This window comes from Cheilinus undulatus, linkage group 7 (assembly GCF_018320785.1).
Source record: "Cheilinus undulatus linkage group 7, ASM1832078v1, whole genome shotgun sequence".
In the NCBI taxonomy this organism is placed as follows: domain Eukaryota; kingdom Metazoa; phylum Chordata; class Actinopteri; order Labriformes; family Labridae; genus Cheilinus; species Cheilinus undulatus.
Genome location: NC_054871.1, coordinates 44437010 through 45013725, shown reverse-complemented (window position 1 = coordinate 45013725; position 576716 = coordinate 44437010). Strand labels below are relative to the sequence as shown.

At 39.2% G+C, this 576716-nt stretch overlaps 8 protein-coding genes and 2 non-coding genes across 20 annotated transcripts; 4 read left to right on the top strand and 6 right to left on the bottom strand.

The window, feature by feature from the left end:
* Positions 1-12012: 12012 nt before the first annotated feature.
* LOC121511709 (desmoglein-2-like) lies at positions 12013-44984 on the top strand. The gene is made up of 15 exons (XM_041790472.1): positions 12013-12106; positions 20075-20203; positions 20864-21019; positions 24185-24326; positions 25355-25515; positions 25762-25896; positions 25990-26175; positions 33405-33469; positions 33653-33829; positions 33926-34068; positions 35797-36018; positions 36225-36461; positions 43169-43296; positions 43466-43756; positions 43959-44984. The coding sequence occupies exons 1-15, from the start codon at positions 12071-12073 to the stop codon at positions 44982-44984; spliced, it is 3234 nt and encodes a 1077-aa protein (XP_041646406.1). The 5' UTR covers positions 12013-12070.
* Positions 44985-47741: 2757 nt separating this feature from the next.
* On the bottom strand, positions 47742-69668 carry LOC121512306 (desmoglein-2-like). Its single transcript, XM_041791509.1, has 14 exons — positions 69561-69668; positions 62288-62377; positions 61594-61752; positions 61343-61484; positions 59737-59897; positions 59321-59455; positions 58914-59099; positions 54619-55055; positions 54371-54513; positions 53925-54146; positions 53529-53771; positions 52860-52990; positions 52468-52776; positions 47742-50850 (listed from the first exon to the last, which is right to left on the bottom strand). Exons 1-14 carry the CDS (start codon positions 69603-69605, stop codon positions 49768-49770), a joined length of 3486 nt encoding a protein of 1161 aa, XP_041647443.1. The 5' UTR covers positions 69606-69668; the 3' UTR covers positions 47742-49767.
* Positions 69669-187048: 117380 nt separating this feature from the next.
* ttr (transthyretin (prealbumin, amyloidosis type I)) lies at positions 187049-192274 on the top strand. The gene is made up of 4 exons (XM_041792109.1): positions 187049-187186; positions 191158-191297; positions 191420-191555; positions 192142-192274. Exons 1-4 carry the CDS (start codon positions 187115-187117, stop codon positions 192247-192249), a joined length of 456 nt encoding a protein of 151 aa, XP_041648043.1. The 5' UTR covers positions 187049-187114; the 3' UTR covers positions 192250-192274.
* A 13902-nt stretch (positions 192275-206176) lies between these two features.
* On the bottom strand, positions 206177-225548 carry b4galt6 (UDP-Gal:betaGlcNAc beta 1,4- galactosyltransferase, polypeptide 6). The gene is made up of 9 exons (XM_041790839.1): positions 224774-225548; positions 218011-218127; positions 217169-217282; positions 215381-215505; positions 215154-215270; positions 210829-211016; positions 210548-210670; positions 210152-210253; positions 206177-208290 (listed from the first exon to the last, which is right to left on the bottom strand). Exons 1-9 carry the CDS (start codon positions 224886-224888, stop codon positions 208143-208145), a joined length of 1149 nt encoding a protein of 382 aa, XP_041646773.1. The 5' UTR covers positions 224889-225548; the 3' UTR covers positions 206177-208142.
* A 2229-nt stretch (positions 225549-227777) lies between these two features.
* Positions 227778-239247, bottom strand: rfc4 (replication factor C (activator 1) 4). Its single transcript, XM_041791621.1, has 11 exons — positions 239089-239247; positions 236831-236981; positions 236117-236195; positions 235262-235341; positions 234959-235078; positions 233791-233934; positions 233593-233713; positions 230222-230347; positions 230021-230101; positions 229708-229821; positions 227778-228227 (listed from the first exon to the last, which is right to left on the bottom strand). The coding sequence occupies exons 2-11, from the start codon at positions 236944-236946 to the stop codon at positions 228132-228134; spliced, it is 1077 nt and encodes a 358-aa protein (XP_041647555.1). The 5' UTR covers positions 236947-236981; positions 239089-239247; the 3' UTR covers positions 227778-228131.
* Positions 239248-241152: 1905 nt separating this feature from the next.
* On the top strand, positions 241153-444994 carry mcf2l2 (MCF.2 cell line derived transforming sequence-like 2). Of its 5 annotated transcripts, none has more exons than XM_041792053.1 (31): positions 241153-241248; positions 296410-296493; positions 301634-301748; positions 302119-302209; positions 304355-304474; positions 306791-306907; positions 306981-307130; positions 308821-308945; positions 309059-309173; positions 309549-309668; positions 311845-312036; positions 313581-313772; positions 313854-314040; positions 314263-314366; positions 320311-320399; positions 358997-359063; positions 361818-361933; positions 365898-365967; positions 368955-369047; positions 369495-369587; positions 373097-373219; positions 378013-378093; positions 378306-378446; positions 381503-381595; positions 383674-383752; positions 396119-396155; positions 396339-396436; positions 420507-420613; positions 426847-426962; positions 439875-439948; positions 443704-444994. In XM_041792053.1, exons 1-31 carry the CDS (start codon positions 241170-241172, stop codon positions 443793-443795), a joined length of 3360 nt encoding a protein of 1119 aa, XP_041647987.1. In that variant the 5' UTR covers positions 241153-241169; the 3' UTR covers positions 443796-444994. The 5 variants fall into 5 exon arrangements, with proteins under 5 accessions (XP_041647987.1, XP_041647991.1, XP_041647988.1 ...); XM_041792054.1 differs by having other exon boundaries at positions 241160-241248; positions 304355-304468; XM_041792056.1 differs by lacking the exon at positions 241153-241248 and adding an exon at positions 262643-262784.
* On the bottom strand, positions 330791-353406 carry b3gnt5a (UDP-GlcNAc:betaGal beta-1,3-N-acetylglucosaminyltransferase 5a). Of its 3 annotated transcripts, none has more exons than XM_041792058.1 (2): positions 353113-353406; positions 330791-333305 (listed from the first exon to the last, which is right to left on the bottom strand). In XM_041792058.1, exon 2 carries the CDS (start codon positions 332742-332744, stop codon positions 331554-331556), a length of 1191 nt encoding a protein of 396 aa, XP_041647992.1. In that variant the 5' UTR covers positions 332745-333305; positions 353113-353406; the 3' UTR covers positions 330791-331553. The 3 variants fall into 3 exon arrangements, with proteins under 3 accessions (XP_041647992.1, XP_041647994.1, XP_041647993.1); XM_041792060.1 differs by lacking the exon at positions 353113-353406 and adding an exon at positions 335955-336832; XM_041792059.1 differs by lacking the exon at positions 353113-353406 and adding an exon at positions 335788-335943.
* A 26585-nt stretch (positions 444995-471579) lies between the features above and the next one.
* On the top strand, positions 471580-535394 carry ect2 (epithelial cell transforming 2). Of its 5 annotated transcripts, XM_041790420.1 has the most exons (27): positions 471580-471908; positions 472552-472718; positions 475653-475732; positions 480694-480786; positions 483388-483570; positions 484229-484318; positions 485138-485245; positions 488122-488195; positions 491828-491958; positions 492072-492187; positions 492727-492789; positions 496174-496399; positions 496548-496733; positions 498579-498703; positions 500921-501040; positions 501153-501221; positions 502446-502556; positions 503199-503295; positions 503540-503621; positions 506328-506406; positions 506858-506977; positions 510481-510619; positions 514895-515049; positions 519109-519216; positions 525737-525871; positions 526635-527229; positions 534003-535394. In XM_041790420.1, the coding sequence occupies exons 2-26, from the start codon at positions 472586-472588 to the stop codon at positions 527196-527198; spliced, it is 3387 nt and encodes a 1128-aa protein (XP_041646354.1). In that variant the 5' UTR covers positions 471580-471908; positions 472552-472585; the 3' UTR covers positions 527199-527229; positions 534003-535394. The 5 variants fall into 5 exon arrangements, with proteins under 5 accessions (XP_041646354.1, XP_041646355.1, XP_041646356.1 ...); XM_041790421.1 differs by lacking the exon at positions 480694-480786; XM_041790422.1 differs by lacking the exon at positions 496548-496733.
* An 18986-nt stretch (positions 535395-554380) lies between these two features.
* Positions 554381-554452, bottom strand: trnae-cuc. The gene has a single exon. It is a non-coding gene; the product is annotated as a tRNA-Glu (tRNA).
* A 339-nt stretch (positions 554453-554791) lies between these two features.
* On the bottom strand, positions 554792-554863 carry trnae-cuc. Its single transcript has one exon. It is a non-coding gene; the product is annotated as a tRNA-Glu (tRNA).
* Between the last annotated feature and the right edge of the window lie 21853 nt (positions 554864-576716).

The window sequence follows — 576716 nt, the reverse complement described above, 5'->3', positions numbered from 1 at the left end:
ACGACTCGTTTCGCTCAGATAGATCTGTTGTTTTTCAGCCTTCTCTTCTTCTGTTGCTGTTGCTGATTCTTCTGCTCCTTCTTATTCTATTCTTTTAACTGAACGGTTGGCAACTGGGCGCATTACTGCCCCCACGACTGCAGTGTGTACTACAGTTAAGAGTCAGATGTGCGGGTTTCTGAAGTGATTGTGTTCTCATTGCAAAGGAACCGCTACAGGGCTCGAATGGAAGCAAGTGCGATTGCTGTGTTCACATATGTCCAAACGAACCGGACTTTTGGGGGGGGGGGGGGGGTGCTCACTGTTTCGGAACAACTGCCCCAAACCAGCCAGGTGTGAATACACCCTAAGTCTCGTTGTGCTTCAGTGTAAAGACAGTTCATCACTGCAGCATGTACACACAATCTTGGTTTTATCTTAACTAACATTCGCCAGCTTTTTAAAAAGAAAAGCAGACCTGGGTCTGTCTCTTCACTCATCACTACTGGCTGTGTCTGACCCGTCTCTCACCTCTTCACCCCTAGGCATGTGAACATCTGTGCTGGAGGACTACAGGAGCAAGTTGTGGTCAAACTTAGTCATAAGATTTAATTGCGTTATATGTTTTTCTAACATGTTAAGGTTTCAAGATTAATCACAAGCGTTAACGTGTCAATGTTAACAGTCCTAATATGTATATATAGAGCATTTAATCATAATGTAAGGTTTTTATGAGGTTAAGGTTTATATTTCTGGTTTTTGTTTTTAATTTAAAAAGGTGGAGAGAAGTTTATTTCAACACTGATGCCTCTTATTTATTTTCATCATTTTCAATCACATGTACCAGAGTCAGTGTTAGACTGAGTGACTTTCAGCATGTTGCTACAGGCTTCATTTACATTCTCCAGTAAACAAACAATCACTGAGAGGCAGATATTGTTCTTTTTATGTGGTGATAGTTACGAACCTGCAGGTAAGGTGTGGTCTTTTTCCAGATAAATCCAGGCGTGGCTCTGAAATGTTTGTGATGTCAGTGTGTGTGTGTTGAGCTGCTGTCAAGCCTTTCCATGCTGTATAAACAGATGATGGATTATGGAGGACAGTAAGATTAAGCATATCAAAAAATAGTGAAAAGATGTATAAGCCTAAAACTCTGTTGTGGTGTTAACATCACTTATTCCATATTTAAATAAATATGATCTCTTTAAGAGGAATTCATGTAAAGTGTGACCAAATAATTGTTGGGCCCCCTGTGGATAAAGCTGTATTTCTTTGTCTTTTGGCTGATTTTGTCCTGTAGATTTTTTTTTTAATTTAATTGAAAGTTGTCTTTGACGTGTTTGTACACAGTGTAGACTCAAAACTAGTTGTATTGAAGGAAAAAAGGGGGTTTTGAGGGTGAGGGGCATGAAGTTGATCATGCCTTTCTAGTGCTAAAAGTCTTTCTTTGTACAGGTAATGTCGTAAGCATGGTTATTATTCATGGTTTCCTTGTTTTCCTGGGTGCCACATTGGAAGAGAAGACTTGGCAAAGTTTTCATGGGGGTAATCTTCATCCTCAGCTCTGTCACTCATCCCACAAACATGTTAAGTACAAATTTGGCACAATTTCAAAGGGAAATTAACTGACTATTCCAACGGTATGAGATTTAATTAACCTGGCACGCCAGGTGGATTTGTTTTACACATCTGGAAAACCACTCATACACAACATTTGGGAAAGGGCAGAGCCTTTAAAAAAAAAAAAACTCTGATGGTGATTGGATAAACGTTCTGTCACATCTTTACAGGCCAATTAGAGCAACAAAACACGTGACGTAGCCACCAGTGAGCTGCACCCCTACTGAAGGAGTTAACTTGATTAGAGCTGCATAACATGAATCATGGCGACTGTAGACATGTCAGTACATGATTTTTGTCGTTTTTGGACAGAAAACAACAAAATGCTGTTCTTTGTTCTTCCTTAAAGAGGGGGTATTATACTTTTCCAATTTTTAAAACATAAATATAAAGTCACAATGTTGGGTGTCCATACTTCACTTATGCAAATTTTCAAACCGCAAGATAAACATATGTGCTTTCCAGTAATCTTGGAATTAGAGTGTGAACTGATGAAAACAGTTCATTGGGAATCTCTCTGAGATCTTCCTGAGACGAGATTTCGATGGAGCGAACTGATGAGGTCATCGCAATAGGATCTCCTGACTGGTTCATCCGTGCTGCCGGCAAAGTGGAACAGACCGCCCTCACAAGATGAACAGAGATGAATAAATCCACCGCTAAATGTGGCGAGGGATAACTCCACTATTATCAGAGCCATTTAGTAACACAATAATTAAACATTTACCAAACAGATACGTCCTGCTCTATCCTTCGCTGCTGCTGGTTTTCTTCCCCCTCTCTCTCCACACTATCAGGGTCAAACTCTGGGTCTAACACGTTCGGATGTTTATCAAAATTCGCCATATTTTACTCAGTCGGACCGGTTCATTCAAAGTTTACAAGTACTAGCATAGCAATATAGCCACATTGGAGGGGGTGGGCAAAAAACATTGAGTCCTGCTGCTGGCCAGCCCCCGGAAAATCGGCCATTTGGAGGAAAGCAGGTCAGTGGAGGGGGAGGTGTTAAAGATTTAGCAGCAAAAACAAAGTGTTTCAGACGGAGGTTAAAATAAGTGTTTTTCAGGACACCAGTGTGAGAAACATGAGGAGTTTTTGAGCTGTAAACCATGTGAAGCTACTACATGGGTATCAGAGAGGTGGTGTAAAGCTTTGAAAAAAGGCATAATAGCCCTACTTTAAACGAAGAAATGTCAAGTTCTGATAAAACTGACGCTTTAGCAGCATCAACGCCTCTTGTTGCTGCTCACTTACTCCACGGCTCCGCCGCCCCTGAAAGTACTGCCCCTCCTCACTGATTGGTCCTGTCACTTTCTAACCGGGCCCAACTGGTTCAGATGGGAGTTTTGGGAGATGTATTCACCAGTGAGAAACGGGAACGGGCATATCCATCTGCTTTGCAAGGTTAAGATTTACTGCCAAGGAGCAAAGAAATTATCGACCAAACACAAATTTTCTTACTTTTGGTGCTAAGTTTATAGCAGAAAAACAGTGAAATGTACCAACGATACAATATAACAACATGAAAACAAAACAACAAACAGCAGGATTACACATTAACATGTGCACACCTTTGCTTTTGGAAGGACTGAAACCAGATTATATGTAAAAACCACAGCGTGCATGGTACTGATGTGAAAGAGGCACTAACTTCCAGGTAACATTACACATCTGAAAAATAATAATTTCACATGCAGTTGAAGAGCGAAGAAATCATAACATACATGCACACACATGTCAGCAGATGGACACATTTGCACACTCATGTATATAAGGTGTAACTGGGTTGGTGTTAAAAACTCTAACAGCAGAAGGGATAAATGATCTGCTCCGTCTTACTGGGTGGGTGTATCAGTCTCTGGCTGAAGGGGCTGCTCAGCACCCACAGGGTCATGCAGAGGGTGAGAGGGGTTGTCCATGATTCCTCTCCCCCACTTCCACTTCCAGTCCAGGTCAGGACTGGCCCTGCTGACCAGTCTTTTTCAGTCTTTTCTTTCTGTGCTCCCTCCTCCCCAGCAGACCACTGGAATCTAATCACTCATTTATTTTTGTTGCCAAAAGCGAAGAGAAAAAGAGGAAGAAGGAAAAATCTATTACTAATGCAATTCCTCAGAATTCTTCCCCTCCCAGCTCCCACTGGCACTGTGCCATCTTAACCAGCAGCTCCAGTTCTCTTACAATGATAATACACATCATGAACTCTGAGCATGCAACTGTAGAATTGGTCATTTTTCCTAACATAAAATCTCTGATTAACTTTTTAAGCCTTGTTTTGGTTTTGACAACAACTCTAAAAGACACAGAGTGTACATTTACATGATTTACATGTGTAGTTCAATTAACTTCACATGAAAGTCTTTTTTGCCTCATAACTTTGTAATGTGATTAATTTTTGAAAGTTTAATAACAGGCTTTGTATTGAATGAATGGCATACTAATGGTATGAAAAGAATTTCTAAGATAGATTTATTAAATACAGAGTCTGATACAAAATATAACAAAACATAAAAAAAAATGAATGTACATATTTTCCATAAAATTCTAAATTGTTGCACCATTTGCCAAAAATTGCCCCCCTGTGTCCCATTACGACACTGACCCTGTATGACATATAGGTGCATGCTGAAAGATGAAAACATGAGTGTGGTTTTCTTTGTAACTGAGAATGACAGTAACTGAGCTGGAAAATAACTGGACTTTGTTGAAACATGCTCTCATGGAAACTTATTTGGCCCTCCTGGATGTGATGATACACATGCTCCACGGTCGCTGATAAAGTTATCTGTCTTTAAAGCATTTCTCAAGACTTATAAAAAACAAGATAATACAGGAGATGTGTCACACTTCCATGTTAGAAATCAAGGATAATTTGCTGTTATTTTTCAGTTGAAGATGACGGTGCTGCGTAAACATGCTTGAATACGTGTCTGTCTCCATGCAGCCAAACGGTGTCATGACAATTTAAAAGCTCTACAGTAAAGTGTGTTCTCTAAAACTTTATAAATGATACAAAATAGCGCTTTTCTAGTCATCTGACCACTCAAGGCGCTTTTACATCGCAGGTCACACCTACCCCTTCACGCCACTCACTCCACATTCACGCACTGATGGCAGAGTTAGCTACAGTATGGACGACTGGTGTTCCGGGTGAATCCTGCTCAACCACATCCGTACGGGAGCAAAACGGGCTGCCCAAGGACACAGAGACATGTGACTGCATGAGCTGGGGACCTTCTGATTGCAAAAAGACCCACTTCACCTACTCAACCTTTTCAGCCCCCCAATATAAAGGTGCCAGAGACCGGGGACCCCCACTGTACCTGAAGGTGGTTGTACACGGCCATGCACATTCAAGAATAGTCATGTGGAGACAAGGCCGTCCATAAGGGGGTATAAAGAGGAGAGCTTTCTGGGGCCCAGTCAAACTAGGGGCCCATGGAGGTCAACAAAATCATGGTCTATTGTAAAGTTGAGCTGTGATATTCATATGTTATATATTAACCTGAAAAATAACCACTCCTATCAATGAAACAAGTATCTTCTTAAATCCTTTCTGTCGTATATAGCCTTCTTAAAAATGTAAATCTATTTTGTTAAAAAAATAAAATAAATAATAATAATAATAAAAAATAGAATGGGGGGGTGGTAAAACTCAATCAAAAATGGATTAGAAGTGGCAAAAATTAGATAAGAATGGCAAAAAGGGCATAAAACAGGCAGAAAAAAGTGGTGGAAAGGGTTTAAAATGGCAAAAATGAGTGTTGAATGGCAAAAATGTGTCGAAATTTTGTAATTGTGATTTGTAATTTTGAAATTGGTGTAAAGTGGCAACAGTGGAATTTGAAAAATATTCTTAGTTTTTTAGGAAATCTGGAGACCCCCTCTTAATAACCCCAAGGTTGAGAACCACTGCGCTACACAATGGTACTCATTTACAGTGCTTTTGTGTGTGTGTATATGGTGATAAATGTTACCTTTTTTTATAAGAAAAACACAAAAATTCTTCATTTCAGATGTTTATTTCGAAATATCAAATATATTGAAACAACATCAAATGCAGTTTGTAACATAATGTAACATCACAGAGAATTACTCAAACATGAAAAAAACAAATTGCTTTACTAACCCAGTGTTTTTTCTTTATATTACACAAATGAATACCCAGTCCCAGTACCTCCCATTCCTCTCCTTTCCTCTCTTGGAAAAATGTGCGTGTTGGGGTCCGTGGTAACCTGACACGCCAGATGGATGTGTTTCACACATCCATCTGAGAAAGCTTCAATAGGAGACGTTTGAGAAAAGGCAGAGGCTTTGAAAAATCCTCAGTGTATGATTGGGTGAACATTCTGTCTGTCACATCTCTACGGGCCAAATAGAGCACGTGACGTAGCCGCTAGCAAGCTGCACGTGCGCAGCTAATGAGGAATAACGCAAAACATGGCGACTATAGACATGTAAGTACTCGACTTTTGTCGTTTTTGAAAAGAAAACAACTCACTGCTGTTCCTTGTTCTTCTTTTAAAGGAGAAATGTCATCAAGTTCTGATAAAACTGGCGCTTTAGCAGCATCCTCACTAATGTCTTCCCCTACAGTTATCCTGGCCTCCTGCTGCTGCTTGCTTACGTCAGGACTCTGCCGCACCAGAAAGTACTGCCCCTCGACGCTGATTGGCCCTGTCACTTTTTAACTGGGCCCAAACTGCTCAGGTGGGAGCTTTGCAAGATGGATTCGCCATTGAGAAGCACAGAAACAGGCGTATCCATCTGCTTTGCAAGGTTAATATACTGCACATCTTTCCTTGTGCAGTTTTTTTTTTCAACACTAACATGTCAACTTTCTCAGGTCAGAGCAGATCACGCTCCACACTGATCGACCAATCGTGCAGCTGTCCACACAGAAGCATAATCGAGCCTTGATCTGAAAAAACATCACGTACCCAAACCTTGCACACTGAGTTTGTTGTATTCTATTTGTACTCACTGCTAAAATTCGTAGAATGTGGCAAGTTGTCTCATGCTGTAGGGAAAACTATGAGCCTGTGGCTCCATCACTCCTTAAAAATCACCCTTGATCCATTCATCCTGACAGAGAGCAAACAAAACTGCTTTCAGGCAATAGGAAGTGAGTATCGGTTCAACCGATCTCGGTAATGCTGCATAGTTGCTGGGGGGTTTGCTAGATTGAGCCAAGCGTCCCGTACGGGCGGCTCTTCTCCCGTGTATCTCCTATCTGTTCCTGCTCTGGAGCTAGCTTCTTCCACGTCAAAGCATACTTCAGGATGACTCACTGGTGAAATGGACGATGACCAGAATCAAAGACATGACGTAAGTTGATGAAAGTTATCACCACTTTTATTTAACCCTCTGGTATCCCTACAAATTGCTGCCTCATTTTCCTCCTAGTGTGCAAAAATGCACAGAGGTTATTATTATAAATAAAAAAGTTATATTAATTTATTTTTAACTGTTTAATTTTTTCCTTGTTTCATCAACTTGTGCCATTAACAAAAATACCAAATACTCAATAATTGTCATATCTTTTAACCCTTTAACTGCCATGTTTGTAATGTAAACAAAAAACATTTTTTGATAAAACAAACACAAATTATTTTTTTCAAGATACTACACTGACAGTGTAGAATCTGCTTGCTGCGCAAAAAATGCACACCTTTAAATCATGTTATAAATATACATTTCAAAATTGTTTTACTGTTATTGAATTATATTTTTCTCATTTAAGGTCAGCCCTAATCATAAATGTCAAATACTCATTCATTTTAATTTTCCTAACCCTTTAAATGCCATGTTTCATTGATGATTTCACCGCATTTTTAAATGCAAAATACAGAAAAAATGATTTTTTGCAAGTTACTACATGAAAATTAGATAACTTAATTTTTGATTATTGCAGCCTGGCATATGTCATTGATTAGTAGCAACACTGGTTAAAATGCATTATTGTTATTTTTTTGTGAAGTCAATTATTCTAAAATACTCACGTTTTTCACGCTGCTTCGCAAAAAATGCACACCTTTAAATCATGTTATAAATATACATTTCAAAAAAAAAATTGTTTTACTGTTATTGAATTATATGTTTCTCATTTAAGGTCAGCACTAACCGTAAATGTCAAATACTCATTCATTTTAATTTTCTTAACCCTTTAAATGCCATGTTTCATTGATGATGTCACTGCATTTTTAGATGCAAAATACAGAAAAAATGATTTTTTTGCAAGTTACTACATGAAAATTAGATAACCTATTTTTTGATTATTGCACAGACACACTCACAGACTCTCACACTGATCGGCACTTAAAGAAAACCTCAGAGAGTTAGTGAGAGGGGGAGCAAAAGGCAGTATAACACTGAAATCTGGTGGAAAAATCATGTATTTCCTGCCCTTGCCAATATATGGTAAAAGTGACGTCACAGGGTAAAAAAATGGTCCAGGTGCAAATGTAAAGCCCCAACTCTCAAATGAAGCCCAGAAACCAGAAAATGCATGATTCATGCCCTAATGGCGTATGGATCAAAATAAGTGGTTTGAATGGGTTTCAATGCGCATTTTTTGCACAGCAGGGATATTAACGCTATAAAAAGGTTTACTTTATTTATGTTGGGCTGATTGTTATGGCTGGGACAGAATTTTGAAAATTGTGCAAAAATGAACATAAAATACAATACATGATAATATTAATTGTGAAAACGGACAAAGTTTTCAAAAAATATCAACTAAGTGTGCATTTTTGGCACAAGGGGTACCAGAGGGTTAATACTAATCTACTGGTTGGTATTGCCCCTCCCAACCTGTTCCTCTCTCAGTTCACTCCCCACACTCCTGTGAGCCCCTCCAACAAGATGGTGTTGGACAGTTGTCAACACAAGATGGGAGGAATATGGCCGTATCTGATTCTAAGGTAAGAAAGCTTGTGATGTCCAAAAATAATTCAACTGTAAGCTCAAGGATTTACAGAGAGTGGAGGGGGGTGAGCGAGCAAGAATAGAAGGAAACAGCGGGCGCCGTTTTGAATTATCACACTGCTTCTTTAGACTCATGTCACAAGTATTGCAACATAATTTTCATCGCATTTTGAAAAGTGAAGACACACCTTCGACCTGTTCCTATCAGCCACGCTTGCTTTCAGTAAGCTGCCACTGATTACGCTCTTGTGCTGCGTTCACATCCGGCATGGATAACGGCCTACTCTTCTGCTCTCTCACAGTCACAAGGATGCACAGAAATCAGTGGTGGGAGTATTGAAACTATAGTACTGATATCAATATACAGTGCTTAACAAATTTATCAGACCACCTGTCATAAACACGAGAAAACATAAATATTTTAGAAATCTTTGAGAAACTTGTTTAAACCTAAAAATGTTATTGTTATTTATTTGGCACATAACAAACTGAAACAACTAAATAGTCCTTTTTCACACATGATGACCAAAAAACTTAATATTTTGTATGGCCTCCTTTGGCCTTGATAACAGCTTTCATTCTTGCTGGCTTTGTAGTTATGTACTTTTCCACAGTCTCTTTTGTTATTGAGTTCCAAATAGTTTCTAGCTGTTCCCACAGACTTGCTTTACATGAAACTTTTGTGCGATCAATCTGTGAATCTACTAAATCCCAAATTTATTCAATAGGATTCAAATCCAGACTTTGACTTGGCCAGTTCATCAGTTCCAGTACTTCAGATTCCTTTTTCTTGATCAAATAGTCTCTGCACAGCTTTGAAGTATGCTTGGGGTCATGGTGTTGTTGGTCTATTAACCCATGACCGTCAGTCCAGAAGGGATTCCATGATGCACTAAGATGTTGTGGTAGACGTTCTTGTTCATGATACCATCAGTTTTCACTAATTTGCCCACAGCGTATCCACACATGGAGCCCCATACCATAATGGAATCTCCACCGTGTTTCACTTTGGGTGCAATGCATCTGGCATCAAAACGTTCTCCAGCTTTTCTGCGGACATAAACACGACTATGCTGACCCAAGAGTTCAAACTTGGACTCGTCCGTCCAGAGTACCTCCTTCCACTCATCAACAGTCCAGTGTTTGTGCTCCCTGGCAAATCTGAGGCGTTTCTGGATGTTTGCAGGCCTCAATATTGGCTTCTTAGCAGCTATTCTTCCCTTTAAGCCTTGTTCCGTCAGTCATCTGCTTATGGTCATTCTGGAGACTTTCTCAGACTCTGGTGTAGAAGCATTCATCTCTACCTGAAGATCAGCAGTGGCCTTCCTTCTGTCTCTAGTACTTCAGATCTTGAGGTGTCTGACATCTGCTTCAGTGAACTTTGGTTTCCTGCTTCTTCCTTGGCGCATTTTCTAAGTTCCAGTCTCGGCAGTTGACTCCAAAGCATACCTGACCACACTGTGAGAACACTTTATGTCTTTCCCTATTTGTCTCAGAGACCATCCAGCATCATGAAGTGCTTTAATGCGGACTCTTGCATTTTTAGTGAGCTCTCCACGTTTTACCATTTTGAACAGGAATGAACAATTTCAAACTGAATTCACCTTTTTATACCCAAATTTGAGCTGGCTCACTGGGCTTTTCTGAGAAGTCTGAAATTAATCAAGCATAACATTCAACCACTAAAACTCATTTTTCTGTTCAGGAATGCAAGTAAATAACTATAATTTGACATATTAATCAAGAAATAATAATGTGCTTTACTATTTTTCCAGGGTTTTTTTTGTAAATCAGTAAATTTGAAAATTCATGAATAACACTAATAATTATATTTTAGCATTAAAAATATCATTTGGGTTAAAGAGCTTCTTCATATTGGTGTATTAACCATTGCAGAAATATATTTTGGTAATTACCAATGCTGTTAATTTAGGGCAGCTGTGGCATAAACCTTTCTTTGGGTGGTGGTCTAATAAATTTGTTAAGCACTGTATATTAATATTTAGTCTTTTGGTATCTATTCCGCTAACAAAGTATTGGTACTAAAGGAGTACTTTAAAATACATCTCACCACCCCTTCTCTTCTGAGTGCCCCCCTGCCTCTCTGTCCTCAAGACTGTTCTGGCTTCATTGCTTGAACGTGTCACATGACTTCAGAGACCAATCAGATATGTCTATCAATGTACCATGTGACTTTGTGGATTGATCATAAATGAGTAACAGATTTCTGCAACTCCACTGGCTTGCATATGAATTTATTTCACAGTCTGTGATGTGAACCCACCTGCTATTCTCACTCAATGTGGTTCCCAAGTAAATTTCAAATTCGCAAGAATACATAAAAAAATTCTGAGCAATATTGTGCCAGTACCATAAAATGTATGAAGACCAAGTTGTAGAAATTTTAAAAGATAAATGTTCCTATGAAAATCTTTGATTGCCCTGCATGTGCCTTTAATTTGCCTGAAATGTGCACTTTTTGAAAGTCCAATATTTTATTCTTCTGTAAAAATATCAACATCAGTATTGATAAAACTACATCAAGAAGTATCAGTATCGTATCAAATTAAAAAAACATTGGTATCACCCATCTCTAGTCACTGTCATTCCCGCTTCATCAGGAAAACCCTGTCCTTTCCCGCTCCCTCCTCTCACTACCAAACTGCCCATTTTTTGTGGATTTTTCAAAAGTCTGAAGTGGGCAGAGTTAGCTCTGAGCTGGGGGTTCACTTAAACTTTAATATGCATCTATCATAGACCCACAAACATCATCTACCTAAACTACATAAATGATGAGAACTGTACAAAATTATTTGAGTTCTAACTCTTCTGGAAAGTCTTACATTCAAGCCTATTTATGTCACTCTTAACTCTTTGTATGGGGTTAGTTTAAACATTTCACTTCAGTCACTTTCAGTGCAATTTTCCAAAAAGTGGTCAAACATAAAAAACACAATTTTAGTGTTAATTTGTGACAGAGATGTTTATGTTGGTATTATAAAAATATTATTCATGTAACTAAAATATTCTTAGAATTATTGAGCCAAATCCAAAAAGTGTTAGGTTGTGCCCCCATATTAGAAATTCCCTCTGATGAAAAGAAGCCATCTCTTTTAATATGACCTCAGGTGAAAGGATCGTCATGTGTTTATCAACAAACAGTCACCAGCTAGTTCCATTTATCATTCATTTTTGTCTTGATGGGGGCAAAAATGGACCTGCCCCTTCAAAATAAAGTCAAATTACTGATTAAAGGGCTCTTTGGATGTCAGGGGCAGGTGCTCCTAGCTCCTCCTCATCTTGTACATGGACTAAAGTAGGCTGCAGATGTAAGCTAACCTGTCTCATACCTTTTTGCCTCTCACAAAGTCTACACAACGCTGTGCCCCCTCCCCCTCCCCTGAGGGGTGTGTAAGTTGCTCCCTATAGTAGAGCATTCCTCCTCCTCTTTCATAAGCTTCCTCTTTCCTCCTTTACTTCACTGTTTATTCTGGAGCTCTATTGGCTCACTTGTCTCAGACAGGCCTACTGGAACTTTTCTGCAGGGATGGATCAGTGCATGGTGCTACTTTGTCTGTTTGTGGTAAGTAGCTAATGGAAGCCCTGTCCTGAATGTTTCTGTTTTTATTTTGGTACAGTTGAGTGTTAAATACTTTCAGTTCCATCTGCTACCGTATTTCCTGTCAGTGCTTGTCTAAATAATGTCAGAAGTAGGTAAAATTCAACGCTCCTTGGTAAATTGTGCTTGAGCACAGTGATAGATTATCTGTTTCCTCCCTCACACCTTACCTTACAATTACCTGGCTGCTATGACAACACAGATGTAGTAAATGACGTAAGAGTTTTACTTTGTGACAGTGCTTTTAGTTTAGTTTTGATGAGTTTTAGTCAGAGGTGGTAAGATTGCAGGACTGTTGTAGTCTTATGAGATCTTAAAAAAGTGTTTTTAAGTGTATAGGGTGATCTCTAAAATGTGTTACAGTACAAAAAGGCATCGTTTGCCTGTAAACTGTATTATTGTGCTGCTTTTAGACCTTATTTGAATATATGAATATGCTGGTATTTTGTGATAAGGCCTCAAATGTTTTAATGTGTTAGGTGGGATAAGTCCTTAAGGATTTCTTTTGTCCCACTGTGCATTTAATATGTTCATGTATGCCTTCGTGGCATTCTAATCTTTCTTTTGCACGAGTAAAAGAACTGAATATCCTAAAACTACAGCTACTTTGGTTAAAATTGACTTGAGGGGCTCTGGTGTGCAGAGGCTGTAGTCCTCGATGCACCTGTCGACACACTGGTTGCGGGATCAGTTCCCGGTCTTGGCGCTGTTTGGTGCATATCTTCCCCCCACTCTCTCCCCCAGTGTTTCCTGTCTCTCTTCAGCTGTCCCATCTAAACAGGGGCAACACGCCCCCCAAAATAATCTCAATTTAAGTGGAATTAAAAGCACTGGCCAATACATCCATTCAAGTTAAAAGAATCTTATTTAAAGTTTACTTAAAGTACTGAGCAGCTTCAGTGGTGTTATGCAGTAAAACATGATCATTGCTACTTGGCAACAACATGAGAATATCAATCTCCAACCAGGTTTTTCAGGTCAAGTCAAACCTGTCTAATAAAATGAAATGTGACAGGTGTTTTGGGATGTGATGTGGAATCATTCTCTTTCTATGTGCTGATGACCATCATGTGTAACCGAAGCCAACTGGCCGGTTTCATGTTATTGAAAGAAACCCTGTCTGTTGTTTAATTCATTTTTTTTATCTGATTAAATGATGATCTTTAAATGAGATGAAAGACAATACTTCCTCCAAAATATACTAAAGTTAAAGTGAAATGACAGATTTCAAAATGTACTCGAAAAGTAAAAATGCACAAGAAAGATACTCAGTAATGTGAGTAAAGGTGATTTACTTTACACCCCTCATTTGAGTCTCAGTTTTTCTCAGAGATATGGGATACTCTTTAGAGGAAAGACAAAAATAGCTAAAACTAAAATATAAAAACTGTTTTAGTTGACTGAAACTAAAATAAAAGGTGTGCTTTCATACCTGAAATTAACTAGCATAATTGGACAAAGTATCTTCAGTTCTCTTCTTTGACAGTAGCAAACAGACTGACATGTACACCAAAGACTGAGGAGTATAAAAAGGACACTTTAGTCTTTAGATGTATTCAAACATCAAAATTGAATAAATCAAATCAAAAGTGAAGACTTTCATTGAAGGGGTGCTTTTACTCTGATTATTTTTTCAGGCCCTGTAAAAGCTGATTATGTCAGTGAGTCAATGAGTGAGTGAGTCAATACTTGATGGATTAACATGGTAATTTATACTCCATAGTGTTTTAAAACAATAAAGTAACTTTTTATATAATTTAAGGCTTTATGAATGCTACATGTAGGCTGACCTGTTATTACCATGCATCATATGTGGGATTTCTTGTATTTTATTATTACTTGTTAAGACCCTTTTTGCCTTTAAGAAATCCACTTTAGGAGTTCTTCATGCAGAGTGCAGACGTCCCTTCTTTTCTCACTATAGTTTCTTGGATGTGTGTACATTTCTCCATTGCATTGTTGTAACACATACCTCATTATCAACAGATGCAATTCAACTGTAATGCAAAAGCTTCAATTCACAATGGAAAATAATTGGATTACACTGTATTGTGTTACTACCTTCTAAGTAACTGAAATTCTAGTACATCACCGTAAAAAATAACTTTAATTCCTGATTTGAACAGAACAGCTCTTTTGTGCTTACCATTTTAAGGTTACATGTTTAACAGTCTATCAGATAAGTAACATTTTTGATTTAGTCCAACTGAATTAACAGAAAGAAATGTCTTTTTTAAGAAACTGAAATGTAAGTGAACACTGCAAAAAAAAAAAAAAAATCACATTTCTTCATAAAATAGCTGGATAGAGCTGTAAACAGGGATGAGAGAGAGGGAAGAGACGGTGTACATGGGGTGTGACCTAACCACAGGGTCTGAAACACATCTTCAAAGTGTAAAACAAATTTACTTCAACCAAAATATTTCATTATATTAATATTTCATTCATAAAAAGACTTAAATTAGCAAATACTTTAATCTATGAACATTTTACATAAACAAACTAGAAAAGCACTCGGAGAGTGCAGACCTCCGCCATTAGCCCTATCTCCCAATAGTAAAGAATCCTTTAAAAAATCCCCGGATCCAGACGGTGATCTGGATCACTCCCAAAATCTAATCAGTTCTTCCTTATGCCATTTCTGATATTTCCTGAAAATTTCTTCAAAATCCATCCATAACTTTTTGAGTTATGTTGCTACCAAACAAGCAAACAAACTAACTAACAAACCCTGCCGATCACATAACCTCCTTGGCAGAGGTAACTTAAAAAATCTGAAACAAAATTTCAAAGTCTGAAACACTTTCATAAAACCTGAAACACTTTTACAAAGTCTGATATAAAATTATAAGTTCTTAAACATTTTTACAAAACTTGGAACAAATTTAAAAATCTAGATACAAAACTATAAAGTTTCAAACTGTTTTATATCGCCTGAAATAAATTTACCAAGACCAATATAAAATAAAAAACCCTGAAACACTTTTACAAAGCTTGATACTAAATTACAAAATCTGAAACACAAAACCTGAAACACTTTTACATTGTAGGGTTCAAAATGACAAATCCTGAAACACTTTACTTTGATAAAGTTTGACACCATAAACTAAAGTCTGAAACACTTTTGTTAAACCTGAAACAAATTTACAAATTCCAATTCAAAATGAAAATGTCTGGAACATATGTACAACATATGTTTCTTAAATTTGTTCTGAAAATTTCTATTTTAAATATTAGCTTGGTTTTATTTTTAATTTTAGGGTAATTTTTTAATTAAATTAATTTTTTGAAATGTAGAAATGCGTTTGTTACAAGTGTTTTAGGCTTTGTTATTTTGTAATGGACTTTGTGAATGTATTTCAATTTTTTGTGTTTCAGGTTTGTACATTTGTATTGGACTTTGTTAATGGGTTTTGTGAAATGTTTTTTTTTTTGTTTGTTTGTTTTGCTGATGTCAAATTGTTTTGTAAAATGTAAAAATGTATTTGTTTATTTAAATTTTCACCCTTAAATAGCTCTGTTTGAAATGGTATTAGGTTGCATGCTTCAACAGCCTAGCAGATAACATTAGTGGAATTACACATGCCACAGATAGATTTCAGTTTCTTACACAGTGCTGTGTAATCCAGTTACTTTCCATTGTTTTGCATTATAGTTGAATTGTTGATATTTTTTCGTAAAACTGTGATGTGATTGTGATGTGTGACATTTTCAGCCATAAATTAAAGAAAAAACATAAACAGAGATCTTTTAGTACAGACTAGTCTCTATTGTGAGGCAGTCACCATGTTAATCCAAATACTCTTGACTCACTCTATATTTAAAAAAAATAAATCACTAGGAGAAAAAAGCTATTAGCAGACTTAAAATGTAATGTTATTACAAAATGCACAAAAAGTTAAGTTATGCACTCAGCATTTTGTGACATTATTGACCAATTATTACATTTAGAGTTTTTATTACGTTTCTCTTTATACATTATTCATAATCAGTCTGTATGCTACCGTAAACAAGTTAAAGTTTTAGTTATTTAGTTAACTTTATTAACCTTACTGTGGACAAAGACTTCTGTCAGAAACTTTGTATGCACACTAGGAATTAACATATCTTTTTTAAGCTCAAGAGTTTTATTATTTTAGCATATGTCATCACTAATCAAACAGAACAGGAAAAGTCTCTTTGTTTTTGTTGATTTTAAACTACTTTTATATTTGGCCTGTTCCTAATGGTACTCAGCTCCTGCTTCTGTCAGTAAATAATAATCCATGTTGATGAAAGACAGTCAGAAACTGAACTTGTTGAATGATTTGTGCAGGCACCTGTGTGTTCTGTGTGATTTGAAAGTTTCTTTCATGTAAAAGAAATGCAGCCATGCCCTATCTTCTTCTCATCAGACCACTGCTGGCTGTGCTTTGACTAAAATATGAGGCTGAGATAAACTTCTCAGGAATTACAGGGTGGGTCTCCCTCTGACAAGGAACAGCTTAGTGCCTGTCAGACTGATGCCATTACAAAAGATCCTTCACAAGAAGTCAGGTTGTTGAAGTTGTATAACATCAGTAGCATTTCAGAGGACTAAGAGGAAAGAGAACATTACGAAATGATGCCAGCTTGTGCCGAAGGCTGAAAACATGTTTCAGATTGCAAAACCAAAACAGTGTGACTTTGATAAAGAACAGCTTACAAGGGAAATACAAAAAAATTTGTCAAAATGCATCTTTCAAAGCTTTTTTGTAGGGATGCACAATATTATGAGCAGTATTTCAGTAGTTCATATTTACCAACATTATTGGCAGATATGAACGTTTCTGCTGATATTTAGAGCAGATATATCAGCCAAACATAGTGGCAGTATTTATCAAATATGGGCAGTAAATGTACAATTACACCAACAGAAATAGGTGGTTTCATAGGCCAGTGGTTCTCAACCTTTTCAGACCACGCCCCCCAAAATAAATGTGCCAGAGACTGGGGATCCCCACTGTACCTGAGGGTGGTTGAACACAGCCAAACACATTCAAGAATAGTCAGGTGCAGACAAGGCCAGCCAAAAGGGGGATAAAGGGGTGAGCATTCTGGACCCAGGCAAACTGGGAGCCCATGTAGTCATGGTCCAGTTAAGCTGTGATATCCACATTTGATATTTAACCTGAAACATAACCACCCTTATCAAAGAAACACATCTTTTTTATTCAAGTGTGTAAATAGCCTTCTTAAGAATGTAAATCCCTTTTGTTAAAGACTGAATCAAAGGGGGTTAAAAATTGCTAAATGGGTTTATAAAAGAAAAAAAAAAATGTGGAAAAGGTGGTGAAATTGGATTTTAAAAGGAGCAGAAATGGTTTAGAAGTGGCAAAAATTAGATAAAGTGGCAGAAAATAACCAAAAGAATGGCAAAAAAGGGTTAACTGTGACAGAAAAATAGGCAGGAATTGGCAGGAATAGGTTAAACTGGAAAATGAGGCAAATCATACAGTGAAATTTGGTTAAAACGGTCAAAAATGGGTGTAAAAAGGGGTTAAAAAATGGGTGAACAGAGGCAACATTAGGTGTTAAGTGGCAAGAATTGACGTAGAAGTGGCAAAACAGGCAGAAAAAAGTTGTGGAACGGGGTTGAAACTGAAAAAAAAAATGGGTTTGAAGTGTCAAAAATGTGTTAAAATTTGCAAAATTGGTCGCGAAAAGTGATTCAAACGGGTTAAAATTTGGCAAAATTGGTGTAGAGTGACAACAGTGTAACTTAGAAAATTTTCTCCGTTTTTTTAGGGCATCTGAAAACCCCCCTCTCAGTGTCTTGTGACCCCCAACATTGAGAAACACTGTCCTAGGATACCACACACTCAAGGGGCCCATCATGAGCACTGCACATGTTGAATGAAGCCCAAAGAGTAAAACAACTTCCAGACGGTTTTCTTCCCAGTGTTGAACACTGAAGAAGACTACGAGTCGAAACCCGTCTGTTGTGTCTTGCCTAATAAAAACGACCTTTAAAGACATTTTTGAGTGCTGACACTTGCTTTTCTAGTAAGTCTTTTTTCGTCGCGCACCTTGAGGAGTTTATTGTTCAGAGGGTTCTCCCTTTTTGGCTTTCTCATATTTAAAAAATTCTCTACCTATAGATTTTATCAGATTGTCTCCAAATTTTTATGTTCTTATTCTAGACAATCAGAACATCTAAAGTTGTGCCAACCATTCGTTTTCATCATAGGACGGGGCTGTAAATGAGGACCAACATTGTAAAACCTTTTTTTGATTTTTTTTTTTTTGTTTGTTTTTTTAAGGTGTGCATGTATTTAGATTCAAAATAGCTACAGTGCTTCAATCAGTCATTACCAGACTTCACAGGGATGACCCCACATTGCACATGTGCATCAGTATCACTTTGTCACCGCACCCCCTTGTGCCAAGTGAACTTTCTCTTCTTTAAATTTAGATTTTATTTTCCTCAAAAATAACTTCAAATATTTAGCCCCCGCACACCATTCAACCTAGGCTTATGATTTTCAATCTGCTAAAGGATCATCATCAAATCTACAAAAAAACGCCTCCTGCCCAAAATCTGTACAGGAAGTCCTCCAGCTTTATCTCTATTTCAAAATAAGGTGTTTTTGATGGTGCCAAAGGACTTTAACTTGTTGTAACTCTTGAATACATCATTCTGAGGCAACAGTTTTACACTGAATACACCCATATGCAGACATCTCATCATACTGCCCCCTACTGGTATGAGGAAGTGACATGAATGGATCATTTGTGACTGTGCTGAATGTATGAAACTCAGATTCTCCAACTGAAGTCTTCAGTAATTGTCCACAACACTGACATGTTTTATTAAAACACACCTCACTGGCAACGGTGAACATTTTGATATTTTGCCAATTTCACTCTCATATGAAACATGTGACTTACTTCAAATTTCACATGTATGGTTAACTTTATCATTTTGCTTTAGCGTCTCTTCCTTGCAGCAGGAAGTGTCACAATCAGGCCATTTCTTTATTTCTGTCACTGATTTGAATATAGTAAGCTCAGATTTTGATAGAGATGTCCTATTAAAGGAATCCCTACTGCCAATGGCAAGCATTTCAATACCTCACCAGTTTGACAGGAAGTTGCCAAAACTCTCATATGAAACCTGTGTTTTACTTCAAATTTTACATGTATGATCAAGGTCTGCCACTTTACATATTCAGAGGTTATCTTTATCATTTGGCTTTAGCAATTTCTTTATTTCTATCACTGATTTGAATATAGTAAGCTCAGATTTTGGTCTTGAAAACCTCAATTTCTGTGTACAACACTGAAGTCCTATTAAACTAATCCCTACTGCCGATGGCGAGCATTTCAATACTTTACCAGTTTGACAGGAAGTTGCCAAAACTCTCATATGAAAAGTGATTTACTTTAAATTTCACATGTAGGATCAAGGTCTGGCCCTCTACAGATGTAACTGTTAAATTCATGGTTTTGCTTTAGTGCCACCTAAAGTAAGATGCCATTAGCACCTCCAGCATAATACGTCCCATTTTCTTTGTATTTACACAGAAAAAATTGGTCTTGCTCTGATTATCTCTAAATACTATTACAAAGCATCTTTTTTTGTTATAATGCCTCTTATCTTTGACAGGAAGTTCTACCACATATAAATAATGCAATGTGTTCATTAAATCAAATTTAATGAGCGTGCTTTGAGGATCTACATGGTCTCCCAGCCCTGCTGCAGCAAACTGCACAGGTACACTTTATTCCCATACACTGGCTGTTGCCAAGGGCCCTTCAGTGCTGCTTGCAGCACTAGTTGAGGTTTACGCTCTTACTTTACGTACTTTAAAGCTGCATTGTGTGCAGTTTGCGACCATTTGCAGTTTCAACATATATCAAACTTTCATCTTTTTTGTTGCACTGTGAATTAACTCATATTTTGTGTTACAGTTCCAGGTTGTTGCTGTGGTGAAAGGCAGCCATGGAGACAACCTGGCAAGGGAAAAAAGGGAATGGATTCTCCCCACAATTGAACTGATAGAGGGGAAGGATTACACTGATCGGGAAAAGGTTGCAAGGGTAAGTGATGGGTCTATGCCTCACTTTCATTCCACTCTCCATCTCTAAGGCAAAGCTGCTGAAATAAAATGTCAGTTTAAGCAGTTTCAAGTGGGTTATAACCTTTGAAAAGCAGTTCTTTATTTTCAAGATGTCAGGTCCTGATTTTTGTTCCTCCCTGTAGTTTCTGCTGTGGACCAAACATTTTTATCAGGGCTGCACAATTCTTCCTAAGACATATGTTTGGTTTAGACTTGGCTGAACACCAAAATTTTTCTTTCACAAATACAACAGAGATTAATGTGAAGATGTTCAGAGATTCTGCAATTTAAACACATGCACTACATGAAAACAAGGAAGTTGACTGCAATCATCCTCTTTAAATGCTCTTGTTCTATCTTGTGTATCAGTACCCTGCTTAAGCTACAGTTACTCAACCGGTCCAAAAACACTGCTAGAAAATTCAAAGTTTGTCCAAGCTTTAGTTATGTGTTTCTGGCATCAAGTTTTGAGTGCCTGCAATGACAAATGAATGAGACATCAGAGGGTGTTATTGTGACATTTATATGAAACATAGGGCATTGACCAGCTTGAATCTGCAGCAGTCCGTTTATTTTTTGTCTTTCTCTTGCTTCTGTATTTTCTTTTTTAATTTTTCTGCTCTTCTGTTTTGTGTTTCAGATTCGGTCCGATTGGGGTGAAAAAATACCTATTGATTACTCTCTGGAGGGTGTTGGTGTAAACAAGCCTCCCTACCATGTGTTTGATGTAAATAAAGATAATGGATATATTCGTGTGACCAGAATTCTGGACAGAGAGGAAATTGACACTTACCATGTAAGTATTTTTTTCTTGAAGAATAATTTGGTACTTTTCCATCACTTTTTTTGCTTGAAAGGATTTAATAACAACTACTTCTCTTGTGAATTTTGAAATTGTTAAAAGCTATTTGGAACAAATGATATACAGTTATGTTTTTAATAATAGTGAGTAAACTGAGTGAGTAAAGCTCAAAATCCTTGTAATAGCTTTTATTTCCATAAATGCAAAGGCATTTGGGATGCTGCAGATTCTATTCCAAATCAAAAAATGAAGAGAAATGTATCAACCTTTACTGTATAAACTGAAATGTGCTTGAAGATTTGGCTTTCTTGTGAATCACTGAACTAACATTTAGCTGTGTTCCTGAGAACTGCTTCACATCTGTGTTGCATGGAGTCGACCATCTTCTGGCACCTGTGGACAGGTATTCCAGCCCAGGACGACTGGAATACATTCCACAATTCCTCTGCATTTCTTAGTTTTGCCTTTTTTATGTCAACCCACAAGTTTTCTATTGGATCAAGGTCTGGAGATTGGGCTGGCCCTCCATAATGTTAGTCTAAAACATTAGTCTGGTCTGGAACCAAGATGCTGCTGGCTTACTGGTGTGTTTGGGGTCGTTGTCTTGTTGAAACACTCATTTCAGGCCCTGCCCTGTATTTTGAGTTTTACTCCGTAGCGCTTCCGTGTTGCACTGGATGGGGCAGTGCCATGTGACTGCCTCTCATGTAGGGTGCTTCTATGGTGCATTAAGAGAGAGATTTACAAGGGGACAGAACTGAAATAACCGACACAGAAGGTTTATGTCAGTTATTGGCTCTAAATGTCAGTTTTGATTATTTTTCAATTAATCTCCCAGTACTACTCTGTTACTTCCACGTCTTTTGTCTTTTGGTTGCCATTTTAAAGCATTTGAGATCAATTTACCATTTTCTTGCACTTCTTTACAGTCATGGACGAAAGTATTGGCACCCCTGGAATTTTTCCAGAAAATACACCACTTCTCCCAGAAATTGTTGCAATTACAAATGTTTTGGTATACACTTGTTTATTTCCTTCACATGCATTGGAACAACGCAAAAAAGCAGAAGAAAAAAGCCAAACTGACATAATTTTAGACAATACTCAAAAAATTGGCCAGACAAAATTGTTGGCAGCCTCAACTTAATATTTGGTTGCCCACACTTCCTATAACCATCAACAAGCTTCTTACACCTCTCAACGGGAATTTTGGACCACTCTTCTCTTGCAAACTGCTCCAGGTCTCCCAGATTTGAAGGGTGCCTTCTTGCAACAGCAATTTTGAGATCTCTCCATAGGTGTTCAATGGGATTTAGATCTGGACTCATTGCTGGCCACTTCAGAACTCTCCAGCGCTTTGTCTCCTACCATTTCTTGGTGCTTTTTGAGGTGTGTTTGGGGTCATTGTCCTGCTGGAACACCCATGACCTCTGATGCAGACCCAGCTTTCTGACACTAGGCCCTACATTGTGGCCCAAAATCTTTTGATAGTCTCCAGATTTCATGATTCCTTGCACACAGTCAAGGCACCCAGTGTCACAGGCAGCAACAAAAGCCCAAAACATCTTTGAACCTCCCCCATGTTTGACTGTAGGTACTGTGTTCTTTTCGTTGTTGGCCTCATTACATTTTCTGTTCAACAGTAGAATGACGTGCTTTTCCAAAAAGCTCTACCTTAGTCTCATCTGTCCACAAAATGTTCTCCCAGAAGGATTGAGGCTTACTCAGATACATTTTTGCAAACTCCAGCCTGGCTTTTTTGTGTCTCTTTGTCAGCAGTGGGGTTCCTTTCGGTCTCCTGCCATAGCGCTTCATCTCATTCAGATGACGACGTATGGTCCAAGCTGACACTTTTGCACCCTGAGTCTGCAGGACAGCCTGAGTTTATGTGAAGGTTGACTGAGGATGTTTATCCACCATTCCAACTATCCTGCATTGCATCCTTCCATCAGTTTTTCTCTTCTGTCCATGTCCAGGGAGATGAGCCACAGTTCCATTGGTTATAAACTTCTTGATTATATTACACACAGTGGACAAAGGGATTTCAAGATCTCTGGAAATGGTCTTGTAACCTTGAGATTGTTCATATTTTTCACAATTTTGCTTCTTAAGTCCTCAGACAATCCTCGGCTCTTCTTTCTCTTCTTCATGCTTGGTGTGACACACACAGGCACACAACACAAAGGTTGAGTCAACTTTTATACATTCTAACTGGCCTCAGGTGTGATTTCTATATTGTCAACACCTGTTACTTCCCACACGAGTTTTGTGTAGAATTATGTCAATTTTATCTTTTTTCTTCTGTTGTTTTTGTGTTGTTCCAATGCACAAATGAAATAAACATGTATACCAAAAACATTTGGAGAAATGGTGTACTTTCTGGAAACATTCCAGGGGGGCAATACTTTGTCCATGACTGTATGTTTTCCTGTCTCTGATCAACTTTTTAATCAAAGTACGCTGTTCTTGTGAACAATGTCTGGAACAACCCATTTTACTCAGATTTTCAGCTCACTATAACCAGCATGTACAACATTAGCTGCCTTTGTCCTTAAATAAGGGCCACCTGGTTTCTAAAGAACGAATGACCTTGCAGCATGAGATGGTGCATTGCCCTGCATGAAGATAAATTTGCTGTGGCAGACACAGTTCATCTTCCTCTACCATGGAAGAAAGTGGTCAGTCAGAAACTCTATATACTTTGCAGAGGTCATTTTCACACCTTCAGGAACGCTAAAGGGGCCTACTAGGTTTCTGTATGATTCTGGCCCAAAACATGACTGCGCCACCTCTTGCTGACGTTGTTAGGACATGGTGGCCATCCACCAACCATCCACTACTCTCAGGCTATTCAATTAGAGGCCCTGGGTTAGGGGTGGCTGAGACTGATTTCATTGATCCAAAGAGCCCTGAGACACAATACCATCCATGAGGTCAATTGAAAAACAAAACAAAAATAATGTTTATGACACTAAAATCTAATTTGCATAATAATTTGGCGTAGTAAATTATTTTCTGTGTAGAAATATATTTTGTATCAGAAACAGTGATCTGGTTAGTGATGCTGGACTGATATTATTTTGAACTGTAACTTATTTTCTGTGTTATTCAGTTCAACTTCTAAGTCAAGTTCAAAAGACATGGACTTTTCTATTTCAGCTGCTTGGTATTGCTAAAACCAAAGATGGCACAGAAAAGGAGAAGAGGATTGGCTTGAAATTCAAGGTTGTAGATGTGAACGACAATCCACCAGTGTTTGAAATCATGAAGGCAGGGAGTGTGAAGGAGCTCAGCGCTGCAGGTAAGCTATTACTGTGTGTGTGTGTACACCTCTTTTATATTCTTAACTGGATTATGAAATTGTCCAACGCTCTTTATAAAAAACTGTTAGATGACCTGATTTGTTTACTCTTTTAATGAAAATGTAGAATGTTTCTGTACTATTTCTATGTGCTATCAGTCATGAGGAATTGGTAAGCATCCAGCCCCCACTTTTAAAGTGTAGTCTTTAAATAATATCAGTGTCACTGTCTATGTAAAGTGAAATAAATCTGTATTTAGGTTTGTTGTATGACAGGTCCCTGCACTAGTTTGAATTCAGTCAAATCAAACATCTTCAACTTTATCAAATTGAGCCTGAAATGATGACTGATGAGGCAGGTAAATCTGACTCCAGGATGATGTGGGCGTGTCAGTTGAATGTGATGAAGCCACGCCCACTAAGGAGAAATAGGATCCTCTCAGATTTAAAAAATGCTTCAATCTGAATGGAGGAAGCGCTCATGCCATTATACTTCCTCTTGACCTTATGAACAGATCGCAGCCGTCTGACTCTGTACCAGAGAAGAGACGTCCTTTTTCTGGCTCAAATCTCTGTTATGATGCTTTAAGTCAGTGATCCTCACTATCTTTTCAGTGAGCCACATTGGCAGGACAGACACAACAGGAGAGCCACTTTAGTTAAACCGAAAGCCACCAAAACTGAAAAACATTACTGAATACTAAGGTGTCAGGGATTTTTTTCCCCTTAATAATAAAATCATCATTTAGAAACAGCATTTTGTATTTACTTGGGTTGTCTTTGTGAGATATCAAAATTGGTTTGATGATCCAAAACATTTAAGTGGGATGAACTGGCAAAAAAGTCAGGAATCAGATACTTTTTCATGGAACTAAGTGTTAAATCTTTAATCCATTTTTTTTTTTTTTTTTTGACCAAGCCAAGGCCATATTTACTATCTTAGGTCTACTGTAATCAAAGTCCATCAAAAAGGGTTATAGACACGAATAATTGCATTTATTGGCTGCTTCATGTAATGTTGTTAACAGATACAGTTGTGATGAAGTTAAATGCAACCGATCGTGATGAACCAGGGAACATAAACTCTCAGATCGCCTACAGCATTCTCAGTCAGAGTCCATCTGAAGACATGTTCTATGTTACCAAAGATGGGACTGTGTGTGTCAAATCGGGTTCTCTGGACAGAGAGGTATGCACTACACAACAATAGTGTCCTTTTTAATGCAGCATAATAGGACTGTTAATGATTCTGGTGTATTGCACGCATGAGATCAGTAATGTGATGAAATTCAGATGCTTAATTTTTCAAATGCTAACAAGCAGGAAAAAAATTTTGTTACTTTTCTGTATGTCCTAAAATGACTCTAACTTATTCAAGCATTCCCATACAGCCATGTACACTTTGTTTCAGATTTTCAATGTTTTCTTAATTCAGAAACAAGACAAGTACGTTCTGACGGTGATAGGTAGTGACTTGAACGGCCAACCAGGAGGAAACACTGGCACTGGCACTGTTACCATCAACATCGAAGACGTGAATGACAACCCTCCCATTCTGGAATACGAGGAGGTACAGTTTTCATTAAAATGGCTTTGTCACAGACCGCTCTTTGAAGTCAGTAGTTTGCAATTAACAGTGGATATTTATCTGTCTTACCTGCAGTATATGGGAGAAATTGAAGAAAACACACAAAATGTGGAAGTGATGAGATTAGTAGCAGATGACAAGGATCTGGAGGACTCAAAAAACTGGGAAACCGTGTTTGAAATTGTAAAAGGCAATGAAGCTGGGTACTTCCAGATGACCACAGTTGAAAAAACCAACGTGGGAGTCCTAAATCTGGTTAAGGTACTGTTGAAAGAGTAACATTTCTCCACAGTTTCAAATAAGACTGTTAATATTGTAGGTTTAAGTCTCTCTGTTTATGGAATGAATGATAGTTTGGTTGCTCACAAAGACTTTAAGGAACATCTGCTTTGATAACTTGTACATCATGAATTGGTGGTGAACAGAATGACAGTAAGAGCCTAAAGTAAAAACATATAGACATGGACACAATCAATGTGATAAAAGGGGTTGTAGTCTATACTGTAACTAAGGCCACATATAAAGGGGGACAAGTGGGGCACTTTCTAGGAACCCAACAAAATTGTTGCTAGCAAAACCATGGTCCATTGTGAATGTAATCTGTGATAACCGTATTTAATATTTGGCTTGAATAATAACCATTCTTAAAAAGCAAAAAAAAAAAAAAAAATGCTCAAGTGAAAGTACTGTGACTTAACAACATTATTTACTCGAGTAGAAGTAAAAGTACTCATAAAAATAAGTACTTGAGTAAAAGTAAATAAGTACCTCATTAAAAAACTAGTCAAGTAGTGAGTAACTTCATTTTGTGCAATTTATTAAAATGTATTGCATTACAACATATTATTCAGGGGTAGTAGTGTACGCTTCACATTGTGATCAGTAAAGGAGCATAACAAAAAAATAATCATAAGAAATACAAAACTTAACTTAATAATCAAGCAACAGTCAAGTTATGTTTGTTAATCACAATTATGGGATGAAAAAATCAATATGAGAAAAAGAACTGACTCTCTAATAATAGTTATCTTATTTCTAAATGATGATTTTAATCTCACATTGAATGAATTTGGACCTTATCGTTCTTACTTTTTCATCACATTATATTTATTTTATCATGTTTTAATGTTTTTTGGCTCATATTTAAAAAATCAATCTCATGAACTGGCCTCATTTCTGACTTTTGGACCTTTTTTAATTAAATTTTTATTTTTTAGCTCCAATTTATGAATTTTTATCCTGATTATCCCTCTGCTAATTTGGCAAGCCAAACTGAAACTTCTTAAAACCAAAGACAACTTTGGCCCGCTAGCCCCACGTTATAACCATATTAGGTATAATTATTGATACAAGAGACATGCCACACGCACATAATGGTACCACCTACGACATAACGGTAAACAATGCCGTGTAAAATCACGTTTGTAGCAGAGCTGCATAGGTGGTTGGACAAATCATGTCATTTATCACTGACACAACTGTGTCTTTGCAGTCTGCTGCAGAGATTTGAATTTATACGTTTAGCTAACTAGCAGTGCAGTCATTAGCTTGTTTAGCTAACTTACCAGAAAGTGCTTTCTTAGATTTGACGTGCCACTTTTGAAGCTTGACATTTCCACTGTTTTAGGTAGACACAGTAGGCAGCGCATAATGTGGCTGTTGTTCCTCGCCGTTTGAAAGGCAAGAGTCTAAATGTTGGGCCGTCAAATGAAAATGAAAATAAATGATAGACAAGTAAAAGTAGTGTATTGCCCAATGTTATCGAGTAGAAGTATTGTTTTTTTAATCAGAAATGAAACACAGTAGGAGTTAAAAGTACTCTGCTCAAAGACTACTCTAGAAGTAGGTTTTTTCATAAAAACTACTTAAGTACATGTAACGGAGTAAATTCAACACGTTACTACGCACCTCTGAGTTTATGTATTAATGCTGCATCAGAATAAAGCATTTTTCAAAATGTAAACCTCTTTTCTCAAAACAGAATTACTAACAGAAATGTTAACAGTGGCAGGAACTGGCAGGAACAGGAGGTGAAGGGGGTCAAAGGATGGGGGAAAAAAGGTTAAAAGTGGCACAAAGTGGGTGAAAAATTGTGAAAATGGGCAAAAAGTGGCCAAAAAAAAAACCCCAAATTGGCAAAAAGTGATAAAAAAGGGAAAAAAAGTGGCAAAGTGGGCAAAAAGTAAGAAAAATAGGCAGAAAGGTGCATAAAGTGACAGAAATGATGAAACATGACAACATTGGCAAAATGTTGCCAACATGGACAAAAAGTGTAAAAAACTTAAATTTTGCATGTAGTTGGAAATTTTTTTTTTTTAAAGTGACATAATATGACAAAATGGGCAAAAAGTTGCAAAAAGTCAACTTTTGCCTGGTCAAAAGTTGCCTGGCTGGTAAAAAATTTTACTTACTAGCCAGCCTGGCTGGTAAGTGAAAAAGTTAGTTTTGGACCCTGGTTGCAAACATGGTCAAAAAGGATCAAAAATTTAAAGTGGGGAAGAAAATCAGAATTTTCAAAATTGGCAAAAATTGGTTGAAAGCGGTAAAAATAGTGACAGTGGCCTATGGAAGAAGTGGAAGGGGGTTTGAAGTGGATTTGAAGGGCTAAGAGTTGCCAACGAATTCAAAGTGTAAAAAAAGTAGCAAAAATTAGTGGAAACTATGTATAATAGGGATAAAACTGGCACAAAAAAATAATTTCTACGTCAGAAGCCAACAATAGCTTGGCACACTTTTCATCTCCAGAATGAGCTAACTGTTAGCCAGGGTTGTCGCACCAATGCTATGCTACTGAACCAACACTAATGCATTGATATCCTTAATAAATCTCAGCTGGGAAGGGCCCATTCACTCAGTTTGTCAGGGGCCAAGCCAATCTTGTGGGTGGGCCTGCTTGGAACTATGAGCTCAGGGTAATTAATCCCATTTATCAAAACTTCTGCGTATGTACACTGGCAATGCTGGGGTACTAAACCACATCCTCCAACTAAATGACATAAAAATGTAAAATGTCATATTCATATTGAAAATAAAGAGGAGTATGTATTGTCATGGCTCATCAGAACAATGACTCATATGACATACGATACAGATAACGTGTTCCTTTGAGCACAGATTTGATCTAAGGAAAACGTCACATGGTTCTAGATAAGGTGAACAGGGAGGATGATCGAGCACTGTGATTTGTTTTTGGGTCAGAAACGGCTTTGTTGAGAGCGCAGTGTGAGCTGGAGCGTTGTCTTGATGAAGAATGAAACCATTCTTCCAAAGCTGTGGTCCCTTTCTTCAGAGACTTTTTCCTGTTTGTGATAGTCCCCTGTCAGAAGGCGATTCAACTCTCACCTCCGACAGAGCTTCAACCATGTTCTGGGAGAGGCGGGGGACATTGTGTCCGAGTGGGCCATGTTCTGTGCCTCTATTGTCAAGGCAGCTGGTAGGAGCTGTGGCCGTAAGGTGGTTGGTGCCTGTTGTGGCAGAATCCCCAAACCTGCTGGTGGACCCAGGTGATGAGGGATGCTGTCAAGCTGAAGGAGGAGTCTTATTGGGCCTTTTTGGCCTGTGGGAGTCCAGAGGCAGCTGACAGGGACTGGCAGGCCAAGCAGTTTGCAGCTTCAGAGGTTGCAAAGGAAAAAACTCAGATGTGGGAGGAGTTCAGAGAGGCCATGGAGAACGACTTTCGCATGGCTTCAAGAAGATTCTGGTCCACTATCAGGCGTCTCAGGAGGAGGAAGCAGTGTGTAACCCTGCTGTGTCTTTCTGCTGGACTGTGGAGGATGTGTCTCTGTCTCTCAGTATTTATGGTGCAGGAAGGACGCCACAATCACACAGGAGTTGCTCTCACTCTGGTCTGTTCTTTAAGCGCCAAAGTCGCAAAATTGCGACAGCAACATTGCTGAATTAAACAGGCTGTAGCCGCAAGTATGGTGCCTAATATTGTTACCACTTTGCACCAAGAGATGGGGGACATAAGTAGCCTCAATCCCAGCAGCATACGTTAGCATGTTTCTATTCAAAGTTTTGGAGAGAGGGAGTTCAAAGACTCACTGCCGGTCAAGGAGGTGAGGACGTGGTAGAAGTGGTTGTAGTCTGAGCGTAAAAGAGAGAAAGAGAGTGAATTGTAGCGAGAATACTCACAATGCCATGAGAAATACTGGAATATTCACCCCTGTGACGATGACGTTCAGTCATCCGGTAACAGCGGTGTGTCGGAGCCACTGTGACTCCGTGCGCCATGAGAGTCCACCAGCAGCACATACTGAAGCCGATGCTTTTCCTCATCGGGGCTGGGGTGGGGGTTTCAGGGGTGGTCAATACATAACATTCAGTTGTCCGGTGAGACCAAAACTGCCGTGCATCTGTGAGCAGCCACAGCGAGTCTGTGCGCCATGAGAGTCCACAGGCAGCACATACCGAAGCCATTGCTTTTCCTCACGGTGGCCAGGGTGGGGACATGATGGGGGTTGCAGGGGTGGTCAAAACGCGAATATTGACGGAGGCAGTGGGACTTAAAAAAAAATACCGCGGCGGTAGGGGCAGACGTGGTAGAAGCAGTAGTGGTGGAGGCCGCCTGGTGGCATCAGAATATGCACATTAGATGAGTGAATTTACTCCCACCACCAACTTTGGGTCATACTTAAGAGTTTTCTCATTTACAGTATACCTTTATCTCTAACCACTTTCAAGCTACTGCCTTTTGAAATCTTGATATCACAACTGAATATTTTCTTGAAGAAACTGTGGCGCCCAAAGGGTTAATTCTGGTGGAAAAACATCAGTATACACAGATCAGTACTGCATTGTGCATCTGCATTGGCTCATTCATATCTTCAGCATAGGAGCAGTTTCCTTTTTTAACAATGCATTCGTGCTAATGAAATTCATCTTTAACACACTGTTAGCTGAGTGATCGTATAGTGGAAAAATACATTTAACTTAAGTACAGAGAGTGAAGAGCATTTTTTTTTTTACATTTCATATGTAACAGAAAACATATAACATTTTAAATAACACTTATCTATGAATGAAATGTATTTATGTCTCTCATGCTTTCTTTCCATACTGTATTTACACTTTTGGTTTCATCCCAAACACAGTGAAAATACAAATTCACAGCTGACAATTTTAAGAGCAACTTCATAATGTAAAACTCACTTAAACATTGCCTACCTGGTGCAAAAACATCAGTATACACAGATCAGTACTGCATCGTGTATCTGCATTGGCTCATTCATATCTGTACAACACAAACAAAAGAATCACCGTCTGTAACGCGGGAATAGCGGCTATGAGCTAGGTAGCCGACAATGTAAGCTAGTTAGCGTTAGCTCAGCAAGTAAACAGAGAGCAGCACATGAATAAAGTTACTATTTCTACACATAAACGCCTGTAACTTTCACACTATGTTCTCATCATGTTTATAGTCAAGACACCTGTTGGTAGAAGTTTGTAGAACAGTTTTAAAGCATTAAACAAGTTAACACTGATTTCAACATTGGACACACACACCTTCGGCATAGGAGCAGTTTCCTTTGCTAAGTATGTATGGTGGCCTGCTTGGAGCCCTACCACTGCAATAGCACGATTAACCCACTAGGTGGCATCAAAGTAACATAAATATGGCAAGAACATTAATTTTGGAGAAATTCAACAAATAGGGCATTTTTAACTCTGTTACAAGTGCACTGTCAGCACCTTGTATGGTGGGGATGGCATGCTGTTGACCTCGACTCGGGACATGGTGGGTTGGTGGAAGGAATACTTCGAAGACCTCCTCAATCCCATTGACACGTCTTCCGATGAGGAAGTAGAGTCTGGGGGCTCAGATGTGGGTTCTCCTATCTCTGGCGCTGAGGTCACTGAGGTAGTCTAAAGCTCCTCGGTGGCAGGGCCCTGGGGGTGGATGAGGTCCGCCCTGAGTTCCTCAAGGCTCTGGACGTTGTGGGGCTGTCTTGGTTGACATGCCTTTGCAACATTACGTAGGCATCAGGGACAGTGCCCTTGGACTGGCAGACTGGGATGGTGGTTCCCCTCTTTAAGAAGGGGGACCAGAGGGTGTGTTCCAACTACAGGGGGATCACACTTCCTAGCGTCCCTGGTAAGGTCTATTCAGGGGTCCTGGAGAGGAGGGCCTGTCAGATAGTCAAACCTCAGATTCAGGAGGAGCAATGTGGTTTTCGATCTGGTCAGTGGACCAGCTCTACACTCTCAGTAGGGTCCTGGAGGGTGCATGGAAGTTTGCCCAACCAGTCTACATGTGTTTTGTGGACCTGGAGAAGGCATTCGACCGTGTCCCACAGGGAATCCTGTGGAGGGTGCTCTGGGAGTATGGGGTACTGGAAACCCTGATAAGGGCGGTTCGGTCCCTGTACAGCTGGTGTCAGAGCTTGGTCTGCATTGCCAGAAGTAAGTCACAGTCGTTTTCAGTGTGGGTTGGACTCCACTAGGGCTGCCCTTTGTCACCGGTTCTGTTCATAATTTTCATGGACAGAATTTCTAGGCACAGCCAGGGCATTGAGGGGGTTACGGTTGGTGGCCTTAGGATTAGGTCTCTGTTTTTTTGCAGATGATGTGGTTCTGTTCATCAGGCCGTGACCTTCAGCCCTCACTGGAACGATTCGTTCGTTGTCTGGGCATCCCTGCTTAGACTGCTGCCCCCGCGACCCGACCTCGGATAAGCAGAAGAAGATGGATGTATGGATATATGTTTGTAATAGTGTTGCTTTATCATTGACCCTTCTGGAATCCACTCCTCTAAAATGATACCCTTAATGTCAAACATGGCCTTGAATTTGGACTTACTTTGTTTGGTGACGATGGAGTTTTCTGATGCATTGATTGCCATTTTGTCTCAAAATCGTACTAGAAGATCCAGATATCATCGCATGTAATCACTCTTTGTAAAAAATGTGGGTTTCCATCAATTTGTTCCATAATGTCTCCAGAAATTTGCTTGTGTTTTCCCTTTGATCGGAAGTCAGAAAATTTGGGACAACTTTGGCACACACTTTTGTCATGTTCAAATTTTAATGCAAAATTTGACAAACTGTCTCTTCATCAGTGGAGACCATTTCTGCTATCATTCTTATACTCAGTTGTTGATCAGTTCGAATGATATGCTCCAGTTATAACTTTTAATTTTCTGATGCCTTAAAAAAACATTGGTACGTCAATTTAACAGTGAACTTAATCAACACTTACTGGAAACTTACAGCAGGGAAGGTTAGACTTAAAAAGTACTTATTTCCTATTTTTGTATTTATTTCTTAAGAAAGTAAACAAACAACTTTTTTAATCATGATGAAAACATAACGATATTTTATAAGATGGAATATCTTTTATGGGTAATTTGACATAAACATTGATGTAGCTACATGAAAAAAATGTGCATTTTGGTCATTTTATAAACACATATGGGCAAAAGATATATATTAAACTGTAAAAGTGTCTTTTTGTTTGTTTGTTTGTAATGTCTTCTGTTTGCTATGTCGCAGCCTGTGGATTTTGAAAAGGTGAAGAGCCTTGATCTTGGAATACTTGTGAGAAACAAGGTTCCACAGTATGACGGATCCAAAACATCTTTGGCTGATCTACATTTGGATGGAAAAGAAGGAGGAGTAAAAAGTGAAGGAGGAGGAAAAGGTGAAGGAGGAGTAAAAGATGAAGGAGGAGTAAAAAGTGAAGGAGGAGTAAAAGGGGAAGGAGGAGGAAAAGTTGAAGGAGGAGGAACATTTGATTTAAGTAAATTTAAAACCTATCCACTCAAAATCAATGTGAAGAACCAGCTTGAGGGTCCACGTTTCATCCCCCAAACAAAAGCCATCACTGTCTCAGAGGGGGGCTCTGTCAAGATTAATGACATAATCAGCAAGTACCCTGCAACAGACGAAGACACTCAGAAACCAGCGGAGGACGTCACGTCAGTGAATCCACAATGACACACACTTTAAACTGCATTATCAGTGTTCTTTTCTACGCTGATGATACAAACTTACACTGTTTATTTCTTCTACAGGTATTTGAAAGGCTCAGACCCTGACAACTGGCTTAGCATCGATTCAAAAACAGCTGAGATCAAACTGAACAAGCTCCCTGACAGAGAATCAAACTACCTGATAAATGGGACTTATAAAGCTGAGGTGTTGTGCATTACTAATGGTAATCTCTTCCACTCCTCAATATTTCACCATTTTACTTTTTTATAGTATTTTTCTTGAATAGATGCAATTGTCAAAGTAAAATAGATAGTGAAACAGATTTCTATAAAGTAATGTCAATGAAAGACAAATATGTCGACTTCATAACTATTCACCTCCTTCATGTCAGTATTTATGCACCTTTGACTGCAATCACAGCTCTAATTCTGTCTCAATCAGGCTTGAACATCTAGACTCTACAATTTTACTTAATTCTTTGCTTAAGCTCTGTCAGGTTGCACTAGAATCAGGTGAGAACAACCCTTTTCAAGTCTAGGAACAAATTCTCTGTTGGATTGAGGCCCGGACCTCTCCAGAACATTCACCTTGTCGCTTTTGTCATTTGAGTAGCTTTCGCTGTCTGCTTCGGTCGTTGTCTTTACGGAAAATTAATCTTCTCCCAAGCCATAGTTCTCTTGCAGACTGAATAAAACTGTCCTCAAGGATTTTTCTATTTTTTGCCACATTCGTTTCATCCTCTCCCTCTACAAGCCTTCCAGTTCCTGCTGCCATGAAGCATCCCCACAGCATGATGCTGCCACCACCGTGCTTCATTGTGAGGATGGTGTGTTTACTGTGATCTGCAGTGTTTGGTGTCCACCGTCTTGTCTGATGGACAAAAAAGCACTATTTTGGTCTCATCAGACCAAAATAGGGCTTTTTTCCACTTGACCACGGAGTCTCCCACATGCCTTTTGGTGAACTCTACCCAAGATTTTTCTGTTTCCTTCAACAGTGGCTTTCTCTTTGCCACTCTCCCATTAAGCTTTGACTGCTGAAGAATCCTGGCAACAGTTGTTGTCTGCAGAGTGTCTCCCATCTCAGCTGCTGAAGCTTGAAACTCCTTCAGAGTAGTCATACGTAGGTGTCTTGGTGGCCTCTCTCACTAGTCTCCTTTTTGCACGGTCACTCATTTAGTGAGGACAGCCTGATCGAGGCAGATTAACACACGTGTCATATTCCTTCCATTTCTTGATCGTGGATTTAACTGAACTCCGGGGAATGTTCAGTACATTGGAAACTTTTTCATTTCCATCCCCTTTTCAGTAACCTTTTCTCTGAGTTGCTTGGAGTGTTCTTTTGTCTTCATGGTGCAATGGTAGCCAGGAATACTGATTAACCAGTGACTGGACCTTCCAGTCACAGATGTCTTTATACTACAGTCACTACAGACACATTAACTGCACACAGGTGATTCCCATTTCACTAACTGTGAGACTACCAGCACCAACTGGCTGGACCTCTGTTGAATCAGGTCAGTCACTTTAAAGGGGGTGAATATTTATGCAGTTACTAATTTTACATTAAATGTTTATTTAATTGACATTACTTTGTAGGAATCTGTTTTCACTTTAACATTAAAGAGAAGGTTCTTTGCTTTTTGATTAAAAAAAAACACATTATATTGACCATGATTAATCTATAGAATGAATTAAAGGGTCAAATATCCAAGGGGATGTACACCTTTTATAGGAACTGTAAGTTTGGAGACATCAGCTACCTAACTACGGTAAAATCAGTCAATGACTGGAATAAATACAGATATTTAATGAGTTGTGTTCAAGTTCTGTTTACAAGCAGGGGAAGCATTTTCTCTGGACTTGCCATGGAATATTCTGAGAAAAACCTGAATAGAGGAAAAGGAAATGCTTACTGATCTGTTTTTTTAATTTTTAATGTCCTATTTCAGACATTCCCCGCAAAACAGCCACTGGCACTGTAGCCATCCAGGTAGAAGATTTCAATGACCACTGTCCGACCCTGACTGCAAACATCCAGACAATGTGTATCCCAGCAGATTCTATTACTGTCAATGCTAAAGATGAGGATTTGTCTCCTAATGGAGCCCCTTTTACCTTTCAAATCATCCCAGAAGGAACTGAGGGTAAATGGAGGTTGGAGTATTTGAATGGTGAGAATTTTAAAACATTTCTGTAAAGGTTGAGACTGTGGCTTGTAGATCTCTCCTCTCCAACTTTAAACAGATATTTCTTATTTTTCTGTTCAATTTATGAGTGTCTTTTTTCAGTGAGAATTAGAAAAAAGACAGTTTAATTGTTAAGTTTTGGTACAGTTAGGCATGAAGGGGTTCTGTAATACTTTTTTCCCCCACATTAGACACTGCAGCTATCCTAAGGGCTCAGGAGGAAATGTGGCCTAAAGTCCGTCGGGTGACATTTCTGGTGAAGGATGCACAGGGACTGGCCTGTCCAGAACCACAGGAAGTAGACGTTCAAGTTTGTACCTGTGAGGATGGAAAGATGTGTGGGAAAAAAGGAAAAGGGCCGATTAAACAAACAGGACTTGGACCTGGAGGCATTGGACTGCTATTACTTGGACTGCTGCTGTTACTACGTGAGTACAATATGATGACTAATCTGCTTAAATGCTTAAGACCAGTCTGCTTAAATTTCTTCAGCACTTCTGCATTGGTGCATCTCAATAATTAGAATATCATTAAAAAGTGTTTTTTGTTGGGTTTTTTTTTTCCCTTTTCAAGACTTTTTTGTTTATATTTTTGATTATGACTGACAAGAATCAGAAATCCTCTGCCTCAATTAGAATATCACAAATATAAGTCCAAAGAAGTATTTAATGTAGTAATTTTGGAAAATTATGCTCATTATGCACTCAGTAATTGGTTGGAGCTCCTTTTGTACAAATCACTGCATCAGTGCGACATGACATGAAGCCGATCAGTCCGTGGCACTGCTGCAGCATTATGAAGCCCAGGTTGCTCTGATAGCAGCCTTCAGTAACACCACGGTTAGCAAACCAGTTCCTGGTAGTTCTAGCTTCATTGTGGACAGGTGTCAGGTCCTGCTTGAAAAGAAAATCTGAATGTCCATACATTTCTCAGCTGATGGAACCATGAAGAGCTCTAAAATCTCCTGGTAGATGGCTGACAGTGTAGACTCTGGACTTGATAAACCAAAAGCAGCAGATAACGTGACACTGGAAAACATCACTGACACTGATCTTCAAGCACCTTAGATTCTGTGCCTCTCTGATCTTCCTCCAGACTCTGGGACCTTGATTTCCAAATGAGATTCAAATGTAGTTTCATCTGAAAACAGGAATTTAAAACTACTGAGCAACAGTCCAGTTCTTTTTCTCCTTAGCTCAGGTGAGACGCTTTGGTACAATGTTCAGGTTTGGCTTGACACTAGGAACATGTATACCATTTCCTGGATCCGTCTGTGTGTGGTGTCTCTTGATCCACTGAATCCTTTCTCAGTCTGCTCCTTGTGCTTTTTTGACAATCCTCTGAAAGCTGAGCTCATCCCTGTTGTTTGTGCTCCCTTTCTTACAACACTTTTACCTTCCAGTCAACTTTCCATAAATAAACTTTAATGCAGCCTCTGAGAACAGCCTGCCCTTTCAGCAGTGACCTTCTGTGGCTTACCCTCCTTTTGAAGGGTGTCAGTGATTGTCCTCTGGTCATTTGCCAAGTCAGCAGTCTTCCCCATGACTGTGGTTGTGTGTGCAGAGTGAGTGAATGAAGGCTCAGGAAACCTTTGCAAATCTGACTTTTCCACAATATTTAAATAACTTGAGGCATCTGATTTTTGTGAGCTGTAATTATCAAGATTTTTAAAAAGTCTTGGATTAATTTACTTTGTATGAGATAAATCTAGAATTTATAAAGGGTTAACTTTTTGAAGTAAATGAACTTTTACATGTTTTTGATTTGCACCTTTATATACATATGTATACATATGTATGATCAAAGCATAATAACCTTATTAATCTTAATCCTATGAGGCAAATTCAAAACGTATCCAACCCCAAATGAGGCGGAATGGTCAGTAAGAGTACATAAAAAAATCAAGAGTATCTTCAAACGTGGTCTCACAGAACTCAACTTTAAGTCTGAATAAACATTTCTACTCTTTATCTCCAATTTCCACATAGAGCTACTGGGAATCATACTGCGGAGCACATCACTCCCTCTCTAGTATATCAGAGCATTTACACAGCCGACGCTCCAGACCAGGAGCGGCATGGGCCTGGAGCGCCACTTTGCTCCACTCCATTCGAGATACGCTGCACGTCTATTTTCAGCACCGGCCGCAAAACGAGTGAGAGAAAGGAGCAAAAGAGAGAGGGACAGAGACGAGGATCCTAAAGATTTATCATTGTGTTGTGCTAGTACTTCTTATATAGATGCAAACCCTCACCTGCTGAGTGAAAACTTGACTTTTAACGTATGTCTGAGCACTACAGTCGTTCTTCATCATGTCCACTCTATCTGAATCCCCCAGACATCCTTGCACACGGAATAAACTGGGGCATCTCCGTGCGTATTCTGGATAAATTTTTTAGCTGTGCAACAAGATCAAACATGCCGACCTCTCATGTCATAGGACAGACTGTGTCAAGATTAGGATTGAATGTTCAGTTATTAAGTCATTTTAACCTTTATGAGAAGAATTTCTACCATTTAATGAGAGCTGGAGTTAAATATGCCACAGGATTTATATTTATATAGGATGTCCTGTTTAAACGTGATCAAGACCATAATTTCACTTCTAAATGACATAAAATTAAATCATATGTAAATATAACTAGTAGATATTAGTTTGGCATTACAGACATTACATTTTATTATAATGTGGGATTAAATCAGGCTGGATGTTGAACTGAGTCGCTCACCAAAGCGAGATACAATGTCCGTGTTTGTGGTTGAGGGACAATTACGCAGAGGAAGCATGAGTTATCCTGAGAGCAGCTGTTTTATTCCCACTCAGGGGAAGAAGTTTGGTTCTACAAGGCAAAAACACCTTTATTCGACATTGGTTAAGGCCCTTGTGCAAGAAACTAGTCAGAGGTGTGGACAGGAGAAGACTCACTGAGAGAGCAGAGGTGATGCTGCAGCTGCGCTCTTTTTTACGATGTTCCTCCCTGCTCTAAATGTTAAGCTATGAATAATTTTCTTTGTCCTGGGGAGTGGCAAAAACACAAGTGAGCCATAATTGTAGAAAACAAACCTAGGCAAAGTCTTGAGGCCCCCCTTATGGATGAGGCCCCAGGCAATTGCCTACCTTTGCCTAATGGTAAAACCACCTATTCCTCTTTCTCAGTCATGTACCACTAAAACAAGAGATGGAATTGTTAAAAAAATTTACTAAAGAAAAAGTAAAAGTATTTTATTTAAGGTTTACTGCAAGCACTGAGTAGCTACTGTAAAATATGTTGTACTGAAAAATATGATTTTTACTTATTGGCAAGAGCAACAAGCAAATAGATCTCCAGCCAGGTTGTTCAGGTAAAGTCACACCTTTATAATAAAGTAAAATACACGGCAAAGTTAACAGTGTTGACTGAACTTGTATAGAGTTAAACTGAAAACTCTGAAATAATTAAGCTATTAAAAATATGTAGTCCTGCATCCTCTGGCATTTTAACTATCTTTGTGCAAGCTGAAGATGAGGATTTTGCCCATTTGCTGCACTAAATTAAAATGCTGTCAGGATGTTTTTTTAAAGCAAAGGGGAACAAACCAATATAGAGTGAATGTACTCCAGTCTTTTGTATTTCATGTTATAGCAGTTTTTATGTTATTACGTAATGACATGGTGTTTGTGGAGGGAGACTATGGAAGACTCCCCGATCCTCAAGTCCAGCTTTAAGGACTGATGGACTGTGTTGTGGGGAGGGCAGGATGTGACAGGCCACAGTGTGTTTTTTTGTCTGACTGTTGAGGGCAGCCCCACATATGGTTCTGTCTGTATACTGACTGACTGACTGAGTGAGCCTACTTCCAAGGGCCTAACATAACAGAGTTGTGTTTGCTTGGACTAAATGCTGTCACTAATGGCTGCCAACATAATTTATGTATGGCTCATACATACAGAGTTGCTCTATGGACGGGGTTTACTTGTACTGAAAGTCCTCTCATGGCTGCCTCCACTGCTCTAAATACTCAGATATAGCTTTAGCCTCTGTTTCACCAGAACTGGGCCACATTTCTGTATGACAAAGAATAAAACAACCCTATAAGCTTTTCATGTTGGGAAAGATGTTTTTTACTCCTCTGTTGACCTGCTTTGGCATGATTATATGATAGCTGAGGGGGAAAAGGGAACTTCTGTGGAATGCTTGTGGACACAATGGCTGCTCGTGTAGCAATTAACTCTAAGTCACAGCAGCATTTAGTCAAAACTGGACATTTCTTTACTAAAACAAGTGAAGACAGCAACACTGAAAGCTTTTTGTAACAGAAATTGTTTTTGCTCTTCTGCCAACCCGCTTCAACGTGAGTGTGTGATAATGGTGAGAGAGTCTCTTGCGCTTCAGCCCCTCCACTAGTGGAGGTCGGTGCTCACAGAAGGACCAGCAACAAACAGAGGTGTTTCAGTGGGTAAACCAGGTAAACCCAATGAAGAAACTGGAGCACACAAATCACCTGATGACGTTTAATCAGGTGCAGAGGACTAACGTTTCGACGTGCACTGCGTCTTCATCAGAGTCAAACAGTATTGGTCAAACAGTATTGGTGCAGTTTACTTGTTGTCACAGTGTTGGTCCACTGTGGGTGTCCCACCTTAAATGACCAATCAGTGTTGTAACTCTTTATTCAGGAGGGGATTTAAGGTTTTCAAACTGCACCAGTACTGTTTGACTCTGATGAAGATGCAGTGTGCGTTGAAACGTTAGTCCTCCGCACCTGATTAAACGTCATCAAGTGATTCGTGTGCTCCAGTTTCTTCATTGGGTTTACCTGGTTTACCCACTGAAACACCTCTGTGTGTGAGTGTGTGATAGTTAAAGGGGGGGGAGGCAGGGGTGGACTGGGACAAAAATTCAGCCCTGGCATTTTCTGTCCAGACCAGCCCACTACATTATCAGCGGACACCACGTAGAAGTCCACAAATCTTGCGGCGTCTTCTCTCATGCAAACTACAAAGGACAGTCATATTTCTGTTAAGTTAACAAATAAAGCACGTAACTATGAACTCAAGGACTAAAATTGATTGCTATAGCAATCAATCATTAATCTTTATTCATTATAGTGTCAAATCACAACAGAGGTTATGTCATGACTAAGCTGAGATCAGACTAACAGGAAGAACCCTTAGTTAAAGTGTAACTAAGCCCCCAGGTTTTGGCTAAAGTGCCTCTGCACTCGAAATTCAAAAAATGCCTCATTGTGGGTGGGCTGGGAGGAGGAGCTAAGACCTGCCTGTCACTCTCTGCAGCCTCCACCTGCACTGCCAACTAGACCCCCCTTCCACTCACAAACCAAACAAGCACATATTTAGCTAACCCGAACCCCACTTATCAAGCTAACAATGAGTGACAAATTTCTCACATCACCATTAACATTTGCACAACAGTTGGTGCATTTCTAAAAACAATTGGTAAAAACTGTAAAACCTCGCTGATAACCTGCAAAAGCAGGTCACATGCTCAAAATGGAGAGGTCATTCCTCAAAAGCAAGTATTCATGTAAATGAAAGTATGCGTTTCATAAAAAAAGTCCTAACACCATCATTTATGAACAAGATAGTCAAATGGCTTTGTCATGTTTTCATTATGACACTTTACTAGTGTTTTCCAATGCAAAAAAGTCAGATCTTTGTGACACTACCTGAAAATGCTCAAGACAGCACTATTTGCACAGCCATTTGAAAACTATAGTAAAAATTACAAATTACTGCATATAATGAGGTAACTGAGTACAAGACACTGAATACATACGATTCTAGGGCACAGCAGCACCTGCTGCACATTTAGCAGCCTCAACCTCAAGAGATTTTAGCTTTTTGGTCCACTGTTTCTCAACAATGGACTAATAATATGTGTCGATGGCCGCTGGCAGCACACTGCTAGCCCTCTGAAGCCAATGATGAGTGGCCAGCAGGCCCAATTGGAGGTAATTTAGAAAATTAAGAAACTTGCACCGCCCTACATAGGCCGTCTGATAAGCCATGGCAAAATAATAATTAAAAAAAAAAAAAAAAAAAAAAAACTTTCATGCTGCATGAGTGACACACACAAACACAACACTCACACACAAACACCTACACTGAAACACGTTAGTAGTGTACACCTCAGGTTTCTATCTGTTTCAGAATACTGGAAGATAGACGGCAGAACTTCCTCCTCTTAGAGCACCTCTCTGACCAGGATCAGCACATCAGTGCTGTGTGTGTGCTCCAGCTGTGTGTGTCTGTGTGGCCTGCATTAGCCAGGGGTGTGTGCTATGTTAAAAAAAAAAAAAAATTGTTAATATAACTGTCTTAGGTGGGTTCATCTAGTTTGTATTATGGTGGAAGAAAAGGCAACGATACATAACGTCTCCACACTGGCTTCCATGTTTATTGATCGTACACACAACTGCAGACAGCCAGGTTATCCCAACAACTGCTTTACGGCAGCTACGGTAACTCTCTAGGGACAATTAACTCAGAACAGCAAGTGCAAATACTTCAGTTACATTAAATATTCCCTTAAGACTACATGTTTATGGGGAACAAATAAATGTTAAAATCTCCGCATTTGCGTTGTTAAGAGAACGTTACTTAAACATTTAGCATGTCATTTTTGGCAGGGAATCTGATAAATGTGCTGTTTATAGATAACTAACGGAATTAAAAACAATAGGAACACTGAAGCAGAAATTCAGCTTAATGTTACACATATAAAGACCCTTTCACGCTTGTCTGAGGAGAATTAGGAACATTCATGAAACCTGCTGCAGTTTTAATTTTATTTTAGAATAAACATGTCAATAACAATTAATGATTTAGTATAAACTTACTACCATTAAAGACTAATATCTGACAAAAAAAACATTTAATCTCCAGTCTGAAATCTGACACATGTCTCTATACAGTTTCATATGTACACAGAGAAGGGCTTTAAGAGGAGAGACAGAGAGAGAGGAAAGCATGTAGCTATTTACCTTTGAGAAGCCACAGTAAATTTGGCTCAAAAAAATAACAATAATGACACATTCACGACTATAGTAATTTGAGTCAACGTAATGAGTTACTTTCTGCTCATGCACTATGGATACTTGTAAATTAAAGTATTTTTTGTTGTTGTTTTTACAGTGATTCCTCTACTGCTGCTCCTGTGCCAATGTGGAGCAGCTGCTGGTAAACCAGGCTTTGTACAAATGCCTTTTGAAACCAAGCAACAACTCATCAACGACCACACTGAGGGCCAGGGAGATAACACGGTAATTGCTAACATATTTAAACCCATAAACATTACTGCTGCTTTACATGCTAGACTTTAAATATTTACATAAATTTGCTATGTATTCTTTTTGAAGTGATGCCATTTAAAAGTGCTAGCCAGCAGAAGAACTGCTGATTTTTTTCTAATATATCAATGACCTTTGATAGGAGGTGCCATTAATGAGCATCCCAACTCAAGTGAATGGAGAAACAGGACAGTCCACCATCAAGCAAACAACGGTCCAAGAAACAAGCATGGGTTTCCGCCCTTATGAATTTGATAGGGTACAGACTGCCTTTGAGGAAAGATATCAAAGTGGAGGGGCACGGGAGATGATGAATGAGTACAGTGCAAATGGCTTTTGGTCTGAAATGGATAGCAGAGAAGTAAGGGTACGTGGAGGACTTTTTGATGGCATGGCGCTGCCAGACCACATCCTTGCAGACTACTATTCTCAGGTGAGGAGTCATTTGCATATTTTTAATCTCTGTAATGTACAGATGTATAGCTGTTGCAATAACAGTTCAATAAAAAACATGTTTACTTATTTCAATCACATAGGACAGTAGTTGGCTTCGGGCTCTCCTCCTGAGACATTGTTTCAATTATCAATTTATTTTAATTGTTAAATTTAACTATTCGATTTTCCTCTTCCAACAGAAGCTGGCCAGTGGAAATGAGAACCTTGGAGTTAAGGATGGCTTTTTGGTTTTTGACTTTGAGGGCCAGGGCTCCCCTGCTGGCTCAGTGGCTAGTCTCAGCAACCTGGGGTCTGACAACGACCTGCAATTTCTTGATGACCTTGGGCCAAAGTTCAAGACCCTGGCTAAGATTTGCGGAGGCAAGATGATCCAAACTGAAGTCAAACAAGTGATCTCTCCCACTCAGACTTCACTATCAAGTTTGATGGCTACCCAGACGCTGCCCCCTCTACCCCAGCCGCTGCCAACTATCCCCAAAGCAGAGCGCACGGTGGTCAAGGAGACAGTGAAGGAGAGCACAGTGAATGAAGCGATCACAACAGTGAAGGAAAGCACAGTGAGAGAAGGAATGACGACAGTGAAGGAGGCAAATCAAGGCCAGACACTCCTGCTACAGCAACAGCCTGTCTACTACACCACCACCCCTGTGCTGCAGCCCATGCACTACGTCGTCCAGCCACAGGTTCAGAATACTATGCTTCTGGCTGAAGCACCAGCCACCAACCTGCAAGGCATGGTCCTGGTTAATGGCGCCCAGACCATGCCAGCCCAAGGCATGGTTGTCCAGGGTCAGCCAGTGATGTCCACAGCACAAGTCCAAAGCCCTGGAGTGGTGCTGTTACAGGGGGGTGGTGTTTCCTCTGGCGCCCAGACCATGATGGTTGTGGAGGGTAAAGGGCCTACAGGTTCTCTGAAAGTGATCAAGGGAAGCCAGGCCAGCCTTGTGCAGGGGGGAACTTTACCGGCAGGTACGCTGTCAGGGTCCCAGAGAGTCATTGTGGTTGGAGGGGCTACTAGTAGTGAAGGGCAGCTGATCCAGGAGGCAGGAGGTCTGTCCCCAAAAATCAGTGTCACTGGCACTGAAAGAGTCAGCAGAAGCAGCCGCACATCTGTTGCCTCTCAGAGCAGTTCAGCTACCACCAGTGTGAGCAGAACCCCCTCCTATCGCAAGGTGGTGGTGCAGGAGACAAGAGAAATCCTCTGATTGAGACACCGAAATGACTTTTTAAGTGATCTAAGATGACAGTTGTCTTGTGTGGCCCGGTGGGTGATGGGATGCTTATGGGACATGCAAATCTGTGTGTAGAGGTGCAGGGCTGGTTCCACATTCATCAGTATTTTCATAAAAGAGGCTCCTTTGGCTCCCTTTCAACTGTAACGTTCATCTCAATACTCAAATCCCAAGAGGGAAAATGGCACCAGGAAAATTATAACTATACAATATAAATGTAAGCTGCCTGTTGTTAAGTGTTCCAGTGAACTATCTTACTTCACTCTGCTCCTTCTGCATTTTACATTCCTGTCATGAGGCACTGAATAACAGCTTTATGCTGTAATACATTTACATATTTTTATTGTAAAAATGCATTCTAGATTTTGTTAACCTCTGTCTGTGGTGACACTGAATGTACACAAGGAAAGCACATCAGTAGTGCAGATGTTATTTTTTTATGCTGTTGCTTTTTTATTTTGACTTCTATCATCTGCATTATAATGTCTGTGTTTTACACGAATAAAGAAAGTTTGAAACCATTAAGTGTTAATGCACAACACTGGTTCCATATGGGTATTTAAAACAGTTATGTTCAACAATTTTAACCTTTTTTGTGCACTAGAACCCTACAGTCTGACTGGAAACCACAACTACCATAGAAATAAAAGCCCTCTGTTGCAAGACTAGCTACATAATGAAGGATATTTTAGTGTTGATATAAGTAAGACAATAAAATAAAAAACTTAAAATCTTAGTTGAAAGTCATTGGGAAATAAAAATACTGTATATACACTAGGCATCAATTTGATCAATTGTTTTAAAACTGAGTTGGATTAAACTGAGCTGTAAAGAGGGTAAAACTAATTGTAAAAGAACAAAAGCATATAAAAGCTGCAACAGATGAAGAAGCATTGGTCCTATGTGCAGTTAGCTGTGGATGCAACATGTCAGATTTTTTATTTGATTGTATTATTTTAATATGACTAACACAACTAAAAACAACAATTTCATACAGTATGGGGTAAAAGAAAGCTCTTTCTGCAAATGAAAATCATAAAATATTGCAGCGTCTTGCAAAAGATATGAAGCACTGGATATATCATGAAAAATTAAGAGAGTTCACTGTACTGTGACAAGATTTGTGTGTGGTGCAGAGCGAAGATGGACTCATTCAGATAAAGGCGTATTAGGGAAAGTTTCTGCAAGGCAAAATTATCAAGAGAGCAGCTGCAAACAGGTATTTGAAGCTGCTGGTGCATCTGGAGTCCATGGCGCCTCTGGATGCAGGATCCTACAGAGGTTTGCTGATGTGTATAAAGGTGTATTTCAGGAACCAATGCCCACAAGGAGAAATAATTGCAGTGGGCTCAGAAATATATGACTAATTTTCAAATTATTTTAACCGCGGAGGAATACCGTGCTACACAGAATGGTCCAGATGGATGGAGCTCTGGATGGTTGGTGGATGGCCACCATGTCCCAACAAGGTTGCAACATCAGCAATGAGGTGGTGGAGTGATGTTTTGGGCTAGGTGAGCTAGCTTCAAAATCATGGAAAATGAGGCAGTAAAATCTGCTCCAGGATGGTGTGGGCATGTCTGTCATTCCCCACTGTGGGGTCGTGACATCATGAGCCCACATATTAGCCCCGCCCACATGAAGCCAAGCCAGAAAAGAGGTGAAATCTTTCTAAAGGTCTCAATCCAGAATTCAGTCAATTGTAGATTTCATTGTTTTCATATGTTTACAGTAACCATATTCCAACATATCCAGAGTGTTATACAAAAATTTTGGATTTCATTTTATAGGGTCTTTCAGTTATTTTGGAAAAAACATGCTGTTGTCACCATTGGTAATTTTACTGAATAAAATCTATCTTACAATATAACTGTTGAGGAATGAAAAATCCTGTTGACTGCCAATTATATAGACTATTCAGGAAAAAAGGAACAAAAATAGTATATGCATAATAATTTAGAACAAAGTGTGTACACCACCAAAAACATGCTCATTAGGTTGGTGACTCTAAATTGCCCGTAGGTGTGAGTGTAAGCGTGCCTGGTTGTCTGTCTCTATTTGTTAGCCCTGTGATCGACTGGCACCCAGTCCAGGGTGTACCCCGCCTCTCGCCCCTGTGACCCGGATTGGTATAGAAAATGGATGGATGGATGGAGTGTGTACACACACACACACACACACACGTCTCAACACAGCTCCACAAAGTTTGACATGTGTGTCACTCTGCTACCAAGGTCTCTTTTTGTCCAAGCTTTTTCAACCTATGTTTTGTTACTGAAACTTTCTTGCCAGCTGGCTTATCTGTACTAATTAAGGTTAAAAAATAGTATACAATGTTTAATCTTGCCCTCCCCTTAAAAGCAGAGGCTTTGGCAGTAAAAATAATTCATTCATTCAAACTTTACCAGAAAACTGTTTTTATTTTCTTCTGTGTTCACACCTCTGCCTGGCCACTAGGTGTCCCAGTATGATCTGTTTGAATATTCATGTTGAAGAGGCTTTGTTACAGTAGATGAATCAGCTGGCTGAACTGTATCTGTGTCCAGTGCAGTTGAATATGTGTTGCTGGTAGGGATGTAGCCATTCGCTGAACTTCTGATAACAAAGCAGAGCGATGAGGATGGAAAGGGCGTGATTTTGCAGTTTCACATTCATTAAGTTTCAACATAATATACAAGACTTAAGGTGTTACCCTTACTTTATGCCCATGAAGACATCAAACACTTAAAGGTGTGTTATGTACAAAATGTTTATTAAAGCAAGCAAGCATGAAAAAGTGAAGTAAATCCTGTACATTGGAAATCCCTGAGACAGACATTAAGTCAAAATGTATTCAAGCACATGAAAATCCCTCTGCACAGAAAAAAAAATGTTTGAATTTACAACCCTTTGCTTAAAAATATTAACACGAAACAAAGTTTATTCTGTGTGAATGTGGCATAATTTGACATGAAACTGGTGATAAGTGTAAAACAAAACATATTAACAAATCTTACAAAGTTTAAAAGAAACCATAGCTGTTGTGAGCAGACACTCTCATCCAGACCTGGAATTATTTGTGAGTTTTTTCCTCCTTTTCAGCTTCTGAATGCTTTGAGAGCATCACTGCTAAACACCACTCTCCAAAGTAAGAAAGTTTTTATATACCAGGTATGGCTATCAAATAATGAGACTGTACCTATGAGGATAAAACCACTGCTAGCTACTGATGGAAGTGCAAATGTTTTTGCTAAGGTGTCAGAAAATGATTAGCTTAAAATTTGAGCAACACATTAACTTGAAATTTTTGGTGGAATTGAACAGCAGCTGAATGTTTTCATACATTAAATGAAGCCTAGCGTTGGTTAATGCAGGCCCAGCTGTGATCAGCTGACAGTCAGCTGATTGTAATTATGGCCTCCCAGTTCCCACAGCCAATCACAGCCCTTTCTCTCAAAACAGCAGTGTATTTAAATATGACATACTTCTCACTAACCCCTGCTTGCTTAAAAGCTGATTCTGAAACTTAACCTCCTCCACCCCAGCCTCCACCTTTATAGCATAAAGTCTGTTGCACCCTCATATTCAGATTCATGCTATTATGGAGCAAATTTTATTATGTATTGTCATAAATGTATCTCTCCATATGGAGGTTTCTGGCCTGCGCTCCTTGGAAAGTCAAAGCATGTGACTAACCCAGGGAGCATATTGAAGGAGACAATGAAAAAAGTTATGTCCAAAAAAACTGTAGAACAGCATTAGTCTCTTTTATTAATAGCCATACCTTGTTTGTTTACTGGAGAGATTGGAAATATTTTGAAATCGCAGTGTCACAGGTAGATGTAAATGTGACTTCAGTGCTTTCATTTTTGGGGCAATCTCTCAGAAATGCTTCAAAAAGTGCTCCTTGCCCCCTTCCCATTTAGTTGCATTGTAAAACTCAATTCCTTATTGCCCTTTAGGCTTATGATTGGTTTAATCCCACCAAAACTTAAAATTAATATTGCTTATTGTTACAGATACAGACTACACCAAAAATATGAAAAAGGTCCACGCTATAAAAATATTTTGTACTCCAGCTAAGTGGAGGGGTTTTATGAAAAGTCAAGGGGGCTCCAAAGTCTTGATTGTTCATTCTTAAGGAACCATACTTGCATCCTGTGGTAGTTGAGAAAAGGCAGCCTGGAGTCAAGTTGTGGACTGACTCACTGACACTGCTGTCCCTACAGCCATGCTGTTGGCATGGCAGTCAAAGCAAGGCAAAACAAACAAACACACAAAAAATGCAATATTTTAAATACAAAAAAGGTCAAACAAGGTGAGGGAGAACAATATCCAGACACACAATTGTTTGGGAGTTTGTAAGGTTTCATATTTGATCTATGGTCCTTTTGGATTTTACTGCAGAAGTCCAATGTCAGATCAAAGATAAGGATTCAACTTTTTCTTTTATCTGGTCGTTCATAAACCAGTCACAAACTCCCAACATGGCCAGGACAACTATTTTGCCATTTTCTTGATCAACTCATGTTTATGTATGATGCAAGCCAAATTATAAAATACTGGATAATATTCACAGAAATGTTTTTGCAATATAAAAAGAAGAATCAGTGCCAGATCAGGTAGTGCACATAGGTGAACATGTAGGAACATGTAGCTTAATTCCTTGTCAAACTGCTGTAGCACACCCACCACCGTCAAAGTAGCATGCACACGTCTCTCACAGAGATACTTGAGAGGTTGTCTTGCCAGAGTCCTGGAAGTGTTCTTTATGCCATCACAACTCCGTAAACTTCTCCCTCACCACTGTCTTGCTGTATGTGGGGGTGGCCTTTACTGTCGTGGTAGATGAACTCACAATACTGCTCTTAGAGCCAGCAGATGGGCCTCCCAGCTGCCCTTCAATGCTTGTTGGCCCTCCAACCACCAGGACTCTCTGAGATCCTGAGAGCCCTTCTGACTGTAGAGTGCCACCCTGTACAAGGGTAGTCTGGCCTCCCTTTATCACTTTCATAGAAGCTGCAGGGACTTTGCCCTCCAGAATTATCTGGGATCCCGAAAGCCCTCCTTTTTGTAAAGTAGCCCCCTGCACAAGGTGGGGCTGGCTCCCCTTCAGCACTTTCATAGAACCTGCAGGTACCTTTCCCTCCACAACCATCATGGTCTGGGTGCCAGAAGGGATGCCTGTGTGGACCCCGCCCCCCCCTACTAGCACCACTCCATGGCCTTGGACTTGTGCTGTGGACATCACTGGCTGCCCCTGGACAACCATGCCTTGGGCTGGCATGGTCTGGGTGCCATTAACCAGGACCATGCCTTGCAGGTTGGTGGCTGGTGCCTCAGCCAGAAGCATAGTATTCTGAACCTGCGGCTGGACGACGTAGTGCATGGGCTGCAGCACAGGGGTGGTGGTGTAGTAAACAGGCTGTTGCTGTTGTAGCAGGAGCTTCTGGCCTTGATTTGCCATCCCCTCCTTCACTGTCGTCATTCCATCTCTCACTGTGCTTTCCCTCACTGTCTCCCTGACCACCGTGCGCTCTGCTTTGGGGATAGTTGGCAGCGGCTGGGGTATAGGGAGCTGCGGCTGAGGTATAGGGGGCAGCGTGTGGGTAGTCATCAAACTTGATACTGAAGTGTGAGTGGGAGGAATCACTTGTTTGACTTCAGTTTGAATCTTCTTGCCTCCGCACAGCCCAGCCAGGGTCTTGAACTTTGGCCCAAGGTCATCAAGAAACTGCAGGTCATTGTCAGACCCCAGGTTGCTGAGACTAGCCAGTGAGCCAGCAGGGGAGCCCTGGCCTTCATAGCTATGGACCAAAGGACTGTCCTCCACTCCAACGTTGTATCCACTGGCAAGTTTCTGTTAAAATACAAAAAAGTTGTTTACCTTTCTGTTGGCCCAGTCATGTTATCATTTTGTAACCCTTGCCTTAGTTTAGCTTTAATGAATGCCATAGTTTTATCCAAATTTCTTACATTTAAAATGTAAGGTTGTGTACAATAAATTCCTAACCCATTTAAGCTCATTGGTTTAAACGTGAAGATCAATGTTGCCATTGCCCTTCTATAAATACATTTTTAAATAGTGTGCATGCTTTTTCTATCAATGATATGCGAGTAGACACCTTGAGAGTTAGTCTTGAGGAAAACAAGTCTCTCCATGCACTTCCTGTCACATGACATTGTTGAATTCCTGGTTCATTTTATCAAGGGCAACAAAATGACAAGACTTCACAAGAAAAGCTCATTTTTATGAGATAATCAAGTTTTTTGTGGTTGATAATTATACATCAACTTAATCATGGAAGTCTCTAGAAAACTAAATAAGACAAATCTTAAACCAAATGTGTAGTATTTTGTGTGGGGGGTCATTTGTCTCAGCAGCAGCTATTGTTGCCGGCAGGCAAATATGTTGTCAGTAACTATGAGAACACAAGCAGTAAGCTTGCTCATATGTCGCTAATTTTTAGTGCAAGATTTCAAAATTTAATTCAAACCTTTATCAGGTTCTATAAATATATCAGCGTTTAAGGACATTTTCTTTACCCTATTAGCAAACTCATCAACAATGTGGAAATAATGACTGCACACTATCCATAGATATCTAAAGGCCTAATATATAACCTTAGACTAGCTGATAATTTGTAGATTGTCATGTGGAAGATAGCCAGAACTACTAGCTGGCTAGGTATTAGCACTACAGATGCTAACGTTACCACTGACTGCATTGCACTGTTTGTTAACCAGAGTGTCTGACAAATGCAGGAAGGACTCTGTTGTTAAAGAAACAACTAAAGAAATGTAACTGAATTCTGAACCAAAAAAAAAAAAAATCCACCCAAAAAACCCATGTGTTGATTTAAAAAAAAATGGGGTCCCTCTGCACTTTCAGGGCTAATCCAGAGAGTTTTCCACATCTGAGGCCAAAGTAATATTTGTAACATACATAGGTTTGATACACAGGTTCTTATTTGTGTAGTATAGATTTACATTTTTTAGTGAATTTAAGAAAATTTAAGAATGTCTTCAGTTATACTAATTGGCTACTTGGGGGATATCTTAATTCAAATGTTTTGGACATCCTGCTTACAGGTGACCCTATGCAAAAATGTTAACCATGACAATTGTGCCACAATCTGAAAAATACCCAATAAATATTTGATGAAAAAAAAAGAAAACTTTTTTTTTCCACATTTGTTTTCTTATATTAATGCTTCCTAATGAAGAAAACACTTTTGAAATAATAAATATTCAATTTCATGATAATTTTGTACTCTAATTCACATCACTGAATTAGGATTTTCTACACATGAGAGCAAAAAAATCTGGGCACCAATGTTGTTGAAGCCATTTTCTAACCTCTGAGAGGACAGGTGTTTGGATGGGTTGGATTTGTTTTCACACAAAACAATCATAGTATCAGAGATTAAAAAGCAGAAATATAGTGTAACATATTAAACGGGTGCATATTTCTCACCTGGTTGTAGTAGTCTGCAAGGATGTGGTCTGGCAGAGCCATGCCATCAATGAATCCTTCCCCTGCAGCTGATCTTCTGCCTTGAAACTCAGAGTAGAGGCCATTGCCACGCTGTTCGTTCATTGTTCCCCATGTCCGTTCTCTAAAATATCCATCACCGTAAGCGGCCCTATTAATTCCATCCATGGAGGCAACGGACGGCTGGAAGCCCATACTGTCCATGGGTACCATTGCTGAAGTTTTTGTACCCTTATCTATTTGCACTATATCTCCATCCACCGCTGTTGGGATGTTCAGTAGTGGCACCGCCTGTCATCAGCCAGTGATCAGAATGTTAGAGTTGAGCCAACAGTGATGTCTTACAGTGAAGGTAATAAATGTTTTTATCTTACCGTGTTCTCTCCTTGGCCCTCAGTGCGGTAGTTGATGAGGTGTGATTTGGTATCAAAAGGCATCTCAGCAAAGTCCCCTGGCATTCCAGCAGCGCTCCCACAGCGACAGAAGAGCAGCAACAGAGGGATAACTGTAAAAAATAATAACAATTCTCGGTTTAACTTCATGGATCCCCAAGTTTGGATGTTAAGATTTCAGCTGCTCAGCAGCTGAAATCCGAAACCTGTCTCCAAGGTTCCTCCAAAAAAGGAGTACAACTTTAATTCCTGTTATCATTTGCGAACAGCAGTAGTTGTAGCTGTAGTAATAGGACACCATGAGCAGAGGCTTTTAATAAGGAAACTTGGCTGCCTTAATCTTTCTGTTTTCAATTGTATTTTCTGTGTATGGTATTTAGTGACTTTAGGATTCTGAGCTCTTTAGTGTGATGTAATGTGGTTACTGCCACCTGCTGGCTAAAGAAGAAATCACATCTATGAGTAAATACCTTAAGATTTAAGTGATTAAGATTCAATACTTTAAAACAACTAAGCTGTTTTGACTTTAAGCACAAATTTACAACAAATTTTAAATAACTAAATACATAAACTGATCTTGAGATTGAGCCATTGCTTGGGAGTTTTCAATCATATGATCCTTAAAAAGAAAACGTATCGCATTATACTCACGCAGTAGCATCAGCAGACCCAGGAAGAGCAGTCCAATGCCTGCAGGTCCAAAGGCGGATGTCTTGGCGAGTTGACCTTGGCTTCCTCGTTGCCCACACATCACTCCGTCCTCACAGGTGCAGACTTGAACCTCCAGCTTCTGAGGTTCTGGACAGGCCTGTCCTTGCTCATCCCTCACCTCAAATGCTACTTTATAGATACCTGGCCACTTTGTCTCCTGAGATCTCAGTATAGCTGCAGTGTCTGCCAGGGGAAAGACAAATATAAGATCATACAATCATCATTAGTGTGAAGGACTAAAAACTGTATACTTTACTTAATAATATTTACTTTTATCATGTAAATACAAAAAGTGTCAATGTGTATTTACATATAAAATAACGTAACAGTTCTTACCATTAAGATGCTCCACCTTCCATTTTCCCTCAGTGCCATCCGGAAGAATTTCGAAAACAAAAGGAGGTCCATTAGGATATAGATCCTCATCTTTAGCATTCACAATAACATGATCAGCTGAAGTGCACATTGACTGATAGGTGCTGGTAAGGGTGGGGCAGTGGTCGTTAAAATCTTCCACCTGAATGGCTACTGTACCAGTTGCTGTTTTACCAGGTTCATCTGTGTTTAAAAGAAAAACAGAAAATCAAACCACAGCACTTTCCTTATTCTGTTTCTATTTCTAAAAGACAACCATTCTCCTCAGGAGGTGGCTAATTTTTTTTTTTTTTTAAATCCTGTGTTAACTGACTGTCTAGCTGAATGTGTTGTAGCTGTTCCCCACCTACACTACTCTTCAAAAACTACATCATAATAAGTAGAGGGCATTTAGTAGAAAGGTTTACCGTCACTGATGCAGATAATATTAGCATAATAGGTCCCATTTCTCAGGTATTTAGATTCTCTGTCTGGAATCTTGTTCAGCTTGATTTCAGCTGTCTCCGGATCGATGATTAGCCAGTTGTCAGGGTCTGCCCCCTTTGCATACCTAGAGCAAAAATACACAGTTAGTGTCTTTTTTCATCCCTGTGGAATAAAATAATCCTGTAGTTCTAACAGTAGAGGCTTTTATGTGTCTTATGCATGAACTGACCTGACATTCTTCGCTGGTTTCTTTGTGTCTCCATCTATTGCAGGGTAGCGAGCAATCACTTTATTGATGCTGACGATGTTGCCCCCCTCTGAGATGGTAATAGTCTTGGTTTTGGGTTGAAAAGCTGGACCCTCTGGTTTGTTCTTCACATTGATTTTGACAGGATACTTTTTCAGACCCTTCATAGACCAACCCCAAGATCCAGATCCACTTCCAGACCCAGATCCACTCCCAGACCCAGATCCACTCCCAGACCCAGATCCACTTCCAGACCCAGATCCACTTCCAGACCCAGATCCACTTCCAGACCCAGATCCACTTCCAGACCCAGATCCACTTCCAGACCCAGATCCACTTCCGCCTCCTCCAAATGCGGCAGCCTTGTTAAACACAACTATTCCAAGATTAAGGTCCTGAACGTCTTCATAATCCACAGCCTGTAAAATTTCACACACAAATACAACGCATTAAGTCGACAAATATGATCTCTAACATGAGCAAAGGGAGAGCTTTGTACACATTCACACCAAAAGGTCAAACACATTCTCTGGCATTGGGCTACGTCAGTTTCATTTCAGGGAAAAACCTTTATCTTGGCTGAAGAGGTTGGAGTGTCTGATTCTGGCATCTTCTCCTTGAGGTGATCCAACTCTAAAGAGAGCACAGGGCTAATCCAGAACACTTAAGGAGAAAATATGCCAAACCAGGCTGGGAATGGATTAGCCCTGCTGCCACTGGGACTAAGATGTGCGTAATAGTTACCAGCTGATCCAAATTGCTAATCTGGACATCTGGGAAAAATTATTGGGTGCTAACTGACCATTAACCCTGAAAACAATTAGACAGAAAACATTCTTTGGTAGACTTTTTGATTTCATAGATTTCAGTCTACCTTCAAGCAGGGCTTGAAGGTAGACTGTAGGAGCTAAATGACACCTCAGATGTCCACATTGGGTTACCCTATTGTTAGAGACCTGATGTAAAAAGGAAGATTTATGCCTCACATCAAATGGATTACGTACTTTCTGAGCAAAACAACACTTTTTATTGTAAAATGTGCAAAAAATAAGCTTACAGGCTGGGTTACATAGTGTGTGATCACAACTATGATAATCCATCAGGGTTTCCTATCAATTACAAGATCAGTGGTTCCCAACCTGGGGTTGGGGCACCCCCTTGGGGGACAACAAAGATCTCTGGGAGGCGCGGGTCCCTGTCTGCTCTGAGGTTTTTTTTGGTTTAATCTGCATATTTGTAAAATTCCTGATTAGAAACATAACATACACACTGTGAAAGGGCTACCCTAAAAGATCAAGATATAAAGATTAAGACATTTCTGAGCAAAAGCTGAATTTTATCAGGAAAAAAATATTTTTTTGAGCTGTATATTTACAAGATAACAAACCAGAATTTTAGGGTTTAAAGATCACAGATTGTGACTTTAGAAACTAAAAAATGTAATGTTCTAAGCATCATAAATGTAACAGTGACAACAGCAATGTAAAGTACAAATTTACAAAAAAAAATAATCTGAAAACAGTGGTTGGATTTTCAACTTTTCAAATATGTAATTTCTTACATACATTTGCGACTTTTAAATAAAAAAATCTGTTTTTTTTTCTCAAATATTAACTACTTTTTAAATCTGAGAATTTCAAGGTTTTTTTTCTTGATCAACAGAACACTCCTCTAGAGGGGCTCTGATACGCTGTCGCAATAATGGATAGTTTATACATAGATATTTCTCTAGAACAAGTGAATGTAGGCATATTTTGTTTGTTTTTTCTTAATGAAGACATTTAACTCGATGTTAATTCTCTAAGTGGTTCCTAGGACAGCTAGCTTTAGTCTTATCTTTATGGCCATAGTCTATTTTGCCCCACCGATGTTACACTTTCACAAAGATGAATTCTGTGAACATGTATGTGCAAGTGAGCTGTGCTGCACACACAGTGGGACTGAGTTTCAGACACTCAGGAGATGAAGCCTTGAAACATTCCAGCTGAAACACTTGTTCCTCCTTACCCTCTATCTATGAAGTATCTGCATATCCATATAGATTCATGCGCTCCCATTGTGTCTCTCTCACGCTACCTCAATATGTAATGTATTATACATTTCAGTAATATTTTCATCTTAAGTGACAAAACCCCAGTATGCGAGCGTGTCATTGAGAAGGCCCAGCTTCAGTCAGATGACTTAACAGGAAATGATTTACAGTTTTTCTCAGTCACTTTGGTACATTTCTCAGATCAGAATTGAAATTCTCAAAACTACTTGTTCAATCTTCACATCATTGCATCACTTGTGCACATCAAAAAAAGCAGTTTCTCATTTCTTTCAGCAAGTTGCAAATGCTTTGGTACATCCATGCAAATGACTATGTACAATTTTCGGCTGTTTCCTACATTATCAATTGCTTATGTCATGTTGATCAAAATGTATCATAATGGGTCTCTGTTGAATAGTCTCACCCCCCACAACATTTAGGCATTAGTTCATCGCATAAGTCTTTACGTGCAAAATGGTTGAACGTGTTGTCATAATAGCTATGCCAAGCATTAGACTTTTTTTTTCCCTAAATCTTTCCTGAATTGGTAAATTGCTCCCAGGTGAATCTTGACTTTCTCTAACGAAGGAAAATGTGTGAAGCATTAGATCAACCAATGATCAAGAAGTTTGATTGAGGAGAATTTGATGACTGAGGAATTTTCTCAGCATGGAGAGGGAAAGTATATGATCGCCAGCCACATACACAGATGACCCTTCTGGCTGCCATGGATGCAGATACCTGCAGAGGCTGGATAAGACACTCCAAAAGATTCTTTCCATGTTGCATCGCAAGAGAAGATATTTGTTGTGATGTGGATAAGAATTTGTGGCCAAACAGACAGAAACGTCAGGAGGTGTAGGAAGACTGCCCTGTAATTCCTACAGCACTGCATGTACAGTTTTCCTAAGAAGATTGTCCTATGTTCACATTTCTACTTTTGTTTTTTTTTCTTTGTGCTGTGCAGTGCTGTCTTTTCCTTTCTGTATCGCAATGACATCGTCTGTCAACAAATTACAGTACAAACAGTGAAAGCGTAAATGTGAATCTTGTCCAGTCTCTTGCAATCAATCTCCCACATACACTAAGGTGTAACTTACAATTTATAATAATTGTCATCAAAATTTTAGCCAAGGTTTACATCAGAACATCCCTCCAGAGTACACTGTTATATTGACATGACTAAGCAATTTGACTGTCTTATCTGTACGCAATGACACAAGGACTTGTCATTCTGATGGCACTGACATGTTCATTGACACAGATATTTACTTTTGAGAGATTAACTAAGGATTTTGGGCAAGAGACTGGCTTTTGCATGGTGTTTTGCTATTTGTACGAACTGTTTTGAGAAATGCACTTACTGTTTTGCAAATGCCGAGGATGATTCGAAAAATGTACCAAAGTGACTGAGAAAAACTGTAAGTATTTGTAGCGGGTATAAAACATCTGCACCCAGTAATAAGGTGAGGAAAGGGAAAGAGGCAGCTAGGTTAAAGATTTTCAGTTCTTACTGAGTGAAACTGCCTGATTTTAGTTATTTGTTGGATAATTCATAATTCATTTAGGAGTTAGAGAGACAGCTGCTGTACAGGTCTCTATGATTTGATAAATTCATGAGTTTCATTAAGAAATGGGGATGAAGAGTCTTAACAATGACCAATAATTGCTTTGTAGAAACTTCATAAATTATATAGATTTTTTACTTAGGCTACCAAATTTAAAATATTACCTCCACCATAATTAAAGGATTAAAGTAAACACTAACATAGGGAATAAAGGACACAATTTTACAGTGGAGAATAGTTTTAGTTCAAATAAAAATAAGATTCTTAATCATCAGGCCAGACAACTGAAAAATCAAATCAGTGCACCTCTGATTTAAAAAAAATCCCTGACTCGTTGCTGTGTGAATGGCATTTAACTGTGTTTCAATCAGATTAGCTACTACTGATGGACACTCAATATTGCAGCCTCCACCATCAGTGTAAGAATGAGGTGTGAGTGGATGGGTGCAGCATGCAGTGTAAAAAATGCTTTGAATCGTCAGATGATTAGAAAAACACTTCCGATGTCCATTTAATATCTACCATTTACCTACTTGTGTTATGATGGACAGTTACTTGTGTTATCCCTGTCAGTGCATTGGAGTATTACTTGCACATTCATTCCTTAAAAGATCTACTTATTTATTCTCTATTATAATATGAATTAAAAACACAGATGGTTGCTAAGTCAGCAGTACCTTGTCCAGCATCAGGATTCCCTCGTTGGTTTGGGGGTCTGTTTTAATGCTGAAGTACCCAGCTTCATTGCCTTCCGTGATATTATACACAACTTGCCAGTTTTCTGTGCCCCTCAGGTCCAAGTCATTTGCTTTAAGTCTCATCACCTCCACACCTTGAGTGTTTTCTTCAATGCTGCCCTCATACTTTAAGTAAAACACAGAAAAAGGGTTCATGTTAATTTTCATGACACAGTCATTAACAAGAGTCTTTTCTTTGAATATTAGGAAAGGGACAGAAGCGTGTCATTGTTTTTCTGTATTCTATTTCCTTAACAGAAAATTTATACCCTTGCTAATTTAAAAACCAGGCTCACTTGCAACAATATACAATTAAATAAAGTTATAAGTGTCTTAAAGAAAAGTACCTTGTTTTTTTCAAGTGTGGGCTGGTTGTCATTCACGTCGTTGACACTGATAGTAACAGTGGCGGTTGCAACGTTTCCTCCTGGTCGACCATCCAAGTCTTGAGCTTTTACCATCAGAACGTACTTATCTGCTTTCTAAAAAACAACAACAACAACAAAAAAATATATATAATACTTACTGGTGTGAATTATGAAGCAGTGAATTATGGATGTATCAAGGCTGATGTATGGTCTTTTTTGGAGCCATACAGCGATTACTCAGAGAATATGGTATTCTTAGGCAAGTAATGGCAGTGCTGTTCAGAAAAGTCTTGCACACAGTACTGAGGTGTATACTTTGAGGAATTTAGAAGAATTTACTTTTTACAAAAGTAAATAACAAAATATCAGTGCTCTTTAATTTTCTCATACTGTACCTCTCTGTCCAGAGCAGAATCTTTCACACAGATGATTCCATTTGCAGTAATGTAGAACAGATCACCTGGCGGGTTCTGACCAACAAGACTATATCTGATCTTTGAGTTGTCATTCCCTGGTTCGTCGGCATCGGTCGCATTCATTCTCAGTACTACAGTGTCTGTGAAATTGTAAAAAGACAGAAAATTCATAAAACAATTGCCAGATTTAAAGAAAGCATTTACTTAAAGTACAAAAAAAGTTTTCAGGACTTATTTGTGTCTGTGGTTACAGGCTAATGTTTGCAATCCATTTCAAGACAAAGGAAACATACAGCAGAAAAAGATGATTTCATCAATAATTCTCTGTTGTCATTTTTTAATTGGTTACTGTTTCGTTGCTGAGTCCATTTTACTGCCTCACTTTGCTACTTAATGAAGTTCAATATTTTCTGAATTCCTGTCCTTCAACAGCTGTGTAGCAAGTAACATTATATCATACTTAAAAACTCTTCACACCATGCTCTGGTTTATAGGGCTCCTCAAAGTACAAATTCGCCAAATTAGTTAATATAAACCATTATTGCTGTTCTGCCCCCACAGTAGTGTTAATGTTGTTTTTCCATGTTTACAATGTAATGGCGCCATCTTGTGGCAGTCAGGAGCATTATTTTCTACTCTCACTTATTTTTAACTGCACTTCCTGTCTAAACCGGAAGTAGTGTTATTCATTGATTCCGTGGTCCATGAGTGCTCAGTTGATCTTAGATTCTTTCCTTTCTGCATGCTAGAGCAATGTCTGTAAGTATAAACAACGTTTACGATGTTTATTTAGACTCACCTGCTATGACTTGTGAGTTTCTTTGAAGTTTATTTGATGTTAATTGAAGCGGCTTGTGGCAAACGGACATGCTAACATGCTAATAAGCTACCTTTACCCAGCTAATGGGCTAATTCTGTGTTGATTTATGTTTTGACATGCCTTATTTTATTTTTGTGTAAAATGTTAATGAAACTGTTTGTATTTTTTTGCAGTTTCACAGTCAAGAAAGAAACATTTCACAAAGTAAACTTCATGAAAGTCATCATGTTGTCGTGGAGTTCTTCAGAGACTGTTTAGCTGGTGGGATAGCTAGCATTGGAAGCTAGTGAGACCTACACAATTTATCTTGTTTTTTATGCTTCTTTATGAAAAAACAATATGCAAAAACCAATCAACAATTTGCACACAGGTCTTTCAAACATATTTAAATGGAAGATGTTGAAAGGTTTTTGCATACTTAGGTGGGTATACCATATAAATGAATAATACAGTGAAAATGAATGCAACTGCAGAGATACTCCATGAAAAGATTCATAGGGCTTTGGTTGTAGGTTAAAACTGCAGCAAAAGCAAACAGTGAAGCAGAAGTGTTGAAGATGACAAAAATCCTGTTTCCCTTAGTGATGTGCCATGATAAATAGGGGGGAAATAATGCATGGAAAATATTGCTAAGAGGTAACCAATGATGCACAGATGTCTACAGTGCAAAAGTACAAAAACACATTTTAAATAATACAGTATTATCCTGTAATATTAATGACACTATAAAGAATATTAGCGTGTATATAAAAACAGAACATTTACCTGGAGGACTGTGCTCATTCACCGCCCCTGGCCTGATGATATCAAACACTGGAGGGTTGTCATTCTCATCTATAACCTTGAATCTTATGGGAACATCCTCCTCTGCTCGTGTCCCATCGGCATACATAGCAACACCTGCCAACTGAGATAAGAAAATTTAAATGTAGTCCTCACCAGATCGTTTAAGAAAAGGAAAAGTGGCATCAAAGTCAAAAAGTATGAGAGAATGGAACAGATCCTGCACAACTTACATTGTAGGTGTCGATGAATTCCCTGTCAAGCATCTTATTGAGTTTAATGAGTCCAGATTTCTGATCCACTGTAAACACATGAAAGGGCGCCTCGCTGGCTCCAATGCCTTCCAGGAAATAGTTAATATTTCCATTGCCTTTATCGAAATCTGAATGAATCTAGAACAGAGAAGGGGGGAAGTTTAGCTTAGAACAGTTTAGGCCATATTTCATTCAGTGCATTAGAATAGAAGTTAAAAAAGCATCTCCAACAGAACACCAGAGAACAACAAGAGAGTAGCAAAGTTAAGTTGAAGAGCTAAAAGTATCTCTGCTGTGACTTGCAGATACAGGCTTTTGATTTTCATTCTTCTCTCAAGGATTCTGTATAACACTGCCAATCCCCCAACCCCCCAACCCCGGAGACAGATGGTGCATTTTTTGTGTTTTTGTGATATCTACATTAAAACATGTACATTGGCAAACAAGGAAATAAATTACACAAGGGGTGTGATGGGTTGTTAAAATTCCTGCCAGTGGAAATGAACAAGTAAAAGTGTTTAGTTTCAAAACAGCACGATAAGCAGATGTAAAGTCAATCACTAATTGTGTTTGATATTCATGATCTCCCAATCAAAACAAAATATTCTTCATCAAGGTTTTTTTTTCTATAATTGAGCAGCCCTGTTGTGAAAGGCAAAGAAAGTTCACTCACCTTGGCAACAGACTCGTTACTGTAGTCTCTATTTTCATGTAGTGGTTTTCTTGGAGGGATCCAGTAAGACGTCACCACAACTGCCTGGATCTGGAAGGTTATAGAAATAACAACTTAATAAATCTTCACTTGACGGATAGGTGTCCTTAATACAGGTGGAAATGTCAGATATCACAGCATGGGATGCGGTTAAAAGAGAAACAAATATCATCAGCCCTACTACTAAAAGAAGAAAGATTCACTTTCCCAGCCAGTTTTCAAGGGCAGTTGAGAATGTCCTTATCTCCTAAGCAGTCATAGCTGAAGGTGCCTAAACAGTCTACTGATTGAGCAAACTAATCTACTACGTCCTCTGTAAACAAAGCATGTGTTTAATAGACCCAGACTGAACCCTGTAATAGTTTGCACTGTAGAGGAATCCAGATCTTGAGTATTTTAGGTGGGTCAATATCTGAATCTATTGACACAGTACAGGTAGGTACATTCAGCTCCTTGCATAAGAGCATCTAGTTTTGAAACATTTTCTCCCATTTGTAAGTCTGTGTTTCCATTCAACTGGAGAGATAATTTTTACTGCATATTGTTTGTTCTCGGGTCCTTATATCCTCTAAAAAGCTGAATGACTCAATAAAATTGATTATATTAAATGTCATCACCACATTTAAAGCTCCATCTAAAAAACAAATGATAACATTACTCTTTCAAGAGACATTTTTCATTTCTGAAAAGAAAATGTAAACTTTTTGTTTTCATTCATCCTCCACTTGACTGGTTTCAAAAAAGAGACCAGTCTAGGTCAATCCAGGCCACTCATCACTGCAGTGAAAAAGATAAAAAACGTCTCATGAAACAGTAATGTCATCATTTATTTTTCCTCTGAGGGAAAGGATCTCTCTGAAGGCTAAAGAGTATTTTCATAGTAAGGCTAGCAAGGTAATTGGAGACAGAAGGGCATGTGGGGAGGAGGAAACCTGAGAACAGGTTTCTGAGTGTTGCTCTTATCAAAGAAGGTCTGGTGCACCACACAATATAATGCACTTATATGCTCCTTTCCCCCTTGATCAGCACTATCAAATCCCCAGTTCTCATCCCACTTCTCAAGGGGGCATTATCTTTTTTTTTGTTCCTTTTTGCCTTCCTTCTGCTTCGTACCCTTGACCCCTTTGAGAGAGCCTTCCCATCAGAGGAAAATAAGTCACTTAACAATCACATGGTTACAACAGTCACAGAGTTACAGTGATAATCAAACAACAGTCACAGTGTTACTCTGATGACCACTCAACAGTCACAGAGTCACTCTGATAACCACCCAACAGTCACAGAGTCACTCTGATAACCACTCAACAGTCAGAGTCACTCTGATGACCACTCAACAGTCAGAGTCACAGAGTCACTATGATGATCACCCAACAGTCACAGAGTCACTCTGATGACCACTCAACAGTCCAGGAGTTACTCCGATGACCAGTCAACAGTCACAGTCACTCTGATGACTACTCAACACTCACAGTCACTCTGATGACCACTCAACAGTCACAGGGTTCCCTTAACGACCACCCCAGAGACAAAATAATCAAGATAATAATTTCCTTCACTTGCAATTAAAACCATGAAGGGGCAGGGCTTTGGACAATAGCTGAATACAAACCGATCCAACTTGTCTTCCTTCATTTTTTTCCGAGGGCGAGAAGCGCTCTGGAATTGAGGTCCTGAGCTAGCTATGGATATGCAGCCTAGTAGTACATTGTGTGCTATGACCCACCCATCAAAATTGCTCTCATTTTAATTTAAGTGAAGAGCAGAAGGAGGCAGGTATGAAAACTAGTTTGAAAAGCAGAACAGCATGACTGAAAGACAACCGTGGGTAATATAAGGTAAAATGGCCACGGTGGTGGTCACACTGGTTTTGAGGAGTCATACCTGGAAAACTGCAAAATACATTTCATTATTTCTTACACAGTTGTTGCTGCCCCTCATGCTGCTAAATTTATCAAAACATTTGAAATGTTGGCAAAATTGTAGTATAAAATTATTTAAATTTAATATGAATCTTTATAATTTTGACTATGATTATCCCGTACTAAATGGAGATTGACCATCATAGACGGGCACTTGAATTATATCAAATACTGACTTATTTCAGTTAAAGAGGCAGTAATCAGTAAAAAAAATATATCTTAAAAAACTGTGATTCTTACATAATGTCTTCTACACATCAGCCTCCTAATTGGTATTTACACTGCACTGCCAAGCACCTCATTTGAACTTTCAGAGGTTTGGTAACTCCCTGAAGATAATGCCTGTCAAAGTTGCAAAAGACTTGGCAAAGCTTGTTGAAAAGAAAACAATAGTTGTTGGTGCACAAACACTGCAGAGTTCCACAGAGGCGCTCATACATCATTTGATTGATCAAAGGTGACAGTTCATTATTGTTGTATTTAAAAAAATCAAAGTAAGAATATTGGCTTATGTTGGTTTTGCCAAGTACAAAACTGCTGAAGGTGCAGATATCAAGAAAATCACAAGTTGCTACAAGTGTCTGTTTTCAAAAAAAAAATTCCTTTTGTCTCAATTTAACAGCAATTTTGGCTGATAATAGCACTGTTGGCACATATTGGCCATCGGCAAATAATATGGCGTGAACAGCTATCAAAGCCACTGATTATGTGCTGTGTCCATTCAGTACAATGCTTGCAAAGAGCACACCTATCCAGTGTTAATTTTGTCAACTAAAACTATGACTAAAATTATTTATTGACAGCCTTTTTTTCCATGACAAAAACTAGACAACCAACAAAAATAGATCTGTGATGACTAAAACTGACCAAAACTAAGTTTAGTTTTTGTCAAAATGACTAAAATTAGACTAAAATGTAATTTAGTTTTCGTCGGACATTCAAAATCGCTGATATTTCTCCACTGTGAGTAAATCTGTCAAAAACATGCTTCTGTATCTATTTTGCCCCTCAGCTGTAGAAAGCAGGGACCTCAGGTTTGGCAGAGTCCATAAAACCCAAAACCATGATTTGGTACCAAATTTAGGCAAGAGCGCATGTCTTTTCTTCTTTCTTGGAAATGTCTGACTAAGTCTGTCTCTGGTGCCTGGTTTAAAACACAAAAAAAGGAAAACAACTACAGCAGCAAAAAATGATTTCACATGATAATATAGCTATGATTTCAATTCACTTTGCTTTCATCACTGCATATAAACTAAATCTATATTTAGTCAACAATCTAACCACATTATGTCAGTGCACATGTGCAAAAACAATTACTGTGGTTTCTGGAGATATAGCCAGGGGTATTACTAGATGTGTGACAGCATATAAGGTGATGACATAAGTTTGAAATAGAGCTTCTGTGCAATGTTTTATTCCTACTATCATGTTAAAATTGGTTAGAAGGGTAATAGAGGCACTATAACGAGTTCCTAAAATACAAAAGAGAAGTAAGGGAGAGAAATAGAGACATCAAAAAAGGCCAAATTACCACTTGACAACAGGTTAGAAAACTAAAGTAGTTCTAAAGTGGATGTGCTGCTGCAAAGAATTGAACCCAAACATTGTGATATGATGATTTTGAAATAAGTGGTGGATACTAAACACACATTGAAAAAAGAAATCTGATAACATCATTAGTTCTTACAGCACTTCCACCAGAAATGATTAGAATGTTTCTAATACTCTAACATGTTATTTCAGGGTATATACAGAAACTCTGATATTATTTAATACTTTTTAAGACCTTTTTAAGACCCTCTTTACATTTTAAGATATATTACACCTTCATTTTTTAACCAATTACATTAACAATAGTTTATAGCACAAAAAGGAAGAGCTGTATTTTTTATTTATTTATTTATTTATTTTTTGGTAGTATACAAATTTGGCTTTCTTGAAGCATGTTGAGATTTAACTGAAAAAAACTGCTACCATAAGGAATCTGTAAGTAAATTATTGTTTTTTGTTTTTTTTGTTTTTATTTTTGCGTAAGTGGTCAAATAGTAGTCATACAACAATTTATAAGCACTTCTTCACAAGAAGATTTGCACTGTTGTTAAAACTAAAAGTAGAACAGCTTACATAAGGGTTTAAAGAAATTTCCCAGCCCTATCTTCAGGATAGGGCTGGGAAATTAATCACAAAACAATCAAAACCGACATTTAGAGCCTTTAAACAACATAAAACTGCTGTGGAAAGTATTTTAACTTTTAAACCCAGGAGGAGAGGTACTAGTCATATGACACCATCCCATTCAGTCCACTAAAACTCAAACATGGAGCTGGCTGCAACATGAGCAGCAAAGTTAATTTCGACTTTTTATACAACAGTATAAAAATAATTCATTTTGTTCACAAGAAATACAATTAGTTTATTTTCTACTTTTCTTGGAAAATTGGACTTTTTACAAAAAAAGATTTTCATTTCAGCTGATGTGAGTTTTGATTTAAATTGTTTCAACAATTGTTCTGTTCCTTCTGTTATTTGTTTTAAAATATAGCCTACAAGTGTTTTCAGAACAAACAGAGCAGCAGCTTGGTGGAATAATCATTCATTAATCGTAATGGAGGTAAGAAGTTCAATTAATCGTGATTTTGATTTTGCCATAATTGTGCAGCTCTACTTCAGGATACTTATACTCCTTATTTTTTATGTTCTGATTTTTAAGTATTAATGTATCAATGATCACTTTACTCCTGCAGCTGATCAGACAGCCATAGCTCAGTTCAACTGAGTTGCATTGATTTCCATAAGTCTAAGCAGACTGTAAACTCTTTATTATAAAAATTCAAAACTTATTTTAAGACCTTATAGTCTTAAGAATTTTTATACTGAATTGACTGATCAACTTTAGGTAGGTAAGACCCCAAGGACACCCTGTTCTAAATGATGAAAAAGTGCCTAATTAATAAAGGTGATAATTTCTCCCTGTCACATCAGCCTTAAAATCTGCTTAAGAGTGTTAGTAGATACAGTAGGTAAAAAAAATCACTTAAGCAAACTTAAGTGAATGTCAGAATATCCGTAAAAACTACAAAAGTGGATTTTAAGAACAAATTTCTTCTGAACAGCTGGTGAGTGCGAAGCATGTTCTACAAATAGCAATAAACAGGGTAAAAACGTCTACACTGTTGTTATTGTCCTTCCTATTAGACCATGAAATCAAATCAGAGTTTATCTCACAGGTGAATTCATCTAGCCAAAACAAAAGCTAATCCCTGAATCAGCGGTTACACACCTGCCTGTCTGCCTGCCAGGTCTCCAGGGCCCCTGATAAACCCTGAGAATGGGCCCTCCCCAGCTGTGATTCACTGATTATGTCAATGTGTGTTAGATCAGTGGCATTAGTGCTAGCATCCAACCTGGCGAGTGTGAGAGTGAGAAGCTACGTTGGGCTCTGATTTTGAAATGATTTATTTGTGCTACTTTTAAACCCCTTTACACACACTTTTGGCCATTTTTGCTCCTTCTTTTTGTCACTTTTTAATCAAATTTTGCTGTTTGATGCCCTTTTTTGCCCCTTCACGACCTGTTTTTGCCATTGTTTTGCCACTTTTGAACCATTTTTGGCACTTGACACCCAAACTTCTGAAAGCATTCAACAAATTGAACAAACCACTCAAAATGATCGATGACTGTATAAGAATGATAGCAGAAATGATCTCCGTTAATAGAGAGACAGTTTGGTAAATTTTGCATTCAATTTGACCATGACAAGTGTTTGCCAAACGTGTCCCAAAACATCTGACTCTTGATCAAGGCAAGCAAATTTATGGAGACATTTTAGAATGAGTGATTATACCTGATGAAACTTCGAACTTCTGATACAATCCTGTGACAAAATGGGGTGAGCTGTCAGTGCACTAGAAAACACCATCGTAGACAAGGAGAGAGAGCACAACAAAGCAAATCCTACTTCAAGGCCTTGTTGATTGTTTTCTTTGACATCAAGGGAATAATTTTGGAGTGGGTTCCAGTAGCCAAATCCAAGTGCTTATCACCCTCCCTATTCACCTGATCTTGCACTGTGCAACTTTTTCCTATTTTCAAGGTCAGATCTGTCCTCAAAGGAACACGTTCTGAGTCCGTAGAAGTTTAGAAAAGAACGACAGTTCTGAGACATCTGTCTGAAGAACACCTACTGCACAGCTTTTATCAGTGGAAGACCTGAATGCAGCAGTGTGTTGATTCAGAAGGGGAGTACACTGAAGGAGAAAGATATCGAAACACACTTATGCTCAGTATAATTGTATTACAGCTTTAGTCTTGTTTTTTAATCGCCATACTTTGGTATAGATCTTTTACAGGATCTAATTTAACTCCAGATGGGTTATTGATGTTGTCAGAGCTATCTTTATGGCCACAATAAAAGGAAAGCATGAATTCTGACACTTTTAGAGCCTGTGGGAAAAAGCATCCGCCCTGTAGGTACAGTGTCTGTTTGTGTTCAGGAGAGGCAGACACACCCTGCCACTCCTAGCAGAGTAAGGTCTAATCCTCATCTGCACAGTCAATGCATGGGCATGTCAGGATAACTGAAAGCTCTGATCAGACAAAGAGGAGGGAGTGGTTTTACATCTTTCAGTGAGCTCTGCCTCCCTAGGAAGAAACTTGCTGGAAGAGTACAAAGAATGTACCGAATAAACACTACTGTCATATACATTAATTTAGTTCAGCAATGCCCAATCATTAGGACAAAGTGTGCTTCTTATGTTACGCTGTCATTTTCACAAATCTTTAAAATAACTTTCACAGTAAAATATAGATCTATTTTTTTTTTTTTTACAAGACTAGAAAGTAGGTTACTTCTCAGGTTTCAAGGCTAATCTTTTAAACAAATTACTTCAGGTGTAGGTAGACTAGCTAAGAGGAGACGTGGCTGTCTGACGGACACCGTTGCTATGGCAACCAGGTATTTGTTGTGCTCAACATGAGAAGATAATTAGCCCGTGAAAGGAGTCAGCCCATCACGGCCTGACTCAAGAAACAATTCAATGTCAAACATTTTTAAAAGCTACCGTTAACCGCATATAGCCTAGCTTAAACAGCACTCCTGTGCCGCCCCCCCTCCTCTTTCTGACACTATTTATTCAAATTATTTCTTAAAAAAAAGGATAAAAGTTTACTACAGATAACCCAAGGTAATATTTAAAAACTGAAATTCGTGTGTTTTGAGTTCAGCAGCTATGGATTGAGTTCCAGGAAGCACCGGTCTCATGAAACATTTTCAGAAGGACAAACTTTGTAACGACAAGAACTAGTTCGGTACTCACCAGCAAAAGTATCGATAAAAACACGGGCGAAGACGCCGGAGTCATGATGAAAAAAAGTCCCGGTATCTGTCTGAAGTGAGGAGGTAGATTCCCAGTGATGCCAACAAGTGTTCCTCACAGACTGTGCCCTGGTGGAGGCGGGACTAAGCTTATGAAGGAGAAGTGCTTCACCCAAACACACCCAACAGGATGGGTACACAAAGGTCTGTGTGTTGGTGAGCAAGCAGCCTAGTACGAGGGATGTACACCCATTGTTATTTAACCCTTTAAAAACCCGAGGTAGGGCTGTCGAAACTTATTGAATGAAACAAATGACATTTTTATGGCCTCAGTTATTTGCCACGAAGAAATAAAAAAAGACAGATTCGCGTGAGCTGTAAGCCTTATAAATCATTTAAAACACACAAAAAAGTACTGAAATGTTTCACTTTTTAATGAAGGATCAATCTTGAATAAATTGAAGTTTCACATCGTGAATAAGGCCTAATTCACAGGAAAAAACTTTTTTCATGACATTTTCATTTCTGTGGATGCATCTGTACCCAACATTACGCCCTAATGATTTATTTTGTAACGGTTTGGCTTATGAAATGCTCAAGATATATAAATTTACATACAGTGCTTAACAAATTTAGTAGACCACCCTGACCCTAACCAAAGTAAGGTTTATGCCACAGCTGCCCTAAATTAACAGCATTGGTAATTACCAAAACCATTTTTTATGTTTCTGCAATGGTTAATACACCAATATGTAGAAGCTCTTTAACCCAAATGATGTGTTTAATGCTAAAATATAATTATTATTGTTATCCATGAACTTTCAAATTGACTGATTTGCAAAAAAACTGAAAAAATAGTAAAGCACATTATTATTTCTTGATTAATATGTCAAATTATAGTTATTCCTGAACAGAAAAATGAGTTTTAGTGGTTGAATGTTATGCTAGATTAATTTCTGACTTCTCAGAGAAGGCCAGTGAGCCGGCTCAAATTTTTCGCCCAGGTGAGACGCTGATGACATCTTTCATTCAGGAGTGGCCTGACACTAAGAACACAACACTTGTAGCCCATTTCCCAGACCCGTCTGAGTGTGGTGGCTGTCTCAGTCCACTCCTTGTGAAGCTGCCCTAAGTTCTTGAATCTGCTTTTGTGACAGTCCTCTGAAAGTTAAGCTCATCCCTGTTACTTGTGCTCCTTGTCTTACTACGCTTTTCTTTCAGTTATCTTTCCTATGCCGTGATAAAGCCTCTGAGAACAGCCTGCCCCTTCAGCAATGACCCTCTGTGGCTTGCCCTCCTTTTGGAGGGTGTCAATGATTGTCCTCTGGACAAGAGTCAGGTCAGCAGTTTTCCCCATGATTGTGGTTGTGTGTGCTGAACCAGAGTGGGAGAATTTAGGCTCAGGGAACCTTTGCAAATTTGACTTTTCCACAATATGCTTATATTTTAAAATAGTGGATTTTTGTGAGCTGGTATCATCGAGATTGAAACAAAAAAGTCTAAAAGTATTTCACTTTGTGTGAAATGATACTTAAATATATGGAAATGGAACTTTCTGAAGTTGATTACAAGAAAAATGAACTTTTACCTGATATTCTAATTTTTTGAGAAACATCTGTGCATGAAAAGTTAAAAAGCATGTAATTTTCCCAACTATTCCAACAACGTAGTAAAGTATCTGAACAGCAGAAACCCTCGATAGGCCTAAAAAAATTCCAATATTAAGAGACCTTGTTTTTAGCTCTCCGTATTATTTGGATATTTCCTTCTCTAAACCTTTATAACATATCTCATCTGTGCCGAGAACAACTGACAAAATCAAGTACGTTCAGAGGACTTCTAGACTTCATTTTTCCTATTTTTTCTAATCAATAGCTATTAATTATTACTTGAATTAGGCCTCTAGGATTTGGGTGCACCTCAAAAAAAGTTAGAATATTGTGACAAGGTCATTTTTTTGATAATTTAATTTAAAAACAGAAACTTAGATTTATAGTAGACTCCCAACATATACAGTTAATCTTGATGATAATGGCTCACAGCTCATTAATATTAAAAAAATTCTCTTTTTCAGAGTATTGTAATAGACCAATAGACAATAGCAAAGGAATTATCATACAGAGATGTCTACCTTCTGAAGATTACGTCCTTTTATATGCACTGGTTACTTGTTCGGGAACCCTTTTGCATGAGTTATTGCATTGATGCATGATGCTTGACATGGAGGCAATCTGCCTGTGGCACTGGCATTGCTGAGGTGTTACGGACGCTCAGGTTTCTTTGGTAGTGGCTTTCATTGCATCTGTATTTTTGGCTCCAGTGTCTCTCATCTTCCTCCTGACATGGCCTAGATTCTGGGGTTCTAGTCAAGCCAGTTGGCTGGCCAATCAAGCACAGCACAACAACAATCAGAAAACCAGTTCTTAACAGTTTCGACACTGTGGACATGTGCCAAGCCCTGAAAAATAAATCAGAATCTCCATAAAGCGTCTCAGCAGACCATAGTGTGACTGACAGCTGCTTGAGTCAGCTCGCTAAAACACAGTAGACCAACACCAGCGGATGACATCAAAGACTGTGGAAACGTCATTTCTGTAGCCCTTCGCTCTTCCTGGAGACTCAGGGACTTTGATTTCTAAATTAAATGCAAATTTTACTTTTGTCTGAAAAAAAAACATTTCATGCTTTAAGTCTAATTATGAAGATTAAAACAAAAAACTGTATTTTAATATTTCACTTCATTTGTGATGGATTAAGAAAAGATGTTTTTGGATTAAATTATAGAAAAAATAGAAAGTTTTTATGATATTTAAACGTATTATATTTCAAAATGATTTGTTTTTCTGTCACTGCATTAAAAATAGTTAATTCCCAGGGACAATTTCCTTTGAAATATTTTGAATTAAAGGGATAAGACTTTCATGACATATAGAGAATAAGGGCGTTTTCTCATTGAAATTGCATATTTTAGTTGCAGGTGGCTTACAGGGTTACCTTACCTACAGGGCATGTGTGTTATAGTTTATGACTAATAATGTTTGCCTCCGTTGAGTAACAATGTGAACAGACATGTTCACAACTCATACACTATAAAAAATATTTTTGTGGGTAGTAAATCATATCCAGTCAAATTGTTTATATCATACCACAAGAAATTAAATAAGAAAGATAACTTTATTATGGTGAGTGTTTCTGATCTATTTTACCTATTTTTTGGCAATAATAGTTGTAGGACAAATAGATTTAATAAACTTCCAGCACATGCATAAATACTTTCTAATTATCAAAGGCTCTGCTTGGGCAGAGTTTTCCCAGAATCCCTTTATGCATTAAAAATGTTTGCACCACAAGTAAAGTTTCTGACTCAGTCAGAGAAGACCAACCTGTAGGGAGAAACTACAATATACAATGACTTGTATCAAAGTGGCACACAGGGGGGATAAAGGGGAGAATTCTTGGGGGCCAATGGAGGTCAGGACAGATCTTTTGGCCAAACAAAATCTCCAACAAGCAACTCTACAAGGGAACAAGTACCCAGTGGTAGAAAGTGGCAAAAAAATGGGTCAAAAATTGCTAAAAGCAGAAAAAAATTGGCAAATTTGGTTAAAAAATGTGCAAAGTGATGAAAAGTGGCTTTAAAAGTGCCAGAAAATGTCTGGAAAAATGGCTAAAAGAGGTTTTAAAGTGGCATGAAAAAATCTCTTCTATATCAGACCCAATACTTGACATACCTTTCAGCTCCAAAATGAAGTCATTGTTTGCCAGAAAAGCTAGCACCACACAACTGGGGAGTGCCCACAGGTTTGTCAAGGGCCCAGTATAAAGTATGAGATAGAAATGAGGGAAACTGCAGTGGATGAAGAGCACTTAGTTTGAAGAAAAATGCTTAAACATGTTGTTTTAAGTCAGAACTAAACACAGTCTTTAAGTAGAGGAACATTTCCACTGTGCAGTTTAACTTAAAAAGTAAGTAAGTAATGACCTCAAGAATTTATTTCCACAATTTAAAAACATGACATTATAAGATTCAACAAAAATTGTATTTTCAACTTGTTTGGTTTTACAGGACCTTTCCAGACTTTAACAGAAGAGGTTGCACAACAACGACTTGTTTTTTACAGAGGAAACTTGATAAGAGTATTTCTTAGCAGAAAGTGAGCGTGTGTTAGTCAGCAGGTGAGGGAGAGAGAGGCAGAGTGAACGGACACTGCATGCTTATCAGTTGATCGCAGATGGTACTGATTTTCAAAAATACACATCTTGAGAGTTGATTTACTGATGTGTGATGCCTGGTTAAAGCTTAAAGTTTGGTCAGTGCTTTATATGCACAACATTGACCATATTTATCATGGAAACACTGGCCTGATGTGCAGATTGGGGTAAAACAACTGCTAAAAGTGTAGCCCTCCACATGAGGGTAGTGACTTCACTCATGGTGCAAAAGTGTCTAATGTCCAAGGGCATTCTGGGAAAAGTCTACAGAATGATAATAAGGAATAAGGAATGATTCAGAAAGGAGTCAAATAATTTGAATGCAACTACAAAAAAAGTACTTCAAGTGATTGAGCACCGCTTACTTAAACTAAAAAATTGCAACCTATCAAATTAGAAAAATAGGTCTGAAATCACTATGTCACTGTAAGTTGTTTCAGAAAGATTGAGAAGTATACTTTACCTAAAAAAAGACTTTCTCTTTCCTAATACTGGCTGCCACATTCAGGACTTCTCCAACTGTGTAAGCAAAAGTGTCCGATGCCCAAAGGCATTCAGGGAAAACTTTGCAGATTAAGCGATGATTGTCAAATAATGTGAGAACAATGACAAACAAAAATTAGAATGACTGAGTAATGTTAACTTAAAACTAAAAATGTGTTCCAGAGCTGAGAAAGCTATTTTTTATGTTTTAGGTTAACACAACTAATTTTTTTTATAACCTGCTACTGTTTGGTCTTACAGTGTTGATGAATTTCACTCAGAATGCAGCATTTATTTTGGTTGTAAACAACTATAAAGTAACTCCAAGAGATAGACTGATTCATATCATCAATCTTGTAATGCACAGATGTCAAACTCAAGGCCCGGGGGTCAAATCTCTCATATTGCATGTACAATATGAGAAAAGAAAAGGAAGAGTTGTTGAGAAAAACAACTGGGATTGTTAATGTATAGTGTGAATAGGCTGTGTATGAAGTGTAAATTGAAAGTCACAAAGAAGAAATGATTTTATGAAGTTTAAATTTGTTTACTGGTGCAACATCAGAGTAACTCTGTGACTGTTGAGTGGTCATCAGAGTAAATCTGTGACTGTTGAGTGGTCATCAGAGTAAATCTGTGACTGTTGAGTGGTCATCAGAGTAAATCTGTGACTGTTGAGTGGTCATCAGAGTAAATCTGTGACTGTCGAGTGGTCATCAGAGTAAATCTGTGATTGTCCAGTGGTCATCAGAGTAAATCTGTGACTGTCGAGTGGTCATCAGAGTAAATCTGTAAATGTTGTAACTATGTTTGTTGTCTGAGACATTCACCTCTTTGTAAAAGGGATCTCTCCATGATACAAGGGCCTTATCTGTGTGCATGTTGTTATCCTAGACATATTTGTATAAAGATAAAATGTGAATGCCATTGACAATAGTCGGTGATCTAATTCAACCCATTTCAACACTTGTGGGAGAGTTCAGAGGGAGCTACTGCTAAGTTACTCTTTACCAGACTGCTAACACGTGCCCATCTTAATGGAACACATGTTGGGACCTGATCGTTCTTTTAACCATGTCAAAATACCACATCAACTCTGGAAACATTAATTACTGCTTCAGAATTCTTAAAAAGCACAAATTTTATTCCTTTGACCTACTTCATTAAATACAAACTATTTTCAGATATCCAGGCCAAAACACAGAATAATTTTGATGTACAATGTATTCTATTATTTACAAAGCCAAAATGTTTGATTTCCTTTTTATCATACTGCTGGTAAATAAGTTATTTGAAGGTTCCAACACTGGTTCTTTCTTTCATATTTGATGGTTTTATTTTAGGGATGCTCATTTGCACACTCTTTCTAGTCTTTTTTAATCATTCTGATGCTCATTGTGGTGTTTCAACAAAGTGGGGAAGAATGTTTACATGCAGCCATCACGAATTACATTATAATAAAGTCCTGGTCGTATTTAATTTATGGTCTTAAAAGAACATACGTTCCTGAAGATGTCCCCAAAACTGGTTAGTGAGGTAACACGGTGTCACTGTGAATGAGACTGAGAAAGTGTGAAACTGTACGGAGCCAAAAACAGAAAACAAACAGACAGGGTGTGGTGATACCAGCAGGTGTGACGGTGAGTCATAGTTAAGAGTCAGATGAGCTGTGTTGTGGTAAAAATAAAATGATGAGTGGATGTTTATGCCTTTAGCCTTTCTGCATTTTTTAAGCTAAGTGTTCAATGCTCGTGACACCCCATGGGTCATGCAGAGAACATACCAGAAAATAATGGGGAATAATAGTACATCAGAAAATCATCTTCCAACAAAGGTTTCGTTCCATTAACCTCAGAAAAGGAGCACTGAAACTGAACGCTGTTAAGAACTATAACATCGTCCTTTGTATTTGTATTTCTTTCATGACATTGTTTGTATATTTCAGCAAACTATTAAAAGCCTCTAAAACCATGGGATACAATTTGTGAATATCTGTCTGAAACAAAAACACTCATAACTCTTTAAACATGCTAAAAAATAGCCACAAAATATTGAAGCAAAGAGCTAAGCCTGCATGACAGCCCAGAAGGTAAACTGTAAAAGTATTTGATTGAATTTAAAAATGTTTCATGAACATAAAAAATGTTGTATAATGCAAAATGTTCACATCAGGGCTAGCCAAACCCTAATGACTGAAAGTCACACACCAAAAAAATAGAAGGATGACAGGCCCACATTGATATATCCCTCCTATAGTGTATTAAAGTAAGTAAAATCAATCTAATGTAGATTAAGATGTGCTTGGTAATTAAATATTTTCAAGTGAAAAATAGCAGCCTACATTGCAGCTTTTCAGAGAGGGATGACAAGAACTATAGCCAAAACTTTTTGAGGATTCTAGCATGGAATATCTGATTTAAGAGGGGGCCTGATCAGCTCTGACTAAAGATCCAACCCTGGTCAGGATGGTGGGCTAGCTAGCGAGAAAACAACATATGAAAAAATAATACAAGATAGAGAATATTTACATGAAAATAGGTAATAATCAAACTCCAACAGATAAAGCACAAAAATATCATCAGTTTGTGATAGAAAGAGACTGTAAGGACTAATCAACAATTAACTACCAGTAAATTAGGAACATTTTTTTATTCTGAAACAGAAAAGGGAATTCTTAAAGATACACTAATCCAAACATAAAAGAAAAACATAAACAATTAAAATGTAGTAAAGAAAGATCCCTTGAATAAGAAGCCAGCTGTAAAAGATAAGTTTTGAGTTTGCTTTCATTAATATGGTGTGCTGCCCTCAGGTTTTCAGGTAAGCTGACTCACTGTGGGATATTTTTCTGCTTACAAAAGACCACTTCAGTAAGACTGAAGGACTCATGAGTTAAAAGCATATTTGGTTGGAGCAAGACATAACTGCTGTAAAAACCAATGACATAATCTTTAAATCTATTCAAGAATTACTAATGCTACTACAGTAGTATTATACTACCACAACTATCAGCACAACTGTTCCTCTCAGTCCTGGCACTAAACCTACCACAACTACTCCTATTATTATTATTACTACTTCCACTGCTGCTATCACCCTACAGGTTACCCAGTACTACTACTGCTACACAGCAAAACCAGGAGTGTTGAAGAGTTAAACATTTCAGAGTTGATATCAGATGTTTGCCTCAGATGTCCAACATGAAGTGGCAAATGACTGTAGAAATTACTGTGCAATATTTAAAATTATTAGAAATTGTAAGAAATTTAAACTTAAAATAAAAATTAAGGGAAACCTCTCACATTCTAAACATGTTACAGTGATAGAGTAAATATCTTATACTTCAAAAAATTGTTGAGCTCCAGAAACACTGGTTAGTGTTAAAAACAGTAAATAATTACACTTAACTAGTGTTAAGGAACCAACTCTCCAAAAGAGCTAAATCAACACTATGGAACTATTACCACCACTACTACATCTATTAATGCCAATACAAGTATTGCCACTACTACTCTTGCATCGTTGACCCTAATACGATAACACCTACTACTGTTACTATCACTGCTGGCACAACTCCTACTACCACTACTACTGCTATCACTACTGGCACTACTACTACTACCACTTCCACTGCTATTGCTACTGGCACCACTACTCCTACTACCACTACCACTGCTATCACTACTGGCACTACTACTCCTACTATCACTACTACTGCTATCACTACTGGCACCACTACTCCTACTACCACTACCACTGCTATCACTACTGGCACTACTACTCCTACTATCACTACTACTGCTATCACTACTGGCACTACAACTACTACCACTACCACTGCTATCACTACTGGGACTACTACTACTACCACTACCACTGCTATCACTACTGGCACTACTACTCCTACTACCACTGCTATCACTACAGGCACTACAACTACTACCACTACCACTGCTATCACTACTGGGACTACTACTACTACCACTACCACTGCTATCACTACTGGCACTACTACTACTACCACTTCCACTGCTATCACTACTGGCACCACTACTCCTACTACCACTACCACTGCTATCACTACTGGCACTACTACCACTACCATTACAACTGCTATCACTACTAGAACTACTACTACTACCACTTCCACTGCTATCACTACTGGAACTACTACTACTACCACTACCAGTGCTATCACTACTGGCACCACTACTCCTACTACCACTACCACTGCTATCACTACTGGCACTACAACTACTACCACTACCACTGCTATCACTACTGGCACTACTACCACTACCACTGCTATCACAACTGGCACTATTACCACTACCACTACTACTGCTATCACTACTGGAACTACTACTACTACAACTACCATTGCTATTACTACTGGCACTACTACCACTACTACTGCTATCACTACTGGCACTACTACTACTACCACTACCACTACCATTGCTATCCTTCCTGGCACTACTACTACTACCACTACCATTGCTATCACTACTGGCACTACTACCACTACCACTACCACTGCTATCACTACTTGCATTACTACTACTACCACTACTACTGCTAACACAACTGGCACTACTACCACTACCACTACTACTGCTATCACTACTGGCACTACTACTACTACCACTTCCACTGCTATTGCTACTGGCACCACTACTCCTACTACCACTACCACTGCTATCACTACTGGCACTACTACTCCTACTATCACTACTACTGCTATCACTACTGGCACCACTACTCCTACTACCACTACCACTGCTATCACTACTGGCACTACTACTCCTACTATCACTACTACTGCTATCACTACTGGCACTACAACTACTACCACTACCACTGCTATCACAACTGGGACTACTACTACTACCACTACCACTGCTATCACTACTGGCACCACTACTCCTACTACCACTGCTATCACTACAGGCACTACAACTACTACCACTACCACTGCTATCACTACTGGGACTACTACTACTACCACTACCACTGCTATCACTACTGGCACTACTACCACTACCATTACAACTGCTATCACTACTGGCACTACTACTACTACCACTTCCACTGCTATCACTACTGGAACTACTACTACTACCACTACCAGTGCTATCACTACTGGCACCACTACTCCTACTACCACTACCACTGCTATAACTACTGGCACTACAACTACTACCACTACCACTGCTATCACAACTGGCACTACTACCACTACCACTACTACTGCTATCACTACTGGCACTACTACTACTACAACTACCATTGCTATTACTACTAGCACTACTACCACTACTACTGCTATCACCACTGGCACCACTACTACTACTACAACTACTACTGCTATCACTACTGGCACCACTACTACTACTACCACTGCTATCACTACTGGCACTACTACTACTACCACTACCACTGCTATCACTACTGGCACCACTACTACTACCACTACCACTGCTATTGCTACTGGCACCACTACTCCTACTACCACTACCACTGCTATCACTACTGGCACTACTACTCCTACTATCACTACTACTGCATCACTACTGGCACCACTACTCCTACTACCACTACCACTGCTATCACCACTGGCACCACTACTACTACCACTACTACTGCTATCACTACTGGCACTACAACTACTACCACTACCACTGCTATCACTACAGGCACTACAACTACTACCACTACCACTGCTATCACTACTGGGACTACTACTACTACCACTACCACTGCTATCACTACTGGCACTACTACTACTACCACTTCCACTGCTATCACTACTGGCACCACTACTCCTACTACCACTACCACTGCTATCACTACTGGCACTACTACCACTACCATTACAACTGCTATCACTACTAGAACTACTACTACTACCACTACCACTGCTATCACTACTGGAACAACTACTACTACCACTACCAGTGCTATCACTACTGGCACCACTACTCCTACTACCACTACCACTGCTATCACTACTGGCACTACAACTACTACCACTACCACTGCTATCACTACTGGCACTACTACCACTACCACTGCTATCACAACTGGCACTATTACCACTACCACTACTACTGCTATCACTACTGGAACTACTACTACTACAACTACCATTGCTATTACTACTGGCACTACTACCACTACTACTGCTATCACTACTGGCACTACTACTACTACCACTACCACTACCATTGCTATCCTTCCTGGCACTACTACTACTACCACTACCATTGCTATCACTACTGGCACTACTACCACTACCACTACCACTGCTATCACTACTTGCATTACTACTACTACCACTACTACTGCTAACACAACTGGCACTACTACCACTACCACTACTTCTGCTATCACTACTGGCACTACTACTACTACCACTTCCACTGCTATTGCTACTGGCACCACTACTCCTACTACCACTACCACTGCTATCACTACTGGCACTACTACTCCTACTATCACTACTACTGCTATCACTACTGGCACCACTACTCCTACTACCACTACCACTGCTATCACTACTGGCACTACAACTACTACCACTACCACTGCTATCACAACTGGGACTACTACTACTACCACTACCACTGCTATCACTACTGGCACCACTACTCCTACTACCACTACCACTGCTATCACTACTGGCACTACTACCACTATCATTACAACTGCTATCACTACTGGGACTACTACTACTACCACTACCACTGCTATCACTACTGGCACTACTACCACTACCACTACTACTGCTATCACTACTGGCACTACTACTACTACAACTACCATTGCTATTACTACTAGCACTACTACCACTACTACTGCTATCACCACTGGCACCACTACTACTACTACAACTACTACTGCTATCACTACTGGCACCACTACTACTACTACCACTGCTATCACTACTGGCACTACTACTACTACCACTACCACTGCTATCACTACTGGCACCACTACTACTACCACTTCCACTGCTATTGCTACTGGCACCACTACTCCTACTACCACTACCACTGCTATCACTACTGGCACTACTACTCCTACTATCACTACTACTGCTATCACTACTGGCACCACTACTCCTACTACCACTACCACTGCTATCACTACTGGCACTACTACTCCTACTATCACTACTACTGCTATCACTACTGGCACTACAACTACTACCACTACCACTGCTATCACTACAGGCACTACAACTACTACCACTACCACTGCTATCACTACTGGGACTACTACTACTACCACTACCACTGCTATCACTACTGGCACTACTACTACTACCACTTCCACTGCTATCACTACTGGCACCACTACTCCTACTACCACTACCACTGCTATCACTACTGGCACTACTACCACTACCATTACAACTGCTATCACTACTAGAACTACTACTACTACCACTACCACTGCTATCACTACTGGAACAACTACTACTACCACTACCAGTGCTATCACTACTGGCACCACTACTCCTACTACCACTACCACTGCTATCACTACTGGCACTACAACTACTACCACTACCATTGCTATTACTACTGGCACTACTACCACTACCACTACTTCTGCTATCACTACTGGCACTACTACTACTTCTACTACCACTACCACTGCTATCACTACTTGCACTACTACTACTACCACTACCACTGCTATCACTACTCACACTACTACTACTACTACTACTACTGCTATCACAACTGGCACTACTACTACTATTTCCACTCTGCTGCTATCACTGGCACTCCTACTATTACCCACTAATTCACTGGCCCTACTTTGTTTTTCCACTGCTTCATTTGCCCTACATTTATTACCTACTGCTTTATTGGCCCTACTTCAATCAGTACCTAATTGGCCCTGCATCTATTACCCACTACTTTATTTGCCCTACATCTATTACCCATTTCTTCAGTGGCCCTACATCTATTACCAAGTACTTAAATGACCCTACATCTATGACCTGTTCAATCTTTGGGCAAAATGTCATATCTTTATAGGAGCACACTGTGAACACCTTGCCACTCTCAGTCAGGGGATGCTCCAGCTTTGCAAGTTTCAATAGTAATCTGAAAGCGTGGCTCAGAACAAACCAGAATTGTGACCATGTCTAACCATTTCAATATCTTTATGCAAACATACTTACATATAGCTATGTATGTATATTTTGTGCAATAGTACATACACAGATACACTTATGTATGATTTTCTGATGCAAAAATACATGCATAACCACATCTTTTAATGCAAACTATGTGCACTAGGGCTATGTGCATAATATTAGCACTCTAAATAACCATGCCAAGGGCAATGTGCAATCTCTTCTTTGAGCACACTCATGATCATGTGCAATATAACAGCACACATGCACTTTAGCACTACAGCACTTTACCGTCTGCCTTATGCACTTTAACTGCAATGGTCACTTTATTCCTGGTCTGTTTTGCAACAACCTACTATATCGTTGTATTTGGGTCTTTGTATTTTATTGTACTGTCTATGTTGTCTGGTCTCTTGGTGTTGTCTGATTTTATGTAGATTTTTAATGTACTCTTTGTGGTACATACCATCAACCTGCCGGGGACTACAGAAAGAAAATTAGCCTATGGCTACAATCTGGCACATTTACATGTCCATGTTCATTTATGTGCATTGTCCCTTGTAATAACTAAATAAATAAATAAAATACCCACTACTTCATTGGCCCTACATCTATTACCCCATACTTTAATGGCCCTACTTCAATTACCCAATACTTCATTGGCCCTACTTCAATAACACACCAATGTTTGGCCTTATATATATCCCATTACTTCATCGGCCCTATATCTGTTACCCCAAACTTTATTGGCCCTAGTTCAATCAGTACTTCCTTGGCCCTACTACAATTATCCAGTACTCCATTGGTCCTACTACAATTATCCAGTACTCCATTGGTCCTACTACAATTATCCAGTACTCCATTGGTCCTACTACAATTATCCAGTACTCCATTGGTCCTACTACAATTATCCAGTACTTAATTGGTCCTACTTCAACAACACACTTCTGTTTGGCCCTACATCTATTACCCACTACTTCATTGGCCCTACTTCAATCAGTACTTCATTGGCCCTACTTAAATTACACAGTACTTCCTTGGACCTACTTCTATTACCCAGAATTTCATTGGCCCTACATCTATTACCCACTGCTTTAATGACCCTACTTCTATTACCCACTTCCTCTTCTGCTACTAGTACCACTGCTAATAATAATGATAATAACAGCGATACTGGGTTCAGGTAGGTGAAAACTGCTCTCTGAGTCATCCTCCATTGTTTTGAATAAAAAAGTAAAACCTCATTACTGATGACTGAGTGGGTGGAGTGGTTCCCATAAGTGAGTACTCAGCATATAAACAGGTTCTACAGGATAATTACCTCTGCCAACCAGAATCACCGGCACAGACACACACTCACAGACGAAAGGTGGATTGAACATATCTGATACTAATTACCACACTACTCATCTTACCTGAGGGAGAATCTGATACAAAACACACCCTAAACATCATGCTCATGTCATTGGTCATGCTTTATCTTATTTCAGTGTCTGCTTTCCCACAAGATCATTAATAGTTCCTCAAATCAAACTAAATTTTAAAAAATGTTGGTAATCAATTACCTTTAATTAATACAAAGACCAATAATACAGTACATTACTGTTGCTCTACTATATCTAATATGAATAAAAGGTTTGCACTGCACTTTTTATTGGCAAAGGTCAAATCTGGCTGGAAAAAAGTAGCAGAAAGTCGAATAAACAGTTTGGGGACGGCCCCTTCCTGTTCCAACATGACTGTGCACCAGTGCACAAAGCAAGGTCTGTAAAGACATGGATGAGAGAGTCTGGTGTGGATGAACTTGACTGGCCTGCACAGAGTCCTGACCTCAACCCGACAGAACACCTTTGGGATGAATTAGAGCGGACACTGAGAGCCAGGCCTTCTCACCCAACATCAGTGTGTGACCTCACAAATGCACTTCTGGAAGAATGGTCAAAAATTCCCATAAACACACTCCTAAACCTTGTGGAAAGCCTTCCCAGAAGAGTTGAAGCTGTTATAGCTGCAAAGGCTGGACTGATGTCATATTAAACCTTATGGATTAAGAATGGGATGTCACTTTAGTTCATATGCAAGTCAAGGCAGGTGAACAAATACTTTTGGCAATATAGTGTATTTGAGTAGATGAAAAAATACTGTTTTCAAAATGAACTAAAAAAAGTACATGTCCAAAACACACTCAATTACAATAATTTGTGTAAATGTAATTAGTTATTTTTTAACCCGTGTGCTGAACATGATGGGAACATTGCTTTTTATTCAGTGTTATTCACTGACACTTGAAGTCACAAAAGTAAGACCACTAAGAGGGACATAAATACATGAAAATAGGATGTATAAAAGATGTTTCAAATGGATGTCATTACCAACTGGTTTTGATGAAAAATTATGACTTAAAAATGATTGTTATTACCATTTTTTTTTTTGCTTTCCATGTTAACAAGGGAATCATTATTATTATGATTTTTTTTTTTTAATAAAAACAACACTCTTTGGCTCATCAATCGAGGGGTAAACAAGTGGTGGGCATGGAATAAAAGAGCAGAAATCAGAGCATGATTCATCTTCTGACTGATTTGAGGCAGTAACAAATCTCAGCACAAAGGCGTCTGGTTAGGTGTGGATGCAGCCGAGGAGCAAGCTTGATCCTGCCCGCCTATAACCGAGCCCCACCCTGTGTCATGCAGGCACACAGAGTTTCCTTTAGGATATTCTTACTAACTTTCTTACGGGATCATTAAAACGTGTCTGTCTGTTCAGTTTAATGCAGTGAGTTTTATTGGAGTGGAAACATGTGTTGACACTGCCAAAGCGGTGTACACATGAATTTATGAATTATAGACTTTTATACAATAACAGATTTTTTAAAATCATTTCATAACTTTTTATTAACCCTTGGAACGTCAAGCTAGTTTTTGCTATTTTTGGACTGCTTGTTTTTTTATGCAAAAATACCCGTAGAACCTCAACCCTTGTCGGCACAATTCAGTTACAGATATTTATTTTTTAGGACACCTTGGGCGATCAGTATGTGTGTAATGTAATGATTTCAGATGAATGTTAACCCATTAAAGTCTGAATACACAAATTATAGCCAGAAAATTTTCATTTTTTGGAACTAAAATGTTGTATAACTTTCTACTGAAATTCCCCCAAAAATCCAAATTTCCATTAAATTTAACATATGTATTTTTTGTATCTCATTTGATACATTAGGTGTTTTTGGTAACTGATAATCCACTTGAGGGCATTTTTTTTAATCATTTATCAGATTGTATTCAGAATTTGTTTTTAATAATCTATTCATCATATTGATTAGATAGAGGTATCATAAAAGTATGTATCAAACATGACACAACATGCTTTAAGGGGTTGAAGTTATATGACCAAAAAGGTCAAGTAAAAGAACAAAATAGAAATTGAATTGTATAAACTTCAATAAATTATACCAAGATCATCGATGATGAAGTGTTTTCACAGCTGCGCTGAGTTTCCTTTGTCTTTCAGGATAAAAATATCATATCTTGCTAATAAATACAGGGTCTAAATACTTATGTCAATGTGATATTTCAGTTTTTTTTTTTTTAATGATTTGCAAAAAATTCTTAAATTCTGTTTTTACTTTGTCATGATGCATTTCAACAGGTGTAGCATCAGGTTGTAACATAACAAACTTGTAAAAAGTGAAGGGGGTCTAGATACCTTATGATTTTACTGTATATCGTTTGGATATACAGAGTATGGACAGACTATCTCTTGGTGCAAAGCAGTGAAAGCTCTTTTCCCAGCTCCTTTGAGCTGATATCTGAGCCCCTTACCCTTTTTCTATGCCTGTGCTCAGCCAGCCTGTGGAGGAAACTCATTCTTGCCACTTGTATCAGCTTTCACATTCTTTGTGTCACTGCCCAAAAACCTACAATAAAGGAGAGCTGTCTCCTGAAGTGACTGGTCCAATCTAACGCTTTGCTTCCAAGGTCAACAAAAGTTTAGTTAAATGGCTTCATAACTAACAACCACACCTTTTACAGTGCATTAGACCCAGGGCGGCTTGTTCAGCTGAGCCTCCAAACAACAAAGCCTCAACATGAATATTCAAACAGATGGGACAGGGACACCTAGTGGCCAGATAGGGGTTTAAACATAGAGGAAATAAAACACTTAAAAAGGACATCAAGGTGATTATTATCATTTCAGCTCATATGTAGTAGTAGTAGTAGTAGTTATGGTTTAATTTGAACATGTAAAAAATAGAAAAAAGAAATAAATGGACAGGAATCATACCATAGTGGAAACACATGAAGAAAAAATAAACTGAACAAAATAGAAAAAGTACTTTGGTTGACATATTAAAAAAAAAATTCCCTTGTAAATATAGACTTCTCAAACATGAGAAGTTTGAGTTCTTTTTCTTGGAAATTAACAGATCTCTGTCTGGATAATATACAGGGATTAACAAATTTATTAGACCACCCTAACTCTAACCAAAGTAAGGTTTATGCCACAGCTGCCCGAAATTAACAGCATTGGTAATTACCAAAATAATTTTTTATGTTTCTGCAATGGTTAATACACCAATATGTAGAAGCTCTTTAACCCAAATGATATTTTTAATGCTAAAATATTATTATTATTATTATCGTTATCCATGAATTTTCAAATTTATTGATTTAAAATAAAACAGAAAAAAACAGTAAAGCACATTAATATTTTGTGATTAATATGTCAAATTATAGTTATTTACTTGCATTCCTGAACAGAAAAATTAGTTTTAGTGGTTGATAATATGCTAGATTAATTTCTGACTTCTCAGAGAAGCCCAGTGAGCCGGCTCAAATTTGGGTTTAAAAAAGTGAATTCAGTTTGTAATCCCTCATTCCTGTTCAAAATGGTAAAACGTGGAGAGCTGACTGAAAATGAAAGAGCCCGCATTAAAGAACTTCATGATGCTGGATGGTCTCTGAGACAGGTGGTCTAATAAATTTGTTAAGCACTGTATATATATATATATATATATATATATATATATATATATTCAGGGCTTGACACTAACATTTTTGCTCACTGGCTGACGTGGCTACTTGTTTATGAAGAGTTACTAGCCACTGAGCATTTCCACTGGCCACAATTGTGTTGACTGGAAACTATGTGTGACATTGCAAATTGGGTATGTCTGGTATGAGATAAAACACATGCTCCATTTCTTTCTTTAATGGATACTAAGCTTATATTAATACTAAAACACTGACTTCGAATTAACGTCATTCTAAAAAAAATAAGAAATGCAGCTGGTTTCATCTATGCTCACTCAGACAAATACCCAACAGAGAATGCTGAGGCTGTGACACTGATAAATTCCACTGGTCAGTGTGGCTAGTTGAAGTCATTACAGTACCTGCCACAGTTGAAATCCACTTGCATTTGGCTAGTTGGCCAGGGTAAATGTCAAGCCCTGCATCCTTTTCTAGAAAATTTGGCCTGCTAAAATCTGTAGTCCAAATTAGTCCGATAAATAAACTGTTGGAATGAACTATTGATGTTACCTTGACTGGCTGCAGTTAATCCATGCATCCACAAGAGGGCAGCATTTCCCCTTGAATGTACTATACACCTGAGGAAAAACACCCAATCAAGCTTACCAATACACACCCAACAGCAAAAGGAGCTAACAAAGTTAACAAAATAATAGCAAATGAGTTATCAATTTTTCATTTACCTATATGTAGAAAATCCGGCCTGCTAAAGCAGTGTCTGTAGTCTAAATTAGTCCAATAAATGAAGTGTTTGAATCATAATGATTGACATTACCTTGACTGGCTGCAGTTAGTCCATGCGTCCACAAGAGGGCAACATTTCCCCTTGCATGTAGAACACACCTGAGGGAAAAATACCCAAGCAACCTTACCGTTTCTCACCTCCCAACAGCAACAGGAACAAACAAATTACACAAAATAGTAGCAAAAGAGTTAACAATTTTGCTTAGGCTGGCCACACACACTACACGATTTTAAATCTGAAATGATTTTAAAACCGTGGGAGATCACAGATATGAGGACAATTTCAAAAGATTTTTCAGCTTTAATCCTCTGAACGGACACACTAGACGTCTGAGCCAGACTGTCAGATCACTGGAGGACCACACACCTGCCGACCTGCCAGTGACCTCGTTGATCACGTGACTTCAAAAAAACACAAACAAACATGGATGTCTGTCTATATCCTCTTGCTGTCCATCCACAACAGGCTGCCCTGGCATGTGTTACAGGTGAAACAAAAATCATAAAAAATGGGAAAGACTCAGGATAAAATCCAGGTCGTGTTTATGGTTTTGGGCGGTGAAAGTATGTATTATCCCGCTGTGACGCTACCCGGTCTGCTCGCTCTCATTGGTTGTTGTGGGTACTTCATCAGAGGCACTACGACCTAGAATGGTAAATATCAAACGTGTTTGATTTTTACCATTTGGGATTTTGGAGGCTGCAATTTGATTTGGAGCAGTAAAACAATGGTGTTGACACCACAAACATGAGGATTATTCAGGCAAACAGTCGTTTACGACAAGGCCCCTCTCCGGATACACCCCCATGATCCTTGGGGGGCAAATCTTGCCCCAAATTGGACTTAAAATCCTGTAGTGTGTGGCCAGCCTTAGTCTATTTCAATATGCAGAGTTGGATCACAGCATCACAACGGCCCTAAATTAACAAGACATCAGCAAACACAAAAGTCAAAGACTTCTATTTTATCCAAGTGTGCATTCATTTTTAGCATTTTTGTAGTGTGCAGTATTTGAATCTTCACATCACAGGTAGGGAGAGTGGGGTAAAATGAGCCAATGGATAAGAAGACCCACTGCCTGTTTCTGGGAAACAGTAAACAACTCTTGTCATGTGACCCTAAATTCAGGAAGCACTTATCATCTCTGTGCCTCTGATGAAGAGAATCACATGGCACCAGAAGTTTTTAACACAAAAACATATTTTTGTGTGTCAAAGTAAATTTTCTGCATGTCAGGTAAATTGGGCTTTGTATCAAATCCAATTCATCCAGGTCTAAATTGGTGTATTATACATATATTTAATTTATCAATGTATAAAACCATGTGAATCATTTGGCTAAAGATTAGCCTGAATAGCACAGCTAGTTAACCTTGCAAAGCAGATGGATACGCCCATTTCCTTGTTTTTCCACTGGCGAATCCATCTTGCAAAGCTCCCATCTGAACTGTTTGGGCCCGGTTAGAAAGCGACAGGACCAATCAGCTACGAGGGGCAGTATTCTTAGGTGCAGCAGAGTTGCGACGTAACCATGCAGCAGCAAGGTCTGGTGCAGTTAAGGAGGAAGAGATTAGCGTAGATGCTGCTAAAGCGCCAGTTTTATCAGAACTTGATGACATTTCTTCATTAAAAGAAGAACAAAGAGCAGCAGTGAGTTGTTTTCTTTTCAAAAACAACAAACGTTGAGTACTTACATGTCTATAGTCTACATGTTTCGCATTATTCCTCAGTAGCTGCGCATGCGCAGCTCGCTAGCAGCTACGTCACGTGCTTTGTTGCTCTGATTGGCCCGTAGAGATGTGACAGACAGAACATTCACCCAATCATACTCCGAGGATTTTTCAAATCCTCTGGCTTTTCTCAAACGTTTCCTATTGAAGCTTTCCCAGATGGATGTGGGAAACACATCCATCTGGCATGTCAGGTTAAAAGCTAGCAACATGTTTCCAAAATGTCTGCTATGGGGCAAAGTGAGCCATAGAGCCATTGGTTCATTTTACCCCACCATAAGTTTGAAAAGTTACATTAATGTTCCGAATCATAAAATACTATTTAATGTTATATATTAACTAAACGACTTGTCTGATCATATGTCAAACATTGTAGAAAATCATGCCAAGAGTGTACAAGAGGAAAACCAACTGGGGCTCAGCACCCTTGATGAGCTGGAGAGAGCAACAAAGGAAGTCAAGGGTGGAAAGTCGATCAGATACGTTGCAAAGGAGTGAAATATTGGCAGGTCAACCCTGTGGAGGTGTATGAAAAAGAGGGAGGTAAAGGAAGTAAAAACTACAGGGTACAGTTGAACAGCCGAAGCAAAGAAGGTCTTTGCAGAAGAGGTAGAGACAGCGCCACCAGATCATATCAAAAAGCTGGCAGAAAAAAAGTGTTGTGAGCTGGCATTAGAATTGGCACAAAGAAATTGTATTCCTGTGCCAAACAACTGGAAAGATAAGGGTTTAGCAGGTAGGTTGTACAGTTCACGTGATTCAGGTGGTCTGGAACTAACATGTCTTGTAGTTATGATAGTGTCTTGATAAATTGTATTCTTGTAGGTCGAGTTTGTTTCAAGAATTTTATGGCATGCTACAATCTCTACTGCCGTATGCCTGAAGCAACATCTTTGGTAAGAGCTACAGCTTTCAATAAGCACACAGTTGGGGAGTTCTTTGACAATCTCACTAAAGTAATGGACAGGTGACAGAAACTTCTTTTTACAACATGACAACTCATACAATAGTTAATAGTGTGTACTTATCAACTAATACCAGGGTATCTATTCAGGGCTGTTTCATTATCAGTGCTTTTACATGATTTATAATATTTAAGTTCTGATTCTCACCATAGCTCTTTCTAGGCACAAATTCCCTCCAATCCTGATTTACAATGTTGATGAAACAGGTGTCACAACAGTGCAGACACCAAAGCAAGTTGTGGCAGAAAAAGGTAAAAAGCAAGTTGGCACCATCACATCTGCTGAAAGAGTGACAGTGGTTTGTGCAGTCAGTGCTACTGGAAATGCAGCCCCTCTTATGATCATCTTCCCAAGGGTTAGATACAAAGACCATTTCATTACTGGGGGACCTTCGGGATCAATTGGTACCTCCACCAGATCTGGTTGAATCAATGAAGACACCTTCACTGTGTTCCTTGAACATCTCGTCCAGTACACCAACTGTTCTGTTGACCCTCCCTTGCTGTTAATCCTTGATAACCACAAGGCCTACATTTCACTGAAGGCTTTAGATATAGCAAAAATAAATGGCGTTGTAATGCTTACAATTCCACCCCATACTTCCCATCCCCTGCAGCCTCTGGATATGAGTGTTTATGGTCCATTAAGACCTATTAGAACAGAGCTCTTGATGGGTGGATGAGATCTTACCCCGGTAAAACAGCCAGCGTATACCAAATCCCTGGGTGTGTGAATGAGGCTTTCACGTCAGCATGTCAGAACATCTCCTCTGGATTCAGGTCCACAGGGATTTTCCCTCAGAACAGAGATGTTTTCTCTGATGCAGAGTTTGAACCATGCCACCACAGATGATCTAGCTGTGGATACAACCTCCATCTCTGTGAAGTTGCCATCATGTGCTTCACCAAGTGGCACACAGAAGTTCTACCCCTGCCCAAAAATCAGCAACCCAGGGCACAAATGACAAGAAAGCATGTAAAGACAAGAATCCTGACTGACACACCTAAAAAGCAGGAAATTGAAAGGGTTCATAAAAACAGAAAAAATAAACAAAGAGGGAAAAAGCAACAACAACCCAAGAAGAAAATCCCAGTGTACAGCAGCTCAGAGGAGAGTGATGTCCAATTCCCACTTGATAACACTTCCGAGTGTGAGAGTCCTGAGGATGAGGGAAGTGAACCAGACATCTCTGATCTGGCAACTGGTGACTTTGTCATAGTCAACTTTGCAATCAAACACAAGGGCTACCACTACATTGGCTTGGTTGAGAGCCTTGAGGGCAATGAAGTGAAAGCAAGACTTCTCAGAAGAATCCAGGGGAGCACTGGAAAAGAGAAACCCACTTTTACATTCAAAGAAAATGATGAGGTCGCTTTCCCATGCAGTGATGTGCTAAAGAAGCTACCTCAACCTTAAAAGCAACAATTCGCATATTCTATTTGTCTTGAAGTTCAAACTCCAACTCATCCAAACTTGCTTGTTTTAGTGAGTCTAAACTTGTAAAAACTTTAAAACATCAGAGTAAAAGTAATATTTCTAGAGGGAATAATGTTTATTTTCTGCCAAGTACTGATTTTGTTTCTGTTCGTTGTTCAAAACTATGCTGGCTTTACTTCATATGAGTATCCTAATTTCCCCAGAAAGTTGTAAAATGTGTTCACTAATGGCATTCAAATTTTAAAATTACTGAACTTTTTTCTAGGTTGTTTAAGTCAGGTTTAAGAAAATAAATAAGATTATTTGTAAAGTGAAAAATCTCATGCGAAAATACTCTCTTAACAGCAATGCATTATCTTTTAAGAATTCTCAGGTTTAAAGTTATGAAGTCACATGGTAAAATTACCCCCAGATGACTCAACTTACCCACAGACTTGGCTTAATTTACCCCTAATCTGGGGCAAGTTGAGCCACAGGAGCACTTTATTTTGAAAGGTCACAGTTTCTAGGCTTATTGTCATAGATACGTCCTTATAATTTCAGTTGATAGCAAACATCCTGTTAAGCCAGAGCCTCTTTTATTAGGCTACTGCTCAAAATTACCAGCCCACTTTTAAATGAGTACAACTCTGTAACTACAAGTTCTATTAGAATGATCAAGGTACAATAATGAAGAGGGCACTTGGGAAATTTGTTCAAAGTGTAAATATGTCTGTATGTGTGACTGGATCAGAGAGAATCAAGTTGACAAAATAAAAAAAATATTTTTGCCTTTTTTTTTTTTTTTTGCAATTTCAGCATATATGTCCCATAGAAATAATGCAGTTGAATTCCAGAAATCTCCAGTGGGCCAAAGCACCATACTTTGACATTACGTCTTTCAGCTTTCATGCCACTAGAGGGTTATTAGGACAAAATAAGAGAGAATTCATTAAAAAAAAAAAAAAAAAAAAATCCAGGTGAAATCCCCTCTTGTGCCATTTGGGCCCAATTTGGCACAATCTCTGCCATTTGAAAAATTTCAGGTATCAAACTTTTTTTTTTTCTTTTTTTTTTTTAACTCATATTCCATTATAGGTGGTCACAGCATCATGGAATTCTTTTTGTTCCCCCCTCAAATCCCCCGGACCTCCATATAGCTCTCTTTCAGAGGAAGTCTTACAAAGGAACTAAAGATGGACACCAAGAAGAGCAGATTTATTTTCAATGGCACAAAAAACAACACAAAATAAAGTGTAGAAAACTAAAAGAAACTGTTGAAACAAATGGAAACTGCACAAACATGACCAGAATTTTCAGTAGAGGCTGGGCTTTCAAATGAGATGTTGAGATGTGTCTGTAGTACCAGCGGAAGTGTCTGGCTATGTAGCACTACAGCCAGTTTGATATGTGATCATTGATTTGAGTCCTTTTTGAGTTGGATGTGGTGTAGGTAAAAACGACTTATTTGAGCTTGTGGATGAGCGTCTGTTTAATTTGATGTGTAACATGACTATTTTTGTACAAAAATAGAGTGCACAGGGCAAGTTTGTTCGGATCAAGGTGAACAGGACCAAATTTTTTCCCGCCAGGGCTTAAGAGGTTAAATAAGGGTATATGTTTTCATTTTATCTCTGTTGCATTTTTCCTTGCCTCAGTGACAACAAAAGTAAAACATGGCTCATCTTACCCCACTCTCCCTAGATGGTATACACTTCCACCAGTGCCTGCTTGGCTGCAAGGTCATCAGCTCAGGACCACCATTCACCAGGGGCGAAAAATCTCCTGGTGGTGGCGAGGCAGTGAACAGACACTCCCCTGCAGCCAGCCTTCTTCAGGAGTTTGCATGCCTTATCCTGTCTCTTTAACTAGAGAAAAAGCTTGTCCTTTCTGTCTCTTCTGCCACCTCCCTGGTTGCCTTGCTCAGAGCTCATCCCCGTAGACCAAGGTGTTTGAACAGGTGAGATGTTTGGACCCCAACAATACCTTGTGCCCCAACTTCCACCAGGTAAATACTTGTATACATGCTGCCTCGACCCCTTCTTCCCATGGCACTGTGAGCTCCATCAGCAGTACTGGTCTTTGTTGGAAGGCGTTATTGGATTATTGTTGTATGCAGGAGTCAGTGCATGTGGTTGCTGTTTTTTAAAATAACATTATTTCTGTCTGATAGGAGATGAGAGGCACACATGGCAACAGATCAAGATATTTGGCAAATACCATCCTTTTTTTAAAGCACATTTGATTTTAAAGTAGTATGTGGTGAGCTGAATCAGACCTGGGAAAGTGCGCCAGACGCCTGTAAAAGTGCAGCTGTCGCTCCAGTATCCAGTAGCTAACCCCTCCCTAACCCCAATGATAACCAAAAATGCCCTAAGGAGAAGTTGTTTCAAAGGAGTCCAGTCAGTGCCTCTGGCCATCAGTCAACATCCAGACCTCACAAGAGCATAGCCAGACCCCAAGGACCAAGGACAGAAAGACTTTGACTTTCGACTGCATGCTCAGATACCAGGCACACCACAGTGTCTTGCTCAGTGAACTCTTTCACCCCATGCACAAGGCCAAGTTTGCGGTTGTATCTCAACCTCACAGTCAGTGGAATAGTTGATTACGCTGCCAAGTTCAGTGAACTGCTCTACAACTACCATGCTCTCACCATTCACATGCACCAATTCGATGGCAGCATCCAAGGCATCTCCAAATGCCTGGGTGGCCCAGGAGACGTGCATTCTCAACATTTCAGCCTCCTCACTCAGCAAGAGCCCCAACCAGGACATCTACAGTCATTGGGAAGGAACACAGAATCATCAGCAAAGACTCTTGCAGAGGCTATGCACCCCTGCCTCACCCCAGAATCAACTGGGAAGGAGTCAGAGATGGAGCCAATGGCAGCTGGTGAAAAAATTCATTGGTGGGGCTATCCTAAATCTGTTCAACTACGAGGCACATTGTCTGTTTTTATAGTCAAAAAGGGAAAGTATATCAAACAGCCATTTTACTGTTAACAGGTCAATAATAATTTACCTGATCCAGATGGCTGCTATGGATGCGACCTATCCGTGTGTGTGGTTGATCCAGACCTAGCTCTGCTTCCTTTAGTTTCTCCGTCAGGTCTCCATTCACAGCAGTCTTGAAAAGTTTCCGAGGTAGCCGCTATGGGAAAGTGTTTATGGTTGATTACCATCCAGTTCCCATTCAATTACGCAAGAAGAGACTAGTCTTGACTTTAGCCGATGACCGAGCGATAGGCTACTTGAAAGTAGCCGGACTGCCCCAAACAGATTCATTTTAAGCGTGCTGATTGGCTTATCTGTATGTCACTCACATATATAGTCAATCAGTCATTGGTGAAACCGTGTCTTAAACCCACCTCCTCGGGGCTGCTTGAAAATAGCCCCAGAGCAGGAAAGGCATACAGAAAAGAGAAGAAGACACTGAATAGATGCAGATTTCTTCATGTAGATGACTTGTTTTACAATACAATCACATATTGCTGGGTCTATTTCATGTCTTTAACACATACACATCTTTCTTTTTTATTTTAAAGGATTATATTTTCTAATTCATACTTAATGTTTAATGTGTGTCTGGCTCAGGAGAGGCTGTGCCCCAGCGCCCTCTATTGGCCAGCCGCCACTGGGTGGAGCCAAGAGAGAAATGGTGCAGATTTAGGCCCCGCCACATGGAGACGAATTCAGGAGTATACACAAAAGCTTTTTGTCGTATCGTTTCATCCCCACGGAGACGTTGTTCTGGGTGGCAGTAAACGCAACTTTTTGAAAAGGGGTCCCAGAGTGCACAAATCTGTAAATGACTACTGTTTCATCTCCATGTGGACTGCCAACTGCATCTTTCTTGAAATGATTATGTTATGCATAGCGTAGCTCTTTTAAGACGCCTGCGCGGGTCTGGCCAAAACAACAATGGCGGATTACAGGATTGTGTTCATGTTGCAGAAGCTACTGAGCTTGTTATGGCTTTTACAGCAAAGCTGATGCTCCTTTTACCACCACCGAGAAACGCATACACCATATGTTCTTGAATCAAACGTGGAGAACATCCAGAGAGGCAACTAGAAGAAAGTCTGTCAGTTTTCTGTGATCTTCTCTCTTTTGGTGCATTTCTGTGGCAGCAATACAGCGCCACATACAGGCTTGGCATATGCACTACAGTGTTTTCAGTTGTTTTCATTGGTTCTGTGCTTATGCGGATATTTCCTGAAACGACACAGTCTTTACGGAAAACTTTTCAAAACTAAACAGCAATATATTGTTTTCGTCACCATGTAGACGGGACATTAATATCTGCTGTCACTGCACCTTTTAAACTGCCAGTATACGTCGGCAGTGGATTTTGTGCATCAACTGCTATCCTAAATTATGCTTATTTGCATTTCTGAATATTCCCTTATTTGCATACATGTAAATGGGACAGGACGCTCTTCTCTTAAATGAGCAGTGTGTGAACTGTAAGTGTGGATTTCCCTTTGCACATATTGTGTGGATCAGACGCTATGATTTTCGCCGTTGCACAGCTTAAAGCTGCACAAAAAGCCATGCTATTCTTCAGCAGATCTAGACATGACCTCACATGGCATTTGTTTTCTCCGACACAAACATTGCAAGATTCAGCTAACAGGTCTGCAAAAAGGCTTGTGGGTTTGACTAGCTTGTTTCTGAGCAATTCATTGAGCCAATACAAAGCCTACCATCCCATATGAGGTGACTATGGCCTAGTAGGTAAAACGGTTTTGGGTTGGGTGTTTGCTCCCCAGCTCCTGCTGCCACATGCCAGTGTGTCCTCAGTCAAGACACTTAACCCAAATTTTCTCCTGATGCTGTGCTAGCAGCATATGAATATGAATGGAAAAAAATGCATGGCATCAGTTAATACTGATGACCTCTATATAGCAGCCTTTGCCATCAGTGTATGTGGAGTGAATGAGTGTGAATGGGTAAGTGTGACCTGTATAAATGGGTGCAGCAAGACTAGCAGGACAAGACTATCTGGTTAGCTCTTTGGCATTATTGCCACATGGTAACCTTGCCAAGGTTGATCATAGAGATCTTTCTCTCTGGTGGAAGTTGCACTACATGAGGGACAAAAGCTGCAATAGAAAAAAGCACTTCACTTGGTCTGCACAGGTGCCTCTCTCATTTCATTGTGTTTATATCAGGGAAACTCAATGAGTGGCTCTTGAGTCACATGTGGCTCTTTTGTGACAACTTGTCGCTCTTTTAAGTCTTCCATGGAAAAAGAATTCACTTAGAAAAATCTGCAAAAAGGGAAATTTTGACCTCGGAAATGAACCATGGAAAGTCACACGAATCAGTTTGTTTCCCACACTTGTACAGTAGGCTTTAAATGTCAAATTTAAATTTCAACATTTGCTTCATGTCTGTATATTTCTATTGGATGTGTTCAAGAAAGAACATGCAAGACCAATATCACTGATTCTTGAGAAAAGGAGAAAAGGGGTAAAACAGGTTCAGGTATTAACAAGCAGCCATGTGTAGGAACAAATATTTGAGTCGACAATGAACTTTTCTGCCAATCATGTCTGGATTTTAGTCAACTCTGTCTTCCGAACAGAACTACTTTAACAACTCTATGGATTTTCTGTTCCTGTTGATGACGTAGTTGACAAACATCTGACAAAGTTGACAAACATCTGGCAAAGTTGACAAACATCTGACAAAGTTGACAAACATCTGACAAAGTTGACAAACATCTGGCAAAGTTGACAAACATCTGGCAAAGTTTACAAGCATCTTACAAAGTTGACAAACATCTGGCAAAGTTGACAAACATCTGACAAAGTTGACAAACATCTGACAAAGTTGACAAACATCTGGCAAAGTTGACAAACGTCTTACGGAGATGAAAACATCTGGCAGAATTGACAAAGATCTGACAGAGCTGAGAAACATCTTATAGATGTGACAAACCTCTTTAAAAAAGTTGACGAACATCTGACAAAGTTGTGTCTTCAGCTGATCAGGGTTGATCAACATTGATTTACAGATTTGTACAAATAGGGGCATCAGTTCCTTGTAATTGCCGACTGCTGACAATGATGGGAGTAGAACAGCCTTTCGTAAGCTTCAGGCAAAGCCTTCCTGAACAAGTTGAGTGAATTCTAAAGAAAAGAACCTGAAGGAATGAAGTTCATCATCAAAGATCTGGCACAAGGTGGCGTATTTTTTCTCAGAGGGTAATCTACATTTCAGAAAGACTGACTCACATAACTGATAGTGGCATCTTGCCAGATTCCACAGATGCATCTGTTTATTGCTGTTTTCAATACATAAAATGGCATTGTGAGAAAACATCTTGCTGGTCTGCATGGTAATTGCTATCTGTCCTGTTTGTTCTCTTAGAAAGTGTAAGATCAAAGCCGAGCAAGGCTCTGCGATTATATTCACACAGAATGGAGCACTCTGTACTTTAACCTCCTGAGAACTGAGCTTTTGCATGGAATTTGTCTTTCTCCAACTTACATAGCGATCAGTAGGGCCTGATAAGTAAAACCTTTGCCTTATCTTTGAACAGGAAGTAATTTTCAGCTAAAATTGGATTGCATATGAGGAAAACAGGCTTGTCTAGCTTCAAAACACAAAAATTACTGATTTTTTTGTTTTAAATATCTACTTTTCAAGTATTTTTCTGACAGTTGGTAGGGGGCCATCCAGTCTGTAAGAAATAGTGTCAGGCATTCAAAGATTTACGATGTAGTCTTCTTTCTGATGATAGACCTCAAGGACTTGATAAGGCCAGGTAGGAATTAAATTTCCACTGGAGATTCTGGAAAACTCCCTTTCAAATATAGAGATTCCCAAAACATAAAAAAATCCCTGTAAATTCCCTAAAATTTCAAAGGCAATACCAAAAATTCTGTGAAAATTAAAAAATACCTTAGGCCAAATGACCAAAAATGTCAAATATTCCCCAAACATCTCAGTAAGCTTTTATAAAAGAAAGCCGAAACATTTGCATAAATTTTCTCCAAATATTCCATGAAAAGTCCTGAAACATTTCAAGCTAATTTTCTCCCCCCAGAAATCAATTAAATCCCCCCAAAAAATCCATAGAAAATTATTTTCTAAAAAAAAAGAAGAAAAAGAAAAAGGAAAAAAAAAGTACAAAGAATAATAATTTCTCAAACTACCATGAAAATATAGAATAAAATTCAAAGCATACTGAGACCACCCCCCCCATATAGTTATTACATCAAAAGAAATATATAGTAAAATTCTTCAAAATATACAGACGCATGCCCAAAAAATATTTAAGAAATTTCCTGAAAATTTCAAAGCAAATTTTCCAGATATTTCAAGCAAATTAATTAAAAATTTTATGGAAATTCTGGACAATTATCTCTAAAATTCTAGTGGAGTCATTTACTACTATGCTGTAGGAAAGCCATAATGTCCTCATATGTGCAGGGTCTTATGAGGTTATGTATAGTAATTCCCAAGAAGACATATGTACCTTTCTTTAAAGTGTAAGGTGTAAGATGCGTTAAAATTTAGTCCGAGATGACTTTCAATGACATTCAGTTTTCAAAGGAACAATGTGTGTCACACCTTAGATAACAGTGAGTCATTTAAGGCCCTCGTAGTCTTTTATTTTAAACATCGTGAGCCACTGCTGTTGTTGTCAGCCCTCAGTTGCTCCCTCATGGCCTGGGGGCCCCGACAAGCATTGCTTCTGTCTGTCACTGAAACACAGCTGTTTTAGAGGCTGTAAAATACAACTTTAAAAGCTGCCTGTAGCCTTAAAATTATTCCAGAGGCATCCAGATATTAATTAGTCCAACTGGTTTCAGTCCTTCCTTTTTCTCACCTTGCAGCTACTGTGTAAACTCGTGTTCAGCTAAAATGTTTTCATTATAAAATGGTAGGAACTGCTCTGTTTGACTTGAAATACCTGTTAAATACACCTAGATACCTTTGTTCTACCTGTCTGGAGCACAAATCCTGAAACACCACGGGGACGTCTCATTGCATGAAAATTGATTTGCATGGTATAAATCTGGTGAAGCATTTAGCTAGACAGGAATAAAACAGACAGAGAATTTATGGCTGAGTGTTGAGTCTAAAGACAGAGTTTTTACAAAGCAGGCGAAATGGCTGTACAATACATATAATAACGTATGTGTGATAAAAAGTAGATGGTACTACTTTTGAGCTTGTATAGCACTTTAAATGTTCAGTGGCCGCCATGTTTATAGCTTTTAGACAACCACATTGGACCTTTATGCTGAATCTGGAACACTTTTTAAATAGTTAATATGAGAAATGTCCCATCCTGAACTTCTCTATCTCTGTCTCTATCTACTAAATACGTCCCCCTTATACCCCATCAAGATGAAAGTTTACCAAATACAGAACTTTATGCTTTTAAATGTATTTGGGCCTTAATGCTGCTGTTTGGGAAGTGAAGGGTGGGAAAATCATCATCAGAGTATAAGTGAGTGGTATTTAGCAAACATGAGCTAATTTACCTTACTGATTATTATGGGTGCTGAAAACAATAGCTCCTTAGTGCATAGCAGACTGGAGTACATGCTGAAACAAGCAATTTGTTCTGAATCAGGTTTAATCAAAAATACGATGTTGGTGGCAGAATTAGGAGAAGCTGTAAACAGCATCAATCTGTTATGTGCTCCTTTCTGGAGGAATTTTACCATCTGATGAGAGCTGGAGGTAAACTGACTCAGGATTTATAACGATGTGTTGTTCAAATGTAAGCAGTCAAGACCAGAAAATTAAATCATATGCAAATAAAATGATTTGATATATTTGGCATCAAAAGTTGATTAAAATGAGGAGATACAGTAATTTAACAAATTTATCAGACCACCTGTCATATTTGTCTCAAAGACCATCCAGCATCATGAAGTGCTTTAATGCGGACTCTTTCATTTTCAGTGGGCTCTCCACGTTTTACCATTTTGAGAAGGAATGAACGATTTCAAACTGTATTCACCCAAATTTGAGTCAGAAATGAATGAATCAAGCATAACATTCAAGCACTAAAACTCATTTGTCTGTTCAGGAATGCAAGTAAATAAATATAATCTGACATTAATCAAGAAATATTAATGTGCTTTACTATTTTTTCAGTTTTTTGTAAATCAGTAAACTTGAAAATTCATGGATAACAATAACAATTATATTTTAGCATTAAAAATATCATTTGGGTTAAAGAGCTTCTACATATTGGTGTATTCACCATTGCAAAAATATAAAAAATGATTTTGGTAATTACCAATGCTGTTAATTTAGGGCAGCTGTGGCATAAACCTTACTTTGGTTAGGGTTAGGGTGGTCTAATACATTCGTTAAGCACTGTAAATCAGTCTGGAGATTTACCCTGGCATGCACAGGTCCACGTATGTAGCAGACTTCCAGTTATGCAGGAAGGGCAAGTGTGTGTTTTTTTATCCGGCGAGCTTCTGTTTGTTGCTCACTCAGGGGAAGAAGGTTTCATTTTACATTCATTAAGACCCAACCAAGACAGAAACTGGTTAGAAATATGGAAAGAACTGGACTCCTGCACTAAAATCTTCACTAAAATGTATCAAATGATTTTATTTGCATATGATTTAGTTTTCTGTCATCAAAGAGTGACACAGTGGACTGGATCGCTTACGTTTGAACAATGCATCATTTATAAATCCTGTGGCGTACTTACCTCCAAATCTCATCAGTTGGTTAAAATTCTTCTTGTCTTGGCAAAAATTTCTTTATAACTGAACATTGAATCCTAATGCAGAAACAGGCTGTCCTATGACAAGAGAGGTCTGCCTGTTTGGCCGAGGAGAAGGGCATCTGAAATTACACAGAGATGGCCCAGGTTATGGCGTACACAGGGATGTCAGAGGGATTCAAATAATATACAAACACACAGAAAAGTTTAAAAGTTGGAGTTTCATTTAGCAGGAGAAGGGTTTGGAACTCTTTGAGCTTACCAGTCTCCAGATTAGACGCACTGGTGAGGGGTAAATCTTTGCCACGAACCTCTGGCACTCTCTCTCCTCACTGACCTCTGTATCGTCAATGCACTGATAAAAGGTCAGGTGAAATAGCTATTTTTCACCTGAGCTAACTATTTTACAGTCTTAAACAGCAATTCTTAGTGTATACTTCTAGTGGGTGATCAAGACTCACAAATTCATCATCAGTGGATGCCCGGTGTGTCGTTGGCGTGACATATCCGTGCTCAAGCCTGGATGCACTGAGCTGTGTGAGTGCAGGCCAAATAAGGGACCGGGGAGGGGCCAAATGGCTTTACCACAGTATGAGTACAGATTGCTCAGTTTGGCCAGGTGACCAGCTCTTGGAAGAGTTCTGGTTGTACTGAATGTCTGCCCTTTGAGAATCATGGAGGCCACTGTGCTCTTGGGAACCTTCACTGAATGGTGGAATGGTTATTTATTCCACTCTGATGGGGTGAAAAACTTTCTCCTGTGTGTTCAGTGATATGTGCCACTGTGACAGAAGGAATTGTGAGGGGGGAGGAGAATGACTCTGACAGGTAAGAGGAGAGCAAGGAGGAGCGGAGGAGCAGAAAGACACAGCAGCTGAGGAGAGAAGGAGAGGATGACTTCTGCTATTTAGAGGGCCAGGCTGCATCAACGGCCGCTCACATTCCTGCAGGAACATTTTCTCCATGTCTGCATGAAGAAACATCACCTGTGCTCCTTCTACCTGAGACATGAAAGGACTTCCAGCCATCATTTTACTGCTTCACCTGTTTTTTATGGTAAGTTCAGCTGTCCGTCTGTCTGTAATATAAACATATAGAATACATAGAGAACAGTTATGTAGGCTGATAAGACTGATAGACTGATAGACTGTAAATACACTAAAGTATTTATAGTTTAACTGATACAGCACAGCATTGGACAATGGACATAGTGAAGGCTATTGCTATGCTTATCTGGGCTGGTTATAAATAAAGCAGATGTTTGCTTCTTAAAGACCAGTGCCAGCTTAAGACAGATCACATTCCTTGTAGAATAATAATGTCACCTTTTCATGCCACTGGGCTTTTCACAGTCACCTTTAGCTTTTTTATAAATGTACTGGGATGCAAAGCAGCTTCAATCTTCTATAATGCACAGAGCCCATAGTCTGCACATGAGGAGTCATGCATGGTAATGTCAAGGCTCTGGATGTTTGCCATGGAGGACTGTCCCTGCATGACACTTGGCTTTATCTTGTGCAAAAAGCAAAGCCAACATGCTCAGATCATGTCATTTTTCAAGTTCAACCAGTAAGGTTTTTTTTTTGCCTTAGTCCTTTAACCCTTTTAAGGCCTAAAACCTCAAATAATAGCCAGAAAATTCGGTTTCTAAGGACTTTTTTTTATCATGTTAATGAGATTAAGGTCTCACAAAAATGCGCATCAAATGTGGTACAATTGGCTTTAAAGGGCTAAACTATAACCGTGTCAGAATCAAATGCTGACGGTAACCTTGGTTGTTCGTATGGGTGAGAGGACATGAGACGGTGTCAGCATTTGACGACTTGGGAAAGAGAACAGGTTGTCCAATTAGATCTTTATAATTGAACCTGCTGTTCTTGTTTACTGTATGTTATGTATCAAACTATGCCCATACATCAGGCAACCAGTAAATCAAAGTTGTTGTTTTTTTTGCATATGTATAGGACACTATTTTCAGTGGCCTGTTGAGCTTATATTATCACATCTTACAATCATTGCTGCTTATACTGCTGCTTTTATTTTTGGGATTTTATTTTGCACTTTTCAATACTTTTAATCCGTTTTAATATGTTTTTAACCTGTGCAGGCTACGCCTCGAAATTTCATTCAGTACCACACCTGTGATGTAGCCTGAAGGACTATAGAGATTTTTTTCTTCTTCTTATATATTGTGATCTTTAATGGTATTTTCCTTTTCACAAATCCACTTCTGCATAAAGTGAATTTTATAGTCCGCTCTTTTTCATGCACCTCAGGCCTGTATGCATGCCATCACAAGAATCTCATCAGAAAGAAGTAGCTCTATATATCATGCATGCAATGACCTGTCAGGTGTAACATAATGGGCGCTTTATGTTTACTCATATAGGCAAAAAGTGATATTTAATAATATTCAAAGAAGGAATCACAATTTCAAATATTAGTCTATGACATGCACTGAACATAGTTTAAGTGACAAAGCACAAAGAGATGGCAAAAACAAAAAAAAAGAGCAAACATGAAAATTTACCTCGTGCAGTCATTAGTACCAATAGATCATGATGCTGTGGATTTTAAGCTTGTCAAATGAACAAAAGAAACAGTCAAAAACCTCATAAACCCCACTGTCTTGGTTAAGTACTATGGCAGCTCATATGCTTCCTGTACAGCAGACAGCCTCAGGCTGATAGATGGTAAATTTTTCTGTGACACTTTGATGGTTGGCTCCAACAGGTCTGATTTTTTTCCCCTCTTCTTATAGCACATTTAAACTGTTATGTTCTGCTCAAGCTATGGAAAACACATAAAAACTGTACAATATGTGCGCTAGCTGCCATACACAAAAACAAGTAAGCATAGCACAAAAAGTGAGGCAATCTGTGTTCCTCACAGTATTTCTTTATTGTAACAATGCTTCTTGGCAATGAATCCTACACCTTTGGAAAGCCTGTTTATTGCCCTTTTAAATGGTGCCACATATGCATGTATGGGATGAGCAGCAGAGCTGAGAATGTGAGTTGTGCTCAGTCAGGTTGGTGATGTGAACTGGAACCTAAACATGTGAAGGAATGTTATGAGTCAGGATTCTGCCTACAACAGTTGGGTCAAAGGGTGGAGAGGAAGCAAAGTATCCTATGCTAATTGCTTCAATGTTAGAGTAACATCTTTTGGTGGAGGCGCCGTGATGGCGTGGGATGGAAATCTCAATGCAGAGAGATACCGAGATGAGATTCTGCCACTAGTGGCAACTATATCTGCACAGTCTGGGACTGAACTCTACCTTTCAAGATGATAATGCTCGCCCCCACAGAGCGGGGTTTATCAGAGACCACCTCCAGAATTTGGGAGTGGAGAGGATGGAATGGCCTGCCAGCAGTCCTGAACTCAGCTTGGGCGCGCTGTTCGTGCCAAACTTACAACACAACCACACTGGCTGACGTGTGACAAGTACAGGTTGAAGAATGGGATGCCATCCCACAGCAGTGTGTGACCAGGCTGGTGACCAGCATGAGGAGGAGGTGCCAGGCTGTTGTAGCTGTGTATAGTTCTTCCACATGCTACTGAGGCTCCTGTTTGTGAAATGAATAAATAGTTAAATTGCAAATACATCTTGTTTCTTCCAAACAACACCAATCATTGGCAGAACAAGCTGTTTGGCAGCGGCACAGAAGATTTTGCCCATTTTTCATGGTCACAACCCACATACTCAGCTCTGCTGCTCATGCTTTTTGTTATTCTTACCAGTCAGTGCATGCAGAGCCACCACTCACAGGAAATAGTGCAACGAGTGTGGTGTTCCTGGGATCAAGACAATCCTAAACCACAGATCAGGGTTCTATCTGGGCTAAGGAGAAAAAGTGGATTACCTAAAAGTGGATATTTGCCATATTCAGTGTTCATACTGTGTGACTCGCAAAGTATCAAAAGGTTTCTAAAGCAGATTGAAGGACTTAGGAGTGGACTAAGGCTGGAGGATCAAGAGTCACAGATGGGTCCAGGCTTCCATCTGCTGAAAAGCTTCATGGGGATACTGATTTCCTTTTCCAGCAGGACTTGACACCTGCCCACAGTGAAACCAGAACTACCAGAAACTGGTTTGCTGACCATGGTGTTACTGTGTTTGACTGGCCAGCATACTGGTCTGACCAGAACTCCATTGAGAATCTCTGGGGAAATGTCAAGAAGAAGATGACAGAGACACCAGACTCAACAATACAGACGAAATGAAGGCTGCAATCAGAGCAACCTGGGCTTCATAACACCCCAGCAGTGCCATGGACTGATCGCCTCCATGCCATGTAGCATAAGCAGTGATTTGTGCAACAGGAGCTCCAACCAATTAATGAGTGCATGAATAAGCAGAATTTTTCAAGAGCTGTAAGACTTTAAATATTTCACTTTGTAATGATGAATCTATAATATATGACATAAAATCACAGGACAAAATTAACTTTTTTGAAACAAAGTTGGCAGTGTTTCGTGCCATAAGGCCTTAGGCCCTTGTCCATTTGAAACAAAAGTTGCACTTCATTTGCACGTTAAACTGGCTTGCACTCCAAAACTCATTTTGACTTTGTAGCATCAAATGAGGATACCTAAATTATTTTCTGTCATGGATGTGAAGTGAAAGGAGGCCATGAGATTCTAGAGTTAGCAACTTGAACAAAATATAATAGTATAATCATGTTGTTCTGCTGTATGGCACAGCCAAAGGAGAAGAACCAGACGATCTAGGGGTCATCCTGGTTCCTGGAGCATGGTCATGTAGCTCTTTATAAAAGAATTTTAAAATCAATGCAGAAACTAACAGGCCACCTGTAAGGACATTAACCTCAGTGTAATGCATGCTATCCTTATGATGTTTGTCAGTACTCTTGCTGCAGAATTTTGAATGAATCGACACTGGCTGATAATCTTACGCTGACCAGAAAGGAGAGCGCTACAGTAGCCTAGTCTGTTGGTTATACAAACGTGCATTAGGCTCTCTGTTGGGCTCAGAGACAGAAATTGCTTTATTTTGGCCATGATAGATTTGGAAATTCCCTCTTACGTAAAAAAAAAAAAATACTTATTACTTTACTATCTTACATTTATATTAAGTATACCATAGGTTATCATGTGATGTCAATGATCTTGTTCTATTTGAAGCATAATAACTTTCACTGTTGTTAATTTGTTTTTTCTTAATAGGGGTAATACCAGCCTTTACACCTGGTCCTTCAAAATAAAATCAACTTAAAAAACAATACCTGAATAAGGGGCTCTTTGAATGTCGTGGGAAGAAGGGGAGGCTCTCAAGCACTTTCAGCTCCGTAGTCTGCACGTGCATGTCCCCCCTCTCTGATTTCGTAATTAGTCAGAGTCTATAGGTTCTTCTTTGCCTTTAGGCCTAGGTGTGTGAGGTGTGCGTCAGCCCGTTAGAGGGAAAAGGTCAAACTCACTCAGAAATTGTACAGTGCATAGGATGCTGAAAAACCTCTGACTCATAGGTACATTGCACCAACCTGACAAAATGACATTAGTCAAAATGTACTACATACTGTTACTGTATTACAGGGAACCTTTCTTGGGATCGTGCTTCCTGATGAACAGTAGAGTGAGTGCAAGTCCCTACAGCTTCATCTGTGGCCTGGAGGCATACAGGTGCTGGAAAAACCTCAAACACAAAATAAAACTGATGATATCTCACACTGGTGGATAAATTATAGCCTCCGGTTTAAACTAAGCAAGTCCTTAGTCACATCATAAAACCCATGTGAAAAAGTCCTTTTTTCCTGTTATTTAATTCAAAAAGTGAAACTTCTGTATATCCTGGATTCATCTCATACTAAGTGAAATATTTGAAGGCTTTTTTGTTTCAATCTTGATGTTTAAAGCTCACAAAAATCCAGTAGCTCAAAGTATTAGAATACCACAAATGACCGGTCCGAAAAAAAGGATTTTTGAATACAGAAATGTTGACCTTCTGGAAAATTCTGCTCATTTGTGCTCTCAGGGATTGGATGCATAAATTACTGCACCTGTGCAATGTGGCATGGAGCCAATCAGTCTGTGACACTGCTGAGGTGTTGCTCCGATAGCAGCCTTCAGCTTGGCTGTATTGTTGAATCTGGTGTCTCAGATTTTCCTCTTGACATTTCTGTAAAGACTGGATGGGGTTCAGGTCAGACCAGTTGGGTTTCCAATCAAACACAGTTGTACCATGGTCAGCAAACCAGTTTCTGGTAGTTTTGGTTTCACTGTACACAGGTGCCAAGTCTGGCTGGAAAATGAAAGCAGTGTCTCCATGAAGCTTCTCAGCAGATGGAAGCATGGTGAGCTCTAAAATCTCGTAGACAGCTAACAGGGTTGAGTCTGGACTTGATAAAGCACAGTGGACCAACAGCAGCGGATGACATGGCACCCAAAACGATCACTTACTGTGAACTGAAAACACTGGATTCAAGCACCTTGGATTCTGTGCCCTTCTGATCCTCCTCTAGACTCACAGACTTTGATTTCCAGATGAAATTTAAAATGTACTTTCATCTGAAAACAGGACTTTGGACCACTGAGCAACAGTCCAATTCTTTCACTCAGGAGTGGCAAAACAAGAACATAACACTTGTAGCCCATTTCCTGGACCCGTCTGTGTGTGGTGGCTCTTGATCCACTGACTCCAGCCTCAGTCCACTCCTTGTGAAGCTCTCCTAAGTTCTTGAATCTGCTTTGTTTGACAGTCCTCTGAAGGCTGAGCTTATCCCAGTTATCCCAGTTGCTTGTGCTTCTTTTCTTATTACACTTTTCCCTTACAGTGAACTTTCTGTGAATAAGCTTTGAGGCAGCCTCTGAGAACAGCCTGCCCTTTCAGCAGTGAACTTCTGTGGCTTGCCCTCCTTGTGGAGGATGTCAAATGACTGTCCTCTAGACATTTGTCAAGTCAGCCCCAGGATTGTGGTTGTGTGAACTGAACCAGCATGACAGAATGAAGGCTCAGGAGAGCTCTGCAAATTGGACTTTTCAATAATACTCTAGTACAGCGGTTTTCAAAATGTGTGAGAGTGGTCCTCCCCTAAGAAGGACTGATCCATTTGGTGGACCCCTACTCACAAAAAGGATTCAAATTTTAAAAAAAATAAAACAACAACATTTCAAACATTTATGTTTAATCTTTTAACATTTTTAAGATTAATACATTTTGGATATTTTGATTTGCAAATGTCCTTAAACATCTGCCTTTCCCTCTTTTATTCAGTTATAATGCCATTAAAAAATAACCCATTTTCACATTTTTTGGGGCATTTTATAACTTCTTTTTTCTTCTTTTTCCCCATTTTTCCACTTTTATCCCATTTTTCCCCTTTTTAACCATTTTGCCCATTTGAGCTAACTTTCATCATTAAATAGCTCTCTTTTTTTTTTGCAATGTCTTTTAGCCGGTTTTATCCCATTTTTTTGCCACCTTTTGTCCATTTAAGTGACCTTTTGTCACAACTTGTTTCCTTTTTCCCAATTTTTGCCTCTTCTTTTTGCCATTTCTTCACAATTTTTTGACACTTTTTGCCCATTTAAACTATCCTTTGCAATCACATACCACTTGTTTCCTCTTTTTTTGCCCATTTTTGCCACTCTTGACTGCTTTTTTGCCCATTTAAGTCACTTTCCACCCATTTTTTTGTCACTTCTCTCAAATTTTTGCTACTTTCTGACCATTTTTCTACTTTCTATCCCCATTTTCACCCCTTTTTTGCTGCTTTTTGACTATTTTTCCATCTTTAACCTATTTTTTAAAATTGCTTTTTTAAGCTGTTTTTGCCTCTTTTTACCGCTTAGAATGTGGCTCTTGCAAAGGTATTTTCAATAATTTGGCTCTTTGGTTGAGTAACACTGCTCTATAAGTAACTATAAGTCTATCCATTTAGCTCCATGCACAGCAGAGGTTAGCAAAGCAAATCACCTTTTTTCTGGTTTATGGTTCCACGCCTCCCCTGAAGCTCTGTGGAACCCCCCAGGGAAGGCCCGCCTCATACTTTGAAAACCACTGCTCTAGTACTTTCAGATAGCGGATAAGCTATTATCATCAAGATTGAAGCAAAAAAGTACTGAAAGTTTCACTTCGTATGAGATGAATCTAAAAATAATGGAGTTTAACTTTTTGACGTGCACCTGTATGATTTTACACTGATGGCAGAGAATATTTAAAGTGCTCATCAGTATCAGTGGTAGCTATGCCTCTCTAGAGCAGTGTCATTCCCAAGGAGGCAAGGACCTGGGATCAAACCACCATCTTTGGAATTCAGAGACAACTGACTCCAACATTAATCCGCAGCACTATAGCAATTTGAACTAAATGCCTTTTTCTTTTTGCAGCTTCCAGGATGTTGGGGAGGTGGCACAGCCAGTGGTCCAATGCTAAGACGCCACAAGAGGGACTGGATTGTCCCAACAAGAACGCTAAGAGAAAATAAAAACTACAGTAATGACATTCCCGTTGCAAGGGTAAGAAATATGCCAATTTCTGGGCTCTTCTTTCTCTTCTCCATGCTTGTTGTGACACACACAGGCACACAACACAAAGGTTGAGTCAACTTTTAGACATTCTAACTGGCTTCAGGTGTGATTTCTAGATTGCCAGCACCTGTTACTGCCACAGGTGAGTTTAAATGAGCATCACATGCTGGAAATAAAATAATTTACCCACAGTTTTAAAAGGGTGCCAATGATTTTGTCCGGCCTATTTTTGAGTTTTTGTAAAATTATGTCAGTTTTTGGCTTTTTTCTTCTTTTTTTGTTGTTCCGAGGCACATAAATGAAATAAACATGTGTATACCAAAAACATTTGTGCAACAATTTCTGTAAGAAATGGTGTACTTTCTGGAAAAATTCCTTTATAAAATTCTTCTCTTTGTACTTTTGTCCATGACTGAAGCTATCCATGCTTGGAAGCGTAAAGTGGTCTGGTTTGGTAACAGCATTTACTTTCAGGAAATTATTACAAAAATGCTGTCTAATTGAGTTTGGGGGCCAGGAATAAGGGAGGAACTTCAGGAACTGTTGCTGGGTAGATGAAAGCCATTCTCAGTGGCATATTCAGCCTCCTATTGCATTATGGCTCCTTAATTTGGATGGACCACATAAGCATGATTCAACCACTGCGTGATATGCATCTGCCTATTTTGCCCTGATTGTGTGGCAAATTATGTGTGGTTCGTACTGTTGTCAAAGTTTTATACTCTAAAGCCAAGAAATACATACAGATGCACTTGAGGTCATGAACCCAAATGCCCAAGTAGTTTAAATACCAAGGAAGGTAACAAAAAATAATATTAAAGGGCTTTGCACCTAGAGATATTAGCACATATTTTGAGAAATACCTGCAGCACTCAGCTTAAGTTGAAATTGAATGTTCAGTTTTTGTTGTCCTATCTAAGTACTGAGCTTAAAGAAACTGAATACTTCCTTTACTGCATTTGGATACAAAAATATGTCAAGCTTAAAGAACTGTTTTTTCTTTGCATCAAAGACCATCATACAATACCTATTATCAGGCTTTCAGATTCATAGAGGTGCCAGTAATTTCGAAAAAACATCTGTGTCAAAAAAACTGGAAATGCAAGATCTAGTCTGTGATTTCTGAATAACTTATCTGTTGCTCCGATTATTATGATCATTCTCAGATCAGATCAGACTGGGATGAAGGCGAGAGACTGTACTACTTTCTCCTGGGCCCCGGTGCCACTGAAAAACCACTGGACAAGTTTGTTGTGGACCAGACAACTGGGCTGGTGTACGTCAATGGCAAACTGGATCGAGAAGAGAAGGAGACTTACATTGTGAGTACAAAAACTTAACTTGAATGAAAAATGCATTTAAGATCATTTTTCTTAAGATTCTGTCAATTAACAATTACAATCCTGCTTTGTTTGGACCAGGAGGACTCAGTGTAAACATTTTTCTTAGATACAGCGAGGAACATGAATTATGGGACAAGATACTTAGGTATTTTCCTCATGTTATTAGTCTATAAAATAAATACAAGAGCTACAGTACAGTGGTTGGGATGAGGTTCAGCACCTCCAGGTCAGAGGCCATGGTTCTCGGCCGGAAAATGGTGGATTGCTAGATTATCTTGAGGGTCAAAGGGAGGGTGGGATTGACAGTCAGATTGGTGCAGCATCAGTAGTACTGCCAGTGTTGGTCCAGTCTGTTGCAGTAAAGAGGAAACTGTGTCCAAAGGCAAAGCTTGTGATTATCCGGTTGACCTACCTCTCAGCTCTCACCTATGGTCATGAAATCTGTGTAAAGACTGAAAAAAAACATCATGGATACAAGAAAATCTGTGTTTCACATTAATTTTTTTGTTGTAACAAAGCTTCTTGGAAATAAATCTTATACTGTTGGAAAGCCTGTTTTCTTCCCTTTAAAATGGTGCCACATTTGTAAGGAACAAGCACTTGTGGGATGAGCAGCAGAGCTGAGTATGTGGGTCGCACCCATGAAAAATTTGCCAAATCTTGTCAGCCAACGCCAAACAGCTTATTCTGCCATTGACTCTTGTTTGGTGTTGTTTGGTGGATTGGATGACTGAGGTCTGAAGAAACAAGACATTGTCAATTCAACTATTTTCCATTTAACAAACAGGAGCCTCAATAGTGTGTAGAAGAACCAGTCTCAGAAGCCTGGCATCTCCTCTTCATGCTGGTCACACACTGCTGTGGGATGGCATCCCATTCTTCAACCAGCATTTGTCAAAAGTCAGCCAATGTGGCATAATAACAGCAAGAACAGCTAGCCCTAGCTGATCCCACAAGTGTTCAAAAGGGTGCACTCCCAAATTCTGGAGGTAGTCTCCGATAAACCAAGCTCTGTAGGGGTTAGTGTTGTCATCTCGGAGGACAGAGTTCAGTCCCAGACTGTGGAGATATGGGACGGCCACTGGTTGCAGAATCTCATCTCAATCTCATCTCTGCATTAAGATTGCCTCCAATGATGACAAGCCTTGTTTTTCCAGTGAGGAAAATGCGACCTCATACCATCACACTGCCTCCACCAAAAGATGTCACTCTTTCAGTGCAGCAATCAGCACAGCATTCTCAGTGTCATCTCAACACTTTGACCCAACAATCCAACTGCTGTAGACAGAATCTGGAGTCATCTCCAAACATAGCGTTCCTTCACATGTTGAGGTTCCAGTGCATGTGTTGCAACACTTGAGCAAAGGGGATTGGGCAGAGATCTGTAAGCCATATCATCCTTCAAACTTTGACTGAAAATCTTTAGAAGCCAGCCTACAGTTCATAAGTGCTGAAAGATTGTGGAAACAAGAGTCAATAGTAATCGCAAAATAAGCTGTTTGGCATTGACACAGCAGATTTGACCAATTTTTATGGGCACAATTAACATACTCAGCTCTGCTGCTCATCCCACAAATGCATGTTCCTTACAAATGTGGCACCATTTAAAGGGGAAACAAACACGCTTCCGAATGGTATAAGATTTGCCAAGATGCCAAGAAGCATGGTACAAAGAAATAATCTACCAAACACAAATGTCCTTACTTATTGTGCTTAGTTCAGTATTGTAACCGATAAAGTTTTTTTTCAAAATAAAAGAAGTTGGATTGCTCTAAGAAAAAAACTTGCTCAGGGTGTTGTTCTTTCCAAAGGCCCAGGAACTATAAGAGCTGGAGATGCAGTGCTGCTGATTGATTTAAGACTCTGCCAATGAATCTTAACCCAGTTCTTTGAAATTCTTATGTTGAAAAATATTTCTCGCTGGCGCCAGTCAGTTTTAGAACAGATGCCTTTCAGAGTAGTAACATGTAAAGTGATCTCTTCAAAAACTTTAACCAAGCCTAGTTGCCTCATTTAGCTCAAACTTTGTGTAACCAATGAGTTTGAGGAATCTAATCAATATAACATCTCAGAGATAATCTAATGTTTTTTGATATCCTTCTGTGTTTTTGTTTTGTTTTTACAGCTGACAGGACTTGCTAGATTTAACAATGGCAGCGTGGCTGAAGGCAAAATAGACCTGAAGTTCGAAGTGGGTGATGAGAATGACAACCCACCTATTTTTGTCCCCGTGCCTCCAGCTACCGTCAATGAGTCCAGTCCAGCAGGTAAAACATGAAAACAAACAGGTGGCTTACTGCACCCTCTCAGTCTACCGGCACGTTTCAATTTCTGGCATGAGGAAATACATTTACATAAACAACTTAATCAGCTCTTAGAGACGCTTAGAACAAAGATTGTTTAAGACAGGATGTTTAAGATCAAGTTCTGATGAACTGATGTACTTTATTGATCCCAAACTGGGAAGCTGGAGGCCAATGTGACCAATATCCTGCATTTTACCACAATAATGATTAAAAAAAGCAATATTTAACACAAAAACAACAGTACTAAGCTTCAAGCTAACTTCATTAGCTCTAAGTTAGCATGATAGCACATTTGTTGCTTCTATACCTCAGTTGCTTACAACAGCAAAATACCATCCTGTAGTGACAACATAAACAAATTGTCCAAATAGCCAACCAGTGCTCCATTAACTAGACACCAAGTTAAAATTCTGCACTACAAATGAAAATTGAGAGTTACTGTCTATTGTCCAATAAAAGTCCATATAAACTGATGATTCTTTACTGAACAGTAATTCCCGCCATCCTGGTTTCTTTGGACTAGTCCCAAAAAAAAGACAGAGGTTCCCACTGTGGATAGTTCAGTGCGGTCCTCCTCTCATTGATGGTTTTTCCCAGAGCTGAAGTCTCGTTAGCTGCTGCTAATGTGGGCTAGAATAGCCAAAAAGCCCCGAGCTAGTGCGCCCAGCCACTTACAATGAGGTGGTGCTCTCGCAACCAGCTCAAATGAGCCATGCCTTTCTGCTATGACATGATGCTGTATTGCAAACAGTTCCACATCATCAAAAAATTGGTCATAAGTAGATTTACCAACTCATTGAAGTCCACTACAACTGTCCACCTCGCATGAATTACTCGCTCCACTCTCATGTCAAATAACCCAAAGACACAAGAGGGGAGGGGCTTCCTTCCCCAACATCCAGAATTTTACACAGTTGTCAACAAACATGGCTGAGCTTGACTGCACTCAGAGGACTGCTGCTTTGTATCTGCTGTTAAAAGCCCAAAACCACAGTGGTAAATTGGTAGTATATGGTTGAAATCTAGTGATGGACAAATGTTATCACAACTGACCAGGCAATCCAACCTCCTCACTCTCTTCCCCCAAGCCAGCTCCTTAAGTAAGCTCCTTATTCCTGTGCTGTTGGAGATCATCCAGTGACATACAGTTGCTAGAAAAAGTATGTGAACCCTTTGAGATTTCATTGATTTCTGCATAAATTGGTCATCAAATGTGTTCTGATCTTCATCTAATTCACAACAATAGACAAACACAGTCTGCTTAAACTAATACCGTGCAAAAACTGGTATGTTTTCATGTTTTTATTGATCAAACCATTTAAACATTCACAGTGCAGGGTGGAAAAAGTATGTGAACTCCTAGGCTATTGACTTCTCCAAGATCTAATTGGAGCCAGGAGTCAGCCAACCTGGAGTCCAATCAATGTGATGAGATTGGATGTGTTGGTTAAAGCTGTCCTGCCCCATAAGAAACACACATCAGTGTTGAATTTGCTGTTCTCAGGAAGCATTGCCTGATGTGAACCATGCCTGGCACAAAAGATCTCTCAGAAGACAAGAATATTTGACTTGCATGAAGCTGGAAAGGGTTACAAAAGTATCTCTAAAAGCCTTGATGTTCGTGTATCCACGGTAAGACAGACTGTCTACAAATGGAGAAAGTTCAGCACTGTTGTTACTCTCCCTAGGCGTGGTCTTCCTGTAAAGATGACTGCAAGAGCACAGCGCAGAATGCTCAATGAGGTGAAGAAGAATCCTGGAGTGTCAGCTAAAGACTTACAGAAATCTCTGGCACATGCTAACATTTGTGTTGACAAATCTACAATAAGTAAAACATTAAACAAGAATGGAGTTCATGGGAGGACACTACAGAGGAAGCCACTGCTGTCCAAAAAACACATTGCTGCACATTTGAAGTTTACACAAGAGCACCTGGATGTTCCACAGCACTGCTGGCAAAATATTCTGTCCATAGATGAAACCAAAATTGAGTTGTTTGGAAGGAACACACAGCGCTATGTGTGGAGATAAAAAGGCATAGGACACCAACATCAAAACCTCATCCCAACTGTGAAATATGGTGGACGGGCCATCATGGTTTGGGGCTGCTTTGCTGCCTCAGGGCCTTGACGGATTGCTGTCATTGACAGAAAAATGAATTCCCAATTTTATCAAGACATTTTACAGGAAAACTTAAGACCATCTGTCCGCCAACTGAAGCTCAACAGAGGATGGGTGATGCAACAGGACAACGACCTAAAGCATAAAAGTAAATCAACAACAAAATGGCTTCAACAGAAGAAAATACGCCTTCTGGAGTGGCCCAGTCAGAGTCCTGACCTAAACTCAATTGAGATGCTGTGGCATGACCTCAAGAGAGCAATGCACACCAGACATCCGAATAACATTGCTGAACTGAAACAGTTTTGTAAAGAGGAATGATCTAAAATTCCTCCTGACCGTTGTGCAGGTCTGATCTGCAACTAAAGGGATGTTTGGTTGAGGTTATTGCTGCCAAAGGAGGGTCAACCAGTCATTAGTCTAGGGGTTCACATACTTTTTCCACCCTGCACTGTGAATGTTTACATGTTTTGTTCAATAAAACATGAAAACATATCATTTTTTGTGCAGTATTAGTTTAAGCAGACTGTGTTTGTCTATTGTTGTGAGTTAGATGAAGATCGGGACACATTTGATGACCAATTTACGCAGAAATCCAAGAAATCTCAAAGGGTTCACATACTTTTTCTAGCAACTGTATGTGAATTATGGTGGGAATCTGCCTCATTTGCATGCATTACTTGCTCAATTTGCACTGCACATTCACAGCGTTTACACCACTCAAGGCAAACTAAAATCTTGTCATTAATGTCACATGTAATTAACTCAAGCAAATGATTTTACCCCCGTCTGGTGTGATACAACAAAACAAGGGTCTGCACTTCAGAAGGGCTTGATTTATGTCTCTATCTGCAACTGAGGTGGAGATGTAGCGATTTTTCAAATCCTATGCTGTTAAAAAAGACTATTAAGATTTATAGAGGTTAATTTCAGGTAATACTTCAGTTTTTGAGGGTGATGTTTAAGCAGTTTTAGGTCTAAATGGATGTCATAATATGTTCTTCATAAAGACACACCAAATTACTGAATGTTGTCCATCTCTGCTTTCCTTCCAGGGACTTTTGTTGGCAAAATCATAGCTACTGATGCAGACAAAGAAAACTGTCCCCATTCAAAGATCTCCTACAAACTTGTGAAGCAAGAGCCCTCTGATGGCAACGAACATTTCTACATCAACAAAGACAGTGGAAACATCTACGTCAGAGAGAACACGCTGGACAGAGAGGTCAGAAAACTGTGGGGAAAACCTTTTTCTTTAAATCTAATACAGATAACCAAAGTTCAATATACATTAAATGAACAACAGAGTGGATTGGCTCTCATTGTTGGCTCTGTGTTGTCCACAGAGACAAAGCCTCTACACATTAACAGTGACAGGAAGTGATATGGATGGAGCTCCTGGAGGCTTCACAGGCACCGGCACTATTGATGTCAAAGTGGTGGACATTAATGATAACAAACCGGAGCTGGAAAAAGACGAGGTATGAAGACTGAGTGTCCATGAAAAATGTCATGAAATAGATACTGCAATAAAAGTAGGTGGTTGGAAGTAACAATCGGTTTAAATATGGAGGTTTCAATGGGGTCTTTCTCACAGGAAAATCAAAAGAAGAAACTGGAGCATGCAAATCACTTTGCAACTTTTGCAATTCTGAGCAGAGAGAACTAATGTTTAGACGTGCACTGCATCTTCATCAGCGCTGAACTGTTTCACTCTGATGAAGATGCAATGCACATCAAAACCTCAGTCCTCTTTGCGCCTTATTGAACTGCAAAAAGTGATTTGTGTTCTCCTTTTTCTTCTTTTGATTTGCCTGGGAAAAAGACCCTACTGAAACAACTTTTTAGAAAAAGTGTTTTCCTACTCTCATTTAACTTTACTGTTACCTTTTTTCCACTGTGAAACAGCGGTGTAAAACGTTTGGGATATTCTGATGTTATAAAAGGAGTTAATGACTTGTATATTCTTCAGGCAGTTCAGGTTTTGGCCTGCTCTGTATTCCCATCATGCTCCTTAAATTGACAGAGCCTTCGGCATTACAGATCCCATCCTGGAACACCCCCCTACTGATATCCACAATGTACATTTCTCAGACACATCCAGTCATCTCCTCAAGCACCCCACCTGTTCACCAAAGTCTACAATCTCTCCTAAATCTGGCCCCCTCCCAAAAAACACTTATACCATGTTGCATCAAATGCATCATCTGATACAAACATGCAGTTGTTAGAATTTCTGGATAATTTCAAGACAGGTCACTACTAAATATTTCTGTTTTCAATTCTCTTATGTTGCAGCCTGATGCCATAATCTTTTATCCATTGTTTTCTTTCATTGATCTACACGCTGTACCTCTGAAAACAGAATTTCAAAAAGGCACAGATCTGGGAAAGGCTTCAAAAAAATTCTGCTGCACTTAGTGGCCATAAATCTCAAATAGAAGAGGTTTGGTTCAACCAGGACTCTTCCAAGAGCTGGCCATCTGGCCAGACTGAGCAATCAGGGGAGAAGGGCCTTAGTAAGAGAGGTAACCAAGAACCTGATGATCACTGACTGAGCTCCAGAGATCCTGAGTGGAGGTGGGACAAAGTTCCAGAAGGATAAACATAACTGCAGCCCTTCACCGATCTGGGCTTTATGGCAGAGTGGATAGATGGAAGCCTCTTCTCGGTACATAACACATGAAAGCCTGCTTAGAGTTTGCAAAATATGCACCTGAATGACTCAGACTGTGACAAACAAGATTCTCTGCTCTGATGAAACCAACCCTAAACTGTTTGACCTCAATTCTAAACCTTATGTCTGGAGAAAACCAGGCACCGCTCATCACCTGCCCAGTACCATCGCAACAGTGAAGCATGGTGGTGACAGCATCATGCTGTGGGGGTGTTTTTAACAGCAGAGACAAGGAGACTTGTCAGGGTTGAGGGAAAGTTGAGTGGAGCAAAGCACAGAGATATCCTCAGTGAAAACCTGTTCTGCAGTGTTCAGGACCTCAGACTGAGCTGAAGGTTCACCTTCCAACGTGACAATGATCTTCGGCACACAGCAACACACAACAAATCTGTGAATGTCCTAGAGTGACTGAGCCAGAGCCCTGACTTGAACCAAATCAAAAATGTATAGAGAGACCTGAAAATAGCTGCCCACCGACAGTCCCAAACTAACCTGACAAAGCTTGAGAGGATTTGCAAAGAAGAATGCAGAAAATTCCTCAATCAAATTGTGCAAAGCTTATTGCATCATATTCTTAAACTCTTGAGGATGTAATAACTGCTAAGGTGCTTCAACTAAGGGCTCGGTAAAGGGTCTGAATATTCAACGTGACATTTCAATTTTCCATTTTTAATAAATTTGCAAAAAATCTAAAATTCAGTTTTCACTTTGTCATGATGAGGTACTGAGGGTAGATTAATGAGAAAGGACTGTAGCATCAGGCTGCAACATAATAAAACTGAAAAAGTGAATGGAATCTGAATACTTTTTGAATGCTCTGCATAGACATGGAGCCTATTGACAAGACATCATTGATCAGAAATAAAAAAGGAAACAAACACTCCTTCTCTTGTTATGCTGTAGTATTCAGGTAGCATTGTGGAGAACACAGCTAAGGTTGAAGTCATGAGGTTCAAAGTGCTGGATGCTGATGAGGAGAAAACCGACAACTGGCTGGCTGTTTTTGATATCATCAGTGGAAATGAAGATGGGATATTCAGCATCAAGACGGATCCCAAAACCAATGAAGGTGTGCTGATGCTAGAAAAGGTAGATCTCTCTGTTGTATTTCTGACTAATGTTATATGTAGCTTTTTTGACTTAGACACTGTATACTGATGCAATAAGAGCAAATTACAGATTTTTTTTTCTTTTAAATTTCTATCTGAATAGGCACTAAAATTTAGTGTTTGATGCCTTTTAATGGGACATTTCAATGTATTTTGGCATGGCATGGTGACCTTGAACAGTGAAAGTAAAGTCACTCTTGTTTGTTTCTCCTTTCAGCCTGTTGATTTTGAAGAAAATCCAGATATCAAACTGGGATTGGTAGTGTCCAACGCTGCTCCAGTTATTGGAGGTGGAGATGGAGGTGGAGATGGAGGTGGTGATGGAGGCGGTGATGGAGGCGGTGACGGTGAAGGAGACGGTGAAGGAGATGGTGATGGTGATGGTGAGGGAGATGGTGATGGAGGCGGAAATGGAGGTGGAGATGGAGATGGAGGCGGAGATGGAGGTGGAGATGGAGATGGAGGTGGAGATGGAGGAGGAGATGGAGGAGGAGGTGCAGATGTTGGAGTCGGAGCAGGAGCAGATGTTGACCTCCCAGCAGGGGCTGGTCCTGGAGCAGGGACAGGTGTTGGTGTGAATGCTGGAGCTGGTGGCCCAACTAAAAAGAGAAAGAAGAAAAAGAAGAGGAGGCCGAGAAAAGGCAAAGTTTACCCGGTGAACATCGAAGTCCTGAATGAGCCTGAGGGGTTCGCCTTTAGGCCGGTCGTGAAGCCAGTCCCCATTTCGGAAAACCCAGAGGATAATCCAATAATGGAGGTGATCTCTGCCTTCCCAGCCACTGACTCAGACACTGGAAAGCCTGCAGAAAATGTTCAGTAAGTCAAAGACACACATGACTTTTAGCTTAAAGCTTTAGAGTAGCAGAATCTCATTTTTATATATGGATATTAAAGGCATATTTCTGATTTTTTTTAAGCTGGGTAGCATGAGGTACTAGGCGATAGTGCCAATGATCTTGCAGTGATTTCAGCTTGCATTTTGCCTTTAATGATAAAGCCCTTTGAGAAGCTAGACTATATAGAGCTACAGATTGGTTTAATTTCTACAGGTAATTTAGATACTTTAAGGAAGTGGTCCTGGGGGTCCCGAGGCATTAAATGGAGGTCACCAGATGTCTTTGAAAAACTTAAAATATTTTAATATGATTTCAAATAGTATGGTTTACCATTTTTTTCTAAAAATATGCAGAAAATTAATTAAATGTAAAATAAAATGTTCTAGTGGTTAGGTCGTGCCCCATGTACGCAGATGGCATTCTGACTCTATCCACCGTCCTCCTCTCTAGAAATAAAGGCATAAAACGCCCAAAAATATACCATTAAAAAATAAAAACAAAAACATGATTTTTCAGTGAGATTTCAATCAAAGTAATGTTTTAAAAAAAATCTTAGTCTGATGACTATTCTTAAATGTGCATGGCTGTGTTCGACTATGCTTCAACGACCCTTGGGTACAGGGTGGATCCTGGTCTCTGGTGGCATTATTTTAGGGGTCAGGGGCTGAAAAATTTGAGAACCCCAGGTTTAGGATAAAAATGGGACAATAGACAATGCTTGCTTAACTGTATGCTATATCTAGCATTTTTGTTGTGCTATTTTTCACCCAGAAGGCCGCTGTATTTGGCAGTTCCTTGGCAACCGTGCACTTTAAGTTTTAGTTCATTTTTGTTGACTATAATAACCTTGGCTAATACATTGAAAAAACTGAACTTTTGCAGTAGATTTCGGATAGACTGTATGTGCTAGCTTACCAAGCTGCCAACTAGCTAACAGGCTACAACAGGCCATATTGAAATATGGTATGAAATATATCAGGATTTATGGGGGGAAGTTCCGATACCATTTTTTTCCTTCTGACTGGCTGTTCAGACCAGCAAATTATGTTAGTCCTATATTTAACTCAGAACATCGCTCACCAAATAGAATCATAATGTATAGCATCTCTGTGACCCTAAAGTTGTTTTGCTGCTGATTGAGTTTCACTCCTAAATATCAAAATAATACAGTTGGCTGCATCACAGGCTCTCTCTCTATCTCCAGGTTTTTATTCAGGCAGCATGACGTAATTAAGGAACAGCTTGCTATTGGCTGACAGACCCTCACAAAGGGTAAACAATATGTTGGTTAACATTCGAGCTAGCGATAATAAATGATCGTAATTTGATTAAAATGGACAAAAAGACATTCAATATCAGGTTAACTGGTGTGGATTTAATCATTAATGTCCCCAAAAGTCATACTAGTTCCAGACTTGCTGAAACCTTTAAGCAGTATCGGATGCATTTCCGATACTGGTATTGAAATCAGAACAACCCTAGATATCGGTCGATATGAAGTGTTAAAAATTAGCTTTTGTAGTTTGAGATATATTTAAACGTCCAAGACAAAATTAGGAAGGGATAATTATATAAAAATGGGATAAACAAACATTTGAATGGCAACAAGCCTGCTTAGCTTGTTTGGCAGTTCATATGTCCTTCTATAAAATCTATGCTGCTTTCCTGGTTGGCCAAGATCTACATTTATTTCTTCATATTTGAGATAAGCTGTTTTCTCTCAGTAATTCCAGTATACACAGATCCCAAGCTACCTGATGGTGAAAACCTGAACAATGTTAACCTCTCCCCGATGGATACAGGTAGGCCAGCTTTAAATTCGTCCGTAAAACAGTGCAGTTCCTTGCATTGGACACTAGGAGGCATTGTTCATATATTTATGGATATACGGACATCAGTCAAATATGTATGTGGAAACTCGGTGTGAAAATATATCTCTGAATGGTTGAAACAGGTCTGTAAACACTGGCGTTCATTAGCAGGGATGGAGAGTGATGTAGGCTGCAGGAATGTGAGCCACGTATCCTCGATCAGAAATCCCCTGAAGAAGTGAAGTCCCATTGCTGGATCTCATTCATCAGTGTAATGACTTTTACATGAATAGACACAAAATACATGCTCACAGAGTTTCCAAACTCTACTCAATAGAACGTGCATTTTTCCTTATGACCAAAAATACAGAAATTTGTATTTCTTTTAAGCAAATAACAATTCACATTTGTGCATTTTGTTGATCCCAAACTAGAGGACTGTGCTTTTAATCTTACTGCATCTGATTAAATACACTTAGCAGTTCTATATTTTGCCAAACAATGTAATACAAAATACACACACTATTGCAAGACTGTGCTGTTGCCCCCATGTTCTGACTACAGAGTTAAGCTAGCAGACACGTTCTGGTCTGATGCTGCTTTTAAAACACTGAACAAATGAACTTAAACAATACAACATTGACTTATTTCACTGTCAACATGTTCATGATAACTAAGAAAACCTTTTACACAAAGTTTCACTCATTTTTAACTGTACATTTTACCTTTAAAGGAGAGAGATGCAGAGGAAAGACAGACATGTTGATTCTGGCTCTCATTCAACAGAGTAATGAATGAGGCAAGGGCAACCTGCTCCCCCTAGTGGATAAATCCAGGAGCACATATAAACAAGCAACTCTCAAGACCAAACCAATAGATAGCAGATATGAACTAAAAATTAAGTTTAAAAATATACAGCAGCGTTTTAACATGGCTATTTTCAACAATACTTTTATTTTAACCCCTTTCTACTTGGGTTTAAGCCTTTTTAAATTGAAATACCACATTAAAATGCTTTTTACATCGGAGTTTGACTTTTGAGCTTAGTAATCATTTTCTATATCCACTACACTTTCAATGTTCTTGTGTATGAACACCTGTTCAGATACACAGATACCAAAGCTTGAATTGCAAAAATGCTTGATAAAACATGCAATAGATGCAGCTTTGTTTTTTGGCCCATTTTAACCTTGAACTCTCAAAAATTATATGGAGAAACTATACCCGTATGTGGAGCTATAGCCTAGCTCCGCAAAACTGCTTTGTTATTAAAGGGGAAATGCACACTGAAATCTCTAGAAGCTAGTGGCACTACTATTGCCAAGTCCCTCATACAACCCAACTCAAAAAAAAAAAAAAAAAAAAATCAGAAATATGCCTTTAAACTACTAAATGACTCATAGGGCTGCAAATATGAATGAATTATATTTTTCATAACATCAGATCGCATTACAGTGGCAAGCTAACCTTGCAAGCAGATAGATTTGCCAGACTCCTTCTCTGACATCAAGCAAATCCATCTTGAAAAGCTCCACTCCACAACGTTTGTGCTACATCGAACACTGTTCAGACCAATCAGCGTCAGTTAAGGAGAACAAGGCGGTAGTGGGTTTATGGCTGCCTCCACACGGTGATTTAGCATAGGGGGGTTTAACTAGAACTAGACCACTTTTCTGTATGAAATAAAAAATGAAACCAACACTAAAAGCTTTTAATGATGTTAATGATGTTTTGGCCTGCTTTGGCATGAGTTTGTGAGTGTTATTGGGGTAAAGGGTTTGTTGTTGTGTGAGTGGTTGTGTACAACTGTTGATAGTGGAGTGATTTACTCAGACTTAGCCACAGTGGCAGTTTTGTCAGAACTGGACAATGTGTCTTTATTAAAAAAAAAAAAAAAAAAAACAAGGGCAGAGAGTAACAGTGAAAGCTTTTAATGACAGAAAACACGTTTTCGATTTCTCCTGGTCTGCTTCAGCATGGGTTTGCAGGTGTCACAGGTGGGGTTTGCTGGTGTTTCCATTAGCTGCTTAGAAGCTGTTAGCTTGGATGTAGCTGTAGGAAAGCAGCAGTTTAATCGTATGGGACCACATTTCTGTTTTAAAAGAAGAGCATAGAGCCACACTAAAAGCTTGTCTTAGCAGAAAAGATCCTTTGACTTGTCTCCCGACCGGCATCAATTTTATTGATTTACAGAGAAGCTCCACCATAAATCCAGCAGTGGTAGCCTGTCAGCTCAAATGTCAAATGTGCAGAACATAATTTGTCTTGTCGATAGATAGATAGATAGATAGATAGATAGATAGATAGATAGATAGATACTTTATCAAGGTAAATTCAATATAGTATATAGATCTCGATGCAATGGAGATATGCATGTCTATCTGGCATGTCATCTGGCATTAGTTATTGGCAAGCTGTTTTGGAAAATTACCAAGGTGTCAAAACATTATGTGCTGCACCTATGTTTTAGATTTATGGCATCAGAGAATTTGTTGCTGGAGTCAAAGTAAAAAGTCAGAGGATCACATAAGTCATCGGGTTCTTTCACCAGGGCATCACTAATTTTAACTGAATGTCAAAGTCACCAGTGCTTGGTTATATTTGAGAGACAGGCTTGAAAAGGCATTGGTTTGGCAAAGACCAAATCAAAATATGTTTGAGGTAATTCCAACTTCTGTAGAAACCAGCTGGCATGAGCTCAGAGATGCAACTAGGTCAATAAGGACGTTAGGAATGAAAGAATTTTCCACAAAATCATCATAAAATACAAACACTGGGGCGACAGTATATCAGTGATAGAGTTAGTCATCTCTGGGTTTGATCCCAGTATATGAGTGATAGAGTTAGACATCTCTGGGTTTGATCCCAGTATATCAGTGATAGAGTTAGACATCTCTGGGTTTGATCCCAGTATATCAGTGATAGAGTTAGACATCTCTGGGTTTGATCCCAGTATATCAGTGATAGAGTTAGACATCTCTGGGTTTGATCCCAGTTTATCAGTGATAGAGTTAGACATCTCTGGGTTTGATCCCAGTATATCATTGATAGAGTTAGACATCTCTGGGTTTGATCCCAGTATATCAGTGATAGAGTTAGACATCTCTGGGTTTGATCCCAGTATATCAGTGATAGAGTTAGACATCTCTGGGTTTGATCCCAGTATATCAGTGATAGAGTTAGACATCTCTGGGTTTGATCCCAGTATATCAGTGATAGAGTTAGACATCTCTGGGTTTGATCCCAGTATATCATTGATAGAGTTAGACATCTCTGGGTTTGATCCCAGTATATCAGTGATAGAGTTAGACATCTCTGGGTTTGATCCCAGTATATCATTGATAGAGTTAGACATCTCTGGGTTTGATCCCAGTATATCAGTGATAGAGTTAGACATCTCTGGGTTTGATCCCAGTATATCAGTGATAGAGTTAGACATCTCTGGGTTTGATCCCAGTTTATCAGTGATAGAGTTAGACATCTCTGGGTTTGATCCCAGTTTATCAGTGATAGAGTTAGACATCTCTGGGTTTGATCCCAGTTTATCAGTGATAGAGTTAGACATCTCTGGGTTTGATCCCAGTTTATCAGTGATAGAGTTAGACATCTCTGGGTTTGATCCCAGTATATCAGTGATAGAGTTAGACATCTCTGGGTTTGATCCCAGTATATCAGTGATAGAGTTAGACATCTCTGGGTTTGATCCCATGCTCCTGCAGTCATGTGTTCTTGGTGACACTGAACCCCAAATATCTCCCATTGCTGCCTCAGTGGCGAGTGAATGTGCATGGATGGTATTAACTTATATTCATTGATACTGTACATACCAGCCTCCACCATCGATGTGTATATGTGGTGTGAATGGGTGTGAATCTGTAAAGCCTGACTTATATTTTAAGAAGAAGCTACGCCAAAGATTCACGTGTCCTAAACCCTACACAGAGGCCTGTAGCTGACCTCCTCAAAGATATAACTGTGCTTCAAAACAACAAAGACTTAAAGCACTGTGATTGGTCGGCTGGTCAGTGATGTGTTGTTCATGAACGAGCCTGTTCGAAGAGTTGTCCCTTTTATGTGAATGATCTGACATCTCAGGAGGTGAGGTATAATACGGTGTATAATAAGGTGTCATCTGCCCCGCATGGTGTTTTGGAGAGATGGAATATTTCAGAACATAATTACATGAGTAATATACCAGCACAAATATCAGTCATATGTCACAGCTGATGAATGTATCACATTCATCCATTCACACACACTGGGGGCAAAGAATGCTATGTAATCAGTCTTATCATCAGTATGAACTAATCCTTTCTAATGCCTCGATGGTCAACACCATCAGATTATTGTTTTACCCTAGGAAACTTCCGCATCAGCATCTGAGATCAAACCACCAACCCTCTGGTTTGGATACAGCGGACTATATCACTGTGCCACAGTAATAATTTAATAAAGTTACACACTTTCTCCACAGATATGCTAAAGGCTACGATCCTGACAACTGGCTGACGATTGATCCAGAGACAGGAGAGATTCGACTTCTGAAGGCCCCAGACAGAGAGTCTCCTTTCGTGGTTAATGGAACCTACTATGCCAAAATACTGGGTCTTAGTCAGGGTGAGCTATATTTACTGTTACACACTGAAACCCTAAATTTAGCTGGAATATGTATGTTAATGATCATTACTGGCATCCGAGCTTTCCAAGTTTGTGAGTGGAGAAGAACTTAAAATCTCATCTTTAGCTGAGCATTTCTATGAACTGTTTCACTGCAGCTGTTTGAAGATTTCAGATTTTTTCTCCCACCTCTGCCAAAGCTGCCAATAAGGGGGGGATAAAGGGGAGAGCTTTCTGGGGCCCAGGCAAATGGGGGGGGCAATGGAGGTCAGGGAAATCATGGCATATTGTGAAGTTAATCTATGATAACCATATTTTATTTACAACCTGAATAATCACTTCTATCAAAGCAACAAACAATGAATTTTATCTTTATATACTGTATTACAATAGCATTTTCAAAACTGTTTTATTAGACAGAATTACCTTTTTATTTGTGATATTAACGGTATGGATGGGAACACTGAACTAAATCATTTGGAAAGTAATGTTAGATTTCTTAGCTTTGGTGTGAACAAATGCCAGGATATGAGAGAATAAAGTGGAAGGAACTGAAATAAGAGGAAAATAATTAAATAATTGCAAAATAAAGACAAAAATTGGCAGACATGGGTTAAAGGTGGCAAAACTAGCAGATATATTAGTGGTGAAAAGTAGTGAAAATTGGCAAAAAAAGGGTCTGAGGGGGTAAAAATTGGCTTAAAGTGGCAAAAAGGGGGCAGTTAAAACAATGAACAATATACAGCAACAAACTGGCAGAAATAAGTGGTGAAAAGAGCTGAAAGAAAATGGGCAGTTCAAATAGTAACAAGCAGTCCAAAAATTAGAAAAATAGTTATAGTTGGCAAAACAAGGTTAAAAATGGCAACCATCTGGCTTAAAGTGGCAAAATGGGTGGTAAAAATAGTGAAAAGTGGTTAAAAAGTAGTAAACATGGGTTATGAGTGGCCAAAATTGGCTGAAATAAATGTTGAATAAGTGTGAAAGAGTGGAGAAAATGGCTCTAAAGTGGCAAAATTACGTGTAAACAGGCAAAAAAGTGTTAAAAATGAGTATAAAAATGGTGAAAAGCAGATAAAAAGTGACATAGTTGGAAGTGGCAAAACCTGGTTAAAAGTGGTAAAAATCTGGCTAAAAGTGACATGGGCAGTAAAAATTGTGAAAAGTGGTTAAAAAGTAGTAAACATGGGTTGCAAGTGGCAAAAAATGGATGATTAAATGGTAAATAAGTGTGAAAGAGTGGCAAAAATGGGTCTAAAATGGCAAAACTGTGCTTAAAATGGCAAAAAGATGTCTAAAAGTGTCAAAAATGGGTATAAAAATGGTGAAAAGCAGTTAAGAAGTGAAAAAATCAGGTCAAAAAAGGCAAAAAAAAATTGCTTGAAGTGAAAAAAATGGGTCTTAAGTTGCAACAATTTGGCTAAAAGTGGCAAAAATTGGTGGAAAAAAATATTTTTTTGAAGTACAAAAAAAATGGGCTTAAAGTGGCAAACATAGGTTATAAGTGGCAAAAATAGATATTACAAATGGTGAAAAACAGTTAAAAAGTTGTAAAAATTGGCAGTTTAAGTAGCAAAAGGGGTTAAAAGTTGCAAAAATTGGCCTGAAAGGATAAGAATGAATTTACTTTGGAAACAGATGTGTCAAAATGGGCGGAACAGTGATGAAAAGGGGTTAAAAAGTGGCATGAATGAATGATTTAAACATCAGAACACAACAGTAGCTTAACACACTTTTCAGCTGCAAAAATAAAGTAATTGTTAGCATTGTATGCTAGCACCATTGCTATTGATCCAACACACAGGCACTAATACTATTAATAAATCACGACTGGGGAGGTCCATTCACTGGGTTTTTCAGGGGCCAAGCCAATTCTGTTGGCAGGCCTGCTCCTACCCCTCCTACTGGCCTTTTCCACCCCCAGCGCTGCCTGTTAAAAGTTTCTGTCTCCACTGTAATGGAGCTTAAAACTGCCGGCGCTCAGTTCATGATGATTAATGTTGGTCTTTATTGTAAGAGGCAACATCAGAGAGCATGGTCTAGACCTGCCTGCTCTGTTAAGTGTCTTGAGATATGAATTGGCACTATACAAACAAAAAATTGATTGATTGATTTTTGAGTATTTTAAATCTTCACTGCACATTTTTAAAGACTTCAACACTGAACTACACAATAGTGTGGGAGCTGCCTATTTATTTGATTGTTGTTAATGGACTTTTTCTGTTTGTTTGTTTTGGGTTTTTTTTTTTTTTTTTTTATGATTTCACAGATGTGCCTCAAAAAATCGTCACAGGAACAATAGCACTGCAGGTGGGAGACGTAAATGATAACTGCCCAACTCTGAAGAATGATGTGGAGTATGTCTGCTCAGACACTGAAGTAATCAACATCACAGCAGTGGATGCGGATGGAGATCCAAACGCAGATCCTTTCAGCTTCAGCCTCCTTGAAGAGAAGAGTCAGGGGAAGTGGAGGATTGAACCCCTCAATGGTATGGTCTTATTTCATTACCAGTTTGTTTGATTTATTTTTTCTGCCTTTGTTAAGCTGGTGGAAAAGAGATGGTCTACTTTTGTTGCTCCATGCCAGGGATATTTCTCTCTGCTATTGTCTGGGGCACAGGGGTACATTAACAGGTAAAACCACTGCTCTACTGGAGCATAACACTCCTCTTTCCCTCTGGCTCTTAGCCACCAGTGCATCCCTCAGGGCTTTGAGATCACTGTGGCCTGGACACTACCAGGTTGCCTTCATGATCCAGGACAAGCAGGGCTTTGCCTGCCCAGACCCCCAGTACCTGGACATTCAGGTGTGCTACTGTGAGAAGGGAGAGACCTGCAGAGGAGCAGGTTTGGGACATGGACATGATTCTCTCATGGATAAATCTTCCACATTTGGAGCGCTTGGAGTGGGGATGCTGATCCTGGGACTTCTGACACTGCTTAGTGAGTTGAAGCTATAGCAGCATGATTTAGAAAAGTACCAAAAACAAATGACTGAAACAAGAAATTTGGTTTAACTTAACAAGTATTTAAAGTCTTTTTTATGAATTACGTCACATTCTGGATATAACAGGATATGTGTTTTTATTTTATTTTTATACAGTTTTAGCTCTCCTACTGTTGACCTGCTCATGTGGAGAGTCAGGAAGCTTCTCTGAGCTTCCTTTCGATACCAGAGAACAACTGATTGTGTATCATACAGAGGGACGAGGAGAAGACAAGGTATGACAAAAAGTCTCCAACAGATCTTTTTGCAGAAGCGTACTTCTTTTCATGATAAATAAGTAATTTAGGATCTAGGCTCTGATTTCTGGTTTGAAAACATGTGGATAGTATTCAGACCCCCTTTACTTTTTCCGGTTTTAATGTGTTGCAGCCTGATGCTACTGTAGATTAATTTAAATTTTTGCAAATGTATTAAAACCAGCTTGGAGTGGGCTCTCATGTGTTTTGCACTAAGAGAGGTTTCCATCTAGTAATTCTGCCATAAAGCCCAAAGGAGTGGAGGGCTGCAGTGATGGTTGTCCTTCTGGAACGCTGTTCCATCTCCACACAGGATCTCTGGAGCTCAGTCAGAGTGACCATCAGGTTCTTGGTTACCTCTCTTATTAAGATTCTTCTCCCTGCTCAGTTTGCCTGGGGGACAAGCTCTTGGAAGAGACCTGGTTGTGCCAAATGTCTTCCACTTGAGAATTATGGAGGCGACAGTGCTCTTGGGAACCTTCAGCGCAGTAGAACTTTTTGGAGCCTTCCCCACATTTGTGCCTTGCAGCAATCCTGCCTCTGAGCTCTGCAGGCAGTTCCTTTGACCTCATGGCTTGATTTGAATAATCAGCTGTGAAGCCTTCTATAGAGGTGTGCACCTTTCCAAATCATGCCCAATCAGTTTAATTTACCACAGGTGGACTCTGCTTATGTCATTGCAATTTCAGGTTTTTCTTTAATAAAATTGCAGAAAAAAATATCTTAATTAATGAGAATTAAAATGAATTTAATCTACAGTAGGACTGCAGGGTTGCACAGGGTTCAGCACGGTTGCCTCACAGCAAGAAGTTCCTGGTTCGCTTCCCGGTCAGGGCCTTTCTGTGCAGAGTTTGCATGTTCTCCTGTGCACACTACTTCCTCCCACCACCCAAAGACATGCTCATTAGGTTAATTGATCACTCTAAATTGCCCTTAGGTGTGAACTTGGGCGTGCCTGGTTGTCTGTCTCTACATGTCAGCCCTGTGATTGACTGGCAACCCGTCCAGGGTGTACCCTGCCTCTCGCCCAATGACAGCTGGGATAGCCCCGACCATGACCCCCAACAGGAAGAACGTACAGATATCTTTACATCTAAAACTGCAAGGGGGTAAAACTGACCCATTATTAAATTATAGCAGGATAAGTGGCGGGTGATGATCCATCATACCCAAAGTTTTTCCCGAACTGATTGCTTTGTCCTGAAAATTATTTTTGCTTGTGGTATCTATGTTCAAGGTTTTTTCCATGACTACTGAGACTTCTGATTTGGCAGCAATAGACAGAAGGCAGATCTAGGCCATTTTTTTCAATCCAGATTTATGCAAGCAATTCTTAACACCAAGAAGGAAGAGTCAAGACTTCAAAATTTTTTAATTCAAAGTTAAACAAAATTGAAAAGCAGCCTCAGGGAAGTTTTACCCATTAGCAGTTTAACTGTTAAAGGGGTTTTGAGTAAACAAATTTATTTGTCATTCAACCATAATCAAAAACAAACTATGAGCCCTTTTTCCACAGTTTGCTTTGTCTGTGTCTTTATTCCTTATCAGACATGCCTGAATGCCTCCAGTCTCTCTGACTGAGTTTTCAGTGTCAGATGTTTGTTTCTTCTCCCACACTTCAATTATCCCTCAGTCATCACTACCTGCACCCATACCTAGAATTATAGCTGTTAAACATACCAGGGCTGCACTAAAGATTCTGACAAACCTGTTGACATGAGTCACAACTTTGTGCTTCACATAGCTGAGCAGAGCAGCTGTATCTTAAAGAAAATGTCCAGGTTTGTAACACTACTACTAATGCTTCTATCAGTCTTACTATATGATTTTTTTAGTATTATTGCGAACAACTCAACATGTCTGTATTCAATTATAGCTCTGCACCTTTCATACAGGAATTGCAGCTAACTATAAAAATGTGTTGGATAGTGAATATCTCTTTTGTTTCAATTAGGACATTCCTCTTCTCAGCTCACCGGTCCAGACTTCACCCACGGCCATCTCTGCTGTAAAGGTCAACAATGTAGCCTCAAACCCCAAAGCCAACACAGCGCTGGGCAGTGCCAACAACACGTACAAGTCTAGGTGTGAGACCACTACCAGAGTCCTGCAAAGCAACTTTGGAGAATTCAGGAGGAGCTGGAGAGAATCTAGAGGAGACCTCTACATATCGCAACATCTCCTGCATAGTGACAGCTTAGATGAAATAGCCCTGTCAGATGAATTCCTGGATGATTACTACTCACAGGTGAGAACCTGTCTCATACCACACTCTCTACCTGGCCTTTATGTTGAATAAGTTCACACTGTGGATACAATCTGAGATAGAGATGACTGCTGAATAGCAGAAGGCTTTGTCCTCAACACAGGTTAAACCCTGTATTTTCTTTAGGTAGGCAGGGCTGCCCCCAGCCAAAGTGAGTCTCCCCCGCTTGATGAGGCCCCTAGGGAGGGGCGGGCTCCATTGTTATGTGTATCCGGGCACACCTTACTAGTGTCTTCAGCAAATGTAGCAATGCTTTGTCTGGCAATTATTTTTACACAATTATGTGCACATACCAAAATAAGGGGGCTCCAGAATGCAGCCCTGGGGTGCCCCCTGAGGTTGGTAGGGGTGTACCCTCCCACTAAACTTGGTGGCATGAATAAAGTGATGTACAGGTGCATCTAAAAAAGTGGAATATCATGAAAAAGGTCATTTTTTTCTATATAGATCCATCTCATTCAAAGTGAAGTATTTTAAGATCATGACTAAAATCTACCATCTCAAAATATTAGATTATTACAAAACATCAGTCCAAAAAAGGATTTATGATACAGAAATGTTCACCTTCTAGAAAATTATGCTCATTCATGCACTCAGTAATTAGTTGGAGCTTCTTTTGCACAAATTTCTGTATCCGTGGCATGGAGGTGATTGGGTGATTAGATTAATCTCATACAAAGTCAAATATTTCAAGACTTTTATTTTGCTTTTCTCTTGATAATGATGGCTTACAGCCCACCAAAATAAAAAAAATCTACTATCTCAAAATGACAGAAAAGTCCATTTTTGCACAGGTCTCCTGAGCCTTCATTCTGTCACTCAGTACATGGTACTGAGTGACAGTATGTACTGGTTCAGTACATACAACCACAATCATGGGGAAGACTGCTGACTTGACTCTTGTCCAGAGGACAATCACTGACACCCTCCAAAAGGAGGGTAAGCCACTGAAGGTCACTGCTGAAAGTGCAGGCTGTTTCTCAGAGGCTGTATCAAAGCACATTCATGGAAAGTTGACTGGAAGATAAAAGTGTGGTAAGAAAAGGAGCACAAGCAACAGGGATGAGCTCAGCTTTCAGAGGATTGTCAAGCAAAAGAGATTCAAGAATTTAGGGGAGCTTCACAAGAAGTGGACTGAGGCTGGGGTCTGTAGATGAGGAGAAACCATGCAGACAGGTCCAAGAAATGGGCACAAGAGTCTAGTCTTAGTGTTGATCCAGATCAGGGTCTCACCAAGGCTAAGGAGAAAAGAACTTGACTGTGGTCCAAAGTCCTGTTTTCAGATGAAAACGAATTTTGAATTTCATTTGGAAATCAGGGTCCCAGAGTCTGGAGGAAGATCAAAGAGGGACACAATCTAGGCACCTAAAGTTCAGTGTTTCCAGTTTCCACAGTCAGTGATGGTTTGGGATCTCATGTCATCTGTTTGTCCACTGTGCTTTAGTAAGCGCTGTCAGCCATCAGGAGATTTTAGAGACCTTCATGCTTCCATCTGCTGAGAAGCCTTATGGAGACATTGATTTCATATTCCAGCAGGACTTGGCACCTGTCCACAGTGAAGCCAAAACTACCAGCAACTGGTTTGGCTGGCCATGGTGTTACTGTGTTTGATTGGAATGTCAAGAGGAAGATGAGAGACACTAGATTCATCAATACAGACGAGCTGAAGGCTGCAATCAGAGCATCCTGGGCAGAATAACACCCCAGCAGTGCCATGGACTGATCAGCTCCATGCTATGTCGTATCGATGCAGTAATTTGTGCAAAAGGAGTTCCAAATGAGTACTGAGTGCATAATCGAGCACAATTTTCCAAAAGGTCAACATTTTTGTATTATAAACCTTTTTTTGGGCTGATGTTTTGTAATATTCTTTTATTTTGAGTTGGTTGATTTCTGAGTTTCATGAGCTTTAAGCCGTAATAATGAAGATTAAAAAAAATCAGAGGAAAAAAGGATTTTTTAAAAAAGATATTCACATTTTTTGAGATGCACTATTATTATTTGTAGGTGGGTGTAGTGAACACTTGCAAAGATGTCATACATGTTCCACTAAAGTTCTCATTCTTAAAATTGTTCCTGATTCAGCACATTTGCATCATGTCACATTTGGGTGATTATGCTTAATTAAGTCTGAACTGCTTTTAATCACGTTTGGTTTTGCAAATTATCAAGCCGTTCATTTCACTGATAGAGAATAGGGATGCTCTGATACCATTTTTTTCCTTCCCGATACGATTCCGATACCAAGGTGTTGGGTTTCGGTCGATATCAAGTACTGATCCAATACCAGTCTGAACTTTCTGGACTGACTGTTCAGACTAGCAAATTATTTCAGACCTATATTGACTCAAAACGGGTCAACAAATCATAATGTACAGCATCTCAGACACGGTAATAAATGATCGTAATTCAATTAAAATGGATAAAAAGACGTTCAGTACTGGTGTGGATTTAATCAATAAAGTCCCCAAAAGTCACACAAGTTCCAGGCTTGCTGAAAATGCTGCTGCAATGATTCAAAGGCATCAAGTGTCAATGGGAAAACACAACTGCTAGCTTCAAGAGGAAAAACAAGTGAGAGGCAAAGGTTTATGGTTTCAAAAGTTATTTGACTTTTTATAAACTGTCACTTCTTTTCTTGTACGACATCGCTGGTCTGGAAGGCTTTTTAACAATCACATTCTGAGAAAACCTGTCACGCAGACAACAATCCTTGCAGCTGCAGCGGGTCCCTTAGTTGTTCTTCGTTGCCACTGCACCAAAAATGGAAGTCCCTTCATACAGTGGCAGCAAAGAATTGATTTCTGGTTTATAGAGCTAACATTTAGCAGGGCTAAACGAAGCAATATATAAAGTTAAACCAAAATGTGATTGGTGAATAAACACGTGTACTCACCGATACCAATACCTGCATTTTAAGCAGTATCAGATCTATTTCCAATACTGGTATCGGTTTCGGAAAAACCCTAATAGAAAACCTAAATAATTTTTGAGTTAGACGACAGATTGGTTTTGGACATCTGGTGGAAAGGCTAAGATAGAGATGTAGAGTCTCCCCAGTTCTGTAGAGAGCCATGGTGAATTAAAAATAATGACTTTATATTTGTACCTCTTCATCTTAGAAAACCATAAAAAAAAAGAAAACCATTTGAACGAGAACTCTGATTTTGTTGGTGTTTTCTTATTATAAAATGTTTCATGAACTTGCCATCAGTTAAAAAGAGAAATTAACTTGCACCAAAGCTTTCTGCTGAGTAATAAAGAAAGATTTGATCTGACCTAGAATGCACAGAGAGCAGAGGTTGTTCTTCAAGATATTTAGTTGGGTGTGTGCTTAATTAAACTTTGTCTTCTTCAGCCTGGCGGCAGTGTTACTGATGTGCTGATGATTTAAACACCAAACGTCAGGGGACACATGGTTTTAATTCTGATAAGAATTGTTTCAGGCGGGGCATTCATGCGGCTTTCACAGCACAATGACAGCTGGCAATTTTTCAAAGTGAATGCAGGTCCTCGTGTGATGATTCTACACCAGTGTTGCCTCAGGCATGTTGATGCAGATAATTAGAGGATCATTGTGCATACTTTCTCATTGTTCTGAAAGTGTTTTTGGTCCTTGGCCTTGGCACATAGGAAAACGTGTCTTACTGTTTTTGTTGGTCTCTCTGCAGAAGGCGACCTGTTCAGCAGCAAGGCAGGCAGCATGGGACTGTCTCCTGGAGCATGCTTATGAGGGTGTTGGATCCCCCGCTGGCTCTGTGGGCTGCTGCAGCACACTAATGGAGTCTGATGATGACCTACAATTCCTGGATGACCTCGGACCAAAATTCAAGAAACTGGCTGAGATCTGTGCTCCTCCAAGACCTCAGACACCTCCGGAAAGGGTCAGCATCCCTGAGCTGAAAAAAGTTGACCTTGTTGCTGAATCTTTACAGGAAACCAAACGAGTGGGTAGCCAAAATGTTGGCATGGCCCACTCGTCCAGCAGCGCTGTTGGCTTCAATAGAGCATCCACCAGTCAAGTGCAGGGGCACAGATCCACCAGCCTCATGGGCTACAATGAAGTCGCTTCAAGCAGACACAGAGAGTCTCTGCACAGCGGGAGCAGCATTTTTCAGTCCCCTCATGTCAGCCCTGTTACCAGAGCCATGCTGCCCTCTCCTGGCCATGTTTTTGTATTACAAGAGCAGCCTGTCTACTACACCACCACCCCTATGATGCAGCCAGTGCAGCCAATGCACTACATCGTTCAACCGCAGATTCAGAGCCCCATGATGCTGGCTGAAGCTCCTGTCACCAACATGCAAGGCATGGTTCTAGTCAGCGGGGGTGCTGGAAGCATTGACCACATCCTTCATAGGAGGAACCCTGCTGGGACTTTTGGTAGAGCTGTAGGCAACATGATGGTGGAGGGGAACCGGAGAGTTGGGATAAGGCAACAGTCTGATGGGACAGGAGAGGTGATGGGGTTCAGAAGGAGTGGCCGTAGAATCAGGTCAGACGGTGGAGCTGGGATGGAGATGTTTTTCCCTGGGACACAGATGATGGGTTACATTAATGGTGAAGCAGGGTATGAAGAGGAGCAGCCTGTGTTCATACAGAGGAGAGAAAAGAAAAGAACTAGATCAACAGCTTCAGATATAATCAGTTAAAACCTACGAGCACTTATGCGCAATACAGCTATCTAAAAAGTTCCGTTTCTATTGAAAATAAATGGTCTAACTCCTCATTGTCTTAAGACCAGTTTAGTACTATATATATCCAGTGACAAGCTGCACACTCTTCATATTGACTGCATGTTATAGGGAGGTCGTTATTACCTGAAAATATAGGTGAGACTTCATTGAATTTGGCTTCACCAAAGCCTTTAAAAAAGGCAGATGACAGGCCATGGTCCATTTATGTGGGAAAGTGCTCAGTCATGAAATTTTAAACTGAACAAATTGGATACAGAACTCCAAACGAAGCTTCTGCTAGAAAAGAAAGAGGTAAAATGAAAGTCCCTGTGTAGAGGCATTCATAAAATGAATGTTTGATGGCGACAAAGTAGCCTAAGTAATGTTAAGTTATGTGTTTGTGTTATGTGGAGTGATTGAGCACATCATCAGTGATGCACTTTGTTTAAAGATTGATTTTAAACCACTTACAACAGTCATATTGCATGCAAAAGTGATTCATATTTATTGAAGCCTCTCGGTGCAAACACATGAAAGCCCACTTGGCTTTCATGTGGAGTTTTCTGTAAACTTCTAGTGGGCTTTCAAGTGTTCTGCATTGAGGAGAGGCTCTTGTCTAACCACTCTGCCATAAAGTCCAGATCAGTGGAGGACTGCAGTGATGGTTGTCCTTCTACAACAAAATTTCTGCAGCACTGAAGGTTCCCAAAAGCACTGTGGCCTCCATAACTCTCATATAGACGACATACAACACATCCAAAACTCTTCCAAGAGCTGGTCACCTGGCCAAACTGAGCGACTGGGGGAGAAGGGCCTAGGTGACCATGAACCCACTCTGACTGAGATCTAGAGATCCTGTGTGGAGATAGGACAAAGTTTCAGAAGGACAACCATCACTGGCAGCCCTCCACTGATCTGGTCATATGGCAGTGAGGTTAAGTGGATGACGAAAGTGCAAAACCCATTACAACCCATGTGGCTTTTCCATGGAGTTTGTTGCAAACTCAAGAGAGCTTTGCACTAAAGGAGGCTTCTGTCTAGACCAGCTTTACTTAACCCTGTTCAACCAAAGAGCCAAATTGTTGAAAAATGCCTTTGCAAAGCCACAATGTAAGTGGTGAAAAGTGGCAAAAACTTATTAAAGTGGCAATAAAAATAAGTTAAAGGGGGCAAATAATGATCAAACAGCGGCAAAAAAGGGCCGAAAAGGGCAAAGTAGGCATAAAATGGCAAAAAGTGGGTGAAAAGTGGAAAAACTGAGAAAACGTGGCAAAATAGGGCAGAAAGTGTCAAAAATGGATGAGAAGTTATCAAAAAATGAGTTACAGGTGGCAAGACATGGCCAAAAAATGAGTGTTAAAGTGACTAAAATGGGGAAAAATGGTCAGACGCTTCAAAGAGTGACAAGAATGCTGCAGACAGTGGTATTTAATGGCAAAATGCAGCTTAAATGGGTCAAAAGTAGCAAAAAAGGGAAAAATTGGTGGCAAAAATGGGATAGAAGTAAAAATGGGTAAAAAGTGGCAAAAATAAGTTGCAAAAGTGGGCTTAAAGCAGTAAAAATGGATTAAAAATGGCAAAGAATTGGCAAAAAATTGCAAATAAGGGAAATGGAAATAAACAGAAAAAAATAAAGGTTGAAAATTAAAGCCAACTGTATAAATGTGGGGATTCAAACTGATTAATGTGATTTGCAATGGATAATTTCTTAGGTCATAGATTTACTTTATCAATGTTAATTTTGTCGACTAAAACTATGACTAAAAATATTTGTCAACAGCCTTTTTTTCCATAACAAAAACTAGACTAAAACTAACAAAAATAGATCTCTAGTTTTCAACGGACATTCAAAATCCATATTTCTCCACTTTGGGTAAATCTGTCAAAATGCAATGCATCTGTATCTATTCTGCCTCTCAGCTGTAGGAAGCAGGGACTCAGGTTTGGCACGGTGCAGAGAACACACTACCATGATTAGGTACCAAATTTAGGCAAGATAATAAATGCTTGGACTAAAAGTAAAGACTAAAATGTGAGGACTTTTTATGGACTAAAACAAGAATAAAATGTTTTGAGTTTTCGTCGACTAAAACTAGACTAAAACTAAAAATGGTAGAAATAACTAAAATGGGACTAAACCTAAAATGCATTTCTTTTAAAGACTAAAACTAAAACTGAAATTAAAAATAGCTGCCAAAATTAACACTGCACTTTATAATGGTTTTCTGGGGGAATCATATTTCAAGTTAAGACTTAAAAGAGCCACAAATCATCACAAAAGAGCCACATGTGGCTCAAGTGCCACGCGTTGAGTACCACTGGTCTAGACACTCTGCCATAAGCCCAGATCAGGAAGACACAAGTGATAATTGTCCTTCTGGAACTTTGCCCCATCCCCACACAGGATCTCTGGAGCTCAGTCAGAGTGACCATCACGTTCTTGCTCATCACCCTTACAAAGGCCCATCTCCCTACAGTTCTTGGAAGAGTCCAGGTTGTGCCAAACTTCTTCCACATGAGAATTACAGAGGCTGCTGTGCTGTATGGAAACGTCAGTGCTTTCCCCTGATCCTTGCCTTGCAACAGTTTGTCTCTGAGTTAGAGAAGGAATCCTTTGACATCATGGCTCGGTTGCTTCAGTTTTTGACATCAGAGGTTGCTGCTTGAGAAAAAGACACATTTTTAAATATCAGGGGTGCATTGTTAGGTTTGCAGGACCTCCACTGAAGACTTCCATGCTTCAAACAAAATACTATCCCCACTGAAAAGCTGATCAGGCAGTATTCACGCAGTCTAAATATTTCTGGGTTCAAACAATGGTTTATGGTTGCAAGTGGAATCATTATCACTGCAACATTCACTAGACATCATTTCTTTTGCACACAAGAATGTGACTTTTCTAAACTATTAGGGTGTTGGCTATTGGTATTAGAAAGGGGGCATTTGCTTTGTATTTGGTGCTTACTTCGCCATATTTGCAGATCTTTTGAATTCTAGTACTGTTATTGCATTGTTGGGACTTATGAATACAGAAACATGCTTTTTAGAGCCTCATGTGCTGTTACTTTAATTTAAATGTCTAATATAGTCCAGGGTAACTCTGAAAATGTCACTTCAAGGCCCAAGAGCTTTTTATTGTAGGGTTTGCATCTTAGATATTACCATAAGTTTTGCATGAAATGTGTGCGTTTTTATTACCAAAGTGTTTTTGAAATAAGATGAATAAGAACTTTGCACTGATTTCTTTAGCTCATTTTGTACATTTTTTGATGGCTATGATTTTTGGTGTTGTTGTGTAAATGATGTTTATTTGTTGTTCTCTCAAACTCCTTCTGATTGCTCAAATCACAAGATCCCAACTCATTTTCAATTTCATTTAACAATGAAAATGCTATTTTTATGTATTTTTACAACTAAACTGCAATAAATAACACCTGGGATCAATTTTGATCACTGATTTTCATTTTGAACATTTTCATTTAATATGCATGTGTTTTAAACATATCTTGAATCTGCATCACCTCAAAAAAAGAGCCACCACCAGCATCAACGCCGCAATGCACCAGCGTCATGGGCCTCACACTGGCAGTTAATACTCCTCAGTCACTGCATGACAACCCTGTTACCAAAGCATTGCTGCCCTCTACTGGTCATATGTTTCTATTACAAGAGCAGCCTGTTTTCAACACCATCGATGTGATGCTGCCCATGCACAGACTGCATATTTAAGATAAAAAGGTGATTTTGCAGGTCTTTAGCCAATTTACTGCAGACATCACAAACACTTCAATGGCAGATATTTAAAGATCATACCAGTGCCTCCGCAAAAATTAGAATGCTATTTAAAAGTTCATTTTTTCATATGACCTACTTTCATCTCACACAAAATAAAATATATTAAGAGTAGTCTTCCTGATCATAGCTTACAGCTCACAAAAAACAAAAATCTACTATCATAAACTATTAGAATACTGTGGAAAAGTCCAATTTGCAAAGGTTTCATGAGCCTTTATTCTTTTCCTCTGGTTCAGTTCACACAACAGCAATCATGGGGAAGACTGCAGACTTGACTCTTGTTCAGAAGACAACCGCTGACACCCTTCACAAGGAGGGTAAGCCATAGAAGGTCACTGCTGAAGGTGCAGGCTGTTCTCAGAGGTTGTATCATTTGAGAGCCCTTCATGCTTCCATCTGACGACAAACTTTATGGAGAAACTGATTTCCTTTTCCAGCAGGACTCGGCACCTGCCCACAGTGAAGCCAAAACTACCAGAAATTGGTTTACTGACCATGTTGATACTGTGCTTGACTGGCCAGCCAACTGGCAAGACCTGAACACTGTCAATTTCCGGGGGAATGTCAAGAGGAAGGAGCCTGGCACACCAGATGGATTTGTTTCACACATCCATATGGAAAACCACTCATAGACAGCGTTTGGGAAAGGGCAGAGCCTTTGACAAAAAAAAAATGTTGGAGAGTGACTGGATGAACATTCCATCTGTCGCATCTTTATGGGCCAATCAGAGCAACACATACCACAGAGAAGTGCATACGGCAAACCATGGCGACTGTAGACATGTAAGTACACGACTTTTGTTGTTTTTGAGAAGAATACAACTCACTGTTGTTCTTTGTTCTTCTTCTGTCGAAGACATGTTGTCAAGTTCTGATAAAACTGGCGCTTTAGCAGCATCCACACTTATCTTTTCCGCCATAATTGAACCAGTCTCTTCTCGCTGCTTGCTTACATCACAACTTTGGCGCGCCTGAAAGTACTGCCCCTCGACACTGATTGGTCCTGTCACTTTCCAACCAGGTCCAAACTGTTCAGATGGGAGCTTTGCAAGATGGATTTGCCAGTGAGAAACATGGAAACGGCATTCAGATTTCCTGAGTACAAGAGAAAGAAGCTTCTGAACGCACTACACACAACCAGCCAACAGGTGGCAGCAGAGGGTTACTTCTCATGAATTTCTCATTTTATTTAGTGGTATTATCTATTATCATAGCAATTAAGGTCTTTTTTCTTAATTAAGATTAGTAGATTAAGAGCACCTATGATCCATACTATTGCTCTTTATAAATGCAAATGTTTGCTGCATGTAAATTCATTCAGCTTCTCCTGCATACTGAGTGTCAGACTTTTGTTTTTTATTTCTAATACAACAGTCAGTTAGCCCTTCAACTTGACTTTCAATCCAACCTACTGTTCTGTCATGCACTGAGCTTGGTTCTGAAAATACTTTACAATAATCTTTTCTTTTGTCTGTAGTTCGTGTGATGTGTTAAATGTGTGTCTTCAGGTTTCACAATACATTTTGTACTGACATGATTTCATGTGATAAGACTATTAAAACCCCAGCAGTTGATAAATATATATTTATTTAATATTGATAAAATATCTAATGCAGGGGTGTCAAACTCAATAACAGCAAGTGCTAAAATCTGAATTAAGGTCTAACCTGAGGGCCCAACAAGGTAAACATTTAAATATAAACTGTATATCTTATTTTCACAGGTAATTAATTAGGGGGAGAGAAATTGATAATTGATTTTAAGAATTTTTTTTAAGGCAAAATAGTAGTTTAAAAAGTCAGACCACAAAATCCAGAGTCAAAATAATGTTTTTGAAAGGCAAATTTATGAGATAGAAAGTAAAAATCATGAGTTTAAAAGTCAAAATATGAGATAAAATCCAAAATCATGAGTTTAAAGGTCAAAATATGGGATTCAAAAAAACAAAGTTAGGAGTTTCAAAGGTCAAAATATGAGATAAAAAACTAAAGTTTTGAATTTAAAAGGTCCAGATATTACTTAAAATTAAACCCTTTAAAGTCTGAACACACAAATTATAGCCAGAAAATTCTTTTTTTTTTTTAATGAAATGTTTATTTCTCTTTCTAATAAAATAAAAAAAAAAATCTCAATATCCACAAAATTTAACACACACACACTACTTAGAAAGTAGTTCTAAGTTGTGAGTTTTAAGTCAAAATATGGGATTAAAAGTCAAAGTTAGGAGTTTAAAAGGGCAAAATATGAGATGAAATTTGAAATCATGATCTTAAAGTTTCAAAATATGGCTTGAAATTTTAAGTTGGAATCTAAAAGTTCACAATTTGAGATAAAAAGTCAAAATCCTAAGTTTAAGTCAGAATTTTGAGATACAAATTGAAAATATTAAATGAAAACAATTCGTTTCTCTCCCTCTTACACTCACACAATGGCCACTTTGGTTAATTATTGAATTTGGGTGTTTGAATCAGACCTAAAGCACCCAGCCATGCAGTCTCCATTTGCTTACACTTGTGGTCGTTCTGAAGAGCTCAGCCACTTCAAGAATAGTACTGTGATGGATGCTACATGTTCAATAAGAAGGTTTTTGAAATTCCATCCCTGCTAGATATCCCATGGTCAACCTTAAATGATATTATTTGAAAATGAAAGAGTTTAAGAACAACAGCAATTCAGTCATGAAGCGGAGGACCACAGAGTAGGACCAATGACTGTGAAGGAACATGGTGTGTAATAGTCTCTAACACTCAGCTATTCCATAGCTGAGGAAATCTGAACTTCCACTTGCATTAATGTAAGCACAAAAACTGTGCAGCAGGAGCTTCATGGAACAGATTTCCATGGCTGAGCAGCTGCATGCAAGCCAAGTCCGATGCCAAGTGTCAGATGGAGTTGTGTGAAGCACACTGACAGTGGAAACATGTTTTGTGGAGTGATAAATCTTCTCTGTTAGGAACTCAGATAGATGAGTCTGGGTTAGGCGGACGCCAGGAGAACGTTACCTGCCTGACTGTGTTGGGCCAACTGAAGTTTCTGGAGGAGGGATAATGGTATGGGGCTGTTTTTCAAGGTTTGGGCTAGGACCCATATCTCCAGTGAAAGCCAATCTTGATGCTTCAGCATAACAAGACATTTTGGACAATGCTATGCTTCCAACTCTGTGACAGCAGTTCCAGGAACGCCCTTTTCTATTCCAACATGACTGTGCCCTAGTGCACAAAGCAGGAGAAAAAGAGCTACTGGTCCAGAGGGCCCTGACTGAGGCTCCTGCTGAAGACTGGATTTGCAGTGTGTTATCTTTTGAATTTGTGCCATCTAAGTATCTGCAGTGCTTTAGATTTTTTATGCAAGAATTTTGCAACCTTCTTGGTTGTTGTCCTTACATTTGCGTGATCTATGTGTTTACTCTTGAATTATTATTTCCTATTAGTTACATTTTTCCTTATATATATTTTTCCCTCAGCATATACAGGTTGGTTTCTCTCATCGGCAATTGTGTTTTTGCCTGAAGTCTAACAGAAAAGGCTAATCTTCATCTTGACTGTGTTGTTATCCTTAAATAATCTTTTGATCCCTATGTTTCTTTTAGACTTGCATGCTGTTTTCCTGAAATGGTTTCATATTACGATAGAGCAGATGAACTTACAAGATAACGTAAGGTTTCTTCATCCTATGCCAAATGTTTGAAGTGGTATGCCAGTCAGCACACCCTCAGCATATGAGAGGCATAGCCAGAGCCTGTCTAAACTTTACATGATGGAATGAATTTTTAAAAAAAGCCCTTTACCTGTCGTCTAACTTATAATAGACTGAGTCGGAGGAGTTCCTGAAATTTCTTGCCTTCGTTTCTGAAATGTCACCTGAACTCAGCTTACCTGGTCTTGATGTTTCCCTGGTCCACAGATGACCTGTCTAGCTGGTGGTTCATGCCAAGTGCTTTCTCATAAAACTGTCACTCCTGTCAATTTGTATTACTAATGAAAAGGTGCAGAGGTAAATAAATCACAGAGAAGTATGCAGTTCTAAAAATGTGTTTGAGGTACTGGCAAAAATAAAGACAAGAAGAAAACTTAAAACATTATGTTTGGTGCTGTATTTTGGACACTGGACCTAAGGGAAGTGCGACATATACAGTAATACATGTGGTTTTAGGCATATAGGGGGCTAAGGATTCATCATGGGGGGCAATGTGCCACGATTGGGGACTGGGGGGGGGGGGGGCAAGGCAGCAAGAGTCAAGCTTGGTACATATCAGCATTCTTGAGTGTCTCTTGGCAGCCAAGGTCAAGCTTGAGGGCATTTCTTTTGTCTGGGCCTTTTCATCCCTGGTGCTACGCCCAGAGACTGCCGGCAGTTTTTGGGCCCCTGGGACATCCACAGCACGACCAGGGGCTCATGATGACACCACTACCTGCCCCTACTCGTATCTAAAAGAGGCTAAACCCCCCACCCCTCAACTCACTCACTTGGGTAAGGTAAAAACATTAAGAAGATCTGTTAACTTTTAAGAAACAATTAAATTCTCAAGTTTAAAAGTTGTCAATTCAAAAAAAAAAAAAATACTAGAAAGTATGAGCTCAAAAGTTGTAAATGTGTGTGAACCAGAACTTAGACTTTGTGAAAGTAATAAGTTGAAAGTTCAACTACTGTTTTCAGGCTGGTTTCTTGAAAAATTTGACTTACATTGTCGTTATTCATGAGTTTAGAAAAGTTCAAAAATTTTAGTTTCAAATATTAAGAGTTTTTGAAATCAGAAATTTAGAGTGTTTTTCCTCAAATTTGTGACTTTTTAAACTCTGGTAATCTAAGATTGTTTTCTTGTAATTACATAACTTTTTTTTTTTTTTTAAGATTTATTTTTTGACCTTTTCATGCCTTTTCTAGATAGAGGAGGGACAGTGGATAGACTCAGAAACAGAGTGAGGAGAGACATGCATTAAAGGGCCACAGATTCAAACCTGAGCCGCCTGCGTACGTGGGTAGCGCCTTAAACCACTTAACCATCTGTGCTCCATAAATACATAACTTTAGAGTTTCCTAAATTTCAAAACATTTTTCCCTGAAACATTTTGGTTATTTGTTCAAAAATAACAGATCCTCTTACATCACCATCTTTTAAATGGCCCCTAAGCTGTTGTACATTTAGTTTCTAATAATGATTCTTAAAAAAAAAAAGATGCACATCTAGTTTTGACAACATCAGAGCAGGCAGGGTCAAGATTAAACAGATGGAAATGAGGGAAAATTGCAGAGGATGAAGAACATGTAGCTTTATGAAAGAAAAACCTAAATGTGTTGTTTTGAGTCTGGTTTTAGTATAGAAAAGTTTTCACATTGTAGTTTAACTTAAAAAGTTAAGTTAACCCAACATAAATAAAGTTCTTGTATTGTATTATTGTATTGTATTGTAAATGTACATGTAAAATTGAGTTAATTGAGTTAACTTAAAATGGCTAAGTACTTGCTTCTACAAAAATACTGTTTTACATTTTTATGTAATCAGTTGGTTCTAATATTTTAAGTCCTATTAACTCAGATGAGATTGCAGTGTATATTGGCTCACTCTTGCATTTGAACAGCATTTGTCAAAATTTTGCGTCTTCATTTTCTTCTCCCTGTAAGTCAAATAAGTACACAGTCCCTTGGAGAACATGGAAGAAAAAGCATTATCAGGTCATGTTCACAGAAAAAAGTATGCCATGTGTACCAGAAACTAACGTATGAACATGAGTAAAAAGTTCCTGTCCTCACTTGCAGGTATTACCCGTAGGTGAGATAGTTTCTGTGAGAAAATATCACATGTGCACAGGAACATTTTGCCCGAAAGCGTTGCATGAGCACCAGAGTTTCTGCCTTTTGACTCATAGGATGAGTTGAATTCTTCTCTGCCATTGCCGTGAGCTGTTTCATGTGCACATGCTCTACTTTCTCATATGCACTTATATTGTTTGCTTTTAAATGGCAATTTTTGCATGCATAACTTCATCATCATGCAAAACTGCCTCTTGAGTAGCAGAAAAATTCTTGTGAGAATTTGCAGTAGTAAATCACCTTTCTTTCCCATTCTGATGTTTGGGTTGAACTTCAGCAGAAGTCTTGACCGTCACTCAATCCCAACTTACGCTCAGAGACTTGGGCTATCTTTTTTCTTTTGTCTCTTCTGGATTTATTGTCTGAAAAATGGTTGTAAAATATCAAACTTGTTGTGAACAGTCAAGCTTTAAACATCCCTTTTTTAATGACAACAGGAGCTTTAAGAGTATGCGTGCTGCAGTAATGTCACTTTAATTTCAAAAAGTTACAGGGCTATAAAGACCAAAAAATAAAAAGGGAACTAATGGTTACCATATGGTATCGGTAATGACTTTTTGGCACAAACTGGTTCTCCCATTTCTTTGGGACCAAAAAGTGAAAAAAATAATCCATCTGGGACAAATACTATTCAAAATATTCACATGTTCACAAAAAAAATGCCTTGCACTTCTATGTATTGGTAATTTTTTGAGCCATTATTAAAAGCATTTAGTGTCTGCAGTGACACAGAGACTCTGAGGGCCCCATCACAGGCTCTGACGGCCACAGCACAGGGTTGGGGGCCACATCAAATCCTTTAAAGGTGGTCATAACAGCCTCTGAGGGCCACATGACAGGCTCTGAGGGCAACATCACAAACTCTGAGGGTCTATTCACAGGCTTTCTGTCTCTCTTTCTCTCCACTATGAGCTATTCAGGCCATCTCCTCCTAGTTCCAAGTATTAAGTCATGCACAGTTTTACAAAGCATGATGTGGCAATGGAACATTGGTTGTCACCACCCATGTGACAAATCAATATAGTGGCTAATGCTAAGCTAGTGGGTGAAACAACTGAGAATGGATTATAAACTGATAAAAAAATATGTTCAGTATTGGAGTTACTGGTGTGGATTTGATCTTTAAATATCCTGGAAAGTCACCCAAGTTCCAGGCTTGCTAGATAAGCTTCTTTAAGCGCTACAGAGGCATGGATAGTGTCATTACAACGGCAAAAAAACAACAAAAAAATAAACAGCTACGATTTATGGTTCAAAAGTTGTTTCACTTTTTTATAAGGAGAGAAAGGAACAGCAGCAGCTGTTTTGAAAGTCAGTCACCCATTTAACACCTTGCCCCCTACCATTACTCCTAGCCATACTCCTACATTTGCACGTTCAGGTTTAGGGGTAAGGTGTCCTGATGCTTGTTGGGATGGAAGAGGAGGGTAAAGTGCTGGGGCTATAGGAAATCTCTCAAAACATCTGTAAGATTTGAAACAACAGTAGATCTTAATTCAACGTCGCTCAACTGGTCCTTTTGACTTTGATTAAGCATTAAAAAAAATACAGTCAAGGTTGGAATGTCTGGTATTGCTGCTCTGTTCAGGCAATGCTGTTCACAACTGCTGTTCAGGAGCTTGAAGCGTCATCCCTTTTAGTATGGTAATATTTCAGCACTACCTCTTGTAACTCTGTTTCAAATGGGAAGAGGGCATTTGTAAACAAGGGGTAGGAGTAAAACTTAGAAATGGGACTGGGCCTAAATGCACTGGTTGCTGCCATGTGATTGGCTGATGTTTTTTAAATAAGCAGTTGAACAGGTATACCTAATAAAGTGGTTGCTGAATTTACATTTTTTAGAGTGTTTATCTCTCCATCCCTGTCAGTCTGATGAAGCGTTAAACCCCCAAGCCTTATTGCTACCTTCAGAACTGAGGAGAAGACACACCTTTGAGAAACATTCTGCATGTGACAGCTGAAGTTATGAGTGCATACATGAAGTGAGGGAGGGGAAGGAGGGGGGCCGGGAGGAGGGGTCTCTATATACAGGTGTGGTTGTACTGTATATGTGAGAGAAGGGAGGTGAAGTTGACATAGGTGTGTCTCTGGCAGATATTCTTTAGGGCCACACAGTTTTTTTCCCCTGTTTTTCTGTTCCATTTGACTCAAGTCTTCAGTGGACTTTTCACACACAGACGAGACGGCGAGGCTGTCCTGCACTCATGGCTCGGCTCTCCCTTGCAGAAGTGGGCCTTCTGCTTCTGCTCATGCTGGCCTTGGTGAGTTTTCACCCTGGAGCTATGCTTGTGTTCTTTACTTTGACACACCAGAATATGCAGCGGTCTATAGGTGAACCTGTTCTCACAGGATGGGGGTTTATCCTGCCAGAAGACTTGATTGTGCCATAAACAAAATGAATGATCATTACACAGAATATTTAAACGGTTACGTAGCTGCTAAACTTTAATTGCTTTTCAGAGCTGGTAGCAGGGTTGTAAATCATGCTTTGCAGAGCATGTTTTCAGTTTTATCTCTCGGTTGTGCAGAATAGTGCTCATAATGACCTTTGCCTGCATGACAAAAGTACACAGTGAACAGTTGGTGCATTTTACCTTTAATTACCATCTCTTTGTGCTACATGTCATATGTTCAAACCATGCTGTTACATTACTTCATGTCACTTTGTTATGGTGTGTCAGCCTAAAAACACCACACTGACATGAAGGTGCTATTTTTCATACATACATGCGTGTGCAATAACTCTTTGTTTAAAAAATATGGATGCTGTAAAAAATTGCCCGTCTGTCTGACTTACATAGTCTATATTTTTTTTTTTTTGGGTCTAATTTTAGTGTAAAGTTTGCACATTTATAGTTTTAAACTCATAAATTGTGGACATTTCAATAAAGAGTGTAACTTTTCTTTCATTTCAAGACAAGCTAGTGTTACATGCAGCAGTGGAAAAAGTACATGACTATTGCACTCAAGTAAAAGTACAGTTACTCTGGTTAAAATGCACTCGAGTTAAAGTTTTGGTTTATGAAACTGCTCAAGTAAAAGTAAACTTGTTTTTTGTTCAAAGTTTAAGCACTGATACAGAGAGGACAGGGCTCAATGATTTGGGAAAATAATCTGTTTGATTTGACATGCAATGTTTTGTTTTTTTTCCAAGAAAAACTTGCAATAAATTGTTATATATTATAACTAGGGCTGCCTAGATTAATCAAATCAATTGTAATTTATCAAGGTCCACAAAGAGTGCTTTAATTTAAAAAAGAAAATAGTGATTAATCTCATGCATTATTGTTCATTTAAATACTTTGTTTAAGCCACATCAGCCTCTCCCTGCAGCCACAGTGATGAAAAATAAGTCTACCACTGCTTCTTAATGTCTCAGTTCACTTTAAAAAAAACTCAGACAGCTAAGTGGACTAGTCAGAAAACATCTGAGCCTTGTGTTTCCAAATATTTACCTTTTTATTGTCCTGTTATTTCCTTTAAGATCAATAACAAATTCCTTTTTCAGTGGTTAAGTTCATGTTATGATCTAAAGCCAGTCTGTATCCAAACATAAAATAAACTAAAATCCAACAGCAGAAAAACAGTTCTGAGAGTAAATAGTGGAATTTTGAATGGCTGAAAAAGGTTGCAATTAATCGTGATTAACTACAGAAATAATGGGATCAATTGCGAGCCGTATATGTTAGCATCTGATGCATGAATCAGGATGAATTGCATCTCTTTATTTATCTACTTTGATTACTGTAGTAGCAATCATTATGAAAACTAAGGCTAAACGATTTTGAAAAAAAATCTAACTGCAATTATTTTGACTTATGTTGCAGATGCATTGTGAATCGTATAGACAGTAATGGTATTTTTTTTTATGTTATTCTCATTTGAAATAAGCAAAACATTATACATAATAATAAAAAAAAATAAAGAACTACTCAATTACAGTGATTTCAGTAACTTTCCTCCTCTGGTTACACTGCAAGTGGGCAATCATATAAAGGAAATTAAATAATGCCTAAAACATTTTTAAGTGACAGTGTTTAGGACAAGTTAAACATTTAGTTCTGAAAGTTGTTTTTATATGGTTATGCAACACAGGGAAATGTATTTTGATGCCTCTTTATGACCTAAACAATCAGCTAACTATCATTATCATCAGCTGATACGTCTTTATGACCTACAAAATGAAACAAGACCACCCACAGACACACAACAAAGTATATACACACAGTCTCTTTTAATGACTGAATCTGGGGCATCAGATAAACTCGTCAACGGCTCAGTGCTGGAAAAGCATCTTACAACATTTTCCTTGGCAAAGATTCTTGTTGAGTGATACGTTTGATGGTTTAAAGAAAGCAAGATAAGCAGGAGAAGAATTTAAAAGACATTCAAGAGTTGCACTGGAAAAACAAATGTGCTTATGCTTTGCTATGGAGGTCTGTGAGACACATGCTTTTAGGCAGGGATGAGAAGTAACCAATCACAACTTGTCAAATTACTGGAATTGGGTAGTTTTATTGGAAATGTACTTTTCTGAGTACATTTTGAAATCTGTTTTCTTACTTCTACTTAAGTCAGTTTTAACCAGAGCAACTGTACTTTTACTTGACTACAATCCTCTTGTACTTTTTCCCACATCTCTTGAATAAACAGCGAGACAGTGATTCCAAATCACATTCGAAATAGGCTGTTGAAAACAGAAAAAACCGGGGAGTTGATATCTCAGGATTAAAGCTTTCAGTGTTGATTTTAACTCCAAAAGTGTAATTTTAACTCCATTCTGAGTGAAATGGTCTTCATTGTTGGAGTTTACTGTCAGTGCTGATCCACCAGTGTTAGCTATACTCTGTTAAACTCTGTAAAGGTTAATTGAGCCCCTGCTGGGGTTCTTTTGCTCGTTTTTCTGATGGACTTTTGTTTTTTGTTTTTTTTTATGTGAGACACATTTGCACCATGATTGAAGTTATCCACCGAGTTCCCACCTCTGACTTTAGGTGTTCCTGAAGGATGCATATTTTCCATCAGAATCCGTTCCCTTTCTATGACGATGACTCTGTTTTGTCCTTGCCAGTGGAACCCCACCCAACCACAGATTTTCAAGAGTTACTGCAGCTCTGTTGCAATGTAAAACATTTAACACTTCCAAAAATATAATGTAATTAAATGGTGTGTGGACAAACTATGTACACTTTTAAAGTGTAAAATCTAACTGTATATGAGTTTGATTAACACTGTTAATGTTTCTGTGTATTTTAGTTTATTATAGAGGTAGGCCTCCTTACTTTATAACTAATGCTGACATCCTTGTTTTCTCCTTTACACTGAGCTGACTGTGTGGTCTACTGAAAGGTTTAAAAGTGTTGTGCAATCTTACCACTGTCTATGCATTTTGTGCATATTTGAACTACAATTTTACTACATTGGTGAACCCATTCATTTGTTATGGTTAAATAAAAGGTGTTTCTTTTCATTCCTTCACATAAGGTTACGTGTTTATTAGTCTCTTCTTGTGCTCTATTCCTGCTTTCCTCTCCTCCATCATTGTCATGTTGCTCTCTGTCCCTGCTTTCTTTTCCTCCTTTATCATCACCATGTTCTCTGTCCAAGCTGTCTTCTCTTCCATCATCCTCATCTTGCTTGTTTTTCCAGCTTTCTTCTCCTCCTTCATCCTTATCTTGCTCTCTATACCTGCTTTCTTCTCCTCCATCATCTTCATCTTAGTTGTTGCCCACATTTTGTTCCCCTCCATTATTGTCATCTTGCTCTCTGTCCATGCTCTCTTCTCCTCCATCACCCTCACCTTGCTTGAGCTGAGAACTTAAGAGAGTGATCGCCATAACCAGCAAGAATTGTTGAGTGATGAATGGGTAAAAAAACGTCTTCCTGCTTGAACTTTTGCTGAGCTGCATTTAAAATGGTGTTCCAAACTGAAGTTAAGGGCCTACCATTTCAAAAATCTGCTCAAATGTAATGACCCCATTTAGCCCATTGAAGATGATTCAGGAACTTCACGAGTTTATCTGCAGGATAAATTTCTCTGTCCCATCAATTTTGAGATTGTAACTGAACCACCATCACAGTTTTCAGCAGTTTCAAACGGAGGCATCCTTTTGCACACAACTATTTATTTTGACAACGCTGACCGTCTTCTCTGACCATGGTCTTAGCTGTTATCTGCCACCTGCTTTCACTGGTGAACCTAAAACCACACAAAATTCCAAATCACCAGTTCATTTCCCACCCAAACACCACACCCATGGTGTGTGAAGTGATGGAGCTAATGAAACTTTTACTGCCTGGTTGGAGACATTGTGCTTGGCCATTTTCCACCAGCTGAACCATTTTACTGCTGTCAAAAATGCTTCTTTTATATGATGAACATGACAGTAGAAGCAGCCTCCAAAACAGCTACCACACCTCTCTACATAATAGCCCTGTGTGGTGTGCCTAACACATGCTCTTACACATCAGTGTGTTATCACGCAGTCTAGAAATCTCTCCACAGTTTAATGAGAATGAGCTTCGTTCCCAAAGTTAAACTCACGTGCTCTTGGCCAGTTTACACATGCTAGCATAAGATCACTGGCTTATAGTCCCAGGTGTTGAATGCCTAAAATGACTGTTTGTGAAAGCAGGTGTGACCACACCTCAGACTGCACCTCTCTCTCCCAGTATTAGAAGCTCGCCACTTAATTGACAACATGTGATAACACTTTCAGTCAGCACTCTTGATAAAATACTTAAAGTGAACATTAAGGCCCATTTATGCTCAACGTTAGATACGGATCTGGATACGGACGGAGCCTTCTGTCTGTGCTCCACGTTCATTTCGTCCGTATTTCTGCATTTTTCCATAAAGCTTACGGATACGGGCCAAACGGAGCAGTACCACCGGAAACCATGGGGGGCAGTGTTGCTGTCACTACCCGATACGTAGCTCTAGTGAGACACAAAGAACAAATAACAATGACAGAACTTTTTGAGGAAAAGTTGTGCGAGTTGTTTAGAAACACTGCCTCCGTTTTTGTCGTTTATGCAAGAGATACATTATCAAACTTCCTCCACAGTCGCCATGTTTGTTTTTGAGTTTTTTGTTGTCATAAACTTTTGGCTCTGCCCCCCCAGGCATGGAAGAATGTGAGCAGTGACAGTAACATCGTTTGAAAAGGACGTATACATTTTCATACATAAAGGGAGTATAAATGGGCCCTTAAGCTCAATGAGACAGTGTGAGTAGGGATGATTATGCCAACTGTGGGTTTAGGGGATAACCATGGTTCTGGAACTTGGTCCCATCTCCACACAAGATATTTAGATGGTCACTCAGTCCGTAACCATCGGGCTCTTGGTCACCTCTCCTACTAAAGCTTTTCTCCCCAATTGTGCAGTTTGGCCGGTCATCCAGCTCTTGGAAAAGTCCTGGTTGTGTCTCCTACTTGAGAATTATGGAGGCTGCTGTGCTCTTGGGAACCCTCAGTGCAGCAGAAATGCTTTTACAGCCTTCCCCAGAGCCATGCCATGCAGCAATCCTCTCTCTGAGCTCTGCAGGCAGTTCCTTTGACCTCATGGCTTGGTTTTTGCCCTGATTGCTTTGTCAGCTGTGAGGCCTTCTATAGAGAGGTGTCCGCCTTTCAAAATCATGTCCATTCAATTTCCTTTAACACATGTGGACTCCAGTCAAAGTGTAGAAACATCTCAGCAATGATCAGAGGAACGGGAGCAACCTGAGCTAAATTTCAAGTGTTTTAAAAGGGCATGCATACCTGTGTCAATGTGATATTTCATGTTTTTATTTTTCATAAATGTGCAAACAATTTAAAAATTCTGATTTCACTTTTTCATGATGGAGTACTGAGTGTAGAATAATGAAAGAAAACAATTTATTTGACGGTAGCATCAGGCTGCAACACAAGAAAATGGAACAAAGTGAAGGAGGTCTGAATACTTTCTGAGTGTATAATACTGAGTGGTTTCATCATGTGTTACATGTTATGATCATGCATTTGAAAAAGCAATGTTTCCTCTTTTGTATTAAGTGTAATTAAATAGTTTATAAAGACAAAATTTGACAGTGGAAATTAAGATATTTACAGCTGATTTCTTTCGAAAGATTTAAACAAAAAAAAAAACAGTGTGTGACAATGAAGGAAAGTAGGCCGAAGAATGGAACAGAAATGTTGTTTTAAAAAAACAGTTTGCTTTTAATTTTTTGTGAAAAATGTAAGCATATTGAACAACTTAACACCTAATGTGACTAATACAAAACCACTCAGATGAAACTGGTGGAATTATTTTTTGAAGATTCACAACATGACAACTCACATTATAAGAACCTGAGGTTTTTGCAGGTATGATAGAAATAAACATTGCAAAAAATGTAAAGACGTGTTTTTGGTAGTCTAGTTCTTTGTTGTAACAGTGCGTCTTGGCAGCAAATCTTATACCTGCCTGTTTATTTCCCTTTTAATAAATGGTGCAACATTTGTAAGGAAGATGCATACGTGGGATGAGCAGCAGAGCTGTGAAACGTTTCTCAAATCTTCTCTGCCAAAGCCAAACAGTTTGTTCTGCCATTGATTCTTGTGTGGTGTTTGGTGGATTGTATAATTGAAGTCTGAATAAACAAGACACACTGGCAATTTAAATATTTATTCATTTCAAGATATGGCGGCCAGATTGTTCTAGACAATCTAGAGCAGACTGCATGCATCCAGTCTCTGGTCTCAGGGGCTGCTAGGAGGCCTGCCATGACTGCCCTTTACTGTCAGGCCAATCTTCACTGGTGTTGGCAATGTGCGCTGGAACCTGAACATCTGGAAGAATATACTGTTCAGCAGTGAGTCCAGATTCTGCCTATGGCAGTTGGATCATAGGGTCAAAGTGTGGAGAAGACACGGAGAATTCTATGCTGATTGCTGCACCGATAGAGTAACATCTTTAAACACAGTCTGGGACTGAACTCTATCCTCCAAGATGACAACGCTAGCGCTCACAGAGTGGGGTTTATCAGAGACTACCTCCAGAATTTGAGAGTGGAGAGGATGGAATGACCAGCGGTCCTGACCTCAACCCCATTAACACTTGTGGGTTCAGCTTGGCCATGCTGATCGTGCCAGACTGACCAACACAACCACATTGGCTGACTTGAAACCACATTAGCTGACCTCCTTGTTGTGGCTGTGTATGGTTCTTCAAATTGCCAATAGTCTGAAGAATCAGACTTCAATCATCCAATCCACCAAACAAGACTCAAGGGCAGAACAAGCTGTTTGGTATTGGCAGAGACGATTTGGTAAATTTTTTCATGGGTGCAACCCACAGACTCAGCTCTGCTGCTCATCCCACAAATGCATGATCCTTACAAATGTGAAACCATTTAAAGGGAAATAAACAGACTTTCCAGCAGAACAGGAATTATTGCCAAGAAACATTGTTACGACAGAGGAATAATCTACCAAACACTGACTTTTAGTGCTGTGTTTATATTTGTTTAATCTCTGCATATATTTGCATTTACAACCTTCTGGTTTTGTTATGTTCTCTGAAACTCTGCAGCTCAGATTCTAATCCTCTACATGCATATTTACATTCAGCATTATTTTATGCTGTTTCTAGTTTGAAAAATGTTTCCCAGAGCCAAGACTCTCCAGTGTCTCTTCATTATGCATATCATCTGCCTGACAGCTCATACAGTTTCCATATTAGAGCAAACTCAAACATATTTCTTCTGATTGGTTTCAGACGCTCAGCGCTGAAGCGAGAAGACGCCGGGTTCTAAAACGGCAGAAGAGAGAGTGGATCCAACCTCCTGCCAAGCTAATGGAGAACAAGGACTACAGAAATTTGACATACATTGCTAAGGTTGTTTGTTTTTTCCTTTTTAAAATTAAATTTCCCATAATCCCCACACATCAGTGTCATGCTATGTTAAAAGTGCTGGCAAACTGGCTGGATGGATGAGCTTTCAAGTTCTCCGAAGTAAAACAAAGACTTTGTTTCTGCTCTGCCACCGACCCTGCAGTAAAAAACCTGTATGCACATGTTTGATAGACACTGTTTCGGTATTTTCTAACGCTCCTCCGTAACTATAGGGGACGTAGCCCTGGGCTCAAAGTTGATTTATATTCTCAGAGTTTTTCTTCATTTGTTAAGAACCACATTAGGAGTGACTGTGACTCAGTTGGTACAGTCATCTCACAATCTGAAGATTGTGGGTCCAATCCCCAACTGCCATCATGTTGATGCATCCTTTGGGCCACTAATATGTGACTCACAAAGTGTCAAAAGGTTTCTAAACATGCTTTTTTGGCCTGGCTCTTTTCTTTCCATAAATCTAGTACCCTTTAAGACTAACATTTTTAACTGACTAAAACTGATTGGATGAAAAATTTCAGAAATTATAATAATTTTTCATTAGGGTTACTCATTGGCGGGTCTGTAGGCCAGACCAGCTGAGAACCACTCCCCTAGGGGGTTACTAAAGATCGAAGGAGGGGTGTGATGTTCTGTCTGCTCTGAGTTTGTCAGAAATAGATTTTTTTTTCAAATAAAGAAAACAAACTTACAGGATAGTTTATTAGGAAACAAATAAATAAACTGGTAAAAATTGCATTTCTCTTCAATCACCTTCTTCATATTTTAGACTACTACGCTTAATTTGGACTCTAAAGAAAACCTTTGAAAACCTTTAAATGTGATGTTAATATTTGACTGCAGTGCATCACTTTTTTCCTGTTTGCTGAGCCCAAAAGTCCCGTTTCTACCAGCCTCTACATGCAGCATGTGGTTGTTGATCAGTTTATGCTATCTAACATTAATCATATTCCTTGGTTGTATAAAAACATTTTCAGTATTGTCAACAAGAGTCGTTAGACTTATGAACAAAGATGAAAATCGCCCGCAGATTTTGAACGGACCCTTTACTCCTCTTCTTGTTTGTTAACAGATTCGCTCTGACAAAAGTGAACACAGCCCAGTGGAGTATTTCCTGTCTGGAAAGGGCGCTGATAAGCAACCTTTTAATATATTTGCAGTGGACCAGAAAACTGGGTTTGTACAGGTCAAACAGATTCTGGACCGGGAGAAATACCCATCCTACAATGTAAGTCTGTCTTCTGTTCTTAGAGGACTGCTGTCATTTCAATGCATGTACAATATGTTCAGTTTCAGTCTGATGGAGGGACCATCGAGTGACAGCTCTACAGAAAGCCCTTTGAAATATATGTGATATCTGTGCTCTCAGCTACTGTGTAGCTCTAAGAGTACTCAGTTTATCAATACTAGTACTGAATTTTGTAGTGCATGAGTATTTAGTACTAGTAGACCCACTGCAAATGATGTAGGTGGGATTATAGCCAAATCCTGCACCCTGATATAACTTTAAATTCTGGGAGCCAACCAGTATTACTACTAGTAATACTTTTTTCTCTACTAGTACGGCTTAGTCACTTTTCAGTAAGCAAACATGTAGACAAAATATGAGTACTAGAAGGGCAATATCAATGAAGGTTAAAAAAATATATATATAAAATTGAACATATTACATTATATTGTATTATATTATATTGTATTATTTTATATTTTATATTATATTATATTTTATCATACTAGATTATTTTATATTTTGTAATGTTATGTTATATTATTATGTATTATTTTTAAATGAATTGTTATTTTATCATATTATATGATATAACAATGCATTATTACATTCAAAATAAATATAGAATCATAGATTATATGATTATATCATATTTGATTGCTGTTATACATAATATATTACTGTTTATCATACAATTTCTATCAATTTAAAATATTTAATAGAAAAATTAATATATGTTATATCAATGGTTGATATAGCCGGTATCAAATATATGCTTAAATGGCTCTCTATGCCTCCTGCACTTCTCACACAAACATACACAAGCATACCTTATTATACCAGTGAGTAAACATGCAATCTAAAAACATGCATGTGTATGTGTGATCATAACTCCTTCAAAAAAAAATAAAAATAAATAAATAAATAAAAGACCACCAGTTATCTAACCAGCATCTTCTCGTGTCCTTCATGCAGCTGACGGGAAAAGCTAGATTCTTAAATGGGACGTTAGCGGAAGATGACATCCCACTGTCTGTCAAGGTCTTGGACGAGAATGACAACCCTCCGCGTTTTAAACTGCAGTCAGGCAACGTCTCAGAGTCAAGCAAAAAAGGTAACATCTACAAAAAACAAAAACATTTTCTTAATCAGCCAGGGATTATGAAGGATAAATGCTTCACAACTGTGCTTTTTGCAACAACCTCACTAATGTGGTCAGGGCTTGTTTGTTTTAAAAATATGATGTTTCTGTGGATCAGTGATAGATTTGCTATCTTTTAATCACAATGTCATAGAAAGCAGTTGTGTCTTTATGAGTGGTGGTTTATCTTCAAGTTGGAAGTCTGAGTGGAAAGGTGATGGAAGAGTGGAGTTGGCTTGAGGGCTGAAAGAGCTACAGACACAATACCTATACAAAGTAATCCCCCCTTTGGATGTCCTACCCTTTAATTGATTATTAATCATGGCCAATATGATCTGCTTATCAAAGTGGAAACAGATTTCTACAAAGTAATGACAATTAAATAGAAATATGTAATGCAAAATAAATGACTGCATAAATATTCACCCACTTCAAGTCAGTATTTAGATGCACCTTTGGCTGCAATCACAGCACTGAGTCTGTTAGGATAGGTCTCAATCAGGCTTGCACATCTGGGCTCTGCAATTTTACTCCATTCTTCTTAAAATAAACTGCTCAAGCTCTGTCAGGGTGCATGGGAATCAGGTGTGAACAGCCCTTTTCAAGTCCAGTCACAAATTCTCTGTTGGAGTAAAGTCTGTTTTTTTGACTCAGCCACTCCAGAGCATTCATCTTGTTGTCTTTAATCTATTTCTGTGTAGCTTTCACTGTATGCTTCAGCTCATTGTCTTGCTGGAAAAGAATTTTTCTCCCAAGCTGTAGTTCTCTTGCAGACTGAATAAGATTGTCCTCCAGGATTTTACTAAATTTGGCTGCTTCATTTTACCATCTACCTCAACACGCCTTCCAGGGCCGGCCGCAAAGAAGCATCCCCACAGCATGATGCTGCCACCACCGTGCTTCACAGTGGGGATGGTGTGTTTGTTTGATGTTTGTCAAACATAGCATCTTGTCTGGTTGAAAAAATTTCACCAATTTGGTCTCATCAGACCAAATAACTTTCTTCCACTTGACCATGAGTGTCCTACATGAACTTTGACTGATGAAGAACCTGGGCAACAGTTGTTGTCTGCAGAGCCCCTTCCATCTCAGCTGCTGAAGTTTGTAACTCCTTCAGAGTAGTCATAGGTGTCTTGGTGGCCTCTCTCACTAGTCTCTTGCATAGTCAGTGAGGATGTAGGCAGATTTGCCTATGCATCATATTCCTTCAGTTCCTTGATGGTAGATTTAACTGAACTCTAGGGGGATATTCAGTGCCTTGGACATTTTTTATATCCATCCCCTTACTTCTTCTTTTCTATAACCTTTTCTCTGAGTTGCTTGGGGTGTTGTTTTGTCTTAATGGTGTAATGGCAGCCATGAATACAGATGAACCAATGACTGGACCTTCTAGACACAGGTGTCTTTGTACCAAAATCACTTGAGACACATTCACTGTACTAAGGTGATCCCATTTCACTAATTGTGAGTAGACTTTTTTTTAATCTTTTGTATTTTTAATTAACTGGAGGGTTTTCTGTTGTAATTTTCTTTGTCAAAAAGCCCATTATATTGACCATGATTGATTTATAAAATCAATAAAAGGTTAAAACACCCAAAGGGGTGAATAATTTTTGCTGACACTGTATGCACAGATATCCGTGAGATTCACTTCCTTTTATGATCTTCCACAGGAACTTTTGTCATGCAGATCGTAGCAATAGATGATGACCAAGCAGGGACGATCAATTCCAATATCTCCTACAGCATCATCAGCCAGGAGCCAAAGGGAACGGGTGATATGTTCTACATAGACAGATATTCAGGAAAAGTTTACGTCAATGACCCCACGCTGGACAGAGAGGTGAGGTGCATGTGAAATACTTCATGATGTTTTATGATGCATCTTTTTAAAAAAGGTCCTTCAAAGCTCATATTTAAAGCTTACTCTTAGTCTCAAATCTTTTGATTCCATACTCTAAATTATAAAGAATAAGATCAAAAGATGAACTTTCACCTCTAGGGGACATTCAGCTGTCATCTAACCACTCCTTGATTTTTTTTAAAGGTGGTGTGATGAGAAAACTTTAATTGGACCACAGTCAAAAATCAAAGGTGGAATTAAAAAAGTTTTACAGCAGCTAGTTTCGCCCTGAGCTTCTTTCTCACCCTATAAATCCAGCACTGAACTCTCATAACCTTGACTGACAATAAACCGTGTTAGGTTTATCTCAGCACATTCTTGTTTTTCTTTTTTTTTTTTTTTCGTTTGGCAGCATATAGATTTCTATAAACTAGTGGTGAAGGGGGTTGATATGGCAGGGGCCCCAAGTGGACTTTCAGGAACAGGAACAGTGGAGATCAAGATCCTGGACATCAATGACAACTACCCAACACTGGAGAAATCTGAGGTGACAGACTCTCTGTTTTTCCTTTCCATGTTTCCCATGTTTTAATTCTCCCTGTTAAGTTCATAGTGATCAGTACATAAAAAAATAGGCTGTGTAAAGATCCTGTCAAAGACTGGGGTGTGACTGTTTTTGTATTTGTCCTGAACCGTCAAGGTTTGGGGTTCACGGTTCGTTGCACATAGACACACAATAAATATGTCAGAGTCATAAAAGAATAAAGAAAAGAAAAGAAATGTGACGGTTTTTACCCACTAATCTTGGTGGCATTAATGTGAATAAGTGTTTGCTAACCGCTGTTACACCACCAATAAAGAAGACACAGCTGGCATATCAAAACACACGAGAAAGAAAAGTGTTGTCCTGTCTCCCACTGAAAGAGAGGCAAAGCAGACTCGCCAGCTTTTTCTTCCTCTCCTTATCTCTGCGCTGTTTTAAAGAAATGCTCCGGATGTGAAAGCAGAGAGGGATGAAGTTATTTCATCAATTTTCGACACCGCTTATCCTGATGGGGATCGTGGGGATGCTGGAGCCAATCCCAGCTGTCATTGGGCGAGAAGCGGGTACACCCTGGACTGGTCGCCAGTCAATCACTGATATATAGAGACAGACAACCAGACAATGAGCACCTAACGAGCATGTTTTTGGTGGTGGGAGGAAGCCAGATTACACGGACAGAACCCACATGTGCATGGAGAGAACTCCACACAGAAAGGCCCTGACCGGGGAGCAAACCAGGGACCTTCTTGCTGTGCAGCAACAGAGCTAACCCCTATGCCGCTATTCAGCCTGGGGTTAAAGATATCACCTTAGCTAATACATTTTAAAGAGTTTACATGGACCGGTAGATGTAAAAACAAAGAGCACTAATGTGTTTTTGAGCGTTCTATTCAACATCTGTTGTAACGTCCCATCTTGTGTTTTCAAGACCTAGTCTGTAATACTTCACTGACAAACACAAGCCAAAATTATGCGAGTAACCTGCTATTTATCAAAAACTGTGCTACAGCGCACTTCAGAAATCATAAATGTAATTTATTGCTCTTAATAGCACTTTTTTAAATTTTTAAATTGGGCTGTTTTCTATTTTGCTTTTCATTTTGGATTTTTTGTTTTCCACTTTTTTTAATCTCATGTAATATATCACAGGCCTTGCCAATTATAACTGATAGTTTTGGAAAATACTTTATGGAATAAAGTACTGATTGATTCCGATGTATATTTCCAACATGTATAAAAGTATTAGCTGTACTAACATTAGTCAAAAATAATATAATGGTAATAAGTGAGGCACATCTAGAACAATAAATCTGAGACCTTTTCTGTTTTTATTGATGAACCGAACCCGTACCAAACCATGACCCCAAAACCTAATAGTGCCACATTTATAAGGAACATGCATTTGTGGGATGAGCAGCAGAGCTGAGTATGCGGGTTGCGCCCTTGAAAAACTTCACAAATCTCCTCTGCCAGTGCCAAACAGCTCATTCTGCCATTGGCTCCTGTTTGGTACATTGGATGATTGAAATCTGAAGAAACAAGGCATTTTGGCAATTTAACAACTTTCCATTTAACAAACAGGAGCCTCAGTAGCGTGTGGAAGAACCACACACAGCCCCACCAGCCTGGCACCTCCGCCTCGTGCTGGTATCCCATTCTTCAACCAGCATTTGTCACAAGTCAGCCAATGTGGTTGTGTTGGTCACTCTGGCATGAACAGCACGCCCAAGCTGATCCATAAGTGTTCAGTGGGGTTGATGTCAGGCCTCCTGGCAGCCCTGTGTGACCGGAGATTGGCTGTGTGCAGTCTCCTCAGACTGCCATCGGCCATATTGTCCTGTAAACCTTGACTGCAAAATCTGTAGAAAACAGCCTACTATTCCTAAGTGCTGACAGGGTGAGGAAACGGTCTTCTTGAGCAGTTGTCGTCTTGGGTGACTGTGGCTCAGTAGTCAGTTGTTCACAATCAGATTGGTTGTAGGTTCGATTTCCAGCTCCTGCAGTCACTTGTCGATGTGTTCTTGGCCAAGACACTTCACCCCAGTTTTCTCCCACTGCTCCATCAGTGGTGTGTAAGTGGGTATGGATACATATGTGATTAGCTAATACTGATGGTCGATTCTCCATAGAAACGGGCCATCAGTGTGAAGGTGGAGTGAACGGCATGAAAGGAGCATGAATGGGTAGGAGTGACCAGCGGTGTTAATGCACTTTGAGTTGCCAGATGACTAGCGCTATACAAGCTCAAGTTTATTTACCATTCACAGTCCATCTCTGACATCCCCCGTTATATGGAACTTGGACATCAGTTTGGAGATGTTCAAGGGCTCACTCCAAATAATGCCACAACTTGGTTTTAGTTTGGAGTTGGCCTATCGCATGGGCTCTATCCAGATCAGCCAAACATGGCATGCAAATTCTTGGAGCAGACACAGCCACTAGGTGCCAATCAGGCACCTGACTGGCAGCAACTTTAAGTACCAGAAGCTCAAAACAAGAGTCAATAGCAACAGCAAAATAAGCTGTTTGGCACTGGCAGAGGAGTTCTAAAGTTTTTCATGAGCACAACCCACATACTCAGCTCTGCTGCTCATCCCACAAATGCATGTTCCTTACAAATATGGCACCACTTCAAAGGGAAATAAACCGGCTTTCCAATGGTATAAGATGTATGTATTTACTGTATATATAGCATTCCAGGTTCAACATAGGTTGTAACTCCAGCAACAACAGACCTATTGGCTGACAGTGTTAACACAGTCAGCCTGTAAATGCAACCCTACCCAGCAAGAACAACTTTGTAAGACATGGGCTATACTGACAGTGAACTGCACCCATATAACTGGATAAGAATTTGTTATTTATTCAATAATGAAATACATTTATAACAATACACATAAGGTCAAACATTTGTCTCAGCGCCCACTGTTTTTTTTTGTTAAAAATTCTGCAAAGCAGGTTCAACCCCCACCCCCCAGAGAAATGGCTTGACTGATATTTATTGACTCTGTTTGCAGTATGATGGCTCAGTGGATGAAAATGTCGTAGATGTAGTTGTGATGAGGATCAAAGCTCTGGACCCCGACCTCAATCACACAGAAAACTGGGACACTGTGTTTAAAATCGTCTCAGGAAATGAGGACAATATCTTCTCTATCACAACTGACAAAGAAACCAATGAGGGCATCCTGAAGGTGATCAAGGTATCAGTCATTTTCTGATGGACTCCATTTATCTTTCGATAAACTAATGTTTGGTGCAGCCTTCACATTTGTTCTTACTGCTGTCTTTTGTTGCCCACCTAATCTAATTTGCCTTCCATGTTGGACCACACAGCCTCTAGATTTTGAGGAAGTCCAAAATCTCGAGCTTGGCCTAGAAATTTCCAACGTAGCCCCTTTTGTGGATGGCGGGTCTCTTCTGATGGATGTGGATGTTGTTGTCGGAGAAGGTGATGGGCCTGCTGCTGGAGCAGGAGCTGGAGTTGGAGTCGGAGCTGGAGTTGGTGCCGGTGTAGGAGTTGGTGTTGGAGTTGGTGTGGACGCAGGGGCGGATCTGGGACTAGATGTTGGACTGGATGCGGATTTGGATGCAGATGTGGACCTAAATGTTGATTTGGATGCCAGCCTGGAAGCAGGGGCAGATGTAGGGTTGAATGCAGGACTTAAGCCTGGAGTTGAGGTTCATCCTGCTGCTGGGCCTGGAGTGGGTGTTGGACTTAAACCAGGTGTTCAACCAGGACCAGGAGCAGGAACAGGACCAGGGAAAAAGCCAAGGCCAAAAAAAAGAAAGCCAAAGCCAAAAGGAAAGCCAAAAAGCTATCCCATTTTGATATCAGTGAACAATGTGCCAGAGGGTCCAGAGTTTGTTCCTGACACCAAGAAAGTTCCTGTGTCAGAAGACCCAGAAGAAGCACCTGAGGATGGTGTCCTCACTGTGTTTGCTGCCATCGACCCAGACACTGGAAAACCTGCTGAGGATGTCAGGTTAGTCAAGCTCCAATAAACATTACTTTTCAAAAATAAAGAGACGAATAGAATATTATCTTTAAAGAGAAATGATTAAATACTTGCACAAACAGTTCTCTCAAAACCAAAACTATGTTTTCTATTGAATCTGAAGACCACCAAGGTTTGCGGATCTAAATTTTCTGAGCCAGGTAAAATCACTGACCAAACAATTTTGTTGACATCTCCAAAGCTGTGCAAACGGAACAGTAATAATGGTAACACAAAAGCATTTAAGAGTGATGTGGTCAACAATTCATTTATAACTGCTTTAAAATAGTTGAGGTTGTTTTGAAACAAATGATACCAAACATGAGCGTGGTGAACAGTGTCTGAATGGTTTATATTGTCAAAAAAGTACTCAAACAATGGTAAAAATAGCCTGTGAACTTCTAAGGGTTAATTGAAGTATTAATTTGTGTCTCTTACTGATTTTGCTTCTTCATTTACCTCTTTCTGTTACTCCAGTTATGCCAAGGCCTATGATCCAGACAACTGGTTCACCATAGATGAAGAAACAGCTGAGATAAAACTCAAGAAGGCCCCTGATAGAGAATCACCTTTCTTGGTGAATGGTGTCTATATTGCTAAGATTCTGGCCATTACAAAAGGTAAGACAATTTATCATTTGTTATTTATTAGTTAAAGTTTAATGTGAACAATACAGTGCAATTTATTTTGTCTCTTGACAAATTTGCCAAGGTAGTACAGTGCATTCAGAAAGTCAGACACCCTTCACTTTTGTCAGTGTTGTTATGTTTCAGCCTGACGTTCAAATAAAAAAAAAAAAAATTCTCATTAATCCACACTCAATACCCCATAATGACACAATGAAAACACAATTTAAAATGCAAATTTAAGAATTTAAATATCACATTGTCAGATTGTAACGACCCTGTAAATTTAGCTCAGGTTCCTCCTGTTTCTCTGGATCTTTGCTAAAATGTTTCTACACCTTGATTGGAGTCCACCTGTGGTGCATTGATTAGGCATGATTTGGAAAGGCACTTGACTCTCTACAGACACCTTGCAGCTGATAATGCATATCAGAGTTAAAACCAAGCTATGATGTCAAAGAAACTGCCTGCAGAGCTCAGAGACAGGATTTTTGCAAGGCTACAAAAATGTCTGCTGCACTGAAAGTTCCTAAGAGCACTGTGGCCTCCATAATTCTCAAATGGAAGAAGTTTGACACAACCAGGGCACTGCAATCAGGGGAAAAGGGCCTTAATGAGAGAGGTGACCGAGAATGTGATAGTCACTCTGACTAAGCCCCAGTGCAACACACATGAAAAACTGATTGGAGTTTGAAACAAAGCACCTGAAGTACTCTCAGACTGTGAGAAACAAGATTCTCTGCTGATGCAACCGGGATACTGTTTGGCCTTATTTTGAACAGTATGTCTGGAGGAAATCAGAAACATTAATCATCTGCCAAATACCATCCCAACAGTGAAGCATGGTGGTGGCAGCATCATGCTGTGGGGGTGATTTTCAGCAACAGGGACTTAGAGACTTGTCAGGGTTGAGGGAAAGCTGAATGGAGCAAAGTACAGAGATATCAAAAACTGTTCTGAAGTCCTCAGGACCTCTGACTAGGCCAAAGGTTTACCTGTGAAAGCCTTTCCTCAGTGCAAAACACATAAAAGCTCACTTAGAGTTTTAAAAAAAAACTTCAAAAGAGCTTTCATGTGTTTTGCATGGTGGAGAGGCTTACTGTCAAACCGATCTGCCATAAACCCACATCTGTGGAGGGCTGCAGTGATGGTTGTCCTTCTGGAACGTTGTCCCATCTTCTCACAGGATCTCTGGAGCTCAGTCAGGGTAACCATCAGGTTCTAGGTCTCCTTTCTTACTAAGGCTCTCCTATGCTGACCACTCAGTTTGACCAGGTGACCAGCTCTTGTAAGAGTCCTGGTGGTACCAAACTTTAAAAAATATTTACATTTTTTTCTTTTTCACATTGTCATGACTGAGTACGGAGTTTAGATTCATGAGAATAAAAAAAAGCGAACGGTGTCGGAAAACTTTCTGAATGCAGCATTATTAATGGAAAGCTCTGACTTGCACGGATCATCTTTATGTTTATGAGTCACTGAAGTACGAGCAGCTTAAACGTAGTTGCCAAAGGCAGTTTATGTAAAGAAGTATATTGGTGTATGACAGAACCTGCTGGACCACTTTGACTCAAGGTGTGTCGCATATATAATCAGAAGAGACCTGTAGGCAAAATGATGTATATCTACAGCATGTTTGAACAAACTTCCTTGTGGTCTAATGCTGGGAAAAACCCAACATTATAACAAAAACACAATATCAACTGTCCAGATCCCCCACAGGGATCAATAGAGTTTTATCTTAGATATTTTTTACAGAATGTTGTGAAAAATATGATGATATCAGCTGCCACCAAAGTCTGCATCAGACGCATGCTGAATGGTTTGTTAGGACTGGCGACTCTCCAGGCTTTGCACTTCATGTAAAAGTAAAGCAGGACAGGGTTCTTCAGTAAAATATGTGATGTTGTTATAGTCTGTGTGCTGCTTCATTTACTGAGGTGTTGTTTTCCTCAGACATGCCAGCAAAGACAGCCACAGGAACAATAGCTATTGAAGTCACCGACTCCAACGACCACTGCCCCTCTCTGACCACAACCTACAACAACCTGTGCACCGACGGAAAAACTGTTTATGTAACCGGCTTTGATGAGGACGTCAGCCCCAACGCTGCTCCATTTACATTCAGACTTGTACCTGAGGGGACCAAGGGCTCCTGGGACATTGAAGTTATCAATGGTGAGTAGAAAGTTTATGCTAGCAAGCATTTACAACTAGAGTTAGCAACACTTTTCCTTGCATAACTGATTCTGTCTGACACATGGAAAAAGGTTGTATATGTTAAAGAAAATGGTGTTCATACTGCCAAGCATTTACTACTGGTGGTAACCTATGTGTGTGTTTTTCCTAGACACAACTGCGGCTCTTCACTCACGTGACCCGCTTTGGCCTGGGAAGTACGAGCTGGAGGTGGAGGTGGAGGATGCTCAAGGCCTGTCCTGTCCAGAACCTGAGGTTTTCACCGTGGATGTTTGTGTCTGTGGAGAAACAGAGGAATGTTCCACTGAAATAAGTTCTACAACTGAGCTTGGTGGCCCCGCCATTGGACTGCTGCTTATGGCCATGTGCTTACTTCTGTGTAAGTTAACTTTAACAAATACACTTGTGAAAAAATATTCTTCATTATATTTGTTCTTGCCAAGTTTAAACAAAGGTTTTAATTTCTGAAGTGTGCAGATATGAAGGGGAGTAACTGCTGGTTTAATAGATATTCTACTGAAAAGATGATGAGCAACTAATACGTTTCTCTGAAGAGATTCATGGATTGATGTCAGTGATCTAATTCAGGCAGCCAACTTGAGCTGGACTGATTCATACCTGGCACACACCACTCTCACAATTCACCTTGCAAAGCCAGATTCCATGTCTGTCATCAGGTTGATCCATCTTGCTAAGCTTTAAGCTGAAATTCTTGTTTCGGACAGAGAATGAAAAGACCAATCAGCTTAATTTTAGGAAAATGATGGACTAGCTACAGGTGTGACTACGTTGTACTGAAAGCTGGAAAAACGGCAACTGGTGAAGAGAGAGAGCTTTGATGCAGCTATAGCAGCAGTTTTATCAGAGCTGGACAATATTTTTTATGCAATTTAATTCAGAATTGGTGACAGCATAAATATTCACGCCATTCAGTGAGTAGTGGATGCACTGTTGGCTGTAACTACAGCACTGAGTTTGTGTAGAAAGGTCTCAATCAGGTTTGCACATCTGGACACTGCAATTTTACTCCATTCTTCTTTGCAAAACTGCTTAAGTTCTGTCAGGTTAAACTGGATCTGGCAGGAACAGCCCTTTTCAAGACCAGACACAAATTCTCTATTGGATTCAGGTCTGGGCTTTGACTCCCACTCCCAAGCCAAAGTTCTCTTGCAGAATAAATAAGACTGTCCTCCAGGATTTTCCTGTATTTTGCCAAATTAATTCTACCCTCTGCCTTTACAAGCCTTCCAGGGCCGGCTGCTGAGAAGCATCCCTACAGCATGATGCTGCCACCACCGTGCTTCACAGTGGGGATGGTGTGTTTGTGGGGATGGGCAGTGTTTGGTATCTGCCAAAACATAGCGTCTTATCAGATGTCAGACCAAAGAACTTTCTTCCACTTGACCATGCAGTTTTGGTGGCTTCTCTCACTAGACTCCTTCTTGCATGCTCATTTCCGGTCACTTAATTGAACTCTAGGGGATGTTCGTTGCCTCCAGTTTTTCTTTTATCATCCCCTGACTTTCACTTTTCAGTAACCTTTTCTCTGGGTTGCTTGGAGTGTTCTTTTGTCTTCATGGTGGAATGGTAGCCAGGAATACTGATTATCCAGTGACTGGACCTTCCAGATGCATGTGTCTTTATTCTACAATCACTGTAGACAGTCACTGTCTCAGGTGATCCTCATTTCACTGATTGTGAGACTATTAGCACTGATTGGCTGGACCTCTGTTGAATTAGGTCAGCCACTTTGGAGGGGGTGAATAATTAGAAAGTCACATTTTTTATCTAACATATTTTTTTAAAATTGAAATTACTTTGTAGAAATCTGTTTTTACTTTGACATTTCAGACTTCCTTTTTTTTGCAATTTTTTTTGTCGTTAAAGCCAAATTATATTGACCATGATTGATTTATTCATTTAATAAAAGGGTAAAACATCCCAAGGGGTGAATACTTTTTATAGGCACTGGGAATGCCAAACTCAAACCATGCTCTGCTGCTCTAGCATGAGTTTTAAGGCATTATAGAAGTGAGTTGTCTGAATTATTGTTTTGCTAATTTTGATGATCTCTTTCTCTTTATAAAACACCACATTAATAAAATCTTTGCCTTTGAGGAATATTCATCCGCTTGATATTCATCTGTATGTTTTCCCTGTCGTTGCAGTTATCCCTCTTCTTCTGCTGTTCTGCCAGTGTGGAGGAGCAGACACTATTTTCCCTGACCAATTTAGTGACATGCCGTTTGACGTCAAAGAACATCTCATATCCTACCACACCGAAGGCAAAGGAGAGGATAAGGTTTGCTGACATTTTGTCTCCTTTTATGAGAGCGCTGAAGGGAAATCCCTTGTCAAAAATATCTTACACTGAGTCAAACAAGGATAGAACAGAGTTCAACCTGTCAACACTGATTCTGGATTAATTATGTTTCATGGATTGAACCGGAAGATTCTGCTTCAGCTATCTTCAGTTGGGAAGATTTCACAACATGAAAACCTGTTTCTCATACCTCCACTTACAGGAGCATCTCATTAAACTAGAATATCATGTAAAAGTCTGGTAAGAAAGGAGCACAAGCAACAGAGATGAGCTCAGCCTTCAGAGGATTGTCAAACAAATCAGATTCAAGAACTTAGGGGAGCTTCACAATAAGTAGACTGAGGCTGGAGTCAGTGGATCAAGAGTCACGACACGTGTCCAGGAGATGGGCGACAAGTGTTGTGTTCTAGTTTGAGCCAGTCCTGAGCCACAGACGATAAGCTTCTCACCTGGGCTAATGAGAAAAGGGAACTGGGCTGTTGTGGTCTAAGTGTTTCAAAGTCCTGTCTTCAGATGAAAGTATATTTTGATTTAATCTGGAAATCAAGGTCTTAGAGTCTGGAGGAAGAGTGGCACAGAATCCAAGGGGCATGAAGTCCAGTGTTTTCAGTTTCCACAGTCAGTGGTGGTTTGGGGTGCCATGTCATCTGCTGCTGTTGGGGCCCTGTGCTTTATCAAGTCCAGAGTCAACACTGTGGATCACGGCACAGCCGCTGTATGTGGAAATTGCAGGCAACACCCCAACAATGCCACAGACTGATTGGTTTCATGCCACATCGCATAGATGTTGTGCAAAAGGAGCTCCAACCAATTACTGAGTGTATAAATTAGCATAATTTTTCATCTCAATTTTATATTTGTGATGATGGATTTTTAAAATTTTTGTTGGCTTTAAGCTGTAATCATCAACATTACAAAAACATTTCTGAAATATTTCACTTTGTAACAATGAATCTAGAACAAATGGAAGTTTCACCTCTTGAAGTAAATCACAGGAAAAAAGGAACTTTTCACATTTACATTATTTCAGTTGCAATGCCATTATATGAGCACATAGCAGTTGAAAAACACAAAACTTAAAAAGAAAGACATGAAAAGTGCAGTTTTTTTTAACCAACAATATTCGAGTTACAATTTTGAGCTACACATAAAAAAATGCCGCCATTTGTCATTTTTTTGTCAGATTAAAACATGTAAACCCAGTGTGACCCATATTTTGTCTAAGTAAAACAAAAGCAATGCATGATTTTGTATTGATGTATTTGAAAAATCATTTAATTAAATGATTTTAAAACTCATTAAATTTTATCTTTTTTATTTCAGGACGTGCCACTTCAGAGTGTCCCTGTTTTGATGGCCAACCAGAAGAAAGTTGCAGCAGCAGCAGCAGAAACAAACTTCAACACCGCCTCAAAAAACATAGAAACTTTTCAGAGAAATGCCACTTACAATGAATCTGTGCACAGATATCATGAAACCACTCTAGGTTTGATGCAGGTCGACAATGCCTACAGGTTTTCAAGGGACTCCTTCAATCGTGGCTATGGCGTCAGCAGGCAACAACTTGGAATCCAGCGATCAACTTCTCTGTATGAGGATATCGCCCTGCCTAATGCTTTCCTGAATGAGTACTACTCAGAGGTACTTTGTATGCTTTACACTCTTCTGTTTTGAACAACTTTCCAACATAGGCACTTTTGACATTATGGCATTTCTTTGACCCACACAGAAAGCGAACTGCACTGTACCCATAAAGGACAGCCTGCTGGAGTATGATTTTGAGGGCCGGGGCTCCCCTGCTGGTTCTGTGGGCTGCTGCAGCCTCCTAGAGCATGACAACAACCTGGAGTTCCTCAGTGACCTTGGGCCAAAGTTCAAGACGCTGGCTGAGATCTGTTCCCCTCCAACACCAACACCCAGACTCTCTGTCACAAACAAAGTTACAAGGGCTGTCAAAACCATGGTTGAACCTGTTGAACCTGTTGTGAAGTCCACAATTGAGACAGAGCAGACAGACATAAAGGCAGAGAAAGTAATTTCAACTACAAACATCTCTAAATCTGCTGCAAGCACTGTAAGCAGTACCCTCTCCAAGTCTAAAGTTACTAACGTCAGTCAGTCAGCTAACATCAGCCAGTCTGCTACTCTGCCACGTCAAACTCAGACAGTAATACTGCAGCAGCAGCCCATTTACTACACTACCACCCCTGTTATGCAACCCATGCACTATGTAGTTCAACCGCAGCTGCAGAACACTGTTCTGTTGGCGGATGGGACCCAGGGAGCAAATTTCCCTGGCCTGTATGTAGTTGGAGGCCCTCAGAGTCAATCTGCTGGACTTGTAATCCAAGGCATTGAGAGTCCCAAATCACCTGCCAGCCCTGGCAGTCCAGTCAGCCCCACTCTGTTGGTACCTGTTAGCCCAGGTGGACCACACGGTTCAGTCCCTGGGGATGGCTGGAAAATAATTGGACCAAAGCCTGATGGTAACTACATATTAGTTCAGGATAAGAGTAAGCCAGGCAATGCAGATGGTGTAGACCCAGGCTCACCCCAGGGTAATTTGCCCAGGGGTGCTATCCTGGTTAAAGAGGCTGCTCCCCCTCAGGGGGTGTTAGGCCCGGCAGCCCAAGGGGGTGTGTTTGGCATTCTGCCAGGACACACCGTTGCTACAAAGGGGGGTGTTATTCCAACAAATCTGGGGCAAACATGGGTTGGGCAGCCAAGGCACATGGGGTTAGGGCCTGTAACTGTCATGGGAGTTGGGCAGCCAGGAATGGTGATGGGACATCCACCAGGGATAATGAATCCAATTCAAGGAATTCCTCCACTGGGGCAAACTGTGCCTTCACCACAGGCAAACAATTCGATTAATGCTGTAAATACTGCCATTACAGTTGAAACTACTCAAACTCAGTTGCCTTCAATGGATGAGGTTGTGATTGAATGTCCGTCTGAGGATGAAACTAATCTGGATCAGACTAAACAAGTTGATGAAGATGAAGAACATGTGATAATCTACTTCTCAGAGCAAAACACATCAGATGATGAGGAACTTGGTGATGTGGTCCAAAACGCAAATGCTGACGATGAAATCCAGGAGTCTCCAAGAGACACATCGGAAAAATCTTTACCTGTGAGTCTTGAAAAAGATAATAGGGAATCACCTGAGGTTGTGATACTAGAAGATACAGCAGACAGAACTGTGTCTGAGGAACCATCCATAGATGGTACAAGTCAGACAACAGAGTCAAACTACCTACAAGAGATCACAGAGGTAGAAGATCTGCTATCAGAACAGCCAGAAAACCAAATTCCCTCTGAGGCAATTCCCAATGAAGATGTGTCTGCAGTGATATCATCCTCGACAGAAGCTCTCCAATCTGTATCAGATGTTTTAGATACAGGCAGTGATAATGGAGAGGTATCAGGAGTTCCTCAGGAAGAAACAGTGACTTCAACTTTGGAAGGTAATGGCATTGTAGAAGAGACAGCGACTTCAACTTTGAAAGACAATAGCATTGTTGAAGAGACAGCGACTTCAACTTTTGAAGACAATGGCATTGCAGAAGAGACAGCAGCTTCAACTTTGGAAGACAATAGCATTGCAGAAGAGACAGTGGCTTCAACTTTGGAAGACAATGGCATTGCAGAAGAGACAGTGGCTTCAACTTTGGAAGACAATGGCATTCTCGCAGAGACAGCAACTTCAACTTTGGAAGACAATGGAATTGTAGAAGAGACAGCGACTTCAACTTTGGAAGACAATGGCATTGTCGAAGAGACAGCAGCTTCAACATTGGAAGACAATGGCATTGCAGAAGAGACAGCAGCTTCAACTTTGGAAGACAATGGCATTGCAGAAGAGACAGCAGCTTCAACTTTAGAAGACAATGGCATTGCAGAAGACACAGCAGCTTCAACTTTGGAAGACAATGGCATTGCAGAAGAGACAGCAGCTTCAACTTTGGAAGACAATGGCATTGCAGAAGAGACAGCAGCTACAACTTTGGACACCAGCAGCACTGTAGAAGAAGAGCTGACTGAAGAGGAATGCAAAGTTCTTTCACCCATTGCTGATACTCCTGAGGATGGACTTTCTGAAGCAGGATCAGAACCTCGACCAACTGAAGTCAAAGTGGATCAAGGTGAAAGCATGCCAGAGGAGGTTTCCAGCACAGCAGAGGATGTAGTCGTAGACTCAGAAATCAATCAGGCTGTTCTTGCTTCTGCCAGTACAAATGAGGAGGAGAATATCGAGGAAACTTCTTCTGTCCCTGCTGATAGTCTTGAGTCTGAAGTTCAACTCAACAATGTTGGAAATGATTTGTCAGCAGGCCTTCAAACTGAAACTCTTCCTGAGATAGTGAATGAGTCTGACATACCAGAGTTACAGATGGATGATAATGTGGAAGGTACACTCAATGAAGTCACAGCCAGTACTGATGTTGCTGACGCTGAAGAAGAAACACCAATGCAAACTATTAGCACACTTCTGACACAACAAGAAGCTGGAGATCTGAGTGATCAGAAGTTGCCATCAGAGTCTGAAGAACTCAAACTTGATGCAAAAGTAGACAGCACAGATGAGGCATCCATTTCTCAAGATATACCTACATTAAAATCCAGTGGCACTGGTGATGAAGAGGACGATAACAAACCAGCAGAATCAGAAGAAGCCAGTGACCATGTCAATGCAGAATTAGTCATTGTAAGTGATGAAGAGAAAGAGGAGGTATCTGAGGAAGTACGAGGGGAAGAGCAGACTTTGAGCAACTCAGATGACAGTGAAAGGCAAGATGCACTGAGCACAAGTTCTCAAATGGAGAAGTTTATCGCAGATGACAACGTGACTGAAGGAGGTGAAAATGTAGAGGAAATAGTGTCTGCCATACAGCAAGATACAAGCATCCCTGATGACAAAGAGCAAGAGATTGAAAAAGAAGATGCATCTCAGACTAGTCCACAAGCAGATGATTCCTTAATCTCCAATGATAATCTAGAGAAAGAGGAAGAGACTGAGGAGGTATCAGCATTACCTGTACCAAGCAGCACAAACAACCAAGATGAAGACACTGAAAGAGAAGCTGCACCTGAAATCACTCTAAACAATCAGATCATAGCAGATTCTGGAGAGAAAGATGATCTTACAGAGGAAGCGGTATCATCTGTACAGCCATCAGACAGTGAAGATGTAGAGATAGGAAAGGAAGATGCAGAGAGAGTGATTTCTGAAGAAAAGGGGGAGGATGAACTTGAAGAGGGGTTACCCGAGTCCCAAATTGAAGAGGTATCTGCAACTATATCTGAAGTAACCAATGATATCATTTCCAATGAAAATGTTACTGATGGAGAAATAAAGGCAGAAGAAGCATCTTCCCTTCAGCATGAGATCAGCACTTCAGCTGATGAAGAGGAGCGTGGAGGAGAGGGTCCATCAGGAGGTTTGCAGTTGCAGGACCAGCCTACAAGCCCAGATGACCAAGATGTTGAAGGTGCAAAGGAAGACATAAGCTCTTGCTTAGAGGAAGAAGTCAACAATTCTTACCAGACGTTGAAAGAGGAAACTCAGTCCTTGGTGACTGAATGTTCATCTGAAGAACATCAAGCTGTCGAGGTGAATCAAGACGCAGCAACAACTGAGGTGGCCGAAAGTCAAGAAATTCAAACAGCAGACAAAGCTACAGATGATTCAGAGATGCAAGAGACTGTAGCTCAAGATTTAGTGATTGCTGCTATTTTGGAGGATGCCACATCTCCAGAGGAAGTGAGATCATCTAATGTGGCCACAGGGCAGGTTTCTATGTCCAGGGAAGATCAGGAGGCAAGTAGTATATCTGATGGTCAAGATGTAGACATACCTGAAACTAAACAGGCTGAGAGTGGGGATCTTGCTTTAGAAACAGGCAGAGGGGAGGTGCCTTTGGATGTTGATATTGAAAAGGTTGTAGAGGAAACCTCTGCTCAGGTATTAGCAGATTCAGAGAGCATCGGCGTGGACAAAACCACAGAGACGGAAACAAACTCAGGTTCAGAGGAGGCAGCAGCTGTAGGTTTGGTTGCTACAGGTGAGGCGGCAGAAGTTGGTTCTGTTGTTGAGAATGAGGGTATGCAGGTGACTGGAGAAGCAGCAAACACTGTAGAGGAAGCTGGTTTGATTGAAGCTGTGTCAAAAGCTCCTGAAGTGGCCGAAGCAGCTGGTGGTCAAGAGAGTCCTGCGCAGCCGCAGGAAGTAGTCAGTCAAACTTCTTGGAAAAAATCCAAAAAGAGCAAAAAGGACTCCATCAAGAGTCCAAAAAGCCCGTCTGGAAAGTGTAAGCAACAGTGAAGTCATCTATACAGTTACTCGTGATGTAGGATCATGGGGGTTCAATGTGATAAAAACCTTGAAAAGTGGCTAAAAAGGCTGTGTAACCATGCTAATTGGTTGAATGCTGTTTGTGAAGCTTTGTATCGACTACCAACAAGAACATTTGGTCACAGAAAGGCAGCCCTGAACTCACTGATTCAGCTAAGCAGATAGACCTTGTTGACCAGACTAGAGACCTAGACTATGAAGCAGTTTTAACATTCCCAGGACTTTCAGTTATCTGGCAGCACCATGCAGAGATAGCATGGAAGGGTAACACTAACTGTGGCATATGCCAACCCAGGGTCTACAGTAGGGATGATCCTAGCAACATTTTAGTCTAACAAATTGGTTTGAGGTTAAGGAATTTCAAATCCTGTTAAGTCAGTTTAACACAGCTGAACATGGGTTCACATTGTCTGCAAGTTACCCCCACTAAATAGGTTTGAGTTTACAAGAGCTGAGCCAGATTGACAAAGTTGAAGTGCGGTTCGGTTACCATGAATCATTTTGTCGTTGTGGTGCAGGACTAAATTGTTTGCCATAACTTCTGTTCAAACAGCCGAGGATTCCTGTGTACCAAGAAATCGACCGAGGAATAGTTTATTTTTGGGGAAACCACACACGTAATCATTTGTTGGTAGCACTAGGCACAGAGGTGCCAAATCACTTATTTGGTTTGGTAAGAAGGGTTGAATGTTTTTTTTGCATTTTCATCGCTTGTTGAGGAAACAAACCAGCTTTTATCCCAGTTTAAACTTGCTTCACTGTTTTGTTGTGGTTCTTTATCACTTCTTTGCAGGTAAATAATAATCTGATAGTTTTTCGCTGTACACTGGGTGGTCAGTCAAGAACTCTAAACATCCCTTAGTGATGGCAAAAATAAAATACAGTATTGTGCAGAATTTGTAGGCATGTCTGGGCCAAAAGTTGAGGTTGAAGTAAGGCGTGCAATGACGATTATGTACACCTGAGGGCACCATCAGGCTGAGAGGAGGATTGGCACAACCTTGGCCCTCCTCTGGATGTCCTTGCATATTACAAGGGGCATGGGAAAATAATCTGTTGAACAATCACACAGTCTGCACCGCCAGGGCGGAATAAGGGGTGGATGTGGTGAGTAAGCATGGCTTAAGGTCCCTTCCTGTGTAGGGTTGCTCTGTAGATGTCGCAAGGGCCTGAAAACTGCCAGTCGTCTCCGGGCGTATCACCAGGGGTGAAAAGGCCCAGAAAAAAGGGAGGCAGTTGAGCTTGACTTTAGCAGCTGAGTGACACACGTGTCGACATGTTTCGAGCTTGACTCTGCCCCCCAGCCCTGGGTTATGGTCCTGTGATGAGTCCTGAGCACCTTACATGCCTAAAATGTATGCACTTGACTGTATACTGTTGAAAGGCAACTGTTTTAAAATTTCCCAATATGTAATTATGGAATTGAATTATTTCTGCTTTGAAAAGGTTCATGATTCAACCTTAACTATCCCATTGAGAGTGGTGAGATAAAATCTCATTGGTCACTAAAAACATCATGTTAAAGATGCAAATCTCTGTGTTTTGTGAATTTGTTTCTATATAATAGAAAATGAAATGTCCAGTTGCATCTGTGATGTTAAATCCCATGCTGTAAATAGAGAAACACAATTCAGGTGTTGGTTCAATCTTTCTTGCATAATATTTAAAGCCTGGCACACACTACAAGATACCTGCGCTGAAGTCTTCCTACTGACCAATGTCAGCAAAGGCCAAATACATAGATGATTCTAAATATGATCTTGACAGATTTTCTGTGCTGTGTAGAGGCTCATGTTTCCATCTCTGATCTGCTCAGCAGACGATAGGAGCTACCCTGACTGTAAACATGAAAGATGATCAGTATTTACAATAACAAGGGAAGGAAGCTGGACTAAAAGAGCTACCTCAGTGGATGTAGCAGGTAGCTAGCAGGTAGACACTCTTAGCTTGCTTACTGTAAGGCAGGAGTGATCTGAGGTCTGCAGATTTCCTCCAGTATCAAAATGTAAACTTCACCTTGATGATTTAAAATACCCTTAATAAGTCCTAAAAATTAAAAATAAAAGATAATTAGATTAAAGGTAAATGAAAAGAAAATTATTTTGTGTTTTCATCTCATATTTTCTATTTAAATCTCAAATTTTTGACATTAACTTATGAATTTGACTTTTAATTTTATGTTTTGTCATTTTAAAATCATAATTTAGAATTTTTATCTCATATTTCTAATTTTAAATTAAAATTTTTGACTCATATTTTGACCTTTTAAACTCATGATTTTTAATTTTTGGCAGTTTTATTCCCCTAAAAACTCATGATTTCAAATGTCACCTCATATATTAAAGTTTAAGATTCACAATTTAAAATTGAAAGTGATATTTTGATCTTTTAAACTCATAAGTTCGACTTTTTGACTTTTAAAACTGATGATGAATTTTATCTCATATTTTGACATCTTAACTAGTAAAATAATCTTTAAAACTCATGATTTCAAATTTCTTCTCATGTTTTGACCTTTAAGAATCACGACTTAATATTTAAACCAATGTTTTGACCTTTGAAAGTCATGAGTTCTACTTATTGGCGTTTGAAACTATGATTTAAAATTTTATCTCATATTTTGACTGTAAAATCTTATGATTTTGACTTTCTAAATCATATATTTGCCTTTAAAAACACAACATTGACTTTACATCACAGATCTCAGCCTTTAAATTTATCATTTTCACTTTTAAATCTTAAAATGTATCAAATGGTTGAATCTGTCATATGTGTGAGGTGTCTAAAAAGATTAAATCTTTTAGTGTGCTCCAGGCTTTACTAATTTTCTATATAATGTTTTGGAGTGATGAATGCTGTTTTAGCTTTTCTTTTCCTTTTTGTTTGAGAAAGTTGAAATATGCCGGATGTATTGTTCAGTAAGAATGTTTGATATTTTTTTACATGTCGAATTAAAGTCTTTGATGTTTCTTTGGTTTTGACACTGAACTTCCTGAAGCTCTGTGTTCTTTCATAACTGAGTATAAAGCAAAAACCAGCCTAATCCAAGAGACGAGGAAAATGATTAACATGAGGTGATCTGAGAAATACTAAGTCACCCTGGAGAGGACTCATTTCAAATCAATACTGGCCACACACAGGCCGAAACAGCCTCTGCCATCAGTCAGTGCGTTTACACACACAGTTTAGCCAAGCTATGGATGATGTACTCTTGTTATGTTTAACAGGATTACTGTCCTTGTCTCAGTACACAGTCCCTTCCAAAAGTATTGGAACAGTGGGCCCAACTCCTTTATTTTTGCTGTTGGCTGAAAACATTTGTGTTTGACATCAAAAGACGAATATGAGACAAGAGATCAACATTTCAGCTTTTATTTCCAGGTATTTACATCTGGATCTGATGAACCACTTTGAAGATAGCACTCTTTGTTTGAACCCACCCAATTTAACCAAAGTATTGGAACATGTGACTGACAGGTGTGTTTTGTTGCCCAGGTGTGTCCAATGACATTGATTACTCAACGATAAATAGCGCTGAATGTCTACACTCAGTTTCAGGTTTAGGTTTTGCCTTTGGAGACTGCATTTGAAGTTAGAGGTGTAACCAATATGAAAACCAGAGAGCTGTCTATGGGTGAAAAACAAGCAACTGGGAAGCTAAGAGAAGATGGTAAATCCATCAGAGCCATTTCACAAACACTGGCCATAGCCAGTACAACCATTTGGAATTTCCTAAAGAAGAAAGAAACCACTGGTGTACTCAGTAATAGATGTTGAATGGGTAGACCAAGGAAAACAGCAGCAGTTGATGACAGAAACTTTGTGAGAGCTGTAAAGAAAGACCCTAAAACAACTGTTAGTGACATCAGCAACAACCTCCAGAGGGCAGGAGTGAAGGTAAAACCACTGCTGTTCACAGAGGACTTCATGAACAAAAGTACAGTAAAATCCCATTATCAAACAGTCATGCAAGAGTATATCTATATCTTTACTATAAACGATCCAATAAAGCAGGTTTTATGTAAAGTTAGGATACAGACATCTCATCAATGAGAATATCATGTAAAAGTTGCTTTTCCCTGTCTTTTACATAAAAAAGTTCAACTTTCTTTATGCCTTTTTGACTCGTTTGTTTACTTAGACTTGGCACTGAGACTGTCTGAGGCGTCTTGTTCTCATGTAGCTGAGGAATCTGATCTGTTTTGCTCAGGGGCTGTGAGACTTGACAACTTACTCAGCATTGTCACGCCAACACCTGCATGTATATCAGCATAGGCCCAATGAAAACACATCAGCATACTTTGAATGTAAGAACAGAACATCTACCTGTTAACAGTGAATCCATCTATGTTTACATCAACGGATTGGGAAATCTCTCCTCTAAGCGTGTCTGCTGCTGCAAGGTGAGGATGACACCTGCCAAACCTGTTGTTCAGCTTCACAGACTGTATGACTAAGAGCAGCATCCACACGGTCATATGACAGTTGATATTGAGGCCTGAGACGTGATTCTTTAAAAAAGTATTTTACACAGTGAGGAATCGTATCATACATGTAAAATGCTACCATACATACTAGCCAAAAACCCAGCTACAAAGCTTTGAATTGTTTATAGCATTACACAGCAGACACAAATGTGTCAGACTTTGTCTGATTTTGGAGGAATGTGAGAGGATTGTTCCCCCACAGTTCCATGACACAACCTCTACAATGGCAGGTTTCAAAGCAGGGGCAGAGCCAGACATTTTTAAGCCCAAAGAAAGAACGGTCCACTTCTCTGGAATTTTTTTGCTTATCGGGCAGTTGTATGCACTATTTTTTTCACAATTTTAAACACAAATTTAGGTTTAAAAAGCCCCCCAAAATTATGCATAGTTTGGTCAAAGTGATGCAGTTAAACCTGAAAAGAACCTTTCAGTATTTTAGTAATTTTTTTTCCTTATTTTATTGCATGAAAAATGTCATTATCATTCTAAAATAATGGCACATCTTACTGAAGTTCAGACATTTTCACTCCTGTCTCCTAAAAATGTCTGCAGCCTGTTGCACCAGCTATGCATAAGTTCTGCCTTAAGTTATGGTGTGAAGTCCACACTAAACCCTACGTTAAACTAGTTAAGTTCTAACTTGAGTTGTGTCATTGTTCGATTTCTGATTGCATCACAGAGACGTAAGGTTGATCTTAACTAGTAGAGATTTACATCCAAACTAACCAAAATATTGTCGCAGATATAACATATTCTCTTACTTTAACCAATCAGTGAAAAGCATTTTTTAACCCGTGTTTGCTTCAGATGCCAACGGCTTAAAATAACATTTACTAACTGCTGTTAATAATCAAACAGCATCCAGCATAGATGAAAAATATGACAAGGCATTTTGCATATGTGAGTATTGTGAAGCCTACAGCCTAAACCTAGAGCCAGTACAAATAACAACACTGACATCGAGTGGCTGTCGATATCGAGTGATATCACTAATAACATGAGACAATTTAACAGTGGACGGCAGAAATGATCTCTGCTCATGGAAAACAGTCACTGATCATGGAGAACGCAGTGCTGACTCCAAATATCCGGTAAAATCCACAAGTCTCTGTCACCCTCCGGGTCATCACATCTTTTGGAGCTATCACTATGACATACACATTCTATGGAGGACTTTACACCTAGTAGGGGGTAGGTGTAAGATTTAAGTTAGAACTTACGCCTACATTGAAACTATTGCAGCTGGTGCAACACCTTAAATGTTAGGAGAGTGTAAACTCCGTTGTAAGTAAGAACTCAGGTTCAAACTAGGCTACATTTGAACTTACGCTCAGCTGGTGCAACCCATAGCAGATGTTTAATTTCTAAGTAGGGTAGGGTAGTTTTTTACAACTGGGAATGTGCATTTTCAAACAAAAGAACAAAAAAAAAGCAACTATGAGGTTACAGATATTGATTTATTCACAAAAATGAAAATTGTGTTTTTAGAACAGTTAGTACATGAGTCCTTAATGATTAAAAAATATTTTTCTTTAAGTTTGGCTTTAACTCCTTCAGCCTATTGTATCATATTTAATACACACTTTAAGGAGACCTCTTTCTAATCAACATGATCAATAAATTACTCAAAAACCTTTTAAAGACAATCTGATAAATGATTTTTAAAAATGCCCTCAAGTGGATTATCAGTTGCCAGAAACACCTAATGTATCAAATTGTGATATGAAAATAATACATGTGAAATTTTATGGCAATTTTTCTTTTTATGGATTTTAGTAGACTGTTAAATAAACATTTCAGTTCCAAAAAAAAAAAAAAATGGACTTTTCTGGCTATTATTTGAGTTGTCAGGCTTAAGGGGGTTAAGAATTACACTTCCATGTTGTGATTAACAAGGCTCAATTGTTTATTGGGCATTTGTTTGCATTTGTCAACCATAATAATTATTAGCAGCATACTTTTAACCGATCTGAAAGATTTGGGGCTTTAAAGGAAAAATTTGAGGTGTAAGCCCCCATCAGCAGCCCCCTCGCCTCCGCCTGTGTGTCAAAGCTTCAGGTCAGTGTTACATGAAGACAGAAAAAAAATAATTATAATGTCTTAATGTGTTCACAAATCAGTGTGCAATTCACTTATCAAGATTTAACTGCAGATTAACTGATAACTCCATCCATACTTTTGATATTGTGTAAATGAATAACAATGCATTTTTTTTGTGTTTCAGCCATTTTATAAAGTAAGCATCTAGATTTAGTTTGCAAACAGCAGCTGTTTAGACAGATTAGCCTCCCCTCAGGACTTAATTCTGTTTCCTCTGTATGCAGTACAGTATATCTTACCTGGATAAGTCCCTCAAAGCATTTATCTGGAGTTGATGTGCTTTTTGGGACATGCAGAGCCTTAAAAAAAATCTAAATCTACACAGTTCATATGTAGGAACTGGAATCAGTGCCAACAGTTTCTTCTAAGCTTGTGACACCACCTTCTGGTCAACTGACTGAAGTGAATATGGAGGCAAAACAAAGCCGCCCCACTTCCAGACAATTTAATACAGCAGAGCTGGAATGTTGTTTAGTGAAATGAACTCAAGTACTTTCTTGATCTAACTACACAGTTATACGTCTCCATGGGAGAAAACAGTTGTTGAACCATGAAAGTGCAGTGGTTTGTAAAGAAATTGCTTGTGTTTGTTCACATACTTGAAAATTAAAAAGGATTTTTTGGACAAGGACAAATGTAAAGACACTTCAAAAGACAGAACTTTAAAGACATTATAACTCCTTCATAGCCACTGATATTTTTTTGGTAAAGCGTCAATTTAACCAAAGAGGGCAGGTCTAGACTGTACTCTCTGTTGTGGTCTATCTTATATAATTGACGGCAAATGCAAATATTTTCAATAAAATCCCAAGTTTAAATTTGAGTTATCACTCAAGGACTTCCCTTTTCTCTTCTTCTCTTGGCTCATGGAGGTTAAAAACCAAAGAGCAAAGGTGCCACCTACTGGACAGGAGTGTGAAACCTCAGGGTGACATAAACTTCAGGTCAGGACCTCCCCTGTATAAAGCCGCCATTTTCCCTTCTCTCCGTCCTTCTTTCACATTCACAGGTGGCTTTCCTGGCAACAGCCCTTGTTCTGTTACTTTGTAGGGTTTGCCTTCATTCACAAGGTTCTGCTTCTTCCTTCTAGTCTTGGGAATAAGGAATATGAACACTGGCAGGTTCTTGGAACTGCCCAGCCAAATGTGGGGCCCATGGTGGTCAGGAAAATCATGGTCCATTGTAAAGTTGAGCTGCAATAACCATATTTTATTTCTAACCCAAATAATAACCACTCCTATGAAAGAAAAAAAAAAGGGATTGTTCATGTAGTAAAAATATAGAATTTTTAAATGTTAACCCTCTTTCTTAAAATGGAATAACCTGTGTTTGATAAGGGTAATGATGTGGATGGGCACATTGACTGCCATTTGGAATGTCAGCTTTATAGCTAAGCCATGATGTGCACAAATGTCAGGGTGTCAGGAAATAGGGAGAAAAAATTGAGACAACTTTAATTGAAATAATCACAAGCTTGCAAAATAATGGCCTAAACTGTTAGAAAAAGGTAAAAAAAAAAATTACCAAAAAGCACCAGATTTAGGTTAAAATTGACCAAAAAAAGGGGCACACATGGGCAAAAATGGGTTCAAAGTTGCAATGGGGCAAAAGGTAACAAAAAAGGGTGTAAAATAGGTAGAAAACCACAAAAATGAGTTAAGTGTGGCAAAAATAGGCAACAAAAACACTACTAAAATGGGATACAAGTGTCAAAATGGCAGTGAAAATGGTCAAAGTGTTTCAAAAGTGGCGAAACTGGGTAAAAAGTGTCCAAACAGTTGCCAAAACAGATGTAGCAGGTCAACAATGTTTAAAAATGATGCAAATAAGTGATGAAAAGTTTGCAAAAGGGTGAAAAACAGCAAAAATCAGCTAAAAGTGGCCAAAGGAGTAGCAAAAGTAGGCAGAAAACGTGTTGAAGAGGGGCTAAAATGTAGCACAAACAATTCAAACATTTAAGCCCAGTAAGTTTGACACACTTTTCAGGTCTTAAACGAGGTAACTGTAAGCCAAAACACAAGCACCAATGCTACTGAGCCAATAAACATGCAATGACATTATCAATAAATCACAGCTGGAGAGTGCCCATTCACTGGGTTTTTCAGGGGCCCAGCCAATTCTGTGGGCAGCCATGGGCAACATAAACCTTCCCTTAAAGGTACAGTGTGTAAAAATGGGACTATCAACATCTAACAGTCAATTCTGGAGTGTGATGCTCATTTCTCTGGTGATAACTGTGGGAACCAGTGAAGTTTAAAAATCAATACATGCTTAACTGTTATTTGGTTCCTTCTATGGTGCCATAGAAACAGGCAAAATGCAAAAATCCAAGATGGCAGCTTCCTTGGAGGGGACCCTCCCTATGTATGAATAAAAGGCTTATTCTGAGTTAATTTAAAACATACATTTAAAAAATGTGTCATCAGATGTCAACACTAATTTAGATCAATCTACTTATAAATTTTATGTTTCATTTTAACCAAGCTTGTTTTGCTAAATGCTAATAGGCTAAATATTACACACTGCACCTTTAAGGGGCACGGATGTTTAGCAGAAGCCGACCCATGCTGAGGGCCCTCTGGCGAAGCTGCATTGGGATTGGAAAGGGCTAGAAAGGGGGGTAGGGTTGGGAGAAAAGCAGAAAGAGGAGGGGGACAAGAGAAACAACAAAACAACCAATGAAAGACACATTTAGCATAAACTTATTTCCAGGTTTTGTATATATAAGGTCAATAATGATGGGAGCAGTACATGAAGAATTACCAATAACAACCATGAAAACAGAACGATGCAATATGTTCATTAGCAGAAAGGATGTTATTAAAATAGAGTGATGTATTATTGATAACTATAGCAGTGAAGCAGAATTCCTCTTAGTTTCAATTTAACTGTTCTTGTACTAATGACAGTAGAAATAAGGATGATGCTGGAAGTTGAGGGCTGCCAACAAAAAGCAAAAGGGCATGTTTTTTCCTCATTTTGGTTGACTTTTTAAATGTTATTTATACTCATGTCCTCTCTGAGGGCCTAGAGGGCTCTGACTTATTCCCATTATACAAATTACAATTTCTGTGAAGTTGTGGCACCAAATCTGACTTGGCCCGAGTTATTCATTGTCAAGGTATTGACGTGGCTCATGAGCTGGCAGCGTACTGGGTAAGGAATGGGGGGTGGGTGTGATGTGTGGGAAGGACAGTGAACTCTATAAGAACCCTGTAACTGTAAAGATAATGTATGAATTCCAGTGACCACTGGCAGTCTGGCTATCTCTCTGGGGACCATGCCTCAAATGCTGCGTTACCTGTTTCTAGCCTCTGCTGTGCTGCTCTGCAACGCTGCCCCCACCCCCCCGGTTAGTGTCTTTGTCTTTGCATGATAACATTTTGGATGAAATCAGTGTAAAAAAAAATAGATTTAATTAACTTAAAGATCTTCACACTGTTTTAAAAGAAAATTTTGTTGTTCAGGTGCATATTGTATACATCATACTCAGCCTGTTGCTGCACTGTTGACAATTGTTACTGGACTTCCCAATTCAAAAGACTCATGACATAGAGTGGGGGCCATGAAAAACAGAGTTATCTTTCCTCTATTGCTTCTTGATAACATACAAGTGTCATTTATGTGATATGATAGGTGAGCTCCATTTGACTGCGATTCAGCTTGGTATTCTTTAACATTTGTTGTTTTTTACAAAACCCATATCGCACACTCGTCATTTTAACGTCAACACAGACAGCTGATATGCCTCAACCGGCCCAAGCACCTCTTTTAAACTCTGTTAAAACAACACTCGCAAAGGGTTACTTACCGGCTGGGAATAAAAAGAAGCACAGTTCAGTGGAAGAAATCGATATGTTAAGCAGAAAGTAGTTCAGTGACCTTCCTGGCACTTGTCTTATGTACTTACTGCCCTCCTAATCTGCCACTGTGCTTTAAACACAAGAGATAACAGCTCTGTAGTATAGCTGCAGCACAGTTTAGGCTGAATTAACTTAAAAAGCTGAGAACATGAATGAATGAAACAAAATAAAATGGCACATAGGCATGGCTTGAAATTCACGGAGTGTTAATGAATGTCTAAGATACTCAAAAATGGGAGAGGAGCCACTGAAGTTGGCAAAAAACAGTGACTATAAACCCCCCTGGATGCAGTGATTTTAAAAACCTATGACAAAAAAAAAATGTCAAACTCAAAACAGAGCTATACGTTAATGCCAATTAAACAAAAATATGAAATATAAAACAAGTAACTGCATAAAATGTAACAGAGGTCCAGCCAGTTGGTGCTAGTAGTCTCACAATTAGTGAAAAGGGATCCCCTGAGTGCAGTGAATGTGTCTCAAATAATTGTAGTATAAAGGCACCAGTGTCTGGAAGGTCCAGTCACTGGTTAATCAGTATTACTGGCTACCATTGCACCACAAAGACAAAAGAAGACTATGCAACACAGAGAAAATGTCAGGGGGTGGACACAAAAAAAATCCAAGGCCCTGAACATCCCCCAGAGTTCAGTTAAATTCATCATGAAGAAATGGGAGCAATATGGTGCACAAGCCGAGCGACCGTGCAAGAAGGAGACTAGTGAGAGAGGCCACCAAGACATCTATGACTACTGTGAAGGAGTTACAAGCTTTAGCAGCTAAGATGGGAGAGAGTCTACATACAACAACTGTTACCCAGGTTCTTCATCAGTCAAAGCTTTATGGGATAATGAACAAGAAAGCCACTGTTGAAAAAACTCAGATTAAATCCCAACTAGAGTTCACATGAGATACTCCATGGTCAAGTGGAATAAAAGTTTTCATTGTCTGATGAGACCAAAATGGTACTTTTTGGCCGTCAGACAAGATGCTATCTTTGGTTAACACCAAAAACAGCACATCACCACAAACGCACCATCTCCACTGTGAAGCATGGAGGTGGCAGCATCATGCTGTAGGGATGCTTCTCAGCAGCCATCCCTGGAAGACTTTTAAAGGCAGAGGGTAAAATGAATGTGGCAGAATACAGGAAAATCCTGGAGGACAGTATTTTACAGGGAGAAACTGTATTTCCCAGTAAGACAATGACCTGAAGCATACAGTTACAGTTACACAGACATTGTTCAAAGACAACCAGGTGAGTGTTCTGGAGTGGCCAAGTCAAATCTCAAACCTCAGTCCAACAGAGAATTTGTGGTGGACTTGAAAGAGCTGTTCAGGCCTGATCCCTGTGCAGCCACAGGTACATCTACTAAATACCTACACCTCCATTCTCACAAGGAAAATGGTTTAATATATACAGCTGTAGGGATTAGATATCTGCCATCCTGGAAGTCAGCATCTCACCATTTCCACTGACCAAAAGCCTACTCTGTGATTTGAATGGATTTTTGAATTATTGCTGAAAATAAGCTCTGTGACTTCAGCATCACCACCACTAATCTTCCAACTTTTATTTCACTCTTTTGCCACTTTTTAAAGACTTTCTTCTTGGAGTGATTAACAAATTGCTATGCAGATGAGTTTACATGTTTAATATGATTGTATTTGATGTTCCTGGATAACTCTGTAGTACCAGTAAGCCACTTGTGAGCGTGTCAGGTTAACTTTCACCATGATGTTGTTCTTGTCCCTTGTATCCAAAAATCCAACATAAAGGAGATAATTCCACAGTGAAATGTGCTCTCTGCCATCTCATGAGCTCAATAAGCTAGGGACGCATGCGTACTGAGACAGCTGCATTTACCTCCTGCTGGAAGACGTATCATACGTACAGGAAAGAAAGAAGGACAAACAGCTCAGATTCTTCGAGGGGCTTCTTTTTTTCTTTCTCTTGTGGCAAGAAGAGAAAGGAAATTAAAGAAATTTTCTTTCAGCAATTGATTACTTTTATGAACAGGTAACGTAACTATTTACTTGAACTGTACAATTAGCGCTTCTCATTACTCATTACAACAAAACAGGAAGCTGAGTACTCTAACAGATTACTTTTTAACCCATTACCCCCAACACTGAGGATGACAACACATGCCTCTGCAGTATGAAGAACTAAATACTCAAACTACAATTATTTGGGCCAAAATTATTGTACTTTGGGACTCAGCTTGAACCGAGAACCTGCCTAGTCCTAACCCACAACCCTAGCCCTGCACTTGGGGGTCACATCCATGTCAGACCCCCCTGGAGTAGGAGACCTTGGCCCCTGCTTGGACTGAGAGCCAACACGCTGCCTTACCCTAAACCTTACCTTGACCCCATCAGCCTAGTGTTCACTTGGGGGTCACATGCATGCAAGGCCCTTCTAGGGATGGCCCCCTTTGCCCTCAGCTTAAACCGAGAGCCAACCCTGTGCCTAAGCTTAATCCCAGCCCAAACCCCCTGAGCCCCCTGCCTCTCTGGAGGCAAACCTTGGCCCTCAGCTCAGACTGAGTGCCAACATACTCCCTAAGCCTTACCCCAACCCCCTGTGCTGAGTGTTCACTTTGGGATCACATTCATGGCTGGCCCCTCTGGAGGAGGGGACCTTGGCCTTCAGCTTGAACCAAGAGTCACCCCTCTGCCTAACCCTAACCCTAACCCAAGTGTGCGTCTGGGGGTCCAAAGCTGCCTGCAACTGCCCCAGCTGCAGAAGGGATTAGGTTTCTTCTGATTCATGACAAAGGGTCCCTCAGACAGGCATAGGGCAGAGAGGAACCCGGTGCTGCAAAGTGCTCTCGAAGTGTCAATGATTAATGTGTCCTGCAGTTCACATTAGTTCTCTCAGACTGTTCACTACAATAAAGAAAAGTGCCTAACAAATAAAGTAAATCCCAATGTTGTGGTATATTTAGTTCCTTCCTCCGTAAGATGTACACAATCTTGTACCTTTGCCTTTTTCTCTGTCTCAATCGAATGCTCAATAGTCATGACTTCTCAGGTACCTTTTAGCTTGGTTCATGCTTTAAACGTGGTGGAATAAGGATTTTTTTTTTTTTTTACAGTCGTTCATGGTTTTGAATGGCGGATTTCACTTTTGGAACCAGAGCTCTATTACGCCATTTCCTTTCTGGCATATATTCGATGTCTCACAGTAGTAGTCTGCAAGAGGGGGTGTCTGAGATCTGTAGTCTGCAACCAGACCCGTCTTGCTTAAATGCCAACACTATTCTGAGCCTTTTGGGACAAGGAGTTAAAGGAAAAAAAAAAGGGGGAGTAACATTTTCAACTCTTTATAAACTCGTTGGTCATTTGATGAAGGATCTAAAACAGTGTATGATGTACACTGCTTGTAACAAGTAGATGAGGAATGTTATAATAAATTCCAATAAGTTAAAGAGGATGACTTATCCCTATTCTGCAGGACAGAGATGGAGGCTCAGACATGAAATGTCCCCTTACAGTAAAAATTCTGGATGCAGTGAAGGGGACTCCAGCTGGATTAGTGGCACTCAAAGTCTCTCAGAAGACTGCTGAAGGAGGATGGACTCAAATTACTAATGGGTATGTGCAGTATGAAGAATAAGGCTGGGTTATTCAAGATCTTGTTCCACTAATATCATAGCATATGTATGTGTTGTGTATGTACAAAACATGCTGATAGATTTCATTGTGCCTTCCCTCAGAGTGACGGATGCAAACGGAGAGATCCACAATCTGATCACAGAGCAGCAGTTCCCAGCAGGAGTGTATCGTGTCGAGTTTGATACCAAGACTTACTGGAAGAGTGAGGGGAGCGTGCCTTTCCATGAAGCAGCTGAGGTGCGTTTGAACTAGTCTGTCTATTTCCATGTCACAAAAATACAAAGAATCTGCAAACAAGGATAGGTCAACATGAAAAAGCCAGCAAAATAGTTCAACAGAGAGAAAACAACAGGGAGAGACAGGAGATGGACAAGCAGAGGTGAAACTAACTAAATGTGCCATCGAAGCAAAACCTAGTCCAACAAAAACTAACCCATAGGGAAAGAAAAAAAAGACTCTTACAAATGGTTTAATACGATAAAGAGAAAGTTAGACAGGCATGTCGGGACATTCAGAAACAGAAGGGCCTTTAGAGACAGGCCAATAGAAGAATATACTGAGCCAGGGCAGTAGCCCAGACAGACCTTACCAGTCCTGTAACATAGACTATAACAGACTGTGTGGGGAGCTTATCTCTTGTTATTTAAGCTTATCTTTTGGACTACAGTACACTGCTTAGTACAGTGTGACCCAGTGCCATGTTATCAACATCTGCTTTCATCGTCTCTATTACCTTGTCAAATTGTCATATTACTATTCAAATAAAGCTAATTTCATTCACCTCATCCATCTGTCACTTGTCTGTCCTTGTGTTTGTGTGCAGGTGGTGTTTGAGGCTCATGCTGGGGGACATCGCCACTATACCCTTGCTTTGCTGATCAGTCCATTCTCCTACACAACCGCAGCGGTGGTCAGCAACGTTCACCAATGATAATGCATTAGTTTGTTAATAAAAGTTTAGTAGGAGTTTTTCTGAGATGGATACCTTTGAGTGTTTCTTATCTTGTCTAATGTGCTAATCTAAGGCCCCATCCATACGGAGATAAATTCAGGCGTATACGCAAAAGTTTTTTGTCATATCGGCATTTCATCCACACGGAAACAGCATTTCAGGTGACTGAAAACGATGCTTTTTGAAAACGGGTCCCAGAGTGCATAAATCCGTAAGCAACTACCGTTTTGTCCCTGTGTGGACGGCTACCCATGTCTTTCCTGAAACGATTATGTCACACAGCGTAGCTCCCTTAAGGCGCCTGCGCAGGTCCGGCCAAAACAATAATAGCAGACTACACGGTTGTGTTTGTGCTGCAGAAGCTACTGTGCTTGTTATGGCTTTTAGAGAAAAATCTGATGCTCCTTTACCACCACTGCCAAACGCACACAACATATGTTCTTAAATCCGGAGAACAACCAGAAGGGTAACAAGAAGAAAGTTTGTGTCAGTTTTTTGTGATGTTCTTCTCTCTTTTGGTGCATTTCCGTGGCAGCAACACAGCGCCACGTACAGGCTTGGCATATGCACTAGAGCATTTTCAGTCGTTTTCAGTGGTTTCATGCTTATGTGGATATTCCCTGAAAAGACCCCGTCTTTACGGAAAACTTTTTCAAAATGAAAAGGCAATATATCGTTTTCGCCTCCATGTGGACAAGGCCTAAGTTAGCAATGAAGGCTGGGGGTTGTTTTGTGTCCACCATTACAAAAATTATTATGATTATTATGCATCTGCAAGAGAATCAATAATATAGAACTGATTTGGAGATTAGTTAACCTGACACACTGGAAAACCTTCAATACTAAGCATTTGGAGAAGGGCAGAGGATTTGAAAAACCTCAGAGTGTGATTGGATGAACGTTCTGTCTGTCACATCTGGACGGGCCAATCAGAGAAACAAAACACGTGACGTAGCCGCGACCGAGGTGCGTGTGCGCAGCTACCGAGGAATAATGCGAACAATGGCGACTGTAGACATGTAAGTTCTCTACTTTTGTCGTTTTTGAAACGAAAACAACTCACTGCTGGTCTTTGTTCTTCTGTTAACAAAGAAATATCATGAAGTTCTGGTGCCTTAGCAGCATCCACGCTAATCTCTTCTGCCATAATTGCACCAGCCTCTTGTTGTTGCTTGCTTACGTCACCACTCTGCCGTGCCTGAAAGTACTTCCCCTCGTCGCTGATTGGTCCTGTCACTGTCTGACCGGGCCCAAACAGTTCAGATGGGAACTTTGCAAGATGGGATGAGAAACATGGAAATGGGCGTATCCATCTGCTTTGCAAGGTTAAAGATTAGTTTGATTCGAAAATGTTGTTTTTCTTAGTAGTTTTTATTATTTACACATTGCTGGATCCAACCTTTCGGTGTCTGTAGGGTGAGTTAGTTGCAGTTCCATGAGAGAGACCATCACAGTGTGAGTTCAGAAAATTAATTTATTCTCTCAATAATCTACATTCAGTACCCCATCATGACAATGTCAAAACAGAATTTTAGAAAAAGTTGCAAATTCATCAAAAATACAGAACTGAAATATCACATTGACCTAAATACTGAGAACCTTTACTCAGGACTTTGTTGAAGCACCTTTGGTAGCAATTACAACCTCGCATCACAACATGCTTTGCACCTGGACGTGGGGATTTTTCTTCCATTCCTCTCTTGCTCAGTCAGGTTGGAGGGGAATTGTTGATGCACAGCCATTTTCAGGTCTCTCCATAGATGCTTAAGACAGGGCTCTGACTGGGCCACTCTAGGACATTCACAGAGTTGTCCCTATGCCACTCCTGTGTTATCTTGTCTGTGTGCTTAGGGTCGTTGTCATATTGGAAGTTGAACCTTTGAAGTCCTGGTCACTGCAGGACAGGTTTTCATTGGGGATATGGCTGTGCTTTTCTTCACTGAGCTTTCCTTTAACCCTTACCAGTCTCCCAGTCCCTGCTGTTGAAAAACACCCCCACAACATGATGCTGCCACCACCATGCTTCACTGTTGGGATGGTATTGGGCAGGTGATGAGCAGTGCCTGGTTTCTTCCAGACATAACAGTAAGAATCTCCATGTGTTTTGCACAAAGGAGAGATGTCTGTCTAGCCACTCTGCCATAAAGCCCAGATCTGTGGATGGCCCAAGTGATGGTTGTCCTTCTGGAACTGTGTCCCACCTCCACACAGGATCTCTGGAGCTTAGTCAGAGTGATCATTGGGTTCCTGGTAACCTGTCTTACTAATGCCCTTCTCCCCTGATTGCTCAGTTTGGTTAGGCGACCTTGGAAAAGTCGTGGTTGTACCAAATCTCTTCCGTTTGAGAATCATGGAGGCCACTGTGCTCTTGTAACTTTCAGTGCAGCAGAAATGTTTTGCCTTCCCCAGATCTGTGCCTCACGACAATCCTGTCTCTGAGCTCTGCAGGCAGTTCCTTTGACCTCATGGATAACCAACCAATTTAATTTACCACAGGTTAACTCCAATCAAGGTGTGGAAACAGCAAAGATCAAGAGAAATACGAGGCACCTGAGCAAAATTTCTGGTGTTTTGCAAAGAGTCTGAATACTTATGTCAATGTGGTTTTTCAGTTTATTTCATTGTCATTAATTCAGAAAAAATAAAATAAAAAAAAAAGTCCTGATCCTGTTCTGACCTCCGCACAGAAGGGGTATAACTTTGTCCCCCAAAGTAGCCCTGGGACATTCATAGTAAAGGCAAAACATCACAGGGGAATAATATTACACCTTCAAAAAGCCATGTGACTGAGCTGTAGGACTACAAAGTTTGTTAGAGACTTAAAACATCATATCAGTGAACATTTAATTCATCTACTAATTCCATCTTTCACCCCATGTTTTGCCCTAGAACTTCTCTTACCCAAACATTTTAAATTGTTGGTCACATAGGGTAAAAGTCTTTTAAAAGCAAAAAGTAAAGGTTGGAAGCCTAGTGATAGTGATGCAAGAGTCAAGTGGCCATGATGGAGTTCTGCTGGAGCAGGAGTGTTTAAAATTATGACCTGTGGGTAAACTGCAGCCTGTGTTACAATTTCAACTGGCACAAGGCTAATTGCAAAAATCAAATTAAATATGGTTCACATTAGAGCATAGTGTTTGTGATTGATTGTATATTAAAATGTAGGTTCAGCACAATGCAGTGATACCATGCTAATTTTGTAAAAAGGGCCCATAGTTACATATTCTGTAATTAGGGCCCAATAAAGTGTTAAAAACAACCTGACAAGAGACTACAGAGAGGAAACTAAATAATTTTAGAAATGCATGATATTATTAGGGGTGGGAGAAAAAATCGATACAGCATATTATCGCGATAATTTGTCTGGTTATATATCGTATCGTCTCGTCCACCAAGTATCAATTTTTTTTCAAAACGATTGCTCATATGAACTGAAGACTATGAAAATGGAAAAATAAAATCAAGTGTTTGGACAATTGTTTGTCCAGTGAGGTCGGCAGAGGTGACGGTCAGAGCAGGAGAAAGTTAGAACAACAAACATGGCAGCACCAGAGGAGGGACATGAGGAATGCAAGCAGAGCACAAATGAGATGGACATGACACATGAGGTTTACAAGAAGTGCTACATGAAAATAAAATACTGAGGAAATATGACAAAAATGAGGGCAAGACTAATGCTAAATCAGCTAAACAATTGAAAACATGGTATACATCGCAATATATGGTATCGTAATACTGTATTGCAAAATGTTAAAAAAATCACAATATTGAATTGTGACCCAAGTATGGTGATAATATCGTATCGTGGGGTCACTAGTGATTCCCACCCCTAGATATTATTGAGAGAATATTGAGATTATTCAGTAGATATCAGCTTGAAAAGATTATTAGCAGTTTTGGCAGATGTGAACTTTTTCTGCAGGTCTTATCAGCCTCTATCAACTAAAAAAATAATGACCATGTCTACAGACCCGCCTCAGCTGAAGTACTTTTATTTGTTTATCCTCATTACTTAAACATTAAAGTGCATTTTAAGGACTAGAGTTTGTTTCTTGCTGCCAAAGGCACATCTACTAAACACCGACTATTTGATATACATGACTTTGTAGAAATCTGTTTTAACTTTGATGTTAAAGATGTTTTTTGCTAGGTATCTTTCATTAAAAAAAAAACAAAATTATATTGACCATAATTAAAATATAAAGCCAATGAAAGGGGTTTTATAGGTGCAGTAACTGAACATGTGTGTGTGTGTCTCCTTTCACCCTCATTGGTAATGCAGTGTTTAACATATTAAGTCAAGAAGAGCATACGCAACATTCATTTCAACAGGAAATAAATGAGACAAACACCAGATCTGTTTTCCAGAATATGGCAATGAAGTGTTTATTTGTCCTTTGTTGACAAAGAAAAGAAAAAAAAGAGCTTTACAAATTAACGGTTCAACACCAGACTCTGTCTTTATACTGTCTCTTATCAAAGACCGCCTTACTATGGAGCTGTACTTCACCATGTAAATAAAAAAGAAAGGTTCAGTGATGTCTGAAAGGGGAAGGCCTCTAGCACATGCTTCTGAGCCAGCGAGAGGCGGGGTGACACAGAACTGAAGGAACTGAGCATGTGCAGAGTGGCTGCTACATTAACATGTTCACAGGGTTGGCTCAGTGTGAAACTCTGCTTTAATCTTTAACCTGAAATAGATATGGACTTCAGTGATCGGATGCACAGCTCAGATGACCAAATGTAGCTACAAAGAAAACACGCTTATCCATTGTTAGCCAAGTTTTTTTCTCTCTCATGACATTTTTCTTTTTTTTTTTTTACAAAATGCTTCTTTAGGTTTTATTCACCCACCAGACAGCACAAACCAATGTAACCAGGAGCAACAAGCAGACAGCCTTCTCTTTTGTAACAGTTGACAGATCCCAAACCTTTCAGGCCATTATTGATACCCATGAATGATCTGATCATACAGATAAATAGGGCTTTATTACTGGCATTGTAAAAGACACAATTCTCTGCAAAAGATTACAGAACTGGACATTTTCCAGAGCTTGTAGTCAAATCATGTGATCTTCATCAGCAGGTTACAAGATTATGTTCTTATTCATGGGCCAAGCCAGGATAAAAAAAGGGAAAACAGATGTGGACATTTATTTTCCTTAAGGATAAATTTGTTTTTATTATTTGGGTGCCAAACATATTTAGTGAGACACTAACTCGGAGATATTTTAAAGTAGAAAAATGAAGTGGCGCCCTCTGATGGACATTTTCCATAAAGCATCCATTTCCTAAAGAAAGTTGGACTGAAACTGAGCTGCAAAATCCATTAGATTCTCGCCACACAGTTTAATGTGCTGTTTCACTACTGTCTTTGTTAAGAAAGTGCATGTAACCATCTGACTACATTAACAGCAATATTAACGGAGATGGAGACCACAGATTATGGCTGGGGGCTTGGGAAAATTTCCAGTGTACCCTGTGTAAGTAATTTGTTTTTTTACAGATTCATTCAGATCATTTTTAGATGCACCAACCCTTGTTTAAATAGGACATTTTTGCAGTTAATATATAAACTTCAATCACTCTCTTGTGGACAAATAAACAGAGACCCTGCTTTTCATGAAATCTTTGGCATTTTTGGATGCTCATACTTTTATACCCAGTATGAATTGGATATTGTTAGTCAGATTGGAATTATTAACACATTTTATAGTTAGCAAAACCATATTTATAAAATCAGAAGTGCCTTTTCAACATGAAAAAATAACGACCAGAGTGTTACAGAAGTCCACGTAATCATCGTTGAGCACTGAAAACTGCAGACCAGATAGTTCAGCACTGGAGTGGATGTCATACGAGGTTTGGCTATTAAATAAGGAGACTGCAGTTATGAGTGTTATATATTAAAGGTTTCCAAAAAGTGACATCTTTAGTTCACTGCTATCTCCTGATTAAAGTGCATGTTTTTGCTTAGAAGTTGAGCAACGCATCAACTTGAATTTTTAGGGAAACTGAACCAAAGTGCAGCCAAATCTTTAAACTGAGGTGCACGGGGAATGCTGCACAAGTTTGAATGGCACAAAAGATTTTGTGAAGGCAGAGAGGATGCCCATGCACATCAGAAACTTCTGAACAAATTGTCTGATCGGTGACTCAGGATAAGAATACTTGCAGAAACGGTCCCCCTGATAAAGAGGCCGTTAAAAGTTTTAATTGGAACATGACAAAAGCGTCTGCCAAAGTCATCCCAAAACTTCTGACTCCAGATCAAAAGGAGAAACGCAAGCAGATTTGTTGGAGAAACTTTGGACCAAATTTAAGGAGTTATTGCATGCAGTGTTAATTTCGTCAACTAAAACATGACTAAAAATGTCTGTCAACAGCCTTTTTGTCCATGACAAAAACTAGACTAAGACTAAAAAAATAGATCTGTGATGACTAAAACTGACAAAAACTAAATTTAGTAATCTTGTCAAGATGACTAAAATGTAATGTAGTTTTTGTCAGAATTTCAGAATCCATGATATTTACTCCACTGTCTGTCAGAAAACAATGCATCTGTAGCTATTCTGCCTCTCAGCTGTAGAAAGCAGGGACCCCAGCTTTGGCAGAGTGCAGAGAACACACTACCATGATTTGATACCAGAATTAGGAGAGAGAATAAATGCTTGGACTTAAAGTAAAGACCAAAACATGAGGACTTTTTATGGACTAAAACTAGACTAAAATGTTTTGAGTTTTCGTCGACTAAAACTAGACTAAAACTAAAAAGGGCTGAAATGACTAAAATGTGACTAAAAGTAAAATGGATTTGATTTAAATACTAAAACTAAAATTAAAAATAGCTGCCAAAATGAACACCAATTGCATGCAGTGAAACTTGATCTTCCAACACAATCTGGAGACAAAACAACAATCAATGCGTTGGAAAACCTCATCGTCATCAAGGATGAAGAAAGCATGACAAAGCAAGGCCAGATTCAAGGCCAGGTTGGTTGTTTTCTTTAAAATTAAGGATATCACTTTGGAGGAGTGGGTCAATCGTGAATCAACACTATTAGAAACAGGTTTTAGATAAACTGAGAGAAAAAGTCTGAAGAAAAAGACCACAGTTATAGAAATATGGTTTCATTCTTCATCTAGACAACACTCCAGCTCACACTGCGCTCTCAGTAAAGCTGTTTCTGACCCAAAAACAAATCACAGTGCTCCATCATCCTCCCTTTTCACCTGATCTTGCACCATGTGATTTTTCTTTTTTCTTAGATCAAATCTGTGCTCAGAGTTTTGATTCTGTGTCAGAAGTTAAGAAAAGAACAGAGGTTCTGAGACAACTGTCTGAAAGCCTACTGCACTTCTTTGAAGAGTGGAAAGCTGCTGTTTCGATGCAAAAATGGAGTACTGAAGGAAAAAGACAATGAAAAATGTCAATAAAATTGTGTTACAGCATTAGTCTCGTTTTTGAATAGCCATACCTCGCGTATCCATACATCATTACTTCAGATGTAATGCTGTTCTCAGCAGTGGAAAGCTGCCTGAAGAGCTGTTCACAAAAGCAGAAGCCACTGTGTGTCTGCTCCTGCCATCATGATTCGGATGCAAAACGCATCATCTTGTCAACATGTGTTTGTAGACTAAGCCATGCAGATTGAACAGGTTTAAGGGTGTAGCATTGTTCTCACAACTTTAGCAATTTGTGCTTGATGAAGTGTTCATTCTCTTACGAAAAGTTCAGTCTGATTGGTTAAATTCAAAGCGAATGAGATGACGCCTCAACTGCAAGTGACATGCATACAGTGTGAAGACTGCCCTCAGGGCATAAGGGCAAAGCTTTTGTGGAACATGACCCACAGGCAGTAACAGTGGTTATCACACACGATGTCAAAGGCAGCAATAACACTGGAATTAGCAAACTGAGGTAAATGTTTCATCAGATCCTTTGGGTTTATGAACACATTTCACACTCAGTCAGACTTGATAAAAAAATATAAAGGGGACAAAACATTTACGATTCAGGAAAACAAAAATATTTTAATCTCTTCAGTTTGATGAAAAGAGAAAAGAAGAATAAATAACTCAAGGCACAAACAAATACTGCAAAATGAAATACAGTTGTCTAAAGGTGAACACTTCATATGTACTGTTTCATATACTTTAGATTTCAGAGAAGAGGGGATTCAACCTCAGCAAAAACTGGGACCAATAGGCCAGACGCCCAACAATAGTCAGAAACAATGAGATACAAACAATTAAAATGTGATGTTGCTTTCTGGCAGGTTGTTTCCTGGGTTAGGACTTGGCACCTCCGGACCAGAGTTTTGGCTTTGGCCATGCAAACAGCTGAACACTGAATTATGGCCTGATGTAAAGAGCTACATGGCCACAATCATCGCCTAAACATAAAGCGAACACTTCCAACAATTACTGATTAAAATTCACATTTGATGCTGCTCTTTAAACAGAAATAAGAAAATATTCACAACAATGTAGGAAACCTCTATTTGATAGTCTTTGTGATATTTAATTTGTTGCTATGGAGACATTTGGGAATAAATCTTGACTGATATGCGACTGCTGCCCAAGAGGATCCTGCTGCACACCTCCATGCTGGGGTGTTCAGCTGCAGACCTCTACAAAGGGGTGACTTCGACCATGGGGCAGGAAGTGATGTACATTACCCAAGCCACAACTAGGATGTCATACTGAATGATGAATATTTTCTGCTCATTATCAGAGGCTATGAGAGGGGCTATTTTTCACAACAGCAGATTTTTATGAAAGAAAATCAAAGATTTACTGAGGGGAAAACTAAGGGTAACCCAAAGAGTGTAGGGTTAAGCACCCCAACCCGATTTTAAAGTTAGTAAGACTAATCCAATGTAAGACTACACATGCTTAGTATGCCTAAATTGCTAGTTAATGGCTGACAAGGCAGATATACAGTCATTTTCAGGGTTTTTTGGGGAGCCAATAAGATTTCAGGGGGTGCTGTTTAGCATTGGCTACCACTGGCTCTGCCCCTGAAAAGTCATTAGTGCTGCTATTTGCTGTGATAATCCATCAGGACATCAAGAAATCTTCAAGTCAAAATGTTTGTTTACAGATTTAACATGGTAGCACTGCCTTGTGCTGAGAACAAGAAGTACTGTACTGTTAAACACAAGCTTCATATTTTAATGTGGGTCATATTTCATTTTATCTCTGGAATTTGCTGCGGGCCAATCAAAAATGGGCCCCTGGGCCATAGTTTGGACAACCCTGGGTTAAGGTAAGGGGGATAAAATTAAAAAAAACCCATCACTAACTACAGAAAACTCAAAGAGGGTTAGGGCTAGGCCCCCCAAGCTGAAAGGTTACGGTTAGGGTAATGGGATTAAATTAAAAATATCATATCACAAACTAAGGAAAAACCCAACAAGGGTTAGTACGTCACTTCCCACCCCACGTTCAAGGCTGTAGAGGTCTGCAACAGGCAAGGCCAAAACACCCCACCATAGAGGTCTGCATCCACATACCTCTCACTGCTGCCATTTATAAAGAAATAACCCAATCAGATATACACAGTGTACCCTAGTCCAGCTTTTCTGGTTCAGAAGGACAAAATAACCCCTGGTGATGTAATCCTCGCCAGTGTTTCTCAACTGGTATGCCGGGACCCAAAAACTGGTCTTGAAGGTGTGCCAGAAAACTGTGGCATAGAAGTCCACAATAAACGGAAGGTCTAAGCAGGCGGATACATTTTTTATTATCCTGAGCATATTTTGGTTGTTTATTCAAGATTTTTCTCCTTTTCTCAGGGAAATAAAACTGGCTGTCTTATTTTAATATATTAATTTCTCAATAAAACAACCAAGATTTATGTCTTATATTGGTGAAGAGAACAAAATACAAAGTATTCATACATGTCAGTTTAGGGTTTCTAGGACATGTCTCTTTATTCAGTCATGTTTTGTTCCACATAAGGTACAATTTTTGATATCCTTGCTTAAAAAACTTTCAATGTGTTCTAAATTTTCTGGAATTTGGGATTGCTCATTCAAGAGATAATGATGGGTCCTGAGGCTAGACCAGTTGAGAACCACTGATCCTGCTATGCCATCTCAGATGTGGAGACTAGACATTTATGAGAGTTTGCATTACAAATACAAATCTCCATTTGCCAGGCACAGAGATGCAACGATATGCATTATGGCAACTGTAGACTGCTTTCTGTTTTGGTACTTTGCAACAATATTTTGCCCTCTCCAACCCAAAATGTCTAGAAAATTTTTATTCATGACCATTTAAAATACTGAATAACTTCATCTGTAAGGATGCTGTAAATACAGGTGAAACCATGTGTAAATACGGGCTGTAAAACACTGTTGATGACAGGTAAAATACTAAACAGAAGCATCTTTTTTCCATGAAAATTATCAATGTCAACCAAAACAGAAGTTAGGATGAAGCCGGTCTTGGTCACAAGTTAACCGTCAATGTAGCCAGAGGCTCTCTGCATCTTAAATATGTCACAATCAGGACAAACTTCATTTGCACAGCAGTAATATGTGTAAAGTGAGAGGTAACATGCAGTTCATGCTCTTCAGAGTGTCAGGGGTCTGAAAGTTGTATGAACAAACAAAGTTTGAAAACCAGGACAGTCCCTCAGAGCAATTTAAGCTTTGAATGCTTAAAAGAAAATCTGAACACTACCCCTAAGATATCAAATACTTCACTAAAAGCAGTAATTAATAATTAAGGCATTACTGCTTAATTGAATACTATAGCAACAGAACAGTGTGGCAGAGTGGATGTGTCGTGATGGGGGAGTGTGAAACTACATGGCACTGAAAAACACCCTATCAAGCAAAAAAGTAATGAGTATAACCTGTGTCGAAGTGAGCAGCCAGGCTACAAAAACCACTTCTTATGAAGACTTAATCTTACGGCTACATAGTCAGCGTCCTATAAACAGGGAGGACTTCTTCTCTTGTGCAAAATATGGTACTAAGCTAAAAAGGCATAGCACAAGAGAGTCATCCTCTGAAACAACACTGCTCCAAGCCCCCAGTTCACTAGAGAACATTGCTAAAAGAGGGAGGTGTCAACAGACTGACTGGGAATTTTCTTTGCTCTGTAATCTGAGCCACGTGCTGCAAAGTGTTAAAGCCTTGTGCCTGAACACAAGCCAGATTGGATTGTAGCGCATGGTTAAGTCGTGTCCAGTTTCCAAGGGGGGGAAAAACCCAAACAAACCCATATATCGTAAACACATACAAGGCAGAAAGAATTTTTTGAGGAGTTTGGGAGTGAGCGGGGCTTAAGGACAGTCCTTGCAGTGTCTTTGTGGAGAACCCTGGGTGTACGAACATGAAATGCTTGAAACTACAGAAAATAAATACATATTTCACTCTGGCCATTTCATACCAAGAGCCTAGATCATATCCACCATTCAGAAAAAAAATCTCATCAACTGCTTCGGTGTGAGTCAAACATCCCACTGAGACATGTCTGTGAATAATGGTGAAATATTAATCTGGTTATGAGGCAATTCGTCATATAGATTATTTCATTGTGTTCCGACTGCTTCGATAGTATATGCTTGTTGCAAATACAAAATATATCTGAGTTTAAAAGAAAATGTAAGGCTACAGCTAAGCCTTTAAATGAGCCCTACACCCTTTAACCGGCCTTTAAAATAAAAAGACTACAACGCTCTACAACAGTGGTTCCCAACCTTTTTCCTAAGGGTCTCCTCTACTCATATCTGAGGAAAGCTAAGCCCCACATGACCCACAGAAAATATAACATCAGTTTTATTGTTTTCCTTGTGAACATCCTATCATAGTAGGCCTAAATACTCTTGGTCTTGCCAAATACCTATGTATAAGCTATCCATTATTACGACAGGGTATTAGGGCTACTTTAAAAAAGGGGAAAATAAAGAGGATCTGTTAATTTTCAAGACAAAAAAAAATTCATCTAAGGATTTTTTTTTTACTTCAAAAGTTGTAATTGTACATGAAGCATAACTTAATTTTTTGGGATTATTAAAAAAAAAAAATCAAAAATCCAACCTTTGTTTTCAGTTTGGTTTCTTGTAATTGTTTGGCTTTACACTGCTTAAATTTATGATTTTAAAAAGCTTAAATTTCAGAGTTTCTAATGTTATACTTCAGGACTTTTTAAACTCAAAAATTTTGAGTTTTTCTTATAAATTTATGTTTTTTTTAAAAACCCTGAAATTCAGGGATTTGTTTCGTCTTCAAAATATGAAACTTGAAAAAGTTTTGTCCAAAGAGAAAAAGAGACTTTCTTGCTAAAAAAGGAGTAGATTCTAAGTGTATAGAACTTGTAGGGTGCTGTCGTACATCATGATTATAATCAAGATTTTTAGAAATTAAACGCACATCTTTTTTTTGACAGTGTCACAGCAGACAGGGCCCCACACCTTCCCTGAGATCTAAGGCTCCCCCTCTAGGAAGAGCCTGGACCTCCAGGTTGAGAACCACTTCTCTACAGGTTGTCTTTGTCAGCTGTTTTAATCAAACTAAGTTTGTTACTATTACGGGTATTTTCATTTAAAAATGTTGTTGAAAATGGCAAACTTGACCTTACTGACTTTAGAATCTTGGCTTAAGGTTTAACAAGTAAATGTGCATGCAGGGACACACAAAAATTATTAATCTGCTACCATTGATTTTTTAAATTTAGTTTTTTCTGCAGCGGCTGTGGGGGTTAGTAAATGTGTTTTCTGGCTATAGAGGGTATGCACCGATGTCACTTTCAGCATGCAACATGACTGCTCAGTCAGGCTGAGTGGCAAAACAGCATGAAAAAAGGCTGTCGGCTCCATGGGGAATGGATGAAAAAAGGGGAAAACAGACTAATATCCGGTTAAATCCGGGATATCTGAGATCCATACCATTACCTAAAGACAAAAAAGGACCATGGACATTTCCCTGTCATCATAAATTGAGTTTCCATACATATTTATGGACCTGTTATGAGTACACAAAGAAGAGCCTGCAGGCCCAGTTCATCAGTGATGGATGTGAAAAAAACAATTTGTTATTAAGGCTAAGATCAGGTTTTTCTCTATATGTCAGGGTTTCGTTGACTTCTCATTACTGTAGCTAATCTGTAGAAAGATAGCTCTGTGTTTGTTAGATCTGTTTGGGAAAATTTGGGGTGTATTTCAAAACCAGATCAAGGCATCCCGACTACCTTTCTTAACCCTGTGAGCTCTTTTTTTTTTTTTATTAAATTGACAAATTCACACGGTACAGCTCTCAACTTTCATATGTTGTATAAACTGTTAAAGCATCGGATAAGTTCACTTCATGAATCGTTCATGGAAAAACTTCAGAATTTAACCAAATAGAAATGACGTTAATTGACAAAGACTTTTATTTATCCTGTGAAAAATACTGATGGGATTTTGGCCTTTCTCTACTAAAAGCAGTTGTATTAGTTGAGCATCGCAGGACTATTTTTAACAGCTATAAAACAATCGCTTGTCATTAGATGCCTTGTCACCTTAGATATTATTTTACTGTATGGTTGATTTGCTGAAATATCTGGTCTTTGTTTTCCTTTAATGTAAGAAGGAGGAGAATGGAGAGAGAGGGGTTTAGATTATACTCATCACTAACTGAATGGCTGTTGTAGTACTATAATAACCCATCTTCATCTTGTACCTTTATTAAAGTACCACCATAGCTAAAAACATTTATACAACTATATTCCATCAGCTGAGGAGCTGTATCGACCACAGTGAACACATCAAGCTTTAGATATTAAAAATTACTTATAAAATAACAGTTTTCTCCCTATTGATTTCTGTCCCCAGCTCATACTTTCAGCGGCTGGAACAGCAGACTCTCTCTGCTTTGACGTCACATGCATACCCTCTATTCACTGATTTATGGAGTAGATTGCTTTATTTGGTCATGAAAAATTTGAATTATCCACCTATGGATGTGTCTCGAAAGGGAGATGCGCGTCAGAAGTTTGATCAACCAAAGATCAAAAAAAAGAAAATAAACCTGGCAAAATCAGAGATTCATAACAAAGCAGCTGACAAGATTGAAAAGGACAGGAAAAAGGGCCTAGGTAAAAAATGGCCAGAGTTATTTTTTTAAACATATTTGTACAAATGTCCAAAAAAAAAAAAGAAAAAAAGAAAGAAAGAAAGAGTTAAACATACAATTCAAGGTCAAATTCAAACTAGAGATATAGAGGAGAATCGTAACAGTGAACATCTGGTCAAAAATAATCTGCCTTCACGTTTCTCTCTATCTTTATAGTGCTCAAAGCTTTAAGAAATTAAACTTTTCACAGCGTGTGCCATTCAAGAACAGCAGAGGCTTCAACTGTGAGGAGTTGGCACTGAAGTTCTCTCATAATGGCCCTTCTGACTGCTTCACTAGCTTAGAAAAAAATAAAAAAAACACCACAGTCCAGACACACACAGCATCCAGCCCAAATCCCTGTGCTTCAGAGCACAGTACAGTACAATGAAGAGCATTATCACATGGTCCAGCACTAAATTGTTTGAATAAAAATCATAAAAAATAAAAACACATCTGGGACAAGAAATGTACACTCACATGAGACCATAAACCTGCACGCAAGCATGATGTGTGGACATACTCTTGCTGTAACGGCCGACCCTGCTCCCAGCACAAAGTCACAGAGGGGAGACTCAGTCTCCACCCCTCCTTCTAAAGAGCAGCTCTACTATTTTCACACAGTGCACCTCATCAAGAAAAAAGGCAAAATTAAAAATATACACATCTCCAAATGATGAAATAATTTATGCTTGAAAAGAACAAAATCTGGTAAACAAAATAAATTAAGGCATGCAAAGGATAATGTCAAATCTTGAGATTTGGATACTTCAGTTTTCTTTTTTAAAGCCAAAAATCCTATATGTTAGAAGATCTTCCTGTTAGGAAGAAAACACTCACTCTTATTAAATCCTCAGAACGAAGGTAGCTGCCAAAATAAAATTCAAACCCACTGGAATATCACTGTAATATGCCCGAGCTTTAAAGGCCCATATTTACATATTTGTGTTCTGTGTTCGAGCTTTAAGAGGCCGATATTTACATACATGTTCATGCGTATTCAGCAGCAGTGCAGCAAAACAAACAGCAAACACTTGAGTGACACAGACAGAAGCGCTTCTTCAAACACCCTGTCTCAGAGAAAATAAATACCACATATCAAAATAAAAAAAGAATATCACAAACATCAATGATGACCTCACTCAGATCCCTCCTTTAAAAGGAATACTGTGGCCTAACAAAATGATATGTATAAAACAAATGATAGTAGAAAGTGAGACAAGATCTTGTCTGTTGGCTTTGTAAGGTGGCGGTGATACATCAGAAGTGAAGCAGTGCGGAGCCGAGCAGAGGGAGCTGTGGTTCTGCCACATTAAGGCTTTGCAGTAAACATCAGAGCTGAGATGCTTCTGCTCCCCCCCCTACCTAAACCAAGACTCATGTCAACTTGTAGTAGTTAAGCCGGCACGGACAAAAGACATGCAGCAACTCACGCATCCAACACACATACACTCACACACACACTGATTCACTGACACAATCGACAGTTCACTTTGAGAGACTTGCCACTGCCTCTTCATTTTTTCCTCTTTTTTTCGGTTTGTTGTTTCTTTTTTTTTTTTTCCTCACTAAGATCTCTTGGCAGCATTACATGGTGCGCCTTTTCACCCCTCCCGGCCTGTGCCCCCCTCCTCTCCTCCAGTACACCGCCGCTCTGCCTTGGAGTGGCTGAATGGGGCCCTAGGAGGCAAGGCCGGAGGGGAGCTGGGTGAGCTGTGGGTGTGGACCAGGGGTTGGGTGGGGGTCTGTGGGGGCAGTTCAGTAGTCTGCGATAGGGGCGAGCTCAGGATACAGGTCCACTGTGATGTTCTTGTAGAGGCTGCTGAGGGAGATCTGGGGGCTGTAATGGATGTTGTTGAGGCCATCCAAGTGTTGTCGCTCTTTGGAATACCTCAGAAGTTTATACCTACAAAACGAATAGCCACATAGCCATGATGTTAGTATCCATCAACTTCATCTACCATTCTCTTTAAAGTCCAGGGGGGACCATAGAAATACTGATAAATCTGCAGCTGGAATATTTAGGAATATAAATTATTCAATATTATATGCATGTACCATTCAACGAGTGCTGCATGTTTACAAACATATGGTTAATTAATCAAGACCCCAATTTCCCTTCTTGTTGACTTAAAATCAAACCATGTTTATATAAATTTAGTTGATTTAAGTCTGGTACGTCAATTTTATATTAACCCTTAGAGCTCACGTGGCACGGATCTGTGCCTCTGGCACATCCCTTTATAAATCACTCGGTAACGTTTGAACAGTAAGTTGTACTGCAATGCATTGTGGGAATTGCAGTCGACCAGTCTACTGCTTTGAGGATGGCACAAATGAATATAATTGAAAAAAAAGCGTATGGACTTTTCTTTGTATATATGTAGATAGTTTGAAAACTGTTAGTAAAAAATGTATTTTTTCACTGTTGTGTCCCCAAGAAATGGGAGAACAAGTCTGTGCAAAGAAAAGGCTTAGTCACTATTGTTAACTGTGTGTTATAAATAAAAGTCTCTGAGTTTCAAATTTTGATTTGTTTTTTTCTTTTGTCTTTAGAGTGCAATAACTTTTTAAAAATTTAAGTGACATTACTGTAATAGATATATTCTTAAAGCCGAGGCTGTCCTGAAAAAAGGATGTATAGAGCTTGACTGTGCACCACAGGGTTGATGTTTTACAAGCTTTTTAAGACAAAAAGTCCAGAAGATACATGATGGTGAAAAAAACAGTTGTGAGCTCTAAGGGTTAAAGAGAGATTAAATCAGTCTGGGGATTGGACTAGTCTCTCGCTAAAGCGAGATAAAATGTCCGCATTTGTGGCAGACAGTCAATTACACAGGGAAATATTTGCTATCCCGAGAGTAGCTGTTTTGAGTCCACTCAGGGGAAGAAGTTTTGTTTTACAACACAAAAAACCTCTCACTCACATTCATTAAGGCCCGACATGCAAGAAACTGTCCAGAGGTGCGGACAGGATTAGACTCCATTATGATGAGAGAGTGGAGTGCAGCTGTGCACGGTAGTTAAGTTCTTCGTCTTCGATGAAATCAAAATTAGACAAAATAAATCCTTCAACTTCAATCTTGAAAAGCAAGCAGCCTGTATTAGCCTCTTTTGGACAGTGTGCTTGCTGAGCTGAGGTGATGCTGCAGCTGAGCTGGTTTGTGCTCTGTAGTATGTCGTTTTTACAATATTACTCCCTGCTCTCCAGAGGGTTCAATGTACCACATTTAACTCATTTATTTCATCACATTAAGATCTTCCCTTGCTATAATTTGCTACAGATAGCTTTTTGGATTATTTTTGTAGCGACAAAATGCTGATTTATTAATGTGAATTGTAATTAATTTGATATCAAGGCAAATTCTTTGACAGAGAGACAGAAAGAGATGCAGACATGAAGGAGTGAGAATAAAGATATGGACAGAGAACTTTAAATTCTTACTGTTCAGTCGTCTCGTTACTAATACTGTTTTCAGGGCAGCCTTTAGTGACTACAAGTCTGCCTCTGTGAGTGCAGACATTTTTTTTGTCTTTATTTTATTCTTTTTTATTTGAAAAATTTCGCTAACATCTCTCTAGCACTGAGGCTTTCTCTCTGACCCTCACACTGAAGGGGTGGGGGTTATTTAGAGACAGAAATGGATAAAGACACATCTTAGGCAATGTGCCCTCTAAAATTTAAGACTTGTCACAGGTAAAATTAAGACTTTTTAAGGATCCGCGGCCACCCTGATATTTTTGTAAATGTTAGACGGCTATCTTACCTCCCGAGGAACTGCACCTCTCCTCTGTGGTGGTGAGGAATAGACTTGTACTTTCCAATCTCTCCCTCTGGTCGTGTGACATTCAGACCGGCATAGTGAACCCTGAGGAGTATCCAGAACATATTGTCATTTATGATATGCATTTATCCAAGAGAAGAAAGCTAACCTCAACCTGTTTCACTTGTATGAAGGTACTTCTTATTTACTTTTGCATGGATGGGATTAAATTGTTATTTTTTGCAAAAATATGCTGAACAATCAAGAGTCGTACGCTTTCAGGTCTTTAAACAGCCATAAGATTTCCATCAACTGAGTGGCATGTTGCCTGCACTGGTTTAGGGGGAAAGAGTCAGAAAAGTTGTTAAATGCACCATTATTAACTTTTATTTGACAAACCTGTTCCACAAGTCATCATCTTCTCCTCCCCAGCCCCAGAATGCATTTGGAAAGCCATTAATTTTGCGAAACTGCTCCACAGTGAGTCCACTCACACCACCAAAGAACTCGCTGTATGGAAGACTGCAACCAGCAACCAACATGGGTTAGACATACCTAATAATAATTACAATTCCAACTATATTGACTTTATTTTAGCTGGTAGGTGCCAAAGTGTTCAATAAAGATTTACAATTTTTATTAACTCAGAAAAAAAGTCCACCCTTTATCGATTAACTTACATGTACATGTATTTGTCCAGTTTGGCAGCAAAGTGACGTGGCATCTGACCACAGCCGTAATAGTTTCGGTCATTTTCAGGGATGTGGTCAACATCATGGAAGATCAAGCAGTCCCAGTCCAAGTCCTTCATGGCCTCCAGGAAACCCACATTAAACAGCATTGCTCTGTTGAAGGGCTGGCTCCCGCTCTGAACATGGAAGCAGACGCAAAGACAGCAAGTCAATATCCTGGTGTTAACACAGAAGAAAAAAAAGTCCTAAGTATTATTAACACTGGATAAGGATTACTGTACACGGGGACCACCAATGTTTTGGAAATTACCCCGACGCCAATAGGCTTGTACACAATGTCGTTTCAAGGCATTAAACCGTGGTGACATTTCACGTTCACAACAAGTGAATAAGTTCCCCTTGTTCTTCCCTCAAGCCTCCATGTTGAGATGGCGTTTGACATCTGTCAAAGAAGTGTGCTGTTGCATCAAGTTTTTCATAATACAGGTCTGTAGTTGTCTTTTCTGTGAATTCCCAAATCAGAAAATGTGCTTTAGTCAGTAGCACCTTAAAGCACCTTAACCCATAAAGCTATGGGTGCAATCACAGAGAGATTTATAAAATCATTTTTCTGTGATTTATGCCCAGACATGAGTTGAGTATGCCATCACAAGCTTGTTTTAGGGGGGGAAGGGGGGTTGTAACAACTGAATGCATTAAATACATTATCTCTATAATAAATAATGAAACTTCTACAGCAGTTGTTTAATAGTTTTCTGCAGCTGATGCTGTAGATGTTAATTTTAAATCACTGCAAAACAAATGAAGATCAATCCTCATCTACAAATGATCATCTGTTTCAAAACACAAGCCAAGCTGATTATAAAATGCTGAGCTGAAAAATACTGGCACAAGATCAGGCACAGGTAGCCTGTGTGCATTTAGAGCACAGGTGTCGATGCGTGTGTGGATACCAGAGCTGAAGGTAGTAAGATAAGCAAATTAGATTAAACCCTGGAATAAGCTGGGGAAAGCACTATATAAATAGCCATTGTGCTGTATGCAATAATGTTACTTTACAACCGAAAAAGGAAAAAGCTAAAGGATCACAAGAACAAAGTTACCCCCCAAATTACAAAGATGCCAATTCAGACTGGATTCTTATTATCAGAGGACCTTCCTCTACATGAACTGAAATAGGTGTGGGCGAGATATCGAGTATACTTGATGTATCATGGCTTTTGCCATGCACGATGTATAAAAAGACTATATCGCGAACATCGAGTATAAATTATGCTGAAGTGTTGAGCCGTCAGCGTTCATTTCTCACTGTAGTTTCACTTCTCCCATTGTCCCTAAACGCATCTCTCACAGCAGAGCGCCCACTCCCCTACCCATCAAGAAAACTCGCCTCCGCACATGCGCGTTTATGTATCAGCGGAGGAGAGAAGCAGTCGAGAGGAAGGTAAACAGAGCAGCGTGGCGAGTTAGCGGCTAGTTATCTGTGTTCAGAGACGAGATTCAGTGGGTCTGTCGTCTGCAGTGGTGCAGCTTTAAAAAGGAAGAGGTCGAACTCACGCGGTAATGGTTAAAATACGCCGCAAGATGACTCCGAGATAACGGTGGCAGTAACACGTCACGTCGCTAAAGATATGAGCCCAGTGTTGTTGAAAAGCTAGGATTTAAAAAAAGACACTCAACTCAACATGAGTTGCCTGGGCAATTTGCTGAAAACTCCATACCAAAGTCTTACATGTCAGAGAGAAGACGGCCCAGCAGCAGAAAAATGTGATCCACTTCTCCACAACTATGGAGCCATATCACAGCCTAACAGTTCAAAACACCAACAACGTGGAATTAAAATGTTCCCGCCTCCAAACGAGCTTTTTTCCCCATGATCACACAGGAGAGTTTCTTGGATAAGCTCTAAAGACACTCTCATGTTATGAACTTGTCCAAAACCGCTCCAGCATTCATCAGCACAGATAACAGGACTAATGTAATCACAGCTGTGAGCCTGAATGGTGGACTAGACTGCAGGGTTTCTGCCTTCATGCAGGATCCTTATTGAGGAAAATAATCATTTTATGATCAGCAATACTAAACATAACACAGAAAACATTTCAGGACCGTCCATACACTGTAAAATACTGAGTATTTCACGATTTATGTATGTTTGATCTATTAGAAAAGGTTTGAATGAAGTCCTTTTCAAATTAAAACAGTGTGCTAAATTTGACTTTATGTTGATTTTTACCCTTTCTGCATACAATTTTATCAAAAATCCAATAGAACAGTCTATTTTAATCACCAAACTGGTGTCATTTGGGGCTGAATTAAATACAGCCACTTAGAGGACATTTTAAAGTATCGCGATATATAGCTATCGTGTATCAGGATATAGCAAAAATATATTGGGATATAAATTTTGGGCCATATCGCCCAGTCCTAAACTGAAATATGGTGGGTTATTTACTCTGGATTTTTTTCTTTAAAAATTAAGTACATGGTCAATACACCTGACAAGGCTGCAATTTTTTTTTTTTTTTTTTGCCAGTAGCAGTGGTGCAACAGAGGTTGATAATCTTGTAGCAAAAGAAAATTAACTTGCAGCATGATACATCAAAAGTCTGTGATATCGTTAAAAAACAATCAAAAGTAGTTCAGTTTTTTGTATAAACCAGTCATGAATAGCAAAAGGGCATTCATGTAACATAAAATGCACAAAAGCCAAACTTAAACAATTAGGGTTTTCAGATTAAGACTTTCTTTGTTTTTCAGAGAATGGGGGTCCTCCCCCAGGAAATTCTGAGAATCCAACACTGAATTTCCTGCATTCTGGTGAATATTTATGAAACAATTTGTGGTGGAATGATTAAGAATGTTCCTAAGCATCTATTTCCACATTCAGCTAAATGCTCATTTAAATTTCATTTAACCGACTTGTCTAAAGAGGAGAAAATCCTTAGAAAACAGTCAAATTCCTCACAGGGTCATTGTGCCTCATACAGTGTGGCCAACATCGCCAGCCTTTGTCCCTCTTTGCAGAATCATATTAACAGGAGACCACTGGACGCTATCCATTGAGGTAGCATGGGGCGGTGCGTATGAACGCAGCGGCCCGGCGCTTCATCACTAGCAGCAAAACAAAGCCCTACTCTCACACCAGGACATTCTGTGTATAAGAGAGACTGCTTCTTCGACTACTGCAAAGGCAGTATGCCCACAGAGTTTGCATGTTTCCTTATGGAGGTTATCTGGAGAACGGGGCACGTAGAGACTGAGGGAAGGCAGCAGCATGAAACCTACAGCCAGGTGGGGAGGAGACAGAGAAGGCTTTGTGTGAGAAGGTGGATGCGGGGCAAACGAGCTGGGCTGCAGGCTAGGCTGAGAGCGGCCCGACAAAAACCTGTCGTACAAAGCTTCTTTCTCGTGGGTGCCCGCTCCCTCGCAAGCAGGACGGACGACGTGGGGCTCTGGATTTCTAACTACCGCATGGACGACTACTGCTACAAAGGAGACTGCCAAACGTTATTTCGTTGTGTTTTTACAATGCAGTGATAACAAACAACTATCCATCTATCTAATATCGATATGTGGCCTCTTTTCATTTTGGCTGAGTAGTTATATCTGAGTTCAACCCCCGGCAGCCCACACACCACTTTATTTCCATTTTCTACTGAGAAAAAAAAAAAACTTTCATACCGCGCTGTTCCTACAACAAGCTCACTGCTAAGCCACCAAGCCACCGCTGAGCTTCTCATACTGAAATGCCAGAGAAAAGCTCAGACAGGAAGGCAACGGCCATAAATTGAAGGTACAGTGGCCTTTAGCGGCCATTTCATCGATGGTACGCCTTAACAGGCTGTGCATAATTAGTCGGTAGTCTGTTGAGACACAGAGGAACACAGGGAAGAGGTGAAGTGGAGGAGAACAGGGAAGTAACTGATAATGTAAGCTGAATCTGAAGCCTTAGAGTGGCGGGACCTCTCTCTGTTCCTCCCTCACTAAAACACAGCAGTCTCTTATCGCAACGGTGTAATAAGGTAAAATGATATGTAGCGCAGATCAGTTTTCTTGTTGCATGTGATGTAAGAGGTTAAAAATTCAGACATCCTCGAAAGTATTATTATAACCAGAGGAGTCCAGGTCATAATCTTTCTATAATATAATTAATACAACCTTGCTATAAACCAGAGACTGCCTTGAGTACCCAACATGAATTTCCACCTTTCATTAAAATCCTCACTGGTTAAAACTGTTTCCTTCAGCTCAACGTTGGCCCAGGACGACCACAAAACTTCACCATACACACCAACACCAAAACACCATACCTGCTCTATGACATAGAAGGCAAACTGCAGCCGCTGTCTCTGCAGCATGGGGATGAGGTGATGGAAGAGGATGGGTAGATGCTCATGACGGTTTCTGAATGGGATCAAGATAGCCACCTACAACACAAAGGAAGAAAATAAGACATCACTCAGTCCATGTAGTTGGCATTCTTTTTTTGTGTCACAACAATGACTGATATTTGGATTTGTAATAACTAGAAACACACCTTCCAGCGAGGTTTGCAGTCCTTTGGTTTCCAATGGCCTCCGAACTCGATGTCAAAAAACTTGGAGAACTTTAGTTCCTTCTCCTCCATGGGGATCTCCGTCATATTGACTTCCATTTGGCCCTCTGTGGAGAGTTTTAAGGGAAAGTTTATCTCTCTAATACAGAAGCAAAGAAAACAAAAGCAGTTTCAAATAGTATCTGCACAGAGAAGCTTGGGTTATTAAACAAACAAACAAACAAACAAACAAACAAAAACCCACTGCTCTTGTGGTTTCTATGGATCCTCTGAAAAGACCATCAGCAGCCATGAGCACTGACAGGTGCATTAACAGTTATGGCTTACCATGGCCGTTATGGCATTACCTGCCTCTATCAACTTCACAGAAAAGTTTAAATCACATCAGTTTTGCAGATTTAATTGTCAAAATAAACTTCCAAAGCAGGAATTATTAATCGTTATGAACACTACTATTTCCAGTATTTCTAAATTCTAATCTTGAGCTTTTCCTAACTATTATGAACTTTGTGAACAGCTTACTTTCCTGAAAAAAGGAAAAAGTGACAGACTTTTATATGTTAAAGAAGCTGTGGACTTTACCAATCAAAGTTACAGCATCAAGTGTTGCTTGTAGCAGTGTGCCTATATAAACTTGGAACATAAAGTAAGGAAATTTGTGTTTGGTACATTATTTCTCTGTTGTAACAATGATTCTTGGCAACCAATCTCATACAGTTGAAAAGCCTGTTTATTTCCCTTTAAATGGTGCCACATTTGTGGGATGAGCAGCAGAGCTGAGTCTGTGGGTTGTGCCCACAAATAATTTGCCATATCTTCTCTGCCAGTGCCAAATGACTTATTTTGCTGTTTTTATTGACTCCAAGTGTTCAGAAGACACAGAGAATGCTTTCACAACTGCTTCAATGATTAGAGAAACATCTTTTGGTGGAGGCAGTGTGATGGTTTTCCAGTGATCTCCCTCACTGGAAAAAAGAGGCTCATCATCAATGGAAATAATTTTAATGCAGAGAGGTATATATGAGATTCTGCAACTAGTGGCAGTCCCATATTTCCACAGTCTTGGACTGAACTCTAACCTCCAGATGACAACATTCCCCCCCACAGACAAGGGTTTATCAGAGACTACCTCAAGATGTTGGGAGTGGACAGGATAGAATGACCTGCCAGCAGTTGTGACATCAACCCACTAAACACTTGTTGGATCAGCCTGGGCGTGCTGATAGTGCCAGAGTGACCAACACAACCATACTGGCTGACTTCCGACAAAAGCTGGTTGAAGAATGGGATGCCATCCCTCAGCAGTGTGTGACCAGGCTGGTGACCAGCATGAGGAGGAGGTGCCAGGCTGTTGTGGCTGTGTATGGTTCTTCCACACGTTACTGAGGCTCCTGTTTGTTAAATGAATAAACTGTTAAATTGCTAACACGTCTTGTTTCTATAGACTTAAATCATCCAATCCACTAAACAACACCAAACAAGAGTCAACAGCAGAATAAGCCGTTTGGCGCTGGCAGAAAAGATTTGGCAAATTTTTCATGGGCACAACCCACATACTCTGCTCTGCTGCACACCCCACAAATGCAGGTTCCTTACACATATGGCATCATTTAAAGGGGAAATAAATAGGCTTTAAAACAGTATAAGATATATTGCCAAGAAACATTGCTACAACAAAGAAAAAAATCTACCAAGCATAAATTTCCTTACTTTTTGAGCCAAGTTTGTTTATAGGGTACAAAGTGTGCTGTGTTGGACTTGGCTACTCACTCATAGAAGGTAATCGTTCTGGGCAGGGGAGGTTCTGGGCGTAAGTGAAGTTCTCAGGGAGGTATGTTGTTGGCTGGACCAGGTACTCACTGGAGTTACTGCCATCAGGATAGTCTGCAAAAGAACACCAAACATCAGACATAACAGCAAAACGCTCAAAACCAAATCACATTCATCACACAATTTTATAAAAGCAAGATTTAATCCTCAAAGAACATAAATGTGACACTCAGGAAGCACATCATCGTTCCTGTACTATTCAGCACATACATACTAGTTCTATGCATTCAAGCAGTAATCACCGTCCCTTCCAGGAGTTGAATAAATGCAATCTCTGAGTGTAATTCAACAAAGGATTAGGGCTTTAGTAAAAAATTACATGACTCAATAGCAGGAGTGTATTTGTATTCGTCCTGATCTATCACTGTTCAGGGGTCACAATCCAATGCACGTAGTCAAATGAATAAGTCAGAACCATTTAAAGAGGAAAAAAGGAAAAAAAAATACAATATTTAGCCATCAATCTTGGTTATAAGTGTTTAAAAACCGCTCTCTAACAACCAACGAAGAAGAGGGAGTAACCAGCATATCCAAACACCAAAAGGGGAAAAGTTGGCTCCCGGCTTCTAACGCAAGAGCTGCAGAGCAGTGAGACCCACTTCCCCTTTCTCCTTCCACTTATTCCCTGCTGTTTTTAAAAAACCTCCATTGCAGCTAACCGTTAGCCTTTACCATCTACATACAAAAGTGTTTGGCATAGGGAAAGTAAAGATAACAGGGCCTTTACACAGTTTTATACAAGTCATAAAAGCTAAAACGTGGCAAAAACATAAAGAACTTACCTGTCCCATTGAGGGTGTTGTTCTTGTTGGTGTATAATCGGATCATTTGGCCAATGGTTCTCACATTGTCTCTCAACATGATGCCCTGAGCTTGCACCATGAAGAAGTATGTGTTGGCTGGCAGAAAAAGAGGGGAAAAAGAGATTTTAATTAAACCTTTAGACAGCAGGTGGATGTTAGATTTAGAAACAATGACAGCTTAAAAACAGATCATTAAAGGGCGATGAATTTCCAGTGATATTGTTCAATATAAAGCAACAATAGTACACTAGTTTCTAATGAAGGGACTTATCTACAAATGTAGAAATTGAAAGTGCTGCTAAATCTGCAACAGATCAATTTTTATGTAACCACAAGACCCACTGAATGTTCTCATGATCCCTCTGAAAGCAAAATAAGTGGTCTCATACACAAGCTACTTTGGTATGCATTTTGACTAAGGTTTCCTACACACAGCCCTTACTAACAGGGCACTGTTTGTCAACCACAATTCACCATTTAACTGGGGTCATTACAGCTCAACTCTCATATCTTCAACTGTGGCATCCCCAAGGGCTGTGCCCTTAGTCCACCCCTACTCCGTCTCTTTGTATATCTGACAAGACCATGGTGGCTCTGACATATAATAACAATGAGAAAGCTTTCATGGAGGAGGCCCAAACACACTATCTGCATGATTCATTGCAGAGCAAATGACCCCCCACCCAAAACTTTCATTCACTAGCCAAGACCAAGGTAGCATCACGATGTTGTAATAACTACATATTATTTAGCGGGATGGGTCAGGAGAAGAATAAATGTGCAGTCTTACTGTAATTAATAAAAAACTAATCTGAACAAAAATAAAGTCAACAGAGATACCATTTAGCTAGAAATAAGGACCGAAGTAGTATACAAGCAGCAGTGTGTGTGTGAATGACTAATCTGTGTTAAGAGATGCTAGAAGTCTCATCATAAAAAAGCAACACAGCCTCAGCTGTTGAGAAAGTGACAGTAAAACAATGCACAAAAAGCAGATGATGTTAGTTCATCTGCCTGGCAAATAAATATCACTTAAATGCTGAAAATTGAGTAAAACATTTTGCAGCTACTCTTTAAAATGGAAACATAATATGCTCAGTACAGATAACAGAATAGGGCCAAGTGCTTTCAAAAGATTAATTTATCCCTCATAAGCTGCAGCTATGCATGCGCAGTTATCAATGTGTGCTCCAGCAGCAAAGCGCACGTTTGGAAATTTCAATTTACCACAGTGAGGAACCAACAATGCATGAAATGACCATCCTACAACCTCAAATTAACTTCTCAGCTCAGTGTTAAATGCAGCAGCAGACAAGTTAGCAACATAGTCAGCAGTGTCTTGAACACCTAAATCTTTAATTTTGAAAACAATATTGCTTCTGGACAGGCAAAAGTCACTTCCATTTATATCTAAACTTCAATGAGCATAACATGAAATTAATGAAGCTGCCTCTGTGAGATCTTAGGTTATAACTTTCCTCTATCTTTCAACTTTTTTGTGGGACTTTCTATCAAAGTGCTAGATTGGTTCGCATCCTACTTAAAGGACAAGGACTGTTTTGTGTAGCTTTAAATCTGAGCAGACAAAAACTGCATGCAGAGTCCCCAAGGCTAAATCCTGAGGCCTCTTTTGTTTAACATCTACATGTGTCTACTTGCTCAGATCATAGAAAACAATGAAATAAATTACCATAACTATGCAGATGACACACAGCTCTACATTTCAATGCTCCTAGCTGACCATGGCACCCTTACAAGCACTCGGTAAATGCATTGAACACATTACTTAGCGGATGTTGAATCATTTTTGTCAGTTAAACAGCAAAAAGCTGAGGTAGTTGTTTTGGACCCAAGCAGTGTTTAAAAGTCAACATGCATTTCCACTCACTGCACTAAAAAAAAAAAAACTGCTGATCAGGCCAGAAATCGGGGTGTTGTCATGGTTTCAGACCAAAATTTTAAAAACACATAAACACAATCACAAAGCCAGCTTATTATCACCTCAAAACTATTTCTGGGATTAAAGGACTAATGTCCCAACAGGACCTTGAAAAACTTTTCAATATATATTTTTCTTCAGGCAAGTTGACTACAGCAACAGTGTCTTTACAGGTCTGCCTAAAAGTCAATCAGACTGCTGCTGCACTCGTCTTCATATCAAGAGAGTGGAGCTAGCTTCCTGTCTCTCAGAGAACAGGCTTTAAGATACCCCTGAAACTGAATGGCCCAGAATACATCAGTGACCCTCTAATACAGGATAAGGCATCCAGACCGCTCAGGTCGTCTGGTGCAGGTCTACTCTGTCACCTAAGCCAGAACCAAACATGAGGAAGAAGCGTTCAGTTTCTATCCTTCCCTATCTGGAACAAACTCCCAGAAAAAAATCAGGTCTCCTGGAAGTCTGAGCTCCATTAGATCAAGGCTGAAGACACAACTGTTCCTTGCTGTCTTTGACTAAGAATTCATTTTTCATTTTTTTATTTTAATTAAAACACTGCACCGTAACTTTTTAAATTGTCATCTCGACACGTTTCAGGTAGAAATTTTTCTACTTTTCTATTTAGCATCATTTTTATTTTTGTGTGGGTTTTATTGGCTGTTTTACGATCTATTTTTTTTTATTTCTGGTGTTTCTTTTTCCTTTTGTCATCAAATTTTGAGCTCTTGAGTGAATGCCTTTGAATTGCTTCTTGGCTGATATGTTCCATACAGTTAACTTTGCCTGTCCTTGGGTCACACCTGACAAAACTCATATTTTATCCCAGCTTCTCCTGTGTTTTTGGGTCATCTCCCATCCCGCCCACCCCCCATTTTGTTATTTCCCAAGAAACTCACAAAATTTTCATGGCTCTATTAGAAATACACCAATTCATAAACACAGAATCATACGGTTTGTATGTTTGTCTGAAGACACTGAAGTTGCCAGATCATGTATAATCACAATCGGCATCAATATGAACTCTCAACTCTTTTGTCCCTGAGACTTTAGCAACCTAAGACCTGATTGAAGGAGTGATCTGACGAGATGAGAGCTGCATGAAGGAGTGAGGTAGCCCAAAAAAAAAGGACCGGAAAGCTTAATGCTTAGTTATTGTTTTTCATCTGCTCTCTGCATTAAAACACTTTATCTTAGTGACCATATAATATTCTATGCCCTAATTTCTTGGTGACAGCGTGTTAGGGTGCCATTTAACACAGCGACACATCAAAGAAAGTTACAGTAAAGTTAGCACCATTTTAAAGCCATTTTCTGCTCATATGAATAGTTTTACATAGAAAGGGGGTGAATAAAGATCGGCTTACTTTTTGGTCATTCCAGCATTACCATGCCAGACTACGCGACTAAAATCTTGCCATCTTGGCTGACACCACTACAACTGTGATCCTGACTGCTCATCGTATGCCATTCCCAGACCGTCGGGGGGGGGGGCAGTTCAAAGAGTGTTGCTCTACTACAGTGGTGTTGAATATCAGGGGGAAACTGATCTTTTTAAGTTAACAACCCTATCATTTTAAAATTTGGATAATCAAATGTAAAGCAGGTTATTTATGTGACTTTTGCAGAGACATTATTAGACTGTGAATGATGGCACTAGTGTTAGAATTCACATGGGAGGTTAAACCAGACATTTAGGGTGTTTTCTCCTCCGCCAAAAAAAAAAAAAAAAAAAAAAAAAAAAAACCACGTCTATGACAAATTAGTGTATAAAAACACCTGAACAAATAAAAACGTGTTGAATCTCAAAATGTTCTGGGGGAGGACCCCCAGCATACAGGCTATAGCAGCTACAGTGAGAAAAATGAATCTGAGCAATCTGACCTTGTCAAGGTGGGAGGAACCATGAAGAAAGAAGGATATGTGGACATTTTGAAGAAAACCTGAGGCAGTCAGTAACAAGACTGGGTCTGGGTCAATGCATTTTCTTTCAACACAATGACCCAAAACATACGTCACTCCTGGTAAAGAACTACCTTCAGAAGACCAAAGTGAGTGTTACTGAGTGGCCAGCACAAAGCCCTGACTTAAATCCCATTGAAAATCTGTGGGATGGAAAGATTGGTAAAAGAAGAATGGGATGGGATTCCTCAGTCCATGTGTCAGAGACTTGTTGAAAACTACAACAAATGACTGCAGGCTGTTATCCAGCAAAAAGAAAACACTATTGACTATTAGCACCAGGGGGGCTAATAATTTTGACTCTGGTAGTATTTATGTTTTTTTTTTTATATTTTCATTTCTGTGTGCAAAGTTAAATAATTCCAGCATCCAGAATAAAACTAGGATGTTTGAAAGAGATGTTAAAAATGATTTGCTTTGTTTTACAGCACTTGAGAAACATGTTTAAATCAGTGAAATGTTCATGGGGGGCTAATATCTGGGGACATATTTAATGTACGCATTTTCCCATGATGCTCTAGGGCAGTGGTTCTCAACCTTTTCAGCCCGCGACCCACGAAATAAAGGTGCCAGTGGCCGGGCACCCCCACTATACCTGAAGGTGGCTGAACACAGCCATGCACATTCAAGAACAGTCATGTGCAGACAAGGCTGACCGTTGGGGGGGGGGGGACTTTCTGGGGCCCAGCCAAACTAGTGGCCAGCAAAGTCATGGTCTATTGTAAAGTTAAGCTGAGGTATTTTAATTTTACCTGAATAATAACTACTCTTATCAAAGAAACAACTTTAAATTCATTTGTGTAGTAGCCCTCTTAAAAATGTAAATCCTTTTGTTAAAAACAGAATTAAAATACATACAAAAAAATTCTAAAATGGGCTAATAATGCCAAAAAATGGTGGGAAATGTGGTGAAATTAGATTTTAAAAGTAGCAGAAATGGGTTAGAAATGCCAAAAATTAGATAAAAGTGGTAAAAAAAATAACCAAATAATGGCAAAAAATTGACATATTAAGTGATAAAAGGGGATTCAAAAGTGGCTGAAATTGTGTTAAAGTGGCAAAAACAGGTGGAAATCTGGTGAAATGACATGGAAAAAGATGGCAAAAAAAGGTTAGCTGAGGCATAAATAATCAGAGGACATCAAAAATTGGCATTGTGAAATGTGGCTAAAAAGTGGTAAAAGGGGTTAATCGTGGCAATAATGTGTCAACAGAGCAAACAATAGGCAGAGCGTTGCAAGATTTGGTTTAGAAGTGGCAAAAATGTGTTAAGATTTGCAAAATTGGTGGAAAAACGTAATAAAAAAATGGGCACATTAGTGTAAGAAACCACCAGTGTAATTCAAAAATGTTCTCAGTTTTTTAAGGCATCTGGAGACCCCCTCTCAGTGTCTCACAACCCCCAATGGGGTCCTGACCCCAACGCTGAGGAATCCCTGCTCTAGGGTAGAGTGTTTGTGTTGAGATGTGTTTAAATGTGTCCATGTGCATTTAGATGTTTCCCGTTGTACAGAGATCACTGCTGGGATTCATTTGTTCATGTTTCTGATGCATTATGTTGCGTTTTATGTTCATCACTTCTGCACCATGAGAAGAGAGGACTTCCTCACAATAAGTTTGGCGGTCCGTCTAAATGCCTGCATCTGGAAACATGAGCCTTCTTTCATAAGCTTAGCTATGAGGTGACATCATGGAAGAGTAAAACAAATTAATAGTTCATAAAATGATTGAAAAAAATGTATGAAAAAGCTCCCCAAGTTTTTCTACATAGACATGGCTAGATTGTTTATCAGCGCACTGTTTGTATCCTGCCAAAAAATACATATTGTCCTTGTATTTCATAGACATAATTAACATGATGCTGATTTGTATACTGAAACCATCATTAACACAGTACTTAATTTTCCACCACTGTATATGGAGATTGTCACCTATATGCAACCGTATCACTACATCATTAATGATGCTCCTAGACCTCAGGCTTTTATAAATCTCCCTCAGTGAGTTCCCCAGAACTATCATCTCTCCCAAGCATGACTAACATCCACAGCCAGTAAAAGCCAACACTCAGAGCATTTAATGCCAGTCCGCACAGCATGTGATCATCAGAAGAATGACCCAGTAAAACTTCACATCAACAGCAGCAATTTACACAACGATAAACAAAACCGAAACCAGCCAGGCCCACAAAACACCACTCTAGCTTTTACGCTGATGACCAAGAGGATAAAAGCATCAGACTTCACTCTACATATTTTGTTTCAACTGTATCTGGGATTACTACGAGTTAAACCGTAGAAACATACAGATAAAAATGTTAATACGTAGCCATAGTGTTGTTTAAATGAAGACTTTTATGCTGACATATATGGCAGTAACTCTAGCCTGGAACTGTAAATGCTGACTTATTGACACACTCATTAGTAAGAGTAGAAGTCCCTATTTTTGTCATGGATAAGCTCTACCTGCCAGTGAGGATGTTAGGAATCCCCGCATTTAACATTAGCATCGACACCCAAGGTTCATTCATTCAGAAGTCGTCCAGGAAACACCAACAAATGCGCATTAAATCATAAACCCCACACAAAAGAACAACATTTAGTTAATTTGTCAATCCTCGCCTTCTGGGGGAGGTTTCCCTCTTTTACACCGCAAAACAGCGAGGGCTTTCTGGACATCATGCCTAGGGTGGATCTTTGAGCAGTTGGCTAGTGAGCAAACTGTTTTAGCATTAGCATTGATGTAACAGCAGCTGGCGCTTATTGAGCTGCAGGCGATAATCCACACATAATCACATTAACTGTTGCCGTATAAGGCGCACAGACTAAATCTCTGTTAACTAACCTATTCCGGGAGCCACATAAATGAAGTAGAGACAAGTGGTTGACATGGAGAAGAAGAATATGAAGGCCAGAAACGATCGGTTGGACATTCGCAGCAGCCGCCTCCAGTTCACCATTTTGGCTTAGGCCCGCTTCTGTTTCCCCGATATGAATCCCATAAAAAGACTTTTTGGCGTTAAAATGTCCTCGAATTGACAGATAATAATGTCAATTGTGTAGTCATGGAAAACCCTTCACCGCCAAAGCCCAGATATGCAGCACGGAGAAGGCTAATGCTAGCGGTGTTAGCTGGCCTGCTTTCCCCCTGCCAAGAAATTTCCAGATGGAAAAAGCAGGCCTGTAACGTTAATATCAGGCAACTGAGAGCCTCATGGAGCACCACCGGTCAGGCATATTGAAACAGTCACACTACGGGCCAAGAGCGTCGTAGCATTTTTTATAAAGAACACTCGTGGTAGCCTTCCATGGTTGCGGCGTCGCCAGCGAGGCTTGAATCGCTAGCACTGAAGGTTGGTCATTGAAGGGGGCAGGACCGCTCTGCCTTCTCCCACACAGTCTACCCTCGGCCGGTGCGATGTTTCCAAAACAGTCGGTGCGCTTTATCATCAAACCGCAGAAACAGGAGTCCAGTCATGCCACCAAGTTTCTCCACGCTGGTTCCACGCGATTTTGGTATTCAGCACACATAAGTGCGGGGTGAGATATGACATAAAAAAACTCAATAAAAAAGATATGAAGTCTGCCTCCTTTTCATTTTCTGCTGGCACTGCAGCGACCGTTTCCGGTGGGTGTAACACCACCCCTCCCCCGCGTCGTCATGGAAACACGTGTGCGCGCGTTGCGGCGGCGAGTCTTCATCAAGTTTTTTTTTTTTTTTTTAATTATTTAATCCAAATAGGTAGCCAAAAAGGTGGATGAAAATGACAAAACAAATCACTGAGGGAAAAAATATTTCATCAGATTTTTCAGGCGGAGTCGTAGCTATAAATCGAAAGCTCAACCTGATAACGCAAACAAAATATAACCATGAAACCAGATAGGCTTAACCTGATTACCCATACAATTATAAGTACAGTCAAAAAGGCATATAATGTGATCAGCTGGGATCTGGTGACCGCAGGTGGCAACAGAAATGACAAATGCATACCAGAGGACAACCTGGTCAAGTGCAGCGGTGTTCAGACCAGGGTTATTCTAGTTAAGTAAAACTAAAATTTAAAAATCATTTAAGTTAACTGAAACCGGAAAAAAACGAAAACTAACTAAAACTGTATAGGGCACTTACAAAACTAAAATGAAATAAAAACAGAGACAAAATATCCTTAGTTTTATTCTTTGACACAACCATATTGACCGGCACCGACACCCAAGTCTGGGGAACTGATTTGTTGAGACTTCACACAGTGGCAGTTTAATGTCTGGAGTTGTATTCAAACATCATCTTTAAACAAATAAAATGAAAAGTGAAGAGTAGCCTGTTTAAATATGTTTTTAAAAATGTATGACTTTCACTCAGCCCTGACATCTATCTGTAAACCCTAAAACTAATAAAAACTAAACTGAAATGAAGCATTTTTGTAAAATTAAAACTAAACTAAAATAAAAAACCAGCAGTCAAAACTAATTCAAACTAAACTGAAATTGAAAAAAGAAAAAGAAATAAAAACTATTGAAAAATCCACAACTATTATAACCTTGATTCAGACCCAACAAAAGTAGACTATTTGACATCAGCAGGAATGTTGTTAAAGATGATTAATATGTTTCAGAATTTATGGCCGACCAAATTTCATAGGACCTCTGTATCAAAAGGATACAGCACACTTTTGAGGGGCTCTGCCCAGGGACGTAGTTTGGGATTTTGGGCCTCCAGAAAGAATATCACACAGGGCCCCCTTAACCGAATAGCCAAGCAACCACATTTGCATCAATTTTACAAATATCTATGCATTTAAATTAATTCTTGAACCATAATTTCCTGATTTATGAACATATTTTTACAATGGTTAAATTAAATTTACTTGCATTATTTTGCAGAGCTGGACTATACCATTTGGACATTCCTGAGGAATGGGCAGGGGCCTATTTCACTCTATTTGATATAAATTTCAGTCTGTTGACCAATTGCTTTAAATCCAATGATAACACTAATTACTAAGAATAAAAAAAACTCTTCTTTGCAGGCTTTCCAAGTAACCCTCTCTACTGTGGGGTTGGGTAATCAGTACTCCTTCTCCCCTTGTGCTACACCCATGGCTCTACCCATTTATAGGCTGCGGGTACATCTAAAAAATTGAATATCATAATTTATTTCATCCAAGCATTTTATTTCAAAAAGTTAAACTTTTATGAATTAAAGATTTTCATACAAGGTGAAATATTTCAAGACTTTTTGTTTTAATCTTGATGATTGTTGCGCTCATGAAAAGGGTAAAAAGAGCATATTCATAGAAAGTACAATAAATATGCATGAAACAGGCATCAATTAGGGTCTCTGTGTAAGCCATGACCACTTCGGTTGCAAATGTGATTTAAGGTAGCATTTCTCTCTTTATAGTGGTAATCAAGATAATTTACAATAAAATGTAAGACTAGGATTTGAAGAGGTAATTATAGTTATGAACCATAATTACAGTGACAGAATGCACAACAAAGTCCCAAAATATTTGTCAGCTGGTCAATGGAGTACAACAATGTCGGACTGAAATTTGTTGGCAAGCTCTAAATAATTGGTTAATGGAGTTGGTTTTACTCCAAGAGGCTTAAATAGTCTGACTTAAGGACAAAGTTTATATGTTACATAACAATAAGATTAAAGAATTAGGCAAGACATCATGAAACATGTTCACAATAGACTATAGTTTCTCACTATAGGTGCTGATTCTAAAGAGAGGGCCATAAAAGTTGGAACAACACTGTGGCAGATGAAACTGTATTTCTAAAGTTACTTTTGATTATAAATTTGATGTTCAGAGCGTGAAAAATAACTCAAGAAAACAAACAGAAAAGATACAAAAATGTTTTTTATTTCCAAACTGAGAAAATGTACAAAAATCTATTAGTTAAGTGAATGAAGAGGAAGAGACATCTGATCAGTGACTTTACACCAGCAGTTATTTTAACAGCATATTCACAGAGCATTAAAGCGCACCGTCTGAGCAGAGGGATAAATCAAATACAGAGAGAAACACCTTGACCTGGCCTCTGACCCCAGACATTGCTTTTGTCTTGAACCACCTGGATACATTTTTCAAACCCAGCTGAATCCCAGTGAAGTGCTGATGTCTTGATGAGGCTGCTGGGCCCACTAGGAGCTCTTCTAGTTTGAGCCAAGAGAAAAGACACTTCTTTGTCTGGTTTTAGTTGTTCTGGGAAGCCTGCTGCATGATGACTGAACACAGACTCAGAATCTGCAGGTACTCATCTGCACCATCGGACAAGCACTTACCAACAACCTGAACCAGTGAAAGAAGACAGCAGTCAGTGTTTTCTTTGACATGTTTTAAAAACACTGCCTATCCTACATGTGTTGCCAAGTATTTCTACTTTACATATGTCTGGATGTGTAAGTACAACCTATTTGGTACATCGGTGTTAGTGACTGGGTGAACACCAGGGTTGGCACAATACACAAATTTACTACAAATTAGGACTGAACAATTTTGACAACTAATCTAATTGCCATTTTTTTCTCCAATATTGCAATTGCTTTTTGATATGCAACTATTCCTTAACTTTATTTAATTCCTAAACAAGGGCTGAACAATTCTTTAAAAGTGTCTAACTCTGATGATTTTGACTTGTATTGCAAATTGGATAGGAACTGTTGCAGTAAAGGGTTTTTGTCATTTTTATATTTAATAAGAAAAAAGTTTAAAAATTAGGATTTTTTGTAGACAATTCTAAAAAAATGATGCGTGAATGATTGCATATATCACGTAGAACATCTCTGCTGCAAAAAAACAAGTTGAAAACTGGTATTTTGACACAATTTTCAGGTCCAAGTAATATTGCACCTTTTGCCATTTGAAAATTGCAGCTGGCCATATTGCAATTTATTCTAGTTTTTGATTTATTTTCCAATCCTGCTACAACTTAAGGCCTTTTTCTCTTTCTTTCTGTGTCTCTTAGACAAAAATCAGCATATAAACCAACAAAAAAGTTTCGTTTGGTTGGGTAGAAACAAACTTGAGTCTAATGCTGAACAACGGATCATATTTCTACTGCGATGTTTTACATTTTACCCCAAACTGCATGTTTCCTCTTTTCTGAGTTGAACATGCTTTAAAGTCTGCTTGGTATCCCCATCAGAAGCCGAGGAGTGAGCTCTGTGCAGCGGACTGTGTGTCTCTCCTCTTTACGTCAGCCTACAGGTGCCACTGTTGCAGTCACTACACCTGTATGACCAATCAAGCTGACGCTAAGATCCAAGGTGACTTGATTCCCGCTACAAATGGCACCTTGTCCGGGTGCTTGTTAATAAATGGTGCTTGGTCATTGATTTATTTTTGAGAAATAACACGATCCACAATCAATTAATGAACATACTCTCCATTTGCTATGCCCTCCTTGCTACGCCCCAGATGCATTCAAACTAAACTTTATTGAAACTTTAGCTCTCTGCAGGAAAGAACAGTTGTATATCAAAAGAACCCTTGCTGCATCAATGGTATTTCATCCTTTTCCCTCAAAATTCTGTTTATATCTTTCTGCAACCAGATCGATGACAGGCAAAATATAGTCAGTTACTCCAACAGCTTAATGCACAAGCTTTAAGACTTTTTTCAAAGCCTTGTATGGTTGGAATAATATTTATATTCATGCTATTGAACCTTGAGTTCATGTTTAATTCAAATGTATAAATATATGTTTGTCATTACTGCATAAACAAATATCTAAGTTGTTAGCTATAAAATATATCCCAAGCTCACTTACCGCCATCTTCTCTGTGATGGCTGACTTCTGCTTGTCGCTCAGGTCATGCTCTATGACGGACTCATGGAGCTGACTCAGGATCTGTGTGGCTGCATATCCTTCATCCACCATGTTCTGACAGGAGACATTTGACATGAGGTCAGACATTCAGAGAGTGAGGGGGAAATCCATTACCTCACATAAGTACTGCATTTCAAAGTTAGGGACAGTCAAATGAAAACAGCTTTTTTGGACGTAAATATATTAATATTAATATAAATAAAAATTCAATCATTTCACACAAAACAAAGCCTTGGCATTTAAAAGCACCTACTCTGACTGCGATATCTAGTTTCTCAAATGTTCCATTGAGGGAGATCTGAAGCAAGTTGTCAATCATCTTATCAGGGACGACCTTTAACAGAACAACAGAGTGATATGAATGGAATGGAGTAATGTAAGGTTTCAGGTGTGTCGGATGTTTTAACTCCAGTCTATGAATCAACGTCTCCAGTCTCAAAGAAGAAGATCTCACCCCGGCTATTTCAATGACACACTGCTCTGTTATCTCCTTGTCCACATTGAGGCGTGCAGCACTCTGGAGGAAGGTGATGGCTTTCCGCAGGTCTCCCTCTGACACCTTCACCAATGCTGCTATACTCTAGATGCACAAAGACACATCACATTCATTACACGTTGGCTTAACCAGAAAGGCAACAAGAACAGCTGCAGTTCTCTGCCAGACAGAGAGATTCTTCAGTTTTGTGTTTTACAAGTATATGCTGTGTTTGTACCATTAAAAGCCAGTTTGACCGTTTGTCTTGAAATGTACAGGTGCAACTTAGAAAATTAGAATATTACAACAAAGTTTTCTTGCTAATAATTCAAGAAGTGTAACTTCCATATATTCTAGACTCTTCTGGTACAAAAATAAAGATTTCAAGACTTTTTATGTTTTAAGCTTGATGATTATAGTTCACACTAATCAAAAACCCCGGTTTATCAAAATATTAGAAGATCACAAAAGATCAGTCCAAGAAACGATTGATAAAACAGAAATGCTGACGTGATGGGAAATGATGCTTATTCATGCACTTAGTAATTGGTCGGAGCTGATCAGTCTGTGGCACTGCTGGGGTGTTATGAAGCCCAGGTTGCTCTGATAGCAGCCTTCAGCTCGTCTGTATTGATCAGTCCATCTCTCTTCTTCCCCTTGGCATTTCCTCAGAGTTTCTCTATGGGGTTCAGGTCAGACCAGTTTGCTGGCCAATCACAGTAATACCATGGTAAGCAAACCAGTTTCTGGTAGTTTTGGCTTCACTGTGTTCAGGTGTCAAGTCCTGCTGGAAAATGAAACCAGTTTCTCAATAAAGCTTCTCAACAGATGGAAGCATGAAGTGCTCTTACATCTCCTGGTAGACGGCTGACAGCGATGACTCCAGACATGGAACCCCAATCCATCACTGACTGGGGAAACCAGAACACTTGCCTTAAAGCACCTTGGATTCTGTGCCTCTCTGATCTTTCTTCAGATTCTGGGACCTTGATTCTCACATGAAATTCAACATGTACTTTCATCTGAAAACAGGACTTTGGACCACTGAGCAACAGTCTAGTTCTGTTACTCCTCAGCCCAGGCGAGAAGCTGATAATGTTTTCTGTGGTTCAGGGTTGGCTCCACACAAGGAAAACGACACTTGTGGTTCATTTCCTGGTCCGATCTGTGTGTGGTGGCTCTTGAGCCACCGATCCTAGCCTCAGTCCACTCCATGTGAAGCTCCCCTAAGTTCTTGAATCTGCTTTGTTTGACAATCCTCTGAAAGCTGAGCTCATCCCTGTTGATTGTGCCCCTTCTCTTATCACACTTTTCCCTTCCAGTGAACTTTCCATGAAGATGCTTTGATACAGCCTCTGAGAAACAGCTAGAGCAGGAAGGCTCAGGAAACTGTTGCAAACTGGACTTTTACATAATATCCTATTCTTTTGAGATAGTGGATTTTTAATTTTCATGAGCTGTAATAATCAAGATTAAAACAAAAAGGCTTGAAATGTTTCAATTTATATGAACTGAACATGAAATATGTAGAAATCAAACCTTCTGAAGTAAATCATAGGAAAAATGAACTTCTACATGATGTTCTAACTTTTTTGAGACACACCTGTAGGCATGATGCTAGCTGTGAACAAACTTCACTATAATAATCTAAAATAATATCTCAAGAATATTCTTTTCATTCAAAATAAATGAAAGAAAGCAACTGAAAAAAGTTTCTAAGCATGTAACCTAATAAAAAAAAATCTACAACAGCAGAATTAAAGCTTAGCATTGTCTCAGGCCAGAAAAGTGTTTCTAATGATCACAGAGGCTCCCCGATGGCTTTCTTATGCACAACAGTCTTAACACTGTTTTATATACACTATGTTGCCAGAAGTATTCACTCACCGGCCTTGACTTGCATATGAACTTAAGTGACATTACATTCTTAATCCACAAGGTTTAGAAATGTGTTGATGGGAGTTTTTGACCATTCTTCCAGAAGCGCAATTGTGAAGTCACACACTGTTGTTGGACGAGAAGGCCTGGCTCTCAGTCTCCGCTCTAATTCATCCCAAAGGTGTTCAATCAGGTTGAGGTCAGGCCAGTCAAGTTCATCCACACCAAACTCTCTCATCCATGTCTTTATGGACCTTGCTTTGTGCACTGGTGCACAGTCATGTTGGAACAGGAAGGGGCCATCCCCAAACTGTTCCCACAAAGTTGGAAAGCATGGAATTGTCATAAATCACTTGGTATGCTGAAGCATTCAGAGTTCCTTTCACTGGAACTAAGGGGCCAAGCCCAGCTCCTGAAAAACAACCCCACACCATAATCCCCCCTCCACCAAACTTTACACTTGGCACAATGCAGTCAGACAAATACCGTTCTCCTGGCAAATGCCAAACCCAGACTCGTCCATCAGATTGCCAGATGGAGAAGCATGATTGTCACTCCAGAGAACTCGTCTCCACTGCTCTAGAGTCCAGTGGCGGCGTGCTTTGCACCACTGTATCTGATGCTTTACATTGCACTTGGTGATGTATGGCTTGGATGCAGCTGCTCGGCCATGGAAACCCACTCCATGAAGCTCTCTATGCACTGTTCTTGAGCTAATCTGAAGGCCAAATGAAGTTTGGAGATCTGTAGCAATTGACTCTGCAGAAAGTTGGCGACCTCTGGGCATTATGTGCCTCAGCGCTGACCCTGCGCCGTCAATTTACATGGCCTACCACTTCGTGGCTAAGTTGCTGTCATTCCCAGTCGCTTCCACTTTTTTATAATACCACTGACAGTTGACTGTGGAATATTTAGGAGCGAGGAAAGTTCACGACTGGACTTGTTGCACAGGTGGCAACCTATCACAGTACCATGCTGGAATTCACTGAGCTCCTGAGAGCGACCCATTCTTTCACAAATGTTTGTAGAAACAGTCTGCATGCCTAGGTGCTTGATATTACACACCTGTTTTCAGTTATTTGGTGAGTGAATACTTTTGGCAATATAGTGTATTTCAGTATTTCGGAGATGGGTTTTGCCATTCTTCCAATCTGCTGATACAAAGCAAAAAGCACCTGGAATTCTCCACGAGAGACAAACAACATATTCTATTTACCTACACTATCAGTCCCATTGCTGAGAAGTTTTTTAAAACTTTTCCCAACATTACTGTTGAATATTGTTTTCAACTTTTACACAAGTTAAACAGTCGTTACTCAAGGTAGTTGTTTATGTAAATGTAGCTTTAAAGATGAAGATTAATTGGCAGATAGAAGCTGAGAAAAGGCCACTATGTACAAATAAAAACCGATCCTGAGTTGTGAAACACATCTCAAATTTTTCAGTGATGCAGCAGCATGATTTCATCCTACCTCTTTGGTGTATTTTAGTTTCTCCTTCTCACAGATCTCCAGAAGACGCTCCTCTTGGATCTGATTGGCCAGAGGTTTGAAACGAAACTTTGAACATCTGGATGTCAGAGGCTCAATGATCCTAAAGACACACAGCAGGGTTGGTATTTGTCGTATCAAGTGTTTATGTGGTTTGATGGTAGTGAGAGGTGAGCTGACCTGCTGATGTAGTTACAGATGAGGCAGAAACGGGTGGTTCGAGACTCCTTTTCCATGGTCCGCCTGAGAGCAGCTTGAGCCGGAGCAGTCATTGAGTCTGCCTCATCCAGGATGATGATCTTAAAAGGGGGGCATGGCTTCCCACTACAAATATAGGAAAACATAGGGATTTAGTTGGATTTAGTGAGTAAACCATAATACCACCTTTTTCAGTTAAATGCCAATGTGACATGAATCAATTAAGACACTGAAGAAGGTGCATTAAAAAAGCCATCTTAGACTAAACAATTGAGTGAAATACTTTCAAAAGCGGCAAATAAAGAATGATAGGAGGAAAAATAAACAACTGTGACTTCTGGAAGCAAAGACTCAGCCAAAATTCCTTCACTGGCGCTGCATCAAAGACATTTCTTAAAGAATATGAAAAACAGATGCATGCGAACAGAAGCATAGCAGCGAAAAGAATAAAAGACGTTCCTGCTCTGCCGAACTATGAGTGTAGGAGTACATTAATTATGTTATACAAGGTATTTTGTGGCTTTTTATTTGGACCAGTGGGGGGGGGTTGCACTGAAGTTGAACGGTACTCCAAAGTCTTTGTTTTGCTTCGGATGGGCAGGTATCAGATGTGCTAGCACTGGTACTGGATTTAGGTACTCATCCCTGAAGCTGGCTACTGCACCTGAATTTATCTGGTGGCAGTTGAGTGAGGTGGCTGGGATTTTGAAGGTAAATTGCCCTATTTAAATCCTCAATGGTGAAAAAAATGGCTGTTAACTTCAGTAGTAGTATCAGCTGGCAGCCAAACTTCGTGGAAAAGCAGGCACCACTAATCAGAGGCATCACTATGACAAACTAGGATTGTGGATAGTGTAATTCTTTTATTCTTCTTAAAACAAGGCTGTGAGAGGGTGTCCCGTATCCCTCCCCCTCCCAGCCCTGTTCTTCGTGTTTGAAAGACACTTTCTGAAATTCCAGGGTAGACGCACCTCGGCTAAACTCTGGAGTGTAGTTACTCTTTAAGTTCTCTCACTTAAAGATAAATGTGAAACACTTTATCCAACAACAAATGTTTTAAAAACATCAAGGAGTGAGTTCAAATAGTTGTTACAGAGCCACTTCGAAAAGATATTTCTGCATACACATGGAATAAGAAAAGTTAACTCACTCTGGACGAGTGCCAGCCACAGTGAGCTGAGCAAAGTTCTTGACCTTCTCTCTGACAACCTGAATGCCTCGTTCGTCAGACGCATTGAGCTCCAGCACCCTCTGCCTGTAGAGCTCAGGACTACAGGAGAGACATTGAAGTGGGACTGCATTAATATCAGAACAAAATGCATGAACAGAAAGCAGACCAAAGATAAAACTAATACCAGATATAAATCTATAAATATATGACAGGATTCTTTGAAAATGCAAAGAGCAAAAAACGTCTAAAGCTTGTCCAAAACACAACTACAAACACACTCACCCGTAAAGTTCTCTTGCAGCAGCTAGTATGGTGGAGGTTTTTCCTGTTCCAGGCGGTCCATAAAAAAGCAAATTTGGAAGCTGTGATTAAAACAGAAACGCGTGAAACTGTGAGAATCTGAACTGTTGTATTTTAACACATTTTCTTTATTGCATTATTGGCTTTTTTGCCTTCAATGCAGTGCTGTAAGAAATAAAACTATTTCAATAAAAATGTAGTTACACATTTAACAACCAAGTTAAAAGCAATTTTCAATCTTCTGTGTCACTGAACTCTTCTTTAATTGTTTAAAAGGTATTTAAGTCATTGGCAAGGCCTGCTGTTTTAGCAAGGGGATTGTTAAAAAAAACTATGACTCTAAAAAGTTATATACATATGAGCCTGTTTGATTTTTGTCCGTAGAGTTAACAGACATGATTAGGTCTTACAGTCACAGACAGGATAATGAAGTCAAAAATTTTAAGATTGACTCGTACAATTTTAGTATTGTTTCTTTTAACAGTGAATATTTATTAGAATAGATGTAGTAGAATATAAAGCTCTACATTTGTAAACATTTTTATATGCAAAAAGGTATAAATTTGTCAAACAACAGAGTGCTGCAGCTAAAATCCCCTGCTGTCATGTCAGTGATGTGAAAAAACAAAGTTTTAGACCTCTATCAATACAGGCATGAAAAGCCCCAAAAATAATGTCAGTTTTGTTTCCAAAACTCTCAGCACTATAATTTCAACCTCATTCAAAACTTTATTAAAAAAACACAACACAATTGCTAATCAATTCAGCATGCACCTTGGATGCAGAGTTTGATCAAATTTCTTACATTTAGAAGCTATTACAGGGCATAATACTTACATCTGCTCCTTCTAGAGACTTCTTCAGCACAGCTACCACCTCCTCCTGAAAGGCCACCTCATCAACACACTTTGGGCGGCTAGAGTTTGCAAAAACAAGGCCCATGATAAAACCAATAAATATACAGTATTCATCATTAGCAAGATTTTTATACAATAAGTGGACTCCTTATGAGACACAGCTGAACCAACAAACAACTTTAGTGCTGTAACAATTATCTTTATGTGGCAGATTATGAACAAAATGACTGTACTGATTAGGGCTGATACCCTGCAGTCAGTCAGAAGTTGAGCTCTCATCTAACCAAAATCTGACTGGTACTGTTGGTATACATACTGCATGACAGAATTCATGTTTGGAAATTAACAAGAGCAGGCTGAAACAAGCGGACTCTATTAATTGTTATCATTATTATAAGACAAGGCAAAAAAACACATGCCTGAAGTTATAATGCTGGATGTCCTTAATTCAGACTCAATTATTTTATCTTAGTAAACAATCAAACATTTCTTTATCTGCATTATGCCTCGATGCCAAACTATGCCTGGCCCTAGAGCCTAAATATCACTGAGCTGTAGTTTTTTTTTTTCTTGCTTGAATTCTAAATTTAAAAAAAATCCTCTATACACACTTATGTAATTCTGGTTTCTGATGATAGACACAGAAACAGAACTGTTAGTGTTTTTTAATGTACATCTTCTGGTTCACACTTACTATTTTTCTACCCAGGGAATAGCCTTCGCTTTCTTCTCTGTGCTGGGCCCCGCTGCTGCCTTGTCTTTTTGAGGCCTTGCAGACTGAATAGTCGCTCCTTTCAAAAATGCCTGCATGACTCCTCTTGGTTTGGTCAGACCTGTAGCAATACCTAAAGATAAAAGAAAGACAGATTAAAACAGAGAAGGAGAAACAGGTAGACACACTAGATAACTATGAACAAAAAAAAAGTTTTATAATAAATGATTGTCCTCATTAAGAGTTATACAGGTACATCTAATAAAATGAGAATGTTGAGTAAAAGTTCATTTTTCCTCCACTGATTTACTTCAGAAAGTTAAATTTCCACATATTCAAAATTCATCCCAAACAAGGTGAAACATATCAAGACAATTTTTGTTTTGATCTTGATGATTACAGCTTACTCATGAAAATCAGAAACCCACTATCAAAAAGTGTTAGAATATTGTGGAAAAGACTGCTGACTTGACAAATGCACAGAAGACAATCATTGACACCCTCCACAAGGAGGGTAAGCCACATAAGGCCACTGCTGAAAGTGATGGATGTTCTCAGAGTGCTTTATCAAAGCAAATTCATGGAAAGTTGAGATGCATCTGTACACTGTATAGTTAAGGCATAACTTCAAATATGGCACTTCTGACAAACTTGTACACCTACGGTGCACTTTTGACAATAAGCTCAACCATCAAAGTTATAAACATATGCATATAAGGCAGAACAACAACATTGTGTTGAATAGGGCTGGGTAATTAATCAAAATTTAGATTTAATTGTAATAATATCAATTCTCAAATCGCAAAACATCCAATATTTCTTTGACCTAAAACATTTGTGAAAATCCCAGTTTAAAACTTTGTTTTCAGGAAAGATATTATGCTCTACACATCATATTAACATTTGGGTGTCTTCTTTTAAGAATTATAAACAAAAAAAAATCATAATTTCTGTACGTTTTCAATCATTTAGGAAGGGCTACGAATCTCAAAATACTATCATCCCCGAGTCCCCATCGAAAATTGGGCACTCTATGACACTGTGTGCATCCTATGATATTTCACGTCTGTTATACTGCCTTACTTGCTGGTCCCAAGCCCCACAAGCAACTTAAAAACTGATCATATCCCTATATAACCAGACTATAAAATCCATAGAGGAAAAAAACTGCAAGATGGCACCATTTTCTTGTAACAGAGAAACACAACAGATCTTAAGCTGTTTTTTTTTATGTCTGCATGTTCTGTCTCCACGTTTGTTTGGTGAATTTGTTAGGACTCTAATGGAGTCAACATACAGGCCTATGTAAATGGGAACAGCCAAATTCAAACGTGCAAAACCCCTTTGGGACAGTCAGCCCTCTCTGAGCAAAACTCTGGACTAGTCAACCCACTGAGCTAAAAAATGCAACATAATTTTAAAGGTTGTAACAAAGTTATTAAATCATGGCTGACGGAGCAACAATACTGTTCCCACACATAAAAAGTGCTTACATATCTGTTAATCTAAAGAAACCATTTGCAGTACAGCCCTCTATTTGACTCTATTTGTATCTGATCTGTCTTGAATATTTGATTTTTAATGTATTTGCTAATGTACTGTGCTCTTTAGGTACCTCTGTTCTTTCTTATTTCCCTTTATTTCTATCTTTAACATATAAAAGCCTGTGGACAGGTGTTGATAATAGCACTTTGCTATAAACACTTACAACATGCAACTGTGCATGATTAAATAGCCCAGCATCAACGTTACTGTGCCCATGGTAAATAAATGTTAAATATGGTAAACACTGTAACTTCCGGTTGATGTAGTTAGATGTGAAGAATGGCACTCAAACAGGCTTACCTTACCACAAACTGCATGTCTCAGGGTAAGTATTTAGATTAATATAAGAATGCCTTTTCTGACCAAGAGAAGAGTTATGGGGTTACAATTAAATTAAGTATACTTTTACAGCAGCCATATCAAGTCTGAATAAAGAGAAGATTTAGAAAGTAGTTTCTGAACAAAGTTTAGCAGCTTATCATCACCATTCAACACAAAGAAGTGAGGCGGTTTCTCTATTTACAGTGGCTATATATAAAATAGTGCAATTGTTAAACTTTGTGAAAACACTGGTACCTAAATCTGAGGCTAAAACTGCGTTGACTCTTCGCTATGAGCCAGTGCTGGCCTGTGCTCATCACTGTTAGTCAGTGTTAGCTAGCTGTTAATTCTTAAGTTAGACGGACTGAACTTACTTTAAACGTAAAAAGCTGTGAAGGTAAACTCCGCCACGGATAATTCTCCTACAGCTGGAGTTACTTTGTGTGGAAAACAGACAGAAATCTCGTTACTGGACTTGCTTTCTTAGCATAAGGTTGTTGACGTGCGTTAGCAGAGTCTTCCCGCCATGACTGAAGAATCAACTTCCGCCAACGACACATCCTCGACCAATCAGGTACCTCGGATGCTGGAGTGCGGCCCGCCCTTTCCGGTGTTGTTTTTCCCCTCCTCCCAGCTCTTGTTTCTACATCTCTGTCCTCGTATCTCCGTGTCAGTGCACTCCTCCGAGTATTGCCATTGTTTTTCCTGATTTACTATTTACTGTTTTAGGATAACCTGAGCTTTATACTACAGCCTAGCATGCTATTTTATCATTACTGATATTTACGAATGAACTTAGGCTTTAGAAAACTAATTCCAAGTCAAAGATGCTGCATATGATCACTAAAAAGATGCATTAATTGAATTATCATATTAGATACATCACACACTGGCCAGGATTATGCCCTCTTTTGTCTACCAGCTGCTGTCTTTGTTGTTGGAAAGCCTTCAGTAGGGCCTGTAATTGGCTGGCACACTGAAGATAAGTGAGAGGCAGGGTGAGGCTGAGTGCAGATGTCTACAGCTAATGGTCGCCTCCCAGGAAATCTTCACAGTCCCAGGGGCCATTGGCTCATTGAGAGATGCTAATGCCCCTGTCTGGCATCCTTTGCTTGAATCAAAACATGGAGCAGGATCAGAAGAGCGGCCTCTGATAGCGCCGAATGAATCCAGGCAGAAAAGCATGGATGACTGATAATGGGTGGAGGCTATTGATTTGTTTTGTTTGACAGAGCCCTGGTGCGACTGTGGTGAAATAAGAGCTGCCTAGTGAGGTTATTGTCTTTTAAGTGACTTAAAAAAGCAATGTTCATTCTAAGGTGATTTACTGTGATAGTTCGCCCCACCTGAAATGGAATAAACCTCAGGATATATTTCACTTTAATGATCAGTCACAGGCTCCAATCCGTTTACATCCCAGCTCCAGGAACCAGGATTTCTCTCATGGACCTATTAACCCCCCCACCCTCCCTTGTGTTTCTGTTTCTCCCCCGCCCCACAGGCAGGTACAGCAGCCCTCTGATTCGTTTTTCTCTCATTGTGACTCAGCTTCTTTATTAGAGCAAACAGAGCATCATCACAGCAGCAGCAGCAGTGTTTCCAACACAGAGCGAGAGGAGTGTCCCTATCAGTGGAGTGGACTAACAACATGTGCACATAGATTTGCTTTCTCTTACCTAAGGAGCATCCTTTTCCAATCATCAATTTTGGGATTTTTCTTTTTGCTGTGTGGAATATTTCCTCTTGGAGCTGGACTTACTTTTGTTGTTTGGATGTTATTTCCAGCATCTAGAAACGAGCTTGATCACAGGGTGATTGTTTATTTTTATTAATAAGCTTTGTTCTGCCCCATATAACTGTCTAATTTTTTCATTTGCTGGCAAATTTATGAGCCAACTTGCTTTTTTGCCATTTCCCCCTTACAGTCCAGTTTGCAGACTGAGATGCTTAATTGTCTCTTTTGTTCACTGACTTATTGACTGGCTGCTGTGTAAACTGGCAGACAAATTAAGGCTCTATTTGCTCTCTAAACACCGCCTGACTGCTTGTTTCAATGTCTGACTGGATGGCTTATGCTACCTACTTTTTTCCCTGACTGTCTATCTTGTTTATTGCATCACAACCTGAGAGAAAAAACACTTATTTTATTTCCTATTTTGCTGACAGACTGGGAGTGGCATTATCACAGTCACATCCCAAAGCTTCCTGACTTTTTTTCTTCAAGAAAGATGGTGATGAAGAGGAGGGAGGGCTGATAACAGAAACAACAAACAATATAAAAAGGGAAGGTGCAGAGAGACGAGAGGTGAAAATTAGATTCAGAAGCAAAAAGCAGGCGAGATTGTCGGGGACGGAAGGGTGGCGAGAGGAGGCGTGGCAGCGGAGAGAGAGAGCTGAGAGAGAGAGAGAGAGAGAGAGTGAGCTGGAGGAGAGTGGATGCGACCCATACCGTGAGATGCTGTGCTGGCTAAGAGAAGACGAGATGTCGGTCCAGGAGCTGCTACAGAGGGTGCAGTGTGTCATCACTCATGTTGGTAAGCTCACCTATTTCCTCCTATCTCATCACTCCTTCGGAATTTTTACTCGATCAGATGCTGAGGACCAGAGGGGATTTTATTTTCTGTGGGTGATTGCTCTCTTCTGCTTGAGAAACACCATATTGTTGCTTGAGGTTGATGATAAAGGTGCTGCCTTTTCCTGGAAATCCTTGGATAGTGTCATTTGTGCTGGGAAGCAGAGCAGATGAAAGGGAGGCAGGGGATCTCCGTCCTCTCATCAGGACCGCTGATCGCAGAGGGATGCTCTGCACATGAGCAGAGGAGAAAGTGTCGTCAGGAAACGAGAGGGGAGAATATGAAAAGGATACGTTAAAGGCTGTGATTTCATTGAGTTTTGTCTCTATAGCTGCTTGTGTGGGGCTTGATTCATCTAAATGAATATCTGCTTGGACCAAGACTGGATTATCTTTGTCCCAACAAGAATTATTAAAGGACTACAATCTAAAACAGAGATATACAGTATTTTGCATATGATATTAGGACCTTCAGTTGTAATTAGTCTTATTTAACTCATCTTTAAGCATTTCCTCTCTTAGCAGTACTATTTTTTTTGTTTTCAAGACCAGTATTTAATACAATTGCATCTTGCAGTATGTAACACCCCTCTCCTTTAACCTCACCTTCTCCCTCTATGTCCTTTCCCTTTCCCTCTCTCCCCTCCTCATTTCTTTCCATACCTTCCTGCATCACCCTATCTCCACCACTTCTCTTTCCCTTTCCTCCCCTTCTTCCATTTTTTTATTCTTTCCATTCTCTCTCTCCTTCCCCTCCTCACCTCCATCCATTTTCCTTTCTTTCCTCCCTCTCTCGTCTCTCTCACTCTCTACGTCCGGGTTATTTTCCCGGTCTGGTGAGGAAATAGGTTAATGTGCCACGCTGGAGTGTATCGCACGGCATCCTCCATCACTGCACTTCCTGCATCGCGTAGAGCAGTGAGGGATGGGGAGGCGGAGGAGGGCTTGTGCAGAGCGTTACTATGGAAACTGCTAGCTTCTGCCATACCAGGAACCAGGCATTGCTATATGGGAAGACTGGCACACATGGGATGCATCTGATAGTGTTTGTGGCATTTCATGCCGCCAGGAGGTGTTAATTTAACCCATTTTTTTGTCTATCTTTGTTTGGGTATATAGTGCCTTAAAGGTAATCACCTCCATGGATGTTTTACCATTTTAGATTTTATGAATCAATCATGGTCAATACAACTTGGCTTTTTTGACAAAAAAAAATTACACAAACCTTCACTGTCAAAGTGAAAACAGATTTCTACAAATATAGATCTGATTAAAAAAAAAATTAATGTAAAATAAGTGACTGCATAAATATTCACCCCCTTCAAGTCAGTATTTACTAAATGCACCTTTGGCTGTAGTCACAGCTCTGACTATGTGGATAGGTCTCAATCAGGCTTGCACATCAGCACTCTGAAATTACACTCCATTCTTTTTTGCAAAACAGCTCAAGCTCTGTAGGGTTGCACAGAGATTCAGTGTGAACAGGCCTTTTCAAGTCCAGACACAAATTTTCTATTGGATTGAAGTCTGGGCTTTGACTCGGTTGTCTTTAAACCATTTCTGTGTAGCTTTCCCTGTATGCTTTGGGTCATTGTCTTGCTGGAGAATAAATCTTCTCCCAAGGAGTAGTTCTCTTGCAGACTAAAAAAGATTGACCTCCAGGATTTTCCTATATTTTGCTACAATCATTTAACCCTTTACCTTTACAATCCTTCCAGGGACAGCTGCTGAGAAGCATCCCCATAGCCTGATGCTGCCACCACCATGCTTCACAGTGCGGATGGTGTGTTCATAGTGATGTAGTGTTTGGTGGCCACCAAACAATGTGTCATGTCTGATGGCCTAAAAGCACCATTTTGGTCTCATCAGACCAAAGAACTTTCTTCCACATGTGGCCTTCTCTTTGCCTCTCTCCCATAAAGCTGGTGAAGAACACAGGCAACTGTAGTCTGAGGCATTCTGTCCCATCTCAGCTGCTGAAGCTTGTAACTCCTTCAGAGTAGTCAAAAGTGTCTTGGTTGACTCTCTCACTAGTCTCCTCAGTCTGTGAGGACGGCCTGATCCAGACAGTTCTGTGCCATATTCCTTCCATTACTTAAAGATGGATTTAACTGAACTCTGGGGGATTATCAGTATCTTGGAAATGTGTTTGTATCCATCCCCTGACTTATTATTTTCAGTACCCTTTTTTTTGTTGTTTGGAGTGTTCTTTTGTCCTCACGGTGTAATGTTAACCAGGAATACTGATTAACCAGTGGCTTGATGTTTCAGACACAGCTGTATTTAAACTACAGTCACTGCACTGCACTCAGGTGATCTTCATTTCACTAATTGTGAGACTACTAGCACCAATTGGCTAAAGCTCTGTTGAATTAGGTCAGTCACTTTAAAGGGATAAATATTTATGCAGTCACTAATTTACCCTTTTTTATCAAAAAGAGCCAAATTGACCATGACTGATTCATAAAACCAGTGAAGAGGTAAAACAACCAAGAGGGTAAATATTTTTATAGGAACTGTAATTTCCCAAATATGGAGAAAACCATGTAAAAAGACTGAAATATATAAGTGTGTCTGGTTTAGCTCAGCTGTTCCCTCCTTATGCAAACTGTGAATGGTCTGGTAAATGAAATTGAGCTTGTAGCGTTTTTCTAGTTGCATTACTACCCAAAGATGTTTCTACAGTGAGGGTTACTCATTCGCATCCACCCACTCCACATTCACACACTGATGACGGCCGCTACTCTGTAAGCATCCATACAGGTTCATACGCCACCGATGCTGCAGTAGTAGCAAACTGGGGTTGATTTTCTTGCCTAAGACCACATCATGTGACTGCAGGAGATGGGAATGTCTCTGGTTGAGAGGCATCAGACTTGACCTACAGAGCTACAGCACTCTCAAAAGCACAAGACTCAGCAAAAAATCTGTCTCCTGGTGCTGCCCCTGGTGCTGAAAATTGTTTGAGGATGTTGAAGTTGAAGTCTTCAGTATTCCCCACAGTTCATTTTATACTCATTCTTAAAACAAAATGTTGTTTTTTGACCAGCAAGGAGCTCACTTTCTGTTTGAGCCACAGATCTGTTATTAAAGGACTCTAGCTTCTACCAGCAGTTCTAATTTTACTGATTATACTCTTGTGATGGCCACACTGCAAAATGCTCATCCTCTGCTCTTTTATTTCTGTGTTCGTTGTCGTCATCAAGCGTCTTTCCATTTGATTGTCACGTTGACCCATCATTAGTGTCATGCAGGAAAGAGAAGGATGCCCAAAGACTCAAGTGATGAAACATAATTGATTTAGGTTGACCATAGCTCTTGATCAGAGGACGCTCTCAATGCCACACAACTGTCACATCAAATACTCATCTGATGCTCCATTTTTACCATCTGATTTAGAATAATCAGTTCTTGTCAGTTTCAGTTAGCCATGGCTTTCTCACAACTCCTATGGATAGTTGAAATAAGAACCATAGCTGTTTGAAGATGAGAATGTGAGAATCATTTTAGTTGTCCTTTTATTTTTATTCACAGAGGCAAAGTGTAATTCTCAAACTGATGAACTAAACTTTGCACAAAAAGTAAAGATATTTGTGTTTGGTAGATTATTTCTTTGTTGTAACAATGCTTCTTCACAATAAATCTTATTCTGTTGGAAAGCCTTTTAAATGGTGCCACGTTTGCAAAGGAACACACATTTGTGGGATGAGCAGCAGAGCTGAGTCTGTAAAAAAAATTGGCAAATCTTCTCCACCAATGCCATTGACTTTTGTTTGATGGATTGGATGATTGAAGTGATAAAACAAGACATTCTGGAAAATTTAGAATTTATTTAATTAACAGTCAGGGACCTCAGTAGTGTATGAAAGAACCATACACAGCCCCAACAGTTTGTTTGCTGTTTCTATTGTTCTGAGCTCCCAGTACCCCCACGTGATGGGGGTACTGGCGATGCTTGACTGGCCTCTTTGGAGGCATTCTCAATACAGAGAGATGTCAAGATGAGATTCTACAACCAGTGGCCATCCTTCACCCTCTGGGACCAAACTCTATCCAAGAAGACAACACTCGCCCCTACAGGCCGGGGTTTATCAGAGACTACCTGCAGAATTTGGGAGTGGAGAGGATGGAATGGCCTGCCAGCACTCCTGACCTCAACCCCACTGAACACTTGTGGGATCAGCTTGGGTGTGCCAGAGGGACCAATAAAACCACTTTGGCTGACTTATGCACACAGAGCAGTGTGTGACCAGCATGAGGAGGAGGTGCCAGGCTGTTGTGGCTGTTAATGGTTCTTCCAAACGTTACTAAGGCTCCTGTTTGTTAAATGAATAAACTGTAAAATTGCCAATGTCTTGTTTCTTCAGACTTCAATCATTCAATCCACCAAACAAGAGTTAACAGCAGAATAAGCTGTTTGGCATTGGCCGAGAAGATTTGGCAAATTTGTCCATGGGTGCAACCCACATACTCAGCTCTGCTGCTCATCCCACAAATGCATGAAGTTATCTACCAAATATGAATATCTTTACTTTTTGGCTAACTTTAGTTTTTATTCCCTTAATTCAAAGGAAATGTTGTATCTAAGCAGCCAAAATCACACAAATGAAGATATTTGGGTATAATAATTAACCTCCTAACACTGCATCCACATATCAGGACACTTTGTCTTTCCTACAGCATTGTAGTAATTCCTGCTTTAAGACCTTTTGCAATAATTGCCCAGAGTTTCCATTGACGTTTCAGAAAATTTTCCAGGTTTCACTGGAAGTTTTTTGAAGTGAAATCTTTGAATATTTCTATGTGAAGTTGGGAAATTTGGGGGTTGTTTGGGGATGTTTGTTTGGAAATGTATCTGTAACTTTGAGAAATTTGCATTTTTGACATTTTTGATGGGGTTGGGGGTTTGCTTTGAAATTTGTAAGTATTCTCAAGGAAACAAGGGAAATTTACTTTTTTATTTAGTGGAATTGGAAGGAAGGAGAAATCTAGAATTTTATGGAAATTTCAGGGATATTCGTAAGGATGTTGGGGGGGCATAATTTTCATAGACTCTAGAGGGGAGTTTTATGGTACTTTCAGGAATTTATATGGTATTCTGGGGGTGTTCTTTTTTTACATCAACATGGAGACTTCATGGTAAGGTTTCGCTTGAACTTTTAAGGAATATTTGAAGCTATTTTGGATACTTTTTATGTGAAACTTTAAAAATACAAGAATATTCACAGAAGTTGTTGGGAGTTTTGTTAAAATTTCTGAGAATCTGTGTTGATATTGGATATCATTTTTGGTCAGAATTAATTCTTGTTCAAAGACAAGGCTGAACTCTTAAATATCCAGATCCTACTTCTCCCAAATAAGGGAATGCAACTAAAAATGCATCCCAAACTAAAGCTCAGGTCTCAGGAGGTTAATGATCACAATATGAAGAAAAGTCTTCATCCTAGCACTTCGTCAGCTCACTGTATTCCAGAGAAAGATGCTCACAAGAAACTCTGCAAAGTAGCGTGTAGGAGTGGAAGGCTGGAAGTCAATGGTGTTAAAATAAGAGATGACTTAGATGCTTAGAAACACATCAGACAACAGCGATTGATAATGGGAGCGCTGCTCAGCTGAATTTCACACTAGTTTGATAGAGAAGGTTTTTGCACATGAGGCTTTTCAGCAATAGTAGCCATAGAGCTTTTTGTTGTGAATTTCATTTTATTAAGAGTGGATGTCAAGGTTTCTGCTGAGGCTGTCAAAATGTGGACAAAAAGCATCAAGTAGAAATAGTCATCGTGATAAGAGGGTCAGCTGCAGGTACTTATCGGTTATTTCTCAATGGCAATACAAGCCCAGCTCCAGTCCAAATGTTAAGTTTCCCTTGGCAAGACACTGCTCCCTGAATTGCTCCTGATGGCACAGCCAGCAGTGAAAATGTATGAATGGGATTAATCAGTAATACTGACTGTCACTTTACATAGCGTCCTCTGCCATCAGTGTTTGAAAGTGGGGTAAATTTGTGAACATGCTGTGTATTATGACTCCATGATCCTTGTCAGTCAGTTTCTGGTAATATACCTTTCTTTTGTCTATTATTGACTTGTTATATGTATCCCAGGAAATCTACGTGTATACCCTTTAGTGTTATGATGACATCATACTGCATCCCATCACCTACTCCCATCCACACCTACAGACAAACGCCCCCTCTTTGTCATTGCCTGTAGACCACATGACGATGTGACTCATGGTGAAATCCTCTATTGGTGGCTGATGACATCACAGCAGCACCAGGATGTGTAATTTACCGAACGTCTGCCTTCCCCTCATGCATAATTCATGAGCGCACATGCTGCTTTATGGATGCTCGATCTAAAATGGCTCCCCCCGTCCCAGCGAGGCATGCTGTCAGGATGATTAGTGCTGAGGCCTGCAGATAGCAGCTCGCTGCTCTGAAACACAATCAGATTCTTGTTCAATTTATAGCTCCTTTGAACTGAAGCCCCTGCCCCCTTCAGCCACGCTCCATCTGCGAGCCCCTCCTAAATGAGTGTTTTATCAAAGGAGGGTGTGTTACAGGGACCTTATGGTTGACCTTCAGAGTTTCCAGTGTAAAAGGTCAGACTCTAGGGAGAGATGATGCTGAATGTTGCTGTGTTTGGTTGCTCAGGGCTACAGCGAGAGCAGAAAGGAGAACAATACCTCTTTGAGCCTGCAGGGAAATTCCTCCTCAGACACTAACATTTTAAATATGGATAGTATATCATGTGAAGCAGGGTTCTGAGAGACTGATAGAAGGTAGAGAGATACTGTAACTTAGTTATGGAAGGCTGAGAAGGGCTGCTGATGGGCACTGATACATTTTGCATTGATGACTTTCCATGCTCCGTGCATCATTAAAAGGGTTCCTGTTTGAGTTAAGAGGATAGAGTTGGAAATTGGAAGAGAAAGAGTGGGGAATGAACTCCAGGACAGGTGCCATAGATGAGACCTTAGGGTCCCTGCCTGCTTGGAGGATTATTGCCTCCATACATGGAGGGTTACATAGGGTGCAACCCTAATTGCTAGGCCACCCGAGCCTCTTGTTTTGTTGTGTTTTGATGGTAAACAGTCTGCAAACTGCATGCTTGTGCATGTCTTCACACTTGCCCATTCCCGCCATGTTTGCACAGTTATAGTGGATGCTGGTTTGTAACACTGTGTCCAAACAGCATACTAGTGTCAGACACTGCATCACACAACATTGCATGCTTGCTGTCCACACTGGATGTGTTAAATTATTAATTGTCTGCCCCCTCATAAAAATATCAGTCCCTAATTTTGAATGCAGAGCAATGAAGATGTGATGTTATTTACTGATGGGCATTAGTCATGATGGCTCTTTCTCTCTCAGTCAGCAGCAAACTGGAAGAGGGGCTGCAGCTGCTGCAGATGCCATGTTTTGCATTTAGTTCTTGTTGTAACACAGCTATTATATTTGCACAGAGCTTATCCGTGTAAGTTGTTATAAAGGCTGTAACACCATACAATTCACTGATTGATTCCTAAACTTGGACGGTGGTTTGCATTGTCAATTTTAAGTGTTGAACATAACATGCTGCTTAACTGTGTCATCTCCACCTGGCACATTTACATCAACCTGTGAGCTTGTTATAACAAATGAATGTGCACATTAGGGCTTGTAAGCCTCTGAAGCATTTCAGTTCTTAGTCTTTTTGCCAGCTTTGCTCTAGTTATTATTGATCTTTCTGTCTTTATTATCACCTTGACTGTCTTGGGTCGGAGGAATTAACCATTGACATGGAACACCAGTCAGACGGACAAAGATGCCCCTCCATGCCGCCTGATCAAGTGCAGAGAGAGAGAGAGAGAGCTCTCCCACAAGTGTAGCTGGTTTAACGCCAATGTATACCAGGATAGCCACTCTTGGCCTAAGTTAAAAGCATAAGATTTCAAACATAGAGGTGGATTTTATGAATGCACAACTATCTCCACTTTGTAAAGAAAGATAACAAACTCTGTTGAATGTGGCAGATGAAAGACAATCAAGAAAATATTCCTGTCCAACCCTCCTGATACCATGTCATCCACTTGCTTCCTTGTTCCCTGCCAATCTCAATGGAAGTGACAGAAGGGAAAACAGGAATGGGGCGACGAGGGACAATGTTGCAACACATTGCACTGCATCATTCCCAGGATGTCAACAACAGGAATCATCATAATCCAGCTGATTTTGTTCCTGATGCTTCCTCACATTAGAACAGGGTGTTAAGTGTCCATAAGTATTAGCTCATCTGATTCATACACACTGCCACTGACACAGCAGTGGAGTAACTTGCCCAAGGACACATGAACCCCTGACCTTCCAACTGAGACATCCAACTTCACCACTGAGTCACAACCGCTCCGGATAAAACCACCAGAGCAAATGTTATTGAGATCACAATATCACAAAGTGTTACTGGTAGTAAAAAATTACTGGTTTGTTTGTGAGAATGACTCTTATTTCTAAAGATCTTTAGGGTTTATCTCAGTCCTATCTAACTATCCCAGATTATATCATTAATGCAGATAAAGACATAAATAATACAGAACACTGAGTCAGTAAAACAACTGGAAATACTTAGCATTTTCATCTGATGGGTGATTTGTGTTAATTATCTTTTTAATGTCTAACAGACAGAAAAAATAAAAACTAACTCTTAAATGCAGAGTTATCCACATAGATGCCACCTGTGGAAGAGGATAAGGGCCACTGTTTTTTTTTTTTTTTTTTCAAGATGCACAATTTTTTTTTTTTTTTTTTCGAATTCTGAGATTAATGTCACGATTCTAAGTCAAAAGTCCATCCATCCATTTTTTGTACCCCTTATCCGTCCATCTTATCCAACTTATCCGGTGGCAAGTGTTCTGTTTTATGCTGCAGTCTGCTGGGGAGGCAGTGTAAAACACAAGGATGCAAGGCATCTTAACAAACTGGTTAAAAAAGGTGGAGGTGGAGAGACGCGCACTGAGCAAGGTGGAGGCCATTCTGAGAAACATGGATCATCCACTTCATATCTCCCCCAATGAGCAAAGAAACAACGGTGGTGGACGGCTCCTATCCCTGAGCTGCAGGACAGAAAGATTTAGAAAATCTTTCATACCATCAGCAATTAGACTGTATGATTCTAAAGTAAACAGATGAGACTCCCAGACGATTGAATTTCCCTTCAGGGATAAATAAAGTTCTTGTATTGTATTGTATTGTATTGTATCCCGTTAGGGGTTTCAAGTGTGCTGGAGCCTATCCCAGCTGTCACTGGGCGAGAGGCGGGGGAACACCCTGGACTGGGCGCCAGTCAATTGCAGGGCTGACATATAGAGACAGACAACCAGGCACGCTCACATTCACACTTACGGCCAATTTAGAGTCCCCAATTAACCTAATCAGCATGTTTTTAATGGTGGGAGGAAGCTGGAGTACTCAGAGAGAATCCACACATGCACAGGGAGAACATGCAAACTCTGCACAGAAAGGCCCTGACCAGGTAGCAAACCAGGAAACTTCTTCCTGTGGGGCCCCTGCGCCGCCATGGAGGTAAAAGCCTTCTGATTTTAATTTCAGAATTCTGACTTTTGTCTCTCAGAATTCTGACATTTTTCCTTAGAATTCTGACTTTAATCTCAGAATTCTAACTTTAATCCCAATATTTTGACTTTTTTTTTCACAGAGTTCTGACTTAAATATGAAAAATCTGACATTTTTCCTCAGAATTCTGACTTCAATCCCTGAATCCTGACTTTTTTCTAAAAATTCTGACTTTAATCTCAGAATTCTGACTTTAATACCAGAATTCTGACATTTTTCTTGGGAATCCTGACTCTAATCTCAGAATTCTGACATTTTTCCTCAGAATTTTGACTTTAATCTCAGAATTCTGACTTTAATCTTAGAATTTGGACTTTTTCCCAGAATTTTGACTTTTTTCCCTCAGAATTCTAATTTTAATCTCAGGATTCTGCCTTTTATCTCAGAATTCTGACATTTTTCTTGGAATTCTTACATTTTTCTCAGAATTCCACCTTTTTCAGAGTTATGAATTTTTCTTTCTTTTCAAATAATAAAAAACATGCATCCCAAAAAGTTTTTTTCAGTGACCCTAATCTCTTTTGTAGCTCCCAGTTTTGCCATTAAAATCAACAATTACTAGTTTTTAATAGCCTTTTATATAACCCCAGTAACTTTAACTAAATGGATAAATCCCCCTCTTTCATGGTCTCAGTGAACTGAGATAGATTGAAATATTTAATACGGGGAACTGCTCTAGAGCACTTCAATAATGGAGCTAATAGGATTAGCATAAAATCCACAAGTAACTGGGTGTTGGTATTTTGAAACATTTTCTTTACATAGCTGACCAATATACAGTGACACACATTACTAAGCATTACTCTGCAGGTACTATTGGCTACAAGGCAGCACATATTCAACATCTGTGAGGAACACAAAGAGTTAGAGAGAGGGGAGGGGGCCTCAGAGGCTGGGAAGACTGAATTAAACATTTACTACAATGACTACAGTATGTCAGCATCAAAGGCTTCAAGTATGAAACATATTTTTCACAGATGTGTTGAAGCTGTTGTTGACAGCACAGAGAAGCGTTGCTTCATGTCAGTCTGACAGATTCTTGGCAGGATCAGGCGAAGTCCTTCAAAATCAGAACCTCACAGAACAATGAATAAAGTGCTGGTTTGTTGCTTTTTAGGATTTATGATCATTTTTATCCCATTCAGTAAAGAAAGCCTCATGCAAATCAAAGCTGTAATTTTACCCATCAGAAACCTTTCAGTTACACTCTATTTCAAACTGCTGAGAATAGTCGTTTCAAAATAAGTGTGGGAAAATTTAAACAATGAACCGTCATATTAGTTTGATATTTAAGAGCCAGGCTGATGGCATCAATACAGATAACACATTTTTTAATTTTTTTTTTTTACTCAAAAAAACTTGTTAACATAAAATAAATAATCAAACCATGAAGAAATACAGCTTTCTTCTAATCTCCTTTATTTTTTATTTTGGTTTATATTTGTTAGGGTAGGACACATTATATTCATGGGTTATCCATCCATCCAGTCTGACTCTAGGATAGACTGGCTATTTTAGAGGAATTAGGTCAAAGGTCAAGATCACTAGGCCTCGTGTTTGTGAAGACCAGATCTCAAGATTGCTTTGAGGTATTTTCTTCCAACTTTGCACTAAGGTCAACTCTGACACAAGAATGAAGTGATTAGATTTTAGTGGCCATGGGTCAAAGGTCATGGTCACTGGACCTCATGTCGGTACCTTACTTGTGAATGTGAAATCGCAGGAACACTTTGTGGGACATTCTTTAACTTTTGCACAACGTCCACTGTAAGTTGGTGATAACTCAAATACAGTTTGGAGGTTCAAGGTCACGGTCAAAACCACCTCATATCTCCTTCACGTCCACCTCTGTTCTTTTGCTGTCCAGCAAATATTTACCTGATGGAGGCATGTAACCATCAGACAGTTCTAGTTTGCTACATACAGTGCATTCAGAAAGTGTTCAGACTCCCTTCCACTTTTTAAAAAAATGTTTTATGTTGTAGTCTGATGCTACAGTTAAAAAAATACTCTTTTTGTCTCTCATTAACCTACACTCGCACCTCATCATGATGAAGTGGAAAGAGAATTGTTCAATTTTTTGCAAATGTGTTACAAATAAAAAAACGTGAATATCACATTGGTATAATCATTCAGATCCTTTGTAAAAACAGTTTATATTTAGCTCAGCTGCCTCTGATTTCTCCTGCTTGGAATTTGCGAAAATTCCAAATTAAAGCGCAGTGTGCTCTCATATGTTTTGCACTGAGGAGAGGCTTCTCTGCCCAGATCAGTGGAGGGCTACAGTGATGGCTGTCCTGTAACTTTCTCCACATCTCTGAGAGCTCAGTCAGAGACACCATCAGGTTCTTGGTCAGCTCCCTTTCTTAGGCTCTTCTTCCCCCTTATATTTGGTCTGGCCGGGCGACAAGCTCTTAAGAGTCTGGGTTGTGCCAAATTTCTTCTATTTGAGAATTATGGGGGCTACTGTACTCTTGGGAACCTTCAGTGAAGCAGAGTTTTCTTCCCAAGATCTTTGCCTTGCAGCAGTCCTGTCTCTGAGCTCTGCAGGCAGTTCCTTTGACCTTGTGGCTTGGTTTTTGCTCTGATGTGCATTGTCAGTTGTGTGGCCTTTAATAGAGAGGTGTGTGCCTTTCCAAATCATGTCCAATCAGTTTAATTTACCCCAGGTGGACTCCAATCAAGGTGTAGAAACATCTTTAAAAAAGTCAGAGAAATAGGAGGGATGTGAGCTACATTTTACTATTTTTTTTTCACATTTTACTTAATGTAAAGTTTCAGCTTTCTAATTTTAAAGGTCACATATTTTACCCCTTTAAGACAAGTTTGTTTTGCTTTCAGAGGTCCCCTAAACATGCCTGTGAAATTTCTTGCTGAAAAAACACTCCAGTATTTGATTTTTGCATGTCTAAAACACTGTGGTTTTAAATGTTACTGAGCTGTCTGACTCCACCTCTGACCACGCCCCTCTCAAGAATGGGTGTGGCTTAATGGATGTGGCTCTCCTGATCTTCCTCTAAGCTGGCAGCTGAAAGGAAGATCAGGAGAGGAGGGCAGAGCTTTCTTCCAAGCAGGGAGGACCAAACGAACCTGGGGACGGGACTAACTCCCCACATGACATCATGAGGGGAAAATCTGAGAATGGCTTGCTTCAGCACACATTTTCTGAAAGGTGGAGAAAGAGAGGGGAGGAGGGCATGGATTTTTCTGGTACCTGAGGGGACTGTGGACAGGCCAGGGGCACATTTTTTTTGATAGAAAAGCCTGAGAAAGTTATTTTTTTGCATACATTTCTTAAGTTGTTTTCACTTTGTCATTACTGGGTATGGAGCGTAGATTAACTGCAGAGTGAAAATGATTTTTTCGACTGTAGCATCAGGCAGAATTGAAAAAAATGAAGAAGGTTTGATTGCTTTTGAATGCACTGTTTATCATTAATGTCATTAAACTCAAACGTCTGTCATAATCTCTGATAGGAGAGATTAAAAACCAGCCACTCTACATGTGAAAAGCCCAAAGTCAGCTCTGGATTTGTCATAAATAGATCTTTCAAACTGCATGGACTGATGTAAAACACACCCAGTAGCAGACTGGCACGGCTCTAACCATGACACTCCAGTGGCCCGGGCTGGAAGCACAGTCGGTCTTGTCCATGGAAAGAAACGACAGGCCAGAGGGCAACAAAGTGCAATCCAGTTGACAGCATGTTCCGTCTCAGTCACACAGAAGTGAAGATGTTGCGCCCTGGAACAAAGAAAGGTGAAGAAGTTGTGTCCATGCACACAGGGAGGTGAAAATGTGAAGGTCAGAGGTCACAGTTTGGACTGATGGCTTCCTTTGGATCACGTCCCATTATGTCATGATAAAGAAAAGTTTGGGCTTTTATTGATGTTTCTCCTCAGCAGGTAACCCAACAAGAAAACGTTCAAGTCATTCAAAGTATACATTCTTATTTATCATTTAAATCTATGGAAGGAATGCACGTATATTAACATATCACATTTTATTTCATTGAGTTTTAGGAGTGCTGTTGGACAGACACTCGATAGAAAGAAAATACTTTTCTTACTGCCTGTTATGATGAAAGTTCTCAGGTGCATTTTCTAACACTGGCCTACTCATGTGTGGAAAACAACATATAGAGGTTAAGAGGTTTAGGTTCCTTATAGCTGCTCAGGGTTTGTGGTATTACCCAGCGGCCCCCTGTACCAGTCTCCAATCTTTGTTTTCATGACGTCAGAGTTGCATTCTCCCTGCTTCCTCTTCCTGCCTCTTATATGGGGATGTTGTGGTGGTGAGGGGTGGGAAACCATATCCTTTGGAAAGCATTTGTCTTTATTTCTGTCAGCTGGACTTAAGCCAGCTGACCACTTCGGCTCATGACAACACAGCCGAACAATAGAAAATAAAGCTGCAAGCAGTGTTGAACGGCCTCACATCCCTGACATGTCTAATGGAGCGGCAGCTGGTGTCTATAGGTGGGCCGTAACAGCTCTAAATCTTCATGACTGTTAAAACCAGTAAGAAAGACTTAAACATCAGTTCTTTTGTCCAACACTGGGTCTAAAACTCCCAGAAGTATCGGCCTCACATTCTGCTCCTCATGAGATTCCAGCAGCGCCGAGTTATTCCTACTTTCTGTTTGCTACAGTTTCTGACATGGTAACTCCATTTGACACATAGAAAAATATAGTTATATACCAGTACAAGCAACCATTTAAATTTCATTAGAGTTGAATAATGCTTGTCAGCAAGAATGCCCATCAGGGGCCCAGGCACATGGGGGGCTCATGAGGAGGTCAGCAAAATCATGGTCTATTGTAAAGTTAAGCTTTGATAACCATATTTTATATTTTTTGTTACTTTTTTTCAATATGTAAACCCTTTCTTAATCATAATGATCTTTTATAGTAATATTAACAATATTGATGAGCACAATGAACATTTTTAAGGGAAAAATTATCAGATAATTGCAAAAATGAGCTAAAAGTGGCCTCGATGGGTTGGTTAAAAGAGACAAAAAGAGGCAAAAATGGCTGGATTCAGTGGTGAAAAGGGGTTAAAAAGTGGGGAAAGGGGGGCTAACATTAGCAAAAATTGGTTTAAAGGGGCAAAATGTTTCACGGATAGGTTAAGAGTGGCAAGAATGATGCAAAAACGGCCTGATAAATAAGTGAAAGGGCCTAAAAGAGGCAAAAAATGGGTTAGGCTGGCAAAAATGTCTGGATTAAGTAGTGAAAATGAGATTAAAGAATGGAGGAAAAGTGGCTAAAATTGTTCTCAACTGGTATAAACTGGCAAAATGATGCAAAAATGGCTAAGGGTGGCAAAAATGATGCAAAAATGTCCTGTTAAAGCAGCTTCAAGTGGCAAAAAGTGGCAAAAATTTGATTAAGACTTACAAAAATGGCTTGATGAAGTAGTGAAAAAGGGGTTGAAGAGTGGAGAATAAGGGGATAAAAAAAATAGCTAAAATCGTTTTCTAGTTGTATAATGCAAAATGTTGCAGAAATGGGTTAAAAGTGGTAAAAAGGGGCAAAAAGAGTGGAAAAAATTATGGAAAAAGTTGCCTGATAAAGGAGTTATAGGTTGGTGAAAAATGGGCTAAAATTGGCATAAATGGATTTAAAGTGGTGTAATGCAAAATTTTGCAAAAACGGAGTGGCAGAAAGGGAAAAAAGTATCACAAACGCATTAAGAGTGGCAAAAATGATGCAAAAAAACAGTCTGAAAAGTGGTAAAAAAGGGGTTAAATAGTGGAAAAAGGATGCAAAAACTGGCAAAAATGGGTGAAGACAGGCAAAAATGGCCGGATTAAGTAGTGAAAATTGGGGGAAAAGGGGAAAAAGGGGCAAAATGGGTTCAGTAAAGTAAATAAATAAGCAACCTCACAATTCACCATACATCTAACATTAAAAACATCTCTGAAAACACGTGAGCACATTTAAGTCAGTTCTGTAAATGTGCATGACAACACAGTAAACAATAATAAAGCAATCTGCCGACTGGAGCACATACTGTATACTATTACAGTCCTGAGTCCCACAGTTTGCTTTGTCAGTGTTAAACTCAAGCCTAAAAGCATGAGGTGGCTTTCACAGAATTGTTGGGGTGGAGATCTCATAACAGCAGCTTGTTTAAAAGAATATCTGTGTCCAAGCAGAGAGAGAAAAAGAACAGCTGGTGGGAACATGCTGATCATCAATTATTTAAAGGGCTGAAGGTAGTAACATCATCGAGTGGTGGTAGACGTTTCTCTCTCATGAGCTCATTGTGTGGCTCCTGAAGGACCGTCACATTGAAGTTTGGGCCTGTTTGCTGTTTTGGGTCAATGGCGTTCCTCTGGTTCCAACAACAGAAGGTCAATCCCAGTGAGGCGGACGGGTCCTGAAATGAAGTAATCCATGATGTAATGAAGCCTCCTCCCAGCAGCTGATGAATTCACTGCACAGTCAGGACAGCGGTCTTCAGCTAATTAAAACGCTGATTTTCTTAACTCTATCTGGATATCTAAGAAGATCAATACCAATATACGGCTCTGGCATGGGTCAAGCAAGATGGCTCTTGAACAAATGGAGTTGATGACCACTGATAAAGCATACTTCTATTGTAAGCTAAGACTTTTAGTTTCTGTTTAAATACTAAGGTATGTTATTTCCACTGCACAGAGACACATGTAAGACCATTGTTCCAGTATGATAATACAGTATAAGCTCCCTACATTCTAGTATTGTTTTACCATCAATACTGAGGCTAGCTCATGTTTACCCTAACGTTAGCTACCAGTGTCAACACAGACAGACGTCCCCGATGTGCCAGTTGAACTGGTGTTGAATTACCTGGTGATAATCCAGGTAGATGTTCCAGGAGTATGACTTTTGTGGACTCTTGTTTACCTTCCAGATAATGCTAAACATGCATTTATGCTACTTTCCCCCCTCTTATAAGCATTTATTAGTCCTGCAGAGACTTTAATGCCACAAAGAAAGTTTTTGCAAAGTCACAAATTAAGCTTAAAGCATAAATAAATACTTAGAGAAGGCAGAAAGGTGACTGTGCATATGCTTAAAAAATACAAATGGAGGTGATACGCTGAGAAAAATTGTTTCAAATGGGATTTTTTTGTCTAGTATCCTTGTGGCCATAAATGGGCACACTCAGTCTAAATCAATGCTTCGTAACTGGTCTAGTGTCAGGACCCACCTCCATCTCTTTCATGGCAAATCGGGACCCAAAGATCTTACATTTATCAATCATGACTAAGTCTTTTCAATGAAAAATGCTACCATTTGCTAAGGGATGTTCCATTGGTACTATTAACCCCTTTTAACCACTTTCATGCCCATTTTTTCCCATTTTAACCACATTTCACCATTTGATATGGTCATTGTTGCTAGTCAAACCAAATTCTGCAAATATCTGCCAATTTTTTCTTTCCCAGTTAACCCTTTTTGTCAGTTAATATCAATTTTTCATCCCATTTCATCAAATTTCCACCCATTTTTGCCAGTTTAAAGCCATTTCAGCCACATTTGAACTCTCTTTTACCACTATTTATGCCCATTTTTGCCACTTTAACCCATTTTTGCCTTTTTTGCCATTATTATCTATTTTTTACCTCTTCCAACGCATTTCTGTTACTTTTAAAATCCAACTTCGTCAGCTTTTCCACCACTTCTTTGGCATTTTTAACCCATTTTAGCAATTTAAAACCATTTTAATCCATTTTTTTTAACAAAAAAAGATATTAGTTTTTAGAAAGGCTTTTAACTACACAAATAGAAAAAGGTATTAATTTCTTTTATAAGAGTGTTTTTTTCAGGTTAAATATGAAATATGGATATCACAGCTCAACTTTACTTGGACCATGATTTAGCTGACCTCCATGGGCCCCAGCTGGCAGCAGAAAGCTCTCCCATTTATCCCCCTTTATGGACGGCCCTATTCCCAATTGTGCATGGTTGTGTTCAACCACCTTCAGGTACAGTGGGGGTCCCCGGTCTCTGGCACCTTTATTTTGGGGGTCGCGGGCTGAAAAGGTTGAGAACCACTGCTACTGACTGTAAGTGGCGATAGATTATGTAAATTTTAATTCAAATTTTTTGGTCAAAAACCCAAGTAATAACTATCTATAGACTCTGAGTAGCTACCGATCCTACAATTATAATTTATCTTTATTTTTGTCAAATAAGCCAGGTAATATCAGCCATGATTAGTACAGAATCAATAAAATGGTAAATCAACCAAGGGGCTGAATACTTTTTATAATCTCTGTAATTATTTTTTAACTTAAAGCAGACTGCTCAGATGGGATGAAACGTAAAGAATAAATGATCAGTGTTACAGGAAACCAAAATAGACATCCATGTCAGGACAATAATGGCAGGTTTGCCTCCATAATGTCTAAAATGAATATTCATGATGTCAGTTGTGTCTGTCTCTGTATTTGTTTGGCTGTTATAGTAGCATGGCTAAATATATCCCATTACAACTGTCTCTAAATAGACTACAGTAAGAGGATTAATCTCAGACACTGACTTGTGAGGAGATCAGCAGGAGGACACCTGATCTCCTGCACATGTGTGTGATTGTGAGTGTGTAAATCTTTCTCCTGCTGCTTCCTGTACACTTTGGCTTCACACAAACATACATGACACTTAAACAACAAAGCCGTGAAGGCTCGTGATTTATTGAGGAAAAAGATCTATTTTGAATAAGCGGGCCTGTGACGCATGTTTTGCTTGAGGAGAGAGGTGGAAGGAAAGGGAGGACATTTGAGGGAGGAGAGCGGATTTCTTTGGGTTCAGGATGGCTGAGACAGTGACATAAGTTGTTAAAGGGAGGTGAGGAGATGTACACATCGAGCTCAAGGGAGAAAACTCAGCGTGTAAAAATGGTCCGAATTATTTTAAACACAACCTCACGAAAACAGACTGAAAGCCTGAGAAAAAGAGAAACTCAGACCAGATCCAGCTGTGTTGTTACCCAGAACAAGTTTTTAGATTTAGCTCCAGATGTGTTTGGCTTGTGTTGTCCCTAATTTAAGTATGACACGTGAATGAAAGTACTCCATTTATTTTAGATCTGATTATTCAAACCAGCTGTGCTTTTGGCCCAAGACACTTAACAACAAAGTTCATGTTCCGTATCTGTAGACTATAGACTACAAAGATGAGGGGCACACAATCAGGGAACAAAGAAAAGCCAGTGTAGACTTTTGGCACAAGCACGCCATAAAAGACAAATGGAGAGGTACTCTGCAGTTATTTCTAAAGGGATAGTTCATGGTTTTATTTTGCCATGTGGGATAGTATTAGCCAGAGTTCTTCCTCCGTGCAGTCCAGCCCATTAGTGTATCTGGTACCAACAGCATGTCTTTTGGAAGCCTGCAGACCCAAACAGTTAATCAGTGCGCTGCAGGTGGAATATATGTTTGCTGGCATGCAGAAGGAAAAGTAGAACTAACTGAAACAACAGTACACTGAGCCATTTCAGCTTGAGTGATGAGGATGTCCCATTTGCTGCGGATATGAGGGGATACTTTTATGAGTCCACAAAAGAACTCTTACACATGCAGACACAATGGAAAGAAAGAGGGTTGTAGAAATGTTACCTGCTGGTATACTAGTAGGTGTGGAGACTGTGAGACCATGCATGTCCATGAGAGCTACTGTTGTTATGATTGGGGCTTAGATACAACACTTCTTCAGGACATTCCTGATCAAACTAGACAAGCTACAGTCAGTATGATTTATTAACTTCATGAAAACATTACACCAGCTGTAGAAGTGGAAAACTGAGCTGAACATTTTTTCATTAGGTTACTCTTTGATTCCTCTGATGAAGCCACCTCTTGAGTTGAAATACTTCTCTGCTTCCAAACATTAATTTCAGTAGAAGGTCTTAGCGTCTACACAGGACATGTTTTAGTCATTTTTCCAATCATTGTTTCATGTTCACATGAATATTAAGATGCAGCTTAAAATAAAGTAGCTTCATAATTGACTTGCAGGCCAAAACATATTTTGTCCCTTTAGACTCCTGAGAACAGAGCCTTTGTTTGGAATGCATTTTTAGTTCCTCATACCTATATGGGATAAATAGGGCCTGATGGGCTAAAAAAAAAAAAAAAAAAAAAATCAGCTCTGTCTTTCAAATTGAATATATATATTTTTTTATTTCTCTTCCCAAAATACAAAAAAAATCCCTAAAATTTCAAAGATATTAGCAAAAATTTCTGTGAATTTTTTTCAATATGTTTTTAAAGTGCTCCATAAAAAGAACCCAAAGTTTCTGTAAATAGTCTTCAATATAATTTTTTCATTACCCTAAAATTCCAACAAAAAATTCCCCTCCAAAGTTATAAAACATTGTGTATTTTTTTAAAAAAAGAAAATTCTCCCATGTTCAAAGCCAATCCCCCTAAATTTATTAGCAAATTCCCCCCATTTCTAATAAATTCCCCAAAATGCCATAAAAAACTGCTGAGATTTCATCAAAATTCTTCAACATTTAAAGCAAATTTCCCCTGAGATAATATCACTTAAAAAAAAATAAATCTAATCTGCAAGAAATTGCAATTACACTTCCCAAGTTTCAATGAAAATGTCCCAAAAATCGAAAGTTAATTTCCCAAATATTTTCAGTGAAACTCGACAAAATAAATAAACAAATCCCATAATTTTCCTGAGAAATCCTTTAAAATTCCCACTTAAATTCCCAAAAAACTACAAATAAATTTATCAGATTTTTATGATCATGAAGAAAAAGTAAAGCAAACCAATTTATATATGTATATAAATATACATATAAATCCACTAAATTTGCCTGAAAATGCTTGAAAAGTCCTAATTAAATTCCCCAAAAACTACAAAGAAATATTCCAACATTCTTTGAAAATGCCAAAAAAATTGAAGGCAAATTTTTTCCAATTTTTTAATTAAAAAAGAAATCTAATATATAAGTAAATTCTCTATGTTCCCATGAAAATACGTCATAAATAATCACTTAAACTTTAATGGACATATTGGACAATTATGTCCAAAACTGTACAAGCAGGGTCTTAGGAGGGTCACACATTTTCCAGCTTTTTCATGCAGTCATTTTTAAATGTCAGCTCTTAGCACTGCCAAAACCCCTCTACTGGTCTCCATCACTGCGGCTGAACACATCCGGTGTAGACAAGCTTCTGTTGTGCTGCTCTCACTGAACACTGCTGACAAAGTATAAAAGCACTCATCAAAAAAGGGGAAAGTCCTTCTTTTCTTTGAGACAGAAAAGGAAAAGAACAGATAAAAATGGGGATCATATGAGTAAACGGGGTGCTTGCAGAAAGCAGCAAAGGGATATTCCAGGGAAGAACCTGTCACAAAATTCTTCTTAAATCTTTCTATAACCAAACCAAACAGAAAAAAAAAAAAAACGTCTTAAAATAAAGGGAAACACAGAAGAAGGAGGAGGGGGAAGGAAAGTCGGGAGGATGCGGAGTGTAAGGGAAGTCCCAGCTGCCTGATGGGAGTATTGTTGAGGATATTTGTGTAAAGCTTGGTAAAAAACTCAGCAGCTCAGCCGGTCACAAGGCTGCCAGGAGAGGCTCAGACCCCTGTTCTGAAGAAAACACACACCCACTTACACAGCCACATTCCCCTGTCTCTCTCTCTCGCTCGCTCACTCTCCTGCACACAAAGAGGAGGGCTTGTCCTACAGCGCTGAAGGAGAGCAGACACACTTGACTGTTGGACTTTAGTCTCTCTGGATCACTGAGTAGATGTTTATGTTGGGGGACATGTCGTGGTGGATGTTGGACTTGATGCTGGTCTAGCGGCCTGGATCCTCCTGTGGACTGTTACAGAGCAAGAACAGCAACATGGGATCAGTAATGTGTAAGCGAAACATTTTAAATCTTAAAATGTGTGCATGCATGTGAGTGAGGTCTATAATGAAGGGTCAGCACTAAGAAGAACTTCTGTACCTGCTTGCTTGGTTCTGTTTTGATGCTTTGAGTGATGGGGGTTTGACCTGTAACCTGACCTTAGAATCAGCCACATGGAAGAAAAAAGGACCCACAATCCAAAGAGGCTGAAGACTGTTTTATCTGGAGGACTTGTTGATAAGTCCTGGTGTGACGTTCAGTGACACTTAGGGGCCCCTCAGAAGGTCTGCTGATACTTTTATGTCTCATTAGTTTAAACAATAAAATTTTAAAAGAAAGAATAATTATGCTGATTTGTGAGGGGCATAAAAATCATGCTCTGAGGTGCCATGCATTCAAACATTTATTTTAGTCAGTTTTTCCTTGATGTTGTGTCAATATCAGTTGGTTTCTCAAGATTACAACAACACTGGTTTCAAGTGATAATGAGCTATTTATGGAAATCTTGATAAAACAATTAAGATATTGAGCTAAACCAGGATTTTTATCCCAAGATAATGAGATAAGAGGGTGGAAATCTTGAGTAAACAACCATAAGCTATTCCTTATTGCATAAAACACGGTAAAATGAAAATTACCCTGTCCTTTTAGCAGAAGTGGTAAGTAACTGATTACTTTACGCAAATTACTGCAACTGAGTACTTTTTTGGGTACATTTTAAAATCAGTTGTTTACCTTTTAACTGAGGAAGTTTTAACCAGAGGAACTGTAGCACATATACATTTACCGACCACTTCATTAGGTACACCTTGCTAGTACCTGGTTGGACCCCCTTCGGACTTCAGAACTGCCTTAATTCTTCATGGCATAGTTTCAAAAAGGTGTTGGAAACATTCCTCAGATATTTTTGTCCATATTGACATGATAGTATCGCACAGTTGCTGCTGATCTGTCAGCTGCACATCATCCCAAAGGTGCTCTATTGGATTGAGATCTGGTGACTGTGGAGGCCATTGGAGTACAATGAACTCATTGTTATGTTCAAGAAGCCAGTTTGAGATGATTTGAGCTTTGTGACATGGTGCATTATCCTGCTGGTAGTAGAAGATGGGTACACCGTGGTCATAAAGGGATGGACATGGTCAGCAACAATACTTGGGTAGGGTGTGGGGTTCAAATGATGTTCAGTTGGTACTAAGACACCACCATCACCAGCCTGAACTGTTGATACAGGCACAAAAGATCCATGCTTTCATGTTGTTTACGCCAAATTGTGACCCTACCATCTGAATGTCTCATCAGACCAGGCAACTGTTTCCAATCTTCTGTTGTCTAATTTTGGTGAGCCTGTGTGAACTGTAGCTTCAGTTTCATGTTCTTAGCTGATAGGAGTGACATGCGGTGTGGTCTTCTGCTGCTATAGCCCATCTGCTTCGAGGTTCGACACTTTGTGTGCACCTGTACCGGTTGTTCTGCATACCTCGCTTGTAATAATTATTTTACTGTTGCCTTTCTACCTCAAACCAGTCTGCCCATTCTCCATTAACCTCTGACATCAACAAGGCAATTTCGTCAGCACATTTGCGACTCACTGGATATTTTCCCTTTTTCTGACCATTCTCTGTAAACCCTAGAGATGGTTGCGCGTGAAAACCACAGTAGATCACCAGTTTCTGAATTAGTCAACTGGCACCAACAACCATGCCATGTTCAAAGTCACTTTAATCTCCTTTCTTCCCCATTCTGATGCTCAGTTTGAACTTCATCAAGTCATCTTGACCACGTCTACATACCTAAATGTATTGAGTTGCTGCCATGTGATTGGCTGACTGAACAGGTGTACCTAATAAAGTGGCTGGTACTTCATCATTAAGGTGTAACTTGACCTGAGCAACCTTGTTGGACATCCATATGGTCATGTTGTTGTTATTGCCAATAAGGAAAGTTCATATTTTACTGTACAACTCCTCAGTAGCTACTTTGGCTGGGAAATTAAAGATTAAATTCCAATATGTTCAACTGCAATTTTAGAATTGCAGAATTTACATTTCTTTGACCCAAAATGTGTAAAAAAAAGTTTCATTTGTTCAGCCATAGTTTTCAAGGCTCTAAATCAAACAAATCAGTACATTTCAACAATTCATACTGCTTCATGCATCCCATTATGTCAACGACCCGGCCTACAGGAAAGAACGGTTTATCTTGTGTTTGTTGAAAATTACTTAAGTTAAGGAATTTAAAAAATTTTAAATCATACATTCAATACTGGGGAAAAAAATTGCAATTGCATTGTTTTCCCAAACTGTTCAGCCTTACTCAGTTCTTAAAGGAGACTCTAAGTTGAATACCTTTCTACTTTTTTAATTCAGTAAATCTTAACTAGACTAACTGTACTTTTACTAGAGTCAAATTCTCGTGTACTTTTTTCACCCCTTGAAAACTCAAAGTGTAGATGACTTTTGACTTAGCCACTGAGGTGTGTTTTACAGACTTTTGTGTTTTACAGGTCTTTGTTACAGACCTTAATGTATTCACGATTAATGCATTCATGCTGACTGTGCTGGTAATCACAAACTTTCAACATAAAATACGACCCAATCTCTCTACATATGGATTCTCATTGTCCTCGTAGATTTTTATTTATCCAGGAGGCATGAAAGAAAACAACTGTCAGACACCCAATGTTTATAAAGTTTATGATCTGGAATATGACAGCAAAATAAGATGACTTTTTAAATAACATTTAAGTTTCCCACCCTGAGTGTCACATCATGGAAACAAGACTTCACAGGGTCTATCGCATCTGCTCCTTTAGGCCCCTGTAACCATGGCCTCTCCTTTTCATGGCACACATACAGCTGGGGGACCCTTTGGAGTTGGAGTGTTCTTTTGTCTTCATGGCGTAATGGTAGCCATGAATACTGCTTCACCAGTGACTGGAACTTCCAGATGCTGGTGTCACTTGAGACACATTCACTCCACTCAGACGATCCCCGTTTCATTAAGATTGAGACTACTAGCACCGATTGGCTGTTGAATTATGTCAGTCATTTAAACGGAGCCGGATATATATGCAGTCACTTATTTTACGTTATATATTTCTGTTTTGACATTACTTTGTAGAAATCTAGAGTCCAGCCTGCACAAGTGGAACTGCAAAGATTTTAGGGGGGCTTGAGTCTGCTTTGAGGTTAGCAAAATTAGTGCATAAGAAACTTTTAATTCCATTTTTCCCATGATGCACTTACAGCTTGGAAACCCTGAGGAGTTCCTCGAGGAAAATTATTGTTGTCTGAAATGTTATTTGTAATTTATTATCAAAATTGTCTTTTAAGTTACCTTTGATAAGCAGGTAGATGTAAACAGTTAAAAACAAAAGTTTCTGAGCCATCAGCTTTGACTGCATTACAGCAACCTTGATGCAGTGACTCTTAAAATAACGCCTCCGCAATGGGACGGAGGTGAAATAAAGCACCTGAGTGTGGAGTCACTCCCTCAAGGGTGAGGAGGCGGGTTTATGCAAATGACCTGTAATAGGCTTTTCTCCTGATGCACAGATTATGACGGGGAGGCAGACGGGGAGAGATGCAGAGGCGTCTTACAGGACATGGACTCTTGCAGAAAGAGCTGCAGTAGCACTGCTGTAGGAACAGGAAACTGTGTGTGAGAGTGTGTGTGTAACAAACAGCAGCATCGAGAAAGCATGGATTTTTCCATCGTCTCTGCTGCAGAGCCGGAGTGTGGGATTCATGAGGAGATAGGAGCTCACACACATGCTCAAGCCTGGTGAGCTTAGTAGGAGTAATGACCTGAGATGGAGACTATCTGCAGGCAAAGACGCCAGACCCTCCAGTCCCACTGTCCACACTGTGGTAAATATGGACAGGCCTATTCCACCGTACGGATCTCGACTGCTGAGATGGAGTGTTACTACCACTTCCTGGGGGTGTGTCAGGAGATTGAAACTACCACACTGAAAAGTATGTCTACCCATCCCTCCATCAGTCATTCCATTTTCCCTCCAAAACATCTATTTATTTGTCTTAAGCTGTGATCATACTTTTATCACTTATAGCCATAGATGTGATGTGCTATGTATGTGGTTGTGACATGCTTCTGGTCAATACGCTAAGGTGAAAACAGATTTCTACAAAGTAAGATAAATTAAGCAAAAATAAGGTAGAATAAGTGACTGCGTAAATATTCACCCCCTTCAAGGCAATGTTTAGTAGAGTCACCTTGGCTGCAATCACAGCACTGAGTCTGTGTGGATTGGTATCAATCAGTCTTGTGCATTCTTCTCCATTCTTCTTTGCAAAACTGCTCAAGCTCCTTCAGGTTGCACAGGGTTCAGGTGTATCCATCCATAAAGACTCTATTGGATTGAGTTCTGGGCTTTGACTCGGCCACTCCTGAGCATTCATCTTGTTGTCTTTAAACCATCTCTGTGCAGCTTTACCTGTCTGCGAGGGTCATTGTCTTTCTGGAAAATAAATCTTCTCCCAAGCCGAAGTTCTCTTGCAGACTGAACAAGACTATCCTCCAGGAGTTTCCTGTATTTTGATGCATTCATTTTACCGTCTACCTGTAAAAGCTTTTCAGGGTCGGCTGCTGAGAAGCACCCCCATAGCATGATGCTGCCACCACCTTGCTTCACAGTGAGGTTGGTGTGTTTGTGGTGGTGTGCAGTGTTTGGTGTCCACCAAATATAATATCTTTTCTGATTGCCAAAAAGCATCATTTAGGTTGAGATTAAATATACCGTAAGTATTCTTCAACAGTTGTTTTTCTCTCTGCCACTCTCCCATAAAGCTTTGACTGGTGATGAGTTTTCTCTGAGTTTCTTGGATTTGGAGTGTTCTTTTGTCTCCATGGCGCAATGGTAGCCATGAATACTGATTGTGACATTCCAGACACATGGGTCTTTATACTTCAGTCACTTGAGACACATTCACTGCACTCAGGTGATCTCAATTTCACTAACTGGGAGGCTACTAGCACCAATTGGCAAGTAGTCAATGCAGAGCAACTATACCCTTCTCTGGTGCTGTATAGCTCAGCTTATTTACAGTGTTTTAACTTCAGGATTCGGATAATTATTGTTGAAAGTGATGTCTTAATGGTGCATTGTGCTTTGAGGACCTTGTGAGTGCTAAAGCAAAGATACATTGTAAAAGCAGAATCATTTTTGGTACTGTAATCATGTTGATCACAGTTGTTAGCTTGTTTTTTATGACCGGCAAGACCATAAGAAAAGTTAAGTTTGTTTTGACCTTGTGTTAGATTAAGTCAATACTCCTCACTAGATATGGAATACTTATTAAAACCAGTATGGCTTCACTGGCATAAAGACACAAAATCAATAAGCTTTGCATAAACAATACTATGTAAATAAGCACTCCAAGCCTGTGATGTATCAGCAATATTTGTTTTTGTGTGATGTTTTACCTCACGCTCCCACAATCACAACACTGGAACAGACTCAGTCTTGCACAAGCAACATTGGGCATTTTAAAACTTGTGTGTATGCAAAGAGATACAGTAAACACATATATAAAATGTCAGAATGACCCCAGAAAATTTTGAAAATGTTGGACAATTTTTACCAATACAACCCAGTACAAAGCAGGGTCCCACCTGGGGCAGAAACATAATCTTTTAGGTACCTGCTGCATGTAGCCGTTTTAAGCAACAAAGCTAAAAGATACTCCAAATGATCTGCGTTCAACTTCTAGACTATCCTGAAGGCGATGCTATTATTGCTTTACACAAATCTGATCTAAATTATTGTGGTTCTCTGTTGTCATTCATTCATTCATTCAAATGCATATGGTGTTGCAAACTTCTTTTCTAGTGTTTCGAGACTGTGACCTGTCTCCTGACCTCTGGTTTAAAGAATGAGCCAAAGAAGAAAAGATCCAGACTGTCGGGGTTATTTTGGGACTTGGCTAAAAGGTCAAACCCTTGAAGGATTATGTTCTTTTTCCCAAGGTAAAGCTGATATCTAAGTTTTTACAAGCAATACTTCAGACCAACTTACAGGAAGAATATTGATCTGAGCAATTTCACAGAGAGGCAATAAGACTTCAAGATTGATAATACAACTCTGAGCCTTTTAATCTTGTCTGCATTTAAAAAACAATCCCTCAGGTTGGAGAGCGTGGAAATGCTCAGGAAAGGCAGGAAATAACATCAGTTTGGGAATCATTTTCCAGCAGGTTATAGAATCTACTGTCATATCCAGTACTAACTCTGAGGTCATCAGCAGACACAGGACCAAAGTGAAACATTAAAGACAGCCAGAATATTCACCCTTCTCATGTTTGGTTTGTCCTTTTTAATAAGGCAGTCAGAACTAACTGAAATGATCAGAGACCAATTATACCACGGTACTTACCAAATTCAACGAAAAAGTTAGCAGTACATCTGAAGCCTTATACATCATAAGCATCTGTGCCCCTGGCAGTCATAGTGATTGCTATAGAAAGATATAAGACGACTCAAAAGCGTTTGTTTATGTTGGGAAGAGATCCCAGCATACAGGTACATCTAAAAACTTAACATACTGTGAAAAGTTCATTTTTTCCTGTGATTTAATTTAAGAAGCCATACCTACATATATTCTAGGTTCATCTCACTTTTGTTGTAATGACCTTTAAGAGTTCCATTAATATCCTGACGCATTCGTCCCTAAGGACAAAACATGTCTGCTTCCCAAAAAAGGCTGTAAAAATAAAACATCTTAACATTTTTTCCACTTTAAACAAGTCAGCCTTTTAAAACTACTTCAGCCTGAAATACACATATCAATTATCAACTAGATTTGGTTTTTTTAAACCCTTTAATGGCCAGTATGTTCACATAACTCCACAATTTTATTGGAGGAAAAAAAGCTAAAATAACTTCCATAAAATGCTTTTCAAGGAGTATTTGCTTTTTTTTTTTTTTTAATCAGGGCCTGAGATTGGTCAGTGACTGGCAGCAATATTGATTCTGAAGCATCATTATTTTTTCTACAGTGTCAGATTTGTCTTAATGACAAAAAATGTCAGCTTCCCAGAAAACTGCTGGGAAAATATGATATATTTATTTTTTTTCCATTTTAAAGAAGTCAGTCTTTTAAAACTACTTCACCCTGAACTATACACATCAAATATAGATTATATTTTGGGGATTTTAACCCTTTAAAGGCCAGTATATTCACACAACTCCATTGTTTTAAATACTATAAAATCACAAAATCTCAAATGAAATGTACAAACACACATTTTTTTCTACACACATATCATTATCTAGGGTCAAAAGCAACACACACTTATCATTTCAGTAACAAGGCACCCTGACAGAAAACAGTACAAGGTGCGAAATTTTGTGGTATGCTTTGAATGGGAAAATATAACTAGAAAAGCACTTGGAGAGCGCAGACCTCCGCCATTAGCCCTCTCTCCCAATAGTAAAAAATCCTTTAAAAAATTCCTGGATCCAGACAGTGATCTGGATCAGTCCCAAAATCTAATCAGTTCTTCCTTAAGCCATTTCTGACATTTCCTGAAAATTTCATCAAAATCCGACCACAACTTTTTGAGTTATGTTGCTAACAAACAAACGAACAAACGAACAAACCCACCCGATCACATAACCTCCTTGGCGGAGGTAAAAATGAAAAGCGAGTAGTCCAAAATGAAATCTTGACATAAAGGAATGCATTTGTTTGTGTTAAGATAATGTGGGATCAAAAATGTCATTTTCATGGTTTTCAATGGGATTTTTTTGGTCCTTAGGAACAAATATGTTGGTTTTTGTGTAGCTTAGCCATTTTAAGCCAATTTGAGGAACTAAGAAGATAGTTCTAAAAATGTGTAAAAGTAAATATCCTCTGGAAAATTTGATCTATATTCATTCAACACAGCCAAAATGGCTTGAAAATAATAAAAAAAACTAAGTGGCAAAAAATGTTCCCAGGATCTCTTACTTAAGGGTTAATTTGATGATTACAGCTTAGGGAAATCTAAAATCTACTATCTCAAAATATGAGAATAATAATAAACAAAAACTAAGTCCAAATAAAGGACACAGAAATATTGGCCTTCTGGAAAATTCTTCTCATCAATGCACTCAGTAAATGATTGGAGCTCCTATTGCACAAATTGCTGCATCAATGCAACATGGCAAGGAGGCGAACAGTCCGTGGCACTGCTGGGATGTGATGAAGCCCAGGTTGCTCTGATGGTAGCCTTCAGCTCCTCTCTGTTGTTGAGTCTGGTATCTCTCATCTTCCTCTTGACTTTTCCCCTGTTTCTGGTAGTTTTGGTTTCACTATGGGCAGGAATCAAATCCTGCTGGGAAAGGAAATCAGTATCTCCATAAAGCTTCTCAGAAGATCGAAGCATGCGTTTTCAAAGTCAACCCGGTGTTACAAGATAAGGATAAACTTTATTGTTCCCAGAGGGAAATTTGTCATGGAAAAAAGTGCAGAATAGCTGCTCACAGTCAATGATCTCACAGAAAAGCAAACAAACAATGCACAGAGATAGCCACCAGTCCAGTGTCACAAGATATAGAGAGTTACAGGTAGAAGTTAGTGTTGCACCTGCCTTGTAATATTGCATTGACCTCAGTGCATTAAGCAGATTGAAATATATTGCACATACTCCCTTTGCATGACGTCAATAAGCCTGTAGAAAGCACATTTGCTGAACTAAAAGTTTTTAAGGAAAATCATCTTTTTCAAGGAAGTTTTTGACTGATTTGAGATTGTATTTACATTGTGATGTGACAGTGACATGCTTTTTTATAGCACTAGCAGTCTATTTGTAGCTCTAAATATTGAGCATGTATAGCTTTACCCTGTGATTTACAGGGATAGTCTTTGTGTCTCATCACTTCATGTGTGCAGACAAACAGGAAAATCTCCCCAAACGACACGGTGTGATTTTCCTGTCAGCCCTGGTGACCATCCAGGTCAAGACGAGGCATGCTGAGATTTGTTGACAACAAAACAGACAACCTGCACACATTCTTACAACAAACAAGCAATGCCGACCATAATGAGTGTAATACGCGTGTCTGTGGTGAGTCAACACATGTATGAAGTGTAAAGACACCATCAGGCCTGAGCCTGTGGATGTTATTTTGAGGTGATAATGGTATTCAAAATAGTCTGTGTGCTGTTCATCTGTGTGAACGAGGCCTGTTATCAGCAGATCCTGTCATTAGACATCCTCTGATTGTCCTCTTGTGCTGACGCCTTCTTCCTGAGAAACAATAGGAAACCCCCCTACCCCTGAACCTTGAGGAGCAACCACGATGAAACAATACACTTGCTGTACAATGTATGTGCATGTACGTGTGCATGCTTTTCAGTGCTGCACATTTACTTTTTATTTCAGTTTCCAGAAATCTACAAAACAAGCACAGTAGGATAGAAATAACCTTTCCTTCATTGTTTAAATACCTAAAATCTTCTGTTATGCTACTTTAAATAGCACACAGAATAATTTAATCATATGCATGACAGGAGTTTTAAAAAAACAGCCTTTAACCTCAGTTATACACAGCTATTGGACAAAGGCTTTAACTCAGCTGTAGAGAGAGAAAAAGACCGCAAGAGAGAGAAGAGGAGGAAAACTCTAATGATTCATAGCCTGACTCAATCAAAAAGAGCAGGGGTACTTGGATGGCTTTATAAAAATCAGGCCAGCTATTTTGTGCACTGCTGTCCTCCTTTGGACAAAAAAATTCTTAAAATGTTAGAGGCAAACAGAAGAAAAGGCCTAACTGGTCACATATTATTAGAGTTTGCACAAGTTTGCAAGCGGCTGGCTCTACTTTTTCCCATTCCTCCTCATGTATCTATTGTTTGAGAAAAGGATCTGATAATCAAATGCATTTGGACTAAATCCTTTAATTATTGTGGTGTTTCAATAAACAACCATATTCCAGGGTAACAGTTGCATGCAAAGCCATGCTGTGGGAAAAAGAGAGTCTGTAACTAACAACATGCACTGTTGATATGGGATCACAACCAAGAGGCAGCATTGGAAGTATTTCTAGAATTAGTAAAATCTGCAGAAATGTCCTTGCTTAACCTTTTTTAAAACAGCATCTGCCCACCTTTTGCAGCTATAACAGCCTCAACTCTTCTAGAAAGGCTTTCCGCAAGATTTGGGGTGTTTCTGTGGGAATTGTGCCCATTCATTCTTAGCGTTTATGAGGTCAGGCACTGATGTTGGATGAGAAGGTCTCGCCGTCAATCTTTGGTACAGTTCATCCTAAAGGTTCTCAGTGGGGTTGAGGTCAGGTCTCTGTGCTGGCCAGTCAAGTTCTTCCACACCAAACTCTTCATACCATGTCTTTATAGTCCTTGGTGCTCAGTCATGCTGGAATAGAAAAGGACCTTCCCCAAAATGTTGCCTCAAAGTTGGAAGCATAGTATTGTCCAGAATGTCTTGGCATGCTGAAGCACTAAGATTGTCCTTCACTGGAGATAAGAGGCCACCCTACTATTCTTCCTCCACCTAAATTTACAGCTGGCACAAAACAGTCAGGCAGAAAATATTCTCCCAGCATCCATCAAATGCCTTCACCTATCTGACTACCAGAGAAGCATGATTCGTCACTACACAGTCCAGCGTTGTTGTGCTTTATATTTCATCCAATGCTTGGCATCGGACTTGGTGATGTGAGGTTGCATACAGCTGCTCAGTCATGGAAGCTCATTCCATGAAGCTCCAGCTGCACAGTTTTTGTGCTTACATTAATGCCAGTGGAAGTTCAGAACTGTTCAGCTATGGAAAAATATAACTTGGCATATACAATTGTCAAACAGTGATGGTTCAAGAAGGGCTGGGGTAGTTTCTGTGGTATTGTGATTCATAGATATTAAAGCAAGAGATGAACAGGAGGCCTAATAACCACTGATGTATAAAATCTAATCAGTTCAACCTTGAGTCAGAGTGGATATTTGTGCTGAGTCTGATAAAATCCCTCAAAGCATTCTGGAGATATTGTTCACCAAAGAAAGGCCTGTACAACCTGCAACCTGAATGCCTCTGACCCCGGCTATTCCTCATGCAGAGTCATATAAAGGTAACCTCAGGCACACTTTAAACTTACCTCGGTACATTTTCATTTGTGGCATCTTGTGCGTGTGCAGTCTTCCTCTTTGGGCAGGTCATGAGATGTTCAGGTCCTGCAGGCTCAGGTTGCTTTGGTCACATGTGAACAGAAGACAGATTGTAGTTCTGCTAAGAAGAGACCATGGTCTTTTCAGGGCAACAATGCTCTACGATAGTATCTAATGATTCTTGTAGGAAAAATGTAGAAGTGCATTACAAGGCATTACAAAAACATTCACACATAAATTTATACCAGTGCTATAAATAACATTGGATCTAAAGGTTTTCTACATTGTTCACACAACACTAACACACACTCAAATGCACACACAGTTCTCCGCTGACCCACCCATGAACTCCTCAGTGTCTCTCTAACGGCATTCAGAGATCTGACTCATCATGAGCTCACTGTCCTTCACTTTCAAAGAAGGTAACCCTGAAGGTAACGTTATTTCTTCAGCCTTTAATATTACACAATGGTGTCCATTTCCTGTAAGCATGCAATAAAGTGAAGAAACAACATCACCTGTGTCCATGAATATCAAGGAACATCTTAGCCATACAACAGGTTATTGGCTGTCTAACTGCACATCGAAGCCCTGGCTGACGCAACAACAGAAACAGTTTCATGACAAACTAAATAGACATTTGAGTTCCTTATCATGTCTAGTACACCATGATAAACGTATGCATAGGCATGTTATCACTTTATAAATGTATTTCAGCTGAAACACTATAAATACTGGGCCATGATAATGTCAGTATTATATTTAATGGAAATAACATGAGAGGAGCTGAAGAATTGAAACAAAAGGAAACATCTGCTCAAAGAGAAGTAGTCTAACAAAAAATCACAATTGTAAGTATAAAAAAAAAAAATATATATATATAAAAAAGAAGTTTTTGCATATTCAGTATATGTATGTCTATATACAAAATATCAACACAAACTAATGAAATAAATATAGGTCTCAGATGTCGACAGTGATGGCAGTTGAACATACGAACCAGGCTGCAGAATAACAGAAAAAAATGAAAGCAAAAAGTGGTTGTAGTGCAAAGAGAGAAAGATTTCAGCTGGAAAACAATTCATAAACAGGACAATGGGAGGTGGACCAATACTGACGTGGAGCAGAAAAAAATAATTACAACAGAAATGAAAAATAAAAAAGATAAATTGAAAAAGAATTAAAAATAAAATGAAAATAAATGGGTAAACAGACTCGGTAACAAAAGATTGTAGCGGTGAAAAAAATAATTAAAGTTACAGAAGTGACTGCTGGGCGGTCATCAGAGTGACTCTGTGACTGTTTATTGGTTTATATGAAATGTCTCATACTAAATATAAAAAGGTTTCAGTGCCAAAGTGTGAAGTATACTATCAGTGGATAAGTATTCAACAGAGCTAGTGAGTGATCCAGTACTGAGTGTCAAACATAATGAAAGTACAGTGAAGACAGAGAGATGACCACAGAAAGTCATGTTAAGTTGGCCTTACACCTGAGGACTTTTCCTGTTTTCACAGTTGCAGACAAAATTCAAAAGTCGGAGTAAAATCATGGGAGTGTTGCTAAAGTTGCAGCTCGCTCTCGTTGCCTCATTTGGGAGGTGTGAGGTGGTCATAAGACTCGATTTTAGCCGTTTAAAGGCCGGCTCAGACTGCACGACTTTTTTAGTCGTTCACGACAGAACCACGTCGGACTATACAACAAAAATCTTGCTGACAACCTGGCCACACTACAAGAGTGATCTGACCGCTCGCCGTATGCTGATGTCACCACTGTCTCCGCGACTGAGTGCGAATTCACAGGTTAATGGGAGGGGCGGGTCAAAGACTGTCTTTCACTCTACAACAAAAACGCTCTATGTGATTGTAGCGGTCTTTGCTTGTAAAAAAGGGAAATAAGAAACAATTATGGATTGGATTATGGATAAAATGGATGTATCAAGAGAAGGACAATATTTCCTTCTCAATCTTTCAGATAGGACTTAAGGTATGCATGTGATAACATAAATAAAATAAAATTTACACATTCGTTTCACAGAATAAAAGGGGATAAAAAGTAGTTGATCTTGTAAATAATGGTGCAAAGATAAGGAGCAAATGTTCTCCTGTTATTAGATGTTAGGATTCATGTCGCTGACATCAGGTCAGTGTGCCGAAGCAGACTATGATGTAAGAAAAATTCTGACATGCTAGTCTTGGTAAATCGTGGTCATGGGGCGTCTTTGACGCGTCGTCACACTACAAAACTGTTTGTCGTTCCAGACGCTCTAAATCAGGCCGGGTTTTGGCGATGAGCTGCGACGTTGCAGGCAGTCTTTCTTCAGTCTTGGCATTACGATAATATCAAGCATGTTTGAGACTGTCTTAGTCTGGTCGTATGCAGACCGTGTTTCCCAGTGATGCAACCTATGGGACTTTTATTCTGAAGTGTTTCCGGGATAGTCCTTTGGTTGTTGCAGTAACATGCAAAGTTGCTTTGGTGTTAAACTTTCCTTTCATTTCTACTTGATGTAAATGATTTAAAAACATCGGCTTATAAGAATATTAACGCAAATGCAATCTCCATCTCCTACATCTTGTTCTCTGCTCATAAATTATTGAAATTCCAACAGATGCATGATGGGAAATAAATGAATCGTATTCTAGTCTTGTAGTTAGTGACACCAGTCTTTGCAAAATCTCAGTCTGAGAATAAAAACTCAACAACTTGCTGACAAATTATCTTCAGATGTGAGAGAGTCTCAGATGTCAGTCTTTTTAGAGTCTTATAAGAGCTTGAGGAAAGTAAGGCCAGCATTAGGATATACAGATGTAAGGTTTAATTAAGGTCTGCATTTGATAAAGTTAGATATATTGGTTACTGCAGCTGGGTTTAAGTCAGAAAATAATTCACTGAGCTGCTCATATAAAGTTCCAGTACACAACCAGGATTGCAATCACACAGCTGTTCCCACTCTGTTAACAAGACTAATTTAACATATACCACAAATAATGATCAGTCCTAGGGTTTGTTTCTGGTTTATTTATCAAATCCAGACTCAGTGTCCCAGTGCCCAGTGTGATCTCCTCTGTTATGTAAGCTCTTTAACACAGACTCTATTGTCAGTGTGTGGGAGGTCTGCTGCTAAGAAGAAACAGGAAGGTAGACTAGACACAAGAGTGGGTACCTATCTAACACACATACATAGACACACTCACAATAATATCCTGTCAGGTCTGACATTCTTCTGAGTCACTGAGATGGTAGCTGGAAACAGTGGCCACGCCCATCCCCATCCATCATCTTATTTGCTTTCAGCAAAGTAAAAACCAAGTATTCTGTCTTTTGATCCTCTTGATACTTGACACATGTTATGCTGTTGATACAACTAGGGAATAGAGATGCTTCATCAGCGGTTATTAGAACAAAATAAGGGAAAAATAAATACCTAAAAAAAAGAATAAAAGCTATTGTGACTGGTTTTGAACCTGTTACCACGGGTGTATAAAATCAAGCTCCATTTGCAAACATGTGTGATACAAAATGGGTTGTTCTGAAAAGCTCAGAGACTTCAGGAGTGATAGTGTGATGGATGACCGCTGGTGTAAAGCAAACCAGCACTGGACTGTGGAGCAGTGGAATCATGTTCTGTGAACACTTCTCTGTTTGGCAGTCACATAAGCAAGTTTGGGTTGGATGGATGCTAAGAGGACTTTCCCTGCCTGCCTGAAATGTGCCAACTGTGAATTTTGGTGGAAGGATAAAGGTTTGGGGCTGTTTTTTTAAGGTTTAGGCTAGCCCCCTTATCTCCAATGAAAGCCAATCTCTATGCTTCAGCACAAGACATTTTGGATAATGCTATGCTTCCAACTTTGTGGCAGCAGTTTGGGGAAGCCCTTTTTCTATTCCAATATGACTTTAATGACATGGTTTGATGAGTTAAATGAGGAAGAGACCACACAGAGCCCTGACCTCAATCCCATCAAGCACCTTTGGGATGAATTGGATTGGCCCTCTTGTCTAACGTCAGTGCTTGACCTCAAAAATGCTCTACAGAATGAGTGGGCACAAATTCACACAGAAACACTCCAAAATCTTGTGGAAAGCCTTCCAAGAAGGGTGGTGGCCGTTATAGCTGCAAAGGGGGTTGAAACGGCATATTAAAGCACATGTGTTTGAGTTCGGTGTCATTACAGTCCCTGTTGGTGCAATTATCAGGCAACCTTAAACTATTGTCCATATAGAGAATGCTAGTGTTGTACTCAAGACCACACTACCCCAGACCAAGACTTGTCTGAGACCAGAGTGCACCAAGATCAAGACTTTTGTGGGTCAGGACTGAGTCAAGATCGAGACAATACCATAAAAATCAGTTTTAAAAAAACATGACAAGGTTGAACAGTTAAATAACATTCTTCTTAAATTTTAGGTTTCTCTTTAATAGATTTGACAGATAAAAACAAGGTGTCTGCAACGCTTTAAAAGCACAACATTCAAAAATATCAAATCTTAACGAATTTGTTCAACTAACTCCTTGTAAAAAATAAATCCTTACATGTATTTAAACACCACTGACAAGTTATTTGAAATATCTAAAAATGAGATGTTTATCTAGATTTGTCAGGTGAATGAGGCCTAAAGGAAGTGTTCAGAGGTATTTCTGACTAGAAATAAGATGGACTGATGTCAGAGATTTTGCAGGCGTAGCTATTTGTTTTTGTAGCAAGTGCTTCTCCCTAATATCACATAAATGAAGTTGAAGAATAGCAGATCAGTGCTGGTCTTGACCAGCCTTGATGGAAAATCCTGAGTCCAGCCAGTGAGAGACCGAGACAAGATCGAGCAAAAATGCTCTCGAGCCAGCGACAAGACCAAGACATTCAAAATGTGGTCTTGAGACTGGTCTCAAGACCAAGACCATTCTTCTAAAACACAAATGAATGCTGCAAATTGAGAAATCTCCAGTTGGAGAAAAGTCTTCTCAAGGAAGTACACTGAGAAGTGGCAATGCTGTTGTTATAGTGTGGTTAAGTTTAGGCCCCCAAAAAAAGTCCTTTACTGTAGCTCACATTTACAATAATAACTGTTAAAAATGAAACACGATGCTCTATATGCCATGTCATAATAGCATCAGCCACCAGAGGGATCTGAAACATCAGTGTAAAGCTACCAAGGCATTTGCTAAAACAGCTGCTTCTTAAATCCTGGAAACAAATTATGTGATAACATTTAACAGCTTTTTTCACTTTATTATGAGTTTAGACTAGCTTCTCCTACCATACAAGGCATATTTTTCTCTGCCTTGCACACTTTCTAAATCCATGTCAGTGAGCATTTATCCACTGCCAAGATTTTCCATCCACTTGAGCAGTGAAGCACATCAGGATCATAGATTATTGCACGTGTGACTTAGAGAGAAAGCCAGCTCAACTATGTGAAGCAAATTTCATCTGATTGTACAAGTCCAGCTTTTTATTTTCCTTATCACACTCGTTGTATTTCAAAACTTGTACCAGGAAATCACAAACACAAAAACACACCCCTTGCCTGGGAATACAGTACTGTTTATTTGTTCTTATAGGAAATCATTCCCAAAACAAATGTGGCAGCGTGATAGCCATTGTGCAGAAAACAATGTGTGCTCACGCTTTGTATTGACCTCCTGTATGTGTTTCAGTATCTACGCTCCATGTGTTTCCATGTTTGGGTTTGAGTCTTGCAGGTTTTTGTGCGTGCATTCATGGGAGTGCGTACACCTATGTTTATATGTAACTGCTACTGTGAACTGTTCATTCAGGCTCTGTGATAACAGTGGAAAGAACAGAGCAGGGAGGTGGAAGTCACATGTGTTTCCTTCAGAAGTTTTGTGAACAATAAGCTCACGTACACTCAGATACACAAACCTACACACAGAATCAACATAGAGGCTAATAAGAGGCTCGGAAAAGCTTTTGGGATTTTGGGAATTTTGGTGTCTACACTCAAACATGGAATTATGTGTGCTGTAACAGTTTTGAGCATTAACCAGGTTCATTTGGAGGTCTTGGCATGCAAATGCTGCACCCCATGATTAAATAATTAGTGATCACTCAGGATGGTAGACTTCCACAAGAGTCCTGTGATTGCCCGATCCTGAAATTGCAAACTTTATTGGAGCACATGTGTTGCTACTGGCTGACTTGGACAGGCCTTGGTGAATAGTTTCCCCTTTCTGTTCCATGTAACCAGTCTTTTCCATTACAATCTAATTCAAAGTATTTCCTTCTTACCTTTTAATAGAAGGCAATGTAACTGTAGTTAGGTCAGGAACACTCTCGTCATACATTTAACCATTTCAATGCAAACTGGATACACAGTTTTACTTAGTGGAGAAGCCTCTGTTAAAAGAATGCTACCTGGGTTAGTCAGGCAGCATGCTTTGATTTTCCAGGGAATGCATGGCTAGAAACCTCCACATGGATAGATACATTAATGGCAGTGCATACTGAATACAGTAAAATTAGTTCAAAAGCAATAAATCCATAGTTGCATGAATCTGAATATGAGGCTGCAATAAGCTATAAAGGAGGTGACTGGGGTGGAGGAGGTTAAAAGCTTTGCCAGCAGCAGCAGCACTGTGCATCAGCATTAATGCAAGCAGGGATTAAAGGGAAGTTTGTCTAATTTAGATACAGAGAGAAAGAGCTGTGATTGGCTGTGAGAGCTGGGGGGGCGATGATTAGGGTCAGGCAGCCATCAGCTGATTGTATGGGCGTATGACTACAATGTCCTGCGTTAACTAATACTAGGCTTTCTTTTTAGTCCTAACATACTAACACTGAAGGCATACCAAACACGGGAGCAAACTCATGCATTTTTTTACACTGCAACATCAGACTGCAGCATAACAAAATTGAAAAAAGTGAAGGAGTTGTGAATACTTTCTTTATGCACTCTTATAATAGGATTTCCAGCTCATAGAAATTAAAATTTCACAGCAGTCATTTACTTATTTTGTTGCAAAACACTTGTGCTTTAAGTCCCATGCAGTACAGGGTGGCAAGTGTTGATTTATCCCAGAAAAACCTCTTTATCACAGTTTGTTTTGTGCACAGCTGAATCACACTTGAATACTGTGTTTTTTTCCATATTCTAGAGAAGCAGCTCTCAACTGGTGAGTCATGACCCAAAAGCGGGCTGAAAAAGCTTTTTTTTTTCTTAAGTGGGTAGCAGTTGTGTGGGGATGATGTATGGAAGTTGGCATAAATTTGTTCATGGAGGAGCTCCACCGTTCACAGCTACGGCAGCAGTAGCCTGTCAGCTCTGAAGAAGTGCATGCGTACAACCTCATTTTGTCCTGCCGCTCTGATTGGCCTGTCATGAATGTGACAGACAGAACGCTCCACTATGCACCTTTTGAGAATTTTTTTAAAAGTCCTGCCCTTCCCAAACACTTTCTATGGGAGCTTTCCTAGATTAATGCCAAATATATTCATGCAGTAGATATATGTTACTGTCAATCTGGCGTGTCAGGTTAGCTCTGTCTATAGCACTGTGGATACCTTGTTTGGGGGAGTGGGCGGAGTTTCTCCTCTCTCCTGTCCTCGAATCACTCTGCCAAAATACACAATTCAGCCAGGCACTTCAACAGGCAGGCTCCTGAGGCTGGACCAGTTGAGAACTACTGGGCTGGAGTGTTTTATGTGATCCCAAATGAGTGTCTCTAAATAAAAAAATGATTTTTTAAAATCCTGTATTTCAACCAAACTCAATATCCTTATCACATATGGCACTGATCATCAACTGGCGGCCCAGAGGCCACATCAGGCCGCCCACATCCTCTAATCCGGCCCCCAGAGTATCACCAAATTCAGAACATGTGCTGAGTATATGGTATTTTTTTAAAAATAAGCTCCCAACATCTATTAAAACAACTCCAAGAACAATTGAGATTGAAACAGTTTCATCAAGATGACTTTATGTTTTATCCATTTTTTTTTTCATAAAGACCACCTGTCAGCCATTACAAGCAAATATGCTGCATGTTAAACACAAATTTATCAGTCCATTTCTAAACAAATTGTCATTTTCTGTTAACTTTTGGCCTTAGGAATATTCATCTAAAACTGATCTCACTGATAGAGCCTAGCAATTACATATATTTGAAAGAAAAGTAACATATTTAAACAAAAAATGTTGATGAGACCATTTTTTAAAATGTCTTTAGTTTTCTTGAGAGATCGGCCCCCCAAGTGCCTGTACAGGAAAAAGCCAGCCCTGGCCCAAATGTAGTTGATGACCCCTGACATATGGTATTGGTGGAAAGTCATGAATGGGTTAAGGTGCTCTTGAAGGAAACCTGGTGGAGATTCACCTCAGTCCATCATCTGGTCTTTAAAGGTTTCTGCCACAGCCTGTTCATATTAGGCAGCGCTCATAAAGCACTTCAGACACATAGAAACAACAATAAACAGAGCATAACATCCAGACACACATGACTGGATCCACACACACACATAATCACGCTCAGTCACTCCCACACAGAAGTCAACCCTCCTCTGTATCTCCCTCCCTCCCTCTTCTACTCCTTCTTTCATGCTGTGTCTCTGACTGCCCTCTCTGACTCCTGATTGGCCGTTTGCTGCTGAGAGCAGAGCTGCTACACTACAGCTGGAGCTGGAAAAACTGACCACAGACACATGTAGCTCAGAGAGAGAGAGAGAGAGCGGGGCCCTGCTCATGCTGTGTGGGTGTGAAACTGGAGGAGAGAGCAAGAAAGCTTGGGACTTGTTGGTCTAGACGTCTGGAGCAGCCGAGCTGATGATGAGGATCATGATGGTGATCAAGAAGCCACACCGAGGCTGCTGTGTTGGGCTGTCTTCACTGCTTTTGGATATTATGAGCTAACTTTTCTTTATGGGATTACTTTTTCTTATGGAAGGATATACATGAAAGCCTGTCAATGGGCTCAAACAAGGAAGGTGCTGTAGTGAAGAGAGTCAAACACATCATAGGTAATGTTTACACACACACGCTGTTATTCCTGCATCACTCCTTGGCTCACTGCCACTCTTTAATCCATTTTCACATTAGTTTAGTGTCTTTTTCTGTCAGACTTAAAGTTATTTATAACTCTTAAGTTTACAGTAAATGACCATGTGCTGTATTTTATATAAACACAAGGTCTTGCCCTGTGTTTAGACATCACAGCACGTCTTTTGCCAACTATTCTCAGTCTGCCTGGTGTCATATTTTTCCATCTCACCAGCCCATTCCTCTTAAACCTGACTCTTAGATGATACAGTTGACCAAGAATTTCCTTTGACTTCAGAAAGCTGGACATGAAACATTTGTTTCCCCTGGTTTGTTTTGGCGTCATTAAAAGCAGCTCCTGCTTGATGATTTTAACCTCCTGAGACCTGAGCTTTTGTTTGAAATGCATTTTTAGTTTCTCCCACTTTTTTGGGATAATCTAGACCTAAAGGGAAAAACTCAGCCTTTTATTTGAACAGGAATTAATTTGATCAAAAATGAAGTCCCACATCAATAAAAATTCCCTAAAATATCTGTGAAAAAGTCTTAAACATATATTTATTTAAACTTTCTCATAAGAAGGCCCTTCAAATAATACCCAAATGTATCAATAAAACTTTAGCATTGAAGTCTAAATTTAATAAAAAAAAAAAAAAGACTAAATAATTTCAACATAAATTTCTGAAAATTAAAAAAAAAATCCCCAAAATGTACAAATAAATTCCCCATGATTACATGAAAAATTATGGAAAATTCCTCCAAATATGCCAACAAATTCCCTGAAAATCCCATTAAGTTCTAGAAATATCCCAATCAAATTCCCAAATAAAAAAACTTCCCAAGTTTCTGTGAGCCTAAAAATTTTGAAGAGAATTTTCCCTGAGGAACTGAGTTTAAAAAAACCCAAATTACAAAAAATATTTCCCAAATGAACACAAAAATGACTAAAAATGAAAAAACAAAACAAAACAAATAAACATAAAAACCCAAATATTTCCATGTAAATACTCATTGCAAAAACACTTCCCTTGAAACTCAAAAATACACAAACATCCCAAGTTTTCATTGAAAATACTTAAAAATCTGATAGCAAATTCTCTCAGTATTTCTAGTGCTTTAACTTTAACTTGATGGGACAGTCCAAACAATTTTCAAAAAATTCCACAAGTAGAAATTTTACCCTTTAGTAGGACAGCCAGAATGTAATGTCCTCATGTGTGCATGCTGGGTTTTGGGAGGTAAATGCAAAGTCTCAATTAAGTTACTTGCTTTTGCTGTCTATTTTTGTTATAAACTTGCATAAAAAGTAAGGAAATGTGTGTTTGGTAAATCATTTCTTTGTTGCATCAGTGCTTTTTTGGTAATAAATCTTATACCATTAGAAAGCTTGTATTTTCCCTTTTAAATGGTGCCACATTTGTAATGAATATGTATTTGTTGGATGAGCAGCAGAGCTGAGTGACTGTTGTGCCAATGGAAAAAAAAATCAAATCTTCTCTGCTAATGCCAAACAGTTTATTCTGTTGCTGCTGACTCTTGTTTTGAGCCTCTGGTACCCCCAGGTGCTGACAATCAGCCCGGTCTTCCACTGCTTGACCCCCAGGGCTGAGGAGTTCACGTGGTAGTTACAGAATCTCGCCTGGCTGTGCGAGTAGATACTGCTGAAGTGCTATAGAAACATAAAAGCGTGTAAAGCTATTGTTCTGAACTGCAGGAGTTGCAGCTAAAGGGTGGACTTGCTTGGTTTTGTGTTTTCATGTGGATTTTTGGCTTCTACCATGAGTCAGTAGCCTGTTTATAAACATATGCACCTCCTCTTTCTCCTGCTACTGGCTCTGCCATGGCCCTTTATGATGTTTCGTCAATTTAGTGAAGTGAAATACGATCTGCTGTTTGTCTGGCATCAACAAGGAGTATTTTATTCTGAAATTTATCTGGATATTTTGATTTGGTTTTGGTGAAACTTCCTGCCTTGCTTGATCTGCTCCATGCTGAATCTATGTGCAAGACCCCTCCATCTGGGCGTGCACGACCTGAGTGCTCACACTGTGTGACAGAAGTCGGTACAGACTGTGACAGAAACCCTTGGAGTTTCCTTTTTTAAAGTCTCACACACACTGGGTGAAGTGTCTTCAGTCATATTCCCTTACTCTCCCTTTCCTGCTACCTCTCTCTGTCCCAAACACACAAACAGCATCAACTCTGTGTCAGCTGCAGGTCCACCGGTAGGAATATTTCCTGCTTGTTTATTTACTTTATCATAGTGGGGTGCATCAGAAAGTCATTCGAGCAGATGTCATGGTATTTTAGGATGTTGTCTGACCGTTTACAAAGGAAACAATCCCCAAAAGTTGTTTATTCTGCTCACGTTTCTGCTCTCGCTGTGAAGTGTCTGGAGTTGTACGACCAAAATATCAAACATGCCAGAAATCCTCCGACCAGTCGGGAGCAGGTCATCAGGTCATAGTCAGGCCGTGGTCAGCCGTCGTACCCATCTGAACACAGCACGACAAATGACGCCCGATCCAACTGAAAGTCAGCCCGACTTCACAGTGAGCTGGTGACCAGCATCAGGAGGAGGTGCTAGGCTGTTCTTGGTTCTTCCAATTGCAGACTCCCAAGTCTTGTTTCTTTAGACTTCAATCATCCAATCCACGTTGTGCTATGTTTAAAAATTAAATGTTTAATTTGACTTACTCAGCCTCAGGGGTTAGTATCCTGAACATGTGTGATGGGGCAGTCAGAGTCAGTGGTTAAAGGCTTGTCCACTTGGTTCTTTGCGTGCTTTTTATTTAAAACTGTTGCTTCTGAAATTCTGCAGACTCTTATGTTAGCAATACTGCAAAGACAAGCTCCAGGGCCAGTTTTCTGTGGGCTTTATCTCTGCACATAAAAGAGTGGAGTGAAAGGCAGAAAGACCAGAGGGAGGCAGAAGAAAGAACTGGAGTTCACAGTCAGCTCTTAGACTCTGAGAAGTCCTCCACTTTAATTCTAAAAACACACACCAGCAAGACACAACAGAAATGAACGTTACAACAACAGAAATGAATAGAAAAAAGTTATAATTGTTTCCAAGTGACTCAAAGAGCTTTTGAGCATGCCTGGGGAAATCAGTAAAGTCAAGCCACCCTGCTCACCACAGTGGGGTTTCACAAAGATCAGATCTACATTGGGGAACTGGAGCCAAAAAACCAAGTGGTCGAGACAAAAACAAAAGCATAAAGTGCGCCAACCTTGATCTTGTCTCACACTACAGCTAAATAATTTCTTACATACCCTTTAAACAGAAAAAACAGCAAAAGCAAACATCAGCACCAAACCAGCATGCAGGAACAAGAGACCTGCGCAGGTTTAGGCTGGATGTAAGATAAACTTACATGTATGCATACATACATGTATGCATGTCACAGCTGCCATCTGTCCCCTATGTCTGTTTAGTGTGTCAGCTGCGTGCATGTACATGACGCAGATGCAAGTTGCAGTATGCACATGTTTGGTAGGGGGCAGTATAGAGACAAACTAGATGTGACCGGTATTACAGCAGCAGGAGCAATGACAGGAAGATCGACGAAGTACACTGATTAACAAAGTCCACAACTGTCCACATCTGTACAGTCTGTCATATTCATCTCAAGGCCATAAACATGCCTGTCAAAATTACTGGGATAGATAAATCTGTCTAACAATCCAGTTATTGATGCTGAACACTGGAGACTTTCAGTCAGTTGTGACTGTTCCTGCATTTGTATTAGTTTAGTATTTCATTAACTTCATATACTGTATGGGCAGAAGTATTCCATTACACCAACAGGGAATCGTAACAACATTGTACTCAAATACATGTTCTTCCATATAGAGTTGGGCCCCTCTTCTGCCCCTTCTGGATGCTTTCCACAAGCCTTGGGAGTGAACAAAACAATGTTGCCTCAAATGTACGCAATATTGAAAACTTTAGAAGCTTTTTATTTTTAACTATTTTGCAGTTCAGGCTTTGGCTACTGATTACGTGCTCATGCATTGCAATATGATAAAAACCCAGAGGCTTTCTGGGTGTACAATAAAATGCTTCAAAAAGTTTTGATCATGTTTATGTTTGAGCCAACATTATTTGAGGCTGATTTTTTTTTTTACCAAAAACTTGCTAAATTCCATGGAGAAACTGTACCCATCTGTTACGCTGTGTAGCCTAGCTTCCTGGCCTCTACAGCCTGCAAGTCCTCTTAAAGGAGCAATGCTCACTGAATTCACTGGAGGCCAATGCCACTACTACTGCTAGGTACCTCTTACAGCTCAACTTGGAAAATACTGAAATGTACCTTCAAGAACACAGAGTCATACATTTTCTGTCTTTACTCCTCTCTAGTTTCAGCTAAAAAAAATCTAACTAATCTTTAATACTCTTTTGTCATTTGAGAATAACAAAACAGGCCTTATGTTTTGGTTTTTACATCATTTAAGGCACAAAACACCACAAAGTGGCTTTTGATTGCATTGTCACCACTGTTTTCTTATCTACTACCATTCAGTCTGAGGGCTAGTTTTCCCCAAATGGGGGTGCAGCCACACTGGAAAGCAGGAAGTGATGTTGCACTGCTCTTATTCATACTTTCTCCAGATAGCTATGGGCTTTTTTTGCACTTAAAACTACAGATGTGTCTTGGTGCCATTCAAAGGACCCAGCCTACCAATGACCCAGATGTCTTGGACGTCCAGGTCTTGAGAGGATTTCCTGCATGACTCACCAGTTATCCCCACCCTAAAGGTGCAGACCCACTACACTCTTCCAACCCCAGCTCTGCCCAGTTCTTCCCAGCATCTATCCGGCTCAGCTGCTTACTTTTTTTACTTGGATTGAGAAATTACTCCTGCAGCATCCCACAGATTTTTTTTTAATCAATGTTGCCATTGTAAGTGAGAAAAACATGGCCCCTTTCTTAAATCTTTCCTCCGTCATCCCGCCAAAATCATGCATTTAAAGTAAACTAATTTATTACTCAGTAAACTAACCTTATTGGGTGCTGGCATAGCAAAGCATGGGGTGGCATGTTTCTTCACTACTTAGATAAATGTAGAACGGCTACAAATGACCCTTTTCTTTCTAAGTGCCATCAACGACAGACAAGCTAACACGATTAATGCCACATAATTTACATGATTATTTAATAGGTCATATGAATTTTGAAGGCCTGTTTTGAACATTAATTTAAGCATCTATTCAGCTGAGCTGACACATTGGTCAGCCAAATTGAAGAGGTCTTTAAAAATGTGACAGACTTTGATGTAACTGTGCATCCTCCGAAGAATGCAGCCCCTAAAATGGGACATGGCTAATGTCAGCTGACCTGCTTTTTTCTCCTCTTTATTAGCAGCAAACATCAGAGGTTACACGTAGATAGCATTGCTTTTAAAACTCAGATGTACATGTAAGATTATAAAGCAACAATATAACTCAGTATGAGTTCTGTTTTAGGTCGCCTGGTAAATGAAATAGCTACTTCTCTAAACCTATTTTGGTCTAAAAGTGTAATTAAACAATGTAAAAATGACACATCTAAATACTGAAACAACCCCTGCCAGTAAATGCAGTCTCAGATGGCTTCAGTTGTGTTCAAACATCGTGCTGTGTTGTTGATGAGTTTTATCCTTGAGTGTTGGCTTCAGTCTGTTTAACACCAGCAGAGACAGAGTGTGAGAGCACGCTGTTAAATCCTTTTAAATTTAGAACAGATGGATGAAGGTGAGGACTAAGGTGTGGATGCTCTATCTGCTGCACACGGGGGGTGAGGAAGTGTTGGCACCTTCGCCGTGTTGCCGTAGAAACACAGTAACGATGCCTGACAACTTGGCAGAGTTTCAGCGGTGTCTTTTACAGCTCAGTTGTCAACCGATTCATTTAGCTATTTTCAAAGCTCCACCAGGCAGAATCAGGAGCGTCTCTGCGGGCTTTTCATCATGGCACTAGAGTAGAGTCAATACTATGTAGTATTTTGCCAACTGGGTTTAAAAAAAGGCACCTGAGAAATTAGCTTTGGTATTTTCGTGCACAATAACACACATGCTCTGCTAATCCTGCAAATGGAGGGATTAACGGCTTTATATATAACTTATTAACAAAGTCAAAGACAATAAAATAAAGGTTTACTTCTGTGCATGGGAATCTAGCCTATAGAATGACAGGACACAACAGAATATTTGCTCAATCTTCGATCCATTTCCAAAATCCATCCCAGTACTATGGACTACAGTAAACTGATGATTAAGATCCCCTTTTCAATTAAGTTCATTTTGGGCAGGATGTCTGAAGAGGGACATGAAATGTAAGAAGGCGAGAGTGGGGAGGATGTGAATATTTCCAGAGGACGGTGAACCAAACCAGCACAAAGCGCACAGTTATAGATGGCAAATCTCATATTAATAGCCACGTATTTGTTGGATATGACACAGCCAAAGACCATATGATACCAAAGAGACTGGGGAGACTGAAAAATTATAAATATTTAATGTAAGACATTAAATATGTTACAGTCACTGAGTTTACGTGATGTCAAAAAGAGGGTCCAACCAAAACCGGACTTCTAAAAGCTCAATCTAATAATACCAGGTCATTGGCCGAAAAGGTTGCTGCTTATAAAGATTTTAATAATAAAAAATAATAACATGATAATAAAAATAATAATAAGAATAACAATAATATAAGGGGAAGAAGAAGAAAAAATAATAAGGTTGCTGCTTATAAAAATGTTAATAATTAAAAAATATATAATAATAATAATAATAATAATAATATTAATAATTATAATTATAATGATGGTGATTATAATGATACAAATTATAAAAATGATAATAATAAAAAATATAATAAATATGATAATGATGATAAAAATAATGAAAAAAATGATAATCATCATCATCATCATCATCATCATAATAATCATAATAATGATAACAATAGCTTGGATTTAAATAGCCCCTTTCATGGGACCTGGGGTTGCTTTACAGAAGAACAGAAAACATAACACAAAAAAACAAACGCTGAGCCAAACACACTGAGTCTGAGGTCTCAGTCAGGCTTGCACATCTGGACGCTGCAGTTTAACTCCATTTTCTTTACAAAACTGTTCAAGTTCTGTCAGGTTGCACAGGGATCAGGTGTCAACAGTCCTCTTCAAGTCCAGCCGCAAACTGTCTATTGGATTGAAGTCTGGGCATTGACTCGGCCACTGTGTAACTTCTGCTGTATGTTCTGGGTCACTGTCCTCCACCGTCCTCTTCAAAGCCATAGTTCACTTGCTGACTGAATAAGATTGTCCACTAGGAGTTTTCTATATTTTGCATTTCCCCACAGCATGATGCTGCCACCACTGTGCTTCACAGTGGGAATGGTGTGTTTGTGGTGGCAAACAGATTTGATCAGGTGTTTTCTTCAACAGTGGCTTTTCTTCAAAAAGTTTTTTTTTTTTTTGTGGTAAGTGCCCTTTAAGTTTTCATGAAAACACACTGACAGTTTTTTTGCATCAAGTTTCTGCAGCCAGAATGATAGAACAGGCCACACACAACAGATCTGTAGCTGCTGAGAGTTTGAAACCAGCAAAGCTTTCAGTCAGAGTTACTAATGAACCTCTGTGATTAAGTATGATTGGAAGTAATGATACTGTAACCTTGTTCAAATAATATGTGAACATCTATCATACAGGTTGAACCCTCTAAGCAGTTTGTCAGAATTCATACCTGAATGACCGACTACTCAGAGTCATAGTCAGGGTTAAGAGTAAACAAATCAGGGCTCCTTACTCTGAGAGGATAACTGAGTTAAACAGGACTGAAATTACTGAACCAACTCCATCAAGTTATACAACAATCCTGATTCCTGAAGCAACACAAACAATTTACCTTTCTGAGGCAGCCACTTGTCTTTGAGTGGTCTCATATTGTCTGTAAGGTAGAATTTTCCTTTGTCAAAGTCAGGAATGTCACAGCTTTTTAGACGCCAGGACTTCCCGTGTCTACAGCTTTTCTCCTGGGACCATGATGGTGGGGAGAATAAACTTGAGTATCCAACATAGAAACAAGACAGATTATAGTTGTTAAAAGCACCCACAGAAAACTTGACGTTACATCCTCAATTATAGGCTCTAAACTTAATTTTCCTGTGTATGGACCATGCTAATTCCATTTGAATGTTTACTGACTTTGTAACACAACCTGACATCTGCTGCAGGAGCTCTTCCTGCTCTTACCCTCCACCTCTTCAGTCCTCCAGTAGTTTCTAAAAACAGATCGTTTCTGTCTGGCTCCGAATAAGTCTGTCGGCACCACACCTTCTGCTTTTGATGTTCAAACAATACAGAACATCCTCTTTGCTGAAGTGCCGAGCTCTGGTTGCATAACCCTGCTGTTCCATATGTTCCTGGACAGCAGGATCCCATTTCCTAGATCTTTAGGGTCACACAGTTTTGTGCTTTGTGGTTTCTTTCAGGTTTATTCATAACCCAGCCACTAAGGAGTTAAACACTGAAGCAATTTTCAAAATTGATCGAAATTGTGTCAGCTTTGTATGAAATTTACACACATATTTTATTTTTTAAAGATTTATTTTGGGCTTTTAATGCCTTTATTAGATGGGAGGACAGAGGATCAAGCCAGAAACGGATGACAGAGTGGGGAATGATATGTGGTAAATATTTTGTTTGATAAAAAAAAAACGAAACAAAACAGTAACAAACAAAGAATTTATAGACTAATACAGTCATGTGCGCAAGTTTTAGGCATGTTGGGTGTTGAGGATTGATCATGGGGCCCAATGTGCCACAACCTGGGGCTTCAGGGAGGCAATGAGGGTCAGGCTTGATACATGTAGACACACGTGTCCCTCGGCAGCCAAGGGCAAGCTTGATGGCATCCCTTATGTCTGATTGTGATAAGTGATAAGCTGCAGACCATTGGCGGTTTATGGGCCCTTTGGACATCCATGGCATGGACAGGGGTTCATGGCAACCGTACTGCTCGCCTGGATGGTATCCCAGGCTGTGCTTACTTGACACATCCACCCCTATCTCTTGTGATAATTAAAAAGTAAATGCCATTGCAACAGGAAACATGTCTTTAAATGAGATATATTACCTAAATTTGTTAAAGTGACAAGACCATCAAAAAGTAAAACACTGGCTGCATTGGCAGATATTTTCAAGCATCAGGAGTAATCGAGTAATCCCAGCCAAATAGGGGCCCATGACGTCAGCAAAATCATGCTCCCTTGCAAAATTAATGAGTGATAACTATTATTTAGGGGGGGCAGGATAGCTGCAGGACAGTGTGTCAGTAATGAAGCTGAAGCTGTAGTCAACCTTCAGCTGGCCAAACTTCTGTTTCGAGGTTCGGCATGTGCCGTCTAACACAAGTTTCACATCAAGTTTCACGCTCCATGAAAAAAGAAAAGTCTTTGACAATCTTTGACTGTTAAAGTCCACCTTGCTGATTGAATGAACATACACTCAACTTAAATAAACTTAAAATTTTCAAAACAAGAATCATGGAAGTAGGAATCAGTAACCTGACACGCCAGATGGATTTCTTTCATCCATCCATCTGGTAAACCTCTCACTGACAGTGTTTGGGGAAGGACAGAGCCTTTGAAAAAAAGGGTGATTGGATAGATCTTTACGGGCCAATCAGAGCGACAAAACACATGACGTAGCCGTTACCGAGGCGTAAACTCCATAGAGAACTGCATGATGCGAACCATGGTGACTGTAGACTTTTGTTGTTTATGAAAAGAAAACTCACTGCTGTTCTTCTTTTAATGAAGAAATGTCATCAAGTTCTGATAAACTGGCGCTTTAGCAGCATCCACGCTAACGTCTCCCGCTATTATTGTGCTGGCCTCTTATCGCCGCTTGCTTATGTCATGACTCTGCTGCGCCCAAAGGCACTGCCTCTTGATGCTGATTGGTCCAGGCCCAAATTGCTCAGACGGGAACTCTGCAAGATGGATTCGCCAGTGAGACACACGGAAACAGGCATATCCATCTGCTTTGTAAGATTAAGGAATCAGCGTATGAGATATAAAGTAGATGAATCAGCAAAGTTCAACGTAATGAAAGCCGTATTTTTAACATCCCTGGTAAGTCAGCAGACTCAGATGCCAAGAACAGAGGTACATTGATATTTCCTCTCTTAAAGGCCAGACTCACTGCCAGCCTTTGTGCTCTCCTTCTTCTTCTCTCTTTCCCCTCCCCCGCCAGCACGCAACCTAGCCAAGCATGTTAGAGAGTCATAAAGTACAGTCAGTGTTAATGCACGTCTTTATTCTCAAGGACAGAGGGAGGGTTTGTTCTCTGTACACTGTGTTTAAAGCTTCAGGCTGCAGGAGAACCGTAATAATCATTAAACCAGAGCGTACATGATGACAGAGGATGACCAAAGAATATTTGATAGTTTGGATCCAAAACATCTGTGAAATCATGTGACTCTAAAGCTTAGCGGAAGAAAACATTCAGAACGAAAGTAAAGACCAATTAATCTTACAATGCTTAGAACTGAAAGTTAGCTTTCACTTTAGTTTTGAATAAAAGCCCCTGCAGTTAAAAGTTAATTGACATTTAAATTATCAGTTTCATACAGAAACTAAGGGTTTATGCACCAATATATTTACATCTAAATCTGATCTCACAGGATAATGAATAGGTTTGGGTTATTGTTTCAAGGTCTTAGTTTATTTTTCTTATTATTTCAGAAACAAAATGCTGGTTTACCTGTGATAAAGAAAGAATTTTATTATTTTCTGAGATCCTGAGAAATTGATTATTTAATATGAGTATTCACTCTCATGTCAGTGTTTAGTCAATGAAGCCACAAATTCTCTATTGGAATGAGGTCTAGGCTTTGACTCGGCCACTCCAGAACATTCACCTCGTCTTTAAACCATTTCTGTGTAGTTTCCCTGCTTCAGGCCACTGTTTTGCTGGAAAATAAATCTTCTCCCAAGCTGTAGTTCTCTTGCAGACTGAATAAGACTGTCCTCCGGGATTTTCCTATATTTGCCACATTCATTTTACCCTCTACCCTTACAAGCATCCCAGGGCCGACAGCCGAGAGGCATCCCCACAGCATGATGCTGCCACCACCGTGCTTCACAGTGGGGATGGTGTTCTGGCAAACTAGTTAAGATTTAGCATGATTTTTCTTCAACAGTGGCTTTCTCTCTGGCACTCTCCCATAAAGCTTTGACCACAGCCGTTGTCTGCAGGATCTCTCTCATCTCAGCTGCTGAAGCTTGTAACTCCATCAGAGCAGTCATAGATGTCTTGGTGGCCTCACTACTCACTACTACTACTACTCACTACTCTCCTTCTTGCACGGCCTGATCTAAGCAGAGTTACACATGTGCCACATTCCTTCCATTTTTTGATGACGGATTTATCAGAACTGAAGAGGTGCTCAGTTCTTTGGAAATGTTTTTGTATCCATCCCCTGACTTTTTTAATAACATTTTCTCTGAGTTGCTTGGAGTGTTCTTTTGTCTTCATGGTGTAATGGTAGCCAGGAATACTGATTAAACAGTGATTGGACCTTCCAGACATAGGTATCTTTATACTACAATCACTAGAGACACATTCACCGCTCTCAGGAAATCACTGTGTTACTAATTGTGAGACTACTAGCACTGACTGACTGGATCTCTGTTGAATTAGGTCAGTCACTTTAAAGGGGGTTATTACTGTATTTAATTGATATTTTAATTTAATTGACATTACTTTGTAGAAATCTGTTTTCTCTTTGATAGTTAAGTGTTCTTTTGTAATCTTTTTTTTTGTCAAAAAGCCAAATTATATCAACCACAATTGATTTGTAAAATCAATACTTCTATGTCAACTGTGTTCTGTGTCCAGGGCTGCCGTTCTTTATTAGGGCTCTTATGTTGTATGAAACAGTCTAAAGAAAGTTTATTCTTAACCCAAGACGTTTTACAAAAACAAATATAAAATCATCACTTTAATATCCACTTAACCTGTCGTGTCTGCTGTTTTCATTTCCTCATAGGAAATGTTTTTTATAGAGGGGAATGAGGAAGTGGATATTGAGATGTTTCGATATGACACACTAATCGTTGAAAACCCGAGTAACCTTAAGGGGAATAGCATCCTTGTTTGCCGCGCTGGGAAAAAGTATTTGCCTCCTTCGTAATTTAGTTACTGTTTCAGATCCAACAAATTTTGTCACTGGGCAAATATAACCTGAGTAAATATAACATTCACCCCTAAACCAAATAACTGGTTGTCCAAAGATGATCAAGTGGCAACTGGACTGGTTCCAAGTTCTGCCTTGGATAACCATGACCTAGATGACTGAGAACCTACACGGACAAATAACTGCTTGTCCACCCTTCCTGGTAATGACTGCAGGCAAGCATTTGCCTCGCTGTGAAGGAATTTTGGCCCACTCTTCTTTGCAAAGTTGTTTTAATTCAGCCACATAGGAGGGTTATCAACCATGAATGGCCTGTTTAACATCATGATTGATTTAAAAATACCCCATAGTTGAGGATTCTGCTCAGGGCTCTCTTATTATGTCAGCTAGTCGAGCTGTAGTTGGGTTGCTGTTGGCCGTTGTGTCACCTTGTACACTGCATGACAAACGATGCACGAGTCATGAGAGTCATCAGATTTCATGATTTTCATGATTTCTAACATATCTCAGAAAGAGAGAAAAAACCCTGATCACCTGCCATGTATCTATGATGTAAATATAAGACTATTCTACTTGTTGGCTTGCTCAATAATTTGATAACTACATGTATTCACCACGGACTTTTTTTTTTTATAAACGTTCTTTTATGTTTTTTTTTTTGTTTGTTTGTTTTGTTTTTTTTTAATGCAACTGGTCTGTAAAGAATACATGAAGCTCTAACTCCAGGAAAAGAGTGATTTAATGCCACTCACAAAGCACTCAGAGAGGCAGAGATGATCATATCATTCACTCACTGAGTCTGCAGGCGTTCATTCTCATTCTCACACAGATGAACTCTTAAAGTGAAAGCTTTTGTCCTGTGCAGTTCCTGTGTTTACCCAAAGTTAAAGTTTACAACGACTGGTAGAGCACCAAGAGGGTTCTTCCTGATGTCCCCCTACCTTCAAATGGGTGTATGTTATGGTGAGAGGCCACTGCAGTTATGGTGGTGAGATCAGAGCCTCTAGTACTCTAAGCCTGGGTCTGAGTCTGACTTGTGACCCCCTTCCTGCAATTCATTCCCTGATCCCTCTCCGATGATTTCCTTTTTTCACTACAACAGTTTACGCTAATAACCTTGCCTTGATTATGTACAGTTTTGACATTTCTGTTCATTTATTGTAAAAATCCTGTCTGAAGTATTCCTAGATGTCGTACAGCATGTCTAATAAAACCATGTTTGAGTTTGACGGTCTGCAGCAGGGAGATGGATTTGACTGCTTTAACAGGGTTTCATGCATGTTACAGAACACGTCTTTATCTGATCAGCATATTTGTGTGTGTTTCTTTCCAGATGAGATCATGCAGCAGGAGATCAGGCCCCTGCTGGCCGTGGACATCATTGAGCAGCTTCATCGACAGTTTGCTTTGCTCTCAGGTAAACTCTGCTGTCCTGCCTTTTACCTTTCTGGGGTTTCCAAGACAGAGTGTAAAGGTCAGATGGACGAATACTTTTGTCCATAAAGTGTATATGGTGCCTGCTGCAACATGCACTAAACCTCAATGATCATTCCAACTTAATTTTATTTCATTTCTTCATTGTAAGACAGTGTTATTTTGAAAGACACAAAAATTTACAATATTATTACATGTGTTGATTTAGTTGTGACCTAGAGATATTTATTAGACATATTTTTTTTTTTATTTTAAATTTGAAATTGTTATGTTTCATCATTTACCTCTTTTTGTTGGAAGCCTGGTTTGACTTTAGTTAAAGCCGCCTAAAATGTGGAAATCAATATGTATTTTTAACACAGAAAACAGAAGAAGTTTGATTTAGGCTATAAAATGGGACCTGTGTTGTCATTTTACTTGGAGAAGAGCTGAACACTCTTTGTCACAGGAAACAAAAATCAAGTCTATTTTGTACAGTAACATGCCTTAGAGAAGTGCTGAACACTTTCATTTCACAGCAAAAATAGAAACAATCCTCTCAATCTTATGATGAGAATGACACTTCTCCTTCTCCTTCTCCTTCTCCTTTTCACTTCATGCTTACAGGAAATGAAGGCTTCTCTTTTAAAAACTATGGCTGTCCTCACTGAACGAACTCATTATGATGTGATTGGGTCCAAAGTTTACACATGATATATTTTTATTGACAAATCAAATCATTTTAAGTGCACCATAATTGATCCATTATTGTGGGGCAGCAGCTGTAACTGCTGTAATATGTGTAATATGTGTTCAAGTTCTCAAATTAACCTTTTATGGGGCAAAGAACCATATATGGTCACTTTAAAAGACCCCCCCAAAATAAAATTCCTGTGATACACAAGAACGTAGACTGATAGTTTTCAGAGATCATTCAACGTCACAGAAAGCGACATCACACCATCCAACCAATCAGCAGAGGCCCAGAGCGTCTCAGACTTCCTGTTTCCTCCAGAACTTGAGAAATGTAGTTTCACATCTCTTTTGGTTCCAAATAAACATCCCTAAAATCAAAACTAACCACAATGAGGTAATGAAACTCACATTTTATAAAGGTGAATAGTAGTGCTACATGTCGTAAGTTTTAGGGAGGGGTTAGTCAGAACAAATTGCAGAATGAAAGCATAATAAAGAACAGTTTCTAAAGATTCCTCAGCTCAACTGTTTCATTTAACCGGGTTATTTACATGGAGAAAGCAACAGAGATGAAACAACTGGAAGCACACATGCTAGCATGCTTACCAAGTTAACCTTGGAAATTTTGAGTCATTTTGTACATGCACCCCTGCATATTTTTAATGCATAACAGTGTTAAACATTGTGCTTTACAGAATAAACACTTTAAAGCTGTCTCCTCTCTCCAGGTTATGATTTCAGACCACACTGATGAAGCAGTGCAGCTTAGATAAACCTAAAAGTCAAGACCATAGCATGCATTTCTTTGCAGTCATTTTATTACAAAATCAAGATACTGATCATTTCTTCACATGCTCAGTATGGACTTACAATTCTGTTTTGAAATAGAAATTTATTTTAATCTTAACATGCATTTAAACATGTGAATAATTTCAAAATTGTGATTTTGTCCCCTGAATTTGAAAAATGGATTCCAAACTCTGTTCTTCTACAGTCCTGCACTGATTTATCTGCTGTGTAAAGATCTGAGTTTATTTAAACAGTCTAAAGGAACTGCATCCTAAACCTGTTTAAATAGAACTGAAGAAGCATTTGAAGGGTTAATTTTTCAGCATTGCAGAATTGGCCCCGGTGACTGAGTCAGTTTGACCCTTTAAGAGTGCGCTGACCACAAGCCATGCAGCTACTTGTCCTCCCATGCTGATCGCTCCCAGTTTAACACCATGACCTGATCCTCAGGCTTCATCAGAGATGTGTCTTTAACATTTGCAGCTGCAGCTTCTTACTGCAGGTTCTATTATTTTAAGTTCTGTCAGGAATCTTTTTTTCTGCCGTCCCAGCATTCACGGTGCCCTCAGACTTTCCAGATGTGTTGTTAGCGGTGGCACAGCAGCCTGTGTGGTTCTTGAGGGATTCCTCTCATTCCTCATCTCAGCACTCTCACAACAGTTGAAATAACAACTGCTTCTAAAAATCTCTCTGTCAGCATTACCCTCCTCCAGAGTTACATAAGTCAACACGGGTCTGGCTGATGGCTTTCACAGATGTATCTGTTGTGAGAGTGGGGTATTTATCCTTTTTTATTTAGAGCTTTGTCACACAGATCTCAAACCATTTTTCAGTGCTGAGGTTTTCCTCTCGGGCACACAGTGTTCAGAACATGTGATTGCTCTCTTGTAGAACTTTTTGTTACTCACACTTCTCCTAAACCAGTGGTTCTCAGCTGGTCAGGCATCAGGACCCACAAAAAACCTTTTATGAGAATTTTTGACCCAAGTTTAAAAAAAGGTCAAATGAGAGCAATGAAAGATGTCGTGGTTAGCACATTCCATGACTGAAGGGAAAGGATAAATCAGATGTGTTTGAAAGGCACATCATTACAGAGGGCATGTATTTGAATTTTAGTCCAGTTTCCAGAGATTGCATTGAAAATGGGTAATATGAGGGTATTATAAAGTCATGTGCATGATTTTTAGGTATGTATGGCAAAATATTCATCATGGAGCCCAGTGTTCCACAACCCGGGGCTGGATAGGAGGGTGGGGGGCAGCCAAGGTCAAGCTCCATGGCATCTTTTGTCTTTTCACCCCTGGTGACACGCCTGGAGACTACAGATGGTTTGTGGGCCCTTTAGTCATCCAAAGGACGACTAGGGCCTTGCAACCCCTACAACCAGCCCAGCCGGTACCCTAGGCCAGTGGTTCTCAACCTTTTCAGCCCACGACCCCCAAATCAAATGTGCCAGAAACTAAGGGAACCCCACTGTACCTGAAGGTGGTTAAACACTGCCATGCACAATCAAGAATAGTCGTGCAGAAAAGGCCGTCCATAAGGGGGGATAAATGGGAGAGCTTTCTGGGGCTCAGCCAGACTGGAGGTCAGCAAAGTCCTGGTCCATTATGTACCCTGTAGAAGAAATGGGTTAGAAGTGGTAGAATTAGGTGAAAAATGGCAAAAAAAAAAAACAAGAAGGGGTTTAAATGGCAAAACGGGCGTTAAAAGTGGTAATAGGGATTAAAAAGTTACCGAAATAGGAGTAAAGTGGCAAAAATGGCTGGAAAATCTGGTGAAATGGGATGAAAAATTTGTTCATACTGGCAGAAATGGGTTAACTGAAGCAGAAAAATAGGCAGAAATTGGTTAAACTGGCAAAAATGAGTATGACAGATAGGGAAATGTGGTTAAAATAGGAGTACAAAGTTGTAAAAAGTGGCTAATAGTGGCATTAATGGATCAGCAGAGGCAACCATAGGCAGAATGTCTCGTGAACTGGTATAGAAGTAGCAAAAAAGATCAGAAAAAAGTGGTGGAAGGGTTTGAGAAGGACAAAATTTTGTTTGAAGTGGCAAAGATGTGTTAAGATTGGCAAAATTGGTGGGAAAAAGTGATGGAAGTGAATTGACATTTTAATATATTCTTTAACTCTTTAAGCACCAAAGTTGCAAAATTGCGACAAGCAATATTGCTGAATTAAACAGGCTCTATCTGCAAATATGGTGCCTAATGTTGTTGCCACTTTACACCAGGAGATGGCAGACATGAGTAACTTCAATCCCAGCAGCATTTGTGGGTGTGTTTCTATTCAAAGTTTTGGAGAGAGAGAGTTTTGAAAGATGCACCCCGGTTGAGGAGACGAGGAAGTGGTGCTTGTAGTCGGAGCGTAATGGAGAGAAAGAGAGCAAATTGTAGTGAGAATACTCACAATGCCGGAGGAATAGAGGAATATTCACCCTCTGACATCACGTTCAGTTGTCCGGTGAAACCATGGGTGAGACTGACGGTGCATCTGTGAGCACCGACAGCGAGTCCGTGCACCATGATAGTCCACAAGCAGCACATACTGAGGCCAATGCTTTGCCTCACTAAGGCCGGGGAGAGAGTAATCAGTGAATGCCAAGGAGGGGAAGTGGTGGGAGTATCGGAGTGGTCAAAACACCACGAATAGCACAGCCTGGTGATGTCAGAATATGTTAATTAGTTGAGTGAATTTACTACCATCAAAAACTTTGGGTCATATTGAAGATTTTTCTCATTTACAGTATGCCTTCATCTCTAACCACTTTCAAGCTACAGCCTTTTGAAATCTTGATATCAAAATTAAATATTTTCTTGAAAAACTCTGGCGCCCAAAGGGTTAAATATGGGGTACACAGTCAATACTGTACAGAACTGGTGCTGGTAATATTTTCACAACAGTTTATGTCATTTTTTTAAGAAGAAAAACTTCATATTTTTACTATCTGATAACCATTCATTCTGTAAAAATACAGTCCATTAAATTTAATTATCTTTTATTTTGTTCATAAAATATTTCAATGTTAGGAGAAGGTCTTCCTGCTGCATCTGCAGATCTGAACAGATTTCAAACTGAGGGTGACAGAAAAAAATCAACAGTTCATCTGTTTTGCCAACATTGTCTAAAATAAGCATCTCTGCAGGTCTCATCTATTAATATATTCTGCAATTACACAAAATGTCAAAATATTTTTGCTGGAGTCAAAGACCTTTGTTAGCTCAATGGTGCCATCTAGTGTCTTCAGCCTGTATGTTGAAGGACAGGAGTAACATGGAAGATATTCAGACACATTCGAGGAGCTTTCTAAGGCTTTCCTTGAGCTACTTGTCTGAAATCTTTTCTGTGATTTTCTCTGGTTTAATTTTTTTTAGTGATAAATAAATTGGTTCATATAAGACTTTATGAGGTAACCTGTCATCTTCCTCAGTGAAATACTTAACTATTTAGTAGGTTTAAACATGTTACACAGAAAAAAAAAATCTACATCCATGTGTGGTAAATGCCCAAAGGACCACCTATATAATCATATATCATAATAAAGTTTCAATAAAGATCTAAATCAAGTTGATATTAATAAACGGTGTGTCACCATCAGACAGCGTGTTCTAAGATAGGATATATTCATGCTGATTGTTGTTTTTTTATGTTGTAGGAGGGCGAGGCAAAGATGGCGCCCCCATCATCACCTTCCCAGAGTACTCAGGCTTCAGTGAAGTGCCTGAGGAAGACTTCCTCAATGTTGTTACCTACCTGACCAGCATCCCCAGGTACCCGACTCACCTACATCATGTCAGAGCGCTCTCATTCTAAAAGTCAGCTCGACCTTAAGAAGTTTGTGCTCAGTGAATATATCAGTGAAGAAAACTTCCATTCAACATCTTAGACATGACAAAAACACAGAAAACAAACTTTGACATGTCCACCTATTTGACAGCAGTACATTAGACAGTTCGGGATGTCATTTCTTTCATTCCAGTTTGATAACATAATCAACTATATCCAGTTTAAACATGCTGTAGGTAGCACATTTTAAAAACAAAAATGAAGCTTAGTGTTGGTTCATATAGGAGTGATACAGAAGTCATTCACTCCAGCACCCTTTGACTGATGTGCGTGTTCTATTTTTGATTTTTCCAGCTTGGATGCAGCCAGCATCGGCTTCATCATCATCATCGACAGGCGGAAGGACAAATGGAGCTCAGTGAAGGCCTCTCTGTCCAGGATAGCTGTAAGTTCTCACAGACATGTACAGTAATACACCATATTGCCAAAAGTATTCACTCACCCATCCAAATAATTGAAATCAGTTGTTCCAATCACTTCCATGGCCACAGGTGTATAAAATCAAGCACCTAGGCATGCAGACTGTTTCTACAAACATTTGTGAAAGGATGGGTCGCTCTCAGGAGCTCAGTGAATTCCAGTGTGGTACTGTGATAGGATGCCACCTGTGCAACAAGTCCAGTCGTTAAATTTCCTTGCGCCTAAATGTTCCACAGTCAACTGTCAGTGGTATTATAACAAAGTGGAAGCGACTGGGAACGACTGCATCTCAGCCACAAAGTGGTAGGCCACGTAAGATGATGGAGCAGGGTCAGCGGATGCTGAGACGCATAGTGTGCAGAGATCGCCAACTTTCTGCAGAGTCAATCACTACAAACTTCCTCCAAACTTCATGTGGCACTCAGATTTGCTCAAGAACAGTGTGTAGAGAGCTTTATGTAATGGGTTTCCATGGCCGAGCAGCTGCATCCAAGCCGTACATCACCAAGTGCAATGCAAAGTGTTGGATGCAGTGGTGTAAAGCACGCCGCCACTGGACTCTAGAGCAGTGGATACGCATTCTCTGGAGTGACAAATCACTCCTCTCCATCTGGTATTCTGATGGAAAAGTCTGGGTTTGGCGTTTGCCAGGAGAACGGTGCTTGTCTGTGGAGTTGTTTTTCAGGAGCTGGGCTTGGCTCCTTAGTTCCAATGAAAGGAACTCTGAATGCTTCAGCATACCAAGAGATTTTAGGCAATTCCACGCTCCCAGCTTTGTGGGAACAGTTTGGGGATGGCCCCTTCCTGTTCCAACATGACTGTGCACCAGTGCACAAAGCAAGGTCCATAAAGAAACGGATGAGAGAGTTTGGTGTGGATGAACTTGACTGGCCTGCACAGAGTCCTGACCTCAACCTGATAGAACACCTTTGGGATGAATTAGAGCGGAGACTGAGAGCCAGGCCTTCTCGTCCAACATCAGTGTGTGACCTCACAAATGCACTTCTGGAGGAATGGTTAAAAATTCCCATAAACACACTCCTAGACCTTGTGGAAAGCCTTCCCAGAAGATTTGAAGCTGTTATAGCTGCAAAGTGTGGAGCGACGTCATATTAAACCCTATGGATTAAGAATGGGATGTCACTTAAGTTTATATGTGAGTCAAGGCAGGTGAGTGAATACTTTTGGCAATATAGTGTACAAACACATAAACAGACATGTTTTAACCCTTACTCTTTTTCTGTATGAGAGCTTGTGTTGAAAACCTGAACTATGGATGGTTATGTATGGCTTAAATCTTTTCTGTCTTTCCTAAAAAATACAAAAACAAATCACAGTTTGCATTGTTTGTTGAGTTTGCATACAAAAATCCCAATAAATCTCAGCTGTATCTCTAACAAACCACAGAGATGACTAGTAAGAAAACACTGAGTAAAGAAACAAGAGTAAAGATTTGTTCATTGAGGAAAGAATATTTTGAGGCTGTCAAAATTAGATTTGTGCTGAAACCATGACAAAACAGTTATAAAGTAGCTCAGACAAAGGCTTTCTTGTAAGAAAAACATGCATAAGCCTATTTCCTTAAAGTTTTTTTAGTAATGAAACAAAATGTTAAATTCCAACAGAAGTGCATCATTTTTATTTTGAGTGGATCTCTGGGGGGTCAGCTTTTTCTTAGGTACATGTAGGGGGTGCTCCAAGGGAAGGATGGGAACTACTGCCTTAGATAACCGTTGAAAATCTCACTGTTGTAATGTGTGCTTGTGTCCACTAGAGGGCAGTCTAAGGTCTCCCAAACCATCAACACACAAGGCTTTACTGGAGAAGTGTTTATTGACACTGAAGATTGAGAAAATTAAATGTTAAGAAACTTTTGAAAGATGATGAATTAAATCCAGGTGTTATTTCATATGTATAGAAAAAGCATCATATAATTTCAAATAAATAAATAGATAAATAAATAATAACACTAGCAAGTAGACTCTTACTTTACATCTCCAGTAAATGCATTTCAATTTTCTCTGTCAATGTTGCCTGGATAAAATTTGAAGTAAATAAGTGGGCAAACAAAATTAAGTATAGATTGTTTATGTAATGCTGTGTTGTCTAGGGGGCCTTTCCTGGAAACCTGCAGCTTGTGTTGGTGTTGAGGCCGTCCAGGTTTTTCCAGAGGGCCATCGCAGACATCGGGATCAAACTGCACAAGGATGACTTTAAAATGAAGGTACCGGTAAGCATGCTTCAGTACAAACCATCCAGGGGAAAAATGTCAGCTGGCTTAGAAGGTTATGGGGACTACGTGTTTATTTTAGTTACATGCATGTGAAATAAATGATGCATGAAACATGCAGATTATCATCAAAGTTGTGATCATCCTCATCAAACTTTCAGAGTTACACACACCTTCAACAAAGATAGACTGTTTGGATTAGCACAGTTAAGCTGTAATTCAAGGTGTAGGTTTTACAAGAAATTGTCTATTGTGACTTTATATCTATTTTTTTAATTTACATTATATACAGCATAAAATAGATACACTATTTGGCCCCCGTTTTGCAGCTATACCAGCCTCCACTCTTCTGGAAAGGCTTTCTGTAAGACTTTGGAGTGTTTCTGTGGGAATTTGTGCCCATTCATCCTGTAGAGAATTTATGAGTTCAGACACTATTAGAAGGCCTTGCTCGTAATATCCAGTTCATCCTGAAGATGCTCGATGGGGAGCCAGTCATGTATTTCCACACTGAACTCATCAAACATGTGTTTATAGTCCTTGCTTTGTGCACTGGGGCACTGTCACATTGGAATAGAAAAGGGCTTTCCCCAAACTGTTGCCACCAAATTGGAAGTATAGCATTGAACAAAATGTCTTGGTTATGCTATGGCAATAAGATTTTCCTTCACTGGAGATAAGGGGCCTAGCCCAAACCCTGAAAAACCAACCCGTACCATCATCCCTCCTCCACTACACTTCACAGTTGACAATCAGACAAGTAACGTTCTTCTGGCATCCACCTATTGTGTATCAGTGTGCTGGTTGCTGTCTGCTGAACGTTGGTGGTTTTGTGGGTGAATTCATGGATTCTGCACATCCTGTGTTCTCATTTGTGGCTCTGTCTCTTACAGGCTTAAACACGTAAACTGTAGTGGCGTGCTTAGGCATTGACCTCCTTAAAGTATGCATGTGAAATGCAGGTGCTTCAACTTTGCTGTTTTACTTTGTTAAAATCGAGAGAATCAAAAAGAACAAATAGTCTAAAAGTATTGTACTAGTGAGGAAAACTGCTGTTAGAAATACCTCATTACATTTATTTCAAGCCACATTCATCTTATTTCAAGATATGAAACACAGCTAATAAAGCCTGAATTACCTAATTTAAGGGTTCAGCAAACAATTCTTACTTGTGTGTTTTGTTGGAGACGTCTATGTTAGTTAGTGCGGGGGTTACTACACTTTGCCAAGGACCCCCATAAACCCCATCTGTGAAAGATAACATCCAAAAAGATGCCTATCAGAATGTGTCCTGTCAAAGTGTCACAAACTATGCAGCTGATTTTTAGATTCACTTCATGTCCTCTCGATCCCAGCCCTCCCACCAGTCAGTGACATGTTGACTATCAAAATAATCCTTACTTGCATCCCTACTCAGGCCTGCCCACAGATTTGACTGGGCCCCTGACCAACCCAGTGAACGGGCCCTCCTTAGCTGTGATTTATTGTTTTTTTTATCAATGCCATTGTATTGGACCAGTAGCATTGGTGCTAGAATCCTGGCTAACAGATGCTTTATGTGGTATTATAGCTATTATTAGGTCTAATGTTGAAGTTATTTATTGGCCCCACTTTTAAACCTCTTTTAACCACTTGTAAAGCCCAATTTAGCCACTTTAATTTAGCAGTTTTTATTCGTTTTGTGCACTTTTTACCAAGTTTTCCTCTTTCTACCGATTTTTGCCTAATTTTAACCCATTTTTGTCAGTTTTTCCCACCCATTATCCCCTTGTAACTAAGTTTTGCAAAATTAAACCCTTTTTATCCACTTTTTTCTGCCCACTTTGTTGCATTTAAAACATTTTTGCCATATGTAACCCCATTTCATCACTTTCTCTGCCTGTTTTTACCATTTTTAGGCCATTTTTTGCAACTTTATAGCACTTTTTTATCCTTCTCTTAACCCATTTTGCCACTTTTTACTTATTTTTATCCTGTTTTAAGAAAAGGAGTAGACATTTTGAAGAAGAATATTTACTGAAGTATAAAAAAATGAATAAATGATTTGTTGCTTTTGATAAGAGTAACTGTTATTATCAGTATAAATATCACAGGTATATCACAGCTTAAATTTACAATGGACCATGATTTTGCTCAACTCCATGGTCCCCCCAGTTGGCTTGGTCCTGGAAAGCTTTCCCCCTTATTCCCCCTTATGGACGGCCTTATCCCTACAGCACATTATGTATCAACTAAGGCCAATCTGCTACTGTTGTTTGTGGTTTAAATGGTAAATTTAAAAAAGGGTGATAATTTAAAGTCTCCATATGTTTGCAGATTGTGATGCTGAACTCTCTGTCCGACCTGCATGGCTATGTGGAGAAAGGCCAGCTGACCCGGGAGCTGGGGGGGAACCTGGAGTACGTGCACAGCCAGTGGATACACCACCGTACTGTGAGTAAACATGCCGTATTAGCACTAGTAGTCTGAAATGATGTAAACTCATGAGTCAATGCTCCTTCTGTAGGCCATAGAGAACTTCGCCATGACGGTGAAAAGCACAGCTCAGATGTTACAGAAGTTTGGGACGGACCTGGCAGAGACCGAGCTGCCCAATGATGTTCAGTGCACCAAAGACCTTCTCACCGCGCACACGGATAAACACAACAACCTTAAGGTGATTAGGCACTTTTATTACCGTCACACACTTAGATGGACAGAGCATGCATCCATGACAAGACCATCTTTGCATTATTGGGTTAAAAACAGAGATGTAACTGTGGCACTCTGGCAGCCAAAAGACTGTATGAAGATAATAAATAAATAAAAGTTTACTGGTTTTCATGCAAATTTTACAATGACTTCTTTAGACTAAGACTACAAATGTTCTATTAACCAACTTTAATCCACATTTTATCTGACAGTCACCCTCAGTTTAACATTTTTATGCCTTTGAGTTTTGAATAAGTGGGGAAAAACATTCACCTCCTTGGGTGTTTTACCCTTTTGTTGCTTTTATGAATTAGTTATGGTCAATATAATTTTGCTTTTTTGACAAAAGGAATTAGAAAAACCTCTCAAAAGTACATAATGTAAAATAAGTGACTGTATAAATATTCACCCCCTTTAAAGTGACTGACCTAATTCAAAAGGGGACCAGCCAATCAGTGCTAATAGTCTCACTATTAGTGAACCTGGGATCACCTGGTAGTAGTTGTAGTATAAACACACCTGCAAGTCTACTGAAAAGTTGCTTAAATACTATACTTAACCTTGTAAGATGCAGCATTCCTCATTATATCTTTTAATGACAACTAAGTTAACACGTGGTATTTCAACAGAAAGGGCCGGATGAACAACAGAATTAGACATGCACATCTCATGTGATCCTCCTGAGAGCTGAGGTTTTGTTTGGAATGCATCTTTAGTTTCTTCCACTTATTTGGGATCAGGAGGACCTGATAAGTTTAAAACCTCAGTCTTATCTTTGGACAGGAATTTTTGGGAAAAGTTCCTTTCCAAACTCCACACAAATTTTTACAATTTCGAAGAAATTACTCAAAATTTTTGTGAAAATACTTTAAGTCTCCCATGAAAAATTTCCCCAAAATTTCTTCAGATAGCCCCTAAATGTTTCAATGAAACTTTATCCTACAGCTTAAACGTTCCGATAAGAAAAATTCCCCTAATAAATAGATTTGAATACATGAAAATGTCAAATTTTCCTAAAATCTAATAGCAAATTCCAAAACATTTGAGAGTAGATTCCCCAAAATTCTGATTATTTGTTACAAAATACCCCAAACATCCAAGCAAATTTCCTGTCATTTCCATGATTTTTTTGTTTCAATTTAGAAGGACAACCCTTCCCAAAAGCCAAAATCAGATTTTCAAAAAAAGCAAATACTTTTCCCAAACTTCCATGAAAATTCAACAAAATATATTAGAAGAAATTTTCCCCCAAAATTCCAATGAAACTCTCCAAAATTTACAAACATGTCTCCTCAATTTTCCCCTTAAATTTCATAGCAAAGTGCTGCAAAAATCTCCCAAACAAATTCCCTGAATGTTCCATAACTGTTTTTGACAGTTTAAAGGATAACCCTACCCCCAAAGTTCAGATCCCAAAAAGTTATATTTCCCAAATCCCATGAAAATGCCAAAACGTATTCAAAGAAAATTGACGATCTCAAAAATCATAACAGCATGAACGACTTCTATGTAGTCGGAAAGCCAAATTGTGATGTCCTCATGTGTACCTGCAGGGTCTCAGGAGGTTATTGATGTTTAAAGGACTTTGCTCATATCAGTCAGTTTCTTTGTAGGTAACTGAAACTGTATTTCCAATGCTTCTTTCTCTAAACCAGGATGAACTGAGGTTAGCTCTGAAGCAAGGCACCACCTTACTTGGCTGTATCAAGGAGCAGGCAGTCAAGTCAGAAAACCACAAGCTCAACCCAGACGAGATGGAGAACCAGACCACTGTGGAAAGGTAAGCGTTTGGAGAGTTGCCCTTAAACGTCTCATCATATTTCTATGTCGTTGCCATGAGCCCCGTAGTGACTCTCAGTGTGTGCGTAACTAAGTTCCTGTTGTGTGTTTCAGGCTCCTGGCCCAGCTGGATGAGACAGAGAATGCCTTTGAACAGTTTTGGTGTAAACACCATCTGAAACTGGAGCAGTGCCTGCAGCTACGTCACTTTGAACAGGACTTCAGAGAGGTATATCTGTAGATCTGTCTGTCTCTCCGTCTGCCCGGCTGCCTCTAGCCGGAAACCTTTGGATCTGGTCTCTGTCTCCTCTTCATACGACTTCAGAGGACTTCAGCAGGAAAAGCGGACTTTGAAAAACACCTCATAAACACTTTGGAAGTTTTAACACACTGACACTATTTCACTATCTAGCTTAGATGTTATTCAGTAAAAGTATTGCTCTGTCATGTGTGGAATAGCGCTTGAATAAATCTGCATCTTCCACATGTATATGATTGTTTACAGTGCCTTAAACCTGAAGATTTGTTTATGAAAATATGAACTACAGTTCCTCTAAAATCCTTCTATATGGACTAAATCTTTGTCCCCTCTTTGGTTCTCTAGGTCAAAGTGTCCCTGGACGGTTTGATGGCCAGTCTAACCAGTCTATCAGATACTGGGGATTGTGTGACCAGAGTTGAACTCCTGCTGAAGGATCTGAAAACACTGGAGGAGAAGGCTAAGGTCAGTCAGACATGAATTAGACACATTACTTCTACTTTTAAATGATATGCAGATGTGACTGCAGTAGAACACCCAGCCTCAGGAAACACCTCCATTTAAAAAGAACAGAAACTCACATGGACAATGAAGTTAATAATCTAAAGGATATTTTCCACAGTTGTACAAACAAGCATACTGTGGCTTTTGCTAGTGATCGTTATCTTGCCGTCTTCAGCTGAGCTCGCTCACCTTTGACCACCTTTTAACCAAAGCTAAACTTTGCATTTCCTCCTTTTAATGTTAGCCTAGACAGAAGCTAGCCATTCTCACCTAAATCTACGACAAAGAAGTACTGATGTGGAGCATAGTGAATCATTCTCTGAGGGAAGAGAGGCTTTAGCTTACTCGAGGTGGTCCTACAGAATCTTCTCCACCGACTCACTGACAGAGAAGCTTTTGTTTGAGTTTGTCCAAAAATGGCTTGAAAATGTTTTGCCCAAGCCAAAACTAAGAACACATGAGTGGATTCAACTGAATTTTAAGCCTAAATTATGTGACGTGATTTATCGAGAAGCCAAAGATCCTTGGTTGCATGGTTAAGATCTGGTATTCTTCCTCTGGCTATTGCGGTCGGCCCATTCAAAAATGTTCCAAGTCCCAGTCTGGTTTTAGAAATAACCACAGCACATAAACTGTTCTTTTAAAAGTTCTTAATGACTTGTTTTTAGCAGCAGATGATGGCAACTGTTCAATTTTAGTTCTTTTATTTGAGTGCAGCGTTTGATAGTCGACCACAATATACTGATCGCCAGGCTCAAAGATTGGGTTGGGATCCAGGAACAAGCTCTAAATCTTCTTAAGTCATACCTGTAAAACACAAGTTTTAAAGTATGTTTTAATCATTTATCCTCCTCTTCGGCCCCCCCTTGTCTGTGGGGTTCCTCAGGGGTCTGTTTTAGCTCCCCTCCTGTTTTCAGTGTATATGCTGCCACTTGGTGCTATCATAAAGAAACATGGCTTAAACTTTCATTTCTATGCAGATGACTTACAGCTCTACCTCCCACTAAAAAGCCAAAGCCCATAGTCGCTACATTACTTTTCCACTGCCTCCAAGAAATAAAAGACTGGCTGGCTCAAAACTTTCTACTCCTAAATGAACAATAAACTGAAATAGTCCTATTTAGCCCACCTGACTCCACCAGCACCCTACAGAAAGACCTTAGCATCCCAGCTTCAACATTCTGCAAAAAAACCTTGGTGTGATTTTTGACTCTACTTTTAAGTTTGACAAACAAATAAATTCTGTAGTGAAAGGCTGCTTTTATCAACTACGTGCCTTAGCAAAAGTTACCGTTTTTATCTCTGCTCTGGCACAGAGCCAGGCAGCTGCGCTCCTCTACAAGGTCAGGGGGAAGGCTAATTTCTGGATTGCTCGTCTATTTTTCACTTAAACCAGAAGCAGGAACAAACATCTTACCTGCTGAAGGTGTGTTTTTATCCACATTTCACGGCTTTAGTCCTAGATGATTAAAAAAAGCAGAATGTGGCTTTGTCTCTGTCAAAGCAACAGTTCAATCCTCTTTGTTATACATTGAAGACTTTTATTTTGAAAAGCAACATCAGGAAATCATGTTTGCAGCAGCAACTTAACAAAGACGTCTCACAAATGGGAGAGAGAAACATACCTTCACATCAAACTTCACTTCAGATGAAATATTAGAATTTTTGTATTTGAGAGTTAAAACTTCTTGTGAGTGGGCGTGGCTTCGGCTCATTCAAACGACACCCACAGTATCATTCATGGACGCTTGGATATTCACAAATGCATGCACGCTGCCTACTGTGTGGATTTTTTTTTTTTTTTCAAGAGGTAAACTGAACTCCATAAATAGTAGAAATGCTTTTCTTGAGAGAAACATGGCCTGGTGGTTCATAACACAGCTGCCTTTCCTTCAACAGTCCTTAAATAAAGTTTTTTCAGGGACTTTAAGTTTTGAACAGTGTAGCTTTTAAGGGTGCCGTGATATAAGAGCGTTCAGATGTTCAGATATGTTTATTGTTCCATTGTTCAGTTATTGTTTCCTTCACACAGCACATTTGCACAAGTTGCTGGAAAAAGATTTATTTAATATTCAAATTTCTACTTAGTTTACTCTTAGAGCATATTAATATAATTCTAAATCTTTTTTTTTTCCAGCCGTCACTAGAAAAGGCCCAGCTCCACGCGCTGCATGGTGACCAGCTGATCCAGAGCAACCACTATGCTGTGGACTCCATCCGACCTAAATGTGTGGAGCTCAGGCGGGTCTGTGACGACTTCAGCAACGAGGCCCAGAAGAAGACAGACGTCCTGTCTAAATCGCTGCGGATACACACAGGCATTGACAAGGTGAGGATGTGGCTTTTTTCACCACACACTGTAACTAACTTTAGGACTGTTAATGCATTTTGGGATCGAGTTTGTTCACTTTAAAGCAGGGGTGTCAAACTCAAGGCCTGGGGGCCAAATCCAGCCTGTGGTACAGTTATACCCGGCCCACAAGATCATATCATATTTTTATTAGAACTGTCCCACTGGTATGAGGTCTGCAGATTTCCTCCAGTATCAAAATGTAAACTTAACATGATGATTTAAAATGTCCTTGCTAAGTCATAAAACAGAAAAAAATAATTAGATAAAGGGTCAGTAAAGTAGGAAAAGAAATTAATTTGTATTATGATTTTATATTTTCAATTTTGAATCTTGCAATTATGACTTGAACTTATAAATTTGACTTTCAATTCAAAGTTTGCATTTTCAATTAATTATTTTGACCTTTTAAATTCACAACTTAATGTCTTAAGTGATATTTTGACCTAAAACTCATAATTTTGATTTTTTCTCATGTTTTAACATTTTCAACCCCTAATTTTGATTTTTAATCCCATATTTTGAACTTTTGACTTCTATATTGACCTTTTAAACTCATGATTTTGAATAAAATCCAATATGTTGACCTTTTAGATTCAGTCATTTTGAATTTTATTACACATTTTGACCTCTCAAACTTATGATTTTAAGTTTTATCTCTGATATAAAGCCCTTAAGCTTGTGATTTTGTATTTTATCTCATATCTTGACCTTTAAAACTCATTAGCTAGAATTTTGCCAGATATTTTAACTTTTAAAACTTAATTACTTTAAATGTCGTCTGATATTTTGAGTTTTTAAACACAATTTTGAATTTAATCTGATATGTTAACCTTTTAAACTCAGAATTTTAAAATTTATCTCTGATTTTAAGCCTTGAAACTCATGATTTTGAGTTTTATCTCTGATGTAAGGCCTTCACACTCGTGATTTTGTATTTTAACTTATGTTTGGACTTTTTCAACGCCTAGTTTAGACTTTTTATCCCATATTTTGACCTTTAAGCTCGTGATTTTCATTCTTTGCTGAAATTTATCCTTTCATATCATGATTTTGCCTTTTTAATTCATATATTTGGCTTTTTTTTTAAACATTATAACTTTTATTTTTTGTGTTTTGACTTTTTGAACTAATATGTTTGATTTTTTTATCTTAGTTTTTAAACCTTTAGCCTTTATCATTTTGACTTTTTTTTTTCTTTTCTAAATCTCAAAATCAGCTATCAAGTTTTTAACTCCATGATTTTCTGGTAAAAATGAGGTTGACAGTCTATGGATAATTTTTGTGACCCTGTTAGGCTCTCAGGTCAGTCCTAAATTCAGAATCCAGCCCCTGCTGTGTTTTAGTTTGACACTCCTGCTTTACAGCAAAGGACATGTAATGTTGAGCACTTGTTCTGAGTGTTTTCCCTTGTGTGATTATATATTAAAATGCTTAAAATGAAGATGTGACTAAATGTGACAGTCACATTAAACATTATGGCTCAGCCTTGAGGAAATCTTGTCCTGTCTGAATCCGTACAGGTGAACCAGTGGTGTGAGTCTGGCATCTACCTGCTAGCCTCTCAGGCCGTGGATAAATGTCAGTCACAAGACGGAGCAGAGTCAGCACTGACTGACATCGAGAGCTTCCTGGAGTCTGCAGAAAAGAACCAACTGACTGAGCTGAGGAACCTTCACAACCAGTATGAGGTCGTCCTGTCTGAGGAACTCAAGGTATGATGTATAAAAACACAGGTTTACCGGGTGCCTAGAGACTGTGGTGATGAATGCTGACAGTGAGCTGTGTGCCTGCAGGCCAGTGTCCTGAAGGCACTGAAGCGCCTGGAGGATGTCCAGGAGATGTTTGAGAAGCGGCACGTCAGTCTAAAGAGGCTGTCGGCTAAACAGACGAGGCCCGTCCAGCCTGTTGCCCCACGGCCTGAATCCTCTCCTAAACGACCCTCACTGAAGAACCCTCCTAGAAATACAGGGAGCCAGCAGCGTGAGTGGGAGGATTTTTGTTATATATACACTAAATATTATAACATTCAGACTAATGTAGTCAATGATGAGCCTGTAACAGGATTTAAGTCTTTGAATGCTTGATATTTCTCTCAAGCATTTTTAGAAAGCGTCTTGTACTGGATTACTCGTATTGTAAGACTATTTCTCAAAGGAGATATGAAAACTGTTACTTAATAAATGTCCTCTTTATTCATTTCAGCTCTGGCTCGCAGAGCCTCAGATAACTCCAACAGTGTGAAGCAGCCGGCTGAAACTGACCCCAACAAGAAGAAGAACATCCGCAAGGCCAAAGGAGGAATCAAGGTAACACACTCACTCCCACTCTGGGTACAACCTGGACTGGTTGGAGACAAACAACCAGTTTGCTCTCACTCACAGCTACGGGCAATTTAGTAACACTAATTAATGTAATAACTATGACAGGAAGGCCAGCATGCACAAGGGTAACATGCAAACTCCATATAAGACTTTGTCTGAGCACGATTAGAACAGGAACCTTTTTGTTTTGAGGTGACAATGCAAACCACTGCACTACCGTGCAGCTACATCAAGGATTAATTGGACTTTATTACTTGTAAGAGTAACAATATTATGTCTTGTAAAATCCTTGAAAAATATGTCTTTCACAGAAGGTTTTCCGACCAGCTTTACATCTGAAGAGTCAAAGCTTTTTAAGCTCTTACTTTTGGTTACTCCAAGGAAAAATAGCCAAAAGTTTTATCAGCTGGTGATGAGGAAATTTAACCTAGCTCTCCCCGTCTTCTTCTGAATGTCAGCCCTGCCTCCTCTGACAGGTGAACCTGACTAAACAGCCTGGATCAGGTATCCCATCAGTCACGTTCATCCGTGGCTGCTTAACTGCTGTTGATCTGTGCTTTTGGAAGAAGGCCAGGAAAAGATTTAGTGACTTGAAAAAACAGCCACAAATGTCACCACTGTTCAACATTTCCCTGAAGTCTTTTTCTGCTTCCTGTTCGTCTCTCTGTCGTCAGCTTCTCCTTTGGCAAATTAACTTTGGTTTATGTTTCCCTCATTCATGCCATAAGCATAACTGAGTGGTGTCCTCAAGTAGTAATGGTGGGTCTGTTATTTCTTTATTTCACCATTTAAATTGTAGCTATTCATGGTTCTATTTCTATCCTTTATTTCCTAATTATTAGGTCCATTTAGTGGTCCAGGATTGAATGGCACCTGTATTGACCAATCAGGAGAGAGCTTTGATGTGCAGTACATTAGTTATGTTTACAGCTGTCTCGGCATCGACAATGACTGACATTTCTATGGAAAAAATATGGAGAAAGTGTTGCAGGCATGATGCATGTTTGTAGTGTTTTGGTATTTCCCAGCTTCAGCTGGCTGAAATTGGGACAGGGGTTGTTCAAAATCAAGCTGTTTTGGCGTCTTATTCATTTTTTTTTTTTTTTGGACACAGGACACAAGGCCAGAAAATGGGACTGTCACTCTAAATAAGGAGGCAGGAAGAAGTGAATTAGGGCTTCCCTTTGGCCCTTCAGTTCAAAATATAAAATGCCAACCAATCAGGATGCAGGATTAGGCTATATAATCTGCCTACTTTATTTACTACTACTTGTAAACTCTGCTTTTACCAGAAGTACTAGTAAGAATTTCTAAGGCCTGGTCGTGTACTAGTAGGCCAAAACTGAGTACTAGTATTGGAAATGTGAGTACAGGTAGAGCTACATAATGACGTGATGCTTTCCAAACTTGCCTCCAGTGACTGAAAGTTGAATATTACTTCTGAACCAGTGCTGGTATCCCCCATCTCACACAGCAGCACCTTTGATAGCATTTAAAGAGGCATCCACACAGTGGGAAATAATGTGTTTTTAGCTCCACAGACAGTAATTGCCCCATGGCTGGAAAGTTGTGACTTGCAGCTCTGCAGGTATGCGTGTTTTGATCATATTTATTCTGAGCTGTTCCAGTCTGTAACCCCAGAACCCCCAAGCGGCCACACATGCTCCTGCTCCTTACCCTCACCCTTTAACACAGAATCTGGATAATGAGCAAACTACCTGCAAAACAAGTGGATTTTGTTGTTTTTATCATAAATTGCCCCCCCTCACTCCCCTCAGGAAGGTCAGATCAGAGGTCACCACCACAGCAGCAGTCCAGTCACTGCTGTGAATCGGTGTTTTGTCAGCAGGGGTGATTGTGATTTAAACAAAGTCCCTCCAGCTGAAGCAGGCTCGTGCTAATCAGTATGCCACCCCGCTGTTGCTGTTTGCTGCGACGCTGCGATTTTGCTCTGATCTCATTAATTGGTTTACAGTGTGCATAATTTGGATGCACGCCCCTGGGTTGTTTTGTGCTGCTGACAAACACAGTCTGCCGGTGTAGCGATAGTGTTGGTGTGTTAGACCATAAACCTTCCTCCATAATTGATGAGGACAGAGCTGTGTGAAGATGGTGCCAAAATAGAAAAAAGGTTCCGTTCTCGTCAGTGGTGCCTAAATTTGCTTGAAAAAACCTGCAATGAGTTTTAAATGTTTAGGCTGGATTTTTAAGTAATGCAAGTCCAAATTTTTCCTGACAACCTCCACCTCAAAACAACTGCTTTGAAGATGTTGAAGAAAGGCAGACTCCCTGGGGTCCATGCCATAATAAGTGTTTTAAAATGTAAGCATTTCCAGTGTTACATATGTCATGTAAATAAAGTCAGAAACATTACTAGAGTACTTTTAGAGCTGTAGCTAACAAAAGTGGATTTGACTGAAAACCTTGTTGCTGCTAGGAAGGACTGCAGTCATTTTTTGCACTATTTTGCGAGGCGAGGTTTGGCTACTGGCAAGGTTCTCATCCGCCTCAGCATATCTGAGCAGTTGCTTGAGTCTGCAGGCTTTGTCAGGAGAAACAAGTCAAGCTCTTTCAGAGTAGTCATAGCTTGGTAGCCTCTTTCACTAGTCTCCTTCTTGGGTGGTCACCCAGGTTGTGAGGACAGTCTGATCCAGGCAGAGTTACACAGGTGCCATATTATTTCCTTTTCTTGATGATGGATTTAAAGGTCACATATTATGCAAAAAACACTTTTTTAAGCTTTACTAGCAAAAATATGTGCCCCTGGCCCGTCAACAATCCCCACAAATACCAGAAAAATCCATTCCCTCCCGCCTCTCTTTCTCCACCTTTCAGAAAATGTGTGCTGAAACAGGCTGATCTCAGATTTTCCCCTCATGATGTCATGTGGGGGGTTAGTCCCGCCCCAAGGTTTGGTTTGCCCTCCCAACTTGGAGGAAAGTTCAGCTGAGAGGAGGATCAGGAGGGCCACATCCATTAAGCCACATCCACTTCCTGAAGGGGGCGGAGTCAAACAGCTCTGTAACACTTAAATCCACAGACACAGAAACAGCTCATTCTGAGCAGGGCTGAAACAGAGGGGATTTTAGACATGCAAAAATACAATACTGATGTGTTTTTTCAGCAACAAACTTCACAGGCATATTTTGTGGACCTCTGAAACCGATATAAACTTGTCTTAAAGGGGTAAAATATGTGACCTTTAACTGAACTTTGAGTATGTTCAGTGCATGGACTTATTTTCTATCTTTTCCCTGACTTATACTTTTCAGTAACCTTTTCTCTGAGTTGCTTGGAGTGTTCTTTTGCCTTCATGGTGTAATGGTGGCCAGAAATACTGATTAACCAGTGCCTGGTTAATTAAAAAAGACAGATGGGATGTATGGGGGTCCCTTGCAAAGTTTAGTAACCCCTGCACTAACTAACATAGATGTCTCCTGTCAAAAGTAATGCACAAGTAAAAGTTGTTTGCTGAACCTTTAAATTATTACAAACAATTCAGGCTTTATTAGCTGTGTTTCATGATGGATGTGGCTTGAAATAAGTGTATGTGATATTTTTGACATCAGTTCGCCTCGCTAGGACAAAACTTTTAGACCATTTTTTCTTTTTGATTCTCAAGATTTCAACAAAGTAAAACAGCAAAGTTGTAGTACCTGCATTTCACATGGCTACATTAAGGAGGTCGATGCTTAAGTATGACAATACAGTTTACGTGTCTAAGCCTGTGAGAAACAGAGCCACAAATGAGAACACAGGAGGTGCAGAATCCATGTGCTCACCACTGAAACCCACAAGACAACCAATATTCAGCAGAGAGCAGTCTGCATACTGATACACAGTAGTCCAAGTAAAGGTATTGTTTAGTAGCACTTTCAGCTGTGGTCTGCTTGGTGGTTTGCTAAATTTTCTAAGTCATTAAGCATTAAAATTGCAGTGTTATGTATGCATGTGTATGCATATGTATGTACACTATATGGACAAAAATATTTTGCGACATCTGTTAGTTGTTGAATTCAGGTGTTTCAATCAGACCTGTTGCCACAGGTATATAAAATCAAACACCCAGCCATGCAGTCTCCATTTGCAAACATTTGTGATACAAAATGGGTTATTCTGAAGAGCTCAGCGATTTCTAGCGTGGTACTGTGAGGGATGCTACATTTGCAATAAGGCAGTTCAGGAAATTTCATCCCAGCTAGATTTTCCAAAGTCAGATGTAAGGGATATCACTGGAAAGTGGAAGAGTTTAGGAACACCAGCAACTCAGCCACGAAAGTGTTATCCCTCATAGAATGGGGTCAACTGTTGCCCTGCTGACTCCACCAGTGAAGACTTCAAAACTTCTACTAGCATTGATGTAAGCACAAAAACTGTGCAGCTAGAACTTCATGAATGGGTTTCCCTGGCAGAGCAGCTGCATGCAAGCCTCACATCATCAGTCCGATGCAAGCATCAGATGAAGGGGTGTAAAGTACACTAACATGGACTGTGGAGCAGTGGAAATGTGTTCTGTGGAGTTAGGAGTCACGCTTCTCCATTTGGCAGTCAGATGGGTGAGTCTTGCTGGGAGAACATTACTTACCTGACTGCTTTGTGCCAACTGTGAAGTTTGGTAAAGGTAAGGGTTTGGGCTATGCCCCTTATCTCCAGTGTAAGCCAATCTTAGTGCTTCAGCAAGACATTTTGGATAATGCTATGCTTCCAACTTTATGGCAACACTTTGGGTAAGGCCCATTTCTTCTTCAACATGACTGTGCCCCAGTCCACAAAGCAAGGACTATACAGACATGTTTGATGAGCTCAGTGTGGAAGACCTTGACTGGCCTGCACAGAACCCTGACCTCAACCCCATGGCACACCTTTGGGATGAACTTGAACGGCGATTGTGAGCCAGGCCTTCTCGTCCAATATCTGTGCCTGACCTCATAAATGCTCTATGGGATGAATGTGCACAAATTTCAACAAAACACTCCAAAACCTTGTGGATAGCCTTCCAAGAAAAGTACATTTTCTCTGCATTGCTTAAGGCCAGCTCAGATTACACTACTGCTCGTTCACGATGGCACCATGTCAGACTATGCGACCAAAATCTTGTTGGCTTACCACAATCTGGCTGAATTTGTGTAGTCTGAACCAGCCTTAAGAGTGTTATTTGTCTTCATGGTGTAACGGTAGCAAGGAACACTAATAGTGACTGGACCTTCCTGACACAGGTGTCTTTATACTACAGTCACTTAAGACACATTCACTGCTCTCAGGTGATCCCCAAATCACTAAATGTGAGACTACTAGCACCAATTGGCTGGACCGTTGTTGAATTTGACTGACACGCCCATTTTGAAGCTCAGTTTTACAAACTTAGAGATGTGTTTCATGACTGAAGTTTGACCTGGTGGTTCATATCACAGTGGCCTGTCATTCAATAAACCTATAATAGAGATTTTTTAAGGGATTCTAAAATATAACAAGAACTGCATGCAATGCCTGTCATTGTTGTTCTGTATGTTTTATAGCCACTTCTTTGTGTCTTTTCATCAACAAACTGTCTGACTAAGTCTGAAGTTTCAGTTGTGATGCTTAAGAATCATTTCTCTTTCAAATCAACCACAAACCTTCAGTGCCTGGCAAAGTGGTGAACAGAATCTTACATAGATCACTTTCTAGCTTGTGGTCTATGTTTCAGTTTTGCAACCTTGCAGCCTATCATCCTGCAGAAGCTTTAATGCCCACTGATGCAACACCCTGTAAAAACATGGATATTATGACTTTACAGGTTGTCAGGGATTCTCTGAATGCACCATTTAGCAAAAGAATAGAGGAATTGTTTTGCATTTTTTAAAATAAAGGTGTCTATCTCTATATTTTAAACATGATATGCAAAGTCCATGCTCCAGAAGTTAAATCTGTATGTGTTTGTTTATTGCAGATTGAGGTGATGCATGAGGGGAGCCAAGGAGGCTCCACTCACGTGGTAGTTACCAATGAGACAGAGGAAAGCCTGTCCAACAGACGCAGGTAAGAAGAGTTTACATGCAGCTCTAGTTGAACATCACAATACTAACAATCCCCTTCAGTTACGCAAGTCTCTGTCTGTCAGCATACACTATGTAAAGTCATCCTGCACTTCATGCAAAACCCCCTTTCACGAAACAAAAACACAGCTGGTGCAGCATTAACTCCATCTATAGTTGGAGGAAAGTGTCATGTAGACACAGTTGGTGTAAGTGTTAACAGCTCATGTTGAAATGTAGGAGTCCGGTGTGGAATTTACCTATGCTACCTTGAGTTGTGTGCAACAGTCAGAGCATTACAACATCTCTAGATACAGCTTTTTTTGTTTGTTTTTTAAAGATCAGCTCATGACATTTGTTGATAAATCCAAGCATTCCCATTCATGTTTTGCTTTTAGTTACAGTATCACTTAAAATCTATCTAAACTGAACCACTCAACCTTCTTTGACATGTTCAGAATGCAAATTCCTCCAGCTAGGCAAAGTATGTCTTAAGTGTATTTGCACTGGAAGCTTCAGGTCTTAAACAAAGCTTGTATTTGTAGCAAATCAGGCATATGTTGTCTTAAAATTCAAAGTAAAGTGTCCAGTCTTGCTCTGTATTTGTAGACTCAGAAGCTAGAACCACTATCAGTGTGAAAATCTATGAATTAAATGAGATTATGAGTCTAAAGGAATCCAGGCTTTACAGTCTCCTCATTGTTTCTGTACATGCTGAAATATCACAGTGACGTACTGTAAGTATTCAGGCTCATTGCAATAACACATGAAATTTAGCTCAGGTTCCTCCCATTTTGCTTGGTCTTTGCAGAGATGTTTCTGCACCTTGATTGGAGTCCACCTGTGCTTAATTTAATTGGTTGGACATGATTTGGAAAGGCACACCCCTCTCTATAGAAGGCCTCACAGCTGACAATACATATCAGCAAAAACCAAACCATGAGGGCAAAGGGACTGCTTGCAGAGCTCAGAGGCAGGATTGTTGACAGACACAGATCTGGGGCAGGCTGCAAAAAATGCCTCAAATGGAAGAAGTCTGGCACAGCCAGGACACTTCCAAGATTGATCACTTAGCAAAACTGAGAAATCAGGGGTTAAGGGCATTAGTGCAAGAGGTGACAAACAACAAATGGTCACTGACTGAGCTCCAGAGATCCTGTGTGACAAAGTTCCTCACTGCAGTCCTCCATCAATCTGACCTTAACGGCAGAGTGGTTAGATGGAAGCTTACTTTCAGTGCAAAATCACATGAGAGACTTCTTTGGGACAAAGCTGTCCTTTTACATCCTGTTGCTTTTATTGGCACACTTAGAATCAGTTGATGTGCAGCTTCACATAATTAGTTAATGAGCTGGTTTGGAGGACAGATGCTCTGTGCTGTTGTTTGTGAAAACTGGATGATGCGATGACATAAAATTGATCATTGATAATAAGCATTTTGTTCTTTAAAATCCTTTTATGCAGTTTTAAGAAGATTCTGACAAAGACTTCATATCTGTGATTTATTCGTAGCCGAGGAGAACACTCCACAGCACACTTCTGAACATCTGAATGCTGATATGCCAGGATGAAATATTACGACCTGCCCTCATTAAGACTGAAAATCCTAGATTAAGAATAAAAAATAAAATAGAATTTTAATTATATTGTAATGCATTTTTACCAGTTTAATAACAACATATAATTGAAGAATATGCAGAAATGCATGGTCTAAATATCGTCTAGTGTTCATTCAAACATGCAGTGTTGATCCTTTCTGCAAATTTTTAAATGTTAGATATAAATTCAGCATGTTTCAAGTATAACTCACCTAATTAAAATGATAAAAACTTCACACACAGGCATTTAAATGTGATAAATGGTGTTTGTGCATTTTAAAGCACCTGGTTTTGGAATAAATGTGTTTAAATCAAATCATACTCCCTGTGGAAAGAAAGCATTCACCCCATTCAACCATGTTGAACACTCATCTGGAAAGCATCCCTTTTTACTTTATCAGTGCTTGAGGGGGGGCTCAAAGGAACTGTGGGTGGATAATCTACAAAAACTAAAAATCATAAAAATCTCAAAAAGAAAACCAAAAAATCAAATTATGATAAAATACTTTATTAAATATAAGTTTCAGAAGGAACAAAACTCTGTCCCCGTTTTATTTGTTGGTGTCATGGTTTAACTGGTGTTGGATTAACTTGTTACACTTTAAGATTCTACAACATCACTACCTGGGAAGAGTTTTATGGGTAACAAAGTACGTTTACAGAAATGAATATTAGAAAAGAAATTTTCACATGCCTGACTAAAACAACACAGGCTAAATGGCCGGGGCTCATTAACTTTACTTTGTGACACTATAAACACTCTCTGGGTAATATTACGCCATGTTCCACATTATTATGCAAATGAAATTTTTCTCTGATTTTCCTAAATATTAATGCAAATGACAGTCAGAATATTTTTCAAGTAATCAGCCATTAGAGCATAATTCAAATGTTTTTGAACAAACTTCATAATGATAACATTTTTTTAATAAAAACCTCAAACTGTACTGTTCCACATTATTATGCCCAACAGAGTTTTAAAAGATTTTAAAGGTTATAAAGAACTGAAAATGGTCATTTGTTGAATTTGTAGCATTAGGAGGTCATATTTACTGAAATCAAAGCTATTTCAATTAAAAACATCTTAACAGGCCAAGTCCCATGTTAACATAGGAGCCCTTCTTTGATATCACATTCACTATTATTGCATCCGTTGAACTTGTGAGTTTTTGGAGAGTTTCTGCTTGAATTTCTTTGCAGGATGTCAGAATATCCTCCCAGAGCTGCTGTTTTGATGTGAACTGCCTCCCACCCTCATAGATCTTTAGCTTGAGGATGCTCCCAAGGTTCTCAGTAGGGTTGAGGTCAGGGAAGGATGGGGGCCACACCATGAGTTTCTCTCCTTTTATGCCCATAGCAGCCAATGACACAGAGGGATTCTTTGCAGCATGAGATGGAGCATTGACATGCATTAAGATATTTTTGCTACAGAAGGAACTGCTCTTCTTTTTATACCATGGAAGAAAGTGGTCAGTCAGAAACTCTATATACTTTGCCGAGGGGCCTACCGGCTGAATCCTCATGAATCAGATAGAGAACATGACTCCACCCCCTCCTTGCTGATGTCACAGCTTTGTTGGTACATTGTGGCCATTCACCAACCATCCACTACTCCTCCATCTGGACCATCCAGGGTTGCACGGCACTCATCAGTCAACAAGACTGTTTGAAAATGAGTCTTCATGTATTTCTGGGCCCACTGCAACCGTTTCTGCCTGTGAGCACTGGTTAGGGGTGGCTGAATAGTAGGTTTATACACGACTGCAAGTCTCTGGGGGATCCTACACCTTGAGGTTGGTGGGACTCCAGAGGCACCAGCAGCTTCAAATACCTGTTTGCTGCTTTGTAATGGCATTTTAGCATCTGCTTTCTCAATCTGATGAATTTGGATTTTTTCTTTCCCATATTGCTGAAACCTGTGTCCTGCTTAATAATGTGGAACAGTGCCTTTTGAGGTTTTTATTAAAAAAATATATCATGATGAAGTTTGTTGAAAAACATTTGAATTATGTTCTAACGGCCGATGACTTGAAAAATATTCTGACTGTCATTTGCATTAGTATTTAGGAAAATAAGAGAAAAATGCCATTTGCATAATAACGCGGTGTAATGTCTCTGAAAGAAAAGCATTTTCACTGAAATTCCCTCTTTACAAAACAATCATAAATAAAAGGTAAATATGTAAGTCTAGGTTTATGGTTTTGCGAGCGTTTTCTGTTGGACCCAGGATGATTTTCAGGTCCCAAATTAAGCCGCAGATGTTTGGGAAAGGCTGCATAACAGCATGACTTACCATTTCTGATGAAAAATTCTTCTTTAACTTGGACGTTTCTGCCATCGTGCTTCTTCTCCTCTCTTTTCTTGTGTGCCTTCTGTCTGTGCACATGACCCTTATAAATCCTTATATGGGCATAAATATGCCATTCGTGCTTATAAGCTGCTTACAAGCACCCGGCATTCATCAAGTTAAGAACACAGGTGAGAACAATTCAGCAGTTTAAGAATGTGTCTTCTTAAGAACAAATTAAAGAAAAATGTAGCTCTTTGATGCCAAATTCTTTCCTTTAGTGGAAATCAGACTGCTGAACTTTAAGGTGGTGATGCCAACAACCCTGTTTTTTTTTTTTCTTTTTCTGAGAAACCAGAGATCAACAGGATACCGCTAGAGCAGAAGGGCTGTGGTTAGAAAGAAAAGATGAGAGACAGGAAAAGAGGAGGGGTGGAGTGTTGTCAACAACAGGAAAAAGAAAGGAGAGAAAGAAAAAAAAAACACATTTAAAAAGTTCCGTTTCAGAATATGAAGAAGAGGCATGTTTTTGACTCAGGTCTGGAGTTAGACTCTGAATTTAACTATAATTTCCTCAAACTTTTTTCTTCCATACTGTCTGTACCTTTGTGGGAAAAAGTCATTCATCTGTGAGCATTTAACTCAGCCAGGCAGGATGTGGCTTTATTTTTATTGCATTGCTGGTATCTCAGTGGGAAATGTGTTCGCAGGACCAATCAGAGCAGAGCCCAAAAAAACATCCCAGTCTGTCCACTCAGCAGTCCAAAAAAGATATTTACTAAAAAGGAAGCAGAAAAATTCCCACACTCAAAGAGGTTTTCCAGAAAATCTCAGCACTCCATTTGTCTAATATCAGTTTAGTCATTTATTGACCCATTTTACAATTAACTGACCCTGTTTTATCAAAGCTCACTTTGTTTTATAAATGCTTCTTGGTAATGAATAATGTACCACTGTAAACCTGTTTATTCCCCTATAAATGATGCCACATTTCCACATTTGCCATCCCTACTAAATTTTTCAAAAAATGTTTTCAACTGTTTAGCCCACAGGTGTCAAACTCAAGGCCCAGGGGCCAAATCTGGCCTGTGGAAAAGTTTAATCTGGCCCGCAAGATGATTCCATATTTCTGTTATAACTGGCCCATCAGTATGAGGTCTGCAGATTCCCTCAAGTATAAAAATGTGACCTTATCCTCAATGATTAAGATATCTTTGTTAAGTCACAAAATCTGCAAAAGTAAGGAGTAAAAATATTTAGATAAGAAGTCAGGAATGTGGGAAAAGAAATCCATTTGTGTTTTAATTTCATATTTTCAATTTAGCATCTCACAATTTGAGCTCAAATTTAGGATTTTGACCCTTTATTTCATACTTTGAGCATTTCAACTCACAATTTTGACTTCTTATATAATATTTTGAGCTTTTACATTCATAATTCCAATTTTTAAGCGATATTTTGACTTTTTTAACCAACTATTTTGTATTTTACCTCATGTTTTCAACTCCAAACTTTGACTTCATAATCCCATAGTTTGACCTTTTAGACCAGGGGTGTCAAACTCAGTCACAGCAGGGGCCGGATTCTGGAAGCAGGACTAACCTGAGAGTCTAACAGAGTCTCCTTTTTAACCCGAAACTGTCAACCTTGTTTCACCAGTAATAAAATATACATATAAAAAAAACTTAGCACTGATGGGAAATGATTTTGACATTAAAAGTTAAAAAGATAAGTTTAAAGGCTCACAGTCTGAGAAAAGTACATTTATTAGTTCAACATGAAATTAAAATTGAAAAATAATGTTTTTTTAATGGCAAATATATTTAGTTTAAAAGGTCAAAATATGAAACAAAATTTTAAACTATGAGTCTAAAACACAGGTGTCAAACTCAAGGAGGCAAAATCCGGCCCATGGAATATCCGGCCTGCGAGATCAAATCATATTTGTATTATTACTGGCCCACCAGTATGAGGAAAAAGCAAAGAGTAAGAAAGATTAGATGAAAAGTCAAGAATGATGGGGAAAAAAAATAATTTGTGTTGTATTTCATATTTTCAGTTTTGCATCTTAAGATTACCACTCAAACTTATGATTTTGACTTTTCATTTCATGCTTTGACATTTTCAACTCATAATTTGGACTTTATATGTTACATTTTTATCTTTTATATTCCCAATTTTAAATTTTAAGTCATATTTTGACCTTTTCAACTCCTTACTTTGGCTTTTTAATCCCATATTTTTACTTTTAAACACATGATTTCAATTTTTTTTCTAATATTTTGACATTTTAAATTAATAATTTTTACTTTTTATATCATATTTTGACCCTTTACACTCCCAAGTTTGAAATTAAATAATTTTTTTAACCTCTTAAGTCATAATTTTGAATTCTAACTCATATTTTGACTTTTTCAACTCCTAATTTTGGCATTTTAATCCCATATTTTGAACTATCAAACTCACAATTTAAAATTTGAAGACATAATTGACTTTTAAACTCATGATTTCAAATTTGTTCTCATATTTTGACTTTTCAAACTTATGATTTCAACTTTCTCCTTGTATATTTGCTCTTTATTATTTTCTATTTTTAAAAAAACGTGTTCTAATAAATTGGAATTTTAATCTCAGATTTGAGCCTCTAAACTTATCTTTTTACTTTTTTGAATGTCCAGATGGTTTATCATCAGTGCTGTTTTTTATATATATATATATTTTATCACCAGTGAAAATGAGGTTGGCAGTTTAGGGTTGTGTTGACCCTGTTCGGCCCTCAGGTTAGACCTAAATCCAGAATCCGGCCCCTGCTGTGATTGAGTTTGACACCCCTGGATTAGAGGAATGGGTGGGGCTGTCTGGTACGGCCCTACTTTGGGTCAAAACCTATCTGCAAGTCAGAGATTTTTTTGTGTCCATAGGTGATTTTAAATCAAATACAGCAGCTTTTAAGTGTGGAGTACCTCAAGGATCTATTCTTGCACCATTATTATTTAACATTTACATGCTACCACTACTACATATCATTCAGCAATACAGAATAAACTACCACAATTATGCAGATGATACACAACTGTACATTTCACTATCCTCAGATGATCCCGATCCCATAAACTCCCTCCACCAATGTTTACAAGAAATACACATGTGGATGTCTGAAAACTTTTTACAATTCAACAAAGACAAAACAGAAGTTCTCATATTTGGTTCCAAAACTCAGAGACATAAAATCACTGCTCGTCTCAATTCAGTATCCTTAAAATGCAATACAGAAGCAAAAAATCTTGGTGTTATCATGGACAGTGATCTAAACTTCAAAAGTCACATCAATCAGAACACAAAATCAGCATTTTATCGTCTAAAGAACATCTCAAAAACAAGGAACCTTCTGATGTAGAAAAATTAATACATGATTTATTACAAGCAGGTTAGACTACTGCAATGGTTTATTCACCAGCCTTCCTAAATCATCTGTTCAGAGATTACAACTTATTCAAAATGCCGCTGCAAGAGTTCTTACCAGAACCAAAAAATTATATCAGGCCAGTCCTCAAATCTCTCCACTGGCTCCCAGTTCAATCTAGGATCGACTTTAAGATTTTGTTGCTTGTCTACAAAGCACTGAATTGCCTGGCGCCTCAATACATTAAAGACATGCTAATAAGCTATGCACCTGCCAGAACTCTCAGGTCTACAGGAAGTGGTCTTCTGACCATTCCACACATTCATTCCAAAGCAGGGGAGGCTGCTTTTGGCTTCTATGCCCCGACTAAATGGAATGCCCTCCCCACAGAACTAAGAGCGGCTCCAACAGTTAACACTTTTGAAAGCAAGTTGAAGACTTTACTCTTTGTATCAGTTTATGGCTAGATCTTATCACTTGTTTTTCAGTGTGGTTGTATGTGTGTGGGTGTGTATGTGTGTGTTTGTATTGTGTGCTTTTATTGTGTGTGTGTGTGTTTGCATGTTTTGATCTTTAAGCTGTGGCTAATGTGTGATGGGTGCGTTGTACTTATTTGACTTTCTGCCTTCACTTCTCTTCTGTACGTTCAATATTGTTTTTAATCAGCCTGTGATTGTGACGCACATTGTGTTGCCTTGTGTATGAAATGTGCTGTAGAAATAAACTTTGACTTGACTTGACATTTGTAAGGATCATGCATTTGTGGGATGAGCAGCAGAGCTGAGTAAATGGGTTGGGTCCATGAAAAATTGCCCCCCCAAAAAAGCTAAATGGCTCATTCTGCCATTGACCCTTGTTTGAAAGAACTTTATGCTTCTGACCTTGTTGGTTCAGGATTTCATTACAGGTTGAAGAATGGGATGCCATCCCACTGCAGTGTGCGACCAGGCTGGTGACCAGCATAAGGAGGAGGTGCCAGGCTGTTGTAGCTGTGTGTAGTTCTTCCACACGCTACTGAGGCTCCTGTTTGTTAAATGAATAAATTGTTTAATTGCCAATATTTCTGGTTTCGGCAGACTTCAATCATCCAATCCACTAAACAAGAGTCAATGGCAGAATAAGCTGTTTGGCATTGTAAGAGAAGATTTTGCAAAATTTTCATAGGCACAACCCACATACTCAGCTCTGCTGCTCATCCCACAAATGCATGTTCCTTACATATAAACAGGCTTTCTAACCTTATTACCTAGAAGCATTGTTACAACAAAGAAATAATCTACCAAACACAAAAGTCTTTTCTTTTTATGCTAAGTTTATGTGTGTATATACAGTACTATGGATAACTTGTAGGCACGTTTGGGCCAAAAATTGAGGCTGCATTTAGGTGAAGAAGTGGTGCGTAATGTCGGCCTTACACCAGAGGACTTTGCAAAAACTCTTAAAAGACCGACACCTGAGACCTTCTCACATCTAAAGACAATTTGTTGGAAAGCTGTTGAGTTTTTAGTCCCACACTGAGAGTTTGCAAAGACTGGTGGTGACTAACTACAAGAATAGAATAAACTTTTGAGATTATTTCCCATCATGCATCTGGTTCATGGCAGTAATTTTTGAGCAGAGAACAAGATATACAAGGAGATGAAGATTTGAGTTAATATCTCTTATAATCAGATGTTTTTGAATCATTTACATTGAGTAGAAACTGAAGGAAAGTTTAACACCAAAGCAACTCTGAATGTTACCTTAACAACGGAGGAACTTTCCCGGAAACACTTCAGAATAAAAGTACCGTACAAAAAGTTGCTAGCAAGTTGGCTCGCCACAGAAACAAACTGATTGGGCTTTTACTTTGAAAACCCCAGTGGTGGTTTACTGTACCTGTCATGTCAGCCTGGAATTCATTGACAGTTAGGTGTAAGGCCGCCTTAAGCTGCCTGAGGGTATCATGGGGCGTGAAAGAAGATCAGCACGACCCCAGTAGTTCTCTGGATGTCCTTGCATATCACTAGGGGCATGACAGTGTTAATTTTGACAGCTATTTTCAATTTCAGTCCCAGGCTTAGTCCTTAGATTAAATGCCTTTTAGTTATTTCTACGCTTTAGAGTTTTAGTTTAATTTTTGTCGATGAAAACTCAGAACCATTCACTCAAAGGTATTTGTCTAGTCCATAATGAGTCTTCTTATTTTAATCTTAACTTTTAGTCCAAGCATTTATTCCCTTGCCAAAATCTGGTACCAGATCATAGTTATGTGTTGTATACACACTGCCAAACGTGGGGTTCCTGCTTCCTACAGCTGAGAGGCAGAGGAGGTACAGATGTGTTGCATTTTGACAGATTCACTCACAGTGGAAAATATCATGGATTTTGCATGTCTGATGAAAACTAAATGACATTTAAGTATTAGTCATTGTGATGGAAACTTAACCTACTTTTTTTTCAGTTTTAGTCATCAAAGATCTATTTTTAGTCAGCCAGTGTAGTTCTTCTCATGGAAAAAGTGTGTCAACAAACAATTTTAGTCATAATTTTAGCCGACGACATTAACACTGGGGCATGAAAAATTTTCTGTTGAAAAAATAAGTCTTCACATTCAGGGTGGCATACAGGGTGGATGTGACAAGTAAGCACAGCCTAGGGCAGGGGTGTCAAACTCAAGGCCCAGGGGTCAAATCCAGCCCGTGGTACAGTTAAACCCAGCCCACCAGATCATATTTCTATTAGAACTGGCCCACTAGTGTGAGGTCTGTAGATTTCCTCCTGTATAAAAAAGTAAACTTAACCTTGATTATTGAAAATATCCTTGTCATGTCATAAGAATTAGAAAGAGCAGAGAATTAAAATAATTTGATAAAAAGTAAAGAATGTACTTTCATTTCATTTTTTCAATTTTGCATCTCACAATTATGACCTAAAGTTATAGTTTTGACCTTTTCAAATCAGAAATTTGATTTTTTTAATCTATTTTGACCATTTAGATTCACAATTTTAATTTTTAAGACATATTTTGACATTTTCAACTCCTAACTCTGACTTTAAATCACACATATCGACATTTTTGATTGAAAATATGAAATTTTTCTTATCTCTTGACCTTTAAAACTCATAATTCTATTTTTTTTCCTCATAACTTGAAATTTAAAATTCCTGATTTAGAGTTTTATCTTATATTTTGACCTTTAACACTCTTGATTTTACACTTTATCTTATATTGTCACCTTTTTAACTCATTATTTTGTTTTTTCTTCTCATATTTTGAGCTTTTCAACTCCTAACTTTGACTTTTAATCCTAAATATTGACCTTAGGATTCAAAATTTTACATTTCATCCTATCCGAGCGACAGATGTGTGTCGACGTGTCAAGCTTGACTCTGGCCACCCTCTCTCCCCTCTCCAGCCTCAGGTTGTGTCACACTGGGCCCCGTGATAATTCCTTAGAGCTCTACATGCCTTAAACGTATGCACATGACTGTATATGAATATATGTGTGACTACTTCTCACAAGTACATCAGTGTGATATATAGAGCTGCATTTAGCACAAAAAGTGACATACAGGCTTAGCATGAAATTAATTTGACAGTTTTCTTGTGATGCCAGAATTCATAAGATTTTCTGAAGTCTATACATCCTCTTGAGACGGTGTTAAATCAGTTTACTTGTATATGATTTTTTTTAGCTCAGTCACAACAAAAATAATGGAAAGTGGCTCTGTTTGCTTGTCTGAACAGCTTTGATCTTTATTACAAAAAAGCAAATGCAGTCAGGAAATAGTGAAATATAACATGAGCAAAAACAAGTGGCAGACTGTTTGTGTAAGGTTCTGCCTTTTGTGAAGCTCTCATTACTCCCTTTGTTTTTTTAAGCCCACTTATGTAAAAGCAGCCATACAGGAGTAAGTGTTGTGGTAATATGGCAGACAAAGAAGCACCACTTTCACTGCTGTACAATACAAATTACCCATAAATCCTCTGGAGTGGCTGTACACTGCAGGATTTGTCGCCTCACGCCAAAGAGATCGAACGTCCGTGGCGTGACCGTGGGATGTGATCATATGATCATAGATGCAAGGGTGGTAAGGCGCCTTACCCTCCCCTGAGAAGAACACATGCTCTTGGGGAGAGACCCCCATGGCCTTGGCACAAATCCCCATGAAGACGTCGTCGATGTACATGGAGGAGTTTAGCACCAGGGTTGCCTGGTAGATCTTTGCGGCTACATCCCCTGAAACCACGTACCCAGCTCCTGCAGTGTAGTCTGGGTAGGAGGGCCAGGGGTAGAGGTCATACGGGACGTGATACTTGCTTTCTTTACGCCTAATTGGAGGAGCTCCTTTGTGCACATGCCCCACCCAGAGGTCTTTAGCCCCTGATTGACTATTCAAAACCTGCCGCAGATACTTCACTAAGTTGGGCATGTGGACGAAGATGTCATCATCGGCGGACATGAAGAAGCGTGCCTGAGAGCAGTACTTGTTGCCCCAGTGGAACTGCATGATCAATTTGGTAGTCAGGTTGTGGAAAGTGTCCAAAAAGTCTTGCTGGATCAGGTCGCCGTAGGTCTCATCCTCCTGCTTCATTGCACTCTGCACCCTAGATCTCTGATCCGCATCCGGGTGCACCCCAAGAGCGAACACCACCCTCACTCTTTCCCTCATCTCTGACCAAACAAAGCTCTCGTTTCCCCATGTGTCCCTGATGGCCTGGCGCCGCTCAAAGTTCTCTGGAGATGATTTCACAAACAAAAGCAAGAGCACATCATCCATCCCATGTCCACTAGTGGCTCCACATTTATCAGGATGGTTGAGCAGGTATGGGTAGTTCAGTAACTCGCCCACACTGTTAGCACCACTCTTTCTTCTTTGATCATTGGTGGTGATTGCGAAGGAAGAATTGAGAAAATCATAGCTGTTAACCAAGTAGCGGTAGGTGTAGGACCTCATGTGGCTGACAACATGGTGATCCAGCTCCTCCCAGCAAACCATCACAACACACAGGACCAGGCCGGTGGTGAGGAGCTGCACACACTGGCACTTGTGGATTCGGCGGAAGTTCATAAACATTGTGATTATCGGTTATTTCTGCCGATTTCTAAATTCTGACAGAATGTATTCCTTCTGCTAGATCTCAGCCTGGCTCTACTTCTTCTGATGCTAGAGCCTCTTATTTCATCTCTGCCTCCATTCACTTTCAAACTTCACCCCTTATTTGACTCTAACATCTGCCTGTAGCACTCCTTTCATCTATCCAATCATCTTCCTTAATATCTCATCTGCTTTGCCGTCTGTCGTCTGTCTCACCTCACAGTATCCCCTTTCCTTCCCCACCCTCCTGTCCACCAAACTGGTTTTTCTTTTTGATGTTGTCAAGTCCAGTAGGCTTTTGTCAGGCTCTCCAGCAGTCTGGGTGCACCGTCGCTGATCTTCCTCCACTGTGTTAGGCAAAGGCTCCACTTCCTCATAGTGATAGGACTCCCAAAATCCCAGGTTAAGGTTCAGCGTACCTCTTTCAGAAAAAAAAAAATCATCATGCACTTTGGTCTCCTGATCCTTAAAACTCCTGGTTAGCTTTGCTCTGCTCCTCCACCTCCTTTGTTCTTCCTTTTTTCAGTGTGAAACAGGAACCTGAGAAAAAGGAGAACAAGATTAGAGCCTTGTAGACAACACATTAGAGAGAACAGCTAACACTAATAATTATTAGTGCATTCAAAGAATGCTAACAATCTAGGCAGCAGATTTATAGATGGCATGTGCCACATAAATTCAGAGTGCTGTTAGGTCTTTAAATATTATAATCAGGAGCATCATGCCCATTCAATTCAGGCGTATTAAGCCCCCAGTTCAGAGCAGAGTGAATCCTAAAGGCAGTCACATGACTACAGATAATTTTCTTTAACACTAAATCAGAGGAAAAGGATAGTTATGAGATACTTCCTGGTAAGGATGAATAAAATATCCTTGTCTGAAAGAACTTCAAAAAGCAAGGATGAAAACACTTGTGTGTCTTACTTGACAAAAATGTGATTCAAGCAAAGCTCTTCACAGATATTTTTTTACTAAATTAGTAACATGACAACCAAATAATCTGCCTATTGCAGGGGTAAAATTCCCCAGCAGGATGCCCCATAACAGAATAACATGTTTAAATATCATATTGTTGATTAAATTTGTGCTCTAATGTGATCCTGTGAAGTCGGTGCTTCGAAACTGTTCTTTATTACTGTGCAAGTGCATTTTTTACTTGCACAGACTTGCTCAGACCAATCAGAGGAGGGAGTAATGATGATGTCATCAGGGAGGTAAAGGTGCAGATCTGAAGGAGGCAGGTAAACATGAAGGCCTAATGATGATGATTTTTTTTTTGTTTTTAAGATTTATTCTAGGCTTTTTGTGCCTTTATTTTGATAGAGGAGAACAGTGGAAGTCAAAACAGAGACAAGAGAGTGGGGAGAGACACGCGGGAAAAGGCCACGGGCCGCCCACGGACATGGGGCGTGCCTTAAACCACTAGGCCATCTGCGCCCCCAAATCATGATGATTTTAACAAAAAAAAAAAAAACATCTGTTGATTTAAACAGAACTTGACAGGCTGCTGTGTCAGATGTCAGTTTGACTTTGGTAAGTGATCAGGTGGAACTGATTCCAAAAGTCAAAGCTTGAAAAAGTAGGAATAATTAGAAGAGATTTTGCATTATTTTACTCAGGTTTTCTGAAAACCTTAGCAATCCTTTGACTATCTGTAGAGACAGAAATATCAGGGAGACAGAAATAGAAATTTCTTTGAAAAAACAAAACCCCTAATGCCATTGAGTACATACTAGGGCTGGGCAATTAATTGAAAATTAGATTAAATTGCAATATGGCCTGCTGCAATTTTCAAATCGCAGAGGTGCAGTATTTCTTTGACCTGAAATTTGTGTCATAATCGCAATTAGATTATTTTCCAAAATCCTTCAGCCCTCGTACCCTACACAGCAAAATCGCCAGTATTAGATTAACACTGAGAGTGTTAAATCTAACACTAGAAAAGTGTGTATATGTGTGCACTCTTTTGAGTGTTAATTTAACACTTTTCAAAGTGTTACTTTTTTTTTACACTGAACCAGTGTTACTGCAACACTGTATGGTGTCAAAAATTTACACTGGTGAGCACTGAGTAGTGTTGATAGTACTTGAAGTGCTTGGATCAGCTGACTCTATACAGTGTTGGAATAACACTGGTTGATTTAACACTGTCATATAACTCCAACACTGAAGACCATTTACTCTGAATGGAGTTAAAATAACACTTTGAGTGTTAAAATCAACACTGAAATGTTTGACACTGAGAATTCAACCCCCTAGTTTTTGCTGTGTAGTACATACATTTCAAAATGTATAAAAATTGCTTCATTCTTCCTTTTTTCCCACAACACACCCTCTAGACCCCCACTCTAACTTAGCCCCCCCGATTTTTGGCTTACATGGCCCCCGATTATGATTATACTTGTATTTTTATTTCCATCATTGTAGTCATTTTTGCCTGACATAAAAACTTTAAATTTCTGTCAGCCCTAGTAAAAATACAAACAACTAACATATTAGGGAATTTTCTCAAAAATCTTCAAGTATTTTTATGGAAATTTGATATATTTTTAAATATTTTGGAGCATTTCATTTCACCTTGAATTTGGGGAGTGTTTCAAGGAATTTATATGGATTTTTTTTTTTAAAGTTTAGGCTTTATAGTGAAGTTTCACTGGCACATTTTGGGACTGAAGAAATTTTAAAAATATTTTTTCAAGTTTACACAGATATTATAAGTAATTTCATTAAAAGAAAGCTCGGGTGTCAGGAGGTTAAATGCCATCAAAATTAAACAATATATCCCCTATGAGAAAATACATTATAAATACATTAGGGCTATCTGGTGTTCGGTGAGAATATTTCTGTTAGAAGTGTGAAGAGTCTACCGAGCATTTACCCTGGCATCTTTTTCCCGAATCAACATTAAATAATATTGTCTTATTTCATTTGAAAATAGATCGGTAGACGTCTTAAAAGTCGATATTGTCCAGCCACTTAATAAAAACATGAGAATTAAACCGGTAAAGAGGTCGGTCCTTACTTTTAACGGAAACAAATAACTTTGAAGAAGAGTCCATCAGCTGTTGGAAACCACTCCTTCAGCATACCGGCGACATCAGTCGAGTACCAGGCTAAACAGGAGCAACTCGCCCGGCAGAAAAACTCCCACAGCAAGACAAAGAAAAATCCAAGGTGTGACAGACTCACCGAAGGTATGTTGACATCGGTTTAACAGGGATAAAAAAGGAGTCTGGGGTTGATTTACGGTGGCCTGGTCATGGTTACAGACAGCAGTAGCCTTTCTCTAACCTTAACCGTGTGTCTGCTGGATTCACCGCTAAAGGCGTTTGCGTCACCACGTCACATCAGCGCGCAGGTAAACTCTTTACGTCTCGTCCTTCCCTCAGGGTGCAGTGGTGTGAAAGACCAATGCGGGGTGTTGGCACGAGTTAAATGTCACTTTTGTTGTCGTGTTTAGTCACTCATGATGTAGCTTACTGTCATCAAATCCTAGTAGAACATGCTTGGCTGGCCTATCTAAGTTTCACTTGATTTTCTTGCTTGATTTAAAAGCCTATTTAGATGTATTATTGATGCAGCATTGCTTCTTTTGTTTATCTTTTTGGTGATATTTCAAACTATAGTACGTAATCCGTTACTATTGTGTAAAATTATACTTATAGCCTAATACTTGTACTTGTAGATATAAAGAGCGTTTTAAATCTTTTTGGCTTTTATTTGCTGAAAGTGCGTTTGACATTTCTGTTGCAGACTTCAGAAGAAAAAAAGCAAATTTACTGACTGAATCAAATTTGTAACACATTCCACATCTGGGGATGTACAAAGGAAGAATGTTTGGATTGAAATTTCATGTGGCTGTGTTACTGTGATTTAAACCCTATTAATTCTAATTTCAAGAAAACACAACATTATCCTTTGTACCCACACTTTAAAAGGAACTCCCTGTTTCTATTTTTTTTTCCAATTGTAGAAAAAAACTTAAAATTTATTTTCATTGAGATATCTGATCAAAACGCATTATATTCTACATGATATGCAAGTGGATTTTTGCGCATCTTGGAGTTTATTTTCTTGCTTTTGCATTTTTTTTTTTTTTTTTTTTTTTTTGTGAATGGTTGCTTTATTTGAATATGAACATGTGTTTTCTGAGAGTTTGTTCCAGATGCTTCCCCATGTTTGGTTCAGACTTTGGTGACACAGAGCACACCTGCACCAGATGTCTAGAGCAGTCTGGATGGTTCATACTGTAAGAGGATCTCTGATGTATTTTGGGCCTAAATCATTCAGTGCTTTATAAGCTAACAGGAGCTTTTTAAAGTCTCTTCTCATAGAGGCAGGGAGACAGATCTCAGATAAGAGTGATGATGATCCATTCTCTTAGTCTTAGTGAGGACTCGTGCAGCAGCGCTTTGAATCAGCTGCGGCTTTCTGATTGACATTTTAGGCAAACCAGTGAAGATACTGTTACAGTAGTTAACTCAGCTGAAGTGCATGAACAAGTTTTTCAAGGTCCTGCTTGGGACATTAGATCAGTAATCCTAGAAATGTTCTTGCAGTGGTAATAATCCGAATTTGTCACTGTTTGTAATTGCAGATAATTAGTCATGTCATTACCATTCAAAGTTGATTTACAACAAGCTACCAGAGTGTAAAACAATATTGTCCTGTAGAAGTCAGAAGTTCATACATTTTCCCCAGTCTACCCACAGTCCCAGAGTGTCACAACAAAAGTCTCTGAGTTGACTGTTACGCATGAACTTCTGCAAACAAACATGAACAGTTGTTTTCTTTTTCCTATGGAGGATTTGAATGTGTCTGAAACCACAGCCGCTGAAAAAGTGGGACGGCACTGTTGAGCTCTGGCGACACATGTTACATGCCTCCAGATCCACCGATAGACAAATTTAATGCCTGTAACCATTTGACAACATGCAAATGGCAGTCACTTTGCATGTTCCTATCAGTAGTATTTAAATACTTCATTCTCAAATGTTGAGATTCTGATCCAGATTGATCAACAACACTTCTCAATACACATTTACGTAAATGTTTAGCTTTAAAGGTGGCCAAAGGCTCAGTTCAGAGTAACTCTGTAGCTCTTGAGTGGTCACACAGTTGCCCTCATGATTCATTTCTTTAAAGTTATTTCAATATTATGTTTACTAAAAGGAATTTATCATATTCCTTCGGGCTCCAAATGATATTTTTTATGACATGTGATGTGTTGCTTGTAGGACTGCATAATCTGTCTAATATACACAAAATACCTTCAACTCGTATCAGTTTAAACTAATCTTATTTTAGAAGAGATCACGTTTAATTCTCATCATTTAGCTGCTATAGAAATACTCCTTTAACATGATCCAGTACAGGTCTATTGAGGAGAGTTGGGTGACCCGGTATGCTAAAAGATAAAACTGATGTGCTGATGCTTCTCTGTTAAATTGTAGAAGAAAATGAGGAAACTGTTAACTGCCAGACGTTATTCATTCTCCCAGCAGCTGATAAGTTGCACGCATGCACTCAGCACAGATGCCCATTCAGACACGAGGTGCTTGTTGTTGAGGAGTTAGAAGTTATCTACATTTTGGTCTCATTAATGAAGCAGGGTTTAAAGTTTGATCCAACAGTCTACTTGTTAAAGCGTCCTGGGGCAAGATAGTGAGCGAAAAAACTGCTCCCTCAGGCACAGCAGTCTGTGAATGCAAGTGTAGATTTGTATAGATTATCTTAAGCAGATAGGCAGTTTTGCATAGAAGCCTCTGCCAAAGGGTGTTTATTTAGTAAAGTACTTTGAATAGTCTGAACAGTAGTAGAGGGTCATATAAGTGAACACCTTTTATTTTTCTGCTATTTTAGAAATCCATGAATGGTTAGATTGTCTGTCAAATATACACTATATAAGACCTACACATCTCACGTTAAGCTCAAGAACGATAAAATCATGTTCACGCTTTGACCTTTTCAACTCATTATTTTGACTTTATATGTCACATTTTTGTCTTTTAAATTCCCAATTTTAAATTTTAAGTCATATTTTGACCTTTTCAACTCCTTACTTTGGCTTTTTAATCCCATATTTTAACACATGATTTCAATTTTTTCTCATATTTTGACATTTTAAATTCATAATTTAACTTTTTATATCATATTTTGACCTTTTACACTCCCAATTTTGAGTTTGAGTTGAGTTTGACACCTCTGTTTTAGAGTGTATCCTTTTCTCAGCTGTGGATCCTGTGACTGTCCACATAGTGTCACTACAGTGCGTCCTGTTTGCCTTCTTGGCGGATGCATGTGCTGGGAAACTCTGCTGATGTGGGACATTTTACCTCCAGTATCTTCTCCATTTCCTTTGAGTCACATCTAACCGTCCTTTCCTTCTCTGTCAGTTAACTTCACAGGACTCTGTTTAATTCAGATCCCAGCTTTCTAGTCCTGATGACGATTCAGTAATGACAGAAGAAACAATTTACTTTTTGACAGGCTTATTTTCAAATCATTAACTGTAGTGTTTAATCATAACCTACACTGGTGGTGAGGATTTAGGCTGAGTCGACAGCTTTCAAACTTCAAACTTCCTCTCTCTGTTGATGCTGCAAGTAAATCTGTCTGAACAGGGAAAAACTCAGATATCCTGTCTTAATGTGCTTGCATAAGCATTTTTTTATTTGGAGAATGGACCATATTTTGTCAAAAGACAAGGTAACAAGGTGGTCCCTTGACTCTATGGATGATATGATTTCCTACTAGGACTGGGAGTTCATATTAACACCCTTTTAGATTTTTTTGTTGTTGTTTTAACCCGTTTTATTTTTCACATTTAGTCAAGATTTAGTTGCCAAAATTCTACACAGAAGACATGAAAAGTGAAAGGAGCAGTGTGGAGATTGGGCAAATGCTCACACCAACAATATAAAACTTAACATTAATTGTCAGGGCATTATTTCAACAGTTCTGATTCAGGACTTTTCAGTTCCTGTTCTAGTTTGCACAACCTAAATGCAGAGGTGGAAAAGGACAAGCTATTTTACTCAGATAAAAGTACAGTTACTCTGGTTAAAACTTACTAAAGTAACTTTAAATGTTCTGGTCTACAAATCTACCCAAGTAGAAGAAAGAAGTATTTGATTAAAGTTTATTTTAAGGAGTTTCAAGGATTAAATTATGTATAGATCCATTTTAGAAAAAGTTACCCGAACGGTGGCTCACTTTAGCACGGTTAGCTTTAAGTTAACATAGCTACATTAGCTATGCAATTAATGTTACTGCATAAGCTGATGCAACTAAATTAGCTTTAGCAATGTGAGCTTTAGCAAATGTAGCTAAAGCCTATGAAGCTACATAGACACTGCATCTGAGTAGCTTATATAGCTTCTTTGTGAGCAAAGCTTTAGCTACATAGCTCCGATAGCTACAAAGCTCTGTGCAGAGTGAGAGTCAACCTCAGAGCAAGGCAATGCATATTAATGAAGTTCTTTGGAAACATATAGCCACACATAGCTATATGGCTACACAGAACTATGTAGCTATCAGAGCTACATAGCTAAAGCTAAGCTCACAAAGCAGCCATGTAAGCTACATAGATACATTGTCTGCTACGTAAGCTTTAGCTACATTTGCTAAAGCTCATGTTGCTAAAGCTAATTTAGTTCCATTGGCTTATGTAGTAACATTGTAGCTATGTTAGCCTAATGCTAACCAAGCTAAAGAGAGCCACTGTTCATGTAACTACTTCTAAAATGGGTCTATACATAATTAAATTCTGGATTAGGTCGACCTTTTTCTCTGTTTTAATTCTGAATGTTTCTTCATCCGTTTGCAGTGTCTTTATTTCATGAATGCCACTGCCTGACTTAGTTTATGAATAAAGTTTAATTTGAGATATACGGCATCTCAGATGAACAGTTAGTGAGAGTGTCCATCAGCAATGCAGGGTCTGCAGCCAGACCCATCTCAAGTTTCTCTGTCAAGTTCAAAGGTAGCCAGGTAATGTAATATAGGATACCTTTAGAACAACTGATGCATTGCACCAGCCCAGATAGTATTAAAGTAGCCATAAATTACCACTGTAATTCCAGATCTTGATTGCATCCCTCAGGAATGTTAGATGATGACTTTTTCTCGCACTTTAATTTTCTTTGTGTGAAGATTAGGGATGCACTGATGCATTTGTTCAACATCAACATCAGTATCACTGGTCATTGGTAAATAATGTGGCCTGAACCATTGTCAGCAGCTGATGTTTGTCTGTTGTATCCAATCAATTAAACGATGGCATAGGAGACAGACAAAAATATTTTTCACCAGGCAGAAGAAGTCACCTGTTGGAGAAAATGGCGGTATAGTGGTAGTTTAAATCAAAAGAAGTACTGAAAAAGCATCATGGCTATACTGTATTTTAAGAACCTGTATTTCTTTGGCTCTAATTTCCACAATTGGTGCATTTCTAGAAAAAAAATAGTTGCATCTGCCCAAAAGAACCTTATGTTGCAGTTGCCAGTTTCACTTCTGTTATTTTTATACTGGCTGTATATTGAGGTTGTTGCTGCTATTATCAGCTCATCATAATGCTTAGTCCAAATTTGCAAAAATTGTCATTGCACTTTGTTTGCAGTTTGCAACCAAGTTCAGACAGAACTTGTACATTGCTAATGCACTTGAACTCTGCAGTCTTATTTGTCAGCCAGTGAAGCTAATTCTGCTGCTAAAGTGTAGAGCTGCCAGCATTCATGTAAGGATAAAAAACAATTTCCAAGTTACCTCAGTTATCTTGTAAACACAAAAACCATGGGAGCAGCTTAGTAAGTAACAAGCTTTATGGGATTAAATATTGTATATAAAAACAGCACTGATCAGTCATTTTAAAGGCTTATCCCCACATCAGTCAGGTGCGAGGCACTTTTGTCATCAATACTGGCAAGGCCATAGACAGAAATCGACTGAGCCCTTAACAGCAAAATCACTAAAGGCATATGGAGCATGTCAACTATTTTGGCTAACTGTCTTTAACTATGTGCAGGGTAATGTGAATGTAAATGCCGAGCCAGCACATAGAGCTATAATAGAGGGGCTTTAGCCTGACAGAGCCCCTGAGCAGAGAAGCTGCTGATGTCTGTGCAATGTTGCAGCACAATAGGCTGAACACATATTTCCACAGCAGCATATTTTGACAGAACACCAGGGTCAGCCAACAATGGCGAGCTCTGACAACATGCGGCCGAGTTTTGACACCCATGGGTCTTGTGACTATACATGCCATGAGGGGATACAGTGTCAGGGCTTTGTATATGTCAGGAAGAGATCCGTGCATTTGATATGTGAGCAGCTGAATGTTCTACACGTAGAGAAACCACCCACAAGAAGCCAATGCAAAACAACAATGACTTTGTTGTAATTAGACATTTTCTTTCTTTTACTCCTTGTAATGAAAATATAAATAGGGCTATAAAATATGTTTTTGTGAATTGAGAAGTGTTTATCAAATTTTCTCTACTACGGTCCTCTCAAAGCTCAAACAAAAAGGTCTGAGCAGACGACTCACTCTTGCCGTTTTTCTAATGTGAGGTCAGACCCCATTCTAGGCCATTGACACAGTTTTTAGAACATGCTTTGCTCCTCTGTGGTATTCAGATGCACATATGTTATGTTATTACTGTAAGTGAGTTAAATCATTTAGAAGAAAATGTAGCAGCATACACTCATCATTATCACTGCATATTTAAAGATGGGTGTTTAAAGCCATGACCACTGAAATGCTAAATCTTTACAGTTGGGTATTGACAGTACTTTAAGAAGACAACATTAAGCCCCAAGTGTAATTCCAAAATTTCACTCTTGTTTCAATCTGATTGGGCGACTGTGGTGCAGTGGTTTCGTCTCAACCAAGAGGCGGGGGTTTGATCCCCAGCTTTTACTGTCACATGTCAGCGTTGTGGGCTGCTTTGTCACCGGTGTGTGATTGTGTATGAATGGGACTAGTCGTGATGGAGAGATGTTGGAGTGATGGGGCTGCACACGAAAGTGTAGTTAAGGGTTTGGTGCCTTTCTTCAGAGCACCCTCCCCCTTCTCAGTAAGGATAGTGAACTATGTCCTTCATAGGATTTGATCTGGTGACCTTACACTTCCCAACCAAGTCCCTACGGACCAACCTACAGCAGAATCTGTTATTATGTTGCATAGACTTTTTTTTTAAATTTTATTTTAAGATTCATGTACTGTATCAAAAAAGTGTGAATTATGTGTAAATACACTAGTTTTAAATTGAGTAGACCTTCATGTGTTGCTTTAGATCAGTGGGTCAGGATCCTAAAGAAAGTCGCTAAGTCCTTTTCAGTGGGTCACAGACATGTGCCTGGGGGGAAAAATTGGGCAAAATTGTCTATAAGACTCTATAAAATATGCATGTTTTGTCCTGTTTCATTGTTTTTCACACTTTTTGTACTGTTTTAGGCCCAAGCTCTATTAGTTTTTTATAAATACATCAGATTGACCAAAAAAAACTCTAAAATTTGGGTCACAGTTCTCCTTGAGGAGTTGATGGTGGGTCCCGTGACACAACCAATTGAGAACCACTGCTTTTGATTATCTTATCAAGAAATTTTTAAGTAGACCACTTTGCTTATTTCAGGAAATCCTAACAAGAAAAAGGTCTCTAGTGCATTAAGATCTAAATCTGTTCCCCGACCCTACAGAGAAAATCAGAATGATCGTTCACAGTAAAAGATGTCCGCTCTCTTTGAATGGTATGTCATTGGTTCCCAACCTGGGGTCCAGGCTACCTGAGGGTGGGCACCGAAATTCTCGGAGGGGGGGGCTTTGTCTGGTGCACTTACTTTTATTTTTGCACTTTTATTGCAGTAAATCTCATGCTTTATTGCTGCTTTTCAACACACTTTATTCAAACCATGTCAGCTTGAGTAACGATGGAGCTAAGGGGAGCTGAGATGTTTCAAGGAAGCTTTAAGAAGCGGTCGACATGTAGGTTATTATTTTACGTTATGCATATAAAGTTTCCTGAAATATAAAACCAACAGTAAATATATCAGTGCTGTTTGTTTACATGTTCATTACATTTTTGGTCATGTTGACTTGAATTCCTCTCAGGATTAATAAAGTATCTATCTATCTATCTATCTATCTATCTATCTATCTATCTATCTATCTATCTAGATTTAATTCAAATTCAAATTTCCAACCATCTGTCTCCACACAAATCAACAAAATTCTGCGCCTATTCCTGCGTAGGTTTTTGCGTGCCTGGCAGCGCTGCACTGACAAAAGGCCCAGAATTACAGAACTGAACTTCTCAGTGGTTACTGATAACCACAGCAGGTTACTGACAGCATGAACTCCCTGCTGCAGAAGTGGTAGAATGTCTGTAAACTCTGATCTTAGCGCCGCTGTGTGTGGGGTGCATGTTACTCAGAACGCATCGGAAAATGGGGCTCTCCCCTGAAAGCCACTGTATAATTCAAACACTGCACATTATCCTCTCCCTGATGTAAAATAAGCCCACCACTGCTCCTTAATATCTCATTTCACTTAGAAAAACTCACAGACAGCTCAGTGGACGAGTCAGAAGTTACCTGAACTTTGTGTTGTCAAACCAACCTTTTTACTGTCCTGTAATTTCCTTTCAGATCATAACAAATTCATTTTTATGTTATAAGTTTATGTTATGACCTTTGGTCCAACTGTGAAAGCTAGTCTGTATTCTGAGTGCAAAATAGTGGAATTTTAATATATGATAAAATGGGTGTGATTAATCACCATTAACTGCAGAAATAATGGGATTAATCTGTACATCTTTTCAATGTAATGGGCAGTGGAGTTGCACACTCGAAGACACTGACAGACACTTTATCTTGGTAGACCAGCAGTTCAACAGATGACACTTAAAACTGGAATTATACTTCACAGGCTGCATGTTAACAGACATAAGGACACATATGCAACCAAAGAGCCAAAACATTGAAAAACACCACAAAATGGGCTAAGGGGTCAAAAGGCGCAACAAACTGGGTGAAAATTGGTAAAAATGGGGAGACAATTGAAAAGTGGCAAAAATGGGTCAGAAGTGACAAAAAATTTGTTGTAGGTGGCAAATGTGGTCAAAAAGCAGCAAAAACATGGGGAAAAATGAGTGAAAAGTGACTAAAATGGGCAAAATCAGCAGAAATGTGTGAAAAATTGGCTAAAAGCAACAAAGAGAGGCAAAATGTCAAAATGGTAGCATTGAGTGGGCATAGAAGGGGCAAAAAAATTCAAATAGCAAAATGCAGGACAACAGTGACAAAAAGAAGTGGCAAAATGGGTTAAAAGCATTAAAAATGGATTAAACATGCCAAAAAGGAGGTAAAAAAATGCAAATGGGGCAAGGAAAATACACAGACAAAAAAATAAAGGTTGAAATTTAATTTGACTTTAAAAGCCAACTACAAATGTGGGACACAAATTGATTGAAGTGACTTACAATGGATCATTCCTGAGGGCATGTCACTTTTTAAAGGTTTTCTGGGGGAATAATATTTCATATTAAGACATAAAAGAGCCACAAATCATCACAAAAGAGCCTAATGTTGGTCGAGAGCCACGCGTTGAGTATCACTGTTCTAAAGCATTCACTTTAATGTGGACTAAATGAGTTTTCTTTTTCATATTGTGCTTATATTACCTGATTTATGACTTTTATTTTGAGTTATAACATTAATTTCAAAAGCTCACAACACTTTGATAACTGCAGTAGTTGTTGGCTGGTAATGCTGGGGCGTGAGACTGCCTGGAGAGCAGATTGCAATGTTATCTTACAACAGCATGCAGGCTGTGAGGCAGATAGGCAAAGGCCATGGCCTCCTTGACACAAATCCTCGGATAACTCCTCAGATGCAAAGCAAATGATCAATAATATACGGATGGTCATTTTAAGGGAGTAAATTTCCATGGCCCTTACTTACTTTTACTTTCAGCTGGCCATGAAGACAACAAAAGCCTCCAAACTTGTGAGACTTGGAATAATTAAAGTGGGACAGCTTAGAATTTGACACTCTTTCTCATGAGCTGAGGTGTGATTCTGAAGAGTGAGAACGTGATCTTGAATTGCACACATTCATCTACATTACGGCTCAGGCGTTGGTATTTGACACCAAGCTCTGTTTTATGCTCCAAAAGGCCAAATTACCGCACCAACACGTGTTTTCCCGACACTTCAGCAGACAATGCAGATGAGTTCAGCTTACTGCATTTCAATGAAAAGGGTTGGACCTGCATTCTGAACAAGGATCCAGAAGCTAGAGAGTTCAAGAAATGGCCTTTTTTTCTCTCATGTAGTATACCTTACAACCTCTGCTTCTCTCACAAATGAGACGCTTTAATTACAAACAAATGTGTAACTTTCCACTGTGGTTTGAGGCAGACTGAACAGATTACATGCTATCGACCAAGCTAAATTTAAAATCCTCAAGTGACTCCGCATGCTGCTGCAGTATTCACAGTCTAGCAGAGTTTGGTGCTCTATTCTGGGTGGTATTGGTCACTGAGTTGTAATATTTCAGGCATGTGGAATTTCTGTTATTTAGGTTGTGGAAGCATGTTTTTCCCGGCAGATTGGGATTTTTATCTGAACTTTTCTAAATGACTAAAATTCTAGAAACCAGAGAATAAATTCATAGAGGAGAGAAAGAAATTTGAGGTTTGATGACGAATACAGAGACTCATGTAAACTCTTTTAAGTTTTATTTTGAAGGTTTGAGTAACCTTTTACAACACTGTGTTCATCAAAATTATTGCGGATTGTGGGAGCATGTCTGACACCACCACAGCATTTACAAATGGGAAAAGACACAAAAGCAGTTAGGCAAGCAGCTGGAAACAGGCATGTCGTGTATGCAAATCACAGGGAACCTTATGAGCACCAAAAGGGAGGCAGCAACAATACTCAGGTAGGCTGTGGTGTTGAAATGATGCTCAGTTGGTGCTAAGGGGCCCAAAATGTGACAAGAAAATATCCCCCACACCATTACACCACCACCAGCAGCCTGAACTGTTGATACAAGACATGATGGATCCATGCTTTGGATGGACCCTACCATCTAAATGTTGCAGCTGAAATCAAGACTCATCAAATCTGGCATCGTTTATCCAATTTTTTAATGTCCAGTTTTGGTGAGCCTGTGTGAATTGTTGCCTCAGTTTCCTGTTCTTAGCTGACAGGAGCGGCACCCGGTCAGAGCCAGATTAAGACATAGACAACAGGAGTTTGCATGCATAACAATACTCTGAACTGTTAAAGTCAATGGCGATCAAAGTAGCCATTCCCTAGGCACGACTTGGTTGTTTTAAAGGTGGAAAAGAAACACCTTGTTTGTTAAAGAGCGGATGCACATCCCGACTCCCTCACTGATGCAGGATATTTGGCTGCTCGGTTCTGAAAAGCTGCAGGGCCCATGTTCAATTGCCTCATCCTGAAGTTGCTCTGTCCCCGAAGTGCAGGATCTCTGGACAGTGTTTGCAGTGAGGTGCCGATGCAGAGGCTGGTTGTAGTGTCGGGCAACAGATCGCTCACCTCAGCAGTCTCAGCAGTGGGAGTTGCAGGTGCTTAGCTGGCGATGCAAGCTGCTTGGGAATTTCCTCTGCCCAGGTCACTAATAATGTTAGCAACAGAGCTAACATTAGCTATCTCACTGATTGGTAATGAGGCTATCGCTAACTGAGCTATCCTCCCCACCCCATGCCACCTGACCAATGAGGAAGGATACGTTAGCTCACAGTGCTACTGTGTTGAAACTATAGTGACACTCATGGACAGGCTAATGTAAAGCAAGGCAATCTTTTTTATGCAGTTTGGAAGGTTGTGATGGTTATGCACTTACTGCTCTGGGCCCCCTGTGGGTCTAGGGTCCCTGGGCAGTTGCCCCCGGCCTTGCACCCAGTGTGTTCTTCTGCTGCTGTAGCCCATCTGCTTCAAGGTTTGACGTGTCGTGGGTTCAGAGTATTCTGCATACCTTGGTTGTAACCAGTGTTCATTTGAGTTACTGTTGCCTTTCTATTATCTCGAACCAGTCTGCTCATTCTCCTTTGACATCAAGGCATTCGTCCACACAACCATTGGATATTTTCTTTTTTGAACCATTCTCTATAAACCCTAGAGATGGTTGTGTGTGAAAATCCCAGTAGCTCAGCAGTTTCTGAAATACTTAGACCAGTTCGTCTGGCACCGACAACCATGCCACATTCAAAGTCTCTTAAATCCCCTTATTGATACTCGTGTTGAACTTCAGCAAGTGGCCTTGATCGCATCTACATGCCTAAATGTATTGAGTTGACTGGCCGGTTAGCTATTTGTGTTAACAGGAAACTGAACAGGTGTACCTAATAAAGTGGCCCTAGTGTTTACACTATAAAAGTAAGAGGGACCTGGCTGCAGGCATCATAAGGACATGCACACTTGGACATCCTTGAACTCATGCACACTTTGACATCCATAATCCTATTATTGTTAATATTTCTTAATCTGTAATCTATGACCCTGCTGAACATGCCCAAGTGACAATGTTCAAGACGCGATCCCGGACTGTTTAAGTTCTCTTTGAGCAGCGCCAGGTGATCCTACCATGCGTTGTGCTCTGCCCTGCTATCTTTTTTAATCGAAGTGTCTTTTCATCAAAAACTGAAATCCATGAGGGGAAAGTAACAAAAAACCAGCGTTTCATTTTAGTGGATGAATTTCACATGTTGATAGAGAAAACCTGTTCTAAAATCCCAAGATTCCAGCTGTGCTTTTCGCTTCCCAGCTCCCACAGCCAATCACAGCTCTCTCTTTAAACACAATAGTGTATTTAAATATGATCTACTTCTCAGTAACCCCTGCTTGCATCAGTGCTGATGCACCATGCTGCTGCTGCTGGCAAAGGTTAGTCTCCTCCACCACAGCTTCCTGCTTTATAGCATAATGCTTGTTGCATCCTCGTATTTAGATTCATGCTACAACGTGCATGCCTTTATAGATGTCTGCAGCCAAGCTGTCTTGCAAAACGTTGCACGTTCCTTTGATGGAATGGCATATTTCCTGCGTTTCTTTTTTGCACAATTCCAGGGGTTTTTTGAAACGTTTTGAATAGGCAAAATTTAAATTTGCATACAAGCTGGTGGATGAAAACCTCACTACTATTTTTGCACAGCCTGTCAAATCATCTGAATGCCAACTGTATCATTACACCCATATTCTCAGATTAAACAGTAAATATATGGGAGAAGAGTGGGACTAAAGTGGACAGAATTAATGCTAATAAGAACAAAAATAAGGCCCAAGTTTTCATAAAGTGATTTTTAGAGCGGCTCAGGCTGACTTTATTTGACTTTTTCATCAGTGAATGAAGCCATTCCAGTTTTGTCAGATAATGATACCTCCTGCAAAGTTAAAAAAAGGATGCCATTGTTGGCAGAAGCCTCAGTGTGTCAGTTCATATCAAATGTCATAGCAAATATCAGGTGTTACCAAACAGCTGCTGCTGTACAATCTTTTCTGACAAGTTACCACAATGGCGCTCTAATGACCAGCTCAGTGGAAATATGGTTTGATATTGATTTAATATCAAATAATGGATGGAGGATATGCTGTCTTTAAGTAAACACACATTTATGTGGGATTAAAAAGACATTTAAAGGAGAAGTAGGCAGGGAAAATATGAGCAAACAGGCAGTGCAGTCTGAGTTTGCACACTGCTGTATGAATACACTGACTTTTAATAATGAGCATAAGCCGTGCAGTGAAAATAGATTTTTAGCAATATTACTAGAAGCCTTTGAACAAGTGTCAACAATGACTTTGTTTTTAATGACAGTTTGAAACTAATTTATGCATCAGAAAGCCCAAATCCAAGTCAAACTGTAAAGTACTACAGCGAAATATGCCCTCAACAGAAGTTTGATTGCAGCATCTCCTGTCTACATATGCTTTGGTGCTTTGGGCCTGAGAATTGTGAGTGATCCAAGAGAGTTTGGAAATAAACTTTTAACATGTTTGTAAGCTGTCCAGATAGGTCTATTTCACATTTTTAGGTGGTTAAAAAAAGCAGTTGATCAATCAAACCTAGCTGGGATGAATGAAGTTGGGAAAGGTTGTTATCAGTCCCAGAAGTTGTGCTAGGTGGTGCTTTTGTTGTTTTTTGGCTTGCTGACCACTCTTCAGATTACAGACATGCCCAAAAACTAGTTTCACTCCACATCAGCAGGCATAACTGTGACACAGGGACCATAGCGACTTCTCACTGTAGCTTCAGACCAACACCCCGTTAGTGACAGAGAGAGGCATTTAATCTGATCACTCCACAGTCGGTGCTATTTACTTTTTCAGATAAACACGAACAAACATGGTCGTCAGATTCTTGAACGGGTCAGTTTTTCCTTTTAAACCTTATCTGACATAAATTTCCTCCTACTTAGTTCTTATCAGTGTGACCCAACTGTTGGCTCTGGCCTGCATGAACACAGTTGAGCAGTGTGGGACATCTACTTACACGCCAGTTTAGTAGACAGTTTTTAGTTTTGCTGCAGGTTAAGTCATAAAAGTTTCTTGCAATTGCATCTCAGAAAAGCAGACTTTTTTACGCATATCCTGGTAGTTTCAGAAAATGTTGTTTATGCTGTTGCTTGTTTAATATTAAAAAGCTACGATTTGCACTCAGCACTTTAGATCAGGGGTGTAAAGTAACTAAATACGTTTACTCAAATTAATGTTATGGAGTAGATCTTTTGGGGGGGGGGTAGTTATACCGTTTTTAAACACATTTTGAAATCAGTACTTTTACAGTACTTTTACTTCTACTTCAGTAAGTTTTAACCAGAGTGACTGTTCTTTTACTTGTACAATACTCTTTTACTTTTTCCCCCTCTGTTGCCTACACAGTAGCACGTAGTGATAGAATGATTCCACATCAAATCTCCAGTCAGCTGCAGATTCACACAGCAAAAACTGGAGTGTTCATATCTAAGGGTTAAACATTTAAGGGTCAATTTTAACTCCCAAGAGTAATTTTTACTCCATCCTGAGTGAAATGGTCTTCAGTGTTGTAGTTGTCAGTGTTGATCCATCAGTTGTAGCTCAACTCTGTGAAACAGGGGTGTCAAACTTATGGCTTGGGGGGCAAATCTGGCCTCTCTCTCCTCGTTTTATATTTTGTTGCAAGTGACCCACTAGTGTGAGGGCTGCAAATTTCCTCTAGTATCAAAATGTAAACTAAACCTTGATGATTTAGATTAGCCTTGTTAGGTTAGTAAAAACTGAGTGAAGAGTAAAAATAATTACATAAAAGGTAAGGAATGTGGGAAAATATATAAAATTTTCAATTTTGCATCTCACAATTGTGACTTAAAGAAAGGATTTTTTACTTTTTATTTCATATTTTGACTATCTAGATTCACAGTTTAAAATTTTAATGTATACTTTGACCTTCAAAACTCTTGATTTGAAGTTAATCTCATATTTTGACCTTTAAAACTCATGGTTTGGACTCTCTTTCTCATAAATTTGCCTTTTTAAAAACAAGATTTCATGTTTTGACCTTTGAAACTAATAATTTTTCTCAGATTTTGAAAATTTAAAATAATGGTTTTGTATTTTATCACATATTTTGACTTTTTATCTCATGATTTTACCCCAACTTTTACCCCATATGTTTGCCTGTTAAAAACATTATTTCACTTTTTATTTCTTGTTTTGACCTTATTAACTAAGTTGGACTTTTTTTACCCCAGATTTTAAGCATTTTAAGTCTCTAAATCAACATCATCATCAATGTGAACTACTCACTACTGTGACTGAGTGTGACCCCCCTGCAGTAAAGAGTCAATTTAGCCCTGATCCGTGTAATTTAAAATCTGGGGAGATATTTGGGTAGTTCCCATCATGCCCTTGGGCAGAGTGTTTAGATGCGTTTCATACGTATTTAGTTGTGTTTGGATGTTGACTGTTGTACACTGATGAGGGTCTTCAGTGAGACCATGAGTGAGGTTATTTCGAGTTCCCTTCTGCGACTTAACCACGTTCCAAAGAGACGCATAGATGATTTTCTTCATCAGTGTACATTATGAGCTTGACTTTCTGAATTGTTCTTGACAGTGGAGACCCACATTGCACATTGTCACATTTTCAAGAGCTACTGCAGCCCTGCATTTTGTAAAACATGTTGCCTCTCTAAAGTTTAGTTTAACTTTAGTATGGTCCACTATAGGCATTTTAAAGTATTAAGTTTAAATCTATAGGAGTTAAATTCAAACAGACAATTTTGCTACGTATATTATGTTATTATAGAGGTATGACTTTACCTGAACAACCTGGTTAGTGATCTATTCTCTTCTTCTTTTCAATAAAAAAGATTGTATTTTACTGTACAACTCCTCAGTACTTAAAGTAATCTTTAATTTAAATAGTTTTAACTTTTACTTGTGTAGATTTATAGACAGGTACTTTCACTTTCTATGTCAGTACATTTTAACTAGAGTAACCGGACTTGTACTTGGGTAAAATAGTCATGAATTTTTTTTTCCAACTCTGCTTTAGATAAAATGATTTCATTAAACTATGTGCTATTAAAGATTTTACTTTTTAAAAGTTAAAACTAAGAAATTTAAAGCCAAGACAAAATTTAGTCATCTGAAAATTAAGTAAGAACACCAAAGATAATCACATCAATACCTCATCATACATACAGCTCCCTGCTGCCACTGTCCCAAAAGTTGGGACAGTGGCAGCAGAAGCCATGCTGAAAGAAAACACAACTGGTGGCACAGCTCATGCTTAATTATGTTATCCTGCAACAGGTTATCATCATGATAGGAAATTAAAAAACAGAAAGAGCAGGGCTTAAAACTTTGATGAGTAGTATAAAAGGGTAAGAGTCTGTCATTTCATTATTTGCTAAAATAATAGTGACTCATAAATTGAAATAGAGCTAAAACCCGCCTAAAGGTAAACATAAGGGCTGTTAGTTTTAACATCCTGTTTACTCTCTGTTCCCATGCTAAGCTATCCTGCTCAGCCTATAAGCCTGATTCATCCCCTCCGCCTCACTGGAACCCTACGGTAAACTCTGGATCTGGCTCCCCAGCCTTCCCTGCTGAAAAAGTGCTTTCAGTTCTGGGACTGTTGACTTGTTTGACTTCATCACCTTGACACATCCAGCTTGTTTTTTTTCTTTCCTCCTCTTTCACGTCTCTAACTCTGTCAGTCTGCTACTGCAAGCTGACACCTTTAGCCTTGAACACTGGGAGGTAATAGAAACTCAATTTAGAGTAACACCCTTCAAGCACACAAACCCACACATACACACTGTTCTTGTGACTTACCGGGCTGCTTTTGAGTCCATGTGTGAGGTAGAGATACATCCTTCTGCTCTGCTCTGCTCAGCTCCTGTAAACTTACTCCCTCCTGCTATCTGTCTGCATGGGACACCTCTTCCTCACTCTTTCCAGATACTTCTCTTTTTCTCCCTTCATATCCACTGTCTGCCACTAAGATTTTCCTCTCCTCTTCTTTTTTCCCGCATTTTCCCCCTGGTAGTATACAGTAGTCTAGTTTGGCAACAAAGCAGAGCCTCACATGTCTGCTTTTATTGTCCTCAACCCGAGTGTAAGCATGTGTGTCAGAGGGACACTGTGTATAAGTGGGGTGGGTGGGTGCGTCTTTTAAAAGGGGAGGAACGACTATGCGGTGTCAGTTTTTCATGGGAAGAATTTCAGTTTGAGATGGGCAGGACAAACAAAAAAACCACAGTGCTCATTACGAGGGTAATGGATGGATATTATGGCTAATCACTAATTGCCTGCAACTGGGACTAAAACCTCAAGAAAAGTTTAACTTTTAATCTGAACAGGAAACAGACAACAAATTGTTTACTACCATCTACACTCAAATGGATCATTCATCTATTATTCAGAATAAACATTGTTTTCAAGGGGAGAAAATACAGTTTATAGAAGAATCTTGAGGTGGTTTTGAGGGAATGCAGCTTTTCTGAATTGGGGGGGTTAAGAATGGGATTCAGTGGTTAAAGTTGAAGGAATTCTTTCAAGATGTTTTTTCCAGAGGGTACTCATTTCTAAATTGAAAGTCATTTTTAACCCCTTAAAGCCTGTTAAACCAAATAATACGCAGACAATTCTAATTTTTTGTAACTGAAATATTTATTTAACCTTCTACCCAAATCCAAAAAAAAAAGAAAAATGCCATAAAATTATATATTTTTTGTATCACATTTGATACATTAAGGTGCTTTTGGCAACTGATAATCCACTTTAGGGCTTTTTTTTATAATTTATCTGCCTGTATTAAAAATATTTTTAAGTAATTTACTGATCATTTTAATTAGATAGAGTTCTCATAAAAGTGTTCATCAAATAAGATACAAAAGGCATTTAGGGGTTGAAGGGGACATATTTTGCCCTTTTAAGAAAAGTCTGTATCGGTCTCAGGGGTCCCTAAAACGTGCCTGTGAAGTCTGCTGCTCAGAACAAGCTGTTTCTGTGTCTGCAGCTTTGTATGTTACCTCTGCAGTCTAACTCCGCCCATGACTCCGCCCCTCTCAGGAAATGGATGTGGCTTAATGGATGTGGCTCTCCTGAGATTCCTCTCAGCTGATCCTAGTGGAGAGGAGCGGAAAGGATGATGGGTACACAATGAAAACTGTAGTTCCCTTTGCTCCAGACCAGGAGTGCCCAAACTTTGGGAAAAAAAAAAAAAAACATGGTCAAACTTTGGCTTGGGGGCCAAATGCGCCCCTTGGCCTATTTTTAATTGGCCCACAGCAAATTGTATAACAGAAGTGAAAAATGGCCCACAGTTGAACATGAAGCTCATGCTTGACTATTTGCCTGTTTTCTTAATGAATGACGTGCATAATTTTTTGTGACCTTGGGGGCTCACCCGGGACGGCAACACAAAACTGCACTCGTCTGTCAAAAAGAAAACACAGAAAAAAATGTGTTGTGTGACGACAGTATGGATTTATTTGAATTAGTGTATATTTTAGCTTGAGCACTAGGCAGTGGTGCTGTGCTAATTCTGTAAACAAACATTTTGACAGGACAATTTATTTATGTGCTTTTTTCAGGACTTAAAATGAGACGATACTGTAAATTCTCTGGTACATGGAGCGTCATTCTCATTCTGCAGATCCAGTGATAGCACAGGGCCAACCAGGGCTCAGCTGAAATTTAATAGGCCTTCTTAAAATCCTTGAAATGACTCGCTATTAGCCATTTAAGCACATCTTAATCTAAATTAGACTGGATTTTCTGACTTCAATATCATAAGATGAGGTATATGAAAGTGGCCCCACCATCCTTAAAAAAAAAAAAGCGATATTAGAGAGTTTTTTTCGAAATTCACGTGTTTCCAGTACCAGTTTTTTATTGCAGTATTTAGAATTTTAAGGGTAATGGAAATGTAGCTATGTTGTGTTCTGTTTTTCAGAGCTAAAGACAGCTAGCATCACAAAGAGTGCTTCTGTTGTAGCTATGATTGACAATCCTTGACCCGTTGGCCCATAAAGTCAGCCAACACTGGACCAGATTGTTGTTGTCTCGTCTGATATGGTGCCATCATGGAAGAGAAAAATAAAGCATGTATTCTAAGTTGGCCTTTAGCAGACTTTTAAAAAATTCCTGTGAGGAACACTCAGTTTGTGGACAAAGTGGTGCATGTTATCTCTCTGCTGTTTTGGTCCTGTATAATGGCATATGTGCATACAGTGTCAGATCATAGAAGTTTATCATTTAGTCTCAGAGTTTAAGGCCTCTCTGCAGACAACTGAAGTCCAGTGGCAAAGCCTGGTATCTGTATGTATAGTTAAGAAGACCCTTATGCTGTGAAATGTGTGTGTTTCAAGTAACTATGCTTTTACTTGGAACTATTTTTGTTGGAACAGAACGTTCATTTGGTGTTGAGTAATTCTTGGCAATATGTAGAATGCATGTATTCATGAATTGCATCAGCTGACACACACACATCATGTGCAATAAACTCAATAAGCGCTTAGGTGGAGGATAAGTCCGTGTCTGTGTGCAAAAGCATGTGTGTAAAATTGTACAAATCAGCACCAGCACATATGCTGTGAGTTTGTTCACAGCCAGGCGATGAGCATACAACACAGCCCCTGTACTTAAGCGCATTCTTACTCATAACGAGGTTACAGATAAGCGCTTCGGTTACACTACAAGCTGTGTGAATGTGTGGCAACGAGAGACACCTGGGGAGTCCAGACACAGACTAACGTGTCTTCCATTTCCTCTGTGTGTGATATCATAAATGAGAGCATCTGATGCTCTTTGGCACATCTCTGTGTGGTTTTGAATGCCTTTTGAATACACAAAGCTCAAATTTGTGTGCTTATTGTTCAGGCTGGGTTTATGTTATGGATATAACAAATGCCTCAGAGGAAGTTTGCTTAAAAAGCAACTCTAATCTTTGCTTTTTGAACTGCGTAGCAAGGGATGCATGCAATTAGCCAACCAAATGAGTAAAGCCAGGTCCTTCAGTCAGCAACACCAGATTTGCAAGTTGATAACAGTAATTATTTTATTCAAATGTTTAACTGTAACAACTCACCCCAGTCAAATGCTCTGCCTAAACTGTAACAAACCAACCCACCACTAGTGGGCACTATAACTGTGGTTAACAGCTCCTGCCTTTCTGCCATAATGCTCTTTAATCCAAAAGTAGAGAATGTAGAACTGATAGTAGTGATTTCTCATAGCAGCAGCATGGTTCAGCGCTATTATGATCCAGAAATGGGGATAAAGTCGTGAATAGACTGTGGCAGGTTACACTCACAAAGAACCAAAGTAATGAGGGGACTATTACCAGCATGGAGGAGTAAAGCAGGGTGGGAATTTCATCACACTGAAGTTGTTCTGGCTTCAGTCTGATCGTGCATCGTTTGTCGTGTACAGGAGGATGGGAATACTGACTGACTATGGCCCAACCAGCTGCTCTGGACTAGTTGGAAGGATTTTTGGCATGTTTGATATTTTTGTTGTACAACGTAGATCCCTGAGCAGGATCCTCAAATCCTCAACTTTGAGGCATTTTACCTTTGTAAATTGTCAGACAAAGTCCTACATCACCATGAAGACTGAGAGGGAGAGAAAGGAGATCTGGGGGGGTTTGAGTTTTAAGAATTCAAAATGATGAGTTTAAAGGTGCAAAATCGTTATTAGTTCTAAAGGTCAAAACACAAAATTAAAAGTCAAATAATGCAAATAGAAATAGAAAGTACAAATCTTGAGGTTAAAAGGTTAGAGTAAGAGATGAAAATAAATACAAAATTGTGAGTTTTACTGGTCAAAATATGAGATAAAATACAAAGTAATCAGTTTAAAAGGTCAAAATATTAAATAGAATACAAAATCATCAGTTTTTTTAGGTCAACATATGAAATGAAATACAAAACCATGATTTTGTAAGGACAGAATATGAGATAGAATATAAAATCATGTGTTTAAATGGTCAAAATATGACAATAAGTACAAAATCCTAAGTTTAAACAGTCAAAATAGATCAATAAATACAAAATCATGAGTTTAAACAGTCAAAATAGATCAATATATCCAAAATCATGAGTTTAAACAGTCAAAATAGGTCAATAAATACAAAATCATGAGTTTAAACAGTCAAAATAGATCAATAAATACAAAATCATGAGTGTAAACAGTCAAAATAGATCAATAAATACGAAATCGTGAGTTTTGAAGATCAAACTATGATATTCAAGTCAAAATAATCAGTTTTAAAGAGCAAAATATGTGATGAAATTTGAAATAAAGAGTTCTAAAAGTCAAAATATGGGTTAAAATTTCAACCTGTGAATGTAAATGGTCAAAATATGAAATAAAATACAGAATCATCAGTCTAAAAAGTCGAAATATGAGTGATAATTTCAAAATTTGAATTTACAAGGCCACAATATGATAGAAAGTTAAAATCATAATTGTGAGATGAAAAATTGAAAATATGAAGCATAAACAAAAATTAATTTCTTTTCCCACATGCCTGACCTTTTACCTAATTAGTTCTATCTTTACTTTTTAAGTTTTTGACTTAATTAGGACATTTTAAAATACCATTTTTGAGGAAATCTGCAGACTTCACACTGGTGGGCCAGTTATAATAAAAATATGATTTTTTCTGGCTAGGCCTGATATAACTGTACCAGGGGCCAGATTTGGGCCCTAGGCCTTGAGTTTGACACCCCTGTTCAAACAAATCTGTTATTTATTAACAAACTCACTGCCAGACAGTGAGCCCAGAGCTTGATGAACTTTAACGGTCAGTGAGTCAGGGGTAGCTGCCTGCTTCTGCGTGATAAACCCGCCTTAAGGTTCCGGCAAATCTCATACATAATAGTTTGTTTTAGATTTTTGCGAGTAATCCTGCAAATTAAAAATAGAAGTTGCATAAAGTGTTAGCTGTTTTTGGAGACGCTCTTTGAACTCTAATAATTACTCATCATGTTGAAATGTTTATGAATGCTATGGAGCTGGAAAGAAATGACATTCCAGATATGTGTGGTGCTCGTCATCTCTGCCCTCAGGCTACGAGTGTAACACGTTCAAACCTACCCCATAACTGTTGGTGATCTATATATACAGCACCACATTTCATGACAATTCCTCCTATAGCTTTTAGTGTTGCCCTGAGCTAAGCTTTGGAGAAGTTCTGCTGAAACTTTTCCTCCTCTGTGGGAGGATTCTAACAATATTGATTAAGCAACCCATGAAAGCTGAACATGAATGTTGTGTGTCCTGTTGGCTCATAATGGACATGACTGGAAAAAGGAAAGAGCACTATTAATTCCTATTTATTTCCACAGTAAAGAGTGAGTTTCTGTTTTGCAGTGCCATTGGGAGACAGCTTCTCATAAAGTCTGGGCTCACTGCTCACACAAAACAGCCACAGATCAATCTCTTCTTAGTGAGAAGGGTCATTACTGCCTGATTGATAAGCCATTATTTGTGCTTTCATGTTGTTGCCATTAACAAGTTAGTGCTGATCTCATGTGACCATAGAGCACTCTACTGACATATTTATCGATGGTTACCGACCCATTAGTTTGTTTGTCAGTTTGCAAAGAGTCCCCACGAGAGGATGGATGAATGAATCAAGGCTTTTTGGAGGGAAATTCTGATTCGCAGTGTGCTAAAAATCCCCATATTGTTTCCTCTTTCTCCACAGACACATCATGACCGAGCTGATTGAAACAGAGAGGCTGTATGTGGAGGAACTGCAAAGTATTATGGAGGTACGGTAAAGTTTGATTTGTGGCTCATCTACAGCCTGTTTCCACAACAGTTATTAATCACTGTTATTATAAACTGAACTTTAATTTTCACCCATATGTGTTTAGTAATTTTACCTGTGTAAAAGTGATTCATATAACCAGACCTAACCAGACCTAGGTCTGAGAGGCCCCGGGATGTTAGACTCAGACGTTAGAGGGGGGCTCTGTCTGCTTGAGGTTGTCACTGTTAGATTAACTCATACTGACTAAAATCATCATAAAAGTACTTGTGAAAAGTTCATGCAAAGGCCTCTAGGTAAGTAAACCTTTGTGTGGGGGTATGTTGTTAGATATACCCCCCATGCTTCTTGACATTAAATCTTAAACCATCAAAAAGCCTGTTTTTTTCCCTTTTGAATGGTGCCACATTTGCGAGGAACATGTATTTGAGGGATGAGCAGCAGAGCTGAGTATGTAGGTTGCACCCATTAAAAATGTGCCAAATCTTCTCTGCCGATACCAAACATCTAATTCTGTCATTGACTACTGTTGGTGTTGTTTGGTAGGTTGGATGATTGAAGTCTGAAGAAACAAGACAAACAGGGAATCAAACAATTTATTCATTTAACAAACAGGAGCCTCAGTAGAGTGTGAAAGAACTATACACAGCCACAACAGCCTGGCACCTCCTGGTCACACACTGCTGTGGGATGGCATCCCATTCTTCAACCAGCATGTTTTTGTGTTGGTCACTCTGGCATGAACAGCACGCCCAAGCTGATCCCAAAAGTGTTCAGTGAAGTTGAGGTCAGGACTGCTGGCAGGCTGTTCCTTCCTCTTCAAAAATCCTGGAGGTAGTCTCTGATAAACCTCACTCTGTGGGGGTGAGCGTTGTCATCTTTGAGGACAGAGTTCAGTCCTACACTGTGGAGATACGGGATTGCCACTGGTTGCCGAATCTCACTTGATATCTCTCTGCATTTAGATAAGCTCAAATTACAAGTCTCGTTTTTCCAGTGAAGGTGATTTTATCACCCAACACCATCACACTGCTTCTGCCTAAAGATGACACTCTATTGGTGCATCAGTCAGCATAGTGTTCTCCGCGTCTTCGCCACATGTTGACCCTATGATCCAACTGCCAAAGGCAGAGTCTTGACACATCGCTGAACATAACATTTCCCCACATGTTCAAGTTCAAGTTCACTAGCCCAAAGAGGCTTGACGGTGAAGGGCAGTCATGGCAGCCCCATGAATCCAGAGACTGGGAGGCTGTCTGTTCTGGATTGTCAGAGCAGAGAGCGGTCAGCCATATCATCCTGCAAACCTTGACTGAGGATCGGTAGAAGACAGCCTGGGTGAGGAAACTGTCTTTTGGGATGTTAAACAAGAATCAGTAGCAACAGCAAAATAAGCTTTATGGCATTGGCAGAGAAGATTTGGAATATTTTTCATGGCTTCAACCTGCATACTCAGCTCTGCTGATGGGGTCGGTGCAGATGGCCAGCCGGATGGATCCACACCCCATGTACAGGGGGCAGCCCGGGTTCAAGTCTGGCCTGTGGCTACTTTCCCTACTCTCTCATCCCTGATTCCTGCTATATTCACTGTCCTCCTCTAGGATTAGAAGCAAAGTACAGCTTTGACAAAAGGATATGCCCTTCATGCAGCTTTTCTCTATGCAGAAACCCCCTCTTGCCCCCCATCAGGAGTTCTCCGCTGCTGCATGACATCATCTGCAAAAAGCCAACTATTAAAAAATAAATGAAAAAGAAAACAGAAAACCCTCTCTGTTTACCTTATAGTATTATGTTTTGTGCAGGGTTTCAGGTAGGCCTACGTTTTTTTTTGTGGTTTTCCAAAGACTGAGATACATTATCCAACCCCCCCCCCCCCAAAAAAAAACATCAAAACATTGATACATGACAGCAGAAAAGACGTTTTCTTTTCAGCATAGCTGAACTACTCCCAAAAACAAGCAATGTGGCTTGTAGCATTAAAGTTTCTCATAATATAGTCCCTGTTTAAAAAAGTATCCCATTCTTAAGAAAGTCTCAATGAGTAGAAGCCAGCTGTATGTTTCTGCAGCTGAATGAACATTTATTTTAGTCTTTAGTGTCATGTGTATAGAAGGAATCTCCAAGTTTCCACCAGCAATGGTGAATCATTTGACAAATATCATTTGCATGGACAAAGAAAAACTAGATGCCCTCTTATTTCTCATTAATACATAGCCTAAATCTTGCTATTGGATTCTGTTAGCAGTTCTTAATGAAACAGTTTTTAATCTTGCATTCAATAGCGTTAGCATTACTGTTACATCCTTGAATTCAATATGTGTGTTGATTGACATTGAGTAGAAAGGACAGTTCATTTCTTTTTCTCATAAATTCCACCTTTAGTCACCTGGAAGTGGATGAACTTTTTATTATCTACTGGGTTGAATACATCCAATCAATTTTCTCTTGGCTTACACAAGCATGAAAGATTGAACCCAGCAGGAATGCATTGATTCTGACTGTACAGTGTATTGATTATGAAACACAGTGCTAGTGTATATTAGTCCATACTTCATTCTCATCACCCACAGAAGTCGATCTGGTGGCTGAGATGAGCAGGGGCTACGAATCTCTTTCTTTTATTGTTTCAGGTTGAAGTCATTAGCTGAGTGGTGTTCCAGGCTGAGAGTGAATTTATGGCTAATTTTGCTCTCTGCTGTCTTTTTCTTCATCACCCCTCCCATCATTTTGTCCTCTTTCTCACCCTGCACCCTAGGGTTATTTTGCAGAGCTGGATAACTCGGAGCTCAGCCACCTCATCCCTCCGTCCCTGGAGAACAAAAGGGATGTACTGTTTGGGAACTTGCCAGAGATTTATGAGTTTCACAACAAGTAAGTGGAATGCAAGACCAGTCAGATTTTAAATCAGTTTTTCACACACAGTGGAATTATTCTATATGAAATAGAGATTAATAAAAATATGAAGCCTAGTTTAATCTGCCATCACAAACCGACAGGATATTTTGTTCCTTTAACCCTTTTGCCAGGTCAAACTTTTCTCCATCACAAAAAGTTAAAATCCCCATGAAGTCAAATCCAAAATTAGTGTATAAACATGCTAGATATGTTGGAGTAAGGTCGCTTTAGACATGTGAATATGAATTTTGGATATAGACTATTAGAAAGCCAGGTTTAATGTGAGCAGGACATTGGGAATTACCTGCCCTTCTTAAGCTACAAAGATATAAAATCACGGGTAGTCTGTTATTAGCCGATTGTCACTTCCTTTACTGCAAAATTACCATTGTGCCCCATGGGTCATTAAAAGTATCATAATGGAGAGAAAACAGACTTCTGTCTCTGCTCGGCTCTGTTTTTTAATCCATATTTCACTTCTCTTTAGTCCTGGAAGATTAAAAAAAGTAGTTTGTGGCTTTGTCTCTCTCAAAACAGCAACATTTCAATCCCCCTATCTCTTAGCATAGTGATGCTTAAGTTTAATGAAGTATCTGATGATAGACATGCTCTAATCTTGCCAAGTCTGTCACAATAAAAGGCTCCAATGCTAATCATCATTGAATATTTTTATTCTGAAGATCAAAATCAGGAAATTGATTTTTTTTCACCAGCAAAATAACAACAAATACGTCTCATAAACAGGTGAAAAACATTACTGCACATAACTCAATAAAAGGGATTTAAGGAATACTTGAAGAGACTTTTTAACTCTGTGCTGTCTGCCTGCCATGACATAAATGCGATTGTTTCTCTGGTGGCTTTAGAAAGAAAGTTGTAACGTAGCAGCATAGCAGACAGATGATTCCTCCATTACAGTTGTAGCATTGCTTTTACATTTTAGAGGACTGTGTTTCACGACAGGGCGTGGCTTTGGCTCGTTCAACAGCCGCACACGCACACACAATCCTTGAGCAAATTTTACTGTCTAATTTTTCCTGTTTTGAAGCTAAATTTCTATACTCAGAGATACATTTTGTGACTGAAATTTGGCTTGGTGGTTCATAACACAGTAGCTTGTCATACAACAAGCCTAAACGACAGATTTCTTAAATCACTTTACAGGGACTTTAAAGCAGTGGTTCCAAACCATTTTTCCTTGGACCCCCCATATTCTCATATTTAAAGCAAAGCTGAGCCCCCTCAAAACAAACACAAAAAAAATCTCAACATATCATCACCAGAAAATCAACATTCATTGACATGCTTCACTGTTAAAACCCTAAGATAATGGCTTCACAAGACCATTGTATAAACTGTTCATTAAGTGTTTTATCATGATTTTACTTAATATATGCTAGTCTAATTATGACAACCTCAGAGCACAGCAAGCATCGCGCCCCCCTTGAGGTCTTTGGCGGCCCCCCCAGGGGGTCCTGGACCCCACGTTGGGAACCACTGCTTTGAAGGAAAAGGTTAAAGAAAACAACAAATTAATGGACCATCACACTTGGTTTTCTATTTGTCCACTAGGGGGCAGTAGATGAGCTGCAAACTAACCATGTATTTTTGTAGCTGTCATGTTGAAGCAAGCGGCAACCTCCAGTCCTGAAAAATGAAGCCAATGCAGAAGTGCAAAAATTGTTATACCGCGAGTTTCCACTGGAGGCTGGCTACGGGAGCACCGGACGTCACGTCTGCACACATGTCAAACAGCCAGTTTTGACACACAAAATAAACTGGTTTACAGCCTGGTTCAAAACACCAAACGTGTCTCATTAGCTAGTGTCTTATTGTACGGGGGGTGAATTTTTTTGTACCACGATCATAGGCTTATATTTAGGATGAAAGCTGATTGGTGCGTCTCATTTGATTGACAGATAGCTCGGCAGGCAGATGCTCCGTTTCTGTCAACCGGAATGCTAGTTAGCAGGCTGACAGGAAGTCGCGCTTAGTGGGCGGGCGTTAAGTTCAGCTGAGACTGCGATTTCAATATGGAAGCCTCCACGGATTGGCTTCAACAGCCGTTTGAGTCCACCTATTGTAAGCAGACGGCTGATGTCACACAGGATTGGTCTAATTCTTTCTACAGTCTATGTGATGAACATAGCAGAAGCTGATAAAAATCAACATTTGCTTTCTTTAAGAATTGTTTTTCTAAAAATGTAAGTGAAATATTATCTCTCCTTTTAGCTCAGTTCTTCTGTTACTGAGCAGGGCAAAAGTCTGGCTATTTAGCTACCAACAGTTCAGTTTTACTGTAAACACGCTAGTTGCTAACTGTGTATTCCTGCAGATAAGTGGGTTGTAGTAATAAAATATCTGGCTCAAGGAATTGTACTTTGCACAACAATAGTTCTTCATTTTAACACGGACAGCAATAGCTTTTCCCTTTTAGCAACTTTCAGTAAAGCTAGCTAAGAAGAAAACTGTTAAAAGTTAAAATTCAGGCACAGGTAGCTAGCTTATAAACAGGCACTTATTGAGAGGAGGTGCCCTCTCTTACAGACCACAAAAAGATGCTGAATCTGTTAGAACTGAAATAATGTAATGAGCCTGTACAACATTTTAGTCTGGCAGTTACATTGTATAAATAAAAACAGAAAAAAAGGTCACAGGTCTACGGAAGCGTAGTGCTGTCACATCCAAAAACGTGATAATTTCATGTTTAAACATGAAAATATATATCTTGAAATAACGTGATAGTTTCATGTTATAACGTGAAAAATATATTGTTTAAACGTGAAAATGATGTGGTTATAACAATAAACTTTTCACATAATTACGTGATACTGAGACCTTTTATTTTTTGGTATGTGACAGCACTACGCTTCCGTACAGGTCTACTCCGGGACTCAATTATATATAGATGTGTTTTAGGAGTAGTTAAGTGAACCTTGGCTAGCTTTGTGAGCTGTAGCAAAACAAAGCTGCTGTCTGCATCTTCAACATACCTCAGCTGAATTTCTGCTGTTTGAAATAAAATTACTCTTAGAGCTTACATTATACAACTGGCTCTAGGGAAGTGTTTGTATCTTAAAGCGATGTAGGCCTATTTTCAAATATCAATTCAAGTGTACTTTAATCTTACTAAAATCTCTGACCAAAGTGTTGATATGACAGGCAAGCCTGTTACAATGTGCTATTATAAATGAGCTGTACACTAATATAATTTCTTGAAGACAGGGCCGCAGTATTTGTGCATGTGCCTCACTCACAGACCAAACCATCTATGACGAAAGGATTGTTCCAGGAGACAACTGTCAGCAAGCATAACAATTCACAGACATCATAGGCATTCCAGGCAGATTAGACTCCCTGAAGGCCTTCAACAAAGAGTTCTTCCAACTTTTCCCTACCATCCTTCATCTCCATCCTCCTCTTTCCTCTAACACGCTCACTGACTTCCTGTTTTGTCTTGTGCCTTTCTCAACCCCTTCAATTTTTTTTCTTTTCACATTTTGTTTTATCTCCTTATTTAGTAACTAGTAAAAGTCTGAAGTGAAGCTGTCATTATACTGCCAGGGATTCTTTCCACTTGTTTAGACAGATTGGATTTGTTGTTCTTAAACTAAGCAGCCCTGCTGTAGGCCTGCTATTTTAAATGGGTTCACTATCTATTTAATAATGTCCCTCCATAAAGTTTAGAGAATTAACTGTTGGATTAGAAGGGATTTTGTAGAGAAAAAGCCAAAATTTAATCATGTTCTATCATGGGTAGAGATTTAATAAAACAAGGTCCCTAACTTTCTCTAAAGCAATCACTGCAATCTTCTCATCTCTCTCCTTCTAATTCAGCCTTTTGTAAAATATGTTGACTGCCCTTCAGTCAAACAATATATTTGTCAGAGGAGTGTCCTGTATACCTTTCTTATTCTGTTTTGTCCACATGTATTTGCAGGACATTTCTGGGGGAGCTGGAGAACTGTGCAGAGAAACCAGAGCTGGTTGGAACGTGCTTTCTGAAAAGGGTGAGCAGCTTTCTATCAGTGGTGGGGAGTCACCAAGTGCATTTAATCAAGAACTGCACCTACTCAAGTCCTGTTATTTTTGTGACTATTTAGATCTTTTGTCCACACTTCTATTAGACTACATTACATAATGAAATATTATGCTGAATATGGTCATCTTTATGGCCCTTGAAAGCTAGCAGTGAGTTACAATGTTAAAATTGTTTTAATTTGGGCCCTTTTGTAAATTTAGGCGCCTTGACATGCCTATAAAAATATCCCTACAGGGGCCCCAAATGTGAGACACAGGTCATGAAAATTCGTAGGTCAAGAAGAAAAAAAAAAGTCATTTGGGACCATCCTCCAAAATTAATGGGAAATGCACTGTAAACAATTTTTGATCAATTATTTTGTAATTTATTGTGCAATATTTGGCTGATGGACAGGTTGCACACTTTCTGTACTCCTCTGAGGGGTTTTATTCCAAATCTTTTTTTTTTTTTTTTGGCTCATTTCAGATGAGATGGATAACAAAAGTGACAAAAAGCTTGAGTTTTTTACCATCGGGCAGGGCAGTAACCAGGGGCCAAAGAAAATCTGCTTTTTTTGCAGTCTTCCAGAAACAATAATCACACATAACTCTGCAGTTCTTATGTCAGTCATCACAAAACTACGCAGGGATAATCAAATAATGATCCAAAATACATTCATGCATCAATATAATTACTTTGCCACTGCACTGCCTTCTGACAGTTTAAAATTCCCTCCTCTGCATTTGGATTTTCACCTCAAACCAACATCAATCATACTGCCCCCACAGACCATTCAACCTAAGCCTATGATTTTTGGTCTGCATATAGATCATCATGAAACCTACAAAAAAGCCTCTTGGACCCATGCCCAAATCCCAACAGGAAGTTCACCAGCTTCATCTCAATTTCAAAATAACATGTTTTTGATGGTGCCAAATGACTTTAACCTATTATAACTTTGGTGAACAATATTCTGTGATCTTTTGCTCTTTCTTGCAATACAATAGTATCACACTGAACACGCTCGCATGCAAATGTCTCATCAAAGCGCCCCCTAGTGGAAACTAAAAGTGACACAAATAAATCAGATCTCCATTCTTCCTATTGTGCTTATCCTATTGAGCTCTTATAAGTTCTCACTGGTGATGGCTAGCATTTCAATAGGACTGTAGTCAGTTGTAAAAAGAAATAAAATAAATAAATAAATAAATAAATAACCTTGCTGGGGACCAGTTTAATGCATCCGGGTTCCTCACTGCAACTGCTTGGTACTCTAAATGATCTTTAAATGAACATAACAAGCCTTTGGAGGCATTAATACATTTTTTAGGCTCATCATGTCTTACTAAAAAAATATTAATTGAGAGACGATCAGCACGCACCTGCCTTTGATCTCCGTGGTCCTGGCGCGGTAAACTCATACAGCCTACAAAATAACTGCAGATCATCGTTTTTCATTCACTTAGAACGGTAACTAATAACAGGATTACTTGATCCAGCCCACGCCATGTCATTTATGAGCATAAAGCTGACAGCATGCAGCGTTTATTTGCGAAGTCGAGAGGGAAAAAGTTCGCTCATCGGGTCTCAATGACCAGCAGACATCGCCTTTTATGTCCTCTGCTTTCTGCCTGTCTGTAAGAGAAGCTAATGCTAACGTGAGCACTTTAAGGGGATTATAAAAGGAGATGATACTACGGAGCCTATTTGCCAACAGGTGTATTAAATTGACGGAGGGCAGAGCAGAAACACTCAGGAGCGTCACTTCAGTACAAACAGCCTGTAACTTTGTGACGAGTTGATGTGTTGTTTCTGAGCGTTAGTGCTGTAAAATATCAGAAAATATCCCACTCTGCGGGGCTTTGTGTGCTTCTCTAACTGTAATGCCTAGAGCTGCATTGCTCCTCTGTCCCCAGCAGCACGTCTCTCTCTATCAGTCAGCTGCGCACTACACTTTTGCCCCCTGACCAGTGCCTGGTTGTACAAAAGCTTTTCGACCAAACAATCAACAAATCGAACAGAAACTGTCAGCCTACATTTCAATATCTCACCAGTTTGACAGGAAGTATATGTAACTCTGATACCAAATGTCTGATTGCCTTCAAATTTCACATGTAGGACCAAGGTCTGCCCCTCTACAGATTCAAAGGCTAGTTTCATCGTTTTGTTGAAGCACCCTACTGGCAACAGGAAGTGCAATTAGACCATTTCTTTATTAGCGAGCATATTCGTTATCTTACCAGTTTACTTGGAGTCACTACAACTCTTACATGAAAATTCTGATTTGCATCAAATCTCCCATTGTTAAGGAATGGCATTCTACATATTTAAATGTTTATCTAAATGTGTAATCCATGTTCTGCTAATGTGCCACCTACTGCAGGACCGAAGAAGCATCTTAGGCATATAATGTCCTGATTTTTTTCTCATTTACATGATAAATAACAGTCCCAGGAGGATAGACATGCTTACACCCAATTATAACTAGTCCCACTTTCCCACAGTTGTGACACCCTGAATCAGTGTACATAGAGGATAAGCACAACCTATCTTGTATCTATTTTTGTCACCGTACATCAAATGTAATATACAAATCAATCATCAGTAATAGCAATGTATTTTGTCTAAGTTTCCTTACATATATTGAATTGGGTCTATTTCAGGTCAAGTTTGACTTTTCTTTTTGCTCCTCAAGGTTTTAAGTTCACTGACATAAATTCACATTTCACAACAAATATGTGGACTTATTTCTGACAGCGGCTGCAGCTCATATCCTGAAAACATGTGCAAGGAAATAGTCATTTGTGTTGCAATTTCTTTGAAAATATGGGGCAGTATTTTGTAAATTGAATAGATAAGGTCTATCAGCCAGCAAGACTGACAGATATTACATACAGCAACAACGGTAATAAATAGGAAAAAAACAGAGATGACTTAAAGCCCCCGCTTCACTCAGATGTGTCCTTGTGTTGACAGAAAGAAGAGCTTCAGGTGTATGAGAAGTACTGTCAGAATAAACCCCGCTCTGAAGTCCTCTGGAGGCAGTGTGGAGACAGTCTCTTTTTTCAGGTAACACGCAAACACAATCAAACATACAAGGAGAAACGCATTCTTCTATCTGTGTTAGCTAAGTTCTCCTTTTTAGACCATAAATGCGGACAAATACAGGATCAAAACTGTTTGAATAATTACCCCTGTTATCTGTATCAATGCCTCTTTGTTGAAATAGGGGAAGTTTATGAGAAAGGTCATTTGTTACTTAATCTGCGGGGGTGACATGAGCTCTTTCCTACTTTTATGTAAACTTTAATACAAATGAGCTCTACTAGAAAGAGGAAAAATAGCGAGGTATTGTAGGACCTCAGCCAGAGTTTCAGTGCAAAAATTCAACATATGGTAGCTTCAAACAAGCCTCTTTTTTCTGATTTCTTGGAATTCATTTTGCAGAGTGTAACTTTCACTTTTCTGACATAAATCCCTTCCTAAAATATAAAAGATATATATTTGTGACAACAGGAATGCCAGAAGAAACTTGACCACAAGCTCTCTCTGGATGCATACCTGTTGAAGCCTGTTCAGAGGATCACCAAATACCAGCTCATGCTGAAGGTAAAAGCTTCACACTCAACACACTCACAGTTTTCTAACCAGATGTACATGTTCTTTAGCCCCCCCCCCATTAAAAGTGGGTCACATATGTTTCATTAGCTGTTGTTTTAGTGCAAACATGTACACTTACATCTTAAAGTAATGACAATTGTGGGGGGAAAATCCAAAATTGAACTCGATATTTTAGTTAAAGGGAAATAAATGCCATGTACCAAGAAGGCACAATTGAATATCTGAGGTATTCATATTTAAATGACCAATCTAGAAAAGTTTCTAGTGTCATTTAAAATGATTTTTTTCTCATAAATCCACGCTCTCCATTATGACAAATGAAAACAGAATTTTACAAATTTTGTAAATTTATCAAAAATAAAAACTTACATATTACACTGAAATGAGCATTCAGACCCTTTGCAACACTTGAAATTTAGCTCAGGTTACTCTCATTTCTCTGGAACCTTGCTGAGATGTTTCTACACCTTGATTGGAGTCCACCTGTGGAAGGCTGCACAGCTGACAATGCATATCAGAGTCAAAACCAAGCCGCGAGGTCAAAGGAACTGCCTTCAGAGCTTAGAGGCAGGATTGTTGCAAGGCACAGATTTGGGGAAGGCTACAAAATCATTTCTGCTGCACCGAAGATTCCCATGAGCACAGTGGCCTCCATAACTCTCAAATGGAGGAAGTCTGGCACAACCAGGACTCCTTCTAAATGAACGACAGGACAAATGATAGAATGAAAAAATAGATGAATGAATGAAAGAACAGATGAACGAATGAGTGAAAGAATGGACGAACGATAGAAAGAATGAACAAATAAGGAACAAATGATAGAACGAACAAACGAGCGAAAGAAAGAAAGAACAACTGACAGAACAAACCGACAAAAGAAGGAAAGAACAAAAGCAAAAAGATCAAATGAATAAACAAATGAAAGAATGAATGAAACAAACAAACAAACAATAGAAAGAATGAACGAATGAACAAACTTGTTTGTCTGAGTTTGGCCAGATGACCAGTTCTTGGACGGGTCCTCGTTGGGCCAAGCTTGTTCCATTTGAGAATTGGAGGCATTATGGGAACAGCCAGTGCAGCAGCCAGAAGCAGGTTCATACTTGGCCTGTGGCTTCATTCTCACGTCATTCCCCCCACTCTTTCCCAGTTTCTTCCTCTGTCCTATCTGAATTGAGGCATAAAAAGCACAAGAATAAATCTCAACACCCAAACAGATTGGCAGTGGTAGAGAAAACTACATTATGCTACAACTATGTCCTGGAGGTGTGAAGATAAAGGAAAGTAGACGAGATAAGACTGAGTTTTATGGTCAGAGAAGAAAAAGTGGATTTTTTACTGACAGAATAAGCATTTAGCTGCAGATAAGGAGGTGAAGAGAAATCATGATAGGCGAGGAGGTCCTCGGAACGCTTGGATTTTCACTGTTACCTGGCTGCCTGGGGGTTCTGTCAGCACACTTTGAGTCAGACAAACTCAAAGCCAAGAGAGAGACTGTCCAGAGAAGAGGCCTCTTTAGAGTCAGGAAATATGAGTGAGGAGACAATCAGATGAGGGAAGAGCTGATAGGACAGATAAGGCAGGAGAAGAGCACAACAGGGAGCAATGACTTGTGGAAAAGTCAAGGGGGTTTAGGAGTTTCCCTGAGGGCAAAACAGGGAAAGCAATTTGAGACCTAAAGGGAAGTTTCAGACAGAATTGTCTTTGAGCCCGCTGTAATGAATTAAAGGCAAAGTTAGTGTCTAATTTTGCAAGAAGAGGGAAAGGAAGAGTAAAAGAGCATAATGCAGGCAAGAGATGTATATATTTCTGTCATTATCTTGTTATTAAACCGCAGTTTCCAGGGTATTTTAATGCAGTCAGCTGTCAGGAGTCTGAAAGTCGCTTCAATATCATGGCTGAGTAACTTGTTTTATTTGGCTTCAAGATCTCATTAAAACATTGTCCCAAATATGTTTGACTAGTATGCTATTACATTAATATCAGGGTATTATTCTATGCAATTATCAGGCCCATTAGTTCAGCCTGCTCAATATAATCCCCCGCAGGAGTTACTAAAGCTTGAACCCCGTGAGGTTTTTACTATTCTACCGTGGGGCTTAGAGTTATGAGCATGTACTTTCTCGTGTATGATTATAACCTATGTATATGTGATTACAATAGAGAGAGCTAATTGAAAAACCCACCAAAAATCTCGGAGCCTTGTGAGCTTTTGTTGTGAAAGCTGCTTGACCTATATGAGGTATGGCTATTTTTCCAGTGTCTTTGCCCTTCAACATACTCCAGGTTTCATCTCATGTAATCACTCCCTCTGAAAAAATGGGTTTCCTTCTATTTGTTCTAAAGCATCTGCACAAACTTGGTTGCATTTTGCTTTTTGTTTAGGCGTCAGAATTTTTTGGACAACACTTTTGTCATGGGCAATTTTTTAGTCATAAATGGAGACCATTTCTGCTATCATTCTTTCACCGATTCGCCAGTCATTTCAAACAATAAGTTCAATTTGTTGAATGTTTTCAGAAACTTTTGGTGTGCATGGGCATCCTCTCTGCCTTTGCAAAATCTTTTGTTCCATTCAAACACACATGCATTTGACATGCATCTGCATTAACTCTTGTTCTGAGCTTCTGGCACGGTACTGACGGTCAGGTGCCTGATTGGGATGCGTCCTGTTCATTGATGAGTCTGGATTCTGCCTATGGATTGTAGGGTCAGAATGTGAAGGAGTCGCAGCAAATGTAATGCTAATAGCTGCACTGATAGAGGAACATCTTTTGGTAGAGGCATCTCCCTCACTTGGACAAACAAGGCTTCTCATCATTATAGGCAATCTCAATGTAGAGAGATGTCAAGTAAGATTCTGCAACCAGTGGCAATCCCATATCTCCACATTCTGGGCCTGAACTCTATCCTCCAAGATGACAACGCTTGTCCCAATAGAGCGGGGTTGATCAGAGACCACCTCCAGAGTTTGGGAGTGGAGAGTATGGACTGGCCTACCACCAGTCCTGACCTTAACCCTATTGTGGGATCAGTTTGGGTGTGTTGTTCGTGCCAGAGTGACCAACAAGACCACATTGGCTGACTTGCAACAAATGCTGGTTGAAGAATGGGATGCCATCCCACAGCAGTGTGTGACCAGGCCGGTGACCAGCATGAGGAGGAGGAGCCGGGCTGTTGTGGCTGTGTATGGTTCTTCCACACACTACTGAGGATCCTGTTTGTTAAATGAATAAACTGTTAGATTCCCAATTTGTCTTGTGTTTTCGAACTACAGTTATCCAATCCACAAAACACCAAACAAGAGTCAATGGCAGAATAAGCTGTTTGGCATTGGCAGAGAGGATTTGGCATATTTTTCATGGGCACAACCCACATACTCAGCTCTGCTGCTCTCTTTTTCCTCTTATCTTTTATTTAATTTTCAGGTTTATCTTTTATTATCTCTCTTAGTTTTTGTTGTTTTTCTAATCTTATCCCTCTGTCCTGTCTTCCAGGAGATGCTGAAGTGTAATAAGGGCGAGGGGACGGCTGAGTTGGAGGAGGCTCTTGCCACTGTCCTGGATATCATCAAGTCTGTCAACGACTCCATGCACCAGATAGCCATCACTGGTTTTGAGGTCAGTGAATGAAATTACAGAATTATAAGCACTGCCATCTTCAAACATACTGTAGAAATAAAGTAAGAATAAAGGGACACTGAAACATATGGAAATGCACTGCAGTAACATATTTTATTTCTTTAGTTGGTTTATCTTGGTTGTTTCCAGTGGATTGCCAGTGTGTGCCAGGAGCAACAGTGGCAAAAAGGCCATGATGTGTGGAAGCCCTTAGAGGACATACAATACACCCGAATATTTCTGTAATGTTTTCCTGTGACAACTAATATATTTCTGTGGTTTTCTTAGGATTTCAGTTCATTTATCTCCTTTCCCTCACATGACAAAGCTGGTTTTGCTAAGCTAATAAAGGGAATTCCTTGAGAAATTACCAAATTTCTATGGAATCTTTGGGAAATAGAGTAAAAAACTTGTAAGCTTGTCTTTTTGTGTATGTGCTTTATAATCATGTTTTTTTTTATTTCAGCTCCAAGCTGCAACATTTTTTAGATTAAGTACATTATTTTTATCTTCTTATCTTGACTATTTATTCTGTTTCTCTTTTATCAGACAAGGATAAAATATTGACATATTTCAAATGTCTTTAGCAGTTGAAACATGTCAAGGTAAAAAAAAAAAAAAAAAAAAATCTCCAAATGTCTTTGTCTGATTAAGGAGAAACAAAGTAAATATGAGATATTATTTTATTAGAAAGTTTTTAGTGGTTTAACACTTTTAAAAAATTTGGTCACGATTTTCTCATAAGCAGGTCAAGGTGGGTACTGGTGCCTTACCAGTTGTGAACCACTGCTCTATTGGGTTCAGATCGGGCCAGTTGGCTGGCCAAACAAACACAGTAACACCATCATCAGCAAACCAGTTTCTGGTGGTTTTTGCTTCACTCTGGGCAGATGCCATATCCTGCTGGAAATTGAAATGTCCAGATTTAGCTGAAAACAGGAATTTGACCTCTGAGCAATGGTCCTTTTCTTTTTCTCCTTAGCCCACATGAGATGCTGATGACATTGACTGTGCTTGACACTAGGAACATGTAATTTGTAGCCCATTTCCTGAACTCGTCTGAATGTGGGGGCTCTTGATCCACTGACTCCAGCCTTAGTCTGCTCCTTGTGAAACTCCCCTAAGTTCTTGAATCTTTGTGTGACAGTCCTCTGAAGGCTGAGCTCATTCCTGCTGCTTGTGAACATTCCTGTCTACGCTTTTCCCTTCCAGTCAACTTTCCATGAATATGCTTTGATACAGCCTCTGAGAACAGCCTGGCATATCAGCAATGACCCTCTGTGGCTTACCCTCATTGTGGAGGTTGTCCAGGATTTTCCTGTCAAGTCAGCAGTCTTCCCTATGATTGCAGTCGTGTGCACTGAACCCCAATGAGAGAATGAAGGCTCAGGGAACTTTTCCACAATATTAAATACTTTGAGATAACAGATTTTTTTGTTTTTGTGAGCTGTAAGCTGTGATCATCAAGATTAAAACAAGAAAAGTCTTGAAATGTTTCACTTTGTGTGAGATGAATCTTTAATTTATGGAACTGTAACTCTGAAGCTGAAGTGTGTTTCTTAAAGGGCCAGGTCATTCAAGGAGAGCTCAAGTGCCTTTTTCTTTAACAGCACTCTAAACGGCTTAAGTAAAGGACTTGTTAAACTCTTCATGATAAAATCATTGTTTTGAGTTTGTTCTGGGTGTGACATAGCATAAATCAAACCAAACCTATTGTCAAAGCCAGGTGTACCTGCAGGCAAGCACATTTCCACCTGAACAGTGGATTTCAGACATCTTTCTTATTCGACCTGGCTAAAGCTTCCTCAAGTTCTGCAGCTGTGCACATTTATGTGCAGCAACAGAGCTTTTACTGTTATTTTGAACACGTTCATTCTTTCGGTTGGTAAATGGCCACTCATTTTAGAGATTTGATTGTGAGCATCAGTTCAACTGAAATGATGGATTGCAATGTTTCTTTTATTACTTCTCCTGATGTGCTAACGCAACAGAAAAAAATATTTGAGCATGCAAATCAAAAGGCATATACACTGTAATGGCTTTTACACTGTAAACTCACATTTATTAAATTAACTTTACTTGATAATCAAGTGTATGTACTTTAGTGTAATTGTGTGTAACTGTAGGGTGCAGGAAACCCTAAAGTCAGCTGAAAGTAAACTAGTAACATTTGAGGACTGGGCTGTTGATTTGCTTATTCACACCGTTGTCCAGTAGGTGGCGGTAACCAGGTTCAAGCAACTCAAGCAAAAAAATAAAATAAAATAAAATAAAATAATTAACAGTCAGAGCCATCTGAGCATGTGCTTGAGTAAAGCTTGCCAAGGCTGTAAACAGAAGTGAGGACAACACAAGATTTCTGTGATTAAAACTTTAGTGTGGCTTCATTAAAGTTTTTAGAATAACAAGGTATGGCCGAGGCATTTCAAGGAGTAGAACTGCACATTTGCTCTGATTGTAAGAAGTCTGCACCTTTGTAATTATGCACATCCTAAAAATGGCATTTATTTTTGCACACATGTGAGCAAAGCATGACAAACTTCTGTTTGGTTGATCTTGATAAAGTAGTAGAGAGGAGAAACCATGCATCCAATTTCATTTACCTGTTCTCCAGAAACCACACAACTGTCCTGCCAGTATGACTGAACAGTTAAAGGTTGTTAAAAGACAGGAGCTGCATTAACTTAAAAATTTGGTACAGGTATTTCAGCTCTATTTTCTGAGTTAATCAAACACATTTTTTTAAGTAGGGCTGCCAAAAGATCAAAATTGTTAATTACAGTTAATCTCAGGATTTCTTTAGTTAATTGTAATTAATTGCGCTCTTTAATCCCTTAAAAAAAATCCACCGTTTTGCATTTAAAACCGTTTTTGTCATTTTTGTGTCTTTCTACTGTCTACTGTACACATACCTGCTTTTATAGTTACACTGAAGACTCAGCCACTTTGAAAGGAACTTGAAAAGGTTCAAGGTTCTTTATTGGTACCCAAAAGGGTGAATTTGTTGTGCAGACAGTTCAGCATCCAAGAGACAAAAAAACCCAACAATGATTCACAATTCAAGACACAATCCACAACATACATTAAAAGCGGACATTGAAATGCCAAAACAAACATTGAAGATTAAAACCAAGTCATGATAAAGTGCTCTAGACGACATCCATTCTAAGATAATACTCTAAAAGTGCTAAAGTGCTTTTGAAGGCTCCCTAAAATAATACAAATTCCATTCCAGTTAAAGTGCATCATCTTGTGCTTGTTTTGTTAAGAAGTGCAATAGCTGCAGGTACTAAAGTGTTCCTGTGGCGTTTTGTTCTCCCTTTAGGAGCAACAAAGAGACAACCAGAGCGCAGTAGGAGGAACTCTGAATTTAAAGGGTGAGATCAGTCATGGAGAACAGAGCAGGCTTTACGCTGCAGCTGTGAGGAATAAAGATCTGATAGGTTGAGCTGTTGCTCACCTGTAAGCTTGAAAGTGAATTAGTTAGCAGTGAAAAAGATGAATGCTTTAAAACACATGGTTCAGTGACTCTTGAATTGTCTACTGAGCTTTCTGTGAGCAGTGGTGGACTTATTTAACACCACCGTGGGTGCAGGAAGATGCAATTTAAGAGAATTACTGTACTAATTGTAGACTGTAGTTTGTAATTAATTGCAATTAATACAATTGATCTTGCCAGCCTTAGTTTGAAGTAAACAGCACTCAGTCACTTAAAGTAATTTTTGTGATCATATTCAAATTGTTTGACAATAATTCCTTAATATACAAAGTTTTCCCAGAATGCCTTTGGGCATTAGCCGCTGTTGCACCATGAGTGAAGTTACTGACTCAATTAGAGAAATCCCACCTGTGGGGAGCAACCACTAAACACAATGGGTGGTTTACTGAACATGAAGGAAGAGGACTGCCTGGTGAACCTTTTCCCGTTTTTAGTCACTAAAGCTTGCCTACATTGGTATAAATGTTTAAAGAATGTGATAGAGCATGTAGCTTTATGAGAAATACTATAACATGTTTTAAGCTTGATTTAAACAGAATTTTTAAGTGTAGGACAGTTTACACCATGTTAACTTAAAAAAAAATCTAAATTAACACAAAATAAAGGTACGAGAAAATTCAGTTAATATGACTTTTAAGAAATGGCTAAGTACTTGCTACGAGTATCAGATTTTACTTGAAATTGCCTAGTAGTATGAAATAGGTATTACTTGTTCTCTTCATTTAGTCATTTTACGGTTTATTGAGTGTTAATTAAATGTATTAAGAGCACAAAAGTAAAACAGTTTACACAGTTTCTCATTCACTGAGGTGAAAAGGTTGTTTTTAGTCATTTTTTTAAAGGCAATAAGTTTACGTGATTTTTTTTAAAGCAAGGTTTAATAATTGGGTTTTACAATGAATGTTTGGGGCTCTGATTAAGTGGTTCTCTGCTAGTGATTTGGGACCCTTAGTGGACATACATCCGTGTATTTACTTTTGCTGTGATTCCATTTGGGTCATTTTCTCAAGATCTTGATTTATTCATCTAATTTCTTTGGAAAACAAAGCTGGTTGTCCCAGGATAATGTGTTCAAATCTACATCCTATCATGTTGTTTTTCCCTGTCTCTTTGTTTTATGTTTTGTTCCATCTGCAGGCAAAACTGCAACGTTTTTCATAAAAAATAATACGAGTGGTTGATTTCTTGTCTTAAATTTGGGTCATTATTTCTCATTAAGGAAGTGTTAGGCCTTGAGGCTTGTCCAGTTAAGAAACACTGCTGTAAATGTCTGTGTGTGTGTTGATGTTCACAGGGAAACCTGAGTGAACTTGGGAAACTGCTGATGCAAGGGTCATTTAATGTGTGGACAGACCACAAGAAGGGCCACAGCAAGGTACGTCACAGTCACAACCATCCAGTGCTGTATGTTTAGTCCCTACTAGGACGCCATTAACTCAAAGGAGTCCCTTATGCTGTATATTTGAAAAAGACCATGTTATGTTTACAGCTCTGAAGGCACTCATTTGCAAGCTAAAATGTGAGAGATGATTTGTTTAATGATTGATAGAAAGAAAAGATCTAAAATGACAAATGAACTGATTTCAGGTGAAGGACCTGGCCAGGTTTAAGCCCATGCAAAGGCACCTGTTCCTGTACGACAAGATGCTGCTGTTTTGTAAGAAACGTGAGGAGACGACAGACGGGCATGAGAAGACACCGTCCTACAGCTTCAAACACTCTCTTAAGGTCAGTTTGCGCGCTGTCTTATGATTTGTATTTAATATTTGAGTAGGTTGTTTGCAATCGTGTGATGTCAAATGCCTGATGGGGGGCAAAAGTGTAGGATAGCGGTTAGAAATGATTGAGAACTGAGGAAAATTAGTACTACACAGCTCTGAATGACCCTTTACGCTGCAGCTTTCATCAGAGAATTTCTATATACATCTAGAATGGTCCCTATATTTTAAAGAAGGTGATTGTTTTCTTCACCTTAACAGATTAAACAGGCTTGGAGATTACTCAGTCCTGTAGACCTCCAGATGTGTAGCGTCATCTAGCCAGAGAGACAAGGGTCTTGCAGAGTCTTGCACTGAGCTAAGAGGCTAGCTGAGCACTTTTAACGTGTCAAAATATAAATTTTGTCAAAAACATGCTTTTAATTAAAACGGTGATGTACTATCAACTGAATAAATTTTGTTGGGTAAGAGACAGAGTAATGATGTGCCATTCACAAACGTGCATGTTCTATGAAACAGCTCTTTAGTGTTAGCCTTTGTACCACGCTCCTGCGTGACTGCCAGTTTCCTTTCCTCCATCCCTGTCATTATTTAATCCACATTTAAAAGCCAAACTGTGATGAAATAAAGGGTCGTCAACAACCAGTTCTACTGAGCTGAAGGATCTCTCAAAAGAGACCATCTTCTTGTCAAAACGAGAGAGACTGGATGGACATCAGCTGAGGAAACATGGGCAGGATCAGAGTTTACTGTGAACCAAACCAGATCACTCTGTGGTGTTGTGGGATACAGCTTATCCAGGCTTTGGACAGAAGCTTTTATAATTCCTGCCTGCTGCTGTTTCTTTGAATTTCTTTTAAACATTTTTTTGCCTTAATATTTCACACAAAAGTAGCTTAGGAATTAGAAATAAAAATATATATGTTTTTTATTTTCACACTTTGAACACTCATTGGTACAGAGGAGGATTAGGGCCACTGAAGCAAAAATTGGAGACACAATTTTGTTTATTTTTCTTGTGTAAAAATGTCAGAATTTAGAGATTAAAGTCAGAAGTCTGAGTTAAAAGTCAGAATTCTGAGGAAAAAGTCAAAATTCTGAGGGGAAAAAGTCAGAATTATGTGAGAAATAGTCAAAATTCTGAGCTTAAAGTCAGAATTCTGAGTAAAAAGGCAGACTTTTTTTCAGAATTCTGACTTTTTCTAAGAGTGGTGACTTTATACTCAGAATTCTGACTTTAATCTCAGAATTCTGACTTTTTTCACAAATAACAAACAATTTGCGTCTCAATTTTTTTTTTCAGTACCTTAATCCTTTTCCGTATATTGGGAATTCTCCACTGCTGCAAAGAACCAACACTCCTTAATGTGCACCATTAGGACAATAACCTCACTTGAATACTGAAGACAGAGCTGAGTTTGATATTTTCAATTGGCTGTCACCCTTATTGTCTTAGCTTATGAGCTTCACAATTCAAATTTGCTCGTTATTTATTAGTTAACCTTATTTGTTCATAAAACTATTGGAAGGACTGCTTCTAGGACTTAATAAAAAGTTTGTTTAAGGTGCTCTCTGGAAAAGGGAATTCATGAAGGTGATGAAAAACAACATTACCTGTATGCCCAGCTGGCATGTTCCTATGGGTCAGGACCACTTTAAAAGAACCTACAGCTTCCAGGCTTCTGTTTGTTTGACTTCCTGAAGAATTGTTGATGCCAAAATGCATTGAAGACTGTGTTTAAGGTCTACAAATGACCGTGCAGTGAAAATAAAGGCATTTTAGTGCCTTAGAGTTTTCTTGTTTTTCATTAACCTTATTTTTTTTGCCAAAGTTTCACCTACAGTAAAGAAACCATACTGCAAAGCAGCTTAAGTTTTGTTGTCTTTTAGGCTTTTTTTTTTTTTTAGATTCGTTCTGATTAACCTTGTTCCCAGGAGCAGCTGTCATCAGAGAAAGGCTCTGATTAACAGGCTTTAAAAACCATCCCAGCTCCAAACAGCAGACACTCAAAGTTAATGACTAACTGTGGAAGAAAGTCAAATAGTTTGCCTTTAAGAGGAATACTACATAGTTCTCAGTGGAATGCTGACACGGCTCAGTACCTCCTGGATGTGTGCCTAGGAGGTTGTAAACTAACATATACATGGGCCCAAGAAATTCAAAAAGTTTAAATGTTCCAGGTTTGATTATTTTTCTGCTTTTATACTTACCTGTGTGGCCAGAGCATATGTTATTTTTTAAAAAAGGTGACATCCTGAAGTCTTTTGAGGGTATTTAAATGCTGTATTCTCTGCTGATCTTCAACTTGTAAAACAACAAGCTGTTTTTTTTTGTTTTTTTTTTTGTTTTTTTTTGTGGCACATAGAGGAATACTGTTCTCTACTAGCTGTGGATTTCTGATATTTCTCCATGAATCCCTGGGGAGCTGGAGCTGTCATTGATAAATATGCTGTACATATTCTCAGCTTCTCTTTCTAAACAAGTCTACAGGAAGCTTGTTACAATGGAAGTCAAGTATGAAAGAAATCCAGACACTTCCCATTTTTTTTCAGTGGAAAAATGCCACTCTTTGTGTCTGTGTGTAATGTAATGAACAGTCCCAGAATTCATGTGGACTGAGAAACTGATTCAAGTTGATATTCATATGTAAGTAATGCAGTGATGCAGAGACGGAATTACTTGAAAGACAGGTAAAGCGCCTGTAACCTAATTGCCTGGCCAGGTTGGGTTACCCTTGAAAGTAACTCCTGCATAAGACTGAAGGTGTGTGACGGCAATTCACAGCCACTCAAGCTCTGACCACTTTTGATCCAGGGCTCACCTGTAAATGAAACACCTTTTTCTTATGGTAGAGGAAGTCCAGGCACTCCAAAGTCCAGGACTCTGATTACCGGAGCAACACATTTTTTGGTAAAAAGGAACTCTTGCAGTAGTTGCATCTATTTCCCTCCAAGTTTACAGTTAGCTGTCGTTACCACTGTACCCTCAGTGTTTCCGTTCTATTGGTTGAATAACTGATGAGAAAGTTAAACTGTATTTCACACAGCCTTACTGTCTTTGTGCAGATGAGTGCGGTGGGAATCACAGAGAACGTCAAAGGTGACAGCAAGAAGTTTGAGGTTTGGTACAACGGCAGAGAAGAGGTTTACATCATCCAGGTATGTCTGATATAATCCTTTTATTCTGCTTTAAATATTAACTCTACGTCTTTCAGGAAGTACTTCATGTACTTCTCCTTTTTTCTTAGATAGCGACATCTGTTTTTCTTGTCCTCATAAATACAGTGCAATGTAGAGATTATCGTTGAGCTGTTTACCAGACTGAAACTGAGATACGGCCAGGGACTGTTTTTCTGTGGGGTGTCTATAAAAAGTATTCACCCCCTTGGATGTGTTACCCTTTTGTTGGTTTTATAAATCAATCATGGTCATAAATTTCTATTTTTTTGACACAGAAAAGAATGTGTTTATTGTCCAATTGGAAACAGATTTATACAAAATAATGCCACAGTAAAATAAGTCATTGCATAAATATTCACCCCTTTAGAGTGACTGACCTAACTCTAAAGAGTTCCATCCAACAGGGGCTGGATTTGTAAAACTGGGATCACCTGGGTGCAGTGAATGTATCTCGAATGGTTGTAGTGTAAAACAGCTGACCTGGAATGTCCAGGTCTGGTTCATCAGTATTCCTGGCTACCATTACACCATGAAAACAAAAGAACACTCCAAGCACTCAGTGAAAATTTTATTGACAAGTATAAGTCAGGGGATGGATACATAAAAGTTTCAAGGCACTGAACATTCCCTGGAGTTCAGTCAAAGACCGTCTTCACAAACTGAGTGACTATGCAAAAAGGAGACTAGTGAGAGAGGCCACCAAGACACCTATGACTACTCTAAAGGAGTTAGAAGCTTCAGCATCTCAAATGGGAGAGACAATAACCAGTCAAAGCTTTATGGGAGGGTGGCAAAGAGGAAGCCACTGAAACCTTATTAAACCTGGACTAGTTCGCCAGAAGCCATGTGGGAGACTCCATAGTCAAGCAGAGGAAAGCTCTTTGGTCTGTTGAGACCAAAATGTTGCTTTTTGGCTATCAGACAAAACATTTTATTTGGTGGACACCGAACACACCATCCCCACTGTGAAGCACAGTGGTGGCAGCATCATGCTGTGGGGATGCTTCTCAGCAGCAGGCCCTGGAAGGCTTTCAAAGGTAGAGGGTAAAATGAATGCAGCAAAATATATCCTGGAGGACAATCTTATTCAGTGTACAAGAGAACTACAGCTTGGGGGAAGATTTTCTCAGCCTAGCAAAACAATGACCCGGGGCAGTCAGCAAAAGCTACACAGGAATGATTTAAAGATGACGGTGAATTGTTGGAGTGGCCTAGTTAACCTGACAGAGCTTGAGCAGTTCTGCAACAAAGGATGGGGTAAAATTGCTGCCCAGATGTGCAAACCTGATTGAGACCTATCCACACAGACTCAGTGCTATGATTACAGCAAAAGGTGCATCTACTAAATACTGATTTGACAGGGGTGAATAATTATGCAGTCAATTATTTTACATTATGTCATTTTAATTTTAATTGATGAACATTAGTTTGTCGAGATCTGTTTCACTTTGACACTAAAGAGGTTTTTTGGTCATTTTTTGTCAAATGAGCCAAATGATGTGACCATTGTTGACTTAAAAAATCTGTGAAAGGGTGAAACATCCAGGAGGGTGGAACTGTATGTATGAAGATAAATGTCCAATGAGTACACACAAATGATTCAATGCTGTTTACATTTACACCAAAATGTTGATATTTGTCTAGAATTAAATTGGTTAAGTCATATATTCTGATAATGTTGGGGCAATCTGTCTACCTTAAAAAAGAAAACAGATTTTTATTAGAACATTTAATTCGATGTACATTAGTTTGAGTGTAAGGGCTTATTTTCATTTTGTCATAGAAATAAGAAATACATTAACATTTTATTTAGAAAGTACATACTTGACTAAATATTAGTAGAGATCCAAAAAATATTTAACTTTGTCCTACAAACCTCTAGAGAAGCCTGCAAAGATGTTCCACAGTCCTCCTCTTGGGGGCAGTGTTGCACCACACAGCTTTCCAGCTCAACAGCTCCTCTCAGTAAAAAAGCATCAGTGTGAAGAGGCTTTGTGGTATATGTGGCTTAATGTTTACTGTTTATGTACGTGCATGACGTGTGTTTTCTTCCTTAGGCTCCTTCCATGGACGTGAAAAATATGTGGGTGTCAGAGATCCGCAAAGTTCTTACTGGCCAGCTGGAGGCATGCAGAGGTACACACAGAAAACTCACACGAAAACACCTATGCTCTTGAGAATAACTTCCCTCTCATGTATTTTTAGCATTTTCCATAAAAGCTTTAAAGTTTGTGGCTGAAAGACAGGCCTGTGTCTATCAGAGTCCGTTTGACCTCTATACATCTTGTAAGATCATATTTGTGTGCATATGGTGTGGAGCTTTCAGGCTAACTTTCATTTCTTAGTACTTCTGCTGCCTTGTTTATTAAATGTTCTCAGTTCTCCAGAGCAGGCATTTTACATTACCGTGCATTGCATGCAGACATGCAATCATGAATCCCACGTGTTGACAAAACTTTGTGGAGTTTCTATCCATAGCTGCTGATGTGCAATTTGTTTTTCACATGCTGTTATTCAGTCTTTAGTTCCTGCTGCAACAACTCAATTTGTTTCTGTTATCATGAACATTTTCATGTCAACACAACTATCTATCAGCACATTGTCCATCGCTGCAATCTAAAGATTGGCTTGTCATTCTCTGTGACCCGACTGCCAGGTCAGGAAAGTGTCCTCATTCTAACAGCTACTGCAGACTGACAAACAAATGTGAATGGATGCAAAAATTTAACTTTTATTAGTAAGAAATAAGCTAATTTACCAGAATATTTGGGACATGTGCAGCAACATGGAGTAGCCCTTTTCAATTTGATGAAAATGCTTTGGTGGGTCTGCCCTGAAATTTCAAAAAATGCCTGAAGAACGTCATTGAAAGGCTGTGAGGGAGTGGGAATAAGACTTGCCCAGTCCCTAATCAGCCACATCATTCAGTCCATGCTACTTTTTTGGTTTGATTATTTGCTATAATGTCATAATCATCCAAGGTAGACTTAGCACGGGCTACCTGAGTGTGAGATGATGATATATCGTCAATGGAAGATGACCCTCTTGGTCAACAGCACTGCATTACTCAGTGCCACAGCGAAGGCTCCAATTGATCCAACCTTTGCCTGTGTTCTGCCAGGCTGTTGTATTGTTGTCATGGTGCAAATCGCCAGGGGACAGTGGGGTTTTCCCCTCTTCCATATCTGATATTCTACCCTCTGATGATGTATTTTCATCTCCATGGGAGACATGTTTTATCTCTGCCTCTGCTCTGACTGAATGCATCCAACTCAAGCGGCAACCTCTGGTCCTAAAAAATGAAGCCAGTGCGGAAGTGCAAAAAATTGCTATACTACGACTGTCCACTTGAGGCTGGCTGCAGGAAAACTGGAAGTTCCGTCTGCACACACATTAAACAGCTGGTTTTGACACACAAAATAAACTGGTTTACAGCCTGGTTCAAAACACCAAACGTGTCTCATTAGCTAGTGTATTATTGTGCTCCCTCTGTACGGGGGGTGATTTTTTTTTACCACGATCGTTTGGATTATATTTAGGATGAAAGCTGATTGGCGCGTCTCATTTGATTGACAGATAGCTCGGCAGGCAGAGGCTCCGTTTCTGTTAACCGGAATGCTAGCTAGCAGGCTGACAGGAAGTCGCGCTTAGTGGGCGGGCCGTCAGGTTGATCTAAAGTTTGGTTGACACCGCGATTTCAATATGGAAGCCTCCATGAATGGGCTTCAACAGCCGTTTGAGTCCGCCTATTGTAAGCAGACGACTGACGTCACACAGGGTTTGTCCAATTCTTTCTACAGTCTATGGTCCAACTCTTTAACAGTGGTGCTCTAATGTCAGCATTTGCTGTGCAATTAAAAACATTTATTATGACCAAAACTCAAGATTTACGGGCTCATTCTGCAGTCCCCTGGAGTTCTCACACTGGCAGTTGAAATCAGACTGTGACAAACATCAAAAATGTACATTTTAAAGGCCTGTAAATATGTTTTATCAGATAAATCTTTTCCTCAGATACGGAGACAGAAAAAAACACTCGCTATCTCATACATACCCACACACTGCACAAACACTACATCTCAAGCAAATCTCAAGCAGTGAAATAATAAATATTCACTGTTAGCTACAGTGATGAGAACTTTAAGCTCTTTTTAGTAATCCATCATTTGACTCAGCCCTGTAAGAATCAGTTCTTTCAGCCCCCAACAGCTATTCATCTGGTAGGTTATTGAATCAGCCATCTTCAGCAATGCTTGGTCGATGTAGCTTATATGCACTGTTTACTGTCCTATAATTATTCATTGTGACTAAACAAACCCACATACGTCGGTTCCCATGGTTCACATGAAAGAGCCAGCTCTTTAAACCAACTAGTCTGCAGTAGCACAGCATTACTCCTAGCTCAATGGATGCAATTATTTCCTGCTCGTCCTTTTATTATGTATGTGGACAGGCCCTCCTGCCATGGTAATGATGATTTTAAACACTGTACAACAGTTTACACAGGAAAAGGCCCTGACTTTTGGGATTTTGCTTGTGGCTCTGCTCTCACTGTGCCAGACTGTGCAGTCAGAAATTCATCCATGTCAGGAGTAGCTAATTAAGCCAAGGTCAGCTGTCCTGTCCCCACAAACTATGCACCACAAGAGTCAATAATCAGGTGAGAATAGGCTTGAAAGTGCAAGTATGTGTTTGGCCATATATTAAAGGCCAGTTGCATTCAAACACACCTGCACGTGACATGCAGTGTTCCCTACACACTTCAGTTATTGTTCCAGAAGATTCAGCTGCTGTTTTGTTCAAATTCCCCCCAAATTTAAAGTTCATGCTTTGCCCAACTTTTAGGCTAATCTGCACTTCAATCAGTAGCTAGAAGTGAACTGATTTGTAGCGAATGAGGTGAAAAATCTTTGCACAATCGTTAAAAAAGTTCATGATAAATGATTGATGATGTGAAAATGTCTGGAAATGTAAAAAAAATCAACAAAAAATTAACGTCCATTATGCAGACCACATTATGTTGGTAACAGTCCGTACTTCAAATAAACTGTATGAAAACACATGGAGACAGACCTACATGAAGCAGAATACTGTACTCAAAAAGTACTCTGATGCTAACACAGAATTTCATCTCCTGTCACAATTCAGAGATGCAGAAAGGCACACGTGTGAAAACACACAGCAAGGCAACCCTTTGTCTGTGTCCCTCTATGTCTGCTGGCTTCTGTCCCCTCTCTCTCCCTGAGAGTCTCCACCTCTCTCTGCCCTCTCTCCACCCGCAGCAGTTGTCCACAGTTCCACTCTGTGGTCCTGACTGACAGAAAAACCACCACTAGTGAGACACAGTCCGCCCGTCTGACAACCCATCCTGTGTGAAGGATTGTGTGTGTGCATACCTGTTCTACGTAGGTGTGTGTTTATGTGTGTGAGCAGACTGACTAATAACACAGCCGTCCTGTCATGGGGCCTGGAGTGCAGAGGCTGAAGTGGGCTCTGACGGTCCACTGCAGCATGTGTGTGATTTACACCGGTGACTCTGTGTCAGTAGTGTGGAGGAAAGACTGAGGGAGCGAGAATGAAACCGGTCAGGGAAAGAGAGAAGGGGGAGATTGAATGTGATGGGGAGAGCAGAGAGGTGGGTGGTGGAATGATGCAAGAGAGACAAAGAGATGGTGAGAGTTTTTCAGGGTGGAGATGGAGGCTGAGAGGCAGGAGAGGAAGGGAGGCTGGAGAGAGGGACAGAGAGGGGCGGCAGTCATAATAGGGTCCTTTGAGTGAACTTTTTTGGCCTGAGGTCTACTCACTGGTATTTTCTGGAGCACCACACTCGGTGAACATAGATCTACAAAAGATCTTTTTTGTCTGTTGCCTTGGGTCAGTGTCTTGCTGGACAATTAATCTTCTTCTAAGCTGTAGGTTTATTGCAGACTGAATAAGATTGTCCTCCAGGACGTTCCTATATTTTTCGGCGTTCATTTCACCCTCTACCTTTGCAAGAATTCCAGGACTTGCCACCTAGAAGCACCCCCACAGCATGATGCTGCCACCACTGTGCTTCACAGTGGAGATGGTGTGTTTGTGGTGATGTGCAGAGTTTGGTGTCCACCAAACATGGCGTGTTGTCTGATGGCCAAAAAGCACCAGTTTGGTCTCGTAGACTAGTGGAGATTTAATCTGAGTTTTCCTCAACAGTGGCTTTCTCTTTGCCACTCTCCCATAAAGCTTGAAGAACCTGGGCAACAGTTGTATGCCGAGTCTCCACCATCTCAGCTGCTGAAGCTTGTAACTCCTTCAGGGTAGTCATAGGTGTCTTGGTAGCCTCTCTCACTAGTCTCCTTTTGCACAGTCACTCATGTTTGTGAGGACGACCTGATCTGAGCAGATTTACACATGTGTAATATTCCTATCATTTCTTGAGGATGGATTTAACTGAACTCTGGGGGATGTTCAGTGCCTTGGAAATGTTTTGTATCCATCCCCTGACTTATACTTTTCAATAACCCTTTCTCTGAATTTCTGGGAGTGTTCTTTTGGCTTCATGGTGTAATGGTAGCCATGAATACTGATGAACCAGTGACTGGACCTTCCAGACACAGGTGTCTTTTTACTACAATCACTTGAGACACTTTCATTGCACTCAGGTGATCCCCATTCTACTATATGTGACACTAATAGCGCCAACTGGCTGGACCTCTATTAAATTAGATCAGTCACTTTAAAGGAGGTGAATATTTCTGCAGTCACTTATTTTACGTTCCATATTTTTGTGTAATTGCCATTACTTTGTGGAGATCTGTTTTTACTTTGATATTAAGTAGTTTTTCGTATCAAGAAAGCCAAACTATACTGACCATGATTGATTAACAAAATCATTAAAAGGGTAAAAAATCCAAGGGGGTGAACAATTTTCATAGGAACTGTATCTACTGAGACTGTGTTGGTGGTCTGAGGAGATAAAGGGGCTCTCAGAATGAGTGTAAGTGTAAAAGTCAGGTAACAGATGTCAAAAAGAACATTGCAAGAGGCTGATGAATAATACACATGCACAACCTGTATGACACAGCATGTAAAAGTGGCGTTACATTGAGAAACTGGAGACATTAAAACAGACATACATATGCACAAAAGAAGTCAAATTTAAAATGAAATCCCACCTGCATTAAACTAATGCAAAAGCCAGAGAGATTACTGGATTTTTCTTGACCAACATTTTATAGCCAATTGGATATTTTGCTTTTATTTTTTTTTTTTGCTTTTTCAAGGGTTTTAATAAAGAATGATTCATTCAGACATTTACTTCATTCTCTTTTTTACATTTTAGAAATGACAAAATCATGAATTCTGCACATTAATGGACAGAGTACGTCAAAGAAATACCCCGGTATCAGTTTCAATCGTGGAACAAAAGCAGGACATTTAAGCTAAATGTTGTTTTCTGGCAAAGTCATGGTTTAGCCCTTCTACATGCTGGAAGGATCAATTTTCCAGTAAACCAGAGACGTGATGGTTTTTTTTCAACTTTTTCAAAACTTTTGATTAAGGCAAAGTGTATTAAATTGAAATTCACGCGGAATCTCTTTTTTGATATATTTGAAATAGAGATGGAAATGATTCAACAGAGACACCATCCTTCTCACACTTTATATTCACAGCTCCAGACTGTCTGCACAGCGCTATTCAGAGATCTTGAGGCAGTTTCAAAAAATGTCACATTGTCTGAGCTGGAACACTTTAGAAATTATTCAGTTTTTTTAATGCATGCCTTACCTTTGTATGAACTGAAGCTCTTTTTTCATTGCTGTAGGAAAATTTGATAGCATGAGCTTTGCTTTATTCATCTACTGAATTATGGCTGACTCAGAATAAAACAGCAAAAACACTCCATAGAAAAGATAAACACAGAACACTCCCCATACACAGTACCTATAAAATATTCTCCCCTTGGATGTTTTACTGATGCATCAGTGGCTTGTGAATATGTAGGCATGGGAATAGTTAAAACTGATGTGCACTCTACATAGCAGTGTTTACGGTCAGTGTGTGAATGGTGTATGTGGCGTAAATGTGAATGGATGAGTGTGACCCATGGGTGTAGCACAGGGGAAAAAGGGTACGGATTACCCAGGCCCACAGTAAGGAGGGGCCCTGAAAAGTGTGTTTTTATTTATTTTTTCTAAGTAATCAGTGTCATTATTGGATCAAAAGCAACTAAATAAATTGATCAAGTGACAGAAATTTGTATCAACTAGAGTGAAATAAAATACTGGGGGTACCTTGCTCCTCCCTTAAAAATGTCAGAATGGTATAGTCCAGCGCTGCGAAATAAAGCAAGAAAATTTTATTTAACCAAAGTAAAAATATTGCTCATACTTTTGGAAATTGTGGTTCAGAAATGTATGTAAATTTCTAGACATTTTAAAAAATGATGCAACATTTGTTGATTGGCTAGTCGGTTAAGGGGGGCCCTATGTAATATTCCCTCTGGGGGCCTAAAATCCCTAGCTACACCCCTGGTGTGACCTGTAGTTTAAAAGTGCTTTGGGCAATCAGACAACTAGAAAAGTGTTAAACAAGCTTAAGCCTGGTTACCATTTAATCCAGGGGTGTCCAAACTTTCCATTGGGGGCCACATACAAAAATATGTATAAGGGTGGTTGGGCCACTTTTATGAAAGTAAGTAAAACCAACCTAATGTAGTTTAGGTTTGCTCAGTGATTGGGTTTTCTTAAATGGCTAGGTAAATAGCCAATCATTTTAAGGATTTTGGGGAGGCCAATCAGATTTCAGCGTGGCCTGGTCAGCTGCCTGTCTGGCTGCCACTGGCTCCACCCCTTGAACATCATTGGTGCTGCTATTTACTGCTGTAATCCATTAGGGCGTTATAAATAAAGATATGTTTATTATTTTTGTTGCCAATATGTTTACTTTTTATTGTGATGTCTCAATTTAGTCCTTACAAACAGCATACAAACTTGTCAAAATGTTTGTTTACAGTGTTGGTATGGTAGCACTGCCTTGTGCTGAAACTGAGAATATAATACAGTCTAACTCAAGCTTCATGCTCCTATGAGGGCTATATTTGATTTAATTTAAAGAATTTGTGGGGGGCCAATCAAAAATGGGCCACATGCCACATTTGGCCCCCCAGGCCATAGTTTGGACACCCCTGATTTAATCCATCTCTAGCCTGTCAAATTATTCAGTAATAGTTGTGGTTTTTCAGGTAGAGTAAGGCTTAAAAATAATAGGAATATTTTATACATTTAAGGGATATTTTGGTATTTTTGAAGTTGGGTTGTATGAGCTACTTGGTGATAGTATTAGCAATATAGTATTAGCTTCGCCCTTTCATACGGGATGGGCTTGTAGAAGCTAGACTGTATAATGCCACTGACGGGTATGGTTGCTACATGTAATTTAGCAAGTTTATGGGCCATAAAACAATGCCAGCTCAATTTCACGTCATATCAAACATTTTTGCTAGCACCTCCAGCCTCTGTGAAGATTAATGCCCATGTGCCAGTGCTGAGTGTGGTTACTCATCAAGGTTGTACATGAGTATTATCGGACACTGCCAACGTACAGTTAAATCCCTATTTTCTAGATCATTCAGCTGCGAAGCTGTGCTGCTCCTATGCTATTGGTGCAATACATTTACTGAGCAAATGGAGCATTATAGTAGCATGGCAGTAGCATGTTAGCAGAACTACGGTGGCTAGTTTGAGTTGTATTTGACTTGGATTGCTGGTTAAACTAACTAGCAATTCTGGTGCTAACTACCAAGGGGTCCTACATAAATCATGTTGCTGAGTTGTTACAACATTCCTAAATAATGCATATACAGTGGTTAACAAATGTATTAGACCTCCACCTAATGTAAGGTTTATGCCACAGCTGCCCTACATTTACAGCATTGGTAACTAAAAGATAATCATTTCCAAAAAACTTTTAATCATTATCATCCATGAATTTTCAAATATACTATTTTACAAGAAAGTTTTAGAGGTTTTTATACCTGATTCATTTCTGACCTCGTAGAGAAGCCCAGTGAGCCACTTTAAATGTTGGTATAAAAAGTTGAACTCAGTTTGAAATTCCTCTCTCCTTTTCCAAATGGTAAAGCATAGAGAGCTTGCTGAAAATGAAAGGAGAGACACAAGGTGTTCTCACAGTGTGGTCAAGTATGCTTTGGAGTCAATTGCTGGGACTGGTACTTACAAAATGCACCAAGGAAAGTAAACTGAAGCAGATGTCAGACACCTCAAGACAGAAGGAAGGCCACTGCTGATCTTCAGGCAGAGATGAATGCTTCTACATCAGAGACTGAGAAAATCTCCAGAATGAACATAAGCAGACGACTGAAGGAAAGGGTAAATGAGAAGAATAGCTGCTAAGAGGCCATTATTGAGGCCTGCAAACACCCAGAAATGCATCAGATTTGCCAGGGAACACAAACAATGGACTGTTGATGACTGGAAGAAGGTACTCTGGACGAAAGGTCCAAGTTTTAACTCTTCGGTTAGCATCGTCGTGTTTATGTCCGCAAAAAAGCTGGAGAACATTTTGATGCCAGATGCACCCTCAGTGAAACATGGAGATCCATTATGATGCTGGGTACCATTTGTGGAAACAGCATGGGCAAAATTGACAGTATCATGTCTACCACAACATCTTGGTGCATCATGGGGTCCCTTCAGGACTGAATCTGATTGGTTGTTGGTTCATATACCAACAAGACAGTGACCCCAAACAGGCTTTAAAGCTGTGACAGCAGAGACTATTACACCAAGAAAAATTAATCTGGAGTACTGGAACTGATGGACTGACCAAGTCAAAGCCCAGATTTGGATCCTAATAAGCAAATCTGGGATTTAGAAGATTCAGTGATTGATCACACAAAAGTTTCATAGAAAGCACATCTGTGGGAACCAACGTTATAATAGTTTGGGATTTTTCATTTGTTTGAATTTCTAATTTTTTTTATTGTTATTATTATTATTTTTTTTTTTTTTTTTTGCAAAAATGCTTCGTTTTAGTTTAGTTTTTATTCGTTTTTACTGCTGGTTTGTTAGTTTAGTTTAGTTTTTTTGTTTTTTTCCAGATACACGTCAGGGCGGAATGAACATCATACATTTTAAAACACATTCAAACAGGCTACTCTTCATTTATTATTTTATTTATTTAAAGATGATGTTTGAATACAACTCCAGACATCAAACCACAACTGTGTGAAGTCTTAACCAATCAATTCAGGCCATTTACACTCCCCAGACTTAGGTGTAGGTTGGCAATCAGTACGGTTGTGTCAAAAACTAAAACTAAGAATATTTTGTCTCTATTTTGATCTTATTTTAGTTCTTTTTATAAGCACACTGTGCAGTTTTAGTTCATTTTCATTTTTGGTAAGCTTAGTTTTTATTTATTTTCATTTAACTAAAATGATTTTTGAATCTTAGTTTTAGTTATTCAAGTTTAGTTTTATTTAACTACAGCAACCTTGGTGGGAACAGATCTAAACTGTTTCGAACTCAACACCAAATGAGACAGCTGAAATGTTCATAAAAACAATGCCAGCAAGAATGCCAGCAAGGAGGCCGTACAAAATATTGTGCTTTTGATTATTATGTGTGAAAAAGGATTATTTAGTTGTTTCAGTTTATTTGCCAAATAAATTCTAAAATGTTTGGTTTTATACAAGTTTTTGAAAGATTTCTAAAATATGTATGTTTTCTTGTTTTTATGGCAGGTGGTCTGATAAATTCGTTAAGCACTGTATGGAAATTATGAGTGTAAGAGAGAAGGCAGAAGTGACTACATTCCCATGCATGTGAATTAATTAGATGAGCTGCACATGTTCATTCCACATGTCTCACAATAATAAGCCTGCACAGTGCCAGCTAGTTTTAACTCAGTTGGAAAAAAAAAATGACTTTGTCTGATGCCAAGTTGTGTCTGTAAGTACCCACAGTGTTACTCATCATTTCAACTCTTGGCTGCTGCTCCTTGCTCAGGTTCTTGTCTCATTCTATTGTTGGCTACAAACACCTCAATGTGAGCAGCCCGTATGAATAAAACATCACTGGATCCATGATGAAAAAATATATCCCTTTTGCTGAGTACAATATTCAGGGCATGTGGAATGGCTTCTTGCTGAGTTGGCATTCTTGCGACAGGTTCATTGGTTGCTTGGAACAGGAGGTGACAAGCCTGATCCTTCACAGAGCTTGGTATTTCACTTATGTGAGCAATGCGTCTGGCCAAGGCTGCTCCTTACTGTCTGCAGTTATTTTACTAGAGTCCTCTAACAGATTTCATGTCATACAGCAGAACACTGTAGCAGGCCAGATCTGTTACCGCTGCATCCATAAAGCCTCTTGTTAAGATACAAGTTCATATTCAAAAACTGTGTTCCCAATGACTTCAGTGTTGTGATGCTTCTCTCAGGCTTTACAGTGCCAGAGGGTGATTTCTATCAGGCCCATAAAAGCAGCTTACAGAGTCGACGCAGCAGTTAAAGAGATTTTAAGTAAGGAAGTAACTCAGAATGCTTTTTGGAATAAAAGACGTCGTCTTTTACACTTCTGGAGGTCAGAGACCGTAAACAGTGAAAGCCATTTCCCTTTCATGCAGTGTTTGAGTGTGATGCTGTGATAACAACAGCAGGCAAACAGAGGAGATAACTGCTCTCATACATAGTAGATAAAGCTTGGTAAAATCTGCAGACTTAATCATTTCTATTTTCTCTTTAGCTGTTGGTGAAACATTTAGAGATATACAGGAAAGCACCACAGCTTGACCTACCTGCTGTTTCTTTATCTACTGTATTGATTTGCAATTTTTTTTGTTTTTTCCTTGGTTATTTGCCTTGATTTTGATGAGGCAGCTAAGAAAAGAGATGATGAATATTAAGAGGTGAGCTGGAATAGAGGACACAACGCAAAGGGCTGAGGGTCAGGGGTCAACCGCAGCGATGCTGCAGCTTCTACACATGAGGTTGAAAACTCTTTTGTGAATGTTTTTGACAAATCATGTCTCTCAAACTTGATAAAGTTTGGACCAGCTTGGGGCACCAGTTTAGCTCAGATGGTAGAGCAGGAGCACAAATATGGAGGCTGTAGTCCTCGACGGTTTGGTGCATGCCAACTTATTTGGGATAAGTAGGAGCGAATAAGTATAAAGAAAGTAATTTTCACCAAAAATGATGTCTGTATAAGAGGACAATAAGCATTTTCTACCGTTCAACCCAAAACAAAAGAACTATTTCATTACTTTTAGGAAGCAATTTTCCCAAAGAATGTGTTTTTAGGTTCCCTAGAACTTCCAAGACATCACCAAAAATGTATAGGGAAACTTTTTATGTTTTTTTTTTTTTTTTGTTAAATTCCATTCAAAGGAAGCCCTAAATTTCCCCAGATATTACCCATATATTTCAGTGAAACTTTCTAAAAAGGCCTAAAGTGTCAGACAGCCCCCCCCCCCAAAAAAACCCCACTACATTTTTGAAAATTTGTGAGCATATTCTCAAAAATATCAAAGCAAAATTCCACCCAGTATTTCCAATTTGATAGCTCGAAAATTTACAAATAAATTCCCCCCAAATTCCATGGGAAAAAAATGACAATTTTTCAAACTTATTTCCCAAAACATCCATCCAAGAATGATTTTTAAAGTTATCTCAATTTCCAAATCATCACCAAAATATAAGCAAACATTTGTTAAGATTTTTTTCAATTCTACACAAAAAGCCCCAAATATCCCCAGATATTATCCATATATTTCAGTGAAACTTTCTCAAAAAGCCTAAACAATCAACAACTGCTTTTGCTGCCTCAGGCTTTCTTTGTAGGCACAGAAAGAGCAGGGATGTTCTTTTCCTGCTTGATGCTTTCCACATAGGCTGATGAAAGGGCAAATATCCAAATATAGATGACATCAAGAGAGCAAATTCATAACTGCTAATAAAGAGAGCGTTTATAAACCACAAATCAAGTGTGTTTTATGACAAAGCGGTCCTGACTGTAACAGCAAAAACTGGCTTGTAGGTCCAAGGGTTTATTACTGACGGAACAAAAATCCAAAACGACATGAAAACAGTTTTAAATGCAAAAAAAAAAAAAAAAAAAAAGGAAAATGCTCCACCAGGATGGAGCACAAATCGCCACAGGAATGAGTGTTTCTGCCTGGACTGTCAGACTGTCCTCTCTAAGTGTCTAAACTCTGTCTGGAATTATTGCACCCCACTGCGTAATACTAAACCAGTCAACTACACTTAGAATAACAAAACTTTTGAATCCTTCTTTTCTTCAAACTGTCTGAACTTTTAGCTTTATTCTTCAATGCTGTGCACATGTTTCACTTACTGCTGTGCTCCTTATTTATGTATCTTATTTAATCATGTCAGTTTATGTTCCTATATGTCCTGCTGTTGAAAGAACACCCAAATTTCCCCCTGGGGATTATAAACTATTTTAGATTCTGATTATCTCCACTTTGCATTTACAGAGGCCAGTCAGATAAACATCTACGGAGGCCCCATGAGGTAAGAAAGCAACTTTGCACCTCACAAAGCCACAAAGAGACAATGATTAATCTGACTGACCCTGCACCTTTTTTGTCAAACCATCTCATTTTGCAACATTTGACAGAGATCATAAGTTGAAGTACTCTCTTTGCATTTTATCATTGGCTAATACAGATTTTTCCCATGTCCTTACTCCAATAGGAATGTGCGAAAGATGGCACTGAGACAGTCAGATTCATCAAGTCCAGAGTCAGGCTTCAGGAGAACCAATCCCAGCCCTAATATGAGGCAGAAGAAAGGTAAGACAGTTTCTCTTAGAATACACTTAAGTCCAAAAGTCTTCATTTAATCTATTTTTGTTGGTCCAAACATTCCCAATTGCCCTTTGGAGAAAGTGAAAGGAACTGAAAACACTTGAGGTTGCAGATGGCAACCTTTGACGGGTATGTTCTGGTAAAAAATAAAGAATAAAGAGTCGGGTGAGACACACAAACTCAACTCTGCTGTATCTGCACAAACATGCACATGTACACAAACGCACAAACCACTTATCAAGCCTCGCACACAGAGTCAGGCCAACAGCATGCATGGATGCAGGGCAGCTTTCAAACATCCACATACAAATGCACTCTGTCATAAACCCCGGTTGAGGGTGGGATAACAGTTATGACTTCACGCTTGCAAGAAAGTCTTCAGTGTTATTTTCCAGTGAGTGAGAATATCAACAGTCTATCAGTGACGGTTATGTTGACCTCAGCTGTAGCGCTGTGTGCATGTGTGGGCTTGTGTGTGTGTGGTTGGGTGTGGTTGTGGGTGTAGTGTGTTCAAAAGTAAGTCAGGAGGCTTACTCTGAAACTTCTTTCCAGGGAACCACTGTGTCTCTGAACTTCTTCCTTTCTTTCCATCTGTTTCTTCTTTACCACTTTGCCGACTTTTTCCCTTTTTTAGGTTCCTTTCAGTACACAAAGATGTTAATATGCAAATCATAATACAAGTCAGATTTTTATCTAGCTATAAAACAGGTTGTCACAAAGACTTGAAATGCTTACCCTTAATTTTCTCCAGTGTCACACCATTGCAGACAGATCCTCACTGCTAGAACGTCCATCACTAAAACTCCAGCATTAATTTAAAAACAGCTGTGCTTTCAGCTGCACATCTATTTTCAGGATACAACCATCAGACTAATGACACTAAAATCATCCCAACAACTGGTCTACGATGAGAAAACAAGTCTGCAATAAGTCTGAAGGCTGATATCAGAGCAACTTAAGACCCCAGCAGTGCCATGGACCGATAGGCTACTGATTGCATAAATGAGCATAATTCGTCAGGTTTTCACATTTCTATATATTACATTCCAGATACTTTTTGATATTGTACTCTTTTGAGATAGTGGACTTTTGAGATGTGTGATCTGGAAGCCATTATTATCAAGATTAAACCAAAAATGTATTGAAATATTTCACCTCATATGAGATGATTTGAGAGTATGTCGAAGTTTTAATTTTTTGAATTGAGTCACCAGAAAAAATGAAGTTTTCATGATATTCTAAATTTTTGACGTGCACCTGTATCTTAAGATTCCTAAAACGATGCCACAAAGTTTGTACAGGCAGCATAGAGCTAAATCTCTGTCATTAGTCTGGCTTTGATGTGATGTCGACTGGATGGCAACAGTTTACTTTAAAGCTATTGCTACTTTTTTATGATTCACAGTTTATTGATTTTGAATAAACCAAACCAACAGGCTTTGACAGTGACAACACACTGTAACATACCAACACACAAAATGAGAAATCAAGTAAAAGCATTACCCATAAAAAAGCATATATAATATAAATACAATGTATATAAAAGGGGAAATCTCAGCTACAACTTAACAGTGAAGCAGACAGCTTAAATAATGCTTCTTCTTTCACTAAAAGGCTACTTTACAATGTTTCTAAGTTATTCAGACAGTTATGTAGTTCTCGATTGTTTATCACGAGCTGGTAACATCAGAGGACATTAAAAATAAGTGGTAATGCCCCCACTTTGAATTGTAGTCCTCCACCCTATCCAAGAGTCTACAGGATAATTGTAAGGCAGCCAGATGGCCTAGAGATGTATACCAGTAGGATGGAGTAGGCAAGCTATTGCTACTGTTAAGGCAGGGGTGTCAAACTCAATCACAGCAGGGGCCAGATTATGGATTCAGGTCCAACCTGAGGGCCTTTTAAACCATAAACTGTCATAGTTTATGATTAAAAAGTTAAAAGGATAAGTTTAAAGGCTCACAATCTGAGAAAAGTACATTTATTATTTCAAAAAGGTCCAAAATGAAATTGAAATTGAAGAAAACGTGTTTTTAAAGGATAATATATTAGAATGAAAGTCAAAATCATGAGTTTAAAAGGTCAAAATATGAAATAAAATTTGTAATCACGAATTTAAAAGTCAAAATATGATTCAAATTTTTATATCGTGAGTATAAAAGGTCAAACTATGGGATTATAAAGTCAAAGTTAGGAGTTGAAAATATGAGATAAAATACAAAATAGTTAGTTAAAAAGGTCAAAACATGAATTAAAATCTAAAATTATGAATCTAAAACCTCAAAATATTATATGAGAAGTCAAAATTATGAGTCGAAATGCTCAACGTACGAAATAAAAAGTCAAACTCCTAAGTTTGAGTCCTAATTGTGAGATGCAAAATTGAAAATGTGAAATTAAAACAATTTTTTTCCCCTACATTCCTGACGTTTATTCTAATAATTTTTACTTTTTCAGATTTTATGACTTAATAAGGATATCTTAAATCATCAAGGATAAGTTGACATTTTAATACTGGAGGAACTCTACAGGCCTCATACTGATGGGCCAGTTGTAACAGAAATAGATATTGTTGTGGGCCGGATTTAACTGTTCCACGGGTCGGATTTTGCCCCCCGCACCTTGAGTTTGACACCCCTGATTTAAGGATTGATTCAACAGAATTTTTCAGCTTGTAGGGTTTTATGCTGGCAAAATTGCCACAAGTGTCCCACTCACTAAAAAAAATCAAAAAAGTTGGCACATCTGCTTTGATACATGTCAGTTGTTTTTAAAGAGGTGGCAGCATCATGCTGTCGGGGTGCTTCTCAGAAGCCAGCCCTGCACAGCTTGAAAGGGTAGTGGGTAAGATGAATAAGGATTCTTCCTGCAGATTCTTACTAAGCAATTTAAAGACAGCTTAATTAGTAGAAGAAATTATTTTATAAGCTTACAGCTTGTTTTCACTTATTTTAACTCTAAAGAGCATCAGTAATAAGCCACACATTATTCACTGCTCTGTCTGCAGCAGTTGAACACAGTTTTTTAGGTTCAGCATGGCTCCATTGATCCTTTAAACCCTGGAGCTGTATTTATCAGGCTTCCTAGAACAAAGGGTTGCTCCTAGTGATGAAAGTCAAAGAAAATTCTTAGAACTACATTTCCAAAGTGTGTCTCCTTTAAGTTTCTTAGATTCTGGTAAAGATAAAAGTTATTCACAAAGCATCTCAGCCCCGAAGAGAACTCCTAAGTTGATAAAAGGTTAGGAATGGTGAGGATGACTTTTGAGAAGCTTTAGAGTTTCTCAGGCAGTGATGAGAAAAGCAGAAAGATGGAGAGATGTTGTATAAACACAGAATGAGTGGTTTAATTTATGGCTGCAGGCTGATAGTGCAGGGATCATATTAGTGAAGATCTCATTAGAGATGCACTTAAATTTTCAACCCAGCATCAGGCATGGAAAATAGCATCGGCAAATGGATATACTCAAAGTATGTGAAGAGGGATCTGCACAAGTGGGCACATGTCAGTATAGCATACAATTATTGAAACAGATGCATCTACAAAAACTTGTGTGCATTATGATTACAGTGGCTGGTTTGATTCTATGATTTGGCCCGTTGATTTTACTGTTATAACCATTTATTTTTTAAAATATTTTTCTATTTTTTAATATGGCATTCAAAGCAACAGGAGTTAATACAGTGCCTATAAAAGTATTCACCCCCTTGGATGTTGTACCCTTTTATTGGTGTTATAAATCAATCATGGTCAATATAATTTGGCTTTTTGGACAAAAAAAGTAGTAGTTTTTGTATGAAGACACCTTTGTCGGGAAGGTCCAGTCACTGGTTCATCAGTTTTCCTAGCTACCATTACACCATTAAGACAAAAGAACACTTAAAGCAACTCAAATATAAGTCAGGGGATGGATAAAAAACGTTTTCCAAGTTGTTGAACATCTTCCTGATACCAGCTAAATCCATCATCAAGAAATGAAAGGAACATGGCACATGTGTAAAACTGACTAGAAGAAGGAGACTAGTGAGAGAGGCCACCAAAACACCTATGACAACTCTGAAGGAGTTACAGACTTCATCAGCTGAGATGAGAGAGACTCAGCAGACAACTGTTGCCCCAGTTCATCACCAGTCAAAGCTTTATGAGGGAGTGACAAAGACAAGACACTGTTGAAGAAAACTCATATTAAAGAGCTCCATTGTCAAGTGGAAGAAAGTTCTTTGGTCTGTTGAGACCAAAATGGGGCTTTTTGGCCATCAGAAAAGATGCCATGTTTGGCAGACATGCAACACTGGACATCACCACAAAGACACCGTCCCCACTGTGAGGCACGGTGGTGGCAGCATCATGCTGTGGGGATGCTTCTCAGCAGCCGTCCCTCGAAGGCCTGTAAAGGTAGAGGGTAAAATGAATGTGGAAAATATATAGGAAGATTAAGAACAATCCTATTCAGTCTAAAAGATAACTATGGCTTGGAAGAGGTTCTATTTTCCAGCAAGACAATGACCTGAATTATACAGCGAAAGCTACACAGAAATGGATTAAAGACAACAAGGTGAATGTTCTTGAGTGGCCAAGTCAAAGCCAAGACCTCAGTCTAATAAAGAATTTGACTTGACAAGGGCTGTTTACGGTCAGTTCTCATGCAGACTGACTGATCGTGGGTAAAACTGCAGTGCCCAAATACAAGCCTGATTGAGACCTATTCACACAGACTCAGAGCTGTGATTGCAGCCACAGGTGCCTCAACTAAATACTGACTTGAAGGGGGTAAATATTTATGCAGAGTTTCTTTATATACTTTTTTTTGTAAAAAAAAAAAAAAAAAAAAAAAAATATATATATATATATATATATATATAAGTAAATAGGGTTAGGGTTAGTAGTTCATCTTTAGACATGTTTGTCAAAATTCAGACATTGCTGATGAAAATGCTTTAACATAACGATCTAAAAAACCTAAAGATTTTACAAGGACTCCGCATGTTTGTACCAACAACAGCTTTGGATGCATATGGCTAGACATTAATTTGCATGGTCACTCATTAAATCAAAACACATGGACACTGCATATGTGAACAGAAGACACTGTAGGAGAAATGAAGTGAGGCCTGTTGTGATGGTGTGATCTGTCTAATGGTTATCAGTTGCTTGAGCCAGTCTGATTGTTAACACCACTATTATATTAATTCTGGTCAAGTACACCAGTCTCAAAAGAGTTGGTGTAAATGACAGATTTATTGAAATAGAAGCAAACAGTTTCTATTGAACCAACAGTTCTCACACATCTAAATCATTCTACTTTAAAAGCATCTGGCCTTGTATTTTGTTTCACCCTCAGGCCCTCCTGCAACCCTTTTAGTCTTACGGTTGTATTTTTTGCCCTCATTTTGGCAGTTATTATGCTGAGATGCAGATATCTGACAAAGATGTTCATTTTTAATGAATGTTAGAATTTTAGAATCCACACTATTTTTTTCCACTCAGATTTTCCACTGTGTAAACAAAAAGCTGACAGTCCTCCCCCTGGACCCTTTTTGGCATCATTGACTATTATTCAAACCACTTATTTTCATTCTACTGCCATTGCAATACAGAAATATGAAATCTTGTTAATTCCTCTGTTAACCAGTCATTCAGAGACAAAAAAAAAATCCTGTATTCCTTAAAGAAATGTTTAATTATTTTGTTCATGTATCAAACATAGCAGATCTGTCCTTACACACACCTGCACTCTATTGCTCCCCTTCTGTCTCACACACACACACATACTCCTCTGTTAATCCTCACAGCTAGCACCCAGGTAAAGGTTAGTTGTCTTTGGTTTCACCTCTCTAATTGGTGTCTGGCTGCTATTATAAAACCTATACCTACCTCTTCAAATCCACTCACACTCTCCAGTCTTTTCTCTTCCTCCTCCCTCACTGTGTATCTCTCTTTCTCTGTGTCCTTCTTTTCTTTTTCTCTCTACCTACATTTCCTCTGGTTCAGCGCTCTCTTTTTGAACATTCACTCTCCTCTTCGCTCCTTTATTTTCCTTATCAAACCATCTCCTCTCCTCCTGCTCCCTCCATCCTGCCTCCTCACTCTCCTCCCTTCATCTCCGCTCTTCTATCTCTACCCTATCCTATTCCTATCTCTTCTCACACCCTCTGCCTCCCTGCATGATGTGTGGTTGGTTAAAAATTATAGCGCTGTTTGAGTTCAGCTTGATGCTGTGAATTTTCTCACCCTCCCCTCCACAAAGACACAGAAAACACTTCTCATCACAGCACAGATCAGCTGCTTCTCACTGATGACTAACGCTTACACGCATGCATTCTTAATATTGCTGGTATTTTCAGATTATTCCGAGGGTGTTTAGTTGTCAGTTTGTACGAGGCATGTGATGCTGTCGTGCTAATTTTTCAGTCTGGTGAAAATGCCAGACTTGAGATCCATCAGTTCTATACACCTGAGGTGAAACTGATCTTGATCTGGATATATGATAACAAACTGTGCAATTACATCCTGTCTGAGGTGCTTCAGCTGATAAACTACCTCAGATGCCCCCATGAGCGCCGTGTCACAGTCACTGAAGCTGCAGCTGTCAAATTAACCAACCTTTGCCATTTTTTTCTTTTGCATTTTATTGCAACCGACAGAGCCTCTATTCTTCAGTAAACCTTAAATATGCATGAAGATGTACAAAGAAGGATAGTTTTGAGGTGGAGAGTATGATATGTGCATGTTGTGTTTTGGGTGAATTTGCAAAAAGACTCCGTATTATACTTCTAGAGCAGATTGTTTCATATCACTGCTCACGTTCTAAATTAAGCTTTATTAGCTGAATAGTCTAGATGCAAGGTATGGCTAGTAAAAACAAGACTGCAGTTTATTTAACAAACATTTTTTTAGTGTCTTTCTCCTTGAATCTCCTCCTTCTGCATCAACAAATCGCTGCATTCAGGTCTTCCACTGATCAAATCAATGCAGTTCTTCAGACAGTTGCCTTAGTTTTGCAATGGTTTAGCACATTTAACTCTGATCTAACCCGTGCTTCCTCAGCTGGGATCTGACTCATCATCCTTGCAGGATCTGACAGGGAACCTGTCTTTTTTAAGCGATCCAGATCATTTGGCTCAGCTCAGCGGAGCTGGTTGTTCGGCTCCCAAACGGCTCTTCATTTGGTCCCAGTTTGGCTTTTAAAATGTGGATTAAATAACCACAAAGGATGGAGGAAAGGAAACTGGCACTCAAACAAGAGCTAACGGGACCGAGGCTAACATAAAAGAGCCATTTTGAAGCACAGGCTCATTCGTGAGCGGCTCATCATCACTATATCGCTCACCCTACAAGGTTAATTCAGTTGATATTATATCATTGTTTCATTTAAAAGCATGTTTGTGAAAAAAGGAGGAGTTTTTATGTGTTAAAGGGGTTCAGCTAGCCTTAGCTTACTTCAGGACTCTTGACTCTTCATCAGGCTACATGACGCTAGACATTAGGAGGTCTGCAAGACAGTTTTTGTCATATTGACCTGCAACATGCCAGGTAAATCTTTTAAACTGATGTTGGAAAAAAAAAAAGATCACTGTTTTGTTAAGAATCATATTTAATGTATGTAGAATTTTTCTGATGACATGTGCAGGAAACAGGTCCATTACAGCTGTGTACTAACTTTCTGTCATTCCTATTCCTTCCTAATGGCTGTCGATCACTACCTGACCCCTTACAGACATTCTGGATCACGTGATCGCAGACTACCTATTGAATGCATGTTTGCATCCTGTAATTGCAGAAAAATAAAGCGATACAAACTGCTCAATGCAGGCAGAGGAACATGTATGTTGTGCACCATATGGTACAAAAAGTTTGTCAGAATAGCAAAATTTGCCCCATTGTGATTTATTAGTTTGTTGAGTTTGTTGAGTTTGAGAATAAATGGCTCCATTTGAACAGCTTTAGACAGCCTCTCCCTAAAGAGGACAAGCTGACTGGCATCTCCTGTGGCTAATATGCCTTCTACTGACAAGTAACTCATACAACTTCACTTCAGAAAAACACCCTTTCACTTTAAGGTTGTTCACAACCTGGCCTGTCCACAGATCTGGCTGGGCCCCTGAAAACCCTGGAGAATGGGCCCTCCCCAGCTGGGATTTACTGATTGTGTCAATGTGTGTGTTGGATCAGCAGCATTGGTTACTTTTCATCAGATTTGCATTCTTTAACACATTTTTGGCACATCTGGCACTTTTTTCACCACTGTTTCTGACTGTTTTTGCCCCAGTCATGTTACTTTCTGCCTATTTTTTGCCACTTTAAACACATTTTGCCTCCTTTAACCCATTTTGCCCCTTGTAAACCAACTTCACCACCTTTTCTGCAGAAATAAAAACAAAAAAGGCTTTAAATGAAAGCCTTTACGCATCTTTTTCTGCATGTTTTGCCAGTTTTAACCCATTTATACCATTTTCAGACTAATTTTGCTACTATTAAAACTTTTTATCCTATATAAACCCCTTCTCGTCCATTTCCATGCTAATGTTTGCCAATTTTAACAACATTTACTGTTTTTAATGTCCATCTTTGCCCCTTTGAAACCCAATATTCCACTTGTAACCCTTTTTTACCACTTTCTCTGCATTTTTTTTGCTACTATCTGCATATGTTTTGGCCTCTGTTAACCCATTTTACCACTTTAAACACTTTTTTGCCACTTTTAATCCATTATAATTGAATTTCAAGACAAGGGGTTTACATTTTGAAGAAAGCTATTAACATATAAAGATAACACAATTATTTGTTGCTTTGATAAAAGTGGTTATTATTCTGTTAAAATACGGTTATCAAAGCTTAATTTTACATTAGACTATGACTTTGCTAACCTCCATGGCCCCCCCCTTTTAGCAGGACCCCAGAAAGCTGCCCCCTTTATCCCCCTCTTAAGGGTGGCCTTGTTTACAGTTAAAATGAGTAAGCTACAGGTACCATTTTGACACTGGTACCAAAAATGTTGGCAACATGATGTGAAGGCATTCTATACATTTTCAAGCAAAACTCAAGTCCCACTTTTTCTCTTTTTCTTCTTCTTCTTCTGCATTAACTCCTGCTTCCTCTTGCTCCCTACTCAGCCGATGCTTCAGCCAGCCAATCAGGCCACTCGGCTGCTAATGCTAGGAAACGCTTCACCTTGCAGGGACTTTCCAACAGGAGGTCTCTCCCAGCAGGTAACATCGCTATGTTAAACACTAAGTGCTCTTCATCACGACCATCCTCACTGGTATTTGTGATGTCTGTCCCTGCCATCACCATTATTATCACTGTAATCATAATCATCATCCTCTTGAGCAGCATCTCTCCTGCCTCTATCCTTTCTTGTTTCATCTTCACTGACTTTTGGACACTCCTTTTTTCCTTTCTTGTTAAATGAATTTCTGTCAGTGTGTTACTCATTGTCGCTGGGCTGATCTGTCAGTGCACCCCAGCATTTGCAATGTCTCAGCAGAAGAAAGGCCACATCTTCCTCTACTCTTCTTTCTCTGCCTTTGTCTGTTCACGTCAGTGTCGTCTGTATCTGCCCTGATAAAACAGAGAACCGTGATTCAGGAAAGAAAGGGATGGGGTTCTGTTGAAACGACAGATTCGGAGACTTCGGGAGATAGATCGATATATGGAGAGAAAGAGAATCAGCCGGAGTCCTGACACTGGCGACAACACAGCCAGGTAGAAGCTGTGCGCCTTAACACTGCGCTAAATGCCACCTTCTAATATTACAGCCCTTTTGACATTTAGAAGAGCATTAACATTTTTGGAGGACAGATCTTGATTTCAGGTGCTGCTTTCCATGTTGAAGCATTTCGGCAACTTTTAAAACCACATGTTTGCTTCTAATGAGACATGTAAGTGAGGGTGAGGGATAAGTGGGGGATGGGATGACAGATAATAAGCAGAGTCAGTTTTCCATGATCTAAGATCTCCAGAAAACCCACAGTAAACCGGTAAAGTTTGTCTCTGAATATAACACTGTCTTATAAACTGCATTTTTGCAATATTAGAAATGCCAAAATAACGCTCATAGTGCCTGTTATAGTTCGGGACAACTGATACCCCTCCACTAAAACACCATATAACTGAGAAAGGAAGTGCTGCTGGTACAACATATTTCCAGTTTTAGGGTTTTTAAATTAAACTTTACTTATAAGACAAAAGTCTGGCAGTTACATTCATGAAATAACCACAATACAAACATAACAAAGGAAGAAACATTTCATAAATAAAACAAAGAAAAAGATCAGATATCTAACCTGGGATAAAATTAGGTATAGATCCATTTTAGAAGTAGCTACACAAATGGTGGCTCGCTTTAGCTCTTCTAGCTTTAGCACAAGCTAACATAGCAATGCTAGCTGCTTGATTAATGTTACTACATAGGCCAAAGTTAACTTCAGCAATGTGAGCTTTAGCAAAGGTAGCTAAGCTATTGTAGCTATGTACTAGTAGATAACATACCTGTGTAGTTTACATAGCTAGTTAGTGAGCATAGCTTTAGCTAAGTTAGCTACATTGCAACATCAGTCGTGTATCTCCATTACCTATAGCTGTTATTTTTATCAACGTGAGCTTTAGCAAATGTAGCTAAAGTTAACTCTGCTATGCAGTTTATGTAGATACATAGCTTATGTAGCTGCTTTTGGAGTTTATAGTTTTAGCTATGTAAGCTACGTAGCTAATGGAGCTTCATAAGCTACCCATGCATTAGAAACATCTTTTGCTGGTTCATCATCTAAACAGATGTTTTAAGAATAAAGGTTTGTGGCGTTTTTCTTTCTACTTTAAATATTAGAGCTCTCTGTTAACAGTAACGGTGCTGAAATGTCCTAAAGCTGTGTCCACTAACGTTTAAGACCCTGTAAAGTGAAATCCAAAGTTTTTGTCTTAACACACTAGATACGTGGAATATGGTTGCTGTAAACATATGAAAACACAGAGATTTACATTGGACTGAATTTTATATTTAGACCGTTACAACGTTTTTCACCTCTTTCCTGGCTGGGTTTAATTTGGGTGGGGCAAATATGTGGGCTGCTGATGTCACAAGCCCACAGTGGGGAGTGACCCCGCCCCTCTAACACTACAATATAAAATCAACGAGCAGTTAATCTCAGTACAGTCTGTTATTAGCTGATGCCACTGCCTTTATTGAACATTAACAGTGAGTTAAATGCTGGTTTTTTTTTTTTTCATTGTGAGGTAAATTTGCCAAATCTATCAGCCGCAGTGGCCTATGGATCATTTAAAGCATCATAACAGCGATTTAAGCCAGAAAAAGTACTCTGTCTGTGGGCGTGGCTTCATGTCATTCAACAGACACGCCCACACCGTCCTGGAGCAGATTTACTGCCTCATTTTTCATGACTTTGAAGCTTAATTTGATAAACTTGTAGATGTTTTATTTGACTGAAATTTGACCTGGATGTTCATAATACAGTGACCTGTCATACAAAAAACCTAAATACAGATTTATTTTCACTATACAGGGTCTTTAAAGAGATGAAGAAAATGGCTGTAAAAGACATAATGCTATATCTTAGACCTCTGTTAATGAAATGTATTCAGGTACTGTAAATTTGAGTTACCTGGCTGCTTTTAGGGAAAATGCTTTACACGTGTTTACATTACAAGTTTATGAATACATTCAAGTGCTATCCTGATAAAACTATTTATATTACTGAGCTCCAGCTTAACAATCTGATTTGTTTAAGAGAACAGTAGTTATAGTCAAGTTTTACAGTATATTTAAATGAAAGCAGTTTTACTTTATTCACATTAAGTAAATTTTGTTTTCTGGCATATTTAAATTTACCTCCATAAGACTTTGAGTGCAAGATGAAAACTTGTATAAGAGCATGTTTGCAGTTATCAGAAATGAAACCCACTTTTATGACTGTTGCACTTATTTATCTATACAAATTTAAATTCTTACTTTCACTGAGCGATTTTAATTTTCACTGTAAATGCTTATTGGTTTCAAATAAACTGTAGGTCATTAGTTTCATGAGCTACTTATCCCAAAAAACATTATCAGCCAACCCCTATTTGAAACTACCTTTCCTTTGTGAATGAGAGAGTTAGGTTTAGGAGGAAATTGGTTTTAAGTCAGATTTATAGAACTTTCCTAATGTTTTTACTGCCCTAAAATATCTTTAATATCTTTCAGAGCAGATTCCTTCTTCACAAACTAAACTATTAACACTCTTACATTGGTAAATTGTGCACTGAAAGTTAATAACTGATTTTTTTTTTTCTGTTGTACATTGCATATAATTTTTGTTAAATCCCTTTAGTAACAACCCAGAGTCAAATATCCTGAAATGAACTCGTTCATTGCAAAGGAAAAAATCAATGTATTTATGTGTGGTCCTCCTACAGTAAGTACAATAACCTCATACTTGCAGTCATTCAGTAAAATCACACTGTTACCATTGCCAGGGGCGATGAATGTGCCGTCTCCTGTATGAGATGGAAATCAATGCTGAGTCGATGGCAGGTGTTCCTCTGCTGAATAGACTCTCCATTAACAAGAAAGCTCTCTCTGAATCCCCCGCGCTCTAATGTCCGCTCAATAAACCCATCATGTTAGATCACTGGAGAGAAGAATGAAACCAAGGATGACTCCATCTCTGACCTGCGAGCACTCTGACATTCACGTCTCCAAACATTGAGGCGGCGTTCTGACTCAGCAGTGAGTCGGAACTGGAGTTCAGCCTACAGGTTCACCACATGTTTAACCTCAGTCATTTCCATTGAAGTCACTTGGTGTGCATGTCAGGTTTAGGGAAATGTCTTTTAGAGTAAGTGAAAGCTGCTCCGCTGTTGTGTTGCAGTGATGTTGCATCAGGAAAGAGACATCGCAAAAAGTCACATTTATTCAATTAGTGATGGCTGACAGCTATTTATATGATGCCTTTTACTTTGTCCTGACTTTGAAAATCTAGTGGGACTCATCCTTTGACGTCACTGAACTGCACAGAGAAAGTAAAACCTTCAAACTTTTGGAACTATTTTTTTTACTCACTTCTCTAGTCATTAAGCAGTTATCAGCTGTATCCTTTCTAGTTTTTTATCTTTCAGTGTTCATTTAAGGAAGAGGGAAACTGTGCAGCAAAAAAACAGCATCAAAAGTCAACGGCCCTATGTGGCTGTGCTTTGTATTAAAACTATAATTAGCAACATTTGAAACATCAAAGTCCCAGTAAAGTAAAATCCAAAATTTGTGTTTTAACATATCAGATTTATTGAAATAAGGTTTATGCAAATGTGAAAACAATTAGATCTACATGTGACTGAATTTTAAATTTAGACAGTTTCTCACCTCTTTCCTGGCCGGGTTTAATTTAAGCAGGGCAAATACAGGAGCTCATTACATCACCAGTCCTTTTGGGACTAACGCCACAACCATATAAACTCACCAGTTCATCCCAGTGTAGTCTGTTGTTGTCTGATGTCACCGTCTTCACGGAAAGTTAACATCCAGCTACAAGCTGTGTTTTTGTTCATTGTGAGGTAAATTTTCCAAATCTATCAGCCACAGTGGCCTAAGGGTCATTGAAAGTGTCAAATCAAGATATTTGTGCCAGAAAACAGTAAATTTAAACCTCATCGTCAGACAGCTGTGCTCTGACTGGAATATACCGTTCGGTCAGTGGGGCAGGTTAAATGCTGGAGTGCTTTTCTATTTTTCACTTGAACCAGCTGTGTTTCAATCCACATTTCACTCATCTTTAGTCCTAGATGATTAAAAGAAGCAGACTGTGGCTTTGTCTCTCTCTAAGCAGCCACAGTTCAGTCCCTCCCATCAGTTAGCATTGCAATGCTAAAATTTAGTAAAGTGTCTATTGATAGACACATTCTGTTCCTGCCAAGTCTGTCACAATAAAAGCCTCCAATGCTTTTTAGACTTTTATTTTGTAGAAACACATCAGGAAATCAAGTGTTTTCAGCAGCAACTTCACAAAGACGGGAGAAACATGACCTTACATAACTCAGACGACCAGATAAACATAAATGTGTTCTTTTTTTCTCTGGAGGCTTAAAGAGAGTTGTAACATAGCAGCATAGCAGACGGATGATTCCTCCTGTCAGGTTGTAGCATTTTTTTAAATCTCAGAGGATCGTATTTCTCGTGAGTGGGTGTGGCTTTGGCTCATTCAAGCAACACGCCCACAGCTTCCTAGAACAGATCTTACTGCTTCTTTTTTCATGATTTTGAAGCTTAATTTTATAAACTTAAAGATGTTTAAAAAGACTGATATTTGACCTGGTGGTTCATAACACAGTAGCCTGTCATACAACAAACCTTAAATAAAGATTTTTTTAGCACTTTAGAGGCACTTTATATGAATTACATGACAGTGTTAATTTTAACAGCTGTTCTTAATTTTTGTCTCAGTTTTAAGGTCTTTGCACACAATTTTTTTTTTTTTGTCTGAATAATTTACATGAAAATTTTTTTTTCAAGTATGTATTGAGTCAATGCAGGCTTTCACACAAGCAGCGTAACTTTGCAGTGCGAAATTGTGGCTGATATTTTTTTTGAGCTTCAATCCTGACAAGTCTTAAATCTGACTGATCAAAACACTCACTGTTGCCTATTGTAGAAGAGTTTTGAAGCAGACAGAAGAGCTAAAACGTCCCCCTCTTTTTAAGACCACATGACGTTTGTCCTGTTTTCATATAAATCTTTGTTTCTAGCCCTTGCAAAGTTGTCCAGATTGAGACAGCCTGCACAAAGTCAGAGCAAAACAATGGAGACATTTCCTTCAAAATAAAAGCATATTAACAACTTTTTGCCGCATATTTTTGTTCCAGGCACACAACCGCGGCCTTTGAAAATGGCTTCATGACCCTTTTTTAGGTCTTGACTCACAAGTTTAGAGCCAACAGTGTAGAAAAGTGGCTCTCAACTGGTCGGACATCAGGACCCACCACCATGACCGTCAGAGAAATCATGACCCAAATTTTTTTTTATAGTTTTCAACCATTCAAATTTATCTAAAAAAGAATTGGCAATGTGGACCCTAAATGGAACAAAACCAAATTAACCAAAGAGCTGGCTAGAAATAAACATTTTTAAAGGAACGTCATTACAGAAGGAAATGCATTTCATTTTATCCCATTTTACCTAGACAACATGGAAATTTGGTTATTCATAAGGAATTTCATTAACATCTTGGAAAAATGTAGTTGTTAACCAAAGAAAAGGAGATAAATGAGTTGAAATCTTGAAACAAACATGGAAATTTACTCATCATCATAGGAAAACCTATAGAATACGTGTATGAATGTGCCCTTGAGGCTTCCATAAAATACACTTTTTGCTGAATTTTATTCCCTGGCACACATTTTGCAACCTACTTCAAAGAGTTTTGCAACCCACTTTGGGTCATGACCCACCAGTTGAGAGCCACTGGTCTAGAATATGTAAAAATAATGTGAACAGAATCTGTAGAGGCCTATAAGAATGGGTCCTGTAAAAGGCTGCATCAAGTCAGGTCCCATAAAGAGTAGCAGGAGAGAAGGGCAGAGGAGAGACTGGTGCTAAAGGGCAGCCTCTTTTGGATCCTAAAGCACTCATATCTTTAAGTCTAGGTGGGTGTTTGTTGAATCATTACAAATGACAGGCCTCCAAAATGAAAACATAGTTAAGACAATATCATTCCCAACTACTATGTGGAGAACAGAAGGGGTGATATGCTACTATACAATCCGCATCCGCAGTTATTCCCACTGAAAACTAGACTATACAGTATAACAGTAGCTCTTGTTGTTGAAGTCATATGTGCTTTTGTTGCTGCTCATACTACTTTTCTGCACATCTCCGGTTCCCATTCTCCCATTTGCTTGTGCTGTTGTAATTTCCTGCATCCCACTCGTATCTTTCAAAGCAATTTTGAACCTCTTTTCCAGTGCTCAGCTTCTTGATTTCTCCCCCTCCCCTTCTTTGCTCCACTCTGCTGGTTCTGCCTCTCCTCACTTCCTGGTCTCTCATCATAACGCTTTCCTCTCCTTGACGCCTCTCCAATTGTAGAACCTGCTGCTAAGGAGGCAGAGCCCCCCCGCCGCTTCTCTCTTACCTCCTCTCTTGCCTCATCTTCCTCCTCCTCCTTCGCAACGAGACGCACAAAAGGTATCTGATTTAACCTGCTCTGTCTTTTCTGCCTCATGTCTTGCTGTGACCATATTGTCCTGCTTTTAGAGTGGATTTGTCTCTATTCTGCCCACACTCGTAATTCTTACATTGCAGTGTAATAAATGGGCAAATATGTTGCAAGGACATGTACGGATCAACCAGTGAAATAACAAAAAAACAAGTCAAGCATTCATGTGTTTTTTTCCTGTTAAGTTGCACATCTAAAAATATATCATTTAAATAAAAGGAAGAACAGTAGGGTGCTGATGGTCTAGTAGTTTAAGTGCCCATAAGAAGTATTCACCTCCTTGAATTTTTTTTACTCTTTTCTTGATTTTAAAAGTCAATCATGGTCAATAGCATTTTGCTTTTTTGACAAAAAAAAAAAAAAACTCTTTAATGTCAGAGTGAGGAAAGATTTCTACTAAGTAATGTCAATTAAATACAATATGTAATGTAAAATAAGTGACTGCATAAATATTCACCCCCTTCAAAGTGACTGACCTGTTTTAACAGAGGTCCAGCCAACTGGTGTCTGGAAGGTCCTGTCACAACTTAATTAGTACTCATGGCTACCATTACACCATGAAGACAAAAGAACATTCTGAGCAATAATCACATCCATCATCAAGAAATGGGGGGAATTTGGCCTATGTGCAAATCTACCTAGACTAGGTCAGCCTCACAAACTAAGTCTCCAAGAAGAAGACTAGTAGGAGAGGCCAACAAGACAGCTATGACTACTCTGAAGGAGTTTCAAGCTTCAGCAGCTGAGATGAGAGAGACTCTGCATACAACTGTTGCTGGGGTTCTTCACCAGTCAAAGCTTTATGGGAGAGTGGCAAAGAGAAAGCCACTGTTGAAGAAAACTCATATTTCATCTCCAGTAGAGTTCACTAAAAGCCATGATGAGACTAAAATGATACTTTTGGCCATCAGACAAAAAACACTGCACATCACCACAAACACATCACCCTCACTGTGAAGCACAGTGGTGGCAGCATCATGCTGTGGGGATTCTTCTTGGCAAGAGGACTACAGCTTAGGTGAAGATCTGTTTCCTAGCAAGACAATGAGCTGAAGCATACAATGAAAGCTACACAGAAATGATTTAAAGACAACAAGGTGAATGTTCTGGAGTGGCTGAGTCAAAGCCCAGACCTCAATCCGATAGAGAATTTGTGGCTGGTTTTGAAAAAGGGCTATTCACTCCAGAGCCCCATGTAACCTGACAGAGCTTGAGCAGTTTTGCAAAGAAAAATGGAGTAAAATGTCAGTGTCCAGATGTGCGAGTCTGATTGAGACCTATCCACACAGACTCAGTGCTGTGATTCAAGCCAAAGGGCTTCTACTAAACACTGACTTGAAGGGGGTAAATATTCATGCAGTCACTTATTATACCTTAAATATTTTAATCTGACCTTACTTTGTAGAAATGTTTCCACTTTGACATTGAAGAGGTTTATTTGTCCTTTTGTTTTTGTTTAAAAAAGGACAAATTATATTGACCATAACTAATTTATTAAATCAATTAAAGGGTGAAACATCCAAGGGGGTGAATACTTTTCAAAGCACTGTATAGTCAGTAGTTGATGTTGAAAGATGATGTTGCCTTTGTTTAATGGAATCTTCCCAGCCGACTGTTCTAGTGAATCATTGAGCTTATTTTGTCCTCAGTAGCACTTTGAAGACCACCACCTGTTTACATTGAATTTCCATGCAAGTAAAGCTTTAAAAGAGATGAATGCTATAAACCTCACATCTAGCATTTAAGTTTTATTCAAACATAATTTTAAGATGGCTAAAGCCAAGCCTTTCATTAAAAGTTTAAAGATATAAAACCTACAGCATACTCTGTATATTCTCAGGTCAATCATAGCCAAAGACACTCCAATTAATTCTGCATTAAGAACTTCCTGTTGTGTGTTTAAAAAGAGGAAGCAACATAAAGAAAAGATATTTTCTTATTACCTTCTCCCCATATCCTGCTCTCTTGAAATGTATGAGATGCACAGAGAAAGTCAAACCTTTCCGGAGAATGAAAACAGTGCTAAAGAAAAAAAAGAGGCTGCTAATGAGTAGAAATACATGTTCTTTTTATAAAGTGGCAATATGGAAATAAGAATTCTGATAAGGTGACATTTGGAAAAAGGGGTGACATTCAAAGTGGCTCTAGAAGTGCAATTCACTGCAGGAATGCAGATGAGAAGCACATTTTTAAAACAAGGCAGGGGCAGTGGAAATTAAACACACGAAAGAGAGAATTGAAGTTGTATTACCTCTCAGTATGTTCTTTGCTTTTATTCTGTTTCTTTGGCCCTCAATGCAAGCAAGAGTGTTTCAGTGACGTCCAGGCGATGAGCGAGCAGCAGGTCACAGAGGCTGAAAAGTCCTCCATAGAGTTAGGAAAGTAGTTTTAGCTTTTAGGCTTCTCATTTAATTGCTACTCAGCTAGTCCACCAATATCAGAAAGAAATCTTTAAAAAGAAATGTATTCAGCAGCACTTCTGTATCTGTGTTTTGTGTTTGCCACTTAATGTTTTAACACAGTTGGCTGAGCTGCTGGAAACTACTTTATGAATCAAACTTTTTTTGTTTTATTCACAAAGTACTATGTTCAAAATACTTCCTTTTTTATAAAACCAGTCCTATTATTTCACACATGACAGTCATTCTTAACCTTAACCTTAATTTCCAGAAATATTCTGTCAGTAGGAGAATCACAGTTTAAAAATAGATAAATTAGACATACCTCTAACAGTCAGTTTTTCCTGTGATTTACTTCAGGAAGTCACATTTCCATTAATTCCAGATTTATCTCATACAAAATGGCTTTTTTCAAGACTTTTTGTCTTGTTTTTAATATTTATGATTACAGCTCACAAAATCAAAATGTTAAAATATTGTAGAAAAGTCCAGTTTGCAAAGTTTTCCTCAGCCTTCATTCTCTGACTCCAATTCACGACACACAACTGCAATCATGAGGAAGACTGCTGACTTGTCACTGACACCCTCCACAAAGAGGGTAAGCCACAGAAGGTCATTACCTAGGCTGTCTCAAAGCTTGTTCATAGAAAGTTGACTGGAAGGGAAGTCTGGTAAGAAAGGAGCACAAGTGACATGGATGAGCTCAGCCTTCAGAGGACTGTCAAACAAAGCAGATTCAAGAAGTTAAGGAGCTTCACTGAGGCTGGAGTTAGTGGATCAAGAGCCACCATGCAGACAGGTCCAGACAACTTTTAACTTCTCACCTGAGCTATGTAGAAAAAGAACTGGACTGTTGTTCAGAGGTATTAAGTCATGTTTTCAGATGAAAGTAAATTTTGCATTTCATTTGGAAATGAAGGTCCCAGAGTCTTCAAGGTGCTTGAAGTCCAGTGTTTTCAGTTTCCACAGCCAGGGTTGGTTTGAGGTGCCATGTCATCTTCTGCTTTATCAGGTCCAAAGTCAACACTGTCAGCCGTCTATCTAGTGGTATTAGAGACCTTCATGCTTCCACCTGCTGAGAAATTTATGGAAATACTGATTTCTTTTTCCATAAAGACTTGTCACCTGTCCACAGTGAAGCCAGAACTACCAGAAACTGGTTTGCTGACCATGGCATTGCAGTGTTTGATTGGCCAGCCAGCTGGTCTGGCCTGAACCCCACAGAGAATCTTTGGAGAAATGTCAAGAGGAAGATGAGAGACACCAGACCCAAAAATACAGGCGAGCTCAAGGCTGCTATCAGAGCAACCTGGGATTTACAGTATAACACCCCAGCAGTGCCACAGACTGATTGGCTCCATGCCATGTCGCATAGATGCAGTAATTTGTGCAAAAAGAAGCTCCAACCAACTACTGATGGCAAAAATCAACCTAATTTTCCAGAAGTTAATGTTGCTGTGTTATGAATCCTTCTTTTGGACTGATGTTCTGTGGTATTCTAATATTTTGAGATCGTGGGCAATAGATAAGTGTGAACTGTAAGCCATAATCATCAACATTAAAACAAAAACGTCTTGAAATATTTCACTTTGTTTGAGATTGATCAAGAATATATGGAAGTTTAACTTCTTGAATCAAACTGCAGAAAAACATCAACTTTTACATGGTATCCTACTTTTTTAGATGCCCCTTGTCAAGGCAATCTTCACAAATGAACTGCACTATGACAATTTTTGAAGCATAAACACACCGGACAAAAGGTAAAAGCGAATGTTTGGCAAAAAGGAACCATGGTAGACTAATTGAGCCATCAGCACCACTCAATTTGTAACTTTTATTTCATTCTCTCTTCCATAAAAGATTTTCTTCTTAGTGTGACCAAAAAATGGCAAAGTTCAACCCGCAGTAGTTCGAGCACAAAGCACATAGCGGGTAAATTGCAGACTAGCAGATTGGTTTGCAATTTTGAGTGATTTCTGACCAATTTTGTTGTCAGCCACGTTAGCAACTACCTTTTGTATGATTTTTAAAAGTTTCAAAAGCCACAAGTGGAGCACTTCCAGATGAATTGACCATGTTACCTTGTCTTTTGGGCATCTTCCTAAAAGCTCATTCAACAGTTCTATAGATTTAGGACAATGGAAGTGCCAAAATGCTAACTCCTTTCCAAGTTTTTTGACTGAATTTAATTTCTGTTGTTTGTTGAAATTATATCTGTCAACATCAAGATAGTCATGGACAAACTTCTGGTATTCTTGCCACATTTTGCAATCCTTAACAATGTAATCCTCCCAAAGAATGCAGCTTTCACTGATGCCACCTGCCTGCAGTATATCAGGGAAATGCTGTATTTGCAGTGTGTGGTAAACTAGCAACCCTTTGTCGTTTTGCCTTTTTGAGTATAAAGCAGGCAGCATGAATTCTGTCTGGTAAATAGTGAACTTGAGGAGAATCAGGAGTCTTAGTGATGAGCCTCAGTCTTCCAACATGACAGTCATTGATTAAGACACAGTTCAGTCAGGAAACACATGATGTGCAGTTATACATTTTTTTATTAGCCATTATTAATTTGCTCATATAGCTGTTGTTTATAATTTGGTGGTATGTCTGTTCTGGGATTCCCTTGCCCTTCGACAAGCTTATGTGGAAAGCATCAAGCCAGAACATCCCTGCTTTTCCTGAGCCAACAAGGAAAGCCTGAGGCAGAGAGAGAAGCAGCAATAAACCCAGAGCGGAGCAAGCATCATTTATAACTGAACGGCATTGATAAGTCAGATATAGCATAGAAGAGGAGCTGGGGTGGAGGAGGGTTGCAAAAAGGAGCTTGCAGAGGGAGCAGAAAAAACATGGCCATGCTAGAGCAGTTTAAATATGGTTAGCATGAGTGCAGTTAGCCAATAGCATGCGTAGACGTATCAGCTGGCCGTCAGCTGATGAGGGCTTGGGTGAGATCAGCTGATCTCAAATGTATGGCAGCGCTCGACTCTGTGACCTGCCTGAACTAATGCAATATGCTTGATGAATTGATACTAAATAACAAAAAGAGGTTTAAATCACACATCCAGCTGGTAAGAGATCATTTTTAACTCCTTGGTGTACGCCAGGATTGCCACGATTTCTGCTATGGACCAAACAACAGAAAGTTTTAGCTCTTTTGAACAAGCTGACTTCCATGATTGACAATGTGTTTATTTTGCCAGCCAGAAATTTCACCAGTATTCATTTACTTGTTGCTTTGAAATGTCATCCAAAAGAGGTTTTAGGTAGAACTTCTTTTATAAAGCCATGTTTTTAACTAAACCTGTGGTTATATGTGATTTCCCCTGGCCAGGTCCACTCTCTGCTAGCATAAAGAGCAAGAGACATGAGATAAAGAGTGATCCCACTCCGTTTGGTTATGAAGGTATCATTGAACGTGCAACAGTCCATGTTATGCATGTTGTGTGCAGGCTTGGAGCATGCTGAGTCTTCCACCTGCTTGTTTGGTTTATTGGAAAAGAAAATTCTGATCATTTTTTACATTTGTGGATGATTTGTGGATTTCTGTTTGTGTGCTTGTTTGTCCATTTCTGCACTTCTCCCATCTCTTGCTTGCTGCGTTTACCTTTGTTGACACTGTGTTGTGGTTTTCCGTTTGTAATGCATGATCATCAGTTGAAAAGAGTGTGATTAGTTGTGCTGTGGTGAAGGGTTTCTGGGTCCTACTTGTTTGATACTGCATGAGTAGAGTCTAGTCTTTGGCTAGATGGACAGTGGTGTGGTTGTGTTTCACAATGTTGGGTGTCAGACGTGATGGGAGGGATCGTATAAAGCATCTGACCTCCCTCCAGATACTTTGCGTGGTGCTATGGCTGCAGTCAAGAAACGTCAGAGCATAACTAGCAGCACTGCTGCTGGCGTCGGCTCAACCGTTCCTAGATCCACCTCCCAACCAGGTAACTGCAGAGGAGCACAGCAACTGTTTCAACAGTCATTTTTGTTCTCTGTGGATTTTTTTTTTTTTTTTTTTTTTTTTTTTTCAGTTTATGTGTTGAAGCGCTGACAGAAAGTTGATTTCCTTTTGATTTATTTTTTTGCTTTCAGACAGGCTCTTATTTTCTGCTGAAATGTTTTTTTCCCCAACTGCCTGGTGTTAAATTGATCTTTTTATAGCATATGTCTTTTACCCTGAGTTTGGTTAAAGGAAAGGAATTTAATGCAATCGTAAACAGCGCCTATTGAAAGTATTCTCCCCCTTGGATGTTGGATTCTTCTATTGATTTTATAAATCAATTGTGGTCAATATCATTTGGCTTTTTTGACAAAAAAGAATTACAAAAAACTCTTAAATATCAAAGTGAAAACAAATTTATACAAAGTAATGCCAAAATATATAAAGCAAAAAGAGGGGCTGCATAAACAATCACCCCCCTTCAAATCAGTATTTAGTAGAGACACCTTTGCAAGCATTCAGGGGCCAGCTGGTTAGAAGCATCCCCACTGTATAATGCTGCCACCACTGTGCTTCACAGTGAGGATTGTGTGTGTGCTGCTGAATCCTGTAACTCCTTCAGAGTTGTTATAGGTGTTTGGGATCTCTTTCACTGGTCTGCTTCTTGCAAGGTCACTCAGATTGTGAGGATGACCTGATCTATGCAGATCTAGAGATTTGCTGTATTCCTCCTATTTCTTGATGATGGAAATTAACTCTGGGGAAGCTCAACACTTTGGAGTTTTTTTGTATTCACCCCCTAACTTATACTTGTCAATAACATTTTCTCTGTTTTGCTTGGAGTGTCCCTTTGTCTTCATGGTGTAATGGTAGCCATGAATTCCACTTAACCAGTGACTGAGCCCTTCCAGACACAGATGTTTTTATACTACAGTCACTTAAGATACATTCACTCCACTCCGGTGATCCCCATTTCACTAGCTGTGAGACTACAGTACCAACTGGCTGGACCTCTGTTGAATTAGATCGATTACTTTCTTGAAACCTCTTTTCACTTTGACATTAACAAGGGTTTTTTAGTCAGAAAAGTCAAATTATATTGACCAAGACTGGTTTTTCAAATGAATAAATGGGTAAATCATCGAAATACTTCTTACATGCACTGTACATGGCGTTTGGTCATAAACATCCTTCGTGATGCATTAGAATTGGCGGTTGGACTTAATTTGAGTTGCAGGCTGGAGCAAGACTAATTTCAAAGACACACATAACACCACTTCCTCCTGATCTGGACGATCTGCTCCCTTGGTGGAGAAAAGACTCACTTAGCAACATTGTTCTTTAAGCTTTCAGTGTGTTGGAAGCCTGAAAATGTTTCACTGTGGCAATTAACCTCCGAACTCTACAACTGCATCACTTCCCATTCAGGAAATGTCATCCTGCCAGGTGGAATCAAAACTTTTGATCAAAACCTTTTCACAAGTACATTTTGTAGTTAATATTGTGTATTTTATTTCTCCCAGGCTGGGTCCAGCGTCGTCTCCCTTCCATGGACACAGATGACTTTGAGACGATCCCCTCCAGTGCAGAGGAATCCTCCAACTCTTCTGAAGAGGACAACAACAAGAATGTAGGGATAACCAAAGATAGCAGCCGATTTTAGCCAAGTGTAGATAGATTTAAGCATTATGGCAATGTCTGGTGAAAAAGCCGCACATATAATACCTATTTTTAAATCTAAAGGGTTGGCAATTACTTATATTCTTGGGTGACTCATGTTCTACTATAAAGGGCTGAGACATGCTACATCATTACTCCAGATTGGTGCTGCAGACACTTTCATACATTGTAATAGACCTTACACGATTTATATTCACCACTTTCACTGTGTATTGCAAGTAGCCGCTACACTGCTCAAAATGTGCTGAAATACATAACAACACAGGCTAGATCAGCAGGGTTTGGTGCCATTTTTACTGCTTTTTCCCCTGTTTTAGGTCATAACAGTGTAGTGATTGTAGAGAGACAGCTGATTCTGTCTCTCTCAGTCTCTGCAGGCTAAGACCTTAACTACTGTACTGTAGCAAGTACAATGCATATGAAAAGTATTCACCCCTGGGATGTTTTACCATATTATTGATTTTATAAATAAATCATGGTACATATAATTTGGCTTTTTTGACAAACAAATTACAAAAAAAAAATTCTTTAATGTCAAAGTGAAAATGTTGAAAGTGAAAAATTCGTCTATGTTGATAGAACTCAATCGGGCTTGATCTGTACACTGAAATTTTACTCCATTCTTCTTTGCTCAAGCTCTGTCAGGGATTAGGCATTAACAGCCTTTTTCAAATCCAGTCACAAATTATCTAATGGATTTAGGTCTGGGCCTTGACTTGGCCACTCCAGAACATTAACCTTGTTGTCTTTCAACCATTTCTGTGTAGCTTTCACTGTATGCTTTGGTCATCGTCTTGCTGGAAAATGTATCTTCTTCTAAGGTGTAGTTCTCCTATAGTCTGAATAAGATTGTCTTCCAGAATTTTCCTATATTTTGCTATATTCAGTTTACCCTCTACCTACCTGCAAGCCTTCCAGCACTACCAAGAAGCGTCCTCACAGCATGATGCTGCCACCCCCATGCTTCACAGTGTGTGTTTGTGGTGATGTGCAGTGTTTGGTGTCTGCGTCAAACACAGCGTCTTGTCTGAAAGAAATTTCTTCCTTTTGAGCATGGAGTTCCACACATTCCTTTTGGTGAACTTTAGTCCAGATTTAATCTGAGTTTTATTCAACAGTGGCTTTCTCTTTGCCACTCACCTATAAAGCTTTGAAGAACCTGGACAACAGTTTTCATATGCAGAGTCTCTCCCATGTCAGCTGCTGAAGCTTGTGACTCCTTCAGAGTAGTCATAGGTGTCTTGGTGGCCTCTCTAATGAGTCTTCTTTTTGCACAGTCACTAAGTCTGTGAGGACAGATCCAGGCAGATGTACACATACGCCATATTTCATGATAATGAGTTTAGCTGCACTCCAGAGATGTTCATTGCCGTGGAGATTTTTTTGTTTCCAATCTCATGACTTATACATTTCAATAACCTTTACTCTGAACTGCCTGGGGTGTTCTTTTGTCTTTATGGTGTAATGGTAGCCAGGAATACTGATTAACCAGTTACTGGACCTTGCAGACACAGGTGTCTTTATACTACAATCACTTGAGACACTTTCACTGCACTCAGGTGATCCCTATCTCACTAATTGTGGAACTACTAGCACAAATTGTCTGCACCTCTGTTGAATCACTATGAAGGGGAAGAGTATTTATGCAATCACATATTTTACGTCAAATATTTTTATTTGGCATAACTATGCATAAATCTGTTTTCAATTAGACATTAAAGAGGTTTTCAATCTTTTTTGTCAAAAAGGCCAAATTATATTGACCATGATTGATTTAAAAAAAAAAAAATCAATAAATGGGTAAAACATTCAAGGGGGTGAATACTTGCATAAGCACTCTGGATGTGAAAACTAAAAACAGATGGTTCTCAAAGAGTGACAGCTAAACAAAAACTGCTGGACTTCACTGATTGAAATGGAAGTTGTCACACAGGAGGAAGATTTAAACCCCTTTCTCCCTTGAGAGTTTGCAAAAAGCAGGCTGCAGCTTATATATTTGAGCGACTTTAGTCCCAGATGGTTGAGTTCTTGACCTTCTTTCTAGGATGTATTTAAAAGTGCAACTGCAAAACCCTAAGGTTCAATCATTTCATTCTGAATTAAAACAAGACATGAGTTCATTACCGCTAAAAATTGTCAAACCTTGTCCTGAATGAAAAATGTAGCTCAGCCACACGTGTTCAGATCCTGCTGGGAGACGTCAGCTCTCTCCATAAATCATCTCATTCTACAATCACTCACCGTCCCTCGACAGCTCCCCACTCATCCATCGTTTCCTCTCCACTCATGCTTCACTTTCACCTCGTTTCTAGTAAATCCCCCTCTGATCCCCCCAGTTAGAGGACCCCTCCACTGCTTAATTATTTCCCCCGGACATGTGTCTCATTAGCAGCGGGCACTGACGACTTGACATTTAAGAAACGAGAGGAGAGACAAAAGACAGCAAGGATTATAGCTGCACAGGTCTGCTGGGTAAGGCAGCCTTTCCACATCCATTATAATCTGCGTGATGTGCAGCAGAGAGAAAAACATGAATACATCAACACACATTGAGCATGAATGTTGTGTCCACATACACACACTCTTTAAAGGAATTTACAATTTTGCATGAAGCGGTAGATGCCAAGTTCAATTATTTTTGATTAAAAGCAGTAATAAAAGTGGAAATACCCATAGTGGATGCAACTTTCTGACAACAAGGAAGAAAACTTTCTGGACAAAAATGCAATTCATGTCTGAAAAAATCTGTTGTTCAAAACTGATTAAAAAAAATGGTAAAACCCATTTACATTCAGCATGCTGGATACTATTTTTTTCTTTTTCTTTTTACTTTGTTTGTTGGAGTATATATATTTGATGTTCCTGTATTCTGGCAATGATATGTTTCTGTCTGTGAACATCTGCATAAAAGTAACAGTCAGAAAGGATGAAACTTTAAGTGCCAAGACCCTGAAATTGCTGGTAAATCACTGAGTTTGCATGGAAAGGGCTCAATCGGCTTGCACATCTGCATACTGCAATTTGAATCCCCAGGGACTGGGTTTGAACAGCCCTTTTCAAGTCCAGCCACAGATTCTCTTTTGGATTGAAGTCTGGGCTTTGACTCAGCCACTCCAGAACTCTTTAAACCATTTCTGTGTAGCTTTCGCTGTAGTTCTTGGAAAATACATTTCTTTCCAAGCTGTAGTTCTCTGGTAGTCTGGATAAAATTGTTCTCCAGGATTTTCCTGTATTTTGCTGCTTTTATTTTGCCCTCTACCTTTACAAGCCTTCCAGGGCTGGCTGCCAAGAAGCATCCCCACAGCATGATGCAGCCACCACCTTGTTTCACAGTGGGGATGGTGTGTTTCTGGTCATGTGTAGTGTTTTGTGTTAACCAAATATAGCATCTTGTCTGATGGCCAAAAAAGTCCTGTTTTGGTCTCATCAGACCAAAGAACCTTCTTCCACTTGACCATGGAGACTCCCTCATCCCCTTTTGTCCAGGTTTAATGACTTTTCTTCAACAGTGGCTTTCTCTTTGCCACTCTCCCATAAAGCTTTGACTGGTGAAGAACCTGGGCAACAGTTGTTGTCTGCAGAGTCGCTCTCTCATCTCAGAGTAGTCATAGATGTCTTGGTGGTGTCTGTCACTAGTCTCCTTTTTGCACAGTTGCTCAGTTTGTGAATACAGACCGATCTAGGCAGATTTACACGGGTCATATTCCTCCCATTCCTTGAACCCCAGGGGATGTTCAATGCCCTTGGACTTTTTTGTATCCATCCCCTGACTTATACAGTTCAATAACCTTTTCTCTGAATTTCTGGGAGTGTTCTTTTGTCTTCATGGTGTAATGGTAGCCATGAATACTGATTAACCAGTGATTGGACCTTCCAGACACAGGTGTCTTTATACTGCAATAACTTGAGACAACTTCACTGCACTCAGGTGATCCCCATTTCACAAAGTGTGAGACTACTAGCACCAATTTGGTAGACCTCTGTTGAATCAGATGATTTTTTTTAAAGGGGGTGAATATTTATGCAGTTACTTATTTTGCATTACATAATTTTATTTAGTTGATATTACTTTAGAAAAATATGTTTTACGTTGACATTAAACAGGTGTTTTGTGATTTTTTTTAAACAAAAAACAAATTATATTGACTATGATGGATTTCTAAAATCAATTAAAGAGTAAAACATCCAAGGCAAAGCAAGTTTATTTGTATAGCACATTTCAGCAACAAGGCAATTCAAAGTGCTTCACACAGTTCATTAAAATACATTGACAAAGGGAAAACATTTTAAACGAAGCATGTAAAAGGTGATTAAAGACAGCAAATAAGGGGTGGGAATACTTTTTGTAGACACTGCATGAAGCGTGCCCTGAATGCTTGGGTTAGCTTTGGTTTGATTGAGGTGTTTACATGCACTAGTAATGATCGGCAGCCATATGCTTTAGGTCAGTGGAACCACTCAAATTGGGGTCCGGGGACCCCTGGGGGTCCGGTGCCACAGCTTGGGTCCGCTAAACAATTCAAAATAGAATTTTAAAGTAATGTCATGTCACTAAAAATCAAATAAATACATATAGGAACCACAGCACCATAAAACAACCATACTAAACCAATGACTCCCACATAATTCAGCTTTGGGCCAACAAAAACCAAGAGGGTCTGGCTGCAGCCCTCGAGCAAACCTCTACGCAGGGGCGTTCGGCTGGAGACCTCTACGGTGGGGCGAAACCTCTTCGCTGGGGCGTGATGTACATTGCCCAAGCCTATGCTGGGGCGTGCAGCGTGTTAGCTGTTGTTAGCATGACCTACCTGTTGTTAGCATGACTACACCGCTGTGCTTATGACACATTAGCATAGCCCCGTATGCTGGGGCGAAGCAGCAGCACATCCTGACCCCTATGCTGGGCAGCGTACGGGTCTATGCTATTAAAACCTGACTGCTTCGGTTTAGGCGTTTAAATCTGACTGGTTGGATTTAGGGTCAGCCTGTCGGCAAGCGGATAGAGCTGAAATTTCGTCGCAGGTAATATACGTAACGCCCCAGCGTAGAGGTCCATGGCTTTGGCAATGTATATCATGCCCCAGCGAAGAGGTTTCGCCCCACCGTAGAGGTCTCCAGCCGAACGCCCCAGCGTAGAAGTTTGCTCGAGGGCTGCAGCCAGATGCCTCTCATAAAAACTCAGATATGATTAGGAGCTATCACCTAAATCTATAACTCGTCATGCCTAAAAAAAAACACAAGAAAAGCACAGAGGGATTCTTATAAGGCTGCTCAAAGGATCACAAAAAGTAAGAAACCACACTCAATTGGGCAAGAGCTTTTATTTAGGTTGGAGAGTCTGAAATACAGCATCTTGGAGTACAAAAGGCAGTTGTTTAATCAGTGTGAGGTTTATGTGGGGGTCCATGGAAAATGTTCTGCCCTCTAAGGGGTCCCGAGCCCCGAAATGTTTGAGAACCCCTGCTTTATGTTGGTCTGACTTTTAGAAATACAACTGAGTATGATTTCTGTCAGACTTACAAGGCTCCTAAAGGTGCAGACCATCAGTCAAACATTTGTACCTTCAGGGTCCTTGGTAGGACTGTGTAGTTTCTTTAGTCCTTGCTGGACACTTCCTCCATGTTAGGCCAAGAGAAAGAAGCTTGTCCTAGTTTCTGCAGGCTAAAACTGTCCCTAGTCTCCTTCTTGCACAGTCAATGAGTTTTTGGGGAAATCTAGGAAGATTTACACATGTGCCATATTCACTCATTTTGTTGATGATTGATTTAACTGAGCCCCCAGGATGTTCAGTGCTTAGGACTTTTTTTGTATTCATCCTCTTTACTTTTTAATAACCTTTTCTCTGAGTTGCTTGAAGTTTTCTTTTGGTCTCATGGTGTAATGGTAGCCCAGAATACTGATACTGGACCTTCTAGACACAGGTGTCTTTATACTAGAACACTGAACAGTACCTGTTTTTAATTTTGTTAATAATAAACTTCTGCCCTTTGTTTTCAGCTTATTGTTTTATAAGAGCTTGATCTCAATGGGTCTCCACCATAAAGGTTAAAAAAAGCACTGTAGATGATTTTCTTTACTGAAATATGGTGGTGGTTAAAATCACAGCCCTCAGTCATACAACAAAGCTGAAATATATACTCTTTATTGCTTTACAGAGACTTTAATTTAAGTTTTTACCTACAGGGTGACAATGGGCGTTTCCGGGTGCAGCTGACCTATGAGTCTCGAGAAGCGAAGGACCTCTCTTTGGAGACGGGGGACCTGGTCCAATTTGTAGAGGAGGCAGAGAACGGACACTGGTGAGTTCCAGCTGGCTCCTCAGTAACACTGTGGGAAGTCATCCCACTTTTTCTCACCCACCCATCGTTTCTCTGATTTGATTGTTGCTCCCCCTGACTTTGCACTATATTTGAAGTCTCTGGCTTTGTGGATCCCCATCTGCCAGTTCAAACACGTCTTGTTCTCAGATTAAGGTGTGAGGACAAAAACTTTACTGTGTGTTCCCAGTACAAGAAGAGCATGCATTTTACAAGTAAGGCAAGAAATAATCAGTGTGACATTGCATAATGCTTCATTTAGGTCACTATTGTTGAGAATCTCATTCAGTCTGTTTGCCCTCAATAAACTATAATTGCTGTGCACATCAACTCTAAATTTGGAAGATTGTATTTTTGGCTTCTTTGCTGAAGACTTGAAGAAGACTTTTCTAGGACAGCAAAAGGGGCATATATTTCCATTTGGTGAATTTTATACCTTATACCTTGTGTAGAGATAATCCAATATCATATTTTCCTTCCCATTCCACTACCAGAATGTTGGGTAACCACCGATACAGAGTACCGATCTGGGCAGAATGTGCCGTGGAAAACTAGCACATTATACGTAGCTCTGCAGTGAACTCAGAACATGGCTCAACATGTTGAGTTTACAGCATCCCAAGTCATTTATTTCATCGGTCCTCGGTCTATGGTTGAACTAGAGGTAGTTCCTGACCCGCCATCTAAAAGACCATTCCAAAGCCTTTAACCCTCTCAGGATGGCGTTGTCATGTATGACAAGAAAAGATAAATGTTATTGAAAGTTAAATACTTTTTTTTGAACTGTAAATAGTCTGCACTTACTTGCTTTATCCTCCAAAAGCCCTCCATTGTGCCATTCTAATGACGCTATCCACGTCTTCATCGCTCTTACAGAATGTTTTCTAGTGAGCATGGAACTTGGCTGGCATTCTGGGCCTTTAAAGATTAAACCCACACCAGTAGCTCCGATATTCTTTTTACCCATTTATAATCCATCGTTGTTCATTTCTGCCATATAACCATATACAAACTGGGGAAGACAGCTGGAATAACTCATAATAGAGAGAAAAATGCAGAGAAGCTGTAATTTGTCCCTTAGGGTCACTGCACATTAAATTGTGATTCAAAATTCCCCAAAGCATCAGGACTTTATTTGTTAAAATGTGAATATTTTGAAGACTTTCTGTCACATAATGATTATTTTTTAATTCTTTAATGCCAAAGAGATGGGAGAACAAGGTTGTGAAAAGAAAACTGTAGTCATTAATGTTTACTATGGTGCATAAATACTTAATACTCTTTACATTTTAATTGCCGTTTGATGGAACAGCCTCCCATTGGTTGAGCAGCCTCTCATAAAGCATTCTAGGAAACTATGGTGGTTAGCATTCGAGTTAATGGCAATACATGAACAGAAATGGTGTGTTTAACATTGGATATACTATACCTGTGTGGATTTAATCTTTAAAGCCCCAAGAGGAGAAAAAATAATAGGCTATGATGTATGGTACAAACGTTACAACAAAGCCAGCTTGGAAGGGTTTTAAACAAATGCCTACAGTAAATAATGAATGCCATGCTGCCTCTAAACTTTGTTTTTTACTTTTATATTTTCTATAGGCCTTTTGTCATTATTTCTTAAGAGCATAAAAAGCATCTTTAAACTTATCTGCTACTACAGTATATACTCTCCACATTCTTTGTCTGGTGTTTTAAGTTACTGAGGCTTATTTTATTTCTTCTGTTTCACAATATGAGAATGAGGATCCTGAGATTTCCCATAGAGATTCCAGCATGGGAATTAACTTTCAAAAAGCAATCAATATAATTACAACAACAAAACACAGCCATAAGGGCTCTCCAACAGTCCCCAGCTATACACTTTAATCAGAGGTGTCAAACTCAAGGCCCAGGGGCCAAATCAAAAGAGTTGAAATATCCTGGTATGTAAAAAAAATAAATAAAAAGTAAAAAGTAAAGACAAAAAGAATTAGAGAAAAGGTAAGGGATGTGGAAAAATAAATTAATTTGTGTTTTTATTTCATATTTTGAATTTTGCATCTTGCAATTATGGCTTAAACTTATGATTTTGACTTTTTATTTCATATTTTGACCTTTCCATCCAAAATCGTGACTTTAAAAATGGTCTTTTAAACTCATGATTTTAAAATCATTTCAAATTTTGACCTAAAAAACCCATGATTTCAACTTTTGTCGCTTATATTTGCCTTTTGAAAATCATGTGACTTTTAATCTCATGTTTTTACCTTTTGAACTAATAGCTTTTTTCTCTGATTTTGAGCCTTTAAATGTATCATGTTCACTTTTTTCAAATCTCAAAATCCTTCCTCATCATTGCTAAGTTTTTCATCCCATGATTTATAACTTGCTCTCAGGTTAGGCCTCAATTCAGAATGTGACCCCTGCTATGGTTGATTTTGACACCCCTTTGCTATCTACGTGTATGCTAATATAAGCACAAATAAGTAAGGAATAATTAAGTTTATTACAAAGTAAACCAAGGGATTTTCAGCTACATTTAGTTATTTCACCTCTATCTTTGTCAGAGGCAGTATTAACAAACAAAACAATACTCAAAGTTGACTTTCCTCCTTGATAAAACAAATGTAGCTTCTTCTTGGTTGCCTCCAATTTTTTGTACAACTTTTGCACCCTGCACATAGAACGCACATAGAGTGCAGCGATGAGCAGGGTGATCTCACTATCTCTCTTACTCATTTGCATCGACAGCCTCATCAACCACCTGTAGCTCTTTTATGGTCCTTTTGGCAATTGGGACCACTCAAATGAGCCACATTGTGGTCAGTTCTTCTCCAAAAACCTGCTCAGACAACCTCAAAAGACCCCACTTCTGTCCACTCTGCTATTTAGATTGCACTAATTATCCAGCTATTGAAAACTGCCATCAGCGTGTCATTTTGCTCATGCATCATTTTGCATTTACTTAATGGCTGCTGCCAATTGCAGCAGTGTCGTTGCCAACGTATTTAAACAGAGGCATAATTGAAATTTCAAACAGCATACCAGCGTAAATTATGACACTGAGGCTTTGCCTCACAGACAGGGATATAATTCTATAATTCTGTGAATGTCTGACCTTACTATGTGGGGAAATGACAAAAATGTTATTGGTTCCAGAGCTGTATGCCTAATTCAAGATGAAGTTTCAATGTCAAACTGTCTGCACAAGAGCTGATACACTCTGAAGAATGAGTTCCCTTATAAGAACATAAAACATGACTGTGTAATAGATATATTTCTGAATGTTTCAGTGTGTAAACTTTTTCACATCTTTGTCTCATACATAGTTGTGGAAATAATCAACTGAAGTCACGCTAATGCTTGTAGACAGGCAGGCTTTAGGATTAGAAAAGTAGCTACAGTTGTTCTGTCTCTGCAGTCTGAGTATTTGAAGCATGAATAAACATTTATGGAACAAATCAAAGTTGAGCTTTTGAGGTCTATTTTCCCCCCACTTTATTCCAGCAGTGGTGATTTAGAGGTAATTGTTTTTTCACAGTTTCTACTGAAGATGGAAGTGGGTCCTTTTGAAATTCTTGTCTCATGCTGTTGTGGCTTTTTCAGCTACTTAAGGTTACTCAAAGTGAGAGGACAAGCAGTGTTGTACTGGTGTATTTATTAGAACAGGCAAATTAAAGTACAATTTCTTAGCCCTCTCAGATTTTGCAGTTAAATCAAACATTTTTTTAAAAAGTTGGTTCGAAAATTTCACTGTGCAATGTATCACACTGTCTACAATGAAAGTGAATTTTCGAATTCAAGAAACTTAATTTTAAAGAATGAAAGTTGCAGATATATAGTGCATTCAGACCTTCTTCACTGTTTTCATTTTTCTACATTGCAGCCTGATGATACAGCTGCTAAAACTCATTTTTATTTTTTTTAATCTACACTCATCCCCATCATTACATTAATCATGAAAAAGGGGAAAAAGTATTTTAGAATATTTGCAGGTTTATCTCAATTTAAAAAAAACTGAAATATTAGATTAACATAAGTATTCAGACCCTTTGCAACACTTGAAATTTAGCTCAGGTTTCTCCCATTTCTCTGGATCTTTGCTGGGATGCTTCTAAGCCTTAAATGGAGTCCACTTGTGGTATATTAAATTGATAGGATGTGATTTAAGGAGGCATGCGCCTCTCTGTAGAAGGCCTCACAGCTGGTAATGCTTATCAGAGCAAAAGCCAAATCAGGGCAAAGGAACTGATTGTTAATTGCTGTGCTTCTCTGTGAATAAAATTAATGCCAAGGTGGGTTGGTACACATACAAAATATCTTCTCTGCTGAGACAAGTTTTCAGTGTGGTTCTTTGCTCTCATTTTAAAAAGAAATGTGATCCAGTTTCGATTTGCTTTCCTACAGCTACATCTGAGCTGATAGCTACCATGGCAGCAGCCAGTGGATACACCAGTATACCCCACCCATAACAATCGCAAACCCATACAAAAGCAGACCAGGAGAAGAGGGAAAACATCTTTTGCATCAAGCTTTTCGTGCTGCTCTTTACTTTTGTTTTAATATAGAAATGTTGCCCAGTTCTGACAAAACTGCTGCTGTGGCTAAGTCTGAGCTAAACACTCCACTAGCAGCAATTACATACGACCACTCACACAACAACTAACCCCCAATTTCCATATACAGTGTGCACGCCGTGGAGCACTGGCAAATCATACTGCGGAGCACTTCGCTCCCTCTCTAGTCTATCCGAGCATTTCCATAGCCAGCACTCCAGACCGGCAGCGGCGTGTGCCTGGACCGACACTTTGCTCAGCTTCGTTTCAGATAGGCTGCAGGTCCAGTTCAGCGCTGGCTGCTGCCAAACCTCGTAAATTCACTGTCGTTCAGAAAGCAACAACCATGGAAGTCACAAGCGTAGAACATCCGGTTCTTTCAAAATAAAACACAACGCATGGACTCCCAATTGTAAATCATCACTACATCAACGTCTCATCCTGCAGCGAGAGCAAAGGGTCACCGAGAGGTCGGTGGGTCACAGAGCTACAACGGCGCCTCGTTGACAAGGAAAAGTTAACTTTTGGGGATATTTAGCTAGAGAATTTTGCATAAAACCACAGATCCTTTAAGCAAACATTAACCTTTTAACTTCCTAATGTACTCACCCAATGGTGGAAGCAATAATATCATGGACTTATACCAGAAAGGATGATAATTTAACCCCAAAAGGTAAAATAGTCCGCTGTTGACATACTATTCCTGCGTGAACTCACAGTTCTTCCCTGTGGGCCGCAGCGCTGCACTCTAGACTCGCTTCCAGTGGGCGAGGTCGCTCTCCTTCGGTTGGAGCAAACCTGCCGCGCGCATGCTCTATATGGAAATCAGAGGTAACCCTTTCCCCAAGTAATGATCGCAAACCCATGCCAAGGCAGGAGATGAAGAATAGGTTAAACATCTTTCTCATCATGATTATCCTTTAGTGTTGTTTTTTTCCTCTATTTTAAGCAGAAATATGGTCAAGTTTTGGTAAAACTGACACTATACCAGAGCCATATCAGAGATAATCTACACACTAAAAGCAGCCATTGCAAACATTTTTGAGTATATCTAAACTCCACCCATAGCTAGCGCCTCTTTCTCCTCAAATTAGGCTGTTTGGTCCAAACAGTGTTTGGCTCAGCACAAATGTTGTGGATTACAGCTTTTCAAGATGGATGACAGAGATGGAGTTCAGCAAATCCATCTGCTTTGAAAGGTTAAAAACACAACTGTTTATGAAAATACCCATAAATGTCCAAATTCCCCTCAACATCAAACTAATTTCCAACATTTATACAAAAATGCTAAAAATTCAAAAGCAAAAACCTCAATAGAAACTCTCTAAAAGGTTTAAACAAATTGCATAAAATTTCCATAAAAATATCATAAAAGTTTATAGCAAATTCTCCCATTAACTCAAGCAAATTACTGGACAATGGGTTAATGGATGGATGGATCCACCCATCCATGAACTCATTGTTCAACTTCAGTCAACATTCTGAATCTCAAAAATTTCTTATAGCATTTATTACTATGTGGTAGAAAAGCCCAAATGTAATGTCCTGTTATATGAATGCTGGGTCTCAGGAGGTTAACGTTACTGTATCTAGCAACTGGGCCAGAAAAACTTCGGGGCAACTAGGCAATAGATCAGGGACCCATGATTTATAAAGGGCCCAGGGTAGTAATTAAAATTGCACCAATGGACCAGCTGACTACCAGATTTTGGGGCCAGTCCTCTCCTATTTGACCGATATGTTTGATGATCCCAAGCACATAGTCGTTTCTTGCCATTACATGCCATACGTCAAGCAGAAAAACTGCTCTAGACCTCAGCATAGAATGGACAGAGCTGACAGACCACATGCTGCAGCCGTAAACAGCTAGGTGCTCTACAGCAAGAAAAAGATTGGAAACATTGAGGTTTAAAATGGAGGTCTCCTTTTCCTTGTCACTTTAAACATCCATGCTGTCTGTATATGGAGGTGCTTCTGCTGTCCCATTTATCACATGCATGCAGTCGTTAAAGTGTGGTACCTTAGAACAGCGGTTCTCAACCTTGGGGTCGGGACCCCCTTGGGGGTGGTGAGACACTGAGAGGGGGTCTCCAGGTGCCCTAAAAAACACTAACAATATTTTTTAAATGACAGAGTTGCCACTTTACACCAATTTTGTCATTTTTTTCTACCCCTTACCAAATTTTGCTGTTTAAGCTTAATGTTGCCTCTAATGTTCCATTTTACCAAATTTCCACCAATTTTTGCTCACTTAAAACCATTTCAGCCACTTTTTAACTCCTTTTTACCACTACGTATGCCCATTTTTGCCACTTGCAACCCATAGGCCTCAAAAGCTTAACTTTGATTTGTTCCATAAATGTTAGTTCATGCTTCAAATACTCAGACTGCAGAGACAGAACAACCGTAGCTTCTTTTCTTATCCTAAAGCCTGCCTATCTACAATGGACCATAGTTTTGTTGGCCTCCATGGTCCCCCACCAGAGAGCTCACCCATTTATCCCCCTTTATCGACGGCCTTGTCTGCACACGACTATTCTTAATTGTACATGGCTGTGTTAAACGACCTTTAGGCACAGTGGGGTTCCCCGGTCTCTGGCGTCTTTATTTTGGGAGTCCCAGGCTGAAAAGGTTGAGAACCACCACCTTAGAACACAGATAAATTAATACTCCAGTGATAATCTTATCTTAAATGATTAAACCTCACTGTGTGAGCATGTGATTGCAAAGACTGAGCTGTAGTCAGATGTTTTGCTGAGTTATCCTGAGTTTGCCGCTTAATGTAGGCTTCATATCTGCCAGGACACTCTTGTAAATGAGATTATTGATCTCAATGTGGTTTTCCTGGTTAAATAAATTCAATGAAAATGTCTGAATTGTCATTTGTTTACCAGCCAGCTTAGCATTTATGGCACCAACCAAAATTTTAAATCACAGTAAAATGTCACAACTATTTCACTCAGGCAAAGCTCTGGTACAGCTGCTTCTGTTTGACCCTGTAACAGACTGCCTACTTGTCCACAGCGTACCTGGCCCCCAGCCTGTTGGATGCTAAAAGCCTCATATGACCCTGAGGAGCATAAACAGATATAGAAAACGGATTTATGGACCTTACAATTTAATGCAGTGCTATACAACAGCGCTATAAACTTCAGCCTCTGATATTGAGTTGAATCCATCCTCTCAGACAAGAAAAATCGAACAATAAGCTTCAGAAGGCAAAATCTGATGCAGAGCTGTTGAGTTGGATTGTGTTAAATTGTGTCAGCGTTGATAATATTCTGTTGTTTTGCATTGGGAAAGACTTTTTCCCCTTCCTCCGCTATCTGTAATCATTACCCGCTGCAAGACTTCCCTGGTTCTTGAGCTTGGTCCACATTAATCAACCAAGCCGGAGAAAGGAAATGAGAGGCTAGTGCTACCCTGCTCTCTCTCCGTAAGGATTAAAGGCTCAGTGTGGCCCGTTTCGAATTAAAATTTCATTCACTGTAACATTGCCCTGATGAAGCGGTGGGGGATCCAACAACAAAACGTGTGACTAATGGTGTATTGCCAAATGGCTGGAAACACAATGGCTTCAGATGAATAATAAATATCGGTTTCATTCACTGCAGCACCACCACAATCTATCCTTTTGGCAGGCCAGAAACACACAGGCCAGTGCCTTTGTGCAGGAACAGCCTCTGAAATCCACCAATGAACTCACAGTTTTGGTCTGATACAAGCTCTCTGCATTTAGAAGCGACTAATATTCAGTTAGATAAAAGCTAAACTTGCTTTGAACAGGCTCATTTTTCATCAGCTCATGCATATTTTAGTGCAAAAAATGTTTCCTGACTGCAGCTATGGGTTTAATGCTGCTAAAAGGTCTCATTCACTCATACTTGTCTCCCATCCCCACTTGAGGAAAATAAAGAATTCACGTGTTCTGCTTCATTCTTCAGCTTTTATGTTGGAACAAAGTTAATGTAAAACTCTATAGGACTTTTGCACTCTTCCATGTGCTTGGGTGTGCAGTCATGCACTGATTTAGATCCATCCTTTTTCATGCGTAGAAATCGACTTCTGGGATGTGTTTGCTCATGATAGCTCCTTTTCCATCACAAGCTGTTATATGCCTGCTACCATACCCATCCCAAGTTTGTCGCACCTATCCAGATTTAGGCTTTCATTTCACACCCACAACACATACTCTGTTCCTGTCCCAGCTCCTGCAGGCTTGCTGTTGGCAGCGTGAGGTATATTTGTACAACGGCTGAGAACACATTAGCACATCCGACCACATCCTGTCAACACAGTATGAGCCGAATAAAGAGGGAATTACTTGACTCTGATGTATAAATGAGTCTTACAGCAACTTCCTACCTCCTCAAAGTCGACTTTTTAGGAGGCAGAGGCGTGCTAGCGGCTCAGCTGGAAAAAGAGGAAAATCTCAGAGTTTTTCAGACAGATTTGGACCGAGCCTTTTTCCTGTCTGAGTCAATCGCTGCTGCTGCATACAAAACAGAGAGACAACATCATACCAGCTTTGGAATAAGACTTTTATTAGATGATTCATCAGGTCACAGTTTCTATATCCACTTCAAATATGTACTCTTATGTAAGGGGTACTGTGACCTCAAAGAGAGAGCGAAACTTGCTCAGCGCAACTATTCCCAAGGGTTTCTGTTAACAACACAATAAACAAAGTTGCTGCAACCAAGTGTAGCACAAGTTTACTTTTAGAAACTTAATTTAGAGTAAACTCATAAACAACATAAGAAATAATAAGGCTAAATTAACTCAGAATACTCTAAACTCGAAAAGAGGAAGAAACAAACTGATATCAATATTCAAACTCAAGAGACTCAAATAAGGTTACTCAAAATTCTTGTATTAAAAATTTGAACAAAAGTAAATACACAAATAAAATAATCGCAATAACAAAAAAATACCGAGAGTCCTTTTTTTAAGCTCTTTCTTTCAATGGGGTAAATTAGAATTTCGTTTAAACACTTTGTTAGGTTTCAGCTCATCAATAAAAGAAAAAGAAATACTTAAAAGTCCTCGGGGTAGTTTTTTCAAAAGTCAACTTAAATAGGTATGAGGGAAAAGGGGTTCATTTGTCCTACCGGCCTGGAAGGTACATGTTGGGTGAGGGGGATGATGATGATGAAGACGATGATAATGATGATGATTATGGGTGAGGGGAATGGTGATGATGATTGACCTGGGTTTAGCTTGCCATCCAAACTCCGGGGGAAAAAAAAACCTGGCCAATTCGCGCTTGTCTATAATCTTTAAAGCGGTCCTTCGTCGAGTCGAGCGGTCCGTCTAGTTGTTCAGACGTTTAAAACAGGAGTTTGATTCATCAGTAGGACTGATGATGTTGTAAAGTTTGTTTTATCGAAGCAGACTGTTTGGTGCGTGCGTCCTCTCAGCATCTCTCTGTGTCTGTGTCTTACTTCCTGTTTAAAAATACGGCATGTGTGCTTCGATTGGCTGTAGTGTTGCGCGAGATTTAAAACAAGATATAATGAGATTTGACATTTTCCGCTGTATAATAATGGCATTTGATTATTTAAGTGTCACAAATAATTGATTACAATTTAAACATCTTTGTCCAAAATTTACTATACATAATTTAAACACAACATTATTCACAAGGTTTATTCTTTTAATTCCTTTGTAAAAAACAAATATTAATCTGGTCATTTTGTGATGTGGGTTACACAAGGCATAACCTTTATCTCCTCCTAACATCCACCAACTTTCACAGAGATGTATTATTAGGTTCTTAAGTAAAACAATGTTGTTAAAGTTGATAGGTGTTAGCCGTCAAGTTCATGTTATTGAAAATAGTCTACGTTCAGACATTACAACACTGTATCTCATCATTGCATCACGCAGTAAAGTTGTTTAATATCTGGCTGTAAAATTGAAATGGAACTGGATAAATAAAGTGAGTTTTGCTCCACGCTCCGTCTTTCAGCTGAAGCAAACTGACTTCAGATTTTATGCAAGGATTACCATGTAGTTCTATCACACAAATTACTAGCAGTTTTGAATGTTTTTGAGCATAAATTAGTAAATCTAGCTGAAAGCCAGTTAGTCAAGCTTCTCAAGTTTGCAGACGACACAACCCTCGTCAGACTCCAGTGGGTTTAAGTCCCAGGTGGGATGTGGACCACCTGGTTCAGTCAGAACAACCTGGAGCTTAACGCTCTGATGACAGTTGAGATGGTTGTAGACTTCCACGACCTGTACACCTCCAGGACGCTAAGGTATGCTGGTAAAATGCAGCCGACCCCTCTCACTGCGGACACAAGCATTTTGATAACCTCCTTTCTGGCAGGAATCTGGAATTCATCAGCCCCACCCCCACCCCCCAAAGTAAATTTCCCAAATTTCACACCTGACCTCCACACCTTGGCCAGAGCTGTTACAGCCCACCACTCGACAGCCTGCAGAAGACAGGCCAATGCTCTGTGCCTGTGAAATTTAAAATCTGGTGTTTTCAGTTTACACAATTCCAGTGCTTGATGTGGCCCCTCAAACTGTGGACATCACCTTTACAACAGTCCTGAAGTCGTGTCCGCCTTGTTGTCTTTCCACAATGACATTGTTTGGGAGAAACATCTTGCAGCTTCCACTACAGTCCCTGAGCCTGGGATACAAAAAGGAGAAAGTGTGCCTCATATTTGAGCTGAAAGACTCACTGGACTTGTCCATACAAATTGCAAACCTGTAAGTTTGCACTGGATGGAGCGGAATCCAAGCAGCAGACCAGGCCATCAGTTGACTCAAACATCAGGATACAATTGGACTTACACTGAGGTTTCTCATCAGGGTCAGATATGACATACTCCCCACTCTGGAGCCTCCACCTCTAATACAGCTCAGAAGAATTCTGCCACCTCTGTAGCACTCCGAATCCATGCTTGAGGGACATCCTGCAAAGTTACACTGTCCCGGCCGGTGCAGATGGCTTGATCTTGCGCATGCTCACCAAAATACTGGAGAACCACAGGCAAAGCAGCAAAAAGGGCCTGCCCCAGTACATCTAAGCAGCTGATCCAGTTCATCAGGCAAGGAAGCGCAGAGCTGCTCCTCAACAGAGAGGTCCTGTCTGTCATTGGGATCACAACTCTGCAGTCAGATATTGAGCTCTGGTTGGCATTCCCCAGGACGGTGATCACGGCTGAGTTGACTGTTCCATAGGAAGAGAGAATGGAGGCTGCCTTCAAGAGAAAGGAGGAGAGGTACGCTGAACTCTCTGTACCAACAAACAGGGTGGAAAGCCTTCACCTTTCCAGTGGAGTTGGGGTGTCAGGGCTTTACTGGATCCAACAGCTCCTGAAATCCCTTCACTGTCTGCAAGGGGAAGAAAGCTCTGGAAGAGCTTGCAGAGGACGCAGAGCAGGGGAGCTTTTGGCACCGAAGGACGGACAAGGCATGGAAAAAGGGGTCCTGGTACAGGCTGTGGGGATCGCTGCCCCACCACCTCCAGATGTTCCAGGATTAAATAAGTTAGACATCAGTTAAGGGTGGCTCCTGACTGACGGCCTGTCAGAGGTGTGGCAGTCAGAAGTGCCCAGCAGGTGGAACCACCTGTGCCCACTTGTTAAGCAAGAAAAGTCTGTTATCTCCCAAACTGTAATTCTTCGGGATATCAGGGGTTACTTGTCAGACAATCATTCTAAATGTTTACTTCTTGAAACTTTGTCAAGACTTGAATCTTTTGATTAAAAAGTAAAATAGAGTTCATTATCATAAAAGAGCTGTTCATTAGTTGTTCCAAGAAGACAGTACTTCTTAGGTACTCACAGTCTGCTGTAATTAAGCCAAAGCTAATGAAAAACAAACCCTGTCAGACGTCTGGAAATTGAAAACCAAAAATAGTCTCAGAGCTTTTCATGAAGTCAACGTTGTGGGGAGGCTTGGATTGATGGTTGCCCTGGCAACGAAATGCTCATTGGCTCTCATCATATGTTCCCCACTTCTCAGCTAAAATAAAGGAAAACGTTTCAGGCCAACTTGAATGATGGATGCTATTTCCAACAGCAAGATAACACAAAGTAAATGTCACGACTCCAGCAGAGATGAGAGATGCATGTGAGGTTAGACTACTTCACATTAGAAGCTGACTGCTGCTCCATGTAAAGCATCCATGCAGGGTACTCTCCATACCGGGGCTGTGGAATACATTTGAGCTCACTTAGTTTCAGTTGTAGTCTGTATTACTAAAATGTCCATTTAAGTTGAGCAGCTATTGCAAAGCAGTTTCTTTCTTGAAAGCAAGGAAATGATCCGCACTGCTGTGTCTACTGTCTTCAAATATGTGAGACCTTCCCCTATATTCTGTTTTACATTCTAGGCTAGTCAAGAACCTTTTAACAGAGGAGACAGGGCTGGTCCCATCAAGTATACTGCAAACGGCATCTGAAGGAGGTCACTCATTAAGTAACATCTCTGCTATGTAACACTAACCACTGGCAGCATTGCTGAAACACTCTCACTAAACCACCGACTCATCCCTCTTCCTTCTTTACTCCAACTTCTTCAACCTCTCCCTCACTCTCTCACATGGCCGTTGGACCAGGAGGGATTGGGTGGGCCAGGGTGAGCTGCTGCTCTGGGAGAGGGAGGGACGGTTGGATAGGGGTTGGATGGAAAGATGAAGTAAACAGGGAGGGAAGAGCTTTTTAGTCGTTGAGTTCAACAATCAGAGCATGACGTCACTGATTGCAGCACAAATTCTACAACGCTCTCTCCATGATTTCTCTTCCTCCATGTCTCTGTCTCTCTTCTCTTTCTTACTATTATGAATACGTAGGGTTTGACATAGGGAAAAAACACATTTTAAAACACAGTTCTTGTCTGTCAGTATCACTGACATAACAGCATTTAGGCTGGTACCTACATTTGCAGAATAAATGTGTGAAGCTCCACACTGTAAAACCAAAATAGTTATATTAAAAAATCATGCAAATAGATTGCCTTAAAGATCTAAGTAAATATAACATTTTTACCTCAATAAAGTCAACTAGATGTTGTGTGCTGGATTTACAAACGCTTTTCAAGTGTTGGACACTTGCACTTTAAGAAACCTTGCAATTAACACTTGATCAATTAAGTAAGATGTGCCATTTACTAGGGTTGTTTCCTATTCTGATACTGGTATCGGAAATACATCTGATACTGCTCAAAATGCAGGTATAAGTATCGGCGGGTACACCAGAGTATGTACTGATTCGATACCGTTTTGTTTGACTTTATATTTTACTTCGTTTAGCCATGCTAAATTTTAGCGCTACAAACCGGAAATCAATTCTTCTTCGCTTCCACTGTATGAAGGGACTTTGGTTTTTAGCACAGCAGAGACCAAAGGGACCCGCTGCAGCAGCAGTTAATGATGGCTGCGTGACAGTTTTTCTCTGTATTTGATCGTTAAAACGCCAGACCGGCGCTGTCGTACAAGCAAGAAGTGACACAGTTTATCAAAAGTTAAATAATGTTTGAACCATAAATCGTTGCCTCTTACTTGATTTTCCTCTTGAAGCTAGCTGTTTTTTTTTTCCTTTTGATGCATTTGAATCCTTTGTGGCAGCATTTTCAGCAAACCTGGAACTGGAGTGACTTTTGGGGACTTTAAGGATTAAATTCACACCAGTAAACCCGATACTGAACGTCTTTTTATCCATTTTAATCGAATTACGATCATTTATTACTGCTAGTTCGAATGCTAACCGCCATATTGTTTTGCTCTGTTGAGTGTCTGTCAGCCAATAGCAGACTGTTCCATGATCACATGATGCCGCACAAAATAGCAGAAATGAGAAAGGGTTCAATGCATTTGATAATGTATACATTAAGTACATATATTTATAAAATTGTTAATATGTGAGTTGTAAATTCTATCTTGCATTTGGAAAAATGCAATAAAGTTTGTATTAAAAAAGAGAGAGATAGAGAGAGACTGTGTGGCAGGCTCTCTACATTACTGTTGTTTTAATATTTAGCAGCAAAACTCAATAATCAGCAGTAAAACAACTTTAGGATCACAGAGATGCTGTACATTATGATTCTATTTATTGAGCCATGTTCAGAGTCAATATAGGTCTAAAATAATTTGCTTATCTCAACAGTCAGTCCAGAAAGTTCAGACTGGTATCGGATTAGTACCCCCGTATCGGCCGATACACCTTGTCATCGGAATCATATCGGGAAGGAAAAAATGGTATTGCAATAATTACTAAGTGAAAAGGACAAGTCCATTTCATAGTAGTTATAAAATAAATACATATGTTTATATATTTTATATACGATGACAGCTAACCTGTCTCACAACGGTCTAAACCAGAGGTGAAAAAAGAGCACAGCTACTGTACTAAACTAAAAGCACAGTTACTCCAGTTGAAATTTACTTAAGTAAAATTAATAGTACTTGTCTATAAATTTACTCGATTAAAAGTAAAAAGTATTTAATTTAAAGTTTACTTTAAGTATTGAGTACCGAGTAGCTTTAAGAACTTGTATGGTAAAATTTTATCTTTCCTTATTAGCAAGAAAAACAAGAAAAAAGATCTTCAAATATGTAATTCAGGTAAAGTCACACTTCTATTGTAAAGTCAAATACACCGCAAAATTGGCAGTGTTGATTTCACATATATAGAGTTGAATCTATAAATTTAAACCGCACTTTTCAAAGTATTACAAATCTTACAGTATGACAGAGCAGCAGTAAATCTTGGCAATGCATACTGATAGATAATATGGACTATGCATCCTAAGTCATAGACAGGACCCCTAACTCAGAGGATAACTTCACTCATAGTGCAAGTGTGTGTGACAACAAATAAGGCAATAATCTACTTGAAAAATGACCAAAGAACTCCAATAACAACAGGTAACATCTTAACACAAGGAAAACAGTTGAAATACATCTTAACACTCTGCCCAAGGGCATGATGGGAAAGCCTGCCAACACATCCCCCAGATTTGAAATACAGTGTAGTCAACAGAGGTGGAAAAAAGTACAAGAGTGTTGTACTCAAGTAAAAGTACAGTTACTCTGGTTTAAACTTACTTAAGTAGAAGTAAAAGTATTGATTTTATAATGTACTCAAAAAAAATACAGGTACCCTAAAAACTACTCAATTATAGTAATCTGAGTAAAAGTAATTAGTTTCTCTCTGACCCTGGTCTAAACACAGCTCACATCCTCTATTAGTGGGTAAACAATCCATTGTTTAGTGAATTCTGCTTCAAAGCAAGTCAAGTTTCTTTCTTACAACTCTAAATTACCAGATTTGTGTTGTTTTTCTACAATATGGTCAATGTCATTTTTAAAAAGGCATAAATTCAAACAGCAAACAGGGTAAAATAATTCCATCCAGCTGCTCCTCTCTAACCGACAGCTCCATAAACAAACACCTTTTATATCAATCTAAAGCTGAGTTTGGAGGCACAGACTGTATATATCTGTACTGATAAGTTCATAGTCTGTTGCCACTGAATAGTTTCTCTCGCAGGACAATCACTCCAGGACCCTTTGCTCTTTTTCTCTCTCTGTTCTCTCACTTCAATGTCCTCTCTGTCCTCCATCCATCTCTCCTCCATCTCCTCGCTTTCATGCCAGTTTGACGGCTGGTCCCTGAAGTGTTTGTTGTGGCCTTGCTTGTTTTTGCTACTGAGCTTTGTCCGCCCCACTTCAAAACCACCTATCCCTTCCTCCTCCTCACTCGCCCTTCCCTTTTTTCTATACTTTTATCTCCTTGTTCCGTTTCTACATTTTTTTTTATTTCCATACTTGAGGAGGACAGAACTCCGAGCTCAAGTAGTTGACCTTCAGTATTTTGGTTAAGTGGGGCCCATTTGCAAAAAGCCCTCTTCACCTGTCTGTGTTGATTGCCCATGTCTGCCTTCCCTATAATTCTTTACGCACTCTCGTGGCTGATATTGTTGCAGAGATTGAACGGCTCACTATTATGTCTCCTTGGTTTATAGTCCTCTTAAATCTGTATAGTTGGTCTTTTATGTTTCATTGGCACTGCAGACCAGGCTGTGCATTCCTCTTCTTAAACACTGTGTTTGAATGCCACAGTTTTTGCATTTTTCCACATGCACGTTTTGCATTTTTTTAGAATAAGTTTTTCAGATTGTTTTTGAAAGTTTCTGACATATTATCGCTTGTTTTTTTCCAGATATCTTCAGCGATCTGTGTACAGCAGCACTCTCTGACTCGGATGAAAATGAAGCCAGCACATGGGGAGATGTGTCTCAGGACAGCAGATAAACCCAAATTACTATTGTAGTTTGTTATAACAGACTACAACCATTTCTACTGGATTGAAACACACGGTGGAGGACTCAAGCAGTAGTTTTTCAACTGTAATTTCCTAAACTGAACTTAAAATATCCATGACTTTGATTTTTCTACTTGTGGTTCTTCATGTTAGACTATAGATATGGCCTGCTATTATCTAACACCTGTAGTTTTTCCTATATGACTTTTAAAAGCTTCTGGAAAAATCTGGAATCTAAACCTTGAATGTGGGAAAGCCATATAAGACTTCAAATTCAAGGAACTCCCAGCTGTCATTAGTGGAGAGCTGAACACTGCATGGATGTAAACACTGAACTTTTTATCTGAACTTGGATGATCTCACATCATGTACTGTAAAAAAAAAGAAGAATGCAATTCCCAAGTGGATGGGCTGGATACCCGAAATTCACATCTCATTTCTGACTTGGATAACTTTTGTGAAAACTCCATGTGCAGGTTGTGAGGCAGCCCTGGCAACCTGCCCTGTTTTGCTGCTATGCTGCGCTAAAGCAAAACTCTCCCAGACCAGTTTCCAGCTCGACTGACTCGCTACAGCGGCTTCAACTTTTCAGGTTCAGACACTTCACAGTAACAGCAGCCTGCAGAAGAACCTAGAAGCTGTCTGGCTTGGCTTTCCTCATCTTGTTGGAGCATCGACATTATGTCATTACATCGGATATATTATCTCTACATGCTGTTCTCACTTTGAGTTCCAAATCTTCTGTGAAATTGCTCTGAGATGTTTCAGAACATCTCCTGTTCATATTTGACTTTTAAAGCTAGTTAAATTTCTCTCTGTGCACTGAAGGACAAAAATATTTAAATATGGTTGACTGTCTTGAAAAAAACTTTTAATGATGCATTTCTTGTTGCAGATAGAATCCCTTCATATTAACAGAAAGTATTCACCCCTTGTATGTTTTGCCCTTGTATTGTTTTTTTTAATTAATCATGGTCAATGTATTTTGGCTTTTTGACAGAAAAATGCTAAAAAAAAAATTTAAAAAAAAACACTTCAATGTCAAGTGACAACAGATTTCTTCAAAGTAAAGTCAATTTAATTACACTATGTAATGTAAACTAAGTAACTGCATTCTTATTCACCCCCTTCAGGTCAGTATTTAGTATTTTCACCTTTGGTTGCAATCACAGCACTGCTAATTTATAATAATAATAATAATAATAATAATAATATTATTATTATTATTATTATTATTATTATTATAAATAATTATAATAATTATATTAATTTGCTGCATTCATTTTACCCTCTACGTTTACAAGCCTTCCAGGGTCAGCTGCCAAGAAGCATCCCCACAGCATGATGCTGCAACCACTGCACTTCACTGTGGGCATGGTGTGTTTGTGGTGATGTGCAGTGGAGTCTGACAAACATGAAGCTTTGTCTTATGACCAAAAAAGAACCATTTTGTTTTTATCAGACAAAAGAAGTTCCTTCCACTTGACAATGGAGTCTCACACATGCCTTTTGCAAACTCTAGGTGAGATTAACATTAGTTTTCTTCAACCTTGGCTTTCTCTTTGCCACTGTCCCATAAAGCTTTGACTGGTGAAGAACCTGGGAAACAGCTGTTGTATGCTGAGTTTCTCCCATCTCAGCTGCTGAAGCTTGTTACTCCTTCAGAGTAGTCATAGGTTTCTTGGTGGCCTCTCTCACTAGTCTCCTTCTTGCATGGCCACTCAGTTTATGAGGACGGCCTGATCTAGGCAGATTTAACTGAACTGAAGGGATGTTCAGCTACTTGGAAATTCTTTTATATTCATCCCTGGACTTAAACTTTCCAGTAACCTTTTCTCTGGGTTGCTTGGAGTGTTCTTTTGTCTTCATGGTGTAATGGTAGCCAGGAATACTGATTAACCAGTGACTGGATCTTCCAGCCACGGGTGTCTTTGTACTAAAATCACTTCAGACACATTCACTGCACTTAGGTGAATTCACTTATTGTGAGACAGCAGCAACTGACTGGACCTCTGTTGAATCTCATGCATCAAACATCATTTTTTTTTTAAATTAATTGGCATTACTTTGTCAAAATCTGTTTTCACTTTGACATTAAAGAGTGTTTTTAAAAAAGCCAAATTATATTGACCAAAGCTGATTCATAAAATCAATAAAAGGGCAAAACATCTAAGGAGGTGAATAGTTTTTATGGGCTCTGATATGCTAAAGTCTAGAGATCTGTTAGAATATCTGACTCAAAGGCATCATGCTCACAAAAAATTATTATGAAGATGCTTTTATGGTCTAAATTATTAAAATTTGCATTGCCCCAAGCATTAACATATAAATGTTGCAATATAACAGCAGCGTGGTCGCTGAGATCATGGATCTGGGTTTGCTTCTTTGTCATGTAAGGCTGCCTAATAAAACAGCGAGCTCACAATTAGCTAGAAACCTGTTTAAAAGATGGATTTCTCACTTTTATGAAACTTAAACATTCCATGCAGTGATCATTATAAAGTAAATGTTCGATGCAGTTCTTAAAAAATGCTTTGTCAACTGTGCAACACATAGAGAGTGCAATACCAGAAGTATTTTCTTTATCCGATAATGACAGTTAAATTACCCTCTACAGAAAATGCACCTGAGAAACAAATCCATCATCATGTTTTCCAGTCATAAATAAATGGTGACTTGAAGATAGGAGGCGACTTTTTTAAAGCATTGCTCAAAGCACATATTTTATGATTAATGAAAAGATCCTGCATGCTGTAATTCAGAAAGCAGATCTTTGTGACAGCTTGTGCTACTTGGACTCATTTCATCTTAATGTTCACAAGTTTTTTAAACACTTTGTTTTTGCTAAATGGCAGCTGCTATATATTAACAGGACTCGTGCATCATGTTTCTGAAATGAGAGCATGTGAATGCATTTTTTATTACAGTAGCTCAGCTGAGATACTTTTCATTAAAAAAAACAGGTGCAAGTTTGCAGGTTTGCCTTTTCAATAGATGACATTCAGTGTTTTGAATCAAATCCTGCAAACTGAAGTTTTCATGCCCAGTTGATGTATTTCTGAATCTATACAGCATTATTTCACAGCTAAAGTCTCCATACATGCACCAACAGAGACCACATTGATTGTATTCTAGCCTTGAAAGATATTCTTGCGTAATCCAAGCCATGGCTCTGCTTTGCAACAGCATTTTTAGATTCACATTAGCCCCTCCAGCCCACTCCAGTACAGCTTGCTTTGTTGTTTTTTCTACTGAGTCATTAACATTTGTGAACACCTATGTTGGTCAAGTATGCTGAAGTCATGACATTGTCAAATCTTTCATGTAGTGTTTTGTAAACTACATTTTGTTGCTATTTTCTGCAAGGGAATTTCAGGGAGATGCAGTTTTAGAAAGCAGCAGCTGTTCTGTTTTATACTTCAGCTGTGTGTGATGAACCTTTTCAGGGGTTAATGGCAACATAGACGCAAAGTTCACAGAACCAGGAGCTCATCTTTGTAAATGTAAATAAACATCAGTATTAGTCTTAATTTTAGGCTGTAAACATTCATTTTCTGTATCACTGCTGTATCGTTCTACAACATTCTCCCTCAATTTGTCAGCATTTTTTTTTTTTTTTTTTTTTTTTTGCATTTCTACTGATGAGTTGGATTCTATGGGTTGTTCAATCAGAAATCTGAGACAGTACCCACATATTTTAATAAAGGAAGGGTATGTAAGGTCAAAGTGAGAACCCAGTGTTTCCTACATGAAAAATCAAAGCTTGTTTTAGCTTGTTTTACCAGAACTGCACTGGTTAATTGTAAGAGGGAAAAAATATTAACTGAAACAGAATAGACACAGGATTAAGAAAATGTGTGAGAAAGCTGTGAAAAGTAATCTGAAACAGACATGAAAGAGGAGTCAGAGCCGAAGATGTCTGACCTCTACAGGCAGGTGAAGAGTGGATGTTTGGGATGGATGGGTGGATATGGATGAATGGGTTAAGATTAGATTGATGGAGGGGTTAACTCATGGATGGATGTATGCATGGATGGATGGATGGATGGATGGATGAATACATGGATGGATGATGGATGGATGGATGGATGGATCGATGCATGGATGAATACATGGATGGATGATGGATGGATGGAGAGATGATGGATGGATGATGGATGGATGGATGGATGGATGGATGGAGGGGTGGATGCATGGATGAATACATGGATGGAGGGGTGGATGCATGGCTGGATGGATGGAAGGGTGGATGCATGGATGAATACATGGATGGATGATGGATGGATGGATAGATGGATGGATGGATGGATGGAGAGATGGATGGATGGAGGGGTGGATGCATGGCTGGATGGATGGAAGGGTGGATGCATGGATGAATACATGGATGGATGATGGATGGATGGATGGAGAGATGGATGGATGGATGGATGGATGGTTGGATGGTTGGATGGATGGATGGCTGGGTGGGTTATGTAATGGGTTAATAATGGACAAATGATTAGGATTAAGGATGGATGATGAGAGGATTAGGCAGATGAATGGGTAACCGATGAGCTGATTGCATGTGAGCTAGATGTTTGAACAAATGTGGGAATCAGAGATGATGTATTGATGGTAAATTCAGAAACTGTTGATAGATGGACATACAAATAGATGGACAGATATTTTATAACTGGGTCACCATCTGTATCAGAGGGAGAGACTTTATTTTGGTCATTTACACAAAGTCTTATTGTAAAAAAAACTCTCCTCTTGACCATGCTGTATATTTTGTTTATCTTATGTTAATGAGAAATATTGTATCTTTGTAAAGGAAATATTTATACTGTACTTCATCCTGCTGCAATTTAATTGCCATTTAATTACATTACAGAATGTATCAAGTCTGTATATTATTCTATCTCTCATTGTAATGTACATATTGGTTTACTGTGTATGCATTTACAACATGACTTTAAAGTATTAAAAAATACATCTGGTTTACTTCTTTTGTTTAAAGGAAGGAGTTTCTGTTATCAGTAAGTTTTGTTCAACATTGAAACAGAAATCTTTTCTGGTGTTTTGATTATTTCTGCTGCTTTGTTGAAAATTGCTGCCACATTGTTAAAGAACAGCAGAGTCTATCCCTAATCCTATACCCAACGCACACAAAGTACCAAATCTCAATAGGTAGCACAAATCCACAAAACACCAGCTCTGTCACTTACTCTTATAAGCTGGTAGCAAATGGAACGCATTCAGATAGGATGTGACGTCATGCTCAGCTTCAACCCACTTCCAAGGTAAATGGAATGCAGCAGAAGTCGCTGAATGATGACTGTAAAACCTTTTGGGATTTTATAGAAAATCTGTGGATATTTATGATTTTTTCAGTTTTGAATCAGTGCTCCCAAAGGCCACATGGCCAGCCATTATAGGGTGAGGATGAATTATTAAACTGGTATGTGGAATATAGTCATCCAACTTATGCTCAAGCTTCATTTATTTTTAACCTCCTCTGACCTTGTCTTTGAACAGGAATTAGTTTCTACAAAAAATGATGTCCACAAATCTCCTGAAGCTCCTGTTTCTGCAAAAAAATACAGCACTGGTTAGGATTCTAATATGTCATGATTGTGTTTTGGCCTGTTGGTCAGCTGTTGAGGGTCTTCAGACAATAAGAAATGGTGTCAGTCATTGAGAGGGGTATTTTTACTTGTTATTTTGATGATGGACCACAAGGACTTTATAAGGACAAACAAAATTCTCATTAAAACTTCTGAATGTTTTCCACACAGATTGTTTATATAAAGATATACTGTCCCTTTCTGATGAAACTGCAGCTGCAGCTAAGTCCGAGCTAATCACTCCACTAGCAGCCATTGTATACAACCACTCACACAACAACTTAACCTTTTCCCCCGTAACTCTCACAAACTCATACCGAAGCAGATCAGCAGAAGAGCCAAAACATCTTTGACATCATTTAAACCTTTGATTGTTTTTTTAATTATTTTTTTCATGCAGAAACATGGTAAAGTTTTTATGCTATGCTAGAGCTACTGTTAATTCAAGCTGATCACCAGACTGAAGGAAATATAGCAAACAGCTTTGAGTACAACTGAACCCCACCCATCTCTACCACCTTGTTAACGCTTCTCTGTACAGCTCTGAAACTAAAATCTCTCAGTCAGTCAGGCAGTGACATACAGACCCCGACGGTCAGCCAAAAACTTAATTCCCCTAAATTCTTCTTCAGTTATGGAAAATTGCCCCAAAAAATCAAAATTCCAAGAAATGTCCATGAAATTCTCGAAATTTCAAAGGACCCCCAAAATTCCCCCAAATGCACAAATGCATATTCCAGATTTTTAAGAAAATACCAAAAAAAATTCCAAATATCTTAAATGTCCAATTTTCCAAATATTCATGAGAATGCCAATAATTCCAAAGCAAAAAAATTCTAAGGAAATTCTCACAATTGGGGAAAACAGATCCCCCAGACTTCCCAAGAGTACCTGGATGCAGCCGAGGACCTCAACTTCACACCGGAAGTCCGATGATTGCCGCCATATCTCGTCTTCTAATACCGAAAGTCACTTGAACTGAACGTCTTCTTTGCTGTTTTCTTCGTGCATCACCACCATATTAATAGTTTTGAGGTCCTTGGCTGCAACCAGGTCTCTCTTCAAATTCCCATGAAAATGCTTGAAAAAAATCCCCAAGTTATCCATAAAAATACCTGAAAAATTCATATCAGATTCTAGAAACAATTCAAGCAAATCACTTAAACTTTAATGGACATTCCGGGCAATTATATAAGAGACAGTCTAATAGCAATTATTACTATGTGGTAGAAAAGCCCAGATGTAATGTCTGATATGTGTAAGGTGGGACTCAGAATAATTTTACTTTTTTAAATTAACTTTGGTACCCAGCAACTGCACTAGAATAGCCATTAGTGCAAACAGGAAACTGACCTGACAGGGGCCCAAGATTTATAAAGGACCCAAGGTGGTAATTAAAATAGCACCAGCTGACTACCAAGATGACCAGATTTATGGCCTGCCCACCCATGACTTGGGACCAGTCCTCTCCTATTTGACCGATATGTTTGCTGATCCCAGACGCATAGTCATTTCATGCCATTACATACCATGTGTAAAGCAAAATTGCTCTAAACCACAACATAGAAGAGGCTAAGCTGAACCCAATGCTGCAGCCACAAACACACAGCTAGGTGCTCTCCAGCAGAAGAGAAAAAGATTTGAAACATTTTGGGTTAAAAATGGAGGTCCCATTTTTCTGGTCACTTTAAGCATTCATGCTCCGTATATGCAGGCAATTCTGCTGTCATATTTATAACACACATGCAGGCTTGGACGTATGGTACCTTAGAATACAAAGCAATTAATATTCCAGTAATAGTCTTATCTTAAATGTCATGTGATTCCAAAGACTGAGCAGTTGTTTCACTGTACAGAAAATATCTGTGCATTCTTGCTGACTTCCTCTGTGGTGCTGTTGTGATTGCTGACCCAAAAACATGAGGAAACAAGCATTTCACTTGCTGAATTCGCAGGAAGAAGAAAAAACCCTCTCTTTGCTATCAGCTGAGCAGAAGATTGATCTTCACACACTGCTTTTCTCACCAACAACCAGCCCTGAGACTGAAGGAGGAAGAGGGAGGTGAAAGAATGAAAAAGATGCAATCATTCTCCAACACCTCGCAGTGTTCTCTGTTTTCCCTGACCAGACTTGTGTCAAGAAAAGAAGGGTGCATAAATGAGATGTTATTAAAGTCTTAGAGCAGAAACTGAATTTCCAAGCTGTCTGAGAGGAGTCTCTGTTGTAACCTGTTCTGTAAAGATTTCAGGCTGCATAAAATAAAACATAATTATGTAAGTCGGGTAAGAAAGGGAAATGTGAAAGGATGAAATAAGATGAAATAAGAGGCAGTTTCTTTACTGTTTTCAATCCAGACATTAAGGTGATGAGACTGAAGACTTTTTCTATCCACTGAAATACTGCATGTGATGAAACATGGTCGTCATGGAAAGCCTGGGTGTATTTCTGCTCTTTTGTCACTGATCACTGACTTCAGGTGTGGCAGAGTAGTGTCCCTACATTATTATGCCAGTGAGGTGTCGGTGCTCTCATCAAGGGAAGAGTTTAAGCTATTAATGTTGGACTTAAAGCATAATATATTCTCTCTGTCTGTGACTGCTGCTGACTCTTTCATCTGCTCTCCACTGCCCCCTGATGAAACCATAATTTAAAGAGAGGAGACATGTGTTATAAAGTCTTAAATCCTTCAGCTTGTCTGTCTGGCCTCAACTCTGACAGGGAGATGAGTCTAGACTGCCATATCATCAGGATGATTTCATGTTTCGGAGTTTCATCCCATCTCCTCAAGTATGTTGACTGAACTATGAAGCAGCTACCTTTTCTTATTTTCAAACAAAATTCATGACATTTTCAGGAATCTACGTACAGAGGCTTTACTCTTTAAAGCAATAGCTTGGGTTTATCTAGGCCTTGGCTTGACTGTCTGCTGCATTTTTATTCGCCTTCACTGTGAAAATACATAGAATGTGGCGAACTGTTTCATAGTGTGAGCCTGTGGCTTTGTCAGTCCTTTAAAATCCCTTTGAATCCATCTATCCTGATGCAGAGCTTCATACAGGACACACTCATTCGTCATATCGCTGTGCCAAACTGGAAATGGAGAACAACTTTTTAATTCAGTCTCTTTTATGACCTGTGAGGAGACTACAAATGCAGCCTTTATCTATGATATTTCCATGATTGATATCCAATAATATACGGGCAAATAAAGTGAGGGATCAGTTTGAGCATGAGACAGAGGGAGAGTGAGGGGAGGGGGATGAGTGGGTGAGAAGGAGGCAGCAGGCGCTGATCTGAATCACCTATCACCAATTTAAATGACTTGGACTGATGCAAAATTCTAATAATATCAAACCTGTTTCAAAAAACAATTATGGAAAGTGTTAGATTAGAACATGAGCTATATTTTCTTTTTTAATGTATGAAAAATTTTGACAAAAAACAGACTCAGTGTGCAAAAGCCTTTAGACCTTTATCAGAAACTGTTGGGTCCTGTTAATAATTTGACAGTTTTTCAGAATTGTTCAGACACATTTCTCATACTCCCCCTCCCCTTCCTCTCAAGATCCTAAACAAATCTCATTTTTTAAAATTGTTTCCATTTCTGGGTAACACTTTATTTCAGTGGGCCTGATTACCGAGTAATTTTAGAATAGTTAAATAGTAATTTTATAATAATAAGTAGTAGTGTTAACGGTACATAGAAATTTCGGTTCCGTACTTACCTCAGTTTTGAAGTCATGTTCGATATGTTTTCCGTACGGTAATTAAAGCGAATAAATAACAGAATTTATTGTTATTTTTAAAATTGTATTAGAATTAATAGGTTGAATAAATAACATTTAAATTATTAATAATGCTGCAACCTCCTTCCAAAAGGTTTTCAATTAATAAAAAACATTTAAATACATTTTTGAATTACTAGGTTATTTTAACTGATACATTGAGACATTCTTTGAACACTAAAATTTCCCAGCTAACTTGAACACATCATCATAAAACCATAAGTTAGCTTGTTAAGTATGCTAATCAGCATCAATCCTGCCAAATTCAACACAGACTTCAGCTTTCGAACATTTTGAACCAATGGAACCTGCTACAAAGTTTGGGAGAACTTTTTACAGCCCATCTTGGTGGATAAAGAGTTTAGAGCCGTGTGAATTCTGAGGATAACTTTTCCTATGACGCAGCTGCAGACTTGATGGAGTCCCCTCTCCCCCTCCTCCGAGGCTGATAGTTGAAGGTACCACATTTAGAACTAATTTGATTCACAAAACCAGAGCACTATTGTGAAAAAAAAAAGATCTTAAAGCATGCAGAGTTCATAACCAGCTGGTGAGACTTTTTGTTGTTCCTTCCGTTACAGTGAAGTTCTTGTTTGAGTGGAGCCTTCTCAAATGCTTTGATTGATCCGCTGGACGACGTGCTGTCAGCAACACACCTGCTGAATAATGTCAGGGCTACCGTTGTTGTCTTTGTCCACTGTTGTATTTTACCGGAAAACAAAGTGTTCCTAACAGGACACTTTAATCTGGGAATATTCAGGCTGTTGCTGTCGTTTGCTGTGGTTGTGTGGTTGCCAGGACAGTGTGACAGTGAGTTGTTCTCTGGTTTTCCGTCTGTGTATTAGCTTCGTTCCACATGTATCCATTCAGTACACGTCTGTACCGTACCAAGAGGCCCCTACCAAACGTATACAGTACACATACACTACACCCCTAGTAATAAGTAGCCTATAATAATCCTGGAATTTCTCAAGAATGAGGTAGCACTAACCCAGTCATAACTTGAATTTTTCTAAGTTATAACATGCAAATGGGCTGCACAGCGCAGGGATTAGCATTGTGGCCTTACATCAAGAACATTCGAGGCACAGAGCCTTTCCGTGCAGATTTTTTATATGTGGGTTCTTTTCCAGGTACTCCAGCTTTCTCCCAGCACCAAAAACATGCTTGTTAGGTTAACCGGTGATTCTGATTTGGTGATGGGTGTGAGTGTGAGCATGAGTGGTTGATGTCTCTACATGTCAGCCCTGACAGCTGGGATAGGCTCCAGCCCCCCGAGACCCCCAACAGAATTAGCAATGTAGACAATGGATAGATGGAAATGGAAGTTTGCATGCATGTCCACCCAAAGTTTCTCCAGTATCTTTGTTCAGGCATATATTTTGCTCTATCAATGATCCAAACAGCAACACGTTGTCGTTTTTTTTCTTTTTTTCTTTTTTATTATTATTATTATTATCATTATTGTTATTATTTAGTGACGTAAAACAGTACAAAACGGGATGTGCTGTGTACATTTAAAAAATAATGAAATTTAAAAAATAAATAAATAAACAAGAAAAACAAGAATTACAATGTGAGGAGACACAACAGTAATATGTGTTAACACTTAAGACAGGGGAAACAGATCAGAGACAAAAACAATAAGAAAGACCAGATCAAAAAGTCCAAGTTTGGTGGTTTCAGGGCTTGTATGTGTGCGTAAGTGCAGTTTTTTTTATATGTGTGTAGCAACGTATATGAGGGTAATAAATAAGGAAGAGTTTTTAATAGGAATAAAACATTAAATACAACAAAAGTGAAGGTGTAGATGTGGGAGATTAAAATTATAAGGGGGTGTGTTCCTCTTCTTTCCTCTTTAAGATGATAGTTATTACCATTATTTATTCATATGTGTACATAACTCATCCTTACTGTTCTCCTCCCCAGCTTCCTCTCCCCCTTTTCTTCACTTCTCTCTCTCTTCACTTATTTTAGGCAAGAAATGAGAGAAAAAGCGATGAGGGGAAAAAAGGACAATAAAAAACAAATTAATAATAATAATAATAATGATAAGAATAAGAATTTGGAAGACGAGGAGAAAAAACTAAACAATACAAAAATAGTCAAAGAGTTAGAAAATCAGGAATAACAATACATAAATGAATATAGAATAATGATACTTGCCATTATTGTCATTTTATTTTATTTTCCTCCCCCCTGAGGCTTGTCAAGGGAGAGTCCCAGGAGAGGTGAGGAGGACTATGTCGTCCACAACACAACAGCAACATGTTTTATTAAATGAATTTTAGTGGATTGAAAACCTTAGAAATTAGGTCATATTTCACAGTAAGGAGACTGTGGTGGGTCCCACGGCTGGACCAGTTGAGAACCACTGGCTCAGAGGCACCTGAACTTGACCTCCATTACTGGCAAACAAAGAAGAAAAACATAAGGAAGAAAACAATCAACCTAACCTATAACAACGAAACACTGCTCTAAAGAACTAAACCAAACAATTTAGCAGAACAGATCATAAAGTTACCCTAAAATAAGAAAATAAGGGCCAGAAAATAAACTCTGACAATGAGGCAAAACAAAGCAGCAGCCAATCTATATAGAGATTCATGTAAGCTTGAATACTGCACTGACACATGCTGAAATACATGAAATATGTATAAAATAAACAGTTCAGACACCTTAGCAGAGCAGAAACATATGCTCACTAACTCAGACATTTTACAAGACCAGAATCTCTGGCACAAGCCAGATAATATAAGGTAATAAACAACAGTTACAGTGCATGCAGCAATACACAACAATGGAGCGTAGACGGCACCACCAACACCACTCAGCGAAAGGAGTCAAAAACACAGAGGACAAAGCAGAAGCGCCGAGACAGAGCTGCTTAAACCAGAAAATACCTGCACCTAAACTGAGGAAGTAGGAGGCGCCTTCAAACTGAAATTACAAGGGCTGAAAAGGAACATAAGGCCATCTACACAAGCACTAATGGAGAGATGAGAGGCTGCACACAAAAGGGCACTCAAACACTTCTGTGTTTGAGTGCCTGAGGGTCTGTGTTTTGTTCAAAGGCACATTGGCAGAAAGTGAGCCGGCACCCCCATTAATCAGCTCACATTCATTTGGAACATGGATGCATGGGTAAAGCCAAGGTTCGTGGGAGTGTTGATTTGGTATGTGGTGGGAGCAAACTAATAAGCACTGGGTATGCATGGTGCTATTTTGAGTTTAATCACTGAAGTGTAGACTCAGTAAGTTAGAGCTGTTTCAGGTCCAGACAGCTGGTCAGTGCTCCTATTTGTTTCATGTGAAAAACACTGAGCTCCTGCTGTTATCAAAGAAGCAACTTGAAATTTGTTCAAACTGCTGTTGATGTGCTAGCTTGACTCACGCCCTACATTTAGAGATGCACAGTACTTCCACAGCAGAAATGAACCAGACTGGGGTGGAGAGCACTGACAGAAGGAAGTCAAGTCCTTTTGGGAGGTTGATTCCTGGTTCTTGGTGTTCTATTTAGATACAGATGATGGTAAAAGATGCAGATGAGTTCACCAAACAATACTGTTCATTTTTAGAGATGTGACGGTATGGTTAATACCCAAGAACTAGACCTGGACATGTGGCAGTTTCAAACGGTAGGTCTTCAGGACAAAAAGTGTAGATTTTTCATAAAGCAGAGTGAATGGAAGTGGGAGCTACAGTTCCCATCAGCTCTTGTGTACCCATCATCCTTTGCAGCTTAAAGACGGTGGATGTACTACTAGTGGCAAGGGAGAATCAGTGTACAGGGAGACCCAAAGTGACTTAAGTTTTTGAGATCATGGAGCCTCCAGTGACCTTTAAATCTGACATGTGGAAGCATTTTAGTTTCTCGGTGTCAAGAAATGAGAAAGAGGTAAAGTGGCGGGCAAACAAAAACAATATGCAGACACTGCAAGACTAACCTAAGGAGCCACTTGCTAAATGACCACCCCAAGAAGATGCACTAGGAAGAGAAGAGCAGAATCCGGCCAGGCCAAGAGGCCACTGTTGTCAGTGGCCAACAAAGGTTTTGGAAGCTTAGTAAACACTGGATCCAAAGTATAAGTTTATATTTACCTATACCTATACACCTATAGCAGTTTGTTGCCATATTGTAATATTTAAAATGCAACTGTTGTTTAACAATAGAAGAATTAAACCTAGTATAATGCTGACCGCAACTATTTGGGATGCCTGTTGAAATGCCAGACAGGGCAGAGGTAACCTGACACACCAGATTGACTGGTTCCTATATCTACTGCATGAATGTATTTCACTTTAATCAGTGAAAGCTCCCATAGAAAGTGTCTGAGAAGGGCAGGATTTTACAAAAAAATTCTCGGAAGGTGATTGAAGACACGTTCTGTCACATTCATGACAGGCCAATCAGAGGGACAAGACAAAATGACCTTTTATGCATGCACTTCTCTAGAGCTGACAGGCCACCGCTCCCTTATATTGTTAATGGCGGAGCTTCTCAAGAAATAAAATTGATGCCAAGGCAACAACAAGAAATGTGGTCCAGTTCCGATTGAACTGCGGCTTTCCAACAGCTATATCCAAGCTTAAAACTACAGTGGCAGCAGCCATTGGCTACAACGGCAGACCCCACCTATAAGGATTGCGAATCCATGCCAAAGCAACCAGGAGAAGAGCAAAAACATCTTTCTCGACATGAAAAGCTTTCAGAGTGGCTCTGTGCCCTTGTTTTGATAAAGAAATATTGTCTAGTTCTGACAAAACTGCCACCGTGGCTAAGTCTGAGCTAATCACTCCACTAGCAGCCATTAAAGACAAGGGAAATATGGATAAAAACACACCTTCAGCAGGTGAGATGTTTGTTCCTGGTTCTGATTCAAGTGAAAACAGATAAGCACTCCAGCAATTAGCCTGCCCCCTGGCCTTACTTTGAACTCTGATCAGAGCAGCTGCCTGGCTCTGTGCCAGAGCAGAGATTAATTTTACTGTTTTCTGGCACAAATATCTCCATTATGATACATATAATGACCAGTAGGCGACTGTGGCTGATAGATTTGGGAAATTTACCAAACAATGAACAAAAACACTTTGTTAATTTTCATTGAAGACTGTGACATCGGCTAACAACAAACTGTATTGAAATGATCGAGTGATTTTATAACGTTGTAGTTAGAGGGTCAGAGAAATTCCTGGTGATGTGCTGGGTCCCTGCTCGAATTCAACCAAGCCAGGAGAAAGGGGAGCAACTTTCTAACAGTCTAATTCCAAAATTGAGAAACACATAGATGTAAGTGTTTCCAAAGTTTGGAGGAACTTCAAGGGATTTACTTCTAAGAAAAATGTCTTTGATTAATGCTGACTTTTTTTGGTTGGATGACTATGAAAAACTTGAGTTTTGCTTCAGAAGTGGAACTTTTTATAGCTGATTATATCTGCAAAGCCTGCAAAAGAAAAGGCAGAATGTATTTGTTATTACCAAGCTGGGAAAAGATCATGCAACTTTGTAATTGCTTGTAATTAACTGATTTTTTTGGAACACAGCAATGATATTTCTGATGTCTTATGAACCCATGAGGGTTTAGCACTTTTTATGCATAACACATTTTGAAGCAAACACAAGATACTTGTGCTCTGGAGTGGTGTTTCCCAACCATTTTTCCTTGTAGCCCCCCCCCCCCATATGTACCTAACAAAAGTGGAGCCCCCCGAGGACCAAAGAGAGCAGAAAAAGTGACAAACTGCCATCAAAAATCAACATAGATTTTAATTGTTTCACTGATAAAACCCCTAAAAGGCCTATACATGCTTTTTTTATCAAAAGACCTTTGTATAAACTACTTAATAATTGCTTTATCATGGTTTTAATCAATTTTTGCAAATCTATTTTTGGCAGCTTCAACGTAGACAAAGCCCCCCCCCAAAAGATCTTTGGCGTCCCCCCTTGAGGGTCCCAGACCCCAGGTTGGGAACCAATGCTCTAGAGAAAGAGAAAGTGCTCAACGAAGAAGTCCCTGAATCCACTTAAATCATTTCTATTTGTCTCCACAGTCAACTGTGCAAGAAGCCAACACTTCACCAGTGTTGTCAATTGGGAATCCTCCTTTGCTGAACAGTGAACTCCAGTGCCCCTGAGCCACCCCCTTAGCTCTAATTGCCCACCATGCCAACGCAGAGCCTCACTTTTTTTCCTAGCCTAACACATGGCCATTGCAGTCCAAACAACATTGCCAACCTCAACATTGCCCAGGCTTAACCAGAGGGTGGAGGAAGGAGAGGTAGGATGAGCTGCCCTGACTGGGGAAAGCACTCACCCCCATTGGACTGGGTTGATGCCCCCCCCCCCCCAACCACACAGAAGCAAGCAAACAACAACAAAAGGTTCTTATATCCATAGAGTTGGTTTCATCAAGGCATCAAATCTACTACAAATTCATTGTACTTGGGAGCATTTACCTTTAATGCTCTGAAGTACAACATCCTGTCTTGTGAATAAAATTCAATCAAAATAAGCTGCAGTCAGTGGAGCAGTAAATGCACGGTATTAACGCACTGATAGGTTTGTTCTGATACCTTAGACACACTGTATGCACATTAGACTGCTTATTTATTTATTGCAGAGCCAGATTGCTGTTGAGCCAATCTTGCTCAGGAGCAGAGAAAAAGGGTTGAGAGGCTAAAATGATGAATATTTAGTCAGAGGCGTCAGACAGAGAGAGCGGTGCTGCAACAACACTCCAAAGTTGATAAAAGTTTAGAGGGTTTTATGAGTGTGTCCAAATGTGTGTGTGCCATCTCAATGAGCACTGACCTCAGAGGATAAAGAATCTCAATGAACACTGATCTCAGAGGATAAAGAGTGTCTGAGTGGATCATAAACATTTAAACCACAAAATCCTGGTCTTTGTTTGGCCCTCCAAGGAAAATATTCCTAACATCGTTTTATCAGAGATCAGGGCTCAATTACAAGTGTAGATTCCTCTTAACAGTCTGAAATAAACACTGATGCGTTGTCAACTTCAATGCCATCCTCCGCCATAAAGCCAAAATCAGTGGAGGGCTGCAGTTTTGGTCGTCCTTCTGGAACTTTTTCCCATCTCCACACAGGATCTGAAACTCAGAGTGACCGTCAGGTTCTTGGTTGCCTCTCTTAATAAGGGTCTTCTCCTCTGATTGCTCAGTTTGTCTGTGTAACCAGTTCTTGACAGATTCCTGGTTGCATGGGTGTAGCACGGGGGGAAAAAGGGTACTGATTACCCTGGCCCTCAGTTAGGAAGGGGCCCTTGCGAAGCTTGCAATGAAAAGTGTGTTTTTATTTATGTTTCCTTTGTAATTAGTGTCATTATTGAATCAAAAGCGACTCAGTGAATCAGTCAACCAGTGTTAATTTCATCAACTAAAACTATGACTAAAAATGTTCGGCGACAGCTTTTTTTTCATGACAAAAACTAGACTAAGACTGACAAAAATAGATCCGTATACTGGGGGGCCACTGCTCCTCCCTTCAAAATAACCAAATGTTGTAGTCCAGCACTGCAAAATAATGCAAGTAAAGGTAATTTAACCATAGTAAAACTATGGCTCATAAATGGGGAAATTATGGCTCAAAAATAAATTCAAATGCATGGATATTTGTAAAAAATGACGCAACGTTTGTTGCTTGGCTAGCAGTTGAGGGGGCCCTGTGTAATATTCTTTCTTGGGGCCCAAAATCCCTAGCTACACCGCTGCCTGGTTGTGACAGACTTCTTCCATTTGAGAATTATGGAGGCTACTGTGCTATTGGGAACCATCAATGTAGCCTTACCCAGATCTGTGCCTCATAGTGATCCTGTCTCTGAGCTCTGCATCAGTTCTTTTGACCTCATGGCTTGGTTTTCGCTCTGATATGCATTATCAGCTGTGAGGCCTTCTAGAGAAATGTGTGGCCTTCCAGAACATTTCCAAACAATTTAATTCACCACAGGTGGACTCCAGTCAAGGTGTAGAAACATCCCAGCAAAGATCCAGACACATGAGAGGAACGTGAACTCAGCAACCTCTCTTGAAAGGTTTTTTTACAGGACCCCCTTATTTACAGATTAGACTTGCACACGTGTTCTAACAAAAAAGACCTTGGTATAAACTATTCATTAATGTTTTAAAGCATGGTTAAAGTTGTTTTGTGCACATCTAATTATCATTAACTCAAAGCAGACACCCCCACACACACACCCACACACACACACATCCCGACCAAAAGAGATCGCTGGCTACAGCTTCACGGAAAAGGAACTGAGGCTGACATACATTGGAAAGATGCAGCTCTGCAGAGTTTTGCATAATGTAAATTAGTCAGTCCCATGAGTCAACAAAATAAACAGAATCCCCCCTGGGAGAAAAATTTTGAAGTTTCAGATTTCATGGAGGAATTAATGCTACAGAGGGTTGTGTGAAAACTGCTGCTCTGGGAAGAGGAATATATTCATAATATATATATCATAACAGTGCCTGTAGCTGGAGGGCAAAAGTGAAAGAAAAAAAAATCAAAATATACTTCAGTTCTCAGTGGAACAGACTTCAACAGTACAGGGTTTGCTTTTACCTCTGTATGCAGAGACAGCTTGCGACATGCATTGTTAAGCTGCACTGGCTTCTTGTTTCATACCTGAGGATCAAATTATTTAGCCACTGGGGGCAAATAAAAATGAAATTAAGCCTTAATTAGAATCCCTGTATGGTTTAGTGTGGCATCACATGCATGTCTGTCCTTTTCTTCTCTGGCAGGTCGGGTTATTTAGGAAGTCTGTTCGTCCATTTGAGATGTCAGCATGCCTGCATTAACCATGTGGGCGTATAACTTCTGTTTCAGAAAACAGATCATGATATACAGAAAAATAATACACATCTAAACCATAACAGGTTGATCCATCCTTGGTCAGTGTTTTGGGTAACAGATCACCAGTTTTTCTGTAATGCAGTAATGTGACTTGTTACTGTTGTTAACTTCCGAGTTCACAATACAATATCTAGTCAAATAATTATATTTTTAAATATATTACTTTTTGCTTAGATATCTGCATGAACAGCAGGACGAATTAACAAAATAAATGCCATTTCTTGGCCTGTTTAGACAGCACTCATCTGACATAACTCACAAATCAGCTCAAGTCCATAGAAAAGGAAACTGAAAATGGCAGAGCAGTTCAGATCAAGCCGTCTTTGGATGCTTGGAGATAAGCACACAGTGTTGAATGTATTATATTAAAGGGCACAAAATGTGCCCCTTAGGTTACACTGTGACCAGGCCAGAAATAATTCTCCACTGCTGTAAACTCAACATCAAATTTTTCCAAGCTGTAGCAGAGGCAGCATGCTGACACAAAGCTGTGGTATGCTTTAAAAGCTAAAGACCCCGCGGACCCTGAAGGAAGCTCAAGATAAGAACATGATGCAGATAAGGCATGGTTTTCAACAACCGGTATTGACAGAGGCAGAGATTTGTAAAAAAAAGCTTAGTTTGACCTTTTTTTGTATTGGAGAGCTCTATTGAATGTTCTCCTCGTAATAAATAATGATCTGTGCAGATGTGAGAATATGTAGGCTTTCCATAGACAGTTATGTGACTTGTAATGTGTCACTCTTTCTTTTAAAGTGACTACAATTGTATAATTCATTTCTCTTTTAGACTAACCCTAACAATGATCCTGGTCCACACGTGATATAAACTTGACAGTCCATGTTGGCAAAGTAGTTTGTCTCATCTTTTTGCCAAAAAAGTAGTATGTACAGCATCTATAAAAGTATTCACCCCCTTGGATGTTTAACCCTTCTATTGATTTTATAAATCAATCATGGTCAATACAATTTGGCCTGTTGACAACAAAAAAAAATGACAAAAAGAACTCTTTTAATGTTAAAGTGAAAAAGGGTTGCTAAAAAAGTAATGTCAATTTAATAAAATGTAACAAAAAAAAAGTGATTGCATATATATCCACCTCCTTTAAAGTGACTGACCTAATTCAACAGAGGTGCAGCAATCAGTGCTAGTAGTCTCACAGTTAGTAAAATGGGGATCGCCTGAGTGCAGTGGATGTCTCAAGTGACTGTAGCAAAATACACCTATGTCTGGAAGATCCAGCCACTGGAAAATCTGTATTCATGGCTAGCATTACACCATGGAGACAAAAGAACACTCCAAGTAACTTGGAGAAAAGGTTATTGAAAAAGTCGGGATGGATACAAAACACTTCCAAGGCACTGAACATCCCCTCTGTTCAGATAAATCCATCATCAAGAAATGGAAGGAATATGGCACACGTGTAAATCTGCTTAGATCAGACCGTGCAAGAAGGAGACTAGTGAGAGAGGCCACCAAGATACCTATGACTGCTCTGATGGAGTTACAAGCTTCAGCAGCTGAGATGGGAGAGACTCTGCATACAACAACCGTTGCCTGTTGTTCTTTACCAGTCAAAGCTTTATGGGACAGGTGCAAAGAGAAAGCTGCTGTTGAGGAACACTCATGTTAGATCTCCACTAGGTCTGATGAGACCAAAGTGGTGCGTTTTAGTCATCAGACAAGACGCAATGTTTGGCGGACACCAAACACACCATCCCCACTGTGAAGCACAGCTGTGGCAGCATCATGCTGTGGGCACGCTTCTGTGGGCAGCAGCAGCTGGCCCTGGCTTTCAAAGGTAGAGGGTAAAATGAATGCAGCAAAATATAAGAAGATCCTGGAGGACAATTTTTTCAGTCTGCAAGAGAATTATGGTTAAGGGGAAGATTTATTTTCCAGCAATACCATGACCCAAAGCAAACAGTGAAAGCTACACTGAAATGGTTCAAAGACAACAAGGTGAACTCTCTGGAGAGACCCGATCAAAGCCCAGACCTCAATCCAATATGGCTGGATTTGTGGCTGGACTTGAAAAGGGCTGTTCACACCCCATCTCTGTGCAACCCAACAGAGCGTGAGCAGTTCACAGAGAAGAATGGAAAAAAATTGCAGAGTTCAGATGTGCAAGCCTGATAGAGACCTATCCACACAGACTCAGAGCTGTGATTGCAGCCAATGGTGCATCTAAATACTGACTTGGAGTGGCTGAATATGTATGCAGTCACTCACTTTAAATGAATCAGTTTTGCTTTGACATTAGAGAGGTCTTTTCTTGTCGAAACACCAGACTATATTGACCATGACTGATTTATCAAATCAATTAAAAGCTAAAGCTACCAATGGAGTAGATACATTTTATAGGTACTGTGTGTTTATAGGCACTGTACTGCTCTCTCACTTTGTTGCAAAAAATCAAAATTTACAATATAAAGATACTCGTAACAAAATGAGAAACACATAGAACTTGCAAAAAAAAATTTGGCTGGTTTTTCCAAGACCACTATTATGCATGTGTGCCTGCTTAGAATTCAAGCAAGCGAGGCCTCCCCTGCTTTGTGTGTATATTTGTGTGTGTTTGTTGACTGCACGTCAAAGAGCAGGGGACTGAGTAAGAAATCTAAAGGTTTGGGGGAGTGTAGTGAGGACAAAGGCGGGAAGAAGGAAGATAAGGTCTTGACAAAGCTTTGTTCCACACAGTGAACCTCCTGAGGGCTGAATACAGAAAGACAGACAGAGATTGTGTGTGTGCATGTCAGTAAGACGACTGGAGGAGCGGTCCGACAGCCTTAGGAATGCAACAAGCATACTAAGGATTCAAAAAGTCAAAGTAGAAGAAGAAAAACAAAGGAATAGCTGGAAGTGTCTTTACAGTCATCCAGACTGCATGCTGCTGAGGGCCACTGTGCCTGTCTTTGTAACTTTGTGTCTATCTGATTGCGTCATAGTATGTGTGTATGTTCTTTTGTGTTTTGAGTAGGTAGGCAACAGATTGTATTTTTGTTGAAGCCAATGCCTTCACAAGGACAGGAAGATCTGGCACATTCTCCAAATTCCTGCAAGTGTTGCATCATGACTAATGAAAGAGTTTGGTCAAAGTTTTAAGATTAAATGTTGGTGACTGTCACCTGAGCATGGCAATTGAATACGAACTTGATTGATTACCTCTAAGATGATGGCAAATAAATTGTTACACTGACCATGTTTGTGACCAAAAATGGACATTATACGTCTTACTACTATAATTTGCGACATGTCTGACTGTATGTCAGTGTTGATTTGCATGCCACACCATTGCTCCGATTGTCCTGGATACCTATCAGAAGGCTTCTTTGGTGGACTGGTTTGAAAGTGGTGCCATAAAAAAAATCATGAACCTGTACAGACTTTCTATAAAATCCAAAATTGTTGCGTATTTTGCTTCAGTTTGCCCACATCCCTGTCTCTGTGCCCCAGTACGTCACTTCCCCTGTATAACACAAATGCTTACTCCGCCACCATGCTAAAGAGGAGCTGGCCTTCGCTGTCAAACACACTCTAACAGACAGAAACTACACCAGGTTTTCTTTATAACTGAGAGAGAAAGTTTGCCTTAAACACCAGACTGTTTCATGTATCCATTGCATGGATATAATTCACATTCATCTGGAAAAGTTCTCATAGAAAGTATTTGAGAAGGGTGGGACTTTTTCTTAAATTTCTCGAAAGGTCTCACAGTGAGGATGGTGTGTTTGTGGGGATGTGTAGCATTTGGTGTCTGCTAAACATAGTGTCTTGTCTAATGGCTAAAAAACAACATTTTGGTCTCATCAGACCAAAAAACTTTCTTCCACTTGACAATGGACTCTCTCATATGCCTTTTAGTGACTCTCCCATAAAGCTTTGACTGGTGAAGAACGCTTCAACAGTTGTTGTATGCAGAGTTTCTCCCATCTCAGCTGCTGAAGCTTGTAACTCCTTCAGAGCAGTCATAGGTGTCATGCTGGCCTCTCTCACTAGTCTCCTTCCTGCACAGCCACTCAGTTTGTGAGGACAGTCTGGTCTAGGCAGATTTACACATGTGCCACATTCCTTCCATTTCTTGATGATGGATTTTTCTGAACAGAGAGGATGCTCAGTGCATTGAAAGTGTTTTGTATTGATCCCCTGAATAGTCTCTATGTTCTAAGGACATAACAGTTTTGTTTCTGGTATGCTTACCCATAGCACTGTAGCTTCCAAACATAGGTAAAACCAACAGGAAGGTTGTGCAACCATGCACTCTTCTCCTATACCACAGACCTCAGCAGAATACACCTCAAGAAGTTCAAATTCAGATGATGTGCTTGAGCACTGACTAAATAATTCAATAAGCTGCACCAGACTGGTAACACAAATGTCCCACCCAAGGCCAGAGCAGAATATTTACAAATTTTCTCAGGATTTTTGAGTCTAGTGAGCAAGACTCTGCTGTCTGGCATTTTCCTTGGTTTTCTAAGGCTGCAGCAGAGGAGACTCAGTAGACTTGTGGTGAAGGCCTGTTTTATCGTGCTTGAGTGCCAAATTATTTTTTTGCCATTTTTTTGTTGACATAGTAGTGCAGGTTTGTAAATATGTGTCCGCTATCATTTGAGTTGAAATACAGCTGCATTCAACATTGTTCAACCCCCATTGCAAATCAGGTTTATTGTGAATCTACAGACTTTCAGCTGTTTGCAATGAACAAATCAAACAAAAGGGAAGTAGCTCAACACAACGAATGCTTCAAATGGTTTCCCCAAATCCAACTGAAAATGCAACTTACCATGACTTCTCCAGTCTCAAAATGATTCAGTCCCCAAACAGAATCCATCACAACAGCTCACATGTACAAAACCAAGTTCAAAGTTACATGTAGATTGGTTACATGGCCTGGATGGGGCAGAAAAAAAGGAGCTGCAACCAGATATCTGAGAAGGCAGGTTTTGAAAAACTCTCATGTGACTGCAAAAGACTGCAAAAAAGAAAACTTGGTGGCAACAGAGACTGAGGTTTCAGTGAGTACAGTAAGGCACGTACTGAATGTAGAAGGTTTCCATGCCAGAACTCCTAGCCGTACACCACTACTGACCCAAAAGCACAAGAAAAGCCGGCTCCAGTATGCTCACAATCATATAAATAAGCCAGAGAGGTTTAGGGACTCTGTTCAGTGGAACTTTTTTCATCTGTGAGGAAACTGAAGCTTGGGCATCATTGGACCTTCCAACAGGACGGTGATCCCATGCATACCTTAATCCACCAAGGCTTGTTTGCAGAAGAAGCCCTGGAAGATTCTACAATGGACATCACATTCGCCTGACTTAAACCCCATAGAAAATCTCTAGTGGGATTTGAAGAAGGCAGTTGTAGCATGCTGACCCAAGAATATTACTGAACGGAAGGCCATTGCACATGAGGAATGTGATTCCTCAGGAACGCTGCCAGAAGCCTGAGTCTGGCTATGCATCTCATTTGTAGCAGGTCATGGAAGCAGAAGGGTGCTTACTAAGCACTAAAGATGCTCGCCATAAAGGGGTTGAATAATTCTGAGACTGGGGAAATCATTATTTTGGGGAAACCGCGTAAGGGTTTAGTTGTGTTGAGCTATTTCAATTGCTTTTGTTTGTTTTGTTCATTGCAAAAAGCAGAAAATCTCTAAATTTTCAAACTTAATCTGATTTGCAATCAGGGTTGAGTAATGTTGATTGTAACTGTGTGTATACATTTATATGAAATAAGTATGAATGCATACAGTATTGCATATCACATATTTTATTTGTCTGCTCTAAGGTTGTAAAAATTAGTTTTGCATTTATCAATAAAAACAGGATAAAACTCTTATCAAATAGTTTCGTCAAATTTTTTTACATGTAGGCCTAAGGCTTTGTCGATGAAACCATTAAAATCAATGTTGATTTTCAACAGCAATGTTTTGTGTGCACTCATTCTGCTGTTTGCATCAGTTTGTCCTTTCAGGCTTTTGCTCTCCTATTGGAAGTGAATGTTCCTGCCCCACTGCCCTGGAAAGAGACAATAATGTTGAAAATAATCTATGATCCAAATGTGTCAAACCCAGTCAAAATAAAATATGTTCGACATAGTTTCACCTCTCAGTGTTAAAAAAAGGTGAAGAGCACTTTTCCACTGGGGCTTTGTAGAAAATAGTAAAAGGGATGATATTTAAAAGGCCCAGAGCTCTGTGAACTGGCTTTTGTTTTCCCCTCACAGTGGAACAAATGTGTGTTTCTAACATAGAGATGATGAATTCCTCTCAGGCAGACAGCAACCCTTCTGCTCTATGTTAGACACACACACAAATATAAAACCCGCCTTTGTGTTGGTTGCTGAAAATGACAATATAAGCTATGATTATTTTTCAAATACATGAATAATATACAACAAATAGAATGCTTGAATTTTACATTAGAATATTTGACGAATTATCTTGCACAATAAACTGAGTTGCTGTCATGTTATGCTAAACTTATTCCAAAACATGTCTCCAACAGCAGAACCACCCGCACCAGCACCCCCAAGGCTGCATCCTTTCTCCTCTGCTCTTCTCCTGTTACACCAACAACTGCACCTCCAGTCACCTGTCCATCAAGCTCCTGAGGTTAACGAACGGCACGACCCTCATCAGACACATATCTGGTTGGGGTGAGTCAACCTGCAAGTGGGAGGTGGACCAAGGTGGGGTACACCCTGGACTGGTCGCCAGTCAATTGCAGGGCTGCCATACAGGGACAAACAACCAGGCAAACATACACCTATGCCCAATTTAGAGTAGCCAGTTCACCTAACAAGTATGTTTTTGCTCTGTAGGAGGATGCCGGAGTACTCAGAGAGAGCTCACGCATGCACAGGGAGAACATGCAAATGCCATACATAAAGGCCCGAACTGAGAAGTGAACCAGGAACTGTGAGGCAAACAGCTAGTCCCTGCAGTGTTAACAAACTCGAAATGAACATCAGTTCCCTCATCAAAAAAGCCCAGCAGAGGATGTACTTCCTGTGGCAGCTGAAGAAATTCAACCTGCCATAGAGTATGATGGTGCACCTCTATGCTGCCATCGTAGAGTCCATCCTCACTTCATCCATCATAGTCTGGTATCCATCAGCCACGCTGAGCGCAAGGGGCAGTGTGCAGCGTATCATACGTTCTACAGAGAGGGTGATTGGCTGCAATCTTCCATCTCTCCACGACCTGTACACTTCGAGGAAGCTGGGGTGTGCAGATAAAATTGCAGCTGACCCCTCTCACCCTGGACATAGAGTTTTTGGGGCCCTCCCCTCTTGCAGGAGGCTGATGTTCATCACCACAAGAAGAGTTTCTCTCCCTATGCTGTCAGTCTAATGAACAGTACTCCAGCCCTGCCCCCACAGACTCTCACTGAACCCCAGAACCTCTTCTGTCTGCAACTGCACACTGTGTGTGTTATGCTGTTTTTTTTAGAAAACAGCAACCTATTCACCAGTAAACCTGTACATCTGTAGTCTTTTTTGTTGCACCTTTTTTGTGACGTTTATATTGTATTTTATATTTTATTTTTTCACTATATTTTTCTAGAAGAATCGATTTATGTTTCTAGTGTCCTAACATCTTACTAACCTCTTATTTTTTTTTCATTTTCTAGTTATTTGTTTTCAATAAAACACCAAGACAAATTCTCATGAATGTAAAAATATACTTGGCCATTAAACTCAATTTGGATTCTGATTCCAGCTTTGGTGGACGAAGGGTAAAATTATTTTGTTTGGCAAGTGTTGTGCCCTTAAGACAACATTTTCCCCTCTTCTGGCAGTCAGTAAATTGAATGGGGTTTAATTTGGAGAGACAAAATTCAAGGTGAACCAGGACCAGTTTACCACTTCATCAAAGTGTGAATGCATCAGGTCCAAAGTGATGAAGTCACTCAGCAGCAGCTTGTTTTGTGGTTGGCAAGTTGCACTGATTTCAAACCAATTAGACAGCTGCTCAGGCAACTGACAAGTTGAAACACTGACTTCCTTGAAGGGCAATTAGACAGGATGCACAGAGAAAACAAACAAATAAAAACACCCATCTGGCCCATGGTTCCCAAAATTTATATTAAAGAGAGCAATCCTGAGGACCAACACAAAGAAAAAATAATACACTGCTCTCAAAAATGTAATTTTAGTTGTTTGCAGTGATGAAACCTCTACAGAATTGTCCAGCACACACTTTTTTATTAAGACATTTATACCAGAAAGTAGGTCGTAATATTTTAAATTGTAATATATAACGGTTGCACCGTTCATCTGTGACTCTGACTACAATCCACATAATCGAGTGCAGTTTTTTTTCCTGAAAAACTTCTTAAAAAAAGCAAGTAATGGATGTCCAAGTACACATGGATTTATAGCTGTCTGATGTCTGCAGCCAGACTCTCTTGTTCAATTCAGACACCGTTAAACAGTGGCTTCAAATGTAAAATGCAAAATCAGCTGAAGTGGACTATTCGTGCACTGTGAAATCCATATGTATGAATATATAGATTTTTAATATTTCATTGATTATTTTTTTCAGGGTCAACTTTCTGAAAATGCTTATTTTGAGAATGAACAAATGTGCTGCTGAGAGGCAGCATCCATACAGACAGTGCATGGATGTTGATTAAACCAGTGTAGTATTTGTCTTTAAAGTAGTTAAATGTGATCAATATGTTTAAATGGACTTTTAGTGACTCCACTTAGAGTCAATTCTGATCTTTGATTTTTATGCTACTTGTAAAATTTAGACTTGTGTAGTAAATGCAATTAAAGAAAAAGGAATGTTGGACTTTATGACACTGGTGTTTCTAGTGGTGTATTTTTCTGTATGGTGAACTATTTGTTTTATTATATCTGGTGTAAGAATAATGACATATTTATATGATTTTGCCACAAAGACAAAAATTATGATTTAAAGGAAAGCCTTTTAACTTTTACATGATCTTTTCTTATATTTTTTATGGTACATTTACAGTTGCATTGCACCATTCTTCTGTGACTACATGCGCTAAAGACACTCAGATATTACTTTTTATAAAAACTTGTATAGCTAACAGGATGGAGTAGCACCAGTTTCAAAAAATATGGTGTTCACTTTATTTGATTTAATGCCAAAAAGGTCATCAGACTTTCATCCATGCAAATTCATGACGTCAATAAGTTATTTAATATGGTGGGGTTCAGTTAAGATAAAAAAAAGGAATACATGTTTTTTTAATTTTGCGATCTTAAAAGTCTACGTTTATGTAGAATGATCCACTAATTAACTACAATCGTTCTGAGTTACAGTACACACAACATCAGCCGTCTGAATGCTGCAGCCCCAGAAAGCAAAGGGCGCAGACTCACTGCGCATCGTGATTTGAATGAACGGACCAATCAGCGGGCTTGCCAGACGGAAGTCGCGTCCTTTCCGTCACTCTTGCCCAATCAGCGCGCGGCACAGTTGTTTGCCTTACTTTTTGAATTGAGCTCGAACAGTGGGCTGACACCTACCCTGCAAAACTACTAGCTGTCAACAAACCGAAACAGCCACCTTTCGAGAGTTTGGACTATATTTACACCGAACAGAAAACATGCATGAAAACCAGATTGGGGATATAGCGGCGACATGCCTCGCGTAGTTTGAGAAGTATTTGGACCGAAGAGGAATTCACAGTAACTCTTCTTTGTACTGTTGTGCCCGTTATGTTCGGTAGCTAATTTAGCTAAGTTAGCTGGAGAGTCTGCTATATTTAACTGTTAGCGGAGAGGTCACAACCACCAAGTTTACCCTTGATCTGGATTTCTTTCTATCAGGAGTACCATCCATCAAAAAGTCGGTAAGTTTCTGTTTATCAGTATTTTTGTACCATTGTTAACGTATAGTACTCGACACCTAACGTTAGCTCACCTCTGCGGTGACGCTCAGCTAGGGGAATTTGGGGCAGTGAGAAAGAAGGTAACCTAACTGAAAATAAAGTTGACTGTCACAATTGTCTGTTAATTTAAGGCATTTGCGGTAACAGCTAACGAACACATTAATGTTACGTTGACCACCTATTACACCTGCTAATCTTCTAAACTATTGTGGATAAAACGTCTATCTTTACATGCTGTTTCCACGTTTCTTTCTCCTTTTGTATCAGTCGTACAAATACATTTGTAGTTTTCATCAGCATCCTTCGATAAACTGTTCTTACCCAACTTATGTGCATTGACATGCACTTTTATCAAGCCCTTTAGGGCCATTGTGCTGCTAATTTTAAACAACCATACAAGTTAACATTCCCTTTTAAAAAACTTTATCTCCTCCTGGCCTTGATTATCAAGAGTTATTACCGTTATGCTCCCTTCTCTTGAGTCAAGTTGTCCAACTTAGGCAGTATTTGTGTTTGACAGTTGTCACACTTTTCTTGTTGTTTTTCTGTCTCTCCTTGCTGTCTTGTCATGTTCTCGCCCTGTGTCTCACTCTCTCTTTGATAGTTTGGACAGTTTGGTGCTGCCTTTGGTTCCTGCCATGGCTGACAGCAGCATACTGACGTTGGGGACAGCTCGGAGCATTTTAGTGGATTCTTCGGTCTATGATTCAAGGATCGCAGAAACCACAAAGGACCATGTATTTCTGGGCATGGCATGTGAAGATGGGGAAGGTCAGTCTGCAAAGACACCTCTGTTTCTTCCAACAAAACTCTCCTTTAAATTCCTCTAATAACAGCTGACAGGGGCAAATACATCACACTACTTTCACATTTACTTTGGATAAAATCAAATACTGTCTAAAAAAATCAGGATTTTCCAGTATGTGTGCATGGCATTCACTTATTTTCATAGAAAGATTAGCAAACCAGTGTAATTATAAAAGGGTATGCTCAGGGTCATGAAAAATATTACAAGTTTTGGAATTAATTTAGCTAAAAAGCTTTTTTAAAAGACCATAGGTCTTGTAGCTTTTTTCAATTTTTATATTTTTCAAAAGAGGTTCTGGGCTGGTTTTTCTGCTTTTGGTGTCACATTTAGTTTTAATCACAAGTGAGATTCTTGTGGAACTCCACCACATTAGAGATATGCCTGCAAGGTAGTTTGTGTTATGGTCCATTAAGCTATTTAAAGCTCCCTAGCTAGCAAATTAATCGAATCGGATGTGGTCGAATGATGTGTGCATGTAAATAATAGGCATATGCAAGTTTTCTAAGAAGTGGTAAAAGGAGAAGGTGTTGGAGCTAAGGCTAAGGCTGGGGCTGATATTTGTTGACATTTCACAGGATTTTACAAATGAAAGGCAGCTTTGAGGTGGAGCTTTTGGCTAGAGTAATACTAGCACAGAGTCTGTTAGTGTTAGCACTACTAGCATCTAAAAAAAAGCTTTATTTGCATAGTACAATTACAGACACTGTGTTGTAGCAGACTGCTATGTTGTAGCATTTTTGTATTACGTCCTTCACAAAACATGAATATGATAGTGTCACAAATGTAACTGAGTCTTAAAGGTCAGGTCAAGTTGAGTAAATTGACTTGTAAATTATTTTTTACTTTTAATTAGGGCTTGGCACTTAATCGCAAGTTAGATTAAATCACAACATGACCTGCTACAATTTTCAAATCACAGACCATGCAATATTACTTTGACCTAAAATGCGTCAAAGTACCATTGCCATACCATTTTTTGCAGCAGATTTTTTGCTCTACACATTATGGAAACATGTATTTTTTACTATGGTTTACAAAATTCCTAACCTGATGCGCCAGATGGATTTGCTTCATACATCCATCTGGAAAACCTCTGATAGATGGCATTTGGGAAAGGGCAGAGCCTTTGAAAAAAACTCGGAGGGCCAATCAGAGCAACAAAACACATGACATAGCTGCTACCGAGGTGCACGTGCATCACTAACAAGGAATAAACTCCATAGAGAACAGCATAACGCCAACCATGGCGACTGTAGATATGTCGACTTTTGTCGTTTTTGAAAAGAAAACAACTCACTGCTATTCTTTGTTCTTCTTTTACAGAAGAAAATTCATCCAGTTTTGATTAAACTGGTGCTTTAGCAGAATCCACACTAATCTCTTCCACCGTAGATGCACCGGCCTCTTGTCTCTGCTTGCTTACGTCACGACTCTAACGTGCCCGAAAGTACTGCCCCTCGACACAAAGAAACTTTTGGGCTAACTACTTTTTGACATCAGAAATGCAGTCGAGCAAAGAATTTTGTGCAAGCATTTCCTCTGTTGTTGGCAGATAGGAGATAGTTGGCAAATTGTCCACATAACAATGAAAAAATGAAATGTGCTTAGCCGTAACTGACCCAAGTGGCAACATACATAATGAGAAAATAATTGGGCCAAGAATAGACACTTGTGGGATCCCACAGGAAAGAAAAGCACTAGTTGGGAACATGCCACCAGTCATTACAGAAAACCTTCTACTTGACAAATAAGTTATGAACCACTTGAGTGCAGTGCCATGGATGCCAACGTAATGTTACATGTATACGCCTATTCATGGTTATTTTGGTAATTAGAATTATTTTTTGTTGTATTGACATTGTTTTTAGGGATGAACAATATTAGATATTTGCTGTTATCTGATATTCTGATATTTGCAAAATATTATTAGCCGATACCAATATTGGTACTGATTTTAAATATAGGTAAGACATGAAACTTCAGCCCTTAAAACACACTTTGAAGTGTGAAGAATGATAGTATACGACCAGCAGCAGTATATTAAACACCATCAGCAGTATATTAAACACAATCAGCAGTATACAAAAACACTAGCTGCAGTATACTAAACACCATCAGCAGAACGCCAGCCATTTTAACTGTGTTAAGTCCATGACTGAGTTTGTCCAATAACTGAGTATGAGGCCTAAAAATGCAGATTAATGCAGACTCAGTATTTTATGAAAAGCAAGAGGCAAAATTTGCTTAATATTAGTATAGTACAAAGCAGCAAGGGTCTATCTGTGCATTCAAAGCAATTATTTGCAGTTAATTTAATTGCTGTCCCTACTTGTTTACAGATTTTACCTGTATTTGTTTGGTAGGTCACGCTCTGAAAGAGAGGTAGAATGTAAATGAGTGGTAACTTGTAAGAACAGTCTGTTCTCTGATGTTTTTGCTTTGTTGTCCTATTTGACACAATTATACAGTAATTTAGTCAGCCTTACTAATGCTTGTGTCATTTGAACGAATAGACCTGAATTTGAAAGTTAGCCTTCTTAAACTTGTCAGATGTATTTCATATTTTTCCCTTTTTTCCATAATTGAAAGGGTAAGCTTTCTCCATTATTAATCTGAAATAAAGATTGTTTTAGCGGATTAAAGCTGACTTGCTGTAGAACCATTAGCATTTTCTCCTTTTTCCTGCAAGAATGCAAAAGAGCTCTACATCCACTAATCAGTGATACAGGTTTTCTGTCTGTCTGTGTTCTTGCCTGCCAGTCAAAAACGTACATCACCTTCATATCCTGGAAATGGCAAACTCTTAATAGGTTTTTTTCTCCATATTCCTGTGTGGATATGTGTGTGTCACATACCCCCAGGTTCACAATGTCTTTTTGTTTCTCTGCATCCATCAGATATGCATCCAAAAGTTGAGACAAGGGTTGTTCTGGTGGGAGAAGCAGGCAGAAATGGAGCCCTGGTCAAAGCACTGCAGGTATGTATTTTCATCCTTAATCCTGATGGCTTACTGTGGCCCACTTGCTTCTATCAAAGCAGCACTCTTTTGTGATCCAGGAGGCATGCCACTGCCTGTAGGCCTAATACTTTTAGTGTCACTACTGTATACATCAGTATTAATATGCATAATTTCCTTTTTGTTTGCTAACCCAGTCTCTGTAAAAGTTGTCAATTTTTTGCAACAGAGACTTTATCCTTCTGTTAGGGCTTTTTTTCTAACCTGTCAGGGTGGGTTGTTAAAATTCTCAGGTGGGTAATGTATTCCATTGATAGCTTTGTATTTTCTGAATTGGACTGTAGCTCATTAATATAGTGAGGCACAAGGGTGTCTGGGGATCCTCCCCCAGAAAATTTTGAGTACTCAACACTTGATTCCTGCAATCTAGTGAATATTTGGACAAGCATTTGTGGTGGGAATAGTAAAACACAAGGGTGTGATTAAGAATTAACCATTCAGCTACTTAAAGCATGAAGCTTTAAGATTTGCAAGATTAAATCTGTTATTTCTCACAAAGTCATTTTAAAAAATGAGTCTTTTAATGTAAAAGACAAATCTCATAGAGCTCTCTGTTTACTTAATTAAACAGACTTCAGAGTTTAACACCTACAGTTAAGCCTGGAATTATTCATACCCCTGTCAATTTAAGGAGTTTTTGATTTTTCTAATTTATGCAGTAGCTCTTCCCCCAACATATGGGATAGGAAGATTATATAAGGTCTACAGCCACACACCATTTCATTTTGAATTACTACACAAACACCTTTTAGAGTGTGATACAAAAAAAATCCTTATGTCCAAATTTATTCATGCTTCTTGAACGTTCAAGACCAGTTTTTGTAGCCTATATGGGTTGAGTAGTAACACAGCAGCTGTCATGCCAAAGAGCACAGTGAGGACTTGCATGCAAGGGTTATTGATTTCCAAAAGAAAGAAGAAGAAAGGAAGAGGATGCAAAAAATTGCAAAGCAATTTGAAGTGCCGGTTTCAACAGGGCAAAGTATTGTCAAGAAATACAAAAAGTTTCACACTGTGAAAACTCTCCAAGGACGATGTCAAAAGGGAACAGTGTCAACTCAGTTCACCAGAGAGATTCAGCGACAAGTCTAGATCAATCCAAGAATTACTACAAAGGCTCTTCTGGCAGAACTGAGTCCCAACTGGTGTGACTATATCAAGTCAGACATTACATCAAGATGGCCTCCATGGATGTCGACCAAGAAAGACTCAAGCCATGGTGTGTGAAAGCACGCCTGGTCTATGCAAAGCCTTGCATAGATAAAGATGAAAGCTTCTGGTCATCTGTTCTTTGGTCAGATGAATCAAGGATTGAGCTTTATGGGCACACAGATGTGGCTTTTATCTGGTGAAAGAAACATGAGGCCTACTAACCAAAGAGCACCACCCCTACCATAAAGCTCGGGGATGGCAGCAGCCTAAAGTTCTGGGGGGAGCTTTGCAGCAAGTGGTACTGGTGAGTTGGTTAAAGTGGAAGGCATCATAAAAAAAGAACATTATTTCAAGATTCTTTAAGAAAACATCAAGCAATCAGCTGAGGATTTGGACCCGGGGGAGCGTTGGACAAAACAACAGGTCAGCAAAACATACAGCCAAAGTGGTGAAAAAACTATTTCAAGAGTATGATATAAAAGTTTTGGAATGTACTAGTCAAAGTCTTGATCTCAACCCCATTGAGAGCTTACAGGTGGAACTAAAGAAAAGTGTAAGCCTTCCAACCTCAAGGATCTTGAAGCTTTTGCCAATGAAGAGTGGTTGAAACTTCCTAGGGGAGACTTATTACAAATAGAGGCTTTGCAATGGACAGGATACAGGGTATGAGTAATTTTAAACACAATGATTTTTTTGTTTTTGCATTGTTAAAAATCCTTGTTTAAGTTGCAATTCCAAAAAAAAATTACGGCTTTAGAAAAATTTCTGTCAGTGTTATTTTTGGGGCAAAGAGCTACTGTATAAATTAGAGAAATCAAAACTTCTTAAAATTGACAGGGGTATGAATAATTTTGAACTTAACTGTTGGTCACAAACCTTACGTAGGCCTACATAACACTCAAACAAATATATGATGAAAAACAGAAGTTTATGTTGCAAAAAAACCATTTAAATTCGTAATATTTTTGTTTATACGGAAGTTAATGCCTTTCAAACACTCTCAAGAAGGTTTAATCTTGAAAACTCTGAAAGTAAATTCTACCCCTTTATTTTCTTTCCCTGCCTTAGTGTCTGGTTTGAGAGTACTGGTGTTTCCTTGTTATCAATACTAAGTATGACAGGGATTTTTAAATGTACATTAAATGAAAGGACTTTCTTTTTTATTTATGCATTAGAAATATAATTTGACAAAGCAATGTATAAAAAAAGTGAAAATTGAAACACCTAACCTTGCAAAGCAGCTAGCTTGACTAGATGCAATATCCCTTAGGCAAATCCATCTTAAAAAGCACCAATCGATGTTTGTGCTAAAGCAAAATCAGTTTTAACAAATAAACTTTGTTTAAGGAAAACAAGGTGGTAGCTAGGGGCGGGGTTTGTTGTGCTGTGAGCTGATAACAATGTCTGCTGCCAGTTTAGTGGTTAGCTTAAATGTAGCCATAGGAAAGCAGCCGTTAGGCCTATATCAGGACTGGACCAAATTTCCTTGTAAAATAAAGAGCAATTAATAGCACTGAAAGCCTTTCATGACAGAGACAATGTTTTCACTCTTCTGCCAACCTGCTTCGGCATGAGTTTGTGATTGTTACAGGAGGAAGAGGGTTGTAGTGTGAGTTTGTATCTACAAGGGGTCAACAGATATTTTTTTTTTCAAGAATGATGCCGATTATAGAAGTTCCTGAGACCGATAAGCAATATTTGGAACTAATATGCATTTATGATGGCATACAAAATGCACTTAATGTGGCAAAAGTAAAATTCTATGATTGAAAAATTAAGGAAAATAAACAGTTTATCCCTAGCTCTCAGAACAGATCAACACAGTAGCAGAAGGAAAACAGGAAGTGATGTCATACAACCACTGTGCCAGTGGAACCCAGGCTTAAGTACTGATTGGCTGGTACTTGTGTGACATCTAGCCAATCAGACTGTGTTGTTTGCAGGACATTTGGTGAGACTGTGCATAGTGAAAATAAAGCCAAAGAAGAAGGCATACCTTGCAGTGGAGCCAAATTAGTGTATTTCAATCAGTTATTTAATTCTTGTGGTTATCAGTGAAATAAAAAGTGGGACTGTTAATTAGAAAAATGGCAAATATTTGCCTCAGTATTCTGCCAGGCAGATAATCGGTTGACGCCAAGTATATACAGTGGCTGCTGGAGGAGCACTTAGCTTGAATGTAGATAAAATGTAGCATCAGCTTTAGCAGAACTCAGCCACATTTCTTTAGTAAAAGAAGAGCAATGAGCCAAACTGAAAGCTTTCCATTGCAGAAAAGATGTTGCTCTTCTGCCGACCTGCTTCTGCATGAGTTTGTAATCAGGGCGGGGGCGAGGCTTGAGTTGTACTGTAAGCCGGTAGCCATTGGCTTGGATTAAGCTGAAGAAAAGAGTCAGTTTGATCAGCCCTTGACCACATTTATTGATAAAAATAAGAGCAAAGAGCCACGCCGAAAGCTTCTCTTGGCTGTATACCTGAGGTTAGCGACCGAGCTGCGCAGGTCTACTACCACGTTTTGTCTTGTTGCTGTGATTGGCCCGTCATAAATGTAACAGGCAGAATGACAGGAAGGACGACAAGAGACAAGATATCTAAGACTATAAATGATCTCAGACTGTAATTCTTGCCATCTTCAGGTATAATCTCATTCATTCACAGTCTCTGGGGACAGTGAAGTGGCCAGATCTGTCACCATGTCTGTGGGCTAACTCATGCTAAGGGAGCAGGTACTTCCCCAGTCCAACACAGAGTAGAGGAAAGATTTACAGAGAAAAGAGCTTAGATGTGCTAAAATAAATTAAACCAGAAGCATACTTGCCAATCCACAAATGACACTGCAGGTTTTTCCTTAAGAATGTACCACTGGTTCTTTTACATGCACAGCAAATTTTTTTGTAGTTGTTAATATATTTCCCATTGGTGCACCATAACTTTTTTAATGACACGTATGCATCCTGTTTAAGCTGATGTTCCATTTTAGTGTTAACCAAACATATTAATCATGCATTAGAACACTGAAATATACTGCATAACGTCTTGACTGAGTGAGGATCATGATGTGTCTATTGGTGCTTGTTTGTCTCCGCTCCAGTAAGCCACAGTTTTGTGTCTTTGAGAATAAGCATGTGAAGGTGGTTTGTAGGCGTGGCAGCAGACTAAGTGCTGCTAGAATGACTTCCTTCCCAGGTCTCCTGAGCCCTGTCACTTCTGAAGGCTTCCTGCTTAAATCATCTATTTCTCCCTGCCAATCTGCAGTGCAGCCACATCCAAAGACATCTGCCGACAGCTCCATCAGAGCGCTCCCGATTGCCTGACTGACCGCCCGCCGCCACTGCTCATGCAACTCAGAGAAAAAGAACCCCCTTACCACCACCACCATTTCTTTACGCCCTTTTCCCTTTTTGTCCTCTTCCTTCCCTCCCCCTCCGCCCTCCCAAGGGCTTTGAACTTTTATATTAATTTTTAACAGAATTTTTTTCTCCTCCCCAGCACACCCCCTCTGAAGTTCGATATCTGTTTGAAGTCTCTATCTTTAGACTTTACAAGGACAAAGACTCCGCCCCATCTCTCCCTTTCCTCCTCCTGCATCCTTAAACATAGACAACCTCTCATTTGTCCTCAAATGGGGGTTAATTTGTATACATTTTTGGTCTGGTGTTCTTTCCTTTTTTTCTTCCCAACCTCCTGCTCTTGCTAGCCTTTTTTTCTGCTCCCCTCCTCTCAAAATGCCAGTGTTTGACGTCCGCTTCCTGCTGGTTGGTTTTTTACAGGCCATCAAAGTAATGGAGGTACCCGTGGTAAAGATAAGAGAAGGCGAGGCGGGTGCCGAGGAGCAAAAGTTGATAAAATCTATAGTCAATATGGTACAGTACATTGTCCTCTTTGTGTAAATGTCTGACACTTTGATTGGAACTTGGTGAAGTGCTGCATGTGTCCTTATTCAAACTGGCAAGTCACTTAATCACTGTGCATGGTCATGTCACTGATGGTGAAATGATTTGTGGGTGGAAATTTGAATAACAGTGAGGAACTATTAAACTGGATGGATGGATTGCTCTCTAACAGAGATTTGCACTCAAATGTCAATACAAGTCATCAAACTTGAGGAGAAACCATTTAATACGTCTTCTATTACCCTTCATTTAATTCAGACAAATGTTTTTTTTCCATAATTCTTTTATTACAAATCAAAATACTACAAAGAAGCTTTGGTTTTTGAGTGCCATTTTCTGTTGAGTACCAACTTAACATAACAGCAAATATATGTTAATTTGCTTTCTTTTTGAAGCCAGATGCAGAGATTCTTCAAAGCTTATTCCTTTGGAGAACTGTAGAATGCCATCTGCTTAAATCTATCTATTTTTGGATCTAAGTCCAAATCTTTAAGACACCAACTTACAGGTGCATCTCAAAAAATTGAATGTCATGTTAAAGCTACTTTTTTTGTGTGACTCAATTAAAGAAGTGAAACTTTCATGTTTTCTAGATGCATCTCATAGAAAGTGAAATATTTCATGATTTTTTTTGTTTTTAAGTTACATCTTACAGCTCATACAAATCCACTACAGCTCATACAAATCCACTATCTCAAATATCAGGAACTCACAAAACACCTAAGCAAAAGAAGGATTTATAATACAGAAATGTTAACTATTTTGAAGAAATATGTTCACTTTCTCACTCAGTAGTTAGTTGGTGCTGCCTTTAGACAAATTACGGCAATAATGCAACGTGTCATGGATCCAGTCTGTCTGTGGCACTGCTGGGGTGTGATAAAGCCCAGGTTGTTCTGATTGCAGCCTTCATCTTGTCTGTATTGTTGAGTCTGGTGTCTCTCATCTTCCTCTTGACATTTCCCCAGAGATTCTTTTTGGGGGTTCAGATCTGGCCACTTGGATGGCCAGTCAAACACTGAAACACCATGGTCAGCAAACCAGTTTCTGGTAGTTTTGGCTTCACTGTGGGCAGGTGCCAAGTCCTGCTGGAAACGGAAATCAGTGTCTCCATAAAGCTTGTCAGCAGACGGAGGCATGAGGTGCTAGACACATCACTGACTCTGGACTTGATAAAGCACAGTGGACCAACAGCACATGACATGGCACCCTAAGCCATTAGTGACTGTGGAAACTGAAAATGCTGGACTTGAATCACTGTGGATTCTGTGCCTCTCGGAGCCATCAAACTGATTTCCAAAGAAATTCTAAATTTACTTTCATCTGAAAACAGGACTTTGGACCACAAAGCAACAGTCTAGTTCTTTTTCTCCTCCGCCCAGGTGAGACGCTGGTAATGTTGTCTATGGTTCAGAGTTGGCGGTATACTAGGCTCCAGCCTCAGTCCACTTCTTGTGACACCTTTCCCTTCCAGTCAACTTTCCATAAATATGCTTTGATACAGCCCTATAAATACAGGCTGCCCCTCCTGTGGCTTACCCTCCTTGTGAAGGGTTTCAATGATTGTCATTGGACAAGAATCAAGTCAGCGGTCTTCCCCATGATTGCAGTTGTGTGTACTGAACCAGAGTGAGAGAATAAAGGCTCAGGAAACCTTTGAATCTTTTCCACAATATTCTAATATTTAAAGATAGTGGGTTTTAAATTTTTGTGAGCTGTAAGTTGTAATCATCAAGATTAAAACAAAAAAAAAGTCTCAATGTTTCACTTTGTATGAGATGAATTGAGAATTCATGGAAATTGAATTTTCTATAGGTGATCACAGGGGAAAAACAGAACGTTTACATGATACTCTAATTATTTGAGATGCACCTGTACATCAGTATCTTTGATATGTGTCGTTTTAACTAATGTGTAACGTAAGAGGAAGATGCTAGAAACTAAAAAAGAACAGCTTTATTAATTTTTTGATAAAAAAAGAAAGCAAATAAATGTATTTTTGAAAATATGTGAAAACATTTATTTAACATCAGTGTCTTCAACTGTTAACACTGTAATATACAGTCTAGTATTAACTGTGTTAATATATGTCCTATTAATACATGTACCTCCTAACCTCTTTTCCCTTTGTCCTGAACCAACCACTTGAATCACCTTTCTCAGGTTTGTTTCATAGGCAGTTGTAAAGGTTCTTCAAATAATTTTGATTTTTAAATTTTGAACAAAAAAATACAAAAATACTGGTGATTGTTACCTTCTTGCATTTGACATGAATATGGCTGTTTACCTTGTTAATTAATAACTAGATAAAGCCCATTATTCCATATCAAAACAATATAAAATTAAACAATATATAAAGATCATGTTTCATCAATGCTGCTGTAGTTTTTAGGAGACAGACTCATCTTGTTTTTGTCTTTCTGTGCATCTTATTAATGAATTCAGTGTGCATATAACAAAATAACTCAACCAACATCCAACAGCCTCTCTAACAAGGCTGACAAATAAATTTGTTGTTTCATTTACTTAACTTGCATTGCTCCATCACTGTATTTCTGTCTGCCTATTCAGGACATCAACACCCCGTGCGTGTTTACGGACAACGTCCAGGAGTTTGGTGATGGCGAGAACACTGACTTCGAGACGGTCTTTGTCCTAACACACTTTGATTCACCAGAATACAACTACCTCTACAAACATGACAACCGCATCATAGGGCCTCCGGTTGTACTGCACTGTGCTCTAAAGGAAGAAGTAAGTCATTAAGTCTTTATTAAAAACATTAAATACGCCAAAAACTTGATTCACAGAGTGAAGTGGACTCATTTAAATATCTCAATAACTATTCCCTGCCTTAGTCAGAAAGCTTAGCTTCTGAAATTTTTTGAGCCTGGAAATCAAATGAAATATTAACAGCTCACTCTAAACTTTCAGCACAGGGAACTATATTATCTGTTTGAGAGGAAGTTGTCACAGAGACAGGCCTGAGATGAACCTTGATTTCAGAAAGCAGGAAACAGAGAAATTCATTACTGCTTTGAACAGCATGCTGAATGGGAGCCGCCTACACCTGCTGTGCTGTCTGTTTGACAGAGACTTTTCCTAGGATGCTAATGTAGAACATGAACAGTTTTCTCTGCCTGTGGCTGCCATCAACAAGACGGAGCACTCCACATATTTGTCAGCTGAAGACGGCACTAACACGTAGTCGCAGGCTGCAATGCAGAGCAGCAAAAAGATGATATCAGTAGACCTAGTGCTCTGTCATTCAGCAGTATTTTACATATGTTAATCATTTATCTCACATAGCAACAACATAAAGGTTGAGGCCATTTTAAAGGAACTTAATTAATGTATTTTTCTATATTTAACCAGTATCATACTGATTTGTATTATTTCTTATGTCCTACAGCCTCTACAGTTTTCTTGTCGACCTCTCTACTCCACCACTATGCTTAACTTGTCGCTGTGTTTCACTGGCTTCAGGAACAAGGAGGAAATGGTGAGATGACTAATGTTACATCATGAAACATTAACTTCCAACCTAAGTCATTCATAAATTTTTTTTAAACATTGGTATCGGTACTGTTTCATGCTTCTATAACTTGTGTTAAACAATACTTCCTTAAATGGCTTAGAGGTTTTAGAAAACCAAATGCATGAAGCTCAAAGGAGAACCGGGTTGCCACGGATCCATGAAAAGTCTTAAGTTGGACATCTTAAAGTTAAGGCCATAAAAAGTTTTAGATTATCTGTGAGAGGTCTTAAATTTCAGAAGGCACACTGCCTAAGATTTGTTTTAAAATTGTACATATATTTACAGCACAAACCGATTCATAGGTGGAATAATCGTTCATTAACAATAAGCGAGTAAAAAAGTTCAATTAATCGTGATTATGATTTTTTTTTCCCATAATCGTCCAGCCTTAAGCCTACCCCTATTTTGACAGGACATCCCTGACAAAAGTGTTGTTCTCTTTTTTATAATTAGAACCAGCTCAGCACACCGATAAAAATATGTCATGATTAATATCAGTATACAGTTTATTGACAGAAAAGAGGCTTTAAATGTGCCAGAAACTGTTGGGTGTTTATGACCAAAAACTTTGTTTGATACAACACAAAAAGGGATATAATTTTTCTCAGTTCGGGTCTTAAAAAAAATCGTACTTTTTTTTTTTTTTTTAAGTGTGGATCAACCCGTGGATAAGCACGAGTCAGAGGAAAAAATTTTGCGTAGTAAAATATTCTGCACATTTTACCTTGATATATCCCTCCCTTTATGTGTTAATTTGTGACTGGTACATTTTTTTCCTTGTAGAAAAACCTGGTGAATCTGGTTCATCACATGGGTGGAACCATCCGGAAAGACTTCAGCACCAAGGTTACTCATCTCATCGCCTACTCCACCCATGGAGAGAAATACAGGGTTTGTTTTTTTTTTTTTTTTTTTATCCCCATTCTTTGAGTTTGTTACCCTCTTGGCTGTATCTAAAATTGATAAAGGCATATCTATATACATTTAAACCAAAATATGTCAAAATTCAATATCATATGTGTTTTTGATAAATTTTTCCAGATATGCTGTTTAAATTGTTTCAGTTTTAAGCTGAGTTTCATTTGTTATGCATTTTTTGTATTTTGTACTTGTTTGGGATTTTAAGGACCTTAGCTCAACAACAAGCAGTATTTGAAAAAAAGACAACGTTGTTTAACATGATATGGACAGTTCTACCAAACTGGTGTAGAAATAGAGTTGGACATATCCTGAAAGAAAAAAAAATATTCCCTAAGATTTTGTGTGCCTGCATATTAATCGACACTTATGGTGCACATTTCTAAATTTTTTCACTTAAATTTTGATTAGTGTTTTAACAGTTTCCTTATATTTTTGTTTTTAAGATTTGTCACTACTGAAGTAAAAACTTTGATTAGAAAACAGAAAGACCTTTTAGATTTTGTTTACATTTATACACACACATATACACACACACACACATATATTTTTTTCAGTTAATTTCATATTTTTAAAAATATTTTCTAATTATTATTTTTTGTGCATCTCTCTATTTGTAATCATACTTTTACTTCTGAATGGCAGAAATGAATGTGAGCTGGTTTCAAAGTTGAAGATTCATTACTTAAAATCCACATTCAACTTAAGAACATCGTAAATAATGGTTCAGTATATTACCATTTTAAAAAAATAATAATGCAATCTTATCTTGTTATCATGACAAAATGTCCTTAAATGAGTCTAAAAGGGCTAAGTTGAGCAAAATTAAGAATAATGGGAGTCCAAAATGTAATATCCTCACATCAGGACACTGGGATGTAGGGGGTTAAAGAAATCAAATACCCTAAGGCTGCTGGGAGATTTCCACTACGGCTTTTGGCCACACCAAAACAAGCCGTGCTGATTTACTTTTCCATCACCAGTTTTGCCGCGCTGAGCCGCGCTCAAATTATAAGCAGGGTCAAAGCAAGCCAGCCCCACTTCCAAGCGTGCTGCGCTGACGTCGAAGTGCTTCACAGGGTCCAATTTGCTGGGGTGATTTACCCCTTCTGCTACTGATAACCCCACGGTGGAGACACGTTTTATCCCTGCCTCTGCTCCAGCTGTCCATAACTCTGTTACAGTGGTGATCTAATGTCAGCATTCACTGTATGACTTAAACATTTATGACACACGACCAAAACTCCAGATTTTTGTGCATACTACAGTCTGATAGCTGCGCACGACTTCTCACACTGACGAGTGAGATCAGAAAGGACTAGGCACAGATCCAGGATTACGATTTTTCTTCACCTACTAATAACAAAAGTTTGACCCTCTCCCCTTCTGATAGACAAATAAATTCTGGACTTTTTAGGAAATAAAATGCTGGAGATGTGCGTAACATTTAGTCCATGACAGAGTCCGCCTTTAATTTTTTAAGTGGTGCTAGTGAATCATGCCATGCTCACTGCCCAATCCAAAGTATGATTGTGTTAATTTTCTGCTCTCTGAAGACCCACAAATCAATCATCAGAAGACTGTTCTTTAACTTAAATGCCGAAAAGTTCTCCTTTTAATGAAACGCATGAATTATTGTTTGTTTACTGATTGTGGACAGGGAGAGAGGGAGAGAGAATGTAAAAAGAGCAGTTTGATTTTTGCTTTAAAACGATGTAAAGCCAATCAGCACAGACAGTGCAGAGAGATCGAGGAGGGCTCAAAACACTGCGTCATCAGCTCTAAACACGCCCTCAAACAGGTAGCCTGGTTGTGTTGGAAAAGCAAATCCCCTGTCATGCTGGGCTACCGTGCTGAGTCAAGCTGAGCTGCGCCATGTAATGGAAAAACCCCAGTAGTATTAAATAAAGGTTTAAAACAATACCCACAAAGACCAAGAAGCTCTTTGTCATATTCAGGGGGAAATAAAATGTTTTAATTCATGTGTTCTGTTCATTTTTTTCGCTGGTTGGTTATCAAATACAGAAACCTGCCTGACTATGCAGAACGTTTTCCTTTATCTGCTTGAACACAAAGTTAAATTAAAGATTATGTCAAGTTCCTACAAATCTGTTTAGAATCCCATTGTTTTTCTGATGCCAGAAAGTGGGGGAGATTATCCATGGAACTCAGATTGAGAAGGATCCTGCTGGGAATGAAATTACCAGAGGGATCATTTGTAACACATGAATGGTGGATGGATAGATTGACTGTCAATGCTGTCTTGGCTTTTCTCTGCATGGATTAACTAATGCTTGATTATGCTTTCTGAATCGTCTCTAAGATTATTTATTTTTTACCTTTCTGTTTTTCACTCAGTTATTACTCACACTTTTTTCACTCCACCCGCTCCCCGTTTCTTCCTTGAAGCCTTGTAGAGGCTGTATTTTGTTCAAGCAGAACAAGACAAAACGTAGCAAGAGCTTGTTGGCTTCCTGACAGGCAGTTGCAGCTGTTTACCATTTGAAAGTGTGATTCTTACTTAAAAAAAGAGAATATTTCAACCGTGGAGCATCTCATTCTTGTTTTTGCAATGCGCCCGAAGTGGAAACTGTTTGTACCTGTCGCATTCACGTTGTGATTCTGAGTGACAGGATGATCAGGGGTGATGAAAACACACCAGGGACTTTGCTGTACTTAGAGCAGTGACAGTTGAGCTTTCTGAAGGTTCTGTAGATATAAAATCTTCTTGTTTTTGTTTTTTGTTTTTGTTTTTTTCTGTCATGCACTTCTCTTGGTTGCACATTAACTTATTTTTGCTTTGTTTCCTTTCTCTCTTTGCTTTGTCATGTTGCGCCTTCATCACTCAGCTGGCAGTGTGCATGGGGACACCCATCCTCACTCCATCATGGATTCTCAAGGCCTGGGAGAAAAGAGATGAAGTGTAAGTTAGTAATTCTTTAAAGAAGCCTTTTGTGTCAGTTTCCTGCTAAGATTTCTTTTATACTTCTTTTCTTTTTGCTCCATTTTCAAGAAGAGGGGTTTTTACAGAATGATTAACACATTTTTCAATAAGAATTAAAATACCATAAACAAACTTGTGGCGTTGTAGCTCTTAAGGTTAAATGTGTTTTTGAACTTTAAATGTTCCTGTTAACACATTGCCAACAATATCCACAGCTGACTTGAGGATCAGTGTTGAGCATATTTTAGAAAAGCAGAAAATTTGTTTAACAAATGAAGCTATCCAAGACACAGGTAATGGGTGCAGTTGAAGCCAGTTGGGGGAGCTGGAGTCAGATTGTCATTCTCATATAAGACCAGTTTAAGAGTCAAAATTAGCTTGAAACCAATTACTGACTCACATTTGGTTCCCAAATAACTCTTTTCACCTTGCACAAAACCAAAATACCCTCAGGCACTGTACCCATTTAAATCAATTAAATGTGATCTAGCAGTAAGCTCTGAGGCTATGTGAATAGTTTGACAAAACTGTTTTTATGGTAGCAAGGCAAGCATTATTTAAAGCTGCAATGAATGGCATATAGTAGCCCAGGTTTTTCCTGTATATGAAATCACGAGACTGTCGCCCCAAGCAAATTTCATGCCGCCTCCTTTTCTCAAAGCTGTGACATCATGAAAACTGTATTTTCTGACAGGAATTGCAGCAGGCAGTTGTCATTTTTAAGTGAAATTGCGGTGTAACGTCAATTTTGCGACGCTGTATCCGCAAAAGTGCACTGCGAGTCGCTGCAAAAAACTGCCGAAGAAGAAGAATAGAACCATGAATTTCCTAAATTTCTCAGATTTTTTTCCCGACAGCAAATGCATATGACGAACTCTGCACTCTCTCTGTGTTTGTGAGCCAAAGACACACAAACTAGTGGAGACTTTAAGGTTTTAAGGATTAACACAGAGCTTTATCATCTCTGCCTTTCTCCCTCCACTAAATGCTGTAGGATAGGTGTATGACAGTGCGCTGCCCCTCTATCAGCAGGCTTTTCCACTGTTTTTGTCTGTCACGTGCGAGCGGGCTGTTTAGCGTACACTTATATATCAGTAATATCCTTTAATTTAAATGATCAAACCTCAGTGTGGCAATGCTAATACTGAGCGTGAATCAGATGTATCACTGAACATGAAATGCAGATCAGTATTGATAATTAGTGGCTTTTAAACATGATCAAAACTCATTTTAAAAGGTGGAGAGAAGGAGAATGGCGATCAGGTAAACAATGCAAAGCAACAGCTGAACTAAACAGTCACTGATTGTTGGTATTTGTTAGATATTTCATATTCCCTCCAGGCAGACGCTGCAGTTGCAGTAAACTTCTCAGTTTTATTGATTTTATTTATCAAAAACATGTATTCAGCAAAGAGGAATAAACAGTGTTGACCATTGTAGAATGTGAACTTAACCAGGAAATTAAATCACATTATTCAAAAAGATTATTTAATACAGTAGATAATTAATAGGTATAATATAATAACAAAGTTAAAAAAAAATACCAGAATAAATAGGGAGATAAATGTAAAATGAAATAAAGGGTGTCACAGACAATTATTGGTAGAACAATTAATGGTTGTTTCAGTTAAAATCAGAGTTGGTCATGCAGGTCACATGACCTTTCTAAGTTGACAGTCAATGTTTTATTATGGACATAAAATTGAATTTCCATTAAAGAAAGATAAAAAAAAACAAACAAAAAAAAAAACGTTATGATGTTAATAACAGCTTTTTTAGGCACAGAACTTGTAACGTCCAATTTTTATCCTCCTAATTCCACTCTCAAAGTGCACTAGATTTATGTTGTTACCTTTAACATTTACAGATTTTTCTCCTGGGGGAGCATACCCCCAAAAGGTCAAAGTATGCATGATCAGAATGGTGCCACCTCTGCCTCAATTTGAGCATGGAAAATCTTTGGTAGCCAGCATTCTACATGCATTAATAACAAAGCAAAAATGTCCAGTGCTAAAACGTGATCTGATTACAGACCAGCAGCCTCCATTTTTATAGTTTGTCCTTTTTTAAATATACTTAATGTAGTTATAACTATGAACTAAATGAAAGATGGACATAATCTTAGTTACATCATCCACTGGTTTCAGAAGCTGAGTTTTGAAACTCATCGATTGTTGGTGCTAGGGGTGGGATGAGATCTTGTGATACAAGATCTCGCAAGACTAAAAAGTCTCAAGATTTCTTGTCAAGGTGAAAAATGTCTTACAAGGTTTAGTTTCTTCATAGATGGCCCCAAACAAGGTGTTTTCAGACAGACATGGTTCTTGTTCTGGCTCTGGTTCCATTCTAGAGTCTCAGAACCTTGGTGTTTTCTGGTGAACCAGCCTGCGTTCACACTAGTTTAAGCGGAACCAAAGTGGGAGGACATGATGAAAAGCTCCACTTTTGCCCAGGTCTTTCTTGCTGTACTGGTATTCCTTCTTCAGTTTCTTGAGTTGATTAATTATTTGGTCTGGTGTTCAAGTGAACCCAGCCTTCACTATCTCTTCTGCAAGTGCAGCATGTAACTTTCTCTTCCCTGCTCTACTCTCTAGCTTCACCTTGAATTCTGTCAATGCCCAGGTTACATCCAAGCATTTTGTCTCCCCAGCAGATCACTTTTTCTCCATTTTATGCTCATCTTCACAACCTAGAATGGGATACGCCCACTGATGATGTCACGGTTCCCAAGAAAGAACCAACTATTTTTGGTTCCAGTTGAGAGCCAACTTTTCAGGTTCAGAACCAATTTTTTCGCCAGCTGGTTCCAAATTAGGTTCAGGAACCGGAATCGGCACAGAGCCCTGTCAGTCTGAAAGGCCTAAAGGACAGCCAAGAAGTAGCCTTGCTATTGCTCCTGACTTTAAAATCATTTGTGTGACAGCTAGTACAGAACCAGAGCACGTCTGATCTTCTATGACCTGTTTGGAACAGTGCTGACCCTGAATCACCACTCCACTCCCTCACGTTTCATTAGTGTCTGAAAAATCAAACTGTTCATTTCACTGTTTATCTAAATATGAGTGCGTTTAGACACAACACTGCCAACACAGCAGCCTGGTCATCATTCACTCTGTATGGGCAGAAGTGGACCAGCTGTCCTTCCCCCACACTTCCCCTATATTTCAGGATATCTGAAGTCAAATGAACAGCTTAATCCAAGTCTTTTTGCGCAAATAGACTACAGCTACAGACGGTCAGAAAAACGTGTATACATGGCACAGTATCCTGTTTTCTTTTGGAGTTTTCCAGCAATCAAAACCAGGATACTAGCATATCCTGGTTTTTGATAACGTGCACAAACAGAATATGGGATACTCATAGAACCTGACAGAAACCAGGATACTCAAGTCCATGTGTACACAGTCAATGTGAGAAAACTACTCCTTTACTGATGAATCAAGGAACAATCAAAGCAGGATTTGTTAAAATTGATTATTAGTATTAAAACTGATTATTAAAACATGTAATAACATTTTTACACCTTACACATGGTTTATTTTCAGTATGCTATACACCATAGCATTGTAAGAGCCCACCTTTGACAGTATTTCCTTCCTTCATATGTCCAGGCACTTCCATGCAGGAGAAGAAGACTTTCGGACAGAGTTCAAAGTGCCTCCTTTCCAGGATTGTGTCCTCAGTTTTCTTGGTTTCTCAGATGAAGAGAAGGCTAACATGGAGGAGAGGACTCTCAAGCATGGTTAGTCCTGCAGCACATGGGATTGGCAATACAGCCAATACATGTTTCATTTTTGAGCGTATGTGCAGTCATCTTATTTTTAATCCTTACCTCCCTGCTTTTATATGTTTAAGGCGGCAGTTATCTTGAGGTTGGAGATGAGAGGTGTACACACATGGTGGTGGAGGAAAACTCAGTGAAGGAGCTGCCATTCTCACCCTCAAAAAAACTCTATGTGGTCAAACAAGAGGTAGGCTTTAAGTGTTTTGAGAAATGGTTGAATTTATTTTAGGGCTTCTTCTAAACACGAGCAATCTTGACACGTGTCATATTGGTCAAGATGTAGCCTGGCATCAGAGAATAAATGGTGTACTCTGAGGTTTTGCTACAGGAAGATACAGACATAGGAAGGCGGGAGAAGAATAATGAATCCTCTCAGTTGTTTCCTCTTAAACAGAATGCCAAATGATCATCTGATCAGGATTCCTTTTAGGTTAAACCTCAGTCGATAACAGTCTCTGCTCTCCCTCTCTGTCTGTGCTGTCAGAGAGCGGGATCAATAATAGATTCCCTGTCTCAGCAGATGAATAATTTGAACCAAGGTAGAGTGGTGGTTTAGCTATAGTTGTAACCCCACGATCAATAGGGCCTTTTCTTTACTCTGCCAGTTTTATTGGTTTTCAGCGGAAAGTGTGGGTCATTATAGTATGAAATCTTTTTGTATTTTTTCTGTCGACCCTTGCGGTAAGCCACAGGTCTGTTAAATCAGTTCTCTGTCTTCTGCTATAGTGGTTCTGGGGAAGCATTCAGATGGATGCACGGGCAGGAGAATCCATGTACCTCTACGAGAAGGTAAGTGTTTTATGGGTAAAATTACAGATCATTTTTGAAATCCAAACAGTAGAAAGAGGGTGCCAGAATAAAGACAGTGGGTTAATAGTGTCCTTAATAGCAAAAAATTGCAGCCTCCATTTGAGTTGCAGTATTTCTATTTTCTAAGGGTCACTTAATCAAAATCCAAACCCAAAGCCTCTGTTGAGGCTCATTCAAAATCCCCAGCCTTGTTTATTGTCTGAATTCTATGTGCTCCTTTTAATTTGAAAGTGATACATGTCAGGACATATCTTTATACCATTTTTTAAACTTTCAAAGCATAAAAAAATGGGTTAATCCTAATGAAACAACTATAACTCTATTGCCACATCAAGACATAGGAATACTAAACTTTTTGCCAGATTGATAGCACTGTCATAAACAATGAGATACCCTGAGACATATCTCTCTCAGAGGCTCCCCACAGGTTGCTTGCAGCTGCTGTTCTTGTTCATGTCTCCTTAGATCTCAGACATTTCCCCTACAACCTTACAGCAGGGATAACTGTGCTGTCCTAAATACTCATGTACCTGCATGTTTGCAGGATTACTGATAGTAACAGCTTAGATAATTCTAGGTATATCCAAGCTGTTACTATCATTAACAGCTTGGATATACCTAGAATTATCTACCAGAAATCAGAGTGCTGTTTTCCTGGACAAAGTGTGTTAGTGTTTATTATAGTGACGCATGTAGTACTTTTTGGGCCAATACTGATCATGTCCTACTCCTGATGGCCTTCTGTATTAATACACATCAGGGGTTAAGAGGGGTTAATATATTGTAAGCAGAGATATTTATAACCCATCTCTAACATCAGTTTTGTTTATGTAAAAATCAAAGAACAGTTCTGACTTAACAACTGTTATTTCTTCTTTTTTATAATTGTGTACTACAAAGTACATCATAAACTAAGGACACATACTTTGGTTTTAAAGAGTATTTTCCTTCTTTCTTTCACTTTTGCCATGATAAAAAAAGTGCTCTTCAATGAACAGTTATTGAGCTGAAAGCCTGATGCTTATTTGCAGGCAGATAAAACGCATCAAATGAACATTTTTTCTGCTTTCATGCTTAATAATGGAGAGATTTTTGGGACAGCTATTTAACTTTTAGTCAGAACTTAAGAAGAGCTGAAGTTTTTCATAAAATTTCAAAATATGCACTGTTATAAGTAGGGATGCATGATATTATTGGTCTTGTATCAATTTTGGCAGATATCAAAATTTCATCTGTAATTTTGCCTGTGTATTTCAGCATCCAGCAACTGTAAATTTTGTCCATATATACTAATAAACTAGTGGAGTTTAGGCTGAACCAACAGAGCTATGTCAGTTGAGGTCTTTTTCTTTATTTATCCTCATTTTTTAAACTTTAAAGGGTTTTTAAGGACTAAAGTTTGTATCCTCAAACCTTTAAGTGTGTCCAAAAGGACTGAAATTTCTTGTCCAAAAAGAAAATTTAAATATTGGTATCGGCTGAAATTAATCGATAAATATCAGCATATTGGTTATCGGCAAAAATCCAATATTGTGCATCCCTAGTTAAAAGTCTTAACAAAGTAATGTAAAAATGTAAAGTGCAATGCTACTGACAGAGTAGGCAGGAACAAGTCAGAAAACTAGTGGCAGATTGGTAGACTAAGCTGAATTTGTCATTAATCGCTTTGCCTTTTGGCTGTCTCTGACCATTGTTAATTTTGGCAGCTATTTTTAACTTAAGTCTTAGTCTTTGAATAAAAATGCATTTTGGTTTAAGTCACATTTTCGTAATTTCTTTCCTTTTAGTTTTAGTCTAGTTTTAGTCGATGAAAACTCAAAAAAACATTTTAGTCTACTTCTAGTCCACAAAAAGTCCTCACATTTTAGTCTTTACTTTTAGTCCAAGCATTTATTTTCTTGCCTAAGTCTGGTACCAAATCATGGTAGTGTGTTCTATGCACCCTGCCAAACCTAGGGCCCCTTCTCTCTACAGACAGAACAGCTACAGCCGCATGGTTTTTTGACGGATTCGCCCACAGTGGAGAAATATCACAAATTTTGAATGTCTGACAAAAACTACATTACATTTTAGTCTAGTTTAAGTCATCTTGATGAAAACGAAACTTAGTTTTTGTCCATTTTAGTCATCACAGATCTATTTTTGTTAGTCTTTGTCTAGTTTTTGTCATGGAAAAAAGGCTGTCGACGAACATTTTAGCCATAGTTTTAGTCAACGAAATAACCACTGTCTCTGACAAACTTTCTACAGTTTTCAAATGTCTGCTGAAGCGGTACTCTGGTTGGGCTTGGTCCTAATGCTTGCGGCTATGCTAGCGGCTACTGCTGCTTAGTATTGTATTGATAGTCTGTTGCTATGATGAAGACTCGTATGTGACGAGATCTGTTGGGTTAAAATTCTAGGACTTTTTCACCCTTCAGGGCTTTTGCGAAGCATGTTTTGCAGACACAATCATACTAGTATTCTCTGAAACACTAAAAACCTCCTGCACTAGTAAAGTTAAGCCTACTAAAGACTGGTAAAGTCGTGTTCAGTCTGCGCTGTGGTCTCTGTCCAGCAGAGGCTTCTTCTACTTTTCTGGGGCTAAATGCTAGGCCGTGTACTGCGATGCTACATACTGTTTTGGAATGTGTAGTCTTGTCAAGTAATGAATGAATGAATGAATGCCTTTTGTTATTGGTGGACTTTATCGTTTAACCCTTTTTTACTTAGTGCGTCAACAGTGATGTGTTTGGGCAGGCACCATTTACATTACCGTAATTACACAACGGTTTGTGCTATCGGAAAAATTCAAATGGTTTCTTAAAGCTGAAAAGTTGTGCTCCTTAGCCAACAAGTGGTAATTATGGTCATTTAACCTTTTCTCATTAAAATCTAATAATCAAATTCAATTTTTTTTTTGTTTTTCTTCATTTCAGTAAATAACTGCCACATATTGAAAATACTAAGTATTCTGGAAAAACGGGCAAAAGCACTTACTCACAGGACATTTTTGGGACTTTTATGGTTAAAATAAGGTATATTAAAAAAATTATTATAATATTGGCCAATAATTTATCTCCCTGGTTTATTAAAATGGCCTCGCTGGAGTGGCTTGTCTTTTTTTTTGAAGGGGTTAAAGAAAATGTTCTGTTGTTACATAATTCTGTTCTAATCAAGAGACAAGTTCACATCCTGAGTACTTTCTTTCTCTTTCACCTGGACAATACATTTATAAAATCAGTGCTTTTTAACAACCAAACAACATTTTATCTACCAGTTAACGTGTTGGGATCTGAAGAAGTCTCTTATTTTCCCAATTCAGGACTCATTTCCATTTTGAACTCATATTGTATATTTTTGTTTTGGCTTTTTGTGTGTCAGAACGACAGCCCAGCCATGAAGAAAGCCGTGTCCCTCCTGTCCCTCACCACCCCCAACAGCAGCCGTAAGCGTCGTCGTCTCAGGGACACCCTGGCTCAGCTCACTAAGGAGACAGAAATCTCTCCGTTTCCTCCACCACGCAAAAGGCCGTCAGCAGAGCACTCCCTATCCATGGGTTCTCTGCTGGACATCTCAAACACCCCTGAGACATGCAAAGCTTTGGCAGGTAAGAAGAGCATCAAGGGGGACTTGGAAACACCTGTTTGATCCAGTCTCGTTTTTGATTGGCAGTTACACATTTCTGGAATATATTAATGGTGATTCCCTATTCATCACAAGAGAAGAGTCATTAGATGAACCCCTTTTCATTCCAGAAGACAGAGTAGGGAAGAGTTCAGAGAACAAAGGCAGCGATATTGTGACCAGAAATAAGACAAGGGGAAGGAAAACCAGGGAAAGAAGGATTAGGACAGACAGGGAGGAGAGGAGGAAAAGATCCAGCTTGAATGCATGCACCCTTCAACAACAGGAGGAACAGCAGCAGCCAGGAACTTCTGCAGGTCAGGTTTTTGCTCCATGAGCAGACTGTCCATTAATGTTGTTTACAGATATTAACTGACTTTCAGGCTTTAAAAAAGAATTCCGTTTGATAGAAGAACTCTAATATTTACAGCACCTATGAAAGTATTCACCCCCTTGGATGTTTACCTCATTTTTGATTTTAGCGATAAATCATGACCAATATGGCTTTTTTTGTCAAAAAACAAAACTTCTTTAATTACAAAGTGAAACACATTTCTACAAAATAATGTCAATTAAACAACTATGTAATGCAATATTGCAGAAATATTCACCCCCTTCAAGTCAGTATTTTGTAGATGCACCTTTGGCTGCAATTACAGCAGTAGCTTAGTCATCTCACAATTTGTGAAATGGGTATCATCTGAGTGCAGTAAATGCGTCTCAAGTGATTGTAGTATAACCACACCAGTGTCTGGAAGGTCCAGTCACTGGTTAATCAATTCTTGGCTACTATTACACCATGAAGACAAAAGAACACTCCAAATAACTCGGAGTAGTGCATACAAAAAAATTTCCAAGACACTGAAGATCCCCTGGAGATCAATTAAATCTATCATCAAGAAATGGAATATGGCACATATGTAAATCTGCTTAGATCAAGCCCTCCTCACAAACTGAATGACCGTCAAGACTAGTGAGAGAGGCCACCAAGACAACCATGACTATTTTGAAGGAGTTACAAGCTTCAACGGCTGAGATGGGAGAGACTCTGCTGACAGCTTTTGCCGGGGTTCTTCACCAGTCAAAGTTTTATGACAGAGGGGCAAAGAGAAAGCCACTGTTGAGGAAAACTCGTTAAATCTGGATTAGAGTTGGCCAAAGGCATGGTCAAGTTGAGGAAAGTTCTTTGGTCTGATGAGACCAAAATGGTGCTTTTTGGCCATCAGACAAGATGCTATGTGTGGCAGACACTAAACACTGCACATCACCACAAAGACACCATTCCTACTGTGAAGCAAGGTGGTGGCAGCATCATGCTGCGGGGATGCTAATAGACAGCAGTCCCTGAAAGGCTTGTAAAGTTAGAGGGTAAGATGAATGCAGAAAAATACTGGAAGATGTTTAAGGACAATTTTACTCAGCCTGCAAGAGAACTACAACATGGGAGATGATTTATTTTCCTGCAAGACAGTGATTCAAAGCATACAGTGAAAGCTACGCAGAAATGATTTAGAGATGGAATTGAAAAGGGCTGTTCACGCCTGATTCCCATGCAGTCTGTCAGAGCCTCAGCAGTTTTGCAATGGAGAATGGTGTAAAATTGCAGTGTCCAGATGTGCAAGCCTGATTGAGACCTCAGATTCAGTGTTTTGATTGCAGCCAAATGTGCCTATACTAGATAGAAAGAGGTTTGCTTGTAATTTTTTTTTTTTTTTTTTTTTTGGTCAAAAAGTAAAATTATATTGACAATGACTGATTTATAAGACCAATAAAAAGGTTAAACATCCAAGAGGGTAATACTTGTTATAGGCACCATATGTGCTGTTTTATGCTTGGATAAATCCATAAAATGATAGTTGAAGTACATGCACTGTTATACTTGATCTTTTTTTAAAATGTTTTTTTTGTTGTTGTTTTTATTTTATTTAAGAATGCAAACTTCAACAGAGGCCAAAAGTCCATTCTTAAATTATTCAACAAGTAACTTTTAAATATATCTGAATGTGTTTCAACAGCTAAAAAAGTGTATTTGTTTATTACTGTGGCTTGTTAGTGAGTTCTTTTGACCAAAGTTCTAGTTTAAGAGATGATATCAGTGCGTTTGTCCATGTTTTGCTGCAGTATCAACCATTTTTTCATCATTCTTGTTCTTTTTGCTCCAGAGAGTTCGAGGCCCTCCAAGAGTTCAACTCCAGTTCTGTCCAAGCAGTCAGCCAGGTGGCAGGTCTCCAAGGAGCTCTACCAGACTGAGAGCAACTATGTCGACATTTTAAGCACCATCCTCCAGGTATTAGTGTGTGTCTGCGTGTTCGCACAATGTGGACTTTTCTAACAGTCTCTCCCAGGCCAGCCAGTCAGTTACCCCTGACAACAGCTTCAGGTTAAGCTACAATCATTAAAGGTGTGTGCGCATCCCTCTGTGAGAAGGGTTGTGTGTGTGTTTGCATGCCCTCACTCGGCCTGTCTTATCAGTCAGTCCCAGTGGAGAGTCAGACAGCTGACCAGTGAGGGAGAAAATGACCTGCCCGACCATTTCTCAGTCTGTCTCCTTATCCTTCAAAATCTTTTTCCTCCTTTTGCTTTTTACTAAGCTACCTTTCTTTGACGCTCTCCATCCATGTTTCATTCTTTTTTATCTACTCTTTCTTTCGCTGTCTCTTTCTTTTTACCTTAAACACCGCACCTTGGTATCTGCCAATTCCCATTACTGGGTTTAACTGTTTACTGTCCTTACAAAGAGATAGCTGAGTTAAAAATCAGGTTAGCCTTTTTGTGTTGTAGATAAATTACAAACTAACTCTGTATGAAGCTGGAATACCTGTCATGATGCTCCAGTTGGACTACCACCACAGCATTTATAAATGAGAATACTGTCAACTTTGACTCCCTATTTCAGCCATTTTGAAATGCTTGACACTGATGTTGATTCCTGACATTCTCAGTCAGTCTCTGGCCTTGTTTCAATCCAGTTAGCAGAAGAAATGATATACCTTTTTCTAGATGGAAACACAGTTTTCTATTTCACTGTATTGCTGCACACGGAGGCAGCAAATTGTATGAGTCCAAATTCATGTGTGCACAGGCTGTAAACAAACCATATTTAATCTTTTACATAGAACAACACTTGAACAGGTCTTTTTTTCATGTGCATCAGCCACAAACAGTGTCATCAATGGCAAATGAGCTCATGTTATTCTCTCATCAGTGGTAAAGTCGATCATGTCTCAAAAGAAAATCAGGGGTTAGATCATCAGCTCCTGAAGTCACATGTCAGTTTGCCTTTGGGAAAACACTTGACTCCAAAGTAGTGCTGCACAATTAATTAATTGCAATCCCAGGGTCAGGCTGTGCCATACATAATTGCATAAAAGACTGCAATCTTTTTTGTATTTAGTAGTACTTAAAATGTTGAAAAAAATGACTTCAAAAAAGTCTTTAAGTTTACAACAGTTCCACTATTGCACTAAATCAAATATTATTTTAAAAGGAGTGCTGTAAAAACTTAAGTTTTTAAAAATTTGTATATTACAATGGAGCTCCACCATAGTCAATTTGGCCCCATTATATTTTAATATACTGGCATCAGCCTGCTAGGCAGAGAACCTGTATGGATTTGCCGAGTCTCACTCGCATGAGGGCTAAATTCATGTCTAATTCATTAAATATTAAAATTTTATTCTTGTCTAATGAGACAAATTACTACAAGTAATTACTACAAGAGAAATTTTTTTAAAGAGAGCTAAATTTTCATAGATTTAGCCTGTTCATTTTGCTTTAAAAATGCAGAAGATTGGTGCAATTAATGACAAAATTTCACATTTCTTCACCCAGGGGAGCATGCTCCTGGTTCCCCCACCATAGTCTTCCAAAATTCAGTGGGAACATAATGAAATGCTACCAAAAAGGCCATGTTCAAGCTGTTTATGCCAAGCATTCAAAGTGTAAAAAATAAGTATTTTGTCCTGAGAGTAGTGGATTTTCCAGGCATAAGAAGATATTCACATTTTTAAAAATTCACAGAGAAATGGTAGCAGGCAGGACTTAAAAAAAAAGCCTCCATCTTAAGCCTGGACGAGCAGTGTCGCACAATGCTCATGTATGGTCTGTTTCCGTTTCTACAAAGCAGTACACTTTGGTTCAGTACATCTTCGTCACAGTTTAGCAGATTAAACTAAAATTTTAACCGTGTTTCCTCAGCTGATATCCATCCCGTCTTCCTCATGCCAGAAAATCATTCTCTTTTGAGAGATCCTGTCTGTCTTTCTTTCCTCCTTTCTTTTTTTCTTTTCACATATTACAAATCTGATGAATAAATACGCTTTGTTCTAAGTCTCGATGATTAAATATTTACAGACCAAATAAACAACTCTTTTTCAATAAACGCTAAATCCTACCATCTTGTTCTCTGACATGCAGAAACTAGTGCCAGGCTTTGATGTGTTTTCTGTGCCATATGTTGGCGTGTTTGTGAATTTTATTAAATATCTTTTTTATCTTCTCTCAGCTTTTTAAGCTTCCTCTGGAAAAAGAAGGGCAGGTTGGTGGACCCATCCTGGCCCAAGAGGAAATTAAAACAATATTTGGCAGCATTCCAGACATTTATGAAGTCCACACAAGAATAAAGGTAACATGACCTGAATTATTTCTATCAAAACCAAAGGGGACCATATTAAAGTGATAGTGATGTTTTAAAAGGGAGTTGGTGACCCCTTCTTATTTGTATTTGTGCTTGTCAGAGTGATCTCGAGGAACTCCTGACAGAGTGGTCAGAGGACAGGAGTGTCGGAGACATCATTCTTAAATACGTGAGTACGGCCTAATTTTAAGCATTAAGAGAATGTGGAGTTTTCCTTGAATGTCTACTTTTACTTAAACATGGTGCAACTTTTGCTGTGTTTTTGCACACTTTTCTGTTTTGCAGCTGTCTACAAATGAGAGAAAGGCAGATTTTTAACATACATTATATGGACAAAAGTATTTGGCTGACCATTATGCCAACAGTGTCTCTAATGACATTGTATTCAAATACATGTTCTTAAATATGGAGTTGGCCCCTTTTTGCAGACACAACAGCCTCCACTCTTCTTTGAAGGCTTTCCAAAAGATTTGGGTTTTTTTATTTGATTTTGGGCGGATTTGTACCCATTCATCCTGTAGAGCATTTATGAGGTCAAGCACTGATGTTAGACAAGAAGGCCTAGCTTGCAATCTCTACTCCACTTCGTCCCAAAGGTGCTCGATGGAGTTGAGGTCAGGGCCCTGTGCGGGCCGGTCAAGTTCTTCCACTCCAAACTCATTAAACCATGTCTTTTTAGTTCTTGCTTTGTGCACTGGGGCACAGTCATGTTGGAATAGTAATGGGCCTTCCCCAAACTGATGCCAAAAAATTAGAAGCATAGCATTGCCCAAAATGTCTTGGTGTGCTGAAGCATTAAGATTTCCCTTCACTGGAGATAAAGGGCCTAGCCCAAACCCTAAAACAACCCTACACCATTATCCCTCCTCCACCAAACTTCACAGTTGACACCTGTGGCCACAGATCTGATTGAAAAAGGTTTGGCCAAATACTTTTGTCCATATTAAACGAGAAACTGTTTATTACTTTCAGTCCATTTTGACAGGTACAAACTGATGGATAAGATGAAAGCTAAGGATCAAGAGGAAAGATATCAATTTTACTTACTGAGCACCCTAAAAATTCCTACATGTTGATATTTATTAACACACTAATAAACTATTAAACAGTTGGAATTTATGTCTTTGATTCAAGTATAATCTGCCTTTTGTGGTTTGTTGAAAAACATCATAAAAAGCTTTGATTTCAGCACTTTGATTCAGCTTAATGCTTTTAAAATAGGTTGAACTTTTCTTGTTAGAACAAAAGGTCATTAAAGCCGTGAAGGGCAGCAATGAGACTTGGCCACTGAAAGGGAGAGCCATGGTTTTAAGCAAGAGGAATCCTTATTATTGTATTTGTGTCCGTTTTCCTCTGAATCCCTCTGACTTGTCCCGTTTCCCTCCCCCTTCAGTCTAAAGATCTGGTGAGGACCTACCCTCCCTTTGTCAACTTTTTTGAAATGAGCAAGGAAACTATTGTTCGCTGTGAGAAGCAAAAGCCACGCTTCCACGCTTTTCTCAAGGTACGATTTTCTTTTTGCATGAGAGTTCAGTTTACAAACGGACGTGCTTTCTATAAAAAACAACCTGTCAAGTTCTAGCGTAAACACAATCATATGACATCCAACAGATTTTTTACATAAACATTTTAACACCTTATTAACTAGAATTTTACATTCTTTATCCTTTGACAAATGTAGACCTGTTTTGCCAGATAACTTGATTTCATTGCCAAATTTCCAGAAACTATTAGTAAAACATTATTTGTAAGTTTAAATATACAGGACAAAGAAAGTGCTCTAGAAAATTAAACAGGGATATCAGTGTGTGGAGAAATTCACATTTTTAAGATTTAAGCAAATTCTAATATCTGCTACTAAAAATGTGATTTTATATACTCTGAGTAGAAGAACTCACTGTGCTGTCAGTCTGTTCCAGCACATGCTGAGATTATCCAAGAATTCGCCACAGAGTACCATTTTAACCAGAGTTTTTGGTCTTTTGAGTATGTATAAAAAACTTGATTCATGACACAATTGCCTCCCTCACTGCTTTCTGCAGAATGGACTGGTTAAATTGATTTCAGTGATCTGAGTCACACTTTTCTGCTTAGCATGCAATGCGAACAATTTCTTTTCTTAATCGGTTTTGCTGTCGTTCTCCAGATCAACCAGTCCAAACCAGAGTGTGGCAGACAGACACTGGTGGAGCTGCTCATCCGACCTGTACAGAGACTGCCCAGTGTAGCTCTTCTTCTTAACGGTAGCACAGACACTCCTTTGTGAAAACAAAACTCATTTCTTGTGCTAATTACTTCCCTCCTTGTCTTTTTCTCCTTATCTTTGTCCTTCCATACCTGCCTTCTTCCTCCCTTATCTCCTGTTGATACCTGTCTGTAATTTCTTTTCTTCTCTGGCCTTTTTTTACTCCCTTTTCTTTGCACAGGTTTCATCTCCTCCTCCCCATCTACCTCATACTAAACCTTTTCTTTCTTCCACTATTCCAGACATAAAGAAGCACACGTCAGATGACAACCCAGACAAGATAAAATTAGAGAAAGCAATCGAGTCTCTGAGAGAAGTCATGACGTAAGTTGGCATGGCCTTACCCTTCCTTCTGCACTAATCACACAGCCAGCATTGTTTGATCTTTTCCAACCACAAGTGAACTCACTTTTCAAACACAATTTTAACCAGTGTGTAGGTTTAACTTGTGAGAACTGACCATAGTTGAAGAAGCTGGAAGCTAGAAATCAATATTATTATTATGATTATTGTTGTTGTTTTAAGATTTAACACCCTTGAAATGTCTGAGACCAGTATGAGGCTATTCCATTTAATTAGCACACTGTGAGTGTTTCTGTTCTCTAATCTTCTTGACAGAACTCCATTTGGATTTAGTCAGAGATAGTATATGAGTAGCAGCTGTTTCAGATATGAATGCACCGTTCTGTGTTTTTTGCCGACATCTGATATTTACATATTCATTTCAGCCGATATCGGTACCAATACTGATACTTAAATGTAGTTCAGACCTAAAACTTGTCTTAACCACACACATTAAGAGTTTGAGGTTGAACAAGTACTCAAATTTCAGTCCTTTAAACAGACTTTAAAGTGTAGGAAAAGATGTTGAATTAAGATACTGCTGATATTTACAGCTAATATTGGTAGGTGTTGTACCCAAAATATTGGTTGTAAATAGAAGCAAATTTTTTCATGTCTACCAAAATTGTTAGTTCACATTTTAAGTCAGTATCTGCCAACACTGATATTCTGGTAATATCCTGCATCCCTAGTTCCAGACTGGGCGTGTGAGTCACACGTCTTAGCCGTCAAACAGCTTAATATTCATTTCGCTTGCATGTTAACAAGTCAGGGCTTTCAGACTGCCTGTGTTAGCGCCACATCTCATGCATCTCAGAGAATCTTGAGAACTAATGTCTCGCCTTTTTTTTCTGCACAGCAATGTCAGCCAAAATGGACAAAAAATTATAATTTACCTTGCTGTAGCAAATATGTATGTTAAGGGTGTAAGAAACTGTTGATACACTGATATAATGTCATATTTCACGGTGCAAAACTGTATTGATATTATATTAATTAATAATTTACTTTCTTGGTGCGGTAGTTTGTGGTGTAATTTCACCCCCTGACCGCTAGTTGGCGGCAGGCACCGCCGGTCGGCTGCAGGCAGTTGACTTTCCCTCTTCTCCTTTGCTTAGACATCAAAATCACGCGTCTCTGAGCAAGCTGGTTGCTCATGCCTACCGCTGCAGTGCAGCTTCTGCTGCATTCATAACGGATATGTGGACTTATGTTGGCTGCAAAACATTAAAGACAGTACAAACTTAGACAGGAGTCAGGTCATTTGTAAGATATGCCACGCCAGAGTGAAGTACTCAGACAACACAACAGACCTGACAACATAGCAATAGCTTAGCGGCTAACAGCTGACATGAAAGAAGCCTGCTGAAGCTACTACTGGTCTTTAATCATGCAGCCATAACTACAGTCAATACTTAGTTTTATTTGTCAGAACCTGCGCTGTCGTAGTGATTGTTAGTAATGATGGCTTTTGTAATACGATCAAAACACTGGCCCATCACGACATGTCTTCCTCACAACACAATACATCAGTCCATAAAGCTGGACATGAGGATCAGCTTGTGTCCTATAGTCTCCCTCCATAAGCACCTTGTCATTACGTAAAGACATACAAGCTGATATACCGTGAAATATTAAAGATTTGAGTACATTTACACTATACTGATTTATTTTTCCAATTTTTTCATAAAAATCCTGAAAGCATTTTAATTCACTACAACAAATGGGAGAAATCCTCATGTTCAGATTGCATGCAGGACCATATATTTTATAATACACTATAATAATACTAATGCTAGTACTTGCTATTTGTAAAGCTTTCGGTTTCCACACTGGTACATTATAACACAGAAAAGACAAACATAGTATGAGCACACTTCCAGTTTGTGCTTTTCAAAGTAAAAGCCCAATTTAACAGTCCTTTGGAGAAACTTCCTTTGTTTGTACAGGTTGCTTTTATTTTCCACTGCTCGTGGAATAAAGTCACTTGCTGGAGGTTTACTGAGGTAAATCTTATAAAGGATGACAGGGCTTTGACTTGTAGCCAGTCTGAAACGATCTCAGGGATCTCAGATGAGGCGGCGGGACAGCTCTGTGATGATGGCTGTGCTAAATGCATTTGGACTGTCAGCAGAGTCAATGATTATGTTAATAAAGTCACTTCCCTGCAATATTCACACTTTGCTTAGATGATGTATAAAGTGATTGCGTTTATGCAACGCTGAAACTTGTCTTTTGACCCTCATGGTCTGAGCCCTTTTTAGACTGCAGTTCTGCAACAGCGTTGCCAAAGTTAAAAATACTTTAAAGCCTGGACATAATGCTCTCTGATTCCTCTACACACAGGGAATGTTAATGTTGCCTTGTCAGTTTCTGTTTTGTTGATAGAACTAAAGATAGTTGGATTCATTTAAAGTCTGATCAAACAATAAATCTAATTGTTTAATCTTAAAGATCAGATAATTTAGTTAAATTATTTTATATATTTATTGACATTATGCTCTTTCAATGTTAGAAGTGAAGTCAGCAAAGTTTTCTTTGATCTACTAAGACAAGTCATCAAAATTGTATTTTTTCTGTTTGTGAAATTAATTGGTTCATTGCTTCTTAGTTCAGCACCATAAAGATCAACTATTAGGTTAGTTACATCTATTCTTTAACTTTTCCTCTCTACTTCCTTCCCACCAGCCACATCAATGAGGACAAGAGGAAGACTGAAGGCCAGAAGCAGATCTTTGATGTCGTTTATGAAGTTGATGGCTGTCCTGTAAGTTTTTAAGGTTGTTTATGAAAAATGTGGTGTACTTGAATTCACCCTAAATCTCAAACAACTAAAATTCTATATCCTGTATGATGTTCTATAGAGAGACCTTGTGTCGCTTTACAGATCAGTGGAGGCTTAGCTAAGGAAGTGTATTTTACGCCAGTGGTAGTGTGATGTTTTGCCTTGGGAGCCTATTTGAACAATTGGTAAAAGAATATAAATATTCTAAATGTTTTTATTTGATTTTGATTAGATTTACTGACGTAACTATACCAAGAAGATCATATACTATAAGGAAAATGTATATTATATGGTCTTCTGTCATGCATGTATTTCTCATTAATTTGACTATTTTACTACTGTCTGATTCTCTTTATCTAACCTTTCTCTCTCATTATTTCAGTCGCAAACATTCACAGCATCCACTTGCTTTTATACTTTGTGTTCTTTGCAGGCCAACTTGCTGTCCTCCCATCGCAGCCTTGTTCACAGAGTTGAAACGATTGCCTTGGGAGATCAGCCATGTGACCGTGGGGAACATGTCACACTCTTCCTCTTCAATGACTGCCTTGAGGTGAGAATACACACAACAGAAATGGAAATATTTAATTACTAATTCAGTAAAAATGCAGAGGCCAGTTAAAGGATTTTTCTGTGTCAAAGGTGTTCTGGTTTCGTTTGAGGTCTTAGTACTGTTGTTCACCCAGTCAGTGCAAGCTTTGACTGTTTATAGGGAAATCATCTGTGTGCTTTCAATTTTCATCTGAGAACCGTTTGAATTTTAAACTGAATTTTTGTGCATTTGTAGTACCATCATGGATGTCGCCCCTCTACTGTATAATCTCTTCTCAAGTTTCTTGTGTAACAGTCGGACCATATGCCAGTTTTGAATCACACTCCATAACGAAAACACAAAACAGTTCTAAAAGTTTTATTTAAAACACTATCACTTCAGTATAAAAAATAAACTATGTTTCAACCTTTTTGAAAAATGATTAAAAACAAAAGGGAAAAAAACACATTAATGCACGCGCAATGTCAGGTCCAGATAGTCCTGACAGGGTTTTACTGTCGACACCCAGTTTCTCCACAGCCCTCAGGAAGACCTCTAACTCTTATTCTGAGAATAAAATCCATGGAGGATAATCCCGGTCATATCAGACGACCAGACCACATGCAAGACTGCAACAGAGAAAAAGATACCTTATACTGCCCTCCCCAGCATCTTCAATTCATCCTGTGTGACAGGAACAGGGTTATGTTTCCAGTAGAGGTCTGTCATTAATGTACGGTGTGATGTGAAGGTCTACTACGTTCATTTTTATGATGAGGGGCGATGACATCACCTGGGCTATTGTGGTTGTATGAGTAGAAACACTATTGAGATCATTACAGTTGGACATAAAAATAAAAAACTTTCCTATATATTGAAAAAGGAGTCTTTCCCAGCGCTGATGAATAACTACTGGTTAAATTGGCCCTATTGTTTCCTCTCCACAGTCTGACGAAATGTGCTCCATACAGCACAATCTAATTGGCTGGGTTTCACATGAGTACCAGCCAATCAGCACTTCAGTCTGGATGCCACTGCAGGGTGTCCGCTGTGACTTAAAAGTCTGATAAACCAATGAGCCAAAATTAAGGCTTCTAAAAGGTATTAAAAAGGCTTAAATGCATTACCATATGTTCTTAAATTTTCATCTTTATTTTTATATTAATCTAAAGAAGTTGTAGGCTTTAAAATTCTCTAAAATTCAGAATTAAGAGTATCCTAAATTGGGCAATTAAGCGTGTATTTTTTATCTTAAAACCTAAATGTATGCTTTTCTACTTTTTAGCTCAAACTGCAGTGCAAAACTTGCAAATGGGTACAGTCTTTATAGATTTAGCTACATTACATTATCAGTTTTTTTCTCTCTCTGTCTAATTTTAAAATTCTCCAAGAAAGTTTAATTTGAATTCAACAACAGGAGATACTTCCAAAACTTTCTATACTTTGTTTCTGCATCAGTCCGAATAACATGTACTTAACTGTGTTGGTATAGAAACCGGTTAGAAATTGAAGCTGTGATGGTCTTAAGATGTAAGATGCGGGTCTTGAAAAAGTATTAGATTTAATGTCAGATTTTCTGTATTTACCCTGAACTGACACAGCGATAAATGGCATCACTCTCTGGTTTTCCTGCTGCTTCTGTGTTTGCTCTGTGCCGTTTTTGATGCTACTAGAGCTAAATTGTTTTTTTCCCTCCATTTTTAGATCATGCAATTTTTCTTTTGCCACATTAAGTACATTTTGTATGTCATTTTAATGCTTGTTTTGCAGTTCCAAATATGTGTAATCGGTCTCACAAACTACCAATTAGGGCTGAACCATATCGGAAAGAACAGACATTGCGATAGTTTTTCTCTCTGCGATATATATATTGCTATTTTTCTTCAATAGAAAATTAATAAACAAAAACAAATAAAGCAAGTACCTTTTAAGCAAATTGCTTAAATCTAAATAAAGATTTACACATACATCTTGTCGTGGGTCTTTATGTCGTTTTCATATCTAATAGCTGCTGACAGCAGCTCTGACGTTCACAGACACACATGAAGGAGGAGAAAAAGAGACAAAGCAGGTGGACAGAGCAACTTGTGCCTTAATCAACTTTACAAATAAACTTGCCACAGTATTCCTTAAACTCCATCAGTCATTTCTAAAGTCATTCAAAGTTACTTAAGCCAGCATGAAAAGGCCCAAACATGCAACTAATGGTGAACCGTATGCTCACATGGGCAAGCTGTTATGACCGTCTGCACAGTTATGCTGAGAGATAAACAATCTGCGCAGCTCTGCCATGAACCGTCTGTTTATTAGCAAGCACCTGGAAGAGGTGTCATTTGTAGCAGCAATCAACTCTCCTAGGATCAGCTTCAGGCTACTTAGCAGGATAAGGAAGAAGGGTCACCTGCAGCCAGAGGAGCAGCACAGAGCTCACTTCGCTGACTTGTGATGGTGATTTTAGGCAGATTTAAATGCACGTTTGTTTTAGAAATGAGAAAAAATGTGCGATTTTGGCTAATATTCAAAAGTACAGAATGTATAGCATGACTTGCACCAGGTTTGTGTTTACTTAATGGTATAAAAAATTCAAGGATGTAAACAAAGTTCTCCAACAAATACAACATTATCTGGCAGTAAAACACGTTCTGCATCGATTCAAAGCTCCTTCTCCTCCCGGCTAATTTAAACTTCATCCTCATTTAACCTGTCTTTCTTTCCTGTTCTATACTTGTTAGGGGAGACTCATCATAGATCCCAGCATGTCTCTAAATGCATGCTGTGATCCATGTGCACATTCGGTAGTAAGGAGTAAAGGAGCCTTTTGCAGAGTAGCAAGATTGAATAGGTGATCAATTCATGTGTGTACAGTCTATCACCGCTGACACAGGCTGCATGTGTTAATTAGCAAAGGGGCAGCCTAAGAACAGGGCAGGCAATCATGAAAGAGAGGAGGTGGGTGGCTGCGCTGAATCAGGAGTGTCAGCGACACCTCCTAATTAGCCTCTTTGTGAGTGTGTGTGGGTTGAACAAGCTTTCTGACAATTTTCCATGTAGTCCTAAATGTATTTTATTGAGTGAATATTATGTAAGAGTGGGTGGCCTCACTTTAACTCCCTTCCATCATCACTTATCATTGATTAGCTTTTGCATTCATATAATCCCTCTCACCCTCCTCACTTAAACTGTCAAAATAACAATGACCTACGGTGTAGTGTCCTGTTTTATCCTCTCCCCAATCTCTCTGTCTTCCTCCTTCCCTCGCCGTTTCTTCTTTCTCAGCATCTAATTAATGTGGCATTAATGAGTTGCATCGTTTACCTCTATGAAGGCCTCATTGATTTATTGCCAAGCAACCGATAGCTTCACCCACACGCTGCAAAATGCACCCACACTCAATTTTAGACCGCAAGGATACAATACACACACTCACACACGCTGGATTCTGTTTGTAAGTTGCCTTATTTCACGTCTACCTCCCAAGTTGCCGTCTCATTGTGTGCACTTGTTGGTGTTTTGTGTGTCTGCAGATTGCAAGGAAGCGACACAAGGTGATCAATACATTCAAGAGTCCACTGGGGCAAACAAGACCTCCACCACCACTCAAGCACATTGCCCTGATGCCGCTGTCTCAGATTCGAAGAGTGCTGGACCTGCAGGACACAGATGGTAACAGAGTGTTAACATGCAAAGACTAACCTTCTTAACACTGTTTTTACGTCATTTATAAGAGTTTTATGTTCTACTTTCTACCTGAATTCTGTTGTTATTGACCCCATCATGGAATGACTTTTCTATGGGTTATGCTGTCAACATCTTGTTTTCTTAAAAAACACAAAGATGCACGTTCATTTCAATTCATTATGGTACGTATTTATTTCCATTATGAGAAATTGGAAAGTGTCCCAAATAACTTACCTGCACAGTCCTACTTTTTTTGCACCAAAGGGGTGCCAAGCTCACCTATATGTCCCAAAAAGGTGAAGCTAAACACACAATAGTGCAGGGATGTCAAACTCAAGGCCCGGGGGCCAAATCTAGCCCATGGTCCAGTTACACCTGGCTAGCAATATCTTATCATGTTTTTATTCTAATGGGCCCACTGGTATGAGGTCTGCAGATTTTCTTCCAGATAAGAATGTTATCTTAAACAAGATGATTTAAAATATCCCTAAGTCAAACAAAAAGAATGAATCTTTTTTTTTTTGTATTTAATTTTGCATCTCACAATTACAATTTTTACTTATGATTTTGACTTTTTATTTAACACTTTGACCTTTTAAACTTGTGATTTCAGATTGGAACTCATATTTTTACCTTTTAAACTCTTCATTTCATATTGGAACTCATATTTTGACCTTCTTAACTTTTGGTTTCAAATTTTATCTTATATTTTGACATTTAGACTCATGATTTCAGATATAAACTCATATTTTTACCCTTTAAACTCTTTATTTCATATTGGAACTCATATTTTGTCCTTTTTAACTTTTGGTGTCAAATTTTATTTTATATTTTCAATTTTGCATCTCTCAATTCCATATTTTAACTTATGATTTTGACTTTTTATTCAATATTTTGACCTTTTAAACTCATGATTTTGACTTTTAATCCCATATTTTGAACTTTTAGACTCACAATTTAAATTTTAACTCATATTTTTAACTTTTGGTTTCAGATAAAAACTCATATTGTGACCTTTTAAACCCATGATTTCAAATATGAAATATATGATATTGACCTTTTGACTCATTTGGAGCTAAGGCCACCCTAAAAACAAGCCCTCTAGGAGAGTTTGAAAACAGCCTCCTAAATCCTGTGGGTTTTCTGAGAAACTGCACAGTTGCACTTGTGTATTTTATGTGTCCGTTCATCAGTCAAGTATTGTCAAACCGGCGACACAGGCGCTCCATAAGGGTGTCACAAACATTGTGTCAGGTCTAAATATGTTGAATGTTTTGGAATTTTAGTGAACTAATAAGTTTGACTTTTTATCTCAGACTTTGAGCCTTTAAACTGATCATTTGGACATTTTTTAAATTTCAAAATCATTTATCATCAGACCCTGTTGGGTGCTCAGGTTAGACCTAAATTCAGAATCTGGCCCCTACTGGGATTGAGTTTAACACCCCTGCAATAGAGCGTTTGCACTGACATCATTTACAGCAAGTGACTTTTTAGCCGGGCTGCAAAACACAGCTGTCTGCTCTATGATGAGTGGGTGAAAAACGGGAGAAACAAAGACTAATATCCGCTTAGATTAGTGATACTTGGACTTTACAGAGCTCTATACTGTTGTCTGAAGCAAAGGCCTGAACCCGTGTAAAGGTCATTCCATGGTTGTTAAATCTATTTGCAACCCTTTGGGGCTGTAGCCTTTTTTAAACTAGATCAACCCAGGATTTCTTAATCGCGGCTTTAGAAGCATTGACCTGGAACTCAATCATCTGCTTATTGACATGGAAGGAGATCACAGCAACAGCACAGTATTTAGATATTGGCTAGTGCTGCAAAAAGTATAATTCTATATTATATTGTAAGCACAAATTGCATTATTGTCAAGTGTAGCTGTAATTGTAGATTATTACCGAATTGTGCAGCACTAAACTTGATTAATATTTCAAGAAAAAAAACAGTTGGCTGAAGTTTTTTTTTTTTCCAAGTCCTTTCAGGTTGATTTAATTTAATCAACAATTTTAGATATCCAGTGGCAGCCTTTAGACTCCTGCTGACTTCTAACACACTTTTTTCCTCTCAGAAGTATCAGTTTAGGCACTGGCACCTTATCAAAAGCATCGATTAAGCACTGGTATCAGAAGAAACCCATCCTTACTCTCAAATGGAAGAAATTTGGCACAACCAACCAGGACTCGTCCGAGAGCTGGTCACCCAGCCAAACTGAGAAATGAAAGAAGGGCCTTAGTAAGATAGGTGACCAAGAACCCAATGGCCTCTCTGTCTGAGCTCCAGGGATCCTTTGTGGAGATGGGAATAAGTTCCAGAAGGACAAACATCACTGCAGGCTTTATGGAGTTTGCAAAAACAAACTTCAGCCCAAAAGGCTTTCATGTGTTATGCAGTGAGGAGAGGCTGCCACTCTGCCATAAAGCCCAAAACAGTGGAGGGCTGCAGTGATGGATGAATTATCACTGAAATGTGAACTCAGCATGCTTTTTGGCCAGTTGAATCAAAATGGTGACATTAAAAGAGCATTGTATTGTAAACACAGCACTTTATTTTTTTATCATTATGGGGTGGCTGTGGCTCAGAGGAAATAATCTGTCTACTTGGGTTAGATTCCATGCTTTCATAGACTCTGTGTGTCCTTGGGCAAGACACTTAACCCCAATTTACTCCCACTGCTGCATTATGGTACACATGAATGAAAGAAGTTATTACTGATGGCCTTTCTATATAGCAGTCTTTGTCATCAGTTTGTAAATGTGGAATGAATTAGGTGTGGATGGGTAATAATGGGTGTTAAAAGCACTTTGAGTTGTCAGATGCCTAGAAAAGCTCTGTACAAGCTCACTTCTTTTTATCATTTACAATTCATTATACAGTCTTATTGATGATAATATTAGTGCTACAAAAGTTGACTATAACAGACTTGTTTTTTTTTAAGGAAGTGGTGAAGCTAACAGCCTAATGGTAACACTCAAAATCCTGAAATAGCCAAAAGTGAAGTACCACTGCTTAGTTGCTTCTTACTGCAGCTCTTGTCCTTGGCAGGAAAATAACTGCAGTATGGAGTTACAGGGCCACGTACAAATGTTGTACAGAGAAAATACACTGCTGTGCATCCCCTCATCCTCACATGCAAGGTTATAAATAAATCCATAAATAAATACTTTCTGTTTACACTGTAAATCCAGAACACAGTTGTTCAAAAGTTATTTTATCAGATTAAAGCATTTTTTATTGGACATAATCCTGACATCTGTTTTTTTTTACAAGAAAACAAGCAGAATACTGAAGTGGAAAAGATTTATTAATTTAATCTTAGTTTTTTATCTTTATCTGTTATGCATAACTTTTACTGTAGGCCTGAGGTAGCGTTAGTAAGAAAAAATAGGGTTATCCCAATCCAAAAAGAGTGTGGATTCAGACATTTCAGGGTTAAAAAATGTAATCAAATACTCATAATCAAACAGCATAGCATTTGGAAAAATACTTAAGACTTGAGACTTTTTTAATGTTTTTCTCTTCAATGTTTAAATTGCAAACATGGCAGAGAAGTTGAGGAACACTTTATGGCTGTGATTTTTTTTTTTTCCATTTAATGCTTGACCACATACGGTAGCTGTTCACTTAAGAAAATATCCAGTGAAAAAACAACTGTCAATATATTTCAATATGAGTGGATTTTGATGCCCCCTGTGGACAAGGTATGAAGTATCAAGTACCAAATAGAGGACTGGTGCTGGTAATTTGGATTTGGTAAACTTATAAAGTCTGCATCAGGATAAGGTTAAACAAGTCAAGCTTTCTTTGAAAGGTAAACTGCCTCGCTGTTATTCTTATTCAAGGCAGCCTTGTTATGTAAAGCATGCTAGGATAAATGTAGGAGGTCTGAAGCCAGTGTTTCTTACAAAGTCTTTTATTCTCTTTATTTTGTCATCCCTTGTAGTTGTGTGTGAGCACATTGTTCAGAGAGAAAAACATTGTCTTTAGACTGAAAACAGTAATGATTGATGTTTGGGGATTTTGGACCAAGCACTGAAATTGATTTGTCTTTCATGTTTTTCTTTCCTCTGCCACTTCTGCCTGCTCTTATCTTTCCATCTGTTTCTCCCACCTTTCTCCCTGTCCAACACTCTTCTTTGTGATTCTATTTATTCTCTTCATCTCAATCTCTTCACTGGCTGGTTTCCCTCCTCTCTTTATTTTGCCATTCTTTCCATGTCTGTCCATCTCTCCCTCTTTTCTTTCCCTACCCTTCAGAGTGTGTGAATGCATTTGCCTTGGTAGTTCGCCCTCCGACTGAACAGGAGAACTTGTTGTTCAGTTTCCAACTGGCTGGAGAGGAAACTGTTAAAAGCACCTGGCTGAAGACACTTTGCCGCCATGTTGCCAACACCATCTGTAGAGCTGATGCGGTGAGTCCTCACATGCTCAAGTACAAACTCAATAGTGTTTGATTAAGTTGGAAATGAAGTTTAATAGCCCTGTCAACATCAGTCAATGAAAAATCCAGTACTTTTCTATTGGTTATGTTAGTGTTGGAGAAGAACTTGCAACAGAAAACATTGCACTTTTCATGCTTAATTCTAAAAATAGAGCTGTAAACGTATCAAACATGAGGAGTCAGACCCTCCCTAAAGTTAAATCTTGAGTGAGGGAAAACAAAAAGAGGTACAGAGTTTTCAGGTTCATTTTTTAAATTAAATTGTCTTTAGTGCTCAAAAGAGGAGATTGACACGTCATGAGAAAACTGGTTCGTTTTCACCTCTTCAAGGTGAAAACTGTCTCATGAGATCAATATTGCCCAGACACCAGGAGAAGCAGCTGTCATGACAGAAAACAACACAAAACTGAAAATTACAAAGATAACAAAGAAGCTCCTGACACTTTAAAATCATTGGTCTGTGACGGGTTCAAATCACCGCTCCCAACTCCTCTGTGCATGCTCTATTTGGGGCCACACATGAGCCGCAAATGGATAATGAGTTGATCAAAACAGTGAGAAATAATCAAATGCTGCTGTAAAGTACCTGTGTTTTTTTAGGTAAATGCGTGCAAAATTGTTCATAGTGCTGCTATTTGTAACTTTGATTCAGTCGCTGCTACATCCTGTCTCGTTCTCATCTCATTGTCTGTCAGCCATCTGTCAGTTATTGGCCAAAACTTCACCTATGTAGCTAACTGGTCTGTTGTATACTGCAGCGGTTAAAACGCCCTACATGTTTGAGAGCAGGCGGAGCAGAGACACACATACACATTAGGGGTGCAGTCACACTAGGCAATCCATTACGTGCCTGCACTGTTTGAGCCTTTAGTCCAGTAAATTTGACTGGTGTGGGTACGATCTTCCGTGCTTTGGTGCCGCACACTTCCCTGGCCCTCGCATCAAAGGACGAGGTTGGCCAATGTAAGAATGTAACGCACTGTGACATGAACCTGACATATACACTGGAGGTTTTGGTAAAGGGAGATAATTTTGGAAAATACTGATCTGAAATATTTCCAAATTAAGATATTTCTGTTATACGTTTTTCACTGTTTGTAATTAAAGCAAAGGAGGAATTTAATATGACGCAATAAATGACTTGAATGAGGCACATTTAAAGATCTTTATGGCAACAAGTAAAAGACTCCAGAGCACACAACGTACACCAGGCAGCTGCTGCATGTTCAGCAAACCTAAAGACAGAGGCTGATAAGGATGGCAGGATTTTTCTAGAGGGATGAAGAGAGAGCTATGTATTTTTTTTTATTTGATTTTAATAAGTTACAAAGATTTTAGTGTGGATGAACTTCACCATCTGTGCACAGCTCCACTGCGACCTCTCATCCTCATGGAGCCCAGTTCTGTCCATATTGCTTACCAGTTTCTGTCACAGTTAAGTCTTACCAAATGTGAAAGATTTATGCCTTGTATAAAAAATCTTTTCCTCTGAGTGAGCCACAAGCAGCAGCTCACTGGATAAAGAAAAAATCTTGTCATTTGTGTGCAACGGAAAGCCTGCAACTTACGTAGACAAGTGTGTGCCGTGTAATTATTACCAAAATGTGATGCCAAACCAATATCAAATGATTTCATGATGATCAGGCTCCAGATTAGGCTCTATGGTGAGGGAGCTCTCGCTATCTCCTCATGGACTCTGTATAGTTAACGCACTGATCCCAGGTCAGGACCGTGTGTCAGGTCGGATGTTGTATGGGTTGCTTTCTTATAACCTTAAACAACAATACTTAATGTATACTCATGGTGAGTCATGAAGTCTTCTAAACTCATCAGTGGATGCTCCCTGTGATGATGTTGCTGCGTGACGTATCGGTGCACAGGCCAAAAGGGGGACTGGGGAGGAGGGTCAAATGGCTTTAACACAGTATGAGTGTAAGTGTGTCATGTCCAACACTGTCAAAGCTCTTTTGAGGGTAAAGACAGCAAAAGGATAAAATAATGTAGTTCAGTTAATTACAGCGAGCGTGCAACTGACAGAGATATTTCTTTTGAAGGTTTTTTTGTTTTTTTTTAGTTTTTTTGAGTTTTTTGAATATAGATGTCTTTAAAGAAGATAAAGATTGAATAATTTTACTGATGCTGTTTTATCAGTCTGTTGTAAACCGTTTATAAAGTATTTTTAAAATAATCTAAATGCTTTCATTATAATTGTAATGGTGAAAATGAGTGCTAAGTGTTGTAAATTAAAGATTTGGTTGACTATTAAAATGAAGATGTTATATTAAGAGCTGATAAAATACATATTTAAGCCTGGTATAAACTGCAATGTTAAGCTGTCCCAGACGGTAGATGACTAATCGTGGCGGTATCTTAGTCATGGCTCTAAAACGGTGGTCCTACGTCACTCTGTGAGACAGGTTGACAGAAGGATGTTCTCATGGTCTTGTGATTAAAGAAAGCCTGAGATAAAATTCAGTGTCAGAAATTTAGGATTCCATTTTAAAGGTGTGACTGCTGCTACAACCTACGTCGACTAACAAACCAATAGGAATGCAGAAAGAAATTACGTTAGGATAAACACGACTCTGGTGCTAACAAACAAACAAGTTAGCATTAGAAAAGAGACAATTTAAAAAAAGTAGAAGTTTGTGGGATTCCAACACGGAGAAAAATCTTGATCTCAGATGTTTTTCTTAGCACATGAATGCTACAATTACAAGTTTTGTTGTTGCTTTGCTTCATCACTACAGCAGCCCTAGGTGAATGACACTCTGATTAAATTTATTTCTTCCATACCTAGCCTGCAATTTAGCGGTCTTTTGAGGGAGTTGTTGTTGTTCAGTCTGCTCACATCAAACTTGATGTGGTATGAGATTCATGTTGTTCAGTGTAGCATGCCAGAAGCTTATACGATTACTAAAAATGCAGTCTGCAGAGGCATTAGACAAGACAAATTGTGTGAAAGCACTGATAACCGTATCAGTACAAGGGGATTAGTTTAAACATTTCTGAATAGACCTAAAATTGCTTCGCATTTGTGACTTTCATCTGTAGAAAAGACACATTTTCAGCTCATATAGTTTACTTCAACAATACAGAATATAGTGTAAAGACTTGTCTTGTTCTTGTGGACCCAAATCTCTTCTTGTCTCATGAGATAAGAGTGTCATCATCTTAGTGCTCAAGCATGGCTGTTCAAGAAATCCATCCAAAATAGGTAAATAATTCTAAATTTAGAAAAGACGTAATCTTCTCTTATGTCAGGTGTAGAATGAATCCTACCATTTTATTGATTATTTAAATATATTGGAAAAAAAATTGCATTTTATCTAAAACCAAAAATATAGAAAATGTTGGAAAAGTAAGTGTAGTTTTTGGGCAAATAACACAAGGAAGTAGTGTGTTTATTGAGGAGGAATATTTGTTTTTTCTATTATTGTTGGGTATGCAAGGCAGCAGGCAGGATTTTTTTTATTAAATTGAAGTACTCTACAGTGTGTATGCTCTTGGTGCACTTAGTAAGTTTTAGAAAACAGAATAGCTCATTGCAGATGGAAATACAGACTGTTGTTAAAAATATACAAATACTTAGAAATAAAAGTTCCTCATTGGTTTCTGTCTAATGTTAAAGTTTAAAAATTTCTATCAGAATTTTGCCACACACATTCTTTGTGGTTTTGGGAATCTGTGGTAACTGTCTGCTGCATTTAACAAAGCAAGCAGCAGGGGGCGATGTTGGCTTCTGGTCTGCCTGCCAGCTCACAGCTGCATTCCTAATGCTGTTTTCACTGGGTCAGCGCCGCAAAGTGAATACCAACGAGATAGAGCTCTGCTTGTTAACAAGCCCTCTGCAGGGTGCGGGGGAGAGAGAAATAAAGACTGTGTTTGTGTGAATCCTACTACACTTCCCCTCCTGCAACTATTTTTGCAGCAAAGCATAATGTTTCTGTTGGTATTGATTGCATGAATGCATGTTTCAAGGGATGATTTTATCTTAATTTATGACTGATGTTTTTCTTCTTCCAACCAGGAGGACATGATTCAGTGTACAGACCCTGACTCACTACAGGTCAGCACCAAGGACATGGACAGCACCCTGAGCAAAGCCTCAAGGGCAATCAAGAAGACTTCTAAGAAGGTAAAGGCAGAGGAATCTGATTAACATGATGAGCTGTACAACTTCATCTTTACAAGTGAAGAGTCATCATTGCACATTGAGCAGCAGCAAAGCATTACTCTGACCAGGGCTGCCCAGATGATTCCTTCCTTCAGTTGAGAAGCCCACTGTAATATTTCCAGCCAAATTTTAGCCCTTAATGCTCTGTGATACAAAAGGACCAATCCAGAATAACAGGTTTTATGTCATTTACTTTGACAAACATTGTCATAAAGTACAATAGGAAAAAAGAACATTATATAGAAATATTAAAGTGACATCTCAAGACATCTGCCAGGAAGTTGAAGCTTGGACACAAATCAGTCTTCCAAATGGACCCTAAGCATACTGCCAAGTTAATTAAAAAAACGGCTTTAGGACAACAAAGCCGATGTGTTGGAGTGGCCATCTCAAAGCCCTGATCTCAATCCTATAGAACATTTGTGGGCAGAGCTGAAGAGGCAAGCTGCAAGGTGGCCTATAACCCTGACTCAGTTACACCAGTGTCTGTCAGGAGAAATGGGCCAAAATGCCAGCAAACTCTTGTGAGCTTCTGGTAGGACACCCAGAGCATTTGACCCAAGTCATACAGTTTAAAGGCAATGCTACCAAATACTGAGGAAATGTATGACTTCTGACTTTGAACTAGGTAACAAAAAATTCAACTGCAAATGCCATGATGTGTTCGAAGCTAATGTCAAGAAAACAAAATGTTCAGTTTCAGTCAAGAAACTTAAATAAATACAGCTGTGAGGACGAGAAATGTGCTTGTTTTCCACCAATATAACTAACTGATAAAATTAAGAACTTTTAAACTCAAACCTACTCAAATTATACTTATATTCTACAAATTATACTATACTTTTATATTTATTAAAAAATGGATTGTTCGTCTTTCCCACCAAACAGAAGTATTGATACTCATGGTATTCTCCTTTTGAGAAATAGGATTGCATTTTTGCATTGTGCAGGTGACTACTACTTAAAACTATAGTCAGTGGATAGATCAGTTATTGCATATAACTGTCGTACAACCAGCATAAAGCCTAACAAACCCCATTACATCTCAGATGCTGATCCTTTTTGTAAGCTGCCACAGAGACCAATAACTTGGGAAGCTAAGACAGCAGGGGTAACCATATCTCAACTCTTGCCTTTTGAGGCTAGCACTGAATTTTGAAACTTTGTAATTATGATGCTCTTCATACTTTTCTGTCTGTCTCATCCTTCAGCCCTTTTCCACTTGACCGTACACAACCTTTTATGTTTTGTTGTGGCAGTAATTACAGTCTTTATTTATATGGAAACTTTAACACTTCAAAACTTTAAACATTTCCATTATTTGGATTACTTGACTAATGATAATCTAATCATCATGGTTCACAGATTTTAAACCCAGCTATTAAGCTGAAATAATATTACTGCTTACTTAATGAAGTGGCTGGAAAGATTTGCCAATTCTTTTTGAAGTAGAGCAATACAATGATGGAACTGTGCATATTTACTAGGGCTGGGTATTTCCTACAGCCCCACAATATGATGTGTATCATGATACAGAAGCCATGATACGATATGCATGTCAATGCAGGTTGATTTGGGACAATAATCATGTAGTAACACATGTCATACACAGAATTCACCACAGCAGCTGTTATTTGTTGTAGAAAAGGTATAATTTTTTGGACCTTTGACTTTAAAATACTTAAATTCAGATCCTTATTACCATTAAAATGCAAGTACAGCAATGTTTAAATTTTTACCCTTTAAATTCCCCCTTCTGTTTCTGTCTCTTACTTTTTTTCAATACTTTTCATATAATGATAAACTGGTTCTAAAGCTCACTTGCATTTGTAAGAATAACTTTTTGCGTTACTTCAGCGTAAAAATGAAAGCACCACAGTTTCTTTAATGAATGGGGGTTATCAGTGTTACACTCCTTCTGCAGCTGTCTGATGCCCTTTTTCTCTCTCTCTCTTTTTTAAAATAATTCTACCCATGTATGGTTGCCATCAAAGACTGATAACATAGTTGATGACTTTTATCTATTCTTAATAACTTGAGTATGAGATCGTGTAGTGTCTGAATGCTTTGCAGATGATCAGAGACAGGAATAGATGTTCATTGTCTGTACCTTGAAGCACTGAATGTAGTGTGATGATGACTCATACTTAATATGAAAAAATTCTAATGCTAATTTTTAGTTTCAGCTCATTGCTGCTGGGGTTATTCTAGGGCCATTTTGTTTTGCTTGTGATAATGGGATTGCAATTTAAACTTTTTAAAAACATACTGATATTTGGAGGACTGTAAAATGATGAAATTCAATCTGTTTCACATCTTGGTCTTTTTGTATCTAATCAAAGGTAGGTATGGCTATGGTTTGCATCCCTTACGCTGGTACTTTTCCAGTTCAAAATCCATTCAATACCTCAGTTTTGTGTATCCGCTGAAAATGTAAACACAGTTTTACCCACATTCTGCATATAAATTTAATCAGGGTGTCCACAGGGGCTTAAAAAGCTAATAAATAAATTTAGAAAAAATGAAGTCTTTTAAGTCTTAAGTCTTTTAAGTCTTAAGTCTTTTAAGTCTTAAGTCTTTAAGTCTTAAGTCTTTAAGTCTTGAATGCAAGATAACCAGATCTAAAACTTTGATGTTTTCAGCTTTCTTGTTTGTCAAAAGAGACCGTAGGCTAGCTTTTCTGCTTTTATATTCATATTTAGTATTAATCAAAAGTGAGATTCTGATGGGACTTCACCAGATCTGGCATCAGTCCACATACTTGTTTATGTTTTGGTCAGATAAGCTATCAGTGCATCCCTAAAGCTCCATCCCTAGCTAGCAAGTTAACTGTATGTAATTGACCGGTACATGGCATGTAAGCCATAGTTGAACACGAGTTTTCTTAGAGATGGTAGAAGGAGAAGGTGTTGGAGCCAAGGCTGAGGACAATATTTGTAAAAAAAAAAAAAAATATATATATATATATATATATCATAATAAATAAATAAATGACATGATTTTGAATTGAAGCTTTTGCCCATTGTAATACTGGCACAGAGTCTGGTAATGTTCACACTTCTGACATCTAACGGAAAGCTTAATTTGCCTACGATGATAACAGACACTATCCCTCACATGTTTATCTTACAATCTGCTCAAATAACATGCACATGACTGTGTTACCATTGTTACTGGTTACACATTTAATGATACAATGGAGTCTTAAAAAGGTTGTTGAAGGTGTTTATTAAATTAAATTCAGGTTTTCTGTATATACCCTGTTAAAATGATCCCTCATCCTTAGCCCTTTCATACACCGCATTCCACATTGTTATGCAAACAACGTTTTTCTCTGATTTTCTAAATATGAATGCAAATGACAGTTATAATATTTTTCAAGTCATCAACAGTTCGAGTATAATTCAAATGTTTTTAAACAAACTTCATAATGATAACTTTTTTTTTTTTTTTTTTTTTAAATAAAAACCTCAAAATGCACTTTTCTACATGTTCCACATTATTAAGCAGGCCACAGGTTTCAGCAATATGGGAAAGAAAAAGGATATCTCTGCTGCTGAAAAGTGTCAAATAGTGTAATGCCATGGACAAGGAATGAAAACATTTGATATTTCAGGAAAAATTAAGCATGATCATCATACTGTGAAGAAATCTGGGGCTGATTCAGAGCACAGACTGGTTTGTGCAGATAAAGACATAATGAGGAAGTTTTCTGATGGACAAATACATCAGATTGAGAAAGCAGATGCTAAAATACCATTACAAAGCAGCAAACAGGTATTTGAAGCTGTTGGTGCCTCTGGAGTCCCACCAACCTCAAGGTGTAGGATCCTCCAGAGGCTTGCAGTCGTGTATAAACCTACTATTCAGCCACCCTTAACCAATGCTCACAAGCAGAAATGGTTGCAGTGGGCCCAGAAATACATGAAGACTCATTTTCAAACAGTCTTGTTGACTGATGAGTGCCGTGCAACCCTGGATGGTCCAGATGGTGGAGCAGTGGATGGCTGGTGGATGGCCACCATGTCCCAATGAGGCGGGGACGTCAACAAGGAGGGGGCGGAGTCATGTTTGGGCCGGAATCATGAGGAGAGAGCTGATAGGCCCCTTTAGGGTCACTGAAGGTGTGAAAATGACCTCGGCAAAGTATACAGAGTTTCTGACTGACCACTTTCTTCCATGGTACAAAAAGAGAATCGTGCCTTCTGTAGCAAAATTTTCTTCAAGCATGACAATGCTCCATCTCATGCTGCAAAGAATCCCTCTGTGTCATTGGCTGCTATGGGCATAAAAGGAGAGAAACTCATGGTGTGGCCCCCATCCTCCCCTGACCTCAGCCCTACTGAGAACCTTTGGAGTATCCTCAAGCTAAAGATCCATAAGGGTGGGAGGCAGTTCACATCAAAACAGCAGCTCTGGGAGGATATTCTGACATCCTGCAAATAAATTCTAGCAGAAACTCTCTAAAAACTCACAAGTTCAATGGATGCAAGAATAGTGAAGGTGATATCAAAGAAGGGCTCCTATGTTAACATGGAACTTGTCCTGTTAAGATGTTTTTGATTGAAATAGCTTTGATTTCAGTAAATATGACCTCCTGATGCTGCAATTTCTACAAATGACCATTTTCAGTTTTTTACAACCTATAAAATATTTTAAAAAGCTGTTGTGCTTAATAATGTGGAACAGTGCATTTTGAGGGTTTTTTTTTTTTTTCAAATAATTTTTGTCATTATGAAGTTTGTTCAATAACATTTGAATTATGCTCTAATGGCTGATTACTTGAAAAATATTCTGACTGTCATTTGCATTAATATTTAGGAAAATCAGAGAAAAATATCATTTGCATAATAATGTGGAACGCGGTGTAGAGTGGTGCAGTCGTGTAATTTTGTAGGCAAACCCAAAGTTCGCGTCACGTGGGTTCCCTTGGCGTCAAGCCTATGGGATTTTTCATAGGCTTGGGTTTTTGGATCATTGCTGAAAATAAGCTGTGTCTAATAAAAGTTTATGAAACTGGCACGTTTAGTTCATTAAGATAATCTTCATAAATTGATAAAATAGGCCTCATATCTGGTTTGTTAATCTAACTGACGAAAGTTAAAAACTAATGTCATGCAATGTTGAACTACTACATGGTCAGCTGAATTAAATGTCATCACCCGCGGATACAAGTGAACGGCTCAGTTGCCGCGCTTCGGATGTTGACGTATAATCTTCCCGACAAATGCTGTAGTCCTTGTTAGCTGTCTTTTAGCAACGCCCTTAAGATGTATTTTATGTTGTCGGATAAAACGTTAAACTCTCTTGAGCTTGTGTTCACCACGGACCTTATTTCAGGCATTTAAACGAAAATGAAGTTAAAAACCCCATGGATTTCCAGATGAGGGAACCGGTGCTAAAATGCTAACTTCACTTCACTTTTTCACATGGGGCCAGACAGGTTTGGATTTTTTTACCCCCTTAAATAATTAAATAATTATTCAAACACTGCATTTTCTATTTACTAGGATTGTCATTGTGAAATATGAAAATTGGTTTGATGATCTGAAACATTTAAGTGTAATAAATATGCAAAATCATCAGGAATCAGAAAGGGAGCAAATACTTTTCCACAGTACTGTATGTTCATGCAGAGACGAGACAGTGCGCCTTTAGACAGTGGCTGCCATTACACCATGAAGACAAAAGAACACTTTAAATAATTCAGACCAAAATGGTACTTTTTAGCAATCAGAAAAGATGCTGTGTTTGGCAGGCACCAAACACTGCACATCACCACAAATGCAACATCTCCACTGTGAGGCAGGGCGGTGGCAGCATCATGCTGTGGGGATACTTAAAGGTGGATGGTAAAATGAATGCAGCAAAATATAGGAAACAGGTGAATCTACTGACTTGAAGGTTGTGAATATTTATGCAGCCACTTAGTTAACCTTATATATTTTTATTTGATTTATAATACTTTTTCAAAATCTATTTTTATTTTGACATTAGAGTTCTTTTTTGTTTTTTGGGTTTTTTTGTTTTGTTTTGTTTTGTATTGTTTTTTTTGTCAAAAAGCCATGATATAGATTCAATAAAAAGGTGAAACATTCAAAGAGGTAAATACTTTTTAGAGGCACTGTCACTTTCTGTTTTGCTCCACTTCAAGTATCAGCCCTTTGATCACATCTTACTTTCTGAATCTGGATCAGGCCCATATCCAAAACAAGGAGTGGTTTAGCCCATGTCTATCTCTTGCCATGTGATGCCTGGTACAGATTGTTCACAACAGAAAACAAATGCATTCAGTGATACACTCCTGTGTTTGGAACAAGTACAAAACATGCTGTATAATAGTTCTCAGACATGATCAATACCAAGTGCTGACAGGAAGTCTTAATATGCAGGGGTTGAAAATCCAAGGTCTTGTGTGCACAAAAAGGCTCCATTATTATATGAACTACTAACATTCTGTTTGTATGTGTGTTTGTGCCAGGTAACAAGGGCCTTTTCTTTCACTAAGACCCCGAAGCGTGTGATCCAAAGGGCGTTCATGGCCAACAGTACACCAGATGAGAAGAGCCAGAGGCTGAGTTGTGAGAACCGCATTGGCAGCAGTTCCACACTCGCTGTAAGTGTTTGTGTTTGCATTCATATTACAACATAAGCTGTGTCGATGCTTTAGAATCACAGATGTCTTTCTTTAGTCAATCATCTTGTTTATCTCAATCTTACCTAACCACCCACCAGACAAAAACATGTTTTACACATGCCAAACTCAATTGTTAAAACAGGTTATTAAGTTTCCTTAATCCCCCTTTGCTTTCCATGTAGTTGGCCACATTGTTTCAGATAAATAAGAAATAAGATCAATAATGAGTGGCTGTCTGTGTTCATCAGTCTGTCCATCTGTTTCTTTTTTATTCTCTCCATCATACCTCCTTTGTTGAGAACCAGGCAATTGATCTCTCCATCAAAATATGATGGGACAGGTTTCAGTTGGTGTCAGTCGTTTTGATGTAACTTGATTAAAGAAATAGGAAAGGGGCCTGTGCTCTAATGTTGTTGGTAGTTATATTTTAATTATTTGGAGGTGGAGAGGAGGGGTGTAGAGTTTTAATCATAGAAAAAATTAGATTGTTGCTATACACATAGAAATAAGAACAATAATAATGAAAAAAATTACATAAACAACAGGAGCCAGGTATATGCCACTCCCCTTTCCTGTTTACACTCTAGGATGAAATCAGATGATTGTGGCCTTTGTTTTAACTTTGAGAATATCTCTTTTGAATATTTTTAAGCATGTTTGCTCTCTCCCTGTCTTGTCTTGTGTTTGTTTGTTATTGTACAATTTCCGGCTCTGTATGTGTATTATCTGTTGTGTGCTCTAGATGTCTCGTTCTGCCTCAACATTCAGTTTGAGTGATTCTGCTAAGGGTAGTGCCATAGTACAGCGATCCAACTCTTTGGACAATCCTCCTGTCAGAGCCAGGGTTCCTGTCTGTGTGCGTAACCCCTCCAGCTCAGCTGAAAACCCCCCTTCTAGTCCCAGCCCCAACCCCCACCCTGAGCTCAGCCGAAGCCACGGCCCAAACTATTACCCTAGCAAACAAGAACGCAAGTCCATACTTCACGCTCCATTATCGTCCCAACCAGCTCATCCTCATTCAGGCTTTTACAACTCCCAGCAGCCAGCCTCTTCTCCCCGTCCGTCCTCCACTTCCACTCCAGCTGTCCCAAACTGTGTTCAGGCCAGCACCAAAACCTCCCAGCCAAAAGCTAGTCCACTTGTGCCCAGACACTTGCCCTCTGTAGGGTTTCAGACAAGGTTTCCAGATCCTCAGCCTGTCAATGTCAAAGGCAGAACCATCTCCAAGGCGTCCAAGGATCCTGTAATCTCCTCGGATCCACGCAAGGCTGTCCTGACCAGTCCTCGCAGGGAGACTCTGCTCTAAGCCATCGCTGAGCTCAGTCCTGGAGTCTGATGTGAGCAAACATTACTGTGTTCTCATTTCAACTCTGGGTGCACCAATACCATTTCTGTTTTTCTTTATTTAAATATTAATCTTTACTACATTTCCTCTGGTAGCCCTTTAACATTCAAATAGCACTGGTGCATTTCTGGCCCCAAATCAACTCCTTAGAAGCTGAGACCCTGAGAAAGAGATCATAATATCAAACATGAATTAAAGAACAGGCTGAACTCTCGACCCCAATGATAGATTTAATGGATTTAGATAAATACATGAATTAAGATAAAAACACATGTAAGCATGGATGGAATGGTCCTCCTCAGTTAGCTGTTGTAAGGGAAGAGATTTTAAGGGTTGATTTGGAATACTTCTCTTCCTCTGAATCACCTGGGTTACTAATTGGTGTTGGTGGTGGCTGGGGAATTTCACAAGGTGGTTGCTATCAGGAATAATTATATAAATGTTTAAATGTTTGTGCAAATAAGCTTTGCTGGTGTAGAGCTAAAACAAGACTGTTGTCAATGTGGAAATCAGCTTTCCCACAGGAAAAATCATATCCTAAAGAGATTGCTTTCCAGGGAGTCTGTGGGGTCTTTAAAGTATTAAAAGTTGATCAATCAGTTTAGCTAAAATTAAGGCTTTGAAAAAGTCTGAAAGCAACGCTATAAAGTCTAAAACGTTTTAACTTTTTATATTCATTATCATCAAAAGGCTTTATGCTAGTTTTTCTGCTTTTGTTGGTTTTATGTTGTTTCAATCACAGCAGTGATTCCTTTGAACCTCAGCCAAATTTAACATTATTCTGCATGCTCATGTATTCATCTGCTGAGCTGCTAGGAGCTCACTGCACCTCTGGCGCTAGCAAGTGAGCTGTACATGATTGAGAAACGCGTGCAGGTGACTCATAAATTCTCCTCTATCCTCTTCCCAGTGGATGGAGGAGAAGAGGATTAAGCCACTACTTAAACCTGTTAACGTTTTGGAAATTAAAAGCAACTTTGCTGTGAAGACTGTGCCAAATGTAAACTAGCACAGTAAATGCTAATGTTAGCACTGCTAGTTTTTTGCTATGGCAAAGGTAGCTATTATCCAGTTTGTAGTTAATTCTAGGTGCAATTTAAGAAAACAGAAATTTCCATCAGTGACATTTTTCAAGCCCAGAGGACCTGGATATTTCCCCCAAGCAGCAGCAGACTTCCTTGGTATTTGCTACAGCTCATGATACAGGCTGTTGTTTAAGCTCAACACTGCAAGGATTAAAGTTTTATGTCTATGACAGATTCCTGTCAGTTTTATTAGTGCTATAAATAGGCATGGGAATCAAGAACCTGATCACATTGTTTCAATCCATTGATGTCTTTACACTTAATCTTAACAATTCCCTTATCAATGCCTTACATCCACATTTCTCATTGCCATGTGTGCATAATTTTTGGAGAAATGATGCCACACTTTTGACCACTTTAGTCTGTGTTTGTTACAGTTCACTGGAAATGGGTGGTAATACGGTAAAAGTGTATCTTGGGGTATTAAAAATAGCCATGGTCTTGCTTTAATTGACATCATGAAGATGGTGCTGCGTGATGAGTGCACATTAATAACAAATTCCTCAAGAATATTTGTATTTTCCCACCCCTAGCACCACTGCCTGTGCATGAACACACTTTAAAAGTGATGACTGAACTCCTGTTAATGATGTCCGGACAGTTTTGCAAAAGACAAACACTCACATACAGACTAGCGCAAAGATACTTACGCGCCATGGCTTGGCAGGATCCAGAGACTAGTTTAATATTTATCTAAGGTTTTATCTTTTTAAGAAAATGAGCAATAGTATTGTATTCTAATTCAAGTTCAGAGATTAAAGATCCAGGGATCAGTATACTTTTTCCAACAAGAAAATTCACAGAAAGGGATTGATAAGGGGATTGAAGAATTGAATCGATAAGAAGAGTTGATAATTGCATCTATATCAATAAAATCTTATCAATTCCCATCCCTAGCTATAAATACAGTCAGTTTGACACTGAGGCAAAAAAGAGGTGAAAGGATGACTGAAGTTTATTTGTTTAATAGATGTTTTTTCAGACAGGTGGTTTACTCTTTTTCTGTTTTGATATTGAAATATTGCCTTTCATGGCAGTTTTAACTTTAATACTGCCTGCATTTTGATAGGATAAGATAAACTTTTATTGATCCCCATTGGGGGAATTTGGTCATTACAACAGCTCAACAAGAGAGAAGTAGATTAGTAGTAGATATAGAGTAGATATTTTGGCTAAAAACAAGAATATATTACATTCACAGCTTTTCAGAGAACAAGCCTTTCAAAAGCGAAACAGATCCAAGATAAGATTAACCATTCCCTCTAACATGACCTTTAAAACTACTGCCAATGCCAGTAGAATATATCAAGCAGGAATTAAAATGTCAAGGCATGCCTTTAATTTTGGATGCCATGCTCTTTGTGTTTTTGGTTGTTTACACAAAAACACTGAAATAAAATGCCATGTTTATGGGAGCCAGACTGACTACATATACAAGGTTTATTCTCTGATTAAAGTTTCTGTGCAGGAGACTCTACATTTCAAAAATGAGCTGTTTAAAGCCACCATGGACATGACATCTCATATCTGCCAGAAATAAAGCCATGGTTCATTCATACAAACACTGCTCTACCTGAGTAAGAGGGCGCATTCAAAAGTGGCTTTCAAGACAATCTGTTATAAGTATGGGGATATGGAGAGCCATAATATGGAGAGCCATGTTTACATCGTTGTGGCAAATATGCACATAGAATATGTTAACAATGTGTTTCTTGATAACCCTGAGGAAGGCCACAAGCTTAAATGTGCCTGTTTTATAAAGTTGTTCTCTAAAGATCTACTATTAGTGAAACTTTCTGTCTCCACACTGGTAGAATACGTCACAGGAAAGATAAACACTGTATAAATGCTTTTCTGGTTTGTGCTTTTCAAAGTAAAAGCCCGGTTGAGCATTTCTATAGAGAAACCCTGTTCACTTGTGCAGAATGCTTTTATTTTGAAAAGTTCCCGACACACTTCCTCTATACACTGAATCAAGTCGCTTTGAGAGCCGGGAGATGCGGCTGACACGCAGAAAACTCGCTCCCTGTGTGAAAGTCGCACCAGCAGGAACCGGAGCTGACACGCGTGGCACATGCAAGCAACAAAACACGATCCCAGTCTGAAACAAGCATTAGTCCTCTACTCTGCTGCAGTTGAACAGCACGAGGACGAGGCTGCCTGCGAGTGCTTAGGGACGGAGAGGGGCCCACGGCAGCAGCGCTGCTTGGTGAGAAGAGCAACAACGATACTTGCTTTCACGTCAAAGTCTCCAAAACTCCAGACACCAGAAAAAGTCACTAGATTTGTCGCTAGTTGCTTTTTTGAAAAGAGTCTCCAGAGGGGTCTGAGAACTCGCTAAATATAGCGACAAAGTCGCTAATTTGGCAACACTGAGTGAGGGAGAGCTACTGCTGCACTGAGGGGGAGGGCACAGGCACTCGGGCTGAGTTCAGCATGGAGACACAACACAGAGCAACAGGAGCAGAGACAGCAAAAAAGTTAATATATTGGCTACATTTTGGCCGATGTTGATTAATCTGTGAAACGCTATAATCGGCCCGCCGATAAATTGGTCAGGCTCTAGTCTGCATCACTGTATGTGTGCCCCTCTGCCTGTGTTGCCCAGCGCTGCATGGCTCTTCTCTGTCTTCTGCTGCGTGACTCGTAATCGGTTAGTTGTGTACTTCTGCCATTTCGTTCTCACATGCAACCAACCGATGTGCAGGAATCTTAGTCGGATGAGAGCGTATCGACCAAACAATCGCGTGAAGGTGTCAATCCTACTAAGTTCACACATTTAAATGTCTAAAATGAAACATTTGTAAGCATGGTGACAGTTTTTAAATTGTTCTTTGTCTGTAGGTTTAATGAACAGCTTGTATCATTCATTGCCATGGATTAAATAATCACTTTCATTCACTCCAGTAAAAGAGTAAGGCTTTTTCTGGTGTTTGTTAGCAGTGTTTATTTTGTGAACAAAGACTACGACGACAAATGTTTGTTAAAGATATTTTTTCCTCGAGGAAGACAAGTTAGGGCTGAAAATAGATAACTGATGTTAAAAAGATAAAAAGTAGAAAATTTTCCATTACAAAGATGAGACTGATATTTTAGGGTTGGACTGACAGACATTCAAATTCTGTGATATTTCGCTATTATGTGTCTAACCTGCTGTCTGTCAAAACAACCAGAGAGGAGAAAGCAGGAGGACTGAAGCAGTGAGAGAGGGAAGCTATCAAGATGTGTGAGAAAAAAAAAATCACACTGCGGTTAAAGTGATCAAAATCTCAACCAAGCATTCGTTGATTGTCTAGTCCAACGTTTCCCCACAATTTTTCCTTTCCCCTACATGTACCTAAGAAAAGCTGAGCCCCCAGGACCCAAGAGAGAAGAAAAGGTGACACATTGCCATCAAAAATCAACATAGATTTTAATTGTTTTGCTGATAAAGCCCTAAAAAAGGTCTATGCTTGCTTTTCTCATCAAAAAACCTTATAAACTACTTACTAACTGCTTTATCATGGTTTGCTTTATCAATATTTACAAATCTTATTTTGTCAACCTCAGAGAAGACAAAGCCTTGTGCTCTTTGGCAAAAATTTACAAGTACCATTTTAAACCCCAATTACTTCATTATATCCTCATCAGTTAACAAGGTCCCAGAGTGTTGCTGTATCTCTGCTGTGAAAATTCAGTGTGTTACACTGTCTGGCTGCTATCAGGGTGTTGTATGTTGGACTCTAGAGTTGCTTTAGTGGGGTCCATCTAGCTCAGGGACCCTGTGATTGTTGACATGAATAATAAATCCTTTTTGTTAGAATTGAAATGCAAATGAATCTTATGGAAATTTTTCAGAGCTTTTATTTGGATTCACACATGAATTTTGAATTGAGAATTAAACTCCTCACTGTTTGCTAAAGAAGCAGACTAAGCTTTGTTCTCTTTATCACAGAAAACCTTGCTGACTGCATGCATTTACCAGCATGCATTGCACAAATGGCCATGCCCATGTCTTATTGCATTTTTTTTCCCGTGGTTAAATTTATTCTTGTCCTTTCTCATAGTGCACCCAAATTTTAGGAAGCCAAAGAGAGACTTGACTACCCTGCCTCTCACATGGTGTTTTGGCACTTCTCCTGCAGTGTGTCATAAGGCTGATTCACTGTGCTGTGATATTTACGCCCATGTGACGTTTGGCTTTCACTATGAACGTCAGAGGCGTAATGGGGGACAAGTGACTCCCGCTGTGTGCTGGCATAAGCGGAAGTAACAGAAATGTTACAGAAAGAATGGGATCAGCAGAGCCAGCGGGGTAGCCCAACAATGTGTATGTGTGCATGTCTGACTGTGTGTTTGTGGAGCTCCCACAGTGCTATACTCACAATGTGAACTGACAGGGTGGGGGCACCAAATATCGCAGAATCAGTATGAATGTCTAAATGACGGCAGAGCTTCTTAGCCGTACAGTCATGAAAACAAAAAAAAAAGAATGACACCTACAGACTGTTGAAACAGGTGACGCTCCTTCAGGTTTGATTTACAGCCTGTGGAGAAGGTAAAAGCTGCTGTGACAGGGTTGTGATGAGCCCATCTTAATTAGCTCCAATAAAAACCCCAGCTGGGTAGACTTTATTGGTGAGAGTGTTGAGAGCACATCAACATGACACTGGCTGTATATCAGTGGAAACAGAGCCAATCTTGATGTGTATTTGCTGACCTCTAACTACACTCAGCTACATGTGATCAGGGCCACCTTTCAGTAGTTACTCCTAGGTGAATGACGCAAACAGATGCAGAAGAAAGAAGAGAGTACTTGGATTGGTGGGTGGCTTGGTGTGTGTTAAAGAAGAAGACAAAAAAAATCCAAGTGCAAAGCAACTGAAATGTAATTGTGTTGCATACCTCCATTAGTTCAGTGCCAGGGTTTGGCTTTGAAGGCAGAGGGGTGCAACAACAGTGTTAGTCTTTGTGTGCTCAGTAATTAAAGAAGGATGAAGCACATTGTCCATTGTCCTTTATACATACACACATTTTCAGTCTCTACTGACCAGTGACTAGTTTTAAAGATTAATTTAGCAAACTATCTGCTCTGAAATTCAACTCAATTGCATGCCCTTAAACACCAACTACAACATCCAGTTCCTTTTAAGTTCCTTTAGTCAAAAAATATTAATCTTATGTTGAGATCTGTTGAAAATTCTTGTGAGAAATCAGCAGATTTATGCATGTTGGCTAACTCACATAATTATGCCTTCTGGCCAAAACCTCCCATCTCCAAAATCCTCACTTTTTTACGGAATTGACCCTTTATGGGAAAGCGACCATTTATGGTCACTCCAGTTAACTTCCTTCATGGCAACAGTGACTGTTGAGTGGTCATCAGAGTAACTCTGGGACTGTTGAATCAGAGTTACCCTGTGATACCTTCACACTTGTTAACTCTAATGATTATTGCTTGTGTCTCATATTCTGTTTTAATACGATTTCTGAATCACAGTTATTGCCTGAAAGATTCTACATTTATTCTTTAAACTACGTTAATGAACGACCAAATAGACAAACACTCAAGCCATCTTCTGATTAACTGTACTCACCCTCTAACAACAGACTAGGGCACTAATATTTTTTCAGCTTTGGCTCTCACCTGTCTCTCTATTTTTAACTGTTGAAAATAATCTTTCTCTTTCTCGGTTTATAGGCCCATCATTCCCCTTCCATGGTCAATCTGCCCTCCATGTTTGAAAGGAAGTACCACACATTCAGTCGTTCAACCACCCACCTCTTCTGAGACACTGCTGCCGCTGCTGCTACAGAGCACCAGCACGAGTCAACCAATCCTATCACCTCTTTTGCCTTTACTGCAACAAACAGCAGGACCTGACTGGACAGGTGAAGTTGAAGCTACTTGTAAAATATGGAAAACTTGCCTTTGTCCATACTAGAGCTCTGCACCTATCTACAGGATGGCATGTCAAGCAGCCACATTTTAAAATGCACTGAAACTAGGGACTTAAATCTGATATTGAGCATTATCAGAAATGTCCTGCTACTATTCGTGCTTCTTAGCTGAAACTTGGGTCAAGTGCAGTTACATTGAGATGCCTGATACTTATCATGTGTAACAGTCAGCAAAAATGTCTATTTTTGCTGAAAAACCACAAGAAAAAAGCTAGTTATCTGATGTCATGCTCAAGGGGTTTGGCACATCTTTTTAAACAAGCACAAATCTGTAAATAGAAATGTATCACTAGGATTTATCTGGAATGGTACTCTTCAGCACTAGAGGCTTCAGCGTGCAAATGGCACTGGTTGTGGTTAACATTAGCCTTACCTTAAAAAAGTGAAGGATGCTCTGCTTTTATGATGACATTTGTTAAAGGATTCTCTTGACATTTTTTTCTTTTAAGCAATTAACCCAGCACTTGTTACATGTTTTTAAGTCTCCTGTTCAGCCCTTTGGTTGATTGCCAGTGCTGGCCTTGTTTAGTAAAGGGTTAACACTAATTACAAGTAAGTTCTAGTTGAAGTAGGGAGCTGCATCAGTCTCCAACTGTTTCTGGATGACACTTTCATTTCTCTTTGCTTCAGAAAGAGCTAATTAATCTTTCTTCAGATGTCAGGGTTTTTCTGTTTAACAAATGTGAGTTCATAAGCTCTGTTTATTTTAAGTTGTAGTTTAATTTACAAGTTGATTTTGTGTGCCCTTAACTTTGTTGTTCTTTTTGATTAACATCCTGGGCGAAAGACCCTTATATAACCTGACATTTAGAGTTTTATTTTAGTGGGGTAGACCTAACCGTATTTGATTGAATAATATTACTGACTAAAATTAACCTTCCTTCAAAATGCAAACTTATTACAGCTTCCAGCTTTTATAAAGCTTCTATTTCAGCATTTAAGAGATTCCGTTAAGAAAATAAAAGCATGTCTGCTCTTCCCACCGTCCACTTTTTAAATTTTTTTATGTCTTTAACTGTCTCGTCTGTGTGTTAAAGAAGGGATGCTGCATCAGTGTATATATTTATTCTGTATGAATACATTTTAATACCTGTTTTCTTTTCTATTGCTATTTATGTTCTTTCCACTTTAATGTCTGTCATTTCTCTGATGTTTTTTAATCAAGTATAAATCATCTCTTGTTTAATCTTTGTATTAAATGCACTTAAACATGTACCTGAGATGAAGACTTTTTTTTTTTTTTTTTTTTTTTTATGTTTGTCTCTTTGGAACATTATAAACTTTTTTTCAGTCCATTTGTTTGTAAGGCATCCTGATTAAAAATGCTGAGGTATTTGTTTGAGAACAAATACTTTTATTACCTCCTTTATTCAAAGAAAAGGGATGTGAAATTGTAATTCACTTAGGTTGACTTCTAAATGTTTTATTAGTGAATCTTATTTCTCCACATTCCATGTCAGAAATATACATAATCGATATTTAACAGATTAAACTACTTACATGGAGCTTCAGATATTTGTTTTACAAAACATGCTTGGTGTTTCCACTTGAGTTTGGGATCTTTGAATGTCTATTTGTGATTTTAAGGCCCATTTTTGATTTGCATATTGCTTTGAAGCCTGCTCATGATTTCTCCTCAGTACTCGTTTGTACTTGGTGTTCATTTGATGTCGGAGTTGGTTTAGAAGTTTCTGGATCCCCCTTGACAAAAAGTGAACTTCCCTAGTTTCTTTCTTCTTCATAAATGGGAGCTGCTGTTTTAAATTCACTTTTGAGCCAAAAGAGGAGGCTAGGACTTTGAAGAAAGTCAACCGTTCTGAGATATACTGACAAATGGGGAAATCTGGGCAGAAATTATTTACATGGATGAAGAAGTTTGATATCATGCTATGTTGGCATGGCTATATTGAGCCTGTTCTGCTTGTCTGAAACTTTATCTGCAAAGCCAGACAGATATTTAGAGGTTCTCATAATACATCTAACTCCATTCTCATTCAACCCCATAACCTGATTTTGGTTATTGTTAAAATATTTAAAAAATTATAACCATAGTTATAAATATAAATTAATCATTAATCTAGATTGATAAATGACGGGGCATTGCCCTCAAAACCAAAAAAGAACAAAAACCCCTGAGTTAAATTTGAAATGCTGATATTATTTGTATTTAATGAATATTTGTATTGCATGAATACAAGGCAAGCAATAATGCACTGACCCTCACAGGCATCAGTTATTACAGTATGTATGCAAAATAATCACAGACTTCAAGATAGATTAGAAAATAATTTATTTAACAAAGCAGCATCCATGGAGATGAATGACCAAAATTTAACTATTATAAAGCTAAATACAGCAAGACGAGCTATTCACAAAACAAACAGTGGTGAACATGGGATCATTTCAGGATACCTTATGTGGGGATATATTTCTATACCATTTTTTGACTTTTTAGCTGATTTAGCATTACCCTTGCCTGTATTTCTATCGTATTATGGAGTATTTTATTTTCATGCAAATCCCACGTGTCATGTCTGTGTTGTTCGGGCCCCACTTGCATTCCCAATATCCTTTCCCTGGTGCTGCCATATTGGTTTTACTAACTTTGTCCTGCTGTATGACTGTCACTTCTGGTGCCATCAGGAAAAAGGGTGCAACAGCCTCATCAAGTGGACAGAAAGGCAACTGATGTTATTTATCCAGTATCATAGACTTCATGTCATATTAGCAATTCATTAGAAAAAAAATCGGTACTTTGCTGAAGATACGATACAATAAATTGCCGCGCAAAATATTGCAATACCATACTGTGACGATTTTTTTTTCCCTCTACCCTACTGTTCACTCCCGATCTCCATTTAACCTGACAGAGCTTGAGCAGTTTTGCAAAGAAGAATGGAAGTAAAATTGCAGTGTCCAGTTGTGCAAAGCTGATTGAGACCTATCCACACAGACTCAGTGCTGTGATTGCAGCCGTGGGTACATCTACAAAATACTGACTTGATGTGTGTGAATATTTATGCAGTCACTTATTTTACAAACTTTTCATTTAACTGACATTACTCTGTAGAAACCTGTTTTAACTTTGACACTGAAGAATATTTTTTCATCAAAAAAGCCAAATTATACTCTATATTAATGATTTATAAAATCAATAGTAGAGTAAAACATCCAATATGTTAAAGGCACTGTAAGTCCAATATTTACTTCCATAAATATTTAATATTTAAACCAAACTGGACAACATAGATGAATTTCACCGTTGTGACTGCTAGTTTGTTTTTTTCCTGTTTACCTGCAGTAAAAAAACATAGGTAATGCATAAGCTCAGCTCAGTTAAATTCCTTTGATTGCTGTTATCAGCTCATTTTTAACTCCTTTAATTATAATGTCTTTCTTCATTTACTTGAATTTCATGTCTTTCATCCTTGGAATATGACACTCTCTCATCCAAGGACTCTTCAGTTACATATAGGTTAAATAAAGAAATAACAAGAAACGCTGCAGGATGAATGTGAGTGTATTATCATACAGCTGAATTAGCAGTATGAAGAAGCAGGAGAGAAAAGTGCTTTTATGAACTTTGACACAACTTTAATGAAGTACAGTTGTAATTAAAAAGGTGCTAAATTTCTGCTCAGTGAGTTCACAAACCTCCTGCAAAGTCAGACCTTCACAGCGTGTCCTCTTGCCCTTAGCTTAACCATAATCACATTAGCTACCCCGGAGTCGGCTGACTTCCTCCCACCGAGTCAAGGTGTGTTGTGAATGGCGAGCTTCTGAATTTTCCCACATTAGTATTTATGTCACGGCAGTGGGCAGGAAGAGAGGTGCTCCTGTTTTGTCCTCTTCACATGCAACCTCTTCAAAGCATTAGCAGATAATCTGTGTCTCCTGGATAAAGCGTGGGATGTGCCAGGCTGCCAGCGAGCAACTGGAGGTAGAGTGCCATGCAGGCCTGAGGCAAGGCGAGACTGGGGAATAGCCACAATGAAAAGGCACCTCTTCACGGAGGACACTCACTCTTTTCATATTTGCCTTTGCCTTTACTTCAAAGTGCCTCTGACTGGCTGTTTAGGGTGAAACGAAAAGGGGGACCAGCAAAAGGGAAGAGGTAGGGGGGCCAGAGCTGGACAGGTAGGGGTCTACTGATGTCAATGCACCATTTAAACATGCAGCCCAGGTAAAGTATACCATTAAACTTAGTGAATGTGACTTAATGATGTGATCAGGAGAGGTGTTCCAATGCAAACACTCAGTGCAGGAGGATGAAAGAAATACATTTCCCTTCTACAAACGGATTACACAGAGGAGACAGGACTAGAAAGAGAGAGCAGTTTGACATTGAATTCGCTCAGAGGAAAGTGGGGGTGTGGAGATTGGACCTATCTTATGTATAGGAGTTCTATACTGTGAGAAAAGTTTTCATTTTCAGTGAAACTTTCTCTTATTGGAGTATGACCAAAAATTTAGTCTAACTTTCAGCAAATCTGGGGCTATTTCAGACATAAGGAGTTTTCAGATTCTCCTGTAACCTTGAAAACTTGTGTAAAACAAACAGAATTTAAGCATGACAAGCCATGCATTAGGTTTTATTCAAGCTCTCGTTATTTAGAATGAGTTTAGTGTGGTTTAAATCCACCAAAACTAATTCTCAAGTGCAAATTAGTCAGGAAGCCCAAAGTTCATTATCACCATCCAAGATGGTGTTACTATCAGTCGAGGACTAAAATGCCTTTTGGCATAATTTGATAAACCTACAAGGAACCAGAGCAGGGAAGCATGTGGTGTTGCAGAAAGCTGCAAAGACAAATTATCAGTTCAAAACCCAACTGAATCTAAAACCATGCACAGAAGCAGAAGGGCCTATTTTCTATGGTTTGTCATTGGCATTTATTTAAAGGTACCGTGTGTAAAATTTTCTATTTGTCTAGATTGATTTTTCACTTGAAATTAGTAATTATATTACTTCAAATATTTCCAATGGCTTAATGTGTTAATTGTTGCTATGGAAACACTGGATGTGAAGGCAAAAGGTCAGGAAAGGGGAACTGCTACTAGAAGCTATCGCCTTGTGACCGACTATGTTCCTTCTTTTATTAGATTAAACGGCTCTCCATAAGCTAAAACAGTAAATCATTTTTTTCTTTATCAGATGAATTCTGCACAATGAGAAAGAAAAGCTGTTAAAAGTGGCCACACTGGTTCATGCAGTTAGCACAGAACCCCCTCTCTCTTTCTCTACCTTTTAGAAAATGTGTGCTGAAACAAGCCTTTCTCAGATTTTCTCCTTATGATGTCATGTGGGGAGTGAGCACCACCCCTAGGTTCGGTTGGCCATCCCCGTTTGGAAGAAAGTTCCACCTTTCTCTCCTAATCTTCAGCTGAGAGGAGGATCAGGGGAGCCACATCAGAGTCAGACAGCCCATTAACATTTAAATACACAGAAAAAGCTCGTTCTAAACAGGGCGTAAACAGCGGGGATTTTAGACATACAAAAATCCAATACTGGAGTGTTTTTTTTTCAGCAACAAACTTCACAGGCATGTTTTGGGGACCTCTGAGACCAATATAAACTTGTCTTTAAGGGGTAAAATATGTCACCTTAAAGTATAGTTCATGCTGCAAACCCAGAAGGTCACTTTTCACAACTTTTCTCCCACTTTATCAGAAATTCAGCCAATAATCAAGAAATGCGGGCAGTTTTTATTGAACCCCTAAATTCCACCAGATACATGTTTGATCTGTCTCCGCTCTGTCACAGCAATGGAGCACCTAGGTTTCAGTTTCAGTCAATGGGAGTGCTTCCACTTTCTCTGCTGCGGTACGTCTGCTCTGGCAGCACAGAGCCCTCCACAGCAGATAAACAGGAGCAGATCAAGCTGGGAAGGAAGTTTCGCTGAAACCAAATGAAAATATCTAGTTAAATTTCAGAAAAAAATGCACCAACGATGACACCATCAAATGGCAGATTGTATTTCACTTACATCAACAAAATGTTGCATGGGGTGGAGCGGAGCCTGTGGTCAACAGGTCAGAGGGACGAGATGAAGCGCATTTACTTAGAATTACGTTTCTTACTCATAGTAGAAGCACAAAAAGCCTTGTGAAAGGACAAAAATGAGACCAATTCAAGCAAGTCCACCCTGTGTGTAATGTGTGTTTGTCATGTTTTTGTAGCACGTCAGCATTATCGTCTCACACAGGTGTAATTCTGTAATTTCTGAGCTCCTTGGTCTTGCCGGTAAAGCAGTCTGGCGGTGCTGCTCGGTGCTACGCACTGAAAATGCAGTCGGTGGGTGTCAATGAAAACTGGGACATACAGTCAAACTGCAGTGCAGCTGTGACGGACCAGAGACAGGTCCAGTGGATGTCCCAGGTGAGTCTCTAAGAGTTCAAGAATTTCAGGGTCTTGTTCATGAGTGAGGGTAAAAGGGAGCAAGAGGCTGACAGGTGGAATGGTGCAGTGTTAGCAGTGCTGCGATGTGCCAGTCCGTTGTTGTGAAGAGGGAGTTGAACTGAAAGGAAAAGCTTTTGATTTACCTCTCAACCCTCACCTATAGTCATGAATTCTTGGTAATGGCTAAAAGCAGCTGAATGAGTTTTCTCTGGAGGGTGGCTAGGCTCAGCCTTGGAGATAGGGTGAGGAGTTCAGGCATCCTGAGGGAACTAAGAGTAGAGCTGCTGCTCCTTTGCATCGAAAGGCGCCAGTTTTGGTAGTTCTCCTGCACCTCCCTTTGGAAGTTTTCCTGGCACATCCAGTTGGGAGGAGACCTCGGTGAAGAAACAGAAAGCAATAGGTGGGATTATTTCTCTTGTCTGGTCTGGGCATGCCTAAGGATCCCCAAGTAGGTGTAGGAAAGGGTCACTGGAGAGAGGGATCGACTTGTTCAGCCAGCCACGGATAAGCAGAAGAAGATGGATTGGTGCATGGATGGATGACAAGGTGAATGGATGGATGGGTGGGTTAATGGATGGATGGATGATTGCATGAACGGATATATTAATGGATAAATACATGTATTAACCCTTAGAGCTCACAGCTATTTTTTCACCATCATGTCTCGTCTGGACTTTTTGTCTAACAGAGCTTGTTAAACATCGACCCTGTGGTGCACAGTCAAGCTCTATACATCCTTTTTCAGGACAACCATGGCTTTAAGAACATATTTACCAAAGTCATGTCACTTGAATTTTTAAAAAGTTATAGGACTCTAAAGGCATAAAAAAAGAAGAAATTGGAATTTGAAACTCACAGATTCTTATTGATAACACACAATAAACAATAGTTACTAGGCCTTTTCTTTGCACAGACTTGTTCTCCCATCTCTCGGGGACACAACGGTGAAAAATAAACATTCTGTGACTAACGGTTTTCAAAATTCCTACAAATATACAAAAAAAAAATGTCCATGCACTTTTTTGCAGTTATTATTTTTGCCATTCTTCTAAGCAGTAGAGACGCAACTGGTTGACTGCCCCTCCCACAATGCATTGCATGTCGACAAACATGGTGCTGCCCACTGAAGAAAGCCAAAGTATATGATCGAAAATGGATTAAAAATGGATAAAAAAATGCTTATTATTGGATGTAATGCTGTGGATTTAATCTCCAAAGACCCCGAAAAGGCACTGAAGTTCCGGGCTCACTACGACGGCGTCCTTTAGGACTACAGAGACATTGATGGAAGCAAACAAACCGCAAAATGGTCAGCTTTCATGGGAAAAAAAAAGAGTGTCTATGACTTACGGTTCAAAGTTATCAACATCTTTAGAAATTTTGTCACTTAATGTTCTACACAACGCTGTCCTCAGAGACCCCGGAAAGTCAGCCAAATTCCAGGCTCACTAGAGAATGTTCTGTAAGAGCTACGAATGCATGGAAGACATGATTAGAAAAGTGCAACGGAGAGCTTTCATGGGAAAAAACAAGTTAGTGTGTATGACTTACGGTTCAAAAGTTACCAAGCAATTTACAAAGGGATGTGCCTGCGGCAGGGATCCGTGCCACGTAAGCTCTAAGGGTAATGGATGGGTGGAGGGATGCATGGATGAATGATTGGATGAATGGGTGTATTAATGGATGGATGGATGGATGGGGACCTCAGTTGAAAACCAGTTGTCAGCAGCAGAAGTAGGCGGAGCTGAGCTACTCACCATCTTTTGTTAATGTTTTGATTGAAAGCCCACCAATGGTAGAAATGACATACTGTCTGTTGAATGTGCAAACTTTAAAAGAACTGTGAAAGGTCTCTGGACTTTTTGTTTTCCTTGTTCAGCAAGTATAAGGTTGTATGTTCAAGTGTATTATATTATAATTGCTTAAAATGTGTTGAGGCCAGGAAGAGTGTTATTATAAATGAAACATTCTGGGTGAATTGATCAAATGATACAGAACTATGTTTGTGTCCATGCACTGTAGTGCTAATGTTAAACAGCTTCAGTCACGCATCAGGAGGGAAAAATGATTTATAAGTGTTATATCAAAGGATTATGAATAACACACCTTCATCTATTACAGACAGATTTAGTCTCAAGCAGGCTCATCCTCTGTGTGTTTTGTAAGAGAGAGGAACAAGAGAGAAAGTTTGTGAGAAACAGAGAGAGGAGGGGGATCATGTGACTCCTGGTGCACTATGGCTGACCTTCAGAACATCAATATGCTCCATGGAGAAGAGAGCTCAGCTGGATATTGACCAGCTCTGATCTGTCTTCCATTGGCTTTTCTCCTCTCCCCATACTTCTCTTCACAGCCAATTTCTTCCTTAATTGGTTCAATGAGCCCCTCCTTCAACTACACACAGTCATCATTGCTCATTTACAACAGCTGGAGGCGAGATTCACTCCCCACTGACAAGACATGTTGACTTCAGAGCTGCCAGGAATATCTTACTTGGAGTCAACATGTGAAAGTGTTGAGGGCAAATCATCCTTTCCTACTCTTTGTTTACAGCACTTTTTATTAGGATTTTTAAAGATGATTTCAGACTGTTTTTGCTTTTTTTTTCCCCCATTCCTGTTCTGCATTTTATTGTTTTGTTATGGCAATGTCAAGTACACTTCCTTTATGTGCAAATCTACTTTACTACATGACAAGCCAGTCACAATAAATTTAAAAAAGTAATCACTAGGCCCTTGCAACAAGATTACAGTTATTAAAAGCAGTGATTTAAACGTAAGTGTATGCTTTCTTGTGAAAAGCATGATCTAAAGAGATTTCTTGTGCATAATTTGTTATTTGGTGCTGACTTTGTAGGACTTTCTGTTGAAACACAAGAATTCAGTTGCCTTAGTCTGCTGAATAATAAGCGAATCTATACCTAATATTACTTTCTCTTCATGTATTTTGCTAGATCCTTGTTATCTTCCCTCCAGACTCCCTCTTTGGGGAAGTCTCCATCACCATATTTACTGATGTTGCAGTTCTGCATCAAACTGTCTAGACCCAACAGCAGACTTAAATGTGAGTGCTGTCCAAATTCATAATTCATCACCCTCTTCAGACTGCTGCAGACTTCCAGAAAGTCCACATTCAGCTGGCTAACTCCCCTCATTCAAAAGCTGTATGAATGTTACAACATGATTATCCTTCTCATTCATCCGCTCATAGTAGAGCACCCTCGCAGACTTAATGGAATTCATGGTGAATATGGCATGATACAAATGAAAAAAGTCTGAGAGGACACAGTCCAAATGTCCTGAAGGTTGAAATTTGGATTCTGTGAAATACTCTCACAAACTCAAGAGGCTCTGTGTAAGAACGACTCACCAAGGGCACAGGGAGCAGATGAACAATATGTAGACCCATGCTGTGCATACTATTCAGCATGCATAGTGTGCTTGTGAGAACCAGCTGAGTTAATACGATGAACTTGACTTAACAATCTTTTTAAGTTCTGTGTTTTAAACCCCCCCAGTGCTGCAGTTAGTTATTAACAGTCTACGGGGGAGTGGAAATATCCTTAATGAGCGAGAGCAAAGAAGGTGAGGCAGGCAGAGAGTAACAGTAACCTCAGACAGTTTAGCAACGCTAGAAGGAAATTAGATTCTCCTCATTTGAGTGAAAATAATCCCTCGTTTCCTCCTGATACAGCATGTGTGTTGCGTAATTAGTGCATGAGTCAAAGTAACCAAAGAGCTGGCACCTGGTCATGAATAGTTTGTAAAGTCTGCCTGAACAGCTAATGAATCAAGTTTAAATCTGAAATAATTTCACTTCTGATTCAGATTCAGGAAATGTTTTCATAAAGTCAATGTTTTAATCACAGGTGCTGCTAGTCAGCAAAGTAGGCAACTGCTTGAGGCCCCCACACCAGTAGGAGGCCCAAGCTGGGCCCCTGACAAACCCAGTGCATCTTTTAAGAATTGTTTGCTACTTTTTTACTGCTTTTCACAATTGCTATAAAGTCTGATATTACTTTACAAATAGTCTAGTCGATTTGCACATTAACATTACTAACATTAGCAAATAAAAGGTTTTGAAATTATAAGAAATCCTGTGGCTCTCTGGGAGTGAGCTGGTTGGACTAATATTCCAACTGGGCCCTGAGTGGGCACTGCCACCATATTGCTGGGGGTCTGTGGGCCAATGCTGGCCACTCTCAGCCCCACCCAGGAGACATAACCCACTCTTGGTCCATTCTTGGCCCAAAATTATGTTAAAAAGTTTTAATAAAAATCAGAACAATTTAGTTTAATGCGAAATGTGTGTGGTGGTGTGTGAACACGTATGTGCATGTATGTATGGATACATGTGTGTACACGTGTGTATACATGTACCATGTATACATAATTAATATTATGATTTTTTAAATTCATTATTTAATTTACTATTATTATTATGTTTTTTTCACCTTTCTTTTTTTCTCTCTCATAGTAGAACAACTACAATTTCTTTAAAGTCATCCCCTTACCCCTTAACCTACAAGACTGGAATAATACGTAATGTTTAAGCCAGGACACCTTACCACACCACTAATTATCCAACACCAATGCCATAATAATATCTGTTCTTGTTTTTATTTTTCATTTCTTGTTCATTTCTTTCTTTGTTTGTATATTTGTTTTGTTAACTGACTTTTGGTTGCCATTTTTTTTTGTTCTGTTTTCTTGTTACTTTATGTATACACACTTTATCACCAATAAAAAGGTTCAGTTTAAGACAAGGAGTAAACATTTTAATATGGCTATATTGTACTACAGCAACAATAAAGATTTTTTTTTGCTTTTATCTAGGGACTGCAAATCAAAAGGCTGGAAAAGTAAGTGGTAGTAATAAAAAACAACTGGAGGAGTATTTTGCAACTAATTGGGTTCATTGGCAACAGGTCAGTAACATGAGTGGGTATAAAAGGAGAATTTTAGAATCTCTTAGAAGTTAAGATGGGCAGAGGTTCACCAAAATGTGACAAAAAAAAAATGTAGAACAATTTCAGAATGTTCCTCAGCATGAAATATTGGACGCTGGTGATCTTGGGGCCCTCAGGCAAATCACTGCATGGGCTTAGGAACACTTTCAGAAATCCTTGTCCGTCAACACAGTTTACCCTGCCATCCAGAAATGCTTTGCTGGGCAAAAACTCATTTAAATTGGACTGAGGAAAAATGGAAAACTGTTCTGTGGTTGAACTTCTCAAAATTTGAAATTTTTGTTGGAAACTATGGATGTGCCCTGCAGATTAAAGAGGAGAGGGACCATCCAGCTTTTTCTCAGCACACAGTTCATAACCTGCATCTCTGATGGTATGGGGTTGCATTAGTGCCTATGGTGTCAGCAGCTTACACATCTGGAAAGGCTCTATCAATGCTAAAAAGTATATAGAGGTTTAGAACATCATATGGTCCCATCTAGACGCCTCTGTCAGAGAAGGCCTTGAATATCTCAGCAAGACAATGCTACACCATGTAGCACATCCATCACAACAGCATGGCTTCACAATAGAAGAGTCCAGGTGCTGAACTTGCCTGCCTAAACAGAACCATTTATGGTTATACATTTGAAATATAATATGTTTATATCATGCCATGTACATGCACTTGTGTTTATGAGAATGCTCATGATGCAGCTATTTATGAAAATCCAAGGTAAAACAGCAGGTATATCTCCAGCAAAATACTTTCACTGCCTTGTGATTAAGTTCCCTTTTCTTATGAGTTAAATTTCCATCCAGGATATGTATAATAAATTGAATCTTAGGCAAATGAAGGAGGATAAAAGCGGCTACAAATACAACTTAAAAAATAAGTTATGTAAAAGTTATTTTTTTTATTGCTTTACAAGTAGAAGAAGATAACGAGTGCCGAAAACATCATTTCAATGCCTTCAGTCTCATTAAGAATAGATTTTTCTTCGGGAACTGCGGTTATTGCAGTCTGCAATCAAGGCTAGTGGGAATCCAAAAACAGGAAGGATTGAAAGACAGTGGCCATAAAGACCGAATTAAGAGAATTAAGAGAAAGAGTTTGATGTTTAATTGTGATGTTTTCTTGGCCAATTTAAATCCAGCAATTACAGTCAACTTCTGCACACCTGCTTGTAGTAGAACAGGTTCTCTTTCCAGCTTTAATTGAACCTCCTTTTGGGTGTAATTGTTGCCTCATTAGGGAAAAGCCAACAAAAACTCCTCAACTCACCTGTCCTCAAATGGTTTAGCATTGTCACAACAAAGCTGTGTCTCCTAAATCAATTAATGGATTTCTTGTGGTAGCAGCTGCCAGGTTTCTCCCACGACTGAGGGAGGTATTGTCTGTCTGAGTCCCTCTAACGAGGCCCAAATGAATTAACATGGATGAAAACTTAATTAGAACACTCTGCTATTTTTCTCTGCCTCTGTATTGCTACCCAATGGCTCTTTATTTCTACTGCTCTCCATCTATGGGGTTCATGTTCTCCTGGCTCTAATGACCAGATGCCAGTATGACGCAGGACTGACAGAGATAGAGAGGGGGACAAGGAGAGAGAGATGTTAGCAAATGACTGCAGATCAATGCTTCAAATGAAGAAAAATGGCTGTATGGCACCAAGGGCCTCCAGCTACTTATGAGCCTTTAAACAGGTGAGAAACACTATCGACATCTCACTAAGCTGAGTGTTTACTCACTACAGAGGACATCAAAAGCAGAGGGAGGCTGAGGTTATTTACATGTTTTACCATAGTAATAATAACCAGGATGTGCAGTTTCCCCTTCAATTCTCCTCGCTTTTACATTTTTCTTTTATACCCTGCCTGTGCATGTGTGCATACATAAACTTTGTTGTTCTGGCATGTTCTTCATGATAAGCTCTGTGCTCAGGGGAGATTGCAAAACACAACACATCCCATTCCGTTCATCAATGGATCCCTCTTTCAAGTTTGTAGCAAACAGGCCAGAATTAATTACAGACTAAATGGAGATAGCTGTTTTTTCTCCCTGCAGCTCTGCAAGGATGCAAAGCAGCTTGCTTTTTTTATGAGGCCTTGGCTTCATGTATGTGACATTCGTTTCTGCACAAACATATGCAGTAAGAGTGCAGGGATAGAAAGAACACAGAGAGGGGTTCTTTGCCCCTGGAGGGGACGCTGTGAGTTAACCAGATGTCTGTTTACATAAGCTGGCTGTACTGGCTGAATGCAGCACATGCTGCGCAAGCTTAAATGCTGGTTTTGGTATTTTCAGGACTTTAAGCTGCTCACTGTGTGATTTCTATGATTATCAGAACTTAAATCCACAGGGGATCTCAGCTTTTAGAGGGTACTAGCAGCTTTCTCAGGTTAATTTCATTATAGATATAAACCAGCGTTACAGTCGTGTTTCCAGTTAGACACAGACAACCTTTCCTTATCAAGCCTTTGAATACGTCCCATTCTGGAGCTTGATTTACAGTACATAATCTGTAACTCTGCAGCCTGATCACAGAATAGCAGACTGGACTGAGCAGAGGTATAAAGGATACACACAGACTGTGTGTAATGCGGCATGCCTCAATGAAACAAACAGTGCACAGGCTGCAATACAACAGGAGCTCTTTAAGAGGGGGTTTTATACTTTTCTGATTTTTAAAACATAAAGTCACAATGTTGGGTGCCCATACTCCACGTATGCAATTTTTTAAACTGCAAGATAAACATATGCAGCAGTAATCTTGGAATTAGAGAGTAAACTGATGAAAATGGTTTGTTGAAAATCTCTCCGAGATTATCCCGAGACGAGATTTCGATGGAGCGAACAGGGAGCAAACTGATGAGGTCATCGCCATAGGCTCTCCTGACTGGTTCGTGGTTTGTCCGTGCTGCCGGCAAAGTGGAACAGACCGCCCTCACAAGGCCTCTTAGCCATTTAGCCATTAACAGTAATTAAACATCTTACCAAACAGATACGTCCTGCTCTGTCCTTCGCTGCTGCTGGTTTTCTTCCCCCTCTCTAACACATACGGGTCTAACACATACGGACGTATGTCAAAATTCGCCATATTTTACTCAGTCAGACCGGTTCATTCAAAGTTTACAAGTACTAGCATAGCAACCTAGCCACATTAGAGAAAATCGACCTCCGGAAAATCGACCACTTGGAGGAAAGCAGGTCCGTGGGGGGGGGGGTGTTAAAGAGACAGCAGCGAAAACGAAGCGTTTCAGACGGAGGTTAAAATAAGGGTTTTTCAGGACGCCAGTGAGAGACACATGAGGCGTTTTTTGAGCTGTAAACCATGTAAAGCTACTACGTGGGTATCAGAGAGATGGTGTAAAGCCTTGAAAAAGGCATAATACCCCCACTTTAAAGAACACTTCACAATAATATTCTTCTCTACCATTTCATCCAAGAACTAAAAATAACAAGGATAATTCCAGTGATACCCTCGCCTCTGCATCCTACTTGATGTATGCACTGCCAGAGGTGTTTTTTGTGAATTCATATTTTCAATTTTGCATCTCCCAATCATGACTTCAACTCATGATTTCGACTTCTTATTTTATATCTTTACCTTTGAAATTCATGACTGACTTTTTTTTTTTCATATTTTGACCTTCTAAGAGTCACATTTTGGGATTTAAACTCATATTTTGACCTTCTGATCTCATGATTTCGACATATGTTCCATATTTTGAACTTTAAACCTCACAATTTTGACTTTTTCCTCACAGTTCATGTCATATTTTTAATTTTGCATCTCCCAGTGATGACTTAAACCAATTATTTTGACTTTTTATTCCATATCATGACTTTTTAGAATTACAATTTAAAATGTTACTCATATTTTGACCTTTTTAACTCGTGATTTTGATTTTCTTATCTAATATTTTAACCTTTTAGATTCACAATTTGACATTTTTACCCATATTCTGATCTATAAAACTCAAGATTTTGACTTTTATCTCATATTTTGTTACATCAAATTTCTATGCTAAAATGTCCAAATAACCCTGTAAACCCAGTACATGTTCATTCATGCTTCAGCACTGGCAATTGAAGTCTGAGGTGGTTTTAATATCTTTCACAGACTTTCTTCCTCTCCCTTTCACGAATGACATTACACCTGATAAAAGTGAGTTAATTAGTAAAATGAAACAAAGATAGTATGAATATTTGGAAGCTAAAGGTTTGGGTCATAGTGTTTAAAAATCAACATCCCTACAAAGACGGCTGCTGCCAAGTGCTTAACTGATGGACTCTCTCTGTGCTTCATACTGAAAGACTGACTAAAAAGACAGGAGGAGGCTTTACTGTGAAGCAGGAAACAGCAGGCATTTAAAGACCTGACAGTACAAATTTAAGTTACACTCCATTGTGTTTTTCTATGGTGTGGGTGAAAAACACTGATCTGAATAATCAAATGCAGCCGCCTCCTTTCACAAACACTCAAGGTTACACCCCTGACATCCATCCCAGAATGCTTTTCACAACCTCTCTGTTGTTCAAAGCACCCAGCTGATGCAAGAGGCAGACTGCAGCATCAGAAGACGGGACTGCCAACCTGATCAAGTTTACTGGGACTCCAGACGAGGTTAAGGAAGACTGCAGGGTGACAAAGCGAATATGTGCGTGCGTGTGTTCACATGTGAGGCCCTTGTGTTGTCAACCAAGTAGTGAGAGGATTGCAGGGTGTTGTGTGTGTTTGCTTTCATGGTGAGTCATTCATTAGCATTCTGAGCGAAGGCTAAAACACACACACATGAACGGCCCCTGCTCTCCTTTAACTCACAGGTTAAATGTGTAGTCTTCCTCTTGATTCTGTAAACAAACCCAAACCAGTTCTGTTCCCTTCAACTCACTAATAATCATCTCCTTCTTTGTTCCACTTGCATGTCTTGTCGACTCCAGCGGAGAAGTGTGAAAAGGTCAGTGCTCTCAGGAAGCGGCTCTGCTACAGATGAAAGTGGAGCGGCAGCATATGAATTGACCTGTCATTTGCTCGCCACTTTATCTCCAGATGAGCTCTAACTGATGTGCTGTCTGTTAATTCTGCTATTTGCCTTTTCACTGCTGAACATGCAACAACAGTGTTTCCAGTTTGATTTCCATCTTAGAGAGAAGACCTGGATGAAAATGTTGCTCTCAAAAACAGTGGCTTTATTTCAGCTGAAAATTGCCATCTTTTTAAAAATAACTTCTTGATGAAGTTCACTATGCTCAGTCCAGATCCTCAGCTTATGTTAAATGTTTGGAGCCGGAACGGTAAGTTAATGCAGCAACAAGATGAAGCTGCCTGTTACAATAAATACAACAAGCATTCAGTGGTGAATTTAAGATAAACCCCACTCCATTCTCCTTCCTCTAACCTTAAAGAGAAATTAAGACCTTAAATTTTCAAGACAGTCTAGCTGCAGACCATTCACCTCTGATGGCCACTCTCACAGACCATTCTTTAAAGACAACATAAATCTCAGAATGGGAATACACTCTAAAACTTCTGAAGTGTTAGGGTAAGGGTTAAGGTAACAGTTCGGATGCCACAAATTGAAAGTTAAAAACCTGACCTGCAAAACCTGATTAATAAAGCAAAGTAAACCGTCTGCTTACAGGAAAAACTCATCCTCCATGAAAACGCTCTAATGCGGCCAGCATAGCTTACGTAGCTCTATTAGCTGCATTAGCTATGCAGAAAATTTATGTAGAAAAAGTAGCCAAAGCTAAGCTCACAAAGTAGCTACAAAAGTTGTGCATCTTTTCTGCTTAGCTAAGTTAGCTTTATCTTTGTTTACTAAAGTTAGCTTAGCTACAGTTAACAGAGCTATGTAGCTAATGTAGCCAAAGCTAAGCTCACAAAGCAGTTACATAAGCTAAGTATCTATATTATCTGCATAGCTAGGTTAACTTTAGTAACATTTTCTCAGGCTCATGTTGCTAGAGCTAACTTAGCTTTAGATAATGGTGCTACCTAGATAATGTAGCTATACAGCTAACACAGCTAAGATATTAAACAGCTATGTAGGATGTGTATCTTATCTATGTAGCTAAGTTAGCTTTCACTTCATTTGCTAAAGCCTATTTAGCTATAATTAACATAGCTACATTGCTAATGTAGCCAAAGCTAAGCTCACAGAGTAGCTATATAAGCTACGTATCGATCATCTGCAGTCATTAACAGAATTAAAGACATGAAATATAAGAGGTATAAACACAGATCAAACAAATCCTGAAAGATTTAAGGTGTTGAGAAGATTTGTGCAAGTACAGAACATCGCCATAATCAATCAAAGGCAGAAAAGTGTCAGCAACAAGTAGTTTCTTTGCAGTAAATGAAAAACAAGACTTATTCCTGAAATAAAACCCAGCTGCAACTTTAACTTCTTGATGAGTTGGTCAATATGAAGCTTAAAAGTCAAAGAATCATCAGTTGGAGGGGAAAGTTGCACTTCACATCAGTGTAGACCATCAGTTGAGTGCTGAGCCCGAGCTCAAAAATCAGTCAGAAGTTTCAAAAAAGGCAGCACATCTCGGAATCCAAGTTATGGAGAACAAAATAATACAATTTTTACTAGTTTATTAGGCTCCTAATACTTTTGATACTCTGATGAAGGCCTTGTGCCAAAACATACAAGCATTTGTTTGTGATGTGAGCTTAATAAACTAGTAAAAATGATTGTTTTGACCTCCATAACTTGGATTCCAAGATGTGCTACCTTTTTTGAAACTTTTCAAAGACTCATTAGTCAGGAATCCAAGATATTTATAAGAAGGAGTTTAGTTTTGTCAGGATTTGGTTATCAGGATAGATAATGGACATAGATAACAGCTGTCACATCTCCTGGTTGACTTAGTTAAGTTTTCTTTATTTTCTCCTCATGTTTCCAATTCTTGAATTTTCTGTTTAATTTTGTATACTTACCTTGTGTCTTTCTTCTAGATCACTCCTTCCTGCCCACACCTACCCGCGTCTGCAATCACCTCATGTGTTTCACCTGCGTGATTGTCTGAGTGTCTCCACCTGGTGATCCTCATCTGGGCTTGTCCTCCCTCTCCTTGTGTATTTTAACCACTCACTTCCTTTCTTCTGTGCAAGATAGTCTTGTATTACTTTCTGTGTGCATTTCTTTTGAGCCTTTTTGTCCTGATAGATACTTTGTGTTTTGACCCAGTTTATGTACTTAGTCTTCCGAGTTTTGCCTGCAGTTTTTTGTACATTTGCCTGAGCTGATTACCAAACTTTGCCTCCATTAAATGGATTTTGTCTTTTTACCTGTGCCCTATGTCTGCATTTGGATTGTTTGTCTGGCATTTTGTGACAGTAGCTATGTAGCCAACATAGTTTAAGAAAAGCTCATAAAGCAGCTACGTCAACTACATATGTACATTATCTGTGTAGCTACATTAGCTTTAGTTATGTTCGCTACAGCTCATGTTGCTAAAGCTAACATAGCCACATTAGATTAAGTAGTAATTTCATATATATTAACATAGTGTAGCTATGTTAGCTTTAGCTAAAGCTAACATAGCTAAAATGAGCCACTGTTCGTGAAACTACTTCTAAATCGGGTCTGTAGGCTAGATAAATAAATCCCAGATTAGACCGTTGACCTTTTTCTCTGTTTATGTCTTAAGTGCTTAGTCAGTGATGTTAGCAGTGTGGTTATTTCATGACTGTAACTGCCAGACCTTATGAATAAAGTTGAATAATCACTTCCTTTCTGAGATAAACAGCGGTACATATAGAGGATGCTTCAAACTTTGGGCCACTCAGGAGAAACTTGCTCTGGACATGTTGAGAGTGAATTCCATGATCATTTGATGACATGGAAACAAGGCGCTGAACAGGGATTTGGGACAAAGGCAGACAAGAAGGAGGGGCTGTTGAGTATTACACTACTGCAGCAAATCACCGTTCCCTAACCAGGAATTGAACCCGGACCTCAGTGGTGAAAGCGCTGAATCCTAGCCACAAGACTATTAGGGAACCAGCAATATGTAAAAATGCCATTGGTTTTATTTGTCCAGGAAACAATCAGAGCTCATACGAAGGACTTTCTCATCATCTGTGGTCATTAGTCGAGCCGTTGGAAATTTGGCAAGATTCACAAAAGCACTCATTCTTTGTCATCCACCGTGTCATGGCCACAGAGATTGAAATTGCCATTCAAGCAGAAGCCAGTCACATTCTAATTGTGAGCCAGTGGACTGAAAACAGTACTTCATATGGCTTCCTTTGAATTGGTTGGCCAGGAAATGTATGTGACTTTGTCAGATGATGTGAGGGGGATGCTTGCCCACACACACATCCTTGTACTGAAAGCACATTCCCTCACTGGGAATTGAACCCTGGCCGCGGCGGTGAGAGCGCCGAATCCTAGCCACTAGACCATCAGAGAACCAGCAATTTGGGAAAATGCCATTGGTTTTATTTGTCCAGGAAACAATCAGAGCTCAGATGGAGGACTTCCTAAAAATTTGTGGTCAGTGGTCAAGCCGGTGGAAATTCGGTAAGATTTGCAAAAAGGTTCTTTCTTTGTCATACACCATGATATGGCCACAGACGTGTAAGTTGCCATTCAAGCAGAAGCCAGTCACATTGCAATGGTGAGCCAGTGGACAGGAAGCAGTACTTCATATGGCTTCCTTTGAATTGGTTGGCAGAGAAATGTATGTGACTTTGTCAGGTGATGTGAGGGGATGCTATCCTACATGCACATCCGTGTACTGAAGACATTCCCTGACCAGGAATCGAACCCTGGCCGCGGCGGTGAGAGCACCGAATCCTTGCCACTAGACCATCAGGGAAGCAGCAATTTTTGAAAATGCCATTGGTTTTATTTGTCCAGCAAATAATTATAGCTCAGACGAAGGACTTCCTCAGCATTTGTGGTCAGTGTTCGAGCTGATGGAAATTTAGCAAGATTCACAAATAGACTCTTTCTTTGTCGTCCACCATGTCATGGCCACAGAGATTGAAGCTGCCATTCAAGGAGAAGCCAGTCACATTCTAATTGTGAGCCAGTGGACTGAAAACAGCACTTCATATGGCTTCCTTTGAATTGGTTGGCAGAGAAACGTATGTGACTTTGTCAGATGATGTGAGAGGATGCTATCCCACACACACATTCTTGTACTGAAGACACATTCCCTGACCGGGAATCGAACCCGGGCCGCGGCGGTGAGAGCGCCGAATCCTAGCCACTAGACCATCAGGGAGACACTCTTTGCAGGAAACACGGGTAATCAAGCTCTTACTGTAAACATATAAACCATTTCTCAAACAACACTGCTGAAGCATTTCAGATTTGTTGGAAAATCCTGGAAGATCCAACTGAAAGTTGGTGTCAAGCAGTTGACCAACTTTAGCAACACTAGTGATCATTACTGCCTCAGTGGAAGCTTAAAAGCATGAAACCATGTTCTTACAACATGGCAATACAGTCTTCCTGGGAACTTGAAAGCTTTTTTACAGTTGTTATGCAAGAGGATTTATCAACCTATTGGTATTTGTGCAAGCATTTGCTTGTTTCTGTCGACCACTCTTGGCCAGGTCTTTTACTGAAGCTTCTATGCTTCAAACTCTAAAATACTCAGGAGAAACTTGCTCTGGACATCTTGAGTGTAAATACCATTTTGATGACATGGAAACAAGGCGCTGAATAGGGATTTGGGACAAAGGCAGACAAGAAGGAGGGGCTGTTGAGCAGTACATTACTGCAGCAAATCACCATTCCCTAACCAGGAATCGAACCCGGACCGCAGCGGTGAAAGCGCTGAATCCTAGCCTATAGACCATTAGGGAACCAGCAATATGTGAAAATGCCACTGGTTCTATTTGTCCAGCAAACAATTAGAGCCCAGACGAAGGACTTTCTCAGCATTTGTGGTCAGTGTTCGAGCTGATGGAAATTTAGCAAGATTCACAAATAGACTCTTTCTTTGTCGTCCACCATGTCATGGCCACAGAGATTGAAGCTGCCATTCAAGCAGAAGCCAGTCACATTCTAATTGTGAGCCAGTGGACTGAAAACAGCACTTCATATGGCTTCCTTTGAATTGGTTGGCAGAGAAATGTATGTGACTTTGTCAGATGATGTGAGAGGATGCTATCCCACACACACATCCTTGTACTGAAGACACATTCCCTGACCGGGAATCGAACCCAGGCCGCAGAGCGCCGAATCCTAGCCACTAGACCATCAGGGAGACACTCTTTGCAGGAAACACGGGTAATCAAGCTCTTACTGTAAACATATAAACCATTTCTCAAACAACACTGCTGAAGCATTTCAGATTTGTTGGAAAATCCTGGAAGATCTAACTGAAAGTTGGTGTCAAGCAGTTGACCAACTTTAGCCACACTAGTGATCATTACTGCCTCAGTGGAAGCTTAAAAGCATGAAACCATGTTCTTACAACATGGCAATACAGTCTTCCTGGGAACTTGAAAGCTTTTTTACAGTTGTTATGCAAGAGGATTTATCAACCTACTGGTATTTGTGCAGGGCGGCACGGGGGTGGTTAGCGCTGTTGCCTCACAGCAAGAAGGTTGCTGGTTCGCTTTCCGGTCAAGGCCATTCTGTGCGGAGTTTGCATGTTCTCCCCGTGCACGCATGGGTTGTCTCCAGGTACTCCGGCTTCCTCCCACCACCAAAAACATGCTAATTAGGTTAACTGTCACTCTAAATTGCCCGTAGGTTTGAATGTGAGCGTGCCTGGTTGTCTGTCTCTATATGTCAGCCCTGCGGTTAACTGGCAACCAGTCCAGGGTGTACCCTGCCTCTCGCCCAATGACAGCTGGGATAGGCTCCAGACCCCCCCCCCCAACCTGCAACGGAATAAGGGGCATAGAAAATGGATGGATGGATTGTATTTGTGCAAGCATTTGCTTGTTTCTATCGACCACTGAAGCTTATACAATCCTGGGATATGTGATTGCCACTGCTGGTTTTATATATTAAGACGAAAAAATGTCTTGTCCATAGATATTTATAGATTAAATAGAGAAGCCAGTTTGTGAAATACTCAAGTTATTTCTGTGAATGCTTCATGAAGATAAGCATCAGACAGGATCACAGTTTATACAACATAATTTAAAGGTTGAGAGCTGTACTGTGTGAACTTGTCACTTAGAAATTAAAATGACAGTTTCACAGGTGTTTAAAACCAACAAGATCAAATAAAGACATCCAGGAAATGGCGTTCTCCTTTTGAAGTACCTCCAGATTTTTGCCAACAGATTTAAAGACCACCCTTCTTAGATAAATGGCAGAAAACAACAACAGCAACAAAAACGGGACTCATAATATCCAAGAGAGCCACAGAGATGATAAGATGAAGCATGTGCTGCTGTCTGTATAAGAGGTGGGCAAATGAGTTCTGATATCAGGTCGTCAATAAAGACATATTATTGATGCAAGCTATGGATGCTCAAACTAAAGTGCAGTCACTTGATTGCCAAATGCCCAAAATGGACCGTATACGTAAATGCATAAAACACGTGAGGTTTTCAGATGCACCTGTGAAGTCGGGTGACTGAATGAGCAGTGAAAGTGTTCCATGGCAGAGAGGTCAGAGAAGATACTGTCTTCTACATCACATTTTAAAACTCTGAAGTGTTTCCCAAATCAGATCAGTTTGTACGATGGACTAATAAGGCCCAGAGGAAAAAAAGGAAAATTTCCAGACTTAAGTTGTAACTTTACAAAATTAAAGGTGTGAATTCACCAATAAAAATTAAGTTGTAAATTAATAGAATTAAAGTTATTTTCTCACAAAACTGGAGTTTTAAATGTACAATAATAAAGCCTTAAGTTCAGTCTGTGGTTTCATGTCTTTTGAAAGGTTGATACAAGGAAAGCAGCCAGCCTTCTGTGTTATGAGTAATGCTGCCCATCTTGTAGAGCTAACATCTTTAATATATTTTCTGTTTTCATCCCCTAAATTTGGGATTATGTGCCCATAGTAGACTATATGAGCATGTAGCTACTACACCCAAAAAACATAATTGTCCCTGAGATGCTCATATTTACAGAGTAACTTTGTATAAATGATGCTCAGGATAGTGATATATTTAGCTTATCTGTTAGAATGACAGTAATTTAGCATACAGACTACTAAATTTCTGACTGAACCATCTTTAAGACAGATATTTGCCTAACACCCTTTGAGACAGATCCCCCTGCTTTAATCATCAACAATTAATGACTTTTTAATGATTATGATACCCAACAGTCATGACCACTCTATTCTTGTGAAATAAAGACTTTAATATTCTCAGTTTTCAACATTAATATTGTTTTTTTAAATACATGACTTCTTTTTAAATGTGCAACTTTAGCTAATTGATCCATCAAGATCTTTATAGTTTATGGCTTTAATCTAGCAAATTCACTACTATAATTTTACCAGAATTACAACTTTCTTCCCTCACATTATTTCAGTCAGGAGAGACTTTATACAAGTTTAATAGTAATTTATTGGTTGTTAATTCAACATTTTACTGGTACATCTCAAAAAATTAGAATATCATGAAAAAGTTCAATATTTTTGTCACTCTTTTCAGAAAGTGAAACCCATAAATTATATAGACTTGTTACAAATAGAGTGAAATATTTCAAGCCTTTATTTCTTGAAATGTTGATGATTATGGCTTACAGATAAGAAAACCCAAAATTCAGTGTCTCAAAAAATTAGAATATTATATAAGATCAATTAGAAAAGGATATTTTAAACAGAAATGCCAGGCTTCTGAAAAGTATACTAATTTCTATGCCTTCAATACTCAGTTGGGCCTCCTTTTGCAGGAATACTGCATCACTGCGGTGTGGCATGGAGGCAATCAGCCTGTGGTACTGCTCAGGTGTAATGGAAGCCCGGGTTGTTTTGAAAGCGGCCTTCAGGTCATCTACATTGTTGGGTCTGGTGTCTCTCATCTTCCTCTTGACAATACCCCATAGATTCTCTATGGGGTTCAGGTCAGGCCAGTTTGCTGGCCAATCAAGCACAGTAACACCATGGTCATTGAACCAGCTTTTGGTACCTTTGGCAGTGTGGGCAGGTGCCAAATCCTGCATGAAAATGAAATCAGCATCTCCATAAAGCTTGTCAGCAGAAGGAATCATGACGTGCTCTAAAATGTCCTGGTAGATGGCTGCGTTGACTGTGGACTTCAGAAAACACAGTGGACAAACACCAGCAGATGTCATGGCAGCCAAACTGTGTGGAAACTTCACACTGGACTTCAAGCAACGTGGATTCTGTGCCTCTCCACTTTTCTAGGCCCCAGAGTCTGGAGGAAGAGTGGAGAGACACAGAATCCATGTTGCTTGAAGTCCAGTGTGACTAATTAGGTTTATTGGCAACAGGTCAGTAACATGACTTGGTATAAAAAGAGCACTTTAGAGAGGTAAAGTCTCACAGAAGTAAATATGGGCAGAAGTTCATAAACCTTCAAGAAAATGTATGTAAAAATTATGAAACTATGTAGAAATTTGTGTAAAAATGTTGGCAATGTGAAATTGCAAAGACTTTTAATATCCTGACATCTACAGTACATATAATCAAAGGATAGTGAAATTCTAAAGAAATCTCAGTATGCAAGGGACAAGGCTGAAGGTTAACATTGGATGCTGGTGAACTTTGGACCCTCAGGGGGGACTGCATCAAAAATAATCATGTTTCTGTACTAGATGTCACTGCATGGGGTCAGGAACACTTCCAGAAATCATTGTTTGTCAGCACAGTTTACCATGACATCTACAAATAGAAGTTGAAGCTGTATCATGCAAAGAGGAAGACATATATGAACACCATCCAGAAATGCTGCCGTCTTCTTAGGACCAAAGCTCATTTAAAATGGACTGAGGCAAACAGGATAACTGTTCTGTGGTCAGAGGAATCAAAATTTGATAATTTTTTTTTTAACTACAGACACTGTGTCCAGTGCATTTAGGAGGAAAGGGACCATCCAGCTTGGTATCAGCACACAATTCAAATGCCTGCATCTCTGATGGTATGAGGTTGCATTAGTGCCTATGGCATGGGCGGCTTACACATCTTGAAAGGCACTATCAATGATAAAAAGTAGATAGAGGTTTTAGAGCAACATACACTCCCATCCACACGACGTCTCTGTGGTAAACATGGTCCCTGTCCTAACTATTTTGATATAAGTTGTCAACATCAAATTCAAAATTCAGATTTGGAAATCATTGCATTGTTTTTTCTAATCCAAATTTTATGCTGCCCCAAAACTTTTTTTTTTTTTTTTAAATTGGGACTGTATTTGATAAGAATGTTTTCTACTAATCTTGAAAAGTCCAAGGAGTCCTGACAAAAATGTTTGTGTTCATGTGTGAAGGGGTGTTGGTGTGTGAGAGAGAGAAAGAGAGGGTAAGATGAAACATAAGGATGCTAATGTCTTATTGATGATGTAATCCTGGAGGGGCCTATTGAAGATGTTACGCCTCAGCTCCGGGGGACGGACAAAGAAAGACCGAGGGGAGAAGAAGAGCGTTTAACCTTGATGTGGTAATGAGTGTGGACACAAGGACAGAGATGCTGGGACCACTTGTCCTGCTTGGTAACATCAAATGATCTCTCTAATAGTTTTCTATCATGATGTTATAGTTTGGTACACAGCCCGAATATGACTCTCTGATGGTTTTGATGTTCTCTAGACTTTTTGCTGCCATCAGGCACATGACATCATTTATTTTTCAAATGGAGAGAAAGCGTTCGTGTTCTCAAAGGCGACATTGTCTATTGACCTTTGTCATGCAGAGCGTTTACTTACGCAAATATATTCCTCAGAAGATGGTGAGCGTGAAGGATGCAGCAGACACTCCATATTTGACATAAAAAGGGGGAAATAGAACGCTATATCTAGTTTCACACACATGACCACCACATGCATGGAAAGAACATGCACCTTCTACACAGAGAGGTCTGTTTGACCTAGATTCAAACCAGGCTTTGAGCTGACAGCATTAGCAACCTCACCACTGTGCAGCCTAACCCTAACCCAATCACAACACTTGACTGTTCATCATCTAATTGACTACTGCTTGCTTACCTCCTCAATATTGCTGTTGGTTAACTTCAGTCTTGTGTCACACTCAGAAGTTCCCACATTTACCGCCGGCTCAGAAGTTAGAAGAAAGATCCAAATTTGGTTTTTGCCCTTCCTCAAATCTCATCTCAGTACAGCATGAACATTCATGTCGACCAGTCTTCTATTCTCACATCACAATATTTTCAGAGGCCTTATAACAGAAAAAGTGATGGTGTTGATTCACCTTTCAACCTGAGGAGGTGCAGTACTCTGTTTCATGCCACCTCTTCAGACTCACAAAGATCACATGTGAAAGAAAAAAATAAACACATCTTTCCTTTACAATACCCATATCTGAAAGTTTTCTTTTATATGTTGAGCTATAATTGATTGGGCCAGGGATGTGCAAAACACTACATGAACTACAACTAAATGCAAACAATAACCAGGTTTCATCTCCTAACAACTGTATTTATAAAATTTTCAACAAAAACACACATTTGAACACATCATGTGACTTTACATTAGCTTAATAGTCATTTTACTGACGAGGCCTCAAAGTTATCATTATGTAAAGTGCTTATAAAAGTGTTCACCCCCTTGGATGTTTAACCCTTTAATTGGTTTTATAAATCAACCATGGTCAATATAATTTGGCTTTTTTAACCAAAAAAAAAAAAAAAGAAAAGAAAAATTATATAAAAAAAATCTTCAATGTCAAAGTGAAAACAGAATTCTACAAAGTGGTGTTAAATAGAAAAATGTGCAATTAAAACAAATAATAATTAAAATAAGTGACTTCATAAATATTAACCTTAAAGTCAGTATTTAGTGGATGCACCTTTGGCTGCAATCACAGCACTGAGTCTGTGTGGATATCTCTCAATCAGGCTTGCACATCTGGACACTGCAATTTTAATACATTCTTTTTTGCAAAAACAAGCTCTGTCAGGTTGCTCAGAGATCAGGTGTGAACAGCTTTTTTCAAGTCCAGCCACAAGTTCACTATTGGGTTGAGATCTTGATTTTGACTCAGTTACTCCAGAAAGTTCACCTTGTTGTCCTGCCTCCGCGGAAGCAACCGTCCGCCATGAAGCGGAGGACGGTTCACACCTCCGCATCGTCCATTAATCCCTGATAATTGGACACCTCGTCGGGCATTAACCCTTACATACAAATATACCGTTGAAACCAGAAGTTTACATACACTATATAAAAAGGCACATAAACTTTTTTTTCTCACCGTCTAACATTAAATCAGATTAAACTTTTCCTGTTTTTGGTCAAGTAGGATTACCAACATTATTTCTATTTGCTAAATGCCAGAATAATGAGAGAGATAATTTTTTAAACATTTTTTTTATTATTTTCTTGAGAGTCAGAAGTTTACATACACTAAGATTACTATGCCTTTAAACAATTTGGGAAAGCCCAGATGATGATGTCATGTCTTTGGAAGCCTCTGATAGGTTTATTGACAACATTTGAGGTAATTAGAGGCACACCTGTGGATGTATTTTAAGGCACACCTGAAACACACTGCTTCTTTGTGTAACATCATGGCAAAATCAAAAGAAATCAGCCAAGATATCAGGAAGAGAATTGTGGACTTGCACAAGTCTGGTTCATCCTTGGGTGCAATTTCCAGATGCCTGAAGGTGCCACGTTCATCTGTTCAAACAATTATACGAAAGTATAGACACCATGGGAATGTCCAGCCATCATACCGCTCAGGAAGGAGACGGGTTCTGTGTCCCAGAGATGAACGTACTTTGGTCCGAAAAGTGCATCTCAACCCAAGAACAAAAGCCAAAGACCTTGTGAAGATGCTGGCTGAAGCTGGTAAGAGTGTGTCATTATCAACAGTCAAACGAGTCCTGTACCGACATGGGCTGAAAGGCCACTCTCCCAGGAAGAAGCCATTACTCCACAAGAAACATAAAAAAGCCAGATTACAGTTTGCAAATGCACACAGGGACAAAGACCTTAATTTCTGGAGACATGTTCTGTGGTCTGACGAAACTAAAATTGAACTTTTTTGGCCATAATGACCATCGTTACATCTGGAGAAAAAAGGGGGACGCTTGCAAGCCTGAGAACACCATCCCAACTGTAAAACATGGGGGCGGCAGCATCATGTTGTGGGGTTGTTTTGCTGCAGGAAGGACTGGTGCACTTCACAAAATAGATGGCATCATGAGGAAAGAACATTATGTGGAAATACTGAAGCAACATCTCAAGACATCAGCCAGGAAGTTAAAGCTTGGGCGCAAATGGGTTTTCCAAATGGACAATGACCCTAAGCATACTGCCAAACTGGTTACAAAGTGGTTTAAGGATAACGAAGTCAATGTTTTGGAGTGGCCATCACAAAGCCCTGATCTCAATCCCACTGAAAATTTATGGGCAGAGCCGAAAAGGCATGTGCGAGCAAGGCGGCCTACAAACCTGGCTCAGTTACACCAGTTCTGCCAGGAGGAATGGGCCAAAATTCCTGCAAACTATTGTGAGAAGCTTGTGGAAGCATATCCAAAATGTTTGACCCAAGTCATACAGTTTAAAGGCAATGCTACAAAATATGTGTGTATGTAAACTTCTGACTCACAAGAAAATAATAAAAAAATGTCTAAAAAATTATCTCTCTCATTATTCTGGCATTTAGCAAATAGAAATAATTTTGGTAATCCTACTTGACCAAAAACAGGAAAAGTTTAATCTGATTTAATGTTAGACGGTGAGAAAAAAAAAGATATAATATATAAAAAAAATATATGTATGTATATATATATATATATATATATATATACACCACTAGGTTTCAAACAGGGCCTGACAGAGATCCTCAACCAAGGCCTACATGTAGAGGTGATGGTCATAGTCTGCTCGCCCTCTTTTTGGACAATTATGAAGGATGATAACCCTGAGATAAAACAGCAGTTTGATATTTGGCATACTGCCAAAGGTGATATCACACTTTTAGGCCTACACAGGTCAAATTGTAAAAAATATTCACATTATCAAGAGGAAAGGGGAGCATGTCCAAACTGACAATAACACGGCACATTTTGGAGAAAACTCAAATAAGTACTTTTCTCTTTTTGACTAAACATTTGCTGCACTTTACTCACAGGTTTCCAAAAGAAACTGCTTAACAAAGGGAAGAAAAAGGGGCATGAGGCATTAGCTTTATGGTCCAGGTGAGTGTTGGTGTGTAATGACGCTGCCTAATTGTTTCTTTTGTGGCTGGATTATTGAATAATTATAGTCTTTTATAGGTCAGTTACAAATCACATGTGGTTTTCCTGTGCACCATGTAAAGGTGACACAGAGGTACACAATCAAAGGTTTTTATGTCACAGCTTTTTTGATTAATTTAGATTCTTTGTTGAAGCTGATGTCTTACAGCTGTGATACTCTGGTCCAATATTTGACACAGGAGCTGAAACAGAGATGGACATCTATCCTCCAGCATGTGTGTGGTTTCCAAGAATGGTCTGAGGATGGGCATCCATGACAATGCGCTCACACACCCTTATCTGTGGATGAGCAGAAAAAGAAGATGTGGCTGAAAAAGGACTCTGGGGCTTATCAGGAGCTATGGAAGCTAGTGAAAAACCCAAGACTGTTGAGAGACTTGGAGCACATGGGCTTGTTCAAACATACAGGCGAGAATCTATTTCATACTGTCATATGCATCATCCAATGTTGATAGTAATACCCACCCCCCAATTTTACATGTTGATATCAACAGGTGCACTGGAAGTATTCCACAGTGCTCTCCTGAAACACATCCCAAAAAGCAGGCTTTCTCTTACTTGGGAGTGAGGGAACGGGCTTATCTCGCAATATTAGTACACAATGAAAACATTGTTCAGAGTAGCAGGCCACTACTGAAACAGGTGTGTACCGATGTGTTGCAAGAGCCCTGCAACTATAGGAATTACATTTTTGTTAAATTACTGTTGTCAATCCTTGCAATCACAAGAAGGAGATGGTGAACACGTGTTTATATTCTGTTGCTCTAAGTTACTTCTTTTCCATATCTATAGAGATAAAGAATAGAGTAGTAAATGTATGTTTTCAAATGAAAAGATATCTTGTATAGTTTGCGTTTTGTTGATATTACCTGCAATGTATCTAAACTAAGAAAAACATTACTGAGGATAATGCCTTGTATCATTTTACAAACGAGTGCTCCAATGGAAGATTTGATACTTGTTTTTCTTTTCCAGGAGAACCAACATTCACACTGGTATACTGCAAAAAAAAAAACAAGCAGTGGAGGTTTAGAAAGGTCTTCAGTCACCACACCACTGACTTTATCAACACCCTGACCAATGATGTTATAGAGAAAAGCCAAGATCCTAGCATTGTTTACAAAGCTCCAGGGGCACTGCCCCAGCCGGTACTGCCATCCAACATTGCACCAGTACCAAAACCTGCCTGATCTCATTTTAAGAGCTGCTTCATAAATAGCCACTCTTCTCAGTGTGAGGATGAGATGTGCAATGACATATTATTTCCATTCTGAATAAAGTTGCCTTCAAGATAAAGTCATTTTGACTTTTCATGCTGTAAATATTTTTAAAATCTAAAGCTGGACTAGGATGGATGCATTACAGTTTTAGATGGTTGGGGATACTTCCTGCATTAGGGCAGCTATCGCCAGTGTTTTGAATTGACTCACATCAACAAGAAATATTCTAAGACATAGTTGGTGTGTAACTGTGCAGTACAGTATCTTTACAGTTGATTAACATCTTTTACAAATCATGAGTCATACAAATATAAATACTGTACAGTAGAGCTAAAGAAATCTTGTATTTTGTTGCAAACAATACACAAGCAGTGATGCATGTGCAAAAGCACAGTTGTCAGCTACAGCTGTGTTTAAAGAGCATGCCCTAATTGGTACTGTTTGATTGCAATAGTATTCCAATGTAAAAGAAGAAATTTCAGTTACAATTTTTTTTAACAGTTTTATTAATATAATATTCTTTTTATCATAAACATTAGTTTTCCTGTCATGTGTGGCTGGCTCCTGCATGTTTCCTCTCTCCCTGCTCTCTCTGGTCTCCCTGCTCCCTCTACCTGTGTGGCTGCAGCACACCTGAGTGCTGTTAGCACTCAGGGTGGGGGAGGGGGAGTATTAGAGTGGCAGGGGAGAGGAGCATGCAGAGCAGAGCTGAGCCAGACAGAGACACACACACTGCTGGACAAAGGCACGATGAGGTTTGTTTGTTTGCTTAAACCTTCTCTTTTTGTTAATCAGTTTATTAGTTTACCAAGTGTTTTCTTTTTCCTCGTTTGTTTATTCCCCCATGCATGTTAAGATTGCTGGGTTTTGTTATTTTAGTTTGGCTATAGTCGCCGGTTGTCCTTTTTTCTTGTATTTTTCTTTTCCTGGTTAAATAGTTAGATTATTTTTGGCGTGGTAGTTTTAGTTAGGAGTGGTGGCTGGTCCAATGGCCCATTGCGAGGTTAGCCACGTCCACCACCCCTCTTTTATTCTTTTTGGCCGGTGCCTGCAGCCCGTTTAATTTCATTGATTTCATTTATTAACTCATTCAGTGCCAGCCCTTTTATAAAATGGGAAGTGCGTTGTGCCAGCGTTTTTGGCCATTTTGAGTCATCTTTCAAGACCCACAGAATATTTTGTACTATTATTCTGAAAACACCAAATACCTCAAATGAAAGAAGAAACTCTCTATTTCATCATGGAAAAAAATGTTTGTTTGTAGCTTGTTCCGTTCTTGATTTATCTTAAGTTGAATAGAGGCTAGTTTCACCAAAAAGACCACCTTTTGCCAGAAAGTTGAGAAAAATGCATTTTTTGTGAGAGAGAGTCTGTCAAGCAGAACAGTGATTTGAATGTTATAATTTTGCCTTCAATGACATAAAAGACATCTGAAAATTGTATTACAAATGCTATTTTATTGTAAAATTAATAACAATGCTTCCAGTCACTGCTATGCCATTCACACTCTGGAACTGGATGGCCTCCATGGAACCTCCCTATACGCCCACGTCCTCTCCTGCTTGTTGCTCTATGCATCCAGCTGGTGAGAGGCTGCCTTATTTCTCCGACGCATGGGGGAGACCTCGTGGCATTCTTTAGCCTCTTTGCCAGCCGAGGCAGATCAATAAAAGTGCCGATCCCTGGATTTGCTGTCGTTGTGTTCAGTGTCGGTTTCAGTGAGTAAGCGATTTCTCAGGCAAAAGTTTAAAGTTTCTTCCAGTGTCTAAGTTAGAACGTTTAGCTTAGATTACCTCTGTAACGATCGCTCTGCTCTTTGACCCCAGGGTCTCCACCTCTGGCGTTTGATCTACCATCACTTCCGACTGTAGTGTTCCGACTACGTATCCCAGAAGCCCCAAAATTACTCACAGGGAGCGTGAGAGTGCCCCCTTGTGCCAGCCACCGAAAAAACACTTTGATGTATATATACGTAAATGGCACTCAAGCATTGTTTTCAATGACGTATACAGACTTCAATGGCATCCAATGAGTTAACTGATTGGTTTTTGTGTTTAAAAACAAAGCTTGAATTTTTATTGAAACTTAAATTTCTGTCCTTACATGTTATTGGTCTCTTTTGTACGAGCCTTATTTTTGGTTCAAATTAATCTTTTTTAAGAGGCCGTAACAGTTCCCATCTTACATCTTAATGTTGTCAAAACAACAACAACAATAATATTAATTAATGATAATATATGATAGTAGAGTGAAGTCAGTCTAAATTCACAGTCCATCTTGAGAATCTGAAATTACTTGAATCCTTGGTTTTGCCCGTCAGGAGATGGAAACTTGGCTCTGATCGCCTGCACTGCACAAGCTGGCAATACTATCGGTTGTTTTTCCATTGTTTCTCACCCTGGAGAACCCACTCCAAGAAATGACGATAGGCTGTCAGTCGATATTGTCTGCAAAAAGAAAATCAACGCAATATTAGGAGGGTAACTCATTATACAAATCTACATGATATACAAACAGATCTAGGCTATAGGCTTCCCCATAGAGTATATGATCAGCATCTGCAGACAAAATAAAGGGGTACAAAATTATGCTCTTAATCATAATAGGACAATTTATAGCAATTGCTTACTTTATGCCCAGATGTCCGTTTGGCCCCGCTGGCTTTGGCTGCTTCCTCCAGTTTTGCTTTGGGATCCTGAAGTATGTTTCCAGCACCCCCCTGTGGATGTGCGGCCTAAAGCTTTCGTAAAAGATTACACAGGCTTGTGCTCCTTCTTCCATGTACTCTGCTACTTCATTCAGAAGAAACTGTGCACGGTAAAATTCGAAACGCATAACAATTCCAGCTCAGTCCTCATTGGTCCACAATTATCGCAGCGGCACCAGCAACTTTCTCCGGCTCTTGCTGGTGGCTCTTCCCCCCTCTCCTCACCGGCTCCTCTCTCTGCTGCTGCGGCCTCTTCCTCCCCTGCACACCTTAATTCCTTCACACTGTATTCTGGCTCGTCTAAGTAGCCCTGAATGCCTGACTCCAAGGATACAGTGTCACTTTCCTCCACGTCCATCGTAACAAGGCTTTCCGTCATGTTGTTTCGATGTTCTTACCGGCTGATTTCGCAGGTGGTGTTTTGATTCTGTCGCCGCCATTTTCTAGACTCGTCCCTCCGTGGGCATTGCCATGGGAAGGGCCCGGCAGGCACTGAAAGTATGCGGAAGTGCAGGTTGTAGTCTGAGAGATGTCAGGAGCACTCTACCTGGCGGAGTATTGGGGGGCACATTAGTAGAGAACTCTGTACAGTAAACACTCAGAGCATTGAGATACTGATCATTTACATGTATTATCATAATTCTAGCGATACAGAGGCTTGTTGAAAATTATTCCTTTAAGACTTGGTTAGATAGATCGTTTTTGCAGTGTATTATTATATGTTGTGCATAGGTGCGTGTGGCCATTGCTGTAAAAGCACTTAGAGTTGTGAGACAACCAGAAAAGTGCTATACAAACTCAAGTCCATTCACCATTTAACATTTTAACCCCCTCAACTCTGCAAATAACTGTTAAACTTTCCTGCTTCTGAGTCAGAAAGCACAGAGGAGACTTACTGTGGCAAACTCGAGTCACTTTAAGTCATCAGCAGCAAGCAGTGAGCAAGCAACAGGAGCTCAGCTTGAGTCTTTGGGGAGATGGAGTGTTTATTTTTGCACCACACTCTTTCAGACCTCCTCCGTCCCATTACCACCCATTGACACATTCAGTTGTTCACAAACAGAAATACACTGCTTGTATGAGAAAAGGATTACCTCTGAGAGTTATGAAGCAGACCTTGCTTATTATGGGCGTATTTAAAGAGGAGGCACGTTGGACGTCTCTCTTTTAAAAGTCATCTTGGAAATTCAACAGTCCAAACACAGTGATTTTTCCTACATTTACTTTTTTAGTCCCTCACATTAAAACCATTCAGCTCAGACACTTTATCTTTACAACCTTTTACAACCTCTTTTTTAGCACCACTAACCTCTAAACCAGTAGTTCTCAACCTTTTAAGCCTGTGACCCCCCAAAATTAAAGGTGCTAGGGACCCATACTGTACCTTAAGGTGGTTGAACACTGCCATGCACAATCAAAAATAGTCATGTGCAGATAGGGCCACCCATAAGGGGGAGATAAAGGGGACAGCTTTCGTGGGCACAGCCAAACTGGGGGCCTATGGAGGTCAGCAAAATCTTGATCCAAATATATAAATAAAATAAATAAATATATTCTTATCACTTAAATAAATAAATATATCTGTATCACTTTGTAAATAACCTACCTTTTTAGGAATTAAATTGGGTTAAAAATGGCAAAAATCATAGGAAAAGGTGGTGAAATGGAGTTTTGAAAAGGGCCACAATGGGTTTAAAATGGCAAAAATGGGTGCAAAATTTGGTAAAATCAAATGAAAAATTGGTTAAAATGGCAAAAATGTGTTAACTGGAGCAGAAATGGGCACAACAAAAATGAAATGTGGTTAAAATGGGCATTAAAAGCTCTACAATGTACTTAACAGAGGCAAGAATAGGTCACCAGGGTCACTATAGGGGGAAAGTGGCATGAATTGGTTTAGAAGTGGCAAAAACAAAGAATTGTACAGTTACAGGCTACCTGATTTTGTTAGTTCTTTTTGAGAAGACCTACAGTACACATAAAAATAAGTATAAGTAAGAAACATGATTTTAGTTTCAATAAATTAAGCTCAGCATTAGTTCATGCAGGACATAGTAGTCATACGTCCAGCTGTGATCAGCTGATGGCCAGCTTATCCCAGTTATTGCCTCCCAGTCCTACAAACCAATTCTCTCATCACAGCAGTGTATTTAAAATGACACCCTTCTCATTAATCCCTGATTGCATTAATGCTAATGCACCATTTTGCTGCTGGCAAAGCTTAACCTCCTCCACCCCAGCCTCCTCCTTAATGGCATAAAACCTGTTGCACACTTTTATTGAGATTCATGCTACTATGGATTAATATGACACGTTGTCATAAACGTATCTATCCATATGGGGAATTCTTGCTGAGTTAAAACATGCTGTTTGACTAACCCAGGGAATGTCTTAGAACCTTCTCTGCCAAGTAAAACTATAACAAGGGTGTTCCTGACTGAATTATACTTATGTTTTTTTTACCTCTGGCGGCCCATCTGCAGCACCTTCAGGTCACACTTTTGGAAGTGATGAGTAGAGGATTTTAACAGCTCTAACAATGGGGCTGACATTAAGACACTTCTGGGTTTTTCCACCCAGTTAGGACCTTCCTAAACTGAACGGAACATTCAAACCTAAAATGTTGTGAAGTTTTATAAAAGGGGAGGGGGTAGCTTCTCTGAGGTCCATTATCATCTCCACTTTCTTGAATGGGATCAACGACAGATGGTTGTGACTGCACCAGAAGGCCATCTGTTTCGAACTCATCTGTTATCACATTCACGTTATCAATTATAACTGATTGTATAACAAGGGGCTGTGCAGTACCTCTGACAAGAAGCTGGTGTGACTGCAGAGGCGTTGCTAGGATTTCCGTGTCGGCAGCCATGACTGGATGAGGATGTGATCTTTGTACAAACAGGAAATGGCTCTAATGGCTGCAGTGTTATGTTTATGTAAATAAAAACTGTCAGGAGGCTGATTACAGAGAGAGGGCAGGGCGTCTGAGCACCAGGCCTCTACCTGTGCCATGAATATTTGATTCCCTCTATTGTTCAGGGGAAAAAATATTCATGAAATCAGAAGAGCTTCACTTCACCTTCCTCCTTCCCCCTCCTCGGATACTTTCTCACCCGACTCCCCCATCTCTGCTGACCTCTGCTCCAATTTTCATTGCTCTGTCTTTCTTCTCCAACCTTGTCTTGTCTCTCCCTCTCCCGACACCTCTCTCTCTCTCTCTCTCTATGTTCGCTCCGGCTTTACATCTTGGCCTGGATCCAATCTTCTCTTCCAGTAATTGCCTCATCCTAAAACTTTTTGGAGAGGAGTAGAGGAGCTTTGTGCGCTCTTTTGTGTACCGACGACACTGATTGTTCGCAAATGAGCTGGCAGCATATTCATTCAGCGGGAGGTGATAAGGAGGTGCTGTCAGGGGCCAGAGGACAGGAGGAGATAGGACGGAGCACAGATAGAGCAGACAGAGGAGGGAGGATGCAGAGAGGAAATAAAAATGAGGAGGGGAAAAGGGAGAGATGTAATAGAAGGAGTGTTTCAGCTTAAGAAGTGCTTACTTTCAGAAAAACGTGAAATAATCAAGGCAGAATTTCCCAGCAGCGCCAATTAAACTCTGCCAAAGAAACCATCTGAGTCAGGGAAATGTCTATAAACGTCAGCGAGCATTCTCAGTGGCTGCTTTTGTTTAAAGCTATCAGGCTGATCTTTTCTTTTTAAGAACACCAGACGACTGTAAAGCTGACTTGATCCTCTTGAAGTAGTTTTTCAGTCGGCGGAGCTTTTGAAATTCATTGACAACTACATCTGTGATGCTGAAGTGTTGTGTATACAAATCTCTGTGTGTTTAATCTCTCCTGCAGCACAGTCTGAGACCTCTGATGGTGTTTATTTTAACTCAGGTTTTATTAATTAACCTGATTTTAGAAAAGAGAAGATACAAATAACTCTGTTCTTTTAGAAAAAAAAATGTTCTCAAATTTAATTTTCAAAAAATTTCTGACATTAACCAAAGCTTTCTTATCTGGATTTTTTTTTAAAAATACAGAAATAAAAATAAAAAACACTTGAGACTAAAAAGACATGTTGTTAATGGGAAAGGGCCCCACAAAAATATGGGTTTTCTGCCATCTGTTGAACAATTCATGAATCTTCCTGGCAGCCAGACATGGAAGCTAATTTTCTTGCTAGAAAAAAATACATTTGCAACAATTCTCTTACATAAACAGATCTGTTGTAATTTATTTAGGGTTGCTGAGATTAAATTAAGGGCTGCCCCAGAAATCCTAAAAAACAATCCAACAGACGTCCAATGCCTTATGCATTCTCTAAAAAGTAATGCCAGTTAAATAAAAATATGTAAAAAAAAAATACATACATCCTCATGCACAAATATTTACCCGAAGTGTATAATGCTCAAAATTAAAATGAAAAGTCTAATTTGAAAATTCAAAGGCATTAACAGAAATGCTTTTTCATTTTCAAAATATGTGTGCAGTTCTTGACTTATAAACAAAATTAAAAAAAAGTTTTTCCATTTTCTTTCAAATTTTTTTAATCTTCGAGCATGCAATTTTCCTAACATAATTCAACTGAAACAGAAAAGGACGTTTTCTTTTAAATTTTCAGAAAAGGATCCGCTCTCATAACTCAAGTAGTGAATTCATTATTAGAAAAACTTTTACGTTTTCACAATGTGTGCACTTTATGACTCAAAAAGGACAGTAATTTTGAATTATCCCATTCATCAATTCATTTTCATACTCAATTTGCAAAATGTTTGACATTATGAAAATGAAATAGAAAAAGATATTAGATATTTGAATTTTCTGAAAATGCTCTGTTATTTACCTCTCATTATTTAAATGAAAAGTCTAAACCGGAAATTAAAAGGCAAAAGCAGAAATGCTTTTAAATTTTCAAAATGTGTGCATTTTTTGGCTCATAAGTAAAATTAATATACAATCATTCAATTTTTCATTTTAATGTTCATCTTCACTTTGCTCAATGATCGACATTATTCAAATTAAAAAGAAAAGGACATTTACTTTTCAATTTTCTGAAAATGCGTTTCATAATTGCGCTAATCATTCTAATGGTACTGGCTGTTTATCAAATCGAAAGGCAAAACCAGAAATGCTTTTTCTTTTTCAAAACTTGTACGCATTTTGTGACTCATAAATAAAATTATAGTGCAATCTCGTCCTTTGTATTTGCATTTCACACTTTCCTTATCACCAAAGGAAAAGTCCAAACGATTTCACTTTCCCTACTTGCACTGCTCTGAAGCTCTCATAAGTCCGAACAACTTGAAAAAGAAAAGTGGAAGGCGCATGGGAGTGACGTCACTCACCTCCCTGCCTTCCTCAGCGAATCCATCACTCCACTAGCGAGGTCATATGAATACCTATGGGACCATAGGAATAAAAACGTTACAGAACCACATGGGAACCGTAATCAGAGGGCTATGACGCCAGTTATACTGTACAAATTAAATATATATTTACCTATGTCTAATATCTATTTAAGAAATACAGTAAAAACGTGAATTTAGGTCCAGGGTTCACGCTGGACTCAGCTGCTGAGAACAGAGGAGTTAACTTTTGAAGTCTAAAGTTAAACACTACATTGTGGTATCATTAAGTAATGTTACATTAAGGTCATTATCTCCATCTGTTGTCCTTGTTGGGCTTGAGTTTACCATGTTATGCTCTCAGCATATTTTTGGAGCATTCAGTATCTTTGAGCTTAGTCAAGAGAATTTTTTGGTCATTATCTGTCGTTGTTTTGGGTTGTTAACATGAACAAACAAGCATTTTTGTCCACTGATGTTGATAAGGGTATTTAAATCTTGAGAAATAGTCCTGTATGGTACATTTAGAACAGATAAAAAGTGCTATTAATCTTGAGTTAGAGATGAAATTTGTAAGATTAATTGCGATTAAAAATTTTAATCTATTGACAGCCCTAGTTACAGCACATGTGCACATGGAACGTGCCATAAGAGAGGTAAATTTATAAACTTGCCAGGGATGCAAACGTACTGAAATTGAGAGTAACTTCAAGCTGTAAATAATTTACTCAACAAGTAACTTTCCCTGGAATCATCTGGGTTTTTGAAATTCTGTCATATGTTTTCCAGATTTATGCTAGAAAATATGCACAATAGTGCTTTGAACTGCATACTAATATTAGACTTGCAAACACCATCATGTTCCTTTCAGCAAAATGTTCTTTGGAGCAAATTAATCTGAAGAAAAGTGGTACAGTAATATCAAACAAAGCAGGCTGTATAATTTAACATACAGAATCCCTGTAAACATTGCAGGCTTCAAACAGAAGATAAATTGTTTTAAAAGGTTTGTCATTTTCATTTTGATTCATTCTTAAGTTGTTATATATGCCCCACAGCAACTGAGCTAAGTTGACAAAGCCAGAGCAGCTAGAGACATTAAAAAACACAATTTCTTTATTCCCATCAGATTCCCTGTCTGACTTTCTGTGCTCCGCAGCCAAAAAGACGAAGGCAGGATGTTTAGTTTTTGTTTCCACACTTAAGATGTCGGCTCAGATAGAACCAGTCAGAGAAGCCTTTCAAAGCTTCAGGCTCTGTGGAGCTGAAAAGGAACAGAAACTGACATTCTCTTCTCCTTTGTACTCAGGGATGATCACAAAGTATAATTTTACCTCCCTCTCTCATTCTGTCTGACATTTTAACAGTCATACACACAGGGATGCTAACACTCCCGCACACACTCTAGTACTGTTTCAAAATAGGTTTCTTAAAGACCAATAAATGTAAGCCCTCGGATAAATTATTCACAACATTTCCCTGACTTTTTAAAAATCAGCTTTGGTGTTATGTGTATGCTAATAACCTGGAAAAATGTGTGTCATACAGAGGATGTGTGATGGTAAGTCTTTATGTGTGCTCCTCCTCTGCTGAGGACAACAGAGGTATTAACTTCCAGAAGTCTTAGGTTGGACTCTACACATTGTGGTATTATTCAATAATCTTACATTAAGGTCAGTATTCACATCTGTTGTCCTTGCTGGGCTTGAGTTTACCATGTTATGATCTCAGCATAGTTTTGGAGAATTCAGTATCTTTGAGCTTAATCTAGAGAATTATTTTAGACATTATCTGTCAGTGTTTTGGGTTGCTGCCATGAACAAACATTTACATTAGGAAATCTTTTTTTTTTCATTTGTGATATTGATATGGTTGATATCTTGAGAAATATTCCTGTTTGGGACATTTAGAACAGATAACAACTGTGTAACACATCAGGATTAAAAGTTGTAATCTATCGGCAGCCCTTGAAAAAACCCCCCCAAAAATCAAACCTGAAGCAATGACGGGCGAAGTTCCCATGTCAGCGGTAAAGATGATAAGCACAGCATGAGCTAGATTTTTATATTTTAATGTGCCACAAATTTGATGAAATGAAGAGATTCCATGTGCAAAGCCTTAAAGAGGGTGACAATTTACAGTCTTGATGAGAAGATAGTCATTCCTAGAGAAGAATCAATCAGAAAGGGCTAAAAGTAAATGTGAAAATTTGAACATCTGAAGTAAAATCAGGCTGTGGATACACTATAATGTCAAGGAGGGCATTTTTAGAAGTTTATCCATTATAGCTAGAAACCCATGCTTGCTCAGTGCAGGATCACCCGCAGAATATAAAAATGACAGTAGTGCCGACAATTCCAGGGTGATCGGAATTTAGAAAGATAACACTGCATGAAGATGTACGTATGCAACATTTGTAAACCTGAAATATTTGAGGCATAGACCATTTTTTTTTGACACACATGCTATTTTAGTATGGATTATACACACTGTTTTATAAAGGAGACTTCAGTTTGCTTTTCCACCAAAACCAAGCTACCCGTTGGAGGACACAAGTAGAGATGATGGCGCGGCACTTTGAGCCCAAATCAATCTCACCCACAGTCGGATCTCTACACTGTCTGATCGATCTGTTCTTGGTGTTTTAGATTTTTGTTGTTTAAAATTTCTGATATCTATCATCCACCTTATTCTTTGGGGTGTGACAGTAAATCCGAATGTGGGCAAAATTTCTGGTGCAAAAGTGGAAGTACATCAAACGTGTATTCTAGTGTGGTGGCTAAAATAGAGGCTAAATACGAACGTCAGTTTTCGCAATAGGAATTCACCTCAATTTTTAAAATGTTGGTATTTTTTTTTATCACATATTCGCAGTTTGTTTTGTAAAATGTAAATAAGTTATACACTGCAGTTCTTAAACTGTCATGGTGTAGTTCTGGCACGTCTTTTGCGGTTGTACCAACAACTGAGTTAAGCTAAATCTGTGTCACGAACAGCGGCGTTTTGAACATGCACCAAAGAAGAAAAAGGAGTGGTCCTGTGAGAAATGCTTAAGTTTTCATCAATTAGAAGGAGGAACGTTGGAGAATGTAGCTGAAACACCTAAATCTAAAGAGATCACTGAACTTGATTGCTCGTTTCATCGACATGTTGCCCAAAGAAGAGACACCACATCCCACACTGTGGATCGGCAACAACCGGCCACCAGTGAAGAGACTGAGAAGAGTCCTGAGAAGGAGTGACAGCAGTGTCAGGACATCAGGTAATGTTGAGTTTAGATGTGGAGAGGTTGATAGGGCATTTTTTTTTCTTTTTTTACTGTTTGTACTGTTAAGAATTTTACCTTGGCTTTATGTGGCGCAGAGAGCAGGAAAGTATGAATAAGAACAACTCAGCACAGTTCAAGAACAATTGTCTGTTCCTGACAAGTAATATTCCCTGAGGTAGATAAAAAAGGCGAGAAAGTTCAGAAATGTCCTTGTTGAT

Coding starts and splice junctions, on each gene's coding strand:
- mcf2l2 (XM_041792053.1), top strand. CDS start 241,170: ATGCTGTGCTGGCTAAGAGAAGACGAGATGTCGGTCCAGGAGCTGCTA. Junction 309,174..309,548: donor TTGAACAGGACTTCAGAGAG/GTATATCTGTAG, acceptor TTGGTTCTCTAG/GTCAAAGTGTCCCTGGACGG. Junction 359,064..361,817: donor AACTGCAAAGTATTATGGAG/GTACGGTAAAGT, acceptor CCTGCACCCTAG/GGTTATTTTGCAGAGCTGGA.
- rfc4 (XM_041791621.1), bottom strand. CDS start 236,946: ATGCAGGCATTTTTGAAAGGAGCGACTATTCAGTCTGCAAGGCCTCAA. Junction 235,342..236,116: donor AGTCTCTAGAAGGAGCAGAT/GTAAGTATTATG, acceptor TTTTAATCACAG/CTTCCAAATTTGCTTTTTTA. Junction 230,102..230,221: donor GTGTCATTGAAATAGCCGGG/GTGAGATCTTCT, acceptor GTTCTGTTAAAG/GTCGTCCCTGATAAGATGAT.
- b4galt6 (XM_041790839.1), bottom strand. CDS start 224,888: ATGGTGAACTGGAGGCGGCTGCTGCGAATGTCCAACCGATCGTTTCTG. Junction 215,506..217,168: donor AGAACGATTACCTTCTATGA/GTGAGTAGCCAA, acceptor AACTCTCCACAG/AGGGCCAAATGGAAGTCAAT. Junction 211,017..215,153: donor CCTTCTATGTCATAGAGCAG/GTATGGTGTTTT, acceptor TTCCATGTTCAG/AGCGGGAGCCAGCCCTTCAA.
- LOC121512306 (XM_041791509.1), bottom strand. CDS start 69,605: ATGACTCCGGCGTCTTCGCCCGTGTTTTTATCGATACTTTTGCTG. Junction 53,772..53,924: donor GAAGGTGGAGCATCTTAATG/GTAAGAACTGTT, acceptor TTCCCCTGGCAG/ACACTGCAGCTATACTGAGA. Junction 50,851..52,467: donor TTGCAGACTACTACAACCAG/GTGAGAAATATG, acceptor GTATTTTAACAG/AAACTTGCCAGTGGATACAA.
- b3gnt5a (XM_041792058.1), bottom strand. CDS start 332,744: ATGTTTATGAACTTCCGCCGAATCCACAAGTGCCAGTGTGTGCAGCTC.
- ttr (XM_041792109.1), top strand. CDS start 187,115: ATGCCTCAAATGCTGCGTTACCTGTTTCTAGCCTCTGCTGTGCTGCTC. Junction 187,187..191,157: donor ACGCTGCCCCCACCCCCCCG/GTTAGTGTCTTT, acceptor CCTATTCTGCAG/GACAGAGATGGAGGCTCAGA. Junction 191,556..192,141: donor CTTTCCATGAAGCAGCTGAG/GTGCGTTTGAAC, acceptor GTTTGTGTGCAG/GTGGTGTTTGAGGCTCATGC.
- ect2 (XM_041790420.1), top strand. CDS start 472,586: ATGGCTGACAGCAGCATACTGACGTTGGGGACAGCTCGGAGCATTTTA. Junction 475,733..480,693: donor CCCTGGTCAAAGCACTGCAG/GTATGTATTTTC, acceptor GGTTTTTTACAG/GCCATCAAAGTAATGGAGGT. Junction 492,790..496,173: donor CCATGTACCTCTACGAGAAG/GTAAGTGTTTTA, acceptor TTTGTGTGTCAG/AACGACAGCCCAGCCATGAA.
- LOC121511709 (XM_041790472.1), top strand. CDS start 12,071: ATGGATCAGTGCATGGTGCTACTTTGTCTGTTTGTG. Junction 26,176..33,404: donor GAGTCCTAAATCTGGTTAAG/GTACTGTTGAAA, acceptor GCTATGTCGCAG/CCTGTGGATTTTGAAAAGGT. Junction 36,462..43,168: donor TGGACTGCTGCTGTTACTAC/GTGAGTACAATA, acceptor TTGTTTTTACAG/TGATTCCTCTACTGCTGCTC.